This window comes from Homo sapiens, chromosome 2 (genome assembly GCF_000001405.40).
Source record: "Homo sapiens chromosome 2, GRCh38.p14 Primary Assembly".
NCBI classification, from domain to species: domain Eukaryota; kingdom Metazoa; phylum Chordata; class Mammalia; order Primates; family Hominidae; genus Homo; species Homo sapiens.
In genome coordinates, this window is record NC_000002.12 from 66,275,090 (window position 1) to 66,851,805 (window position 576,716).

At 38.9% G+C, this 576,716-nt stretch overlaps 1 protein-coding gene, 7 long non-coding RNA genes, 1 other non-coding gene and 1 pseudogene across 10 annotated transcripts, besides 52 other annotated features; 5 read left to right on the forward strand and 5 right to left on the reverse strand.

Annotated features, from left to right (window-relative positions):
* The first annotated feature begins 8,247 nt into the window (after positions 1–8,247).
* Positions 8,248–12,018, forward strand: LOC107985812 (uncharacterized). Its single transcript, XR_001739193.2, has 3 exons — positions 8,248–8,346; positions 9,162–9,303; positions 10,329–12,018. It is a non-coding gene; the product is annotated as an uncharacterized LOC107985812 (long non-coding RNA).
* A 71,141-nt stretch (positions 12,019–83,159) lies between these two features.
* MIR4778 (microRNA 4778) lies at positions 83,160–83,239 on the reverse strand. The gene has a single exon (NR_039938.1). It is a non-coding gene; the product is annotated as a microRNA 4778 (primary transcript).
* A 24,977-nt stretch (positions 83,240–108,216) lies between these two features.
* On the forward strand, positions 108,217–117,361 carry LINC01873 (long intergenic non-protein coding RNA 1873). Its single transcript, NR_130931.1, has 3 exons — positions 108,217–108,260; positions 114,310–114,406; positions 115,824–117,361. It is a non-coding gene; the product is annotated as a long intergenic non-protein coding RNA 1873 (long non-coding RNA).
* Positions 109,213–110,407: an enhancer, noted in NCBI's record as "E4 enhancer". NCBI's record gives its function as "enhancer in posterior lateral mesoderm" and the evidence as "EXISTENCE:transgenic organism evidence [ECO:0001131][PMID:24022755]".
* Positions 114,748–115,042: an enhancer, noted in NCBI's record as "tiled region #4056; K562 Activating DNase matched - State 3:PromF". NCBI's record gives its function as "activates a minimal TATA promoter and a strong SV40 promoter by Sharpr-MPRA in K562 cells {active_cell/tissue: K562}" and the evidence as "EXISTENCE:reporter gene assay evidence [ECO:0000049][PMID:27701403]".
* Positions 115,735–116,347: an enhancer, noted in NCBI's record as "H3K27ac-H3K4me1 hESC enhancer chr2:66617956-66618568 (GRCh37/hg19 assembly coordinates)". NCBI's record gives its function as "activates a minimal SCP1, AML or CMV promoter by ChIP-STARR-seq in primed H9 embryonic stem cells {active_cell/tissue: H9 hESC(primed)}" and the evidence as "EXISTENCE:reporter gene assay evidence [ECO:0000049][PMID:30033119]".
* Positions 116,348–116,958: an enhancer, noted in NCBI's record as "H3K27ac-H3K4me1 hESC enhancer chr2:66618569-66619179 (GRCh37/hg19 assembly coordinates)". NCBI's record gives its function as "activates a minimal SCP1, AML or CMV promoter by ChIP-STARR-seq in primed H9 embryonic stem cells {active_cell/tissue: H9 hESC(primed)}" and the evidence as "EXISTENCE:reporter gene assay evidence [ECO:0000049][PMID:30033119]".
* Positions 117,362–148,252: 30,891 nt separating the features above from the next.
* On the reverse strand, positions 148,253–158,381 carry MEIS1-AS3 (MEIS1 antisense RNA 3). The gene is made up of 4 exons (NR_046438.2): positions 158,202–158,381; positions 156,842–156,921; positions 156,731–156,749; positions 148,253–152,073 (listed from the first exon to the last, which is right to left on the reverse strand). It is a non-coding gene; the product is annotated as an MEIS1 antisense RNA 3 (long non-coding RNA).
* Positions 158,210–158,562: an enhancer, noted in NCBI's record as "-2kb E1 enhancer". NCBI's record gives its function as "enhancer in U937 cells" and the evidence as "EXISTENCE:reporter gene assay evidence [ECO:0000049][PMID:24097337]".
* Positions 158,210–160,765: a biological region, named in NCBI's record as "MEIS1 5' regulatory region". NCBI's record gives its function as "regulatory_interactions: HHC2:067347 | LOC111258520 | MEIS1".
* Positions 158,258–158,658: a DNaseI hypersensitive site, noted in NCBI's record as "-2kb DH site; the nucleotide coordinates are approximate for this feature". NCBI's record gives the evidence for it as "EXISTENCE:in vivo cleavage assay evidence [ECO:0001075][PMID:20600580, PMID:24097337]".
* Positions 159,088–159,187: a silencer, noted in NCBI's record as "silent region_11585". NCBI's record gives its function as "represses an Ori minimal core promoter by ATAC-STARR-seq in GM12878 lymphoblastoid cells {active_cell/tissue: GM12878}" and the evidence as "EXISTENCE:reporter gene assay evidence [ECO:0000049][PMID:35858748]".
* Positions 159,432–160,308: an enhancer, noted in NCBI's record as "HHc2:066543". NCBI's record gives its function as "enhancer in forebrain, hindbrain, otic vesicle" and the evidence as "EXISTENCE:transgenic organism evidence [ECO:0001131][PMID:22448256]".
* Positions 159,794–160,334: a promoter, noted in NCBI's record as "-500 promoter fragment". NCBI's record gives the evidence for it as "EXISTENCE:reporter gene assay evidence [ECO:0000049][PMID:20600580]".
* Positions 159,896–159,995: an enhancer, noted in NCBI's record as "active region_15940". NCBI's record gives its function as "activates an Ori minimal core promoter by ATAC-STARR-seq in GM12878 lymphoblastoid cells {active_cell/tissue: GM12878}" and the evidence as "EXISTENCE:reporter gene assay evidence [ECO:0000049][PMID:35858748]".
* Positions 159,965–160,765: a DNaseI hypersensitive site, noted in NCBI's record as "promoter DH site; the nucleotide coordinates are approximate for this feature". NCBI's record gives the evidence for it as "EXISTENCE:in vivo cleavage assay evidence [ECO:0001075][PMID:20600580, PMID:24097337]".
* Positions 160,005–160,034: a protein binding site, noted in NCBI's record as "ETS site". NCBI's record gives its function as "positive regulation of promoter activity" and the evidence as "EXISTENCE:protein binding evidence [ECO:0000024][PMID:20600580]".
* Positions 160,005–160,034: a protein binding site, noted in NCBI's record as "ETS site". NCBI's record gives the evidence for it as "EXISTENCE:protein binding evidence [ECO:0000024][PMID:20600580]".
* Positions 160,015–160,035: a protein binding site, noted in NCBI's record as "PU.1 site". NCBI's record gives the evidence for it as "EXISTENCE:protein binding evidence [ECO:0000024][PMID:26622774]".
* Positions 160,036–298,780, forward strand: MEIS1 (Meis homeobox 1). The gene is made up of 13 exons (NM_002398.3): positions 160,036–160,779; positions 162,648–162,874; positions 164,754–164,895; positions 165,473–165,523; positions 166,325–166,375; positions 167,813–167,959; positions 189,020–189,131; positions 237,060–237,205; positions 272,854–272,930; positions 292,364–292,422; positions 293,578–293,667; positions 293,961–294,056; positions 296,157–298,780. The coding sequence occupies exons 1-12, from the start codon at positions 160,768–160,770 to the stop codon at positions 294,017–294,019; spliced, it is 1,173 nt and encodes a 390-aa protein (NP_002389.1). The 5' UTR covers positions 160,036–160,767; the 3' UTR covers positions 294,020–294,056; positions 296,157–298,780.
* Positions 163,998–165,241, reverse strand: MEIS1-AS2 (MEIS1 antisense RNA 2). The gene is made up of 2 exons (NR_046625.1): positions 165,136–165,241; positions 163,998–164,600 (listed from the first exon to the last, which is right to left on the reverse strand). It is a non-coding gene; the product is annotated as an MEIS1 antisense RNA 2 (long non-coding RNA).
* Positions 164,352–165,551: an enhancer, noted in NCBI's record as "CDK7 strongly-dependent group 2 enhancer chr2:66666573-66667772 (GRCh37/hg19 assembly coordinates)". NCBI's record gives its function as "activates an origin of replication core promoter dependent on BRD2, BRD4, P300/CBP, MED14 and CDK7 cofactors, with strong dependence on CDK7, by STARR-seq in HCT116 cells {active_cell/tissue: HCT116}" and the evidence as "EXISTENCE:reporter gene assay evidence [ECO:0000049][PMID:35650434]".
* Positions 167,351–168,993: an enhancer, noted in NCBI's record as "HHc2:066588 fragment used in reporter transgene". NCBI's record gives its function as "activates a minimal GATA promoter in forebrain, hindbrain, branchial arches and notochord of transgenic zebrafish {active_cell/tissue: branchial arch | forebrain | hindbrain | notochord}" and the evidence as "EXISTENCE:transgenic organism evidence [ECO:0001131][PMID:22448256]".
* Positions 167,351–169,121: a biological region, named in NCBI's record as "HHc2:066588 enhancer in MEIS1".
* Positions 168,568–168,862: a silencer, noted in NCBI's record as "tiled region #9717; K562 Repressive non-DNase unmatched - State 15:Elon". NCBI's record gives its function as "represses a minimal TATA promoter and a strong SV40 promoter by Sharpr-MPRA in K562 cells {active_cell/tissue: K562}" and the evidence as "EXISTENCE:reporter gene assay evidence [ECO:0000049][PMID:27701403]".
* Positions 168,722–169,121: a DNaseI hypersensitive site, noted in NCBI's record as "MEIS1 HS +8.8 kb; the nucleotide coordinates are approximate for this feature". NCBI's record gives its function as "accessible chromatin region in KG-1 and U937 cells {active_cell/tissue: KG-1 | U937}" and the evidence as "EXISTENCE:in vivo cleavage assay evidence [ECO:0001075][PMID:24097337]".
* Positions 170,629–170,965: an enhancer, noted in NCBI's record as "E2 enhancer". NCBI's record gives its function as "enhancer in U937 cells" and the evidence as "EXISTENCE:reporter gene assay evidence [ECO:0000049][PMID:24097337]".
* Positions 170,629–171,829: a DNaseI hypersensitive site, noted in NCBI's record as "HS 10.6 kb; the nucleotide coordinates are approximate for this feature". NCBI's record gives the evidence for it as "EXISTENCE:in vivo cleavage assay evidence [ECO:0001075][PMID:24097337]".
* Positions 185,918–188,871: an enhancer, noted in NCBI's record as "E5 enhancer". NCBI's record gives its function as "enhancer in posterior lateral mesoderm" and the evidence as "EXISTENCE:transgenic organism evidence [ECO:0001131][PMID:24022755]".
* Positions 232,103–235,366: an enhancer, noted in NCBI's record as "E6 enhancer". NCBI's record gives its function as "enhancer in anterior lateral mesoderm, heart" and the evidence as "EXISTENCE:transgenic organism evidence [ECO:0001131][PMID:24022755]".
* Positions 232,164–233,107: an enhancer, noted in NCBI's record as "OCT4-NANOG-H3K27ac-H3K4me1 hESC enhancer chr2:66734385-66735328 (GRCh37/hg19 assembly coordinates)". NCBI's record gives its function as "activates a minimal SCP1, AML or CMV promoter by ChIP-STARR-seq in naive and primed H9 embryonic stem cells {active_cell/tissue: H9 hESC(naive and primed)}" and the evidence as "EXISTENCE:reporter gene assay evidence [ECO:0000049][PMID:30033119]".
* Positions 232,502–234,029: an enhancer, noted in NCBI's record as "HHc2:066628". NCBI's record gives its function as "enhancer in forebrain, hindbrain, eye, neural tube" and the evidence as "EXISTENCE:transgenic organism evidence [ECO:0001131][PMID:22448256]".
* Positions 246,034–248,820: an enhancer, noted in NCBI's record as "E7 enhancer". NCBI's record gives its function as "enhancer in posterior lateral mesoderm" and the evidence as "EXISTENCE:transgenic organism evidence [ECO:0001131][PMID:24022755]".
* Positions 250,949–252,377: an enhancer, noted in NCBI's record as "HCNR606". NCBI's record gives its function as "enhancer in midbrain" and the evidence as "EXISTENCE:transgenic organism evidence [ECO:0001131][PMID:24642863]".
* Positions 260,294–262,867: an enhancer, named in NCBI's record as "HCNR617 enhancer in MEIS1". NCBI's record gives its function as "enhancer in: forebrain[4/5]" and the evidence as "EXISTENCE:transgenic organism evidence [ECO:0001131][PMID:17130149]".
* Positions 261,686–262,629: an enhancer, noted in NCBI's record as "HCNR617". NCBI's record gives its function as "enhancer in forebrain, hindbrain, retina, spinal cord, midbrain" and the evidence as "EXISTENCE:transgenic organism evidence [ECO:0001131][PMID:24642863]".
* Positions 261,794–262,510: an enhancer, noted in NCBI's record as "E8 enhancer". NCBI's record gives its function as "enhancer in anterior and posterior lateral mesoderm" and the evidence as "EXISTENCE:transgenic organism evidence [ECO:0001131][PMID:24022755]".
* Positions 261,797–262,389: an enhancer, noted in NCBI's record as "OCT4-NANOG hESC enhancer chr2:66764018-66764610 (GRCh37/hg19 assembly coordinates)". NCBI's record gives its function as "activates a minimal SCP1, AML or CMV promoter by ChIP-STARR-seq in primed H9 embryonic stem cells {active_cell/tissue: H9 hESC(primed)}" and the evidence as "EXISTENCE:reporter gene assay evidence [ECO:0000049][PMID:30033119]".
* Positions 262,068–262,107: a protein binding site, noted in NCBI's record as "CREB site; may be affected by polymorphism at rs12469063". NCBI's record gives the evidence for it as "EXISTENCE:protein binding evidence [ECO:0000024][PMID:24642863]".
* Positions 272,529–273,220: an enhancer, noted in NCBI's record as "HHc2:066650". NCBI's record gives its function as "enhancer in forebrain, midbrain, hindbrain, eye" and the evidence as "EXISTENCE:transgenic organism evidence [ECO:0001131][PMID:22448256]".
* Positions 272,529–274,897: a biological region, named in NCBI's record as "HHc2:066650 enhancer in MEIS1".
* Positions 272,936–286,035, forward strand: LOC124900511 (uncharacterized). The gene is made up of 2 exons (XR_007086610.1): positions 272,936–280,282; positions 280,582–286,035. It is a non-coding gene; the product is annotated as an uncharacterized LOC124900511 (long non-coding RNA).
* Positions 273,132–274,897: an enhancer, noted in NCBI's record as "HCNR629". NCBI's record gives its function as "enhancer in neural tissue" and the evidence as "EXISTENCE:transgenic organism evidence [ECO:0001131][PMID:24642863]".
* Positions 279,519–281,337: an enhancer, noted in NCBI's record as "HHc2:066659". NCBI's record gives its function as "enhancer in forebrain, hindbrain, otic vesicle" and the evidence as "EXISTENCE:transgenic organism evidence [ECO:0001131][PMID:22448256]".
* Positions 293,805–295,885: an enhancer, noted in NCBI's record as "E9 enhancer". NCBI's record gives its function as "enhancer in posterior lateral mesoderm, heart" and the evidence as "EXISTENCE:transgenic organism evidence [ECO:0001131][PMID:24022755]".
* Positions 293,805–297,780: a biological region, named in NCBI's record as "HHc2:067135 enhancer in MEIS1".
* Positions 294,121–294,521: a DNaseI hypersensitive site, noted in NCBI's record as "HS 134 kb; the nucleotide coordinates are approximate for this feature". NCBI's record gives the evidence for it as "EXISTENCE:in vivo cleavage assay evidence [ECO:0001075][PMID:24097337]".
* Positions 294,391–294,435: a conserved region, noted in NCBI's record as "conserved_region; HoxA9/MEIS1 module". NCBI's record gives the evidence for it as "COORDINATES:sequence alignment evidence [ECO:0000200][PMID:24022755]".
* Positions 295,864–297,780: an enhancer, noted in NCBI's record as "HHc2:067135". NCBI's record gives its function as "enhancer in hindbrain" and the evidence as "EXISTENCE:transgenic organism evidence [ECO:0001131][PMID:22448256]".
* Positions 298,941–420,499, forward strand: LINC01798 (long intergenic non-protein coding RNA 1798). Its single transcript, NR_110156.1, has 6 exons — positions 298,941–299,076; positions 390,632–390,728; positions 400,112–400,141; positions 400,669–400,732; positions 416,583–416,634; positions 420,114–420,499. It is a non-coding gene; the product is annotated as a long intergenic non-protein coding RNA 1798 (long non-coding RNA).
* Positions 299,686–300,686: a DNaseI hypersensitive site, noted in NCBI's record as "HS 140 kb; the nucleotide coordinates are approximate for this feature". NCBI's record gives the evidence for it as "EXISTENCE:in vivo cleavage assay evidence [ECO:0001075][PMID:24097337]".
* Positions 299,686–304,754: a biological region, named in NCBI's record as "HHc2:067347 enhancer downstream of MEIS1". NCBI's record gives its function as "regulatory_interactions: LOC111258501 | MEIS1".
* Positions 300,175–300,630: an enhancer, noted in NCBI's record as "E3 enhancer". NCBI's record gives its function as "weak enhancer in K562, U937 cells" and the evidence as "EXISTENCE:reporter gene assay evidence [ECO:0000049][PMID:24097337]".
* Positions 301,743–302,543: a DNaseI hypersensitive site, noted in NCBI's record as "HS 142 kb; the nucleotide coordinates are approximate for this feature". NCBI's record gives the evidence for it as "EXISTENCE:in vivo cleavage assay evidence [ECO:0001075][PMID:24097337]".
* Positions 303,035–303,835: a DNaseI hypersensitive site, noted in NCBI's record as "HS 143 kb; the nucleotide coordinates are approximate for this feature". NCBI's record gives the evidence for it as "EXISTENCE:in vivo cleavage assay evidence [ECO:0001075][PMID:24097337]".
* Positions 303,145–304,754: an enhancer, noted in NCBI's record as "HHc2:067347". NCBI's record gives its function as "enhancer in hindbrain" and the evidence as "EXISTENCE:transgenic organism evidence [ECO:0001131][PMID:22448256]".
* Positions 372,601–373,165: an enhancer, noted in NCBI's record as "H3K4me1 hESC enhancer chr2:66874822-66875386 (GRCh37/hg19 assembly coordinates)". NCBI's record gives its function as "activates a minimal SCP1, AML or CMV promoter by ChIP-STARR-seq in naive H9 embryonic stem cells {active_cell/tissue: H9 hESC(naive)}" and the evidence as "EXISTENCE:reporter gene assay evidence [ECO:0000049][PMID:30033119]".
* Positions 373,166–373,729: an enhancer, noted in NCBI's record as "H3K4me1 hESC enhancer chr2:66875387-66875950 (GRCh37/hg19 assembly coordinates)". NCBI's record gives its function as "activates a minimal SCP1, AML or CMV promoter by ChIP-STARR-seq in naive H9 embryonic stem cells {active_cell/tissue: H9 hESC(naive)}" and the evidence as "EXISTENCE:reporter gene assay evidence [ECO:0000049][PMID:30033119]".
* A 1,441-nt stretch (positions 420,500–421,940) lies between the features above and the next one.
* On the reverse strand, positions 421,941–428,138 carry LINC01797 (long intergenic non-protein coding RNA 1797). 2 transcript variants are annotated; one of them, NR_110265.1, is made up of 3 exons: positions 428,029–428,138; positions 424,822–425,019; positions 421,941–422,206 (listed from the first exon to the last, which is right to left on the reverse strand). It is a non-coding gene; the product is annotated as a long intergenic non-protein coding RNA 1797 (long non-coding RNA). The 2 variants fall into 2 exon arrangements; NR_110264.1 differs by having other exon boundaries at positions 424,822–425,305.
* DNMT3AP1 (DNA methyltransferase 3A pseudogene 1) lies at positions 544,836–546,428 on the reverse strand (annotated as a pseudogene).
* Positions 549,880–550,680: an enhancer, noted in NCBI's record as "VISTA enhancer hs1244". NCBI's record gives its function as "enhancer in: ear[5/8]" and the evidence as "EXISTENCE:transgenic organism evidence [ECO:0001131][PMID:17130149]".
* Positions 576,648–576,716: part of an enhancer, noted in NCBI's record as "tiled region #11234; HepG2 Activating DNase matched - State 9:DNaseU", that runs on past the window's edge. NCBI's record gives its function as "activates a minimal TATA promoter and a strong SV40 promoter by Sharpr-MPRA in HepG2 cells {active_cell/tissue: HepG2}" and the evidence as "EXISTENCE:reporter gene assay evidence [ECO:0000049][PMID:27701403]".

The window sequence follows — 576,716 nt, forward strand, 5'->3', positions numbered from 1 at the left end:
TCTCCCCTTTTTTCCTGCTGGAGAATTTCAAGGCAAATCCTAGACATTGTATCATTTGATCCCTGTAAATGTTATGATAGTGTCTTAATGTAATTAATATCCAATTCGTATTTATAGTTTTCTTAATTGTATAAAAATGTTTTCACTTTGGTTTGGAGTAAGTCTGAATTTAAAACACTTTCCAGGTTTTCTGAAGACTAGCCAGGTATGAGTTCCAAAGCACTATAAGATAAAGTTGAAACTCCCCAGCAAAGCACCAAGGGCCCCATGTGATCTAGAACCCCCATCTCCCTCCAGCCTTTTTTCTTAGGGCCCATCCATCCAGCTTGCTTCTTACACTTCAGCCATTTTCATCACCTTTTAATTCCCCAAAAGTTTAAATGCTATTTCTCTCCTCTGAGCATTTGCTTTACTGTCCCCGCTGCCTGCAATGCTCTTCCTCCTCTACTCAAAACATTTTCTTTGAGAAGGCTTTTCTGTCCCCTGACCCAGAGTTGAATATACCTTTCTGCATGCTTCACCCAACTTTGTTCTTCAGATAGTATGGCCCTCTTCACCTTGATTGGCCAGCTGCCCCAGGCAAATGTCACTTTGGAACAGATTGTCCCCTAAAGTAGTTGAAGATCATATGCTCTGAATATAAAGTAGGAAATCGTGATTTGATGATGATACAACAGTAAGAATTTAGGCACAAAAGCTAGACTTGGAATGTAGCAACTTTCAGTTAGGGTGATCGTATAATGTATCATCTAATTTGCTAGTTAAAATGAAAGGGTACTATTAATAACTAGTCAGTACATAAATTCCCAGGATCGTCCCAGTCAAACAGGGTCCTATGGTCAGCCTATTCTTTACGCTGTATGTTTTCAAAGCATGAGTGGGTTTTTTGTAAGTGGGGGACCTCCCCTCTCAAAGCTTGACCATCCTTAGTGAGGATCAGACCACAACCAATTGGCTCCATAGAGAATGGCTCCAATTTCCAGCTTTCCAGGACAGCCTGGGGCAACAACATATGGTTGAAACCTTGGACAAAACCTACTACTACCAGAAAATATATTCCCTTTCCAGGATAAACAGGAAGAATTCAGTGTCCTGGGGCCCTGCAGGATGTTGGAAGTATTACATCACCCTCCTCTGGAATTTTCAGAAATTGTAAATCTTTTTTGGTTAGGGATCTTACTCTTTCTTCCTATTGCATGTTTAGGAACGTGAGATGGCAATAAATCTTTCCTACCTTCCATAATAAGTTCTTGTCTTAAAATCAAGGCCTAAGCAGGAAAACAATGTGATTCCAGATCCACTGCTGTGGTTTTGATGCTCCTATAACTAGCTTCCTTGTTGCTAGAGCTTCCATCTCACACCAGCACTCCTGGCACCTACTCTGCCTCATCACGGGAAGAGAGCAGGGTTATGTCTGTGATGGCTGGACTGCAGGTAGCCATGTGAAGAAAAAGAGATGCAGGACAATAGGCTAAGTCCTATGGCTTTTCCTCCCTCCCTGTTGCCTTATCTTCCCCCTACTGTGGTTCCTCACACTTCACCCTCCAGGAGCCCCAGTCCCCTCCTTTTTGCCATTGTTGAAGTGCTCTGGATGGCCAAGTCCAGGCTTCCTTCTGACATATATTTGAATCTCACTTAGGTCCTTTAAGTTACTCAAAAATCTTTTAGGTTCATCTCTATCCTTCCATACTCAATCTAAGTAAAAAGACAAGACGATGGGCGGAGTAGTTCAGTTCTCTGATGGAGCATAGATAAGGTACGTTACACAATGTCACTTCACAATAGAGTCAAAGGGTCTTGAATCCAACTTGAAGCCTGCTATGTGACTCCTAACTGAAAGCAAATAACAGTTTTAAATTATATGCAAGTTAAAAACAATGTATTGAAATATTGCTGATATTTGGGGTTGTCGTGTTTGTATGTCTTCCTTAAAGGTTTGGATGAGGAAACATGAAATAACCTTGTGGTGGTGACATTGAAATGACCTGGGTAAACTGATGTTGTCTGTTGGATATTTTAATAATTTTTATTTGCTTGTTTGAGACTTTAGTTTTAATGGCTACATCTCAAATAAGTCTTTGTTACCAGGTCCCAAAGGATAATCTCCAGGGCTTTGTAAAATCCCACCTTTTTAAAAAGAAAAATAAATACTTTTATGGTAGAAAATGTCCAACAGATACAACATAAGCTGTATAATTCAATGAACCCCCTTGTATCCACCCTGGCTTCAATAATTATCATCATTCTGTCATTCTTCTATCATCTATATATCTACTTATTCCCCACTCCCATGTAATTATTATTATTATTTTAAATAAAATAATACATAAAATGTATGTACATTAGAAGGCACACATCTTAACAGTATAATCTTTACAAATTGACACACCCATACACTGCTTTTTCAAAAACTATAAAAATTATGTAGTGAAATTTCCTTTATCCTGGACTCCAGGAATAACTTAGCCACTATTTATAGTTTTACGTGATCTTTTCAGTCCTTCCCTTTGATAGAGTTATACCAACATATCCATGTATAGGAACACATTTATACATGCACATACATTCTTAATGAGCTTCTGTCAATGTATATTTCTTTTTTAGGTCAGTGCACATTGTTTTTTCTCATTTTAATGACTGTATAATATTACAGTATATGGAATTACCATGTTGATTAACCATTTCCTTATTTTTGTCCAGTTAGGTTGTTTCCTACTTTTTGCTATCATAAACAATGGTATTATGAATATCATGTATGTATATATTTTTGTACATTATTACTATTTATGTAAGGTTGAGTCCCAGAAAAAGCTCTAGGTCATTTTAGCACTAAGCTATGAAATCATTCTTTTCCACAAGAGAGACTCTTCCATGAAAATCTTCCAGTAATAGAAGCTTTGTGGCATGATATAAAAATTATAGGACTCCAATCTTTGTGCTTAGTGTATCACTGCATAAATAAGCATTACATGTTTTGGAAGTTGTTGTTATGATTACAGGGAATGACAAAATTTTTTTTTAAATGTAGTGCAGAGATTAAAGAAGTGTCATCTGAGCCAAGCTTGACCAATTGCTAGAGGCTGCTTGCAATGGTTGTTTGGGAAGAATTTAATGGGCACAACCAGGTTCAGATAGAAAGTTACACTTGTTGGAGGAGCAGTAACTGCCCTGAGTTTATATGGGGAGAGTTGTAGTGAAGTATTGGCCATCTTTGGGGTAGAAAATGCGCCTTACATCTGGAGAACATTTTTGTTACATAAAACTTTTTTTTAATTATGAGAAAGTATCAATAATCCCATTTCATGGGCTATTTGTAAGTTTACCCAGTGAAGTATTTGGGAGGAGAACCATCCTATTCCTAAAGACGGTATATATGGGAAAATGGGCATGGCTTATAAGTAAGTCCTACCTCTACTCCCACTTCTGAATTTTCTTCTTTTAATTAAAAATAAATCCAGGCTATTTGCAGGTTCTGATCAAATGGGTGTTGGCAAGAATAGAGCCTGAAATTGATCAATTCTGAGTTACTTAGGTGTTAAACTTTGAATAAACCATGGCCTCAAGGGGAGCAGGTAACCTCATCCTCCATGATTGTGCATGTTTTGCAGCAAGCAACCACTAGCAAGACTATTCAATATTCGGAAAGCCTCACTCAAAGGCTGCCATGAGAAAGTGCAGAGAAAGGATTTAAGAAGTATTCTGAGGTTTCAAAAGGGCTCTTTCCTGTGAGGATAGATATTTAACTCTAGTATTACTGTATTTCGTTCTAAGAAAAGGGATGGGGAGACAAGTGGACTTGGAAATTTGAGGCAGTCAGCACCAACCAAAGAAGCCCCGAGCCAAAAATTGCTGGAAAGGTGCCACAAGGTTACATGCAAAAGCAAAAGTGCTACCAAAGAAATGTTGATCACCATGTGACATTTTCGTAGAGGTATCTTTTGCATTTACTATCATAATTTTGGCCTTCGGCTTGGGAATAAATATTTTGCTATTAAATATAAAGGGAAGGGCATCCAAAGACTTGGTCTGAACTTAAGAATTATTTTCTTTTCTTTTTGACAAATAAGGTCATGGCACACCTTCTTTGATGCGCTGGCCAGGCATCAGAGCACTGCCACTGTGACAGCTGACGAAAGCCAGCTCTCTGTGGGTGGAAGATGAGGAAACTGAAAATACAGAGCAGACAAAATACGTCTCCTTTGTGTCAAGGTCAGTTTAGGAATGTATGTACTAGCATAGGTAAGTTCTGCAAGAGGACTCGAACCCACTAGGGCTTGCCAGGGAATCCTGATTTAGGGCTCGTGCAGATTTATAATCTGCTTACCTAGGGTCAATGAAATATTGTGTACAAAATCTCATCCTCCATTTGTTTTTGCATGGCCCACAGACTAAGAGTAGTTTTTGCATTTTTTAATATTTGCAACAAAATTTTAAGAATATTATTTCATTATATTAAAATTATATGAAATTCAAATTTTAGTGTCCATCAGTAGAGTTTGATCACAACACAGCCACACTCATGTGTTTACTTATTGTCTGTGGTTGCTTTTGTCCTACAGTGGCCAACTTGAGAAGTTGCTACAGGGACCAAATGGTCCTCAAAGCCAAAAATATTTACAAACTGACCCTTTAGAGGGAAAGTTTGCTGACTTGTATTCTTATACAACTGGCCAATGAGTACTGCCCTGATTGCCCGCTAAGGCAAGGTTGGGTTTGGGGTGTCAGGCATGAAGCCCATCTTTAGACTGCGTTCCCTAAGGCTCATAAATGTTAAGCCCTTTAGTCCTTTCTCTCCCACTGCATAGCTCTGGAAATGTACTGATCTGCATTCTTATTCTAACATAACATTAAAATGTCTTTATATTAGGAACTGTATATTTTATGGAATTTGAATAGTATTAGTGTCATATACATACTGGATTTCAATATAACAATATGAAAAGTGCACATGTAATTTTACCTCTGTATCACACTAATACTAAGCTACATGATGGTAATATTAAACTAGTGTGACAAAATGATGCCAGTGTAAGATGTAAAACTGCTAATATCACACAGCAAATTATTAGTGTCTATGATGGACTCTGAAGAATGGTGTGATTAAACTTTCTCAAGCTTTTCCAGCCTCACTTGGAACCCCAGTGACAAAAGAGGATAAATTACCCTGGCAAATGTTCGTGCCAGCCTATAACAAGTTTGGCCTTCAGTTATGGCACTAGGTCTCTTCAGAGAGGCCAGAGGCATTCCAGGAAAAGAAATTCTATGAATGAGTCAGGGTACCTGCCTTTGGTCTTGGTTTTGGCAAGACTTTATTTCTAAAATCTTAAACTCTTATATCCCACATGCTGACAACAAACTCCTGTCTTTCTATTTGTCACCACTTTTCTCCTCTCGTAACTACCACCTTTTCACCTCCTCCCACCAAATCTTCCAGGCCAAACCCTCCCCTTTGCCTCCTGAACTCAGATCTCCCTCTTGACTCATTTCTACCTCTTTAAAATCTAAGTTCGTCCATCTTCCTTTTACCATCACTTTAGCTTTTCCATCCAACCCGTCCTGCATCCTCCAGTCTTTTCATTTCTCTGCTCCTACACCTGGGATGTGGATTACTGCTAGGGAAGTCTAACTACCACATGGACTGGTGCTTTCATATAGCAATGGTTTTCAAACTCACTGGGCTCTTCAATGGCCCTGCAATTCCATGAGTTCCTGCTCCATCCCTCTCTTTGCCCTTGTGGTGCACTTTTCCCTAACATTTTATTTTCTCTTCAAACTCCTTACACTGTAGCTTTTCCTCTCATTGTCAGCAAATGCTCTTGCATCCTACCTCACTGAGAAAAACAGCTCCGTCAAACACCAACTCCCTCAACTTGCAGAATCCTCACCTAGAAACATCTTTACTGGTCTCCATCCTTTCCTGCTGTTTCCATGGAAGCATTGTCCCTCATCCTGTTCAAGGCTAATGCCTCCACCTGTACCTGGGATCTTGTATTCTCCTGCCTCCCCAGCGGACACCTCGCTCCAACAGGCCTCCCTTTTCTGTGTCACTAACTTTCCTTTTTTGAGTTCATCAACGTGTCTCTTCTCAGTTCATAGTGTCAAAGCTATTCTGCATGAAACAAACAAACAAACAATCTTTATTTGACCCCACATTCTCTTCACCTTCTTTTCTTTTACAGCTGGAACACACATACTTTCCCTTTACTTTCCTTCCTCTTCATACTTTAAGCTATTGTCATCTTAATTTTGTTCGCATTCTTTAAGCTTAGGTCTCAAATGACCTTCATGCTGCTACATTCAATGATTGGTTTTGTGCCCTTAACTTATATAAACTTTCTTCCACACTTGACATTGCTGATCATTCTTTCTACCCTAACATTTCCTCCCCTCTTGGTTCCTAAGTCCTCTTCACTCTTATACCCTCTCCTGGATCTCCTCCATCTCTCTGTCCATTCATTTTTGGACTCTTGCAGAGACTCCTCTGTTGGCCCCATACATGGCTGGTGTTCCCCAAACCATAAACCTAGCCCTCTCTTCTCACCCTGACAATCATGCTGACAGCAGCCAAACACTTAGCTTCAACTACCACTTTCATCCTGTAAGCTCCTCAAACTGGTCATTCCAGATACTTTGCTGAGCTCCATAACTACATATCCAAGTGCAACAGGACATCTACACTTGAATTTTCAACAGGTACCTCAAACTCAGCATAGGCAAAGGCAAGCCTTTCAGTGTCTATCCCCAAACTATGTTTCCCAGTTCATCTGTCCAAACATTCGAGTCAAATATCTTGCCTAGACTCCAGCTGCTTCCTCGTGCCCCATGGCAAGAGCCAGGTTCTTAACATTTTTCTTATCTGTCTATTTCTTTCCATTTCTACCATGATTTCCCTAGTTCAGGTTCTGATCAGTTTTAGCCTAGATTATGCCCAAAGCCCCTTTACTGTCCTTCCTCCTCTAGGCATTTTTGCCCTTCATATTTACTCTCTGCATGGTTGCCTGGGGAATCTTACAGAACTGGTGGCATCTGATCAGACATGCCTCACTGGTTTAAATCCTTCAGTTACCTCCAGTGGCTTTCAGGAGAAATATTCAACACAGTTTGACATTCCAGGCATTTCACAATTGGCCTCTGCCTATATCCCAGTGTCATCCTCTATCCTTCTCCCTGGGACTCATGACATTTACCTGGCAGAACTGTCTGTTAGTATTTGGCAGTTTCTTCTGACTGTAAGAGCCTGAGATTCACTCCAGTTACCTCTAAGAAAAGAAGGTTTAGTGAGAGTTGTTTACCCATGGAATTGGATTAAACATAGAAAGTTTTCAGGAACTGAGTGTGTGTGTGTGTGTGTGTGTGTACATGTATACACATGCACACATGAGTATGCACCCACACATGCCCCATTCTCCTACCTCAACCAATTGGCTTCCTCAAAACTTGGTAACTTCATTTTCCACTTAGGACCCTATTATCTGTTCTAGCCCTGAGTCTTTTTAATCATTTGCTTTTCTCAGCCTCTTGGTTAATTGGCCCAAGGCTTTGGTTGCCCATTTCATAATTCCTGATGGTCCCACTCTGATGGCCCAATTTATCCTTTCAAATTGAGGCCACACAAGTTGTAGAACATTGGCCACCTGACAGCTGGTATACCTGGGTCAACTGCCCACCCCTTGTCTCATCAGCTATGGACAGGAGACCTAATTCATATGTAAGAGTTTATTGCCCATTAATATTAATAAAACAACAAATGTTCATGTAACTTTTATGTGCTGGACATTGTTTGTAAACACTTTAGATGCATTATTACCCATGTGATCTTCAAAACAACCCTAAGAAGTAGGTTCTATTACCACCACCACCATTTTACTGTTAGGCAAAATAAATCAGAGAGAGGCAAGTGAACTGTCTAAGACCTTACAGCTATTACAAGGCAGAGCCAGGATTCAATCTCAAGTAATCTGTGCTCTCACCTGCCACCTTAGTCTGCCTTGGTGTAGATTTGCTTAGAAGTGTCTTGGGAGATAGGGGGTGGGGCATGGGGACAGGGAATATGACCAGACAATAATCAGCACCTCTTGTTCCCCAAGGCATCATGCCAGTTTCTACCTTTTCACCTTTACATATGGTGTTCTTTCCACTTGGAATTATTTTCTGTCTCTCTCTCTAAATATATAAACATTTGGAAATGAATGAGCAAACACATTAGCTGTATAGCCTTGAGCTCATCATTTCACCTCTCTGGGTCTCAGGTTCTTCATCTATAAAATGAAGGGGTGGAACCGGATTCTTCAAATTCTACAATTGTGTAACTTTAAGGAAAGAACAAAGGCAACTCAGAAATCAAAGGTGAGAATGGTAACATTTTGATATTCCTGTCATCTTGCGGCAGCCAGAGTCTCTGTTGTTATGCTTAAAGGGAATGTGGACATTTTAGTGAATCCATAAATCTTTAATGATATGTGGAGCTCCTTAAGTACAATACCCTACCAAGTGGCAACCACTTGTTCAAATCATGGTGCACTGATTGGGTGCTGATCCTCTTTCCACAGTGGATTCGGGTTTGTCTCTTAGCTTGAAGCATCTCCTTTTAACTCTGTAACTTCAGAATTCTGATGGGGCCTAATAGCAACTCGATTCAATCAAGACGTGTATTTTCCTTGTTGAATCAGATCACTCGAGATTGCTAACAATCATCTATTGTGGTGTATGGAAAGCCAACTTTTATACATGAAATTAAATGAAAGCTTACAGGGGCTAAGGCCTTAACTGGAGACTCTTTTGTGGCTTTCTTTTAGTGTATTATTTGTCAGATTTTTATAAGAACATTATTGCTTTAAGAAAAAAAATTAAACCCTGAGAAATTACTCTCAGTCTAACGAGTTCTTTTCACTGACTTCAGACATCATTAGGGGAAGGCTATAGCCTAGGGCTGTGCATGAACTTTTTCTTCTAACTGTACACTTTATGTATAATTTAGCTTTCTTGCCTAAATTATTCAAGCAAATAGTGAGTGAAAATAATGGAGTTCACTGAAACCTTCCAGAGTATTAAAATAAAACAGTTTTTTATGTTGGTTTGAATTTTTAAGCTTTTTAATCATGGATTTCAAATGGAATACACATGTCTGGCTTTTCTTCACTTGTCCTCTGCATCTTTTTCAGAAGGAGAGAAGAAAGGAAAAGAACTTTAGTAAATAATCCAGTAATTAATCACTAGTGCTGATAGCCACTCCAGGTTGAAGTAACACTCTTTGGAAACACCATATCAAGGGGCCAGGGATATGGTTGGCACATATTTCAAAAGGTAGATAGATACTTCTTTTCCCCATTTCTTGGGACCAGGGCAGGGCTGAAATTCAGTGGCATATTTGAAAGGGAGAACTCATCTGTTTAGTTTAAATAGGAAATCACAGTAGCAGGATTTGTACTGAAATCACCCCAGATTTTTTTTTAAACCAAACACATGCTCTAAATAATAATGTTTCATTTTTGATGTGTGTGGTCTGGAAACCTTATTTTTATTATAGATAACCCTGAAGAAAATTTAAAAATCATTGAAAGAATGGGATTTCCTGGCATACCAAATACATTTCCCAACCAAATTGTTATCATAGCACACTGTCTTTGGAAATAACAAAGGCGATAATAGCAACCAGGGTTGTGGAAGGGAAATCATCAATGTGCAGCAAAGAGCTTCAGATATCATATTCTGAACTGGCAAATGCAAGCTTGAGAGTAATATCTGGGAAGGCCCAATGGCTAATGCTCTTTTTAGAGAAAAAAGAATGACCTAGAATAACAGACCTGTAAGTTTAATTTATCGACCTGATTAGACACAGGAAAGAATTATCACAAAATCAATTTTTCAACACATAGCCTAGAACAGGGTATTAGGTAGTAAGCAGTATGATATCATCACAACTATTAAAGTCTCTTTTAAGACTCTAGTCTACTCCTATGATAGTACAAAATATGGTAAATGGAAGGAAACTGAGAAATGCAATCCATATTGGTTTCAATAATATGTTTTATACTCTCCAACATGACATTTTAAACAATTATCTGAAAAAATGTGTTTAGAAATTTAATTATTTTATTTTAAGCATTGGTCAAGGAGTCATGAGACCTAGATTTAAGTCTTAGCTCTATCATTGAGAAATTGTAGGCAAGTTACTTCTTTACCTCTCTGTGTGCTGGATACCAGACATAATTATCTCTAGGACCTGAGATTATTTAATTATTCACCTAGAAATGTCACTTACTGCATGTGTGTGCATTAAAAACAAAAATCATGTCATAATTGGTCATCTTATTCCATTCTCACTGCAGATGGCATCTAAGAGGTCTCATCCAACTAGGCAAGCTCTGGGTTAGGAGGCAGATCAAGGTAAGTGAGAATTGACTTCAGTTCTCTTTCTTTGACTCTCTTCCTGCATACAGGCCTACTTAGCCTGTTTTCCCAGCTCCTTCTCCCTCCCATCCTCTCACTGCTCTTCCCTGCAGCCCTTCACCCCCATCTTTTCTGACCAATCTGGATCAAAGTCCTCCCCTAGGGCCCCATGGCAGGCCTCCATCTCCAATATTTCCTTCTAAGGCTTTTCCCTACAGCCTCACCTAACATACCTCTAACCGTATCATTCCTTGGCAAAACTTTCCAGTGGGAAAATCTCTTTCTACCTCTTCTTCAGGCCCAGAAACTAAGGACAGGGTTTGGATGCATTTAGCTCACTACCGCCACTTCTAGCTCTTTGGGCCTTCCCTGTCCCCCAACAAATTTTCTTCTAAAAGGTCCATGTGACTGATTTATAATTTATCCCCAGTTGTACCTTTTATTTTCTACACTTGTAGTTCATTCATTCATTCAGTAAGTATTTATTAAATACCTACCACATGCCAGGCTCAGCCTTTCTTCCTAGTTCTTCTCTTGTTTTCATCCCCATGACTTCAGCCTCCAAGGGCAAGACTCTAAAAGTAGTTTCACCTGGGCTGCTCCACCAGCCATTTCTCCATTTCTCCATTTTGGCTACAGGTGGGCTATAATAATGGTCTCACTGTCCTTCAGAAATCTTTCAAATGACCACAGCAACACCATCTTTCTTTTCTTCCTTTCTCTCACAACAGCTGCACCTGTACCCTCAATCTTATCCTTAACCCTGAGCCCATCTCTGTTCTCTTGTCTTCTTACCCAGCTTGATCAATGCTTCTCTCTGTCTTATCTACTTACTTATTCATCTCTGCTTCTGCTATGGCACCTAGAACAAGGTCTTCCATCCATCTAATAGGTACTTAGTAAATATTTGTTTAATTGAACTGAATTGAATAAAATTGGAAAAAGAAGTTCAATAATAGGCACAGTGAGTGGAATACCAAGTCTGAAACATGGCATCTAACAGTCCTTCTCTGTTGTGTGACACAGACTATGCCTAGAATACTTTATTTTGCCCATTTCTAAGTTTCACATTTTGCAAGATGAATTTTTCAATTCTGGAGTGACTAATTTCATTTTTCTTTTCTCTCTCTCCTCTGTCTATTAATGGCTATCTCTCTTTTACAAATAAGGATCTACATTCAGAAACTTCTGTATGTTGCTTTTTTTTCACTGAACATTATATCACAAGCATTTTACACAGTCATTAAATATTCTTTTACAATATGAGTTCAGTGATCACATGAAGTTCTAGCATGGAGCTATATGCAAAAATGCTTAACTAATTTCCATTGCAAAAACCATATTTCCAGTTTTTCAATGAACACATGTACACTAAATGTGGGGTGGGGGAGGTGTAATCATTTAACTGTATAGAATATTACATATAAATGTTAGGTGAAAGGATACAAATATTTGTATTGTTACTGATATATATGGGAGAATATCCTCCTCAAGAACTCCAAGGAACAGCATGTACAAATAATTGTCAATACTATTATCTTTCTTTTGATTCACTAAAAGTGATGTATTTTGTATAACATTTTTAAAATTACAGCTTTATTGAAATAAAACTTGCATACCAAAAATTCACTCCTTTAAAGCATGCAATTATGTAGTTTTTAATGTATTCAGAGTTGTGCAACCATCACCACTGTCTAATTTCAGAACATTTTCATCAATACCCAAAATAAAACCTGTACCCATTAAGGGTCATTCCTCATCCCCCTTTCTCCCTATCCCCCAGCAACCACTAAATTATTTTCTCTATATTCAGATATTCTGATTTGAAATGTTCCATACAAGGGAAATTGCACATGATTTGTCCTTTTGTATCTGGCTTCTTTCACCTAGTATAATGTTTTCAAGGTTCATCCATGTTGTAGCCTGTGTCCTTTTGCATTGTTGTAAAGGAATACCTAAGGACGGGCAATTTATAAAGAAAAGAGGTTTATTTGGCTCATAGTTCTGCAGGCTGTATAAGAAGCATGACCCTGGCATCTACTTCTGGTGAGGGTCTCAGGAAGCTTTCACTGATGGTGGAAGGCAAGGGAAACTGGCATGTCATACGGCAGGAAAGGGAGCAAGAGAGAGAAAAGGAGGGGTACCAGACTCTTTTTAACAACCAGATCTCACTTGAATGCACTACTGTGGGGAGGGCACCAAGCCATCCATGAAGAATCTGCCCCCATGACCCAAACACCTCCCATTAGGCCCCCTTCTAACACTGGGGATCATATTTCAACATGAGATTTGGAAGGGAAAAATATCCAAACCATATCAGAGCATAGGTCAGTACTTCATTCATATTTATAGTTCAATGATATTCCATTGTATGGATATGATCACATTTTGTTTCTGTACTCATCATTGGATGGACATTTGGGTTGTTTCCATTTTGGCTATTATTAATAATACCACTGTGAAGATTCTTGCACAAGGTTTTGTGTGAGCATGTTTTCAATTCTCTTGCCTATATACACAGGAGTGGAATTTCTAGGGCACATGGTATTCTATGTTTAATTTTTTGAGGAACTGCCAAATTGTATTCCAAAGTGATTGCACTGTTTTACATTTTCACCAGCAATGTTCCAATTTATCCACATTTTCACCAATACTTGTTGTTCATCTTTATACAGTATTATACTTTTTATATTGTACCCATCCTAGTGGGTATGAAGTGGTATCTCATTGTGTTTTTCATTTTGTTTCCCTTTTTTTGGTTTTTGAAACAGGATCTCACTCTGTCACCCAGGCTGGAGTGCAGTGGTGCAATAATGGCTCACTACAACCTTGACCTCCTGGGCTCAAGTGATCCTCCCACCTCAGCCTCCTGAGTAGCTGCGACCACAGGCACTCACCATCACACCCAGCTAATTTTTTGTGTGTTTTTTTGTAGAGATGTGGCTTTGCCATGTTGCCCAGGATAGTCTTGAACACCTGAACTCAAGTGATCTACCCGCCTCAGCCTCCCAAAGTGTTGAGATAACAGGTGTAAGCCACCACACCTGGCATTTATTTCCTTAATGACTAATCTTACTGAGCATCTTCCACGTGTTTATTGGCCATTTGTACACATTCTTCTGAGAAAGGTTTATTCAAACTCTTTACCCATTTTTAAATTGGATTACTTGCCTTTTTGTTGTTGAATTGAATGAGTTCTTTACATATTCTATTTTAAAAATTTATAATTTTTGTAGGGACATAGTAGGTGTATATATTTATGGGGTACATGAGGTGTTTTGATACAGGCATACAATGCGCAATAATCACATCATGGAGAATGGGGTATCCCTCCCCTCAAGCATTTATACTTTGTATTACAAACAATCCAGTTACACTCTTGGTTGTTTTAATGTGTACAGTTAAGTTATCATGGACTATGGTCACCATGTTGTGCTATCGAATAGTAGGTCTTATTAATTCTTTCTATTTTTCTTTATCCATTAGCCATCTCCCCTCAATCCCCCCAATATCCTTCCCAGCCTCTGGTAACCATCCTCCTACTCTCTATCCATTAGTTCAATTGTTTTGATTTTTAGATCCCACAAGTAAGTGAGAACATGTGATGTTTGTCTTTCTGCACTGGTTTATTTCACTTAACATAATTTACATATCATTAATACAAGTCTGATCCAACACGTAATTTGCAAATACTTTCTCCATGCTATGGATTGCATTCCTACTCTTTCATGATGTCTTTTAAAACACGAAAATTTTAAATTTTGATGAAGTGCATTTTATTTACCTTTTTCTCTTGTTGCTTATGCTTTTGGTGTCATATCTAAGAAACCATTGCCTAATCCAAGGTCATGAAGATTTATGCCTGTTTTCTTCTAAACATTTTATAATTTTTATCTCTTACATTTATATCTGTGATCCAAATTAAATGATTGTTCTTTAAAGATAATCAAATTATTATTCCTTTTGGAACTTTTTTCAAATAGTTAATCTACTATCTGAGAACCGTTTTGTGCAAAAAACATTTTTCTTTTTCTACTCACTTGAAATGCTACCTTTTCTCAAATATTATTTTTAAACACTTAATTTCCTTCCAGAAATCTGTTTGTCAATTCATATATTAGTAGAAAAACTTTTCTTATTTTAGAATTAAAGTATTTTAATATTGTATGACACAAATATTCTCCTGTTACATTTTTTACAAAATTTCCTGGGAATTTTTATTCATTTATTCTTTCAGATAAATTTTAGATTTATTTTATCAAATCTTGCATCCAAAATAAAATAAGAATTATAATTTGTGTTCTTTTTGTAATTTCATTAAGCTTATGTGTTAATTTGAGGAAATTTAAATTTTATAATATTGAATCAACAAATAGATATAGGGTACCATTTTATTTATTAATATTCCTTTTAGGAAACTCAGTGAAGTTTTATAGTTTTTTTCCCAAATAGATCCAAATTATCTCATAAATTTATTCCTAGGTAATTTTTATTTAGTTGTTATTATTGTAAATATAACCTTTCTGCTGAATATTTTCTAAGCATCTATATTACAAATGCAATATTTGCAATTTTTACTATAATGCAATTTTTTTAATGTATTTGGAAATTGCTTATTTGTTTTTGGTAGACATTTCTATAACTCACAATAGTGATACCTCTTATATGCCTTTCTAATACATTTATTCATTCCTCATCATCAGTTTCATTTGCCAGAATTTCCAGAACAATATTAAATATCAGTGGTGTTAATCGGTCTCCTCTCTTGTTCCTGATATTAGTAATAATGCCTTTCCCATTTTATTCTCCCAAATGGCATTGTCTTTTGGTTTGTGTTAGATTTTCCATACAAAATTGAGGAAATTTTTCTCTATTCATAGATGCTTAGGAATCTATGATTTCTAAGAATTATTAATGAATATTCAATTTCAGCAAATGTTTTTCAGGATCTATACACCTTGTCATATTTCTTCTTCTTTGAACTGTTAGTAAATTTCTATAGTAAAACAGTTTTAATTTGTTTAATAAGCTGTGTTTGTTCATAGTGAATCAATCTTTAATATACAACTAGGTTCAATTTACTAAAGTTTTATTTAGAATTATTACTTCTCACTATTCACAAGTTCATGAGTGAGATTGATTTGTGGCTTTCTTTTTATGTTGTTTATGTTAGGTTTTGGTATCAGAAATGCACTAGCCTTGAAAGATCAATTGCAATGGCTTTTTTCCCCTTGCTTTAGAACAGTTCATATACAATGGGAATTTTCATTAAAACTTTGAAAAAAAATCACTTGGAATAATAATCTGAGCTAAAGTCTCTTTCAAAAGCAATTCTTTGACAGCATTTTTGAATTGATTGCTTATTTATGATTCCATTTTCCTTTACTGCTATTCTTGAGTCAATTTTAGTTATTTGTATTTACTAAGAATTAGAGAGATCATAGGATAATTTCATTCCAGGAAAAAAGACAATTTAGTAACAAAATTTCCCTTTCTGATAGACTCCAAATCAGTATGATTCAATGGAACTCCTTATTCAATACAGTTTTGGTGGGGTTTTTTGTTTGTTTGCTTGTTTTGTTTTTGTTTTGAGATGGAGTCTCACTCTGTCACCCAGGCTGGAGTGCAGTGGCATGATCTCGGCTCACTGCAAACTCAAACTCCTGGGCTCAAGCAATCCTCCCACCTCAGCCACCTGAGTAGCTGGAATTACAGGTGTGTGCCACCATGCCTAGCTAATTTTTGTATTTTTGTAGAGACAACATTTCACCATATTGTCCAGGCTGGTCTTGAACTTCTGAGTTCACGCTATCTGCCTGCCTGGGCCTCCCAAATTGTTGGGATTACAGGCGTGAGCCACCGCACCCAGCCATAAATATATATTTAATCAGATTGACTTCTAACTTGACTAGGATGACAAATTGCTGTGCGACTGTGCAATTTCCACTGTCTATGAGCCTCTGTTTCAATGTTCTCCATGGTGGCTTAGTAAATAAAAATGATTCTAGAGCATGAAACTGAACAACTTCCTCACGCTAAATAATGCATAGGTAACAAAGGATACAATATATTTTTTATCCAGAAGAAATTACTGACCTGACAAACCAGCAAATATATGTTTAAGTATGATGCAAAGAAAGTAAAACTCAGATAGTGAACACGGGCTGGTTAAATTCACATTATCTTTATCACACGCTTTTTCGCATCCCAACCTTCAAAGATTCACCCAAATGAAATATTGAAGGTTCTATTGAATTTCTGACAAGTACAAACTCTCTATACCCAAGCATGGCTCTAGGCAACAGAGAAAGAAATAACAACAATAAACTATGTTTTCGCACACAGCCTAGAATGTTCGTTAGGGAGAAAGGGAAAAAAAGACTCTCTGCTGCTCTAGTGGACCGGAAATTCACTTCAAGGTTCAGACACTCACACATGAGAGCAGTTTGCTTTGCTCAAACCTTTGTCCTTTCTCTCCACTTTATAGCTTCAACTTTTAGATGGTCCAGGCCCTCTACTCACTCTGTTGCAGTCAAGAAATCAAACGTGATTGTTCCTCTGTGCTCCTTTCTTTGTCAATGCAGAGGACAGAATGTGGGCTTGTAGACAACTGAGTGAGCCAGGATCTGAGATACTGAGGTTCCAGTCTTGGATCCACAGTAACCAGATAGGATAGTGTGCACATGTGGTTTAAACTCTATGAGCCTCAACTTCCACGTTTGTAAAACCGAGGGGGTTGTACTTCACAAGGTAAATTTCGAAGTCTTTGCCAGACTGACAATCCTTGATTCAAGAAAAGAAAGTGCTGTTTTACAGTTTCAGTCTAGAGTTTGAGCCAGGCACCAGGGCCTACCACATAGAAGGCCAGTCTAAGGATGGAAGCCACCTTCAAAGTGTAATTATTCAATAGTCTTGACTTCCCCAGAACCTTCTGCGGGGGGGTGGTGGGGGGTAGTTAAATTGACTACAAAAGTAACCTACCGGAGTTTACTAACAAGTGCAAACTTGTCAGCATTTAAGTATTATAACAAACTACCTGGATGCCTGTCTTCCTCCTTAGGAGTCTTGTTTGCTATGTAAAGTTCAAGGGTTAACAAAAGGTAAGTGAATGTTTGATACAGATGGGCTCCTAGGCAGGCTCCTGAGAGGACAGGTGGACAATATAGAGGGAAGGAGAAAAAACAATGTGTGCTTCTTACTTCCTGCTCCCAGTGACCTGGGATGGAGTTCATTTTGCAGGGAGAGGAGGCTTTTTCAAATCTCCCTATCTTGCAATCAATCAGAAAAAAAAGAAAAGCAGGTGTGCTCTCTCCAGCCTCCAGGGCAGCAAAAAGAGAAGGGTTCACCGAAGCCAACCCTCCCCCAGAACTCCTTCCAGAATGATGCTATGCCACTAACCATGTTTCTAGATTTTTTTTTCTACAGTTGCAATCAATCATCTCTTTTAAAGGGGACTCAATCATTTAAAACTTGCAATTGAACAGGAAGGGAAACTGTTTGAATCAGACTTTCCAAAGGCAGGTAAGATTCCTGTATTCATGCTTTCGATTCAGTATTTATAAGGAGGCCTATTGTATAGCAGGCACTGTTCTAGGTGCTGGGAACTTAGAGGAAACCCAGCGGGAACACAGAGGACAGACAAGATCTCTGCCATGATAGTGCCCAACAATAAATAAGTGAGTAAAATGATTCCAGATCCTCTTATGTGATACATAGGAAATAAAACCAGGTAATATGGCTGAGAGTACAGCAGAGACAAATTAAATGGACTGTTTGCTCTGAGAAGGCCTCTTTTAGTAACAATAGCTACCATATTGTGAATACTCATTATATGCCAATTACGTTACATTTGTTATTTGGTTGTAGCTTTGCAACAGCCTTGTGAAGGAAGAGTCGTAGTCCCCTTTTAGAGATTAAGAAATTGAAGCTGGGCACAGCGGCTCACACCTGTAATCCAAACACTTTGGGAGGCTGAGAAGGGAAAATTGTTTGAGCCGTAGAGTTTGAGACCAGCCCAGGCAACATGGTGAAACCTCATCTCTACCAAAATAAGAAAGAAGAAAGAAAGAAAAAGAAAGAAAGAAAGAAAGAAAGAAAGAAAGAAAGAAAGAAAGAAAGAAAGAAAGAAAGAAAGAAAGAAAGAAAGGAAGGAAGGAAAGAAAAGAAAGAAAGAAGGAAAGAAAGAAAGAGAGAGAGAAAGAAAGAAAGAAAGGAAGGAAGGAAAGAAAGAAAGGAAAGAAAGAAAGGAAAGAAAGAAAGAGGAAAAGAAAGAAAGAAGGAAAGTTTAGCTGGGTGTAGTGGTGCACGCCTGTAGTCCCAGCTACTCAGGAGGCTGAGGTGGGAGGATCACTTAAGCCAAGGGGGCAGAGGCTGCAGTTAGCCGAGATCACACTGCTGCACTTTAGCTTAAGCTACAGGGCAAGACCCTGTCTCAAAAAAAAAAAAAAAAAATAGAAAAGAAAAGAAAAGAGAAAAGAAAGAAAGAAATTGAGGCCCAAGGTCCACAGCTAGCAGGCAGCAGAGCCAAGATCCAAAGCCAGACATATCTAATTCCAAAGTCCTGTGCTCCTGCCACTATGTTAACCTGGCCCATGAGAAGAAGCCCCCTGTTGCACTGGAACAGTGGTCCTCAGCCCTGTGTGCACATGGGGGTTAGAAGATGCTGACACCTGCACTCCAGCCCCAGCAATTGTTATTTGCTTAGTCTCCAGTGCAGTCTCAATGTTTCAGTATTTAGAGGCAGCCCAAGAGAGCTAAGTTGAGAACCTAGAACAAGCTCCTTAAGATGCAGAATCATCACATATATGGTCCACTCTGGGGCCCCAGCCAGCCCATCATCTTACTCCAAAAAAGTGCCCCATCATTCATTTCTGCTCTTCCTTCAGAAGTGCCAAGTCTGACACAAAGGTTACAGGTACAGGTGGCCACACCATACTTCAAGCTGATGCCGAACACTCCTAGACACTTAGGCTCATCCTCATTACACAGACAAGAAAACCCAGATACACACAGGCTTAGTAACCTTCTCAAGGTGGCATTGCTCCACTGTAAGTAGCAGAACTGGGATTGTAAATCCATCTTCTCAAACTCTTTACCACTAGCCTCACCTCCCTGACTTTGGTTCAGTTCCCTGGTTTAAACTCAGAGTTGATGGAAATCCAAAGAAAAGCCAATTGAAATAACCCAAGTTCTCTGCATGAAGATGCCTACACAACAGACCCCTTGACACTTCTGTGGCCCCAGTATTCACCTTTCTCCAGAGGAGAATCTCAGCGTTCAACTTCCCACCAAAAGCTGCCCTTTCCGTCACTGGATTTCTCTTTCTTTCACATGTGGTTTAAACTCTATGAGCCTCACTTGCCACATTTGTAAAATTGAAGGGGTTGTACTTCACAAGGTAAATTGTAAAGTCTTTCTCAGATTGACAATCTTTGATTCAAGAAAGAAAGTACTGTTTCAGAGTATTGGTCTAGAGTTTCAGCCAAGCACCAGAGTTTTATTTAGATTTATAAGACAGTTCTCTTTAAACTTTTATGTCAAAAACCACTTCTCCTTCCAAACCCACATTTGCGTGTAAAGAATAACTACTTTGAACCTGCAATTCTTTGACTCCCCCATTCAGACAACAAGCATCAATGTCACTAATGATGAAGCTCTGAGCTCCCATTACATATGGCATGGCACTCTACATTTTATGAAGTGTTTTCGATCCTTTGCACCCCAAACATTGGGGGTGAATAGAGCTGATATTATGATCCCTGTTTTACACAGAAAGAAACTGAGATTTATAAAGACCAAATAATTAATAGAGTCAAGATTCAAACCTGAGTTCTCCAACCGGAGACCAACTCCCATTTCCCTATGTAAAAAGCATGAGCAATATTTTGGCTTTTAAGGGACTTTACATTCTGTTAATTAGAACAAAAACCGATAATTTGAGTAGCAATTTACAGTTGTCAAATTGCTCCATCATTATTTCCCTTTATCCTCATGGAAATACTGGGATGCAGCCTAAAGGATTGTCTGCATTTATAATGGGGAGGCTGAGGCTCAGGGTGCTTAACCCACTTGTCTACACATTTTACCTCCTCAGTAAGGTGCAGACTTAGGATATGGTCTTCTGTCTCCAATTCTTATGCTCCTCTCCCTAAAGATTCACAATGCAAATTATTTAAGGTAATAAATTTTCCCTATACTCAGATACAATTTAACTAAAATAACTAAATAAGGTTTAATGCCTTGACCTACATATAAAATATATGTTTTATTCTGGTAGTTTAGTTTATTGTCCAGCAAATGTTCACTCCCTCCCTCTTCCCCCACCCCTATTCCTCACCCTGTGACTTGCTTTGGTCTCGTAATGGGTGGTGTTACATCCACTTAGCTTTGGCCTTGACATTGTTACTTCCTTGGCCAATGGGATGTTAACAGATGTGACTCCAAGCATAGACACAAAATAGGCTTGCCTAGTTATACTTGTTCTTGTGTGCCTTGGGTAACAACTGGACTAAGATAGATCAGAGCCAAGTAGAATAGACCTTGACCCAGTCAGCAGCTTGAAGCCAAGCTCAGTTAAAGTGAGCATAAATCAGCTAAATGCAAGCTCATCCACAGATGCATAAATGAGAAGAAAAGAGACATCATTAGACATCTCTGAGTGATTCAGTTACCTTGACTGAATAGTCCTTTTTACTGACAACTATTTAATCACAGTGCTAGAAACATGGTAAATATTTAAAATAGTCTTCACAATGATAGAACCCATAAACAATCCTCCGGACTTCTGGGTGTCCTCAGTCTTCTGGAACACAGAAAATTCTCTTCCAATAGGTAGCAGTGTTACACAAGCTTTAGACCCTACTAATGACAAAAGCAAGGCCTGATTGCTCCTTCAGAGAAGCAGGAATCAGGAAGAAAAATATTCCAACTTCAAATTCACCCCCATCTAAGGGACAAAATAACCCACAGCTTTAAAAAAAAAAACAAAAAAACAGATGGGATTTGGGGATGGGGATTGTTCAACATGCAGTGTGGTGTAATGTGTTCTAAGAGTCTGGGCCCACCTCTCTTCCATGTCATCACTTTCAGTGATTACTGAGTAATCCTTCCATTACTATGAAATCATAAACTTTGCTTACTCTTTTTAAAGCAGAGTTTCTGATACAGAAAGAAATATGCCGCATCTACTGTCAAAACGTCAAGAATGATTGTTTTCTGTGTTTCCAATAACCAGCAGCTTTTGTATGTGTTTTGTCTTCTTCACTCCACCACATCTATTAGAAAATCACCTTCCCTTGAGATAGAAACCCCGCAAATTTCTAATCTATGTAAATAAAACCTTAGTAGTTGAGGTCCATGAGAGGCACATGCATGTCTTTACTCCTGGTTGTGTGTCCTGTTTATATCTCTGGGACTGGCCCTGTTTATTAAGCTTTTGTGCAGAAGAGAAAACTGGGTATCTATGAGTACAACACAAGACTCTACTATGCTATATTGAGTTGAAAATAATTTTCCAGGATCTCAAATCTTACAGAGAATGGCCCAAGCAACATGGCCTTTGTCTACATGGAGAGGAGAAGATTATTGTGGCTTATGGAGGCGTTACCACCAAGCCCAGACATTCAAACTTCACCCAGACGACCTCTAGACCTTGGCTCTGGTTTTTTTTTTTTCCCATAGGTAGGAACACCCAGTGAAGGAATTGAGTCAGAAACACAAGCTACTTTGCAGCCTCAAATGTGAATTATCTAAGAAGGGAGGTGACCCAGCAACACCTTAAGGGCTCTCCCCTCCTGTTTTCTAAAACACTAAAGAAAGGCAAAAAGCCAACTTCTTTCCTAGGAGCCTAAGGCAATGGCTTGAATGAGGAGGTGCACACTCAATGCATTAAAAAAAAGGACAATTGAAATTGAGTTGGATTATTAAATTAATTATGTAAGTATAATTATATTAAATCCTATAATTAATTACATTACATTGCATAGCCCATTGAAAACTTACCAAAATGGCAGAGGTTTAAGGTGGTGAAATGGAAACTCCAGTGTACTGAGCAACAACCTAAAAAGAAATCTCACTGGAAGAGGAGTATCTTTTCTTGATTATGCTCCAAAATATTGATACTTGGTTAGGACTTGACAACACTCTTGTCATCCTTCAACCTCGGCCTCCCAGGTTAAAATGATTCTCCTGCCTCAGCCTCTTGAGTAGCTGGGATTACAGGTGCTCACCATCATGCCCGGCTAATTTTTTTGTTTTTTAAGTAGAGACGGGGTTTCACCATGTTGGCCAGGCTAGTCTCAAACTCCCGGCCTTAGGTCATCTGCCTGCCTCAGCCTCCCAAAGTTCTGGGATTACAGGCATGAGCCAACTTGCCTGGCCCCTTTTCCTAATATTAACAGCTATAGACACTAAGCCCTTCTGTGTCAAGCACCATACTAAATACCCTATGTGTATTACATCATAAAGTCCCCACTATAAAACTGCGAGATGGGTATTATTATTATCCAATTTTGCAGAAGAGAAAACTGAGGTCTCCATTGATGAAGTAATTTCTCTGAGGTCAGACAGTTACTAAAACATTCTAACTCCAAATTGTGCCATCCATTTATGGCTTTACTGCCACACACACAGCTCTGAAGGAAGGAGAGAGTGACGGCAGAAGTGGTGAGAGGCTGAACAAAGCAAAAGAAAGCAGACAGGTCAGGCCTGGGAGTTGAGGACTGGCCTTTGGGGACCCCTGGACTGAGTAAAATGCACCCTTGCTCCTAGACAGGAAAGGCAAAATGACGTTTGTGAGGTGTCCTCTCCAGGCCAAGTGCTTTCTTATAGGTTATGCTGTTTCATTCACACTCTGACCCTGTGAAGTAGGTATAATTAATCATTTTTCAGATGGTGCTAAGGCACAAAGATGCAAAATACCTGGCTCAGGGTCACATGGCGGGGAAGAGCAGGGCTGGTATTTGCACTCTGTTCTCTCTGAGCCCTTGTCTGTGTCCCACACCGGTGTGACTCCCATAGGAAACAGCATAGACACCATAGTTACTGTGCACTGAGTATGCTATTAAAGCAGGGGAGTTCCTACCAAAGGAAAAAGATGTTCATTATTTCTAAGTGATTTGTGTTGAAAACTCTACCCTAATCCCTTATCTTGAAGCAACACTACATATGTCTCTGAGAAAACTGTTGTCCATTTGTCTATCATGAACTGTATAAGTACTGAGTGCCAGACAGGCACTGGGAGGAGCGAGATGAGCAGAGGGCTGCAGGCTCTGCCCATTAGGAGCCCCTCCTTGTGTGTGGAGGGGAGAGGAGCAGGCACCCAGTAAGTGCCAGGCCTGGGGCAAGGGTGATGCACAGTGCTGTGGCGACATGGGGAAGGGAGTGTCCCTGGCCAAGACGGGCTTCCCCCAGTAGGTAAGAGAGCTGGCTTTGGAGCCAGACTTGGAATAATTACTCCAGCTCCAATGTCTGTACTGCAAGAATGATCCATGGGGCCCAGAAAAGAGTAGGGCACCTTCCTTGCTATGGAAAAGGCACTGGGATGGAGAAAGGCAGGAAACACTTAAAAAAAAAAGTAAATGACCAATCACAATAAGGAGTGTAGACTGGAACCTCTGCTGCAGTAGGGTGTCTGGTTGGAAGGAGGAAGTCAGGGAAGCAGGGGCAAGGCCAGGTGGTGGGTATGAGGGCCAGCCTCCCTGGGGGATAGAGAAGAGGAGTCAGGGTCTGCAGCATTGCTCTCTACCCAACTGCGTCTCCAAATCCCCTCAGAGATTCAGCAAAAGCCAGAGAAAGGCCTGGCCCTGCCCTAGACAAACTCAGTCACAATCCCCAGAGCTGGTGCCCAGCAAGTGTATGTTTTAGAAATGCCAAGGTAATACGTAATGAGGAAGAGTCAACAAGACTCAGTGAAGGAGTCTGCAAGGAGGACGGGGGCAAAAGCGGAGAAGATGACCGCCATGACACTAAGATTGCTAGCTGAGCCTCCTGCAGAATGGCGGGAACATTAGCTCAGCCAGAACTTACCCCAGGAGAAGAAAGGACATGTCCAGCGTGGATATGAAATCCATCCCTTCCCAGGCACCCAGATGTGAGCAGGTTCAGCATCTGGAAGTGAAGGTCAGAGCTGGAACCAAAAATGCTGTGGCAACCATGGGCAGGGGATGTTGGAAAAGATGACACAGCATAGTGCTGTGCAGGCAGAAGGCAGCCCCCAAGATTTACCAGGGAACAAAAGAGCAGAGTGATGAGAGAAATGGGAGGGGAGCCAGCATGGGGAGGGTGACAGAAACTAAAGGGGGAGAAGGTTTGTGAAGGGTGTAGTCTACAGGGTCTAGGGATGATGAAGCAAAAGCTTCAGAGTTGTCAATGGAGGACAACTCCATTGGGAGGCATCAATGGAGAAACCGTATGTCAAAATGTTCCATAGCAGACTCAGATGACTATAGTTAGCAAAATGTGTCGTGTATTTCAAAGTAGCTAAAAGAGAGAATCTGAAATGTTCCCATCACATAGAAATGACAAAATGACACAAGGCAGTGGATACCCCAGATGCTCTGACTTAACATTACACATTCTATGCGTGTAACAAAATATCACATGTACCCCATAAATATGTAAAATATTATGTATCCATTTTTTAAAAGCCAGTTCTAGTGGATTATGGAGGACTTAGGGGATGAGCGAGAGACGAAAGGCTTTTACTGTCCTGTCTTAAGTCCCAGAGTTGATATCACCTGTTTCAGGGCCGGTGAAAAAACAGGAAGGATGTTTGTGAATTTAGAAATGTGTACTCTTGCACTGGGGTTTGGGAGGGGGTGTGTGAGCCAATGGGAATGCCTTAACTTAATGCAATGTCTTCTGAGAGGATTCAGCCAGATGACTAAGAAGCAAAGATAAAATGCATCAAGATTGCAGGAGAGGAAAGAGAAGAAAGGAAAAATAGGAGATATTCTGAACAGAAGTCCCCAACTATTTTTATTTTTTTTTAAATATCTGGAATGCTAATCATGGAATCAGCTGGAATGTTATCTCTAACTCACCTCTATCAGGAAACATTAAGGTTTACAAAATTGACATAACAGTTCTCATAGGAATCCCCTCTAGATGTCAACCTAGTGTGTGTGCCGTCATCTTTAAATGCTTTCCCATGTTTTCTGGCAAATGTTAAAAGCAGCTTGTGCCTCTCAGAAAGACCAACTGCCCCTGTGGGGACTAATTGCATAGACCTTGTGCATGACGAAGAGGGTGCTACTCGGGAATAAGAAGAGGGGCTTAATGAATCACAAAAGTACATAATTTATCAAATAAAAAGAGTATGACATTTCAGAGTAAATTCCATGGAAAATGAATGCACTGTGTTTCGATGAATCAGGCACTGAGAATATTTCCTTAGAAACCAAGTCCATATTTTCATTAAGAGAGAGAGAGTGCACACTCGAGTGAGAGAGAGAGAAAGTGGGAGAGAGAGAAGCTATGGGATTCAAGTGCACCAGTGAATTAACATCTTGTGGTAAAAATGCTGCCTGAGAAATTAAAATGATATTTGAAACATAAATCCCGAGTGCTAACAACTCTCGTTATAAGCACCCGCCAGAGTCAACAAGCAGAGTTTGTTTGCTAGGAGGTTGTTTCTGGAGGCCAATTCTTGAGTTCTCAAAAAACATCTGTGCAAACGCAGAGGGAATGCCACAGCAATAGAAGCCATCAGTGGTTAGGTGTGTTATAAATACATTATTACTTCATTGTAATGGCACACGGGCCCTGGCTAGACTGCAGAATGACCTCACCAGCTGTCAGCCCTTGAGTTACTCTCCTTGAATGAGCATTCAAGATACAGCAGCGACTCCGAGTCGGTACCGTGTAAACACAGAGGTAATCGTAAGAGAGGAACCAGGCACAAATTCATCAACATCTCACGAAAAAGCAGGGGGCCTTGGCCAAAACCCGAAAGACTGAGGGATTCTTCTGTCACACAAAAACACCGTTCAAGCCAGCCCTAAAGAACCTTTTTCATGGAACCTCCGAGCCAGCCATCCCCTGGGCTTTCTCACTCTGTCTTCCCTCGCAGAAAAAAAAAAAAAGGCCTCACGGCCCAAAAGAAGCAAGCCTCCTTCCAAGGAATCTATTCCCGTAGTGAAAACTCGGAAATGCAAGCTGAGGCTGGGTGGCAAGGGTCCGAAAGCAGCTGGGCTCCTGGCAGAGGTTCCCTGCACACACAGAAAACCAACGACTTGATTCAGAAGTAGGCTTCCCTCTGCAAGTGAAGAAAAACATTTTGAAGATAAGAAGACTGCCCGCAACTAAATGGAAAATGACGGTGGGGCCAAGAAGTGTCAGAAACCATGGAAAAAAAACAAAAAGGGGAAAAGAAGTGGATCACCTGGAGGGGGGCTGTCCTCACTTAGCTCAGGTTTCCACAGAGCTCTGGCCAGTCCTGAGCTGGAGACGGGTCATGGGCATGGTGTGTGTGTGCGCCGGCCTGGGAGTCAGGATGTCTGATAGGGGTTTAGGGTCCTTCCACGGCAGTTTCAGTGTGACCCTCCACCTCGCAATGTCCTTGGCTGTCCCTCACTGGCAAGGGTACGGGTGGAATTTGTTTTTAATGAATGGGGGCATGCATCAAGTGTGGCCATGAGAGAAGTTACGTGGATGTGTGCTATTAGCATGCTTTGGTGGGCAGTGGGGGAGGGAGAGGTAAAGTGGGATTTTATTTTCTCCAAATGCAAAAAGCAAAAGTAGCTTCAGCCTTGGCCCTTTGACTGACACAAGTATGTGTGTGGCTGTGGGTACAGAAACCCAGAAATTTCATTCCACTTTGTACCCAAGATTCTGAAGGAAACAACCAGACTGTAAGCCCCATGGGGACAGTGAATATGTAGGGAGTATTGATCATCTGTGTCTCCCCAGTCCTTAGTGGAGGCCTCAGCACATACAGAGTACTCAGGTAGTGTTTGCAGAATAAACGGATGAGTGATCTCAGTAGCCATGAATGTCCCATGTTTTAGGTTACATACCACACCTTGCTTAAGCACTACCACCGCTCCAGCACAGCTACCACCAGCAGCTCCTGTTGGTCAGCCTTTGTCTGTAAAGGCTTGTTGCAAACTGAGGCATGAGTTTTCAAAGATGAATGTGTTTGTGTTATAATCACTTGGGGGAAAATATCAGAATTTTATTCAAGGAAAACTTTGTGCTAATAATTTAGGAAAATATATAGTAAAAATTTCAGTTTAACACGTATTTTATTCCTTTATTCATCTGTTTACTCATTCTAGAAATACTGTGCTACACAGAATATTTAAAAACCAGAAAAAGTCGCTGCTTTCATGGAGCTTACATTTCAGTGGGAGAAGTGAATAATGAAAGAAGAAACATATATATATATGTTAAGGCTATATGTGTATATCATTATGGAGTAAAAATGACTTCTATGAAGAAAAATTAAGCAGGGTAAGTGGATAGAGAGTGACAAAGCATGCCACTTTGCATAGGATAATCAGGGAAGTCCTCTATGGAGAGAGAACATTTGACCTAAGATTTGAAGGAAATGAGAAATTAAGCCCTGCAGAATTTTGGAGTTTCCTTAGGGAAGAAAATTCCCAAAGGAAGGGTATAAAGGCCCTGAGGTGAGTACCCAGTCACCAAGACGCAGAGGGATACTGCTTATACTTCATCTCTCCAAGCCCCCCAACCCAGTCCAGGTTTCCAGGCAAGGTGACAAAAGCCATACTTCTCCCTGCATTTACTTCATTTCTCTCCCTTCCTTGTGTGCCCCCACCCCACCCACCCACACATACATACACACAGCACCCTTTTCCTTAAGCCCAGACCAAAATCACTCATGAATATCATCTCATATAATACAGCTGCGACGGAGTGGTAAGAAGCCAGAGAATCTCAACTCTGGCCAAGGAGAGTCACCCAGTTCCAGAGGTAAAGCCTCCAGCATGGAGGAGAAGCCTCCACAATGTTAGCCCACTTCCTCCTTATTTTCCTTTCATTAGAACTCCAGAACTGCTGCTAGTAAGTGCAATCCCTTATATCTGTAAAAACACTTCTTTCTTGTCAAGTACTTCACGCCATGGTCTCATCTCCTCTTTACAAGCACCTCAAGAGGAGTATGTAGGGCACCCATTTTTACTGTTCCACAGAAGGTGAAACCGAGACAGCAAGAGATTGTAGTCATACAGCACCTCAGTGGCCAAGTTGAAACTGACAGGTGAATTCCTGACTCCTGGCCCCGGGCTCCTTCCTGTGTACTACGTAGCTGTGAGGTTCCTCCTAGAACTGTGCATGATGATAAATTGCAGTGCTTAATCCCAAAAGTCTTCTAGGGCAACTCAAGGCATTGTGTGGAAGCATAACCATTATTACTGTGATTTTGGATTGAAATAAGAAATTAGTGCCTATACATACAAACAGGTTTGTCACTGTTACCAGCAGTCTCAGCCTTGGCAAACATTGAATGCGAAGTATTGTAACTATGAAAGCTCTGGGCTGATGGACATATGATACCTCATGGGCTGAGGATGTTGATACTCCTATTGGCTGGTATTCTTCAGCATAGAGAATCCAAAAGCAAGTCGTTCCCTTGTCCTCTCACAACCATACACAGCAAAGGAGGTGCAAGGCATGGCATGTCTAAGATGGCCATGGATGAAGAAAATGGTGGCAGGGCTCCAAGGTGGCTAAGACTTAACTGTCATGTGAATGAAGCACAGTAGTAAAGGCACATCTCCCCAGGCCTAGCATCTGCCAGACAGTGTGCTGCCAGCGTTCCTTGCCTTGGGTTTCAAAAAAAGGCTGGAATCCAGACCTCTATGGTGTAGCCACTGAAGTAAGGCCACTTACACAAAAGAACAGTGGTTTTATCTTGGTGGCTGCTGATATTTTTTAAACCTGCCAAAGACCTTTATAGGTAATGAGCAAGACTCTTGCCTTTAAACCCACACTGGATTTTAAAACTTATCCTGTGAAAGAAATAACAGGACAAAGAGAATTAAGGAAAAGAAGGTTTTTTCCTCACTTCTTAGAACTTTCAGCTGCTGTCAACAAGTTTGCAGGGGTTTGCTTGATCGACTGCTGATAGAACACAGTAAATTTCCTAAAGTAGGCATCTATTATCTAATCTAAACTCTTATAGAAAACTTAATGGACGTGATAAAGCAAATTTTATCTCCATTTTATATATGGATTAATGGAAAAAGTTGACAAGACCTACAAGAGACTGGATACTTGATGCCTCATTCAGCTAGACATCTGTCCATGGCACTGGACAAAATGCACTCGGGCATACTCCAAATTCCCATGACAGAAGTCTAGCCCTGTGCTGTCCAACATGGTCGCTATGAGCCACGCATGGCTCCTGGGTACTTGAGATGTGGCTAGTCCCAACTGAGGTGCATCATAAGTGTAAAATGCACACCAGCATTCAAGATTTATTATGAAAAAAAGATGTAAAATATCTCATTATTAATTTTATGTTGATGGTGTATTGAAATGATATCTTAGATATGTAGGGTTAAGTAAAACATAAAATTAATTCCACCTGTTTCTTTTTACTTTATTGAATGCAGCTCCTAGGAGACATAAAGTCACAGATGTGGCTTGCATGATGTTTCTATGGGATGGTGCTCATGTGGACAGAGTTTTTGGACACTTCTTTGGAGGGATTCTTTAGGATATAACCTTTCGCTTTCCATTGCACTGAAAATTCCCTAGCAATTGGACAACATTCCTCTCCAGCATTCCTTCTATTCTGTCACACCTGAAAGCAAGAACCTGATGACACACATTTTCACATGTTTCTATGACTCTCTCTATTGAAAGAAGTAGCAGGCAAGGAATGGTGCATTTTATTTGAATAAATTAGGTTAAATTTATGGAAGTAACAGCTCCATTTTATTTCTCTCTCCTTTGATGTCTATATTTAAACAATCTAGAGATTCTCATTTCAGTCCATTACCAGACTGTCTCCTAGTACATTCTCCCAGTTAATTTTTTTTTTCTAAACAAGAACATAAATCCCTGTTGCCTGCCTCTTGGCAACTCTTGACTCTCCCAAGGCAAAATTTTGGAGGGCACTCATTGCAGAAGCACACAGAATTGAAGACAAGGAGGAGCACTGGATATTCAGATGTTAAAGTCTGACTCCAAGCTCTGGCTTGTAATGGGCAGTGGTCTAATGTGGTATTTACAGCTGAAGGGGGTAAAAAAAAAGCAGATTGCTTCCAGAAGCTATGCATCTGCTACCCGGTAAGCCTGCTGGTTTGACGCGCTCAGCAAAGTGCATGAAGAACTCTTGAACGTCACAGTGATTTGGTTAATTGGGTAAAGATAAGGGTTTCTGAATAGCAGAGTCAGTTTGCCATATTGGCCTGGCACCCACGCACGTGTGATGAAAAAAAAGCTCGGCTGTCTGGATGCGTCTGAACGCTCAGTTATTTCATAAAGCCTGCACTGTGTATTTGGAATGCACATTTGCTCTTATGAATAACAGTAATTGTTTGGCTTGGCCTGCCTTTGTGTGACCGCCAGCTGGCAATGACTGGAACCGTGACACATGACACTCCAGCTGTGTCCACATGTTTCTGCCTCGCAGTATCCACTTATATAATTTGCTTTTTTGATCAACAGTTGAGCCATTTAAGGGAACTCATCATATTACACATGCCAGCTACTTCTCTGCAAATACTTCTATTGCAATTTCAAAGAAAGATTTTCATTACTCCTTGCTTATTATGGGGATGTTGCGACTTCATTAAACATAGTGCAGTAAAAGATACATTCCTAATTGAACTTGAGTATTTTTCCCTTGAATACACATAATTACAAGACAATAGCTTAGCATTTAATCAAATGAACCATTAAAATAGTAACTAATGATGGTCTTACTATGACTGACAGACCTGACCCAACTCTCTTTAACTTACCCCTGCCCCCACCCCGACACACATACAATTTTATTAGGCTTGCTATATTAGTCATTGTAATTAGGTTTGCAGTAGAGAACTGATAACTACCTGGGTTGTGGTAAAGAATCTTATCTGCTTAGGTGTTAAAGTTTCTGTTGTGCTGCAATCTATTTTCTTCACAGAGATTTGGAAGAAGCAAGCAGAAATTGAACTTGACCCAAAATATACTTGTATTTTTATTACCTTTTCCTGTGAAACTGAAAACATTCACTTAATCCCTCCTTCCTGATACTGAAGAGTAGGGAACACACGCAGTCCTTTCAGCTCTTGGGAAAATTCTAAATTATGCAACTTTGGTAACTTATAGCCCAGCCAGTGAAACTAGGCCATTGTAGCCTAAAACCCCTCTTTGACTTTGTCCCTTAGTGTCACTTGGGTTTTATCAAATCACTGAATTGATTAAATATAGTGAAACATCAGAATGGCTGACCAGAGAACTATCTGCTGACAGTCTTTACGGCCCAGAAAGACAGGTACCATGCAAAAATGATTCTGGCTACTAGAGACATTTTACTTGGAGGAGAGAAGAATTCATTTCATCCATTTCTTTAATACTCAGACTGTCCTGGCTCATGTAAGCAGGGAGAACTTTAGGAATATTGAGAGAATTACATATAGTAGCTGTTAAAAAAAAAAAGTTCAGTGTGAGGGAGGGAACATGGAAAAGTCAAAGGTCTATTAAATGAGTCATCAAGAGACTTGAGTTCTAGTTCAGGACTTGCCACTAAATAGTTATACTGCCTTGGGGAAATAAACCTCTTACTTGTTAACGCATCAAATGCCTGATTCTTTAAAAGGAGAAGAGGAGGAGGAGGAAAAAGAAGAGAAAGGGGGTATGGAGCAATAGAAAGTCTTGTTCTTCCTAATACACAGGATCATTATGAAAACCCAATAGGATTTGGGCAAATATAAAATATTCTGCAAATTCAAGGAATTATTAGTGTTTAAAGTATCATAAACTTGGACATTAAAATTCGGGGATGTGTAAGTCCTAGGAATATACTTTATCCAAAGCTGGAGAAAGGTGAGATGTGTTAACTGAGTAGATGCTGTTTTCTTAGGGGCATTTGAGAGACAAAATCAAATTGAGAGTTGATTAAAAATTTTATCCTTAGACAATTAAATGTCAACAAATTGGTGAGCTGGGAGGGAACCAGAAACCTTATAGCAAACCCCCTTCATTTTACTGACAAGGAGACTGAGTCATAGCAAAGGGAAGTGACTTGCCCAAGTCCACACAGCCAGATGATGGTAGAGTGTGGAAACGGAGCCCTTCTGACATACACTGACTCCCATCCTCTCTATTGGATCTTGAGAGAAAGCATTCTGTCAAAAGACACACAAGCAGAATTAAGAGAGTTTCTATGGAAAATTCTCTTTCTGTGGGAAAATAAGAAAAGGTAAGTGGATAAAGTGCCAGACATTGGTGCATGAGATCACAAGACAATAAAAACCAGGATTAACAACCAGGAACAAAAGCTTGTCACATCTTTGGAGGGCTTTGATGAGAAGCGCCCTGGGACTTAGTGACCGGCTGTTGGGAACGGGAAGGAGTGGAAACAAGCAGCACTGGAGTCGGGAGCTTTATCTGATCTGAAAAGTGGTCCCTGGGGGAGTGACCACTAGCACAAAAAAGTCTACAGTGCTGCCTCGTGGGAGATGATAGCAAACAGTCTCCCACCAGGCCCTTGCTAATGTTGAAGAGAATTTGGAGCTGGAGGACATAGCACAGCAGCAGCAGCAGCATTATCCAGACAGCAATGAGGCCTGAGGTCAGGAAGCTGACAATATCATGGTTCTGGGTGGTCCATCTGCTTTGGAATAAGACCCCAGCCAGCAGCTGGGGTTACCAGAAAAAGGGTCTAGCTCTTAAGCGAAGAAGCTTGCAAGAAATCGAACTGTCTCTGGCATATCTTGGGTGCAATAATGAAGAACAAGGTAAGATATCCTCCGTCAAATGGGGTAGGATTCAGGGTAGATTCTGACCTCAACAGGATGGCTGAAGTGCAAACCATGGGAACCGGGCCAGCCCGTTTCAGAAGGAAAAAGTCATAGGAGGACTGGAATTTCCCCCAAGCCCATTTGGAACTCCAGTTTTAGGATTGGAGATGAGTTCCACTGCAGTGGTGTGAGTCTCCTGAAACACTAGTGCCCTTGGTCAGACTCGTAGGCTGAAAGACTACCGTTTGAAAGTCTATAGAGATTACTACTGAAATGTGAGGAACTCAGGGCCTAACACTTTTCTCAGTTATGCAAGGACCTAATCTTGGATTATTGTGTAGGCTTTAATTGCTATGAGGGCAGGTGTCATGTCTATTGGTTTGCCATTTTATGCCAGGTACACAGTAGTTATTCAATAAATATTTGTAAAAACAATGAATAAATCTCCAGACTACTTCCTTCCTCTATTGGTCATTCAAATATTATTTCTCTGATCTTAAGATCTTGTGCTACTGATGGACACCCTGCCTGCTTCATAAAGTTGTCCAGGTCTGGCTTATAGCCAAGCAGACTCAAAACTGTGGTTGCAGTAGAGAATCTTAACCAAAGTAAACATGTGGCTGGAAGGAGAGGCTGTAGGTCTTTCCTTCACCATGTCACCACCTCTTTATATCTTTCATACTCAGAGCATTCACAGAATTTTAAAGGAACCCTATGAAAAGAAATAAATTTTTATAAGAAGAGCGAGCAGACCACCAAACACTTGAACAACTGGTTATTTTCTCTTTGGCGTTATCAAGAGGGAGGTATCAGGAAGAAAGCAATAGACCAGATTCAAAAAGCATCCAAAATGTCACTACCTTATTTGATGTGGCCAAGGTGTTTAGATAGCAAAACTCATTAGTTTACTTAAATGTTCACTTATTAATTATTCTCTTTATCTCAATTTCTCTATTGCAAAATTATGATAAAAATCATACCTATCTCTTAGAGTGGTTGGAATGATTAAAAGAGTTTATACATACCAAAGGTTAAGAAAAGTCCCAGGTACATAATAAGTATTCATAAAGGTTAGCTATAATCATTGCTATCATTATCATTTCCATCATCACTACCATCACTGTCATAGTTGAATCACTTGTTCACAGAAGAGTATAACTGAAGACCGTGAGTTCCCTAAAGATAAGTGTGGCACAGTTACCACTGTTATGTCTGCCAATTAGGATAGAACTCAGTGCAAACTAGGGGCTCAACAAATATCTATTGATTAAAACAATGAATGCATGCATAAATCCCAGCAGAGACTTGGTGGCTAAATAAAACAGCAGAAAAGCCATAGTGGTATGGAAAGGCATTCTGAATCAACGGAAATCAGAGTTTGAATAGACGCAGGTGGGCAGATTTTAAGGTGATCATCCTGCCTGTGACTGAAAACTCCTGCAGAAGACTGAGCCATGATGGAATCCTGAAGTATGGTTCATGCCAAGAGAAGGAGAGCTTTGAAAGCCAGGCTAAGATGGTTGGACTTTGTTGTGAATCAGAGTGCACACAGTTCTTTCCCACACCAGAAAAACAGTAAACACTTAACACATTTCAATCAATCTAAATCTGAGAAGTTGTACAAGAGTCGCAATTCACGTGAACCACGGTCACCAATTTTAGCATGCATGGGACAGGCCATTTACTTAACAAACTGCTGTTTGGGTTTAAAATTTGTTATTACTACTTATTTGAAAAATAGTATGTGAATATCTTAAAAGTTTATCAACAGGAACTTCCAGCTACTGCTTGGGATATGAGAAACTGGAAAGGTCATTGCTTCTGCAATAATAACAAGGAAAAGATGTATAATCTACAAAATCATAACTTTTCTTGAACCTATGAGAGAGTTGAGATTGCATGACAAACACTTTAAAAAGACAGGCAATTCTAAAGAGATGTTAGGATGCAAACCCTGACTTCCCTGCAGCAGAGCATATGGGAAAGACGAGGTAATCATACCTCATGGGTAAGAAAGTTTTAGTTCATATTTTTTACAAATTGATAAATGCCAAGTTTGGGCTACTGTGAGAATATAAGAACCACCATGAGCCACAGACACAAGGGAAGTTCACACCCAACCACAGAATCATCTCCGTTAGTTTCACTGAGAAACTTTGCTGGGTGCTCATGGGAAAGAATGAGGACAGGGCAAGAGACCAAAGAGAGCCTCCCTTCTGAGGAGCAGAATTCACTGTAAGTAGGCAACAACCTGCCCAAATCTCTCCCCTCCAGAACAAAGCCTTAGACGTCCCTCAGAGGTAAGAAAGAAAGTTTGATTGACAAAGGAAGTACAGTGTGATGGAAATGGTAAATATACAGATAATTGTATTATCTGTATCAGTTTTAGAGCATTTAAAGATTAGAGAAAATGTTAGAAAATTAATAAAATGTCTAAATCAAAAATAGTAGCAATGTATAAATGTATAAAATAGTAGCAATTTAATCAAGACAGTGTTATATTGGTGAAGTATAGACACTTTGATCAATGCAACAGAATAAAGAATCCAGAAATAGATTCATACGTACATATGATCAATTTCTGAACAAGGTACAAAGGCAATTAAATATTAATATAGGCCCACCACAAATTCTCACCCAGGATTATTGTAATAGCACCATACCTAGGTTTAGCTTAGTAAAATTGCTAAGAACTAAAGTCAAAGATCTTAAAAGTAGCAGGAGGAAAAAAAATTACCCTCAAAGGACAACTTAAAAACAGAAAATACAGAAAACAGAAGATAATGAAATAACATCTTCAAAGCTCTTATAGAAAATAACTGAAAATCTAGAATTCTATATCTATATGAAATAATTTTAAAAAATAAATACAAGACACTGCTTATTTTGGTTAGGATCTGGAAAGATGTAAAAGGTCATTGTTCTCATGGTAAAAATAAGAATAATCTAGATGAAATAAAATCATATTTTTATTTTTCTAGCCAGCTGGCAAAGAATAGTATAACTAAGGAATCTTTGACAAACTGAGTTTCAGAGTTTCAAATGATTCCTTCATAAATGAACAGAGAGCCATAGCAGCTTTTGTACCTAAAGGATGGTCACTTCTAGTGCTAGTGGGTGGGAAAACCAGCCTCCCATAAAGACTCACCATGGGTAAGGAGGAATCAGACAAGCCCTAGAATACCATGTAAGTTGGAAGGACAGATCAGAATCTGGAAAAGCCCTAACTGCAAAAATAAAATTGGTATACCTAAAAAATATGTAGCCTTATCATATTCCTGAATTTTTGCCAAGAAAGCAGTAGTGGAGAGGGTCTGGAAGCCTAATATTGCTGAGTTTTCATACTTTCACAGTAATTGTGTTATTGGGCCCTGTTTAATTGAATCCAAAGGTAAACCAACTATATTTTGAATGGTGGCGCAAACTCCTCTCAATTACAATTAAAAGATCAAAAATATAGTTATAAGAAAAGTTAGGGGTTGAGCTATTCACAGGTGAACTCAATATAATTAAAGCTACAATTCTATTTGATTTGAGGAGGAACCTAAATAGTCAGTGCTTCACCCTAACTGCCAAACAAAGGAAAGGGGTTTCAATCTCTAGTAAATCAGCAAAACAAACAATATTATACTTTATTCTTTTACTCATAACCTCTAGAAAAAAAATTTAAAGTAGAAAGCTTGTAAAAAAAAAACCTAGGAAAATGTAATAATAATTAAAACAAAACATAGTCAATAAAAGCAGAACTGCAGATGACACAACTCCAGAAATTAGCAAAAAAGAACTTTAAGAACACATAAATATGTTAAGAAACTCACAGAAAAAGATGAATATAATGGAGGAAGAAATGAAGTATTTCAGGAAAGCAGTAGAAAATATTTAAAAGTTCACATTTTACAACTGAACAATGTAATTTCTGGAATGAAAAATCCACCAAATGGGTTAGTAGTAAGCTGGACACTGCAGAAAATTAAGTGAGCTTGAAGGCAAGTCAATAGAAATTACCCAAGCTAAAGAAGAGTGAGACGAGATTAGAAAAAAGAAAGAAGCGGAGCATCTGTAATCTTTAAGATAATATCAATCAATCTAACATACATAAATAAAGAGTCCCAAAGGAAGAGGAGGAAAAAAGGGAAGAAAATATATTTAAAGAAATAATTGCCTAAATTTTCCAAAGTTTAATGAGAAAACAACCCCCAGATTCAAGAATTTCAATGAACCCTAAGTAGAATAAATAAAACAAATAAAAATACCATACCTGGGCACATCATTATGAAATTGCTGAAAATCATAGAGAGAAAAATCACAAAGCCAGTCAGAGGAAAAGAATATGCATTATATACTAGAAAACAATAAATTCATTTTGTGGAGAGCAAAGAAAATAATAATGTATGTGGATAGGTCATGATACTGACTTTTTAAGGCTATGCATATTCTCTTAAGTATTTCTCTCCTGCATGTGGTGTAAAAAAGAACAGAGGCCCTGTAAGGTCTTCTAGAGGGGACAATGATAGCGAGACCAAGTCGAAACGTGCAGTCATCATACAAAGTGGCCATCCTTGCCATCCTTGCTGGTCAGAGATTCCATGGGGGATTGTTTGCTACAGGCAACTTTAACTTGCAGTATCAGGGAATAGTATAAAGCAAAGCAATTTCTACTGTATTTAAATGAAATTTCTACACAACTTTTAATAGGTCTTGAGCAAGAGTCTTATTACCCAGGTGTTAACTTTACCTCATTAAAGGAAAAAGCCCTGTGGCTGGAATCAAAAGGCTTGAGTCCTACAGATAACTATCAATTACAGATGACCTTGCTCTGGTCATTTAACACTGGTGAGCCCATGGAAGCACAGTGTGTGGAACAGAGGGACTGGGGGTGCTCATGGGGAGTGCTTTCTTGTCCAGTGGGCTGCAGGGTATCCTAGAGCAGCATGTTCAGTCCTGGATGGACACCACATAAAATGAGGAATATTAACAAGACAAGACAGCTCCAGAGTAACATGACTAGAAAGTAATGAGTGAAAAAACTCATGTTATTAAAAACTGATTGGAGGAATACTCCTGGGTTCTTAACCTGGAATTCATAGACCTAAAATCAGATGTATATTTTATTGCTATGTGCATATGTACTTTTTTTTGACTCTTCACCCCCAAAAGTATTCTGAACTCTACCCAAGTTGAAATAAAGATACTGGCAGGATTTCCTAATTGTTTTCTGTTTTTAGTTTTATTTTAAATTGACAAATAATAATTATATATATAAATATTTATAGGGTAGAATGTGATGTTTTGATATATGCAAACATTATGGAATACCAAATCAAGCCTATTAATATATTTATCATCTCAAATACTTATTGTTTATTTGTGGTAATAATTTTTATCAAATTTTAATTTTTATTTTAAGTCTCTGGGCACATGTGCAGGATGTGCAGGTTTGTTACATAGGTAAATGTATGCCATGGGGTTTGCTGCACCTATCAACCCATCACCTAGGTATTAAGCCCAGCATGCATTAGCTATTTTTCCTAATGCTCTCCCTCCCCCCACCTCACCCCCTTGACAGGCCCCAGTGCATGTTTTTCCCCTCCTCGTGTCCCTGTGTTCTCATTGTTCAGCTCCTACTTATAAGTGAGAACATGTGGTGTTTGGTTTTCTGTTCCTGCATTAGTTTGCTGAGCATAATGGCTTCCAGCTCCATCCATGTCCCTGGGAAGGACATGATCTTGTTCTTTTTTATGGCTGCATAGTATTCTATGGTGTATATGTACCACATTTTCTTTATCCAGTCTATCATTGATAGGCATTTGGGTTGATTCCATGTCTTTACTATTGGGAATAGTGCTGCGATTAACATATGCATGCATGTATCTTTGTAACAGAATGATTTATATTACTTTGGGTATATACCCAGTAATGGGATTGTTAGGTCAAATGGTATTTCTGGTTCTAGATCTTTGAGGAATCACCACACCGTCTTCCACAATGGTTGAACTAGTTTACATTCTCACCAACAGTGTAAAAGTGTTCCTATTTTTCCACAACCTCACCAGCATCTGTCATTTCTTGACTTTTTAATAATCACCATTCTGACTGACATAAAATGGTATCTCATTGTGGCTTTGATTTGCATTTCTCTAATGATCAGTGATGTTGAGCATAAACTGTACAAGCCAGAAGAGATTGGGGGTCAAGATCCATTGATGGCAAGAACTTTTGTAATCCACTTTTTTAGCTATTTTTGAAAGATACAACACATTTTTATTAACTATCATCACCATTATGTGTAATAGGTCACGAGAGCATATTCATCCTATTTAACTGAAACTCTGTACCCTTTAACTAACATCTTTCCTTTCCCCATCTGCACATGCCCCCAACCTCTGGTAACTATACTGGGGAGCAACACTGTATAAAAGGATTAGACTTCATTTGGACAATGTGTTCTGGCAAAGAAAGACAGACCTTTGTTGAAATCCTAGCTGTGCCACTGAGTAATCACATGTCCTTTTGCACTTAATTTAATCTCTCTGGTCATCTGTTTCCTTACTTTTAAAAACTTGAGGCCAGGTGTGGTGGCTCGCACCTGTAATCCCAGCACTTTGGGAGGCTGAGGCGGGTAGATAACTTGAGGTCAGGAGTTCAAGACCAGCCTGGCCAACATGGTGAAACCCCCGTCTCTACTAAAAATAGCAAAAAATTAGCTTGATGTGGTGGCAGGCACCTGTAGTCCCAGCTCCTCGGGAGGCTGAGGCATGAGAATCCTTTGAACCCAGGAGCCGGAGGTTGCAGTGAGCCAAGATTGCACCACTGCACTCCAGCCTGGGCAACAGAGTGAGACTCTGTTTCAAAAAAACAAAAACAAAAACAAAAACAAACAAACAAACAAACAACAACAACAAAAACCTTGAGAGGGGTCATAAGGATTGCAGGTAATATATGCAAAACTGAGTACATAGCAGAGGCTTCATGTGTGGTAGCTAGTATTATTATTGACTTGTATAAGAATACCTGAGTCAGGACTAATGAGTAAAAGCCACAAAGGGATAGATTTGAGCTCAGAGATTTTTGTTTTTTTTTAAATCAACAAGAACTATTTTTTAAAAACAGAATGATCTGCCTTCTGGAATTCTGAGCAGCCATCTCCAACACACTTATGTACAGGCAGATCTCAGATACTTATGTATCTGCAGCTCTCAGAGATACAGTAAAGTAATTAGGGAGGGGCTTAACTAAACAATTTCTGAGGTCTTTTCCAAAAGTAAAAATCTTTTTAATTCTATGCTTCAGCCTCTGACATGCGCCTCTTGTATCTGATAAATATGTCTTGCACTTCTTATGCCACTTATATTTCTAGAAATATTGTCAGACCCTTCTGAAGAATGAAAAGACCACATATGTAAAACCATAGTTTTCTAAGCTATAAAGCATCATCTGCGTATGAGATTGCTTTCTGAATTGAAACTCAGCAGTCCACATCATCTCTGACAGTAGGTTTTCCTTTCTTCTTGAAGATCTGTGTCCCTTCTTTTCAGTTACAGAGAGAACTGGGAGCCTTCCAAACACAGATTATCTCAACAGGGCTTGTTTCGTATATTTAAAGAGCTCAACTCCATAAACTGAGGAGTTGGTATTGTGGTTCTCTGCTATTTCTGATTCATCCAGAGGCACTTTTTTTCTTTCTGCATCATTTAAATGAAAAATTTTTATAGTCCAATTTTATCAGGTGAGTGTCGAGTCATCTTTCAATGCCTTGAATCCTGGTCCTACTCATAAGATGCATCTGAATGTATAATTTAAATTCTACCATAAAGAAGAACAAATAACCCAGATGAGAATAAGCAGAAGAGAATTAAATTAAGAAAGTATGAGAGATCCAAGCCTGAGTGAACAGCCACTGATTCTTGTTGGATAATTTAGCAGACCACTCACCTAGGAAAATACTTCGATTCTAACAATTTGTGTAACTGATATGTAAGCCAATAGCCTGGACCACGGCTGGGTGGTGTCAATAATCTCAGTGGCCTAGATCTGGAGTTGCTCAGCTCTGACATGGCTAAGCCACTGCGCAACCTTGGCTTTTCTTCTCCAAGTTCTGTGCTCTTCAAAATCTTCAGCTGAAAAATGAAGATTGGAAGCGATGAACTAAAGGTGCCTCTAATCTCTAACAAGTTTTGTCTCGGGATAATACACCTGCTTTTATTAATTCAAATTTGTGGATTTGACCTGAGCTATCCAGATTTGCTAATCTAACTCTGTTATGATACATAATCATAGAATATGAACAATTGCCTCTGATCTCAAATATTGGGGGTCCCTTATAAGGCAGTGGGTCCAGAAGAGACAACCCTTAGCAAAAAAGGACTGTCTAACTGCTGACAATTGAGGCTCTTGTACCATCACCTGGATCCTCTGTTTCTACCCTTTTTCTGGTCCCCAAGGCCAAGTGGATGGACCAGTTGTACTCTACTAAGCATATGTACCTTATCATGCATGTAATCTTTCTATGCTGCATGTTTGCTCTCAAATCTGTCTTTGGTTTATACAAATGTCTTCTGAGTGGTAAGTGTGGACATCGTTGATACCTAATATGATTTGCTCTGGACCTTTCATGCCCCAAAGATAGCTCCAAGTATTCACTCCTTAATATCAGTCAATCTTAACAAAATTCTCATTTTCTTCATATCACTTATTACTTCCGACATTAGAGTACGTATCTATTTGTTTATCTATTGTCTGTCTTTCACACTAGACTGTAAATTTCCTACATTATGGATGTTATCTCTTTTACTCACAAATATGCATCCAGAGCATAGAAATTATGCATAAAATTGTTGCAGATTATAGGGTTATACAATCCAGAGCCCTCTGGTCTCCTTGCTTTCTTTCCTCTGTCTTCTAAGGACTCCATGAAACTCTGAAAACTGCTCACAGAGGAGAAAACAGAAAGCCAGAAATGCTGTGTTTGTCTAAGGCCACAAAACCAGGCAGTGGCAGGACGCTGCGCTCTGTGCTGATGTGCTTTCCATGCTGTCAAATCACCTAGAAGCTGTCACTGGCAGATCAATACATTCCTCAGACACTCTTCTCATTTGCTTGTCCATCAACAGAAAATGAGATTCTTTTTAACATTTTTGTCACTGGTGCCCAACCCAGAGTTTCAAATGTTTATTATTTTCCAGCGTCATGCTGGAAGCATGCTCCTCTGTTGCCCTCCAAGCTGGGGCTGCTTCAGAAAGTCCCAGCCCTCCCCACATTGCCACTCGCTCCCTTTGGGCCACCAGGGGACAGGGGGATGACAGTGCAGAGCCTGTGGCATCCCTGCTGATGAAGAAATCTCCCAGATCACAAGCCCAGCTGTTAACATGAATGACAGTCAACAAAGAGGAATCACAGAAACAGATGCCTCAAGCTCCCAGTTAGGGTGATGCTGAAGGGGCATTTGGCAGGACCCACAGTTCACCCTTACTTTGCTGAGGAGTCCTACAGCCTGGAGATTTAATAGAGATGGACATGAGTGAAGACCCTCACATTAGGGAAGTGCCAAAGACCCCCAAAGACTCTTTAAAAAGAGATGTCCCTCAACTGAGAGGAAGAGAGGAGGGATAAAAGAAAGAAGGCTGCTGTTTCTTACCAGCCAAGATGGTTCCTATTTAAAATATAAAAGATGAGAAACATGGGCATGACAACAATGACTTGTGATGACTGTTTCAATTAGAGAAAAATCAACAATATGTGTTATGGATGAAAAATGGTTTGGCCGTGTTTACTTCCACTGTCTGTTGTTCATAAACATGCATGCACAGCCCTGTCAGTTTATCTTGTGCAGGCTACGTGTTGTGTATCAACAGGCCAACCAGGGGTGGGGAGGGTGGGGACTAAATATTGCAAGAGTGGAAGGAATCTCTAGGGTGCAGAGTTAGGCAGAAGAAGAGAAATGCCTTTCCTGCCACCCACTGGGAACTCTACTTTCATTTCCTTCAGCTCCCACTTTAAAGAGGTAATATAAAGAGAAGAGCAACTAGGGGTGAGGGGTAGGAAATGCCAAAGGAAAAAGAAAATTTGTGACCAGAGAAAAAAGAAGAGCAGAAAAGGAACAAAAGCAACACAAACTCACAGGCATTACAGTGGGACGACCACACATAACAGTTTGTTACTGGCTTAGACATTTTGGAGCTCAAAGCAATTACACCTTGGTTAAAAGAGATAATTTGGGTGACTTATAGAAGTAATTTGGGTTATTTATGTTGTGATTGATTTTTATTTCCATCTTTTACTTTTTGTACTTTTATTTCCATCTTTATATCGTTATACTCCATTTTTACATCTCCATTTTCCACTTTTTCTACAGTAAGCAAATATTAGTTATAACAGGAAAAAAAAAAAAAGAAATGGCTCTGTCACTTTTTAGCTGTGCTTCCTTGGGTAACTATCTTAATTTCTTTGGGCCTTAGTTGCCTTATCTGTAAATAAGGATTAAAATACCATCATAGGTTTTGAGTAATTATAAAGAACCAAGCACAGTGTTAAGCACAAATATTTAATAAATCACCATTTAAGCATATAGTAAATATTTAATACATGACAATTTGGCATATTAACATAAAAATGACATTTTATTTTTTAAGAAGAGAGGGAGAAGAAATAAATTCACCAAAAGACAAAGCATATGATCAGAATGGCTCTTCCTGTTGATTCGTCGTTTCTTGAAACCCTTGTCACATTATTAAACTTTATTTCCTATGTGGTTTTTCTGAAAAGAATCAAAAGAAGCACCAGCCACTCACACCTCACGCAGGACCACTGAGCTTGGAAACTGGGTGCAAACCCTCTGATGTCACTGGTCCTGGGCTCACAGAGGGGCAGCCTCCCTTTCAGGACTTATGGCTTTTCCCAGGCAAACATTTGCTAAGACTGACATCAGGCACCTCCCTGTGCTGAGCTGCCTGCAGGGATGTAAGGTCTTGCGTGCCCCTCTGAATTTGTATCTTTTTTTTATGTTCTCACTGGTTGAAAAGATGGTATGTTAGCCAGATAACAGCAGTGCTGGAAAGCATGAAATACTCTAGTTCCCTGGTCTCCATTTCCTCCAGTGAAACCACAGATTGGATGATGTGATGTTCCTTCCTCCTGGAATGTTTGTTCCAAAGATGGTAGAGTTTATTCTGTTTTCCCCAAAAAAGCCAGTACATTCTTCCCCCAGGGAGTGTTTTAAGTCTGATTTTTTTTTTTAACTATAAAAGAGGCTTAACTCTTTTTTTTTTTTTTTTTTTTTTTTTTTTTGAGACGGAGTCTCGCTCTGTCGCCCAGGCTGGAGTGCAGTGGCGGGATCTCGGCTCACTGCAAGCTCCGCCTCCCGGGTTCACGCCATTCTCCTGCCTCAGCCTCCCAAGTAGCTGGGACTACAGGCGCCCGCCACTACGCCCGGCTAATTTTTTGTATTTTTAGTAGAGACAGGGTTTCACCGTTTTAGCCGGGATGGTCTCGATCTCCTGACCTCGTGATCCGCCCGCCTCGGCCTCCCAAAGTGCTGGGATTACAGGCGTGAGCCACGAGGCTTAACTCTTAGTGAGTGATTTCAGTCATCATCAATTTATGGAAGATAAAGTGTTGGCCCTTATGCCTTTCTAGGAGGTTGAGTATGTGTACTCTGGTGACACAAATGATCTGATGGAAAAAATAAACAAATGAAACAAGGTTTCCTTCGGGTTTGTCCACGAAGAGTCAAGTGGAGACCAGGAGCATGGAGGCGCATGTATGTTACATTTGTTATAGGACTTGGTGCGAAGTATGGCCAAGAAACTTTTACTAAACTCAGCATAGAAACTGAGATGTACCCAATTTGTCTGACAATACAGAGAGCAGAAGGTAGTTCTGTAGTACAGCTTGAGATGAGCATCCTTAATCCAAAAACTGGAAATTGGAAATGTTCCTAAATCTGAAACATTTAGAGTGCTGATGTGATGCCACTGTAGAAATTTTCACACCTGACTTCATGTGACAGGTTGCAGTCAAAAGTTTGTTTCATGCATAAAATTATTTAAAATATTGTATAAAATTACCTTCAGGCAATGTGTATAATGTGTACAAGAAACATAAATAAATTTTGTATTTAGATTTGGATTTCATCCCCAAGATATCTCATTATGTATATGCAAATATTACAAGTTCCAAAAAAATTTAAAATCTGAAACACTTCTCATCCCAGGCATTTCAGAAAAGGGCTATTCAGACTGTAGAAATATTACAACCTAGTTCTTTCTCCAAACAGACATCGGTATTTTGCAGGCTCCTAGTGACCAACACCAGTAATGTTTCTTTGAAGCTATTCAGGGAATTAACCTTAATGTGGTGTTAGAAAAACATTCAGACATGTATTTTTTGAATAAGAGAAAGTCAACTGCTCTTGAAGCCACTCTTTGCCAAATATCACTTGAGAATTACAAGAACACAAAAAGCATCTCTAATGAGGAAGTATTAGTTAATTGTAAAACTTGAAAGGGGCAAGGGAATCTATTAAATAATATGCTATAGATAATATGTTTGGAGATATATTCAGGTTTTAGATCCAAAGACTTTGTCAGGAAAAAGAGGACTGAAAGATCTTCACCTGAGTTATTGCTCATTGTGGTAGGCACATTGAGAGAGCTTGTAGAAATTTGGAGGGCTCATACTTCCTGTTTTCAAAACTTACTACAAAGCTAGAGTGATTTTTTTTTTTGTGTAGTACTCTGGCATAAGGAGAGACAATAAGGCCAGAATTGAGAGTCTATACATCTATGGCCAATTGATTTTCAATAAGGGTGCCAAAACCATTCATGGGGAAATATTAGAATTTTCAACAGAATGCTGGGTCAGCTAAGTATCTACATGCAATAGAATAAAGCACGACCCCTACCTTGCACCAAAAAAAAATTTTCACTCAAAATGGATCAAAGACCTACGTACAAGAGCTAAAATGATCAAACTCTTAGAAGAAAGCAGAGGTAAATCTTCATGATCTTGAATTTGGCAATCGCTTCTTAGCTACAATACTTCCAAAGTAGGAACAGAATAAATAAATTGGATTTAATCAGAATTAAAAATTTTTTTGCATCAAAGGACATGATTCAGAAAGTGAAGACACAAGCTGTAGCATGAAAGAAAATATTTAAAATCACATATCTGATGATCCTAGTATCCAGAATATATAAAGAACTCTTACAACTCAATGGCAAAAAGACAAATAGCCAAACACAGAAATGGGCAAAGGATTTGAATATTCATGTCTGCAAAGATGATATACAAGTGACCAACAAGCATATAAAAAGATGCTCAACATCATTAGACATTAGGGAACTGCAAATCAAAAACTGTGAGATGAGATACCGCTTCATCATCCACTAGGATGGCTATAATAATAATTTTTTAGAAACAGAAAATAACAAGTGTTGGTGAGGATATGAAGAAATTGGTAACATTGTGCATTACTGGTGGGAATGTACAATGGCTCAGTCACTCCAAAAAAGTTTTGCAGTTCCTTGAAAAGTGAAACACAGAATTGCCATGTGACCTAGAAATTCTATTCCTAAGTATCTCCCCCAAAAAACTGAAGACAGGTACTCAAACAAATACTTGTCCAAGGATGTTCATAGCAACATTATTCACAGTAGCCAACCAAAATATCTGTCAAGGGATAATTGGATAAACAAACTAGGGTATAAGTATACAATGGAATAGTATTCAGCCATAAAATTGCATGAAGTACTGATATATGCTACAATGTAGATGAACCTCAAAAACGTGTTAGGTGAAAGACATAAAAGGTTACAAACTGTATGATTCCATTAAAATGAAATATCAAAATAGGAAAACATGCATGAACAGAAAGAGGAATGGCAGTTTGCCATGGGCTGGGCAGGAGGAGAAAAATAGAGATTAACTGCTTAATGGTTACAAGATTTTCTTCTCTTTGGCGGGGACGGAAATGTTTTGGAACTAGACAGAGGTGGTGGTTGCACAACATTGTGAATGTCATTGAATTGTTCACTTCAAAATGGTTAATTCTCTTCTATGCAATTTTTACCTCCATAAAAATTAATTAATAAAAGTCTATTTGAAAAGCAATTTGTATGACAGAGTGAGAGAGAAGAGCTGGTAGAATATGGCAGAGGTAGGTCCCCGTGTATCAGTTCACATAAGTGATGCTGTTTCTCTCCTATCTTTCACTTGAGACACCCTCTATGCCGTAGCAGTTTGCACACAGCCTCTCTCCAAGTCAGTCTTTCAGGCAGCAGCACTAAAAGCCTCCTCCACCTCCAACCCTGCCTTTTGGCTGTAAAAGCACATATGCAGTCTTGAGGGTGGGGGTGAGAGGGATCGTTTTCTCATAATGGACCAAACCACCCGGGCCAGTGTGACTGAGGGAAAAAATACTAAGGTTATAGGTTAAGGAACTGAGAGCTAGATATTTTTGTAATTGTAATGATTATGGGCCTGGCGTTTTAAAACAATTATTACTTTTTTTTTTTTTTTTAAAGAAGCAAGCCCACACACCTAACACTCGTTTTCAGTTTTGTGCAGAACCTTCCCTCTCCCAGCCTGGTTGCTTCTGATTAAGTTCTATGGAAATAGCTCTGCTGGATAACATATGCATAAGTAATGTACAGGCATCCTTTACCCAGGATCTTTGAAATTCACAAAAGTTTCCATGGCCCCGTCTTATCACTCAGCGTGTTAATAATGCCGGCTAGTTGGCTTTCCTACTGTTCAGAAAATTTCACTCCTGTGGCTTCTTGGCTGGTTTTGAGGAATCACTATATGAGATGAGTGAACTCAGCAGTGTGTTGGTATTTAAACTGTGGTCAGACAGTTTTAAAAAAAATGAAGAGAGGGGTTAGTTCATAAAAGACATTCATGAATGATACTGTTTTCCTTGTCATCCCTAGGAGGGTGTAAAACAAATCTGTTAACATCCAAAATAAAAATGGAGGGCTGAGGATTATTATTTTTAGTGTCTCACCTTAGGAAAAAATTAAAAGATGCATTAAATGAAAAGATGCTTAAGACAATGTGGTGATTTTGTTCCAGAGAAACATTTGGGCCCTTTCCCTGGGAAAGGGGGTTAAAAGGTTGTCAGTGCTTTCTCCGGGGGCTCCATCTGACAGTGAACATGTGTTTCTTCCCTTTAATCGACTCGCCAGTAGCCAGAAAGCTGCTTGTTTTCTGCGGAGGTTGTCAAAAATGATTTCAGTCTGGAGACGATGAATGATAAAAGAGGTTTTCAAACACGGTTTTGCACTGTAGCATTCGCAGCCCCAGAGAGGAAAGATTGTATTACAATCGTGGTGTAAAGGGCCATGCTCCTTTGGCAAGAAAACAGAGCCTCCTTAAACCTGTTTGATACATCCTGGCATCTTAGGGAGCTGAAGATACAGGGAGGGACTTGACTAAGTGGATGCCCCAAAAAAAGTGGGGTGGTAGAGTTGCAGCATGTGGAAGAAAAAACCCAAAAGCCTCTCCAGGTGCTCTTCTGTCCTGCTGTCCACATGCATCTGGTTCTGTTTGAGAGCAGCTTTTAGGGCCACAGGTGGGGACAGATTTCAGAGATTCAAGTGGCAGAAGGAGTGGCTGCCACAGGCACTGCAGCTTCTCAGCAATGACCCTTCTCTGCTGAGGATGCTGCCTTTTCCGCAAGCAGTGCTGGGTGCTTGGGTGCCATCCATATTTCCTCCCTTGGATTTATGGGTATCATAAGCCGTCACCGATGGGGTTTGTGTTTGGAAAACTCAAGAGGTTAGTTATGGCTTTCTAAAACATGTGACGCAACCTAAGCATGCAGAGAAAAATGAGGCTCACTATTCTCTGACATTTTCATCTTCTCAAGAGGAAGAAAAAATAAAAGCTGCAATTATTTCAGATCAGCTGTTCTCTTTTTAAGTATTCTCCCATTCCTGTTTCATTATTCCAGGAGACCCCATTTTTGGAAAAGCCAATAAGGTATACTTGGAACATACCGAATGATAAACTCAGCGGTTATTTGCATTTCAAACATAAAATTATATCTTTCACTTTACGTAAATGTAAGGATTTGTTGCAGAGTTACTTTGGTCAAAAGAAACTCCCTGAAGCATATGTGAGATTCAGTTTACAAAAACAACATTTGATTTATCTGTAACTTTTCAGGAACACACCAGTGATATAAATCAAGGTGTTAGTTACAACTACGCTTAAGAACTTCCCATTAAACTCTCAAACTGAAAAAGAAAACTCTAGACAAAAGTTTCCTAGAACCTAAGGCTGAAAACATGTTTCACGCAGAAGGTTTTTATTATTATCTTCTTAATGATATACACGGATACAATTTAAGCTTTTCTTTTGCTTGCATAGCCAGATTCCATAACATCTCCGGAGCAGTAACTTGTATTCCTTTCTTTATTATTTCTGACAATATCTAAAATATTTTTAGCTCACCAGTGGCAAATATTTCCACCACTGTAGAAAGATCAGGGTGATAGGCAACAACTGTACCCACTAACCCAGAAGACCAAATAGAGGGGACTTGGGCAAGCTGAGCACTGAGCTGCCTTTCCCATCTGATTCTAATTTCTCTTCTGGCTATACAATTTTATCACCACACAACTCATTTTCTGAATGTAATCAGGAAAGAAGTGTGGATAGGGAGGGTCAGAGGCACCATACAACAGGTGCATGTGGAGAGTTGGGTGACACAGTTCAAACAAGCATCCCAGACTCCAGCAGTAAATATATTGCTGGTTCCAGCTTTCACTGTGTAAGCCAATGACATATGCCCTGAGCTGATGAATGTGACAGTCACGAGGAAGGACAAACTTTCAACTAGTATCAACCGCTGCAAAGTCTGAGCTGATGATCTTCTCAGTGCCAACATATTTGGCCAATGTCAGAGTGATTTGGCTAAGTGGGCTCAATCAACTGTTTTCAGTCTATTATAGTTCGTAATCCCTATTCAGGATAGAGTGTGCTGCAGCCTAATGAATGTGGTAATGGAATCCTTGTGTATGTTTTTCCACAGCAGGGCACAGATTAGCATAAGTGTCATATTCTGTAGGCTTGCCCACTCTTATTTCTCAGGCATTACATATGCTATGGATTTTTCAACCGGATAATAATAGGATGAATATGGTCCACATCTGCAGAAAGAACACACCATTTTTAGAAAGCAATCTGTAATAAATCTCACCTGGAGGTGCACTATGATAGATTAACTTTGCACTTCTGCTTAAAAATGTAATATTTTACACCAAGGATCATGTAATCTGAGAAAGGAAGAATTAGATTGAATTTCATGCAGAGTTTTAAAGAATGTTGTCATTTTAGACCATGGGGTTGAGGAATACCTTACATTCCTCCCAGTTTGCCATATCTGTGGCAAGTTCAAAGCTCTATTTGCATGTCACAATTACTCAGAGTTGATGTTTTGTTCTCAGAGATGCCAAACGGGAGGGAAAGATATTCTTGATAGGAACGTTTCATGGAGAGAAACATAAAAGGGAGGTGGTGGAGAGACTGAAAAAGTAAGCTCACTCTCCTATTCTGCTTTAAGAATTCTCGCTCAACAGCTAAATAGAAAGGCAAGCTACGAGAAAATTTTTCAAAAAGCATTTTCTTCCTGTAGTCCTCAGAAAGGCGTATCTTTGCTAAATACCAATCAGATCATTCAGAAGTTTTCCTAAGAGAAATTACACCTCATAGCACTCATGCTATCTTGCCTTTCTGGAAAACTGTTGTCAAACTTCTTTCTGATTCTAAACAATTTCACAATAACTAAGATATAGAATCAATTGAAGTGTCCATCAACAATAAGTGTAGCCAGGCGTGGTGGCACACACCTGTAGTTCCAGCTACTCAGGAGGCTGAGGTGAGAGGATCACTTGAGCCCAGGAGGTTGAGGCTGCAAGGAACTATGATCATGCCACTGCACTCCAGCCTGGGTGACAGACCAAGGCCCTATCCTTAAAACAACCAAACAAACAATAAAAGGGTAAAGAAAATGTGGCATATACACATAACAGAATACTAATTAGTCATTAAAAAAAAGAAGAAAACCCTGTCACTTGCAACAGTATGGATAAACCTGGAGGACATTAAGCGAAATAAACCAGGCACCAAAAGACAAATACCGCATGATCTCACATATATGTGGAATCTAAAAACATTGAACTCATAGACACAGAGAGTTGAAGAGTGGTTACCAGGGGCTGGTGGGGTGAGGGAGGTTGGGAAGATGTTAGTCAAAGGGCACAAAATTGTAGTTCAATAGGAGGAATAAGTTCAACAGATCTATTGTACAACATAGGAACTACAGTTGACAATGTATTTTTGAAAATTGCTAAGGGAGTAGATTTTAAGTGTTCTCAGCACAAAAGTGACAATTATGTGAGATAATGCATATGTTAATAAGCTCAACTTAGCCATTCCACAATGTCTATAAATTTCAAAACATTATGCATGATAAATATATACAATTTTGTCAATTTAAGAAAATTTTTAGTAATGATCTCAGTGACTGTGACTTCAGCAAAGCTTAAGGTAAACGTAGGAGCCCCCACTCCTCCCCTCCTTTTCTGCTATCAATGCAAAGGTGGTTTATTCAGTCTGAATCATTGGCCTCATCAATCCACATAAATGAAACTCCATAGATTTTTTTTTTCCAGTGGCTCCTGTTTTGGCCCCTCCAGCATATGTGTTAAGGAGAGAATGGTGGGCTAAGAGTGAGAGAACTCTCAATGAACCTGACTCCACATCTCCTTAGGGAAGGAGGTACTCTCTGAGAGTCCCCAAATTTATGACTTGATTAAGGAGAGTGTAGGTCTGTGACATGCTCACCACTTAAGTGGTGGTTTAGTATGACTAATCAAAGAGGTTTTCCTGGCACCCAGTAAGTATCAATATATATAGGCTGGGCTAGAAAAGCATGTCTTGTTGCTTTTAAGTATGGAGGCAGGGGATCAGCCTAGGCCTATTAATCAGTCTAAGGTAAGTGCTGCCTCTATCTCATATTTTAATCTCCTCCTTTCTGCTGTGTTAAAGAAATCATATCTGTGGCTGAAATAACAGTTAGAAATGAAATTGTTTGCCAAGTGAATGAGACAATCAAACCGGTGGTTTGGAGTTGGGGATTAAATATGAATCTCATTTACCTTTATTATCCGTACATTTCTCGCTAATCATCATAACTCAGACTATTTAAACTTTATTGAAAATGTAGCCAGAGTAATGGAGTGTTATTAATATTTGTTTGTAATAGTTCCAGCCTGGACTGAGCGAGTCTCGAGAAAGCCAGCTCCTCTCCTTTTGTGCTGAAGGGCAGGGGAGGGGAACCAAGATTGAGGATCAAGGCTGCGCTGCTTCAGTGCCTTCGTGGACAACCAAATTCCAGTTGCCAGCTTTCTTCGTAGGCATCTGTTCCTCACAAAATGGCTTCAGCGGAACATAACTTTCCAAAAGAAGAGCACTCCAGCCCCTGCCTCTACGTTCACCTATCTTTCTGAGTCAGCTTTTCAGCAACAAATGCCACCAAGCTAGTTAGCTGACAGTACCAACTACAGAAGGAAATCATGTTGGAAATGTCACTGAGGCCGGGCTGCCTCCCCGCCTGCACCCACAGCCTCTTTCATCTCACCACCCATTCCTTCCAGAGCGGCAGAAGGAGACTGGGTGGCAAGTGTATTTAGGATTCTGAGGAAAATGTCTGTTAAGTCGACCTTGGTAACTTAACTGAAACAGTATATGTGTAAATCCATTGAAAATCCCTGGCCTTTTACAACTTCTGTCCCAATGGAAATCAGATCACAGGACTGTTTACAAGAGACCACGATTCATTTGGATAAAGACCCATGACAGCACGGCCCAGGATTATTTGAAATTTTAGTAACCTAAGCTTTAAAAATATTCTAAAAGCAAAATAATGAGGGGCAGGTAATTACCACAAGCTAATTACTTATGATATTTCATATATATAATCGAAGAACAATCTCTGTAAATGTCAACTCATGGCACTCTGGCAATCACTTGTAATTTTTATTGTTTAAAGAAATGTCAGCATTTCCGTTTTCCCTAACTTTAGTTAACCTGGGCCCTTCACGTAGCTAAGTGGCCACCAGAAAAGCACTTTATGCTGTTGTTTCATAGCACAGCAGGTCCTCAGTTTTGCTGTAATTTTATTGCTGTAAAAAGAAAGCATAAAGTGTGTACAAAAGAATTTAAATGTTAAAATGAAATATGATAGATGTACTCACAACTTTCTGCAAAGTTGATTTTTCATTCATGTTGCAGTTAGTTTTTTTTATAAGCTTGGCTAAAAAATTCAGGAGATTCAGAAATATGTGTGTTTAGTTGGTTTGTTTCTTTTTCTCTTCTTCCCCAGCCACTTAGAAATAACGACTGTGAACAAATGACCTCCACTAGAAGACTCCTTAACAAGTCGGAAAGAAGCAAGGAAAGGGGAAGATCATAGTGAGGGTGGACAAGACCCGAGGCAGAGGAACCTGAAGCCCGCCATTACCAGCGGAGCAGCTTCCGGTTGTTCACTTGACTTCTCTCTGTCTCTGCCTCCAGCACCGGTGATCCAGAGGCCTCCTAATGAGTCTCTAAATTTCATCGACACTTAAGTGGGAATCAGGTAGCTTCTCTGACTATTCCGAGTGTGGTTTCGCTAGCGGGAGTGGCATCTAAGTATGGAGTGTTTTCCCAGCACCAGGAAAAGGCTAAGGAAGGATGACATGGAGAGGCCGGGGCTATACTTCCCAACTCTGAACTGGTGGCTAAGCAGGGCTGTGGTCAGTGCAGGATCTGAGAACCAAGGGATGTGGGAGAGGAATCTGACAGTTCAGGGATCAAATGGAAACCAGTGAGGAGAGGGAAGCAAGGACATCTGGGAGCAGCACTGGCCACACTAGCAGACTCCCTTTGCAGGGAGAAGTCAGGCAACCGCTACCTAAGCAGAAGAGAAAAAGGAGCTTTGGGGAAATGGGCGGTGGGACTGTTCCCTGGGCAGGGCTGTCTCTAGGCAAAGCCAGGACAGAGGGGAAAAAGCAACATCCTCAGAGCCTATCCACTCTGCCCAGTTTACCCTCTTTTCTTTAAACTTCCCAACTGGGGAAGCCTCGTCATTGGTACCTTCTTCTCCATTCGTGGGTATTAAAAGTCCTAAAATAAAGACAAATCTCATCCTTGGAATCAACAACATTTTTGTGTGGAGCTTCAAAGCAGATACAGCGGGAGGCAGATGGGGACAATTTGGAAAGAGGAAAGAGAAGAGAATGCAAAAAGGCTGTCAGCGGATGGGAGTGAAAAAAAGGAATTAACATTTGTGCTGGCAAATTCTTACCTGCTGGCTATACAATGGGAAAAAAAAATCTGAGAAAGGAAAAGGGAAGACATCAATACTTGCTTGACTAAATCTGACCAAAAATGGAAATATATTGAAGGTTAAAGGGGAGTTAAGTTGAAATGTGAAGGCTCTAATACTAGTTTATACCGTATTTAGACTACTGTTTTTTACATTCTTAATTTAAAGTAACATTCTGTAAAATGTTTACATTTCTATTATCAAGCTTTGCTTCCAAAGGGAATTATGTATTTCTTTGGAAAGTTAAAAATAAATTTGTTAGCATGATTTCTGTCTTACCAAATGGGATTTTTTTTTCCTGTTCCATGCTATGTATTGCATGTAATGAGGCACAGATTTCGACAATTTTATTCAGGTAAGAAAGACTATAGGCACAGTGAAAAAGCAAACCCCCTCTTGTCCTGGTTTGGAACAAATGCTTTAAGATAAAAATTCCCCAGAAGGACATCATGAAATCTCCACTTATTCTTCTCCAACAGCTCTGATGATAGAATGAGTCAGAGAAAGAGGAACATTTAAAATGAGTGGTAGAATCAAAGTTACTGGTAAAGAAAGTCTCAGTAATTAAGGGGCAAATGAATTCATGAAAACATTAAGCTGTGAACGGGTTTTTTCTTAAGTTCCTGTTTATTTTTGGAAAGTACAACACTTGGATCCTGGATTTGGCTAGTGCAAAGTTTTAAGAGCAAACATATTTTCCATTTTAGACAGACACATCTCAAGCTTTTTTCCCTTAGTAATACACAGAATGTCTATATTCTAATCTGGTAAAATTTTTGTCTTCTTATATCACTGTTTTTGGTCTTAAACCACTCTAATCCTTTTTGGACAACAAATGAAACCTAACTACTAATATTTACAAAATTCATGAGAAAATATATTGGTGAAATTCAAGAACTGGGAAGGATATATGTTAGAGCATTAAAAATGTTTTCAGATTCATTTGTAATTTTCTGAAAAATTTCTCCAGATCTTCAGCTGATCAAGCATGGAACATGAATGGCAGATAAGTAAATTTACATGTTGCTTTTTAAAAAAATGTTTTCCATCAAGCCATGATACATTTAGTGTTTTTTTCAATTCCTTCTAAAAACAGTGAAGATATATTTATCTCTTTTCATCTCTTATCCTAGAATGTTACTCTGATTTTGTTATTTTGTTACTGTTAGTATAAGAAACCCCAGGCTGGGCGAGGTGGCTCACGCCTGTAATCCTAGCACTTTGGGAGGCAGAGGCAGGTCGGGGAGTTCAAGACCAGCCTGGGCCACAGTGAAACCCTGTCTCAACTAAAATACAAAAAAATAGCCGAGCATGGTGGCACACGCCTGTAGTCCCAGCTACTTGGGAGGCTGAGGCAGGAGAGTCACTTGAACTTGGAAGGCAGAGGTTGCAGTCAGCTGAGATCACACCACTGCACTCCAGTCAGCCTGGGGGACAGAGCGAGGCTCCGTCTCCAGAAAAAAAGAAAAAGAAAAAGAAAAAAAGAAACCCCGGATTGTGTCCTCAGATTGTTTTACGTATAGTTTCAGTCAGGATAAGGCACATGAAGCTGTGGCAAATGACTGCCAATCTCAGTGGTTTTACAGGGCATGTCTACTTTTTGCTAATGCTGCACTTCCTGTGTAGAAAAGCTTATCTCTTTGCAATCACTCAGGGACCCAGGCGATAGAGACTATCCTGACACCTGCTTTGGGGCAAATTATGCACTGGGGCTTAAAATGTTCCCCAGGAAACTTAAGTGTGTATCACCATCATGCACTTTTCATGGGCAAAAAAAGCAAGTCATGTGAATACTTAACTTCAAAAGGGCAGAAAAATAAAATCCTTCCATATACCGAAAAGGAAAACTGGATAATTTAACAGTCTGTTTATCCCTTTTTCTGGTTTTTTTTTTTTTTTTTTTTTTTTTTTTTTTGAGACAGAGTTTTGCTCTTGTTGCCCAGGCTGGAGTGCAATGGCACGATCTCAGCTTACTGCAATGTCTGCCTCCCAGGTTCAAGCAATTCTCCTGCCTCAGCCTCCCAAGTAGCTGAAATTACAGGCATGCGCAACCACGCCTGGCTAATTTTGTATTTTTGGTAGAGATGGAGTTTCTCCATGCTGGTCAGGCTGGTCTCAAACTCCTGAACTCAGGTGATCCGCCTGCCTTGGCCTCCCAAAGTGCTGGGATTACAGGCATGAGCCACTGTGCCTGGCTATCCTCTTTTTATCTTCTCATTAGATGTACCTGAAGTCCAGAAAGCAAGTCATATTTCACTATTGTGGAGCACAGTGCTTCGCACCACACTTATTATTCATTGAACTATTAATTGAAATTTGAATAATTGAAATTTGCTCATTTTGAAGACCCAGGGGCTGCAGTATTCATGTCAATCATTCTATATTTATTAAGTGCCCACTGTGTATAATAACAGCAACAACCTACCAAACCCTCAATATGAAGCAGACATTAAGCTAGTTGCTTTACATAGATTTTCTCTAACCTACAGTACTACAAAAGGGAATTATTCTTCCTCTAATTTAAGACACTGAATTATTGTGAGATTAACTAACTTGCCCAAAGACATCCTCAAATGGATCATGGAGGCAGAGTAAGAACTTCTATGGCCCTGCTTTATCCACTCCAGTGCTCCCCAGAGTGGAGCACTAGCCCTCTGGCTGTGCTTCTATGTGTTTTCTGGAACAGATGAGCTACCTGAAAATCTCCCACCCACTGCCATCATGGTTTAGTTCCTGGCCACCTTCAAGTCTTTGCTTAAATACTAGACCTTGTCTGATCACTCTATTTGAATTTTCAAACCCGCCCTTCCTCCCAGACCCAGCTCTCACTATTCCCTCTCTTGTTTAGTCTGCTCCCAAGCCTTGTCATTTTCTTTCTCCCCAACTAGAATGTACTAAGAATGGGGAATTGGTCTGCTTTATTCATTGCTACTTCCACCATGTTTAGAACAATGCCTTACGCATACTAGATACTCAATAAATATTTATCAAATGGATGAATAAATGAATGATGGAATGATATCTAGCACTACACAGGATGCTTTTAGATGAAACATGATCATTTATCATTTATAAGTCTTTATTGTGTTCTATATTAGAAAAAGTTTAGCTAGCACATCAAAGCATGCTTTTGAAGTTATTGCTGGTACTGATATCATGCTTTCTTTTAAAAACAAATATTTAAATGCTTTCTACCTTGGTCCGAGCAGCAGTTGTAGAGTCCATACATAAACAAAATTCACTGAGCACTGCACTTAAGATTAGTTCATTTTACTCTGTGAAATTCCCCAATTTAAAAACAAAAAATGGCCAGGATCTTGCCTGTAATCCCAGCACTTTGGGAGGCCAAGGTGGGCAGATCACTTGAGCCCAGGAGTTTGAGACAAGCCTGGACAATATAGTGAGAACTTGTCTCCACAAAAAATAGCCAGGAATGGTGGTGCATGTCTGTAGTCTCAGCTATTCAGGAGGCTGGGATGGGAGGATCACTTGAGCTGAGGAGATAGAGGTTGCGGTGAGCAGAGATTGCACCACTGCATTCCAGCCTGAGCAACAGAGGGAGACCCTGTCTCGAAAAGAAAAATAAATAAATAAAATTAAAATAAAAAATATTTTTGGCTGGGCATGGTGGCTCACTCCTGTAATCCCAGCACTTTAGGAGGCCGAGGTGAGTGGATCACTTGAGGCCAAGAGTTCAAGACCAGCCTGGCCAACAAGGCAAAACCCCGTCTCTACTAAAAATACAAAAATTAGCTAGGTTTGGTGGCGTATGCCTGTAGTCCCAACTACTAAGGAGGCTGAGGCACAAGAATCACTTGAACCAGGGAAGGGGAGGCTGCAGTGAGCCAAGATGGTGTCACTGCACTCCAGCCTAGGTGACAGAGCCAGACTCCATCTCAAAAAATAAATAAATAAAAATAAAATAATTAACATTTAAATAAAACTATGGTAACGAAAGCTAATATAAATAAAAATATTAAGCATTTGATACTTTGGACAGTGTCAGGAATGACAGAAATTTTGTAATCATGTTGCTACTACTTCAATGTCAAAGGGTTGTCAATAGAGAGACAAATGATAATATATTGCCACAGGAGATATTTGTCGTCGGTATAATTTGGACAATAAGTGGCCTGTGACTTTACAGGAGAGGAAAACCCTGGCAGAGCACAGTGGTCAGGTGTAGGGGTGGGGCAGTTTGTCCGGGAGGGATGCGCCAGGCACAGGAGAGCAGGTGTCCTGGGGCAGCACCGCATGGCCATCTCAAGTCAGGCACTGAGGTGGGTACATGAAGTCACTGTTTCAGAACCCAACTTTTACATTCAATACACTCAGTGTTGCATCCAGCACGTTCCCAGGGGAAAGAAGAACACCCGCTTCTTTCTGATCCTCACTGAATATCTAAAATCTGGATGCCATGTATCCCACCTTCTCTGTTCTGACATCAGGCCATGGGCAGCACTTCTTTTCTGGGACAAAAGCCCTTTGGAGATTGAGTGTTGTGGTGCCTTCATCTGCCTGTGGACTAAACACTGCTTGTTTTAGCAAAGGGACCCAGGGTAGAACACCCTGGTTGCCAGCACCATTTCTGATCTTCAGCTACCACAGAGAAAGCCATGAGATGGTTGAGCCACGAAGGCAAAATAGTCATTGCACAAGAGCAAGGAAGACAAAGTAAAATTCCTCTCTTTCGGCACTTTCTCTTCTAATGAGCAGCATCTCCTGGTTCACTAACTGTGGGGCGGAGAGCACGGCCGCAGTAAATTGGAACAATGATTGTGAAAGATACATTCTTTGCCATGCAAAGCCATTCACCAGGAGCTGGCGACAGCATAACACTCCTTTTACACAGACTCATCAAAGGCTCCAGAGTCAGTGCCCTTTTATTTAATTTGCATGACACTGGAGAGTTATTGACAAAAAATAATAATCAAGTGTTTCCCTTGAGACTGTCTTAGATTGTGTTCAATTAAAACTAGATATTCAGAGTTGGCACCTGGCTCAATCCGCCAAATGGCTTTTGTGCTTCTTGGCTGCACTCACACCAGGGGAGGAAACCGCTGGCAGGGGAAGTGAAGAGTACCATGAGTCACCCTCCGACAGCCGCCCTTTGAAGCCAGCTCCCTGGGCCACCTCCCCAGATGCACCTTCTGCCACACTGGTCTCCTTTCATCTTGATTCAAGTCTGAGAGAAGAGAAAGTGTAACTTTCAAATATATTTGTGAAGAAAATGCAAGCTCATTATGAAAAGAAAAAGGAGGGTGAGGGGAGGACTGGTTATACTTACAGCCACCTGATTGCTCCCAGTTTTTCAGGCTTAATTGTTTGGAGGAAGAAAAAAAGAGCAATTTAGAGGAAAAAAAAGAGAAAGACAAAGCGTGCATTTTGCCATCTGTTTTAGCAAGAAATTCCTTTAGTCTGATGCAATCAATTACACTTGGGTTGTATTTTTTTTTAAAATTATGGGTACGTTAAGCTCTCTGGCAATGATTTTCCACCTTGTCTGACATTCTATTTACACATATCCAAGGAAACCCTATCGTAACTGACCTGAAAGCCCCAACTTTGCTAGAAAATGTGTCTTCCAAGGGGGTTTTGTTACTCTAGGTACCAGAAAGTGTTGGTTATCACACCTCCTCCATGAAGCCTGCTCTGGAGTCAGAAAAGTACAATGAAGAATATTTCATTCTCCCACAATTATTTCATATTTATGTTTTTTCCTTTCAACATAAAGCTCCTTGAGGACAAGGGCAGCACGGCTTTGGCCATGATGGGCTTCCCATCAACTGGTAGGAAGCCTCATGCCAGGGCTGTTTCATGGCTCTGCTGGAGCTTTTATTAAGTCCACCCACTCAACGCTATTGTTGAACCAATTCTTGCAAAAGATTCCATGTTAACAGAAACAAATAAATGCGAAGTCCATCAGTTGATTCAGATTTTAAAACATATCTCACCAAACGGAACACAGACCTGGGGACAGTTAGATGCATCTGCAACTTGGTAGTGTAATTCCCTCTACTCACTATCTGCCATCACACACCAAATTTATTTTACACTCTTGGTTAAGTGGTCCCACGTTAATATGAGAACAGAATGGTCATATACGTATACATGCATGCACACATATATATGTATTATTTTGTAATCACATAAAATAATAAACGTACTTTATTTTTAAAGGCACAGCTTCTATTTTTAAGATGTTTTAAAGTATTTCCATGCATAATTCAAAATTCATGGAGTTTTCATGAAGGACAAATAGTCAAAGGTACAGCTAAAAGGCCAGTGGGGCACTGGGGGAATGTGTATATTTGGATTTTAAGATGTAGCGAGAACGAAATGATCAAGAGACCAAATTGAAAAACTATGTTTGACACCTTTTTTCCTTCCCCTGCTCTGAAAGCAGGGGATATCTAATTGCTTCTGTTTCCTCCAATAATAATCCCATAAATAACAAAAAGGCCTAGTGTGGCTCTATTCCCTCAGTATCAGATAACTATCTCGACTGTTTATGCAGTCGATGCATTAATTTTAGTGCGGGTTGGCTTTTTACTTCTTTGAAAAGAGCCTCGGACAAATCCTCTTTGTGCTTTGCATTGAGCTCGGCTTTGCAGCCAAAAGAAATTAGTAAAGTCTAGAACTTTGTTTTCAGAGTTTGTCAAGTTCTTTCCAGTGAAATCTTTTCTCCAGTTCCAGATGTTGCGGTTTATTGACTTCAGCTTCTATTTTCCTTCCATGTGAAAATGCCAACATCCCATTTGGAGATGACATGGAGAGCCAGAGGAGGGTAGACATAGCCAATCTGCTCAAAGGTGACCCTGAGGAGTTAACCACTGGTACTGGTATGGCAATTTAGGTTGAATCATTATATAGATATATTAACTTTTCAAAATTATTTCTTCTGATAACAGCATTTAACATAAACTTGGTTTATTTTATGTTCTGCCTGGACGAACTGAGATGAAGAAGTGGGGTAAATTGGAAATTACTGTATTACAATCAAAATATCCAGATTATTGGGCAAATGTTAATTTGAGGCTCCAACTTTTCAGGGAATGGTCATTTTCCACTTCTCTGTGTGTAACACAAACAGAAGTATGTGCAACAACCAGTGAGACCAGAACCAACTCAGCTGACCCAGAGTGACATGTTTTAGCTGTGAGGTTGATTTGCAGTATATAATAAGAGACACAAGCTCACTGCAGCAAAATATGGCTACTCTGTTCTCATATTAACATATGACCGCTTAACCAAGAGTATAAAATAAATTTGAATTTCTCTATGCTCCTTTAAATGTCCAGGGGCAATATTGTCTTCCACTGGGACATACACAAAATATAACTTGAAAAGAAGTAAATTATTGAAAAAGCATTGGTGAATTTATTCAAAGAGTAAAGTTCTTTGAAGTCTGACTTTTTCTAGTTTAATATTCTACAACTCTTAAGCGTGGTTTATTGTACATGTATTTTATAAATGTATATAAATATATGTGTCTATCTTTACATACATATATATGTCTGTCTTACTTTCATAGTTTTTTTATGAACTGTTCCTACTTTGATATCTTGATTGTACTAGCCTTATTTTCATCATCAAGCTAGAATATTAGCATTCTTGTCCTCTTTGAGGGTATTTTCTGAAGATCACCACCTGCAAGCTTTTTAGGAGGTGCCATCGGTACTCTTTCTGACATTTTAATAAATAGGAAAATAAATGCTGCCCACCAAATTCCCTAATGTCAACACTTACCTCATCTAAAATGAATGAGTCAGTTTTCATAGATCTCACGGCATGTGCTGAGAACCTACATTTTTCCCCACATCAATGTGCCCAACTTCTTTTCTCTTCAGGCTTTAGTCTTAGGAACTATAACTCACTTTGCTTCTCTGTGCCTCAGTTTCCTTATCTGTAATATGAGGAGGGTGGGCTTAATGACTGCTAAATTGTCATTCAGTTACAAGTTTCTATGATTCAAGAATTTCTGTAAGTTTTCCAGTTCTGGGAATTGCCCTCGTCTTTATCAGAAAGCTCATGAGTAATCCACCCCTTGTTTAGCATATAATCAAGAAGTAACAATAAGTATAATCAGCTGAGCGGCATAAGTTGCTGCTCTGCCTATGGAGTAGCCATTCTTTATTCCTTCACTTTCTTAATAAACTTGCTTTTGCTTTGAAAAGAAAAAAAAAGAATTTCTAGTTTTAGTTTCTTCATCTGTAAAAGAAGAAGGTGGAACTATGTGTGGGTTTTTTGTTTCCTTTTAATTATTATGAAAGTAATATTTGCTTGTTGAAAAAAATCAAACAGCACATGATTCTATAAAATAATATGGTAGAGTTTCCCCCTCTTTTCTCTTATTTTATTCACCTCCTCAAACTATGTCCCAGCGATAACTACTGTTCAGATTTTTGTTATAATTCCAAACATATATAGGCTTATTCAAACAGTTTTGATTATATTATATTTTTAAATTATACGTTTAAATTCAAATTAAATTATGTAGCACACTTCCCTGATTTCTTTTTTAAAACAAAATATGATAAACACCTTCCCATGACGATGCATATTAGGCATACCTCTTTTTTTTTTTTTTTTTTTTTTTTTTTTTTTTTTTTTTTTTGAGACGGAGTCTCGCTCTGTCACCCAGGCCAGAGTGCAGTGGCGTGATCTCGGCTCTGCAAGCTCCGCCTCCCGGGTTCACACCATTCTCCTGCCTCAGCCTCCCAAGTAGCTGGGACTACAGATGCCCGCCACCACGCCTGGCTAATTTTTTGGGCATACCTCCTTTTTAACAGCTATATAGTGTTCCATTGAATGGCTACGCTTAATTTATTTGTTACCTTCTATTGAAAACATTTAAATTGTTTATTTTTACTTGAAATAGGTAATTTCTTTTTTTTTGCTGGTTTTCTTTTTTATTGTTATTATACTTTAAGTTCTAGGGTGCATGTGCACAACATGCATGTTTGTTACATGTATATACATGTGCCATGTTGGTGTGCTGCACCCATTAACTCGTCATTTACATTAGGTATATCTCCTAATGCTATCCCTCCCGCCTCCCCCCACCCCACGACAGGCCCTGGTGTGTGATGTTCCCCACCCTGTGTCCAAGTGTTCTCATTGTTCAATTCCCACCTATGAGTGAGAACATGTGGTGTTTGGTTTTCTGTCCTTGCGATAGTTTGCTGAGAATGATGGTTTCCAGCTTCATCTATGTCCCTACAAAAGACATGAACTCATCCTTTTTATGGCTGCATATTATTCCATGGTGTATATGTGCCACATTTTCTTAATCCAGTCTATCATTGATGGACATTTGGGTTGGTTCCAAGTCTTTGCTATTGCGAATAGTGCTGCAATAAACGTACGTGTGCATGTGTCTTTATAGTAGCATGATTTATAATCCTTTGGGTATATACCCAGTAATGGGATGGCTGGGTCAAATGGTATGAAATAAGTAATATCTAAGGTTTATTTAGTGTTAAGATTCTATAGTCACAAGTCTATTGATTATTTCCTTGCAAGATTTGCTTTCATTCAACAAATATTTAAGGGTATATATTGTGTGTCAGAAACTACTTTTTTACAACTCCAAATGAATGAATTATGAAGAATCAATTTGAATAAGCTGTGTTTAATGCATTTCCCATATGCAAGCAAACCCAATTCCAGTGCATACTATAGGCAGGAAAGAAATAGACAATGGGCAACAAGGAGATATGCAGAAGTTACAGCTATCCGTGGTCTATCCTGGAAGGATAGGCATTTAGTTTTCTTTAAGAAATGTGTAGAGATCCTTCTGTAATTCTTCTTCTAGTGTCTAAAATTACTCCACCAAAATAGCCCCAAATCTTAAATTTTGCCATCGTATCTCCTTGAAGGAAAGTAAATTCTAAAGGGTAATGCTATGTGTATTCTTAGGGCATGTCTTTTTGATTAGTTTATTTTTATAGCACCTTAGTATAAGGTGATATTGCCTTGGAAAGACCATGATCATTGTTATTAATATCATATCATTATTAAGAATGAGACTAATATTCATTACAGAGTGGTTAGTCACCATGTGGCAGTACTAAGTGCTTTGCATTCATTTTTGGGAATCCTTATAACTTGCCTGCAAGATAGATATCAATGCTTCTATTGTACAGAGTGGGAGAAAGTAGGGAAGCCAAGATACCTCCAACACTCGTTTTTCTCCTCACTGAGTCGCTCCAATGCCACTTTGAGTATATGAAACGCAAGCTGTCTATAAAAACATAACTGGAAATTAAAAAGGAAAACCAGAAGGACTTTAGGTAATGGAGAGAACTTAGAAAAGATCCATGATTGGATTAACATATAATGTACTTTGAAAACTATTAAACTATCAACCACCTCTTCCCCTTTGTAACACCCTAAGTTGAGATATTCTAGTTGCTTCAGCATGCAGTTTGCACAATCTTGGTTTTCAAGCAACTAGATTTTAGTTTTGTTTTGTTTTGCAGTCATTGAATAACTCTTTTATGTAATAAGTGAAGATTATCCATCTTCCAACCTAATTATAAAACAGCATCCTGCACTATCCTTTGTTGTAAATACATTTCTTTATATGTCACTCAACATTCAATTATCCACATAAGGATTATTCATGTCAGAATTGTCACCTGCTAATGTTTAATTTCCAAATGAATTTCCCCTGCTGACCAGGGTGGCCTTTCCTGCCATCCATGAGTATCGGTTCAGAAAGTCAAGATAATATTGACAATAATGTGCATAGGATCTAATTAAAAGACATACCTCTGCTGCTGCAAAAGCAAACAAACACACAAACATATGATACCTCCTGAGGCCAAACAACAATGATTTTGGGATTATCTGTTGCTTTGGATTTTCTGCATTACCACGCCCTCCCACTGGCACGCAGAATTGAAAACCGGCTGCCCGACATGTTTGCAATGACTGTTTTAGGAGTGAAGCTGTTGATTAGCAAAGGACTGTTGTCATAGCACATGTCAATCTTTGTAATTATCATATTTTCTTACAACAAGTTCTACAGCTGCTAGTCTATGGCTCATTTGTCTCTAAAAACTTGAGAAATAATTGCTTTCACTCAGGAGTTTACAAGAGCAGAACTATTAGAGTCCATACGATTAGATACTATGCATTTTCCAGATGATAATCAAATCATGACCTGAAGGGAATTTTAGATCTTCTGAAGCCATAAGCAACTACTCTCTTATGAAGGCATATGTAACTAATGGAACCAGAACCTTCAAAGCCAAATTACCCCAGCCCCTCCACAAGAGAATATTCTGGTAAATAAATTAAAATTTTCAGCATAGCACAAGCCAAATTATCCAGATTTGGCCTTACTTTTTCTTTCTTTTTTTCTGAATCTCACTTTGTTGCCCAGGCTGGATTGAATCTCATTCTGTTGCCCAGGCTGGAGTGTAGTAGTGAGATCTCGGCTCACTGCAACCTCCGCCTCCTGGGTTCAAGTGATTCTCTGGCTTCAGCATCCCAGGTAGCTGGGATCACAGGTGCGTGCCACCACATCCAGCTAATTTTTCTGTATTTTTAGTAAAGATGGGTTTCATCATTTTGGCCAGGCTGGTCTCGAACTCCTGACCTCAAGTGATCCACCTGCCTCAGCCTCCCAAAGTGCTGAGATTACAGGTGTGACCTACCACGCCTGGCCTGGCCTTACATTTTCTATGAGCAAAAAAAAAAAAAAAAGTGAACTGTTCTCACTCAAGAAGAAATACTCAGTTACCTGAGTGGTAACTATCTCAGTAGACCCATCAAGCAAAGACATGTCTGGCAACAATGCCAGACCTTTCTACCTAAAAGAGAGAGGTTTTGGTCCTTGTGAATGGACCACATAGCCCAGAGCAAGCAGAAAGTGCCAAGGTTCATTTCCATCTTTTGTGCAATCTTTAGAATGCATACAAAGCTTGTATTCTACTCCATAGTGTTTAAGTTAACTTAAAATTGCTTTTTCCTCTTAAAATTTTGAATTAAAATGATGCCCTGAGGTGACTCAGGGCATTTATCCTGTAGTTGCCCATACCACCTGGTGCACAACCTCATTTACCACCTACAGGTCTGAGGACCCAAAGTCATCACACAGAGGTCTTTATAAACCCCTTTCTAATAATACAGTTTCAGATATCAATTTGGGCAGCAAAGAGAGACATCACCAGGACCCAAGATGCACACAAACACAGGTGCCAGTATTGTGATTTCCTGGTTCTCAGCTGTAGGGAAGGCAAGATTTCTGATTGTTCCTTTTACTGAAGACTGTCTGGGGATCACAGTATTGAGGATGCATTTGCACCTGGTCTGAAGGTTGTCCAGGATCCTGGGACTCTTCTTATTTGTCTGCTTTTTGTGGTAGAGTCTGGCCAGAGCCTACTCTCTCCTTCCTCCTTTGGTCTATCCACCAACCAGGTCAATGATCATGAGACAGGGGTTCAAAGCCTTCAGGCAAAGGAGGAGCAGCCAGTTCCTTAGAGTAACCCCAGAATTTTCCTCCATTTCTCTGAGCCCTTACTACAGATGTTGTTTTCAGAATAAATACAATTTTTAGTCACTTTCTAAATTTTGAGTTTCTTCACATTTTAGTTGTTATATAATACCTTTGTTGTACAACCCTTTCTTCCTGCCATTTCTCTCTAGAAAACTTAACTCGACCCATGAGCACAAGTGTCACCTGCAGGCCGATGTCTCCCAGAGAGCACATCCAGCCCAAATCTCCCATTGCTCTCCTAGAATCACATTTCCAGTTACTACCTGAGTGCCTCTCTTGCACCTCAAGAACAGCACCTCTCTATCTAGCTTTTCTGCTCAAGTCAGCTCCTCCTCCTCCTGATTTTCTCTTTCTCTAAGTAATCATTCCCTCAGCTACCCAGGGCAAGAAAACCAGGGTCTTGACATACCCAACTCTTCATCACACCAGCAGCCAGCCCCATGCCTAGCACATAGTAGGTACTCAGTAAATATTTGTTAACTGAATGAACACATATATGTACGTACACACATATGTATGGACACATATGTGTACATTGATTTTATTTTAAAAATTAATTCAATATCATTTGCAAAAATGCAAAATAAAGCAATGTTTCTATTGCCTATAATCAGATGAAATAAAATACACCAAATTGCTAATGTTCTGAATAAACTTGCAACATTTACAACAGCCAATGAGAAAAATTTAGAAGACATAGAAGGAGTTAAAGATAATTAGAAGTTTTAACTAACAGCCAATCCATTGGTTTAATTGAATACCTACTATTCTCTACTGAGTATCTCCTGTGCATCCAGCAGATGCTCAGATCAACAGGAAATAGAGGAGCTGGGTAAGATGTGATTTCTGCCCTTTAAGAATCTAATTGGGAATAGAAAACTATCCACTTGAAACAACCCTGATCAATACAAGCCATGACGTGCCAAAGGGTTAAATCTGTGGCACAGACTCTGAGCACATAGAAGTTATAGGTTTCAGAAACCCCACATGGGAACAGAAAGCATTAGTCAGCATCAGAAGATGGCTTTCTGGGAGCTGTGAGAATATGAAGAATGGTCAGAGGGCAAGACTGAGAAAAAAGAAGGAATAAGACATTCCAAAAGAAGAGCTAAGGAGAAAAGCTGGGTTCAAAATGCAGACACAGGCCTGGGCATGGGATGGCATGTGGGGAGAAGTTCACAGGACAGAGAAACCGGCTAAACAAGTCCATTTCAGCTCTAAGTCAGCCTGTTGGTGATATTATAGGGTAAACCTACTTGGACCAGATGACCAGCCTGTTTGGAGGACATGTGGAAATCTCATGATCTCTGTAACAAGTAGATATATAATGGCTGCTTTATTTCCAAAAAAATTACACATCATATCATATTCTCTCCCTATAAAACTCTAAAATCCTCTGTAAAGAGAAAACATTGACTATAGACATCATGATTCCCTCAGTTAATACCAGGCATTATTTAGGCACTTGGGAGTGTATATCATGTCTCAGGCCAGCATTAAAATATTGCCATAATGTGTCAAGAGACTTCATGGCAATCTGAATGTTGACGAGCCAACAAAGAGTGATTTTATTCAAAAAATTAGTTGAATATCATTTGCAAAAATGTAAAATAAAACAAGGGGAGTTGATGTTGTTTCTATTGCCTATTGTCAAATGAAATAAAATACGCCAAATTGCTAATGTTCTTAATAAACCTGCCACAAGGTTGGTTTTCTGTTAGAATTGTAAAAAAAAAATGGAGTATAACTTAGAAGGATCAGCAGAAAGGGGTTATGATCCTATTGGTTCAATTGTACACTTCTCTTGTATGTATTTTCCAGCATTACATTTGACTGAAAGACAACTTTGACATCAAAAAACAATTACTCTTCCAATCTCTCAATTTGTTCTTTGGAAATGTTTTCTATCTCCCCCAGCCACTCCCTCTTTGTCTTAGTCATCATGACTTCCAGTTAATTGGTTCAATCTCTGAACAAAGCCCAGCCCTGCTGGGCAGAATTAGGATGCATGTTTGGGTGCTGAATTACACCAGTGGTTTAGACAAGAGAGAAGTCCTTCTCACTTTCATGTTCAAACACAAACAACCCAGGGTTGACTTGTAATCATTACACTGTTGAACACTCAGGCACCCTCTCTCTTGAAGCTCTGCCATCCCTAGGTGTCAATCTTGTTGACATTGTCAGCAATGCCATCATCTTCTCTTTCCTAAGGATATCGAGTGACTGGTATCATTAGCTCTAAGTGTTTCCAGAGGAGTGGAGCTCTAGTCTGGGCTAATGTGATGGGGTGGGGCAGCTGGTGAGATGGCAGTGCAGGTTTAAGCCCCATTTTTCAGTACAGGCCTTGTGACATTTCACTTAGCAACACAAGATATGGCTTACAGGTAGAAAGAGGTTGGGGGAAAGAAGAGAAGACATGCCCCACTGAGAAATGATACATATCATTTCTGCTCATATCCAGTTGGAAAGGATGTAACACCTAGCTGCAAGGGAGGCTGAGATATGTAGGATTCAGCTAAGTGGCCATGGTTCCCCTAAAAATCCTACCATCATAAAAGTAGATGATCAGGAAAAATAGCTTTCATAGAAGACACAGAGAGATTGTTTTCCTAAATATCTAATCACACACTTCTCTGTTCAAAATAGATTACAAATGCACATACATTATTGCAAGATAAAATAAATTGAAACGTTTTAAAAAATGAGTCAAAAGTAAAATGGGATTTTAAAATACAATCAACATATTCAAAAGAATTACCAAGCCATGACGTTTTCTCTGGGAGTAAACTTGAGGCTGACATTCAGGGAGTCCCTGAATGAGAAGAATGAGGGCTTGAAAGAGAAGGTTGTTTTCTGGGCCATACAGCTCAGGGCAAGAACAATAACTAATAGGAGGGGCTTTCTGTGAAGGAAATGTCTGTTGGATTTAGGGGTCTGATACCCAGACTATTCAGTCTGATATCCAGGTTATTCAGCAGTCTAATATCCAGGTTGTTTTCTTGTTTTGTAATTCCTTTCAGTCATCTTAAGCTTGCTATCTTCAGTATTTGAGGAGTGAAGGGTGTGGAAGGGTCAAAGTTTTGAAGCATAAAAGGAGAAATGATTCTTAGTAAGGCAGACATGGATGCAGGACAAGACTGAGCCACTGGCCCAGATGGCAGGATGGCATGCCACAGCCAGGGAAATGGAACACTCTTTAGAAAAGCCCAGAGACATTTGAGAGAGGAATTTTTCAAGTTATGCAGCATGAAGGGTTAGGATTTTGACTCGTGAGTAAAAAGTAACAGAAGATGGAGTTGGGGGGAAGTCATGCTGCCCAAAACACAGTGGAAAAAAATGTGTACATGTAACTAGAAATGGACCACGAATTTGGCATCACCTCTTGGGCAAAGCTGCCAGTGATTTTTTTCTCTCTGTCTCATCACCCTATGCCCTGATCATTTTATGCTCTTGTATGAGCTAAAGCCACTTAAGCCCCTCTTCCATGGATTGCATAAAGAGCGGATGCTGCAATGTCTCACCTAAATCTCCTTCAGAAGGAGCTGAATCCATCCCCAGTATCCCCCTTCTGGGCACAATTGCCCTGGGATGAATGGGGACTGCCCCCCCTGGAAAGTTGTCTTCCTCCCCAGCCAGTAACCAATGCATGGCTGGCACAGAGGTACACAATCCTAGACCCTTTGCCTCAAGACAATTCGTGGGAAAATTCATCCTCTAGATCTGCCCATGGGGCCAGAATAAAGCTATCCTCCAGTTCAGACCCTCTCCTTGTTTCACTTTCTTCTTTGCTTGTCTCACACCCTTTCTCCTGAAAGCACTGTCCCACTAAAATCACCTGCCCAAGAACCCCTGTTTCAAGTTCTGCCTCTAGGCAACCCACCTTAAGATACCATAAAACACAGGACACAGCAGGAAGTGAATAGATTCCCTGGAGGGTCTGTAGGGCACAGGCAAGGAGGAAGAGGAACCATGAGGCTTATCAGTGGCAGATGATAAGGGAAACTCAGGGGCCAGACAGGGTCAGGGAGCGTTGTTGAGTAAGGCTGCAAGGCAAAGACAACAGTGAGTAAAGAAGGAGGGGACATGAAGTCAGCAGCATCAGAAGCATCCCGTCAGCAGAGCTATTTCCTCCATGACCCTGGGCCTCCTTGGGGACACACCCTGCCCAGTGTCTGGCAGGTGTTGTGCTCTTAGCTCCCAGCAGAACCAGACATTTCAAGGACCATTCTTGCTTCAACTTGTCCATTCTTTCACAGTAAGAGGAGGTCTCCAGCTGATCCGTTTGTTAATCCCCTGGATTAAGCGCACATAAAGAGTGAAAACACCACTAGGGGAGAATTCCTACAGCTTCCTGCTTGAAAACAAGATTTGCCTGCAGCTAAGGGGCATGCCCAGCTCTGACAGCTACTATAAGCCCTGAGTAGGGCTTGGGGAAAGAAAAAGGAAAAAGAAAAAGAAAAGAAGAGAAAAAGCCTGTGAGAGGCAGCAAAGAGGGGAAAGTCAGGTGAGAGGTAGCAGGAGGTGAGGGGTCTCCATCTCTCTCCTACAGCAGTCCCTGGATTGCTTTTTCTACACTGAAGATGGAAGGAGAGCATGTTTTGGTCTTGATCATTTTTTTTCTTATTATTATACTTTAAGTTCTAGGGTACATGTGCACAATGTGCAGGTTTGTTACACACGTATGCATGTGCCATGTTGGTGTGCTGCACCCATTAACTCGTCATTTACATTAGGTATATCTCCTAATGCTATCCCTTCCCCCTCCCCTCACCCCATGACAGGCCCTGGTGTGTGATGTTCCCCACCCTGTGTCCAAGTGTTCTCATTGTTCAATTCCCACCTATGAGTGAGAACATGCGGTGTTTGGTTTTTTGTCCTTGTGATAGTTTGCTGAGAATGATGGTTTCCAGCTTCATCCATGTCCCTACAAAGGACATGAACTCATCATTTTTTATGGCTGCATAGTATTCCATGGTGTATATATGCCTCATTTTCTTAATCCAGTCTATCATTGATGGACATTTGGGTTGGTTCCAAGTCTTTGCTATTGTGAATAGTGCCGCAATAAACATATGTGTGCATGTGTCTTTATAGCAGCATGATTTATAGTCCTTTGGGTATATACCCAGTAATGGGATGGGTGGGTCAAATGGTATTTCTAGTTCTAGATCCTTGAGGAATCACCACACTGTCTTCCACAATGGTTGAACTAGTTTACAGTCCCATCAACAGTGTAAAAGTGTTCCTATTTCTCCACATCCTGTCCAGCACCTGTTTTTTCCTGACTTTTTAATGATTGCCATTCTAACTGGTGTGAGATGGTATCTCATTGTGGTTTTGATTTGCATTTCTCTGATGGCCAGTGATGATGAGCATTTTTTCATGTGTTTTCTGGCTGCATAAATGTCTTCTTTTGAGAAGTGTCTGTTCATGTCCTTTGCCCACTTTTTGATGGGGTTGTTTGTTTTTTTCTTGTAAATTTGTTGGAGTTCTTTGTAGATTCTGGATATTAGCGCTTTGTCAGATGAGTAGATTGCAAAAATTTTCTCCCATTCTGTAGGTTGCCTTTTCACTCTGATGATAGTTTCTTTTGCTGTGCAGAAGCTCTTTAGTTTAATTAGATCCCATTTGTCAATTTTGGCTTTTGTTGCCATTGGTTTTGGTGTTTTAGACATGAAGTCTTTGCCTATGCCTATGTCCTGAATGGTATTGCCTAGGTTTTCTTCTAGGGTTTTTATGGTTTCAGGTCTAACATGTAAGTCTTTAATCCATCTTGAATTTATTTTTTTATAAGGTGTAACGAAGGGATCCAGTTTTAGTTTTCTACATATGGCTAGCCAGTTTTCCCAGCACCATTTATTAAATAGGGAATCCTTTCCCCATTGCTTGTTTTTGTCAGGTTTGTCAAAGATTAGATTGTTGTAGATGTGAGGAATTATTTCTGAGGGCTCCGTTCTGTTCCATTGGTCTATATCTCTGTTTTGGTACCAGTACCATGCTGTTTTGGTTACTGTAGCCTTGTAGTATAGTTTGAAGTCAGGTACCGTGATGCCTCCAGCTTTGTTCTTTTGGCTTAGGATTGACTTGGTGATGCGGGCTCTTTTTTGGTTCCATATGAACTTTAAAGTAGTTTTTTTCAATTCTGTGAAGAAAGTCACTGGTAGTTTGATGGGGATGGCATTGAATCTATAAATTACCGTGGGCAGTATGGCCATTTTCACGATATTGATTCTTCCTATCCATGAGCATGGAATGTTCTTCCATTTGTTTGTGTCCTCTTTTATTTCCTTGAGCAGTGTTTTGTAGTTCTCCTTGAAGAGGTCCTTCACATCCCTTGTAAGTTGGATTCCTAGGTATTTTATTCTCTTAGAAGCAGTTGCAAATGGGAGTTCACTCATGATTGGGCTGTTTGTCTGTTATTGGTGTATAAGAATGCTTGTGATTTTTGCACATTGAGTTTGTATCCTGAGACTATGCTGAAGTTGCTTATCAGCTTAAGGAGATTTTGGGCTGAGATGATGGGATTTTCTAAATATACAATCACGTCATCTGCAAAGAGGGACAATTTGACTTCCTTTTTTCCTAATTGAATACCCTTTGTTTCTTTCTCCTGCCTGATTGCCCTGGCCAGAACTTCCAACACTATATTTAATAGGAGTGGTGAGAGAGGGCATCCCTGTCTTGTGCCAGTTTTCAAAGGGAATGCTTCCAGTTTTTGCCCATTGAGTATGATATTGGCTGTGGGTTTGTCATAAATAGATATTATTATTTTGAGATACGTCCCATGAATACCTCATTTATTGAGAGTTTTTAGCAGGAAGGGCTGTTGAATTTTGTGAAAGGCCTTTTCTGCATCTATTGAGATAAACATGTGGTTTTTGTCTTCCTTTTTGTTTATATGCTAGATTACGTTTATTGATTTGCGTATGTTGAACCAGCCTTGCATCCCAGGGATGAAGCCCACTTGTTCACGGTGGATAAGCTTTTTGATGTGCTGCTGGGTTCAGTTTGCCAGTATTTTATTGAGGATTTTTGCGTCAATGTTCATCAGGGATATTGGTCTAAAACTCTCTTTTTTTGTTGTGTCTCTGCCAGGCTTTGGTATCAGGATGATGCTGGCCTCATAAAATGAGTTAGGGAGGATTCCCTCTTTTTTCTGTTGATTAGAATAGTTTCAGAAGGAATGGTACCAGCTCCCCTTTGTACCTCTGGTAGAATTTGGCTGTGAATCTCTCTGGTCCTGGACTTTTTTTGTTGGTAGGCTATTAATTATTGCCTCAATTTCAGAGCCTGTTATTGGTCTATTCAGGGATTCAACTTCTTCCTGGTTTAGTCTTGGGAGAGTGTATGTGTCCAGGAATTTATCCATTCCTTGTAGATTTTCTAGTTTATTTGCGTAAAGGTGTTTATAATATTCTCTGATGGTAGTTTGTATTTCTGTGGGCTTGGTGGTGATATCCCCTTTATCATTTTTTATTGCATCTATTTGATTCTTCTCTCTTTTCTTCTCTATTAGTCCTGCTAGCAGTCTATCAATTTTGTTGATCTTTTCAAAAAACCAGCTCCTGGATTCATTGATTTTTTGAAGGGTTTTTTGTGTCTCTATCTCCTCCATTTCTGCTCTCATCTTAGTTATTTCTTGTTTTCTACTAGCTTTTGAATTTGTTTGCTCTTGCTTCTCTAGTTCTTTTAATTGTGATGTTAGGGTGTCAATTTTAGATCTTTCCTGCTTTCTCTTGTGGGCATTTAGTGCTATAAATTTCCCTCTACACACTGCTTTAAATGTGTCCCAGAGATTCTGGTATGTTGTGTGTTTGTTCTCATTGGTTTCAAAGAACATCTTTATTTCTGCCTTCATTTCGTTACATACCCAGTAGTCATTCAGGAGCAGGTTGTTCAGTTTCCATGTAGTTGAGCGGTTTTGAGTGAGTTTCTTAATCCTGAGTTCTAGTTTGATTGCACTGTGGTCTGAGAGACAGTTTGTTATAATTTCTGTTCTTTTACATTTGCTGAGGAGAGCTTTACTTCCAACTATGTGGTCAATTTTGGAATAAGTGCAATGTGGTGCTGAGAAGAATGTATATTCTGTTGATTTGGAGTGGAGAGTTCTGTAGATGTCTATTAGGTCCGCTTGGTGCAGAGCTGAGTTCAATTCCTGGATATCCTTGTTAACTTTCTGTCTCGTCAATCTGTCTAATGTTGATGTGGGGTGTTAAAGTCTCCCATTATTATTGTGTGGGAGCCTAAGTCTCTTTGTAGGTCTCTAAGGACTTGCTTTATGAATCTGGGTGCTCCTGTATTGGGTGCATATATATTTAGGATTGTTAGCTCTTCTTGTTGAATTGATCCCTTTACCATTATGTAATGGCCTTCTTTGTCTCTTTTGATCTTTGTTGGTTTAAAGTCTGTTTTATCAGAGACTAGGATTGCAACCCCTGCCTTTTTTTGTTTTCCATTTGCTTGGTAGATCTTCCTCCATCCTTTTACTTTGAGCCTATGTGTGTCTCTGCATGTGAGATGGGTTTCCTGAATACAGCACACTGATGGGTCTTGACTCTATCCAATTTGCCAGTCTGTGTCTTTTAATTGGAGCATTTAGCCCATTTTCATTTAATGTTAATATTGTTATGTGTGAATTTGATCCTGTCATTATGATGTTAGCTGGTTATTTTGCTTGTTAGTTGATGCTGTTTCTTCCTAACATTGATGGTCTTTACAATTTGCCATGTTTTTGCAGTGGCTGGTACCGGTTGTTCCTTTCCATGTTTAGTGCTTCCTTCAGGAGCTCTTTTAGGGCAGGCCTGGTGGTGACAAAATCTCTCAGCATTTGCTTGTCTGTAAAGGATTTTATTTCTCCTTCACTTATGAAGCTTAGTTTGGCTGGATATGAAATTCTGGGTTGAAAATTCTTTTCTTTAAGAATGTTGAATATTGGCCCCACTCTCTTCTGGCTTGTAGAGTTTCTGCTGAAAGATCAGCTGTTAGTCTGATGGGTTTCCCTTTGTGGGTAACCTGACCTTTCTCTCTAGCTGCCCTTAACATTTTTTCTTTCATTTCAACTTTGGTGAATCGGAGAATGATGTGTCTTGGAGTTACTCTTCTCAAGGAGTATCTTTGTGGCATTCTGCGTATTTCCTGAATTTGAATGTTGGCCTGCCTTGCTGGATTGGGGAAGTTCTCCTGGATAATATCCTGCAAAGTGTTTTCCAACTTGATTCCATTCTCCTCGTCACTTTCAGGTATACCAATCAGACGTAGATTTGGTCTTTTCACATAGTCCCATATTTCTTGGAGGCTTTGTTCATTTCTTTTTACTCTTTTTTCTCTAAACTTCTCTTCTCACTTCATTTCATTCATTTGATGTTCAATCACTGATACTCTTTCTTCCAATTTATCGAATTAGCTACTGAAGCTTGTGCATGCGTCACGTAGTTCTCATGCCATGGTTTTCAGCTCCATCAGGTCATTTAAGGACTTCTCTACACTGGTTATACTAGATAGCTATTCTTCTAATCTTTTTTCAAGGTTTTTAGCTTCTTTGCAATGGGTTTGAGCTTCCTGCCTTAGCTCAGGGAAGTTTGATCATCTGAAGCCTTCTTCTCTCAACTCATCAAAGTCATTCTCCTTCCAGCTTTGTTCCATTGCTGGTGAGGAGCTGGTTCTTTGGAGGGGGAGAGGCGCTCTGATTTTTAGAATTTTCCGCTTTTCTGCTCTGTTTTTTCCCCGTCTTTGTGGTTTTAACTACCTTAGGTCTTTGATGATGGTGACCTACAGATGGAGTTTTGGTGTGGATGTCCTTTCTGCTTGTTAGTTTTCCTTCTAACAGTCAGGACCCTCAGCTGCAAGTCTGTTGGAGTTTGCTGGAGGCCCACTCCAGACCCTGTTTGCCTGGGTATCAGCAGCGGAGGCTGCCGAACAGCAAATATTGCTGAACAGCAAATGTTGCTGCCTAATTGTTCCTCTGGAAGCTTCATCTCAGAGGGCTACCCGGCCATGTAAGGTTTCAGTCTGCCCCTACTGGGGGGTACCTCCCAGTTAGGCTACTCAGGGGTCAGGGACCCACTTGAGCAGCAGTTTGTCCATTCTCAGATCTCAAACTCCATGCTGAGAGAACCACTACTCTCTTCAAAGCTGTCAGACAGGTACATTTGAGTCTGCAGAGTTTTCTGCTGCCTTTTGTTCAGCTATGCCCTGCCCTCAGAGGTGGAGTCTACAGAGGCAGGCAGGCCTCCTTGAGCTGCGGTGGGCTCCACCTAGTTCGAGCTTCCTGGCTGCTTTGTTTACCTACTCAAGCCTCAGCAATGGCAGGCGCTCCTCCCTCAGCTTCGCTGCCGCCTTGCAGTTCCATCTCAGACTGCTGTGCTAGCAATAAGCGAGGCTCCATGGGCGTGGGACCTTCCGAGCCATGCACGGGATATAATCTCCTGGTGTGCTGTTTGCTAAGACCATTGGAAAAGCGCAGTATTAGGGTGGGAGTGACCTGATTTTCCAGGTGCCGTCTGTCACAGCTTCCCTTGGCTAGGAAAGGGAATTTCCTAATTGCTAGCACTTCCCAGGTGAGGCGATGCCTTGCCCTGCTTCAGCTCACGCTTGGTGGGCTGCACCCACTGTCTTGCACCCACTGTCCGACGAGTCCCAGTGAGATGAACCCAGTACCTCAGTTGGAAATGCAGAAATCACCCATCTTCTGCATCACTCACGCTGGGAACTGTAGACTGGAGCTGTTCCTATTTGGCCATCTTGGAACCACCTCCTCTCTAGTCTTGATCTTTTAGTACCACCGACAATCAGGTAATTTTAACAGAAGTGACGTGGAGAAGAGGTAGCAGTCTTGCTGCCATTTCTTCACTGTTTGAGATATAGTAAAGATATAAGATATTCTCTATGCCCTTGAGATATAAAGAAAAAATTGAGAAAAATATCACTTTTTTATAATTTGAGTTAAAATTCTAAACAAGAGTCTTCCTTGATTTTGCTCTACATTAATATCTCTTTATGAACTTTTGAAAAGGGTCTCAAACTCAAGATGGAAAGACTAACAGCGGTCCTACATTAACTTCCTCACTCTTTTGGGGAGGGGAGAGAATGGAGGGGTGTGTTAGTAAATATTGGAGGCTGCTGGGGGCAGTAGGATGCTTTTTTGCAAGCTCAGACCAAATACGTGGTTACTATTCGTTCACTCACTTAAGAATTATTTACTTAGCATCTTCTATGAACCAGGCTTCATACTGGGTGCTGCCAATGTGGAGATGTGTGGGCCTGGTTCCCATCCTCCAAGAATTCACACTGGAGAAAAGACACATAAGGAAGATATTACACGAAAGTCTGCTTGGAGTCCTGTGGCTATACTCAAATCTGTCCACACAATTTTCATGAGCTTTCAGGTACATGGCTGTAATAATCTAGGAGCACAGGAGAGGATAAACTCTCCAGGTGTTTGTGGCTGGTACATCTAGCAATATGGTCTGAGGGAAATCCAGCTCTGCTCTGCGATGACCTGATTCATCCCACTCTGAAGTTGCTGCTCCCCAGGAAAGTATTGGTACAGTAGGGATCCAACAACAAAAGGACACAGTGGGACCAGAAAGCACAGTTCAACCATCTTTTCCTTTAAGCCCTCAAATAATAGCTTCTTTACAATCCTTTTCTGTTTATTCCAACACAAGTCACTTTGTGGTCACTTCCTATTGCTTTTTCCTCTTGATTGCGCATCATATTTTCCTTCTTGAAATGTTTAAGAATGTTAAATTATATGCTAGATATTGTGAACAATACATTGTAGAATATCTGTCTGGCAGGACAAACTCAATACCCTTTAAGGAAAGAGGATATAATTCATATGAATTAATCAAATTACTGGTAGATTCTTTTCATCCTCTTATATTTGATTTTATTCTTAGAAGAATGATCTATTTTGTTTTTTGTTTTTGTTTTTTTACCTAGTTTCAGGGCAGGATGCTTACATTAAGGCATAGTTATTATTCCTTTACAAAGCATGACCTTCCTAGGGTTCACATGAATGCCCCAGATTTTTCTTTCTTCTGTGGGCGAGAACTCCAGCATCACCCTAACCTGCAAGGCCTCTGTTATCAGTGTTCAGCTTTCATCTCCATGACGTCTATCTATGCCATGTCTCATGGAGTCTCAACCTTTACCTGCACAGCCAATCCTTTAGCCAAGGAATTCTCATAAGTCAATATGCAGACTTTCAGAGACCCCCCACTGCACAGCCCCTACTTATCCACTACCCTACCTAGGAAATTTCAGCTATTTCAGGAGCCTGGAACTCTGATCCCTGCTTCTTCAGCTCAGCAAGACCATTGTTCCATTGGGTTCCACCTCCTTGTGCTGCAGCTCTGTCCCCAAACACAAAAGTGTGGCTCATCTTGTGTGTTTCCCATCTCTCAAAGATCATAGTCCCATGCCTCCTATTCAATGCTTGAAAATAACTGTCTCATATATTTGTTCGGGTTTATAGTTGTTTTCAACAGAGGGCAAGTTTGATACCAGTTACTTGCTCATAGTCAAAAGCAGGAGTCAACATGCTTTCTTAAAAAAAATTATTGATGTTATTTTCTGCATATCTTGACTAGAACTCTACCACCCCATATTTGAGGAGTTAAGAACAAGCCAACATCCCCAGAGAAGATGGCAGAGCAGAAAGAAGAAAGGAACCTGGATCTTTAACAAATTTACCAACCCTGGTATCTCTCATCTTCACATTTCTTGTAACATGATATTGTAAATGTTATTGTTGCTTAAGACTCTTTCAATTGGGTTTCCAGTTATTTGCAGCAACTGGCACCTGTAGTAGCTGATACAAGTCATCATGCCTAAGTCTTCTTTTCTTAAGGTGGAACAACTTCAGCTACTCTAGGTATTTCATACAGGGTATCATGTGAACTCAAATTCTCTCAAATTTTTTTTGTCTCAATTATGATAGTGTGCTATGAACTGAGGAGTATGATTAATTCAAACCTCTGCCCTAAGACTGTGTGTGAGTGAGAGAGAGAGAAAGAAAGACAAAGAGAAGGTGGGGGTAGGGAAGTAGATACATATTGTGGTCTCTAATTATAGCAAATTCACCCAGACAATGAAATCACACAAAGTTTTACTTGGAAAACTCCAAAACAAGAGGTCATCTAATTCAAGGTTCTCATCCTAGGGTTCATTGACATCCCAGGATGGGCTTGGGTGAAGTTGGACATAACACATTTGAATGTGAATTTTGCTAAACAGAAGTTCAGTACCTTTCAAATGTTTTTGTATGGCTATATGCCCCCATCCTTAAGAGTTAGAAAGCACCAATGCTGACCAAACTTTTTACTTTCTAGACAAAGAAAGATTATCCCAATAAACTATGACTTATGCAAAGCATAGGGCCAGTGTATTAGTCTGTTTTCACATTGCTGATAAAGACATAACCAATTCACAAAAGAAAGAGGTTTATTGGACTTACAGCCCCCACGGCTGGGGAGGCCTCACAATCGTGGCAGAAGGCAAGGAGGTGCAAGTCACATCTTACGTGGATGGCAGCAGGCAAAGAGAGAGCTTATGCAGAGAAATTCTGGTTTTTAAAATCATCAGATCTCGTGAGACCTATTCACTATCACGAGAACAACATGGGAAAGACCTGCCCCCATGATTCAATCATCTTCCACTGGGTCCCTCCCACAACACGTGGAAATTATGGAACTACAATATGAGATTTGGGTGGGGACACAGAGACAAGCCACATCAAGCTAGTTAGAGCCAGAACTGAGACATTAATCAAGGATGCCTAATTTTTCTAAGTTACTTTCAGACCAATCTCATTTATTGGTAGTACTTTCTTCCCTGCTTGCATGAGGGTGGGAGACAAATCTTGGCTCTCCAAACAGCCAGACCCCAGACTCTGTGTTTGACCTTGTGCAATAGATTTGTTTCTTTAAGCCTGGATTGGCTGGGCACGGTGGCTCATGCCTGTAATCCCAGCACTTTGGGAGGCCAAGGTGAGTGGATCACCTGAGGTCAGGAGTTCAAGACCAGCCTGCCCAACATGGCAAAACCCCATCTCTACTAAAAATACAAAAAATTAGCCTGGTATGGTGGTGCATGCCTGTAACCCCAGCTACTCAGGAGGCTGAGGCAGGAGAATTGCTTGAACCCAGGAGGCGGAGGTTGCAGTGAGCCGAGATCACACCACTGCACTCCAGCCTGGGTGACAAGAGCCAAACTCTGTCCAAAAATAACAATAATAAAAAAAAGCCTGAGTTTACAAATCTATAGAAGGAAATTTAAAATATGATCTCTGTTCCCATCAAATTTCTTTGTTTCAAGTGATATAAACTAACTATGGCTGATTAGACAGTAGGGAATTTATTGCAAGGGTATGAGAAAGCACGTAGAAAAGGCTTCTTTGTGGCTCAACTCCACAACACTGTATTTTATGTTTATGAAAACATTGGGAAGGCTGAACTACCAGACTCAGAAATGGCATAAAGAAGGGGTGCAGGTAACAGCCTGAGCCACAGCCAAAATGATGCCACAATGTGAGTGAGGTGGAGACTCTATCACTCCACCTGACTGTTGCTGACACTGAATACTGAGGCTTATCTGTTATTGCTACTGAACTTAAACATTTAATGTCACCACCACAGCCTCTGTAAACCCTGGAAGCTGATGTTGAAGCCACCTCTGCAACCATTAAAGGAGAAATAAATTCTCTGCTTTCCTGATTTTTGCATCTCTCAATGCAAATTTAAAGTCTGAGGCAGGTACCTCTGTTTGGCTGAGTATAGGTGATGTGTTCATACCTTAGCTGCAGGGTAGCCTGGGACAAGAATTTTTTTGACTTCCATACTGGGAAATTCAAGCAAAATTCATATTATTAGAAATTTCTCAAATGTAAGAAATGGGTTCAAAGGCTGAACTCAGCCATTCAAAGGCTGAAACCTCTCAAATAAAACTAACATGGATCTACTACTCCATCCCATTAGGTTGGCGTGAGGATTAAATAGATAATAATAGATAGAGTGTCTAGGAAATAATAAGGACTCAATGTTCATTTTCATCATCATTGTATTACTCTTGTAAGAGTCAGCTTATCTTCATGGTATGCCAGTTGTCTGTAATACCTATAGCTGAGAAAAGTGAAATAAGGATTTGAAGTGTTTTTATTTCACATAATGGGAAAATGTAGGGAAAATTAAGGAAATGAGGAGTAATGCCAGAAGAGATGAAAGTGAAAAGACTGACAGACAGAGTCAGATAAGGAAAGTAAATGGGCATTAGATTAGTTGCAGAATTACTGACTCCTGTGAAGGAATGGATTGTCCAGGGAAAAGAAGCTAGCCAAGAAATGGAGACCTGGGAATGAGATCCATGCTACTCCGAGCTCTAATCCTAGGGCTGAATCTCCCAATCTAGGGTGCCCATACAAAAAGAACACAATAATTAAAGACAAATAAGGAATAGAAATATTCTGGGTCTTTTTGGAATTAAAACCTTATAGCTTGCATCTGTTTGGTAGTGGTGATTGTAGTGGTGGTCCTAGTGGTGTGTGTATGTGTGCAAGTTCATTTTGTTTTGTTTTAAACTTACAGAACAGAATTGAGATTTGGATTTTAAGGGAATTTTGATATTTCATTTTGACAGCTCTCCTTCTGACACTTCATTCTTCTTCTTCTCGCACCCAAACACACACAGGCATACAAACCTCTTTGGGATTGGCTGCAGAAACAGTGCCTCCCAGAGTATTCCCATTCATCTCATTTGTGCTTAGCTGACCTCTAATACCTAGAGGAGAACTGTAGTGCAAACATCAAGAAAATAATAATGTAATTCTAGAATAATATCCCTAAGACTTATAAATATGAAGCAAATATAAGAACCCTTTTTTCAGTGGACAAGAATTGCTTGTCTATTCATCACATCCTTTTTTTGTTTGGAAAGTGTCTCCTCTCTCTCTCCATGTTGACTCTAGAAGGACTATAAGCCACATATTCAACTCTGCAAAGGAAGAAGAGGGCTTCACTTCTTCTTACCTCTTCTTCCTTTACAGAATTGGACATGTGATTTACACTGACCAGTCAGTTTACCTTATATGTCTTAATGCCTGTGATTAGTCCAGAGAGAAATACATGAAGTAGGGATAACCAATCCAAACACTGCTTTGGAGTTTGATTGTTGGGATAAAGTCTCTCTTGAGTTCACAAAGCTTCAGGATCATGTATTCATGTGGCAAGCACCAGGATGCTCTCACCACCTTATGGAAAAAGCTTGCCTGAAGCTGAACAAAGGCAAATGGAGCTCAACATACCTCTGAACAATCTGAGCCAACAACTTCTCCTTTTGACTTCAGCTACTTTAAGTTGAGGTTTTATTACTTGGTGTATTAGTCTGTTCTCACACTGCTATAAAGAACTACCTGAGTATGGGTAGTTTATAAAGAGGGATTTAATTGACTCACAGCTCCACAGGTTGTATAGAAGACATGGCAGGGGAGGCCTCAGGAAACTTACAATCATGGAGGCAGGGCAAATGGGAAGCAAGCACATCTTTACATGGCAGCAGGAGAGAGAGAGCAAAGAGGGAAGTGCTACACACTCTTAAACAACCAGATCTCATGATAACTCACTATCACAAGAACAGCATGGGAAAAATCTACCCCCATAATCCAATCACCTCTTACCGGGTCCCTCCCCCAACACTGGGGGTTACAATTCAACATGAGATTTGGGTGGGGACACAGAGCCAAATCATATCACTTGGAAGTTGAGAATTTTATATCTCATACTTCCCCGCCCCAAGAAAAAAATAATTTCATACCCCCTTAGTGATATGAGTTGAACTTTTAGTATGACTTAAGAAAACATACTGACAAAAATGGCCAATAATCTCAGTAAAGCTTTTAAAATATTATTTACTCAGACTCTAGAGAATGCTTGCACAACAAGTAGATTAATAGACACCTAACAATAACTTATTGGTCCCCCCATCCAAGGTTAAAAATCATTGTTTATAAGTGCTTATGCTTTCAAAACAATACTGAGAAAAATGCACTTCTGAGTGTTATCATATTTTGAAGACTATAAACCCTTCATCCACTTTTGAAAAGAGGATGATATTGAAAAAGCCATTTGATAAGCTTTTATATCCAAAGAAACAAAGAAGCAGTTTGCTTCGAAGACTCCAGGGACACAAGGCCACCACCTGTGAGGACACAGGAGCCACCTATGAGCCATGAAAGTTTGGAAACTTGCCTGGGAAGTTCATCAGGGTCACCACCAGAGGAAATCATTGATATTCATGGAGAATTGGATGCTCAGCAGTGCAGTGGCATATAGGTCACACACAAGACAAAAACTGTTTCTGAGGTTTGAATGCAATGCCATTAGTGAGCCGTTACTGATATGTTTGACACTGTATCAGAAAATTTTACCAAAGCTCCCTTTTCTACTAAAAGCAACTGAGGGGAAAAGAAAATGGTAGAAAACCAAAAATAAAAGCAACTATTTCCCGGGAAGACCAATGAAGCCCTTCAAAAAGCTGACTGGATTGTATTAAACTGCTAAGGTTTGAATGCATCTCCCCAGAGTTCATGTGTTGGAAACTTAATCCCCAATGCAACAGCATCGAGAGGTGGCACTTTTGAGAGGTGATTAGGTCATGAGAGCTTTGCCCCCTGGAATGGATTAATGTCATTATGGCAGGGGTAAGTTCATGATGTCAGGAATGGGTTTGTTATAAAAGCAAGTTTGGCCCTCTCTTGCTTGCTGGCTCTCATCCATTCTCTCTTCATGTGATGTCTTCTGCCAGGTTATGACTCAGCAAGAAGACCCCCACTAGATGCAACCCCTTGATCTTGGACTTCCTGGCCTCCAGAAACATAAGACAAATAAACTTCTTTTTATTGTTATTATCATTAATTTTTTATTTTTTATTTCAATAAGTTTTGGGGAACAGATGGTATTTTGTTACATGAATATGCTCATTAGTGGGGATTTCTGAGATTTTGTTGCACCCATCACTCAAGCATTGTATACTGTACCCAATGTGTAGTCTTTTATCCCTCCCTCTCCCCCACTCTTTCCTTTGAGTCTCCAAACTCCAATATATCATTCTTATGCCTTTGCATTCTCATAGCTTAGTTCCCACATATGAGTGAGAACATGTATGTTTGGTTATCTATTCCTGAGTTACTTCACTTAGAATAATAGCCTCCAATTCCATCCAGGTTGCTGCAAATCCCATTATTTCATTCCTTTCTTTGGCTGAGCAGTATTCCATGGTATATGTGTGTGTGTGTGTGTGTGTGTGTGTATGTGTGTGTGTGTGTATATGTATATGTATATATACACACACATATATGTATGTATATAACATTTTTTATCCACTCATTGATTGATGGGCATTTGGGCAATTGTACTGCTATATACATGCATGTAACAAGTGTCTTTTTTGTATAATGACTTCTTTACTTCTGAGCAGATACATAGCAGTGGGGTTGCTAGGTCAAATGGTAGGTCTACTTTTAGTTCTTTAAGGAGTCTCCATACTGTTTTCTATAGTGGTTGTGCTAGTTTACATTCCCACCAACCCAGTAAAAGTGTTCCCTTTTCACCATATCCATGCCAACATCTATTTATTTATTATTATTTTTTGATTATGACCATTATTGCAGAAGTTACGTGGTATCGCACTGTGGTTTTGATTTGTATTTCCCTGATAATTAGTGATGTTGAACATTTTTCCATATGCTTGTTGGCCATTGAGACAAATAAACTTCTATTGTTTATAAATTACCTAGTTTATGGTATTCTGTTATAGCAGCACAAAACGGACTAAGACAGAAACTCACTAGCTGTTCAATTTCCTTTTTGACCTGTTTTTAAAGTTATGACAAATTTCAAAGCTATTTATATAGCTGAATATCTCTATAAAAATTTCTACACATTTTCAGTTTAACAAAGCACAGGCTGCTAGACCATTTCGGGGTCAAGAGGGACTGGGAGCGAGGTGAGGGAAGCACATATGCCCTACTTCAATTTAGCTGTGGGAAAAGAGTTTTGCTGCACCAAAAAAACATCGATATTTCAAGCAAAAATGTTAGTGGGAAAAGTAAGGGGCAATAAAAGTAGGTCCAAGCCCTGTAGCAACTTGATCAAATGTTACCTGGGCCTTTGCCACCTGAATGGCCCCGTAGAACTAAGATGATTTGAAATGGTTCCTTGCAGCCAACTGTAGCTTCAATGAAGCTGTGCCTCTTTTCCACCTCCCGGCGACTCACCATGCCAATCTCTGACTTGAGGCACTGTTCCTGTTGTGGGATCAAATGTTAGGATTTTAAAAACTAAAGTTTGATGTGGATGAACAACTGCCTATAAAGCACATTAAGCTCTTTCCCTGTAATGTATTTCATTTCACACTGACTGCCGGTATTGCCCCTGAATGGATTACAGCAGGGGACTGCCATTGTCCCACTAAACCACACGGGTTAAATAATACCTTGGTGTCTAGAACTGCTTCAGAACCATTTCATACTGGCTAATACATGAAATGAATACCCAGCTTTTCTGCAAGGAATTTAGTTTGGTTAAAAATAAGGACACATTGAATTGGTTTACAGTGCAAGATCATTTACAGCCCTATTTGGATTGTACTGTTGCCTACAGTAACATTTGCACCTGCATTTTGCCATTCGCAGCAGCAGGGCATAATCACACACTTACTGCTCTCAGGCATTTGGTGCTCAGGGTCTATTTACTTAACAGCCCCAGGAATAATACTCCACTCCAGGGTCAGCCACTTACATTTGGCTTTGTGTTTAGATAATGATGCCGTATTCTTGTCCAAGCCGGGGGAAATGCTACAGATAAGCTCCAACATTGCCTCTGAGTTGACTTGATGCCTTTTCAAGAGCACTTTTGAACTTTAAGCACATTTCCAAAGTTATCCCCTCATGTAGTCAAGATAATCACCTCATTTCATGAAGCACTTCTCAGGCCATAGACACTGGAATCATTTGAGTATGAGCCATGTGGGGCCACAAGGAGGTTTTACAATTACACAGTTTCTCTGTTCCTTCAGTTGCACCTGTAACATAAACAGCCATGGAGAGAAAAAAATCTTGTACAGCCACTTAGCTGGGCCTCTGCTACCATAGGTTTTGCTTTAGTGTCCACATCAGTTTGTGACTTGCCCTAGCATTAGGAAGCAGAGAAGCATTCTGGCACATGTTTGAGGCCCTGGGCAAGCTCACCTTGGGGCTAATTATACAATTGTAGATGCTTATTTTTAAAAGAGGTTTCAAGTCCAAAGGAGTGAATAGGGTTCTTTTATTTCCTCTGTATTGTTGTTGCAATAAAAAAAGTTAGAAAAGTATTAAAGCTTTGCACATCTTTTTTTTTTTTTTATTCCCTTCCCTTGGCTTTTGAGTCTGAAAAGAATGCTGGAAGTCATCAGAGGCCTGGTTGGAATACAGAGTGTTAATTCTTCCATATCTAAGCCTCTTTGTCGAAATTCCCTTTGTCTCCTGCCCCAAGTCATTAAACACTAATCCCATCACTCTTCCTAATCCGATGCACTGGAGCTGGAGTTTAGCTTCCGAAACTGTCTTTGTGGCACTCCTAATAGACAGCTTCTCTGGATTGTAGTTGGTTCAGGCGCATTTAGAGCTTCCCATTTCAGCCTCTTAATGAAGTGCCCTTAATGAATCTTTTCCTCCTTCATGCAGTGAGCACGGGCTTCAGTTGGTTTAGCGTTGAGTAGGGGAAGATGCAGAGTCATCTCAGGGGCCTTTGCAAAATATGACTGTCAAAGGCAAAACCTAGGAAACAGGCCATTGAGGGCTACAGCCACTGAAGTGCTCATTTAATTACTAAGGATTTGCAAAAGAAAATCTTCCCTTTGTAGCTAACAAAGGAAAGGAAGTAAGAAGAGATAGTAAAAGGTTTTTCCAATAAATGATAAAAGAGGAAACATGGTTGAGTAAAGCCGTAAGGGCATGGAGAGGAACACTTTCACACTTGCTACACAGGCCTACCTTTCTAAATGTTAGGTATGCTCAGAGATACTGAAAGAGGCTTTCGAGGCCTTTCTGTCCTGCCAAGTGATGGAGGCTATTGAGTCTGATAAATTCTTCACTGGCAAAAATCCACCAAAATGACAATCCATTCCATTAAGTTTAAAACAAAGTATTTTTCATGACATGATGGCAATTCAGGGAGACTGGAAAAATAAACACGGGGAAGAAATAAATGACGGAAAAAAATGTTTGCAAGGTAGTTCTGTCCACCCCCCTTTTTTGTTCTATTTGAGTAAAGTTGTTTACAGTCTCAACAGTTAATGTGAGCTTGGATCTAATATCCCCTCCAACAATGCAAATTTAAATGAAAACTCTGAATGACACTTGTTCACTTTATGTTTTAAAATATGTTGAGCCACTCCATGGATAGCTCAGTGCTGCTTCTCCTTCAGTGAGAATATTTATTATATGCTGAAATCTATATTGTATATCTATATGATATAATCTATTTATTATATGATGAAATTATTTGTATGATAAAATTAGCCAAATTAATAGATGATCTTGGTCTTGCAAATATATACATTATCATGCATTATTGCTTTAAGTTAAAGAATAAGAAGAAAAACAAGTTAATAGAAAAAAATGTCATCCTAGTGATCACAACTTATTTGGTATAAAGGCATAGAAAAACTACTGACAACAATTAATATAACTGTGTCTGAATTATTTGGTCACAGTGCCTATATGCCAGCAGTCACAGAATCAACTGACCCAAAAAACTCCTAAAGTTCAAGGCACTCCTAAATATTTTATATCAGGTTTGCAAATTAATCTGATTTATTGGGCCAACTGATCTAGTCCTACAGAGAAACCTCGAGTTTGGTAATAAATGTTTAAATGTCACCTAGGCCTTATCATGAAATCATGTAACACATTAAACAAAATTAAGATCACACAGCACAAAAGGCTTAGTATTTCTGATGGGACAACCCAGAATGGCCTTGTAAAGATGCTGTCAGATACTGACACAAAGTCCTAGGCTGCTGAAATTCCAAGTTTACCTTTTAGTGCCAAGACCCCAGTCCCTCTTCATTGTACTGGCAGGTGACATCTTGGCTTTATCATTATTGAGCATGCCAATAACATTTTGTTTCCTCTTATTCTTACCAGACCTGATAGTTTCTTCACTGGGAAAAAAAACAAAATGAAACAAAAACAAATAAAAAGCAAAAACAAACTTTGAACTCACTAACAAAAACAAATCAGATACATTTACTAACTGCATAAATCACAACGAAGTGACTCACCTCAGAAGAAAACCGCAATGTTCTCCACATAGATAAAAACAACCGCATTTAGCATTTGGGCTGGGATTCAAATTCCAGTGCATGTCTACCGTTGGCAATAAAACTTACACTTGGACATTGTTAAAATGTGCTCATGTGTTCAGTCTTTCTCCTTTCCTCACAACTGACTTGCCAAGTCTTTTTCTTTGGGGAATCAAACAGCTCTCACATGCATTGAGGAAAAATTTCCTGTGCCGCAATTTTTTTTAAAAAGTCTAAATAGCATCAGTTGAGTTTATGGGAGACAGTGAGGCTATGTGAGGCCGGCAATATGACCAGCTGAGTGCCAGCTGTCCTCAAGAGCTCCAGTCCTTGAAAGTCAGGATTCCCTGGAGCAGGGCTGCCTGTGGTGTATTAGATTATGATGGCTACATCCTAGCAGAACTCCTTATTTAATCCTTCTCTTCCTTTCCAGACCCTAACTTTTTTTTTTTTTCATTCTCATTTCACATGAGCAAGCTGCATGAATCTAGTTTCAAATGAAAACAACATTAAAAAAATAGAACCACGGTGGTGTATTGGGAAGATTTCCAGAAGGCTCTAAACTGAGGATTATTTATATCCCTCTGAACTTCATTCCCTCAACTACAGAATGAGTGGAGGGAGGATTAGATTACAGCTCTCTCTCTCTTCTTTCTTTCTAAGGAGGGCATATACTGGCAAAGTATTTTGGTACTTAAGTTGTTCTTCCTTTTTTTTTAAGAAAGGATGCCTCAGTGAGTTTTTGAGTTAATAAACATTGGAAGCAGTAAATGTGTCCTTTTGTTAGTTGTTACCAGCAATTCATACTTCAAAGTTACCAGGGACACTGCAAATTCAACTGAGAAAAGGAAATGTGGCAGAGGAAGTTCATCATTTATCGAAGTATGAATAGCTCACGCCTTGACGTTTACTCCTCCAGAAAGTAAGACAACAAAACACTGGCCCATCTCTTCCATCAATTCAGGAAAACCATGAGGGCAGGTATCATGTGACTTATACCCCCCTCTACATCCTGAACATATTATATATTGCCTGAACATATTTCTAAAAGGAATGAACAAATCTATCAGCTTATCGACAGCCTGTAACATTATTTAAAGAGAAGTGTAAGTTGGACAACAGAAAGAGGTGAGATACATTTTTTTCACAGTTCCTACAGGATTTCCCATATAGCTTATGGGAAAATTGAATGATCTGCTTTTTTTGTCTTTGAAACAAAGGCAATTCACAGAAGGGAAAGTTGAATGGCTAAGATCTTACTTAAGAGATGCTCACACACTGGTTGTTAATAACATATATATGAATTAAAGCAAACATGAAATTTTATTCTGTACCCATCAGGACGAGAAAAAGTTGGAAGGGAGGATACTACTGATTGGTGAATGAGACCCCTCATACACTGAGTGTAAGTTGATGAACCATTCAGAAAAGCAACCTGCCAGTATTTATGTCCTATGACCCTGAAAACCCATGTGTCTCCCAGAGAAATTCTCACACATGCCCGTTAAAGGGCACATACCATTCACCACTGTATTGCTCATTGAGGTGGTGAGCGGAAGGCAATCTAGAAGTTCAACTCTAAAAGAAAATGAGGTGAGAATTTGCCCAACAGATAGGATTAACAAATGGGACAAATATACAACATAGATAGATATTGAGAACAGTTTGTGAGTGAAAACAGGAAGAAACTGAATAAGATCTACAGCAAAATTTCATATAAGTAAATTAAAAATGCATAAACACGCAAACCAATGCAATATGAATATATAGGAATCCAAGTAAATATACTGAACAACTTAGAATGTGTATCTACCAGAGAGAAAGAAGTGGGAGTATTAAGAATAGAGGAAAAATATAATTATAACAAGTGGAGATTTTTCAGAGACCAATAATGGAAGTGTGCCAGGAACTGATGAAAATTTCTGCCCCTGAAGTCCAAAAGAAGGAAATATATTTTTAAAAATAAATAAATAAAGCAGAGATAAACTAGACTGTCATTTTACTCCTACCCCAACAAAATGGCATCTCTGAGCAATTATTAAATTTATACAACATTGATTTAAATGAGCCTAAGTGCAAGGGCATCAGATTTCCCTTGACCTAAGGGAAAGAATCCGGCAGATGTGTCAATGGTAATTGACACATATAAAGCAAAAATCCTTCTATCAGGCAGGATAATGTTAGGTACTGTAACAAAATTTCAATGACTCAGCACAACATAATTTTGGTTTTTGCTCATGGAATAGTCCAATGCTGGTGTAACTAACTGATAGGTGGGCTCTATGCCACAGCTAAAAGGTGCTGTGCTATCTCTCAAACAAGGTTCCTCAAGAGCTTGTCTCTATTCCATCATTTGGAAGGGAGAAGGTGATGGAGGAAAACGTATAGGTTCCTACTGGCCAGATCCACTCCTATCCTGTTGGCTAGAACTCAGTCAGAGGGCTACACCAAACTACAGGAAAGCCTGGGGAATGGAGTCCAGCTGTGTGCTCAGAAAAAGGAGAAAACACAGATTTTAATCAGCAGCTAGCAGCCTCTACTGCAATCCTGTTACAATGACATTATCAGTTAGACATGGGAGACACCGGGGCCACTTGCACGTGTGTTCGAACCAATGAACACTACTTAGTTGTTTTTTTAAAATTCAAGAAAGATAAAGAAGAAAATGGAGGTAAAGAGGAGAAAGCTGCATCTATGAACTTAGTTTCAGCTATGAAACAGAGCATTTATAAAGGAAAAAGTCATAAAAAAAATAAGGTCAACTGTTAAACAGTAGAACACTCAAAATCAAATCAAACTATCAAACTGGCATCTATTTTATTTTTTATTTTATTTTATTTTATTTTGAGACACAGTCTCATTCTTTCACCCAGGCTGGAGTGAAGTGGCCGGATCTCGGCTCACTGCAACCTCCGCCTCCTGGGTTCAAGCGATTCTCCTGCCTCAGCCTCCCAAGTAGCTAGGATTACAGGCGTGCACCACCACATCCAGCTAATCTATTTTTGTTTTCATCAGCAGCTTGGCAAGAAAGGGGCTACAGCTTTTCTGTAAGGCAATATGGTAATATGTATGTAAAAATCTCTGAAAGCTTCATAGCAAGTGCACATCCAGGACACATAAGCAGAGGGTCTTGGTGTCTCAGCATGTGGACTTAGGAGACTGCTAGACCAAGTTTAAGTGTATGTGCTTACCTGTCAGCCTTAAGTTTTTTCTATAAATTGAGGGTAGTAAAAATATGTACCTCCCAGGTTAGGAGGTTAAATAAGATAATGCACAAAAAGCCTTTATTGACTATAATACTTGGCACATAAGAAAGATTCTCTAATACTACTGCAGAAATAATCATGTATGTGTGCAGTTTGCACTCCAAGAATACAGAGCAAAGATCTGTTATTAATTGTTACATATTGGGGGACATCTCCCAGTGTCCTAAAATAGGACATTGGCTAAATAAATAATAACATATCAATATGTATCCCTGAGAAGATATAGAAAATAATTTACTAACATGGAAAAATGTTTATTGTGTGTTAAGTTTTAAAAATGATTATGAAATGGCCCATTGAGTGTGATCCACGTTTATAAGTATGTGTGAATTTGTAAATAAAACAGTGACTAGAAGAACGTACCCTAAAAATGTTTGATAACAGATTTTCTTAAATGGGGGTGTGGACAAGTTACAGTTACTCTTTTTTTTTTTTCCTTTTGTAGACCAGTACTTCCAAGATTTTCACCAATAAACATATATTACTTTTAAAAAATCCAATTTTTAAATTTCAAGACATACTTACATGTTAGTGTGATTTTTCTTCCTTTCTTATAAAAAGCCTTCAAATATACAGAAAATTAGAGAAAACAGTACTAGGACTACCCTTTTTTCATCATCTAGATTTAACAATTTTTTACATTTTGCCATTTGCTTCATCTTTTTTCTTGTAGTATTTTAAAATAAATTCTAATCATGAAATTTCATACCTATAAGCTTTCAGAGAATTTCTAAAAATAAGAGTACTTCCTTACTTAAGTGTAGCTAACAATATTTTATATTATTAAGTAATAACTATTTGTAAGTATGAACTCTTCTATTCTTAGGTAAAGATAATTTTTTAAATGATACCATATTTAGAGATATCATGAGGCAGGAGTCAGGAAACCTAGCTTTTAGACTAGGCTATGTGTAGACTTGCTACACATCTATGAAGCCTATGAGGTCCCCTCTTCTCATTTGTAAAATGAAAGGATTGAGCTAAATGACACTTTCCAGTTTTAAAAATCATATTTTCTTTGGGGGCAAAGAAAGAAACAAGTACATTTTCAAAATTAAAGAAATTTTAGGGAGTTGAGGGTGGGAGGAGAGAGAGGAGCAGAAAAAATAACTATTGGGTACTAGGCTTAGTACTTGCGTGACAAAATAGTCTGTACAACAAACTCCCATGACACAAGTTTACCTATGTAACAAACCTGCATATGTATCCCTGGACCTAAAATAAAAGTAAAAAAAATACAAATTTTTTTTAAAAAGAAATTTTAGGGTGAGAACACCACCAAGGAACTAATAGGAGCTATAACATTAAGGAAAACTTGAAATTCGAGAATTTGAGAGAGGAGATATTGAAAGATTTTTCTAATTTGACCAATAAATAAACACACGTGTGACCTTTTGTTTAACCAAAGTAACTCTTGAACAACTGTCTATCTCCCAGGGATGCGTTTCTGTATTTTAACTTTTCCCAGTCTTTGCGTAGCCCCCTGGCTGTTTGATTCTTGTAATTATTTTGTCCTGTCACAAGGCAGTCTCCTTTTGGCAAGAACCTATCCAGGGAGCTCTCTGACACCCAGTTTAATACACAGAAGTGTTTGGCCAGGGCCCCATCCCTGCATTTACATCACAAAGTTGAGTGGTCTTCTGCACCACTTTTCTCAATAGGAGACGACCTTAGAAAATGTCAGATTCAATTCCAGCTTGAGGCACCACTGTCTGGGAGCCTGGCTGTTATGCACCCACTGGTAGGGCACTGATTCCAATTCTTCAGTTATCCTACACCCAAAATAGAACTAAGTCTTTCCCTGCAGGCAGCATGACAAAAATGTATTGTTTTAGACTTGATCCATATGTTTGTTTCATTCTTTACCAAAATAAAGCTGCAACACTAGCTTGAGTACTAGCAAGAATAAGCTTGCACTAGACACATGCTGTCTCTGTCCACATGCACACTCTCCACCAGCTCAGATGAAATCTGCTTCCAGCCTCTCTAATTATGGAATAACCTTGATAAGAAGTCTGACAACATGGATTCTCATTCCTTCTCTGCTATAAACTGCTATGTGGGCAAGTCCCTGAACTTCCCAGGGTCTCAGTTTCACAGCTTATAAAATGGAACACCTGGACCTAATTATTTCTTCTTTTTCTTTCTCTCTTTTTTTGTTTTTTTGAGATGAAGTCTTGCTCTGTCACCCAGGCTGGAGTGAAACGGGGTGATCTCGGTTCACTGCAACTTCTGCCTCCCGGGTCCAAGCTATTCTCTTGCCTCAGCCTCCCGAGTAGCTGGGATTACAGGCACCTGCCACCATGCCTGGTTAATTTTTGTATTATTTAGTAGAGACGTTTCACCATGTTGGTCAGGCTGGTCTCGAACTCCTGACCTCATATGATCCACCTGCCTTGGCCTCCCAAAGTGCTGGGATTACAGGCATGAGCCACTGCACCTGGCTAATTATTTCTTTTTTTAAAAAAAATTATGTTTTATTTTAGATTCAGGGGGTACATGTGCACATTTGTTAAATAGGCGTATTGTGTGATGTTGAGATTTGGGTTGCTAATGATTCCACTGCCCAAGTAGCAAACATAGTACCCAATAGGTACTATATTTTTTCAACCTTTGTCCTCATCTCTCCCTCCCCCTTTCAGGAATCTGCGTCTATTGCTCCGATCTTTGTGTCTGTGTATTCCCAATGTTTAGCTCCCACTTATTCATAAATGAGAACATGCAGTATTTGGTTTTTTGTTTCTGCAAAAATTCATTCAGGATAATGGCCTCAACCTGCATCCATGTTGCTGCAAAGGATATGATTTTTTTCTTTTTTATGTCTGTGTAGTATTCCATGGTGTTTGTGTACCACTTTATCTTTATCTAATTCACCTTGTTGATTTCTTTGCTACTGTGAATAGTGCTACATTAAACATATGAGTGCAGGTGTCTTTTTGGCAGAATGATTCTTTTCCTTTGGGTTTATACCCAGTAATGGGATTAGTGGATTGAATGGTAATTCTATTTTTAGTTATTTGAGAAACCTCCAGACTGCTTTCTATAGTGGCTGAACTAATTTGCATTCCCCCAGCAGTGTATAAGCGTTCCTTCTTCTCCACAACCTTGCCAACATCTGTTTTTTTTCTTTTTCACTTTTTATTAAGTAGCCATTCTGACTGATATGAGATGGTATCTCATTGTGGTTTTGATTTGCATCTCCCTGATGATGAGTAATGTCAAACATTTTCTCATGTTTGCTGGCCATTTGTATGTCTTCTTTTGAGAAGTGTTTGTTCATGTCATTTGCCCGCTTTTTAATGGGATAGTTTGTTTTGGATCTGATTATTTTTAAAATGCCTTTAAGATACACAGTACAGTGTTTCTAAGTGCACTTTCTTCCTTTCCTGGGAAAAATGGTATTCCTTATTCATTCATAAATATTTCACTTAAATATCCATTTAATAAGAATATATGAAGAATATTCATTCATCTAATTTCCCACCCTAGAGGCAACTACTTGATTAGTTCCTTGTATTTCCAAATATAGTCCATCAAATTATAATTACATATATCCTGAAATTTAATCTCAAAATCTTTAATTTGATTTCTAAGAATTTATCCTACTGATAGACTTAAACTTGCTTGTGAAGATACATAGTAAGGGCACTTGTTGCAGTGTGGTTAATAAAAGCAATGAATGGAGTAATCTGAACCTTCGTTAAGTATATTGTGATTTGTTCATACTAAGGCCATTAAAAAGAAAGAGGTAGCTTTATAGCTACCCAGTTTAAACCTGACCCAGTTAGGAGTCTTTCTGTTGTAAATAACAGAAAATCCACTACAAACTGATTTAAATATTGAAGGAGATGTATTGGGTCACATAAATGGGAAATTCTCAAGGACTTTGTTTCTTGTCATCTCTCTGCTCTGCTGTCAAGGATGATAGCTTCATCCCCAAACTGGTTCTCTCATGGTTATAAGAGACTAATCAACCATAATTAGGGCTACGTGTTTCTTGCTTCATTCCAATGGAGGAGAAAGTGATTCTGCCTCAGAATTCCAAGCAAAGACCCTGAAGATTACCTTGATTGTATAAGCCTAGATCCTGCGCCAGGAAAATGGAAAGCATTGATTGGTTTTGGCCAGTCAGTCCAGGATGATGCGCTTCCTGGAAACCTTGCAGGGGAGCAAAGACACGGAAATGAAAACCTGAGTACGGCAGGTGTTTGAAAAACGCTGTTTCCTTATAACTTGGATGAGAAAAAAATCCATTCCTAGGCCACTATCTGTGTGGAGTTCGTATGTTCTCCCCACATCTGCGTTGGATTTCTCCCCTGGTACTCCAGATTCCTCCCACATCCCAAAGATGTGCAGCTTGAATCTGCGTGTCTGCATGGTCCCAGTGTGTGAGTGAGGGTGTGTATGTGAGTGTGCCCTGTGAAGGAATGGCGTCCTGGCCAGGGCTGGTTTCCGCCTTGCACCCAGGCTCTGGCTGCCCGTGACCTTGAACTGAATAAGTGGTTTAGAAAATGAATGAATGTAAATGATTATAAAATAAACATTTGTAAAGTATACAATAATCATACAAATGCACACAATAAATGATGTGGTTCCAAAGCACTCAGCAAACCTGCCAGGTTTGTGATTGTTTTTGAACTGTGTGGTAATAGAAGGTGCTCCTTAAAATTTTTGCTTTGCAAGCATTTATTCCTTAATTTAACCCACCACCACTACAATCACCATCACTCACCGATTCACCAAAATTGAGTAATTATTACTTGTTTCTATTAATCTTTCTTAAATAAATGTATAGCTCGCATTTATTTCAATGTTTAAGATTGATTAGAAGTGTTTGGGGTCTTTATTTAGAAGTTTGGTGATGTTTCTGTGACCAGAAATATGCTGTAGGAGCTTAACTCTTGTTTATATCAATTACCCTGTGGTAAAACTCGTTTTGTTATATGTCATTTTGCTTAAAGTTGCAGTTTCTAATAACCTATGAACCATGTTAAGTGAGCACGTACTGTATTTCAGGGAAGGAGAAGGAGAGAATGGACATCAGTCAGGCATCCATCAACTGTCCATCATAGCATGAGACTATGAAATTACTTCTAAGATACTTTGTTAAATGCAAAAGGCAAGATATAGGAGTGTGAGCAAAATATGTGACCATGCATGTACAAAATCATGCCTATTGATATAATTTGGATGATTGTTCCCTCCAAATTTCATGTGCAAATATGATCTAGAATGTTGGAGGTGAGGCTTGGTGGGAGGTTTGGGTCATGGGAGTGAATTCCTCATGAATGGCTTGGTGCTTTCCCCGTGGTAATGAGTGAGTTCTGGCTCTATTAGTTCACGTGACATCTGGTTGTTTAAAAAAAAAAGTCTGGTGCCTTCCTCCTCTCCATTGTTCCCTCTCTCTTCCCCTTCTACTATGAGTTGAAGCTTCCTGAGGCCTCACCAGAAGCATATGCTGGCACCATGCTTCTTGTACGACCTGCAGAACCATGAGACAAATAAACCTCCTTTCTTTATAAATTACCAAGCTTCAAGAATTATTTTATAGCAGCACAAATGGACTAACACACTTATATATGTATAAAGTGTTTCTAACAATAATTTTAACCTCACACACATTCATTCATATGCATATAAATGAAAGTACCCATGGGGGGAAAAATAATATAATTTTAAAAACCCAAGTTCTGGCTGGGCACAGTGGCTCCTGCCTGCAATCCCAGCATTTTGGAAGACCAAGGCAGGAGGATCACTTGAGTCCAGGAGTTTGAGATAAGCTAGGGAAACATAGTGAGACACATCTTTTAATAAATTTTAAAATTAGCTGAGTATGGTGGTCGTGTGCCTGTAGTTCCAGCTACTAGAAAGGCTGGGGTGGCAAGATGGCTTGAGCCTAGGAGTCTGTGAGCCCTGATCACACCATTACACTCCAGCCTGGGTGACAGAGGGAGCTCCTGTCTCAAATAAAAAGACAAAAAAATAAAATTCTAAGATTCTATCATACGGTTGAATATTTTCAGATAGTCACTTGGAATGAAGGGTACTAAAATAGCATTGGAAATGCATCAGCAGCCCCTCCACTGATTTTGTCTTTCCACTCTGAATGATACTGTTCTTCAGAATTCTCAGGAAATGAAGAGTACTCAGTAGAAGAAAACAAACTAACTCATCATGCAAATGATATGGTAACAAATAATATATACATATTTCCTCAAATCAATATACAAACACCACTCCTCCTGAAAGAGTTTTTAAACAATACCCACGAACTAATCACTGCGAACTCCACAGATGACATAAATCCGGAGATACTTCTTTTCAAACTGAGTCTCAGAAATACTCAGAACTTCTCAATCAGTTGCTCACTCAAAACTGCCAGGAATCCTGACAAGTTCTGATAGTTTCCCAAATGCTTGCTACTTAGCGGGTGTTATATATCCATGAATTGGTATAAAACTGAGTTTTAGTAAACTGAAGAAGAATTGGAAAAACATCTGCTTTATAGAGTTACCCCCTTCCTGGGGAAGAATTAGAGGACTTTACATAGTCAGCCTACAGAGCTAAAGAGTAAGAAGCCAGTAATGACTTCAAACACCCATTGCAAAATGCCAGCACTATTTTTGCAAAAAGAAAATTGAAATATAGATATATGTTTGTCTGTGTGTGTATACAGTGCTAGATGCAAAAACTAATTTTTACAATAGATTATAGGATATCAAGTGTTTTCATAGGTGGAAATAGATCAACAAAGAGAACTGGAGTTGAAAAATGTGAAGTGGTCAAAACATATGATTTTCTTTGACATATAAGAGGGAAGGCTTTGTTTGGAAATATTGTCACTAAGTATTCATTCATTCATTCAACAAGCTTCTAATTTAATGTCTGTTATGTGAAAGGTACAGTGCTGAGAATTCTGATGAGGCAGATACATTAACCACATGGATACCAAAAGAAAAAAAAAACATATTTGGAAAGTGGGTTATTATTCAATGTGAGCCAGACAAGAAGGAAAAGTTATAAACATTCATGAATGCCAATCAATCACTTATAGGAGGAGAAATATTGCAGTGGGGTAACTGTTGCTCATTTAGTATTTTTCACTGGGAAAAATATGTGGATGGGGTAAAACGGTATAGTGATAAAACATATGAGCTCTGGGTCAAGGGGCTAGCAATGTCTAGAGCGCTATTGACCAGCTGCATTAACTGGTCATTCCTTAACCTCTTTGCTCCTTGGTCTATCTAAAATAATGAAAGTAAAGTTCTTAGCATGGCTCCTAGCATTTAATTAGTGCTTTCCACAAGTTAGCTATTTTTATTATGATTATTAGAGTTTAGTTGAGCCTCTGTTTACTGTGTTTAGCATTATCTGTTTCTCTTCTTTATTTTATTATATATAGAACAGGATAGACTATTAACAGGCTTACCAATAATGATGTTTTAGGGAAATAGGAGGAAGAAGAAAGATTACAGAGAAATTACCTATTTACGTTAAAGTTGTATTTGCATGTATTTATTCACTAGCAGCCCAGCAATTTTACCTTTTGAATATTGCTCTGGCCTCTTAATGTTGACTCTGTGGCATTTTAATGAGCTGTTTATTTGGCAAAATGTTTACTTATAACTTAACTACTCATTTGGTTTGTTCCTACTTTAATTTTGATTCTAACATGTTAGATAATTTTAATCTAATGTTTCTCTGATCTTCATGCACAACCCAAACACGTGTATAAGAGCATTCATTTCAAAGCACAGCAACGCTCTTTTGGTGGTCTTGTTTTGTAGGGGCAATGGGGTGGGGAGAAACAATCTATTCGGAAGCAACTAATTGTAAATGAGCAGTAAGTCAAAGTATCTCTTTTCTGGAAGACTGATTTAAAAATCTTTCTTTGCATTACCTTGTCTTTATGAAACTTGTAATAAAAATGTCCTAGAATATCCCACAACAACTCTTTGTAATGAGATACAATTCAGCTTGAAAGCTAAAGGATGCAAGATCATTTTGATGAGATGTCACGTATAAGGCACTGATCTCTGAGAGGGATGATATGGAATCTCCAGAGTAAGTCATCAGTCCTAACAACTGAAGAACTGAGAAGAGAACCAGGAAAAAACTGTTACAGGTAGGAAATGCAGTTATTTATGACTCATTCCTGCTGCCCTGTGAGTGACTGATGTTAAATTTCCTCAAAAAGTACCTCGAATTAGGAAGACAACTTTTCTCTGTCAGCCTGAGACTATATATCTTTAAAATGGGAGGTGACTCATGACCATTTTTAACACTGATTAACCCCCCAGTGTGATGTTCACATATAGAAGAGTATGACTTCGAGCTTCCTGAAATGTATCGTCTGAGAAAATAGTGGGAAATGCTATACAGAAAAGAAGGGCCGGGATTGAGAGGGGATGAGAAACCACCCCTGCCCTCCAACACACAAGCAAAATATTCACAATGTATTCATTCCTCCATACTGCTATTTTTTCTGCTATCTTTGCCTCTTAGCTTGCGGGGCATATCTCCCAACACACACACACACACACACACACACACACACACACCCCATGAGAGAGAGAGAAAGAAACAGCTAGATCATCTGGATCCATTTAGGGGCTGAATTTCCTAAGTGCCAGTGAGATAAACAGACCCTATAATATAGTTGTCACCTGAACAAACCAATGTTTGATCAATGTTCCATTTGCCTGGTGGAGTGTGAACCTTGCCTGAGTGCTGAAATGACAAATATTAGTAAATTATTATCATCAGCCATCATCAGACAGTTGGTTCATTGTCCTGCATGGAGTGAATTATGAATTAGGAATCTATATGTAGCTATAAACGGTACCACAGCATGACCAGATCATTGAACAATTGATTCAGCTGCTCCATGCTTTCTGAACAGATCAAATCCCTCATCCGGAACCACTGAATCCGCAGTGGCATCTCTCCCCTAGAAGCTCTTAGCACTAATGCCGGTACCAGTAGTCTTCAATCATTTTCAATGATTAGAATCAGTTTAAAAGTAAGCATGCACCATCAACAGTTATATAGTTGTTAATTTATAAATTAAAAATTGCACATTATGAAAGACATTGAATAGGAATTAGAAAAGAGTGAGCTAAGAGGAAATAAATATTTAAGATATTTTTATTTTATTTATTAACAATGCAAAAAATCTTTTTGCTCTCACCTAAAATGTTAATGTGTATAGTTTCTTCCTGGATATTTCTTATCAACATTCAAAATCTTGGTTTTATTTGAAAATGCTTGGTTTTATTGTCTGTTAAAAACTTAAAAAGTTACTTTACAAAGATGCGTCAGTCTGAATGAAAGAGGCATATCATATCGTTGGTTACATGTACCAAAGAATTATGTTGGCCGAGTTGGCCAGGCGCGGAGGCTCACGCCTGTAAACCCAGCACTTTGAGAGCCCGAGGCGGGTGGATCACGAGGTCAGGAGATCGAGACCATCCTGGCTAACACGGTGAAACCCCGTCTCTACTAAAAATACAAAACAAATTTAGCCGGGCGTGGTGGCAGGTGCCTGTAGTCCCAGCTACTGGGGAGGCTGAGGCAGGAGAATCGCGTGAACCCGGGAGGCGGAGACTGCAGTGAGCCGAGATCATGTCACTGCACTCCAGCTTGGGTGCCTGGGTGACAGAGCGAGACTCAGTCTAAAATTAAAAACAAAGTTTATGTTTAATTTTCAGTCTCATTCTACTATTATCAAATAGCTTTTGTTGAAATTTGGCAGGTGAATTTTCATGTTCCCTGTTAGAAATGAATCAGAAGGTGTGATGTGTTAATATTTTTGATGCACTGATTCAAAACTCACTAAAATTCTTTATTTTGAGGAATTTTAAAAAGATGAGAAGATTTTACTTTCCAAGTTCTTAAACTATAGAGCTACAAGGAGCTTTATAGGGAACATATATGATTTTCAGAAATAAAAATTACATAAAGTTGTAAATATTTTAAGAAGCAATTTTCAAAATGTTCTCCTTAGAGAACGAAGTTTGTTTCCAAAGGCAGTTTCTTCTTCCTTAATGTTAAAAGCGTCATTAGCTTAAGGAAAGGCTCAGAATGAATGTAAATACATATTTCAAGTAACCTTTCTGATCCCTCTGATTCCCGCCCCCGCAACCCCCGGCCTTTTTTTTTTTTTTTTCTAACATCTGATCTGATCTGGCTATGTCATCATTGCTTTTTCCACTGTAAAAAGACTTTTCTCAAAATGAAGAGTTTTTCCAAGGCGCAGAAGGCCAGGTCAGCCATGTGGTTTTTGCTCATTTGTGTGTGCATTATTCATACAACATTGTCTTCAGATTCTGTTTTCTTGATGAACTCTTTTGGAGCCACTTGTCCATTTTGTGAGAATTCATTTAAATTATTACTGTCAGCATAATTGCATAGCTGTAAACTGCAACATGTCTATATGCTAAGTGAACAACTAGGGATGCTGTGGATGATCCAGAGGGTTTTGGAATTTCCATTCTTTCTTGGGAAGCTTACTTACCACATGAAATTACGGTAATAAATGAATGAGACTACCGGTTTCAGTCCATACATTTAATACTTCAGAGCTTAACTGATTTCTTATTTTATTAGAAATACTTAAACAGTGTTTTAGACTTTCTTCCTACACCTGCCATATTGGATCCCCTTACACAGCCCACTTGGGGGACTCCTGGTCTATCTAACTTCTTTGACTTCAGGGCTTTGCATAAGCTATTCTCTACCTGGACCATTCTGCTCTCCCTCTCTCCTTAGCTACCAACTGCTACTTACCTTTCCGGTTTCATCTGTAATACCATTTCCTCATGTAGACATTCCCAGATGTTCCCTGTGCTCTCAGTTTAGGCGAGGTCTCTCTGTCATAAGCTCTTACTGAACCCTACTGCTTCCTCACAGAGCCCTTCCTAGCACATAGTAACAGATTTACCTGTGTGGTTGAGAATGGGCTCTCTACTCTCCAGAAAATGTAAGTTCTCAGTCCGTAAGAATAGAGACCATACCCATATTCCATTGCATGCTCAGCACTTAGCGCTGCGCTTCACAAAGGGCATCCAATGGATATTTGCAGAATAAATGAATGAATGATTGATAGACTATGAATCTGGGACTTACTCATTTACGCGACATCATAGATCACACAGTTATGCCCCCTTATGTAATTGATAGGAAAACTATAACATAAGAGGTCTATGTGGCACACTCCAGTCACACTGTTAGTTGATAACAGTAGTAGGAAGAAAACCTGAGGCTCTTGGTCTCCAGGCCCAGCACTTTTTGTACGCATTTCAGAAGGTGCTAAAGAAAAGCTAACTTTGAAAACCGCCTCCTTATTTAGATAATCAGATATCCTGAGACCAAAAGCCGTCTTGAAAGAGCATATAAAATAAATTTATGAAAATGAATACTTAAAATCAGTAAAACATATGTAGTCATGATTGTGTTTAAAAAAAAACAGTAAAACAAAGGATCTAGTAGAAAAGCTTTGTAAAAACCATGAATTGCCAATTCATGGAAGAAGAAAAAGAAATGACCAATTAATATATAAACAATATATAATGTAAGGAAAGTATAATATAAACTGAAAAGATGTTCTTTTTCCCCAGCATAGCCTAAACATTTAGAAAATTTAGAAAAATTCATCATATTCAATGTTGGCAAGAATGTGAGAAAATGAATACTCTTATAAATTCTTTGTGAGAGCCTGAATTGGTACAATCCTTTGAAGTCAATTTAGCAATACTTATTAATATTTTAAATGTGATTATCTGATGACTTAGCATTCTTAGGAACTAAATATACAGATGAACAAACAGGTGAATAATAATATATTATCAGATGTTCCAGTAGTATTGTTCATTATAGTGAAAATTGGAATACAACCTAAATATTCACCAGCAGGAAAATCATGAAATAAGTCACTGTTCAACCAAAGTATGGACAAGTATGTAGCCATTGAAAGAGTTCACTAGATCTGCATGTGTTGATTTGGAAAGCTCAGGTATATCACCAATTTTTTAAATGTATAATAAGATCTCATTTGTGCTTTATTTAGTTTTAAATAAATGTTAAGATTTTCATAATGGCTACGTCTGGGAGGGAAGTAATATGGGGGCATATAACAGTGGGGACCTTCGCTTTTTACTATATATGCTTCAGGATTGTTTCCTTTTCTTTCTTTCTTTTTTTTTTTTTTGAGACGGACTCGCTCTGTCACCAGGCTGGCGTATAGTGGTGCGATCTCGGCTCACTGCAACCTCTGCCTCCCAGGTTCAAGCGATTCTCCTGCCTCAGCCTCCTCAGTAATTGGGACTACAAGCACGCACCACCATGCCCGGCTAATTTTTGTATTTTTAGTGGGGTTTCACCATGTTGGCCACGATGGTCTCTATCTCCTGACCTCATCATCTGCCCGCCTTGGCCTCCCAAAGTGCTGGGATTATAGGCGTGAGCCACCGCATCTGGCCTCCATTTTTTATAAACATGTATTTCTCTTGCAATTTAGTTTTCTGCCACCTTATTTGTTGATGTTGTTTAGAGTCTCCAGATGGGGAAAGAGCTTTCTCACTCCCTGCCACTGGTATTCATTAAAGTCCTTACGGACTAAGACATCCATACCTGTGCTGAGAGGTGCTGTGGGAAACTGGCTAACTTTCTGTACCTTCCCACAAACACATCAAGATAGCCAACTAGAGAGATGGCAGAGAATGTTTCCTATACACACCAGCTCCTAAGACTTACACACCTTCTTACAACTAGGTCTGGACAGAACTGTGCATACACACTGCAAACACCAGCAGTCTCCCTGCAGTGTCATACTCAGACCAGTGCCTTTTTCCCAACAAAAGTTGTAGGAACTACATAGCTCATCCAGCGCAACTTTCCAGCATCCCTTTCCATCCCGTGTGTGGGGCAAATCAAATCAAGAGGAATACATATCAGGGGTTTCTCGATAAGCAATCATTAAATGAATGTGCCAGAATCCTTAGTGGTGTTAAATTTGTACAAAAAGATAATGTTCCTTAAGACATTGGCCCTTCTTCTCCTCTTCTCCCAGCAAACTCATCCTATGCATCAATATCCATCTGTAAATCCACTAGCTTTAAAACTTCCCTGACCAGCTCAGCTTAAAGTAAGCTCCTCCTCTAACCCAGTCATTCATGCTTACTCTGTTAAACTGGCAAGAGACTGCCCGGTGACATCCCACCTCTTGCTTTCTTCAGCTATTTAAATCTTTGCTTATTGTTTAACTTTATGTTTGTCTAATTTTCCAGACAGAGTAGGAACCTTGTGTTAAACTGCTCTATATACAGCCTTGCCATAATGAAACATCTAATAAATACTTTCAAATTCAAAAAACCACAGACAAGAAAGCCAGAAGGGCATGAATTCTTTTTACTTTGTTGATTGATGTATTTGTGCTTCCTTCTCTCCTTCCAGAGTTTAATGTTCACTATTCGTGAGAATAAATTCAACACCTAAAATTAATAACGAATTTCAGACATATTTGATGTTAATGTATAAGCCCAAGAAGACTGAAAAACTCCACAGTAGCCAAGAAGTGCAAGTTAGCAAAGAAGAAAGAGAAAAACTGATTTCAACTATAGAATGATATTCATGTTTCACATCGAATAAAATATCATGAAAAAATGATATGAAAACTTAAAAAGATAACTAGTCTTGTCAAATAGAAATGGGTGGTGTGTGTGTGTGTGTGTGTGTGTGTTTTAAATTTAAAAATGAAATTCAAGGCTCCTTTGCTTAATGAAGCTAGTTCTTTCATCTTTTAAAATGACAGGTAAAGTAAAAGCTGAAGTTTGGGGGGAAAGGGAGATTTAAGGGCCTCCCTTCAGACATTAATAAACACTATTCCACATTCTAAAACTATTAGACATAATTTGGCATAATTGCCAATCTTTCCTGAGCAAATGCATACAACTCAGTTGTTTTACCTACTAACCTCTTTCCACAAAGAGAATGATCACCCCAATTGGGGATCCAAGGTTTATGCTTTCAGAGAGGCATTTTGAAGAAATATATTCTTGATCCTGTATATTAAAACAGAAATTTTATTTTCTCAAACTCACCATAAGGAGTGGAACAGAGACACATATTTGTTGACACCAAAAGATATTTTCTAAGATGCTTGTATAGAAGAAAATTTATGTAAGGAGAATGAAGCCATTTATTTTTATTTCCTTTCAGCCAAATTCCACTTTAAGTTTGTCGAATTCAGAAATTGTATAGACCTTAAAAATATTTTACTCTGTTAACATATGCTTTCTTATGGTGATTTCCTGTCCAGCTTGTCTCATCTGTCCAATTTAAATCTTAACCCCTCAAGGCAGATACTGTGTATTTTACAGTGTTTTCTTCAGAGCAGTATTATGCTGACAAGTTCAGTAAATCTTAAACAGCAATAGATCTTCCTTTGTCATTCTTCTGCTAACTTTTAGTTTGTCTGGCTCCCTAATTTCAATGCTTGTAGATCAGTGTCCTTTAACTGAACTATTGTAGTAGTAGGAATTTTCTAAATTTTGATTATTCACTTGGGATCTATTCCTTAGAATATAGCAAGAGGAAAGAAGAAAGAAAAAGATCCAGGAACCGGGGAGGGAGGGAAAGGGTCATATTGATTACAGTGAAACGAAAGATAGTCTTTCTTTCTTATTTGGGTAGGATATAGCTTTTCAAAGACCACCAATGCTTCTTAACAACGGATAGGATATTTTACTATTCCTACTATATTTTAAACCTGTTCATTTCCTACCTTCTCACCCTATTTGTCAAAAATACATATAATAATCAGTAAGTTAAGAATTCACCATTGATGTCAATTCACAGAAATGTTTGCTGGATTTTTTTTTTTCTTTTTTGAGATGAAGTCTCACTCTGTCACCCAGGCTGGAGTGAAGTGGCATGATCTCAGCTCACTGCAACCTCCGTCTCCCGGGTTCAAGTGATTCTCCTGCCTCAGCCTCCCTAGTAGCTGGGATTAAAGGCACGCATCACCACACCCAGCTAATTTTTTTTTTTTTTGTATTTTTTTTAGTAGAAACCAGGTTTCACCGTGTTAGCCAGAGTGGTCTCGATCTTCTGACCTCGTGATCCACCAGCCTTGCCCTCCCAAAGTGCTGGGAGGAGTATTTTTAAAGTTGTTTTACCTTTGTACATACTGAAAAGCATCACAATTAATGAGAAAAATAAATGCAGAAAATCCTTCTATATTAGAAGGCTCTCCTGGGTCATGCAAACTTGTTAACAGATATTTCTTCGGGATAACTTGAGAACCTTCACAGTAGACGATGCTAGTGCTGTGCTGACTATAGTGTTTACAATGAATCATTGAATAAATTGTTACCATCCACGGAGGCTGCCTCTCTGGATAATTAGCAATTTCAATTTAAGGAAGATACTATAAAGTACACTTCAGCTTCGACATCAGTAGACCAAACACTGGGGTAAGTAGTTACATTAGACTGCTTTAAATACTACCTAGAACTTTTATTTTTAATCATATACTCTTATAAATTTCTATCTAAAACATTATATATAATCCTTTAGAGCATGTAGTAAAAATTTGAGATCTTATAACACAGCAATGAAATTACACTATAATTTTAGTGATTTGTCAAAAGACTTCAAGATAGAATTTATTTTCTGTACATAAGTAACAGAATGTAGAAACTGTGCCTACTATTTTCATAGCTTTTCTTTTTTTCCAGTTTTGTATGCGCACTTATAACAATAAGAGATGTAGAACATTCCATACGGTCACTAATTTGATTATATCTCTGTCTACGAATTAAGTTGATGGGTGCATTTCACTCAGGAAATTCAGTGCTCTGAAGTTGAAATACAGGTTTTATGACCTATGTACCGATCTCTATTTTGTTACTAAAAAGACCTTTAGACATTCAACACTAGGAAAAGATTCTCTGAGGCTTGATGCTGCTTTGTGACTAAGATTTTTAAGCAAGAAGAATTTACTCAAACGTTTTTGCAAGTTCATAGTTCAAAAAAGTTCTTATTACAATCAATAAATAAATTTAACATAAATTATCTCAGTTGTTATTTCATAACTTAAAAAATAGAAAAAAGGTGCATATATATTATTTGTCCCAGATTTTGAACTAATAGAGGGAAAAAAATCCTTTTCTCAGGCAAGATCAAAAATAGACCTTAATAAAATTTGACCCAATGACTTCTCTTACTTCATTAGCCCTTCACACAATACCCAGGAAGATCACGAAATACAGATACAAAAGAAAAATATACGATCAGATCATTATAATGTATAGTCTCTGAGATGATTTTCATAAATACATAGCTGTTTAGAAAAGATATTATTATGAAAGACAAAGCAGAGATAACATATGTAATTAGAACCATAATACTTTAATAACATGGTATTCTCCAAAAAGCTCAAAACACATTTTTAAAAATTAGCACCTCATAATAATCATTATAGAAAGGTAGGTATCCTATATGTGACCACCAGACTTTAACAAAGAGGTAGGTTTTTATTTATTTTTTTTAACAGCTTTGTGTTACACTCTCAGAAATGTATTTTAAAATTAAGTGATCAGAAGACATTACTACTAGCAGCATTAGCAGAGAAGAGCCCTCTATAAAATCACCAGTGAGACACTGAATCATTTCTTCTGTTAGTGAAAGTCATAGGCAAAAGTTCTAAAATTCTACAATTACAAAAATAAATCAAGCCAGTGTGTCATTTCTGCTTTTCTACATTAATAAATTAACCATGTAACATTGTTCAAAATTATGTCAGTTACGCATATAATAATCTTTTAAATTAATGAAGTGATGAAGCAGTTTGATGACACCCATGATTTACAGGGCTGCTTTTAGCTAATGTTAAAAGCCTTTCGCTTAATAAATTGCCCCCTTGAGAAATTACCAAAAATGAATATTTTCAATGCTAAATGTTTCAAGGTTTACACTTTTTAAATATATTAACAAATGGCAAGGGAGACACATTTTTCAAAATATATCTTCTTTTACATATATTTAATTGAAATTAATTAGTATATTACTTTAAAAGGAAATGATTATACAGGATCATTTATGAGAATTTTTGTGATGCAATAAACCTGAATTTAAACAACTAAATTAATCCTATCTTTACAAAATTTGTAGAATGAATTGAGAATCATTTCAAGCTTTTTGATTAAAGAGAAACAATTCTACAAAATCTACATTCTTAAAATATAGCTAGTGCTCTTCATCGATATTATTGCTTTAATTCTTTGTTTGCATTATTTATCAAGATTGAAATGGTATTACTAATAAGCTTCATAATTTTTATAATAATTTGTGTTTTGTTCACCTTTATCTAAACATTTCTTTATGAATTGTTATATGTGATATTAACTCCTGTGTATTTCTCAGTTTTAATAATGAGCAACAACAATCAGACCTTACAGTCAAAGTACATCATTTCCATTGTCTTGTGGTTTTATGTGGCCTCTGAGACATGTCTGAATACAGGAGAAATAATATCTTATGGAGAGATGTTATGTAAGTTCATTAGGAAAGCAAAATAGATTTCAGACAATCCAGGATATGCTTGTGTGTCATAACAGCAAAAAAGAAATGGAGCTAAATATAACTAGCAAAGAAAGCCTGAAATTGATGTTCCCTGTGCTTATGGATTTGTTTTTCATAATGTGGAGCCTGATTTTTATTACACTTCTGAATTAGTAATGTGCCTAGTACATTGGGCCAATTTCTTTCAAAGCATTTGCAGCTCCAGCCCTGAAAACAGAATAATTAATTTGTGCTTCTTGAGCCCAACAGATGTAATTTTAGGCAGGCAGATGTCAAGAAAATAACTTTTAGAATTCTTATAATTGATGGCAATGTAATGGAGAATTGCCTGTTGGCATTTCAAATGATTTTAAGGAATTTTAAACTTTCATCAATGAATTTTTAATGCATACTAATAATGGACTCTCATGGGTTTGTAGCCTATGCATAGTGAAACAGAACTTTAAGCATAATATTATTTTCCTTTAAAAATGGCTTGGAGAAAGTAATAAAGTGTTGGAAATGAAAGACTTCCCTTTTTTATAATATATAACTGCATCAAACTACTCATGAATACAATTATTTGAGTCAGTCATATTTTTGAGAGTTAATAAAGAAAATTTGAAAGAATCAATGGTCTTTCAAATACACATATCCAGTATATGAACATTTGCAGAAGGATCCCTGTTTACTACTAGAGCTATATTTACATTCGCATCACTTCTCCCACCACCCCCCCGCAAAGGAGCCTGTATACTCCCTAGAGGTCTCCGTGCATTTTGAAGAAATATCACATGAGCTTTAGGATGGCAAATTGCAAAATATTACACATCTCAAAGTTTCAAATATCTGATATTGCTAGCACTGATATTGAAGTCTTTAGTGTCATTGGGACTATTTCCAAAAAGTCCTTCAAAGAGTACAAAATTATATAGGTGTAGAAATTGACAAAATTCTTGTCTGGCTGAACTAAAATCTACGAAAATCACAAGAGAGGTGGGAGGGATATCAAGAGCTCTCAGAGAACCTGTGATTATCAACAGAAAAGCAGCTGGCCCTATTTAGGGATGGATAATTTTAAAACATAGAAGTTTAATTTCTGATGGATCAAACCACATGTTCTAATCCACACTAACTATGGGAAATATGATTTTATGTCTCTGAATCTTAGTTTTATCTGTGCTTAAAGTGGACTAGAGCTACCTATTTTTAGCGAGAATTACAGCATCTTTTTCCACCCTCCTCTGTTGAACTGTAGAAACACAATGAGATAACATACGAAAGCATTTTTAACTCTTTGAAACAATTGTATCATATAGACCTGAGATTCAAGTAACTTGATTTTTCCAATTTGTGAAAGTAGATAAGGAAGTAAGTACAGACTAAATACATATTGATAGTGTATGCACATGTTTTTACATATCTGAAATTCTTATATGGTTTTTATGGCAAATTTCCTTTTTTAAGTATGTTCAATTGTGATAATAAATTTATATTCCCTGTGCATGCTTCAACAAACTACTGAGAAGAGGAGGACAAGAAACTTTCTCCAGCAGTGGAGGAAAGCTTGATTTTTTCCCTATCATGTTCTAAATGGAAACCTCATTGGAAACTTTACGTCTTAAGTTTATAGAAACAGACACACAGTGGCTGCGAGGCTTACAGAAGTATCCGCGCTCTGTCCATTTTTAAGGCTGCACTTTGGAAGTTGGGCAAATCTTTTACTTTTTACAACACAGAGAACAGCAAAGCTGCTGCTGTTTTTCAAAATAGAGTGCAGTCTGCCTCACAGAGATCCAATAAAATGCTCTATTTATTGGCTAAGCATTAACAGTGTCTCTTATTTTCCTCCTGTGACCCTCCTTGGCAGTTAGTCACACATTCCGAGTAAGCAGACGCCACAAAAATATCCCTTATGTATATGGAAAAAGAAAAATCCTAATTGGCCATCGACCTCTTCCTTCCAGCTTCCCTGGTGTCATAACCCAGTGGCTTCCAATTTGTCACCCCTAGGGCTGGGCAATCTGGACTAAGAAGATGACAAGGCAGGCAAGGCTAAGCACCAGATTCAGGGCCAGTTCCTTGCCCTACCCAGAATTGTCACTTCGATGAGCAAAGCCCCACTGATGGCCATCACTGTCAGCTGAATCAGCATTTGTGAAAATGTAGTGCACACCACAACACCGTGTTATTCAGAGCAGTGGTTATTACTTTGTTTTTATTTTATTTATTTTTGCTGTTACCTTCTATTCATAGCTGTAATATTGCAATTCTATTTACAATAATGACATAAAATTCCCTTTTAAAATAGATTTATTTATACTTTAAAGAAGATTTAGAGAAGTCTTCTATGCAACTAAAGTTATGCAACTAATAGCATAAGGAAGCAAAGACATGGCAATAATCATGAAAATGATTTGTGAATAGCTGAAGATGAGACCACACTGAATCAAAGAACGCTAAAGCGATTGTGGGGAGAAAGTGACCACTCTCCCTTTCAGCTAGATTTTTATAATTACAGAATTTTATAGTAAATTTTTAATTTGATCTCTTTATGGCAATATCAAAGTAGATATGATGTATTATTATCACCACTTTACAGATGGGGAAACTGAGGATCAGAAGGCTCAGGCAGTTCACTAAAAGTCACACAGTTACAAATTCTGAGAGAAATATTAAGCCCTCAAAATGAGGCTTTCTGCCCCAAATAGTACACAATCTTCCGTTTCCCAGGCTATTCAATGAAGAAGATCACATGAAAGCTGAAGAGTTAAGTATTACCTTTGTATTAAAAGCAACATTTCAGTACATTTTCCAGCCATAGATACAAAAGGAAAATTCCTTCTGAGTAATATGAGATATGAACCTAACTGAACTAATTAATTCATGATGATGTTAGAAGGTTAACTACCCGATGGTGATAAAACATTTTACGGATGGAAAAATGCCATATTAAATACTAAAAATTACCATTACTTGTATCACTTTTCAGTGCTTATATTCAATAAAATTATAGGTAAAGAAAAAATATTAATATCATGCAGTTTTGACTCTTCTGATCAGTCCTTGGAGAGATGTTATTTAATCCTGTTTGTCACTATTGTGGGGATATCAGCATTTGTCACTGAGGACTGATGGATCAGGTAGTTGATAAACATTTAGAGACGTGTATATCCAGGAGATGCCAACACTTTGTTGTTTTATAGGAAAGAATGAAAAGTATTAAACTTTGGTTTAGCCGCTATGTTTGTTTAAAAAGAAAAATAAAACAGAAGTCATAATTTGTGAAAGCAGAATTTGTAGTTTCAATAGCATATTTAGACATGAAGCTGTACTTTGGGACTACAATTCGTGACATCCTAAAATTAAAATGGTTCCTCAGAAATGTAAACACTTTGACGTGAAAAGGTATATGCTCAGCCCCAAGCCAAAGTTACATATAGTGCCGGCAAAGTCTTTGATACCTCTAGTCAGTCAAATACACTCAAGATCTCAGCATGGAAAGCCATGTTTTCTGATCCGAAACAAAAACAAAACAAAACAAAACAAAAAACCACATAAACAAAGATGTCTTTTATCCCTGCAATTTTCCAATTTAATAGCCAATTTGAAGACTCTAATAGGAAATTTGATTTGGCTTTTCATAAGAATACTGTTTCACAGTATAATTTATATTTTTTTCAAAAGAATAAAAACCCTGCTGGTTTTAACTGTGTACTTTTGCATTTTCCAAGAAAATATTTCCTTTAGCAATATGGACAATATCAACTTGATACAAAGTAGGCATGTAATCTGAAATAACACTCTGAAGTGTAAAGAAATGTAACCTAAACTCAAAGTGAAAGGCTAGAAACCACTTACACAGGCATAATTATTTGAACCCCCGACCTTTCATACTGAAATTAGTGAGCATTTTCATTTTCCATATGCAATCACTTACTGTCCTTTTTCTTCTATTAGTGTTTCAAGAAGCAAGGACATTTAAATGAAAAAAGAAGAGGAAGAAAGCCCTCTGTTAATTTGAAGCTGAGCATCTGATCCACTAAAATTGACAAAAGTATCCTCTTGAAAACTGCCACTTTCCAATAATACAGCCCCACAGGAAGGAGATGTGCTGGAGAAAGAGCCAGTTAGTATGACTATTCTTTTCTTCCTATCAGTGGAGAGTCATGTCTTTCACTGCAAAGAGTTATTTTTCAGATTTTTTGAAAAAGGGCTTTCTTATAGATGAAACTACACAGAAAACTCATTTGTAAATGTCCCTGTCTGAACACTTTTCCACTCACTTCAGTGTTATGAGTAGGAGTCCTTTAAAAACCTCAGATGATGAATTGTTCTGTGACATGCAAACAGCTCAAAACCTGTTAGCTTTGAGAAGCTCACCACTAGCAACTTGCCTGTTCCCAAGTGTCTTGATTTTGATTGGTCAAGGAGAGGGCAAAAAGATTAAAATCTGCCTAAGCCAAGTGAGTATGCTTCACATATTTAAGGTCTACTTGACTCAAGGAGGGGAAACTGACCCGGCCATCAGGCCATAGATTTTACCAGCCCCACCCTGAGTTCACATAATGAGTCATAGCCCAACTTCTTATAACTGCAGAGGGAGGCCGCTTCTTCCCTTTCTCAAAGTAGTTGGCAAACTCCTCAGAGTGATGACCTCTCACAAAGAGTTAGACAGTCATTAGCGGCTCAGCCACCAAGCCTATTGGTGTGGACTGAAGGGGAATCATTCTGCTGAAGTAAAACATGACTTTGACCTGGACGTCAGAGCAAAGCAAAGGTGGGACACCACAGCATGGGGGGTGCCCAGATGGCAGAGGCCAGGAAGTCTCCGAACAAAAGGGAAAGAAGAAATCAAACAATTTTCTGCTCCATTTTATCTCGATTCCTTGACATCCAGACCAAACCTGATTACACGGGCTTGTGTTAGGACTGGGCAGACCTGAACATGTCTGTAATTCAGGCTGAATGAGCTTTCCTGAAGTTCACATGCATACCTCAGGTTTTCCTACCACTTTCCCCCCTGCCCTGCCACTCTCAAGACCACCAGCCCCCCTCTTTCTACCCTGCTATGGATTCTCAGAATGCTTTAAAGAAGGTGATAGTTGAAATTTGGAAGAGCTTACTTAACAGTGGTGAGGGGAAAAAAAAAAAAACAGAACTCATTTTTGCACCAGCAGCTCCTTTTCCCAGTATAGCCAAATAATGACAGTTTAATTCAAAACATTCATCGAGAAATTCCTATACAAAGGCCACTAAATGAAAGAGCAGACAGCAAAAAAGCATCAAGGTGTGAGAAAAGGAGAATAAAGCTTTTGAATCAACTCTGCCAGGATACCCTTAAACAGAAGTGGGGTGGGGGAAACCAATCTTAGAATTAAGTGATTTGCGTAAGATTAATCTGGAAGGAAGGGAGGGGAACCAAACCTTACCAACATTCACCAAACTTTAAAAAAGTTTTTCTTAACCAGGAGTAAATAGCATAATCGTATACCTGGGGATTCATGCCGAAACTTCTGAATCAGACACCCTGGGGCTGGGAACTAGTCAGCCAGGGTGTCTTCTGGATCACACACCCTGGAGAATGTGGACTTTAACATTTCTTCTGAGTAATTTTGGCCTCCAGCCTGAGTAAGGATAGTTCTAGACCTATAGTTCTTAAACCTAGATGAGTAATTATAAGAATTACCTAGGGGAGGAGCCAAGATGGCCGAATAGGAACAGCTCCGGTCTACAGCTCCCAGCGTGAGCGACGCAGAAGACGGGTGATTTCTGCATTTCCATCTGAGGTACCGGGTTCATCTCACTAGGGAGTGCCAGACAGTGAGCGCAGGTCATTGGGTGCATGCACCGTGCACGAGCCGAAGCAGGGCGAGGCATTGCCTCACTTGGGAAGTGCAAGGGGTCAGGGAGTTCCCTTTCCGAGTCAAAGAAAGGGGTGACGGACACACCTGGAAAATCGGGTCACTCCCACTCGAATATTGCGCTTTTCGGACCGGCTTAAAAAACGGTGCACCACAAGATTATATCCCACACCTGGCTCGGAGGATCCTACGCCCGCGGAGTCTCGCTGATTGCTAGCACAGCAGTCTGAGATCAAACTGCAAGGCGGCAGCCAGGCTGGGGGAGGGGCGCCCGCCATTGCCCAGGCTTGCTTAGGTAAACAAAGCAGCCTGGAAGCTCGAACTGGGTGGAGCCCACCACAGCTCAAGGAGGCCTGCCTGCCTCTGTAGGCTCCACCTCTGGGGGCAGGGCACAGACAAACAAAAAGACAGCAGTAGTAACCTCTGCACACTTAAATGTCCCTGTCTGACAGCTTTGAAGAGAGCAGTGGTTCTCCCAGCACGCAGCTGGATATCTGAGAATGGGCAGACTGCCTCCTCAAGTGGGTCCCTGACCCCTGACCCCCGAGCAGCCTAACTGGGAGGCACCCCCCAGCAGGGGCACACTGACACCTCACACGGCAGGGTATTCCAACAGACCTGCAGCTGAGGGTTCTGTCTGTTAGAAGGAAAACTAACAAACAGAAAGGACATCCACACCAAAAACCCATCTGTACATCACCATCATCAAAGACCAAAAGTAGATAAAACCACAAAGATGGGGAAAAAACAGAACAGAAAAACTGGAAACTCTAAAACGCAGAGCGCCTCTCCTCCTCCAAAGGAACGCAGTTCCTCACCAGCAACGGAACAAAGCTGGATGGAGAATGACTTTGACGAGCTGAGAGAAGAAGGCTTCAGACGATCAAATTACTCTGAGCTACGGGAGGACATTCAAACCAAAGGCAAAGAAGTTGAAAACTTTGAAAAAACTTTAGAAGAATGTATAACTAGAATAACCAATACAGAGAAGTGCTTAAAGGAGCTGATGGAGCTGAAAACCAAGGCTCGAGAACTACGTGAAGAATGCAGAAGCCTCAAGAGCCGATGCAATCAACTGGAAGAAAGGGTATCAGCGATGGAAGATGAAATGAATGAAATGAAGCGAGAAGGGAAGTTTAGAGAAAAAAGAATAAAAAGAAATGAGCAAAACCTCCAAGAAATATGGGACTATGTGAAAAGACCAAATCTACGTCTGAAAGTGATGGAGAGAATGGAACCAAGTTGGAAAACACTCTGCAGGATATTATCCAGGAGAACTTCCCCAATCTAGCAAGGCAGGCCAACGTTCAGATTCAGGAAATACAGAGAACGCCACAAAGATACTCCTCGAGAAGAGCAACTCCAAGACACATAATTGTCAGATTCACCGAAGTTGAAATGAAGGAAAAAATGTTAAGGGCAGCCAGAGAGAAAGGTCAGGTTACCCTCAAAGGGAAGCCCATCAGACTAACAGCGGATCTCTCAGCAGAAACCCTGCAAGCCAGAAGGGAGTGGGGGCCAATATTCAACATTCTTAAAGAAAAGAATTTTCAACCCAGAATTTCATATCCAGCCAAACTAAGCTTCATAAGTGAAGGAGAAATAAAATACTTTACAGACAAGCAAATGCTGAGAGATTTTGTCACCACCAGGCCTGCCCTAAAAGAGCTCCTGAAGGAAGCGCTAAACATGGAAAGGAACAACTGGTACCAGCCGCTGCAAAATCATGCCAAAATGTAAAGACCATCGAGACTAGGAAGCAACTGCATCAACTAACAAGCAAAATCACCAGCTAACATCATAATGACAGGATCAAATTCACACATAACAATATTAACTTTAAATGTAAATGGACTAAATGCTCCAATTAAAAGACACAGACTGGCAAATTGGATAAAGAGTCAAGACCCATCAGTGTGCTGTATTCAGGAAACCCATCTCACGTGCAGAGACACACATAGGCTCAAAGTAGAAGGATGGAGGAAGATCTACCAAGCAAATGGAAAACAAAAAAAGGCAGGGGTTGCAATCCTAGTCTCTGATAAAACAGGCTTTAAACCAACAAAGATCAAAAGAGACAAAGAAGGCCATTACATAATGGTAAAGGGATCAATTCAACAAGAAGAGCTAACTATCCTAAATATACATGCACCCAATACAGGAGCACCCAGATTCATAAAGCAAGTCCTGAGTGACCTACAGAGAGACTTAGACTCCCCCACATTAATAATGGGAGACTTTAACACTCCACTGTCAACATTAGACAGATCAACGAGACAGAAAGTCAACAAGGATACCCAGGAATTGAACTCAGCTCTGCACCAAGCGGACCTAATAGACATCTACAGAACTCTCCACCCCAAATCAACAGAATATACATTTTTTTCAGCACCACACCACACCTATTCCAAAATTGACCACATACTTGGAAGTAAAGCTCTCCTCAGCAAATGTAAAAGAACAGAGATTATAACAAACTATCTCTCAGATCACAGTGCAATCAAACTAGAACTCAGGATTAAGAATCTCACTCAAAACCTCTCAACTACATGTAAACTGAACAACCTGCTCCTCAATGACTACTGGGTACATAACAAAATGAAGGCAGAAATAAACATGTTCTTTGAAACCAATGAGAACAAAGACACAACATACCAGAATCTCTGGGACACATTCAAAGCAGTGTGTAGAGGGAAATTTATAGCACTAAATGCCCACAAGAGAAAGCAGGAAAGATCCAAAATTGACACCCTAACATGACAGTTAAAAGAACTAGAAAAGCAAGAGCAAACACATCCAAAAGCTAGCAGAAGGCAAGAAATAACTAAAATCAGAGCAGAACTGAAGGAAATAGAGACACAAAAAACCCTTCAAAAAATTAATGAATCCAGGAGCTGGTTTTTTGAAAGGATCAACAAAATTGATAGACCAATAGCAAGACTAATAAAGAAAAAAAGAGAGAAGAATCAAATAGACACAATAAAAAATGATAAAGGGGATATCACCACCGATCCCACATAAATACAAACTACCATCAGACAATACTACAAACACCTCTACGCAAATAAACTAGAAAATCTAGAAGAAATGGATAAATTCCTCGACACACACATCCTCCCAAGATTAAACCAGGAAGAAGTTGCATCTCTGAATAGACCAATAACAGGATCTGAAATTGTGGCAATAATCAATAGCTTACCAACCAAAAAGAGTCCAGGACCAGATGGATTCACAGCCGAATTCTACCAGAGGTACAAGGAGGAACTGGTACCATTCCTTCTGAAACTATTCCAATCAATCGAAAAAGAGGGAATCCTCCCTAACTCATTTTATGAGGCCAGCATCATTCTGATACCAAAGCCGGGCAGAGACACAACAAAAAAAGAGAATTTTCGACCAATATCCTTGATGAACATTGATGCAAAAATCCTCAATAAAATACTGGCAAGACGAATCCAGCAGCGCATCAAAAAGTTTATCCACCATGATCAAGTGGGCTTCATCCCTGGGATGCAAGGCTGGTTCAATATACGCAAATCAATAAATGTAATCCAGCATATAAACACAGCCAAAGACAAAAACCACATGATTATCTCAATAGATGCAGAAAAAGCCTTTGACAAAATTCAACAACCCTTCATGCTAAAAACTCTCAATAAATTAGGCATTGATGGGACGTATTTCAAAATAATAAGAGCTATCTATGACAAACCCACAGCCAATATCATACTGAATGGGCAAAAACTGGAAGCATTCCCTTTGAAAACTGGCACAAGACAGGGATGCCCTCTCTCACCACTCCTATTCAACATAGTGTTGGAAGTTTTGGCCAGGGCAATTAGGCAGGAGAAGGAAATAAAGGGTATTCAATTAGGAAAAGAAGAAGTCAAATTATCCCTGTTTGCAGACGACATGCTTGTATATCTCGAAAACCCCATTGTCTCAGCCCAAAATCTCCTTAAGCTGATAAGCAACTTCAGCAAAGTCTCAGGACACAAAATCAATGTACAAAAATCACAAGCATTCTTATACACCAACAACAGACAAACAGAGAGCCAAATCTGAGTGAACTCCGATTCACAATTGCTTCAAAGAGAATAAAATACTTAGGAATCCAACTTACAAGGGATGTGAAGGACCTCTTCAAGGAGAACTACAAACCACTGCTCAAGGAAATAAAAGAGGATACAAACAAATGGAAGAACATTCCATGCTCATGGGTAGGAAGAATCAATATCATGAAAATGGCCATACTGCCTAAGGTAATTTACAGATTCAATGCCATCCCCATCAAGCTACCAGTGACTTTCTTCACAGAATTGGAAAAAACTACTTTAAAGTTCATATGGAACCAAAAAAGAGCCCGCATCACTAAGTCAATCCTAAGCCAAAAGAACAAAGCTGGAGGCATCACACTACCTGACTTCAAACTATAATACAAGGCTACAGTAAGCAAAACAGCATGGTACTGGTACCAAAACAGAGATATAGATCAATGGAACAGAACAGAGCCCTCAGAAATAACGCCACATATCTACAACTATCTGATCTTTGACAAACCTGAGAAAAACAAGCAATGGGGAAAGGATTCCCTATTTAATAAATGGTGCTGGGAAAACTGGCTAGCCATATGTAGAAAGCTGAAACTGGATCCCTTCCTTACACCTTATACAAAAATCAATTCAAGATGGATTAAAGACTTAAACGTTAGACCTGAAACCATAAAAACCCTAGAAGAAAACCTAGGCATTACCATTCAGGACATAGGCATGGGCAAGGACTTCATGTCTAAAACACCAAAAGCAATGGCAACAAAAGCCAAAATTGACAAATGGGATCTAATTAAACTAAAGAGCTTCTGCACAGCAAAAGAAACTACCATCAGAGTGAACAGGCAACCTACAAAATGGGAGAGAATTTTCGCAACCTACTCATTTGATAAAGGGCTAATATCCAGAATCTACAAAGAACTCCAACAAATTTACAAGAAAAAAACAAACAACCCCATCAAAAAGTGGGCAAAGGACATGAACAGACACTTCTCAAAAGAAGACATTTATGCAGCCAGAAAACACATGAAAAAATGCTCATCATCACTGGCCATCAGAGAAATGCAAATCAAAACCACAATGAGATACCATCTCACACCAGTTAGAATGGCAATCATTAAAAAGTCAGGAAACAACAGGTGCTGGAGAGGATGTGGAGAAATAGGAACACTTTTACACTGTTGGTGGGACTGTAAACTAGTTCAACCCTTGTGGAAGTCAGTGTGGCCATTCCTCAGGGATCTAGAACTAGAAATACCATTTGACCCAGCCATCCCATTACTGGGTATACACCCAAAGGACTATAAATCATGCTGCTATAAAGACAGATGCACACGTATGTTTATTGTGGCATTATTCACAATAGCAAAGACTTGGAACCAACCCAAATGTCCAACAATGATAGACTGGATTAAGAAAATGTGGCACATATACACCATGGAATACTATGCAGCCATAAAAAATGATGAGTTCATGTCCTTTGTAGGGACATGGATGAAATTGGAAATCATCATTGTCAGTAAACTATCGCAAGAACAAAAAACCAAACACTGCATATTCTCACTCATAGGTGGGAACTGAACAATGAGATCACATGGACACAGGAAAGGGAATATCACACTCTGCGGACTGTGGTGGGGTGGGGGGAGGGGGGAGGGATAGCATTGGGAGATATACCTAATGCTAGATGACGAATTAGTGGGTGCAGCGCACCAGCATGGCACATGTATACATATGTAACTAACCTGCACAATGTGCACATGTACCCTAAAACTTAAAGTATAATTAAAAAAAAAGAAAGAAAACCATGGAAAAAGAAAAAAAAAAGAAATTTGATGTTAGAAAAAAAAAAAAAAAGAATTACCTAGCAGCTTAAATAACATGGATTTTTGGTCTCTATCCTACACTGAGTTGGGACCTTTGGAAGTGGGACCCCAGATACAATTCTGATTATCAGCCAGATTTTGGAGCCACAACTTAATATCACACCCCAGATAAGTCCCAACATTGGCCATAGAGCCAGTTGAATAGGTCCAGATAGGGCCCTGAAATCTGTATTTTAATAAGCATCTGTTGTGAGTATCTTGAAGACTTTACTATGTGAACACTGAAGAGATGGATCCAGGGTTGCAAACTTGAACGTTTATTGGAAGCCTTTGTCCCTCTGGTCCAATCATTTATTTACATATTCCAAACACAAAAGTTTACCAAGCATCACCTATGTGCCAGGCACTTTTTCAGAGCTTAAGGAGTTCACAATCTAGTGATAGAGATAAATGCACAAATAATTATACACATGGAGAAAGTATAGATACAAAATTATGCAAAATAAAAAGTGAGGTGTAAACAGTAACTGACTCAGCCTGGAGGAGCTGGTGAAGGCTTTACAGAAGACAGGCTAACTTTAAAGTAAGATAGGATTCTAGGCAGAGGAAATACTGTGTAAAATAACTGCAGTGTTTCTCAAAGTGTGGCCCTCAGACTACCTCTATCGGAATACTCAGGGGCCCATGACTCAGCTCACCCCAGAATAACACACCCAGAGTTCCCTGGAGTCAGACATAGGAATATGCATTTCTATTGTGCTTCCCTGGTGATTCTGAAAAGTACTGGCTTTTAAAAACTATAGGCAGAGACTCTTGAAAAAGCCAGGTTTATCCGGGGAAAATATAAGCACGTGATGTTAAAGCAGGGTCTATTTTTTTAAGGCATTAAAAACCAAGTGAGACTCCAGCTTGTGGCTAAGACGGAGAAACAAGAACCAGATTTATCCTCCTACCTAAAACAACCAAAGCACAGCAAGAAAAAATGAAACAATAGTTTTCAAAGCACTGAATGTAGAGCAGTGAAGGAGGGTGGTCCCCAGATGAGAAGAAAAAATGAGATGGGCCATACGATTTTTTGCAAAGAGAAGGAATGCAGGCAGAGCTCAGAAGACTCCTTGAGTTGAAGAGATGGAGCTGAGACTCTAGGAATACCAAGGCAGCCAGAGCTCATGGGATCATAGAAGAGAGTACTGGAGAGGGGATAATAAGACAGGTGCCCACATTACAGAGGATAAGGGAAAATTCTGTACATCTTTATGCCAACAAATTCAACAACTTGATTCAACAGGCAAATTATTTGAAAGATTAAATAGGCAGTTCTTTGAAAGACAAAATTACCACAGCTTAATCAAAAAGAAATGTATCATCTGAATATCCCTATATCTGTAAAATAAACTGATATCTATCAAAAACCTTCCCACCAAAAAACAAACAAAAAATAAATAATAGCAACAGGCCGGAATGGTTTCATTTGTGAATTTAAGCAAACATTTAAGGAAGAAATAATACAAATTCTACTCAAACCATACAATACCATTGAAAGGAAAGAAATTCATCCCGATTTATTCTGAGGCCTAAATTAACATGATACCAAAACCAGCCAAGACTTTATAAGAAAGGGAAACGATAGACTAATATTTTTCCTGAATACAGATGGAAAGTTTGTGAACAAAATTTTAGCAAATCTTGCAATAGCCACTGCCTCAGTATCTCTGGGAGATTGGTTCCAGGACTTCCCACAGATACCAAAATCTGTGGATGTTGATAAAAAATGGCATAGTATATGCATATAACCTATGTATATCCTCTTATATACTTTTAATCACCCCTAGATTATCTATAATACCTAATACAATGCAAATGCTACACAAATATTTGTTATTATATTGTATTGTTTGGGGAATAATGACAAGAAAAAGGTCTGTTCATGTTTAGTACAGGCAGAATATTGTTTTTGAATATTTTTGATACAAAAAAATAATATTTTTGATATAAGTTTGGCTGAATCCAAACTTATATTGCAGAACTGGATACAAAGGGCAGACGATATGTTAAAAGGATAATACACAGTGACGTAGAGTACATGCACCTGACAGCAATAATTTGAGCATACCATTAGAATGACCCTGTATGGCGGATGCACCTGAATGTGTGTTCTGAGCTAGGGAATCTGGGAGTGGCCAACCTGGAGGTTCCTTCCTTATCTATGATAAACACTGAGCCCTCAGTTTGCCCTGCAGAACACAGCCCTACAGGAGATTGAGGCCCTGAATTTTGGGTTAAATGAAGGTTGCCAGGTGAATGTTGTTACAGGAAGGGTAAGTGAAAATGTTATATAAACTGCATGATGTTTGCAGGTGATTACAGTTTTCCTGACCAGCCTGCCACCCCTGGGCCATGCAGTTATCGTCCAGGCTGCCACCACTGTGACCATAGAAAGGCAGGTTTGTCTAGCCTGTTGCCACTGGGCCAGGTGGATATGTTGTCTAGCCTGCCACCACTGGGCTGCAGTAGGCAGATATATTGCCCAGCCCACCACCACTGGACCCTCTCCCCTGTATGTAAGCCCCTGATAAAAATCCACATCTTGTTTGTTGGCTCTGCACGTCTTCTTTGGCCTCTTAAACCTGGTGCCTTCCCTATTGAGATTAACAGGGGTTGGGCACAACACATGACCAAGTAGGTTTCATCCCAAGAATGCAAGGTTGGCTTAATAGTAAAAGATCAATTGATGTAAATCACCCAAATATAAACTAATAAATAAAAATATATATGTATATATAACCATTTCAATAAATTCAGTAAGAGTATGTGGCAAAATCCAATATCCATTCTTGATTTTTTTAAAAGTCATCAAACAAGGAATAGGAAATGCTATGAATTAAATTTTGTTCCCCCAAAATATATGTTGAGTCCTAACCTCTAGTACTTCAGAATACGACCTTATTTGAAAATAAGAACATTGCAAACATAATTAATGATGAAATCATACTGGAGTAGGATGGGCCCTTAATCAAAAATGACTGTGTCCTTATAAGAAGGGGACAAGGAAGGGGCAAGGAAGGATTCTACCCAAAATCTCAAAAGAAGCATGGTCCCATTGACACCTTGATTTCAGACTTCTAGCCTCCAGAACTGAGAAGTAATACATTTGTATGGTTTTAAGCTCAGTATTTAGTGCCTTGTTACAGGAGCCTTAGGAAACTAACACAGAAACTTCCTAGTCCTGATAAAGGACATCTGTGAAAAACCTACAACTCACATCATATTAACAATGAAAGACTGAATGCTTTTCTCCTAAGAACAGGAATAAGATAAGGATGTCTGCTTTTACCACTCTGTTCAACATTGTACTGGAGGATGTAGCCAGTGCAATCTGACAGGAAAAAGAAATAAAACCCATCCAGATTAGAAAAGAAGTATAATTATCTTTATTTACATAAAACATGATTGTCTGTGCATAAAATTGATGTAATTTATGTAAAAACTAGTAACACTAATAAGCGAGTTTGGCAAAGTTAAGAGATATAGCGTCAGAATACAAAATTCAGTTGCATTTCTATATGCTAGCAACAATTAGAAATTGAAATGTTTTAAAATACTATTACAACAACATCAAAAGATATTACTTACAAGACATCTGGTTTTAGATCCAACATATAAAGAGCTTGGACTGATTTTACAGATTAAGTTGGGAAGAATTCACATCCTTACAACAAGAAAAAAAGCTAAAAAAAAAAAAAAAAACAACTGAAAATCAACAACTCTTCCAGGATCCATCAGAGAATTGAGGTCACAGAACAAAATGCCACCCAGTATCTGGAGAGACAGGCAAATGAAGAGAACCACAGCTGATATCTGCTTACCTGGAACAGAAGCAACTAGAGCCATAAACTGGTAAGACCACCTCTGTGGTAATTTTGATGAATTACTGGAGGCTGAGTGTGGATGAGTATCACAGTGAGAAACCCCAGAGGCCACAGTCTTAGGATGTCCACCACACACATTTGTGGGTTTTACCTTCAGAAATCTCACCAAATTCTTACAGGGAAGAGCCAGAAAAGATTCCCTGTATCTTGGGCAGAAGGAAGAAGAAAGTAACCATTTTGAAATACACCCAGAGGATTTTACCAGAGCCTTCACCTGGGATAAAGACATTTACCCAACTCTAGCACCCTCTAGCTTTCCAGTTTCATCTAAGAAGGGGGAAAAAACCCTAAGAAACACTTCTGAAGGTTACAGCCCAGAGGCACAGGCCCACTAAAACACTGTTTGATCAATTACTGAAAGATAGCTATAGTCTCCAACTTTAATAGTGGATTTGTCTAGTTCTCTTTGCAGTTCTATCAGTTTTTGCCTTATGTATTTTAATTCTCAGTTGTCAGTTGAATACACAGAAAAAAATTGGAATAGTTTCTGGAAGAACTGACCTCTTTATCATGATGTAATGCTTTTCTTTATACCTGATAATTTTCCTTGTTCTGAAGTCTGCTTTGTCAATTCATACAAAAAAAAATTTTTTTTTTACAAAATCCAGCACCCTTTCGTGATAAATACTCTCAGAAAACTAGGAGTAGAGAAAAATTTACTCAACTTCACAAAGAACATCTACAAAATCCTATAACTAACATCGTACGTAGCAGTGAGAAAATACATACTTAACTCCTAAAACTGGAAACAAGGCAAGGATGTTCCCTTTCACGATTTCTAGTCACCATAGCACTGGAAATCCTAGCTACTGCAGTAAGACTAAAAACAAAAATTTGAAATAAATGATGTACAGATTGGGAGGGAGAAAATAACACGGTCTTTCTTCATAGATAATGTGATTGCCTATGTAGAAAATCCCAAAGAAATAGCAAACAAAACCTCCTAGATATAAGTCAGTATAGCAAGATCACAGGAGACAAAGTTAATATGCAAAAGTCATACCAGCAATAAACAACTGAAATAAAGAATATCATTTACAATAATACCTCAAAGATGAAATACTTAAGTATAAATCAAACAAAATACATGTAAGATCTATTTTCCAGGCACGGTAGCTCACCCCAAGGCAGGAAGATTGCTTGAGGCCAGGAGTTTGAGACCTGCCTGGGTAACATAGCAAAACCCAGTCTCAACAACAACAACAAAAAAATTAAGTCGCCAGGCATGGTGGTACATGCCTGTAATCCTAACTACTTGGAAGGCTGAGGTGAGAGGATCACTTGACCTCAGCTCAGTGTTACAATGAGCTATGATCACACCTCTGCACTCCAGCCTGAGTGACAGAATGAGACTCTGTCTTAAAAAAAGATCTATATGCCAAAGATTACAAAGCTAATTAATTTGAGAAGTTCAAAATAAATGAAGAAATATTCTATGTTCATGGGTTATAAAACTCAATATTGTAAAAATGTGAATTCTTCCCAACTTAATCTGTAAAATCAACGCAACCAAAATCAAAATCCCAGAAAGTTGTTTTGTAGATATTGAAATGATTCTAAAGTTTATTTGGAAAGGGAAAAAGCCTAGTATAGCCAACACAATACTGAAGAATAAAGTTAGAAGACTCACACTACCTAATTTCAAGATTTGTCATAAAGCTATAATAACCAAAACAGTGTGGTATTGTCCAAAGAATATACAAATAGATAAAAACACAACAGAATAGAAAACCCAGAAATAGACCCACCTAAACAGATCTTTGAAAAAGAAGCAAAGGGAATTCATTAGAAAAAAGAATAGTCTTTTCAAAAAATGATGATGGAACAACTGGATGTCCATATCCAAAAAATGAATCTAGACAGACCTTATACCTTTCACAAAAATTAAGTTGAAATTGATAAGACCTAAATATCAAATGTGAAACTAGAAAACTTCCAGAAGAAAACACAGGAGAAAATCTTGGTGGATGACTATGGGTTTAGAGATCAGTTTTTAGCTACAACATAAAAAAAAGCTATAAAGAAAATTTGTTAAATTGGACTTTATTAAAACTAAAAATTAAAATTTAATATTTTAAAAGTTAACATTTTAATTAAAATATTTTGAGTTGGAAATATCAACATGAACTCATGTTTACCTTGACATAGATACATTAAAATTAAAATTTTCTGCCTTGTGAAAGACACTGTTACAATGAAAAGACAAGCCACAGACGGGGGAAAAACCACATATCTGATAAAAGGCTTGTATCTAAAATATACAAAGAACTCCTGAAACTCAACAATAAGAAAATACACTCCAATTAAAAAGTGGGCAAAGATGTAACAGACACCTTACTAAAGAAGATACATAAGTGGCAAATAAGTATATGAAAAGATGATTTTTGCATTAGTGAATTGCAAATTAAAACAACAATGTGATACCACTACACACCTTTTAGAATGACTGAAATTGAAACAATGGACAATTCCAAATGCTGAAGATATAGAGCAACAGGAGATCTCATTCATTACTCGTGGGACTGCAAAATGGTATGACCACTTAGATAGTTTGGCAGCTTCTTCCAAAGCTAAATATACTCTTACTTTATGATTCAGAAATTGCACTCCTAGGTATTTACCCAAGCATTTTGAAAATATATGTCCATGGAAAAACCTGTACATAAATGTTTACAGCATCTTTATTTATAATTTCCCCAAATTGGAAACAACCAAGGTATCTTTCAACAGGTGAATGGATAAATAAACTGTGCTATATTTATGCAATGTAATTTTATTTAGTGATAAAAAGAAATGATCTATCAAGCCACAAAAAGATATGGAGGAAACTTGAATGAATATTGCTAAGTAAAAGATGCCATTCTGAAAAAGTTATGTACTCTATCATTCCAACTATATAATATTTAGGGGGCAAAATTATAGAGGTGGCAAAAAGATCCATGGTTTCCAGGGAGAGAGGGTTTAATAGGTGAAGCATGGGTTTTGTTCAGGGTGGTGAAACTATTTTATATGATACTATAATGGTGGAGACGGATATTATGTATTTTTCAAAAAACATAGAAATTTACAACACAAAGAGTAAAAACCTTAATGTATTTCAAATTAAAAAAATTATTTGGAAGGTCCTGCATCTCAGAAAGGGATGTAGACAATGATAAAATAACTGATGTCCAGTGCGGTGGCTCACACCTGTAATCCCAGCACTTTGGGAGGCTGAGGCGGGCCAATCACGAGGTCAGGAGTTCCAGACCAGCCTGGCCAACACGGTGAAATCCTGTCTCTACTAAAAATACAAAAAAAAAAAAAAAAAAAAAAAAAAAGCCGGGCGTGGTGGCAGGCGCCTATAATCCCAGCCACTCGGGAGGCTGAGGCAGGAGAATCGCTTGAACCCGAAAGGCGGAGGTTTCAGTGAGCTGAGACCACACCACTGGACTCCATCCTGGGCAACAGAGTGAGGCTCTGTCTCAAAAAAAAAAAAAAAAATTGTGCAACAAATGTATGAAACAATCTCACTAAAGGAGATGGGTGGCAGGGGATGGACTGACCTAAATAACTTTTCAGAAGAGTGCACTCTGTAAGACTAAAGGCAAAAAAAAACCAAAAAACAAAAAACAGAAAACTGCACAGAAACAGCACATTGTAGTTGATAAAGATGTTTCCAGTAGGGGTACAGGTTGGAAATTCTGATACTGCTATATATGTATACTGGAATTAACCAAGTACACGTATGGAAGATGGTAGGATCCAGGTTTCTTACTGTCGAAGTAAGAGTTTACAAATGAGCAAGGGAGGAGGCTGGAATCCAATCCATGTGACAGTGGATTGGAGTTGGAAATATCAGTAAGAACTCGTCTTTACCTTGACATAGACACAGATGGCTTTATATATACACAGGCACACATATCCTTGCTTTGTCAACTGAGAGGACCTGGAAGCAACAGCAAAACTTCCCAGTAACAATGAGCACACTGAGCACCCAACTCTTTGTTTCTAATACTTTTAGAAACAAGGGCTCCTTGGAGAAATGACATAAACAGGACATGAGCAGGACATATACAAGATGGGCCTTGAGCATTTGTAGTGCCAGAAAGCAAGGAGGTGTGGGACACACACACACACACACACACACACGCATTGATGGAAGTATAAAAAAGAGATACAGTGGCCAATGGCCAACTGAATGCACTCCCCAGTGGCGAAAGCCAGAACATTTTGAGCAATAAAATAAAGCACTGGATTTTAATCCAAAGTGTAAAATAAATATCCTTGAGTTCATACTTATATAAAGAAATGTTCAAGTAAATAAATAAATGGGAAAGAAAAAACAAATCTCCCTTGCAGAAGAATTCCAAATAATTTATGTCAATACTCAGCTCTCATGGAGGGGTCCCATAACTCTTCCCTCCTTAAGTGTGGATTGTGCATAGCATCTTCCTTCCAAAGAATATAGTAGAGAAAGAGAGCTTTTTTTTTTTTTTAAAGAGTAACTTTACAGTGGAGAAACCTGATAGACCCTACCTCACCCAGCAATCAGGGTCATAAATCATGTTGACAGAGTGTATCCTTGATATGACGTGATGAAAGGGCACTTTATCTCTGTGGTTTTCCTCCCCAAAAACACATAGCCCCAACCTAATCATGAGAAAAACATCCGACGAATTCCAGTAGAAGGGCATTCTACAAAATATCTGGCCAGTATGCCTCAAAACTGTCAAGATGATAGAAAACAAAAAAGTTCGAGAAACTATCACAGTCAAGAAGAGCCTAAGGGGACAAGACAATTAGTATAATGTGGTATCCTGGATGGAATTCTGGAACAGAAAAAGAACATTAGATTTTTTTAAATTAACGTAATATCAATAAAGCATGATCTTTAGTTAATAATAATGTATCAAAATTGATTCACTAATTCTAACAAAGGTAGTGTACTAGTGTAAGATGTTAAATATAGGAGAAACTGGTGTGAGGCATATGGTAAGTCTGTACTATCTTCTAAATTTTTCTGTTACCCAAAAACAGTTTTAAAATACAAAGTCTATTTTTTAAAAACAAAAAAATATAAAGTATTGGGGATAAATCTAACAAAAGATGTCAGAGCTGTCACTGAAAACTATAAAACATTGCTGAGGGAAACTAAAGACCTGAAAAAAATTAAAAGATATGCTTTGTTCATGGTTCAGAAAACTCAGTATTGTCAAGATGTCAGTTCTCCCCAAGTTAATCTATAGATTCAACACAAATTCTAATCAAAATCTCTAAAGTTTTTTTTTTTTTGGTATACACTGACAAACTGATTGTAAAATTCCTGTGAGAATACAAAAGACCTAGAATAGCGAAAACAATTGTGGGGGAAAGTTGCAAGACCAACACTATCTCATTTCAAGACTTCTTATAAAACTACAGAAATTAAGACAATATGACAGTCATGTGTAGATAGACAAATAGATCAATGAAATAAAGAATTCACAAATAGACCCACACATACATGGACAAGTGATTTTTGACAAGTTACAAAGGCAACTCAATGAAGAAAGAATAATCTTTTGAACAAATTGTGCTGGAGCAATTGAATACTCATACACAAAAAAATGAACTTTAACCTACACCTCCCTCCAGATGTAAAAATTAACTCAAAACAGATCATAAGCCTAAATGTAAGAGCTAAAACTATAAAACTCTTGGAATAAACATCTTTGCAACCTTGGATTAGGCAATAGCTTCTTAACTATGACACTAAAACACAAGCACCAAAAGAAAAAAAAAGATAAATTGGATTTCACCAAAAAAGTTTGTGCTTCGAAGGACATTATCAAGATAGTGGGAAAAAAAAAAAACCACAGAATGGGAACAAATATTTGTAAATCATGTATCTGATAAGGAATGTATATGTAGATATATAAAGAAGAAATGGTAAAAACAACTAAAAACAAGTCAATTTAAAAATGGGCAAAAGACTTGCATAGACATTTCTTCAATAAAGATATACAATTGGTCAATAAGCACATAAGATTATGATCAGTATCTTTAGTGATTATCCAAATTAAAACCTGCAATGAGCTATTACTGCACGTCAATTAGAATAACTGACAATACCAAGTGTTGGCTAGGATGTGGGGGAGTCTGAGCTTTCATGCTTTTCTAGTGGAAATGTAAAATGGTACAAACTCTTAGGAAAACAGTTTGGCTGTTTCCGAAAAAGTTAAACATACACTAATCTTATGATTCAATAGTTCCACTCCTTGATATTTACCCAAGAGAAATGAAGGCACATGTCCATACAAAGACATGTACATGACTGTTCATAGTTGCTTCATTCATAATAGCAAGAAACTGGAAACAACTGAAATGTCTATCAACAGGTGAATGGATAAGCAAAATGTTGTATACGGATATTATAATACTAGATAATAAAAAGCAATAAACTACTGATAGATACAACAGCATGAATGAGCCTCAAAACAATTATGCTGTGTGAAATAAGCCAGGCAAAAAAGGAGTACACAACATATGATTCCATTTATATAAAATCTTAGACATTGTAAACCAATAGATGCAACAGAAAGTGGATCGGCAGTTTCCTGGGGCCAAAGAAGTATTACAAAAGGGCATAAAGAAATGTCTGAGGATAATGGATATATTTAGTACATTGATCAGCAGAATAGTTTCATGAGTTTATACATACATCAATAATTATCAAATTGTACACCTTAAATATATGCTCTTTACTATATGTCAAGTATATCTCAATAAAGTTGCTTGGTCTGTTTTTTTTTTGTTTTGTTTTCTGTTTTTTGTTTTTTTTTTTTTTGACAGGCTCTTGCTCTGTCACTCAAGCTGGAATGTTGGAAGACAGTGGCATGATCACAGTTCATTGTAGCCTTGACCACCTCAGCCTGCTGGGTAGCTGGGACTACAGGTGCACACCACTATGTTCAGCTAATCATTCTATTTTTTGTAGAGACAGGGTCTCACTATGCTGCCCAGGCTAGTCTCAATGTCCTGGGCTCAAGCAATCCTCCTGCCTCAGCCTCCCAATGTGTTGGGATTACAGGCATGGACTACCACTCTCAGCCTAAAGTAGTTGTTTTAAAAAGGGTGATTTGGAAGGATAAATGCAGTTATATGGATTGGGCATTTGAGGATGGCCATGACATCCTTCTCTAACCTTTCTTCTACACCAAACAACTGGCTATTATCAGGTAGCTTCAGGAAAGGCTCTTCTGTCACAGACCATTTTCAAGGCCTTCAGGATCAAGGTCTTTTTGTTTCCATTGGTTACTCAGTTAACTATGCCATAGGACAATAATAACTTAGCTCCATTTCTTTTTTCTTTTTTTTTTTTTTTTTTGAGACAGAGTTTCACTCTTGTTGCCCAGGCTGGAGTGCAACGGTGCAATCTCGGCTCACCACAACCTCTGCCTCCCAGGTTGGTTCAAGCGGTTCTCCTGCCTCAGCCTCCCAAGTAGCTGGCATTACAGGCATGAGCCACCATATTTGGCTAATTTTGTATTTTTATTAGAGACAGGGTTTCTCCATGTTTGTCAGGCTGGTCTCAAACTCCTGACCTCAGGTGATCTGCCCGCCTCGGCCTCCCAAAGTGCTGGGATTACAGGCGTGAGCCACTGTGCCTGGCCAACTTAGCTCCATTTCTATAAATCACCATACACTTGCCAATGCATATGCACATATGTAATCCAATTTGCGCCTTTCTATGTGTAATGTAGACAAGGTGTACCCGGCCATTTGACAAGTGAAGGCAAATGGAGGAAAAAATGAGAAAGTTCAAGAAGTTTGCAGTTATGCAGCAACTTACTTAGGACTAAAAGTAATGTGTCTTGGTTAAGTACTTTCCAGGACACTGGCTGCTGTGTAAGTCAGGTTGTCTCCTTAATCAAATGGTCAGTTATGAATCAATAAATGAACTAGAATTCAAGGAAGGAAGGCTAAGCAGAGTCTTTGTTAAGCCTTCCCATTGCTTCCGCTACTGGGAGCCCACTAATCTTCTCAGATGTCATTTCACAAGCTCGGTGCAGTTGTTTAACATTATTACCATGGACAGCATGAATCATTCTTATTGTTTGTTCTGGGCTCCTAGAATTAAACAGAATGATAATTAATGATAGTTAACATTTATTGGGTTATTTACTGAATTGTTGTTTAATGCTCTATTACATACTTACCAAAAGCCTATAAGGTGGCTACAACTATGATCCTCTCCAATTGACAGATGAGGAAACTGAGGCACAGAATTTTAGTAGCTTCAGCAAAGTCACATCGTTCTTGAGTGGAAATGTTGAGATGAGAACTCAGACTGTGTAACTTCACAGCTTCATCCTATGCCCCTAATAATTCATTTAATGTAATATATGTAAATTAAGACATCCCCAGATTAATTGTACTTTAAATAGATCAGAAAGCCATAAATTGGATTGGAAAGAGTAGAAATCCATCTGATTATATGACTAAGGGCCTGCTCCCAGCACAAGCCTCCCCATTGTTGGAGAGAGGCAGAGGGAAGGTTGATAGTTGCAAGAGAATATGCCCAAAAAGAAGAGGGTAGAGGAAGGAGGAGGCCAGCACTTCCCAAGCATCATCACCCTTCTCCTGTTTCCGTTTTGCTAAGTTATATTTCTATTTGACTGGCACCATGGCCTTCAGAGAGTTACCATTTAAATAAAAAGAGATGGATCATTTCAATGGCTCCAGAATTCTATTTCTCCATCTTCTCTAATTATTTAGCAAAAAACTTTACTTCTTTCAAACTCATTCTTATTCTTTACAAAACCGGAGAGCCAACTTTAAAAAAAAAAAAAAAACAGTCCTTCTGGTTTTGCAATCCAAATAAGTGGGACCTTGAGCAAGTCAACTTTTCAGAGGCCCAGTTTTCTTATCCACATATAAGAGAGTTAATCTGTGCTAGATGGCCTCTGAGATGCTATTCTAGCTTTAAAATTCTATGATCTCATGTTTCTTTCCTATCTGGTTTGTGTATAGGAATTTTAAAATCCCATGTTCTTTTTGTTATTTCTGGTGGGAAGGATTCTTCTTTCTCTCATTATGTGTCTCCTTTTGCTACTCTTCCTCTAAATTTTGTAACATATCCTATGTTCTGGAAAAAGAATTCTAATAGCTCCTGGTTGCCCTGGGTCTGAGGGAATCAAGATTGAAGGGCTGCTCACAGATAAACGAAAGGAAGCAGAGAGGGAAACTGCCAATGGTGTGGAGAAGAGCAGAGAGGAATCACTCACTTCCAGGGCACAAAAGCAAGACGTTCAAGAGAGAAAAAAAGTCTATGCCTTTAGTTAGAAAACTTCACATAAAGAGGAGGAATTTTTCATATTGCTTTTCCACCACCACAGAATAGTTCCAGCCCACAGATGTCTAAACTCCTCAAAAACTGCCCTATTTGATATATAATTTTAAATCTAAATAAATGTATCTGAATAAGTGTCAAAAAAATTAAGATTTTTCCACATAGGTAATACTGTTGAGTTTTTTTCTTTTCTTTTTCTTTTTTTTTTTTTTTTTTTTTGAGTCAGGGTCTTGCTTTGTTGCCCAGCTGGAGTGCAATGACATAATCACAGATCACTGTAGCCTCAACCTCCTGAGCTCAAGTGATCCTCCCACCACAGCCTCAGGAGAAGCTGGGATTACAGGTGCACATCATCATGCCCAGTTAATTATTTTTTGTAGAGATGGAGTCTCCCTGTATTGCCCAGGCTGGTCTCAAACTCCTGGGCTCAAGCAATTCTCCCCCCTTGGCCTCCCAAAGTGCTAGTATTACAGGCATGAGACACCACACCTGGCTGGGATTTCTTTTAGAGCTTTAACAACAGAAATTATATTCTTAGATTTCCAGTTATATAAAAAGTTCATCAAAAGAAAAAAATAACTTTAGTGATAATAATAATTAGAGACTGAATTTGAATGTGCTTCGAGATGCCTTTAACTCCTGATTTTTCTTTCTTGCAAAACAAAGAATATCCAATAGAGCAGAGAAATATAATTTTATTAATTCAAATTTCCCTTAGAAGAGTACAAAAAACTTCATAGAAAGATATGTGATATTCACATTACCCAGGAGACCAAGATTTGAAAAAAGGGAGTGGGCTCAAATATAATCTTTTTTTCTTGTTTAAAGTAATTTTAATTCCTTTTCTGAAAACATAAGAGATTTACATTCTGTGTTACTGACATTTTTGTGTTGAAATTTCAACATTAAAATTACATCACATAGACTTTAAATGTTTATTAAATGAATTAAACTTTATTATTTATGTGGAAGTTACAAAATCTTGAAACCATACTGAAGATATTAATCTCTTTTATATATAAAAAGTCGGGAATTAATCACTTCCCAAATCAAACACAAATGATTAAAAGAGCTGAATATACTGCCTTTACAAAAGTAATTCTTAAAATAAGAAAACAATGTGAAGAAACAAGGAATATGCTATAAACCAGAAGATACTAAATGAGAACTAGGTTGGAATGAGCTAATAGCACAATTGTAAGTCATAGTTCAAAAGTTAAATTAATAGTAAAATTAGAATAAATGCTATATTTATGAAAAATTAAATTAAAAATATGAGTATTACTTATAGTTTTAGAGTTTTTTAATATATTGATACAGTCCACTTAAAATATCTTTTAATAAAGGTAATAAGTTTTTTACATTTTTAAAAAAGTAATCAAAAAGCACAGAGCTGCGTGAAAGAAGCTTTCTAGATGTTCTCTACGAACAGTCGTATATAGTTTTGCTTAAATGAAATCATAGAATACTCATGCCACTTGATTTTTCTCACTTGAGAATATACAATATTTCTCCTTGCTTTTTCTACATAGAGATTTGCTTAACGTGTCTTATGGTTGATAACATTCTGTTTTATGGATATACTATTACTTATTTAAATAATTTCTGCTACAAACAAGGCAATACCTTTACAGTTACCTTTGCTTACTTGTGCAAGGATGTCTGCAGGATAACCTCCTTGAAATAGAGTTCAAAGATGTGAACACTTAAAATTTTGACAGATGTTGCTGGATTGACCTCAAAATGTTTTTCCAAGTTCCTTTTTGGATTGCTATTTGATGGGGACAGATCTATACAGACTTTCTTTGGGTCTAGATATGGTGTATGTGGATTCTCAGTGGCTCTCTGTGCCCCTTCATCTGGGCCATATTTATAGACTCCATTTGGTTTAAAATCTATATGCTAGGCCGGGCATGGTGGCTCATGCCTGTAATCTCAGCACTTTGGGAGGCTCAGGCGGGTGGATCACGAGGTCAGGAGTTCAAGACCAGCCTGATCAACATGGTGAAACCCCGTCTCAACTAAAAATACAAAAATTAGCCGGGTATGGTGGCGCGTGCCTGTAATCCCAGCTACTCAGGAGACTGAGGCAAGATAATTGCTTGAACCCGGGAGGTGGAGTTTGCAGTGAGCCAAGATTGAGCCACTGCACTCCAGCCTGGGCAACAGGGTGAGACTCTGTCTCAAAAACAAGCAAGCAAACAAACAAACAAACAAAACAAACTATATGCTAAGTTATTCTCGACTAGACTCTGCATTCTATCATCTAAGGGAGACAGCAAGCTGGTTGGAGGCTGAATCAATCATGATTACTGGATTGGTTCTGTTTTCTTCTTCTGTAATGATGTTCTAAATCTCCCCACTTGGTTCACTCTCCCAGTTAGAAATTTACCCTCTACCTATGGGGCATAGTTATGAATTTCAGATTCTTTCTCCCAATTCAGGGATTAGCAGACACCTGCTTTCTTCAGAAAGAAGACACCACTAAATTTTTTTTCTCCAGCATCTTTGTCTTATTTCTTCTCTTTTCCTTCTGTAAAGTCTCAGCTTATGGTTGGAACCTACTACCTCTGGCTTTTTCCCATCTTCTTCCCAAACAGAGAAAAACAAAACTGAGTCCTGGTGGTTCTTCCCTTTTATGATGAGTCACTCACTCTCTATGAAAACAAGGGAGGACTTATGTTCTAGAAGGAGCTCTTTGGATTTGTCTCCCCTTGACTGCCCACACATCCTCTCAATACACTTCCCTGCAAATTAAGGAGGCCAAGGGGGGGTCTTTGGGAATGCATCCATTCATGTTTCCTATAATACCGATCCAAAAGACTGAGATAGGATCTGTAGATCAAGATTCCCAGTATCTCCTATCGTCACAAACTTTATCAAGCATTATTTAATGAGCACTGCAGAGACTTCTTTGCTGCTGTTTATTTTGAAGTTTTAGGACTAACAAAGAATTATCATCCTGCAAATACCCTGCCATTTCCTCTGGAAGTCCTAATGATGCCAGCTTAGGCCCACCCGAAGGAGGCTACCCCTCATGCCTTGGAGCCATGTAATCTTCACTTTTCAACCATGTTTTCACTACAGTTAGTTGTGATGAGGGGAAGCTTGTCCCTTCTCATTTCTGTAGAAGGGGGAGTACTTATTCCCATTGGGTAGAAGTATGAGAGAATGTCTTCCAAGGTCTTTCTCTCTGTCCCACCCTTTACATTTATCTGAAAGAGGAAGCTAAGTTTTCTTGATTGTTGAAATTGGGAGAAACAAGAAAAGAAAATGAAGCACGGAGGCTCAGCCTTCGCAGAGTTGCTATTTCTGGCAGCCTGTTATCAGCTCTGGATTGGGAGGCCTCTACTGGGTAGGTTGTTAATTAAACAGAAGATTCGAGTATTAGCCAGCCTAGATCTAAGCCTTGTTTGGCAATCAGTACTTTTTTTTTTTTTTGAGACAGAGTCTGGCTCTGTCACCCAGGTTGGAGTGCAGTGGCATGATCTCAGCTCACTGCAACCTTCACCTCCAGAGTTCAAGCCATTCTAGTTCCTCAACCTCCCGAGTAGCTGGGATTACTGGCGCCTGCCACCAACCCTGGCTAATTTTTTTTTTTTTTTTTTTTTTTAGTGGAGTCAGAATTTCATCATGTTGGCCAGACTGGTGTCGAACTCCTGACCTCCAGTGATACACCTGCCTTGGTCTCCCAAAGCGCTGGGGTTACAGACGTGAGCCCCTGAGCCTGCCCTTTTTTTTTTCTTCGAATGCCGATATTTCTCCATTTGTCACACTCCACGTGTGTCACTCAACTGGTACCTAACCCAGGGGCTTGGGGGTGAGCAAGAGTATTATTCCTCAGTCCCATAAGCCCCAACATGCCCTATATTTGTAGGGTTGTATAATCTGCATATCCAAAGAAGAAAAAGTGTTCTTTCCCTTGGCATAATCCAGGAATGTGATCCTGAAGATGAAGACACATTCTGATTTTAAAAATATATAGTGGAGAACTAGCTACTAAAATATAGAGAACCAAATACCTATATTACTGAGAAATAATAAATTTATTATTTTTGTGAAATTCTTCTGAAATTTCTTATCTTGTCTACCCTGGAGATTTAAAGGAATTTCTAAATTATATGCCCCTGCAACATTTCTGGAAATCAGTCTCTACAGAGATTTTTTAAAGTTCAATATCCTAGTAAGTTGTTTTTATTACTCTCTGTTATTCACCTGCGACCACAGCACAGCAGCATCAGGTAAGGTGTGGTACCTGATGAGAGTTGAGGGGCCGGGACAATCAGACTTTAGCTGCTATTCTAACTAACCAAGAGATCAATCCAAAAGCATTTCTACTTGCTTCCCCCTCCCACCCATACAAACACAATAGATCTCTTGATTTAAATGAGGAAATATAAAAATTATAAGATTCACTGTATGCAAAAAAAGGATGTTTTAAATTAAGAGCAAACTTTTACAAATGAACATTTAGGTATATATTTGTATTCCCTTCTTGCCCATGATAACTTATCACCGTGAAAACTCAGGCAGAAGATGACACAGAAAACCCACTATGCAAAACCTCAGCATGGCCTGGAAACTGACACCAGCAACACCTGAGAGGTATTTTGTCAATGGATCAGCCACAGGAAAAGCCTCTTTGAATATCCTTCCACCTACTTAGAGGAAAGGATCTGGTCTCCTCTCTTCCCAATTACCATTTTAGGAATTTTTGGTTTCACAAAGGAAAGAATCCTCCAGAGGGTGCTTTTCCACTTGCTCTTACCTTTCAAACTTGCATATTTTCACCAGTTTCAATAAAACCTGGGACTTGAAAATGTCCAGGTAAAAAAGAAGTTACATTATGAGAAAAGAAAAGCATTTCTCAAAATAAGTGCTTTTCTGATTTAAAAAAGTAAACATTAAAAAAAATTATTCATTATCTTATAATCACAATTAATAGATTTATGTTTTTCCATTGATTTTTACCCCCAGGTATACTCAAACGTACACATAATTATGACAAATATGTTTTAGGTTTTATCTTCTTATTTATACAATCATTTTAAGTTTCTTATTATTTCTTCAAAAACATGATGTATATTAGCATCATATATTCCTTTATATAACAAAGAGGATTCTACATTTTCAAAGCCATGATGTTCCTAACAAATTTACAAAAAAGATGAACAGTTAACTCAAAAAAGCGGCAAGAATTATTAAACAGTGATATGTTAAAATATGCATGTAATAAAAATGCAATTTTTAAGATTAGGGTTAATTTTTTACCTACAAATTTGAGGAAGGCAGTATTTAAATCATTGTATACAATGCTGACAGGTAACTCAGTGGAATATCTTTAAAGCCATAAACATTTTAACATCTACTAAAGATATTAAAAGGAATTCTAACTTCCAGATATTTATCTAATAATATAGGTAATATAAGGAGATCCATATAATCTACACACACACACACACACACACACACACACAATATGCCCTATAGCTTAATTTGCAATTGTAAAAAAATAAAACTTGAGACAAACTATTCAAAAATAGAGTGTACATGACTACATTATGCCATAACTAAGCTTGGTAATGTTAGGCAGACATTAAAAATGATATAAACTTTATGTAATAATTTAAAAAGAGATTTATGTAATAATTTAAAAAGAGACAGGATACACGGGAAAACAAAACATGTTATTGTGTAAAAACTTACATCTGAAGACAGATATCGCCACTAGCTGCATTTAGGTGTGAGATTCTAGATTTTTTTCCTTCTATATTTCTCTTTTCCTGTCCCGTTTTGAAAATTTATTATTTAACTTTCTGGTGTACTTATCCAACCTTTTCTTTTTTTTTTTTTATTTTTTTGTCTTTAGAGATGGGGTCTTGCTCTGTCACCCGGGCTGGACAGCAGTGGCGCAATCATAGCTCACTGCAGCTTTGAACTCCTGGCCTCAAGTGATCCTCCTGCCTCAGTCTCCCAACTAGCTGGGATTACAGGTGCAAGCTACTGTGCCTAGCTACTTATCCAATCTTTAATAGTGACTACAACTGTGACAAGAGCAGAAGGAGTGGAGGAAAGGAAAGGAGACAATTATTACTAAATAAGTAGTTGCATACACTAAAAATGATTAAATTCTCTCATTTTACTTACCATACAAACGTCAAAAATTTACGGCCAAAATTATGAGCCATTTTTTTATTTTCAATATTAATTATCACAAATGCATCTTTTATCCTTGAATGTAGTAAACATTCATGAAATGCCTGATGAATTGACCCCAGCTGTGGACTGAGATGAGGGTAGGGAGTTATTTTCATTCAATGTCATAATATAGCTCTCTAGAACAACTTCCAACATAAAACCACAGCTGGCTGAGCATGGTGGCTTATGCCTGTAATCCCAACATTTTGGGAGGCCAAGGTAAGAGGGTTGCTTGAGGTCAGGAGTTCAACACCAGCTTGGGCAGCATGGAGAGATTCCCATCTCCACTGAGACAAACAAAAAAAAAATTAGCCCGGCATGGTGGCTCACACCTATAGTCCCAGCTACTTGAGAGGCTGAGACAGGATGATCACTTGAGTCCAGGAGTTCAAGGCTGCAGTGAGCTATGATCAAGCCACTATACACTGTATCAAGCCCAGTCTGGGCAACAGAGTGAGACCTTGTCTCACAAAAAGAATCAACAGCTAAAATAATGTTTTATGAACATAAAATGATATTTCATGCACATGAACTGGCTATGAAGACAATCACCTTTGATCACACACTTCCACTGGATCACCGTCCTCCCATGTCTTTCTAGGTATTCCCTAAGTCATCAGATCTCTTTACATAGGTAATTAATAAATGTATACATGCATTAATTAATTAAAAACAATTAAAAACAATGTCTGGACTGGTTCATTTAAAAGATGACTGGCAATTTCTAGTGCTTGCTAGTATACACTGAATATCAATTTCATGTTTTGATATTTGTTTTGAAGGGTCGGCTACATTTAAAACAGCATACACCACTGATGGACTATGAGACTCCAGTCTCTAGAAACTGGGACAAATCTCATAGACCGACTTGATCCATACCTTCAAACTCAAAGTTTCCTACGATCTCATTCAAAGTAATGGCATGCTGTGTCCAGTTATTAATTATACAGCTGCTACTAGAATGGCTAATGGCATGGCATAAAGATGCATCCTCAGAGAGATTTAGGTCCTTCTGCCCTTCCCTTAACAAGAGTACATTCTTCCTCATTGCAATCTCCCATCAAAGTCAATGTTGCAAATATTCTATTCGTTGTGATGGGACTTCAGCTCATGGTTAGGAAACATGAGGAAAGCTAAGTACAAAGTAATTTACAAAGTAATAACAATGTTTCCTACCCAGGCGATAGCTCAGAGGGGATTTAATTGGATAAAATTACCCCTTTCCAAGAATAATACTTTATACTTTATGTCATAATTATCACTGGAGGATCTTGAAGAGATTTATGAACATTGATTAAACATCAGCACACCATTTTGAGGGAGGCAATAGTAATAGTATTTTACTGAGCCCAGAGAAGGATGGTTTCCTATTCCAAAGCACACAGCTAACAGTCAAAAAATAGCCCAATCTGCACTGACTTGATGTTAGGACTGTTGTTAAGTAAGATTATGGAGCTTTGGGAGCATCTCACTTCCATAACATATTATAACTAAAGAGGCAAAAAAAAAAAAAAAGTTTTATGTTTCCCAGTGTATCTTATAATAGCCGCAAATAAATGCATTTCTGATCATCAGAGTTGGAAAATACGTGAATCGCTTTTCTTGATCTCCTAAGATTTTAGTTGGAAAAGTTCTTTTTATAATTAGTTTGCCCATGTTCAGCTGTTAAACATTTGGTATCAGAATCAAATATGAAATTCACAAATCACTGGAACTAGGAGGAATATCAAAAACAGGGTCGGCCAGGCGCGGTGGCTCATGCCTGTAATCCCAGCATTTGGAAGGCCGAGAAGGGCGGATCACCTAAGGCCGGGAATTCGAGACCAGCCTGGCCAACATGGTGAAACCTCGTCTCTACTAAAAATACACAAAAAATTAGTCGGGCGTGGTTTGAGGGTTCCTGCAATCCCAGCTACACAGGAGGCTGAGGCAAGAGAATCGCACGAACCGGAGGGGGGCGGGGGAGCGGAGGCCGCAGTGAGCCGAGATCGCTCCATTGCACTACAGCCTGGGCAACAAGGGCGAAACTCCGTCTCAGAAAAAAAAAAAAAAAAATACGGTCAAGTCTTTTTGATTTCCAGATGAGGAATCTAGTGCCCAAGTGGGAGTGAAGGATAAAAAGGGGTCTCAGTGTAAATAATAAAGAGGCTCTACCATTGTTGAAATGCCTCTGGTTACAAAGAATGCCCCCACATGGCTTTTAAGGCCCTGACTGCTTACTTTGCTGGGCAATTGAATAGGTGTAAATAATTCTTGAGTTGAATAGGTGTAAATAATTCTGTGGCCTAGCATAAAAGTGAAACTAATGGCAGGAGGGCACGTTTTCAGTTCAGTGCAATCCAACATAAAAAAAGATATCAAATTCTAAAGTTCTAATTTCATTGTTATAGCAACCTCAATAGACTTGGATGCTACCAAAATGAAATAATGTGTATCAAAACTTCTATTCCAGTGCCTGGCATAGAAGAAGCTCTCAATCAGCATCTCCTCTTTTGCTTCATCTAGCCCTCCCCACCTCCTCTAGCCTTCCCAGAGCCTGAGATCTAAAATTGCTTGATCCACATATCTATATATGCCTTAAATACTGCAGAGCAGATTTTGTTTGTATTTGCAGAAGCTTCAACTACTCTATCAGATGTTTCTTTAAAAGCTTATAAATTATTCTCTAAGCTTTCTTTAAAAACAAATAAACATTAAAATGAATATGCTTGCATTAAAGTTCATAATCAATAAAGTATGATCAGGAGTGGAGTTACAGAAAGTTGTATATCTACAAATTAGTCAGACTAGTAGCTGTCACGTGAGTCTGTGTTTGGGACAAAAGCCTCAAAACCTCTCAAAGAAGTTGTAGACCCTCAATTCTACAAGTGCTCCTCCTGGCCAAACCTCCTGCTTTGGGAAGGTGAGCAAGACTCGCTATCTTTACACAGAAAGTGAATTCCGATTTCTCTTTGCTCAACAAGCCCAGAGGAAATCAAAACATAGAAATTGAACATTTGTTGTTGTTGTTGTTAAGCTTCCTTCTACACAATTCAGTTGACAAATTAGCCACACAAAGATAGGTTCTGATGACCCAGTGACCTTTCCTTTATTCCACTATGTTTAAAATACCTTTTCCATAATTTCAGGAATTCTTTAAAGTAATAAAAATATGATGACGATGATGATAACGACGAAGAACGGGCAATGTGGCTATATCTGCTAAATTGCCTTTTAAACATAGAAACTATGACAAGGCTAATCATTTTTGCTATTCTCTTTTAGAAGACACAAAATATCTAATATTTAAATCTTGATCCTTTCACCTTGCCTCCTCCCCCGCCCCCGCCCACCACATGACGGGTTATTCAACCCACAATCAAATGATTTCACTATATTGCAGGAGAAAATATTTTGGAAGTAAAACTATGTCTTTAATATTTCCAAGGAAAATAATTCATATCTGATAAAAGCAATACTTTTAGATATGTCACATGCAAAATGTACCATATAATTAGAAGTGAATTTAGACAGAAAGATAGAAAGATGAAATATAAAAGCGCATAATTAGTGCACTGTTATAATTAGCAAATAGTTCTCAATCCCATGGTAACTGCACTTTGAAAAGGACTCCTGCCGGTTAACTAATATTTCCTGAAAGCAGTTTTCTTCTCTCTTTTTAAATACAAAGTTTGAATCACTGTCTTCTTGAAAACCATGTTATAAAATGTCATAAATTGATTTGTGTCTATATTATAGTTTTTAAAATGCAAAAAGACATATCAACTATAAGGACAAAACAAACATGTTTGTAGAATAAAAGAACTATAATCAATCTATACAATGGCTTTGTGTCATATGTATAATTTTGAGTGTGCTCTTTGAAAAATGAACATTATTTGCACCACAAAAATGCCCTTGAAATACAGAGAAGCAAACATTTCACATTGAATATGGATAATCAGTTCAAAGTACCTGGACAATGACAACAGTGAAACTTTCTCGGGATATAAGTGGAAGTTTCTGGAGAAGTTTAAATATTTTTAATCTTATAGTAGATCTTAAGGAAAGAAAGAGAAAAGAACTAAAAAAATTAAGCAAAAATAAGTATTTTCTCATTTTTTTTCTCATAACCCTCCAAATGTTTACTTAATACAATGATACAGTTACAGAGAGATTTTTTCCAAATTGAAAACAGGACTCAGGAGGCTGAGTTCCGGTACACAGTCTTTGATTCTAAACAATTGTGTGGCCCTCATCTGTGAAATAGGGCTGATGGTATGTTCTTACAGGGTTTGGAGGAGTAAACTAAGATAGTAGACCTGAAGAGGGGAAGGGGGATGTTTTGCAAACTGTGATGTTTTGTTAAAGACAAAAATTGAATTCTCAATCATATCCCTGAGTATCAAAGACTTGTTTAGAACAGAAAATTAACTTTGCCTGAATAATAATATTCTGAGTGAAACAGTGTAAAACCAAAAAGTTGGCAAAGTTACCAATTATAGGAAACAGGACCCAAAAGTTAGTCAAACCCTTTCAGTCAAATTGAGATTGGCTAGGGCAGCAGTGACATGTGGTGACATTAGTGAGAAGGGCAACCTGACAGCAGAACAGAGAGAAAAGACTAATTTATGAAATTTGCAACAGACTGGCCTTTTTAATCACGATCCGAAAAATGTCAGTGACAATGAAAGAGGCATGTAAACTCTGAAACAGTCTTTAAAGCTCACGTCTTCTTGAAAGTTTCCAAGAAGACAGAAGTAGGATGGTGGGAATGGCTTTGGTGTCTAGGTTAACTGGAGAGTACAAAGTACGTAATGACCCCGAGCAGCTTCCTTCAGTCTATGACAATGGTTAAGAATTTTTTTGAGGAAGTGTTCTTCAAGAGGGAATCTGTCGCACAACTGAATGGTCCCCTAAGCACAAAGAGAAGAACAAACTTGGCTCATAGATTTGTGATTATTGTTCACATCAGCTCCTGGCTCATATATGGCTTTATAGATGTCTTTAAGACCACTTGCTGCTCCCTGGAATGATTCTAATATAGGAGGTACATTAGAGAGAGTGCCGTAAGAATAGCCTATATTAAAAAGAACTAGGTATGTAGCTTTTAAAGTGTGCCCATTTAGAATTATTGGAGTGGAAAGATTTTGATAAACTGAAACTTAAAAAGTGATAGGCCAAAAAAAATGCTGACTAATACCAGCAATAGGAGTATACATTTTTAGAAAGTGTTTTTAATCAACTCCCCAGTATGGGGTTAATCAACTGTGTCAGCAGAACTAAATTACAGACTCATAGGAAAGGAAAGAGAAAATAAAAAGAAGACAATTTTGGAGCAATTCAAACTAATTCCTTCCTGGAGTAAAAAGCTAAAAGCACTGAGGAAGGCTTATTGGTTGAACTCCTGAACAAATAAGCCCTAAGCACCTAACGGGTTAAGAATATCCAAAAATATATAGTACTTTTTGGTCTAAATTAGGCTAGAATTTTTAAAGGATGCTAGCCAACTGTCAAAGAAATGCAAAAGTGCAAAATTAAAGAGCGTTAAATACTCAAGGAGAAAAAAGGTAGCTACCAGATACAGAATCATAAGTCAGGAAAGCGGCTGTGGGCACTTGGTTCTTACCAGGTCAGGAGAGCAGTTGGTCTCATTGAGCCAACAATTGCCAGTAGTGTGATATTGCTGAAATTTTAAATATGACTGAGTTTGACCTTCAAAGCAGTAGCTGGTTCCAGAGCATTTGAAGTTCATCCACACTCTACATTGTGCTTGGATATTGACTGAGAATCAGGATAAAGTGACAGTTATTAAAAGAGCCATAACTCTCTATTTTCAACTTTGTGAATTTCAAGTTCTTAAGCATCCTGGTCATGCTAAGCAATGCCTTAGCATGCTTAGGCAGTAGGGAAAGTGCCTCCAAAAGTTAGACAACTTTTGTTGTCTGGCCAGTGGAGACGGGACTAAGTGTTTTAACTTCTAAAACACCAACAAATATCCAGACAAAATTTAATGGTACCAAAAAAAATCCTGTGCTTTTGACATCTTTCTGTTTACTTTAGTTCTTTCAGGTATATCTTTCAACGAAAATCTAAGTTGTCATTTTCAGACTTAAAGATCCATATGTGGAGTTTACAGTGCCTGAAGGTATTAAGGAATTCTTCTGACAATTTCCCTGTCGGGAGGATCTCAAAGAAGCGGGGAATTGAGAGTGAATGAATTTTTTTTTTAAGTCCAAAGTAAAGTTTTTATGTTTTTATTCCCTGGAATATAAAACACAGATTTCAATGTTTTGAAGGTTTTTATGAGAAATTATTGCCATTTTTTAATTGAATCTGGTATATTTTTCAAAAATTGCCTGTTATAATAAATTCAGGCCTTAGAAATATCTAAAACTGTAGCAATTACATTTCAAAATGCTGTCGTGTAAAATAGAGACTTCATAGAATTTACTGATAGCAACAAGTATGGCAGTTACAGAAGTTTTACGAGACACAATTCCACTTTAAATGACAATGCTGAATTGCAAAACTAATTTCTTCCTAAAATTAGGGTTCATTGTTTCCTATTCATTAGTGTTCATTTCTTGATATCCTGAATAGTTCTGCTCTCCGTGGTCTTTGCGTGATAGTTGTTGAAAGGACTTAGTCATGCTGATATATAAAGTTAAAACTGTTCAGAACACAGCATATGCTTCCCAAAGTGGGATAAAGACGACTTAAGAGCATATACACAAGCAAACCATTTGAAATATTTTAGTGTATTTATTGTAGTCTGCATTAGGAAAATATACAAAAGAAATCGTAACTACAATAAAATGTCTCATTTGAAAACACATTACTATGTTTTATTTTAGATGAGACTGTTTTTTAGAAAATAGTAATTCAGGGGGCATTAGAACAAGACAAAAACAAGTAAACAGAAAGATGTCAAAAGCACAAGATTATTTTTTGTTACCATTATATTTTGTCTGGACAACTTAATCCTTTTCCTACTGGCCACTGTGTGTAATTGGTTGTAGTTGAGTCAGGGAAACATTGCTTTTGGATAACTCTCCAACCAAATTCCAAAACATCAACCTCCTTCAAATTTACTCTAAAATAAGTATGATGTGTTAACAGTAAAATTTTTTGCTTGTTATGAAGCTATGCGTTTTCTGCCCAATTTTGTAATACAAAATCATTAAATATCAGAATCAAAAGTGTATTTAGAGATCAAAATACTGTAAGCAATTCATTTTGCAGGTGATTAAGTTCTTCTCACTCAATCAGCCCATCAGTGACTAAGCTAAAATTTGAACCCAAGTATCCTAATTCTCTCTGCCTCTCTTTCTCACTGCCACTATTGGGAAATCTTGACTGGGAACATTTGGATGTGCAAACAGTGTTTTCTAATAGAACCAATTTCCAAACTCATTCTTCAGTTTTAGCCTGTAATGACCAAATACATGCAAATTAAATAGCTTTCAAAAGTCTGGGTTCCTCAAAAGATTTTTTACTGAAAGACATGTGAATCAATAAGCACCTTTAAAATGCAACAGGCTTATCATAAAAGCTAGGCTAGGACATAGACTATAACCAAAGTTTAAGCCTCGAAGAATATTATTAGGTTATTTTTTGTTAATATTCCATGAGTTTTAAAACAACAGTAAACTTCACAGAGTTTTTTAAAAACAAAATAAACTGCAGATTACCAGTCTGCAAACAAGTATTCTATACCAAACTCTCAAATCAAGACAAAATTCAAGGTAACAAAAAAAATTAGAATAAAGCTAAAAATAATTAGGGCATGGTGAGAAGAGGATAAGTAACTAATTTGTTTTAGGAGCAAAATTATTTGAAGCTAAAAATAAAAATATTTCAGGAAGTGCCAACTCAATTCATTTTGCCCGGAAAAGATACCGGATATTCTTGCAAAGAGTATGGTAGCCTGGGTTGCAAAGGGGTTCGGGGAAGCAGGAGTAAAATGCTGTTTTTGTGAACCTGATACCTAAACATCCCAGTGGGGTATTGTGCCTGTTTAGACTCCAAGAAGCTGCTTTTCACATCCTTAAAAGACAGGCTGCCCAAGAGAGACAGGGTTAGAGGGGATGCTGTTTTTAATCCTGGAGTAAATAAGGCCTTCAATGTCCTACCCCTGCCCTAAGTGACCTGAGCCAGTTCTCTGCTTAGGGTCACTTAGTCACAGGAAGTTGATGCAAAAGGCCTGTGGTGGTTGTTGTTTGCCTTGTTTTGTTTTGTTTTGTTTTGCTTTATTTTGGAGAAGTAGCTGGTTGGAGATGAGCAAGGCCTAGAAGATTCCAGCACTTTCACCACCAAATACAGGTTCTCCCTGCTGTTTCATTTCTTCAAGCTCCCTACCTGGAGGGGTCTTCTGCATAGCGGTACAACCTCCTGCCTTGTGTTTCCCTGAAGGGGCTCGGTGATGGAGTCAGGGATGGAGCAGGGAAGGAGGAAGGATGGCGCCAACGCCCAGCCCCCCCACACTTGCACACTCACACACTGCCATCACACACCCATCTGCTTCTGACAGAAGACAAGCTCTGACTTTTGGTCTTCTTAGGAAATAAGAAGAGTAAAAAATGTTTCTTCCGTAGTTGTGATGTTTTTCGTAGTTCAGGGTGTGTGTGTGTGTGTATGTATGTGTGTGTGTGTGTGTGTGTATAAAACCATCTTGAGGCATACAGAAAAGAAAAGGAGAGAAGAAATTGGATACTTCACTTAACCTATCTGGGTCTCAGCTTGCTTATCTGTGCAATGGAAAAGTAGAACTAAATGCCTTGATTTAACACCCTTATCTACGGTGGGGAAGGAGCTGTGAAAAGTGGTCCCTAGGCAGAGTAATCACAGCCCCCTACCCAGTGGATGATGACTCCCACTGCCTAGAGCAGGACAGTCATTTACGGGATCACCTAAGGGACATTTTGAAAGAGGATGTGTTTGCCTCTGGCCTCAATTGTCACCGGAACGCGCGCGCGCGCGCGCGCACACACACACACACACACACACATTTTCCCCACAGGGATTGTTTGCCTATGTGAACAAGTGGAAGCAGAAATCGCTCTTCCGAATTATTTAGGAAAGCCAACACGCAATTATGCAAAAGTCTAGATAAGGTTCTCCGAAGCAGAAAGCAGCAGCGCGGGACGCGGGTTTCCCCTTCTCTGGCGAGTACCAGTGCTGGGAGGCTGTTTATCTGTGTCCTGGTGCTGGGACAGGACGCAATCCAATTCCAGCTCTCGGTCGGTTCTGCCGCTCTGTCCCCGGTTCTGCAGCGCACTCTCTTACTCCCTCTCTCAGTAGTGTCCCCGGCTGTCTCCTTTCCTCCGTCTCCCGGTCCTCTCCCAGCGTCACCCCTCACTACCTATACCCCCGCGCCCTACCCCCACCTGGGGCGCTGGGTTCCACGCCTCCTCAAGAGGTGTGAGCGCCCGCGCTGGGCGCCCGTAGCGCGGCCCTCCTGTGTCCCCACTTCCACCCGGCGGCCGCTGGAAGCCGGGAGAAGGAACGGCACCAATCCCCTCACGCTTCTCCCAGGACGTCTGATCCCATTAGCGCACCTGAAATCACAACCTTGGCCACAAATGCGCGCTTGTTGCGACCCCTCCGAGTGGGCCGCCGTGCCGCAGGAGCCACTCTGGGGCCGGGGTCCCCAACCTCTCCCCCCTGCAAGTCCTAAAAGGAATCGTAGAGCAATTGATCTCGGAGGAGATGAGCGCACCCCGGGGCTCATTGCTGCCCCTGAGGAAGAGCCGTCCAGGAACGGAGGCGAGAAGCTTCCAGAATTAGGCCAAGAGGCAGGTGGCGGGGTGATCCGGCGTCCCCGAGTCCAGCTGGGGAGAAAGGCGCCCTCGGATGCTCAGCCCCAAAGCAGCAGAAGACAGAAGCCGGTGCGCCATCGTCGCTGCGCCCCAGTCCGCGGGTCCTCGCGCTCCTGCTCCGGCTCCCGGGCTGCCACCCACCGCTGCCCAAGCCTGACCAACTCCCAACTCCCTCCGGCACAGGCTGAGGCGACCCCCAAAGAGAAAAATAGGATCGCAGTCAAAACTGGCGGGGATGGGGCACACTGGTGGGAGAGGGGACCTTTTCACCTTTTGCTCTTCCCAGGGGACACAGTCCCCCAAACCTACGTCCCTGCGCCAAACCAGGTGCGAGCAAACTCCGCGGACCCCGCAGCTGGAAGTGCATCCTGCCGGGACCCCCACCCGACCCAGGGAGTCAGCGCGCCCCAGGGTGCAGGCAGGCCCAGGGCTCTGGGTGGCTCAGGGCACGGGGACCGGATCGCGCTGCAGAACACCGCCGGGACCCGGCACCCGGACGCGCAAGGGCGACAGGGCAGCCCTGCTGTAAGGACTGTGCCATGAGAGGTTCTCATTCGGTAAACAGTGGCCCTCCCAGAAGTGGCCGCCGACCTGCCAGTCAATGAAGTTATCCTCCGGGAGCTGGGAAGAAGGGGCGCCTCGCGGGGCTGTGGGCTCGGTTGCGAACCGATGTGTTTGTGGCTTATAAGTTTATTTCTCCCACTAGTTACCAGTGTTCAAATTGGCCCTTTCTCGCATAAATCGCCTGGAAAAAAAAAAATGATGTTTAGCTAGCATAGCCATATTCTGACGTTAATTTTTTTAAAAGGACAAAGAAAGATGATATTTGTTTTTCATTTTTAAATAAGGGCACAGAAAAGCACGTTTTCAGATATTCACAAGTGAATAACTACTCAGCAGGCGTCCTTCAGCTTCCTCTTGTTCTTTGCTCCTTTATGTTTTTGACGCTGCTAGAATTCTTTCTGCGCCGCAGGAAGCCTTCGATGTTTTCCTTATTCATTAGATAGCTCAATGAAATGTTAAAATATTTATTTTTGAATAATCAGTAAGATTTTTGCCTGAAGGTTTTCACAAAATATGCCCCTTTATCCAGTCGAACATGGATGCTAAGCATGGCCAGTGTGACTCATCCTGTTGCTTCAAAGGTAAATGTTTGCTATTAGTGACTAGAGCACGTTCGCCAGACCTCTTCCAGCACTCAGTACTTCAACTATTAGTTTAGAATATATCAAACGTGTATGCACTTGTGATTAGTTCCTGGAAGAATTTTCTACATTTTCAAGCTATTGTTATGAGGATTTTTTTTTCTTTTTGGTTGGTTTTCTGATCTAGACCAAACAGCATCTCAAAAAATGACTCCAAACAGCATCTCATAAAATAATAACCTTTCACAGTTCAGTGGTTTATACTAAAGTTTAAAAGACACCCACCACCAACACCTCCATTTATATAGAACAACTGAGGCTCTAATACAGCAGTGCAAGCAATCTCGCTGCTTTAAGTAGCCAATGTCAGTTCAGATTCTCTTGATGTATCTATATTTAATCCAATATTTTAAAGTCATTCTGACATAGTGCCACATCGAAATGTATATTGAAGTAGATCATTGAAATATATTTATGCACAATAAAATGTCCTAAAGCTGTCTCCTTTTCACTATTAGGTTTTTATTAAAAGACGCCCTAATACCTAGTCAAGTGCTGGCAAGTTTTATTAAAATGCGATAAGGAGTTTTAACTTCAGAAAAGCACATGAACAATTTTAAAAGTGCTTGCACCAAAGTCTATGTCTCTTGGACAAAATCAGCTTGACTTCTCCATGTATGTGTATGTGTGTGTGTGTGTGTCTATACACACATAGATACATATACAGATATATATTTGGGGGGCATTGGGCTTATTTGTTTCTTAAATCACAAAATCACTTCTCTATGGTAACAGTGATTACTTCAGAAACTGTCACTGTCGAACAGAGGTCAAAGTTAGCTTCATGCTTTTTTTTTTTTTTTTTTACAAAGCTTCCACAATGCTAGAGATCTATAAATGTTTTCTTTTTTAAATCACAACCAAAATGTGCACAATGTTTCTTAATGTTTAAGAGAACATCAAATGGTCTCTGCCATATGAAGTTGTCTGACTGTGAATTTCACCCACACTTTCTAACACTTGTGCTCTCCAAGTGAAAACACTGAAGTTTTACATTTTCATCCCAAATTGCCAAAAGGGAACTGCACTAAAACTTTTATAATTACCAGTGTCATTTCCCCTCTCCTAAAGGGTTTTTTTTCTTGATTACCAATGTCACTTTCCAAATTCCAAGAACTGATTTGTACATGCTAGATTATCGAGGCAGTAGATAGATTTAACTTGACTGTCAAGCAAATTCATCCTCAGTGTCAAGCAACCACTACTGTTTTTTGTTTTTTGTTTTTGTTTTTGTTTTCAGAGTTGTTGAATCTGTCCTATCTTCCTTTCTTTTCCCAGGCTGTCTTCCCAAGTTTAGGCATATGGGTACACACACATGCACAGCTGTATTCAATGTAGGTTTTAGCCTTGTGCCTTAATCAAGTGTTTGAGCTATACACCTATGATTGATATCATATCCTATCTTTGGATTTGAAAAACATGGTTAGACCCCAAGACCTGTCCTATGAGTCTAAGTTGGGTACTGTGGTTTTCTCTTGTTAGTTACCAGCACCAAATCATACCCCCAACCACCACCTCCCACCCCCGTAAAACAAGATTAAAGTTTGTCATCAAGGCTGCAGTTTTTCTATTGTCCAGTAGACGGCACAAAAGATCAAGCCTTCAAATGCTAAACAATTCACCAAGGCTGCTGTGGTTTGAAGTGTATGTGTGTGATCTTCTTTAAAATAGCTAACCAGCCAGCATTGTATCTGTGAAGCAGTGAAGTACCTGAAAACTTAAGATAACTCACTAAAAGTTTTGAAACGTAATGATATAAAAAGGTTTTGCATATGTCAACAAAATGTTGCTTCAGAAAATACACTTTTAAATAACTTCAGAGAAAAATGTTATTTAGAAATTTATCATTTAAAAGTTATCTTTATAGAAATTAAAGTGAGAGAAATTACAGGGCATTTTATTTTTAATTAAAAATAAAGAAAGTATTTGCACCGTGAGACTTGAAGATTCTATAGCGGAACTTTGCATGATGCATCTATGTTTTTTACTACATTTAACATACAACTCAGTCCACAAAATTGAAGGTTGTATTTCAAATGCACTTACACATAAATGCATATATAATAGGTACTTGGGAAGGGGAATAAATTCTCTTGATGAAGTTTTGTGGGATAGCTTTTGGGGGATATTGGAGAATGAGGCCAGTAGAAACAACAGTTGGGACTTTGCCTCTTTCAGAGCAATGCATGACTTTGGCTAATATTTATATTTTACTAAAAGGCTTCTATTTCCTTTTCATTCTGCAGACACTCCTTATGTAGCAGTTTGGGGGGGAGGGTAAAGTGTGGGCTAATAACTCATTTCCCAGTTAATTTTATTAAGAATTTATAGCACTGTTTAGAAAGTTTTAAGACAACCATAAATTTTATTAGGAATACTTTATTAAGCCCTCCATTTAATTAATAAAAGACCTCTATAACTTCTGAAAATGTCAGAGCTAGTAATTATGTTAACCAGTGTAGTTTTTTCCCCCCTAGAGACCAAAGCATTTTAATGATTTGAAATAGAATAGTAAGGAAAGCACCTCCCTCTCACCCCCCATTTTTTTTCCCTAATTTTTGCATCATCCAGTCAGAATATAGTAACTTAGGTATTTTCCCTGCAACCCTTGGAGAGCCTAAGCTGACCTCTAATTGACTTCTGAACTGGACCCAGACATTCTTTGTTTTCTGAAGCAAAATGCAGTAAACAAATCTTTCAGTCCTTATAGCCTGTAATGCTTTAGAGCACTTGATTAACATCCTCCCTAATCCTCTCAGTTAACCCCCTTTGATATCACCTAACCAGGTTTCCCCCTTTAATAGATCTCTCAATAGTTTATTTCACTTTTCTCACAGCCATTCATTAGCTTTGACTTCTTGGTGCCTTTCTCATATCACCTCCAGGCTCTTATCTCCAGCATTCCTCTATTATCTGTACTAGATTTCGAATCTATTTTCTTTAAACTATCTTTCCCTCCCTCCTCTTATTTCTGTTTTTTTGAAATGTCAATGCTAGTGAGGGGGAGAGATGCAGAGGATGAATGTTTTTGAAATACAAACGCCAAGCCTCCACACCACAGGACAACCTAAAAACCAATCACAGCATTTTAAGGGACATCTTAAAGTTTGGTGGCAAATGATAAACCCTTATCATTTTGTGAACACAGCTGCCAAACTCGATTGATTAACAGGCTTTTGTTTATTCTGGGCTGGCAAATACACACACGTTTTACCTTAAGAGGTGCCTCTTTAGTTTCTAAGGGTTTTGGAGCTGACTCATCAGTGTGACCTTTTGGGACAAAAGCCTAATTTAGGATATAGATCTTTCCAGAAGCACAATTCCTTATAGAACATAAAGTCAGGGGAGTTCTCCGAGACGACTTTACCAGCAGCTCAGAGGAGCACTGAGGGCTTGAAATGCCTCCATACAGGAGGGTGTAAACAATAGAGACCAAGGGCCCAGTCTGCCTCCTTTTGTCACCGTTCTCTATCTCTGGAAAGATGCTCTGAGATAAGAAGGATGAGAAGAGAACGGAAGGCCTGAATCGCAAGAGCTAGGGCCAAGTGCCAGAAGTTTTCACCAGGCCAAGTTTTTGCAAAATAAAAGTGCTATTGCCTTAAAAAAGCAAGTATCTGAAATAAGTTAGGAATAGGGGCTGTCAAAAAATGGGCATAAATATTGACAGTAGTTTACTAAGATACCTAGACCTGTCCCTTCATTTGTTTCCTTTTAATAGATGATTAATTGCTGCCCTGCTAAAGGAGTTTTTTTTTTTTTTATGGCTACTATATTGCAACTCTAGACATCCTCTGTGCAATTTCTCTCAGCAAGCCCCAACTGTAATAACTGTTTGCTAATTGTAAAATCCTTATCCAGAATGAGGTTTGGGCAAACAATTTGTACTACTGTAATTACATTGTAAAAGTGTTTAGTCCCTTGATTGTTCAGAATTAATTGTATAAAGGCCTAGAAGTTATATTAGGTTCACAGTTTAAAATGGAAAGACTGTGGGGGGGGGGAGGGGCACTTTTCAAAACTACTGAGTTGATTTTAAGTCCGCAAACTCAAACTATCTCATTCTTTAAGGAAAATTTGTGTGTAGGTAATTTAAAGTACATTTTTAAGGTAATCTGGCACATCATGGTTAAAGCATGCAGTCGTCTAGTCTTCCTCCTGCTTTGAAGATTTTGGTTATGTTTGCAAAGGGTGACTTACCTGAACCTTCTTTTCTCATCTGTGCTAGAAAACAAAAGAAAAAGATTACCGGAAAGCAACAATACAAAATAAATCCTGTTGTCAAATATATATATATATATATATACTGACCTTTTCCAAATTTGAAAACGTGGCCGCAGAGTTGTGGTAAATCCAAGCCCCGTTACCTCTTTGCCGAAGAACCCCTGAGGCTGTTAAAGACCACAGTCCTCTAAGCGTATTTCGCAATAAATTTCTCTCAGTTAAATTATACTTACACAATTTCCCTCGCAGTTCATTTAAGGATCATAAACGTAGGTGTGCCCTGTCGGTGTTTGGTTTGACCCCCACCTCCCACCCACGCATCTCCCTCCTACCCCCGAGTCGCGCAGATGCCTGGCGGGCCTGATGCGGGGACGATGATCACACCCCCGCGAGCAGCCATCGGAAGGCGCTCAGGTATACCCCGAAGTCGGCTGGGGTTCCGGGAAGGGGTCGCAGACTGCCGGCCCAGCTTAGTCCTTTCCCTAATCGGAAAAGGAGCGTGCTGCCTGGCCCAGCCAGCGCAGCCTCCCAAGGATTAAACAGAAATCGCCTTCCTGAGACGGGGAGGTTCCATCTTGGCCTGAAATTCTGCTTCCAAGTTCATGTTGTGGGGCCGGGGAGCGACGGTGAGGCGTGGGGTGGGGGGGTGGGGGGATGGGGGGAGGCCGGGAAGTGTAGGCAGAGGCATAAAGGCGCTGGTAATGCACCTGGCTGCCCACCCACTCCGTCCCCAGCTTTTACTCGCGGGCCTGTCTTAACCTCCCAAGTGATGTTTCAGGGCGTTTGTACCAGAAAACCTACACATGTATGTGATGGAAAAAAACTAAAAGATCCTGAAACTTAAGCGTCAGAAAAAAGACAGGGAGAAACAGAGAGAAAAAGGAGAGAGGAAGCAAATGATAAGGGATCCTGGAGATGGTTTAAACACACACACACACACACACACACACACACACACACACACACACACACACACACGAGGGAGAGCTCTTTCAAGGCAAAGCGCTTCTGAAGGTTTTGGGAGAACGTGTGTCAGCCCTTCAGGCACACAGGGTGCCAGTACGGAGTTGGGGGCGGGGAAGGGTGCAGTGCAGGCGGCTGGGAAGGCTCATCTGCTCGGCTTTATGGAAACGCTCCACTGTTGGGGGCAACCAACCCCGCGTTGACTCCTGCGAAGTGCTAAAGGAAGCGATAGATGTCGCCTAAGGAGACTACGGACGCTCGGTGGAACCTCATTCCAGACCTATGTTCTCATGCTCGCCCTGTGTCTCCTGCTCCTCGGAAGCCCACTCTATAGAATCTTCAGTCCTACCTCGCAGACGGACGCAAATTATCTTTTACTTTGCGCTTAAGAGTTGGCTTCAATACATTTTAGAGCTCCTAACCTTTCCCAAACAATCTTCGGATGAAGGGATACCCCCAATCTTGCTCAAAACTCTTTCCCTACCTACACCCCCTTGAGGGTGAGGGTTCAGTCCGCAGCTGGCGAGTGGGACGTGGGTGGGGGCGATGGAGGCGCGGGCGGGCTGCTTGGAGGGAGTCAGCCTTTTGGCCACCTTCAGGGCGGGAATAGGGACTGGCAGTTCGCATTCCCCGCAGATCGAAGCTCCCTGCTGATCGATTATTTGATAATTGATTTTCCCCGCAGCCAATGCGCGGCGGCCTGGGCGGGGGCGCCTCCTGATTGGCCGAGCACTCCTCCACGGCTGCCTACCGAGATTTGGGTGAGCTCATTTTCCAGTCGACCGCAGGGGGAGTTTTCTGCGAGGTTTCAGCTGGAGGGAGGGGGAAAAATCCTCTCGGAGCCGAGCGAGCTGCGAGCCCTGCTTGTGGATGTGAGGTTTCCAGCCACTGGTAGAGCTGCTGCGGCTGAGCCATCTCGGCAGATCAGAGCCCAGCGGACAGAAATATAAATACGAAAATAACGCCACTAAATATAATCACAAGGGAGAAGCTTAGAGCGGGAGAATAAAGAGAAGGGGTGAGGGGGAATTAAAGCCCAGGCAATAGGTGTTAAAGTTAAAAACAAAACAAAACAAAAAACAGTGGTTGGTTGGAGCCTCCGAGTTGTAGGTACAGGCAGCTTTTGTCTGAAATCTCAGCTTCCGAAGCGGATTTCTTTTTCTCTGGCACTGGGAGGTTTCGCCGAGCCGGGTTGGGGACGGGAAAGAGGAGCGCGGGGAAGGATGTCTGGGGTGGTGAGGGCAGGGCTTCGCTGGAGAAAGAGCTAGTGGGGCGCGAGGTTCTTACAGGCCCGGGAGAGGTCGAGGCTGGAGCCCCTCGGCGCCTCTAAGACAAAGGCAGCGGTGGCTGCAGCCGGAGCCTAGCACTCCGGCAGCGTCGCGCCGCGCCGCGCCGCGCCCTGGGCGCACGGCCGCCTCACCCCGAGCGGGTCGGAGAAAGAGCCTCCCTCCCAGCGGCTCCCCGGCCCCGGCTCCGCCCGCGAGGTCTGGGCTGCTGCGAGCCCGCGCCGGGTTTCGCTTTCCGACGATCATAAATAGCTTGGTGTTTGTAAACAGGCGCTGGGGGCACATTCCCCGCGCTCAGCTCATTGTTCCCTCCCTTCCTCTCTACTTCGCGCAGGACGCCTGGGCTGGGGCTGGGAGCCGCCGGGGCTAGGAGGTGGGGGAGTCCAGACCCGAAGTGACAAAATGCTAGCATTTTCTTTCCCCCGGCCGGGCGTCCACCTCTAACAGCAAAGAAACCTCTAAGCTGGGTCTGCAGAAAGCCCGAGCCACCTCAACCCCATGTTCTCAGGACTCCTTAGCAGAGGCTTTCCCAACCTGGCTTCTCCCTCCTTTTCCTCCACGATCCCGCTTTGACTTTTCTCCTTGCAGTGTTTAGTTCTGAGAATTCAGTACTTTGCGCATCACCCCCTGCCCCGAAAAACACTGGCAGACCCCAATAATTTCGAGGAAAGTCATGAAGTCTATGCGCGGAGCCCTGTGCAAAATAACTCCCGCTGCTGCCTGCCCGGCGTTGATTCCCAATTTATTTCAAGAGAGTCGGCTTTGGGGAGAGAGTCTGCAGGGGGAGGGAGAGAAAAGAATACTGAAAATAAAGCTGGCGGCCGCGGGCTACTGCCTGCGTTTGTGTGCGTGTGCCCTGGGTGTGTGGTGTTTGTGCCTGGGCGTGCGATTTAATGGAGCGCCTCTCTGCCTCTCCAGTGCGGCCAGAGCTCGCTTCGCGCACCCACCCCTGCCGAGGAGCCTACTTGCTGCAGCCCAATGCATTGTGTAAGACGCGACCTGTTATGGCCACCACTACTTCCGGGTTCTAGCATTCTGGTCGGAATCCACCTCTCCGCCTGTGCAACACACACTTTACACACGCACGGGGACTGCAAGCGGGCAGCATCGATCGTGGCTCCTTTAAGACAAACTCAGACAGACATTTTTTTTAACCCTCCTTCTCTAATCTCCTTCCAGTGCAGCACTTGCAAAGAGGGAGAGAGAGGGAGAGAAAGAAAGAGAGAGAGAGAAGAGAGAAACTGATTAGGAATTAGGACTGATTCAAGGGAAGCGAGCGCTAGGGCTTTGTGCATTTGAATATTAACATTTGAGGTGTTCTGACCAGAAGAAGACAGAGCGGATGATCATTCATTCACCACGTTGACAACCTCGCCTGTGATTGACAGCTGGAGTGGCAGAAAGCCATGAGATTTGGTAGTTGGGTCTGAGGGGCGCTCTTTTTTTTCCTTTTCTTTCTTTCTTTCTTTTTTTTTTTTTAAACTGATTTTTGGGGGAGAGAAGATCTGCTTTTTTTTGCCCCCGCTGCTGTCTTGGAAACGGAGCGCTTTTATGCTCAGTGACTCGGGCGCTTTGCTTCAGGTCCCGTAGACCGAAGATCTGGGACCAGTAGCTCACGTTGCTGGAGACGTTAAGGGATTTTTCGTCGTGCTTTTTTTTTTTTTTTTTTTTTTTTCCGGGGGAGTTTGAATATTTGTTTCTTTTCACACTGGCCTTAAAGAGGATATATTAGAAGTTGAAGTAGGAAGGGAGCCAGAGAGGCCGATGGCGCAAAGGGTACGTATTAAAAAACAATTGTGGAACTCAAATGTGAGATTAAATTGAAACGTGGCCGAAAGACACTGCTAAAAAGTTTCCTTTTTTTCTCTCTCTCTTTTAAAAAATGAGGCTCCTAAAGCCGTGGCCTAAGCGAGAGGATTTATTCAATGCATTTGTAGACTTATGTATGTTACTTGGAGTTGTTAATTAAAGGAATCTATTTATCTATAGATTCCTAACCAGCAGCTATATAAATAAAAATGCAAGCTCAAACAATCATCTGGGTTTTTTTTTAAAAAAGCTAGATACCTAAAGCTGTAATTTGAACATTCAGAGATCAGAAGTTTAAAGTTATGTTTAAACTAAAATATGCAGCTGGAAACTTCTGATATGTTATTGATTATGCTCATCTTTAATATCACTAGAAGTATTCAGCTTTTTAAAGGAAATAACTTTGTCATAGTATAGCCAATTTTTTGGTCAGAAAACATTCATCTTTTTATAGTAATTTCAATTTGTATAGACTTGTATACAAGGCAATATTTTGCAAGTTTCTCTTAGATAAGCCCTCTACTAATTGAATACTAAGCACACAGTTACTCACTTTAAAAATGCAATACTAATTTCCCCATATTCCTTTTTCAATGGAAATGCAGTGAGAGTAAAGTGAGACAATGACAACCCAACTGAGGTAGTTTCTTAAAAGAAAGGGGGTCTACAAAAAGCCTTCCTTGCATAATTTGTGTCCTGGCCCTCAAAGCCCTGTTTGCAAAAGAAAGTTACTAGGCTGACACAGTTTTCTTTACTCCTTTGGTTCAGGCAAATGTCAGCGTTCTTCCAAACTCTTTTCACACCTCTGGCTTTAAGGAGATGAAAGTGGCAATTCCTCCTTTCTTTGAAAATCATTTCACTCTCAGCGCCTCCAAATCTTGGGAAAATAACTGCCTGGAATGAACCAATTAGAAAAACCTAAATAGCTAAATTTCACACACACAAAATAATGACAATCAATATGAAAGTAGTTTTTTTTTTTTTTTTCTGGAAGAGGAAGATGGAAAGTTGTGCATTTGCTTTTGAATTTGCTTTAAACCTGGTGAGTAACATTTGCCTCCTTGACTTCTAGTCTGGAAACAAAGTTCATAAGAGTAAATAAGAAAATAGAATATTAGCTGCTTCAACTATAGATTTTCTTTAACTTTGGGGGTGGGGAATTGCCCAATTCTAAATTCAGCTCTGATGTTCAGGAAAAGCTACCCTCCTTTGAGTTTCACTTATAAGGGGTCAGTTAGTTTTGTATAATTTAGCAGAGTTTGTCTTGGAAAGCAAAAGAAATGCAGTGTCTTGTAGGACTGCCTAACCTCACGCTGGCAGGGAAATAAAATGAGAAGCCTGTCTAAATTCACGTGCTTTGCGTAGCTGTTCCCATCGTAACTTTTTTTTTTTTTTTTAATTCCCCCTGATGTGAAGGGGCTGTGAAACTAGGCGGGTTTGCTGCAGTGTCCTGGCACGTTTTATTATTGTGATTTTGAATTTCTTCCTCCAGAGACATGCCCGTTTCACCTTCTACCCTCGGGAGAATGCTTCTCTTTCTCTCTTTCTTTCTTCTTTCCTTCTTGCCAAAGGAGCCTGAATTTCTAAACTAGTTGATAGGGACACAAGTTAGGGCAAGATCATTCATCCCAGACGAGTCTCGCTGAGAATTCTGTATTTTTTACTTAAAGCTTTAATTTTAAAATAAGAAAAACTCAGCTTTATAGATGCAAGGCCACCGAATTCCGGGTGGAAGGACCCAGCTGTATTGACCTTATATAAGCTCGGTGCCTTGCCGTTCTCCCATTTGCCCGCCTGGCCTCCTGAACCTTCTTTCTCTCCTGTTTGTCATGCAGTACGACGATCTACCCCATTACGGGGGCATGGATGGAGTAGGCATCCCCTCCACGATGTATGGGGACCCGCATGCAGCCAGGTCCATGCAGCCGGTCCACCACCTGAACCACGGGCCTCCTCTGCACTCGCATCAGTACCCGCACACAGCTCATACCAACGCCATGGCCCCCAGCATGGGCTCCTCTGTCAATGACGCTTTAAAGAGAGATAAAGATGCCATTTATGGGTAGGTACAATGGGCAGCAGGTTAAGTAGTTGAGACTCAACGCTTCCCTCTTTCTCTGTGCCCTTGGTAAGAGGAAAGTCAGAGTTCTCTGGATTGGAGGTACATCTTTGGTGACTTTTCATTCACATTTCATGGATAATTTGGGGAGGTGGCCTGCCATCCCTGAAGCCCTACATCCCCATACACACTCTGTGCACATCCAGTGCCCTGCTCCACCATGGCAGTGCCCGCAAGGGGGTCCCAGATGAGAAGAAGCTGGCTAAAGGGCCCTTGTCCCCTCTCAGACTCCTTCAGCGGGCTGGAGTCCTCCCTCGCTCGATTTCGCCCGAGAGCGTTAGGGGTTTCTAAATGCAGGCGCCTTTGTGTTGTAACGAAACTTTTAGTTTAAGGGAAAATCTCTTTTAAGCCACTGATTGTTCTGACTTGCTGAGTTTACTCAGCAGCCTTATGCTGGCTCTGCCACTGCACAATAAAACCAAAGCAGGACAGTTGCAGGTCAAGCAAGGGGGAACATGTTTTGCATTTAGGGAGTTTGACCACTGAAGTCAAGGAGAGGAGCTTGCTCTGAATTGTTACACACATTAAGAAACTTCTAGATGTTTTAGCACTTTGTGCTCAAAGGCGAAACCTGCAGGATTTAGAAATAAGTAAATTCGGGGTGCTCTTCCTCGGAGGTTGTTTTCTGGCTGCGGTTTATACTGCTTTCTCCTCCGCCATTCGATTAGACCCTGGGCTAGTAGAATCCTTTGAAACTCACTTGTGCCTACTGTGTGCCGATGAATTTGGGAACCTCTTTTTACTTTGCAGAAACTTTTATTTCTATTTATTTATTTTTAAAAAATCAGGACACACTGACCCTCCCTCGCTGGAAAAAAAAATATATATAATCTTTTTATTTTATTTTCTGATCCCTTGTGCGATGGGCTTGTTTAATTCCCACCGTTCTGTCCGCAGAGTTAACTACAAGTGGTTTAGGCTCTGGGACAGAACATTTGGGGAAGCTTTGTAAAGGACCCCAAACTGTTAAATTCCCAGCTGAGCTGTGAGAGCTAATAAAAGACTTGAGATACCTCCTTGGGCATTAGAAGAAGCTTTTCTTTCTTTCTTCTTCTTCTTCTTTTTTTTTTTTTTTTCTTTTTTATGGGCTGAGACAAGCGACATCTAGGCCCCTCGCAATACTAGCTGCTTTGCCACTTCGCAGAGACAAAATGAAAGGCTCTACTGCAGGAACATTTGAAGGAACTTTCTTTGGGGGGCGGTGGGGGCTATCAGCGAAGGGAGGGGAATGTGCGTGGAGCTGAGGAGGAGCCTCCCGGCTCTCCGAGGGCCTTGGGGTTGGGATCCCTAGGTGCAGCCCGTTGACAGTCGGCCCCACGGCCATGGACGTCCTTTCCCCAAGTTAGCTGAGCGCCTGCCACCGAGATCCCCCGAGCCTGGGCTTCGCGCGGCCGCCTAGGAGGAACCCGCAGGAACCAGCCCTCCCCAACTCTCCGCCCGGCGCCTTTCTCCTCCACCGGATCCTGGATGTGCAGTGGAGGGGACGAGGGCTTGTCGGGTGGGAAACTTAATTCAAAATGGCTGCTGGAAACGCTTGGGTTTTATTCGTAGCAAATGTTGCCAATTTCTCCGGCCAGATACGCTAAACCGATCCTCAGATACCGTCCATGGCTCAGGGCCTCCGACTTCAGGGCTCCAGGAGGAAGGGGAGGTGAGCGGTCACCTGGGTCTGGGGGAGGGGGAGGAAAAGGAAAAAAGTAGATGACACAATCGGAGAGGGGGTCTGTTCCTCTTGCTCCTCCAGCTGTTTTTCTTGGGCACCTTTTTCCATTGACTGGGGACTAACCATTATGTTGTTTGTGACTGTTGTATTTTCTTGCAGACACCCCCTCTTCCCTCTCTTAGCACTGATTTTTGAGAAATGTGAATTAGCTACTTGTACCCCCCGCGAGCCGGGGGTGGCGGGCGGGGACGTCTGCTCGTCAGAGTCATTCAATGAAGATATAGCCGTGTTCGCCAAACAGGTCAGCAAAATAGATGTTAAAAAGTAAAAGAAACAAAAAGAGAGCCCCCCCTTCGCCAACACACACGCGCGCGCGCGCGCGCGAACACACACACACACACACACACACGGCACACTTTCAAAAGTAGCCAGCACGTAGTCGGCCTTAAGCCATGCATGTTACCTCCAACCTCAGATTTTCTCTCTGTCTGAGTGTCTGTTTGCAGATAACTTAAAATCACCCATCTGCATCCCCACTCACCCTCCAGAAAGCAAACGTGGAGAGCTCACTCTGCAGAATAAAATCAAGAACACCACGGTTGTAGCTGCTGTGGACTCGGCGGTCTGAGCAGCCTCCCCGAGAGCCGTAGTTGCTAGTAGAAGTAAGATTGAGCTCTGGGCTTGTTTTCAGCTTATTTAATTCACACTGAAATGTTTCTGCGCGGGACGAACTCGGTGTCACCGGGTCCCTCCCGGAGGGTTACTTCCTGCCCCCGACAGTGTAATGAGGCAAGAAACTAGGAAGGCGACCAGATTTCAAATTTTTCTTTCTTTTTTCTCTCCCCTCCCTCTCCCCTCTCCTTCTCACTTGTATTTAGATTCGCGCAGAAAAACCTCTATTTTCTTCTAATCCAGAACTGGATAACTTGGTAAGAGCGGACCCCTATTTCCCTCCCCCGCCCCCGACCCCCTACCTCCCACCTCCAACGCCCTCAGCTTTGCTTTGAGAGCCCTGAGATTTCTAGACCGGTCTTCCCGTGCCTGCAGGTTGGCTGCAAATGTTTCTGTACACGGACAACTGGTCCGGGACAAGATCCCGGGGAAATAAATTCATCTCGAGAGGGGCCGGGCGAGCCAGCGCGGGGAAACGCGAGCTTTTGTTTTTTATGACAGCCGGGCTGCGCAGCTCTAATCAGCGCGGGGATTTATCTCCCGGCCTGTCAGCATGTGTGCTTAAACTTTGCGGACTTCCTAGCCCTCTAAGTCCCATCACGAGGGCAGCCACCGGACAAGAGCCCCCAAACAACCAGTTTGCCTGAAAGGTGTAAGGAAGGCAGCAGAAACTTTGCAATGGGAAAAGCCACAGTTTGAGGGCCATTTGGAATATTTTTCTGTCCACTCCTTCCAAGGACACATGTAGTCCAGTGTTGTGGCCCTTTTGGGGTGGGGTGGGGCCAGTGGGACTGAGAAAGGGGAGAGCCATGGGGGAGGAGAGTGTTTATGATCCTCACTTAGATGCTGTGTTGTTGTTTTAGCTAGTTTTTTTTTTCTTAAGAAATATAAACCTCTAGATGGTACCCAGTTGCTGCTATTAAGTTTTAGTGTTATTGCCATAAATCAAAATAACTCTATTTACTGGTGGGAGGGGGTGGGCTGGAGATGGTAGAGCTGTGGCAGCCAGTTTTCTGCAAGCCAGGAATGGGGTGCTTATTGTTTTTGTATCTTTGCAGATGATTCAAGCCATACAAGTATTAAGGTTTCATCTATTGGAATTAGAGAAGGTAATTTCTCTAGCCTCTTTTCCTTTTACTTACCCCTTACCCCCAAACACACAGGGGGGAGGGTTCCGAATGGCTGAAGTTCAGCCTTCTGATACATTTGCATAAATGTCTTTCTTTCTGGTAATTAGTGTCAAGGCCAATCTTAGCGTCCATTTCTCTTCGCAGTTTAATTACAATTTCAGCCACTAAAACTGGGATCACAAACGCCCTAGCCTTGTGTTCATTCTTAATAACTTGCTGGCTTTGTGTAAATAGTTGCAATTCTGTGCATCCCAGCTGATGTTTCGAATGCTGCTCTGAGGTTGTTTCACAAGTTCATACCTCTGTTGTCTCTTCTCATCCTCTTCCTTCTCTTCTTTGCTACCTCTGAGGGAGAAAAAAGTTTTATTCAGTTGTAGTGAGTTTCTGGAAGACAGTCTTGAGAGCAAGGGCAGATCAGACACAGGGGAGAGGCAGAAGGGGAGAAGGAGGAGGAGCGGGAAGGAGTCTGGAGGAGGTGGTGGGGAGGCACATTAAACGTTTTGCAGAGACAAAGCAGAGTTGATAGTTGTGTCAATTTCTTGAATCTGTGAATCCTGCACACACTCCACCTTCACACTCAAGAAAGGGTGTGGGATAACATGATTTTGCTAGCTGTTCTATAAATCTCAGCAATAAAAACTTAATGCATTGTAATTCAAACTAACATTAAATTGCAAGCACACTGGGGTTTCTTGTGAATTTTTGCATGTCAGTGATGCCTGGGACCTCTAGGAAACCTCTGCACTTACACTTAAATATTTTGAGGCATTCCTTCTCCTTTTTGTAAAAAAAAAAAAAAAAAAAAAAAATCAATTTGATATGTTTTTGTGTGGCTGTATGTTTTCCCATATCAGGAGTACTGGCAACTTGATTTCCTTCCATTTTTTTTTCAAAGAAAGTTTTCTAAAATATACCCCTTAGAGATAAAAACCTTCATTACAAATATAATAAGGACTTGGGTTGTCAGGCATTTATCCTATGCCACCACAGTACAGGTTCTTTGGAGAATATATATGTGCATATATACACACGTATACATTTTTTTCTTAGACACATTAGAAAGGGATTTATGATAAAGTCACTGGATGAAATTAAATAGTTTACCTTAAATGTCACCTACGCAGGTCACCTCTCTAATGACCACAGCCCCAGGAGCAGATGAATTTAACACGGGTGTTGAATATGTTGTAGCCTGTGAATCATCTTGTCACTGTCAATTTTCTGGGATATCTCTATTTTGCAAGAAAAGAAAGTTATTCCTAATTCTGGATGCGTCTGGGGGTCTCTGGAGGACAATTGCCCTGTGTTTCCCCTATTTGGAAGTTTGGATCTCACAAGGGGGGTGGATTGCACTTGTCAATGTCATTTATGCACTCCTGATTATATTCCCATTTTTTTATTTCTGTCATAATGTAGGTACACGAATTATGTGACAATTTCTGCCACCGGTATATTAGCTGTTTGAAAGGGAAAATGCCTATCGATTTGGTGATAGACGATAGAGAAGGAGGATCAAAATCAGACAGTGAAGATATAACAAGATCAGCAAATCTAACTGACCAGGTATGCGCTTTTCAATTTCAACATCCCTGGGAAAAAAAAAAATCTGTATGCATATTGCTTGCTGGGTCACTACCACCTCCTTTTATTATTTGCATATGATTAAGTCCCTTTTAGATACATTTCCATCGAAATGAAAATTTTTGAATAATGTGGCTATTATTGCTTCATTAAGGCTGGCTCTGGGATTCGACCTGAAGAGATGAGCTTGTAAAAGCTTTGCTAGCAAACTTGACCTGTTTCTTGTCGCTTTTAATTTTTGTCTTTATTTTATTTACCCTCTATAATAATGGGAGTGTTAACTGCCAGTGACCGCCTCTGATTGTAGGGGCTTTGTTCCGGAGCATTTTTCCCCCTTCTATCTTCAAGAAAAGACAAGTGTAGGGTCTGCTTATTTCTTATTTTATTAGGAATAAATCCAAGATAGGTGGTCTAAGAAAGACAGCGAGAGTTTGAAATCTAGCAAATGCTGGCTATTTTCTCCCTGTCTGTACGGTTCATTAGCCTGTCTTGTCAGTTTTCCTCGGCCGAACGCTTCTAGACCTCACTGAACATTGCTTTGTGTGGTGTTCACTGCAAGCTCACCCATTTTATTGTACTTAATAGAAAAAATAAGACCAGGCCGAGGTTATAAAAACAGATAAATATGGACTTTTCTCCTCCTTCTTTCCACTCATCCTCCAGCTGGTATGTGCTCTGGGCCCTCTGGGTTGGCAGCTTGTGGACATATCAGCATCAGGGGCACCCCGGCGGCTCCCTGGGTAAGGAGTGTGGGGGACCTCGCACCGCCTTTGCTCTCAACTGAGGGCCTTGGCTTGCTGCACCCTCTCCTCTCCTGTCTTCCCTCCAGGCCCTTCTTCCGATGCGTTACTAAGTGGGGACGACTTTTATTTGGAATTGCTGTGGGGATTTCTCTCTCTCTGTCACCCCAACACCACCGTTTGCTCCCAGGGTGCCTCTCTCTCTCCTGTGGCTGTATCTCTGGATTGGTCCAAAGGAGTTGCAAAAATGCAATGAAAGTGAAAACGTGTAGAGTGAGTGAGATGAAACAGGGCTCAGAACAGTTCCGTTGCGAATTGTTGCAAGGCGTCTAGAGATTTGGGTAGCTGGCCTGCTCTGCACCCTCCCACCCTTCCCCCCTATATAAGTGAAGTCCCAGTGTTGTTTCTCTTTCTGACTCGGCACGTGAGTCCAGATTTGGGGGAAGAGATCAGCCTGCCTTTGTTAAGCCAAAGGCCAGCTACTCTGCAAGCTCTGCCATGATCTCTGTTGGCCAGTGGCTGTCTTGTACAGTCCTTGTCGAGCGCCTGACGCCTGGTTCTTAGTGTCATCTTATGGTTTTCTTCTCTCAACATCATCCTCTTAAAATACATTCTCAGCTTGATTTTCTCTGGGCAATCCCCGCGACATGGGCTGAATTCCTCTTTTGCCCATGGGGAGCGAGAAACAGGCAGAGCAGAGATTTAAAAGTGCCAATGCGCCGGGTCCGCACTGTGATCTGGAGAGTTGGAAACTTTCGGCAGTGTAGTCCATTGCACAGAACACGCAGCGTGCGCAATCCCAGTGCGGCCCCACAGAAGTGGGAAAACTGCAGGCGGCTCCCAGCCTTGGCCCCCGCGGGCGGCCCGGGCCTCACGTCTGGTTCAGCCCGCCAGCCCTGGCCCGGGAGCTGTTGAGTGCCGATTCTGCTGAGGAACCCTCGAGTAGCTGCTGTGGAATAAAAATTGCAATCCAACAAGCCTAACTGGAAAATGGGATTCTAAAAGCTCCGGAGTGCTGGGTACATAAAGCTATTTGAGCAAATTACAAGAATCGCTTAGGGGCATGAATGAAATCAACACTTTAATTGCCTCCAAAATGAAGATTTATACCCCATTTTCTCAAGGAATCATTATTTTATTAAAGTCAAAGATAAAAGACCAAAGTTATGGGAATTTTTTGGAGGGGGGAGAGAGAATACAAAAATTAATATAATATCATGGAGCTCCCCCCTTCTCCTTCCCTAAACTTTTGTTACCCAATTCCCTTCAGATATGCAAATATTGGTATGCAATTGTATCGGATAAAACTTCTCATTTTATTGTCTTCTACCTCTAAAATGAGAATCTGACTTCTGGTCCCCGCTGGTTAAGAGTGGGCTTCGAAGCTTTGGCTGAGCTCGTGGCGCTGTTGGCCTATGCGCCTGGGCTCGCTTGTGTGACCCCCTGGGGCTCACCCAAGTTTCAGCTGGTCGGAGGACAGCAAACCCAAGGTCCGGTTTGGAGAGGGGAGCGCAAAGCGCTGGACGCATGCGGTACAGTGCCACGGCCGCCGGTGGGCTCCACTGCCCTGGGGAGCTGAGGCGCGACGAATGAAGCACCAGGGCGCCTGGTGGGCGCCAGTTCTCCGGTCTGGAGCCTGCTGGCCTGTCCCTCCGGGGCGCTGAACCCCTAGTGCGGCGTCCTGGGGGCCGGGCAGGAAGGATGGCCTCTCCACCTGTCTGCGAATGCAGCCCAGCCAGTTTGAGCCTCCGCAGAGGGTGCGCTCCGGGACTGGGCGCTTCTCGTGCTGTGAGAACGCTGGGCCTTGTTAGCTCATTAACCCCTCTGTCTCTAGGGCCCGTTGGCGGCACGGTTTATTTTATTTTACCTGTTTTCCTCGGAGGGCGCGAAGACTGCCACCCGCGCGGGGACCTGGGATCGACGACTTTGATACTAGGCGGTATCCCGGAGGGCTAAGTCGGCGGAAATCCACTTGACCTTGTAGCGTTAGTCCTTTCTTTTCCTTTCCTTTCCTTTTTCTTTCTTCTCTCTTTCCTATTTATTTATTTATTTTAAAAATAGGATTAAGACACCAGTAGAAGCTGTAATCCCGTTCCTTCCCCCACTCCCAGTCTTCCGGGCCGCCTGGAGGTCCCTGCCGGAGAGAGCCACTTTGGCGGGCGCAAGCCTCCTGGGCGCCCTCTCCTGACCGCCGCGCTCTCGGCTCGGCTTGGCTGTTCCGGGCTCCCAGAGGCTAGGGGAAGCGAGGGGCGCCAGGGGCTTCCCGGCCTCAGCGTGGGGCGAGGTCCCGGCTGCGACCCCGGAGCAGAGGGAGAGGGGGGCCATGATGCTAGGCGTCGAGGCGAGGGTTGAGCCTGTTTGGCTTCAGAGAACGATGCGGGTTCGACCGGAAGCGGGGCGCGTGTTCTAGGGGCCCTTGGGTGGATTAGGGGGCGCCAAGAGGGGTTAGGCGAGGAGAGGCCTGGCCACCCAGTTGCTAGACTTTAGGCCGCACTCCAGGAAGGAGCAGTCGGCTTCCTTCCTAGGCCGCTTCTATTGCGCGCCACTCCTTGAATCTAAGCATTTTCCACTCCAAGAACGCGTTGGGAGAGAGGGGAGAGCGGAGCAGAGTCTCTAGGCCCCCAGGGCCGCCTCCCGGGGTGGCCACGCCTGCCGGTAGCGAGCCGAGATTAGCTAGGTCTGTGCTCGGGCCTCAGCGGTGGCCCTGGCTCTTCCCATAAGCAGCGGGAGGCAGAGAAATGGTCCCTTTGGATTACAGTTTTTATTCAACAGCAGCTCTCCGGGGGGTCCTCGTCTGAATCTGCATTTAGCAGCTCCTGGGCGAAGGCTGTCGGGCTGCACAGGACGCCCTGTTGCATGTTAATCCAGATTTGTCTCTGACGTCTGGGGAGAAGTAATATGGCTTGCAGTTATGGAACCAGAGAGCCACGCTCGCCAGGCAGGTTAAATGCCAAGTGCTGCCGAGCTCCCGGGGGACGGCCGCCGGGGCTGTGCAGCCCAGACTGGAGAGCGCAGGGCCGCCAGGCCTCTGGGATCTGGGGCAGGCCGGGCCCGGTGCGCTTTGGTTCCCAAGTGGTCCTGGGAACTCTGATGGCGATTGTTTTATTTCAAAAGTTCACAATGTTGTTTCTGAAGCAGAGTTTGGCTTAAAATCCTTTAAACTGAGGTAGAACTTTGACAGAAAACGCCCTCCTCCGAAGAAGCGGGGGAAATTCTTGCAAGGGAGATTTAAGCTTTCTCTTTAAGGGAGGTGTCACAGTCAGGGATGAGGCAGGGAGGGCAAGAAACAACCTAATGTCCTGCATGGATGGGATCTGCTGCTTTAGAAGCAAATAGATAGGGCCAGCGAATATTTACGAATACTAGAAATGTCCGCAATTCCTTGTCATCCAATAAGAAAAGTGGACACAAACAGCGGGAGGCAGAAAAATGGTCCCTTTGTCAGGTAGTTTGTTTTTAAATGCTTCCATTTGTATACATCTTATTTAAATTATAAATGCTTCGTAGGTTCCCACTTAATGCCTTAATCCTGAAACCTCTCAGTCCACAGGACTTGCAAGTGATAAAGTCTTAGCATCACCTAACTTTACATTTGATTGTGTTGTGGGTCATGTGATATAGTCTTAATTCCTTTTAAAATATATGTCAAATGGAAATTATGGCAAGATTCTCTTTAATGATTAAATAATAAGGTGTTGACTGCTTGTCACTACACTGGCTAATTGGGATGTTCATTCTAGGCCCTTTATTACATAGCACCCTTTGAATTAAAAGTTAGTTGTTTACTGGGTATATTTTTATTGTTACTTTCTGATTGGCTTTTAGTGTGTATTTATGTGTGAGTTTCAGAGTAGGGATGTATTGATTCTTAATAGGGACACTTTTAAAACATTCTAGAAAAAACAAGGGGAAAAAAGTACACCATAGATGCAGATAGGTTGAGATCACTTACATTGGTAAATGTCTCTAAGTCTAAACGCTAATACTACAAAAAATCCTTTGCGTAGCTTCCCTCTCTCTCTGTCTCCCTCTTTCTCTTTCAATCTCTCTCTCAGTGGAAGTCCCCAGTGCAAGTTGCATGAATAATGGAAAGCAATGATACTAATGCTACTTTGTACAAAGTAAAGCCTCATAACAGTAACTATTGTTCAGTGATTTAACTAGCTCCATGGCAGTAGGTCATTCAAATAGCAATTCTTCCCCCACCAGAATGACTCCATTGCTCACCATTCTGAAATATATAGAGTAGTTGTTTTATATAGCTATTGGTCCTAACTTAGAGACTTGTATTAGAAAACATGGAGAATCTTAAATAATAGAGGAAGAAGAGAAGAGAAGGGAGAAAAATGTATTAAAATGTGGGCCGGGCTTTCAAAAAAGTAACTGAAATATCATGCTAGAATTGTCCAACTTTGAAAATATATAAATTTTAAATCATTATGTTTTCAAACACTCATATGTTTAAGTTTTTAAATGTTTGTCATAGTCCCAAAAGATTTAAAACACAGCTGTGGCTGGGTGACAAGAAAAGAAAATATCCAGTAAAATTCTATACTCTTAAAAAACAAAGACTATTTGTGCTCCCATAGTAGAAACTTATGTTTATTAAGGCCAAGTAGATAGACTAAAGTATTACCATGAGGCCTACTGTCCTAAAACTAGCTTACCTTCCCTAGCGTACCTCACAGGTGGAGTTGGAGAAACTGTGAATAATGCATAACAAATTATATTAAGACACTTGCCATAAATGAAAATACTGTCAACATGAATTTAAATGAAGTATTCTCATATTGGTAATGTTATGCTTTCCATTGCAACAACAATATTTTCTTATGAAACATAAATATGTCAAACAAATGTGAAATGCTAAAGTTTTAATAAATGATCATTTAATCATCAAACAAAACCCAAGTATGTATACAAAAACTTTTAAAGGAAAGTCGGCATACAGCCAAATTGCTATAGGGACTAGCAGGGAAATGATCAAAAAATGAACATGAAATAAGACTTCCTGTAAGAAGGTCTATAATTCAAAATTATTTGACTCCACTGTCAGGGAAATAGTTGAAGGATAGTAAACTGATACAGCTCTCAGTCATTTTTGTTACACAGTCTTAAATGTTTGCAACTGTAGCATTTTACATGGCCTTTTGTGGATTATGATATCTGTCATATTTGAATCAAAGTACTACTTTAATTTATGACATAATCGAAACAAAATTTTTTGCCATTTCTCCTGAGTGCAAAAAAATTTAAGAATTAAATAAAAATTATGGGAAAGTATTCTTTTACAAATGAAGAAAAATAGAATGCATGTGACACAGTTTATCTGACAGTTGTGCGGATGTTATTATAGATTTAAAGATTTTCCAGATCCCAAGTAAAACAACACTGCTCTAAATCCCGTTGGGCTTGCTCTTCTTACTAAGCAGGAAATATCAGAATGTAATACCTGTATAAAAAGTTCTGGGCTAAAACATATAAAATACAGTCTCCCAATTTAAGTTTTAATAATAATTACAAAATTTGATTTTTGGCATCCTGTAGAATTTTGAATATTTTGCCATCCTTAATGTATACGAATAAACCATGGGTGTCTAAAATCAATTTTGAAAAGTTCAAGCAAATGAGTGTGTCCATGTAGTGTAAAAGATAAAAGAACATCTTCACTGTATCTTTAATTTAACATGCCATGATTTCAAGATTATAGGAATTTAGAGAAGCTTTTTGGAGTCTTAAACAGACTCTCCAGGAAGTATACCTACATTGGCCAATTGCTGGAATCCCTACACTTGTAAATTGGACATTTGAATAAATGGTATAAAGGATACTATGTGAAATAAGTGAGAATATATTCACTAAAATATTTGTCACTAGAATCCAATTATGATCAATGTAATGCATTCAAGTGCACAGAATTAAAGCAATTGGCAACAATTTACTAGACTTTCTTCAAACACTCTTGCTAAATAGCATTTCTTAATCTAGAAAATATGTTCTTGTTAAAGGAAAATACAAGAGTGCAAATATTTTCCAATTATTTTATATTCTTGACTTCTTGGTTCAGAGTTTCTAAAACTGACTAAAACATACTATCAAGGGTTGATTCTCTGATGGAAAAAGGGCTTATTTATACACATATTGAATTATACACCTGTTGTTTATTGGTGTCATGAGTATATACAATCAAATACAAATTACAGCTGGAGTTGTATAGCTGTATATCAATACAATTGAAGTTTATAATGAAATTGACACAAATTATAGCTATATATGTTTTAAGATATAAAGTAACCATATTATGGTTTTTCCATGACATATGGACCAATTTATGTGGCATACGCTAATGGAGGACAAATAAGTTGAGCAAAGAAGTTTTACCTTATTTGTAATTCTCAAAAATACATTTCTACAGTGGATTCTTCCCTTGTACTTCATAATTCTATTTACAATTAATAGAATTTATACTCACGAAGTAAACAACCTTGAGTGTGTAATGTTATGCTTCTTTAAAAAACTCAAATAAAATCCTGGCATGCACTTATAGTCTCAGCTAATCCAGAGGCTGAGGCAGGAGGATCACTTGTGCTGAGGAGCTGCCAGCTTGGGCAATATAACAAGACCCTGTCTCAAAAACAAGACCAAAAAATCCTTAAATGAAATCATATTATTCAAAAAAAATAAAATGCCTGTTATTATTAATAAGTTTACGAAGTGAAATTTTAAAAATGGCCACAACCTTATGAGTTTAACAAATATTAGCAACTGTTATAGTTGTGCTGCTGCTTTTACGTTTTAACCAAATACAAAGTCTTACATTTTACAATGGACTTAAATATACATTATTTTAACTCATTTAGAAGATATCAGTAAATAAGATTTTTGAGTGATATTAGAATTACTCTAATATCAATATATGACAACATTCTAGTATCAATACCTGGCCACATAAGCTAGCTTAGAATGAATTGTTGCTTGTGAATTTCCATTTCTATAGAATTTTCCTTACACTTTACAATATGGTAGCATGTTTATTATCCATTAACTTTAAATTTCTGGGTTGTTGGTTATTATTTAGAAAGATAGAACTATATCTCTTTCTTTTTCTGATCACTTTTTTTTCTGCCCTTTGGAAACCTTCTATGCCTGAGATTTGAACTTGAGCTAGTTTGCTAGGTCTCATTTTCCTATTGTAGTGCCTTGTGGGTTATTACCCATATGTGGGTTTGTTTTCGTGAGAAAATGAAGAATGTTACTCACTTCAAAACAGGAATGAATAGAGGCCAAAGTCATCAAATATTCCCAACCTGTGCTTTACAATTAGGTGAAAAACTGAAAACTGTGATTCTTATTTGTCTTCCCTAGAGCTGTGAACACTTGGTATAAAGATTAATATTAGCCCCTTTGTGTTCTTCCTCTAAAAGCCTAAATGTTTATTTTCAGCAACTGTATTCTTAACTGATTGTCCATACTTGGTCCCAGACCTCCATAATTTACATTTTATTCTGAATTTGCATTCATATCACATCCCATAGAAACTCTTTAAAGTGAAGTGTGTTTATGACTATTATGAAACTCTGGAAAATGAAGTTTATAATGAAATTGACACAGCCGTCAAAAGGACAGTGAAGAGAGCAATTTGACTGTACATCCAGAGTTTCCTTATCCCATCTCAACTTGTAAAAGGCTTATTTCTCTTCTTTTAAAAATATTAGAAGCTGAATGAATAAGAATTTCTTTGACAATAAACCTCCTCTTAATGTCTCCAAAACTATTTGGATGTGTTTTCGAATATTAACTTAATTTGATAGACAAGATATAATTAACTGTGACCTATAGTGTTTTCTGGTATTCAGAGATTATTCCTTAGCAATTTGAAAACTTAATTTCAAACTACATGATGTATAATTTCTGAAATTCTAAAGGCATACTTACACTATTTACGTGAAGTGGAGTGTTTGTCTACAGAGCTTCAAAATGGAGATACTTTAGAGGTGGAGGAACAATTTTTACATACAAAGTCTTGGCAAACTAGCTAGTGCAGGTGGGCTATTTTTGGAAACTTTTCAATATATAGCCTTCCTATATATTTACTGCAATATTAAAATTTTTCTTCCTGAAGGAAAAAAAAAGCTCTGTGTTTCATACAGAAACTCGTATATGACATTTTAAACCTTCACATTTCATTGATCATAAAATCCAGCCAATATATATATAGAAAATTTGAAATAGCAGCAAATAGGTAAGATGCTATTTGCTATTATGCTACAATCAGAACAGAAACTTTAGCAGTACAATTAATTAGGCATTTTGGGTTTAGTTGCAACATTTACTTGAAAGTTCCCACCAGATCTGGAGTTGTTTTATAATCCACGCTTGAGAATATTTTAGTGTAAAAAATTTGTGATAAATCACCATTGAACATTACTTTTATTTCAAATTGCTCCTTCCTAAGAGATGTAGTGTCAGGAGTAACCACCCTGCCCTTCACTCTTGAACATATAAATGTATTATTTATTTACATTCTATCATATACATTATTTATGGGAATTATACTATAACTCTACAGAGCATATGGAATTCATCTTCATGAGATAAGGGTGGCATCTCTGCCAATGTGGTATAGCCCTAAGTAGATAATTAAGGATTACCCTCAGACTACAGATAAATATTATCTCTTATAGAGTCATTACATGTTTATATTTCATAGCTCCAGATGCAAATGTAGTTTGCCATTTTCATTTTAATTGTCATAGTTTTCTTGGCTCTAGCTTCTAACAAAGAGAAACAGGAATTTTACATTTGGAATTGATCTTGATGATAAATTAATATGTTCAAGAAAAAGAAAGATATTCAGTTGCAGAATTATTTAACCCCCTTCCTTTCTTTCAGCCTGCTTTCCCTGTCCTTAATGTGTTCCAAAATTTTCTGAAGAATGTTGTTCATAAAGTTTGTAGCACTGTTTGTGTATTTGGTGGCTTGGCCTATTGTTTCATTATATTTTGGGTTTTTAAAAGCTGTGTTTAATAACAAAATAAGCAAGAAAAACATCTGAGTTATTATGTCCCGTACTTCTTTGCACAAAATAACAGAGAGATACAGAATATGCTTGTTCTGTGCATATGAAGTGTATTGCTAGTGTTCAATTTTTTTATTCTAATAATTATTCAAAGGCAGTAACAATCTGCATTTAAGTGAGTATAAACATTTTTATTCTGGAATTTGGAATTTGCAGCAACTCAATTTTATTTTCCAAATTACCCTGCCATTTCAATTAGGTGCATTGTTCTTCACTCTACTGTTGCGACATTCTAAAGGTTTGCTTGCCATCCTAATAGTGAATTGTTTGAGTGTTTAATATTTATTGAGGGCATGTAAAGAACATGCCAATAGAAAAATAGGAGAACAAAACATTGACAAATCAATTATGTGGCTTTTCTTTGCTCGTGGTATACTTTCAATAATCCAAATACTCTGTAACTGTTAAATAGTATGAATAATCTCTAGAATAATAGCCTTGGGTATGGCTGAAGAATGACATTCTGATTAACTGGAATTCCTTAAAAAGTGCACAGTGCAACTCAGCATCTTACTTCTGGAATTCACAGTTGCTTTGGCTGATCTCTTAGTTAAGTATCTTGAAATATAGAAAACTTGACCGTTGTAGGAACCAGAAACTCAAATTAAATCTCAAGATGCTTTGAGAAAGGCCTCCCTGATTATTTTACCCAAGATAAATAATGAAGGAAGGGAATAATCTTTTCCCAACTCCAAATTTAACGTTGTCAGTGGGCTTAAAGATGCAGACATTCTTGAGGAATGAGAGACACTTAAAACACAAAATGTTGTAAAAAATATAAAAAATCAGAAGTGCTTCTAAAGAAACCATAGGGAAATTAGAAGATACCCTATTAATAATTATTAGTGGAAATCAGCGGTAAATATAAATTTCTGTGATTCTGTTATTCAAAGTATAATGCTATGAGGTAGTAGAACAAAACAAGACTATATCTTGGCTGAATTTTTTTTTCTTCTTATGTCTCAATTGTGTGTTCTCTGGCTCGAGAGTTTAGAAGTAGAAAAGAGAAAACTTCAGAAACACTTGAGACTAAACAGTTAAGTGTATTGCTTGTCATTTTTAGTTACACATCCTTTCAGGAAGGTGGTGTTCTAATGAACAATATACAATTTAGAGCCAGAGCACTTATATTTGAATCTAGACTTTGCTCTGAGAGGGCAAGTCACTGCACCTTGACGGGCCTTAGTTTAATAATCTGTAAAATGGGGATAGTAACAGTACCCACTTTATTGAGTTACTGTAAGAACTAAATAAAAGTGCATCTAAAACATTTAGAGTAGTAAATCCCCAATGAGCACTTCATTACATTATATTTTATCTTCTTGCTTGTATTCTGCCTAACCTTCAAAAACAGGAATTGGGTTTATGGAGGAAGGATTGGGTGCTGGTTGATGGGGCTGTTGTTTTATAGAGTATTTTATCATCGTAGAGTTTAAGAAAAATATCTTAATTCTTATTATGAGGGGTCAATTTTATTCTGATTTCAGCATAGTGTAAAAGGAGACTGAACTCAGATATTTTACTGAGATAGTATAGTGAATCACTGCAGACTCACTCCTAGGGTAAAATTCAAATAACAGTTATGTAAGGACCCTGTGCTAAGTACTTTTTCCCCACATTTCTGAATACAAATACTTCATGCTGAGGTCTTGTTGCTTTCGGGATGTTATTATCTACTTTTACTCATTATACAATGTTTTCTGCATTATTGGATTTTTCATTTTTTAAATTTTTTTTGCTAGGAGCCTTGCCTAGAAAGTTTGTGGTTGAAGTTGTTTTATATAAAACACTTTTAAGTTTATTTTATCTTAATTTGTTTGCAGAACAAGGAGCACTGATACTAAGTTACGGATGTAAAATAAAACACTGGGAAGCAAACAGTCTTATAAAGAGGATTTTATAACATCAGGTATACTGGCATGTAATTTACTGATTCTTCTCCCACTGCTAAGTAGAAATAATAGAAAATGATCAGAGTTCAGCAGAAAACTCTCAAAAGATAAATGAATAAAACAGATTGAAGTATTTAGGTATACTTATTTGGAAATATAGTGGTATCAGTGGATTAGGGTTTTTTTCAGCCAAACATTTAACTCTATGAACTACAATTTATAGGTATGATTTCAAGAAGCACCTGGAGTCATTAAAGTCAGTAAATATAAGAATTTATTTTTATTAATAGCATGCCAGTTATAATACAATGGCATAGAAAAAGAAAAGGTTATCAAAACATAGATACTTTTACTAAGAATTTTAGCATATTGAGGCTTTATCTTCTCTCTTCTTAAGATTTTTCTCTACAAGAAACTGGTAAGTAGAATTTGAACATTCAGGGCACTTGAATAATTTCTATTACTTACCAGTTTTGAGAAATTGGCATTTATGGTCAATTGCCCTTTGGTTGTAATTATTCCTTTTCTTTGTAATTTGGCTGAATGTACCACATGTAGAAATCTATATTATCTTCTTAGACCACAGTAGGGTCACCATGGGATGATGTTAGCATTGATTGTCAAAGTTAAAGAATTGGGCAAAAAGTATCAGTGCTGTCTTGATTTCATCAGGAAAGCCTTTGGAATATTCTGAGTGTTGTTTTACATCTGTAGACCTCTGCTTAGCATAGTTGATTCACTTGTAATTTATTGGGTAAATTAATTCAACTGTGCAGGTTAATAAATTCCTGAAAATGTTAGAGTGGAGACCTAAAAGACACCAGGCTGTTGAAAACTAGGGTTTTAAGCAGCATTGGGAAAGTGTTCTGTGGTATTCAGTCCTGGCTTCCTAAGGTCCCCACCCTCACTGCCTGCCATAGCAGCCCAGCGCCTGAGTATTGAGAGGAGAATGAAGCATGCTGATTGCAGGACAGTGGGCAAAATCTTTAAGGGATAGCAGATTTTAAAAATATATCTTACAGCCAGGCTGCTTTAAATTCCATTACAATGTAATTAAAAAACCATTAGATTCATTTTTTAACATTCTTTTGCCTTATGCCTTACGTATGTGATAGGTGTGTGTTGCGGTGTGTGCATGTGAACCCATGTGCACACTCATGTCTGAACCCAGGCTTTAGTGATTTCTGAAGCTTGAAGAATCACCTGGTAGAAAACTTTTCACTTAAAGATGAAATTACTCCTTGGAGAATTTTCACCAAAGGCAAGAAAGCACAAAAATTCTTTTCCTCCTCTCTACATGCCTCATTACACAGAGATAGAGGATTCAATGTTTGAAAAATTATCATTTTTGTAGGTTTTATTTGTGGTACGTGAGAACTGGGAAATATGGAACTCTATTTAACAGATGCTATGTCTACCTATACAAACTACCCACAGTGACTATCATATGATTTTTATACACACACACACACACACACACACACGTTTATTTGCAAGCAATTCACCAGAGTCGCTTAGCTGTTAAGGTCTTAGAAATCTGCCTCATTTGATGCTGAAGTGTACACACTTATGCTGTGTATAAAAATACTGGCTGGCACCAATGTAGTGAGTGCAAGACGTAAGAGATGATTACATAACCAAGATGCATTTCTAGATTAAAAGTTCACAATGGCAAATATGACAGGGCTGGAACTGTGAGAAGAGGCAGTGTGGTGTGTTGGTGAAAGCCACAGATTCTGAAGAGGGATGCTGGATTTCCATTGTCTTACCGCTAATTTACCATCTGCCCTGAGTCACCAGAATTACCCTTCAGGCCTCTATTAAGTGGAGTCATAAGCACATTTTATCACAGCATTAAAAAAGGGTTCAACAAGAACCCTGGCAGGGCTTACAGACTTGGCAAAGGTAAGCGAGTGAGGGAGGGGCAGAGAAGGAAATGAGCAAAAGGAGAGTTGGTGGAGAAAGTGGATAAAGTGTGTGAGGGAGGTAGCCTTTTAAAAAGTTGGCCTCTCTGCCAAAGATGAGTGTGGGCCTCCATCAGGGAGTGCCTCAGGCACCTACCACTATTTTCCCAGAACCAGCAATTGCCTCTCTGCATTTTATCCACTTTTCAGCAGTGCACAGTGTGGACTTAGAAAAGGTTTCTCTAAAGTATGCTATTTCACGTCCATATCATTCCTCACAACACTTTAATGTGGCCCCTGAATCCACAGCACGTGTGCACAGTGAAATATTCATTTGTGAATGTTTATGGCATTTCAAAACATCTAAATGCTCAAAAGGTAAGAGCAGTTTTCCTGTGTTAAGAAAAAAAAAAGGCAAAACAAAACATACTGCCTAAACTTGTTGTGGTTAAATGAATTTTGCTTAGTGATTTCTAGGGATTTTTTTTTTTTTTTTTTAGAAATCCACATAACTTTTTTTCCAGAATTACCTGAATTTGAAATTGAGTAGATGTAGCCCCAAAGGAGTATGTTTTGAGAGGAGCAGGCTGTATCTAGCAAATTATAGGTGCTCAATACATGGTAGTTGAGTGGGTTGAATGATTATATGCTATGTTTTGGTTATCAAGCAGATACAAATGTGAGCCACCAAGCATTTCAGTACGAGTTTCAGTATGACAAGACTTTAAATACTCAGACATAAAAAGCCTTCTCAGCATCCCCATTCCCCAGCTTCAGGTACACACAGGTAAATGTGTATTGTTTCTCACAGCAGCTCCTGTGCCCCTTCTCTTCTCCTCATTTCTCTGCATATGGATCTCTCTCTGATCCCTTTCCTCAGATGGTATCATTGATTGAGGAGTGTATAAGAAATGATATTTGCTGAAGTCATGCACCTTTAAGGATCCCGAAAAACACTGTTTAGACAGAGGGGAAAAGTCAAGGGGAGCCGGGCTAATTAGATGCACCCCCCCAGACAGTGTGGGATGCTGACATACAGCGATCCCATTCACTGTGCTTCATGGAAGAGCACAGGTGTGCACATGGGCACATACATACGGACATGGGCAAGCCTGCCAGTGTGAGTGTGCGTGTGTATGCCTGAGTACCATGCACACTGGTGCCTTCTCCATGCGGACCTGGAGACTGTCCTCACCTGGAGATAATAAATTGTTCACTTTTGGAGACAAGCCAGCTCTTTCAGGCCACTAGAGATTACTTACTAAAGAGACCCTGGTGATTTGAGAGAGTAAATGTACCTCCCCAAAGAGAAAGCCGCCTATTGACAGGTGCAGACTGACTTCGAATTTTGTACACTGATTATTTCATCAGTTTCTACGTAGCTGCTAACTGACACCTTCACAGTAAAGATCATCAGACTCTCAATTATCCACCTTTTTGAATGGGACCAGTAGTGTAGAAGTTTTGAAGAAAAAAAAACTCTATTTTTGGTTCGAAAAAAATGATTCTGGCATCATACTGATGTGGTGAATGACTGACTGGGAAGATGTGTCAAGATGCTTTGTATACTGTAAAGTGATTTATAAATATTAGGCATCGAATTAAACTTGATGAGGTGGGGAGGAACAAACCACCTGTAAAAATCATGTTATTCCAAGGTGAAAATAAGATCAGTTTGCATTCCCTGAGCACACAGCAGCTGGGAGATAGCACAAAGCATACCAAGCTGTGCACGAAGCCAGCTCAGGTTAACCATTCTTTCCAGAAGGTCTATACACTGAATATACCTGTATGTAGATACCCCAAGGTTGGCTTAGGTCAACTTATGTTGTTACATTAAGAACTATAGAAGCTGCCATTTATTGAGTGCTTGCTGCATGCTTGACAATTTACATATGTTATGTCTGCAAGGGAGTACTTTTTATCCTCATTTACAGATGAGGACATTAAGGTTTCAAGAGGTTATGACTTACTTAAGACCATGTAAGTGGCCCAATCAAGTTTCCAACAGGACTAGCTTTAAATTTTCTTTCTTTTGACTGTTATGCTACAACTGAGTATTAATCTATTTTTATAGTGGTGTGTGTTTGTGTAAGTGCAAGTATGTGAGGTATATTTAAATTGTACTACTCTTTTTTAGATATTTTGTGATGTCTCTCATATGGGAGAACACAATGCCAGGTGACAATTTAACAAAGATTCCATATGTATTACTTAAGTTATTCATTCAAAAATATATTTGTATCTAATATAATATCAACATTTTCCTAGGATGGAGGATATAAGCATAAATAAGATGTAGGCCAGGATTTCAAAACATTCATAGTGTAGAATTGTAGACAGGCACAGCAGGTCATCACAAAGCAAAGAGTGAAAGGCTAGAAGTGTGCATGAGATGGTCTGAGCTCTCAGAGCAGCAGAGCCTCACTCATCCAGGGGTTGATGTGTATCAGGGAAGGTTTTCTAGGTAAGGTGGTATCTGGGCTGTGCCTTAAATAGCAAGAAGGAGATAATCAGGGGCTGGGGTCAGGCAGGGCAGAGCAAGGCACTGCAGGCAGAGGAGAAGGATGAGCATGGGCCTGGAGCAATAAGCAGCAGAGTATTTGTGAGAAATCATGTGCAATGGGATGTTGCAGGAGCAAAAGAAACAAGGAGAGGAATGGTCCCTTGGGGAGATTATGAAGGGCTTTGTATACCAGGGTAAGGACCTCAGATTGTATTCTGTAGGCAGTGAGGAGCAGTCCATTCATTCAACAAATGTTTCCTGTGTGCCAGCCAACTGTTGGGCACTGTGATTGATAGTCAGGATGCAATGGTGAGCAAAACTGACACCATGTCTGACCTCACAGAGCGTATGATCTGGTGGAATGGAACTCTTTTAAAGGTTGGGAGTGATGAGGGCCTTAACAAGAACAGCAGTCATGAATATGGAATGGGGGAGATTTATTTCAGAACTATTTGGGGGTCAAAAATAGACAAGATTTGGTGACTGATTGAATGGGGAGGTGGAGAGAGAGAGATAGAGAGAGAGCGTATGAATGGCTCTCAGGTTTATACCACAGGTGGAGGATGTGATACCTACTAGGACACGGAATAAAAAGGAATGAGTAGGAAGTTTGGTGGAGACAAAGAGTTTAGCTTTGGACTTGCTGAGTTGAAACAAGTCCACTTTCGGACTTCTTGAGGTGGATGTCTTTGCATGGAGATGGTTTCGCAGGTAGTTGGACATACAAGTCTAAAGACCAAAGAAGAAATTCAGACACACACGTCTGGTAGCATATAGGAAATCAAACCACTGTGGAGGAGGGAATTATCCAAGGAATACCTGGAAAGTGATAAGAGGTCCTGACCTCTGTCCAAATTTAAGGCATAGATTGAAAAAGAGTGAATGGTAGAAGAAAAAAAAGTCACCAGTGGTAACTTTATTCAGGAAGCCAAGATAGTTTTTGAAGTTGCAGTTTGTTTGTTGGGATGTTGGTGGCATAGTGACTAATGAACAATTCAGATTCATTCCCTAAGCACTTGGTGCCTGCTGAACATGAGCCATGCATTGTGCTGAGCTAGGAAAGGAGAAGACAGAGAAGATTAAGATACCATTCTCACTCATGGAGGAGTCAGGGGAGCTCATTCTTTCTATTTTACTACCAGATGCCAGTAAGATTGCCTTAGAGATTGAAAATACCATACATGGAATCAGAAAAAACCCCAAACAACTTATTTTGAAGTGTTCTTAAGAAACGATAGAAGAAAATGGGAGTGTTCTAGCTGTCAAAGAGAGAAGATATGAGGAGAATCATAGCTTGCTTCAAATATTTTAAATGGCTGTCTCTTGGGGCCCTAGAACTAGAAAAAACATGAGCAAAAATTAAGTTAGTTTATATATTATATATCGATCAAGAAGAACTTACTGATGGAGTGCAGTTTCTAGCTGCCTGCCTCCATTTATGACAATAGAAATAGTGTCTGGAGGACACTGGCTGTCAATAACAAGTTAGAGTGTACATTCAGTGATCTTTCAGGTCTTTCCAGCAAAAGATTTTTTTTTCCCAACAACTTCTTTGTTGTTGTTGTTGTTGTTGTTGTTGTTCTTGTTGTTTTGTCTAGCCCTGTGAACATCTCCTAGAGCAGTGGTTCTCAAATTTTGAGAGCACTGTATACCTGTTTGAGAATCTGATAAAAAGTTTTGAACCCTATCCTTTGGGAAAAATATGCAAGTATCCACATAAACCCAAATATTATTCCAACAAGACCACCCTAAAATCTTCCATAGGTGATTCTGGACCTCAGGTTAAGACCTCTTGTCTTACTGGATTTCCAATAAATGAGAACGCAGCCATTGCTTACTCTGAAATTATATACATTGAAGAAAAAAGCCTCTTTGGGACTTAATTTAAAACCATGACTAAGGTTTTTTATTTATCTAATGCCATGCATTCTTGATTTTATTCTGTCAGCCTTACATTACAAGTGGCCCCAAGCAACTCACAACTTCACAGATATGTATGCATAATCAGATGCACATATTTTATTTTAAAAATAATAATGATGTTGTTTGGTGTAACCGCATATAGTCACAGAGATAGGTTATTGTAACTGAACTTCTCTGTCCATGGATTTGGGGGGAGTTCGTTCTGATTAGGGCTGTCTTACATATTTATACTAGAAGAGTTCATGAGCTATTTCTGATACTTAGACTTTAATCATGCTTAATGAACTGAACTAAGCATAATTCTTGTTCTGTTTTTGTAACTTTGTGGATTTCTTCTAATGCTCAGTTTCATGTGACTACTCATTCTTAAATGCTAATACACAAAAATGCTAATTCAAGAAAGGAGCACAAAAGTTAGATTTCACTTCAGAGAAGTGCATTCAGTATTCATAGGCCTTCTGGAGGAGCAAGGCTGTGAGAAGAATGATATTAGGTGAAAAATATTGGCTCCTACCTTTGGTGAACACACAAATTTAAACATATAGGTTGCACAAAATTTGGATAAACTGAGGTGGAATCCAACATTTCTTGCATGAATTCCTGTATAATGTGGCGATAGCTGTGAGAAAAGAGGAGCCCAGCATCTAAGGCCCAACACAATGAAAATGCAATGAATCGGAATGCCTCACAGATCATAGCGGAATCAGAATTTCCAGCAAGGAAAATCTTTTCATGGTGAATTAAGTGGTGGATGAAGAAAAATGGTGATGAAAAAAGGTAGGCACAGATCACAAACACTGGGCTCAGGGCTCACTGCTGAAGATTTAAGAACCTTAGCTAAAGCTATGCAGAATAGAATGTGGAAAATTGAATTTACTAAACAATTAAGCATTGAATTAATCTACATCCTGCACAGTAGAAAAGTGGGGGAGGGAGCAGAGCAGAGCTGAATAAATCAGTGGAGCTCATTAAAAGATAGTGAATATATCAGGTCTGTTGTAGCATAAAGGAGGACAGCTTCCTGTATAACAAGGAATAATTCTTTGGTTCTAAGTCACCTTTTTGGAGTCCTAGTCTTAATCAGATTAACAAACATGCTTCTGATGAGGTTGGTCTGTGGCTCTGTATTTTAGCTTGTTATCGCTAGCTTTTCTATTAATTACCAGTCAGATCACCAGTCAACAATAGTAGTGAGGGACAACATAAATAAAATGAGAGTGCCCAGGAGATGTCACTCGCAGGATCTCATGCATCCTGAAACTCCCACGGGTTCCTGCAGCCTCCCACATGTCTTGCTGGTCTTTTGTTCAATTACAGTTAATGCAATAGTTTGCCATTTTCTCTTTCTAATTATATTTTCAAGTGGGATTTGTAGCACATAGAAAAACATCCTTTTACATGTCGAGGCACCGGGGTTTTGTGCCTGGCATTGTCTGTCCCCTGGGTGCTGTACCATTCTTTCTGCAGAGCTCTGAATAAACAAGTCCCCCTTTTAGAGCTGCAGTTGTACAAACTGAAAATTTATGCATTAACTGTTTGCATTCTGAGCGTGTGTTCCAGATTACGTCTTACAGCATTCTTCTGGTATGCTGCAGAATGCGTGTGTGCAAAAAGCACTTCTTTCACAGTTCACATATCTTTCAATCTCAGAATCAGCAGATCAATTAGCACTGTTTTTGAGAATATGCATAATGGGTCATATTATACATGAGTCAAACATACAAATGGCATATCTTTCTATGACTTTATTTTCATTTTTCAGGCTGCATTAATCTTCTGGCCAAGATTATAGAATAAGTGACAGTGATGCATCTTGTTCAGAAACAGTGACTCTTTCCCTTTGATTCCTATACAGCATGCCTCTTAGATGGGATCTTTACTTTTCTCTCCCTGGGTGTCTGAGACATTTTGATCTCCTCAGCCCTTCTTATCTTCTCCAGGGTAGGAACATAGTTTTCTAGAAATAAGCAAAGAGCTCTTTGATTTCGCTAGGCATACTTAATGATATTGGAAGGGTCAGCAAACTCTACTACTATATAGTCATGAAGCCTGACCTTATATGATTGAAATGATGTATACATATTTTACATACGAGATGATCCTGTTTTCCCACTAATAATCTTGAAGATAAATATCACTTCCTAGTGAAGGACCAGCTTTGTATTTTGCATCATTCCTACTGTGCAGGATGACCAGTGACTCATGAGGCTGTTTTTGAAAGCTAGCACTAAAAGCTAATTAAAATCTTTTCTGGTGATAAAGAGAGATTTGGGAGAGGTGTCGCCATGATTGTTTTCCTCAAGAATTTATTTTACAGCCAATTTTTCCTATCTGAATGTTACTTTCAAATGCACCCAGTGATAAGAAGCAACATCTGTTTTCCGTTCAATAGTACAAGAAGGCTCTGCATGGGGCTGAGTGTACACAGTCCATGTGAATCTATTGTTATTCTCATTCCTTTTTTGTGCCTATGCCTGGTCCATTTGCCATGTACCATCCGGCAAACAGCTGACACATACTAGCTATTATGGACCCAGGCCTAATTGTGAGGTCTTAAAAGCTCTGCCATGTTTGTCTTCTAGGATGAATCAGAGGCCCCTATAAACCACAGTGTTATAGACCACCACTCTCATTTTGCATTTCCAGAGTAGCAGACTGTTGTGCCAGAGGGTTTGTTGATGTTGAAAATATAGTCAGAATCAGTGGCGGCATTTTGTTTTCCTCTTTGCCTGGAATGTTTTTGTTTTCCTTAGTAATAAAGCATGCAATTACTTACAGAATAACTATTTGTAGATATTATTTTAGCTTGGAAGCAGAAACTGGCAAATTATAAATGTGCCAATGCAGCTCTGAGCTGGAACCATGGTTGAAGGGGGATGGGAAAGGTGGCATGGTTATGTGCTCCAGCCCTCCATGGCTTTGTCATTATGCCATGGGATCCTACCAATAAGGGTTCACAGATGCCTCTTATTTGGGTTTCTGATTTGTGCCCCCACAGCCCTCTTGGAACAGAGATCATGATGACACGGCATCTACTCGTTCAGGAGGAACCCCAGGCCCTTCCAGCGGTGGCCACACGTCACACAGTGGGGACAACAGCAGTGAGCAAGGTAGGAGAGATGTTATTCTCTTTTGCTACTTGTTTCATTTTTAAGGATTGAAAAATCAGAAATGTCTAGTGAGTTACTAAGTATACAGTTTTTCCTAGAAGATAAACCCCCTTTAACTTGAGAATCAGCTCATCTTATTTTATTCTCTGACCCTGCTCTTCTGTGCTATTCCAGCTGCTTAACTGTCTGTCACCTGGCCAGCTTCATAAAACAGGGTAGTGAATTGACTCAGGGCAAGATTAGAGAAGTAGCTTAGAAGTTTGAATGTGAATAAATAGTATGCCATTCATACCCTGCTATACAAATAAAAAGTATTATTACTACTTGCCCTCAGAGGCTTTTCAAGAGCTCATGAAGAAACATCCACTAGGATTCCAAGTTAATGATGTCTTAGGATGCTTATAAGGCTGTGAGCCCTTTAGTAGCACATGCTCGGCTTCCCTCTCCACTGGGTTGAAGTCATTTTTTTCTGGTTTTACTTATCTGAATCTCCTAAGTGCTTGACTTCATTGCAAAGCCAGACTAAATAAAATTTAGGAAGACATGGAAAGATAACAGGTTAATTTGTGTTGTCCTGTGAATGCACATACCTATGTGTATGTGAGTGTCCATGGATTATGCATGTTTGACTATAACTAGTAGGAAATAAAGTTTAAACATCAAGCTAGTCTTCAGCAAAAGGGCGAATTGAGTATTCAAATGTCTGTACTGCTTTTCATGAGAGCCCGCTGTGTGGATTTTGTGTTCCATTAATGCAATTAAAGTTTAAAAGAGAATTCTTTATCTGAATATAAAAAGGCTGTTTTATTGAAGTTGACTCTGAGCCCACAGTAGGTACATACTTTAAAATCTGGTTTTATGATCATGTTTCACTGGAGTGCTGTTAGACAACAAAGGAATTTTGTTGTCTAACTTAGTTGGGCTCTACCAATTAAAATTGCAAAGTCTACAATGAATTTAGTGTGATTAATTTGAAAACAAAAACAGGAAAGTTAATTTTTTTGAGGCACATATATGCTGTTTGTACTGGGAATAACTTCAACAAATATAATTTTAAACATTTGAGACATTTTATTGTTCAAAGAAAAGTTGCTGACTTCATCACAACTATAAGCCTAGTAAAAACGGAGCCCAGAATAGTAAACTGGTTCAGAGCTGAGAGGTAACCTCTGACCTCTGACTTTTACTGGAAAATGATATGCAGCATAAATCCAAGGGGCCTTTTTTCTTTCAAGTGTGTGTATGTATGTGTTATGGCGTTGCTGTTCAGAGTGCTATAGTTAAGGTGGTGTCAGCACTTTCAATATAAAGCCCTACTTTCATAACTCTACTTACACTATGAGTTTTCAAAAAGGTGTAAATGGAATATAAATTCTTTTTCCTGTAGCCCAAAATTGCTACATGGGGTCGCAGCCTAGTGTTTGGCTTGTTTCTTTTTCTTTTTCATTTCTTGCTTTTCAAAACTTATATCATCTGAGAATAGGTAGATAGTTCAGCTGCTGCATTGAAGGCTTGCAAACTGCTGAAATGCACTTGAATTTAAAATTGTAATGCATCTGTTTTCTCAAACATAGTATGATAAGAGGATTTTCAGATAGCAAATGCCCAATACCAGTTCTTCCCCTCTGACATGCTGTAACAAGGAATTAGGAGTGTTGTATGCTGCTTCTTCCTTCAACAAGTGTTCTCCAAAGGCCTATTTAATAATTTGATTGTAACTAGGAACTACATATTATTCACATTACTTTCTACTTATAATGTTTCTTCCTATATTTTTTCTTTTTATGTTTTATATTTGAGTCCAATACCTAGTTGTTTTTAGGGCAGTTTCACATAAATTATCTTATTTGAATGATCTCAGCTGAATCATTTAAAAACAATCCTGGGTAGCAGAGTAAGTGGGTCTATCCCCACTTGACAGAGGAGAAGAATAAGGTACAAAGAAGCTGAGTGATTTGTTGAGGTCCCAGTGGAGTGTCAGACCTAAACTTCCAGTTTCCCAATTACTTAAATAAGGTTCTTCTCATCAGACCCTCTTTCCTCATCTCTCTACTAAAAAACTACAGTGAATAACTTCCACTGTCATCAAATAGAAACTTTCTGTGCTGGTTTCCCCTACCCCACCTTTCTGTGCTTGATAACAGAAGCTGTTGGGAGCCCCACCTTCAGTCTTATTTGTCCTTCCTTGTGGGTTTTCTTTGGCAGTTGAATTTATTCCTGCTAAATGCAGAATGATGCCTGAAAGTGTTGCTGCAACAACTTATGCACACTTCCATGCCAACCGTCACCCTTCTAAACCTTTTTTTCATCCCTGAGAACTGCAGAGCTTGGTCTTTGTGCAGCCTTCGGATTAACTGTGCACAGTGGCTTTTCCATGTTTTCCCTGTTTGCCTTTTCTGGCAGGCATGGATGTGTAAGCTGTGCCAGCATTTGGCCTGTAGTACATGTCCTAAATAGTTATTTACACAGTTTGAGTCCATTTTAGTCAACTGGGTAAATAACAGCCCTCTTCAAAAGATTTATAAATCCATAAATATGTCTTTATACATACCCAATAGACAGAAATAACTCAATCTGTCAAGAACATATCCAAAGAGGTGTTTCCCCCACAGACAGGAGTAATACATATTTTAAAACTTTCTCTGACATATTATTTTTACTGCATTTCTTTTTTCCTCATTCCTTTTCCATTTTTACCACTTCATTATGGCACCTGTGGTTAAAAAAAAAAAAAAGAAAAGAAAGAAAGAAAGGAAAGAAAAGAAAACAAAAAAGAAATCCCCTAGGCTTTAGCCCTCTGTTAAATAACCTTATCTGCTACACAGTGGAGGCATGTAACAGGCTATATATATATACATCTCAACTGAGTCCTATTCTTTTGAACTTCCAAAGTAGATAAAATGAAATAAGTTATGCAGGAGATTTTAAATGTTCTAAGATTTCAAAATACAGTAAGAGTTTCTGGTTAGAGCTTCAGCAATTTGGGGAATTTTGAATGACTGATAATTTGCTGAATTAGTAGCTGTTGTGATCAGTGAAAGAGTTTTAGTACACATTTTTACCTAAACATTAAAAAAAGAAATACAAAATCCATGGCTGGGAGCAGTGGCTCACGCCTGTAATCCCAGCAGTTTAGGAGGCCGAGGTAGGGGGGGGTCACAAGGTCAGGAGTTCAAGACCAGCCTGGCCCACATGGTGAAATCCCATCTCTACTAAAAATACAAAAGTTAGCCAGACGTGGTGGTGGGCGCCTATAATCCCAGCTACTCGGGAGGCTGAGCCAGGAGAATCGCTTGAACCCAGGAGGCGGAGGTTGCAGTGAGCCGAGATCATGCCACAGCACTCCAGCCTGGGTGACAGAGCAAGACTCCCATCTAGGAAAAGAAAAAAAAAAATCCAATCGTGGGCATTCTAAAGAGAATGTACATAAGATGTGTAATTACAAAAATATCAAGGTACTATTATTCAGGGATTTAATGTTTATTCGCGATTTACACAATATATCTTTCCCTCAATTCAAATTATTTATCATGATGACCCTTTTTATGATATCTACTTCCATTCAATATTAATACTTGTGGCCCCTTGCAGGAGATTGATTCTTTAATAGTAAAGTCCTTTTCAATTGGCATTTAAGAGGGAGGGCCTCACATCTGTGTTTGGTTGGGGATTCTGTTGCTGTTGCTACAACATTGATTTTTGTTTACTCCATAACTTCCTCAAAGTACTTCCAAAGATACCAGATTGAATCCTTATTTTATCCCTGGCAATTACTTGCTTTATTTTCCCATTTCACAGGAGATAGAAGTAATAGCTCAGAAATATTGAAGAGTAACTCTCAAAGTCAGCTTCAGGATCTTGGTCTCTTGGCTTTGTAGCTGCTTTAGGATGGGGTGTCTGTTTCCAGGGCTGCCAAGTAGTGTCTCATAGGTACGGGAGGTACATGATGGCAGAGACGTGTGGCTTTCGTGTGTCTTTTGCATCCTACTGTGCATGGCTGCCCGCCTAACCATAATCAGAGCCTACTCTAGGAACTGTGTGTTTTGGAGTGGGAGAACTTCAAGCAAATTGGGTGCCTCTTCCCCTAGATTTTTACTGTTTCCCCAAAGGCCTGCCACAGCCACTCTATGCCTCTTAAGCAGCTTCAGCTACGATTGACCACATTTTTGAGTCTGGACAGGTCTCTGTTTTTGCTTTAAAGTTAAGAGAGCTAAATAAATGATGGTAAAAAGATAATAAAATAGAACATGAAGGGCTGTCAGTCAGTGTAGGTATTTCCATCCCCTCACTTTTCAAGTGAGGTCACGGAGGCTCAGAGCGATAAGGAGACTTGTCCAAGGCCACACACCGGCTGGTGCTCAAGCCGGGACTTGAACCCACGCAGTCTGACTCTAGAGCCCAAGCTCCTAACTATGACATCCTATTTGATACACTGTTTTACTGGAGAAACAGATCATTTGACAGACATTCTTTCTGTTAGCAATTTGACAACTCTTTCCCCAGTTGTCTGTACTGAACCTGGCGCTGTGCTCCGTAATGGTGACCTAGCTGTGAATAAGATAGAATCACCTTAAACTCAGAGGGGTAATGTTCTGTTGGGGAGGGAGAACCTAGTTTTGCATGCTAAGTAGAATGATGAATGAAGTATTTACAAAGGGAGCATGATGACTGATATGATTCATTGGTATTATGTATTAAGAGCCTATATCATTTCACTCATTCAAAGACTTAGTGAATTAAGAATAGAAGCATGGGAACAAGTAAAGATATTGCTCTTGCAGAACATTTTCCACTGAAAGCTCATCATATTTTCCTCTTTTGTGAGGATAAAGAAAAAGTATTATTTCTACATGGAAATTTGATGTAATACATTTCAACCCTAAAGGCTTTTAATGATTGCTGGAATCTCTAAAACCCACTTATGAACTTCTCCTTTAGGAGGCAGGACTCAGAATAACAATAGTACCACTTAAAAAAAAAAAAGCAAAACCAGCATGCCAGGATGTTTCTTTAAAGAAGATTAATGCTAAGCACTGCATTTCTCTATCATAATGTATCAATAGTTGCAGTGCCTCCCACTGCCCCATCCCCCTCCACACCAGCTTTTGTGTGAGTCCAGGCAACCTATAGGCAGAAGGCAATTCCATTTATTATTGAGGGGACTCTCCAGGCAGTTGTTCCAGACCTGTGAAGCCAGCAGGCAGAGCGGCCTGAGAGGGGGTGGGGAGCACCGGGCGAGGGAGGTGGGGAAGGGCCACATTATGTTCCAGATGACTGAGTAACGATTTATATATCACTCGCCTTTTTTACATGAAGAAGAAAAGTAATAACAGCCCAAACCCAGGCATTTGAAACAGTCAGCTGTCCGATGAATAATGGGATAGGTGGGAAGGAGCGCTCTGATTGGATGTCTTAATGAGCACATTTCGCACAGAGTTTGGGCTGCAGTTCCCCTTGACCTTTGCCCTTTATTGACCAAACTGACACTTCATTTTTCACATACTTCCAATTATGGCTCGGCTTAAGTGTTGCCCTCCCTCCTTTATTTCTTTCCTATGGACAACTTGAGAGTGGTTGAGGCCACAGAAGATATTTTAATTTGAAAAACTACCGTAGCGACTCAGGTTCAGGATGTAATCTGAAACTGCTGTCACTGCAGCTTTTCAGCTGAAAACACAAAGTTAATACTGCTTGTTTCTAGACAATTTTCTTTAAAAAAAAAACACGAAAAAATCTAACATATTTTACAAACGAAATGATAACCTAAGAACCTTGAAAATGAAGGAAAATGGTTACAAACGGTAATTTTTATTTTTTGTTGTTTCATTTGTCTGTTGGTCACAGTGACTTGAATGATCTCTATTTGTTCACACTTGCTTCTTAAGCCTGTACCTCTCCAGGGACTTCTGGTATTTCAATGGCACTGTAATGATTTTGACTAATACACTTTTGGGAGGAGAGAAAAGTAAAATATAATTGTGACCACAGGCCTTAGAGCATCGCAGCCCTGTGTGTTCCTTTGGTTATATTTAATGTTGACCTGCAAATTAAAGTGTGGCCTTTGCATGCAGTGGCAGGCAGAATAGGAAAATGATTTCCTGGTGGGAAAAGTCAGGTGTAAAAAAGAAAGAGGAAGTTATTATGCTCCACAAATGGCCGTTATCAAAAAGTCTATATTATTAACTTATCAAACATGTTGAATGAGATGTAGAGACAGAGAACTGTTTTCCCAAGAACACCCTGTAATATACTCACCTTTCCTTTTATTGACTCATCAAATGTGAGTAACAGTGTTCTGGTTTCCACCTGCTTGACTTCTAGCATCATGAAATCAGGTCATCTTAAAGAAAAATAACTTCATCATCTAAAAGTAGTAACTATATTTAGGGGCACGAACTTGGCCATAAGCATTTTCATAGAAAGTGCCTCTTCTCATTATTAGGCAACATCACCAGTAAACTTGAGGTCATTGTTTTTCATCTTAAACAACCGAAAAGTGCATTTGAAATTATTTACAGCCGAGTAGAGATATTCTTCGAACACAGAAGTATTTATCTGAAAAGTGGATGAAGTGTTATCTACTTTATTATGTAGCCCTCTAGCATATCTGTGGCATATTTTTACTGTAATATGGTAATAAAAGAATATGTAAAAGACAGACAAATGTTCTGTCTTTTTCTGTAAGGTGACCTCTGTTACCAAGTAACTGCTTTACTTATGAGCTTATTAAAAACTCAAAAAATGAGCTTTTCATAGTTCACAGGCATTGATGTGAAAATGAGCTGTCCTGTGAGTAGTTTTCTTGATCACTTTTAGAACAATTGATTAGCCAAAGAGCTCCTGTCATTAGTTGACATTGACTGATAGCAATTTGTCACAAGCTCTGAAGGTCAGCTAGACAGTTGGAGTTTCAGCTTGTCTTTGATTGACCTTTACTGATTCCATCCTCATGTGATTGGGTTTGAATAGTTCTGACCCTCAATTGGAAAAGACAGGGCATTAGTCAACAGAGTCATTTCTTATATTTTCTGTTGATTGCTCATTTTTATTTATGTGTGAATTCATGGTCTGGATTTCTTATCAAATTTTGAACTCTCATTTTTGAAATTTAAAAGGTGCGATATTTATTGTGTGACCTGTAAGTCACAATTCTGCTTTCCCTTTGGTTTGCACACTTGATTTGTGATGTCAATGACGTCTGTCTACTGGCCACTGTTACCTGTGCAGGTACTGGAGTTTTGTTGCAAGTGATGGATTAAAATTTTGTTGTTGCTGTCATTTTTTAAGAAATACCAACTCCGGTGTGACTTGTAGCACATCTAAAATTATACACCAATTCTTTTATTTTCCTAGAATTGACTACTTTTGTCTCCCAAGACTCATGCAATATTTTAAAATAAGAAATAAGTAGTAAGGAAGTATATGAATAATGATGTTGTGTCAGTTCATCATTTAGCTCTGCAGCCAGAGGCATGAAAACTTTTTAAAAAGTATCTTCTTTTCAGTTTCACTCAGTTGGCTGTAAATTAGAGAAAGCTCCCCTAGCTAGAAGGGCATTCGCTTTTCAGTGATAGTGGAATATATTTTCTGTTTTCATGGACCTGGAAGTTAATTGTTCATAATATTCAGTTCTTTCTTTTCAAAACTGTAAATATTTTCCAAAAATACATCACATATAGAGAAATATGTTCCACATCATATTAATACCATGCATTGTATTGTTTTATGTAAACGATGAAAATGGAGATATTAGCTTTAAAAACCCAGGTCTTAATCTGTAATTATTTAATTCAGTTTTTATGTAAGGCCTTTTCATTCTCTTATCCTTTCTCACCTTCCCTTCTTCTCTTGAGTCTGCATTGGGTTTTAAACTATAAGCAATAACTTGTTTTTCAGGCCAGATCTCCCAGGCATTCCAGGGCCACCACACACAGCCTGGCACAGCTCAAACATGTGTTTCAGTTTCTACCCAAGGAAATAAATAAGGAGAGAATTCATTGTTTCAGGTGGTAGATTCTTCACATGGTGTCATTCTTGGCAAGGCAGAAGTGAGGAAGTTAATTTTAGGGAAGCATCCATTTAATGTAGCCCAAGGAGATAAAAAGAGTTTAGAATTATAATCTCTCCTGCAGATGAGCCAAAATATTATCATGAGTTGTGTTTAAGCGGGGGATGGGAATGTAAATTTATACATTCTAGTCAAGTCATCAAAAATAGATTAAGCACTTACTGTGTGCCAGGTACTCTGTGTGAGCTATAAAAATGAGTAGGTCATAGTATTTGCCCTTAGGAAGTTCCTGTGTGCTACCAAGAACATCAAGCATATCAAAGTAAAATATTTGCTAAATATTGGATATTCTTAGGGAGCCGTGAGTGTATTTATTTCACAACATGCCAATGACCCAGACATGGTGAACTCCGTGGTCAGGCCTGCTGGATGAAACACAGCGTGGTGGGTATTAGGTTCAAATTGCAGAGGGACAGCACTACCTTGGTAGGTGTAGACGTTCAGCATCTATGGGGCCCTGTTAGGTGGACTTGGCTCCAGAGCCCACTCTTGGAAACTTGGTCCAGTCCTTCCACACTGCCATGAGCCAGCCAGTGCCTCTGCTGTCTGAACCATTGGGGTCATCATTGTGTTCACCGCCATTAGTCACCTGGCTGCTGACTCAGATTGATCTTCTTCAAGGGAATCTTGACATTTTGAGGAGGAGAGGACCCCTTTGGCAGTCTGGTGAAGCCAATGGATACCTTATCAGAGTAATATATTTATTAATGTATCAAATAAAACCCACAGGACTACAAGGGCAGTGAATTGTATTAAAATTCAATCTTCTAAATATTTTTTAAAGCCAAGTTGTAATATAGTAATATAAGGCCGGGCGCGGTGGCTCATGCCTGTAATCCCAGCACTTTGGGACGCCAAGGTGGGCGGATCACCTGAGGTCAGGAGTTCAAAACCAGCCTGACCAACATTGAGAAACCCCATCTCTACTAAAAATACAAAATTAGCCGGGTATAGTGGTGCGTGCCTGTAATCCCAGCTAGTTGGGAGGCTGAGGCAGGAGAATCGCTTGAATCTGGAAGGCAGAGGTTGCGGTGAGCCGAGATTGTGCCATTGCACTCCAGCCTGGGTAACAAGAGTGAGACTCCATGTCAAAAAAAAAAAAAAAAAAAATATATATATATATATATATAGTAATATAAGTGCTCTGTTAAATAGGCTTAAATAACAAGATCTACTAGTAATTCTGTTGTCTGCTGAATTTTTGAAGTAGTGATAAATGTAAGTCATGTTTTAAGATATTTATAACAACTATATTGTGATATGCAAATATGATTTCCGTTGGGAACAAAGTTACAGGTCCTGCTAATAGTTCTGTGGTTTGTTACTTACTTACATACAAGCATGAAGGAAATGCTAATTCTAATTGAAGTTATTGATAATAAAAATGTAATTTTTTCCCCTTCTCAAGTACATATATCCCCTGAATTCTAACCATGGATCTCCCTTGAGGAGGTGTCTATATAGCCCAGGTTAACAACTTCTAAACTTAAGTGTCAGAAGTTAAATAAATGGGTTTGGGGATGTATAGCCATCCCTTGGTATCCCCCAGGGATTGGTTCCAGGACCCTCTCCCCTCAACCCCGCAGACAACAAAATCTTCAGATGCTCAATTCCCTGCTATTAAATGGCATAGTATTTGCATATAACCTATGCACATCCTCCCATATACTTTAAATAATCTCTAGATTACTTATAATACCTGGTACAATGTACATGCTTTGCAAATAGTTGTTATACTGTATTGTTTAGAAAATAATGACAAGAAAAAAGTCTGTACATGTTCAGTACATATGCAATCATCCATTTTTTTTTTCAAATACCTTCTATCCTCAGTTGGTTGAATACGTGGATGTAGAACACATGCATATGGAGGTCTTGACCTTAAATCATGCCATCCACCTAATCACTTGTTCTCCGTACTCCTACCCTGGGACATCACCCTCTGCCCCGCAGTGAGCATCTAACAGAAGATGGGTGGATGCCAGGAGCAGCATCTGAGGATCTTTTGAGGGATTATAGGGCTGAGGTGAGACTGAATTCTGAGACAGGACCCTGTAGCAAGGGTAACTATGCTACCCTGGGAGGATGTTTTTATGTCCTATGCCCTTCCCAGTAGCAGCCATGATTCTACCTGCCCTGGGCTGTGATATTTAGCTCTCCCCCTGATGTTATTTCTCTTTATCATGGGTGATAGCACTAATTAAGAATAGTAGTAGAGGCTTTGGCTGTTGGCCTAGCAAAAACTAACCCAAACAGTAAATTTATGCCAAGCATTTTCCTCAGGAAAAAAAAAATGTAGGCATGGTCTACCTGTTGTATTGATTAGTCCCAGAAATGTAGTTGGTAAAGTTGGGTTTTGCTCAAGTGTCTGGCTTTGTGGATTAGCTCAGTCTTGCATATAGTTTTCCATAATTGCTTAACCTAAAAGCATTCTATTTGATTAGTACAATTAGTTTGGCTTTCTCCCTCTTACCAATATCAATTCATATGCATTCCCTCCTAACGTTGCTCACTTTATTTTGTAACAAAGAATGAAGACAGCAGAACTTCCTGTTACTTATTTCCATATTAGAAGAAAAGGAGAATATGACCTTACGTAGCAAAGCTTACATTTTTAAAAAATGTATATTTTTAAGAAAAAGAGAACTACAGAGTGAATGCAGAAAATATTGAATTTGCCAATGGGCTTGTTGCTAGGTTATTAGCATTTACTGTTGTAGTTTGACTCTTTCCTTGAGTGCCCCTACTACTTATGACAGCCAGGACAGCTAGCACCTTGACACCCTTTTATACTTTAATACCTTGGGAGAAAAGGATATATTGATTTTAAAATGCATATATATATACACATATATATATATAAATATATGAATATAAATATCATTTATAAATATAAAATATAAATATGCACACCTATATAAATAAATATGTATATTTATAAAAATATTTATAAATATGTTATTTATAAAATAAATATATAATATATTATATATAAAAATATAAAATAAATTTATATATTTATTTAATAAATAACATATTTATATATTGTATATATTTATATATGCATAAATATAAATATGTATATATATTCTCCCTCTCATTCTAAGAAAGGATTTAAGGAAATTAATAAAAGTTTATAGTATACAATAGGATAAAAAATGTGTAGATGAACGAATTAGAATGAAAGCAAAATAAACAAAAAGCCAAGAAATAAGGGTAGTACCAAGCAATATAAATTATAAGATCATGTACAATGACTAGAAATAGGTATTAATTTGGCCCTGAGCTTCCTAGCAGCTAAAACAAAGACTGAAATATAATTAATTACAAGATTTACAACATCCATGGAAGTTGCTCAGAAGAATCGATTTGACCAGCATTAAGATCTGAAAGAAATTCTCCTCGTATCCTCACACAGGGAGTCCAGGGAGATGGCAGAGGCTGGCATCCTTGACAGCATCTGTAGGACTCCTCTTACATTCCCCAGCTCCTAGAACAATGCTGCAGTTATAATAATTGTTGATACATATTTGATTGATTGGACTAGGTATCTGTAATCATATTCATCCTTTTGTTTCTTTAACTCATTGGAATCTGAGTCTTGATTTTCATGGTTGAAATGAATGACAGCCTATTTTGATGTGAGCCAAGGTGCTGAGTATTTGGTGATGCCATGAGGCCTTTCTTCTCTTGTCTGTCTCCTTCTTCTGACCATTCTCTGGTGGGTTCGCCTCATTCTCCAGTCTTTTCTCCCTCCATCTGAAGTCAGGAATGGGGTTGAGGATGCTGTTGTTACTCTGGTTATTATCCCCAGGAACAGGGTTAATGGAACCAGAGAGATTCAGGTAAACAATGGTTAGAATGGAGATGCTGAGAGGCTAAGATGGGATGCCAGAATGGAAGGTTCTGATGCTGCAGTCCTTAAAAATGAAAGTTCTGAGGGAATATGACTTCAGCCTATAAAGCTGGAGGGGGCTGAGTGTTATGAATATTTGGCTTACCTCATCCTGGCACCAAAAACATCCCCTCAGGTAAAAGGAATACATTTACTACAAATAAAAGTATTGCTTGATGTACATTTTAAGCATATGAGAGGATTACTCCCAAAGATAGAAGTGAAAAGAGAAATATTCCCATTTATTAACTGAATTAATTAAATGTCCACTGCATACCGGTCCTCTGCTAAATGTGGGAATTCAGAGTGAAAGAGGTCATTTCTGGAATCAAGAAACTGACAGTCTGGTGGAGGAACAGACAGTTTAGTATATCATAGGTTAAGTCTCCCTAGTGAGCAGGTTCTGAGTAATTTGGAAGTAGAGGAATGGTACCTAACAAACTGGCACAGGGGCAGCACCTGCCTGGCATCGGATGGGCCTCTCTCTAGCCTTTCCATGGTGGCCATTTTTAATGGATCACAGCACCCTTGTCACGGGGCCTGAAAGGAGTGCAGATGCAGGTCCTTCTCCACACAGTGCTCCAGCAACCACTACCTCGTCCCCCGGAGTTAGCCCTAGAAGAAATTGGTTTTCTATTTCTGATCTCCCACTCAGTCTCCTAAGAGAGCAAGTCTATGATGGAAACTTGGGAGAGATGGAGAAGAGGGGCATGTAAGGAAAAAAAAAATTAGCTTGTGTAAAGGTAGGAAGGAGAGAGAGCATGCCACTTTGGGGACTTTGTGTGTGCTTCAGCATGAGTAGAGAGTGGGTGTGAGAGAGGAAGAGTCTGAGGTAAGGCCCAAGAGGTAACAGGGGCAAGACCACAGAGGGTCATATTTGTCATCTTAAGCCCATATTTGTCATTCTGGCATTGGTTTAGCAGGCAGTAGGGAGTCATTGGAAATGTGAGGGTTGTGGCGTGGTTGGATGGAAGTGAAGGAGGAATTGGAGCAGGGGGAGGCTGGAGTCAGCATGATAGTTATTCAGAAATGTTGCAGAACTTTACTTAGGCAGAGGGAGGAGGCTAGAGAGAGTAGCTTTGAGGAGGAAGACTGGACTGGACAGAGAAACAGTGGACGCAGAGGGTAGTGGAGTGCAAAGGCTCTGGGATGATGCCAAGGTTTCAGAAGACTGACTACACAGACTACAGGTCCCACTGGCATGCTCTTTCTTTGTCTTCTTTTGAATGTAGCTTTGCCACTCTAGATGGGAGAAAATGCAGCTGGTCATTGATGGCTGTGGCTTTTCTCCTACACCCTTGCTGGGCAGAGGTGATGCTTTTCCCACCTGTTCCTGAGGATGGCTTGCAGAAATCCTGCTAATTCTCTCTGCTGCACTGCTTTCCCTCAAAGAAGGCTCCGGCTCCGTGGAGACCAGGGGCTGGGTGGAAAGGAAGAGGCCAGCCAAGCTGTCATGGGAATTTGGTGACTCATTTCATCAGTTTACTGCTCTGAAAATGAGGTGACTTCCCCCTTTGCTTGACAACTGATTGATGAACATTTCCTGAGTATTTGCAGAATAGATGTTTTGCCTCATGGGCCTTCATGTTTATGTGCTCCCAGTGGATTCTAATCCTGGTGTGCTTCAGCCTTTCCCACTTCTCAGCTGCTAATTTTTCTTTCTATGTAGAGTCTTCAGATTACCTGCCCAAGACTTAATAGAATGCAGGATTAGAAACAGTATACCGTTATGCCTGCTGATACAACTCTGGTTACGTTGACTTTTTGCCAGAATGTTAAAGAATGAAGGATACCTTTTTACACTGAAACAGTATTTATTTGGCTAAAAACACTGTCACCTGGTACTTAGTGTGTCTACATTGAAAGCTGTCTTTCAAAGTAGCGTACTTCATTTTGTGTGTCTAGAATTTCTTGTTTTGTTTTTAGTTTTTACTTTCTTCCCCAAGATGTGGGTTTATGTGTTTTTAGAAGAATTAGCTTTACTTTGTTTCCATTTTTCCTGATGCTCTTGATAGTGAAGGAATCAGCTTTGGAAAACATTAATTGCTCCACTAAATAATGGAATCTTAATACAAGTTACATAGCGAGAAGTGGAAGCATTGCTTTTAGGCCCCAAGAATAGACCTTAGGCTCATTTTCCATAACTGAAATGGAAGCAATAGGTTTGCATTATGTGGATCAGAGTCATCATCTTAGACACTAGCCATAGTCCGTAGATTTAATTTTCATATTTCAAATGGAGGCTGTAAGTTTAACATGTCTTACTTTGCAGCTGGAACAGATTCTATTTTTAATCCGTAAGTTGCATATGGCATGGAGCCATGTGCTGCCCAGATCCAAATGCATAACTCCTGTTGATATCAGTGAGCTTCATGATGAATTGGAAAGAACTATGTGGTCTTTGTTCCAAACATCTATCTGACTTTTTAGGATTAAACGTGCTAAACAAATTCTAGCACTTTTCAAGTTCAAATGGAGTGTTTTTGAATGTAGCAACCATGCTGGCTTAAAGGAATAATGCAACAATTCCAAATAGACACACGCACACATAACCGTAGAATTGGTTTTCAGGCAGAGAAAGGCAACTGGGCTCAGGAACCTGGCTGGCATAGTAAAGGACATGGTTGTATTGAGCTACACAAAATTGCCTTTAAATAGAAAAGATAAGAGGAGAAAGCCTTTTCTTTGGATGGTACTCTGCTCATCAGGGTACACATTATTGTTGGTGAGTAACTCTAGCAAGAGCCCTCTTGTACTTCCTCATTCTTATGACCGCAATGGTGGGAATTGTCTGGCAATATTCATTCAGAACTGACAGATGTTTGCATCTATAAATAAATGTACTCAAATCATAATTGTTATAACAAGATTGTTTGATTACCTGGCAATGGCCTTGTGCTGAGATAGCTTTTGGATCACCTGTTCTTTGGGAACATTTGACAGACCTCATGTTTATTACCCAATTGGATGTCAGTAGCAATTGCAGCTAAAGAAAAAACAAAAATGCAAGTACTTGTTGACCTTGACTTTTTTCCACAAGAGATTGGACTTGATGGCTCTATTGCAGTTGAGCTGATAAGGGCTATAAACAGTAGTTTAAAGAAAATGTTTTATTCCCAGAGGAAAACACCCTATTTGCTGTGGGAAATGGCAATAGACATATACGCCTTTTGCCAGATTTTCTTAATTTACCTTTATTTGGGCTGTGGGAAAAGGATATGCTGGAAAAGCTTTTTATGGCTTTAATGTACATTTGCATAGATTGTTATAATTTGTGAATGGTGTAGTTAGTATATTGAATACAATTTAAAAGAAGCCAATGATGTTTCTATGATTTATGATAATATGATTTTTTTGAAACTGTCATGTTAGTATAAGATTGTGTTTCAGAGATGAAGATCTTATAAAAATGCAATAGACTTATGGTGCCAAAATGCTCTTTTTGATTTTAATTAAAAACATAAAAGTGTCATTGGTTAATATGATCTCACTAGGAGCAAAGAAAGAAAATTGATCCAGTGAATATTTACATGGGACATTCCAGAAATGCACTGGGGGATAAGGCAATCAGCACTTTTCTTTAGGCACAAAGTCTTAAGCTCCAGATTTGAATCAAGAAGCCCCGGGCCATGAAGGATTCCCCATTTCTTGGTGAGACAGTAAGGCTCGGTAACCTGCCCTATTTGCTCTTTAAAAATCTCACTGCATTTTCCTTCAGAGGAGAGGTGCTTTGGCTCAATGCCACTGACTTCAACTTTTGCTCTTAAAATGTTGTTTTGATGCATAGTGTAGTGATGGCTGAATTGATTTCTGTGCATAAACGGTGGCCTAGATTCTTGCCCTGTGGAAATCCATGGAATTAAGAACTCTAGGTTCCTGGAGTGATAAGAGGTAAGCAAATGATTAGATATGCATGCAGGGAAAAAATTCAAATGCTCATAGAATAGAAATAAGGGTCTATATAATTTGCAAGTTTAATGTAAATGCAAGCCACTAATACAACCAATAATTTAATGCTAATATGTGAGGATAAGTAAATGTTATTCTAATTATTTCCTATTTGGTGTGTTCTCAAAGAGTTCTGAGCAAAAAATATACTGCATTGAAATATTTCCCTGGCTACTCAGGATGAAAATGTGGTCTACTAACAGCTGTGGCCATAATGAAACCTCTGGGATACTAGTGACTAAAATTTCTCTTTAGATAGAAGTTTGGGACAATTTGAGATGGCAGAATCTAAGCCAGAGTTTCTTTCAAGGAGATTTAGCACACTGGGATATTATGTGATTTATCCAATGAAGGTACAGGCTGAGATCTAGCTCAATATGCCCTTTTAAGTAGTCACTAGAATTATTTAATAATGCAGAATATATTTTTGGTAAAAAGATTTGATCTTTTTGTCTGTTTTTCAAAGTGCAAATTTCCTCCTGAAGATAGACAAGTCTTGGGTACGTTTTTGTGAGAACAGACCCTTTGAATGAAATTTTAAAACCATCAGAAAGTCATAACATGTATAATCAATAGGGAATTTCTTGCTGTCTAAGAAAACGATAGGAAAGAAGAGTTCCACTCTCTCCAGTCTTCTTTGCTAAGTCTCATTTCTCTACTTGTGCATTTCTTTGGAGAATAACTGCTTGCTGACTTCTACTTTCCTATGAAACTTTTGTGAAGAATGGTGGAAATCTTTGCAATGACAGATGCCATTGCAGATTATTATGATGTCCATTACTTGGAGAATGAAATTAGGAAGAGTTTATTTCTGACATGGCACATACCCTTCCCTGCAACAGAAAGACTGTAGCCTAGAATCTCTGTTAAAAAAAAAAACAAAAAAACAAAAAAACACATCCTCAGGATTTCTGGTGATTCTCTGGTTGATGTGGTAGAAATGAGCAGAGAGGCAAGTCTGCTGCCTCAGGCATCCTGATCCCCTGCAGCAGGAGGGCACCCAGGACATGTAAGCTCAGGTTCCTTTTGGCTGCATGAGCAGGGAAAGTGGAAGGCAGGGTATCCTACATTCTTCCTACTACTCACTGAAGGATGTGGCAAGGGCATGAATTGTTTGTGGTTGGCTCTCTATTCTGGTGCTAGGAAAGACTTCTGTGTTTATCTGCATCTTTCTAAGCCCCCATTGCTATGTAGCCAGCTCCCAGGCCACTTTGTGGGAAAGCTTTCTTTGTGATGGATGACGTGGCATTTCTTGTCACTTCCTCAAATTCCTTCCTGCTGCCTATCAGCATTGCTCTGGACTTATCTGGGTTGAGCTTCAGCCAGCTAAAGCTAATCCAGGTTCCTATTTCAGAGGAGCAAAATGACAGCAATGACGCTGCCATTCTTTTGGTTTGTGACCTAGGATGCTGGGGAGAAAGAGCAAAAAGAGGAGGGTTGCAAGAGTTGGGGCCTGTTGGCTTGATTTTTCAATCCTGGTACCTTGAGCATCTCTTTATTCTCATGAGTCTTGCCTCTCCATAAGGCTGACAGTATTATTTATTTTCATGTGCAGTTGGATGTAACTTTTCCAACTCTGACCTGAAGTGGCATTTACCTGAGATTGGTTTTATTCCATCTACTGAAGTTGGCGCTGACAATTTTGAGCCTCTTAAATGAAGTCTTATGAAATGGAGTTTAGAGGATCAGAGACTTGTGGCTCTTTAGGTCTGATATTTCTTTTTTTTTTTTTTTTTTTTTTTGAGACGGAGTCTTGCTCTGTTGCCAGGCCGGAGTGCGGTGGCGTGATCTCGGCTTACTGCAACCTCCGCCTTCCAGTTTCAAGTGATTCTCCTGCCTCAGCCTCCCGAGTAGCTGGGATTACAGGTGCACACCACCACACACCACACCCAGCTAATTTTTGTGTTTTTAGTAGAGACGGGGTTTCACCATGTTGGCCAGGATGGTCTCAATCTCTTGACCTTGTGATCTGCCTACGTCGGCCTCCCAAAGTGGTGGGATTGCAGGTGTGAGCCACCATGCCCAGTGATATTCCATTATTTAATAAATATATTTACTGAAAATCTACTATGTGCCAGGTACAATGCTAGGTGGGAAATTTTTCAAACAAATAACTCATTTTTCATGCATTCAGATTCTGAAATGTGCCCACCCTCGTTCATTTGTGAGCCTCACACCACCACCCTTATGGTGGAGCAGAGATTGGTGTCTCTATTTCATAGGTGAGAATAACCTAAGGCCTGACAGGGTGTGAGTGAGAAAACAACAGGACCTAAGTCAGTCAGGTTTCTCAATTGCAACAATTTTCTTTTTTACCAGGTTAAGAAGTAACCTAGTAACTGATATCTTTTTGGTTCATTTATTTTTGAAATGTGTCTACCAGTTCTCTCTCTCTGTCTCTCGTTAGAAAGAGAGAATACAGAATGACATATGAGGAAGGATCTTTAGAAGAAAGTGATCAGGCACTGCTTAGCATTATATTTCTTGCATTCATTTATTCATTCACGGAGACCCTTCTGTATAGAGGGCATTGTGCTAAGCTCTGGGATGACAGAAATGAGTAAGACCAATCCCTGTCCTCAAGGAATTGGTAGTCCAGTGTTTGTTTCTCCCTTTACCCCTGAATTGAGAACTGTCTGGAACACACATATTTCCCAATGTTGCTCTCTTTAGGAGTTACCTGCTGTCTCATTCAATATTCCTGATGCCATCTAGTGATATTCAGGCATGAGGGGGCTTCAGTGTAGGATCAGAATGGAAGCAACCCAATATTGGTCTCTACTCATGGAGAACAGGCTTTTAATAAATCAGATTTCTACGTGAGATGGTTTGACTTTTTTGGACACAGGAACAGCCTAAACTCACCCATAAAATGGAAGTAGTATTAGTACCTACTTATAGGACTGCTGAGAACATTAAACAAGTTAATATATAGAATTTTGAACCATACCTGGCAATGGTAAGCATTATGTATGTGTTAGCTGCTGTCATTACCACATCATCATTATCAGCTGATTAATTTTTCTCTGTGGAAAAAGAGATTCTGCTTAGGACTGGTGTCCATTTCTAAGGGGAGTTATGCTTATTTTTTTTTTTTTGTCTTTTTTTTTTTTGTCTTTTTGTGGAGAACGGGGTCTCGCTATATTGCCCAGGCAGGTCTCGAACTCCTGAGCTCAAGCTATCCTCCTGCCTCTTGCCTCCCTGAGAGCTGGGATTACAGGCGTGAGCCACCGCGCCCGGCTGGACTGGTGTCCATTTCTAAATGTGAGTGATGCCTTCCAAGAAATTGAGAATCTAGTATTATTCCCAAATATATATTTATTTTACAACGAAGACTGTTTGGCTGCCCTTTTGTGTCAGGACAGAGGGCATTGTAAACTTGGTGGGCCATCAAGATTTTCACTCTTATAGGACTCCCTTCCACTGTCCATCACTCTGAAATGTTCCACAGGTCTGCTACTTTTACCTGAGGAGGCAGTGATGAGGAAGTGAATGGTTGAGAAGGGACGCAGACTGATAAAATTCTTACCACAAGGCCTTGGGTCTACTGGATTCCTTTTAAACAACTGCTTATGTTCCTTCTATACCACACATTAAAGTGTCTGTGAGAAAATGAAGTTTGTGGTGTCAGTTAAGATTACAGGTTGAATGGCATACCTCTTCTTGATGGTCAGATTGGGTTAAGGTTGAGTGTCCTTGGGGGTCCTAGGTGGAATTTCCTCACAGGAGCCAAGTTAGGATGGGGAATATATTTGGCCACTAACAAAGTTTCTTCTTGTGTCTCTGGTCTCATCTGGTCACAATAACCTTTGGTTTTTGATGAAGCTATTGGGTAGTCTGGCCTTTGAATTTCAGTACATCAATGTTACTGGTAAATCTTAAGATATGGAAAGATAATCCTTAGCATTATGGATAAACTTTACCAAGTATTCCAGATATCTTGAGAACTAGGTTTGTGACAATTGCAGTTGGTAAAATAAGGTTTAAAATACCTCTTGCCTATTAATTGCGACTAGAAAAGTTTGATTCTGGTAAGTTATGGGGAAGCAAAACTAGATTTATAGGGAGGGTTTTATTTGTTTATAAGAAATCAACTTTACCACTTTTTTCATCTACCAAATGACTCGAAGGTGCTGACTACCCGCTCACCCTCTCTGCCTCATCTGGTTATGTCTTTTTCTCTTTTTTATGTGTACAGTGTTGTAGCATAGTTATGATGAGAGCACAGAGAGCCCATTTCCTATTTTGACTATCTTCCTTTATTTTTCTATTCATTCTCTCATGACATAGCAAAGTGCTTAAATTTTTTATATTAGCTGCAAGCCCATTTATCCCTTCTCAAGGGATTATAGGTGGTTTTCTAACAATCAAACATGATCCCATTCCTTTTTTACAAAAGGAATTTTCTTTCTTTCTTTCTTTCTTTTATTTATTTATTTTTTTTGAGATGGAGTTTCACTTTTGTGGCCCAGGCTGGAGTGCAATGGCACAATTTTGGCTCACTGCAACCTCTCCCTCCTGGGTTCAAGCAATTCTCCTGCCTCAGCCTCCCAAATAGCTGGGATTATAGGAATGCACCACCACACCTGGCTAATTTTTTTTATTTTTGGTAGAGACAAGATTTTGCCATGTTGGTTAGGCTGGTCTCGAACTCCTGACCTCTGGTGATCCACCAGCCTTGGCCTGCCAAAGTGCTGGGATTACAGGCATGAGCCACTGCGCCTGGCCAAAAAGGGAATTTCTAATACTTGTGGTGATGACTCTGTTCTGTTGGGGCACCATACAGTGAAAATGTCCAAAGATCCTCATACTACAGCCTAGGATGGTACATAGAAAATTTAAAATATAGGACGAGATTTTTTTTGGGGGGAAGTTTTATGTAACTTACTCTATACAGGTGTGAGATGATTTTTTTGTTGTTGTTTAACCATTTTTTCTTTATTGTTGGCTTATATATATATACACATATGATTTTTTATTAATATACTTTAAGTTCTGGGATACATGTGCAGAACCTGCGGGTTTGTTACATAGGTATACATGTCCCATGGTGGTTTGCTGCACCCATCAACCCATCAACCCATCATCTACATTAGGTATTTCTCCTAACACTATCCCTCCCCTTGCACCCCACCCCGACAGGCCCCACTGTGTGATATTTCCCTCCCTGTGCCCATATGTTCTCATTGTTCACCTCCCACTTATGAGTGAGAACATGTGGTGTTTAGTTTTCTGTTCCTGTGTTAGTTTGCTGACAATGATGGTTTCCAGCTTCATCCATGTCCCTGCGAAGGACATGAACTCATCCTTTTTTATGGATGCATAGTATTCCATGGTGTGTATGTGCCACATTTTCTTTATCCTACATTGATGGGCATTTGGGTTGGTTCCAAGTCTTTGCTATTGTGAATAGTGCTGCAGTAAACATGTGTGTGCATGTGTCTTTATAGTAGAATGATTTATAATCCTTTGGGAATATACCCAGTAATGGGATTGCTGGATCAAATGGTATTTCTAGTTCTAGATCCTTGAGGAATCACCACACTGTCTTCCACAATGGTTGAATTAGTTTACAGTCCTACCAACAGTGTAAAATCATTCCTATTTCTCTACATCCTCTCCAGCACCTGTTGTTTCCTGACTTTTTAATGATTGGCATTCTAACTGGTGTGAGGTGGTATCTCACTGTGGTTTTGATTTGCATTCCTCTAATGACCAGTGATGATGAGCTTTTTTCATATGTTTGTTGGCCACATAAATGTCCTCTTTTGAAAAGTGTCTGTTCATATCCTTCACCCACTTTTTCATGGGATTGTGTTTTTTTCTTGTAAATTTGTTTAAGTTCCTTCTAGATTCTGGATATTAGCCCTTTGTCAGATGGATAGATTGCAAAAATCTTCTCCCATTCTGTAGGTTGTCTTTTCACTCTGAGGATAGTTTCTTTTGCTGTACAGAAGCTCTTCAGTTTAATTAGATCCCATTTGTCTATTTTGGCTTTTGTTGCCATTGCTTTTGGTGTTTTAGTCAGAAACTCTTTGCCCATGCCAGTGTCCTGAATGTTATCGCCTAGGTTTTCTTCTAGGGTTTTTATGGTTTTAGGTCCTATGTTTAAATCTTTAATCCATCTGGAGTAAATTTTTGTATAAGGTGTAAGGAAGGGATCCAGTTTCAGTTTTCTGCATATGGGTAGCCAGTTTTCCCAACACCATTTATTAAATAGGGACTTCTTTCCCCACTGCTTGTTTTTGTCAGGTTTGTCAAAGATCAGATGGTTGTAGAGGTGTGGTGTTATTTCTGAGGCCTCTGTTCTGTTCCATTGGTCTATATATCTGCTTTGGTACCAGTACCATGCTGTTTTGGTTACTGTAGCCTTGTAGCATAGTTTGAAGTCAGGTAGTGTGATGCCTCCAGCTTTGTTCTTTTTGCCTAGGATTGTCTTGGCTATACAGGCTCTTTTTTGGTTCCATATGAAATTTAAAATAGTTTTCTTCTAATTCTGTGAAGAAAGTCAATGGTAGCTTGATGGGAATAGCATTGAATCTATAAATTACTTTGGGCAGTATGGCCATATTCACGATATTGATTCTTCCTATCCGTGAGCATGGAATGTTTTTCCATTTGTTTGTGTCCTTTCTTATTTTCTTGAGCAGTGGTTTGTAGTTCTCCTTGAAGAGGTCCTTCACATCCCTTGTAAGTTGTATTTCTAGGTATTTTATTCTTTTTGTAGCAGTTGTGAATGGGAGTTTGCTCATGATTTGGGTCTCTGTCTATTATTGGTGTATATGAATGCTTATGATTTTGCACATTGACTTTGTATCCTGAGACTTTGCTGAAGTTGCTTATCAGCTTAAGGAGTTTTTAGGCTGAGACGATGGGGTTTTCTAAATATACAATCATGTCATCTGCAAACAGAGATAATTTGACTTCCTCTGTTCCTATTTGAATACCCTTTATTTCTTTCTCTTGCCTGATTGTCCTGGCCAGAACTTCCAATACTGTGTTGAATAGGAGTGGTGAGAGAGGGCATCCTTGAAAAATAGGACAAGATTTGTGAAGCATTGCATTGACATTCTTTTCTACATATCATTTTTTAGCATTTCCGCAATTTTTTATTATGAATGTTTTCATACACGCAGAAAAATAGAACAAGTTGTACAATAAACACCTGTAACTCACCATTCCGTTTCAACAATTGTTAACATTTTGCCATGTTTCTTTGTCTATATACATGGATACACACACATATATGTATATATTACCATGTGTTCTTCATCAGTGAAAAAAGAATATTTAGGAATCCATGGATTTCTGAGGAGATAGATATTTCAGCTATACCTATATTCCCCATCAAACTGTTTAACCACTTATTTTGGTGTCTTGGAAACAAATACTGAAACATTTGCATTCAGAATACAGTTGTGTTTGACTCTATGCAAAGATCAGCTCGTGGTGATCAGTGTCTATTTTAAGTAATTGGTTATGTGTATTTCATTCTGGGAACTCCTGAGTGTCCTTCTAAGAGGACCTGTGGCCAACTTTGAAGACTTGCTGTCCTTGAAATACAGGTTGTATCCCTACTTCGTAACTTACAAGCCATGTGCTCTAGCTTGTAAATAAAGTAAATTGAGCTAGGTGATTGAATGTTTCCCGTCACTTCTAAACGACTGAAATTCTAAGAACCAAGTTGAAAGTTTGCTTACAAACCTAGCTAGAATGAAGAACCTTTCAGAAACATTTTACATATAGATTGAAGTATGCTGAAGGTCAGTTAAGTTCCACATAATTTCATGGTCAATGAGAAGAAATTCTGAATCTAGGACTTAGCGTCAGTAATAGCCATCAAAAAGTACAAAACCTTAATACCCGAGTTTCCTGAATATCTGGGTGCAAAGTGGTATTACAGATTTGATTCTTTTGCATACAAATATGGCTGAAAAGTTCCAAATGCATATCAGCTTTTTTGTTAGACTTTGGATATGTAAGTGCTTTATTTGGTTATTACTAAAATTTCCCAGTGATTTGTGTATTTAACTATTTGTCTTCTGCTTTTTTTCTCCAGTATACTTTATCTATGCTGATGGAAGAGTGTGGGTCAGGAATTACTGGTATAAACAGATTAATATGTCCCATCAAAAGAAAGACCATTTTAGTTATATCATGTATGAGGTCACCTTACATGGTTTGTGAAGGGTTTTCATGTTTTTCTCCTTGGATGAAATATATACTTCTGAGAATAATATGACTACATCAAATAAACAATGAGCTGGCTAGGTGCAGTGGCTCAAGCCTGTAATCCCAGCACTTTGGGAGGCTGAGGCAGGCGGATCACAAGGTCAGGAGATCAAGACCATCCTGGCCAACACAGTGAAACCCTGTCTCTACTAAAAATACAAAAAATTAGCCGGGCATGGTGGTGGGCGCCTGTAGTCCCAGCTACTCGGGAGGCTGAGGCAGGAGAATGGCATGAACCCGGGAGGCAGAGCTTGCAGTGAGCCGAGATCGCGCCACTGCACTCCAGCCTAGGCGACAAAGCGAGACTCCATCTCAAAAAAAGAAAAAAATCTATTGGTAAAAAGCAGCTGACAATATCAGCATTTGTTTATTATCTTGGATTTAATCTGTTGATAACAAGGTGAATATATCTGTCCCAGCACACAAGGATAAGAGAAAACTTCAGTCTGATATTGGCTAGTGAAAATTTCAGCAAAATCCTTTTAGTATAACATCTGCCTTAATAAATGGCATTAAAAGCGGGGAGGTAAAGAGGATGGAGGCATTCTCTCTTCCAAATGTAAATATACTGCTGCTTACCTGTCAATCTTATGTTTTCTAAGTTAATTCTTCCTAAAGTTTTTTGTTTTTAACTATTTGATGAGAAGATTACACTGCTACAGGCCAACTAAATGGGATGTATTATTTGAACCTCTTCCATTGTTTTTAAAATCATTGTTTGTGTTGTAATCCTTTCAAAGAGCCAGCCAGTAGCTGCTTTCCTGTTTAAAGAGTAAGCTCTTTCCATTGGCAGATCACCTTCATTTAATCCTCTGAAAGTGCACACTTAATTCTTAGCAACAATGCATTTTTAGCACCAAGGACATATTACCAAGAAAAACTGAATATGGCAAACAAGTAGAAAAATACGCCTTAGTTGTCTAAGAAGGTAATTGTGTCTTGCTTTTGGAGTCTTATAAATATCCCTCTTGGTACAATTAGCCTCTGTAAATATTTGAACTCCTTTGTAGTTGAAACACTCTATATTTCAACAGGCAGATGAAGGACAGTTTTTCAGGTTGATTCTTAATATAGTAGACTTACATTTTATTGTTGGCCACACTTTAGGATTTTATTGCATTAAAATGTATCTGTGATTGTTAATATAAAACTTCAATCAACTTGCTTAAATATTGGAAGCTCTCAGGATGTGGAATAAGCATGGCATTGTGGAGAATATCACCCTGGCCCGAGTCAAGTGCACAGTGCTGCAAAAGCATTGTGCTAATTTTAGCTTACAAAGAGGATGAAGATAAACTGCCTACTGCTAGTTTGCCATATGCTATCCTGGTGATAATATTCAAGTGCAAAATATTCCATAGAGAGCCTTATTGTTTCAGCAAGGGAAGCCTGGATAAGAGTTAAGCAAATTTCTCCTCAGTAAGTTTATAAGAAATAATGAAGTAAAACAATTCTCAAATGCAGGTAGATGAAATCTGCTAAATTTATTTTGGCTTTATTGACTTTCATGGGAGTTGACAGAATTAGTTTTGGTTTATATTTGATTCAATTTTATCTATTTTTCACATGTAAATCTTAAAAATCAATCTGAATAAATATTGATCTCTTTCAGAGAGGCAAAAATATAGTTTGGATTGCATAAAACTGCTTAAAAGACAGCATCCCTTGAAGTTCAATAAAGGAATAAAGCAATCTGTTCAACTGGTTTTAAAATAACACTTTAAAAAGCCTTTTTAAAAATGAAAAAGTCAAAATCCATTACATTTCCATATTTGGCAAATTCAGCGTCTACAGTTTCACCGAAGAGTGTTTGACCTATTTATTTGTCACTGAGACCACTTCACAGTGAAGGGATTGTTAGTTCCTGCAAAACTGAGAAAAATCCAATGTGCATAGCGCATTTGCAGATGGAAACAGACTGTGTAGCCGGATTTGGAGGGTGGGTTGGCTGGAAGCTTTGTGTTAACAACTGGTGAAAAGCTTGACCTTTGCGTGACCTAGGTCAAACAAACCCCCAACTCAAGAGCTCTCCTTTGACATGGATACCTGTTTGGGGAAGGGGCCAAAAAAGGGAATGGAGATAAAATTATGTTATGGACTTGCAAGCTTACTTTTTAAAAAGTTCTAGTTAACTTGACTGTTTGGGGACATGGTGGCCATTTTAGGGTGTTATAAAGGACCACAAATCTGTTTGTAAGTGTCAAAGGGAAAGGGTGATAGGGAGACCTTTCTTTTTTTCTTTCTTTCAATGATTCAAGCCATGCATAGGTTTTTTCCCCCATTGCAATATGATCTGGGTTGTGATTCACAGAGTTGAATGAATGGGCTGAACTCCACTGATGAAAACATTTGATAATGTGTAAAATAAAAGCCCTGGCAAGGAGGAGATGGCAAAGCTTCCATTGTTTGTCCCCACACTTTGTTTTTATAGGGGATTCTCACAGGAACAAATAAATTGGAGTAAATAAAAGCAAAATAGCACTGTTAGTCCATATCGGGACTTTGCACATGCTCACAAGTCAACTTTGGCAGGAAACTAGCAAAGGTCTGTTCCCTACCATTTGCGTTGCATCTTTATCTCTCCGGTTCATTGTTTGCCACTGAGTGCTTAAACCTCAACTTCCCAAGTAAAAGCTTCCTGTTGCTTGCTTTTAAATATAGTTTTGTTACAACAACAAGAAAAAAAAAATGGAGAAATGTATTAAGGAAGCCAACCAATGGAAAAAAAAAAGAGAATAAAACAGGCCTAGTCCAATGCAACTACAAACCTTCAGGGCTCAAAGCACACACTGCTGGGTACTCTTGATGCAATAATAGTCCCCTTTTAGGTATAAACCTATAGGAACCATCTCTATGCCCCCACAATAGGTCAAAAGTGAAGCAGAACCATGAAAATGTCCAGTGTTTCTCACATTGGCCCTTTGGCTGTATTTGGTTTCACTTAGTTTTCACTTTGCAGTGTTGTCTGTGGATGGAATTTTCTGCCCTTTCAATTGCAGGTTAAAGGAAATCCCATTCTTTATTAATTGTGCTCTTGCTTTGAGATCCTTTAATGTCAGTATATCTGAAAAATGGTATCCATTCCTATAGAAAATATGGTTCTTATTCCACCTTAATGGGTGGGGGCTACTCTGATACTTCCTGCAATTTCAGAGGAAAGTGCAGCAGTTTTCTCAGGCCTTGGATATAAACAACATTGTTTACGCTGTTTCCACTCTCTTCATCCTCTGTTTGTACAGGCCCTAAAACAAGTGGGTCTGTTTTGCATTTAAAAAAATTAGTGTATGTTTTCAGAATCAATCTATCAAGTGAGGCCAAGAAATGCCATAAGAACACATGGGTGGGGGTTAGCAAATTCTGGCTTTCAAAACTGACTTGACAGCCATTTAAAATGCTGGCTCTACATTCACAGAGTGTGTGGGGCTTCGTACACTCCCTTAATTCCACAATGGAGACAGTTGATTTGGGTCCCTCTTCCCTGCTTATTGCATGATATAAGGACAGCTGCACCCAGAAAATTATTAGCACCGTCCAAATGATTCTTTTCAAAGGGAACTTCTGTTGTGCTAAAATACACACAGCATTGTGAAAGTACAGTTTATTGTAGATATTTAATAAGGAATCTGTTATCAATCACTGGTAGTACAGGGAATTAAAATTTATGGAACAGTAGCTAATTAAAACAGGAAAAGTGTGAGCGTTCACTTGTGTGTGTGTGTGTGTGTGTCTGCTTGCATGTGTGGGTGTGAGCGAGGAATTCCTAGTGGAGGGGGGCTAGAGGGGGTTCCTCTATTACATGCATACTGGAGAGTCTTCATGAACACCCTTGCAGTCCTACAAGAACAGATGAGACAGACAGCTGACCAGGCAGCCATGAACCTTTCCGTCTGTGTGAACTGTCACCGTGCTTATAGACACAACTCCACATGTTCCGTAGAAGTTGGAAAATAGAATGTGCCTGCAGATTGTTTGGGCCTGTGAGTACAGGATTCAAACCTCCTTAGCAGATTGCTAGATTGAGACTCTGGGTGGATGCTGAGGTCTCAAGTCTCAGTTCAGCTTGGTTTGCTGCACTGAACTCAGCACACACATGGTCGATAACTCTTTCACTTGGCTGCCCTCTCTACCCTGCACTGGAGAAACTGCCTCCTGGGCAACTAAGCTAAGAAAGCTGTTGCTCTCATCTGGCTGGTTTCAGAAGGAGAAGGATGTCAGGAGTATGCAAAAGCTTGTTTCTTTGTGCAAGTCTTCAGCTGATTCTGAGTTGAGTATTCAGCTTGTTCTTTCTTGGAGACTCCTACAGCAGAGGCCCCTGAGAAGTCCTTGGTTGTTTGTGCAGATCTGGCTGTTCCATTCTGATGCACAGGTATTCCACATGGGTGCTAGGAAAAAGTGTGGTTACAAAGTGGCTCTGGGTCATTTGGAATAAATCAGTTGGACAACTCTTTTTTTGTTGTTTTATTCAGGACACTGGAAGTTTGTCTCATTGCTTTAATGAGAGTTGCATCTTCTTAGTTATGCTGTTGAACACATCTGGGGCCTGTTACTGCACCCTTACTCTTAGATAAATTGTAGCACCCATGCCCACACAGGTAGACCTCCTACCTTCATAAAGGGAAGTCAGAGGAAGCTGATACCCCACTCAGGTGGCCTTTAAATTTGAGGGGCGGACTTTGGGACCATGTTGCTTGGCAACAAATAACATATAGCAAAAACAAACACATAAAGATATGACCCATGATATTCAAACTTTAAATTCTATAACACTAGTTTGCTTAAGATATCAGCTGCTATACGGTAAAGTTTTTAAGGCAGCTGTAATTTGCGGAAATGCTGGCATTTACTTTTTCCATAGTCTTATCTTGAAGGCATAAATTGGAACTAAATCTGGGTTCAAGCCCCTTCTCATTTCTCTGGTACTCTTCCAGTAATATAGTTAACATTTGGATAAGGACGCATATTATGATTCTATCTATAGTTATTTACCCTCTCCCAGTTTAACATGAAGCCTTGCTAGCTTCCTAACTATAATATTTCCACCTTATTTTTTAGTTATGTGTTGGACCCTGAGTTGTCTTAAGGACTGAGGAATTTAAGACTCATTAATATTTTTATTAGTGTTATTTCCTTATAAATGAATTATCCCTTTCAGCTAACTATATCTTTAGAAAATGATCTTGGTTTTCTTCCATCATCATATCAATAATAATAAAATTAGCTAAGAAGTTGTAATTACTCTTCCTATATTCTCTGTGATGTGCTTAAATAGAATATCCACTTATTATGATGTTAATTTCCATTTATTACAAATGAGCAGGAACAAAATGTTCCTAACTGTCTGACTCCACCTTTTCCTGCACATTATGACTCCCCTATAAGTAAACCACACAGCCCACTATCGTATGTTCTCTAATGTACTTTCTAATAAATAAAGCCAGCTTAAAAAAAGATGTTATTCATTACATGTAAAATGATCATTTGAATTGCTTTTACTCTGAGTGACCCATGCATCACTTAATCAGACCCATTTAAACAGAGAGAGAAAGAGAATATGAGAACTGAGTGATCTGTCTGTATTTCATTTGGTGGCAATATGGGCAGAATTTAGTCTAAGAATGATTCTTTAGCCATCTAATTGTTTCCTGAAAAAAAAGTCTTATCTTCAGCATATATAGGTGGTGGTATGATGGGCTGTATAGAAATATAAGTTTAATCTGACTAGTGAAGATCATACTTCATCAGTTCACTTGTGACAAAAAAAGAGTGGCATGATCTCAAAGTTGTTCTCAGCCTTCTCACTCCTTTCAATCAGTTGAATCAACAAATCGATCACTTGTTCCATATGTAATAGCTCTCCCCGTGTAGAAATGAAGAGTTAGCAAACCTCTAGAATGCAAGACCAAATTCTTTGTTAAAGTTTTCTTATAATGAATTCTGTCTATTCCGCATATATGGAAAAACTCAGGGTAAGACACTTAACTTTTTTTCTGTAGAGAAACGAAAGCTGTAAAGGCAAAGGTATTTTTCTACTGCCTCCCCTTCCCACAAACCACTGTATTACTCTAAAGAAATTTATTATCTCAATCTGCTATTCATCTAACAAACTCCAACTGCCTGCTAGTACCAGGCCCTGAGGAAATACAATACTGAACAAGACTCATTTACTATGCTCAAAGAGCTTATAGTCTGGTAGGAATGCTGCATATAAACAGGCCGTGTAAAGGTGGTGTAATATCAGCTATAATTCGCACATGGAAAATGCACCTACCTCTGTATTGGAGGATCCCGGAGGAAGTTCTCCCATAGTCAGGGAATGTTTTACAGTACTTCATGTTTTCCCAAGAACTTTCACATATATGATCTCGCTTGTTCCTCATAACACCCCTTTGAATTAGCCAGTTCCTTATCACCATCACGTCTTTGTGGGTAGAAGAAGGAAGGCTCAGCAAATTGAGTCACTTCATGAAGAGTACCCAGACCGACCTGAGACTGAGGACCCAGGTTCTGACCTTAAGGTTAGTCATGAATGCATATGTTTGGGGAAGTAGGGGAACTTGGAAAGACGAGAAATAGTGGCCCGGTGTTGCGAAATTACTGTTTGACCATCTGGAAATTTGCCCCTGGTTCACAGCCAGGTTTCAGAAGACATGGAACAATCATTCCACATTCACATAGCCTAAGCACAGATTCAGAATGCCCACTTTCCCTCTTCTGACCTTTTTTTTTTTTTTTTTTTTTTTTTTTTAAACTAAGGAAAAGAAGCAAGTCTAGAAGACAGGCAATTAGCATGATCACTCAGGCCAGTTTTTATAATTTTGGTTTTCATCCAAACTAGTCACATTTCATACTTTTAAAGTTTTTAGGCTTTTCTGCTGGAGATCATCTTCCTCACACTGTGATTCTTAAAGGTTATGTATTTTTTTTACCCTGATCATACTTACGTCTTTTGACAAGAGAGAAGACGGACATCCAGCTTTGGGTCTGCAGTGATCCATCATTCAACTTCCGGTCTTTTTCATCATATTAGATTGTGCTAGTACTTGCTCTTTCCTTAAGCTATCTCCATTACAGGAGGGGGAACTTATTGCCCCAAATATAACAGAGATGCCTGACTTATGGAGAGTTACTTCAGAGATGTTTCTGGAAGAAAGAGTTCTTTGGGTATAAATGAGAAACAAGGGGACAGTTGTGTTTCCCACACCATATTTTGGTATCTAGCATGTAAATTATACTCTCATAGACCACCTGGATCTGAATGGCTGCGATCTGGGGCCCTTTCCCAGTTTTGCATGGCAGATGAGGAAAATGCAGGAAACGCTGAGGCTTTGAAGATGTGCTAGAACCTCAGCAACACAGAGCCACTGAGCAGCAAGAGGAGGCTGAGACAGGGCAGAAACACCCCCACTGTTAAGAGTGATGAGGGTTTGGAGCACCTAATCTGGATCTAGAAATTGGCCGCTGTGCAGGCAGCTGGGTGGTTCAAGATCTAGCACCCAAAGAGTGTAGCAAGTTCAGGCCTGGGCATTTCGGCATAACCAGTCTGGTAGGTGGGGCCAGCAAGAAGGAATTCTAGGCCACAGGCCAATTCAGAAGTCAGGCAGGCCTACGATTGGTATTCGGAGATCTGTTTGGGAAGAGATGATCATCCCTCCAGCTGGCAGCACAGGAGAGCAGTATTCAGTTCTGGGGAAAGAAAGGGCTGGGCCAGGGGAGGGGAAGAGAGATTCCCAGCCAGCTGATGTTGGAGAGAAGACTAGATCCAGAAGAGGACCAAGAGCAGAGAAGGAAGTAATTCCTTGGTTTCTGTGACTTCTTTCTCACCCAAGATAGATTTCAGGTTAGCACACTGTGACGTCATCACTGAAAACCTCTCCCCTCCCCTCGGGCGTGGGGGGCAGTGTGTGACTGTTCTTTACTCCAGGCTGGTGATTCAGGAGGCAGCCTTGTTTGTGTTTCCGTATGCCTCCTGCAGGGGAGACTTGCTTTTCTTTGATACATAAATGGTGAGTGAAAAGTAACTCTCCTGTGAGCTTGGTCTCTTTTTTGCTCTTCTCTGGTCGAGCAGCCTGACCAGGCCTGGTCAGTGTGAATTGCCCAATTTCATAGTGTGCACGGGGGTCTCAGGAGAGGGCAATTGCCTCATAACTTTTCTATTAGCAGAATTTCAGATTCCTGACGTGGAGCGATACTTGAAAACCATTTGCGTGATGCTGGGAAATGTTTGCTTTGTCCTTCTTTATGTCCTAGGCATGGGCATTTTTGTCATTTCACTGGGGACTACTTGTAGGCTCTGAAAGCAGGAAGGGGCTTCTCTCAGGCCATGCCCTAGCTAAGCGAGGATTCCCCTCTGTATTTGGATAGCTGGTTGCTCAAGTTCCAACCCTTACATGAGGTTTTTCTGTATGATTTTCTCCTTTATGTTTTGGAGGCACACTCGGGAACGTTCTCGTTTTTTTTTGTTTGTTTTGCAATGTGGCTATTTTTGACTTTACAAAGCATTGGAACTGGCATCCTCCCATTCTTGTGAACTTTCTCTGGATCTGTAAATACTTGGTATTTGTTTTCTTCCTTGTACATTTCAGGGGTGGTTTTTATATTTAACTTTGACTAAGATACACTCACATGCTACTCTGAGAGTACATGCTTCGGTGTCTCTTTTTTCTTTGCCTTCAGTAAAAAGGATAAGATTCAGGGAAGGTTTATGAACTCACTTTATGGGTCAGACATGTGCTGGCTGTGGAGAGCATACAGCAATAAGAAAGGACTGTCTCTACCCTCAGATACCTTTCTAGAGGTTAAAGAAATGCACCTTGATCATTATCATTGTCTCTAATGGAGTAAATGGAAAGGGTAGTGGTAGAATGGTTAGGAGTTTAGCCTCAAGTCAGATCTGGGTTGAATCCACAAGGATTTGTATTCCTTATCTGTATAGCAGCCTATTTCCTTATCTGTGCATTAGGGACATTCAAAGGATTAAATGAGATACTTCAGAAAAGCAAGGATTGTGAGAATTAATTGATCAAAGATCAATGCCAATCTCAGTTTCTGGTATCTAGTAAGTGCTCAATAAATGTTAGTTTTTAGTACTGTTTCTATTATTCTTATTGTCTAGAGAAGAGATGGAAAGTTAGTCCTGTTTTTCGGTAGTGTGTCTCACTTTTCCTGGATCTGAAAGATACTTTCTTAAATGATATAACTTTTTTCCTTATCAGTAAAACAAAAATCTTTGCTGTTAAAAACTGCTGCAGAGGCTTGGCATGGTGGCTCATGCCTGTAATTCCAGCACTTTAGGAGGCTGAGACAGGAGATTTGCTTAAGCTTAGGACTTCGAGAGCAGCCCAGGCAACATGTGAGACTCCATCTCTAAAATAAGATGAATAACATAAAAAATTAAAACTGCTGCAGAAATATTATTTAGAAGGCAGAGGGTGAGTTATCATAAATTAACCTATTTTGTGTGGGAAATGAAAACTTGTACTAGTAAAAATTGCTTTCCAATGTATCCTCATCCACCAATTGGCTGCCAGCTTAATGTGATGGGACTATTTAGGCAGCACTGCCACCCATTGTTACTCTGAAGCACACTTGCAAAGTTCCAAGTCACTTTACAAGGCTTTTTTTGGGGGGCTGTGGGGGAAGAAAAAGAAAACAATAGAAAAAAAATGGTATGCCATGTTAGGAGAGTGGGTATAGATATTTTGGAAAAGACTTCTAGGAATGGGAATGGGATGGGGAGAGGTGACAAGAGTAGCAATGGTCATTTTGGAGCTTTGAGTGGGGGATTCAGATTAATGTTCCCCTGTTCAAATGGTGTACTCACTAGCAAAACAAACATAAGAACTCACATTCGCTGAGCTAAGCCACTGCTGCCAAACGATGCGCGAAACATTTTTATATAGCTGATTTTATTTCATCTGCCCCACAACTCTAAGGTGTAAGTACTATTACTAGGTTCATTGTTTCCAGAGGGGTGAAACGGGGCTTTGGAGAGGTTAAATAACTTGCCCAGGGTCACACAGCTATTAAGTGGTAAAGCTGGGATTTACATGAGCCCAGACAAAGAACCCAAGAAGCTAAGCTATTCTCTTGTAATACCTCCAACATAGGAGGCAAGAAGTGAGGTATTATACAGGTTGAGGAGATAAAGGGGAGAGAGGCCTGCAGTGCTAACAGGAGGAGCTGGGATTCATCCTGGCTTGTTCTGATAGGTCAGTTAGTCTTAGAGATACCCATGAGGTCACCTACTCAAAATGGGGCTCAGAGTAGCCTTGTCCCATTCTTGTCCAGTGGGCGCAGCTACAGTCTTCCTGGCCTGGAGTGACTGGAGGCTGTCCCCACGTCCCACTTCAGTGAGGCATTCATGTGCACCCAGCACACTTTCTAGCTTTATTTGCCTGGAGGGGAAGATTCTCCAGAACCTTGTTAAGATGCACAGTGTGGTCCTTGGACTGGCAGTGTGGCCTCGGCAGTCCCTGGGAGCTTGTTAGGAATGCAGAATCTCAAGCTCCTCCCTACTGAATCTAAAGCTGCATTTTAACAAGATCCCAGCTGTTTCGTATGCACATGAAAGTTTGAGCAGCACTGCTCTAGAAAGTTACTTTTATCTTTACTGTGCCCACCAAAGTAATCAAACTTTGTGAAGTACGATTATTTTCAAACAAGCCTACGTCCCTGACTAACCGAGTGGAAGGTGTGAGTGGCACTACAAATTCACAAAAGAACTGTAGCCTCAGATAATCAAAGGAGAGAAGGTCAGATGCAATCACTGATGCATGCTAGTAATTCTCAAACCTTCGTTTTCAGAAACGATTGGATTTTCAGATAGATTTGCAGTAAGAGAATAACAAGTCTTTATTTTTTTCATCCCAACTTCTTTCTTGCACATTTTTCTTCTAGCTATATTTAATATCTGTTCTCCCCACACACTTGCTAATCTACATTTCACAATCTTCTTCCACTTCACTTTGTCTGCAAAGAAATCTACCTGGACAGAATAGCATCTCTTTTTTTCCCCCTGACCCTTGGCATTTCCTCTCCCTCCAACTTCTGCCTGATCCTAGGATGGACTCTCTCATCCCTCATTCTCTATCATTAGCTCTCAGGCTGCCCTTCCTGCACTTTACCTTCCCCCACACCTTCTTACAGGAAAGCAGAATAGAAAGGCATCAGTGAGGGATGAACAGGAGAGTGCCTTGAGAGAAGATTCCCAGGAAGACAGGGAGAGCCAGACAGTGGACTGGTTGCAACCCATGTAGCCGAATCATAGTGCTCATTGCTGTGGAGGCTCTGGTCTGTCTAGCCACACAGACCAGTGAAGTGAGGGTACATAGGTTAAAAAAAAAAAAAAAAAGCTTCTACAGAATACAGACATGTTATCCTGGTGTGTCAATCAGGAAAGATGTGGTCCGGATGAACAGAATTGTACCTTTTTAAATATTATAACTTTTAGGGACATTCTTGATGAAAATGTTTCCACTCTATACATAACTCTCTCATATCTGATTATAACACTTAAAAAATAATTTAAAGTCAGTGGACATATGAGTTTATGCACTGTGCTATATATTTCCTTATTTACACAGCCTGTTAAGCATTTATATGGCTTTTTTTCCTATGCTAAAAGGGCCTTGTGTGCAATGCCTTTTAGGTTCTTGTCTTTTGCCTCTTTATCATCTTATACTTTTACAAAGCTCTCAGCCTACAAACTATGAGGCCAGAAGCTAGATGAGCAAACTTGAGAACTGCATCTAAATTAAATGTAACTGTTCTTCAATTGAGGGTCTTATGATCATTTCTCTGTAGAAAGTATACGAGCTTTACCACATATAATCTATGATTGTAATCTATTGGTTCTTAAGCTTGGCTGTATGTTATAATCAACTTGGAGCTTTAACAGTCACTAATGCTGAAATCTTACCCCACCTCCCAAACTGATTTAATTGGTCTTGAGTGCAGTGTAGGCATCAGGATTTGTAAAAGCTACCACATGATTTAAATGTAGCCCATGTTGAAAAGCACTCCTTCTAATCTGGATGTCAGAAAGCTTTTTAAATTTTTATTTATTTATTTATTTTTTATTGAGATGGAGTCTCGCTCTGTTACCCAGGCTGGAGTGCAGTGGCTCGATCTCCACTTGCTGCAAGCTCCGCCTCTCAGGTTCAAGGGATTCTCCTGCCTCAGCCTCCCGAGTAGCTGGGATTACAGGCATGCATCACCACGTCCAGCTAAGTTTTGTATTTTTAGTAGAGGCAGAGTTTCACCATCTTGGCCAGGCTGGTCTAGAACTCCTGACCTCAAGTGATCTGCTCGCCTCAGCCTCCAAAAGTGCTGGGATTACAGGCATGAGCCACCGTGCCCGGCCAGCTTTTTTATTTTTCAAATCCTGCTTTTCAAGTGTATTTTATTTAATTGAGTTTGTTGAAAAAGTGACCTCAGATAAATAAATGCTATCTTGTTGTGTAAAAGTGTTTGTATATACACACATATATACATGCATAGCAAATACATATGCAGAGTAATATAGAAGTTTAAAACTAAATTACATAGCAAGCTTTTGCAGATATCACAAAAATAAATGTTGTCTTTGTGTGTTTGTGTGTGTATTTGTGTTTGTGTGAGCATATGTGTGTGTATGTGTGTCTGCCTGTCTGTGAGATCCTATATGGGGTACTTTTTTTCCTAAAATGATCTATTTTTGTGGTTATGTAGGAGTTTATGACCATTCATTAATAGAGCATTTATATGTATTTTGGGGAGCATATTATGAGTAATGAACTAGCATTATTAAAATAATTTTAAAAAATAGGCAAGGTACTAGTTCTGAAAATTCTTTCTAAGCTGTTGATTCAAAATAAAAGTTTATGACTTTTGTACTGTTTTACCTTTGCACTTGAAAGTGCAAATATAAAAATAAAGAAAATACTCTTTATTTCCTGAGAAAAAGATTGGGGGATTTCCATTTTATTTTACCAATAATGTAAATGTATAGATTTCAGTATATTTTGCAGTGTACTCACATCCTGAAGTTTCTAAGACTCCATTAAAAAGTTATGCTGTTTTTGCAGGGATTTTTTCAGGGCATTTAGTTGTAAAAAAAAAATGCTGAATAGATGAAAAATGAGTAAAATCTGTGTTTTTTTTTTCTTTCCTATTCATCATTGCTGTTTGTCCTCTGTGTGTAGGCAACCAATTTGCTGTTGTTCCCCTGAGGGGAATTCAAGTCAAAAAGTAATATTGAATTACTAGGAAAAGGTATTCCTATCTCAAAAGAACAAAGTAAAATGATTCAGAAAAAAAAAAAAACTTGGAAAATTTATCCAATTTCCTGGTGTATGTTGTATGTGTCCATGGTACTTTACTTCTATGAACACTTACATAAAATAAATCTTAAGTAAACTATAAATCTGAACACTGACAAACTCCAACGGACAATTCTTAATTTTTATGAATGTAGAAAGTCTGCTATCTTCCTTTAATCCCATCCAATGCACATTCACATTTTGTCAATTTTTTTTTTTCATTCTATGAAAACCTAGTAAATATTTTCATTCTGGGTCTCAGTTATTTGATTTCTTTCCATGTTTTTCACCCAGTTATGTTTTATACATTATTTATGTTGAAAGTGAAGTGATAGAAGCTTAATTGAATGAATTATTTATAGTAAAGAAGTTATTCCACATTTATTTCAACAGGGTGGAAATCCCTGACTTATAAATACTCAAATTGTGAATGACCTAGATATACATACAGATGTTTATATACATACAGCCTAGATCTCTTACTTGTATCTCATTGTGTTACATCCACAGAACTCATTTACTGTCACTGCAATTCCTGTGGAAAAACTTGACGTGTTCAGAAACACATGGCTTCCCAAATATAGGCAGGGGTAAATGGCAGGGATTGTGAGGAAACAGAGGGGAATAGAGGGGAGGCAGAATATAATGATCAGTTTGGAAACTGACCATGAACTCTTTTATAAGAATGGCATCTGTTGATTAAAAAAACAAATCCCAATAGGAGCTGCATGTTTTAAAAACCTTTACTTATTACTTTACCTAAAATTCTGCCATTTAAAGATTCACTCATTTGCAATAACAGATCTTTCAAAGATGCCAACATTTCTGGGAAGGTGAGGAGGCCATCAGTCATTTCACCCCCATCCAAATTAGTTCTTTGAGATTGCTTTTACCTGAAGTCTGGCTTATATCAACAAGCCTGAAACGATGGACATTTTGATTGTTGGGAGACGAAGAGGGTCAGTTCAGAGCAGGAGAAGAATGGGTCCAGGTGAAGTAACCACAGTGGGAGGGCAAGAGCCTCTTCAAAGCACTGGAGCATGTGGAAACTCTAGGGGAGGGATACTATGCAGTGGAAAAAAGATACAGAAAGGGAGGTGCTCAGGGCAATTGCACATAGTTTAACATTTTTCTAGACTGGCTCTGTGCACAGGAATATGAGAAGAAACTCTTCTTCCCCCTTATTCTTATACTTTCTTCCTGCACCCAGGGCTCAGACATCAGTTGGAGCTTTATTCACTTAATAATTAGTTTTACTTTGCTGAGCTGGCTTTGGGACCTGACAGCATCCACAACTGGCTTCTATGCAAAAATACATTTGAAATGTCCAAGAGGACAACTTATCAATTCATGTCAGAATGTAATCTGTGCCTAAATTGGGGTCTACCTGAATGGACTCATTGCTTTTCCATTGTCCCCCATTCTTTAATCTTCATGATTTAATCAGGTGATTTGTTAGGTTGAACTAGAAAGAGACTGGGAAATGAGGCATTGTTTGACAAAATTTACATCATATTAGGGCACGCAATGGAGAGGACACTCATGACCCCATAGATACTTATGACTCACTAATAGGTCATGACTCTCAGAACCCTAGGGATGAACACCCACAACCTGCTCCTCTTACCTCTCCAGCCTCATCTTGTTTTGCTTTCCCAGGTTCCAGTTCCTCCAGCCACACAAGGCCTTGGTATATGCTGTTCCTTTGGCCTGGAATGCTCGCCTCTGCCCTTTTAGGCTGCCCACTACACGTAGTTGACTTTTCTCCGCCCTTTAGATTTTGGCTCAAGATCACTCCAGCCTAAGTGAAGTCTTCTTGTTTCACACACTCATAGATGTGTACTTTTTTCCAATTAAGAGCTTCAGTTTGCAGTTGTACATTTATTACTGTAATTATTTTGTTTAACTTTAGTGCCTTCTAACTGGAAGGCTTGATAGAAACAGAAACTGCTGATTTTGTTCACCATTTATGTCTCCAAGTGTTGGCCTAGTGTTTGGGACATCAATAGGTTGTTAAATGAATGAACGAATAACAAGAATGACTTTATGCAAAAGATGGTTACATATATGGGGCATTTTTTTTTTTTTTTTTTTTTTTTTTGAGACGGGGTCTAGCTCTGTCGCCCAGGCTGGAGTGCAATGGCGCGATCTTGGCTCACTGCAAGCTCTGCCTCCCGGGTTCGCGCCATTCTCCTGCCTCATCCTCCCAAGTAGCTGGGACTACACTCACCTGCCACCATGCCTGGCTAATTTTTTTGTATTTTTGGTAGAGACGGTGTTTCACCTTGTTAGCCAGGATGGTCTCGATCTCCTGACCTCATGATCCACCTGCCTCGGCCTCCCAAAGAGCTGGGATTACAAGTGTGAGCCACCGCGCCCAGCCCTATGAGGCATATTTTTAAATGCTACATTTTACCCTTTAGCGGAGGAGGGGGAGCAGTAAATTCATAGGAAGAAGTATTTTCTCCAGGCTCTGACTCTCCATGTCTTCCTTTAGGTTTCTGTGATGTCAGGAGTCCACTAAAGGGCAGAAAAAGGCTGTGAGCTCATTCCACACTGGTTAACAATTAACAATTTCTTTCTTTTTTTTGAGATGGAGTCTTGCTCTGTCACCCAGGCTAGAGTGCAGTGACGCGACCTCAGCTCACTGCAGCCTCCGCCTCCTGGGTTCAAGCGATTCTCCTGCCTCAGCCTCCCGAGTAGCTGGGATTACAGGTGTGCATCACTGCGCCTGGCCAATTTTTGTATTTTTTTAGTGGAGATGGGCTTTCACTATGTTGGGCAGGCTGCTCTTGAACTCCTGACATCAGGTGATCCACCCGCCTCGGTCTCCCAAAGTGCTGGGATTATAGTTAATAGCCACTGTGCCCGGCCTATTAACAATTTCTTGTCACCATTTAAGAAACCTAAATTCTGCTAGAAAGGAAAAGCTTGATGGCAGATCTCTGTGGAGCCAACTTTAGGAAGCTTATTGAGCCATTTCTTGTTATAAGTGCCAATAATACGTTTATTTAAAGTTTGTGTATTCTTAATCTACAGCCCCACCATTCTTAGCTCCATCTTTTCCGTCATTGCCACTGCTATGTCTGTACCACAGGGCACTTGTTAAGCCTCTTCTAGAACTTAGCTCTGCCACAGTAGGTTCCCACGTCTAACTCTTTATTTTGGTTTCCAAAGGAACCGCTTCAAATTTTCCAGGAAAGCTGTGGGTGGTAAAATATATGAGAATATGCCTTCTTTTGTTGTTTTCCTTTGATTAACTGGGAATCACTTTGCGCTAAGAACAAGGAAGCCTTAAATATCTATGGATAAGAGAAGATACAAAAGTGAGGCCAAGGAGTTAACAGAATCCTAATTAAAGATAAACTTGGATCATTACCTATTTGTATATTGGCTGCAGAGTTGTATACTTCATATACATATGAAGTATAGTGTGTTTCTCTTGAAAATGTGTAATAAGACCTAAGGGGTTGGCCAGACACAGGGCCTAAGACAGATAATCCAAGCACTTGGAAGGCTGAGGCAGGAGGTTGCTTGAGGCCAGGAGTTTGAGACCAGCCTGGGAAACATAGTGAGACCCCTGTCTCTACCAAAAATTAGCTGGTGTGGTGCCATGCACCTGTAGTCCTAGCTACTCTAGAGGCTGAGGCCTGAAGATCCCTTGAGCCCAGGAGTTTGAGGTTACAGTGAACTATGATCATGCCACTACAGTACAGTATGGGTAACAGAGTGAAACACTGTCTCTTAAAAAAGGAAAAAAGAAAAGACTTAAGGGGCTGTATTATGTCTTCAGGGAAAAGCTGATACGATTACTTGAAAAAAAATCAAGGAAAGCCAGAGTTCTAGAGTTTTATATATTTAGCATCAGATATTTGATGTTTAAAATGCCGGCCTGAAGTTTGAGCTGAGGATCAAATTGTCTGCTTAGAAACAACTGAGTTTCTCAGCTATGGTAAACCTGGGAAATGTGCAAAGGGGGGAATATAATTAATTAATTCACTGGGAAAAAATGCAGAAAGAAACAACCTTTGCTCAGAAAAGATGCACAAACAGCAAGAAATTTTAGTTAAGTAAATGATTTTAAATTATAATTGCAGAAAGTAGTGATATATTTCTGAAAGGCTATGGTAGACATCATAAAGAATTCTGATACCTTAACTCTTAGTCCATCTTTTGTGCAAGATGATCTTAAAGGTTTAGAAGAAATATCCCAGCTCTGAGAAATGTATTTCTTCCATGTTTTCTTATAGTTTTTTATTGATTTTCATTGGTGAATATTTTTCAAGAGTTTAATTTAGATATGTCTCAAAAAGAAATGTAAGGGATGAAAATGCAAACTATGGTTTTCTTCCTACAGCGAAAAAGATACATTCATTTATTCATTTTATAAGCGATGAACAAGTTTGTACACTGTACACTGGAGTAACGCCAGGATTTGAGAGCAGAGAGGTGCATGACTTGGTTCCTGCCTTCTCAGACCCTGTAGTCAAATCAGGGAAAGAGATATGGAAATAAACAGTTTTAGCAGAGTGTTAGGATGGAGGAATGCCAGTAAAAGAAAAATCACCTGGTTGGTGGGTGGGATTGGTGTGTCACTAAATCAGCTACAGTCCAGCAAATACCTCTTAGAGGAGATGGCCATTGAGCTGAGCTGTAAAGGTCACCAGGAAGTTTGTCATGTTGTTGGGGGAAGCAAGCGAAGACTGCTGCAAGGAATGGGACTAGGATAAGGAAATGCAAAGAGGTAGAGAGAGCAGTGCATGGTGCCATGAGAACTTCAAGTCTGCTCAGGACCGGAGGTGGAGCTGTGAGTGCCAGTGCGTATGGGGACTTGGCAAATACTAGGCTGGAAAAACACCCAGGAGAGAGATCGTGAAAGGCCTTCCACGCCAGGCTAAGAAGTATAACCTTTATTCTGAAGGCAAAGGGTAGCCACCAAAGGATTTTAAGTACCAGGGTGATATGATCAGATATATGCTTTAGAAAAATCATTCTGGCAGCTATTATATATTCTAAATGAAGATAAAACATCTCCTTAAGACCTCTGAAGTATTCCAGCTGGTTCCTGAAGAAGGGATGTCTATAATTCTTGCCATATATCCTCTTAACATACCATAGAAACATTATCCCACCTGAATTCTGGCTAACTAGACTTAACCATGACCTGGAGAAATAGGTTTGGGGTAGTTGTTACATTTTTCCTAATAACCCTGGACATCAGGCACACCCAGAGAGGCCACTGTAAAGGAAACCCAGCCTTTCCATATTGATGGGGTGTTTGTGTCAGCAGCCACTAGCAAGGCAGGATGTTCTACACACTTTTCAAGGGGTGAGATGCCATTTTCCCTCATGTAGATACTCTATGGGAGAAACATGCAAGAGAAAAAAGAAACCTTCATGTTGGGCTTTCTTTTTGCTGACAATAAGATCATGCAACAATATCCTATTTGCATGAAAATGTAGCCATCTTACAACAGGAACTATACATTCATAAGCATACTTTTGAATGGACCATTTGGAAAACTTTTTAGGCACAATCGAATTTATGCAGTATCAAGAGATACAACTATAAATGGCCTGATTTTTGAGTCTAGGTACGTTTTGGGATTAAACACTGTTCCTAAACACTGGAAGAGGAGAAAAGTAAAGTTTAAAGAGAGGATATGGCCCAAAACTGTGGAGTCTCAATACAAAATTGTAAATGAAAATGATCTTGAAGTCACTGTGGCTTCCAGCTTGGCTTCTAGAAAAACAAGGGGGTCCACAACCTTACACGTTCATTTGCCCTGGCAGTTGAAAGTTCATCTCCTTAATTAGGAGTTTTGCTTCTATGACATAAAGAGCCCTCTAATAGAAAACCTATTTTATTTTTACCTGATGGCCCACTGACACAGGAAGTTCTGATCAGTTGTGATGTAAATCTTAGGAGCTGTTTTGGGTTTTGTTGTTGCTTCACTCTGAGTAGGTTTAGGGGAACAGCAGTCCTGAGAGGACAGGAGTTAGTAGGGAGAGAAAAAAAATGGAAGCAAGGCTTTGACCTGCCGGAGAGGAGCCCCTGCTGACACGGTCAGTCTGACCCATTGAATGGCCTGAATACGATAAATGCCGCTTTATCCTGCCTTGAAAGGCACGAGATAGCACAGTCTAAATGCCTGGGCATGCTTAAATAGGCGACTCGGGATGTTTGAGTTGAGAGTGTTTGAAATCTGAGCTCTCTGACAGCCTGGGAGCTGCCACAGGTCACCTGCCTTGCTCCGTAGGGACAGGCCCAGGTCTCACAAGAAATTGTCCGTAGACGAATTGTAGTACAAATTCCTTTCTTTGTTGGTTGGCCTCTTTCACTAGACCATGGCCTATAAAATTTTGTAAAAACAATTCTTAAATATTATTTGAAAGGGCAAATGGCCCACGCTGAAAGGTTTGACAGTTTGACATATAGTGCATGGTTTTGATAGCTCGGAAACTGAAAAGTGTGGCCAAGATTCTCCCCCTGCTCGTTAGAAACCTGGTGTTTTTTTAAATAGTGTCTTGTTGCTGTGCAGAGTTCCTCTGCTCCTTGAAATCTGACAGGCAATGAGTCTGCTCCAGTGATCTTAAATCCTTTTAGACTAATTTGTGAGAGAGTAGCAAAGTACTGTAGCTAGCACCTTTGAGTCCAGCATCCAAGAGGCACAGAACCAGGTATTGCCAATTAAGGAGCCATTCCGATAATCGTATCAAAGCAGATTGCTTTAGAGTCTTATAATGCCCGAGCCTGTGCCTAGAGAGAGAGGAACCCAGAGTTTCACTTCAATGAGGGGGAAAAAAGAGACTGGAGTGGCCCGGTCTCATCAGAGCCCAGGAAGTTGCAGGGAGAGGATTTCTGCATTAGAATGTTGCATATGTGCGGCCTGTGTGTGCGCAGCCCCGGCCGCTGCCTCTGCATAGCCAAAGGCCATTTTCAGGAGCCTCTGGCCCCTCAGTCACTGGCCTGCTAGTTAATTGCCACACGGACTTCATGACACATGGGCAGATAATATGACATTTTCAGTTTCTGTCACTAGCAAACGCCACAACGTTGCTTGCACTAGTTGCTAAGAAGCTGTCAGAAACCATTAGCGGTTGGCTAAAGTCGCCCTATGGCATTTCCTCATAGCATCAGCAAAACGAGCATAAATCACCCACTGGAGCCTACTGCTATCCTAATGAGGCTGTAAGCTTGTTTATGGACTAGCATCATTTTTATGATTATTTCCACCTTTTCAGTTTGCCTTCATTTGGCGGCAGGAGAAGTCAGCTCCAGGAATGAAGTCACTGCTGACATTTTACAAATGTGGTTCAGAGCTGCTGCCTGCTGCCGTGTGGTCGGCCGGCGGTTCTCCAAGTTTGTTTAGTGATCTCAAAAGTAAAAAAGGAAAGAAATTCTCGAGAGACCACATTGAGGTGACTATATCAAATTGCGGAGTGAATGGAAATGCTAAAGGTACAATTGACCATTTAGACTTTCCTCTGAGGTTGAGACATTTCCAGATCAATTTTCAATTTTAGAAAGTGGAAGAGGTTAAACAATTTATTAAAATCTATGAAAGTGTTTGCTTTTAGAATAGTCTGTTTTATTATGCTCTTCTCCTTCCCCATCTTCTCCATTTCCCTAACTTGTGTCGGAAAGGAGCAGGGTTTATTGTTTTAGGCTTTTCTGAACATGCACCAGTATTTACACTGGATTGAAAGCATTTGCTTCCAATGAAAATCTTGTCTTAGATTACAACCCAGCAGTGTAATTTCCCTCCCAGATGGGAGTAAAGTAGCTGTATTTGCCTAAAAACAGTAGGAAGAACAAACTGTGCATTAAGCCAAGGCTGTTTTTGGCTTGAGCTAATGATGTAATAGAAACCTTTTATTCAGGAGAGGTCACTGCCAGGGACTGAAGGGGGTGATCTGGCTCCTGCTTGAAAGGTTTCTCCATTGTATCTACATAAGTCTTCACTTAAAAAATTCTGTTCCTAATGCTTCTGCTTTCATACAGCAGAAATAAACAGGAAAGGTTCTGGTGAGTGTTACACATGGAATGCAGAAAGCCTTCCTCTCCTAATGGAGTATATAATTCAGGTGCCCTCAAGGCACGCTTTCAGGAATTCTTTTGCCTGAGGTAATGGGAAGCTAAGGTTGCTTTAAGGCCTTGATTATCTATTGATGCACAAAGCTGGAAAAAAGTCATCTCTGCTGGATTATAGTAGATATTTCCATAAATTATCAATGAATTCTCTTCTAGGCAGGCACTATGCATTGCTTGCTAAATTAATCTGAAGGGGTTTGAGGTGGATAAAAAGGCTATTTTTTTTAAAGGTGGAAAATAATCATGGGGAGGTGGTGAAAACAGTATTGTAAGGTTATAAGCTTTTCATTTTTAATCAATGATCAGGTCGTATGTGTCTTTTCCTTGGTTACCTTTTGCATATTGAAAGTGGATTAGCCCATTGAAAATTTAAATGCTGTTGAGTTGTTTTCTTTTCTCATGTTTCTTTAATGAATTGTTATTTTATATGGTAAACTGCTTCTCTGAATAAAAAGGCTGTTTAAATACTGGACTTTCAAAGAATTTATTAGGCAAATCCAAGGGGACTTCTCATAAAATACTTGGTTATGCAAATAAAGAGTTTGGTTGGGTGGAAGGAGTGCTGATTTACAGATGTAGGGGTCTGGAACAGCACAGACCCCAGTAGTTCCATGCCAGGGTACATGACCTTGGCCCAGTCAGAGAACATAGCATTTTCTTCACTGATACAACAATGGCTTTGGAGTGGTGGGTTTTCATGATCTTTTCCAAGTGAACACAAGATATGTTTCTGTTAAACTTTTAATGAAACAGATAGATTTTAAATATAATAAAATTACAGATTTTTAATGAATAAAAGTTTAGAATCAGAAAAGTTTTGCAAAAGTTTTGCATTTATAGCATATTCTGTAATAATAGTAGAAATGTTGGAATTAGTTTGTTCCTCACCCAACAAACTTTCTAAACTTCATCTCAGTACAAGTTAAGGCAATTGAAAAAAAAAAATTGAGGAATGCTTTTCTTTTCTTTTTTTCACAGGAGAGAGATGGGTCTGCTGAGGGAGCTGTTAAAAACAGTTGATTAGTTGCAACATACCTACTATAGATTAGACAGAAATAACTGAAATTGAACTAGAGAATTATTTTTTTATGTAGGACCTAATAACAGAAATGAGAAATACAGAAATTCATGAAGCCATGGAAATGAACCTGAGGCTATGTGCAGGAAACTTGTCTTACCAAAGTTTCAGGTTCTTTGGGTCGTGTAGTTGGCTCTCCAGTGGCTTATTTAACCCAGTGAATGTGCTCTTGGGTGTATTTTTTTTTTACCTCATTTCTAAGCCTGGCTGCTATAGCTCTTCCGTTTGGGCCCAGATCAACCTGTCGGTTTCTAAGAGAACGGTTGACCGAGCTAAGCTACTTTTTAGTGTAATGGGTCTTGTCCTTTGTTGTTTTCCTTTTTGACTTTGATGCCAAGGCAAAAAATACCTACTTTCCATTTGTACCTTGTAACTTATTTTGAACAGTTATATGGGTTAAATTTTTATTTTTTCTTATTAAACATGGCATTTTAAAAAAGAAATACTAACTTTTTAAATTTCATTATGTCACAGAGCCAAAATATTTTCTAGAATAAAGAGTGTAAATGTTATAATAAAAATCAATAGAAAAATAGGATCCAATATAGAGGAATATGTTAGCAGGTGATTTTTCAGTGTGAAAAATGCTAGGTTTACCTAGCATGAATTTTAGAAACTGCCTGAATTATTAGTGTAATACAATTCTAATTTACTATTAATTTAGCATTACCTTATTTGATTTACACAGTAATTGTTTTTTAATTAAGAAACTATGTCAGGGGTTTTTCCTTTACTAAACTTGATGCTTTCTCTCTATTACAAGAAAAATTATATTTTATTTGAAGCATTCCTATGTCAAACTGCTTATATGATGGATTACCTACATTTCCCCATCCTAGTTTAACTAGTCTTAAGATAGATCACTTGTGGAAATAGTTGATATCTTAAATGAATCTTCTCACAAGTCAATGTCAATGACTGTGGGATTTGAATGCCCAGGCAGCCATAGCGCCACAGCTAATGACTGCCACCATGTTTAACTCCCCGGTAGGAGTTACACTTAACCTGTCTCAGCTATACATATTGGAATAATTACCATAGCAACAAAGCCACAAGGGGATTGGATATTTCCCTCCATTCCCTTTGACTTTTGGCAATGTTCTTTGGAAGAAGTTCTTTAGACCTGACTGCTCTTGAGCCTAGGCCTTGTTCTTTCTCTGTCTTGGAAAACAAAACACAACAAAAAAACAGTACCAAAGAAACTATTAATCATTTAAATTTGCTCTTTTGGTTTTGTTTATATCCAAAGGCATTCTATTTGAATAAAGCATGTCAAGGTAGCATCAGTCAAAATTTGATTCGCTATGTTTGCAGGTGATGGCTTGGACAACAGTGTAGCTTCCCCCAGCACAGGTGACGATGATGACCCTGATAAGGACAAAAAGCGTCACAAAAAGCGTGGCATCTTTCCCAAAGTAGCCACAAATATCATGAGGGCGTGGCTGTTCCAGCATCTAACAGTAAGTGGATTCTAAATGACATATATAAACTAAATATGGACAATGAACCAGTTTTTATACAAAAAAATGAGAAAAAAGTGATCCCTCTGGACTTGAAATATTTAATAAATAACTGTGTTCCCACAGTTTTTGCAAAAGTATTAGCACTTATTTCTTAGATAGATACCCCAAATGAGAAATTTTATTTAAAATTCACGATTGCGATTTTGTTAACTTTCATAAGTTAAAAGATTTAGGTGTTCATGTGCACTTGTGATTTTAAGTATGTGTTTTAATGATGTTGCTTTTCTAAGTGTGACCCTTAAGTGCTCAGAACCATCTCCTACTAAGAAGAAAGTTAGACAAACCCTAGAGAGAGACTTAATATCTTCTGATGCTTTAGTGGATCTTTACAACAAATGGTCCACAAAAATTTAAATCATGTTGCAATGGCAAGATGATCACATAATTTGCTTTTAAGTGGTTTGAATGCACTGGCTTCCATTACAAAACATTCATGTAAGTCAGAGCTCCACAGTGAAAGTTGTCCCTGTATTTAGAACTGTAAAGGAAAACAGCAATATAGAGTCAGCTCTTCCTGTGTAGTCCCTTGTGACTTTTCAAGCAGAGTAACAGTTTATATTGTCTGTGCCAGTATTGCTGTTTTCACTGCAGGAATTCTCCTGGAGATGTGAGAAACTGGAGATTTGGGGCTTTATGCCACTGGGGGATTTGTTTTGTTTGGTTATTGTTCTGAATGAATTTCATGTTCAAAATATTTATAATAATAATATTTTGGTGGATATTTTTGTAAGTGCATACCAATTTAAAGAAGAAGATACAATGAAGATTTGTGGATAAAATAATATTTTAAAAATCAACAAAATTGTTGACCAGAGGAATTTCAATATTAGAGACAAAGGATGAATTTAGACAGGTTGTAGCAAAGTTACATAGATGGATAAATGTTAAAAACTCTTGAGGGTTGTTTTTTAATATCAGGAGAAAATATTTTGTGTTACTATTTTTGTCTTAGCTTGCTTTTCCTAAAGTCAATTTTTCCTTAAATATTAAAGTTAATCTTGCATTGTCATAAACACTTGCAGAGCCTGTTTACCTTCATACCTGGGCCCACATTCAAAGCCATGTTCCTCAGTGAGTTTTACGGGTACAGAGATACAAACTCAGGGGATGTCTGCAGGTCATGTTAGTTCTGCTCCTCTGGATAGAGGCTGTGCCTCTAATAATACTCAAGGGTATAAATTAATCCAGATTTTCCAGCATCAGTGAATAAGATAAAAGCTGAGAGCAGCAGGAATAGCTAAAAAAAAAAAAAAGTTTCCTCCCTTCTCTTCTTCCCATAATAATTCCAAACAGTATCTAGACTACACTACAGTTTTTGAGTAAACTTCAGGGCTTGGCTATGCTGGAAATTAGTTGGAGATTTAGATTATTTGAGCTGTTTTGATTTTAACATCATATTAGGTTTACCTAGAATCTGATTCAGGCACCACTACTTATCTGACACCTGTTGCATGTGTGTAGATATTTCAATATCTGACTCCTGCAAATTCCCCACTGAGGATTATCAATCACTAATGAACTAGGGGAAAGAGGACTCAGGTCTTGAGGGCATATCATGAAAAACGAATGATATGACATTTAGATAAGAAGTGGCAATTGGTCAAAGGTGTGGTACAATGATGCTGATGCAATGATGCTAATATTTTATCTCCAGAAATAACCAGCTAACTCGCTGTGTGGAATGAGTTGGTGTGGTGGATAAAATCAGGTTGGCCCTGAAGTCACAATCAAATAATTTCTATTTCCTATAGACTAACAGAAACAATGAATAGATTTCTTCAGCCCCCATCTCAATCTGCAAAGGAGTTTTGGCTTTACTTGAAGCTGAGGTGCCCCTGAATAAAATATAATCAAATATTGGTTCAGACAGAATCAGGAGAGAGAGAAGCAAGCTATTTTATGCAGCCACTAGTTTTCCTGTTTTTCTAGGTTGTACCCTTGTGAAGACCCTTGCATAGAGCTACATTATCTTCTTGAAACAAACAAACAAACAAAAAACCCAAATAAACTTTCTAACAGCCCGCATGATTTTACATGCATTGCATTGCTTATATGGACTATGTGTTTGTTACTGGGGCAATTGTAATCGAAATTATTCATGAACTGCCTGATTTCTTGAGACCTAAATAATAGTCTTCAGTTTTGAGGTCTTTGCTGGCCTGTGCCACTGCCCTGGAAGGGGAAGCCCATTCATCCATGTTTCCCCAGCTTTCTGTGAATGTTTATAGGTGTTACCTTGTGGTTTCCATTGGATATTTCTACCTCCATTACCCACTCCAATGCCATCTGCTCATACAGAAATATTGATTAATGATAATGGTCTGTAGATAGCTAATTGTTCTTATAACATCATCTGAAGAGCAAAGTTAAGAGATATGTTTAAATTTTTCATCTTTTCCTTCCCCCAATGAAAAAGATTCCTTCCCACTTCTCTAATTGCAAGAGCAAATAGACCTCCAGCTATAAGGAACACCCGTTACCCTTGTTTTGTAATCCTTCTTGAAGGAATGCATGGACTGCTTAGGTAATATTTATAGTAAGGAGCTAATTTTAATAAATTCTATTTTAAAAACCTATAGAATCTAAAGAGAGTTTTGTTGTTGTTTGTCTAAATGTAAGTAACCACTGACATCTCAGTACTAATTCTTTAGTGACTTTATTTCAAGTTCTGGGAGGTCTTCAGGGATGCACAATTCATTAGGAAGACTGTACAAATTTTAAATGGTCACGTCATTGCTATGTGATTAATGCAACTTATCTAGGAAATCCTTTCTGAATTCTTGCTAGATGTAAAAAAGCCATTGAAATTCTGGCTAATTAAAACAATAGCAATACCAATTTATTAGTAAACTGTAAACTAGTCTTTTTTTAAATGTCAAAAGACATATTCGAAAACCTCTCACACCTTTTAAAAGCAAATTGCTATTTCTTTTTAAAATAAATGGATCAATCCTTTCACTGGGTTTATTCAGTGAAAAAATCTGCCCTTGAAAAGGCTTTAAAGCATTTCTGTGTTAGAAGAGTAGAATAGGCCCTGAATTAAAAACCAAAACAAAACAAAAACCAACTTTCTGAATTTGTACCCCAGCTACATGAGAAGAAAAATGTGGCAGTCTGTAGTTATCCACAGGTAGACTTAATCAGTAGCACATTTTACTACTCCAAAGAGAGAACTAAAGCCTCACTCTTGGGCTCACAGTCTCTAGCAAGCTAAACTGGACATACTTGTATATAATGAAAATAATAAAAGAAAAAGGAAACGAGTTTTAAACTTTGGTGATTATGGGGTAAGAAGAAATTTCAGTGAGGTAAATTCCCAGCTTATACTTAGTTGAGCATTTGGCAGAGTCGATAAGTAGAGAGGGTCTCTTAAAAGAAACTATTCCCTGGAATTGAAAGGAATGACTGACATGATTTAAATAATAAGAGAGAATTAGAAAGAAAATAAAGGCATTTATTAATAGGAATTCTTACATTTGCCTGAAGATGAATTATTGCAAACAATTAAAACGTGCTTAATATTTGCATATGAGTCACTGTGTATTCACAATCAGTTCAGGGGCATATGTCATATCAAGGTTTCTTTTTCCTTCTTGAAGGCATTATTCCAACTGTAAACATAGCCTGTGACATCATAGTGCTTAAGCTGGATGTGTTTTGCATGTTATCAGTTCTTTTGCTGCATAGTATTACAAAGATATGTGTCCAAAGGCTTAGTGAAAATGAAGAAAAAGAATGCATGCCACGTTTAAGGTAAAAATCAAGGGTCTCTTTTCTTTTTTGTTTTCCTATCCTATCATATTGCAGTCTAAAGTATAATCTAAATAGAAAAGCGCTTAATGTGGTTCTTATTTAAAATATGCAGTGACTATATTTTCCTGCATGGAGCTCCCGTGCTTCCAGGAATACTGAAAGTTAGGGATAAGGGAGGGAGGTAGAAAGCATACCTACAGATTCAGGTGAAGCAAGCATTCACGGGTCAATATCCAGCATTGACCAGTCGGAATGGTGATTCTGATGGTGAACTGATTTTCATTCACACTCTCTCCTACTCCCCATCCATTCACCATCCTGAGGATCCCATTTGGTTAAGCCTTACTACAGGGACAAACTTTGCTTCTAAGTTAGACACACTTATGTGCCAAGTGTTTTTGTTTCATTTTCTTTCTTCTTTCTTTCTTTCTTTTTTGTGTATGTGTGCACTTCTAGCCTGGAAAATTTGTGTGTGTGTGTGTGTGTGTGTGTGTGCGGCCAAATTTATGTCTTGATTTCTGATTTATAAGACTTCCCTCTCATTGTGGATAAAGCCAATGCGAGAGGTTGTAGAATCTTCCAGGTTGAGAATAGCGTTTCCATAGTAACACTATTAGATGAAAAGTGCCCTGCGGGTCCGCCACTCTAAGGACGGAGTAAATGGAATTGAATTGGGAATTGAATGCTCTAGAAGAGACAGATGTTGTTTCATTGGTTTCGTTTTTAGTAACAAGATCTGTTGGAGTCATCTTAGTGTCGTATCCCTCCTTGCCATTTTGGAAGAATTATTCTGTAAACATTATGAATTATTACAATGAAAAAGTACATCTAATTGGTATCTGGATAATCCATTCTGTTGATCAAAGTTAGGAAAAGATAGAAGGACTTACAGGTAGGCACATGGGCAGGTAGTAGATGAAATTTTCTCCTCTCCTCCCATTTCTATTTCTTTTTATTGCCCACCTCTGTACTCTGCCAGTTTGAACAGTGAATATTCCTTTTAAGCCTTACCAGCCAGCATCCTTCAACAACCTATCCTGAAAGATCTAGGGGGAGTCCTGAGAAGGTGGTGGGGAAGGACAACTATATTCTCACATTCTTGCCCAAACTGTTCATCAGGGTATTTGAGAAAGGCAGTTTCTTCTTCAAACTAGTCCTAATCTACCTTAATTGTCATGTGCCTGAGACAAGGGAAGTGGCTTGTGGAGATAGCAGGTAACTTTGATTCCTTCTTCACTACCTGTTATCTGCAGACAGATCATTAAATTAAGAGCCTTGAAAACTAGTATGAAGGTGCGAGAAGATTTTTTTTTCCTTGCAGATGTCCATGTACCCTATCAAAAATTAGCTCTTTTACATACATAAGAAGAATATTTTCATAGTTTTTACTTTTTCCCTTACATGTAACTGCCATTCACCTTCACCTCTGACCAAAGCTAGGCTTTGCTGAAACTAACCCAGGCTTGGATGACAAAATCCTTTATCTGAGTTTTAAAAGATCTCTGCTACTTTGTAGATAGCGTATTTCAACTTTGACTAGATAAGGACCCTGACTATTTTTCACTCAAGTGGGAATCATCAGTCTGGGGAGGGAAATGGAGTCGATTATTTAATTACTTGAGGGGAATATTGGAATGCTCTAATTTTTCTGTGATATACATCATATAAACTCTGTTTTAATAATGAAGCGGGTGGTTTCCAGATTCTGGGGCAACTGCCTTTTTCTTTTTCTTAGCTGGTTATTGAAATCCTAATGGGATGGGTGATGAATTTTCTTAGGTCAGGTAAACTGAAAAGGCTACAGCTGGAATTCTTCACCCAGAAGAATCGGAGTTAATACTAATGATCATTGTGAATTAGAAGATCAAAGGAGAAGCATCAGCCTGTTCTCCACATTGTTGCCCCAGAGGCCATTAGTGACCTGGCAAAGCTTTCTCCCAGCCTTCTCTGTACCTCCTTCCCCTTGCCTGGGCCTTTCTTCCCCACTTGTAGTTATGCACCTCTGACCTGGGGTAATTACAGTCAGTTGATGCGGAGGCATGGGGGAAAACAATCGAAAGCAAAATCAAAAGTCCAACTTTAAAATTGCTTATTTATCCAGGTATATAGCCCTTCTGAGCACACGACCTCTGTCTGAGACTCTATGTTACTGTCAGAGTATGAGTGCAATTTTTGTGTGCAGTGAAATAAGTGGTTTATTCATTTCACCAATGGTTGTTTCACTATAAGAGACTTTTGTAGAGTCTGGCTGGCAATTTGTCAGATCATTCTAAAAATTTTCTTTTTTTCCCAAGGTTAAGATACAGATACACGATAGTTTGGTTTTCTGATATATTCTTAATTGGGCTGATTAAATAAAGGATTATGTGTAAAACAAAAGTGCCCATGGACTTTTTACAATTTGTTAGGTTGTTACTGATACACCTAACTGAACACTAGCCAGCCATTTGTACTTCAAAGTGTGTATCAATATCATGTCTTCTTTTTATTTTAATTAGTGATGATATATTTTTAAAGATAAAATATCAAACTTGGTCACTGAGCATGCACCTCAATTTATCTTTCCGATTAAAATTGGAGTACCACAAGTATACATGTGAGTGTGTGTATATTTTTTTAACGAACTCAATCCAACCCCTAGGAATTTTATGCTAGTTTGGTTCTTTCTTTCTTCATGTTTAAGATTCCTAATGAAGATACCTTGTCTTAAAATATGAAGGTTTGACCACAGGAAAATCAGATAGATTTATTTTATAAAAGATTCCAGTGTTTTGGATTGTTTTGTTTTTGTTGGTTGGTGGTTTTGCCAGTAGTAGTAAATCTACATGTCGTGGAATTTAGGATCCTAGGACTGAACTGGTAACATCCACATCATATCTGTCTCTCATGCTAAAGTGTGAGTATAACTATCTGCTCATGTATGTCCCTACCCCTGCCATCTATGAATTTTAGTAGGGAAAACTGATCCATTTTACATCTTTTAATCCCCTAAGTAGCCTTGTCCAAGGTTCTAATTTTTCTTCTTGTACTGATGTAGGTCCATGACAGAGGGCAACCAAGTAGTGGAGTACTTGCACATTGCAACCAAGACCACGTTGCAATGGTCTGTTGCTCAGCTCACAAAACACTCTGGGCCATGACCCAAGCTTACCTTTGATAGATTGAAAGCCATGTGGTAGCAAAAAAAATATTTGATTGACGCTCCAAGGCAGTAATGATAGGGATTGTGTAGATCCACATCAAAATGATTGCTCCTGATGTGTGAGCACTTTCACTTCAGTATTGCTCACCCTTCCTTGTGCAGAGTCCGGAGTGTGGGCAACTTGGCTAGCCTCTGTGGACTTGATAGTCACTTCAGTGTGTCAAGAGCCAGAGAGTGCGCTCAAGAACTCAGATAAGGCATCTCTTTCTTGGTGGGCCAGTGGAGAGCCTCCAGGAGTAAGCAGTAGATGAAAGGGTTATGCTACGCAACCTTCTAACATTTTAAAGGCTTTTTAGTCCTTGTTTTTCATTGCCATTGCAAAACGCCTTCACTCAGCAAATTATAGGCCAGTGAGCACGGGTCCCAAGATGAAATGTATTCCTCTATCTAAAGAAAAGGTAGACCTTAAATAACTTGATGTTATGAAGGCCAACATCCTAAATTAGTTGGTATTTAAATGAGACAGAAATGACTTGGTTTTATGTTTTTAGAAATATTCTGAAATAGGTCTTGGTAACTGCTTGAATTTGAATGTCCTGTTGGCATGATCTCTTAAAAAATGGGGTGGTATATATTAATTTAACCTTGTAGTTGTCTTTGCATTTCATTTCTTAATAATCTATGGTCAGTTTTTATCTGTTTCCACAATTACCTTTGTTGCTAGCATCCCTGCAGTACCCAAGTGCTGTCATTTGCCACGTGGCATAGATTACCCTGAGAATTTGGTATCCTGGGAAGTTTTTGGGATGTCCAGAGACCAGCAGGTATAGTTTTTTTTTCCAACATGAACACTCATCCTATGAAAGATCAAGGTCATTTCTGTTGCAGTTTATAGAAGTTTAGAAAAAATTCTTATCTATTATTTAAAGAAAAGCCAGTTGGCCGGGCGCGGTGGCTCATGTCTGTAATCCCAGCACTTTGGGAGGCCGAGGTGGGCGGATCCTGAGGTCAGGAGATCGAGACCATCCTGGCTAACCCAGTGAAACCCCGTCTCTACTAAAAATAAAAAAAAAAAAAAATTAGCCGGGCTTGGTGGTAGGCACCTATAGTCCCAGCTACTCAGGAGGCTGAGGCAGGAGAATGGCTTGAACCCGGGAGGTGGAGCTTGCAGTGAGCCAAGATTGGGCTACTGCACTCCAGCCTGGGTGACAGAGAAAGACTCCGTCTCAAAAAAAAAAAGAAAAGCCAGTTTCCCAACTTCAAGGGGGAAGAACTTCACAAAATGAATTCGTTGAAAAAATAAAATAAAATATTCTCCTGCCTGCATAATGTGACTTTTATTATATTTTTAAAAATTCAGCTATTAATTGCTTGGCTATTTTGACATTGGATTATTCTATCCTTTCAACAGCTGAAGGAAAAAAATTTATTGTAATGCTAAATAAAAATGTAATATGTATGTATGTAGTGCTTTATTGTTTAATATTTTCCTATACACTGGATGCATAAGACAATCCTGTAAGGTGGGCAGCATGACAAAAATGAAATTTAGAGAAGTTAATGATTTTTCTCAAGATCAAAAGCGAGGAACTGGCTGAGCTTGAACCAGGATCTCCTGACTTGAATTTCCATCTGCTTTCCACCACGCTGCCTCTCAAACACACAGCAAATCAAATCGCGTTGTGGGAGTTCAAAGATATAATTATAATCTCATTCCACAAGCTAGCTAATTAGTATTTTTAAAAAATAAAAATATAAGCCAGAGGGCTTGGCATAAAACTTCATAATGCAATCTGATGGTTATTAGTAACTAAGGGTCAAGAATGGTCCTTCCCTATCTGGAATCTTTTTCTGCAGATATCTGCCCATAAAAAAGGCAAAGAAAGCTACATCTGTTGATATTTTGTGACAATCTTGATAATTTTTGCGTTTTTGGAATTTCAGATTTTCAACATTATTTAACTGCTCCTCCTTCCTTACAGAAATATGTAATTCTCTACCCATGTCTGTTACCAACAATGTCTGTGATAGTGCTTTGGGGGGTGAAGAATCTTTCCTCATGCAGATCCTAACTAAACCTTCTAACACAGAATTTAGCTCCTTGAAGATTTTTTTTTTTTGCCTGTCACGTGGCCTGGACGCCAAAGAGCTAAGTCTTTAATTTTCTTTATGGAGATAGAGGAAACTGCTTATGCAGCCCCGATTACTCTTGAAACTACAATCCAACTGTCGTTTCTCAGCAAAGAAGGCTGCTAAACCCAGGAGAATTAAGCTGCCACTCTGGGGTATGACACCGAGGTCTGATCATTTTAAAGCTAGTAATAACCAGAATCCTAAAATTCTTATGAATAAAATGTAATTTTAGTAATGTTTCCATAAACAGTGGTAATGGTGGCATTTTAGTAGGCAGTGACATTAGTCACATAGAAATTGTACCACATTGGCTTTTAAATTACTCCACCTGTCTGTATGAATAGAATTTTCAGTGTAAAAGCAGAGAGACAGCTGCTGCTAATGTCTCCTTCTCCCTGTGCGTATAATGCTGGCAAATCTACATGCAGAAAGGACTGGCTTGTGATGTAAAATGGTACCTGACCCCGCTGGCTCCTGAGCTACAAAGCAATACCTTTAATTACCAGTGGCTGTGTTTAGTTGTTGATATAAAAATGTCAGCTTCCAGGAGTGTCACCTCAGGTTCACTCCCTCTAGTAATGTCACCCATCGTACAATATTTTTCTTCCACCCACATCCGTAATGCGATGGGTGGGCATTTATCTTTGTGTGTTTCAGAAACATGCAAGGCATTAATAGTTTAAAGGAAAACGCCTAATACTGTACGAACTTGATTAATGATCTTTCCGTTGGAGAAATTTTAAAGATTAGTGGAATTTGGTTCCTTCTTTCTAGCCAGAACAGAAATATGGCATGCCATTTGTACCATCAAAGGGCTTAGCATCATTTATCTAATACAAATACAGGTTCTTATGTGAGGATCATGGCAGGCATGTCATAGAGCAGAAAGGGTAAAGAATGGAGGGGCTTGAGAATATCAAATCTGTTACTACGTGCCCATGTTTCCTATTGATAGATGAGGAAGTTTACTTTTTAGATAAGCCCCTTTGCTCTTAGCCATTTGGTTATGGTTCTATTGTGGCAGCTCCATTGAGACAACAGTGGGCCAGGCGAGGGGATCCTCCTGTTGGAGATGCCTGTTGCCAACAATGTATTTGATGAAATGGTAAATAGGAGATATACGTGTCTGGCTCATTGGCAGGCATTCTTTTTGACTTCTTTCACACAACTGGTGTTTTCGTGTTTAATTGAACAAGGAATGAGTAGTAAATGAAAGCTGCTGCCTGAAATCCCACTGTGAGCATGTTTTGCACTTGGCTCCCCAGTGAAAAGGCAATTTGTGAAATTATGTGATGGAGTAATTAGATGAAGCCAGGGCTTCTGACTGTTGCCATGCATATGTGGCGAGGGTTTGTTGGGAAGAGGGAGGGGGAGAAAAAAATAGATTATTACTCTGGCAAGTCGGCTCAAAGCTTCTTCATTTATTTGTAAACAGAATATTTAGTGACCGCATAGGAAGTAGCTGTAATCACCAGCTCATAAAGAAACCACAGCAGAGCTTTTGGATTTTTGCAGAGTGCTCATGTAAAATTTAAGCTGGGAGGCAGAATCCCTGTTAATGTAATTAGGATCTAATTTACCACCCTTTGCACACAGATGTAATAATGTCTAGATATTTATTCTATCTTTAAGCATGTTACATATACCTCAGTGCAGCAGTTACTGAACAGAAACAGGTGTGAGCAGTTTCCTAATTCGTTTTTACACTGTAAACACATAGCAATTTAAGGGAAATATTTACCAAAAACGAGGGGAAAGAATGTCTGCAAATGAGGCAGTAATGGACAGTTGCCGTTTATGTACTGATGGATTTCTCAATGGTTAAGTAAATTAAAGCAAATGCTAGAAAAATCAATAGGCCAGCATAGTCTTGGTTTTGCCTCATAGACTTCAGGACAGAATGACAGATGTGGTGTCTATGACCCATTTAAGTATTAATGCTTGAAAAACTGCTTCTGCATGCAAGGTTGTAGGCTTAGAAACATTCTCCTATATTAAATTACAGACAATAATATTTTTAAGTATATGTGGAATTTATATGTTTCAGTTAGGTTGTTCTTATGTGTTACATTTATACTGGAAGATTAGTTGCTTAGTTGTTGCAATAGCACCATAAATCAGTTTTGAATGTTCCCACAAGGAAACATCTTCATAACGCTGTAGTTGGAAGGTGAAGATGATGTATTTTGAGCTGACGTGTATGTTGAAGTGAATATGCTCAACAGCACTCTATGTGGAAACCAAATTAAATTTAATTAAGGAGTAGATGCTCAGAGCCTTTGGAAAAAATCTGTAAAGTAGCATTCAAATGTGGCATTATAATTCAGTTAATCTCCAGGGCTACAAATGCTGTATTTTACATTTGAACTAACATGGGTAACATGTCACGTAGGTTGACTGTCATAGCGTGTGGAATTGTGGAGCTATTCTGATGTCCTAAGTGGTAGGTGTTAGCCTCTGAAAATGAGAAGGCAGACCTTATTTGGTAGCCCCTCAGAATGTTAAGTTTTCCACTCGTTGTTCCTATTTCTAAAAATTCATTACCAATTTCATGATAAATAATTTAAATACAGTCAAAATGTTGATTTGTTGACTACCAGAGATAGGAAGGCAAGGAGAGAAGCAAGGCCAAATGTACTTGCATGTCAGAGACCAAAATTTGCTCTTATGATCGAAATAAAATGAGGTTAAAGTTATTATCCTGGTCATTGGAGGAGAAGGTGCCTTTTGTTGGAGAGAAAAAGAGTTTTGCTGGCTTGAAGTGTCCTGTTTACCTTCTTGTGCTGTCTGAACTTAGACAATAATTGCTCAACTACCTTCCTTGCTCATGACAAAGCAGGCATGGTCCAGCCTGACTCTGGGTTTTGAAAATCAGTATGTAAAGGTAATATTGTGGCTAGGAGCAGTGGCTGTTGCCTGTAGTCCCAGCACTTTGGGAGGCTGAGGAAGGAAGACTGCTTAAGCCCCGGAGTTCAAGACCAGCCTGGACAATATGATGAAACCCCATCTCTACAAAAAGTTAAAAAATTAGCCAGGTGTGGTGGCTAATGCCTGTAGTCCCAGCTACTTGGGAGGAGGTGGGAGGATCACTTGAGCCCAGGTGTGTTAGGCTGCAGTGAGCCAAGATTGCACCACTGCACTCCAGCCTGGGCGACAGAGTGGGACCCTGTCTCAAAATGAATAAATAAATAAAATTTAAAAAATTAAAAAAAAAGGTGATATTGTGATAAGTCATATCATTGGAAACATTGCTAAGTTGGTATGATGAAAAGAAGTACAGTGATTATTTAGGTTCTAAATAGAAGCCTTTAAATTTTTTTTCACACAAGTATTTTACACAAATATTTCATGAAAATATTTACAACATTTCTCCGAACTTGTCAAATTTATCATGTGATTTAACAATGAACACATCTGGAGTTTTAACTGAGGTATAACAAGTAACTTTAAAAAAGTGAAAGTCTATCACCTGAAAAACTAGAAAATGAAAATTACTACAGAATTGAAAATTCTTTTGCTTCTTTAAAAACAGTGCTCCTTGGCTGAGCACAGTGGTTCATGCCTGTAATCCTAGCACTTTGGGAGACCAGGACAGGCAGATTGCTTGAGCCCAGGAATTCAAGACCAGGAATTCAATGGGCAACATGGTGAAACCCTGTCTCTACAAAAATACAAAACTTAGCCTGGTGTGGCGGGGCACGCTTGTAGTCCCAGCTACTCAAGAGGCTAAGGCAGGAAAATCGCTTGAGCCCAGGTGGTGGAGGTTGCAGTGAGCCAAGATCACTCCACTGCACTCCATCCTGGGCGGCAGAGTGAGACCTTGTCTCAAAAACAAACAAACAAAAAACAACAAACAAACAAACAAAAACAGTGCTCTTTAAGCTATGGCATGCATTTAAATTATCTGGATCTTTTTAAAAATGTAGATTCTGATTGAGAGGGTTGGGGCCTGAGATTCTGCATTTTCAGCAAGCTCCTATTGCTGCTGGTGCTGCTGGTCCACAGACTGCAGCTTGCATAGAAAGGATCTAAGGTACACAAGCAAGATGACAGATTTTAAATGGAAAGATGATTGTTTTTCTCTTTGATTTTTATACTTTGATTTTGCCCCCCTGATTTTGAAGCTTACCCCATTGTTTTTATCATATTAGTTTGACAAAATGTTTTATTTTTTCTCTGCCAACTTTCAATGTTTTTTAAGCATATAAGAAGTTCCTTTTGAATATCAAAGCACTTTCATTGGATCCCTCAAGTACTCTGAAAGCTTCTGATAGACGCAGGGCTCTGCAGAAAGACAGACTGTTTCTTCTGGGCTTGTTGACAGTACACTTGTGTGTTCGGGTGGGTGGAGGGGTAGCCCTGAAGGTCCCATGATACAGAATGTTGTGGTTCACCTCCACCACAAGGAAACATCTTCATAGCTTCAGTGCTCTGGTGACAATATGCAGCGACGGAAGTTATCATGGAGTGAGGGCAGTGTGTGTGGCATGCTAGCTCCTAGACTCCTGCAGAGGCTCTGCAGATCAGGTAGCCTTTGTCAGTAAGAAAGTAACAGAATCACTCACTGCAGAAACAACACATATGTTTGAGGGAGAACTGCGTTTGTGCCTCACACTTCTTGCCTACTTTATGTCTGCTCCAGGAGATCCTTTTGTATTCCCACTGCCTTGTGTACTTTATCTGCCATGGGCACTGTCACTCTCAAATTTCGCAGCATCCTGGAAGGAAGGTGAATTTGCTTTCAAAAGTGAGTATCTGAAAAGTATATTTCCTCCAGTGTGGCTAAGATCTAAGGAATTATTATAAGTAGTGCATACCTATTAATCATTGCTTAGCAGGTAAATTCTCTCACTCATTAGAGTTCACATGCTAGATGTAGTTTCTTGAAATTAGGTCATTTACTTTGGTCTAAGTCATTGAGGATCAAAGGTCATAAGGAATCCAAAAGCCATTAGTCAGGGTTCTTTTCTGGACCCCTTAGATGTCATTGTGCAAGTCACCCATGGCAGGCCGGGCCTGGCCTGCTGTCAGGGAGCTGGCAGGGTGCCTACTTTATTTCCAGTTTGCATAGATAAAAAGCAGAGCAGCGACTCTTGGAATCACTATAAAAATAAGCTTACATAAAATCTCCATTTGAAATACAGTATGTGTGGTGTGCCCCTGCATGCTTTCTATTCTGGAAGCCATGGGAGCTAGAAATCAAAATTAAGAAGCGAAGAGACAGACCTCTGATGGCATTGTAGACTACTCTTTGTTTGGGTGTAGGCATTTATAATTTATGGTAAGTTTAGTGAAGACCAAATTTTCACAAAGAATTAAAATGACAAACCAAGCATTTTAATTTGCTAAATAAAATAAAGGCATTGCTTAACCATTGTCAAACATATATATACATACATATAGCTACCCCCTCTTAATAAGACTGAAGTACATTTGTCGGTATCAGAAGTGGTGGGCAAGAGATATAGTCAAATCAATTCATTTACTTCTCTCATTGAGCCCTGTGAGTCTCAGGCCCACACCTTGAAGTGAAAACATCATCAATTACCAAAATGACAGGTGCTCAGGACTTACTTCCTGAAAGATGTTCATATTGGACCAGACACCACGAGCACTCAGCAACATTCATCACTTCGTTCAAAAGAGACCGAAAAAACTGTGGGGTGAATTTGCAAGGGAAAAAAGGCCAAATATACATGCATGAAATAGCATACGTTTGAATTTCTAAAAGTCAGACAGCAAGCAAGTATCCTATTTTATTTTAAAAGATTATTAATTGTTATTTAATAGTCAACTTGCATGTGATCTTACAATTAATAATTGTATCCCCATTTCACAGATGAAGGAACTGGGACAGAAAAGGTTAAAGATCTAACAGCCATCTTAGTGTACAATGAAGTTGGGACTGGAAACAAAACTCAGGGCCATAAATTTCAACTTCCTGGAGCTTACCACTTCCATACCCTGACACTTAAAATTATGACTTGTTATTGTTCTTGAAATTGTCCTGCATACACAGTTGACTAGAACTAATGAGAATGGAGGCAGAAGTCCACATAGCCTCATCAGAGTCATGCCTTTGACACAGTTATTCCAGAGCAATCACAACTGCTGTATGGTCAACCAGAGCTGGGGGCCCCTGTGTAGCCCCTTTGCTGTCCCTAGAGATCTCTGTGGCTCTGATACCTGTATTGCAGTAAAAGCAAGTGTGTGTGTGTGTGTGTGTGTGTGTGTGTGTGTGTGTGTGTGTGTGTGTTGGGGGGGAGACAGGGATCATGCTGGCATTAGGGCCTTTATCTATGAATACCTTATGCTTTTTGGTTTGAGGAGAGATGGCTAGAATAGTTTCCATGATATGATGACTTAATCCCACCACACTGCAGGAAAAAGCAACTTTCAAACCTGCTTGTTATGTTACCCACCATAAATCATGGCAAAACTTTAGGCCACATCTAACTTATCTTTGAATTGCAATATAAATGGGGTCATTAAAAGTTTTTTCCAAGAAAGTCAAATGTTTTTTGAGGGCCTACTATGTACAAGGAACCATATACATCCGGAACGTTCTATGATGTTTGAAAAGGGCATGGATCTAATCTCTGGTGCAGTTTATAGAAAGCTGGAGTGAACAGAACAGTCAGAAGACAGCTATAACAGTTTGGGTAAGAAGGCTGTGCTGTGGGAGTACAAAGAAATGAATGAGTACAAGATATGTTGGAGGTAAATCTGTACCTCATAAATAGAAACATTCTTTCAGTTACCACCACAGACACTAGAGATGTATATAGAGTCATAGATCCAGAGAGTGCCAAGAGAGAAAAGGAGGAGGCCAAAGATAGAATTTGGGGGATTATTATTTCTGAAGGCTGTCTGGAGGAAAAACCTAGAGAAGGAGAGACGAACAGACAGACAGGTCTCTGTCAAATACAGAGGTGGCATGAATTAATTTCTGGGTCCCTTCCAGCTCCAATGCTTTATTATTCTAATAAAAGCAAGGAAGGTACAGTGGTAAGAAAGTCGAAGAATCCATTCCCTACACTAAATCCATCATGGCTCCCAAACTGGCTCTCCTTGCTGTCAGCGTCGTCTCAGTTCATGACATCACCATAGACCCAGAAACTCCAACTCAGCTGAGACCCAGGAGTCATCCTGGAAGGTTCCTCTCCTTCCCCCTTCACAGGCAGTTGCTCATCCCTGAGTCCCATCAATTCTCTCTCCTAAACACTTCTCCATTCTTCTTCCCACCTAGCTCCATTGCCACTGCCACAGGTCAGTCCTCTATGTCTCCAGCTTTCTCCGTTCGTTCCCCAGCCTTCCTGCCTCTAACATTGGTCCCTTATAAACCATCCCTTATTTTGACACAGTTTTTCTAAAACAAAACTTGGCTAAGTCTCCTCCTACTTAAAATCCTTTGATATCTCCCTACTACCCGTAGGATATGAGACAAACATCCGTGGTGTGCCACTCAAGGACCCCTTGAGGTCTGACACTGGTGCCCTGGCGCCTCTCTCACCATTTTCATACAGGCTCCCCATGCATGCCATGCTGCAGCCAAGCTGAGGGCTTACAGCTCCCCATCAGTGCTGCACAGTCTTGTCCTCTGTGCACCTTACATGCTGTTCCCTCACCTGAGATACATCACTTCCATGACCCCTTCTCTACTTGACACTTTCCTCCACATCCTTCACATCTTAGTACAATTGTCACTGCTTGGGGAAGCCATTTGTTGTTTTCCCCAGGAGAGGGAAAGTGGCCCCTGCCCCCAGGTCCACAGCACCTTGATGAGACTCTGATAGGGAGTGCTTATCATAGTGACTGTTTATTTATGCTGTGCCTTTCTATCTAGAGGTCAGGATTTAATCTTTGCTCTGTACATCTTCAGAGCTGTACTATAGATGCTTGATATTATTTATTGACCAAAGCAATGAGTACAGTTGCAAAACAGAAATGACCAAACTCTGGGAGCTTTATAAAGTAGAAAGGCTGGAAAAGATCCTGATACAGGGGTTAGGATATCATCAGTGACTTTTGTCATTTATTTGTTTATCTACTTCTTCTTATTTCTTTTAGAAATAGGGTCTCAATCTGTTGCCCAACCTGGAGTGCAGCAGTGCAATCTTGGCTCACTGCAGCCTCCACCTCCCAGGTTAAAGCAATCCTCCTGCCTCGGCCTCCTGAGTAGCTGGGACTGTAGGCACATGCCACCACACTGGCTAACTTTTTAAGCTGTTTGAGGCATTTGGAAGAGAAGAAGTTGTATTATGAGGCATATGATGATACTGCAGTGGAGGCAGCAAAGGTAGATCCTTTTGCAATCACTTGAGGAAATATACTAAAGGATATACTTTAGACAGAAGCTTCAGGAAGTGGTAACAAGAAGGCATGGTTTTTCTTTTCTTTTTTAATATTTAGGAGAAAGGATATTTGAATATGTTTACATATACAATTGAATTCAGCTATCTTTCCTGGAATTGCTACTATGTTCCATGCAATTTGTTAATGCATAGCCTACTTACTTACTTAGGCAATAGAGACCTTTGAAGATCAAAGTAGAAAGGGACTGATTAATGAAGCAAGAATCAAGGGCAGGCAGACAGTGGAGGGGAGGGTGATGGGACTCAGAGTAAGAACATAGCAATAAGGAAGAAGTCAGAGAAATTTAGAAATGAAGAAGGCTGCTATTCTCCTCCTGGATCTTTTAGCAGGCTGGAGGCAAAGTTAACTGATGAATGTCCAAGAAGTGGGATTAGGAGCTGGAGGAGAATGGAAGTCATTTGGAAAAATTGCTGTTGGGAACACAGTAGGCAAAGCAAAAAAAAAAAAAGGAAAGAAGAAAAGATAAAAAGACTTTCAGAGTGTAGTTGAGAATACATATAGAAGTAGCACTAGATACCACACTGTGACCAAGGACTGGCTAGACTTTTAACAGGCACATTTCATAATCAATCTGTTTTTCACATGTTAAAATGAAGGTAATAGATGAATTCTTAGTGGTTTTCCACAGGAAAATAATTCCATTTTCTATTCCTTAAAAATTAGTACCATGGGGCCGGGTACGGTGGCTCACGCCTGTAATCCCAGCACTTTGGGAGGCCGAGGCGGGCGGATCATAAGGTCAGGAGATCGAGACCATCCTGGCTAACACGGTGAAACCCCGTCTCTCCTAAAAATACAAAAAAAATTAGCCGGGCGTGGTGGCAGGCACCTGTAGTCCCAGCTACTCGGGAGGCTGAGGCAGGAGAATGGCGTGAACCTGGGAGGCGGAGCTTGCAGTGAGCCGCGATTGCGCCACTGCACTCCAGCCTGGGTGACAGAGCAAGACTCCAACTCAAAAAAAAAAAATTAGTACCATGGGGAACATTCATTGAGCCCCAGTCTGAGTCACTGAAGTTTGTGCCATCATATGTAGGTTAGTGAACTCAAGATTGCATTAAAGGTTTTATCTCAGCTTTGGAGGAAGTTAACATGCAGTTATTGTACATTATCTTTCAGTACTGGTTGTATAAGAAGTTTGCAAAGTTGTTATTGATAACCTTTGCATGTGAGTTCAACAAAAACCATGCAAATGCAGCTGTCTGCTAAGATAAATTTTTTTTCTTGCCATGTGATTTGAGAGAAAAGGGGAGTTTTAAATTTAATTAAGACAAATCCACACAACATTGTAAAATATCTGAGCAACTGTACACGTTAACAGGTGAACAATCTCAGATATGTTCTGGTAAACCTTCCTCTGCTGGAAGCCTTATTTTTAGCAATGGGAAGGAGAGATGACTGGCTTGAACAGACTACTTTAGCTTCACAAGTTGAAGTTGAATTGATCTTGACACTGCTCCAGAAGAGTCTACTGTTGTCATTTTGGTTTGATGGTAAATGATATACAATTGGCTTCATGAAATAAAATGGTACCCTACACATAATGAACACTCATCACCATATACAAAGAACAGTTAGCTCAGTGTGATCATCAGGTCACAGATGACTCATGTGAAGTCTCTGTTTAAATAGGAAGGACTACTGACAAGCAAACATGCTCACAGAAAAATAGCTAAGTAGCGAAATAAATAAAGGGCTCAGTAGTCCTTCAAACATGTATTAGAAAACAAATTAAAAATTGGTTTCCTATTCAGTACTGTAAGGCAATGTCATGACAGTGTTGGAAAACCAACTCCCTGGTAGCTGGTGTATTGCGGACATTTCTGCCCTTGTCTTTGGGAGTGCCACGTACACGGTTACACAACGCATAAAGGCGAGGGTCATTTCTAGGACAGATAATTGAACATTAATACTCGCTGACATTGCCGAAGGAATGATATGTCAACTTGACAGGGCCTATGTGCTTACATCTGCTGATTGGCTGCGGACGAAGGCCCTGTGTGTCAGGATGAGACCCCAGGCCTGACTGCAGCAGGGCCAAGGATGCGGCGGCCATTAATCATGAGCTGCCATCTTGAGCCAAGACAGTGTCTGTAAAATCACTCGACATCCTGTGTGTGGCTGGCAAGTTCCATCTGTTGTATACTAGAGTTTGGTAGGTATGGCTCTCAGTTAAAAAAAAAAAAATCATCGCAGACCTTTTGGTTTGCATCATCTAACCAGAATTTTGGGTGGACCAGATGTCCTTTGCATGTATTTCTTTCTTTTTTTTCTGAAACTAGTTATAACCAGTTTTAGTGGGTAAAAGGGAGGTTCTGAGGTGGAGTGTCTTCTGTTCCTATGGGAATTAGTTTTGATGAGTTTCTGGTTTCCTGATTCACCATAGATAGTCAGTATAATGAAGAAATCCAACAAGAATTAAACTGAAGTTACTTGCTGTGATTTATTTTTTCGATTCTCTACAAAATATTAAACCCCGTAGGCAGATTTTTGAACAGGGAAAAAGAGGTCTATGCAATTATTTTCTTATCCCTGAAATCACATGAACAGCACTTTCCTCCCTCATTTATAATAAATCTTTAGTGAGTTAATTCTGTTGCTGCAGTATTTCCACAGCCAGCACTTTACTGAACATGTATCCTTTCAGAGAAAAAAAAAACACAAAAGCATGGAACAATCACAAGGCCCTCTGACACTCACCCCAATTGTGCCTTCTTAAAATAGGGGTAAACACTCTGGCAGTAGTTAGTGTGGGTTTCCACTGCATAAAATGTTATAAAATAGGGCCCCTGAGAGCATCCATTATCACATATTGGTTAACATCACAGAGTTTTTAAATCCCAGTTGCCTTGATGCCATGAAAAAAAAAACAGCTTTCATCTGTAAAATCTAGTTTCCCTTTGTTATTAAAATAAATGAAGCCATTAAACAAAATATATGCATGTAATAGTCGAGTTCCTCATTTGGCATCATCAAAATGATGGAATTTTGCATTTTTAAAAATTGGTGTTGCCATCTTAGCAGGTTTGATGTGAGCTACAGAATCCAAATGTGCTGGAGGCTTCTGAAACTGTATGACATGACATATATTTCTCTCTTTAGTCTGCATATATATATATTTATCTGGCTCTCCTTTAACAAAAAGTAGAATTCTGTTTAAGAGAACTAAAAAAGAAGACAGTTTTTTTTATCCAAAATCCTGCCATCAAATCAATTAATTATAACCATTGATGAGCTCGTATTGTGACTGTGCTAGAATTGAAATAATTTCCGAATACTTTATTTCCAAAGGTTTGTTTTTAATTACAGCAGCATTTGGTTGGCATGCAAGGGCGAGTTCTCACTCTTGATCTATCCTAGCTGGAGCTCAGGCCAAAAGATCCTCTGCTCCCTTTTCTCGAGAGCACACTTTTCTGCCAAATGTGGTGCTCGTCCCCTGCCAAGAAAGGTGGGCGAATTGCCACTTCTGACTTCCAACCACCAAAAGACAAAGGCTCTCAACATTCCTAAGTCCACTGAGCCAGAATGGGCCTCACACCTTGAAGGATCCCGATTATTATTGATTATTTTTCCCCCATAGACTTTATAATATAGAATATTTTCTCAGTGCCTTAGTCAGTCCCCGAGGGTGACTTAGGCACTTACAGCAATGTGTGACCCCTTGAAGGCCACTGGAGGGTCATTGAAGTGTCCTTACTCATCTGTCTGAGGCCTGAGCACATCTACACTGTCAGTGTCACCTCTATATCTTGCTTTTATAGTGTCTTTTTTTAACACTCTTTAAGTTAGAATCTAGTAATTATTTATTTACTTCTGTGAAGCTCAAATAAACTCAAGAGAAGTTGTAGCTAAGCATAAAACATCTAATAGGGAAAACATAGCCTCTTTTCCTTTTAATGGGACCCATTGCGTAATTTGTGGAGAATGTGTAAATTCTCCTCATAAATTGTGCAGGGCTTCTTAAAAAAAAATTCAAGATCGTGACAGCAGCACATTAAGTCAAGCATGGGGCCCGTCTATGTGGGGGTCCCTGTGTCACTTACAGGCAGCACACCCATGAAGCTGCCCTGCCTTCAGAGATCTTGGAAGCAAGTTTGTCCAAATAAAGAGAATTACAAGAAAACATTAAAATCTAATTTAACAGTAAAAATAAATTTAGAAGAATTATCTAGTCATATCTTCTTCCCTGCAAATTGAGAACTGTATGCATTTTATGTATTTTTACATAGATTAGCCCAATCTTAAGAGTCATCTCAGATTCAGCTACTGTTTACTAGTCTCTAAATATATGCCAGACCCTATGCTAAGCAATTTGATGCGTGTTGTCTCATTTGACCACCACCAGCGTGATTATCCTCATTTTACCAATGAGGAAGCAAGGCTTGGAGATCTGAAATGTTGATCAAAGTCATAGTTACTGTGGGTTCTAAGGACTTAACTTTAGTTATCTAACTAAATTGATACACTGAACTACACCTCTTAAAACCAATTTTTGGGCCGGGCGCAGTGGCTCACACCTGTAATCCCAGCACTTTGGGAGGCCAAGGCGGGCGGATCACGAGGTCAGGGGTTTGAGACCAGCCTGTCCAACATGGTGAAACCCCGTCTCTACTCAAAATATAAAAATTAGCTCGTCATGGTGGAGCATGCTTGTATTCCCAGCTACTTGAGAGGCTGAGGCAGGAGGATTGCTTGAACCTGGGAGGCAGAGGTTGCAGTGAGCCAAGATTGTGCCACTGCGCTTCAGCCTGGGCAACAGAGTGAGACTCTGTCTTAAAAAAAAAAAAATTCTTTTAAAATGTTTTCCTTTAGATTTGCCATTTGTAAATGTGTAACCACATCACTGAAGCATGAATGGACTTCATGACCACGTTCCTGGGCTAAACGGGCTTATGACTCTCCACATAGGCCTAAGTTTTCTTAAGAACTCATTTAGGAAGGGAAAACTAGGCCCTTCTTTGTGTAATTAGCAACCTTAAGTCACAAGTGGAATGGCAAAGAAAAACACATTACATAAAGCAAAACTATATCTAGTTGTTTCAAAGAGGAACAAACGAATCAATCCTCACTGGATAAGGACATTTCTTTCCCAAAGCATGTTTTAGAAGGGGCAAATGTCACTATTTAAGACTTTTTGGCATTACCAGTAAGATTATGTATATAAGTTCATTAGGAATGATGGCAGCTAATTTAAAAGGTGATGGTTTTGTTTGATTTTAGTTTAAGTTTTAGTTTAGTTCTTTGTTTCATCCTGGGCAGTACACATTTACACGTTAAAACAGAGGCTGGGTCAACTAACTCACAGTAGGTTTCTGACAGATGAAGCTACAGCTTTTTATTTTATCATTAACAAGATAAACTTTGAGCTTCAGTAGAGTGTAAAGACAACTAGATAGAGAAGTAGGAGGCCTTAGGGCCAGCAACTTCCCAGCCACGTAACCCTGTATATCTTGCCATGTGTCCACTCTAAATTTTGTTTTCTCTTGTATAGAATGAGGGCAACATTACCTATTCTAACTTCACCAGTAATTGTGAGGTTCAAACTTGGCAAAATATAATAAAACCTCTTTGAAAATGTAAAGCTATATACAAATATAAGGGATCACCCTTCTCAAAGTCTTAAAAAAAAGCCCAAACTATTCTTCAAGTTAACTTTGATGAAATATATTTTTGCCAACTTTATCTCACAGTCTTGTTGGTGACAGGTCGAGCCTTCTCCCACTCATCTAAGATATTCCATGAACATTTGTGATAACCCTGCAGAAATAAGTCCACATCTGTGCCGGCATCCGCACCTCCCTGCCCCCAGCCCAGTTAGATTTAATGAGGAAAGTGTACTTTGGGAAACAAATACGGTGGATCTGCCCAAATTTTGACTAAGACTCTTCCCTCATCTATAATCCATTCTGGAGACAGACAGTGAATTCACATCAATAAATGCTTTCGGGAGTTGGAAAGGGTTTGCTTAAGAAGGTTCATAAAGATAAAGGTAATCTGATCACTAAAACCATTTAAAGTTTTTAGATTTTTTTTTTCTTCTTAAGGGGGAATTCCCTTTAGTTTGATTGCAAGATAAGAGTTTTGTTGTTAACTAAGATAAAATATAGTGCTGAATAATCTCTGAAATTAAAAACTGAAGTGCATGGTGCACAGAATAGAGAAAATTAAATAGCTTAGACAACAATGGATAAAGAGAAAAGAGTTTTCATGAAAATTAGCTTAGTAAAGGTAAATTGCATTTGAATCTTAACTTCAGATCTGGGTGCTCTGCTATTTGGCATATGTTGAATTGATAATGCCTGTGTGTTAAAGAATTCTGATTGTTTCTTTTGCCTCTCTCACAGCTTATAAAAATGCAAGCAGACCCATCTAATGAATATTAATAGGAGTGATGTCTAGATAACACATAAACCCCGGGATCTGTGGACTTTGGATGGAGTAGTCAGAGAGGATTTCTGTGGCTTTATTTAATACCAAATTTACATACTTTTAAAGAATAAACATCATCTTAATATTTTAATATCAATATTCCAGAGTGGAGATTTTAGTCAAATAAAAAGCTTAATTTTGTCTTCCCAAACATTATGTTCACCAGGGTCTGCATTTTAAGAGACAGGAAACTGTTAGCTAAAAAAGAAATTAACTTAATCCCCCTTCATTAAGTTCCAGTCTTTTTCTGTTACTTAGAGACAAGTAATAATTATACCCGTAGCAATGCAAAGCATGTTTTACACTTTTGTTATACAAAAGAACTGCGGTTGTTAAGGTGACAGCAAAAGAAAATGAGAACATTGATAAATACTGATTTTTTTTTCTTAAATCTTCTCTGACTCTTGAAAATAAATTTCACTCAGGTGTCTGAGAGGCCTTTTAATTCATTAACTGCAAAAATCTACACATATGATTTTAGAAAATGTCAATCAACTAGCTAAACAATATTTTCCCAGCTAAGGTTATAAACAGCAGCTAAGTGGGTGGAAAATGTCTAAAACGACTATACATACCAGTTCTTTTATAATGCATAAAAAGTGGGCATTTTGTTTTCAAGCTGGTATCTTTGGGATGGAACTTTTAGCAAGCACACAGTACATCTCAGCAGTGTATATTATTTAAAGTGCATTCTCTCTCTCTCTCTCTGGCATTGTGAAGACTTTTTAAATTTTAGCTTTACAAAGGGGGGAAATCATTAAAATGTGGTTTGTACCATTACATTCCATTATTTGTCATCTTTATGGCTATTCTATAGTTTTCATTGACCTTTAATGGTAAGCTTGGTCAGGAGAGGTGAGCAGGAATGTTCACATACTTGGCTGAGGGTGCTGCTTGAGAGTGTCTGTTAGCTGGGCTTCAATCCACGTCCCTGTAGATTTTAATGTCCCTACAGACTGCTGGCAGCCTGCTTCCAGCTGTGGCAGGCATGATGCAGTGAATTGCTTTTGAATGTTCTTTACTCAAATAGGCAGTAATTACAAGCTTAAAGAGGTTTAGTGGTCCAGTAAACTACATAATCACCCCTGAATTAGCCTGGGCTCATCAGTTGCAGTCCAGCAAGCTCCAGTCTGCTGTTTGTATGCCGTCTTGATCACATAGCAACCTGATCAGCAGGTGTGGAGCAGCCAGAGTCCCCCATAAACACAACTGTCTACTGGGGACAATGATCTCTAATGAGATGAGGCTACATCATCACTGTAATTTAAGTGGGAAAATTAGCACTAGAGAATGGGTACCAGTTCCAGGGGTCTTTAGTCATATTGGGAGCAGCACGAATTCTCCATCTCATTCTCCCTGTCTCTATCTTTTTCTCTCTCAAAAATATCTCCTCACCAAATGTACCATTTTGCTTCTAACTTACGGATACTTTATTCTTTAGACAAGGATTTTTCCTGAATAATTAATGCTAGACAGGGCATCTGTAAAGGCAATAATGATTGCTGTCAACAGACTCATTCCAAAATGGCGTTGTAGTATTTCATCTTCCTTGTCTTTCTACTTAATGGTTTCAAAATCCTTTCTCTTTGATTTTTAAAGTGGAAAAGTGTTCTTCAGGCTGGTGTTAGGTCTCCTTTTAGCTGACGTGCTCTCTGAAATTGTAGAGATGGGCTATACATAGTTTGAAAAAGATCCTTACTTTATTGGAGTTTATTGTATAAATCAGTCATGAACTTTCTTTTCAGAAAGGTGGTCCAGTATAGTGTGCCATGTTTTTGTTGTGCATGTTCAAGTGAAATTCTTGGGGAAAAGCCTCCATGTTGAAACAGTCTTCTTTATCCTTTCTTCTGTCCTGTGCTAGGCATAAAGATACAGAACTTGAATTTTGTTGCATTGAAGTTAGAGAGTAGGAAGGGAATTTTGTCACAAATAAACCCAAGAACAACATAGAGTGAATTTGGGAGAAACTTTGGGGGAAATTATAAATTGACGCTAAGAAAGAAAAGCAGAATAACACAGTAATTAAAAGCATAGGCTGTGCAATTGACTACTTAGAGTCAAATCCCAGCTCTATTTTACTTGCCAGTAAATTAGATTCTGAGCCTCAGTGTCCTCTGTAAAATAATGGTAAGAGTACTTATCTTAGAGACTTGTTTTAAGGATTAAATAAGTAAATACTTAAAGCTCTGAGAACGCTGCCCAACATACAGTAAACATTATATAAATGTCAGGTAAATAAAGTGAGCAAAATCTGGACTAGGCACTCTACTATTCTGGGATTTGTTGAACTAAGTGAGAAGGATGAATAATTGTTGGAATGGAGCTGCTAGTTTTGTGTTTATCTGAAGTCATCTACTCCTACTCACAAATGCAGGTTGAGGGATTTTAGTCATCTCTAACTTTAATAACATTCATTCACAGAAATATTTATTGGGCACAGAACTGGTAGCTGCATCATCACTGGGAATAGCATTCATATGTTTTTATTAGTAGTCTACTAAAATGTAATGATTTTGAATGTCATTTAACTCATATTTGATTAAGAATCATGTAATAAACAAAAGTAATTGGCGAAACACACACCCCAATTTGTTTCAAATCCCAATTTGTTTCAAAGCTGACAATTGAAGGCATATTGTAGTGTGGTTAGAGGAAATAGTAGGCATTTGATTCTATGATCCTTAAAAGAGTTTTTTTTTTTTTTTTGTTTGTTTGTTTTTTAAGGAGTCTCACTCTGTCAACCAGGCTGGAGTGCAGTGGCGCGATCTCGGCTCACTGCAACCTCCGCCTCCCGGGTTCAAGCGATTATTCTGCCTCAGCCTCCTAAGTAGCTGGGACCACAGGCGTGTGCCACCACGGCTGGCTAATTTTTTGTATTTTTAGTAGAGACAGGGTTTCACTGTGTTAGCCGGGATGATCTCGATCTCCTGACCTTATGATCCACCTGCCTTGGCCTCCTAAAGTGCTGGTATTACAGGTGTGGGCCACCGTGCCTGGCCAAAAGTGCTCTTGTATATAAGCTACTATCATTCCTGTATAAGCAATGCTACAAGCATTAATAAAGTGATGGGCATGTGAGTTTCCACTGAGTTTTCTGACTTACAGCAAGATTGACTCTTCCTTCCATTAGCAGAACTGAGTTGTAGAAATAAAAGGTACACACACATACGTTAAGATAATAGTTTTTTTCATATAACAAGTAATAATCATCATATATATTCATGATTAACTCACCAGGAGTCAGTGGGATTTCTTCACCTATTATATAAAAGACAAAATCGTTTGGAAGTGAATTTTCCCGACTTGTATGTTACCACCAAGTTTCAAATTCCAGCTCTACTACTTACCAGCTGTGTGAACTTGAGAACTTCCTTTGTCCTTTCTGTGCTCAAGTTTCGTCATCTATCAAATGGGTCTAGCGGCTGTTAACTACCTCAGAAGGCTTTTGTGAGGAGTCATATAAGTGAAGCATTTGGAACAGCGCCTGGCACATTCTCACTTCCTGATATATGTTACAATGACTACTTCTTCCACTCTTATTAATACTGCTAAGCTACTATTAATAAAGTTCCTTTGGCTGGATGCTGGAAGGAGAACATGGGTCAAGGTTCTGATGAACTAACTTTCCCTGACAGCCCCCTCCCCTCCCCTTCTGCCTGCCTCCCAGGCAGAAGCAGTGGATATTCAGGTAGGAGTGGAGGAGCAGGGAAATGGCAACTCTTTCCTCTCTGTTCACCATGATTAATAACATGGTTCATACTCCCTTATAATATATTTTTTGTTAAAAAAGGGAATGGAGAAATGAGAAACAAATGGCAGTGGGAGTGTAGCCAAGTGGAGAAACTCAGGGCCGGACAGACCTGGCACCAGCACTAAGTAGCTGTGTGCTGTTGGTGTGTTTTTGACCTGGCCAACCCTCAGCTTCTTCATCTGTGAAAAGGAGCTAAGCACAGCCCTTACTCAGGGGGTTCACCAAGAGTACATGAAATAATGCCTGTAATGCATTTGTTGTACTGACAAATAATGAGTTTGAATGAGCTATTGTTTAAAATGATTCAAAAATGACACTTCAAAGTAAAGCATGAGTTTTCTCCCTTATCTACTCCCAAGGGCCTCCTGTCCTGTTTTTGTTTTGTTTTTTGTTTTTTGAGATGTCTGTTGCACAGGCTGGAGTGCAGTGGTGTGATCTTGGGTCATTGCAACCTCCACCTCCTGGGTTCAAGTGGATTCTCCTGCCTCAGCCTGCCGAGTAGATGGGATTACAGGCGCCTGACATCACGCCCAGCTAATTTTTGTACTTTTAGTAGAGATGGGATTTCCTCATGTCGGGCAAGTCCTGACCTCAAGTGATCCACCCACTTTGGCCTTCCAAAGTGCTGGGATTATAGGTGTGAGCCACTGCTCCCAGCCCTGGTTTTCTTAATGGCCATTTTTGTATTTCCTCTTATAAGCATGGTCTTCTACTGAGAGAATCAATATTCAGAGGATTCATTAATAGCTGTTCAACATAATTTTAGCATCCTTCACGAATGTTAATCCATTTAGGAAGAGGATATAAGTAATCACTAATTTGGAATCTAAACTGTATGTCTTAAACGTATATACTTTAAAATATTTCTGTAACATATGTGTAGCTAATGAAGAATATATCTAAAACATTGTTATTTTATAAATTTGTAAGCAACTTTAAAAAAAATTCCAAATACAAAGGACTATGCAGTTTCTTAATATAAGTATCTGACTTCTTTATTTAGTGTTTTCATTTTCTATTTAATTGATATTTAGGAGAAATTAAAAGATCAGATAAGTGAGGCAGGGAGGGCATTTTATTTTATTTTATTTTATTATTTTTTATTTTTTATTTTTTTTTGAGACAGTCTCACTCAGTCACCCAGGCTGGAGTGCAGTGGCGCAATCTCGGCTCATTGCAAGCTCTGCCTCCCGGGTTCACTCCATTCTTCTGCCTCAGCCACCCGAGTAGCTGGGACTACAGGTGCCCACCACCATGCCCAGCTAATTTTTTGTATTTTTAGTAGAGACGAGGTTTCACCATGTTAGCCAGGATGGTCTCGATCTCCTGACCTTGTGATCCTCCCGTCTCGGCCTCCCAAAGTACTGGGATTACAGGTGTGAGCCACCGCACAGGCAGGGCATTTTAGTATTGGTCTCTTATAATTGGCTATAAAACAATGTCTTTACTACTGTGTATTATAAATATAGTCTTAGTACAAAAAACAAAGATTGTTATGAAACATTATCCAGCATTCTACTTTTCCTTCCACACCTATGTCATTTTCATGTGCTAAGGTTACATTTATAGATTCCTACCTGACACCTCCACTGGCAACTTCTTTTAACTGCTGTTGGATATACAGAAATCAGAGAGATTGTCTGCAGAATGACTCTACTGGGCCCCAGAAAAAACAAACGCTAAACAAAAAATGGAGCCCATTTAGTCTGAGCAACTAGGCAATATAGGAGTGTTGGTGGAGAATTAAGAAAGCGGATGGAAATCCTATGACTCTACTGATGATGCTCCAAACATTTCTGGCTTCTTAGCCAGTCCCAACACCACCCTTCCTTCTTTTGATTCCAGCATGTGCGAGGATGCAGGACTCAACTACTATGCATTCAGGCTATGTTCTGCGACTGCACGGTGCACTGCTTTTGTAATGCAAATAGGAGGCACAAAGTGTCTCTTTGATAATGTGCAGTCAGAAGACAAAAAAGCATTCACTGAAACAGTAAAACTAATTCATAAAGCTGAAAGACAATAGGGAAGCATTATGGATTTTTTTAAAGGAAAAAAGTATCCTAGATCAATGTAATTGTCACAGTGTAAGCTATTCACAGTCAATGCAGGAGGGGAAAATGGCTGCAAGTTTATTTAAAGTGGGAGAAGTTTTATAGGCAAAAAACCATTATGTTAAACAAATATAAATATATTTGGTTAACAAGTTTCTGCTTAGTCTCTTAGAGGTCAAATATATAGCTGGTTATTTTCATTTAGATCCACAGTATTCCCTTAGTGACAAAAACTCAGTAGAAGTTTTAAAAGAGCACAGAGATCTAATAGTTAAAAACCATATGGTAGATTTTTTTTTTTTCTTTAAAGGGAGTATCTCCCCATCACATACCAGAGTTTAGCTCAAGGTCAACTTATATTAATGCATTAAACTTAGCTGTGGAGGAGGCAAAGGGCTGGAGGAAAAAGGATAAAAGAAGTTCTGAAATTGTTCTTCCAACATATTCAGCCAAGCAACAGAACATTGCCTGGATAAGGCTTATATTGGACAGTTGCCATAATTCCTCCTGTTAGATCAGCTCCTCTGGTACCTATTCCCATACCTTTTAAAGTATAGCATGTAACATTTTGCTTGAAAATTGCTTCTACCTCTATTGCTTTGTTATAGCCGTTTTGCAGTTTCGGTATAGAGGCAGTTCTGTGTCACAAGAAATTACTAATCTGAGGCTTGAGAAGGGGCAGTGTAGCCTTCCATTATCTCACCAGCAAGCTCTGTACAGGATTATTTTCAAATTTTCTGCTGCCATTACAATGTGCTATTAGAGTGGCCAAGGTGGTGAGGGAGGGGATGTTATTGAAACTTGGTTACCAGGGTAGATAAGATAAACTTCATCACTTTCTTGGCATCCACATTTGTAGCCAAGGGTGGAAATTTTGATGAAAGAAGTACATTTGGTCAAAGATATTAAGGTGTAAAGCTGGATATTTTCTAACTGCATTCTACAGAGTCTGTCTCTTCCCCATTGATGCTCATCTGAAATAGTCTGCTTGATTGTTTCAATAAACACACTTTCTTTCAATGTATTGTAAACTTGTAAATACCAGATAACCAACTTAAAATCCCCCTCCCATCCCAGTCTCAAGAAATAACACTGGTTATGTGCAGACATAACTTTCTTGAGTAAGTCACCATTTTCTGTCACTTTCTATTTGCGGCTGGTAAAATGACAGCTCAGGCTTAACTTTTACATAAGCTATTTTTAGATTTTTCTCAGACATCCTTTAACTATTTCTTTTATACAGGATCCTACCCTAAGGATCATTTTATTCTTTGACGGGGTCATTAAGCAATCACTCTATACTGGTTCATTATTGGAAGTCACTGCAATATCCAGAAATACATGAAGAGTGGCAAGTGGTTTATATTTCAGCAAGAGATTTATGCTAGAAAGGAGAAGTCAAGGTGTTGACGATTGAAATAAGGATGATCATTTCATGAGTTATTCCCTTTCGCTGGGGTTCCACTGCCCACAAGCCACTTAGTTTCCCTTTGAGGCCAGCATCTCTTCTCTCTGCAGCCAAACCAGCCTAATACACATGTGCAGGTTTAATGCTGGAAGGGAGGGGCCAGCTTTACCCATACATAATCACTGTTTTATGGCTTTCACTCATTCCTGAGGTGTTAATGCAGATCAAATGGGAAACACTCGAGAAAGAACCCTTGCAGCTACTGCATTGCCTGGCTCTCCCCTCTCAATCGTTAATTCTTATTGTAAGATCTAAAGGTAATTTTGTTTGCTCTCTTAATGTGTTGCAGTTCTCCCAGTGGCCCTTGCATATCCTTTCTCAAATTCCCATCTTGATCAATTGTTTGCAAATAATTAAGCTTTTAAAAGATAATAGCATGAGGCTAATGTACACAACAAAGGCGAGGTCTCCCTCACTGTCTATGGGACTGTGGTCAAATTTGCTTTGATATCCCGAAGTGATTAGGTTGATTGGTATATCTGGGAAGTGCCATCCATCTTGCCTTCACAAGAGCCTACTGATCTTTCTTAAACTGTGTCCTTGAGATGCAATAACAGCAAAGGTGTTTGGGAGGATGGCAAGGAGTGACATAGGCCTTTAGTTGCAAAGGTTTGGAATGAATTTCCCATTTTCTCCCTAAAAACAGCACTTCTCGGAGATTACTCTTTATCTCTTTTGCAAAGTGACGTCTGCCTTTGCCCATTGCATGGCCTCACTAGACCTGTGGGCAGAAGGCAACAGGGCTTTCAATGTTTTTTTTTCAGCAGCCATGCCTGTGGCATGCTGGGTTTTTGTCAAGTCATTTTTTTTTAAGTCTATAAAAGAATAACTCATACTGTCCACAAAAAGCTTTATTTAGTAAAGATGCATAGGATTTAAGATATTGAAACATATTAGGTTTCAGTTTAAAAGCCTACTTCTTTGTGAATTTTTGGCTGGTTAAGGATTAACTACATGAAGTCACGGCTTTCATGTGATTCTAGCAATTACAGACTTTTTTCAGGGAATTGAAAGTTTGTGGGACACTAAGGCCAAGAACTATGAGAAAAAGAAATACATTCAGTTGACCTACCATAGACAAGGGTTTAGGAATGTTGTTGATACCTTTTTCTCCTCTTAACAATGGCCAGATTATTGTGACATTTAATTTGTCCAGGCTCATTCATTTGTATTAAAAAAATATATATATATCCCGAACAACTGAAAATTTCTTAATGGAGACAGAGTGCTGAGCCTCCATAGCTTGAGGCTGCCTAGCAATTATGCTGCATGAAATTAGATACAGTTTGTTCCAATTACTTAAAATCAGATCACATGAAAAGTGACAGAGGAAAAAAAGGGTAGAACTTTCTAATTTTGTGATATTTAAATTATGAAATCAGAAACTATATGATGTGAAGAAACAACTGAAATTTGCACTGAAATTTTGAGAGCCATATTACTACCCTTTGAAGCTCCAGGTAGTGGTAATGATTCAAAGAGAATTTTTGTGACACCACTTGCATAAATAAAATGTGAATTCCATTTGCTTTGTAAGAATGTTTGTAAAACTTGCTCATAAACAGGCATGCAAAAGTACTCTTGAAAATACAGGAAAATAAATTACTGTGACAATTTTCAGTTTTCAAAGTAACTAAAGATAAATGGTATAAATAATAATTTTTATCCAGTTCTGGTCATAATATTAAGACATAACTAATAAGACAGGGCAAAAGGTTTTGCCATCTGACTATACTAAAGAAGGACTGTTGACATATTTATTAATTCTATTAAAAATCACTGCAAGTGATTTCTGTAAGACCTGGACAACTGTCAGCAAATAATTTTACAGGAAATGTTATAGATTGGAAGTTGCTTGTGTACTTCAGTGTACAACTTTATATGACACATAGTGCCAGTGGTGGGATGCTAATATTTGCATATTTCAAAATTGAGCTTGTCTTCTGGCACTGCAATATTGTAAGAACTGCTAGCCTGGGTAATCTTTAACCTCAATGGATCTTAGAACTCTGGATGACAAAATTGAGGATAAGAAAAGTTGTCTGTTGTTCAAAGTCCCATAGTTAATGAGTGGCAGCATCATTTATACAATCTAATAGAGTCACCTATATTAGGTACAATTCTTCAACTAGTAGAGACATAGACCTACTGTATATCAAGCTGTAATTCAGCATTCTATCCATGGGATAAGAAATTCATTTGGTTTGTATTGTGTGCCAAATCTTTATACAGTGGGAGTTATGTTTTAAACCTTAGGGTAATGGATTCCTTTGAGCTCAGTAGCCAGTCATGAGACTTTGGCTGCAATGGCTGGCATTCTGTTGAGTAGTCACTTATGATCTTAGCCTATTAGGAGGTTTATATACCTTCATTTGAAGAAAGTGGGTCAACATCACTTTTGTGAATGAAGCAAAGAAAGTAGTGTCATGGATCTTAAATTGGATTGTTTCTGCTTTGTTATACAATTTGATGTTGCATCTGAGTGGAGAGTGTCTGTCATGGCATGGTACAGCCATTCCTTTGTTCCACAAATATTTAGTGATTTTCTGTTATGTCCCAGTCTGGGCTTTGAGGATAAACAGAAAGCAAGGCAAGGGGTTTATTAGCATTGGTAGATGAGTGAGAAAAGACACACCAACAAGGAAATAAACAATTAAAGCAGGTGCTTCAGAGAGTGATGCTTGCTATTAGGGAAATAAGAAAAAGATGAATGTGAGCGTGATAAGGCGGGGTGCTGGGAGGTGGGGAGGGTAAAGCTGAACATTTGAGCTGAGAGCTAAAAGTGACATTGGGGTAAGAATCTGAGTGACGGGAAAAGCTGGTGGTGTTAGGAAAACAGAAAGAAGGATGGTGTGGCTTGGTATAGGGGTAGGAAGCGGGTGAGAAGAAGGTATCAAAATCTGAGAAGTGGGCAAGGCTGGATGGTGACAGGCCTTGCAGGCCATGGTAACCAGTCTGAAGGTTATTTCACAGGGGACATGAATGGGGATTATGAAAGGCGTCTGCTACATCCTTTGGTCATGGTGAGGCTTAGGCACTGAAAGGGAAGCAGGAAATATCACTGACTTATGTCTGCCTCTGTCCATCTCTTCCCCTGGCCAGTTTCCTCACCTGTAAAACAGAAGGGATGATAGATTCCATTTATGTCACTCAAAGGGATATAATGGGGATTAATTACCATCCTGTCTGTAATATACTTGGAGCTCTTTAGAGAAAGGCACTATATTCCATGAAAGCAAAGCCTTATTCTAATTGTGTATTTATTGATTAAGTGACAATCATAGACAATGCTTATGGGAAAAATTGTGATCTCTCTGCTGTTCACAAACAAATCCCCTGTGTATAGATATAGAGCATATTTAAACTTACATATAAGAGTACTGAAGTGGTCATTAACAAGCCTTTTTAGCATCTAATCAGACATTATTAATTAAATTAAAAGCTATGTCAATTAGCATTCAATAGACGACAATTTAGTTTCCATGGCACAGATAGTTAAATTAAGGGTTGGGGGTGCACTTTTCCATTCATAATAGAATAGAGGGTTGACTCTCAGAAGAATTTTATCTTGGGATAATTTATTGAGATGTGGTGTTTCAAGCAAGCTAATGTCTCTATAGATGGAAACCATATCCTCAGCTCCTCCCCTAAGCTTTAGAAATATGTATTTCAAATTAGATATATTTGATCAGTGAACAGAAAGCATTTGTGCCAAAACTAATTTCAGTAGAATTCCAAACGTTCTTACAGGAAGGTATGAATTTCACTTTATTATCTAATCCTGTAATACTTTTATCTACTATGACTCTTGAGGAACATAGCTGGGCTTGTTCTTAGCATGCAAAATATGCTGGTCTTTGACCTTATATTGGCCTGTGTTCAGAATCTCAGCATGTGTTGACATTCAGATTTGGAAACCAACATTGGTGAATTTTGTTTTTTTTGCTGAGGACTGAAAATGAATAGTGTATGTGTGTGTGTGTGTGTTTAATAGCACCCACTTTAGATTTGATATTTGCATCTGGCAATATGGTGTTTTAGAGGGAGAACGTCACTATGTGGACCTCAGCTGAGATTGTTGGTCCAAATGGGTCAGCTTTAGAAATTTATGGTTCAATGAATATATTAAGTTAGGGCAGTATACTTTTAGGTGGTAACAAATGGCTTGTCCTTATTTTAATCCTATAAAATACAGTGAAGATCATACTAAACTTTCTGTGTTTGCAACAAATAAAGCTGTTAAAGGATAAACTCAGTGTCAAGGTTCTGCAAGTATCCTAAGTAGCTATTTATACACTTCATTAATCTTTGTAATTGGCTTGTCTTTTACTGCCATTAATTAGATGATGTAGTATTCCATTAATAAGAGTGACACACCTCAGCATTTTTACCTTTAATTATAGACTTCATGAGACACTTAGGCTATTGACAAAATGGCTAAATATTGCCTGATGCACACGTATCTTTTTTATTCTCTTTCAGCACCCTTACCCTTCTGAAGAACAGAAAAAGCAGTTGGCACAAGACACGGGACTCACCATCCTTCAAGTGAACAATTGGTAAGTAATTTGGCTTTGTGTTTACACACAATCTGTTTCCCCCTCTGGCAACCTGCAGCTCATGTTTTGCATTAAGAAGACACACCCAGTTGCCACTGCTTTCCCTGGTGGCTTGTTGATTCAAAAGTGAAAACAAACTGTTGACTGATATGTGAGAACATTTGCTAGTATGGGAAATAAAACATTGTATTGTCTTCTACCTCCTTTATAAGTTGACAATTTTATGCATAGTATAAGTATGTGTGTAATTCACATTCACTATGGCTCTGTCAATGTATCTCTCTCTATGGCTTTTTTTTTCCCCCTTCAGGGTAATCGATAGAGTAGTATCATCCTATTTTCTACAAAACAAGAAAATCCACCATCACATATCAGTCAGGTTTAAATTCATTGAATAACTAAATTCAGTTAGATTTTGTTAGGGCTATGCATTCAAGGATAGCCTCTCCTTTGCTCTTATCTCCTGAATACTGAAAGGAAGAAATTATTTGTTTCTCTTTGAGGCTATTCCAAACCTGAGGCATCTCGTGGCTGTGCAATACTGTTTCTAAATAAAGTGTAAATTCCTGATTTGGGGCGAAGCTGAGATTATGTACCAAGTACCAGCCAACAATATTCTGACTCAATGTACAGCAGTGTGGCAATGAGGCTTTGAGAAAGTATGATTTATTACCCTTTGTGAATGTGCTGAAAGCCAGGTTTCATATAATCACCCAGGACTAGTGTCATATTTGAAGGGTATCGAAATCCAATATCCTCTAAAAGTAAGTGTATCTAATTAATTGTCCTAATATTTTTAGATTAGTGTTTATGATGGGGAAACCTTATCCTCTTTGAAGTAAAATCCAGAAAAGGCCCAAAGCCTGGGCTGGGGAAGGGGAGAACTAGGAATGCCAGTTTGCAGACAGAAGTATTTCTTTCTGTTCAATAAGTGTCAAAGATTAATATTACAGAATCTCTGATTACATGGCCTAATCCATTTTGGTGAATAAATTTGTTCTTGATGTCTATTGCACCTACATTAACAGACCCTTCTCTGTTAGAGAGCCTGGGAGCCTTTGGGAGAGATTTCAGATATATTAAACCCCATTACAGAAAATGTAATTTCTGTCAATATAATCCCATGTATTCTTCAATTTAGTATTTTAGAGATAACAAGCTACTTACAATATATTTGCCTTTGGAGGATTAATTTACAAAGTGCACTATCTGCAAGACACAGACAGACTCACATAAGAATTGCTTGTAAGGGTTATCAATTTCTATGACCTTACTGCTGCCTTGAGAGATCAATTTTTGCAGCCCTTTTCATCAGTGGATGGTAAACCAAGCAAAGGCATACTACATCTAAATGTGTTACTACGAGTTGTGTGGCTGCTGAGGTTTTTTGTTTGCCTATTTCTACCTGCTACTGTGTCTTAATTTTCAAGGCTGTTAATACTACATATTGGAAATTTCAAATATGTAATAATTTCATATTTGAAATATGAAATTTCAAATATGTAATATTTGAAATATAATATCCTGGATGATATTATAGGGGAGACCATCAATTTTGCGTGCACATCTAGATTCATATATCTGTATTTTAAAACTTAAAGCTGATGTTGAGACAGTTTTAATACAATGGAGGCTGCACAAATGTCCGCATTTCCCTGGGAAGTGTTCCTGTTTGCGGGCAAAGGAGTGGCAGGACAAGCTCTCTAGTTAAGAAACGAAAAGCGCTGTCATTCAGGGGATCTATCCTGTGAGCCATCTCTCTTCCTCTGCAGGGTTGCTAGCAAACTCCACTCATAAACACAGTTACCAGAGAACAAATCCCAATACAAGTTGCTTACTATGGGTGGACGGCCTTATTATGGGATATTTCCTGTGAATGCAGGAAGAGGAAGGCATTCTTGTGACTTCAAGCAATATATATATACACACAGTTTTCTAAATTCTATGCACAGTCTCTGCCGGAGAGCAATCTTCCTAATCAGTCCATGATCACAATTCGACTTTCTCAGTTTTGTAACCAGAAGGGAGAGAAAGGATGTTTAAAAAGTTTTAATTCACACTCTAAAATAATTTTAAAGTATATGCAGACTTTACCCTAAACTTCACACTGCTATTCAATTCTGCACGGGTAAATAACTTAAAAATAGCTTTTAATTAGTTATTTGGGACAGAAACACAATTCTGTGCTTAACTGCCACTTTGTGCAGTGTGTGGTTTCTCTCTACTTGTATATATATGGAGTTAGAAGTGGCTTTTGCTTGCACCACAGTGCTTTGCATTTGGCAATTGTTTCAACATTTAACAATGTTGTTTGCTGTAGAAAATGTCCCTCAAGTAACTAAAAGTTGTAAGAGAGATTGTTTTTCTTTAGTTTGACAAATAATGACAATACCATGTTTGATTTGAATTTTTAATGGTTTATTAATTTTTATAGAAACCTCTTCCTGTTTTGTTTTGTTTTGTTTTGTTTTGTTTTGTTTTGTTTTGTTTTGTTTTGATACCGAGTCCTGCTCTGTTGTCCGGGCTGGAGTGCAGTGGTGTGAACATGGCTCACTGCAACCTCCAACTCCTAGCTCAAGTAATCCTCCTGACTCAGCCTCCCCAGTAGTTGGGAATACAGGCATATGCCACCATGCCCAGTTAATTTTTTTTTCTTTTGTTGAGGCAGGGGTTTTGCTATGTTGCCCAGGCTGGTCTCTAACTCCAGGGCTCAAGAGATCCACCCACTTCAGCCTCCCAAAGTGCTGGGATTACAGGCGTGAGCTACTGCACCCACTTATAAACATTTTTTATAAAAAATGTTTTTCATCTTAGCTATACTGAGCATCGGTACAAGTTATTTTCTACTAAAAATAATAATTTTGAAAATGTCATCATTAGTATTTCTGTGTTTCCCTTTCATTTATTTATCCACAACTTTTAAACATCTGTGTCTTCCTTCTTGGATTTCTTAAAACTTGTTAATACACATGTACATTTTTGTATGAACTATGAGTCACTGTTGAAATGCAATTCAATAAAATGCTGAAGGACAGGTTGAGTGTAGATCAGTCATAATTATTAGCAGTAACATAATGTATCAAAATATATAATATGTAAGTGAAAAATATAAACTCATGTCTAGTTGTTAGAGTGTCATAGAAATCCTGGCTGATGCAGTTTTAAGTTAGGCTTTGACTGAAAAATAGACAAGAAGTTTGCTACATTTTAATGGTTCTTTCACTTCATCACTGAACTAATTTTACATTTCTCGAATTGACAGTGATATATACTACCTGCCTCAGGTGGCTAAGGCTAAAGTACATGGGATTTGAGGGGAGAAAGGCAAAAGAGGAGAGAACTTAAAAGTAAAACAATAAGACTGATTTGATTAATTAAGAGAAAATCTGGAAAAAAGAAAATCTCGTTATAACTCTTATTTTGGTCCAATTGTCAGAATAAAAATGGAGAGAAAGAATCTTAAAATGGTTGGCATCAGTACTTACAGCATGTGGGCCCTAGGATGGAATGTGAAATTTATTAGATGTGACATTGTGGGCCAAGTCTATGCCAATAAATTTTTTGAGAATTGAGGCAATTATGTAAATAATTTGAGTAAAATATTTTTAAATAAATTATCTAAGTATTTGATGTGACTGCATATTTTTAAAAAATCAACCTCCATAACTAGTTGTCTAAATATTTCAATCTAGTATGTTGTGGTTGACTTAGATTTAAAAGTGTAATCATTTTCGAAACATAATATGCACCAGAGATTTATGTATTCTTCCTTCTTTGGTCCCTTGCTCCCAATTATAATTTTATCCAAAAATGATAAATAATAGCATCAGGGGCTTTTGTCTCTTTGCTTTTTTACTGTTGTTGTGGTTTTAACAAATACTTATGTTATATCAGCAGTGCAAACATTACCAATATGCAAATGTTTTAGTAATTTAAGTAGAAACATCTTAAATTTTGAGATTAGATGGTTGTTTAGACCTTTAAGTATTTAAGTAGAACTTTATGGAAGACACACACACACACACACACACACACACAATCAATACTTGGTTGTTTTTTCTCCTGAATAGACCAACTTAATTTTTTTATATTGAAAATGTGAGTGTAGAATGGTCAGATAAAAATTCCCTTATACATGATCACACCAGTGTTGCGGACCTGGGAATTCCCTGTGATGAAAACTTATCTCTTGTACTTGTGTCGTACTTACTGGATGCCTCAGTTGCCTCCTGCCTCAGCAGAGTTTTGGCCTAGGGTGTACTGAATACATTTTACAGTTTCTTTGTTTACTACTCCTCATCCAAACACTTTCCTATTAAGTTCTGATATTAAATGATTATCCCTTTATGCTCTGAGAAGGCAATATGGGTTTTAGGTGCAAAATATATAGTGTATGTGAAATACAGTATTTATATATAGAGAAAAATTATTCTCCATCAAGAGAGCATATAAAATTCCAGGTTCCATCCTAGCAGCCAAGATGACACTGTTCAGAACTATGGTACTCTACATTTCTTAGATTTAGTGCTCATACCAGATTTTCCTAGTTATTTCATTTATTGCTTTCAAAGCTGCAAAGCATTCAGGCATCACTTCCCATTTATTATGAGTGGGAAAAAAGTATGTTATCCTTGGAGATTTATGCCACTGGCAAGTAAAAATGTAAACTTATTTTTTAAAAATAAGATCTCCTTTATTATAATAAACAGATTCAGCTGTTAAAGGTCAAGTTTCTTTCTGAGTTATGGTAATAATATAGCAAATACTTTTACAAATAATCAAAGATTCTATAAATATAGGTACCTGTTTAGATGTAAATGTTAAAACATTCACAAATTATCCTTTCAACTTCTGTGATCTAAAAATCAATAGGGGTCATAGGGTTTCATAGAATTGTTCTGCTTTTTCTTCCAACATAATTTAATAATACATTTTACAGATGTTGTTTGAATATTAGACACAGATTGTTTTGTCAATAAAGTTAAACAGAGGTATGACACAAAAGCAAGGAAAACAGATGTAAAAAAAAGAAAAAAACAGTACACGATGCAAGAAGCTCTGGGTCACTTGTTTGCTATTCAACTACAAAATTAAAGTGTGGGCTGTATGGTGATTTTCCTTGCCTAGGAATCACCTAGGGATGGAACAGCTTCACACATAGAAAGTAATTGTATTAAGCAGGTGGTTTAACTTTTTCCCTTGAGAATTGAAGTGTAACCTACATTTAAAGTAGACTTCCTAATTGATCAATGGAGTAACAGGTGCGGTATATTAAAAAGAAAAAGGAGAAATATAAATGGAAGAACTCCCCAGAATATTTCAGAATGGGTTGTTGTTCTTCAAGCCTCGGTTAATTGCTATGCTTTTCACCTTGAGTGTCAATTCTAATAATATTACCTTTACAGACGCTTACTCTGGGCTTAGATTATAGCAATCAGTAATACTCACTAGATAAAATACTGTCTAGTTGCTCATAAGAAAATATTGAAATCAGTCAAAAAATGTTTAGCTTGCATATTGCCTGAGACAGAGCTGGCGGGGCGCCAGACAGGCAGGGTATTATTAGGAAAGCTGAGCAAATAGCTCGCAGGGAAAAGAGCTGTGAATTTAGAAACCTTCAGGTATTGTCATGTCAGAGAGTCTTAAGAGTTCAACAGAGACACTGCTTTTTTTTTCCTTCAGATTTAAAAAATTTCCAACAAACAATCTTCTTTGAAAATGACTCTGCAGTCTGTTAAATATACTTTGTTGTAAGTTTTACACCATAAGTTTACTCAGAGCTTTTCCCCACTGCATAAAATCACATCGTTAATACTGTTAAAGACGAAAGCTCCTTATGAAAGAGTACACTTTGAAACACTGTGCTGGCTGGAAAAACCCTGCCCCTTCCACCATGGGGCCCTAAGTCTAGGTGAGAAAAGAAATGAAGGTCTAGGATGTAGGAAGGGTGGATTTGAAAGTCCAAATATGGTTTTGTGTAACCACTGTTTCTCCTCCAGCCAGCATTCAAAGGCAGTTGCTGAGCTTCTCAGGAGGACAAGACACTAGCTGGAAGCTGCAATCCAGCTGGTACAACCTGAGGAATTATGTCGGGACCCTGTAGGGTTGGGGTTCAAGTGAGGCTCAGAGTTGAGTGAGTTGGGAGACTGATTTACCCAGCAGGGACCCAATGTTTCTGAATATCCATGATTCATTTCAAGGCAATGAAACCAGTGACAACGGAGGTTGACTTTGAACATGGTATGCAGGTCAGCACAACTTGTTGCAAATCCTAATTAAGCCAGTCTTCTTGTTTTCAGTGTGTCTGTAAGTATCTGGTCAGAGAAATGCAAACAACAGGCTGTGGGTCATGCAACCCGATGGGGCAGGACTTGACTCCCATTTCCCTGGAGAGGGCATAGGGATGAGGGGCTGAGAGGTGTCACGGTCAAGGGGGAAGAGCTTGGCTACGCCTCATCCATAGGTGGCTAAGGTGTAAGCCTCATGACAATTTAAAATTTACACAGGGCAAGTATGGGAAGGGGAAATGCAGGGACAGGTCGCTGCAATCAAAACATTTCATCCCTCATCCCTACTCCTTGGATTTGGGCGACAGTGTCCTCTGGTTTAAAATGGACAAGTAGGACGAATTAGTCAGGACTCAAAGGACTCTTTTAGCTGTAATATTCTAGACTGTGTAATAATGTGAATCAAAGAGAAGTAAAGTGTGCGCTCTGAAACTCTCATTCCAGCTTTATCCTAGGAGTGGGGAAGGAAAAAAAATACTTTGATAAGGAGACAAACAGAGAAATTAATTAAAAAGTTGTAGTTGTAACTTTCCTCATCTTACATAAGCAAATCAAACACTGTAAAATAAAAACTAGATGAAATTAAACATTATCACAAGACATGAAAAAGATGTGTGCTGTCATTTTAGGATTCATAATAAAGATAAATCAGTTGTTTTTAGCAGTGTGCTATGAGTCTATGAAGGGCATGACAGATAATAGGCTCGAAATTTCTGAAGTTATTGTACAGCAAAATTTGTTTTTTCCTCAGGCATTCAATCTTTTTCTCCAGTAATTTTGAACATGACAAACTTTTTAGTGGATGCATTAATAATCTATAAGTAATGGGTTGTCAGGTGTCAGTTAGATAAGATTAAAAGACTGTTTAAGCATTATCCATTTGCTTCTTTGCATGAGTTTTATAGGTCAGCAGAAATAACTTTTTGAATTGTGGTTGTGTGTACGTGTTCTCTCTCTCTCTCTCTCTCTCTCTCGTCTCTCTCCACCCCCCAAACCCCCCTCCCTCTTTCATTTGGCTCCACTCCAAGCATACGTGGAAGAACCGTATTACATTCCATAAATCCTGTATGTAAGAGCAGATTTGAAACTCACTATGTGAATCAAGGGGACAAATGTCTCAGCTGTCTTCTGTAAATGTATTTTAGTTTTTAAAATGTTACTCTTCATCTTCTCAAAGGAAGCTCTGTAAGGGGAAACAAACTCGGCTAAGAGGGGCATTGAAGCTTTAGACATTAGTAGTTTCCTAGCAAGTCAGGTTTAGGTCTATTCTTGTCAAATATGTCTTAAGTGTGTTTACATATAGTTTGCCTTTCTGGTATTTTCTGCTTGCACAGACCTGATCTCCACCTATTTTGTGTCAACAGTTGCTGAGGCTGGTGTTGGGTGATTAACCGTTAAGCACGGAAGCGCAGTACCCAGAGAGACCCTCTCTCTCCTCTCACTTACATCATCATCTGGCTTCAGGCTGTGCCTACAGAAAACAAACAGCATTTTTGAGTGGTTAAAAAGTCAGCCTGAAATATTAAAAAATGGGGCAAATGTTGCCTCCTGGTTGAATAGAACAGTTTTCTTGAAAAATGGAGTGGAGCCAGGGGCTCGGGGGAAGGAAGTGTTTCCGAGGGCAAACGTTGGTCTTAGATCCGGTCTGCATTGCTCCAGTGTGTGCACGCCGAGGAGCTTTCTGTAGACGCTGAGGGTTATGTTCTGCTTCGTTTTTGATTTTCAAGGGGAAAGAGGACATACAAAACAAAAACAAAAAAAAACCTACAACAACATGGATGCCTGTAACTTTGGCAAATATAAGGCTGTCCTGTTCAATGCCCTCATAAATCATTAATATTTTCCTGTCTATTTTATTTTCATTCTTACAACGCTCTTAGCCTGACCCCTTAATATGGAAAATAATTAACTCTTTCATGCTCCTGATGCCTGAACAATAACAAATAAACAAAAGAATATTAATCTGTTCCGACATATTTGAGAGGTTTCTTTTCCTTTTTACCCTCTTAACTAACCAGTGCCTCACAAGATTAGATCCTATGGTTGAAGAAGGGGAAAAGTATTTCCTTTTTCAAACACATTAACTCCTCCAGGTCTGGGGGAGATGATTGGAGCTACATGTAACTTAGCTCAAAAATAAATGTCCTGCCTTTGGTGAGATCTGGCTTAATATTGATAAAGTCACTTTTTTTTTTTTTTCAAAAACAATATGTTGCCTACGGATGGAAGTTAATGCACCATATAATTATACACACATACACACGTGCATGTAAGTTTTCAGTATTTTTACTCTAGGATGCTAACTAAATCAAATGCAAACCAGTAGTCTTGAGGTTTGTTGTCTGGTTGAAGGGTTTTGTTGGCCTATATCACTAGGACATCTGCAGTGGTTGACTTTGTTTGTTTGCTAGTTTGGGTCATAGTTCAGATGTACTTGGAAAGGGCCGGGGAGTGGGTAGGGGGATGTTTTAAAAGCTTATGGAAAGAATTGAACATGTACAAAAAGATATAGGATCTCAGCCCCCTGGCTGGTTACCTGACAATACTGTTTACAGAAAGGAAAGTATAGTAGGTTATGGCAGAGATTCCTATCCTCAGGACTTGGGGCGGGGTGGGAGGGGGCGCAGAGAGGGGGTAGCGGGGCACATAAGAAGCATGTCACAATCATTTTGAGTGAATATAGTATTTAAAAAGCATATCGAGAATTAAATTTTGTTTTTAGTCATGCTATTTCTTTTGAAATTGCAAATAACAAAGGAATATAAGATTTTTGATGTGTCAAAAGGGAGCATGGATTAAAATTTTAGAAACCCTATGCTACAGAACCATAAAGTAAAAATCCTGGGAGGGAGGGAATTTATGCATCATACGACAGATGAGGCTCAGGGCTAATTAGAGGCAGGGCTAGGACTGGTTCCTAGTCCAGTGCTTCTTCCAGTCCACTAGAATGTACTTATTTTTAACAGCTTTATTGAGATATAATTCATAAACCATCATTTCACCCATTTAATTCAATGGTTTTTAGTGTGTTCACAGAGTTGTGTAACCATCCCCATAGTCAATTAAAAGACATTTTCACCACCTTAAAAAGAAGCCTTGTACCCTTTAGCTATTGCCCCTCTTTATACTTCCGTCTCTCTCTCCAACAGCTCCTGGCAACCACTAATCTACTTTCTGTCTCTATATTTGCCTATTCTAGACATTTCACCAATGTGATCATGGAATACGTGGTATTTTGAGACTGGCTTTTTTCACTAAGCATAATGTTTGCAAGGTTCATCCATGTCATAGCATGTATTATCAGCACTTCATTCCCTTTCAAGGCTGAGCAATGTTCCATTGTATGGATATAAGGTATCTTTTTTTTACCTATTTATCAGTGGATGGGCATTTGATATTCATCTCTTACCATTATAAGCGTTCATATACAAGTTTTGGTACCATTAAGTATTTTTGGGAATGACAGTATAGCAACAAAGACCTGTCTTAGGTTTGTATAATTTGGAAAGCACTTTTCATTCGATCATCCCAATTTCAGCACCTAAACACTGCTAGAAAACTTGCCGGTGAGTGGCAGTTTTCCCACTCAGTTCTCATATTCTTCTCACTACACACTGCTCTCACTTTCCCCGCCACTGGGTAGTGTTTTGACTGTGATAATTACGAGTGATGTTCAAAGAAAAGGAAAGTTGGCTGGGCACAGTGGCTCACGCCTGTAATCCCAGCATTTTGGGAGGCCGAGGGAGGCGGATCACCTGAGGTTGGGAGTTCAAGACCAGCCTGATGAACATAGAAAAACCCCGTCTCTACTAAAAATATAAAATTAGCTGGGAGTGGGGGTGCATGCCTGTAATCCCAGCTACTTGGGAGACTGAGGCAGGAGAATCGCTTGAACGCATAAGGCAGAGGTTGCTGTGAGCCGAGATTGCGCCACTGCACTCCAGCATGGGCAACAAGAGTGAAACTCCATCTCAAAAAAAAAAAAAAAAAAAAAAAAAGAAAAAAAGAAAAGAAAAAGAAAAAGGATAGTCACACTGAAATCCAGCAACTCAGCAGTAAAATGCACAAAGTTCCCTCGAAATGACTTAGATGACCATAAGCATTTTCAAAGATTTGACAGATTCCAAGATGTCATTTTGCTAATGTTATTGTCTTTATTCGAGAGATTGTTTTCCTTTAAGTGTGTTTCCATTTGTATTTTAAAGGTCTACAGGTTACATATTGACATATATTATTACATAGAGCTTAGGTTTCAAGCTTTACTCATTAAAACAGAGGTCACAGTGAACATTCCAAGGATGCATGCAAGCCTCCATTCAAGTCAAATCATCTTCATTGTGCCATTCTATAGCCTAATTTCATAACCAGACGGAACTAGAAATCAAGCTAAATTTTGAGATATCCTCTCTTGACATGAGCAGAGACTCCAGGTCTAGAGGTTTATGGTTGCTGAAGACTTGGAGAACTGAGGCAACTACAGGCAAGATCCTAGAGAAAGGAAGGAGCTCAAAGGTACTCCAATATGGAGCTAAGATTCTTTAATACCTGATTAGGGCCAGGCACAGTGGCTTATGCCTGTAATCTCAGCACTTTGGGAGGCTGAGGAGGGCAGATCACCTGAGGTCAGGAGTTTGAGACCAGCCTGGACAACATGGCGAAACCCTGTCTCTACTAAAAATATAAAAATTAGCTGGGCATGTTGGTGGGTGCCTATAATCTCAGCTACTAGGGAGGCTAAGGCAGGAGAATCACTTGAACCCAGGAGGCAGAAATTGCAGTGAGCTGAGATCGAACCACTGCACTCCAGCCTGGGTGACAGAGAGAGAGAGAGAGAGAGAGAGAGAGACTCTGTCTCAAAGACAAACAAACAAGTAAACAAAAAAACCTGATGTATATGGGGGCTGGTTGCCATTCTAACACAACGGGGTTTTAAATTATTTGGGGGAAACTTTCTTTGGAAAATAAAACATATTTGATCATTAAGGTGACCATGCATCCCACTTTCCTGGGAGGCTCATGGTTTATGCCTGTTGCCCAGTGTAATTGTTAACAGTGCCTCTTCACTCTCAAACGTGTCCCAGTTTAGATGACAAATTATCTGCTCATCATATTTATAATAGAGATTGGCAGAAAACTAGAATTTGCTTTAAATAGATACATTTATTCAGTAATGTGTAAGGGATGTTTTGTTAGATTCAATTTTATTGACTTCTTGTGAATATGGAAAAATTGGAATTTAAATGAAAAATGGTTCATCTATTAAACTAAAGAGAGACACTTCTGTTCTTTGAAGACATTATTATACCTATTTTAGCTTTTTCATTAGTAGAGGAAGTTTTGCTATATTATCCTAGATCATGCTATTGCTTCTACATTGTGCTAATAATCATTTTAAATCTATATTCTAAACCACTATTTTTTTTAGCTCCATAAGGTTATACAAACTCAAATTTGGCAAATTGTCTGTTACATGTAAGTAAATATTTTATGTTTACTTAAATATAAATATAAACCCTGTCTCATTCTGTTGCCTAGGCCGGAATGCCATGGTGTGATCATGATTCACTGCAGCCTCCACCTCCTGGATTTAAGCAATCCTCCCACTTCAGCTTCCCTAGTAGCTGGGACTACAGGTGTGCACAACCAGACCCAGCTAATTTTTACATTTTTTGTAGAGACAGGGTTTTACCATGTTGCCCATGGTGATCTTATACTCCAGGCTCAAATGATCCTCCTGCCTTGGCCTCCAAAAGTGCTGGTATTATAGGCATAAGCCACAACTCCCTGCCATCACTTTTTTTTTTTTTTTTTTTTTTTAGGATGAAGTCATTTCAAAATTTGCTTTCAAGGAAAATTTTCTGTAATATATACCAAGTGATGAATTATTTGAAATTTATTTTAATGCCTAAGGCCAAAATAATACATGAGTTTTGATATTACTTTGCATCATCATTGTCAACTAGTGATTGGTTCATTTCACAAGCTGCTTTAAAGAGAATTTTAGTGGCTGGGTGCAGTGTCTCACACCCAGCACTTTGGGAGGCCGAGGAGGTTGGATGGCTTGAGCTCAGGAGTTTGAGATCAGCCTGGGCAACATAGTGAAACCTTGTCTCTACAAAAAAAACAAAACGACAAAAACTAGCTAGGCATGGTGATGCATAACTGTAGTCCTCGGAGGCTGAAGTGGGAGGATCACTCGAGCCAGGGAGGTGGAGGTTGCTAAGCTGTGATAGTGCCACTACACTCCAGCCTGGGCAACAGAGTGAGACTCTGTCTCAAAAAAAAAAAAAAGAAAGAAAAGAAAAGAAAATTGTATATGTAATTACCTTCCTCAACTGTGGTAGACAATTTCAGTTCTTTCTAAAGTAATTTGGCAAATACCCCCAACACTGTTAGAGAAGGAAAACTTTTCATGTGGCTGATTGATGGACTTCTTATGATTTGACCAAATTTCAATATTATGTTTATCAAGTGGGTAGAGAAGAGAGGTGCTCCCTTTTCCCCTCCTGTCTATTCTCCTCCTGCCGCTGTTCTCTACCTCCCCTACCCGCAGACACACTGATGATGTATTGCAATCTTGGAACTGTTGGATCCTGGAGGAGGTTAAGAAACTAGAAAAAGGTGCCAAAAACATGATTTCATAAGGTTTGACTTGAGAATGAATCAACTTTCTTGAATATCTTAAAATCATGTTTCATGAAATTTTATTTCACAAAGAAAGGGAGTGTAGAAGACTTGAACTCTGAAGACCAACAGTTATGGATCATTAAATCCAATATGTAAATGTAAATCTAAAATAAAGAGTTCCAACAGAAAAATTTCAGAGTGATTTTTTTATTGTTGTTTAAAAGAACAGAGAGTTACATGGGAGATAACTAGACCTCTTTCCCTGAGGGTTTGTTTATAAAACATGCCTTAAAAGTTATTAAGGGATGCTGACTTTAAAAAAAAGTAGTAGATATGATTTTATTTAAATGACTATGATATAGATGAAGGAAATGCTATGGTGAGGAAATTCCTGGAATAAAAAAATAACAAAATGTTGGGATTTGACAACTACCTTCCAATGATAAATTTTATATTTGAAGATTTTTCATGAGGTTTAAATTCTAAAATTTGAAAATATTTATAGAAATCACAAAAATGAATTATATATCAATTATCATCTGTGCATGTTTATTTTCTATTGAATAAAGAATAGTATATGCAGAAATCTTATATTTAAGAATGCACAGTGTTAATTTTTATTACTAAGTTTTTATAGAGATATTCCTAACGCTAGCTAAATATTAATAAAAGATTATTATAATCAGCACTTCCCTTAAGGGATAGTGTAGGTATAGAAGGCATTGCCACTAATCAATCTAACTAATTAACAAAATCTTTTCTTAATAGTTGATTAGCTTCTTAGGTACTTGCAGATGTTGTAAAATGATATTTCTCTGTCTAGTTAGGAACCTTCTGAAGTAATTCTATGTCCACCACTATCCTGCTGACAGTTCACTTACGCCTAGTTGGCAAGAAACACGACGGGGGGTGAAGCAGAGCCATGTCATTGTTTGGAGGCAACACCATTGTGATTTTCTGTGGTTTACCAAGTTGGCTGTGGCATGCTAACATAACCAAATGTGGGCTTCCTTTAATTATCAGGGAGTAAGTAGAGTGGTAAACACTGAGGAATAGAACTAATTGAGTAAAGGTGAAAATGCTATTTCTGAAAGTGAGCAAGTAATTTTTTTTTTTTTTTTTTTTTTTTTTTTTTTTACTTTTATCAGTATTACAGAGAGCCATACAAGGGAGGAAAAGGGCAAAGGTATGTGGAAAATGTTGCCTGTGAAACTGGGAAACTACCTTGTGTTTTGGCTCCTAACAGATGCCCACTGTGATCTCCTCACCTCTCCTGGTTCTCACAGAGGGAAACTAAACTTAGCAATTCAGTTTTGGGGGAAGAGACCAGGGAAAGGAGTGGAGGATAAACTAAAGGACAAAGGTCAGTTTCAAAAAGCTGTTCTGCCAGATCTTGCTCAGAAAACTATTCAGGTATCCAAAGACTGAGAATAAAAGGAGATAGATGAAATTAGTCCAGTGGAAAAAAAAAAAGCCTAATGATAAATAAACATCTGGGGACAAAAAAGAAAGAACAAAGCAAAACTTCCTGTATTTCTTTTTTAAACATGAGTCACAGTCACTTCCCATTCTCCTTGTCAGATTCCTATAAAAAATTCAAAATAAAATTCAATTTTTAGATGATCCAGGTCTCAGATTTTTGGAGATTTTGCTCCCCTGCCAACTTTCCTCTTTCGCTTTTTAGGACTTGAGTCTTAAACAAACAACTAAGTAAAAAAGAAATATATTTCTATTTGGACATGAAAAAAAGCTATAGAGCAAACCCATTATCTTCCTTTCCTTTGTAAAGCTTTTTGTTTTGAGACTGGAGATAGTTTGGTCAGAAGAAGAAATTCTAACTCATGATTCTATGAAAAAAAGGAAATATAAAGATTCTTCTCCTAATTCAGTCTTCCACCACCTGCAGGGAGTCCAATTCTTAAAAAGTACTTCACAAAAGAAGACTGTGTTTTCAAAGCAAACTAGATTTTAAGAAACCCTATGTTCGAATGTAAATGAAAAAGCAAACGAGACATTTTCTAACCTTAAAGCATACTAAAAGATTTACTTTTTCAAGAATCCCAATGTATGGCAAATTTGAATTATATTTCATTAAACCAAGGTGTGTAACTATCTATTTTAATGAGTGAGCAAAACTGTCATGTGGCTGTGTACTCCTGACATTCCATATCTGAGTTTTAAGGGCTATGTAATATTAGGACCTTAATTGTAAAAGTACAAAAGTTTCCTCTTACATCTTTAAACTAACATACTTTGTAAAAGAGACCTTATCAGTATGGAAAATTCTAAGATTGTGTGTATTTCATAGATATGTATTTGTATTTTATCTCAAACCATTTTGTGGCTGTTGGAGAATGTATTTTTTATAGTATATTCAAATTGGAATTTTGTCATTCTTTTTTATATTTCTCTTCCAAAACACTATTTCTTCTATGTTGAATCTCTAATATATATTTGTGTTCATACATAAATGTAGATATATATTTGAACACACAGACACACACACATACATATAGGATTAAGATAACTATTTTACTTATGCCTCTTAAAATGACAGGATTTTAAAGTGACAATATGTTCATTTAAGTTCACATCATATGTACAGTTCTTTTTTTGGTTCGGTGTTTAGAGAATTCTTGATAATTTAGACTCTTCCACAATGAAAAGTAAAGCATTCTGTCACAAAAGCAGGGAGGATGAGACACAAGGTCAAAGGGCATTTTAGAAACAAACAGCTGGACCAATTTATTTAAACAGATAGAGGGATGGGGAACTGACCTCAGTTTGACTTATAGTGGGAGGAGCAAGAATGTCATTTTATTACTTTGCCCAGAAGGAAAATGTTTTTGTATCTGAATTCACCCTGAAGCCATCTAAACATGGCTCTGCTGTGTGTAGCATAATTCCAAAGAGAGAGGATGTATAAAATAGTCTGGGATAATGATAAAATACACTAAAGAGAATCAAATGTGGAGATTGTTTAAGGTCGAAAAGGTGATGTTGTTTTAAAAATAAAATATTTTGCTATTTACTTTGTTGTTTTCACATAGATGTCCATCATGACCCCAAATAATTAGTTGTTCATATAAGTGTAGTAATTGTAATTCAGTAACGTTCTGAGAGATTACTACATCCTATATGTACTAATGATATTTCATTATATTGAATTTTTTAAATTAAATGTTTCACAAGTAAGAAGTTGCAGGTAGACCTACTAATGTGGTCAAACAGCTCAGAAAAGGTGATTAGTTTTTCTCAGGTTTTCAGTGTTTTTGTTTATGTTTTATTTTTTAATTAAAGGTTTCCCCCTTTGATATCTACACATTCTAGGGGTAGCTGACATCTGTGTTCTTAATAACAACAAACAGTTCTTGCCACCAAAAAGAAGCAAATAACATCTAGTACCTGTGGGCAGTTGGCTAAGAGGCTGTGGTATTTTTTGTGTGTATTTGCTTTCTACCTGGGGATCAGAGCAGGCCTGGAATAAATGTCGTTGGTGTTGTCCACTGCAAGGCTTCAGGAGGACATAGACAAAGATCAGCCTACTGAGCAGAGAGTGGTCCAGGTATTGAATGGACTCAATATCCTAGAAGGACTCACATTCTAGCAGGCACTTTTTAAGAATCACTAATGTTTAACCTAAGGATTAGAGGGGAGAAGGCTATAAAGCATAATGGCTATGTTTAACTATTTGAAGGGCTATCCTGTGGAAGTAAAATTAGAATTGCTTACAGTACCCCAAGGAGTTGTGCTGATAAAACTATTAGGTTGGGTGCAAAAGTAATTGTTTTTTTTTTTTTTAATTATACTTTAAGTTCTAGGGTACATGTGCACAACGTGCAGGTTTGTTACATATGTATACATGTGCCATGTTGGTGTGCTGCCCCCATTAACTCGTCATTTACATTAGGTATATCTCCTAATGCTATCCCTTCCCCCTCCCCCTGTAATTGTTGTTTTTGCCACTGAAAGTAATGGCAAGACCGCAATTACTTTTGCACCAACATAAATATTTTTGATCTAGTAAGGCAGAACCTTCTAACAGCCTTGTTTATAGATGGGGTGGCCTCTTAAGTAAGGTGGTGAGTGCTGTATTAGTTCAGCAGAGGTTACCTATGTACTTTTGGGGGACAGATATCATATAGGGGATTCATGTCAGTGACCAAACGAAGTGACCATTACAGCCCTTTTGAAACCTGAGGTGTAATTTTTAAAAATGAACTCACGACTTTAATAGTCATAGACTCAAACCTGAGTTGATTATTATGAATTAGTTTATGGGAGTCTCAATATGTGAATATGATGGAGACAAGTTTTGGAATACAGATAAATCAAGTCACTGTATTCACTCTCTCTCTCTCTCTTTGAATAGCCTTATCTTTGCCTATACACACAAACAGTGCAGCCATCAAAATTTTCAATTTACAAAATGTTCACAGTCATGCTTCTTCCTTGACTAAACACTGGGGTTGCTGCCAGTGGTAATTGGCTTGAAACCAGCTAATTTTTATATATCTATTTAGTCTGGATATTCTAGATGAGTGGCACTATAGTTGCGGTGCTCTAGTCACTGTGCCAGAGCACCAGGGAGGAGGGTGCTTGCTACCACTGACAGCTGTGTGTCATTTAGCAAATTATTAACATCTCTTTGGTAACATGTGACCTCAAAGAAGTCACCTAATTTCTCTGAGCCCAGGCTTCTCATCTGTTAAAAATGTCTCTTCCTATTTTTAGGTAAGTAGTATAAGTCACATCCATAAAAGATTATGTTTTTAAAAAGTCTGGAAAAAGAAAGTTAATAGACAGAATTCCTTCCCTCTAAGAGTCTGCAGATAATGAACAGTACCATAGATAAAGAGATGTTTTTGCTCTCTTACCTACATTAGTTACTATGAAAATTACTTTTGGTATATGCAGAATATTAATATTAAATAATTTTCTAATTGGTCATGCAGTGAAGGCAGCTAATGAAAAAACAGATTTTTTTTCATTTTAATTGGTTATTTCACATGGTGTTTGTGCTACACCTGTGCTTATAATGAGAATGGAGAATTAATCTAACCTTCTGCTCACATGATTCCAGTTTTCATGGTTTATACAAGATAATGATAACCTGATTTGCAACACAATTTGTTGTAGACCTGTGTTTTAAATATTTTTATTAGCAGTTCAGGGACTTCATATACAAGAACTGATATAATATGTATTGCCAACAAGAATTAGCACAAACAGTATACCTTTTAGTTAGATTCTAGTTTCATTATTTGTTTCAATTACTTCTCAGATAATGAAAGAACACAAGGATACAGGATATTGAGAATCTTAAAATGTTATGAAGTATGCATTTTTGTTTTGAAAACCTGTCCCTGTCTGTTTAATGGTTTGGTTTTTAGGAACTATTTTCCTTCCTGAAGTGGGCAGATTTACAAACTAGAATTCATACTGGACTATGGATCCTTTAATCATTAATAGAGCCTTATTAAACTTTTCATTGTATTTTTTATGTCCTGCTCAGATTTGATCTGAGTTGGGAACTAAAAGGAATTTACTATTTCAGAATCTAATATGTCCTCTTCATTTTCTGGATTTGATACGTAATTTTTAATATTATGCAGAACAAACGGATCTTAAGAGAATCTCATGCGTATGACTCTGGAGAGCGTATATTAATACTTTTTTACATGTCAGTGACTTGTCACTTTTGGAGAGGCTACAAAAATAATTGTACAAAACTATCTTATTAAGGCACTTAAAGTAACTTAAGTGCCTTAATAAGATGTTTATAAATTTTCAGTACTAGCTGGAGAAAGCAAAACTATAAGTTCAATTACTGTATATCTGTGACCTTGCCTTGACCTCAGACTTTACATAAAGAGCAAAAAAAAAAAAAACAACAACAACAAAAAAAGCCACCCCAAGAAATCTCTACAAGGAATGCATTTCTCTGAAGTCCTAAGCAGTGTGAGTTAGTGGTGATAAACTCCAGACATTCTCTCATTTGATGGTGTGCTGCCATCCCAGTTCATTATCTTAATAGTGGGCATTAAAATAGAATTAGGTTTGCAAGAGGTAGGGGTGGTTTTGATAAAAATTGTACAAAAGAAGTCAGAGAACATAAGATTGAAATGTCACTAATTAGGAGAGGTAACAGATGCCCTTATGAGCATCTAACTCTTTACACCAATTTTCTCTCTTTGCAAATGAAAGGAGTGGTGGCTAGTATTGTTTCCTGAAAACTCTGCTAATTCCCCCATGAAAAGATGAAATGGAAGTGTCCAACTGTGGTAAAACAGGCAAACATAAATCAACTCAGAAACCCCAAGCCTGTGTACTCAAAGGTCACTGGGGGTTACAGGTTTTCCAGCACGTGAGGCTGCACATAGAGCAATGGAGAGAACTGAAGGAGTCCCATTTTGCCAAGATCTAGTTTTACTCCAACTGCGATTCATCTTTTCCTCTTCCTCAACCCCCCCTTTTATTTTTAAGGAATAACGATTTGTTTCACTTTCTTGGTTACAGGTTTATTAATGCCCGGAGAAGAATAGTGCAGCCCATGATAGACCAGTCCAACCGAGCAGGCAAGTCCCCCATAGTGACTGTATTCAAGTCACGCAAGCGAAAACCATCCTCAAGCCATTCACCGGGAGGTCCGCTACCTGGTAAATAAACTGGGAGTGAGTATAGGAACGCCTGGCAATTAAAATTAAACCAGTTTCGTTTCATAACAACACTAATCAATTTAACATCATTATAAAACGTTTGGAGAAGGTGGAAAAAAAAAGCCAACAGAGAAAAGTAACTCTTAAATAATATGCTCAGTTACAATATTCTTTGTACACATTCAATATATTAATGTTATTTTTTTTCTGAGTTTGCCTTCCCAGCTCTTTCTGCTACTATGACCACTCCCTGGTGCATGGCTTGGTGTGGAATTGCTGTAAACTTTATTACCTGTCAAAAGGGCAAAGGGGTCAGGATTGCTTGTGGGACTCAGTAAAGTTCAAAGACATTCAATGAGGTAGAGCTTTTGTGTGCTTTAATAACCCAAGGCAGCTTACTTCTGAAGCAGCTTTTCATGTACAGTTAAAACACGGGATTCAGGTAGTGGTATAAATACATGGTTCTTATTTCTCAGACCTTCTCTTGTTAATATCCATCTTCTGGTGTTCGACTTTTTTTTTTTTTAATAACAGTCTTTTTGTTTTGTTTTTAAATTATGAGCTTAAAATGGCGATACTTCTATGGGATCCTGGCTTGTGGATCTAAAAATCCAAGAAACATCTCTCTAGGATTTGTTTTTGCATTATAATATGCCAGTAAGATAACAAGAGTATTTGCTAGGGGTGATGTGAGTCTTTACTTTCTTTATGAAATACTCTCTCATCTCTTAGGGAGCACTATGGAAAACTATGTTAGCATCGCATTGAGGCAACACACATTTACTCCTGTAACTTTTTTTCTTCCAACACCCATTATGTGGTCACCAGACAAAACCCAAGCAGAAAGTTTCCACACCTTAACTGTTCCCTCTTTGAGCTAGATGTTTTAAAAACTCAGTCACAGAGGTGTGTAGATCTAGTCTGAGAGAAATTTCACTTTGAATGTTTAAAAAATTATACTAGCCTGCTATGTTCTGTCTCTTTCTCTGGTATGTTCTCCTCTTAGTCTCTCTTGGGCTATTTCTTTTGCTCTCAGAGACTGTTATTAAAAAACCACATTCTGTACTTTTGTAGTAAGTCAAGGAACACCTTATAATCCTGATGGACAGCCCATGGGAGGTTTCGTAATGGACGGTCAGCAACATATGGGAATTAGAGCACCAGGTAAGACTTTGTTTTTGTGGTAGTTCCTCATTTTTGACTCCAAGAGTGTCATCCCCTCATCAACACAGGTAAATCCGCCTCATCCTTTTCTGTTATCTCAAGCTGGCTGCCTTGCCTTGTCTGCTATCTGTGCATCTAAGATATTGCAGAGGGGAAGCCAGGATCTTTATGCACTGAAGATCTCACTATTTCTCAACCCTCTAGATCCTGTTTTTTTTTTAAGGGTCTTTTGGCACTATCTGTTGACTTTGCTCATTTTCTGGCCTCTTCTTGGATTTTTATCTCCCTTCTAGGACCTATGAGTGGAATGGGCATGAATATGGGCATGGAGGGGCAGTGGCACTACATGTAACCTTCATCTAGTTAACCAATCGCAAAGCAAGGGGGAAGTAAGTACAAATGGGGTCTTTGTTTTCACTTTGTCCTAGGAATATTTTTCCTCTTGCATTTTCTTATGTTCTCCTTGCCCATAGCTTCATGCTTGTTCATTCCTTTCCATTAAACTCCTGGTTTCTTGCTTCCATCATTTTCTTTTTGGTTGTGATCAAGCTTTTAAGCTTATAAATACTGTGTATGATGTACATTTATCCTGTGTGTTGCTATTGTACAGTACTGACCACATGACAAAACAAGAAGCAGTCAGGAGGTGGGGGAGTGGGTTGTCATAGCAACAGACTGATTTGCAAAATGTAAGCAGTCTGCAGCAGTGCAAGGAGAGGGAAGAGCATGTCCCCAAAGTGTCATAAATCTGTCTAACCGCAGTTGATGCATGAGTTACATTTCTACACTAACCTGCAAGACACCGAAAAGCTAAACAGAGACTTCTTTTAGGTAAAATAAACACAAGCTTTACTTAGGGTAAGTAAAGGCATATTTTGAGCTCCAGTCAACTAAACTTTGATTTTTTTTCTTAGTTTATTCCTTTGTCTGTCCATCATAATGGGATTACGTGTGGCAATGGGAAAAGGGAGAATACAAAATAGAGGTGTGCACAGCAGGCTGCGGGGCTTAGCCCAGGCTAATTGACTATATCCAAATTAAGTATGCCATCACTTGCAGTGTGACAAATGGATTTGACTTATTCAGTATACAAAAATAGAGATCATTAATGCAATCATCAGTGGCAGGCCTAGTGAAGTGGGCCTAGGAAAACTGTCCCAGATTCTCACTCTTGCATTTTCTCTCCTATAAAGACACTCCAGCAATTCGAGTTCAAACAAGTAAAACTGTTTTGAACACCAAGGCTCTTGTTCACTTCCTAAATTACCCCTAATAGCACTGTTCTTGCTTTGTTTTTGAAATTAAAAGCAGTTATTTCAGAGTCTTGCTTGTGTCTCTGATTATATTTATGCACTATTTAAAATCACTGCTGAGGCCAGGGGTAATTCGTACTGGTCATCTTCTCTGGGTGTGAGTCAAATATAAGTTTAACAATTAGCTCTGAAAACATTCCATTGAGCTGGGGAATGCAACAGTCTTATTACCTCATCATGGAATTCTCTAGCTTAGTTAATTTAAATATTGTTTCTTAGTTTCTGGGTCAATTAAATTTAAATGATGTATTTTATGCTTCGTGACCAATTAAATTACTAGGTTATTACAAAAAAAATTATCATCTTTTTTGATTAAAGAGCTGTGGGTACAGTATATTTTATAAGCAATTTTCATTAGTTCAAAAATGTTCCTTTAGGCTAGATTAAGCAGCCATTCATTGTTAGAGCCTGGAGACCTTATTCGAAGGTGTTCATCGTATTCACAGTGCACTATTACTTAGAACTAAAGCCAATTGAACCTACTTAGCAATAGCGTTATGCCTTTCACCCTTGATGATTATGGAGCTTATAGCTCTCAGAAACAATACACCTGTCAGTTTCCATCAACTATAGCAATCCATGCAGAAGACAAGAGGCCCCCTCAAAGCAGGAGGGGTATTGTTTTAGGTCCAATTTTTCTTATTGTTCTCAAAATCATTATAAGGTGGACAGTGTTTTGTGAAGATTTTCTTTTCCCCAGCTCTAAGAAACCATGTGGAAAGAATTCATTGATAACTGTTTTGATTTTTTTCTTTTTTTAAGTACAGGTTTTGCTAAGTAATCACCCTTAGTGAGCCTGTGTAGTTCAGCTGCCTGTGAGATGTTTGGTGACCAGCTCAGTGTATTCTTGTATTCTTGATAGAGAATATTTCAGGAGACAAAAGTGCTTCTTCAGACCAGACCTCAAATAACAATTTTATTCTTTTTAATAAATAAGACCTCAGTAGGCGGACCTGATAACAGTGACAATGAAAGGAAAATAGTGGCAAAATGTGAGTTTCCAGCATGATGTTTCTCATTTTATTTTCTTCTGTATGAATCAAAAGAATGCTTTACAAAACCATGTTCCCTTAATCACAGGGTTCTCTGGCTTTTATAGGATTGTCATAGCCAGGACCACACTATTGCTTTTTCATAACATTTTCTTTTTGTTTCTTTCTTTTGAATTTCTTACAGGGCTGCAAAGTATGCCAGGGGAGTATGTAGCCCGGGGTGGTCCAATGGGTGTGAGTATGGGACAGCCAAGTTATACCCAACCCCAGATGCCCCCCCATCCTGCTCAGCTGCGTCATGGGCCCCCCATGCATACGTACATTCCTGGACACCCTCACCACCCAACAGTGATGATGCATGGAGGACCGCCCCACCCTGGAATGCCAATGTCAGCATCAAGCCCCACAGTTCTTAATACAGGAGACCCAACAATGAGTGGACAAGTCATGGACATTCATGCTCAGTAGCTTAAGGGAATATGCATTGTCTGCAATGGTGACTGATTTCAAATCATGTTTTTTCTGCAATGACTGTGGAGTTCCATTCTTGGCATCTACTCTGGACCAAGGAGCATCCCTAATTCTTCATAGGGACCTTTAAAAAGCAGGAAATACCAACTGAAGTCAATTTGGGGGACATGCTAAATAACTATATAAGACATTAAGAGAACAAAGAGTGAAATATTGTAAATGCTATTATACTGTTATCCATATTACGTTGTTTCTTATAGATTTTTTAAAAAAAATGTGAAATTTTTCCACACTATGTGTGTTGTTTCCATAGCTCTTCACTTCCTCCAGAAGCCTCCTTACATTAAAAAGCCTTACAGTTATCCTGCAAGGGACAGGAAGGTCTGATTTGCAGGATTTTTAGAGCATTAAAATAACTATCAGGCAGAAGAATCTTTCTTCTCGCCTAGGATTTCAGCCATGCGCGCGCTCTCTCTCTTTCTCTCTCTTTTCCTCTCTCTCCCTCTTTCTAGCCTGGGGCTTGAATTTGCATGTCTAATTCATTTACTCACCATATTTGAATTGGCCTGAACAGATGTAAATCGGGAAGGATGGGAAAAACTGCAGTCATCAACAATGATTAATCAGCTGTTGCAGGCAGTGTCTTAAGGAGACTGGTAGGAGGAGGCATGGAAACCAAAAGGCCGTGTGTTTAGAAGCCTAATTGTCACATCAAGCATCATTGTCCCCATGCAACAACCACCACCTTATACATCACTTCCTGTTTTAAGCAGCTCTAAAACATAGACTGAAGATTTATTTTTAATATGTTGACTTTATTTCTGAGCAAAGCATCGGTCATGTGTGTATTTTTTCATAGTCCCACCTTGGAGCATTTATGTAGACATTGTAAATAAATTTTGTGCAAAAAGGACTGGAAAAATGAACTGTATTATTGCAATTTTTTTTTGTAAAAGTAGCAGTTTGGTATGAGTTGGCATGCATACAAGATTTACTAAGTGGGATAAGCTAATTATACTTTTTGTTGTGGATAAACAAATGCTTGTTGATAGCCTTTTTCTATCAAGAAACCAAGGAGCTAATTATTAATAACAATCATTGCACACTGAGTCTTAGCGTTTCTGATGGAAACAGTTTGGATTGTATAATAACGCCAAGCCCAGTTGTAGTCGTTTGAGTGCAGTAATGAAATCTGAATCTAAAATAAAAACAAGATTATTTTTGTCATGCTGACTCCACTGCTTGAAAAATTTGTTTACTGCCCCCCAGATTTTTAAAGATTAATACAGTAAATATAAAAATTAATTTTGGCTCCCTAAGCCATATATGTATTTGACAATTTTAACCGCAAAGTAAGTTGTTTAATAATAACCACTGATTTCTTTAAGCTGACTTAATGAACTCCTAATATCAGCAAATTTGAGGCCTAAAGGCACTAAACTAACTCTAGACTCAGAATTACATCCAACAGAATTACTCATCTAATATCAGTGAAATTATTCTTGCACATAAAGGCAAACCTAAGTACAAAGTTAAGTCTTTTACTAAAGGATGTTACCTAGGATGAGCAGTATATGTTTATTAGGAAATTAACTACATGAATTGAAGAGACCAGACTTCAAAATCTAATTTTTATAAATATGCTCTATGTTCTCATTGGATAAAACTGGTTATTAACCAATTTTCCAGAACAGCTGTACAAGATTTCTGCATGGCAGCCGGCTAAATGGTAGAAAATAATATGTTTAAGCTGGAATAGCTTATAATTTTATTTAAATAAAATTGCTGCTATAAAAAGTGCTTCCCAAAGCTAAGGAAAATATACAAATATTTTAATTAAGGCAAATTCGTTTTAAAAAATAAGCCTTTCAGTAGTGATTGCTTTGTAAACAAAGGATGGGTCGGAGGAGAGAGAGCCTTAAACTCAAGTCTGACATTCAGGCCCAAGTCACCCTATAAACCGGCCCTTAGCAATTCTATTTTCTATTCGAAAAGAGAAACCAGCTGTGGGTTGGCTTTACTAGGTGATGTGTGATTGACTGACTCACCTGCTGGAGTAGCAATGCATTCTCACCTTTTGCTGATGGGGCCTTGTTTCTAAACACGTGGATGCGCAGAGAGCAAGGCTCAGCCTACTGCAGCCATCTCTGGCAGCGCTTCTACCCCTCCCCAGCCCATAGATGGGATTGTTTAAATCTCCCTTGTTGACCTAGTGGCAATTCTTCCTCTACCTAAATAGTCGATGTGAGTGAAATCATTCTCTTTTGATAGGTGGTTGCTAGCAGTTAACAACCATTTATTTACTTTAACAATTAATAATAAACTTTATAAACTGTCTATTTGCTCCTCCTCTCCAGTACATGCCCGGGTGAGTTGGTTATTTTCAGCCTTTATTCCTGAGGAGGCTCAGGATGGGTGGGGGAGGGAAAGAAAGGGGAGGAGGTGTGGTGGGGAGAGGGAGAGAGGCGAGAGGGAGAGACAGAGAGAAAGAGAGAGGCGCTAGGGGAGGGAGGTTTACAAGTGAAGAGTAGTTAGGGAATATGGTGACTCTGAAGAATCGAGATCAGCAGTGTCCAGGAATTAGAAAAAATAAACTGCTATTTCCGTGAGTTCCCCCTCTGTGAGCCATTTAGGTGAGAGCCTCGCTCTTCGCAGTTCCTTTCTTCCCCTGCCTCGATGCCCTCCCCTCTTAATGCTATTTTAGCTTTTCCTCTTGTAAATTTCAGAGCCAGCTCGAAGGTTATTGAGGACACTTATCCGAAAGAGGCAAATAATAGAGGTGCTGAGAGTGTTTTTGATGTTTCCTAAAAGGCAAAAACAAAACGCCCTCCTCTAAACAAGGGCACAAAATTGTACCTGGTTTTTATTTTTATTTGGTGGTGGGGGGGTGGGGGGGTGGGGGGGGGGTGGAAAGGGGGCTGGCTCTGGCTGAATGAGACTACTTTTTAATATGATTTAAATTTTTTTTTCAAAAAATTAAAAATATTTTACCCTATCATATTTAATCAGCTGTAATTATAACACATTCAAAATGAATAATATGCCTTGACAGTATTTTTATTGTTATTGTTCATTGCATGATGTTCGACTGCTTTAGAAGCACAGGAAAGAGAAGTAAACGCGCTACAAATGGGGAATTACCCTCGTTTAGCATTAAAATTCATTTAGATAAAATTGCCACAAACATTTAAATGGGAAGATTAGTTCCCCCTCACGCCTTATTGCACTCGCTCAATGGTTCCGTTAAGAACATTTTACACGTTGGAAATTCCGTCTTCTCAGACGGCTTGCTGTTTCCTAGTTACCCACATTCAAAGCAAAGGCAGCAGCAAAGGCAGCCGCAGCAGCAGCAGCAGGGAAAAAAAAAAAGTTTTGGCAACTGGTCTGCAATTCATCCGCTGCTCGCCCCAGTCTCCCCTCCGCCCGCTGCAGTCTGCCCCCACCCCTTCCCCTTCCCCACCCCTACCTCTTTCCCCTCATTATGTAATTCGCAGAGTCCAGTCCTCGAGGAAACACGTTGCCTAGTTGTGTAGTATTTATATACAATGTTAAAATACAAAGAAAGACCCTAAAGTCAGTCGAGTCGGTTCCTCTCTGGGTCTCCCTCTCCCTCTCCTGTTCTAAAATGAAGATTTAGCTTGAATGTGCTGAGTTTCTCACATCCCGTACCCTGAGGCCACAAGGCACGTTTTTTGGCTTTCATTTCTGCCAGGACTTTTCCAGGAAATTCACCACTGCTTTTCGCTTGTATTAGAAACGTGTGAAAGAATTCGTCTGAAAAGTCCATGCACCGTCTAGCTTTTCTCTCCCCCCTTTTTTTCTTCTCCTTCTCCTCCTCCTCCTTCTCTCTCTCTGTCTCTCTCTCTCTCTCCGCCCCCCACTCTCGCACTCCCCCATCCTCCTCTCTCCCCCTCCCTTCGCAGAGCCACAGGAAAAGAGGAAAGTCGGCTTCGACTGCCATCTTTTGGGGATTTCGAAAAACGACTCGGTAGGAAACGGAGGGAGGCGGAGGCGCGGGAGTGGGGGAAACCCCCTTATTATCCAGTGTCGGAACTGGCTCCCTTAATCTGATGCTTAAATATTTGATGTGGAAAAATTACCCATAAAATTAGTTACTAACAATTTCAAATTGAAATCACTTATCGAATTATAAACGCATTAAAGCTGTATGGATGGTATTAGGAGTTCCTCGGGAGGCAGCGGGTGTCTCCTTGAAGTGAGCCAGGCGGGCGAGTTTCGCCCCGGGGAAAAGAGCCCCCAGCCGAGCCCGGGGGCAAGGCCGGGAGGGCGGCGCTGCAACCTGGGCGCAGGGTCCGGGTCAGGGGGATCGAGCGGGCGGCCGGGTCCTGGTGGAGGCTGCGGCTGCTTCGGCTCGCGGGGGCGGGGAGAAGGGGAGGGGAAGGAGCCTTGGTGGGAGGCTCCGACCCCGGAGCAGAGGCGCCTACCAGCAAACTTCGTAGTGAAGTCGAAGGATTCTGAAAAGGAAAAACGCAAGCCCTGCCCTCCCCCTCCCTCTCGCGTCTCCCACGCGGCGTGCAGACTTCGCGCTCGACTTTGCGATCGGGGTTAGTTGCTGTGTGCAGTGTCCCCCAAGTCTGCGGGAGGAGCGGAAGGGTATAGGCTCCAGTCCTGGGGTTGGGCCCGGCTCCGTGCCCCGAGAGGAAATCCAGCGGGCAACTGCGCAGAGCTCCAGCCAGGACGTGCTACCCCTGAGTCCCTCGATGCGCTGGGTCCCGGCCTAGGCCCCAGTGCGTGGGCGGGCAGGTCTTTGCCCAGAGACCACAGCTCTGGTCGCGGGGGGTGGCGGGGGTGGGGGGGCTGCACGGGCGCCTGCCTTACCCTCCTGCCCTCACCCCCATCTGAGTCTAGTCTAAGGGACTGTTGACTTTGTCTCTGGAGATGGGGCGACCAGGGGTCTGCGAAGGAGGTTGTGGAGAGGCACCTCCTGGGTGCAGGTCCGGGCGCTCTTTCCTCGGAACCTCACGGAGTGCTTTGTAGTAGCCTGGAGACTTCCTAATAGACTTTGCCACATCGGGGGCCCCAGACTCCAGAGTCCCATAGTGGCCCTGGGAGCGCGACCCAGAGAGCCTGGGGGCTGGAGGGCACATGGAACGCGTGCACGGCCCACTAGGAGGGCGTTGGGAGGAGAGTGCCCGAGTCTGGAGCCGCAGCCGGGAAGCCGTAGACAGCACCCCGACGCCTTAGGCAGAAGCTCCTCAGGATCACTTTAAAAGCTCTGCAAACTTTCCCCAGCCTTTCGGATACCCTCAGGCCCTTGGCCCACCGGAAGGCAGTAAAAACGTAACTTCATGCTGCAAAGCTCCCGGGTAGGCGCTTGGACGCCGATGGAGAGAGGCGTGGAACTGGGTAGTGGGGCGCCCTGCCTGGCTGGGCACTTTTCCTTGTCTCATTCTCGTCTCCCATGCCATGCCTTACCCACTGGCTGCTAGCGGCGCGTTTCACTTAAGGTGGCCACGGTGCGGAGACTACAGGAGCCTGGGAATCCCAGGGTTTGGGGAAAAAGTAGTGAGCGAGAAAGGTGGGGTCGGGGACCTGAGGAAGACAGCTGATGGCTGGGAGAGGGAGGGCTCCCTTTTCGGCCCGCTCTACCCGCCAAGGAGTCTGAAACATTCTCTCCCTAGGCGGAGCTGAAAGGAAAAACAAACAACGTATTGAGCAATCAGTTCGCCAACATTTGAGCTTTAAAGCGCCTTTGCTCTGAAAATAGTACCCTGGGGGTCTCAGTGGGGAGATGGGGGAAGCATTTTTAGGGCCTTGATTCTGGCTTGCCGCGCCCCACGGGTCACCCCTCCGCGCGCTGCCTCCTGACATCCCGGCGCTCTCAGCCCACTGAGGGGAAACCCGGGCGGTGCAGCCCTGGAGAAAAGGGATTTAGTTTTAAGCCAGTCTCCCATCGATCGGGTCGGTAATTTCTACCCCTGCCCACTCGCAGACACACTCACCTCTACCCTAAAGCATTAAGGTCATTACGCGAGCAATGATCTTAATTTCCAGGCGGAAAACGAGTCCCGGGACCTCGCCGATTGGGGAAGCAGTGAATAAAGTCACCTGCTTCAGGCACCCGCTTGGCCCGCTCCTCCCGGTGGGGGCCGTGTGTGGCAGGGAGCGCCGAGCGGGGGTCCCTAGCTCCACGCCGAGGCGGACCGGGCAGGGGTCAGAAACCCTGTGTCTGTTTTCTGCGGGGTGACGACCTCCTGTAAGGGTGGGATTGCTTTTGCTTGCTTTCCTTCTCCCCTCCCTCTGCCTTTCTTCCTAGGCCTCCCTCACATCTCAGTACTCTTTCTTCCTCCTCCCCTCCCCCAAAGTGGCAAGTTCCCCTTCTCCACCTAGTGTCCAGAGGTTCTGCCCCTCTCCTAGTCCCCCGCTGCCTCAGGGCCGTCGCAGAAGTCTGGTAGCCCGACGCCTTTTTGCGCCCATCTACCTCGCCCACCTTTCTGGGCATGGGTGGGGTGGGGAATGTTCAGTGAGGCCCTTTTGAAGCCGCTTGCTGAGGGCACCCTGAGGCTTTAAAGAACCAGATTTCTCGATTTAGGGACGATCTCTGCGCCCATTGATAACTCCATCCCAAAGAAACCCAGCACAGCAGCAAACACCCCCAGCAGTCGCCTGCTCCTCAGCCCCCGCCTTGGCACAGAGCAGCGTCTGGCACTGCGGGGAGATGGAGGCGAGCCACGCGCACCCGTTCCCTTACTGGCCGACCCGCGAGGCGCCAGCTTGTTCTGGAGACTCAGTTTCCACTGGACAAAAGCAGGGGAAACACAACGCAAGGGCTGTGCAAATCCACGTTCCCGACGCCCCTCCACCCCATCCCAATCTGATTTTTGAGACGTGCATTTTCAGGTAGTCCTAAACTGTGAACAGCGAGCTTTGTGTGTTATCTAGTGGGGGTGGGGATGAAAGGGGAGGAGACTCCCACTGCCCGTTCCAGTCTTTAATGTTTGAAATAACGAAATGCCTTGTGTAGCAGCTGCTGCTTGAGCCAAAACTAACTCTTTGGAAGACGGAAAAGAGTGAAAGGCAAAGAAAGACTGTTCATTTTTTTTCTTTTGGTGCCGTTTGGGATGTCATCTGTTTCCTTGGCGACTGTGTTCAGCCCCCGGAGCCCCTGGGCTCCTGGATTGTTAGGGGGGAAAAGCATGCTATTTCTGCACCGTCATTTATCACTGTCACCGCATAATGATTCCCCTTGCAGCCCCTTATTGATGTTTGTAATTGCATTATCTCATAAAGGAGGATGATCAATGAAACCGAGCCGTGCATTCTGGGGTCAGAGGAAGCCAAAGTACTGTTTGTCCCCTTTAATACAACAAGTACTCATTATCTTTAGGTCTGCATTCAAAAAATGATCTGATCTAGGGCTGACCCTGTCGGACATCCCAACACTTTCTAAAACGCGGTTTGTGTAACCTTTTGCTTAAATGCTAAATCAAGTACCTGTCTTGCATTTCAACGAAACAAGATGCTAAAACTGAATGAAAAAAAAGCATTTCTTTTTTTTTTTTCCCCCTGGGAGGGGTGCGATCGTCTGAAGGTGCATGAGATTTTACACTGTAACTGCTTGGTAATATAATACAGAAAAGGCAATCCCAATCCACATGAGTCCTAATAAATAGAAAAAAAATTGGGGATGAGGGGAAAAAGGCAGGTAGCTGGGAGCTTTTAACAAGGTCGGTACTAAAAGATCAGAATAAAACCACATCCAGTTTAATTAATAATAGCTATAAACTGAAATAATTCCCCATGATTCTGCCCTTGCTTCTCCTTTTTACAGAGTCATATCTCTTCAGTTTAGAGAAATGACTTTTGTGGCTGTTCGATTCTCACAACAACAATAACTAAATCAGTTGCACACTGTTATCTAAAACCATCTACAAACTCCAGCAAATAAAAAGAAGTTCATTTGTCTATTAAGGCAAGCATTTAGTTGAGCAGAAATATCCCAGTAACACTGAATAGAGTTCGTGTAATCCTATGGAAATCAAGTCATCTTGTTGCACTGAAGTAAATGAAAAAATACAAAGGAGAAAAGGTCCAAGTGTAATTGTAATTTTAAACTAAATGCATTATTGGACTGTCACAGTGAAAACGTGATTGTTCGGCTGCGGGGGGGGGGGCGGGGGGCGGCGAGTGGACATAAACTTAGCTCACATTTAACTTAAAGGTTTCAGAAAGGAAATATGTATTCCATATTTGGTGATCATTTGTGGAAAGAGGAGAAATTGAAACAATTCTAACCCATCATTTTAGTATACTAGGGGGAATCATTCCTTCAAAAGCAGAATTAAGCAAAAAGCTTATTTTAAACATTGCAAGTCTGTATTAGCAGAAAAAAAAAGTTTCAAATTTTCTGAAAATGTATGTCCTCTCTATGTTAATAAGATGTTGACAGAGAGAAAGAGAGAGAGAGAGAGAAACTAAGTTCAGGTGTTTTATTTTTTAAGTTCTAGATACTTCTAAATTAACGATATAAATTAATGTTTTACATAAAAAGATCTAAATGAAAAGTTTTCATTATAGTTGAGAAAATGAGTACTTAGAGTGTGCTCTGATAATTTGACACATTGACATAAAACCTTAAATTGAATAATAAAACAAACGGCTAAAATATTCCCCCTTGGAAAAATAACTTTAATAATAAAGCTAGAAAAGTTTTAACTGTGTTGAACCATCACTTTTTTCTCTGGAAGGCAGATTATCCTAAAGAGTATTATTTTCCAGAAATTCTGTCAAGGCACTTTGAAATAATATATGTTTGTATTATTTAATATTCTGACACTTCCGTTCTTTGAAAATGCTCAGACTGGAATGGATACGTAGCCATGCATATATTTAATATAAATGGTATCTTGTCGTTAACATAAAATATTAAAGAGAAAATAAAACTTTGGGCTTTGTCAGTTAAGATAGAATTTTTTAGCATAATACTCTGATTTTCAAAACATAAAATTGAAACCCCTTGATTTTAACCAATCAACACAAGTCTTTCTCTTATTTGGTTGGGGATCTGCATCATATACTCTTTCTATTTTTAATATTTAGTGTTGTAGCCCACTGTTAAAATAATGAAAAATTAGTCTCGTTTCAAAATTATTTATTTATGGAACGAACATGATTAAAACATAAACACACAAACTGCAGCTGCAACAGAAAAAAAACTTGATTTATGGTTATTAAATCTTTGATCGCCATGTTAATGTTTCTTTTTCTACCTTTCATTTGCATTTTAATCTATCGAATCTTTACAGTTTTGCTGCCTCCTATTTCAATGATTGATTACAGATCTGAAATAAGAAAAACCAAGCCTAGCTTTTCTTTTCCTTTCTTCGCTTTCTTTTTTCTCTTTTTCTTTTCCCCCCCTCCCTTTCCCCCCGGGTAGATTTCTGAAACTTTCTCTCAATGCTAATGTAGACAGGACAAATTAATTCTGCTCTTTTAAATGTCAAAGATATAAATAAAAAATGTTTTCTGTCCCAAACGTGAATATTTTCCCAGCTGCTTGTTTTCGAGTCGTAAAAGATCATCCCAGCAAAATGCAATTAACAGCGAAACACACACACATACACTCACACACTCGGCGGTGCGGAATTTTTTTAAAGGACGTGTTGTTCTGAGTTGAAGAAAGGTGAGAAGTTCACCGTCCCTTCACCATCAGTAGCCTCGCTGCGGCTCTCCTCTCTCTCTCTCTCTCTCTCTCTCTCACACACACACACACACACACACACTTGGAGGTTTGGTCCCTAGTTCTATCTGTGATCTAAGTCACACAAACAAAAACAAGCTTGGTGGCAGCTTGTTGTTGTTGAGTGTTGTTGAGTTGATTTCTTGAGATAAGCAGTGTAAAGACAAAAGGGGGAGCGATGCAGGTCTGTTTGTTTTCTTTCCCCGCCGCCCCACTGTCCCTTTTCTCGTCTCCCCGCGCACCTCCCCAGACGCCCTGCCGGGGTGGCTCCGCGGATGAGGCGGTCATTTGCTGTCCGCTTTGCGGGGACGGGTCACTTTCCGCGCTGGCGTGAAAGCAAATGTGGAGCTGCTTTTGGAAGGCGCCGGCCGGACGTCGGCTAGGCTCCTTCTCCCCGCGGGCTGGGGGCCCTGGGGCTCTGCAAGGCTCTGGCTCCGAACAGATTGCGCCTCCCGCCTGGCTGCCAGTAGGAACTGGGGTGGGAGCCGCGTAACTAACAGTTGCGCGCAGGAGGCGAGCCCCAGGTGTGAGCGCAGAGGCTCTCTCCCCAGCCCGCGGGTCTGGGAACCTTTCAGGACGCCTCCCTCCCCAACTCCTACCCATGCGTCTGCTCCCTAGGCCGAGCCCCCCTCGTGAGGTTTTAATGACCGCGGACGCAGGGGAGCCCGCACTTGAGCGAGGACCGACTTCTCTGGCGGGTCCACGCTGCTCGCGCTTGCGTCCGCGGGTAGCGCGCTGTGCCCGGGTCAGGGGGCGAGCTGCGAGAAGTAGGAGGGGTCAAGACCCCCAGAAATCCCTCCATGGGCACACACACAATCAAGAATAGGGTTGAGGGTCTTGAGAGGTAGAACTACCCTAGGCAGGGCTTCTCCAACTCGGCCTTTGGACCCCGCGCGCGCCCAAGGGCGTGCCCACCGCGGAAGCACAGATCATCTTCCCGGGACTGGGTCTCCTGGACCCTGCGTTGCTCCCTTTTTCCTAGCGGCCCCGTAGCTGGCTGCCGCATGTAGGGCGATCTTCATTAACTTGGACGCCCAACGTGATTGAAATAGAGAGGAGGAAAAAACACATTTGATCTGGGCCGACCCTTTGTCTTGAAGCAGATTAGGCAGCCTAGAAATAGGAGGAAAAACAGAAAGTCTAGGCAGGAAAACTTATTGTGTTCACAACATATAAAAATGATCCGAGCGGTCTGGTACCTCAAGGGGTGAAGATAGATCCTTGTAGACGAGTGTGAAGACATGACTGGGAAGATTTAAAGTGAAAGAAACGGCAGATTATTAAGAAAGTAATAGTAAGGTGTCCCATACACTACAGTTTTATTGTTGGGTAGTAACTACCCGATTTATTTATTGCCGGGGCTATATAATAGAGATAATGACCACAAACTCAAGATAAATTCTTATGCGCCCAGCCGGTCAATTCTTTTTTATTTAAGAGAGTGAGCCTGAAGGGTGAGCCTCATCCCCTCCCCTCCTCGAAGATCCGTCTTGCTTTCTACCATATTATAAGCATGACATGCAAATAAATAAGTGCTGCTGGGTCTGTGTGGGTAGGCCGGCAGGATTTATTTCAGGTGACGGAGGAACATACACGGAATATGAATTTCCGCAGGAGTGGCGCCGTGATTCCTTCCCTCTCCCTCTCGGCCGCCCTCTCCTCAGGGTCTCCCTCCTTTTCTGTGGGAGCAGAGAGCATCCCCTGTTAAAAACATTAACGTGTCATGTCTCAGCTCCCTATTCCTTGACATATAGGTCTGGGGAGGGATGGGGGCACTGCAAAATGCAAAACGCATGCCCAAAGTAGGTTGACTTGCTGGGACTGCTCAAAGCGATTCTGGTGGACAAAGAGAAGGGTGAGTTGTAATTATGACTTCCAGTAGGGGAGCAGTATAGGAAGTATGTTAATATCATTTTGAAATATGCACAATGGTCCAAAAGTTTACTGTCCCGGATCTGGCATGGGTCCTCCCCAGCCGGATGGACCCCAAGGGGAGCCCTCCTGGCACCTTGGGACATGCCCGCCTCTCTTGGCCCTCGGTTTCTCTCTCTGGGAGCCAGGTAAACACCCCCCTGGCCAGGTGATGGAGTTAAAGATGACCTTGCTCGTTGACCGCCAAGGTCGGAAGAGAGCTGGCGGCCTCAGGTGTAGGTTCCACCTGACGCCCTGGCTGCAATCATAGTCACCGGCTGGCCTTTAAGGGGGCGGCCTCCCAGAACTGCTCTCCCCACCTGCACTCTGCGACCACTCAGGCAGATCCGGAACCTGCCAAGACGAAGTCAGTCAGCATCCTCTTCCGATCTTCTTATTTTCTTCCTCATTTTTTGGATAATATTCAGACATACAGTGTTTCAGTCTCACAATAACCACTTACATGCAGAACTTCCTTTGATCTGTTTGGCCAGAGTCGGGGGGAAACACCTGACAGTGAAGAACTGCGATGAAAAAGAGGGGTTCAGGGGAGATGGGAGAGCCAGACGCGTGGGGCGAGGGAGAAGGAGGTGCGTGTGGGGAGATGGAGACCTAGAGACAGCAAGAAGTAGCAGATGGGGGAGGAAGGTAAGGCGAGAAAGTGAAGAGCAGCTGCGAGCGGGAAGAGAAGGGGCTGCTCCTGTAATTTGGTGGTTTGTGTGAAGGATGGTATTATGAGGCTGAAAGAGAGGACAATCCTCGTCAATCTTTTACAATATTGGTGTCATTCAAGCACAACTTTATCTTTGAACCAGATTATCTGTTCCAATGATTTCCATAAGAACATAAATTATAACCTTCAGAGCCTTCAATATTTCTTTCGGTACTTTATTAAGTGTTGTTGCAGAGGCTATTTATGAAGTGAGTGATTCAACTTTTAATCTTTTGAACATTAAAGTGTATTCCTCCGAGTTTCCTTTTCAAAATAATCTAAAATAACAAAAAGAAACTAAGCTCATTACATGAAAAAGTGACAAGCGTTTTTGCTCGCAGCCTGGCAAGTTGCCTTATTCACTTCAAAGGATGATGAACTAATTGTTTCCAGAGTTTATAAGTAATTAAGCTATTATTTGGGGAATTTATGTAACAGTTTTATTCACATTAGAACTTTCTATTTAAAATAGCCTGAGACAAATCTTCAAAAATGCCAAGATTTTAATAATTGAAAAGCCTTCTCATTATTGTTAATAGTGAAAACTATTTTTATTTTAAAAAGCACTGGAAAATGTAAACAAATATAGTTTTCTCCAGAGTATATGATAAGTGGAGATCATTATGGATAATTAACGCTGAAAGGAAAATGAACATGTAATGGCTTCCAAAAATTAAAACATTTGTAACTATCAAGTTAAGTTCTAAAAAGTTAATTTTTAAATCAGCTGGATTTATCTAAATATGCCTGGCAAGGAAAAAGATATATATATATATATATATATATATATATATATATATATATATATATATATCTATTTACTGTCCTTTTAGAACTCTATAAAGAAAGTTTAAAACCTTAAATAATTTTAGCATTTTTAAACCAACTTTTGGTGCCTAGGCAATAAGAGTTAATGCCCAGAAATGCTAAGTGCTGTAGTTTCTCCAATTTTGCAACAAAGAAATATATTTATTCACCCCTAGATTAAAATAAAGAAAATATTCTAAAAATCTTTTGAAATATATAATTCAAACACCACTTCCATAATATTTCAATGCATGTTTGTTAGTTTTAAATAATTAGGTTTGCCATAAATGAAACAAAATTCATTAAAGGAAAAAGTAGGACTTTAAAAGGAGTGATGAATTATTTTGTAAAATTCAGCAAAATATACAACACTTTAGTTTAATAGGCATTTGTATACATAACAATATACCATTTTAATATAATTTTCCCATCAAGGTGGTATTAGCTCTGTGTGTTAGAAAATGCCTGTTTCATTGTCACATGAAGAATTTCAAAAATAATAAAATTTTCATATTAGGAGGAAATATCTTTGAAGAATAACAAACACAAATGTGAAAATCCAAGTAAATGCCTATAAAATCTTATATGAGGTAAAATATATTTTCTGGAAGTTATCTGGAAAAAATTAAAGCATGTGGTAGTTCAATATTAATTCCCCTCACCACAAAAAAATTGGGAGTTGTCTGTAGCAATTATTACAAGAGGTAGAATATATGTATTAAATAGAAAAAAAAATTTAGGACATATCCACTTGTTTCAAGTAAAATTCCTCTAAAACAAAAGTCTGGAATTTGATGGAAATTGTATATAAAATGCTTTGTATAATTCATGGTCAGTGTTGTTTTGTGGACTCTGTATAAACTGTGGCAATTTAGATCTGTCATGGTATCACAATGTCTGATTCAATATTTGCTGTAATATGTTCTCTTTATTAGTACAGACTAGCATTGCATTATTAAAAACAAAAACTAAAGCACCCTGGTTAGTAGTAATGCAATCCCAATGGTCTAACACCCTGCGATAATTGACCTTCTGGACACCAGACACTGGGATTCACTTTCAGACACTTAGCTGTTTAAACTGACTTCATTACAGGAGGACAATGGTGACTCTGTTGCAACTGACACCTGCACTATTTCACACAACGCATGGGCCATACCTTGCCAAGTCAGCCACCACCATGATTCGCACCAGAGCAGGAAGTCAGCTCGAGACAAATTTTATAATATGAATATACTGTTACGATTAAGGAGAAATGAATTCGTTTTGCATAGCCCTCTACAATCTTAAGGAGACAATTAGAAGCCTGTTTTCTGGTTTCCTTGTGTTACAATATTGCCATATGCAAAGATGTTTCCATTACTTTACGCTGAAGTTTAAAAGTTAAGGATTTTATGGTACACAGCATTCAAGGTGTCCATAGTAATACAGCATATAGATAGAAAAATACTGTTGTGGGAGGCTGAGGCAGGAGAATGGCATGAACCCGGGAGACGGAGCTTGCAGTGAGCCGAGATGGCGCCACTGCACTCCAGCCTGGGCGACAGAGCAAGACTCCGTCTCAAAAAAAGAAAAAGAAAAATACAGTTGTATCACACCTATGTCCTAGTTGAAAAGAGTCCATTAGTGGAAAGGTTTGGGGGGCGGAGGTGGTTAGCTCACTGACCAGACTTGCAGGCACTCTGATTAGTTATCCTAAATGAATTGCTAGAACATATGCAATTCATTCTCCATGGATCTTTCTCCTAATCTCTAAATAATAATAATATATTTCTTTTTTATAAATCATTTTGTGTTGCAGAATATGGTAAAGCATTGTTTTAAATTATATTGACTAAAATAAAATCTCAGAGGGTTCTAGATTTTTTCTGAACTCATAGAGAGTTCTAGATGTGAGTTCTAGATTTTTTTCTGACTCATAAGGGAATATTACTCTGTCCTCAAAGTTCTAAGCATCTCAGAATTCTGAGATACTTTCCTTTGCTCTTCTCTGGCCACCAGAAGGAAAGTGACAGTGCCTTATTGTTCCAAAGTATTTGCTGAAGGTAATTAATACCTTTATTGATTAAGTTGCTTCACTGAAATAAAAGGTGACTTTTCCACCAATGACTAGATTGTGATCTAACAGACTGAAAAATAACATGCCATATTCCAAAGAGAGAAGCCCAGCTTCTAAGGCAGAACTCCATCCCTCCCCAGCTTGTAAAAATCCACAGATTTACTAGTTTTTATTTAAATTTTGTGTTATGCTAGGCTGGATCTTGTCTTAAATCCTTGAACATTTCTAGCATATTCCATCAAATGCTTTGTAAGACTGAAAAAATTCTCTGTATGTGGGCTTTAGAATCTTAAGCAGTCAGCAGGACACTGTAGATACTGAAATTAACAGGACGTTGTCTGTGTCCTCAAGAGCTCATCTTAGGGTAGAGCTGATAAACACCCCACAATCCAAATCCATAGCAGTATACACAGGTGCTGTGCGAATACAAAAGTTAAACCAAGAAAATGGAAGAAGGGAGCCCCCAAAAGTCTTTGTCGTGGGCTAAGGTGAGGGGGAGTAGAGATCAGGGTATGTTTTTAAATCAGAGTTTAAACAAGTAAACAGAAACCACTCTGAGTGTATACAAGGGAAGGAATCGAATGCAGGAAATTGGTTACACAGGGTATAGGAGAGGCTGCAAAGCCCACCAGCTGGCAGCAAGGCAACCTTGAGGCAGGAAATAGCAGGAAACTCTAACCACTCCTAGACTGGAGGGACAGAGGGCGCAGGTGAGTCACCAGACTCCAGGGGTTGGGACTACTTGGTAGAAGATGTAACCGGGGAAGGCATGTCCAGTGGGAGCTGGAGCTATGGAAGGAATAAGGGAGGGATACATATTCTGGAGTCCTGCAATCTAGAGCAGAGCAAGGAAGGGCGAAGAATAGCTTTGAAAGGAGACAGTTCCAGGAGTGGCATTTCTTATTATATTTTTTCAAATGAAAATCTTTCATATTCATTTCTGAAGATACTCATTTGAGAATGCTGGAGAAGGAAGAGAAGAATGTTCCAGGCAAGGGTACTGAATTGGAAAAGAAAGTGACTTATTTAGAAAGTCACAAGTTTGCCAGTGCAGCCCGAGTAAAGAGGAAGATGTGGGACATTGTAGGACATGAGTTGAAGATTCTAACAGCCAAAGACATGAAATGACCAGTGGCTTCTGTAACAGCTTTACTTGCTCTCAATCATTAAGCCCCAGAGGCCCGGATAATAGAGACTACAGGGGTTAACATTGCAAAACGCTGCAAAAATAGAGACATGGGTCTCCATACAGGTGCAATGCTGCCCACCAACAAATGGCATTTCTATGAAGAAATACAGTCATCATCCTGGGCTGCCTTCAGTTAACTTACATTGTTATCTGATTCAGCCACAAAGCCAGTGGGACATCGATTCTGTCATTTTAATGAACAAATTAGATATTGCTCACTAACCCAAAGGAACCATCCTTGTGGCCAGTTTGGTGTTCAGAGGGCTAGATAAAAGGTTTTGTCTACTCCCAGGTAATAGGAATAGCTCAGTCCATGACCTCACAGGTGTCAGTCTCATGAATAATAGTTTGAAGTAGAGCCAGGGAGCTAAGAAACCAGTGAAAACACTATTGTGATGATGGTGGGGATGGGAGGTAAGCGTGATGATTACCAGAAGATATTAGGTGATAGAAGCACAGAGGAGGGGGATGAGATATTGAGAACCATGGCATGGTTTCTGGTTTGGAAAATTCTGCAGATTGTGGTTCCATTTGCTGGAAAGATAACCTTAGAAGAAGGAACATATTAGAAAGGAGGATGTTAAACTTGTTTTAGGTATTTTGAGATTAAGATACTTTTGATTTATCAAGATAGAGATGCTCATTAGGACAATGAAAATATGGGTCTGCGTTTTAGTGGAGGGAGTCTGGGCTGGAGATAAAAATTTGGGAGGAGTCATTGGAGTAGATGAGATCATTCACAATCTCTTTCAAGTGGTTTATGGTGAAAGAAAAGAAAGGAACAGGCCGTCAGTAATAAAGGGGAACAAGGATATATAATTTTGAAGATGGGAAAGACTTGAACATATTTGTATAATGAAGGGAAGGAAGAGGATATGCTGATATTACAAGAAAGAGTGTTAAATAATGGAGAAATCCATCATCCAGGTGGGGAATGGAGGAACGGAGCTATTCCTCAGCAGGGGAAGAGCCTGGCCTTCAAGGTCGAAGGCAGGTAATGGGTAGAGTTGTATGTCCAGGTCAGGGGTAGTGGAGGAAGAATTTGGTAGCAGTTCATACTTAAAAACTTACGCCTTTTTTTTTTTTTGAGATATGGGTAGAGATGTCATTTGATGAGTGAGGAAGTAGGAGGGTGACCAGGTTGTAGCACTTAAAGGCCTGTCCCCCAGGAACCCCTTCAGTCCTGGACAAGCTGAGAAATTTGGTCACCCCAAAGAGTAAAGGAAAGGGAAAGGCTTGAGATAAATGTGAAACATTAACAGTCATCACAGGAAGTGGGAGAGGGAGCTGACCAGAAATGCGAAGCTTACTGGCTGGTATCGAGAACTTACATGGAATTGGAGATTAAGGGGCAAGGTTTTGTGCACGGCTGTGGGGTTTTCTTCAGCAACACCTAAGCATACTGAGTTATCATTCCAGGAGAGAGTGTGTTCATGCATCCAGGTGTGTGTTTGAAGTACTTTTTAGAACCCAAAAGTATGTAGTATCAGAGTTCTCGTTCTGGGAACAGGAAAACAGAGTGAAATTAGCAGCAAGGTTGCCAGAACCCTGTTAGGTAGAAGATCATTCTGTCAACGATGTACATCACTCTTGCTTCATGTTTGCAGTCGACAAATGGCAGTTTTCACAATCCACAATATCTTGAGGTACCCCTGCCATGCGGGCATGTATTCATAATACCTCTTCTCTCTGGAAGGGTAATTTAGACACTGCAGTCATTAAGCAGTGTCTTGAGGTAAAAAGCACCCACATGCCTGTGGGTGAACATTATCTGTTACCCCAGCTCATCCACAAGGCGTGTCATGAGAATATTTTGCCTGTGTCATTGACTAAGTTATGTACCTTTATACTGGTAGGAATTTCACCTGTTGTTGGTTATATGAACAAAGAAAAATGTAAATATGTGATTGTCTGGCTGGTCATAGGGCAAATGGGGCAATGAGCTCCCATAAGTAGATTCAAGTAAATATCTGGAGTTTTGACTTTTCTTTTTGCAGCACATGCAGTTGGATAGCTCCCAAATAGATGAAGGGTTGTTTTCTCTGGTTTGTGCCCTATATCTAGGACAAACCAGTACCTCTAAGTTTCCAATACAGGACAGACAATAAGCCACAAAGGGGACCAAACTACATGATGAAAATCTGAAACTAAGCTTGGGTTGAGGAAGGTACTCAAATCTTGTCTGAAATTTGATGCAGCTTGGCTCAAAACTTTCCAGGAATTGGCTGAGGCTTTAGACAATAGACTGAATGGTGTTCCTCAAAATTCATGTGTTGAAGTCCTATCCCAGTACCTCAGAATATGACTGTGTTTGGAGACAGGGTCTTTAAAGAAGTAACTGAGGTTAAATGAGGTAATACGTGTGGGCCCTAACCCAATCTAACCGGTGTCTTTATAGGAGAGGAAGTTTAGACATAAAAAGAGGCACTAGGGATGCTGGAGCACAGAGGAAGCACCCTGTAAGGACACAGTGAGAAAACAGCCAACTGCAAGCCAGGAAGCAAGGCCCCAGAAGAAAGCTAACCCACCCATACCTTGCATATTAGTCCATTTTCACGCTGCTGATAAAGACATACCCAAGACTGGGTAATTTATAAAGAAAATGAGGTTTAATGGACTCAGAGTTCCACGTGGCTGGGGAGGCCTTACAATCATGGCTGAAGGTGAAAGGCACATCTTGCATGGTGGAAGACAAGAGATAAATGAGAGCCAAACAAAAGGGGAAACCCCTTATAAAATCATCAGATCTCATGAGACTTATTCACTACCACGAGGACAGTATGGGGGAAACCGTCCCCATGATTCAATTATCTCCCACCAGGTCCCTTCTACAACACATGGGAATTATGGGACCTACGATTCAAGATGAGATTTGGGTGGGGACACAGCAAAACCATATCACCTTGATTTCAGACTTCAAGCCTCCAGAATGCAAGAACATAAATTTTTGTTAAGTCACCAGGTCTGTGGTATTTTGCTATGGCAACCCTCGTGAAGCAATACAGGGAGGTTTAGAGTTTGAATTCTCAACAACTTCAGAAATTGTGGATGCATCAATTATTTTTTAACGTGAAAATGAATCTAGGAGATATCTACTGAGAAACTCTGTTTTTACCTCAACTTTATTTATCAAATATTTACCAAACATTTTTGTAGCACTTAGCAGGAGAGGTGCCTTCATTATTCTTTTCAGCTCTTAAACCTTTCTTACTCTCCTTCACCTCGTCCTGCATGTCTATAAGCGCGAACTCTATTGAAGTCATTTTAAAAATACACTATTTTTCAAATGACAATACTGCATTTTTTTTCTTTTTCTTTCTTTCTTTCTTTTTTTTTTTTTGAGACGGAATCTTGCTCTGTTGCCAGGCTGGAGTACAGTGGCGCCATCTCGGCTCACTGCAAGCTCCGCTTCCCAGGTTCAAGTGATTCTCCTGCCTCAGCCTCTCGAGCAACTGGGACTACAGGCGCACAACACCACACCAAGCTAATTTTTGTATTTTTAGTAGATACGGGGTTTCACTATGTTGGCCAGGATGGTCTCAATCTCTTGACCTCGTGATCCACCTGCCTTGGCCTCCCAAAGTGCTAGGATTACAGGTATGAGCCACTACACCCAGCCGACAATACTCCATTTTTAACGAAGTTTAGTTATGGAGTCTGTAGGCAGGGTTTTCATTATGTTTAGTAGGAATTAAGCCTGTATGTGAGCATAAAGCTATAGTCAATAATTTTACCCCCTTTATGACTGTAAAATTTGGGCCAGTCACCCTACCTGGTTAATTCTCTGCAGTATTTAAGGTATCTATCTCAAGTTGATTCTAAGGTTAGGCACTTTTAATTAAAAATGCATTTCTAAAATACTTTAGAACATTTAGAAATGTCAGCATGACGATGTTGACAGGGGAATCTCCATGGCATTAAGTTGTGTGTTTCTGTGTTGAGAGCAGATGCTACTAAAAGTATCGCAGAAGCGCAAAAACATCTGACATTGCCCGGTGAGCCTATTTGTAGCTGTTGGCTTAGAATAATCTATACTGACCTGTAAGGTCCGCTTTAGTAACAATAACAGGTAATGTACTGAACCTGCTATAAGCAAAAGGATGTTCATTAAATGTTTGCCTTTGGTGAATTTTCCTGGTCATTGTTCTTGGAAATAATACGGAGGACTGGAAATTGGGAAATTTTATAAACTAATCCTAGTGTTCCCAGGCTGGGCGCAGCAGCTCAAGCCTGTAAACCCAGCACTTTGGGAGGCCGAGGCAGGCGGATCACGAGGTCAGGAGATCGAGACCATCCTGGCTAACACGGCGAAACCCCGTCTCTACTAAAAATACAAAAAAATTAGCCAGGCGTGGTGGTGGGCACCTGTAGTCCCAGCTGCTGGGGAGGCTGAGGCAGGAGAATGGTGTGAACCTGGGAGGCGGAGCTTGCAGTGAGCCGAGATCGTGCCACTGCACTCCAGCCTGGGTGACAGAGCAAGACTCCGTCTCGAAAAAAAAATAAAAAAATAAAAAAATAAATCCTAGTGTTCCTATTTACTTATTGTGTGGTTTTGGTAAAGTCAATCATAGTGAACATCAGTTTGTTCACCTGTAAAATGGGGAAGATTCTATCTTTGAATGCTACTTTAAAGGTGTTATGAGAAGAATATTAAAAGACCAACGTGTATGTGGTGCTTTTAAAACATGCTATCCAAATTTAAATATTATATTGTTATTGTAATTGCCATTAAATGGTTTAATTTAGCAACACTTTGAAATGGCTTTCTCCAATTCTAATTGAAGTAGCAACTTGGGATCCCTTCAGTGATGAAAATCATAGCAAACACAATCTCTTATTGATCAGGTTTCCCAGAAAGACCCCTGGTTCCACCATATTTCAGGGAGTATCTACTGGAGCTTGGTCAACATCAACTTTTGTTTTTAGTCTTACATTAGACAATGCTGTTTTTCTACAAATGTCCCCAATATTACCTTTTTAAAACTCAGTTGAAGATGTAAATGTTATCTCAGATGAAAAACTTTCAGAACCTAATGTCAAGTTGCATGCGGGAATGTGTCATCTCAAAGTGTTGTGAGAAAGGCTCTTTCCCCTAGGGTCTCTGATTCTATCCATGCTGTACAACACCAGTCTCCAACCCCTGGGCCACGGACCCTTACTTGTCTGTGGCTGTTAGGAACCAGGGCACCCAGCAGGAGGTGAGCCACGGGCAAGTGAGTGAACCAGTAAATCTTCATCTGTATTTACAGTCCCTCCCCATCACTTGCATTACTGCCTAAGCTCTGCCTCCTGTCAGATCAACTGTGGCATTAGATTCTCACAGAAGCATGAACCCTATTGTGAACTGTGCATGTGAGGGATCTAGGCTGTGCACTCCTTATGAGAATCTAATGCCTGGTGATCTGTTACTGTCTCCCATCATCCCCAGATAGGACCATCTAGTTGCAGGAAAACAAGCGCAGGGCTCCCACTAATTCTACATTATGGTAGGTTGTATAATTATTTCATTATATATTACAATGTAATAATACTAATAGAAATGAAGTGCACAATAAATGTAATGCACTTGAATTATCCGAAAATTATCCCTCCACATCATGCGAGTCCATGGGAAAATTGTCTTATATGAAACTGGTTCCTGGTGCCAAAAAGGTTGGAGACTGCTGCCGTACTACATTTATTTGAATAGATTAATGAATATAAGCCTTATCACTATGTTTTGTTTTTTTTTTTTTTGAGACAGAGTCTCTTGCCCATGTCACCCAGGCTGGAGTGCAATAGCACAATTACGACTCACTGCAACCTCTGACTCCTGGGTTCAAGCAATTCTCCTGTCTCAGCTTCCCAAGTAGCTGGGATTATAGGAGCGAGCCACCACACCAGCTAATTTTTTTTTGGTATTTTTAGTAGAGATGGGGTTTTACCATGTTGGCCAGGCTGGTCTTGAACTCCTGACCTCAGGCGATCTGCCCACCTCGGCCTCCCAAAGTGCTGGGATTACAGGCATGAGCCACCACGTCCAGGCTATGTATTAACAAAGTGCATTAAGCATGTTGCTGTCACTTCCTGTGTTGAGACATAGGTAAATGTTCATTAAATATGAAATAATTCCCATAAAATGCTGCTTTTGAACCCAAATTATAATTTGGGCAATGATCCAAACCATCTGGAGTCTTTGTCATGGATCTCAGGAGTGTGGGCAAACTAGAGTACATGTGTATGTGTGTGGAAGTGTGGGTTAGGGGGAGTTGTCATTGCTGGGATTGGAGGCTTGGCATAGATTTAGAGGAGTTTAACATTTGAAAACCCCTCTATTATGGAAAGTTTTCAAATGTACACAAAAGTCAAGAGACTGGTATAACAGACTTCCATGTATTCATCACTCTACTTCAAGAATTACAATGATCAACATTTTGCATTTGCATTTTGGTCCTTTTTTTTTTTTATTTTTGAGATGGAGTCTCACTCTGTCACTCAGGCTGGAGGGCAGTGGCGCGATCCTGGCTCACTGAAAACTCTGCCTCCCAGGATCAAGCAATTCTCCTCCTGCCTCAGTCTCTTGAGTTGCTGGGATCACAGGTGCGCACCACCACCCTGGGCTAAGTTTTGTGTTTTTAGTAGAGATGGGATTTCACCATGTTGGCCAGGCTGGTCTTGAACTCCTGACCTCAAGTGATCCACCTGCCTCGGGCTCCCAAAGTGCTAGGATTGCAGGTGTGAGCCACTGTGCCAGGCCTGACATTTTGGTACTTTTGTTTCATGTATTCCCTCCCTTCCCTAAGTCTGTCACACACACTCTCTCTCTCGCTCGCTCTCTCTCTTCCTCCACTTGCTCTAATATTTTAAATCAATCAAACACTAGATATCAGTTTATCTCACTTTTAAATATTTCAGAATGCATATTTAACTAGTAGTGATTTTGTTTTGTTTTAATTTAAAAAATAACTTTTTCATTTTGATGTAATTTTAAACTTATAGAGAAATTGCAAGAATAGTACAAGAAACTCCTGTAATCCTTTAATTCTTTACTCAGATATCACTAATTGTATACATCTTAATTTTCCTTTATCACTCTGTTTTTCATATAATTGATATACTTTGTTTTCTGAATCATTTGAAGGTAAGTTGGTGACAATATATATATTCTTTTTTTTTTTTTTTTTTTGAGATGGAGTCTCACTCTATCACCCGAGCTGGAGTGCTGTGGTGTGATCTTGGCTCGCTGCAACCTCTGCCTCCCAGGTTCAAGCGATTCTCCTGCCTCAGCCTCCTAAGTAGCTGGGATTACAGCTGTGTACCAACACGCCCAGCTATTATTTTATTTTATTTTATTTTATTTTATTTTATTTTATTTTTGTATTTTTAGTAGAGATGGGGTTTCACCGTGTTGGCGGGGCTGATCTCGAACTCCTGACCTCGTGATCTGCCCACCTTGGCCTCCCAAAGTGTTGGGATTACAGGCTTGAGCCACCGCACCTAGCCTAACATTATACTCTTTTACTATTAAATCAGTATGTATGTTCTATGAACAAAGAAATGTTGTTATATAACCACAGGATAACTATGAAAATCAGGAAACTTAATATCAATACAATACTATTATCTAATCCCCAGCCCATATTTAAATGTTATCAATTGCCACAATAATATCCTTTATATCATTTTTACCCCTAATCCAGAGTCTACTCCAGGATTGTACATTACTTCTTGTCACGTCTCTTTAGTTTCCTTTAATCTGGAACAAGCTGTTCCTCAGCCTTTTTTGGTTTTTGTTGACCTTGACATTTTTGAAGAGTACAGACCAGTTGTTCTGTGGAATGTCCCTTAGTTGGGGTTTGTTTGATATTTCCTTTTGATTGGATTTAGGTTATGCTTTGTTGGCAGGAGCACTGCAGAAGGGATGTTGTGCCTTCAGTACACAGTATCAGCTGGCACATAATGTCCGTTTGTCTCAGCAATGGTGACATTTACTTTAATTATTTTGATCACAAGTTACTGTCTGCCAAATAAGAGTTATTTTGAGATTATTATAGAAATATTCTGTTCTGCATCAAACGTTGGTCCATTAGTGTTAACACCCATTGATGATTCTCTAACTCCATTATTTTAATATATTTATCAGTTGGCATTCTATTGTAAGGAAGCATTTTGCCTTTTTCCAACTTTATTTATTCATGCACTTTTTTTCTATTAAAATGGGCTAATGGATTCTTTTATTTAATGGGTTATGATTTATTACTATATTATTTATTTTTTGATGCTTTTTTTTTCTTTTTAGATTTGGTCAATGGAAACCACTCCAAGTTACCTCCTGTGTCTTTTCGATGTCCTAAAAGAGGCTTAACTTTGTACCTTCCATGTTGAAATGGAGACTGAGCTCAGCTCTCCTATTCACATGCTAAGTTTCCAGTTACAATAGACTTTCTATCCAAATCCTTCCTTTTTTTTTTTTTTTTTAAAAGTACATCCTTGGAGTGAGTCAGTGTGGTTAGTTGAGTAGCAGGAAAAGATTTAACTGTTCTCATGTAGGGGAAAGCCCAGTTGATAGTCTCTTTTGGCCCCTCATGGCCGCTATCACGAGAAACATTCCCCACTAAAAAGTCAAGCAACAGGCTTCCTAATTTCTGGCTTCTGTCTGAAACAGGCTTTTTGAGCCAGTTAATTGAACATAAATTACAACTGACCTTGGAGGGATTAACTTGCATTTTGGGGTCATCTCAGCTGCATAGCTATTTGGGTGCTTTCTGACTGCTTGTGCTTTTATATACTTTTCAGCTAAGTTAGAGATGAAAATGTACCACTCAGTGACATTACAGGAATTGTTGACCTTCTCTGGTCAGTTTGAGGTCAAGGAATTAATGCAGAGAATTACCAGAAGATCTATAAATACACGTTTCTTACATGAGAGGTATCATTAAAAAATGATGTTCATTTTACTTAACTGTTTCAGATCCATGTGTAGTATGTGAATAGCAGTCATATAAAGGGAACTCTAGTTTTGGGGAACAATAAAATAAGATTTAAATTAAACGTTTAAAAAACTACACTAGCAGTAGGTTTCCTAAAATTCCCTTGTGACTGAGCCATTTTAATGTTAAAAATAGGATGATAAACCCATATTCAAAAGAAGAATTATTGTTCATGTCAAAGGCTAAAAACATTCTTTTGAGGTCAAGTCAGTCCTGAAAGTAATCAGTGTGGCCCATGTCTTATGTTTTGCTCTGCCTCTTTGGTATATCAAGAGGTTGAATTAGAAATTGGTATGCCAGCTTCTCCTTGATGAATGAGTGGGAAGAGCATGACCTTCAGAAACACAGACCTGGGACCAAATAACACTACTGACATTGATTAGTTCTCCATCTTTGGCAAGTTCTTTTATCATTCTAAGTGTCTGTTTTCTATCTATGAAGAAAATGTCTCAGTCTGTGCCACTATAACAAAAATACCCAAGACTAGGCAATTAATAAGAATAGGAATTTATTCCATACCATTCTGGAGGCTGGGAAGTCCAAGATCAAGGCACCAGTAGAGTCTGTGTTTGTGACAACTGCTGTCTGCTTCCAAGACGGTACCTTGTTGCTGCATCCTCATATGGCAGAAGAGGCAGTCTGTGTGTCCTCACATGGCAGAAAAGCAGAAGGACAAAAAAGGGCCTACCTAGTTCCCCCAGTCCTTCTAAAAGGTCATTAATTTCATTCATAAGGGCTCTCTTCTCATGACTTAATCACTTCCAACACCTCACATTTTAATGCTGTTGCTTTGGGGGATTAAATTTTAAGATGAGGCTGGGCGCGGTGGCTCATGCCTGCCTGTAATCCCAGCACTTTGGGAGGCCAAGGCGGGTGGATCGCCTGAGGTCAGGAGTTTGAGACCAGCCTGGCCAACATGGTGAAACCCTGTCTCTATTAAAAACACAAAAATTAGCCAGATGTGCTGGCAGGTGCCTGTAATCCCAGCTACTCGGGAGGCTGAGGTAGGAGAATTGCTTGATTCGGGAGGCAGAGGTTGCAGTGAGCCGAGAATGTGCCATTGCACTCCAGCCTGCGTGACAAGAGTGAGACTTCATCTCAAAAAACCCCAGAAAAACAAAAAAACAAAATTTAAGATGGATTTTAGAGGAGACACAAATGCCAAGCCATAGCAAACTCAACAATGTGCAGGGTTAGTGCAAGGAATGAAAGCTATATAAAACTTTTATACCAAGTATAATGCCAACACAGAGGCATAGAGGAGGCTCTCCATGATTGTGATTTCTCTTTTTTTCCCACCCTTTCTTCTAATAGCATAACAATCACCACCATTTATTAATTGCTTAAAACATGCCAGAATCTGATTTGAGTGCTTTACATGCATGATTTGTGAGAGAGGAACTATTATCTTCAATTTGCAGATGAGAAAACCAAGATTTAGACATGTTAAGGACCCTTGACCAAATGTTGGTGCTGGGGTTTTACATTTGATGCCAGAGTCCAAGCCCTTAATCATCATGCTCTCCTGCCTCTCATAACTATGTCTCTTTTAAACCATACACTTTCTCTAAATTTGAAGTAGTAACTCACGGGTTTACACAATACTATTGAGTGGGTGCAGTTGAGAGTCCTAAGGTGTGGCAAGGGAGACTTAAAAACCTGAACTAGAAGCAGAAATAATTAAGAGTGCAGGAGAAAAGACAGGGAAAGGTCAGAGATAAACTTATCAGGTAAACAGGGGCTGAATACCACTCTCTGTGTCTCTGGAGCCTTTGATTGCTTACTTGAAGTTAGAGATTAAAAATATACATGATTATCCTACATGTTTATCTATGTAACAAACATGCACATCCTGCATATGTATCCCAGAACTAAAAATAAAAATTAAAAGAAAGAAAATGATAAAAATACACATGATTAGTCCTAATATTAGGTAGGTGCAAAAGTAATTGTGGTTTTTGCCATTAAAAGTAATGCTACTATTTAGCTACTGTTTCTTGAACATGTATACATCAGGCATTATGTGCTTTATGGGATTGTCACTTTAAAGTTACAGGAGCCCTATGAGGCATATTTCCCCCTTGTTCTTAGAGTACGCCTTGAAAAATATTTCACACCCCAGTCATTTAAGCATTTCTGTAGCAGAGGCTGCTTGTTGTCTACCCCAACATTGACTTTCCCTTCCTTCTTAAGAAGGGAACCTGAGTTTTAGTCAGGCCCCTTGCCAGGCAGAATTCGAGATAATTCCCAGCCTCTCCTGCAGCTAAGTGTGGACATGTCTGAACTCTGGCCAAGCAGATAGAAACAGAAGTGCTCTGTGGGGTTCTGGGAAAGCTGTTTAAAAGGAGTGGACTCTGCTTGGGGGAAACCCCTTTGCTCTTCTTTTTTTGAACTTTTATTTTAGGTTTGGGGATACATGTGAAGGTTTATTATGCAGTTAAACTCATGTCAGGGGGGGTTTGCTGTACAGATTATTTCTTCACTTGGGTATTAAGCCCAGTACCCAATAGTTATATTTTCTCCTCCTCTCCCTCCTCCCAAACTCCATTCTCAAGTAGACCCCAGTGTCTGTTGTTTCTCTTGCCCTTCTTTTTATTTCTACTTGTTAGGTAGCAATTGGAATGTTACAGCTAAGTTTTAGCAACTATCCTAAACCATCGAGTGGCATTGACGATAGAAACCACCTGGTAAGATGGCAGAGCAGAAAGAGAGAAGACTAGGTTACTGATGACATCTTAAAGTTGCTTTACCAGTCCTGGGCTGCCTCCCTCTAGTTTTACACAAGAAGGAAACTTAATTTCTTCTTTCCTTCTTTCCTACCTCCCTTCGTTCCTCTCTCCTCTCCCTTCCTTCCCTCCATTCCTTCCTTCCTTCCTCTCTTCTTCCTTCCCTTCCACCCTCTCCTTGCTCTTTTCCTTCCTCTCTCCCCTTCCTTCCTCCCTCTCTCTTTATTTCTGTTTGCCACTGTTAGCTTGCTTTTTTCTCTTATATATAACCAAGTAATTCTAATTACAGCTTCCAAATATATGCCTAGCTTCCTGTGGGCATATCTTGATATATTGGGAAAGCCTGTAAAGCTCTGAGGTTACTGGTTCAACCTTTAGTTGAATACACTTAACTTACAAAATATTAAGCTATCATGGAAATACACACAGTTGAATATTTTGGGCCTTTATGTCCTTTAACATCTTTTTGGGCTACAGCACTTTTAGCAGTTAGAATATATTGACAGCAAACTCACAGTGTTTCCTCCATTTAATTCAAAGAAAGATGCATTTGGAAGAAAATTAAAGTCTTGCTGCTCTAAACTATTCCTATAAAGTCCATCAGAGACTGCACATCGTTCAAGGTCATGCTGCAAACAGATTCGGAATGGGCAAGATGCTTTTGTGATGAAAGTTATTGCATCAAACAAAACTCAAAATTTATTCCAGGTGGGATCCACCACCCCTCCCCATGCTATCTTAACATCAAACACAAAACTGACACAAAACAATTCTGTCCTCCTGATATACTGAACTTTGGGCACAAGTAGAGGGTGCATTACAAAGACATGGTTTCATACTTGAGTACATGTGTTGGGGAAAAAGTTTTCCACTTAAATGTGATCCATTTAAGGATAGCTAAATATATGCTCTCCTGCTTATTATATTTACAATCATTTTTATCTCAGCAAAAGATGCTGTTATGGTGAAAATATATTACACATGTCCTTTGCTGACTGAGAGAGTTAAAATGAATAGAACAATAAAGAAAAAAAGAAGAAGAAAAAAGGAAGAAATCCTAAACTTTATTGCCAAAGCCTTACAAAGACAAATATGGGCAGAACATATATTTAGAGACCTTGGCAAAAGAAAATGGAAATATGAGCAATTAGCTGAATATATTTAGCCAAAAATGGTTGAGAATATTTATTCTCTTTTAAAATCTTAATTGTCCATCCCGTCGTAGGCTAGATTGACTGAATTTTCTGGACAAAGTCATAAAGTTTCCTTAACTTTGTGGGAACATGGGTTGTAACTACTCAGTAACCACTACCAGTGACTATTTGTTAAAAATACACCATTTGCAAGACATTGCATTAGCTTTGTGGTCATAAATGTATTGTCCTATGAGTTAAATGAAGATTGTTAATGGACTCATAGGATCATACAATCTCAGTATTTTCAGGAAATTTAGATATATCTATTTCAATCCTTTAAATCCCTCCCCCAGCACCATTTTAAAGATGAGGAAACTGAGGCCCTAGAGACTTTTCAAAATCTCACAACTTGTACATAAACTCCACTTGTAAAATAATGGTGTTTTGTACTTTTTACTAGTTTTCTAAAGTGGCCCAGTGGAGAAAAGGAAGCTTTTGTTCATTACTTTGAATTTGTTTCTAGTTATGTTTGGTATCATGCTTTTCTTCTGGAAAGATTTATCAATAAGAAGATTATAAGATCAAAACCTTCCAAGGGTGAGTTACCTTAACCTTGTTGAAAATTATTGATATTAGATATTATTACCTATAAGAGACATGGACTATGAGAAAAGACTTCTTTTATTTTCAGTGATAGTACACTAAGCCTTGTAGCAAAACAGAAATAGTAAACTGCATATTGATTCCAAAGCAAATCAAGTTAAGTATCTTCTATGGACATATAGTCAGATAATAAAACTCAAGAAAATAATGTATGTTCTTCTCTGTTTTCCACTAAACTAGGGAATCTCCTTTAAACTTTGTATGCAGTATGGAAATAAGGTTTCTGAAGTAACCATTACAACATGTTTTCATGAGTGTTTATTAAGAAGCCCCAAACATTTTTCAGTAATAAATCGGCTGACATATCCATAGATTTAAATCTTTTATTGGTTACTGATTAACATAACTGCTCTGCCTGACAAATCTTTATAATAAATAAGCCAACCAGTGAGCATTTCACAATGAAACCAACTTTGTTTAAAGGACTATCACTAAAACAGGATTTATGCGCTAATGAATTTTGCAATCAGCATGTGGTGGTGTACAAGTTTCAACATGAATCTAAAATGCAGAAATCTGAAGACACTGAAGTTATTAAAAATCACACCACAACACAACTACTTTTAATTAAAAAGAAATATATTACATTCGTATTTAGCAGCAGCATTATAGCGTATGAAAAGGAGAACTCAGGGTTACTCTTTGAACATATTCTAACAAAATACAGCTGTTGCTGCTATACAGGTTAATGATTCCTTCTCAAAATAAAATTCCTTGCTATAGTGATTCTGATTTTTAAAAAAATCAAAATAAGGAACAATGTTTTTTGTATACACATAAGCCAAGTAAATAGACAAGATGATCCATGATGGTGATTCAGTAAAATAAAAGTTGCTGATGGATATATATATATATATACATATATATATATATATACTTTCAGTTTGATTGAATTCTTCTTGGAAAGCCTATAGAAGTCACTGGACTTCTTGTCTCTGTTTGAATTAATTAAATTGTTGACAGTGAAATTGTCAAAAGTAGCTTTGGTATAAAAAATGATTCCCAGATCTTTTTCTCTAAAACTTAAAAAAAAATCCTGACAAACTTGAAAAAGTTTTAAACATCTGTCTGGACAGATGTCAAAATGCTGAGTGTTATACCATTATACTGTGTCAGTATCTGACACTATGTTATTACTCTTCAGTTAAATATTCACAGTGAGATTTTATGATCTTTTTAAAAGAAAACTTGCATGAGAGAGTAACTTTATCTTGCACAACACATAAGCACTTTAAACAAATGAATTTCAGAGTAAACAATGAAAAATAACTTTTTGTGCTAGTTTTTATACCATATTTTAATCACTTGGGATTTTCACATCAGGATTTTACAAATCATTCAACAGTATGTAATGGATAATGAACCATGTTATTAATTTTGAATATTTCCCTGGAAAGAGAACTTTAGTGAGAATCATACATAAATAGCATAGAGAATTACATATGGGGAAAAGATGGCATTGCTAAATCCTAATTGTTGTGGAGTATATATTATAGTAAAATAAACAATGTTTTTCAAGAAATGAGAGATGAAAACTGTCACGATATTATAAAATGCAACAGTAATTTAGCAAGGAAGACTTCACTGAAAGCAATATTTAGATCCAGACACTGGGTTGCTGAGATGTTATTTCATTCTGTGTTCATCTCTACCCCAAATCTTCTAGATTAGATATATTATAGTTAGTTTATTTGATGAACATTTTCATATTGGGATTATAAGTGCCTGAAAATAGAATTTTTAATGCTTTTAATGTGATTAAGGAAGCAAAACCTCTCTTTTCTCCCTAGAAATTACTAGCCCCTTTTGCACTAAATACCTACATCAGACAAACCGCCACAATTTCCTTGTATTGCCAGAGAGAATTCTTCAATAAAACACTGCAATTCTCTGTCAAAGAGACTAACAATAGCAAGAGCATCTCACTATTTTCTTAATGAGATGTGAATGGAAGTGTGAAGGTGAAAAGACAGATTCTAGGTTGGCAGATTCTAGGTTGACTGGCAAGGTGAGACCACTTCTTTAGCAAAAGGAACCCCCCTCCTTGAAATGTCATGTTTGATATAAACAGAATCTTCCCTCCCTTCCTGCCTTCCTTCTTCTCTTCCTTTTCATCCTTTACTTGGGGAGTCCTCCTCATTTGTCTTAAAAATTCTGAGATGAATTCATTTGCCCTCGAAGCCATCAGATTTGATGTTGATAAATTTAAGTGGTTTAACTTTGGAAAACATCAACTTATGTGTTAATTTCCTTCGTAGCGATAGCCTGGCCTCCAGGTCACACTGCGTAGCCTACCTGCTATCAATATCATCATTATTGTTTTAATCGTTAAATTAAACTGAATGAAGTTGGTGATGAGCTGTCAAGAAGTCTCAGAGACAAGGGCAGGCCAGTGCCCCATTTCTTCTTCTAAACACTTTGTACCTATTCATAAAAATTGAATGAGATTGTGTCTGGGAAACTATTGTACACTGCAAAGCACAAACATAAGGGCAGATGATGCCAGTGGTGATTATGATGATGCCCAGCAATGTTGTTCATTTTTAGGCTAGAGATCTGGTAGCAGCCTTATGTTTTCTGCTTAGGATACAGTCTTGAATAGCATAATTTGTACTGATATAAACTAGATTTAGCCATTCCCTGGGATTCTAAACTATTCTCTTATGATGCCTCTTCCACTATTGTACAGAACTATTTAGCTAGGACAAGAAAAATTGATTATTTTTCCCTTCTTAGTTTTCTAAATGACATTGCCCAGATTAATTAGAAAATTGCCCAAATCTCTCTTTTCTCTACTCTGCTATGTAGCACTTGCAAGAAAAAAAAAAAGCCAATTTCATGCAGAAGTTGCTTAAAATTAGTCAAAAGCAACCCCTGTTCTAGTCCTGTACACATTAAGTAATTCTCATTGATCAAAATAGGAAGTGAGCCTGAGAACAAGGGAGAAGAGAGGAAGTTTGCAGATGGACTTTCTCCCCCAGTGTCATTTTCAACCAGGTAAAATGGAGTTCGAAAGGCCCAAATTCTCAGCAGATTTGCACAGCACAGTAATAGCCTTTATGCTTGGAAATTTATGGGCCATGGACAGTTTATAAGAAACGATGTAGTTCATCAGAGAGCTAGACTGATGGGGCATATGGGAGCATTCTGCACAGGAAGTTGGGTTTTGGAATAATACTTACTTTGATAGAGTTGTTTTGTTAGCTAAGTAAAACAGTAGGGAAGCCAATGGCCACTTAGGCTTCAGACATAAATATATATTTATAAGTCACCCAGCTGCCTAATTGAGAGCCATAGTGTTTTCACTGAGTATATCTTCACCAGAAAGCAGTAGAAACAACAATATCACCAAGAAAACCCCAGTCTTGGCATAGATTTATTTAATCAGTCTTTGATACTTTTGAGATAATTGAATGCTCTCTAAATGTCGCTCTTTTAAAGCCAGAGGGTGAGGGGATGGTTAAAAAGAAGTTTTTTTGTTTTTTGTTTTTTAAAGTTGGGGTTCTTTTGTATTTAAGGTGCAAAGATACGAAGTTAAGGTTTATGTTACACTTGGGGTAGCAGAGGGCTATTACCAGAGATTTGAAATTGTGGTTCTATGGACTCCTGATGGGAAGAGTGGGGAAGCTCAGAGGAGCAAGGGTTGGGCGTACAATTGTCTGGTGCTTTCAGGTTTCACAGAAGAAGGTTAAGCAGGAGGTGGCTTGTTAAATTTGAGCAGAGAACTGGAAAATAAGATTTCACACTCCTGAGACGCGGAAGGCTGGTGAGTTTGGAGTTTGTCTGGGAGATTTGAAAAAGGTCGAGTGTGCTATAAAGTTTCTGAAATTCTATTTTAGTGCTTACGAACACGAAAAAAGTAGGTGTTATGAAAAAAAGCAAAGGGCATTTTAAAACTCAAATAAGTATTTGGCATGTCGAAATAAAATACACATCCACTTCTGCTTGGCTGGACCTCCTAGAATTCAGGCCTTACTAACGATGTCTTGTTACTGTGTCCTCCATTCAAGCCCTTTCTTTCTTTTCTTAAGCTTTTTTTTTTTTTTTCCTCTTTATGGCCACTGCTTTAATTATTTCTCTCTTTGCGTTAAGACCCTGAGCTGAACTTGTGTTGCAAGTGGCAGCATGGGAGTCAGAGATTTGGGTTCTAGTCTGAGGTCTGTTTCTTTGTGTGATCTTAAGGCAGGACACCAACTCTCATTTGGCCCTTGCCTTCCAACTTGGAGGAACTGGGGGTCAGGTCCCTGAGGTCTTTCTTAGTTCTGACATTATTTTATCTTAGAGTCAGTTTTGTTACTTCAATTCTTTCCTCCTCTTCTGGGACAAGCGTGACCCTTTTATTCAATTGCTTGCTTTCTTCTTTTCTTTTCTTTTCCTTTTTTTTAATTAAAAAAAGATGGATCTCACTATGTTGCTCAGGCTGGTCTCGAACCCCCAGGCTCAAGAGATCCTCCCACTTCAGCTTCCCAAATTGTTAGGATTACAGGTGCGAGCCACCATGCCCAGCCAATCAATTGCTTTTTTTTTTTTTTTTTTTTTTTTTTTTTTGAGACGGAGTCTCGATCTGTCGCCCAGGCCGGACTGCGGACTGCAGTGGCGCAATCTCGGCTCACTGCAAGCTCCGCTTCCCGGGTTCACGCCATTCTCCTGCCTCAGCCTCCCGAGTAGCTGGGACTACAGGCGCCCGCCACCGCGCCCGGCTAATTTTTTGTATTTTTAGTAGAGACGGGGTTTCACCTTGTTAGCCAGGATGGTCTCGATCTCCTGACCTCATGATCCAACCGCCTCGGCCTCCCAAAGTGCTGGGATTACAGGCGTGAGCCACCGCGCCCGGCCCTCAATTGCTTTTTATAAAAGTATTCATTAATGCTATTTGATCTCTGTTTACATTTAATTCTCTTTGTCAATTGTTTTTCTATTTTTTTGCTTCTGATTTTACTTGTATTCTCTTTGCTCCTTGGTTCCCTCTTTTGAGGCTGATTTTATCTTTAAATTGTTATCTAATGTAGAATATAATATTCCGTCTCTTCAAGCATTTATTTTTTCCTTGTCTTCAATGTTTGATCTTTAAGAGCTAAAGTACAACTAAACACATTTTAGGCATTTTATAAATATTTCTTGATTGATTGATTGGTTTAATAAGATTCCCCAGGTTTCAGACCGCCCATCTTTTCAATTTGGCTTTGGACTCAGGGCTATCTCCTGTGTTTTTGGAATTAGAGTTAAAGCCATCCCTCACCTAGTATAATATGATCACTGGGTCAGGCAACTCACACCTGTGCAATCTCTAGTCTTAAATCCTCTATTCTTAAGGGGCTGACTTAAAAGATGACTCAGTCTCATTTCTTTTGCTCCCATCCAAAATGAACAGGAAACATAAAAGGCATTAAGTACATTGGATAGCAGTCAAATTTCTAATAGTTCAGTTGTGCTAGGAAAATTAAACCTTATAGTGTCAGAAACTCCCAAATGCTTTTTTTTTTTTTTTCAACTTGCAGGACTATAAAATAAGAGGTGTCTCTACTAAGAGTTACAAAATGTTCTGAAATAACAACTCACTGGAGAAATACAGATAAGAGTCCTTAAAAGTATAACCTCGAATTAGATCCACATTTCCCTGTACTATGGAACATTAAAATAATTTAATAGCTTGAAGGAAATGTTACTCGTTGCCCATTATCTTGCTACTAATCTACGTATTTCTATGAAAATGTCATACATTTTGTGCTATATTAAGCACATTTTAGCATACACTTAAATAGATATTATTTATTTTTTAAATCCTGAATGGCCAATGATTGGTCTTTGTTAATTAACATTTTATTAAATGGAACTCATGATAGAGTAAAATAGAAAAAAACCTGTTTCTCCATACTGCTACAGTAGGTAGCTAGTCAGGCATGAGCAGGGCAGGAGAGGGCTCCCCAACACCACATCAGGAATGCCAGGTGACCATCAGGTGATGGTCACGTGGTTGTTAACTCTCGCTGTAAAATAATAATTGGTCACAGCTGGCACCAGGGAACGGCCATCTTCCAATAGGTAGAAACACCTGAAACTGGTGATCAGCAGCTTCCCAGTAAAATCTCAGGAGTTGGGAGAGTGGACTCAAGCATGCGCATTAAGAGGCAAAATGGTGGAGTTTAACTGGTATATGACCTTCCTCTAGGAATGTTAGGCTGGTAAGGGAAAAACGTCTCAAGTGAGCATGTGTACAACTCCAGTAAACACACTGCATGTGCTCCCCTCCCAAGGGCTAGCAGGCCACTGTGCATGTGGACAGCCCACCCCAAGGGAAGAATAAGGAGAGAAGTAACACAAGACCTCAGAAGTATGCCAACGTATAAAACTCCAAGTCAAAATGTCAAACCACGCACTTGACTCTCTCAAGTCGCCTGCTTGGCCCGCTTCCAAGTGTATGTTACTTCTTCGTATTCCTGATTCAAAACTTTTTAGTAAAGGTTCACTCCTGCTCTAAAACTTACCTCAGTCTCTCCCTCTGCCTTATGCACCTCACTCTAATTCTTTCTTCTGAGGAGGCAAGAATTGAGATTGCTGCAGACCCTTATGGATATGGATTTGCTGCCGGCAACTAGTATTATTTAACTCATTTTGCTAAGATTTTCCAAGAGGTTTCATGTTTTTCGCAGTCCGACTATAATCTGGTTCTCAGTCTTGCCATTTCAAATTTCCTTTAAGGAGGCATTGGGTTTTGCTTTGAAAGGCCTACAAGTTGGTTGTCACTAGAGGCTAGGGCCAAGCTCTTGCATTAAGAGACATACTAAAGAGCAATCAGAACTTTTTGATAAAATAGGGGTTTGTAAATTAATTTACTAACGGTTCATTATGGTATTCCCGTAATATATTTTCCTATAACTTTACCGATAATTTTTTTTGGCTTGCATAACATTTTAGAATACTTACGCTTGTTGGAAATGCCATGATTATATTAAAAAATTTTTGTTGTTATCTATCCAATACTCATGATGCTAGGCTAAATTCTGCTGAAAAGAAATACAAACATATTGCAAAAAGTTACAGACATAGTAAAACCTTGGAAGACAGGGACTGGTTAATGAAATTACTGAAAAACCCAACTATATAGTATTACTCTTTTACATATATAAAATTAAATAAAAAGAATTGATCAGAATCTTCTTAATTAAAGTTTGCTGGTATATGTCAGTAGATGTCAATATTATAAAGTGCAAAATAAGATTTTCCCATCGATTCAGTGAATTGTTGTCTAATTATATTTTATTTATTTATTTTTGAGATGGAGTTTTGCTCTGTTGCCCAGGCTGGAGTGCAGTGGCACAATCTCAATCTTGGGGCACTGCAACCTTTGCCTCCCAAGTTCAAGAAATTCTCCTGCCTTAGCCTCCTGAGTAGCTGGGATTACAGGTGCACAGCACCACACCCAGGTAATTTTTGTGTTTTTAGTAGAGACAGGGTTTCACCATTTTCACCAAGCTGGTCTCAAACTCCTGACCTCAAGTGATCTGCCCACCTTGGCCTCCCAAGATGCTGGGATTACAGATGTGAGCCACCACGCCCAGCCTGTTGTCTAATTCTAAACAGTTTGATGCCTATGATGTATACATTTGTTCATCAAAACAAATTTAGAACAGTGAACCTCAAGGGATGTGAAATTATTTTTTAAAGACGAGACAGAATGATGGTTATTTTTGCTCTAAGAAAAAGGAGATTAGATTGTTCTGCAACCCATTTTTTGGGAAGGTCTGTGTCCTGGCTCTTTTCCTTCTAATTATGTTGGGAAGTGCAATGACATGATAAGGTTTTTTAAATATATATAAATGAAAGTATTGTCTTAATGTAGTAGTGCATTCAGCCTTGATGTCTACAAACCTTCAGTATGTTGCAGTGATTTAAAAGTATCCTTACAATTCATATGTAAGGATGTTATATGTATTCCAAAAGAAAATGTATTAATGCTAATCCTGAGTAAAGCTGTGAGTCTTAAAGGATGCCTTGTCCACCAAAAAGGGATTAGAATAGGCCCATTGGTTCAGGGATGTGGGAAGGATCTTGGCATACACTTGGGTTTCAGGTGAAAAAATATGAGAGTAACCTGATGGAAATGGAAACACCACGACCAGGAAAGGGATCTGAAAGTTTCCTGCTGTCATGATGTGGATAATTCAAATCAACAAATTATCCTAAAAGAAGTCACAAAATAGGTGAAACATTTAGGATTCTAGCAGGAGTCAATGAAAACTGTTTTTTTTTAAAATTATACTTTAAGTTCTAGGGTACCTGTGCACAATATGGAGGTTTGTTACATATGTAAACATGTGCCATGTTGGTATGCTGCACCCATCAACTTATCATTTACATTAGGTATTTCTCCTAATGCTATCCCTCCCCCTGCCCCCCACCCCAGGACAGGCCCCAGGGTGTAATATTCCCCGCCCTGTGTCCATGAGTTCTCATTGTTCAATTCCTACCTATGAGTGAGAACATGCGGTGTTTGGTTTTCTCTCCTTGTGATACTTTGCTCAGAATGATGATTTCCAGCTGCATCCATGTCCCGGCAAAGGACATGAACTCATCATTTTTTATGGCTGCATAGTATTCCGTGGTGTATATGTGCCACATTTTCTTAATCCAGTCTATCATTGATGGACATTTGGGTTGGTTCCAAGTCTTTGCTATTGTGAATAGTGCCACAATAAACATACCTGTGCATGTGTCTTTATAGCAGCATGATTTATAATCCTTTGGGTATATACCCAGTAATGGGATGGCTGGGTCAAATGGTATTTCTAGTTCTGGATCCTTGAGGAATCACCACACTGTCTTCCACCATGGTTGAACTAGTTTATACTCCCACCAACAGTGTAAAAGCATTCCAATTTCTCCACATCCTCTCCAGCATCTGTTGTTTCCTGACTTTTTAATGATTGGCATTCTAACTGGTGTGAGATGGTATCTCATTGTGGTTTTGATTTGCATTTCTCCGATGACCAGTGATGATGAGCATTTTTTCATGTCTGTTGGCTGCATAAATGTCTTCCTTTGAGAAGTCTCTGTTTATATCCTTCACCCACTTTTTGATGGGCTTGTTTGTTTTTTCACGTAAATTTGTTTAAGTTCTTTGTAGATTCTGGATATTAGCCCTTTGTCAGACAGGTAGATTGCAAAAATTTTCTTCCATTCTGTAGGTTGCCTGTTCACTCTGATGATAGTTTCTTTTGCTGTGCAGAAGCTCTTTAGTTTAGTTAGATCCCATTTGTCTATTTTGGCTTTTGTGGCCATTGCTTTTGGTGTTTTAGTCTTTGCCCATGCCTATGTCTTGAATGGTATTGCCTAGGTTTTCTTCTAGGGTTTCTATGGTTTAGGTCTAACATTTAAGTCTTTAATCCATCTTGAATTAATTTTTGAATAAGGTCTAAGGAAGGGATCCAGTTTCAGCTTTCTACATATGGTTAGCCAGTTTTCCCAGCACCATTTATTAAATAGGGAATCCTTTCCCCATTTCTTGTTTTTGTCAGGTTTGTCAAAGATCAGATGGTTGTAGATGTGTGGTGTTATTTCTGAGGCCTCTGTTTTGTTCCATTGCTCTACATGTCTGTTTTGGTACCAGTGCCATGCTATTTTGGTTACTGTAGCCTTGTAGTGTAGTTTGAAGTCAGGTAGTGTGATGCCTCCAGCTTTATTCTTTTTGCTTAGGATTGTCTTGGTAATGTGGGCTCTTTTTTGGTTCCATATGAACTTTAAAGCAGTTTTTTCCAACTCTGTGAAGAAAGTAATTGGTAGCTTGATGGGGATGGCACTGAATCTACAAAATACCTTGGGCAGAATGGCCATTTTCATTATATTGACTCTTCCTATCCATGAGCATGGAATGTTCTTCCATTTGTTTGTGTCCTCTTTTATTTTGTTGGGCAGTGGTTTGTGGTTCTCCTTGAAGAGGTCCTTCACATCCCTTATAAATTAGATTCCTAGGTATTTTATTCTTTTTGTAGCAATTATGAATGGGAGTTCACTCATGATTTGGCTCTGTTTGTCTGTTGCTGGTGTATAGGAATGCTGGTGATTTTTGCACATTGATTTTGTATCCTGAGACTTTGCTGAAGTTGCTTATCAGCTTAAGGAGACTTGGGGCTGAGGCGATGGTGTTTTCTAAATATACAATCATTTATTCTGCAAAGAGGGACAATTTGACTTCCTCTTTTCCTAATTGAATACCCTTTATTTCTTTCTCTTGCCTGATTGCCCTGGCCAGAACTTCCAACGCTATGTTGAATAGGAGTGGTGAAAGAGGGCATCCCTGTCTTGCCAGTTTTCAAAGGGAATGCTTCCAGTTCTTGCCCATTCGGTGTGATATTGGCTGTGGGTTTGTCATAAATAGCTCTTATTATTTTGAGATATGTTCCATCAATACCTTGTTTGTTGAGAGTTTTTAGCATGAAGCACTGTTGATTTTTTTTCAAAGGCCTTTTCTGCATCTATTGAGATAATCATGTGGTTTTTGTCATTGGTTCTGTTTATGTGATGGATTATGATTATTGATTTGCGTATGTTGAACCAGCCTTGCATCCCATGGATGAAGTTGACTTGATCATGGTGAATAAGCTTTTTGATGTACTGCTGGATTCAGTTTGCCAGTATTTTATTGAGGATTTTTGCATCGATGTTCCTCAGGGATGTTGGTCTAAAATTCTCTTTTTTTGTTGTGTCTCTGCCAGGCTTTGGTATCAGGATGATGCTGGCCTCATAAAATGAGTTAGGGAGGATTCCCTCTTTTTCTATTGATTGGAATAGTTTCAGAAGGAATGGTACCAACTCCTCTTTGTACTTCTGGTAGAATTCGGCTGTGAATCCGTTTGGTTCTGGACTTTTTATGGTTGGTAGGCTATTAATTATTGCCTTAATTTCAGAGCCTGTTATTGATCTATTCAGAGATTCAACTTCTTCCTGGTTTAGTCTTGGGAGGCTGTATGCATCCAGGAATTTATCCATTTCCTCTAGATTTTCTAGTTTATTTGCGTAGAGGTGTTTATAGTATTCTCTGATGGTAGTTTGTATTTCTGTGGGATTGGTGATGATATCCCTTTTATCACATTTTATTGCGTCTATTTGGCTCTTCTCTCTTTTCTTCTTTATTAGTCTCATTAGCTGTCTATCAGTTTTGTTGAGCTTTTCAAAAAACCAGCTTCTGGATTGATTGATTTTTTGAAGAGTTTTTTGTATCTCTATGTCCTTCAGTTCTGCTCTGATCTTAGTTATTTCTTACCTTCTGCTAGCTTTTAAATTTGTTTGCTCTTGCTTCTGTAGTTCTTTTAATTGTGATGTTAGGGTGTTGATTTTAGATCTCTCCTGCTTTCTCTTGTGGGCATTTAGTGCTATAAATTCCCCTCTACACACTACTTCAAATGTACGTTGTATCTTTGTTCTCATTAGTTTCAAAGAACATCTTTATTTCTGCCTTCACTTCATTATTTACCCAGTAGTCATTCAGGAGCAGGTTGTTCAGTTTCCATGTAGTTGTGCGGTTTTGAATGAGTTTCTTAATCCTGGGTTCTAATTTGATTGCACTGTTGTCTGAGAGACAGTTTGTTGTGATTTCTGTTCTTTTACATTTGCTGAGGAGTGCCTTACTTCCAACTATGTGGTCAATTTTGGAATAAGTATGATGTGGTGCTGAGAAGAATGTATATTCTGTTGATTTGGGATGGAGAGTTCTGTAGATGTCTATTAGGTCTGCTTGGTGCAGAGCTGAGTTCAAGTCCTGGATATCCTTGTTAACCATCTGTCTCGTTGATCTGTCTAATATTGACAGTGGGTTGTTAAAATCTCCAATTATTATTGTGTTGGAGTCTAAGTCTCTTTGTAGGTCTCTAAGGACTTGCTTTATGAATCTGGGTGCTCCTGTATTGGGTGCATATATATTTAGGATAGTTAGCACTTCTTGTTGAATTGATCCCTTTACTATTATGTAATGGCCTTCTTTGTCTCTTGATCTTTGTTGGTTTAAAGTCTGTTTTATCAGAGACTAGGATTGCAACCCCTGCTTTTTTTTTTGCTTTCCGTGTGCTTGGTAGATCTTCCTCCATTTTTTATTTTGAGCCTATGTGTGTCTCTGCACGTGAGATGGGTCTCCTTTATAGAGCACACTGATGGGTCTTGACTCTTTATCCAATTTGCCAGTCTGTGTCTTTTAATTGGGGCAGTTAGCCCATTTACATTTAAGGTTGATATTGTTATGTGTGAATTTGTTCTTGTCATTATGATGTTATCTGGTTATTTTGCCCATTATTTGATGCAGTTTCTTCCTAGCATCGATGGTCTTTATAATTTGGCATGTTTTTACAGTGGCTGGTATTGGTTGTTCCTTTCCATGTTTAGTGCTTCCTTCAGAAGCTCTTTTAGGGCAGGCCTGGTGGTGACAAAATCTCTCAGCATTTGCTTGTCTGTAAAGGATTTTATTTCTCTTCACTTATGAAGCTTAGTTTGGCTGGATATGAAATTCTGGGTTGAAAATTCTTTTCTTTAAGAATGTTGAATATTGGCCCTCACTCTCTTCTGGGTTGTAGAGTTTCTGCTGAGAGATCAGCTGTTAGTCTGATGGGCTTCCCTTTGAGGGTAACCCAACCTTTCTCTCTGGCTGCCCTTAACATTTTTCCTTCATTTCAACCTTGGTGAACCTGACAATTATGTGTCTTGGAATTGCTCTTCTTGAGGAGTATCTTTGTGCTGTTCTCTGTATTTCCTGAATTTGAATGTTGGCCTGCCTTGCTAGGTTGGGGAAGTTCTCCTAACAGTGTTTTCCAACTTGGTTCCATTCTCCCCATCACTTTCAGGTACACCGATCAAAGGTAGATTTGGCCTTTTCACATGGTCCCATATTTCTTGGAGGCTTTGTTCGTTTCTTTTTACTCTTTTTTCTCTAAACTTATCTTCTCACTTTATTTCATTAATTTGATCTTCAATCACTGATACCCTTTCTTCCACTTGATTGAATTGGCTATTGAAGCTGTGCATGTGTCGTGTAGTTCTCATGCCATGGTTTTCAACTCCATCAGGTCATTTAAAGTCTTCTCTACACTGTTTATTCTAGTTAGCCATTCATATAATCTTTTGTCAAGGTTTTTCCCTTCCTTGCAATGAGTTCAAACATCCTCCTTTAGCTCGGAGAAGTTTATTATTACCGACCTTCTGAAGCCTACTTCTGTCAGCTCGTCAAAGTCATTCTCAGTCCAGCTTTGTTCTGTTGCTGGCGAGGGGCTGCAATCCTTTGGAAGAGAAGAGGTGCTCTGGTTTTTAGAATTTTCAGCTTTTCTGCTCTGGTTTCTCCCCATCTTTGTGGTTTTATCTACCTTTGGTCTTTGATGTTGGTGACCTACAGCTGGGGTTTTGGTGTGGATGTCCTTTTTGTTCATGTTGATGCTATTCCTTTCTGCTTGTTAGTTTTCCTTCTAACAGTCAGGCCCCTCACCTGCAGATCTGTTGGAGTCTGCTAGAGGTCCACCCCGGACCCTGTTTGCTGGGGTATCACTAGCAGAGGCTGCAGAACAGCAAATATTGCAGAACAGCAAATATTGCTGCCTAATCCTTCCTCTGGAAGCTTCATCCCAGAGGAGCACCGCCTGTATGATTTGTCAGTCAGCCCCTACTGGGAGGTGTCTCCCAGTTAGGTTACACGGGGGTCAGGGACACACTTGAGGAGGCAGTCTGTTTGTTCTCCGAGCTCAAACACCATGCTGGGGGAACCACTGCTCTCTTCAGAGCTGTCAGACAGCCATGTTTAAGTCTGCAGAGGTTTCTGCTGCCTTTTGTTCAGCTATGCCCTGCCCCCAGAGATGGAGTCTACTGAGGCAGGAGGCCTTGCTGAGCTGAGATGGGCTCCGCCCAGTTTGAGCTTTCCTGGCTGCTTTGTTTACCTACTCAAGCCTCAGCAATGGTGGATGCCCCTCCCCCTGCCAGGCTGCTGCCTCGCAGGTTGATCTCAGACTGCTGTGCTAGCAGTGAGCCAGGCTCTGTTGGTGTGGGACCCGCCAATCCAGGCATGGGATATAATCTCCTGGTGTGCTGTTTGCTGAGACCATTGAAAAAGTGTAATATTTGGGCAGGAGTGTCCCATTTTTCCAGGTACTGTCTGTCATGGCTTCCCTTGGCTAGGAAAGGGAAATTCCCCGACCCCTTGTGCTTCCTGGGTGAGGCAATGCCCTGCCCTGCTTCGGCTAGCCCTCCATGGGCTGCACCCACTGTCCAACCAGTCCCAGTGAGATGAACCAGGTACCTCAGTTGGAAATTCAGAAATCACCCGTCTTCTGCATCAATCACACTGGGACCTGCAGACCAGAGCTGTTCCTATTCAGCCATCTTGGAACAGAACGTGAAAACTGCTTTGTTAATATGCTTTCTTTACCTCCAGATTTCTCCCAAATGAACTCCCATAGACCTCATAATGTGAAGATACAAACCTCTATGAGGAAAAATCAGCAGACACAACAAACAGGAGATTTTTTATGTAATGTAATGGCCCCCAAACTGGATATTATAGAATAATGTAAATGAGATTATGTATTCAATATGTTAATTAATTAAGGAAAACAGAAGGAACAGAAATCACAAAGAAACATTAGAAAGTCATGGAAAAAGTAGGGCCCTATTTATAAAATAGCAAAATAGAAGATATAGAAATAAAAAAATCATTGAAATTAAAAAATGTAAATACATTATTAATTTATGCTAATTTAAATGTTAGACAAATAGAATAATAAGACAGAAATGTATCCAAGCATGTATAAAGATTTATTGTTTAACAGGTCAATGAAGAAAATGATTGAATATTTAGCAATTACCACTGTGTCAAATGATAGTCATCTGGAAAGAAGAAAACTGGATTTCTGCTTTATAGCAAATAAAAAAATCAAAGTTGAGATAGATTAAAGATCTAAAAAACACCCATATTTTCAACACCTTTGGGAAAATTATAGGAAAATATTATGTCAGGGTGTACAAGAACTTTATAAGTAGTCGCAAATAAAATAGTATCCTGCAAAAGAAAGAATTTAGACCCCTACCTCACATCATATATGAAATTAACTAAAAAATGGATCAAAGACCTAAATATAAGAACCTCAAACTATAAAATCCTTAGAAGAAAAAAAGTGTAGATCTTTATCAGCTTGGATTAGGCAATGGTTTCTTAGCTATGACAGAAAAAGGATAAACAACAAAATAAATGGATAAATTGTACTTTATCAAACTTAAAAACGTTTATGTTTCAAAGGATACCATCAAGAAGGTGAAAAGAAAACCTACAAAATGTGAAAAATATTTGCAAACATATATCTAACAAAGTACCTGTATCCAGAATATATAATGAACACTTAGCAATAAACAATAAAAAGACAAATAACCCAATTAAAAATGGGCAAAAGATTTCACTAGACATTTATCCAAAGAAGATTTATAAGTGACCAATAAGCTCATGAAAGGATGTTCAGCATTGATAGAGAAACGCAAATCAAAGTCACAATAAGATGCCATAAAATTTTACACTCACTAGGATGGCTATAATAAAAAAGATGGGCTGTTGGAGTTTTGAAGAGTATGTGAAAAATTTTGAACACTCATACATGAATGGTGGAAATGTAAAATGCTCCAGCTGCTTTGGAAAACAGTCTGGTACTTCCTGAAAATTTTAAATACAGAGTTTTCTTTTATATACATATATATATTTATTTAAGTTGTAGGGTACATGTGCAAAATGTGTAGGTTTATTACATATGTATACATGTGCCATGTTGGTGTGCTGCACCCATTAACTCATCATTTACATTAGGTATATCTCCTAATGCTATCCCTCCCCCTGCCCCCCACCCCACGACAGGCCCCAGTGTGTGATATTCCCCTTCCTGTGTCCATGTGTTCTCATTGTTCAATTCCCACCTATGAGTGAGAACATGTGGTGTTTGGTTTTTTGTCCTTGTGATAGTTTGCTGAGAATGATGGTTTCCATCTTCATCCATGTCCCTACAAAGGACATGAACTCATCATTTTTTATGGCTGCGTAATATTCCATGGTGTATATGTGCCACATTTTCTTAATCCAGTCTATCATTGTTGGACATTTGGGTTGGTTCCAAGTGTTTGCTATTGTGAATAGTGCCACAATAAACATATGTGTGCATGTGTCTTTATAGCAGCATGACTTATAATCCTTTGGGTATATACCCAGAAATGGGATGGCTGGGTCAAATGGTATTTCTAGTTCTAGATCCCTGAGGAACCACCACACTGTCTTCCACAAGGGTTGAACTAGTTTACAGTCCCACCAACAGTGTAAAAGTGTTCCTATTTCTCCACATCCTCTCCAGCACCTTTTGTTTCCTGACTTTTTAATGATTGCCATTCTAACTGGTGTGAGATGATATCTCATTGTGGTTTTGATTTGCATTTCTCTGATGGCCAGTGATGATGAGCATTTTTTCATGTGTCTGTTGGCTGCATAAATGTCTTCTTTTGAGAAGTGTCTGTTCATATCCTTCACCCACTTGTTGATGGGGTTGTTTGTTTTTTTCTTGTAAATTTGTTTGAGTTCTTCGTAGATTCTGGATATTAGCCCTTTGTCAGATGAGTAGATTGCAAAAATTTTCTCCCATTTTGTAGGTTGCCTGTTCACTCTGATGGTAGTTTCTTTTGCTGTGCAGAAGCTCTTTAGTTTAATTAGATGCCATTTGTCAATTTTGGCTTTTGTTGCCATTGGTTTTGGTGTTTTAGACATGAAGTCCTTGCCCATGCCTATGTCCTGAATGGTATTGCCTAGGTTTTCTTCTAGGGTTTTTATGGTTTTAGGTCTAACATTAAAGTCGTTTATCCAGCTTGAATTAATTTTTGAATAAGGTGTAAGGAAGGGATCCAGTTTCAGCTTTCTACATATGGCTAGCCAGTTTTCCCAGCACCATTTGTTAAATAGGGAATCCTTTCCCCATTTCTTGTTTTTGTCAGGTTTGTCAAAGATCAGATAGTTGTACATGTGTGGTATTTAAATACAGAGTTTTCATATGACCCAGAAATTCTACTCCTAGGCAGAGTCTCAAGGTAATTGAAAATGTATGTCCACCAAAAACTTGTAGTGAATGTTCCTACTGGTGTTAATTATCATAGCCCTGAAGTGGAAACAACCCAAATTTCCATCAGTTGATGAGTGGATAAACAAAATGTGGTAAATCCTTGCAATGGAATATTATTTGGCCATAAAATGGAAGTACAGCTACATGTTACAGCATGCATGAATGTTAAAGCCATTATACTTAGTGAAGGAAGCCATCACAAAGAGTCACATATTGTCAGATTTCCTGTATATACATCATCCAAAATGGGTAAATCCATAGAGACAGTAGGAGATTCATGGTTGCCAAGGGCTGGGGGTGGGCAAAATGGGAAGTGATTGCTAATGGGTATGAGATTTTTTTGGGGGAGGGGTGATAAAAATGTTCTGAAATTAAATAATGGTGATAATTGCACAACTTTAAATATACTAAAAAACGTGGAATTGCATACTTTGAAAGGATAAGTTTTTTGTTATGTGAATTCCATCTGAATTTTAAAAAGAAGAGAAAAACTAAAAAAGATTGATTAACTTGATGTTGAATTTTAAACAGCTTTATGAAAGAGCATATATAACAAGCTGTGTATCATTATCCAGGATATATAAATGACTCCTACAAATAAATGAAATAAAGGCAAAATTTCCACCAAATAATATGCAAACATTTGCATATGCAAATAATAAGCAAACGTGGCTAGCCAGTTTTCCCAGCACCATTTATTAAATAGGGAATCCTTTCCCCATTGCTTGTTTTTGTCAGATTTGTCAAAGATCAGATAGTTGTAGATATGTGGCATTATTTCTGAGGGCTCTGTTCTGTTCCATTGGTCTATATCTCTGTTTTGGTACCAGTACCATGCTGTTTTGGTTACTGCAGCCTTGTAGTATAGTTTGAAGTCAGGTAACATGATGCCTCTAGCTTTGTTCTTTTGGTTTAGGATTGACTTGGCAATGCGGGCTCTTTTTTGGTTCCATATGAAATTTAAAGTAGTTTTTCCCAATTCTGTGAAGAAAGTCATTGGTAGCTTGATGGGGATGGCATTGAATCTATAAATGACCTTGGGCAGTATGGCCATTTTCACGATATTGATTCTTCCTACCCATGAGCATGGAATGTTCTTCCATTTGTTTGTATCCTCTTTTATTTCCTTGAGAAGTGGTTTGTAGTTCTCCTTGAAGAGGTCCTTCACATCCCTTGTAAGCTGGATTCCTAGGTATTTTATTCTCTTTGAAGCAATTGTGAATGGGAGTTCACTCATGATTTGGCTCTCTGTTTGTCTGTTATTGGTGTATAAGAATGCTTGTGATTTTTGCACATTGATTTTGTATCCTGAGACTTTGCTGAAGTTGCTTATCAGCTTACATAGATTTTGGGCTGAGACGATGGGGTTTTCTAGATATACAATCATGTCATCTGCAAACAGGGAAATTTGACTTCCTCTTTTCCTAATTGAATGCCCTTTATTTCCTTCTCCTGCCTAATTGCCCTGGCCAGAACTTCCAACACTATGTTGAATAGGAGTGGTGAGAGAGGGCATCCCTGTCTTGTGCCAGTTTTCAAAGGGAATGCTTCCAGTTTTTGTCCATTCAGTATGATATTGGCTGTGGGTTTGTCATAGATAGCTCTTATTATTTTGAGATACGTCCCATCAATACCTAATTTACTGAGAGTTTTTAGCAGGAAGACTTGTTGAATTTTGTCAAAGGCCTTTTCTGCATCTATTGAGATAATCATGTGGTTTTTGTCTTTGATTCTGTTTATATGCTGGATTACGTTTATTGATTTGCATGTATTGAACGAGCCTTGCATCCCAGGGATGAAGTCCACTTGATCATGGTCGATAAGCTTTTTGATGTGTTGCTGGATTTGTTTTGCCAGTATTTTATTGAGGATTTTTGCATCAATGTTCATCAAGGATGTTGGTCTAAAGTTCTCTTTTTTTGTTGTGTCTCTGCCAGGCTTTGGTATTAGGATGATGCTGGCCTCATAAAATGAGTTAGGGAGGATTCCCTCTTTTTCTATTGATTGGAATAGTTTCAGAAGGAACAGTACCAGCTCCTCCTTGCACCTCTGGTAGAATTCGGCTGTGAATCCATCTGGTCCTGGACTTTTTTTGGTTGGTAAGCTATTAATTATTGCCTCAATTTCAGGGCCTGTTATTGGTCTATGCAGAGATTCAACTTCTTCCTGGTTTAGTCTTGGGAGAGTGTATGTGTCTCGGAATTTATCCATTTCTTCTAGATTTTCTAGTTTATTTGCATAAAGGTGTTTATAGTATTCTCTGATGGTAGTTTGTATTTCTGTGGGATCAGCGGTGATATCCTCTTTGTCATTTTTTATTGTGTCTATTTGATTCTTCTCTCTTTTCTTCTTTATTAGTCTTGCTAGCGGTCTATCAATTCTGTTGATCTTTTCAAAAAACCAGCTCCTGGATTCATTGATTTTTTGAAGGGTTTTTGTGTCTCTATTTCCTTCAGTTCTGCTCTGATCTTAGTTATTTCTTGCCTTCTGCTAGCTTTTGAATGTGTTTGCTCTTGCTTCTCTAGTTCTTTTAATTGTGATGTTAGGGTGTCAGTTTTAGATCTTTCCTGCTTTCTCTTGTGGGCATTTAGTGCTATAAATTTCGCTCTACACACTGCTTTGAATGCGTCCCAGAGATTCTGATGTGTTGTGTCTTTGTTCTCATTGGTTTCAAAGAACATCTTTATTTCTGCCTTCATTTCTTTATGTACCCAGTAGTCATTCAGGAGCAGGTTGTTCAGTTTCCATGTAGTTGAGTGGTTTTGAGTGAGTTTCTTAACCTGAGTTCTAGTTTGATTGCACTGTGGTCTGAGAGACAGTTTGTTATAATTTCTGGTCTTTCACATTTGCTGAGGAGTGCTTTATTTACAACTATGTGGCCAATTTTGGTCCATATATCTACCAGTACATTGCTGTTTTGGTTACTGTAGGCTTGCAGTATAGTTTGAATAAGGTAGCATGATGCCTCCAGCTTTGTTCTCTTTGCTTAGGATTGTCTTGGCTATATGGGGTCTTTTTTGGTTCCATATGAAATTAAAGTATTTTTTCTAATTCTGTGAAGAAAGTCAGCGGTAGCTTGATGGGAATGGTATCGAATCTATAAATTACTTTGGGCAGTATGGCCATTTTCATGATATTGATTCTTCTTATCCATGAGCATGGAATGTTCTTCCATTTGTTTGTGTTCTTTCTTATTTCCTTGAGTAGTGGTTTGTAGTTCTCCTTGAAGTCCTCCACATCCCTTTAAGTTGTATTCCTAGGTATTTTATTATTTTTGTAGCAATTGTGAATCAGAGTTCATTCATGATTTGGCTCTGTTTGTCTATTATTGATGTATAGGAATGCTTGTGATTTTTGCACATTGATTTTGTATCCTGAGACTTTGCTGAAGTTTAAGGAGTTTTTGGGCTGAGACAATGGGGTTTTCTAAATATACAATAATGTCATCTGCAAACAGAGATAATTTGACTTATCTTCCTGTTTGAACACCCTTTATTTCTTTCTCTTGCCTGATTGCCCTGGCCAGAACTTCCAATACTATGTTGAATAGGAGTGGTGAGAGAGACCATCTTTTCTTGTGCAGGTTTTCAAAGGGAATGTTTTCAGCTTTTGCCCATTCAGTATGATATTGACTGTGGGTTTATCATAAATAGCTCTTATTATTTTGAGATACATTCCATCAATACCAAGTTTATTGAGTGTTTGGAACATGAAGGGGTGTTGAATTTTTATGAAAGGACTTTTCTGCATCTATTGAGATAATCATGTGGTTTGTGTCACTGGTTCTGTTTATGTGATGGATTACATTTATTGATTTGCATATGTTGAAACAGCTTTGCATCCCATGGATGATGCCAACTTGATCATAGTGGATAAGCTTTTTAATGTGCCACTGGATTTGGTTTGCCAGTATTTTATTGAGGATTTTCACATCAATATTCATCAGGGATATTCGCCTGAAATTTTCTTTTTTTGTTGTGTCTCTGCTAGGTTTTGGTATCAGGATGATGTTGGTCTCCTAAAATGAGTTAGGGAGGAGCCCTCTCTTTCTATTGTTTGGAATAGTTTTAGAAGGAATTGTACCAGCTCCTTTTTATACCTATGGTAGAATTTGGCTGTGAATCCATCTGGTCCTGGGCTTTTTTTGGTTGGTTGGTATTAATTACTGCCTCAATTTCCGAACTTGTTATTGGTCAATTCAGGGATTCACCTTCTTTCTTGTTTAGTCTTGGGAGGGTGTATGTGTCCAGGAATTTATCCATTTCTTCCAGAGTTTCTAGTTTATTTGTGTAGAGCTGTTTATAGTATTCTCTGATGGTAGTTTGCATTTCTGTGGGATCAGTGGTGATATCCCCTTTATCATTTTTTATTGTGTCAATTTAATTCTTCTTTCTTTTCTTCTTTATTAGTCTGGCTAGCAGTCTATCTATTTTGTTAATCTTTTCAAAAAATCAGCTCCTGAATTCATTGGTTTTTTTTGAAGGGTTTTTTTTTTGTGTCTATCTCCTTCAGTTCTGCTCTGATGTTAGTTATTTCTTGTCTTCTGCTAGCTTTTGGGTTTGTTTGCTCTTGCTTCTCTAGTTCTTTTAATTGTGATGTTAGGGTGCTGATTTTAGATCTTTTCTGCTTTCTCTTGTGGGCATTTAGTGCTATAAATTTCCTGCTACACACTGCTGTAGCTGTGTCCCAGAGATTCTTGTATATTGCATCTTTGTTCTCATTGGTTTCAAAGAATGTATTTATTTCTGCCTTGCAGGTTGTTGAGTTTGCATGTAGGTGTGTGGTTTTGAGTGAGTTTCTGAATCCTGAGTTCTAATTTGATTGCACTGTGGTCTGAGAGACTGTTTGTTATGATTTCTGTTCTTTTGCATTTGCAGAGGAATGTTTTACTTCCAATCATGTGGTCAATTTTAGAATAAGTGCTATGTGGTGCTGAGAAGAATGTATATTCTGTTCCCTTGTGGTGGAGAGTTCTGTAGATGTCTATTAGGTCTGCATTGTGGAGAGCTGAGTTCAAGTCCTGAATATCCTTGTTAATTTTCTGTCTCATTGATCTGTCTAATACTGACAGTGGGGTGTTAAATTTTCCCACTATTATTGTGTGGGGGTCTAAGTCTCTTTGTAGGTCTCTAGGAACTTGCTTTATGAATCTGGGTGCTCTTGTATTGGGTGCACATGTATTTAGGATAGTTAGCTCTTCTTGTTGCACTGATCCTTTACCATTATGTAATGCTCTTCCTTGTCTTTTTAAACCTTTTTTGGTTTGAAGTCTGTTTTAGCAGAGACTAGGATTGCAACCCCTGCTTTTTTTTTTTGCTTTCCGTTTGCTTGGTAAACTTCCTCCATCCCTTTGTTTTGAGCCTATATGCATCTTTGCATGTAAGATGGGTCTCCTGAATACAGCACACCAATGGGTCTTGACTCTTTATCAAATTCGCCAGTCTGTGTCTTTTAATTGGAGCATTTAGCCTGTTTACGTTTAAGATTAATATTGTTATGTGTGAATTTGATCTTGTCATTATGATGCTAGCTGGTTATTTTGCCCATTAGTAGATGCAGGTTCTTCACAGTGTCAATGGTCTTTACAATTTGGTATGTTTTTGCAGTGGCTGGTACCGGTGTTTCCTTTCCATATTTAATGCTTCCTTCAGGAACTCTTGTAAGTCAGGCCTGGTGGTGACAAAATCACCAGCATTTGCTTGTCTGTAAAGGATTTTATTTCTTCTTCACTTTTGAAGCTTAGTTTGGCTGGATTTGAAATTCTGGGTTGAAAATTCTTTCCTTTAAGAATGTTGAATATTGGCCCCCACTCTCTTCTGGCTTGTAAGGTTTCTGCATAGAGATCTGCTGTTAGTCTGAATGGCTTCCCTTTGTGGGTAACCCGACCTTTCTCTCTGGCTGCCCTTAACATTTTTCCTCCATTTCAACCTTGGTGAATCTGACAATTATGTGTCTTGGGGTTGCTCTTCTTGAGGAGTATCTTTGTGGTGTTCTCTGTATTTCCTGAATTTGAATTGTTGGCCTGTCTTGCTAGGTTGGGGAAGTTCTTCTGGATAATACCTGAAGTGTGTTCCAACTTGGTTCCATTCTCCTCGTCACTTTCAAGTACACCAATAAAATGTAGGTTTGGTCTCTTCACAAGTCCTATATTTCTTGGAGGCTTTGTTTGTTCCTTTTCATTCTTTTTTCTCTAGTCTTGTCTTCTTTGTTTATTTCATTAAGTTGGTCTTCAATCTCTGAAATCCTTTTTTTCACTTGATCAATTTGGCTATTGATACTTGTGTATGCTTCACGAAGTTCTCGTGCTGTGTTTTTCAGCTCCATCAGGTCATTTATGTTCTTCTCTAAACTGGTTATTCTAGTCACTAGTTCCTGTAACCTTTTATCACAGTTCTTAGCTTCCTTGCACTGGGTTAGAACATGCTCCTTTACCTCTGAGGAGTTTATTATTACCCACCTTCTGAAGCCTACTTCTTCAATTCGTCAAACTCATTCTTCATCCTGCTTTGTTCCCTTGCTGGTGAGAAGTTGTGATTTTTTGGAGGAGAAGGGGTACTCTGGTTTTTGGAATTTTCAGCCTTTTCGAGCTGGTTTTTCCTCATTTTCGTGGATTTATCTCCCTTTCATCTTTGATGTTGGTGACCTTCAGATGGGGTTTTTGAGTGAGGGTTCTTTTTGTTGATATTGATGCTATTGCTTTCTGTTTGTTAGTTTTCCTTCTAACAGTGAGGCCCCTCTTCTGCAGGTCTGCTGGAGGTCCACTCCAGACCCTGTTTGTGTGGGTATCACCAGTGGAGGCTGCAGAACAGCAAAGATTGCTGCCTGCTCCTTCTTCTGGAAGGTTTCTTGCAGAGAGGCACCTGCCAGATGCCAGCCAGAGCTCTCCTGTATGAGGTGTCTGTTGACTTTTGCTGAGAGTTGTCTCTCTGTCAGAAGGCATGGGGGCCAGGGATCCACTCGAGGAGGCAGTCTGTCCCTTAGCAGAGCTCAAGTGCTGTGCTGGGAGATCTTCTGTTCTCTTTAGAGCCAGCAGGCAAGTACATTTAAGTCTGCTGATGCTGCATTCACAGCCACCCCTTCCCCCAGGTGCTCTGTCCCAGGGAGGTGGGAGTTTTATCTATAAGCCCCTGACTGGGGCTGCTGCCTTTCTTTCAGAGATTCCCTGCCCAAAGAGGAGGCATCTAGAGAGGCAGTCTGGCTACAGCGGCTTTGCGGAGCTGCAGTGTGCTTCACCCAGTTCTAACTTCCCAGTGGCTTTGTTTACACTGTGAGGGGAAAAACACCTACTGAAGCCTGAGTAATGGCAGATGCCCCTCTCCCCACCAAGCTCGAGCAGGTCAACTTCAGACTGCTGTGCTGGCAGCGAGAATTTCAAGCCAGTGGATCTTAGCTTGTTGGGCACCATGGGGGTGGAATCTGCTGGGCAAGACCACTCAGCTCCCTGGCTTCAGCCCCGTTTCCAGGGGAGTGAATGGTTCTGTCTCACTGGTGCTTCAGGCACCAATGGGGTATGAAAAAAAACTCCTGCAGCTAGCTTGGTGTCTTCCCAAACGGCTGGTGAGTTTTATGCTTGAAACCCAAGGCCCTGGTGGCATAGGCACCTGAGGAAATCTCCTGGTATGAGGGTTGCAAAGACTGTGGGAAAAACGTAGTATCTTGGCCTGAATGCACTGTTCCTCATGGCACAGTCTCTCAAGGCTTCCCTTGGCAAGGGGAGGGAGTTCCCCAACCCCTTGTGCTTCTGAGGTGAGGCAATGCCCCACCCTGCTTTGGCGTGCCCTCTGTGGCCTGCACCCACTGTGAAACCAGTCCCAATGAGATGAACTGGGTACCTTAGTTGGAAATGTAGAAATCACCTGCCTTCTGTGTTGGTGTTGCTGGGAACTGCAGACCAGAGCTGTTCCTATTCGGCCATCTTGCCTGGAAGCCAACTCTTCTTTTTTTAATTTAACTTATTTTAAGTTCAGGGGTACATACGCAGGTTTGTTATAGAGGTGAACTTGTGTCATAATTATTTCATTACTCAGGTAGTAAGCTTAGTACCTATTAGTTATTTTCCCTGATCCTCTCCCTCCTCCTAACCCTCCACCCTCCAACAGGCCCCAGTGTGTGTTGTTCCCCTCTATGTGAATAAAAGGACACTTCTATTGCATTTTATTTCTTTTGAAAGGTCAAAAGAGGACGGGCACTGTGGCACACACCTGTAATTCCAGCCCTTTGGGAGGCTGAGGTGGGCAGATCTCTTGATCCCAGAAGTTCAAGACCAGCCTAGGCAACATGGTGAAACCCTTTCTGTACAAAAAAATACCAAAACTAGCTGTGCGTGATGGTGCATGCCTGTAGTCCAAGCTACTTGGGAGGCCGAGGTGGGAGAATCACCTGAGCCTGGGTAGGTTGAGGCTATAGTGAGCCATGATTGTACCATTGCATTCCAGCCTGGGTGACAGAGTGAGACCCTCTTTAACAGCAATACCCAATTTCAAAAAAAGTAAAGAAAAAAAAACATCCAGAAGAAGGTATAGCATAATAAAAATAATTGTTACATTTGGTAATTATCAAATATGGTGTTTATTTTATTTTATTATTATTATACTTTAAGTTTTAGGGTACATGTGCACAATGTGCAGGTTAGTTACATATGTATACATGTGCCATGCTGGTGCGCTGCACCCACTAACTCGTCATCTAGCATTAGGTATATCTCCCAATGCTATCCCTCCCCCCTCCTCCCATCCCACAACAGTCCCCAGAGTGTGATGTTCCCTTTCCTGTGTCCATGTGTTCTCATTGTTCAATTCCCACCTATGAGTGAGAATATGCGGTGTTTGGCTTTTTGTTCTTGCGATAGTTTACTGAGAATGATGATTTCCAATTTCATCCATGTCCCTACAAAGGACATGAACTCATCATTTTTTATGGCTGCATAGTATTCCATGGTGTATATGTGCCACATTTTCTTAATCCAGTCTATCATTGTTGGACATTTGGGTTGGTTCCAATTCTTTGCTATTGTGAATAGTGCCACAATAAACATACGTTTGCATCTGTCTTTATAGCAGCATGATTTATAGTCCTTTGGGTATATACCCAGTAATGGGATGGCTGGGTCAAATGGTATTTCTAGTTCTAGATCCCTGAGGAATGGCCACACTGACTTCCACAAGGGTTGAACTAGTTTACAGTCCCACCAACAGTGTAAAAGTGTTCCTATTTCTCCACATCCTCTCCAGCACCTGTTGTTTCCTGACTTTTTAATGATTGCCATTCTAACTGGTGTGAGATGGTATCTCATTGTGGTTTTGATTTGCATTTCTCTGATGGCCAGTGATGGTGAGCATTTTTTCATGTGTTTTTTGGCTGCATAAATGTCTTCTTTTGAGAAGTGTCTGTTCATGTCCTTTGCCCACTTTTTGATGGGGTTGTTTGTTTTTTTCTTGTAAATTTGTTGGAGTTCATTGTAGATTCTGGATATCAGCCCTTTGTCAGATGAGTAGGTTGCGAAAATTTTCTCCCATTTTGTAGGTTGCCTGTTCACTCTGATGGTAGTTTCTTTTGCTGTGCAGAAGCTCTTTAGTTTAATTAGATGCGATTTGTCAATTTTGGCTTTTGTTGCCATTGCTTTTGGTGTTTTAGACATGAAGTCCTTGCCTATGCCTATGTCCTGAATGGTAATGCCTAGGTTTTCATCTAGGGTTTTTATGGTTTTAGGTCTAACATTTAAGTCTTTAATCCATCTTGAATTAATTTTTGTATAAGGTGTAAGGAAGGGATCCAGTTTCAGCTTTCTACATATGGCTAGCCAGTTTTCCCAGCACCATTTATTAAATAGGGAATCCTTTCCCCATTGCTTGTTTTTCTCAGGTTTGTCAAAGATCAGATAGTTGTAGATACGCAGCATTATTTCTGAGGGCTCTGTTCTGTTCCATTGATCTATATCTCTGTTTTGGTACCAGTACCATGCTGTTTTGGTTACTGTAGCCTTGTAGTATAGTTTGAAGTCAGGTAGCGTGATGCCTCCAGCTTTGTTCTTATGGCTTAGGATTGACTTGGTGATGCAGGCTCTTTTTTGGTTCCATATGAACTTTAAAGTAGTTTTTTCCAATTCTGTGAAGAAAGTCATTGGTAGCTTGATGGGGATGGCACTGAATCTATAAATTACCTTGGGCAGTATGGCCATTTTCACGATATTGATTCTTCCTACCCATGAGCATGGGATAGTCTTCCATTTCTTTGTATCCTCTTTTATTTCCTTGAGCAGTGGTTTGTAGTTCTCCTTGAAGAGGCCCTTCATGTCCCTTGTAAGTTGGATTCCTAGGTATTTTATTCTCTTTGAAGCAATTGTGAATGGGAGTTCATTCATGATTTGGCTCTCTGTTTGTTATTGGTGTATATGAATGCTTGTGATTTTTGTACATGGATTTTATATCCTGAGACTTTGCTGAAGTTGCTTATCAGCTTAAGTAGATTTTGGGCTGAGACGATGGTGTTTTCTAGGTATACAATCATGTCATCTGCAAACAGGGACAATTTGACTTCCTCTTTTCCTAATTGAATACCCTTTATTTCCTTCTCCTGCCTAATTGCCCTGGCCAGAACTTCCAACACTATGTTGAATAGGAGTGGTGAGAGAGGGCATCCCTGTCTTGTGCCAGTTTTCAAAGGGAATGCTTCCAGTTTTTGCCCATTCAGTATGATATTGGCTGTGGGTTTGTCATAGATAGCTCTTATTATTTTGAGATACGTCCCATCAATACCTAATTTATTGAGAGGTTGTAGCTTGAAGGGTTGTTGAATTTTGTGAAAAGACTTTTCTGCATCTATTGAGATAATCATGTGGTTTTCGTCTTTGGTTCTGTTTATATGCTGGATTACATTTATTGATTTGCGTATATTGAAACAGCCTTGCATCCCACGGATGAAGCCCACTTGATCATGGTGAATAAGCTTTTTGATGTGCTGCTGGATTTGGTTTGCCAGTATTTTATTGAGGATTTTTGCATCAATGTTCATCAAGGATATTGGTCCAAAATTCTCTTTTTTGGTTGTGTCTCTGCCAGGCTTTGGTATTAGGATGATGCTGGCCTCATAAAATGAGTTAGGGAGGATTCCCTCTTTTTCTATTGATTGGAATAGTTTCAGAAGGAATGGTACCAGTTCCTCTTTGTACCTCTGGTAGAATTTGGCTGTGAATCTGTCTGGTCCTGGACTCTTTTTGGTTGGTAAGCTATTGATTATTGCCACAATTTCATAGCCTGTTCTTGGTCTATGCAGAGATTCAACTTTTCCCTGGTTTAGTCTTGGGAGTGTGTATGTGTCGAGGAATTTATCCATTTCTTCTAGATTTTCCAGTTTATTTGCATAGAGGTGTTTGTAGTATTCTCTGATAGTAGTTTGTATTTCTGTGGGATTGGTGGTGATATCCCCTTTATCATTTTTTATGGCGTCTATTTGATTCTTCTCTCTTTTCTTCTTTATTAATCTTGCTAGTGGTCTATCAATTTTGTTGATCTTTTCAAAAAACCAGCTCCTGGATTCATTAATTTTTCTAAGGTTTTTTTGTGTCTGTATTTCTTTCGCTTCTGCTATGATGTTAGTTATTTCTTGCCTTCCGCTAGCTTTTGAATATGTTTGCTCTTGCTTTTCTAGTTCTTTTAATTGTGGTGTTAGGGTGTCAATTTTGGATCTTTCCTGCTTTCTCTTGTGGGCATTTAGTGCTATAAATTTCCCTCTACACACTGCTTTTAATGTGCCCCAGAGATTCTGGTATGTTGTGTCTTTGTTCTTGTTGGTTTCAAAGAACATCTTTATTTCTGCCTTCATTTCGTTATGTTCCCAGTAGTCATTGAGGAGCAGGTTGTTAAGTTTCCATGTAGTTGAGCGGTTTGCATGAGTTTCTTAATCCTGAGTTCTAGTTTGATTGCACTGTGGTCTGAGAGACAGTTTGTCATAATTTCTGGTCTTTCACATTTGCTGAGGAGAGCTTTATTTCCAACTATGTGGTCAATTTTGGAATAAGTGTGATGTGGTGCTGAAAAAAATGTATATTCTGTTGATTTGGGGTGGAGAGTTCTGTAGATGTCTATTAGGTCTGCTTGGTGCAGAGCTGAGTTCAATTCCTGGGTATCCTTGTTAACTTTCTGTCTCATTGATCTGTCTAATGTTGACAGTGGGGTGTTAAAGTCTCCCATTTTTATTGTGTGGGAGTCTAAGTCTCTTTATAGATCACTCAGGACTTGCTTTATGAATCTGGGTGCTCCTGTATTGGGTGCATATATATTTAGGATAGTTAGCTCTTCTTGTTGAATTGATCCCTTTACCATTATGTAATGGCCTTTTTTGTCTCTTTTGATCTTTGTTTGTTTAAAGTCTGTTTTATCAGAGACTAGGATTGCAACCCCTGCCTTTTTTTGTTTTCCATTTGCTTGGTAGATCTTCCTCCATCCTTTTATTTTGAGCCTATGTGTGTCTCTGCATGTGAGATGGGTTTCCTGAATACAGCACACTGATGGGTCTTGACTCTTTATCCAATTTGCCAGTCTGTGTCTTTTAATTGGAGCATTTAGTCCATTTACATTTAAAGTTAATATTGTTATGTGTGAATTTGATCCTGTCATTATGATGTTAGCTGGTGATTTTGCTTGTTAGTTTATGCAGTTTCTTCCTAGCCTCGATGGTTTTTACAATTTGGCGTGATTTTGCAGTGGCTGGTACCGGTTGTTCCTTTCCATGTTTAGTGCTTCCTTCAGGAGCTCTTTTAGGGCAGGCCTGGTGGTGACAAAATCTCTCAGCATTTGCTTGTCCGTAAAGTATTTTATTTCTCCTTCACTTATGAAGCTTAGTTTGGCTGGATATGAAATTCTGGGTCGAAAATTCTTTTCTTTAAGAATGTTGAATATTGGCCCCCACTCTCTTCTGGCTTATAGAGTTTCTGCCAAGAGATGAGCTGTTAGTCTGATGGGCTTCCCTTTGTGGGTAATCCGACCTTTCTGTCTGGCTGCCCTTAACATTTTTTCCTTCATTTCAACTTTGGTGAATCTGACAATTATGTGTCTTGGAGTTGCTCTTCTCAAGGAGTATCTTTGTGGTGTTCTCTGTATTTCCTGTATCTGAATGTTGGCCTGCCTTGGTAGATTGGGGAAATTCTCCTGGATAATATCCTGCAGAGTGTTTTCCAACTTGGTTCCATTCACCCCGTCACTTTCAGGTACACCAATCAGACGTAAATTTGGTCTTTTCCCATAGTCCCGTATTTCTTGGAGGCTTTGTTCATTTCTTTTTATTCTTTTTTCCCTAAACTTCTCTTCTCGCTTCATTTCATTCATTTCATCTTCCATCACTGATACCCTTTCTTCAGTTGATCGCTTCGGCTCCTGAGGCTTCTGCATTCTTCACGTGGTTCTCGAGCCTTGGCTTTCAGCCCCATCAGCTCCTTTAAGCACTTCTCTGTATTGGTTACTCTAGTTATACATTCGTCTAAATTTTTTTCAACGTTTTTAACTTCTTTGCCTTTGGTTTGAATTTCCTCCTGTAGCTCGGAGTAGTTTGATCGTCTGAAGCCTTCTTGTCTGAACTCGTCAAAGTCATACTCCGTCCAGCTTTGTTCTGTTGCTGGTGAGGAAGTGTGTTCCTTTGGAGGAGAGGCACTGCGCTTTTTAGAGTTTCCAGTTTTTCTGCTCTGTTTTTTCCCCATCTTTGTGGTTTTATCTACTTTTGGTCTTTGATGATGGTGATGTACAGATGGGTTTTTGGTGTGGATGTCCTTTCTGTTTGTTAGTTTTCCTTCTAACAGACAGGATCTTCAGCTGCAAGTCTGTTGGAATTTGCTAGAGGTCCACTCCAGACTCTGTTTTCCTGGGTAACAGCAGCAGTGGCTGAAGAAGAGTGGATTTTTGTGAACTGCGAATGCTGCTGTCTGATCGTTCCTCTGGAAGTTTTGTCTCAGAGGAGTACCCGGCCGTGTGAGGTGTCAGTCTGCCCCTACTAGGGGGTGCCTCCCAGTTAGGCTGCTCGGGGGTCAGGGGTCAGGGACCCACTTGAGGAGGCAGTCTGCCCGTTCTCAGATCTCCAGCTGCATGCTGGGAGAACCACTGCTCTCTTCAAAGCTGTCAGACAGGGCCATTTAAGTCTGCAGAGGTTACTGCTGTCTTTTTGTTTGTCTGTGCCCTGCCCCCAGAGGTGGAGCCTATAGAGGCAGGCAGGCCTCCTTGAGCTGTGGTGGGCTCCATCCAGTTTGAGCTTCCCAGCTGCTTTGTTTACCTAAGCAGGCCTGGGCAATGGCAGGTGCCCCTCCCCCAGCCTCGCTGCCACCTTGCAGTTTGATCTCAGACTGCTGTGCTAGCAATCAGCGAGACTCTGTGAGCGTAGGACCCTCCGAGCCAGGTGCGGTATATAATCTCCTGGTGCGCCGTTTTTTAAGCCCGTTGGAAAAGTGCAGCATTAGGATGGGAGTGACCCGATTTTCCAGGTGCCCCATCTGTCACCCCTTTCTTTGACTAGGAAAGGGAACTCCCTGACCCCTTGCACTTCCCGAGTGAGGCAATGCCTCGCCCTGCTTCGGCTCGCGCACCATGCGCTGCACCCACTGTCCTGCGCCCACTGTCTGGCACTCACTAGTGAGACGAACCCGGTACCTCAGATGGAAATGCAGAAATCACCCGTCTTCTGCATCGGTCACGCTGGGAGCTGTAGACCGGAGCCATTCCTGTTCAGCCATTTTGGCTGCTACTGCCTCAAATATGGTGTTTTAAATATTATTCTCTATTGTCAACATGACAGCTAAACATGGTGTCATGTTTATATTTATGTAATAATAATAATGTAATAACTTTTTTCATAGATGCACCCAATGTTTGCCTTTTTTTGTTATTGTTAAATTGCCTGTTTGAATCCTTTGCCTACATTTCTATTAGTATGACTGATGTATCACTTGGGAATTGTGTTTGGCTGTGAATAACACAAACCTGGAAACAGTGGATTAAATAAAGACTTTTATTTTTTTCTCTCAGAATGAAAAGTCCAAAAGTCAAAAACCTAGGACGGGTACAGTGTCTCCATGATGCCAGTAGGGAAATGGACTTGTATCTTTCCACTAAGCCACCCCTGGCATATGCTTTTCACCCTTGGGATTATGAGATGGCTGCTTTGTTTCCAGAATCAAGTCCATGTTTCAGGCAGGAAGAAATGAAAGAGCCAAGGACGAAATGTCCATTCCAGCGAAGTCTGCCCTCTCCCTCCCTTCCCATACATCCACATATTTTAAAGAGCCTTCCTGGAAGTCCCATCAAAAACTCCCTGCTCCCTTTTTTTTCAGTTGCCAGAACTAGGTCAGATGATGACTTGTATCCAGGAATTCAGCAGTGTTTGTTTAATCTTTTCCCCAAACTGGAGTTAAGTGGACAGGAATAAGAATGGATACTGGGAAGAGACCACTAGGCTTTCGTAGCTGCCAAACAATGATGATAACAATAGTGATGATGATCATAATAAAAATCATCATAGTTACCATTTATTATGTGCTGTGTGCCAGGTGTGTAAGCTTTGTACATTTTTCTTGTTTAGTCCCCCAAATCCTTAAAGTACTTGTGTTGGCACCCATTTAGAACTGAGGCTATTGAGACTCATTAATGTGTAGTAACATGTTGAAAGTCATGCGAGGGGCAATACAAACTTGAATCCAGTCCTATTTGACTATGAAGATCGTCTGGGACTGTACTGGCTTTAGCAGTGAAAGTCTCACATTCTAGGACACCTGTCAGTCATGGAACAGTGTGGCAGGGGTCACCCACTGAAGCTCAAACAGTATTAGGGTATGAGTTCAATTAAGGTTTTTTGAATGGTTAATTTAATAAGTATTATTTATCATTTCTCATAAGTTTATAGACTTGCAATACATTAAGAATACAACCTTTGGCCGGGCGCGGTGGCTCACGCCTGTAATCCCAGCACTTTGGGAGGCCGAGGCGGGCGGATCACAAGGTCAGGAGATCGAGACCATCCCGGCTAAAACGGTGAAACCCCGTCTCTACTAAAAATACAAAAAATTAGCCGGGCGTAGTGGCGGGCGCCTGTAGTCCCAGCTACTTGGGAGGCTGAGGCAGGAGAATGGCATGAACCCGGGAGGCGGAGCTTGCAGTGAGCCGAGATCCCACCACTGCACTCCAGCCTGGGCGACAGAGCGAGACTCCATCTCAAAAAAAAAAAAAAAAAAAAAAAAAAAAAAAAAAAAAAAAAAAAAAAAGAATACAACCTTTAAGTTGTATGTATTTTCTTTTGCTTTGTAGCTTTTATGACTCTTCTTGATATACAGATATTTAAAAATTTTATGTATCAAATATGTTTTCCTTTATAATTTTTTCCTTTTCTTTTATGTTTAGATATTCTTTCCCATGCTATTGACCAAAAGTTATCTGCATTTTCTTCTGGTCCTTTTATAATCTACTTTGCAATTCACAGTGTAAAATGGGGATATGCAGGAATGGGCAAGACTTTCATGCACATGTTCCATCTCCCAGGTTTGGGTGAGTGTTTCAAAACTGTATGCTTGTATGTTTGAAATGTTCATCTCAGGAACTGATTTAAAATCCATAACTTAAAGGGATGAAAACTCTTTCCAATGCATTTCCAATGTGCAGTGCACATGTATCTGATCTGCAATTGGAAAATGTCAAAATGTGTCAGCTCATTTCATACTCTTTTAAGCTATCCTTTGATTAAGGGAGTGCTGTATCAACTTATGTGAGCCTGCAGTCAAATCTACCTTCAAATTATTAGCACCTGGTGAGAAATGTCCTTCCCATTCTAAACACTAGTTCATCATGTCTTATTTGTAATTCATTTGATGATTTTGATATAACATTATAAATATTATACGTGACTAAGCCTTTACACTGAAGCTTTGTTCTTGTAAAAATGGCAGAAACTGTGAATTGCATACTCTGTCTCTGATACAGATGTGTGGATCTAGACTAAGCAGGTGTGGTGCTAGGCTGAGTAAATCACCAGTTCCAAATGTCTTTATGTTGGGAAACATGATGTCATTAATGTTTATCTTGTACTACTGAGTCTAACTTAGTTTTCTAGCCTATGGAGTGGGAAAATCTTTGTGAATTCACTGTTATTGACAAATAATTATTAGAAAATAAAATTAATACTCTAGTCCAAGTGTTGGCAAACTTTTTGTAAAGGGCCAGATGATAGCTATTTTAGGTTTTGCTGGCCATAAGATTTCGATTGCAACCACTCAAGTCTTCCTTTGTAGCAGCAGTAGACAATACATAAACAAATGGGCTTGGCTGTGCTCCAGTAAAACTTTATTTACAAAAACAGGTGGTCTACACGGTTCGGTCTGCAGACTGTATTTTGCCAACTACTGTGTAGTCAAATAATTGCTTCTTTCAGAGTTCTTTCTTTTTTTTCAGAATTCTTTGAAAACTATGTATTAGATTCCTCATTGTTATATAAAAACTGTTTATTATTTCAAAAGTGGGAATTTGTTGCTATCCTGGAAAATATTAAACAAGTTCTCCTATAATTGATACTTTAAGACTTTGACTTGAATGTCTTAAAGTTAAATTGGAAAGTCCTTTGAAAATTATTTGAAGGGAAGTATCATGGTGTAAACATTTCAGAATTGTTTGTTAGGAATAGGTTGTGCCAATTGCAAATGAAAAGTTAGTTTCTCAAATCTTCTTTCATATTAGTGGCCCATAGCTTTCTTCCTAAACAAATCTTTCTATCTTCTTCCAAAAAGCTGGATATAGCTCTTAGTTTCAGTGGGGTCCACGCTTAAAGACAGGAAAGCATATGGGTGCCATACATTTGTTAGTATTTGTCTCTACAAAATCACAAAAATTGAACACTCCAGAGCTCTAAATTACAAATTTGGATGGTGTGCCTTATTGCAGATCATAAAGGCCACGTGTGCAAGATTCATCGTCAATAGCATTGCTTCATGTTTTAGTAAATCAGAATGACTGACTGGAACTTTTACATCTTTTTTTGATGGATTCTCTCATGGTATAGACTGTAACCTGTGTGTCAATCTCTAACTGGATATCATTAATCACATTTCAAAGCTAAATACAATTGGGGGATGTAAGTTTTATATTTATACATCAAAATATGTACATTTTTAGGGGTAGGCAATATACAAACATATATATATATGTATATGAACAAACAATATTTATATATATAATGTTTAATAATCAGCCTCCCATGGGCCCTGAATATCCATGAATTTTTATTTATGCAAAATTTCAATGCTATTAGTGCTGAAAAGAGGTTGGAATTCATGCTTTGAAAGACTTTACAGTCTATGATAAGGCTTTTGTTGTTGTTCTTGTATTTTTTGTTTGTTTTTATAGTCTTGGCAGACACTTGTTTAGTGTTTGGTGGTTGGCTTATTTTTGGAAGCACCCTCAAAACAATTGGAGATAATATATTACAAATAAAGTGGATGTTCAAGCTGGGGATTTTTATCTTTGTTCAAAAATAAAGTGTAATGTTATAGTAATAGGACTTTTTCCTGTTTTATAATGTAACTTAAAAAATTTATAGCAATAAATGCCCACAGGAGAAAGCAGGAAAGATCTAAAATCAACACCCTAACATCACAATTAAAAGAACTAGAGAAGCAAGAGCAAACAAACCCAAGAGTTAGCAGAAGGCAAGAAATAACTAAGGTCAGAGCAGAACTGAAGGAGATAGACACAAAAAAACCCTTCAAAAAATCAATGAATTCAGGAGCTGGTTTTTTGAAAAGATTAACAAAATAGGTAGACCGCTAGCCAGACTAATAAAGAAGAAAAGAGAGAAGAATCAAATAGACACAATAAAAAATGATAAAGGGGATATCACCACTGATCCCACAGAAATACGAACTACCATCAGGTGTGTATATACTATACACACCTCTATGCAAATAAACTAGAAAACCTAGAAGAAATGGATACATTCCTGGACACATACACCCTCCCAGGACTAAACCAGAAAGAAGGCAAATCCCTGAATAGACCAATAACAAGTTCTGAAATTGAGGCAGTAATTAATACCTACCAACCAAAAAAAGCCCAGGACCAGATGGATTCACAGCCAAAGTCTACCACAGGTATAAAGAGGAGCTGGTACCATTCCTTCTGAAACTATTCCAAATAATAGAAAAAGAGGGCTCCTCCCTAACTCATTTTAGGAGGCCAGCATCATCCTGATACCAAAACCTAGCAGAGACAAGAAAAAAAAAACAACAAAATTTCAGGGCCGATATCCTTGATGAACATCAGTGAGAAAATCCTCAATAAAGTACTGGCCAACTGAATCCAGCAGCACATCAAAAAGCTTATCCACCAGGACTTTTCAAGTGCTTTAAGCAGTGGAAGGGTCACTGAAATATGTATTGCCTCCTAACATTAATTTTTGAAGAACAACTTTCATTTGAGCATGGAAGCTAAGGTCTGTTTTGAAAGTCTCATTACTCTATATTCATATCTTGTAAAAATACACTTATACACTTCCTTAGAAATGTAATTTGGACAAAAATTACATTTCCAAAAAGAATATTTTCAAATAATCAAGCTTATTTTTAGTAATAAACTAAGTTTATCAGTAAAACTAAGGGGCTGAAATTTTGCCAAACGTAACAAAGTGAATATATGAAAACAACAAAGTAGACAATATTATCAACAGGATTTATAATTTTTGTTTTTCAAGATATCCATGGATGCTTTGCTGCTAATTTCTCAGACCAGTGCAACACTATGTGATTTGATAATGGGAGTTTCCCTCCCAAGTACCTGTAACTTCTACAGTATTATCTTTGTGGGTGGTATGCTGGGATATTCTGAAAAGTCGTCCTTTATTCCTCACATAATGGAACCAAGAGCTGGAAGAGAGCAAGAAGAGCATAGTCAGGAAAGAGAGAAGAAACATTCAGAGAAACACCTCATGGGGTTTAAAAATTTTATAATAGATTTAACCTGAGGAAGATAAAGTCTTGTATTAACAAATAAATAGAAGCAACTGCAAATATGTTTGAATGGAGACTATGGGGCATATTTTTCTTTGCTCCATTTCTTTTTCTCTCTTAAAATACATGTGTGCTCCTTCATACAAAAATTTATTGTTAATTTTCCAATTGCAAAAGTACTTAATAAAGAGCACTTTGAAAACAAAGTAAAACAGTAAGAATTACCTATCATTGATGACCTAGAGATATAAATGGTAAAACTTGAATTCATGCCTTCTTTTTTCCTTAACTTATATATTTTTTGTTTTTACAAAAAGAGGATCCATCACATCACATGTGTTTCATAAGTTGCCCTTTTGTATAGCAATGTACTTAAATATCTCTGACTACATCTTGTCAATGTGCTTTTTTCTCAAAATAATTTTAAAAATAGTTTTATCTAGCTCATTTTTTAAATCTTAAAAGCAATGCATATTTACTGCAAAATAATTCAGAAAACATACATTAAAAAGATATCGTCTTTCGTACTACTGCCAAAAGTTGCTGAAGCTTGTTTTACAGGGCACTTGAAAGAAGGTATTTATAAGCCAGGCGCGGTGGTGCGTGCCTGTAATCTGAGCATTTTGGAAAGCAGAGGTGGGCAGATCACCTAAGGTCAGGAGTTCAAGACCAGCCTGGCCAACATGGTGAAACCCTGTCTCTACTAAAAATAAAAAAATTAGCTGTGTGTGGTGGCGGGAGCCTGTAATCCCAGCAACTTGGGAGGCTGGGGCAGGAGAATCACTTGTGCCCGGGAGGTGGAGGTTGCAGTGAGAAGAGATCGAGCCACTGCACTCCAGCCTAGGTGACAGAGCGAGGCTCCATCTGAAAAAAAAAAAAAAAAAAAAAAAAAAAAAAAGAAGGTATTTATGCTAAAATAGGTTTAGGAAATTGGGGGTTAAATGCACATAAACAGGTTTTCTTTTATTACAGGACTTCTCAGAGCCTTTAATATGCTGATGTGTACTATGATATTCACAGAAGGGAGGTAAAATGTAGAGTTTCCCAAACTTATTTGATGAGAGAAGCTTTATTTCAATAGATTAGTTTTCCTTAGAACACACTTTGGTATACAGTGTTCTTTATACACACACACACACACACACACACACACACAGAGGCATACTCAAACAATCTTTATTTACTTATTACTAGGTGATTAATAATTGGATAATGAGTTTAATATATCATGGTCATCTATTCACATTAATAAATGATCCACATAATCATTTTAATGACTGCCAAGTATACCACTGTTTTCATGCATCCTAATTTTTCAAAACAACTCCTTCTTGATGTACATTTAAGCTGTTTCCATCTTTTTTGCATTTGCAAATCATGCTGAATCAATACCTTTGTACATTTCTGTATATTTGTTCAATAATTTCTTTAGGATATATGCCTAACAAAGAGACAGTATGGGCCTTTTCATCTTATCTGTATTCCCAGATTCGTTTCTTTGCCTAGGAATGACAGTTTTTAATACAATTAGGATAGTTTTTCCTAATTAGGATAAGGAATTGTCCACTCATGAAGTATGAATAGGATCAGAGTAAGCTATCAGAAATATAGTTTCTTAAATACTTGCAATTATTCACAAGAATGATATGTATTTATGAAGGAGTAATTATTAACATTGTTTAGGAGGGAAGCTTAATACAAATTATGTAAAAAATTAGAAACCAAATTCCAAAAATATTATTCGCCCCCTTCCTTCTAGAGAATAAAATAGGTTAAAAGGAACAATACCTTCTGAATTTTAAGTGAAAAAGAAACACATTTTAAGTCCAAGTTAAGATGTAGAAATATACCCCTATTGATTTGTCTCTTCTCATTAATTAAAACCTGAAATACCCTATCCAGTGTTTTATTATGACTACATTCTATCAAAAATCCCATAAGTTATTCCATTGGAGTTTACATAGGCTGATATCTCATCCTGCTTTCAATAAAAAGTCAGAAAGCAAATCTGTTTGATCAGATTTGCTCTGAGTATTGGAGTCTACACTTAAGCTTTTGAACAATTATATACAGGACTGAGCAAAGGCTATTGTTTGCTTATGTGGTAGATTGGAATCGCGAATGTTAATCTCATCCCCAAGAACACTTTTTAATTTATATCAAAATTGTATAAACAGGGTCACCAGTGCTAAATGGGATGTCAATGACCTATGAAGATCAGAAAGTAAACAAAGATCTTAAAATAAGCATGTAACCTGAACACCTCAAGAATTGTTGTATATTGAAAGGCATTTGTTTACATAAAGAAAGGGAAAATTACTTAGTGCTAATTCAGTTTGTGGCAGGTTCCTTCTTTCTCAATCCATCAGCAAAATGGTGATGGACAAAAGTTTCACCCTGTCTATTTTAAAGGGCCGTGGAGAAAACCAACATGAACCAATGGTTCATTCACGTCCTTTGAAATCGCGGGCATTCAGAAGCCTACCTACTTCCTTTATGGGCTATTTAACTTCAGGCCAATTTCTTTTTTCAGGATGAGCATCGAGGAAAGAGGATAGCCAGGAAACTTGATTAAGATTAAAGGAGTAAGATACAGCCGGCAGGAAGAGGTAGGTAGATTCACTGAGGACATGTTCAGGGATTTCTTTGAAGCCCAAACTCCCAACTGTAAAAGGAATTCCAGCCAGATGGAGAACAAATGGGAACATGTTTTGGGGTGAGTGAGCCACATGTTTTGGTTTCAGGGGTGAAGGATTGATGAGTCCAAAAAACGTTTGTGTAAAAAGAGGAGAATGAATTAAGAAAAAGAAACGCTATTTTTTATTATGACTTATTAGATACATATAATTATGGATCTGAAACTGAGGCAAATTAAAAATTCACCAACATATTGACATCCTCCCTTATCCGTGGGGATAAATTCCAAGAACCTCAGTGGATTTCTGAAACCGCAGGTGGTGCCAAACCTGGTTGCTGCTAATGGAAACACGTTTCTGTTCATTTCTTCCACAAAGTTAATGCCTTTTCTATCTTATTTATCACTCACTGTAGCCTTAACATTTGTAGCTAAGGTGTAACAGCAAAACTGGCACAAATTTGTTTTTCCTTCTTCACAATTTAATGGATAGAAGACTTATTCTTACTGTAGATCTTAGCATCCTCAGCATAGGATTTTTTTTCTTTCTTTCTTAAGTCCAGAACTTTCATCTTTTCACCTAAAGGAAGTAGTTTATACCTTCTTTTTGGTGTATTCGAATGGCTAGCATCGTTACTCTTGCCATTTGGAGCCATTATTAAGTAAAAGAAGGGTTACTTGAACACAGCACTGGGTTGCTGCAAGAGTCCATTTGATAACCGCGCCAGTTACTATTAATAAGTGACTGACTGGAGGGTAGTGTACACAGCTTTCCAAGTCACCAAGGACATGATTCCAGAGGCAGTGTAGCCTAGCGACTATGGCTCTGTGGTCCTACTGCCTAGATTTGGATCCAGGCTCTTCGAGTTACACTGAGTGACTCTCAGGAGGTAATTTGACCTCTCTTTGCCTGACTTTCCTTATCACTAAAATGAAAATAATAGTTTCCACCTGCTAGGTTAGTTGTGGAGAGTAAATGAGCTATTAGATGCAATGAGCTTAGAACAGTGCTTGACACATGTGGTAAGTAAGTCCTCAGTGAATGTTAGTCATTGGTTTGAACATTTAAAGACCCACTAAGCTGGATACACTTCTTCTTGTTCTCCCTCGCTCCCTCCCTTCTTTCCTTCCTGCCTGCCTGCCTTCTTTCCTTCCTTCCTTCCTTCCTTCCTTCCTTCCTTCCTTCCTTCCTTCCTTCCTTCCTTCCTTCCACTTTCTTTCTTTCTGTCTTTCGACAGGGCCTTGCTTAATTGCCTAGGCTGGAGTGCAGTGGCTCCATTTCGGCTCACTGAGGCCTCATACTCCTTGGTTTAAGCAATCCTCCCCCCTCAGCCTCTCAAGTAGCTGGGATCACAGTCATGTGCCACCATGCCTGGCTAATTTTTTGATTTTTTTTTTTTTGGTAGAGATGGAGTCTCACTATGTTGCTCCTGGGCTCGAGCGATCCTCCGGCCTCAGCCTCCCAAAATGCTGGGATTACAGGTGTGAGCCACAGGGCCTAGCCACCTTTCCTTTTGATATCTTAATTTATTTGGTTCTTTTTTCTTTAATTATACTTTAAGTTTTAGGGTACATGTGTACAACATGCAGGTTAGTTACATATGTATACATGTGCCATGTTGGTACGCTGCAACCATTAACTCGTCATTTAGCATTAGGTATATCTCCTAATGCTATCCCTCCCCCATCACCGCCCCCCCCACAACAGTCCCCGGTGTGTGATGTTCACCCTCCTGTATCCACGTGTTCTCATTGTTCAATTCCCACCTATGAGTGAGAACATGTGGTGTTTGGTTTTTTGTCCTTGCGATAGTTTGCTGAGAATGATGGTTTCCAGCTTCATCCATGTCCCTACAAAGGACATGAACTCATCATTTTTTATGGCTGCATAGTATTCCATGGTGTATATGTGCCACATTTTCTTAATCCAGTCTATCATTGTTGGACATTTGGGTTGGTTCCAAGTCTTTGCTATTGTGAATAGTGCCACAATAAACATACATGTGCATGTGTCTTTATAGCAGCATGATTTATAATCCTTTGGGTATATACCCAGAAATGGGATGGCTGGGTCAAATGGTATTTCTAGTTCTAGATCCTTGAGGAATCGCCACACTGACTTCCACAAGGGTTGAACTAGTTTACATTCCCACCAACAGTGTAAAAGTGTTCCTATTTCTCCACATCCTCTCCAGCACCTGTTGTTTCCTGACTTTTTAATGATCACCATTCTAACTGGTGTGAGATGGTATCTCATTGTGGTTTTGATTTGCATTTCTCTGATGGCCAGTGATGATGAGCATTTTTTCATGTATCTTTTGGCTGCATAAATATCTTCTTTTGAGAAGTGCCTGTTCATATCCTTTGCCCACTTTTTGATGGGGTTGTTTTTTTCTTGTAAATTTGTTTGAGTTAGCCCTTTGTCAGATGAGTAGATTGCAAAAATTTTCTCCCATTTTGTAGGTTGCCTGTTCACTCTGATGGTAGTTTCTTTTGCTGTGCAGAAGCTCTTTAGTTTAATTAGATCCCAATTGTCAATTTTGGCTTTTGTTGCCATTGCTTTTGGTGTTTTAGACATGAAGTCCTTGCCCATGCCTATGTCCTGAATGGTATTGCCTGGGTTTTCTTCTAGGGTTTTTATGGTTTTAGGTCTAACATTTAAGTCTTTAATCCATCTTAATTAATTTTTGTATAAGGTGTAAGGAAGGGATCCAGTTTCAGCTTTCTACATATGGCTAGCCAGTTTTCCCAGCACCATTTATTAAATAGGGAATCCTTTCCCCATTGCTTGTTTTTGTCACATTTGACAAAGATCGGATAGTTGTAGATATGTGGCATTATTTCTGAGGGCTCTGTTCCATTGGTCTATATCTCTGTTTTGGTACCAGTACCATGCTGTTTTGGTTACTGTAGCCTTGTAGTATAGTTTGAAGTCAGGTAGCGTGATGCCTCCAGCTTTGTTCTTTCGGCTTAGGATTGACTTGGCAATACGGGCTCTTTTTTGGTTCCATATGAACTTTGAAGTAGTTTTTTCCAATTCTGTGAAGAAAGTCATTGGTAACTTGATGGGGATGGTGAATCTATAAATTACCTTGGGCAGTATGGCCATTTTCATGATATTGATTCTTCCTACCCATGAGCATGGAATGTTCTTCCATTTGTTTGTATCCTCTTTTATTTCCTTGAGAAGTGGTTTGTAGTTCTCCTTGAAGAGGTCCTTCATGTTCCTTGTAAGTTGGATTCCTAGGTATTTTATTCTCTTTGAAGCAATTGTGAATGGGAGTTCACTCATGTTTGGCTCTCTGTTTGTCTGTTATTGGTGTATAAGAATGCTTGTGATTTTTGCACGTTGATTTTGTATCCTGAGACTTTGCTGAAGTTGCTTATCAGCTTAAGGAGATTTTGGGCTGAGATGATGGGGTTTTCTAGATATATAATCATGTCATCTGCAAACAGGGACAATTTGACTTCCTCTTTTCCTAATTGAATGCCCTTTATTTCCTTCTCCTGCCTGATTGTCCTGGTAAGAACTTCCAACACTATGTGGAATAGGAGTGGTGAGAGAGGGCATCCCTGTCTTGTGCCAGTTTTCACAGGGAAAGCTTCCAGTTTTTGCCCATTCAGTATGATATTGGCTGTGGGTTTGTCATAGATTGCTCTTATTATTTTGAGATATGTCCCATCAATACCTAATTTATTGGGAGTTTTTAGCATGAAGGTTGTTGAATTTTGTCAAAGGCCTTTTCTGCATCTATTGAAATAATCATGTGGTTTTTGTCCTTGGTTCTGTTTATATGTTGGATTACGTTTATTGATTTGCGTATGTTGAGCCAGCCTTGCATCCAAGGGATGAAGCCCACTTGACCATGGTGAAAAAGGTTTTTGATGTGCTGCTGGATTTGGTTTGCCAGTATTTTATTGAGGATTTTTGTATTGATGTTCATCAAGGATATTGGTCTAAAATTCTCTTTTTTGTTGTGTCTCTGCCAGGCTTTTGTATCAGGATGATGCTGGCCTCATAAAATGAGTTAGGGAGGATTCCCTCTTTTTCTATTGATTGGAATAGTTTCAGAAGGAATGGTACCAGCTCCTCCTTGTACCTCTGGTAGAATTCGGCTGTGAATCCATCTGGTCCTGGACTTTTTTTGGTTGGTAAGCTATTAATTATTGCCTCAATTTCAGAGCCTGTTATTGGTCTATGCAGAGATTCAACTTCTTCCTGGTTTAGTCTTGGGAGGGTGTATGTGTCAAGGAATTTATCCATTTCTTCTAGATTTTCCAGTTTATTTGCATAGAGGTGCTTGTAGTATTCTCTGATGGTAGTTCGTATTTCTGTGGGATCAGTGGTGATATCCTCTTTATCATTTTTTATTGCGTCTATTTGATTCTTCTCTCTTTCCTTATTAGTCTTCCTAGTGGCCTATCAATTTTGTTGATCTTTTCAAAAAAGCAGCTCCTGGATTCACTGATTTTTTGAAGGGTTTTTCGTGTCTCTATATCCTTCACTTCTGCTCTGATCTTAGTTATTTCTTGCCTTCTGCTAGCTTTTGAATGTGTTTGCTCTTGCTTCTCCAGTTCTTTTAATTGTGATGTTAGGGTGTCAATTTTAGATCTTTCCTGCTTTCTCTTGTGGACATTTAGTGCTATAAATTTCCCTCTACACACTGCTTTGAATGTGTCCCAGAGATTCTGGTATGTTGTGTCTTTGTTCTCATTGGTTTCAAAGAACATCTTTATTTCTGCCTTCATTTCATTATGTACCCAGTAGTCATTGAGGAGCAGGTTGTTCAGTTTCCATGTAGTTGAGTGGTTTGTGTGAGTTTCTTAATCCTGAGTTCTAGTTTGATTGCACTGTGGTCTGAGAGACAGTTTGTTATAATTTCTGGTCTTTCACATTTGCTGAGGAGTGCTTTACTTCCAACTATGTGGTCAATTTTGGAATAGGTGTGGTGTGGTGCTGAAAAGAATGTATATTCTGTTGATTTGGGGTGGAGAGTTCTGTAGATGTCTATTAGGTCTGCTTGGTGCAGAGCTGAGTTCAATTCCTGGGTGTCCTTGTTAGCTTTCTGTCTTGTTGATCTGTCTAATGTTGACAGTGGGGTGTTAAAGTCTCCCATTTTTATTGTGTGGGAGTCTAAGTCTCTTTGTAGGTCACTCAGGACTTGCTTTATGAATCTGGGTGCTCCTGTATTGAGTGCATATATATTTAGGATAGTTAGCTCTTCTTGTTGAATTGATCCCTTACCATTATGTAATGGCCTTTTTTGTCTCTTTTGATCTTTGTTGGTTTAAAGTCTGTTTTATCAGAGACTAGGATTGCAACCCTTGCCTTTTTTTGTTTTCCATTTTCTTGGTAGATCTTCCTCCATCCCTTTATTTTGAGCCTATGTGTGTCTCTGCAGGTGGGATGGGTTTCCTGAATACAGCACACTGATGGGTCTTGACTCTTTATCCAATTTGCCAGTCTGTGTCTTTTAATTGGAGCATTTAGCCCATTTACATTTAAGGTTGATATTGTTATGTGTGAATTTGATCCTGTCGTTATGATGTTAGCTGGTCATTTTGCTTGTTAGTTGATGCAGTGTCTTCCTAGCCTCGATGGTCTTTACAATTTGGCATGTTTTTACAGTGGCTGGTATTGGTTGTTCCTTTCCATGTTTAGTGCTTCCTTCAGAAGCTCTTTTAGGGCAGGTCTGGTGGTGACAAAATCTCTCAGCATTTGCTTGTCTGTAAAGTATTTTATTTCTCCTTCACTTATGAAGCTTAGTTTGGCTGGATATGAAATTCTGGGTTGAAAATTCTTTTCTTTAAGAATGTTGAATATTGGCCCTCACTCTCTTCTGACTTGTAGAGTTTCTGCTGCGAAATCCGCTGTTAGTCTGATGGGCTTCCCTTTGTGGGTAACCCGACCTTTCTCTCTGGCTGCCCTTAACATTTTTTCCTTCATTTCAAGACAATTATGTGTCTTGGAGTTGCTCTTCTCGAGGAGTATCTTTGTGGCGTTCTCTGTATTTCCTGAATCTGAATGTTGGCGTGCCTTGCTAGATTGGGGAATTTCTCCTGGATAATATCCTGCAGAGTGTTTTCCAACTTGGTTCCATTCTCCCTGTCACTTTCAGGTACACCAATCAGACGTAGATTTGGTCTTTTCACATAGTCCCATATTTCTTGGAGGCTTTGTTCATTTCTTTTTATTCTTTTTTCTCTAAACTTCTCTTTTCACTTCATTTCATTCATTTGATCTTCCATCACTGATACTCTTTCTTCCAGTTGATCGATTCGGCTACTGAGGCTTGTGCATTAGTCACGTAGTTCTCGTGCCTTGGTTTTCAGCTCCATCAGGTCCTTTAAGGAATTCTCTGCATTGGTTATTCTAGTTAGCCATTCATCTAATTTTTTTTCAAGGTTTTTAACTTCTTTGCCATGGGTTAGGACTTCCTCCTTTAGCTCGGAGTAGTTCGATTGTCTGAAGCCTTCTCTCAACTCGTCATAGTCATTCTCTGTCTAGCTTTGTTCCGTTGCTGGTGAGGAGCTGTGTTCCTTTGGAGGAGGAGAGGTGCTCTGATTTTTAGAGTTTCCAGTTTTTCTGCTCTTTTTTTTCCCCATCTTTGTGGTTTTATCTACCTTTGGTCTTTGATGATGGTGACGTACAGATGGGGTTTTGGTGTGGATGTCCTTTCTGTTTGTTAGTTTTCCTTCCAACAGTCAGGAGCCTCAGCTGCAGGTCTGTTGGAGTTTGCTGGAGGTCCACTCCTGACCCTGTTTGCCTGGGTATCAGCAGCGGAGGCTGCAGAACAGAGGATTTTGGTGAACAGCAAATGTTGCTGCCTGATTGTTCCTCTGGAAGTTTTGTCTCAGAGGAGTACCCAGCCGTGTGAGGTGTCAGTCTGCCCCTACTGGGGGGTGCCTCCGAGTTAGGCTACTCGGAGGCCAGGGACCCACTTGAGGAGGCAGTCTGTCCCTTCTCAGATCTCCAGCTGCGTGCTGAAAGAACCACTGCTCTCCTCAAAGCTGTCAGACGGGGACATTTAAGTCTGCAGAGGATTCTGCTGCCTTTTGTTTGGCTGTGCCCTGCCCCCAGAAGTGGAGTCTACAGAGGCAGGCAGGCCTCCTTGAGCTGCGGTGGGCTCCACCCAGTTTCAGCTTCCCAGCAGCTCTGTTTACCTACTCAAGCCTCGGCAATGGCGGGCACCCCTCCCCCAGCCTTGCTGCCGCCTTGCAGTTTGATCTCAGACTGCTGTGCTAGCAATGAGCGATGCTCCATGGGCATAGGACCCTCTGAGCCAGGCACGGTTGTAATCGCCTGGTGTGCCGTTTGCTAAGAGCATTGGAAAAGCGCAGTATTAGGGTGGGAGTGACCGGATTTTCCAGGTGCCATCTGTCACCCCTTTCTTTGACTAGGAAAGGGAATTCCCTGACCCCTTGCACTTCCCAGGGGAGGTGATGCCTCGCCCTGCCCTAGCTCACGCTGGGTGCGCTGCACCCACTGTCCTGCACCCACTTTCCGACACTCCCCAGTGAGATGAACCTGGTACCTCAGTTGGAAATGCAGAAATCACCCATCTTCTGTGTCGCTCATGCTGGGAGCTGTAGACTGGAGCTGTTCCTATTAGGCCATCTTGGCTCCACCCCCCAATTTATTTGGTTCTTAATGACCTTTTTTTTTTTTTAAGAGTCACTTCTCAAAATATGAATAGTCTGTTAATTATTTATATTTCAGTGGACCCACCGCAAAGCTGCTATCAATTAATAAATACTACAGCAGGATTTAATTTGTTCTCATACTTACTCAATGGGATACCACTTTGGGGGAAGAGCAAGAAGTGATGAGCCAGTGGGAAGCATCCTAGGACAAACCTAACCCACCCTTTTCTACTTTATACTAAACAGTCCACCAATTATAGTTTTGCTAATTGCAAGGAAAATGTTAAGCCTATAATGTGTCAATGCAAAGCACTAAAGAAAGTACGTGCTAATACAATTCTGTGAGATAAAGTAGAAGGCTGTGATACATTTTCTGGCTCCTTGCCTTAACCATGGGAAGAAAAAAGTGTCTTATTTGAAGGCAGTCATGAAAGGGGAGGAACTCATGAAAGAGTCTCGTAGGTTGATTGTGAAAAAGACGATGTAGAGGAATTCCAGAGTCTCTGTTTTAGTTGCATGCTGTGGAAAGCCAAGTTAGCGTAGAGCTGAGGATGAAGCCCAAACAACCACATGCTTGAGGCATCAAAGGACAGAAACAGGAAAGGAAGGACAGGCAGACACACACACACAGAGACACAGACACACACACACAGACACACACACACACACTCAAAGGAATTATTTTAAAGCAGTAAACATATCTTTTACTGAAATACCAAATTTCATTTTATGGGCATTTTTTGTTTTTGAGTTACATATGTCAGAGAAGGGTACTCTCATCCTCTCAATGTTTGAGTTTGTTTCTGTGTTGATCCAATCCTAACTGCAGGATTTGTTCAGTGAACCAAGACATGTATCTTTAAAGCCAAAGGTGGTTTCACTAAAACAGTGATTCTCAAACTTTTTGATCTCATATCCTTATACAACTTTTTTAAATTATTGAGAATTTTCATTTTGTTATTATACCCATTGATATTTACCATATTAGAAACTGGAACTGAGAAAAAACTACTTATTCACTTATCTAAATCCCATTTTACATTTTGATAATTTTTTTTGTGAAAACATTTTTCAAAACAAAAAAATAATGAGAACAGTGGCAAAATGTTCAGCTGAATAGATGACAGATTCTCATATCTGTTTCTGGATTTGTTTTTTTGTATCATGTAGTCTCTGGAAAACTCTTATGTACTATAATGAGAGAACAGAAACGAAAATGGAAAGAACACTTTAGTATTTTGGGGAAAATAGTTTTGAATTCATAGACTTCCTGAGAATGTCTCAGGAATACCCCAGGAATCTCCATACCACACTTGGAGAACTACTATCCCAAGACAAAGTCGTATGCTTGGTCGAGACTGAGTGGCCTGATTTAATTGTTGCTGTTGTTATTGCATCACTATAGGTTATTGGTTTTAAAAAGCCCATCTCTTCACACTCTGAATTTGGAATATGTCTTATATTGATAGTGACTTACAACAGCTGTTGGCCCCGTGGCAGTTGTGATGTAGTTATTACCTGCACAAGCATGAATTTGGTCATAGCTATTCACGGCATCAGTATTTTTATTGAATTATTTGCATTGTTGTTATGTGTTGAGAGTTTAGTTGTCATTTAAAGTCTCTTTCTTTCAGAATTTATAGTATAACATAGTTCTGAGATGAGAAGTTACTGTAGATGCAGAAAGGCAAGCAGAGAGCAGTGGGGCATATATCTGACATTAGGAAAGCGATTTTGGGAGAAGGAATAGGATTCTATATTTTCTTGCATAAGAACAACAACGTACTTCATGGTATCAAAAAAGGTACTAAATCCACACGCATCTATGGCTGAATTGTGTGTTGTTAGTGAGAAATGTGCAAAATGATTGCCTTTCATGTGCCAAACCACACACCTGAAGACACAAAAACTTGCCAAATCTCTTGGTATCGAGGAAAGATGCTGCACAGCAATGAGAGGATGATGTGACCAATTTACGTGTCATGCAGGATTATCATTAAGGTAGGGTGTCATTACTTAATTGGCAGCCTTTTTCCTTTCTTAGAGGTCCATTAAATAATTCATGTCTTTCCATTGATGACATCTTAGATTGAGTACAATAGTCATAACAATATTTTTGACTGGTGTACTTGTTTCCTAGACTTGTGATCACAGGTTACCACAAACCAGGTGGCTTAACACAACAGAAATTTATTCTCTCACAGTTTTGGGGACTAGAAGCCTGAACTCAAGGTGTCAGCAGAGTCATGCACCTTCTAAGACTGGTGGAATCCCTCCTTTCCTCCTTCTAGTTTCTGATGGTGGCGTAATTCCTTGGTGTTTCTTGGCATGCAGGTGTATCATCCCAGTCTTTGCTTCTGTCATCACAGGATGGTCTCCTTGTGTACCTCTGTCTTCACATGGTGTTTTTCCCTTTTTGTAGGGACACCAGTGATATTGGATTAAGGACTCACCCAACTCCAATATGACCTCATCTTAACTAATTACAACTATAAAAACTCTATTTCCAAAAACGTCACATTCTGGGGTACTGGGGGTTAGGACTTCAACATGTCTTTTGGGAGGCTATAATTCAACCCATAACAACAGATAAGGAACATAATATTTCTATGTCTGTGGCAGAGAAAATTCTATGGGTTTCCAAATTCTGTTTTGTATTCCTCCCTCCTGGGCACAATAAAAATTTTATTTTCCAGTTCCCTTGCAGTAAAGCAAGAGTGTGTGATTAATTATGGGCAATGAAATTTGAGAATAAGTGGCATGTGTCACTTCTGGGCTGAGGCAGTAAAAAGCTGCTGTGTGACTTTTCAGTTTCTTGATTTTCCTCAGGTAGTGAGTGTAAGAGCAATGTGTTGAGATAGCAAACCCACAAGATCACAGCAGCCTGGATCTCTGAGTTACTATATGGATGATGAAGCACTACACTGTTGAGTCTGACCTAAAGCAATCTTTATATTGTGAGAAATTTGTGTGTGTTAAACCACTGAGATTTTGGAGTCATATGTCACAGAAGCATAATCTAGTCTATCCTGATTAACACATGAAGATGCACCAAGAGGTAGAGGATGGCATGAAGTGATGAATTTCCAATTAACTTTCTGTAGCCATATCTATGAATTCTTTCTAAGGGTGAAATACTTCTTTTAACATTCAAAAATCAATCAATGTTACACACCACATCAATAGAATAAAGGACAAAAACCACATGATTATCTCAATAGATGCAGAAAAAAAAATTGACAACATCCAACACTTTATTATGATGAAAACACTGAACAAACGAAGGCAAGTCAACTTCCTCAACCTAATAAAGGGCATCTACAAAAAAATCCATCACTATGATCATATATAATGGTGATTTCCTCCTAAGATTAAGAACAATATGAGAATGTCCACTCTCTCATCAGTTTCGTTCAACATTTGTACTGGAGGTTCGCTAGCCAGAGCAATTAAGCAAGAAAACAAGATAAAGGCATCCAGACAGGAAGGGAAAAAGTAAAATTATTTTTATTCACATATGATATGGTCTTATGTATAAAAAAATTTTAAGGAACTCACACAAAATGATTAAATCTAATATAAATGAATTCAGCAAAGTTGCAAGGTACAAGCTCAATATATGAAATCAATTTTATTTATATGTACTAGCAATGAACAAGCCCAAGTGAAGTTAAGAAAACAATTCAATTTATAATAGAATTAAAAGAATAAAATGCTTGGGAATACATTTAAAAAGTATAAGATGTATACACTGAAAACAATAAAACATTATTGAAAGATATTAAAGAAGATCTAAATAAATGGAAAGATATTCCATGTTCATAGATTGGAAGTCGGTATTGGGTTTTTTTGTTTGTTTGTTTGTTTTTTGCTTTCTTAACTTGTATTTTAGGTTCAGGGGTACATGTGAAAGTTTGTTACATAGGTAAATTCATGTCACGGGGTTTGTTATACAGATTATTTCATTACCCATGAATTACGCCCAGTGCCCAATAGTTATCTTTTCTGCTCCTGATAATATTGCTGAGGTGATAATACTCTCCCAAATTGATCTACAGATTCACACAATTCCTATTAAATTCCAGCTACCTTTTTTTTTTGGTAAAAGTTGATAACTCATGTTAAAATACCTATGGAAATTCAAGGAACCCAGAACACCTAGAACAACCCTGAAAAACAGCAAAGTTGGAGGGCTCACTCATCAGAATAAAATTAACAGGCTCACACATACTGTTTTTTAGAAAAGCAACATCTTTATTTTAAACATAAAATTAATATATTCTTACTTGTACTAGTAAGGATAGGCAAGGTCATTCTTCATGAACAAACTCTCCAAATCTTAAAAGTTTAGAATAATAAGAGTTAATTTTTTGCTCTAATTAAGTGTCCACTGGGGATTGGCTGAGAGCTCCGATCCACATCTCATTTCCGAATCTAGGCTGATGGAGCAGCCGCTATCTCAAACTTGAGCCACCATCTCAAGGGTTTGTGTCAAAAGAAAAGAGCTCAGGAGGATCCTGCACCAGCAATTAAACATTCCAGCCTGGAAGTGACACATGCCATTTTTGCTCATAACTCTTTAGACAGAACCAATCACATGGTGCCACCCAACCACAAGGGGTCCTGGTATAATTCTTTCATGGGCTCACATAACAAGTAAATGCAACTCTGTAGTAAAGAGATAGATTATCTGTTGTAAGAAAATCAAATGATACAAAACCATTTCACTCAGTAATACCCCAGAGATGATCACCGTTAACAAGGTAGCATATATTTTCTAGACTCTTATAGGAATATACATATCCACACATACACAATTTAATTTAAAAATCACACTAGAAATGTCATTCTAAAATCTGTTCCTTCCTGGGCCCCCAGTCATATAACAATCACATTTCTCCATGAAAAGACATATAATTTTACCTCATATCTTTTAGCTGCTACAGGCTAGGATGGACTGTGATTTACTTCATTCACTCTGTATAGAGTAATATTTAGTTTCTTTCTAGATTTTGATATTATTAAACACTTTGTAATCAATACTTTTGCACCTGTATCTTAGCTAACAGTAAATGTTTATGACTGACTGAATAAAGATGTCAACAAATGAATGAATGAAAACCAATCACCAGTGATTTAAGACTCCAAACACATGGCGAGAGAAGTAAAAAATGCATTATTCCAACCTTCTTCATGTTGTTTAGCATGCTTCAGAATGGCAATAAAGGCAGAGGAATTCTTACCTACGTTAATGTAGCAGGTCATTCACATTAGCATTTCTAGAGTTTGTTAAACCCCTGGATTCCTGTTCAAGTAAAACATTTGTTTTGATTATAAAACTTAATATCCACTCTGAGAGCCTGTGGAAATAGAAGGTAGATGGCAATGTTACTGCCGTAAGTCTGAAGCTCCTGAGACATGAACAAGATGGTAATGTGACTCCTCATTTATTTTTTATCTTCAGTTTCAATTTTTTTAATCATCATGTATCTAGAATGACTAGTGATTTTAAATGAGAAATTGGAATCTAAAGATAATCAGAGTTTTAGCAGTTTAAACCAATCACCAGTGCACCAGCTTGAAAAGCTTTGTGACTTTGACTGTGAAGGCATTTACAGTCCCAGGAGGAAAGTGGCTTTGGCAGCTCTCAGTTTTGATGGGTTAAGTAGTTTGTAGTTGGTTTTGGAGGGGGTGTTACTGTGGAAGATAAATGAATTCCTCAGTTTATGAACTTACTCCCCAGGCTGCTCAACTCAGCTAAGCTCTCATGGCAACTGCTCGATGGGGTTCTCACTGTGAGACAGTCAGCACCACGCTTGAAGCCCTGCAGGAAAAACAAACCCCACTGAATCAACCAAAATATTGGAGAGAACTTCAGTAGTTTCAGTAAATCCTAAATCAGAGAAGAAGATGGTGTGTGTGTGTATGTGCTTATCGTACATCCTTATTCACATGAGCTTTATAAGGACTCATCATAAAAGATGACTGAAAGCAACCAGAAAAACATTCTTCTTAGGCTGATCTATTTCATTTTCAATTCAAGCTGTATATAGTATGCAAAGCATATTTTAAAGATATGTTTAATTTTGCCAATTGTATTTGAGTAGTTATTTTCTTAGTCTGTGTGTGTGTGTGTGTGTATGTGTGATGAGAGAGAGAGAGAGATTTGGCCAAGGAGATAATAAGGGAGAAGGTAAATAATATGAGGAATTATAGCAAATTATTACGTCTGATTTGGGAATATAGAACAGGAATGTATCAATTAACTAGCAATGCACTACAAAATGCCATAGACTGGGCTTATTTCTTACAGTCCTAGAGATAGAGAATTTTAAGATCAAGGTTCCAGCAAAGTGGGCTTCATTCTGAGGCTTCTTCTCGTGGCTTGTAGGCAGCCACCAACTGAATGTGTGCTCACATGACTTCTTTGTATGAGCACACGGAGAGAAAGGTGGAGAGAGGCGTGGGGAGGAGCAGGCAGCACATTAGCTCTCCAGTGTCCTTTCTTATAAGGGCACTAATCCCATCATGAGTGCTCCTCTCATTATTTCATCTAATCCCAATGATCTCCCCAAATCCCATCTTCAAACACTGTCACACTGGGGTTTAGGGTTTCAACCAATGAATTTAGGGATGCACAAACATTCATTCCATAATAAGAGGTGTTAAATTCTTTGCTCACTAATCAGTCCCCAAAAAGTTCCTAGGAAATTGAAGTTTAAAACATTTCTATTTTGGATAATCTCCAGGTTTAAAAATCTCCACTCTGAAAATGATGTCTACACAAACATTCATTGTTGCCCCTCCATCTTACACAGGGTTGAACGTCTTCACCTTCATTCCCACCCTCATCTCTTACATCAAATCCTTGTGAATTTTTTAAAATGGTAGAGTCAGATAAAGATTAAAGACAGAAACAGGGTAAAGCAAATTTGAGAAACTGTTTCCAGGAGCCAACCCCTGGATATTCCCCTGTTTGCCAATTTCCTACTGCTACTACCCAAACCTTTAATTTGACTTCACTTTCTTATCTGAAATTTGACAATTAAAGATGCATTTAAGCTAACAAGCATTAACATTTAAAAAATGCAAATGTGTATGTGTGTGTTTGTGTGTGTTTTGAGGAGAATGCCATGTTAATAGACTATTAATTTTTTTGACAATAGTGGGATATTGGTGAATCCAAGTCCTTTTCTTTCTAGCGGATGGTTGAAGCTAACTGCACTGAGATCACAGAAGTTGTATGAAGGGGAAGAGACGGAGTATGGAGAAGTGGATGTGGGGAGAGGTCAGAATGGTGCACCAATGCATTCACCCCAGTACATACAGCAACTCAAAAGGCTCATGTCCCATATAATGGACACTGTATAAATATTTGTTGGATGAGTAAAATGAAGAAAGACTATTGAAGTGTCTGCGGAAAATACTAAAATTTGGGTGTTGGGTCTTATAAAAGGATGCTGACATGGTATAACAACTTCTTTTCACCTTTGCCAAGATTTCCTGAGTGTAACTCCTTGTTTATCTTTCTTTTGATTTTGTATCAGTACATCCTGAGCTTGATCTTGGGGGTTATCCAACATGTTATTATTACTTAGATAAACTGTTCACTCTCTGTAACTTGCACCTGAAAATGAACAAGGCCATTGAGAAAACCCAATGCTGAAAAGCTCCTTAAGCTGATAAACAACTTCAGCAATCTCAGGATACAAAAGCAATGTATAAAATCACTAGTATTCCTATACACCGACAACAACCAAGCTGCAAGCCAAATCAGGAATGCAATCCCATTCACAATTGCCACAAAAAGAATAAAATACCTAGGAATACAGCTAACCAGGAAAGTGAAAGATCTCTACAGGGAGAATTAAAAAACACTGTTCAAAGAAGTCAGAGATGACACAAACAAATGGAAAAACTTAACATGCTCATGGATTAGCCTCTTGCAGAAAAGGGAAGACCTTTGTCATATGCATTATTTGCAAATGTTTTCCCTATTCTGTAGGTTGTTTATTTATTCTGTTGATGGTTTCTTTCATTGTGTATGCAGAAGCTCTGTTGTTTAGCTAGATCCCATTCGTCAGTTTTTGCTTGCAATTGTTTTTGGCATCTTCATCATGAAATCTTTGCTTGTTCCTGTGTCCAGTATGTTATTGCCTAGGTTGTCTTCCAGGATTTTTATAGTTTTGGGTTTTACATTTAATTCTTTAATCCATATTGAGTTTATTTTTGTATGTGGTATAAGGAAGGGGTCCAGTTTTGGTATTCTGCATGTGGCTAGCCAGTTATCCCAGAACCATTTATTGAATAGGGAATCCTTTCCCCATTGCTTGTTTTTGTCAGCTTTGTTGAAGATCATATAATTGTAGGTGTGTGGCCTTTCTCATAAGCGCTCTCTATTCTGTTCCGTTGGTCTAGGTGTCGGTTCTTGTACCAGTACCATGCTGTTTGGGTTACTGTAGCCCTATAGTAGAGTTTGAAGTCAGGTAACGTGATGCCTCCAGGTTTTTTTTTTTTTTTTTTGCTTAGGATAACGTTAGCTATTCAGGCTCTTTTTTGGTTCCATATTAATTTTAAAGTAGTTTTTTTCTAGTTCTGTGAAGAATGTCATTGGTAGTTTAATAGGAATAGCATTGAATCTATAAATTGCTCTGGGCAGTATGGTCTTTTTATTAATATAGATTCTTCCTATCCATGAGCATGGTATGTTTTTCCATTTGTTTGTGTCATCTCTGATTTCTTTGAACAGTGTTTTTTAATTCTCTCTGTAGAGATCTTTCACTTTCCTGGTTAACTGTATTCCTAGGTATTTTATTCTTTTTGTGGCAATTGTGAATGGGATTGCATTCCTGATTTGGCTTGCAGCTTGGTTGTTGTTGGTGTATAGGAATACTAGTGATTTTACACATTGCTTTTGTATCCTGAGATTGCTGAAGTTGTTTATCAGCTTAAGGAGCTTTTGGTCAGAGACTATGGGGTTTTCTCAATATAGAATCATGTCATCTGCAAAGAGTGACTTCCTCTTTTCCTATTTGGATACCTTTATTTCTTTCTGTTGCCTGATTGCCCCTGCCAGGACTTTCAATACAAATGTTGAATAGCAGTGGTGAGAGAGAGCATCCTTGTCTTGTGCCAGTTTTCAAGGGGAATGTTTCCAGCTTTTGCCTGTAAAGTATGATGCTGACTGTGGGTTTGTCATAGATTGCTCTTATTACTTTGAGGTATGTTCCTTCAACACCTAGTTTGTTGATAATTTTTAATGAAAGCGGTGTTGAATTTTATCCGAAGACTTTTCTGCATTTGTGGTTTTGTCTTTAGTTCTATTTATGTGATAAAGCATATATATTGATTTGCGTATGTTGAACCAACCTTGCATTCTCTCAAGTAGGGATAAGGCCAACTTGATTGTAGTGGATAAACTTTTTGATGTGCTGCTGGATTCAATCTGTCAGTATGTTGTTGAGGGATTTTTGCATTGATGTTCATCAAGGATATTGGCTTGATGTTTTCTTTTTCTGTTGTGTCTTCCAGGTTTCAGCATCAGGATGATGCTGGCCTCATATAATGAGTTAGGGAGGAGTCCCTCCTTCTCAAATTTTGGAATAGTTTCAGTAGGAAAGGTACCAGCTCTTCTTTGTACATCTGATAGTATTCAGCTGTAAATCCATCTGGTCCTGGGCTTTTTTAGTTGGTAGGCTATTTATTACTGATTCCATTTCAGAGCTTGTTATTGGTCTGTTAATGGATTCACTTTTTCCTGGCTCAGTCTTGGGAGGGTGTATGTGCTCAGGAATTTGTCAATTTCTTCTAGATTTTCTAGTTTGTGTGCATAGTGGTGTTCATAATATTCTCTGATGGTTATTTGTATTTCTGTGGGGTCAGTGGTATTATCTCCTTTGTCATTTCTAACTGTGTTTATTTTGATCTTCTCTCTTTTCTCCTTTGTTGTCTAGCTAGTGGTTTATCATTTTATTTCATTTTTTCAAAAAGCCAACTTCTGGATTCACTGATATTTTTAATGTTTCTTCCTGTCTCAACCTCTTTCAGTTCAGCTCTGATTTTGGTTATTTCTTGTCTTCTGCTAGCTTTGGGGTTGGTTTTCTCTTGGTTCTCTAGTTCTTTTAGTTGTGATGTTATGTTGTTAAATTGAGATCTTTCTAACTCTTTGATGTAGGCATTTGGTGCTATAAGTTTTCCTCTTAACACTGCCTTAGCTGTGTCCCAGAGATTCTAGTATGCTGTATCTTTGTTCTTACTACTTTCAAAATAACTTCTTGATTTCTGCCTTAATTTCATTATGTATCCAAAAGTTATTCAGGAGCAGGATACTCAATTTTCATATAGTTGTATGATTTTGAGCAAATTTCTTAGTCTTGATTTCTAATTTGATTGTGCTGTGGTCTGAGAGAGTGCTTGTTATGATTTCAGTTCTTTTGCATTTGCTGAGCAGTGTTTTGTGTTTATGTGATTGATTTTACAGTATGTGCCATGTGGCAATGGGAAGAATGTATCTTCTGTTGTTTTTAGGTGGAGAGTTCTATAGATGTCTAGCAGGTCCATTTGATCCAGTGCTGAGTTCAGGTCCTGAATATCTTTGTTAATTTTTTATCTTGATGATTTATCTAGTACTGTCAGTGGAGTGTTGAAGTATCCCACTATTATTGTGTGGGACTCTAAGTCTTTTTGAAGGTCTCAAAAAACTTGCTTTATGAATCTGGGTGCTCCTGTGTTGGTTGTATACATACTTAGGATAGTTAGGTCTTCTTGTACAATCTGACCCTTTACCATTATGTAATGCCCTTCTTTGTCTTTTTTGATATTTGTTTGTTTAAAGTCTGTTTTGTGTGAAGTTATGATTGCAACACTTGCTTTTTTTCTGTTTTCTATTTGCTTAGATTTTTCTTCTTTCCTTAATTTTGAACTTATATGTGTCATTGCACGTGAGGTGTGTCTCTTAAAGACAGCATACCAATGGGTCTTAGTTCTTTATCTACCTTGCCATTTTGCACTTTTTAATTAAGGCATTTAGCCCACTTATATTCAAGGTGAGTATTGATATGTGTAGATTTGGTCCTGGCATCATGTTAGCTGGTTATTTTGCAGACTTATTTATGTGTTTGCTTTACAGTGTCATTGGTCTGTGTACTTAAGTGTGTTTTTGTAGTAACTGGTAATGACCTTTCCTTTCCACATTTAGTGCTTCTTTCAGGAGACCTTGTAAGGCAGGTCTAATGGTAATGAATTCTCTCAGCATTTGCTTGTCTGAAAAGGATCTTATTTCTCCTTTGAATATAAAGCTTAGTTTGGCTAGATATGAAATTCTGTGTTGGAATTTGTTTTCTTTAAGAATGTTGACTATAGGCTCCCAATTTCTTCTGGCTTATAAGGTTTCAGCTGGGAGGTCTGCTGTTGGTCTGATGATTCCCTTTGTAGGTGACCTTACCTTTCTCTCTAGCTGCCTTTAACATTTTTTCTTGCATTTTGACCTCGAAGAATCTGATGATAATGTGTCTTGAGGATGATCTTGTGAAGTATCTTACATGGGTTCTCTGCATTTCCTGAATTTGAATATTGACCTCTCTAGCTAGGCTGGGGAAGTGCTCATGGATGATATCCTGAAATATGTTTTCCAAGTTGCTTATACTCTCCCCATTTCTTTCAGGGATACCAATGAGTCATAGATTTGGTCTCTTTACATAATCCCATATTTCTCAGAGATTTTGTTCATTCCTTTGTATTCTCTTTTCTCTATTCTTGTCTGACTGCTCATTTCAGAAAGCCAGTCTTCAAGCTCTGAGACTTTTTCTTCCACTTAGTCTATTCTGCTATTAATACTTGTGACTCCATTATGAAATCACTTAGTGTGTTTTTCAGCTCTGTCAGGTTGGTTATGTTCTTTTCTATACTGGCTATTTTGTCTGTCAGCTCCTGCATTAGTTTATTGTGATCCTTAGCTTCCTTGGATTGGGTTTCAATGTACTCCTGCATCTCAATGATCTTTGTTCCTATTCATATTCTGAATCATATTTCTGTCATTTCACCCATCTTAGCCTGGTTCAGAACCCTTGCTGGTGATGTGGTGTGGTCATTTGGAGGAAAGGAGGCACTCTGGATTTTTGAGTTGTCAGGGTTTTTGCATTGCATTGGTTCCCTCTCATCTTTGTGGGCTGACATTCCCTCAGTTTTTGAAGTTGCTGACCTTTGAATGGGGTTTTTTCTTCTTTTATCTTATTTGATGACCTTGTGAGTTTGATTATGGTGTAAGGTAAATTCAGCTGACTGGCTTAATTTCTGGAAGATTTTAGGGGGCCAGTGCTCAGCTCCCAACCTCTAAACTGTGTGCTCTAAATCTGGGGGACTTGTATCAGGCTCCTGAGTGTTCTTACTGGAAACACTCAGGCTCCAGGCTCCTGAGTGTTCTTACTGGAAACACTCAGGCTCCAACTTTGTTCTTTGGCTCCTCGAGGTTAGGAATCCACTGTGGTGGGGGTGCTGAGGTGGTCCCAGACCACTGGTCATTACACTCTAATAAGTAGTGTCATCCAGAGTTTCATAGTGTGGTGACAGTGGGATCTGTCCTAGGTCACATATGCCAGCAGCAGCTGCAGTGGCAGTGAGGTGGGGTGCACCCTCCTCAGCTGCAGCAGGGTGCTAGTGGGTGCCAGGGTGCCTGCCTCTGTGCGGGTGTTCACCACAGTAGTGGAGGCAACATAACTCAAGGGGACCAGGGGCTCCTGCTGGCAACTGTGTACACAGTTGTGCTGATGGTGGTGTTGGCACGGGGTGGAGCACTGGCAGGCATAGGTCTGTGTGTGTTCTCTGCACCACAGGCAGGGGTGGTCGCTCAGGGCAGGGAAGGGTTTGCTGTTTTCTGTACCTAGTTTCACTCTCGCAGCAGTGTTGGTGCAAGAGCAGGGCACTGGTGGGGTTGGGGCTTGCTGGCTCTGTGCCTGTCAGGGCTCTAACTGCAACGGCAGTCAGTGTGGGGAAGTGGGATGGGCTGCACTCTCACTGTAGCAGGGGCAGGGCAGGGCAGGGTGTATGCACACGCGGCACTGGTGGGGTAAGGAAGACAACACGTGCCTGTGCAGACACGTCCAGCAAAATAATGTGGGTGGTTGCTGTGGGCACAGGGGAAGCTGCTGTGTGGGGAGTGGTTGAGCTGATGCATGGCCATGGGGGCCACCCTGCTGGAGCACTCCACTGGTCAGGCATGGTTGCCAGTACAGGAGCTATGATGTGGGTTCTCAGGGCACCTGAGGCTGCCTTGCAAGCAGGCTGGGCCAGGCTGGGGCCTCAGGAGAGGCCAGGAGAACAAGGAGTGCCCAAATCAGACCAGGCTGGTCTGATGGGTAAGACCAATCTGCAAAGTTCAGGTCCGACAGTTCTCCTAGGGCTAAAGTCTCCTATGGGAGCTACTTGAACCTAGGGGGATGGCCGTCTCTGGCTGTGCTTTGCTACAGATGCACTGGCACCAAACCATCTGAGTTCCACCTCATTGCTGCCCCTACCACTTCTGTAAGCAGCTCTCCCTGCCAACTCAGGTGGCGGTCGAGGGGTCTCCTCCTGCAGTGATTCCAGAGCCCTGTGGTGAGAGCCATTTGCTCCTTGCCAGGAGTTATTGGGAGCCACGAATAAGTCCTGGTGTGCAGTAGCCCTGTGCAGGGTTCCCAGCTTCCTCTCCCTTCAGCCCAGCTTCTGTGTCTTCCCTCTGTCCATCCTCAGGGCCTTCCCTCTGAAGATCTGTTAGGAGTTGTCTTGGTCCCTCTGTGGCAGCTGTTCCAGTTGGCTGCATCTAGTCAGCCAACTTGCGCTCTCTCTGAATCCATGCTTTCTATGGAAAGATTTTCCTAGCCAAACCCATCTTTGGCGTAATTTCACTTATATATTTATTTTTATGTAACCTTTAAAAAAAGTGCATTAGAAGTTATCTATAAATCACCTATAATAAAATGCACAGATCTTAAAGGTCCATTTGATGAATATTGACAGTCACAGTTTCACGTGTAACCACCACACAAAACAATATACAAGACATTTCTATCATTCAGAAACTTCCATCCTTCCACTTTCCTGTCAACTGCCACCCCCCACTCACATATAACTGCTTTCTAACAACTATAACTAAAGATTAGTAGTGCCTGTTCTCAGACTTCATGTAAATGGAAACATAGAGTGTATATATATATATATATATATATATATATATATATATATATATATATATATGTGTGTGTGTGTGTGTGTGTGTGTGTGTGTGTGTGTGTGTTTCTCTCTTCTTTGTATCAGTATGATAATTTTGAGGTTCATTCATGATGTTTTGTGTAACAGTATATTGTGCCTTTTTATTGTTGTGTAGTATTCCATTGCACAGATTTGCTTGCATTTTAAAGGGGCTTTGCAGGAAGAAGAGCCTTTTCTCAAAATATGAATTAGAATATAATGACTGAAAGAGAAGTGTAGAACTAAAGGGCATAATGATCTGTGTTGAGTACTCACTGTGGATTTCCTGTCATATCTCTCTCCTTATTTAGGGACTCATCATTAATAGTGTCAGTGGATTTCTTCTTTCTTCTGTGTGTCAACAGCAGACCTACACTTGATAGCATTTTGGCCACTAACCTTGCTTGACCTTGCACTAACCCTCTTGCTATCAATTTCAGACTCCCACATCTGGGGCCAGACCCACACAACTGTTCCTATCACTGCTACTCCAGCTCCTCAGACATTCCATCAGCCAAGGAGCTCCTTTGCCCAATTCCCTCTAAGAACTGCAAGATGCAGCAGCAGTCCCACATCCTCGGCTGCATGTATCTGGCATGCAGGTGTTAGTTTTTATAGTGCACCAGGTAGGAGAGATGCCACTGGAGTAGGCGAGGTTCCCAGGCCCCTTTTTTTGGGGATTGTTCTTTTCGTGTCCTCACACATACTGATTTGAATGTCAAGACAGACAGAGCTGGGTAGCTGAGGACAGAGGGGAAGGAAAACTGCTCATCTTGGGGCTTGTCTTTGAGAGGCAACTGAACAATTTTTGATCAATTACTGAATAGCACAAGCCTGGATTCTCCAGAGAGGTGATTATGACATGAAATAAGCACACTCTACAGGTGTTTCTGGGATGCATAACTCCAAATATACAGTTTTAAAGAAATGATAAAATAAATGATTTTCCCAGAGAAACTGAAATTGCATTCTGAAGGGTGACTTGGCATGATGTTCAGTTAGCTGATATATGGCCTCTTGCAGGTATTCCTTTGCATCCCTAGTGCAGTGAAGAAAGCCATTACTACCAGGGAGAAGCATGGGAGTAGTCAGTGGCACATGGCTGTCACCACTTGTCTTACACTGTTGTTAATTTGTTTAACAATTCTGCTTAGCCACTTATTCACACAGTATTCTTTAGCAGCAAGGAGAAAAGTATCAGGGCAACCAAGCCATGGCTTGGAGCCGTGACGTGTGTAAATGGAAGGGTTAGTTTTATCTGACTGTTCTTTTCTTCCCTGTCATTCTTTCTCCTCTCTTGAAACTCAGGCTCTCAATGGGTGAATATCATATGGCATATTTACATAATGGAATAATATGTGATGGTGAAAAATGTGTAAACTAGAGTAACATGTATCAAAATGGATATATCTTTAAAAGTACAGAGTAAAACAAAAACTAAATTACATATGTATGATATGATGCCATTCATGCAAAATTTTAAAATATGCAAAATGATTCTGTACATTGTCTAGGGATAGTTACATATATGTAAAGCTATAAAAATATGCTTCAGATTAATATCCTCCAAATTCAGAATCAGGGTTTCCTTTGGTTGGCGGGTTGGAGAGAGATGCACTTGGAAGGAGTACACAACTATGCTTGTAATGTTTAATTTTCTACACTAGGCCATGACCCAAATGTATTTGGTATATTGTTATTCAGATATTTTTATATATTCAAAAATATTTTACAATACATGAATAAAAATTAATAAAATAAGATCATTGTTGGTTTATATTGTCTAAATCATTAAACTTCCAAAGGTTTAATATTCATTCATTTTCACCAGCTGCCAAACTCAAGATTTTGGCAAAAAATGAGATTGGTGTGGAAGTGGGTGTTCTCCGTGTTCTCTGATTTTACAACTTTTAAATGTCAATGAATTGTTATTAGAAGGTAGTTTGACACTCTGAGACAGATACATGGTATTATGTCCACTTAATTAATGATATAGGACACAGGATTTTAGATAAATGCTGGTGTAACCCCTTTTCTCATAGAATTCTGTAATTCCTGTATTCATTTATGAAATATTTATTGAGGCTGCTATGTCTATTGCTGTGGAGTAGGTATCAGGACAGGTGCAGGTAGAAAAAATGTCACTTTACAAAATGTAGAATACAAAATGAGAAGTAGAGAAAAAACCATGATGAATTCTAGCCAGCTTGCAAAAAGGAAATGCAGCAAAGTACAATGGACATAAATCCGTTAGGAGCATCTGTACCAGATTGGATAAATGGGGTTTGCTGAGTCATTTCACTTTGTCTGAGTCTGGTATGGGATGCTGCAAGCTGGACATGGGTCAGGGCCTTCTGGAGCTGAGATCAAACCTCTCAGACCTCAGTCCAGGGCTTGCATTCCTTTCTGGATTCTCAAGATCCTGTAGCTCAGATCCTGTGAGAAGAGCCCTTGTCTAATGAAACCTATGAAATCCATTCTGGGGACCATGCTGGCCTGGTCTAGAGATGTGGGCAATGCTGACATCCAGCACGCTTGAGGATGCAAGGAGCACCCTACGAGAATAGAGATGCAAAGGCAGAGGAAGAGAAATGATGCAATTTCCTTTTCAGCTAGGGAGAAGGATAGCAGAAATGAACAAGATCTGTGAGGAAATTTATATTAGGGGATAAACAAATGAGTTCTGTGCCTGCCTCTTTAAGTCTCTTCAATGCCATGTTCATTTCTCTTTTTTGATTACCAGGTAGTGCTGTCCTCAGTCTCTTGGGGCATACTTCTTTCCCGATCTGGCACAAATGACCCCTCAGGGCTTAAAGACTTGAGAATGACAGATGATCAAGGTATGCATCTCTTAATCAAGCTGCTGTATTTGCCCATATAAAGAACTGTTTAAGAAACACATCTAGCAGATCTCTGCCTCCAATGCTCACATATTATTTAACTCCAACTTTTACTTTTGAAAAATCTAAAGAAAATCTTATTCAGGCTGCGACCAAAGGAGAGGGAAAGCTAAAAATGTCCTATGCAGGGGAAGGACTTTTTTTTTTTAATTTTAAATTCAGTTGGTGATTTTATTAGCTGCTGGTCTGACCTTCCAGCTAACTTCAGGATTGTTTAGGTTAAGATTGAAAATGTAAATTTGCATGGCAAGAGTGCTTTTCCAAAGGATGCTGTTTAGATAGCTCTTCAAATTGTTGGATGATAATGACTATTGTCCCTTACCTTTCAAAGCTGAAGGAAGGTCTGCAGCCTGTTTACCTGCCCAGCTTATCTAGTGAGAACCTACCATGTGTCCAGCCATGGGCTAGGTCCTTTCCATCCAATTAAACCCCTTTGCCAGAATAGCAAAGATCACATTTCAAAAATATTATTCTCACGTATTTACAGATATTAGGGAACAATCCAACAAAAAACAAAACCATATTGGTAATGCTATTCTAGAAAATTCAACTTGTTTTACTCTTCCTGGCATTTTCCTTCAGGAAAAGTAGTTTGATAGTGAAGATAGTGAGATGATGGGACTTTACAAGGAGATTAGGTCCACAGATTTAAAAAAAAAAGGGCCAGATGTGCAGGTCCATGTCTGTAGTCCCAGCTACTCAGGAAATCACTTCCTGATAGTGGGAGGATTGCTTGAGCCCAGGAGTTTATATCAGCCTGGGCAATGTAAAAAGCCTTACCTAGTAAATCTCCAAGCAAGTGCCTCTAGAAGTATTCTGGGTGCAACAGTTGCCCTCTATGGGACTTCTGTCTTAGGCATTACACTGTCAGATTGATCCCCATCTCTGAAAGCCACTGTTGGGTCCCTGCTGCAGTCTGAACTCCTGGGAAATGTAGCATAGCTATTCCTCTTCAACCAAAGATTGGGAGCACTCACTTAAAGGTAGGTTTATGGAATGAGAGGAAGTAGGTATTTGACCATTACTTGCCATTCTTCCCGCTTGGAACATTTGGGCCTTTCTTGAGCTGTTCGAAGTGATGAGATGACATAATAAGCCAGATTTCTACCTTACTGTGTGTTGTGCATAATATGCTTTACTGCGTACTTCAAATTCACTAATATATGCACTGAACTAGTCATCCAATGTACATTAATTATCTACTGAGACCAAGACCAGAGTGATCTGCTCAATCAAAAACCATTCATATTTTTGAAAAATAAAATTTACTGCTTTTATACAATTTATAATTGTTCTCCTTTTTTTGGGCACTTGGTATGTGTCAAGCCCTGACATGGTGTTTTTTTCATACGTTACTGTTAACCATGGCAACAATACAGAGAGGTTGGTATTAGCATACCTATTTCATAGATGAAGAAACTGGGGCTGAGAAATATTACGCGACTTGCTCAGACTTGTATAGACAGCCAGTGGCAGCATTAGGGTAAAAACCCATTTCTTATCATATCTTGGAGTCTGTTCTCTTTCCATTGAACCAAACTTCCTTCCTGTTCAAACCATCAACGTGGTCAGTCCAGACCTGGTTAGATCCCTGCAGCTGCTGAATCCACATGCCTCGTTTAGAGCAACCAGAACAGAGATGTGTTTCATTGGCTTGAGTGAGGAAAAATGCATTACAATAGATGTGCTTTATGTAAAGTGGCCTCCTTTAAAAGGGATTTGCCTTTTCTATACAGTGTAAGACATTAGAAGGGTTTTGCCAAAGTAATATGCTTTCCAGTATGAATCCTTTTCAGGGAACTTTTGGTTGTTTCTCTCATCATTACACGGGGTATCAAGCTGAAAGCTTTGCTATCCTGGCTACTGAATCCTCAGTCACAGTAAAGTTTTAATTTTAGATTTTACTAGCATTGAAAATGTGGCAATAAGACACATAAACAGGACATCTAATCCATGAAGTCTTTTCAGGGGCAGGAAAATTGCTTCTCTGTGGTACAAGGGAGATTTTCTATCTGCCACTTGGAAAACTTGTATGAAATAAACCCCAATTTGGGATGTTTTTGGAGGGCAAAGGGTGATGTCCCCTATCTGATTGGACTTAGTGGTACATTTTAACCTGTGATTTATGCAACTTGACATTGAGGTTCATTTAGCTCAAATTACAAGTAAAGTAATTCAATCCCTAATGAAGTGTACCCTGCATGACATATTGACCATGGGAGCTGACAATCATTGCTTTAAAACAGACATAGGTTCCATTTTCTTTTGTCATTCAAAGTAGGTTATCAGTTAATAAACTTAAAACAGGGCCTGCTGACCTGCCATTCTTCCAGAAGTATTTTATTAGAGCATCAGAAAAGCACATACCAAAATTTACATTGTAATGGAAAAAAGAGTAAAAAACTGCATGAACTCACTGTTGTTCAGAGGAATAGCTTTTCCATGCATTTATACAAGTTCCTTCCAACTTTTTATTTTGGAAATCTTCAAACCTATAGAAAAGCAGAAAACATAGTAACATGAACAGCTGTGTACTCTTCGCTTGGATTAATCAGTTGTTAATATTTTGTCACATGTGTGTACTCTCTCTTTCACGTGTACACACACACAGACACACAATTTTAAAGTAAATTACAGACATCATGACACTTCACTCCTAAATACTTTAGCATGAATCATCTAAGAATCAGGACATTCTTCTATATTACCAAAATATCATTATCATACACCTAAGAAAATTAACAATTCAACAACATAATCTAATATAAAGTCTGTATTCCAGTGTCCTCAATAGTCTCCAAAATGTATTTTAAACTTATCTTTTAAAAATGAGAATGCAATAAAAAATTTCACCTTGCATTTGGTTGTTATGCATTTATACATAATTTTGTGGGGAATAAAAATGAAAACAAAGGAGCTTTGAGCCACAGTGATTGAAAGCACAGTGATACAGTGTTGGTTATGTCTTATGCCAAAGTATTCTTCAAGGATCTCTCTTATAAAGTATGTAACCCATGATAGTGGTCATTTTTTTTTCCAAAATGTTTCAATCAGTACCCCATTTTACTGTATTTAAATTGGTAGGCACATGGAATATGCTATTACCTATTCATATTTTTAGAAACCTCAGTCTCATTGAAGAGTTGAGTGTTTTATTCTGTTTCCATATAAACTGTAGGATTAGAGTTCCAAATCTAGAGGATTTGTTCCAACTCCACTCAAAAAGAAAAAAAAACATGATCTTTCCTGCATAAAATGTTTTTCAGCATTATGTTTAGAATGAATTATGTTTCAAATAATTGAATTTTCTTCTAATTTAGACTTTTCCTTATTCTCCTGAAAGCAAAATGTGTTGTAATTAAAAATGGAAAGAAAAATGAATATTCACTAGGGAAAATGTAATTGTTTTATTACTGCCATGGACATTTGGAGATCAAGTTTAAGAAAATGTGGTTGAATTCAGTGTTGCAAGTGCACTTCTCATCTATAATTACACATGTCTAAGGTCTTGTAAAGTGACTATAATTGCTTTAGAGTTGAATTTAAAGGAAATATTGAGAAACTGCATTTCATGAATTACAGTTTGCATGGATCTTATGTACTTTATTTTATGTCTTTGTACTTTCATTAGCAGTGCAAAAGCTATTGCAGAAAATAGAAGAGGGGAACTATGACCTTTTATGTTCACTTTGCAGAAGATAGTAACTTGGTTTTTAAAGAAGCAAAACAATATTATCCTCTTCCATAATAAATCATAAAAAGGCTTATGAACAATGCAATATATTTTGAAACAAAAACAAAAATATCTTGTCCATTGGTGATTGCTATTGAATTTTAAAATTAGCTAGAAGTTTTTTCCTCCAGCTATATATATATATAATTACTATTTCTTTTTTTGAGATAGAATCTCGCTCTGTCACCCAGGCTGGAGTGCAGTGGTACGACCTCGGCTCACTGCAAGCTCCGCCTCCCGGGTTCACGCCATTCTCCTGCCTCAGCCTCCCGAGTAGCTGGGACTACAGGTGCCCACCACCACGCTGGCTAATTTCTTTTTGTATTTTTAGTAGAGATGGGGTTTCACCGTGTTAGCCAGGATGATCTCGGTCTCCTGTTCTCGTGATCTGCCTGCCTCGGCCTCCTTATATTTATAGTTTTTAGAGACTGCCTCACTCTGTCAACCAGTCTGGAGTGACATGATAATAGTTCACTGCAGCCTTGATCTCTTGGGCTTAAGCAATCCTCCTACCTCAGCTTCTAGAGTAGCTGGGACTACAGGTGTACCACACTGCACTGGCCAGGATCACTTCTTATTATAGAAAGTAGAATGTAGACTGGTGGTGTTGTAAGGACTGCTTACCTGTTCCGGTCCACAGGGCCTTCCACATACACACACATGTCCTGGTAGCTACACATACTTTCTATAAAGTTTAGGGTTATTCTAGCCTCTCATAAGAAAATTCTGGGCTTAAAACATAGCTTCAAAGTGCTGCACTGCTCCCATCACTAACAGATGGTCAAACTAAATACATGTCCATGTCAGCCTGGCTAAATTGGGTTGCAACTCCAACTCTAGAGTATCAATTTAGCATGTGCAGAGATCTTTAATTGTTTCACAAAAAACAAAAACAAAAACCCTAGAGCTGTCTACACAATTGTCTGTAATAAATCCAAGGTCTTCTTGGAGAAACATTTTGCCTCATACTCCCAGACGGTGCTTCACTTGGTGGGAGAATTAGGACCTTCCTTTATTATTTTTAGTTTTGAGTACCTTCTTGGAGGCAAGCTATAGAAAGAAAAGTGCACAAATGATAAGCTTAGTGAGTTTTCACCAATTGAATGTCCCTGCATAACCAGCCTCCAGATTAAAAAAAGAAAAAAAAAATCTGAACATTTCCAGCACCTAGGTGACCTCCCTCATGTCCCTTCAATTCGGGAACCCCAACAGGAACTTTAGTACCTTACTGATTGTAATCTCAGCAAATGAGCTTGCTCTACTTTTTGCCCAGTCCCATTAATTAACTCTTCTTCATTTTTAGTAACAACAGAAATGCAGATGACACGACTTCTTCATTTCTCGAAGCTATCTTCAAGGGGTTGGTAGACATGATGGGAAAACTCTTGAGTGATGCAAATGTGGCTTTTCACCTTCATGCTTGCGGAGTGACTGCTACTTCATACTCCGGAGGCATGTCCCAAAAGGATTATAATAGGGGCAGAAGGGATTGTCCTGGGGCAAGTATACAGTTGTATTGATATAGGTACCTTAGTTACAGCAGATAAAAAACTAAAATTTTCTTAGTCAAATAAGCAGAGTATTTAAATGCATTAAATGCTGGGGAAATCTATAGCTAGGAGGAAATCCTGGGTAATTAACTCTTTAAATGTCAAAAGGTAATGCGGACTTCTTTCTGTATCTACGAGTCTTACTCTCCACATCGAGTGTTACTTCTCCAACCAGAAGAATCGCTTTGTGAAATAATTTGGGCTCTCTTTCTTGCTATTAATGGGACAACAAGGAATGGGATGGGGGAGGCAGAGGGGAAGGGGCGGTCAGTTAGGCCCAGCCCTTCATGCTGATGGGTGGGCATAAAAGGAAATGGACTGGAACCATCCATACCTTTTCAAGGAGTTGTCAACTCAAACTTAAGAAAATAATTCTAGGGATGTTAATATTTTACCCTAAGCCTTTTGATTGTGCATGAAATGGAAGTGGGTGAGGTTTAGCATGTCACTGAAATTTCCCGTTGATGCATATCTACCATTCTGAGAACTGTATCCTGCCTCTTTGATTTAGTGTGACAACTGGATTTTATTTATACAATTAATTAATGTTTGCTTGACCACTTTTTTCCAATTTCTTTCCGTAGCACATAAAAGAGAACCTGATATAAATTTCTCTTTCAAAACAATTGACTTAGCAACTGCTGACCTTCTGTTCTGTCATTCTAAGGATTGATTGGATATTGTTGAATTGTTTCATTCTACAGTAATTAAACATAAAATTAATTATGCTAGTAACCCATTATTTTTCTGAACCAAGGACTAAGTCATTTGTTTTCACTTGGTTACTCAGAGAATCTGCCATTAGTTGAACAGGGAAAAGGAAATTGTACTGTTGCAAACAGAAACTAAATATTTTAAGGCATATTTTAATGGCTAAAATATAATCTGAAAGCTTCTCATTTCCATATGCACAGCATATTGAATTTGTTTAATGTAATTTAGGCCATAAATCTTTTACCTTATGATATGGTCATTTAAATATTTTCTCAGGTGGCTAATCATTTAGAAAACATGTCGAAGAAGAATATATGTTAAGAAAGAGGGGCAGGTGAATAAAACTGGAAGCATCCATAAAGCCATCATGAATCTCTAATTCTTGATTTGGTTTGCTGCTCACCTGAAATGAAATTTACTTCACAAGTCATTTCTTTGTTAGTTTTTTATAGAAAATGCTTAAAATTACCCTGATATTATGAGGATTGAATTTGGTATTGACAGGCAAACAAGTATGGCAGGACTAAATTATCAAAATGTATGTGCTGATAGAGACCAAAATAGGTTTTTACAGTTTTCATTAGTGCAGGCCATATTAATTTAATTAACTTGATTGAAGACAGTATCACTAGATGAGGCAGCAGATACCTAGCCTTGGCCTATTACTCACCCATAGGCTATAAAATGATGCACCTGACACATGGGTATGCAATCTCACATATTTCACATTTGGACTCTGCCTTTTACTGCAAGGTTCCTATGGCTTTGGAATATGTGGTGAACTTCATCAGATGAAATTCCTGATGCTTTTTACAATTCAAGATCCCAATCAGTATTTTAAACATTGAGCAAATCCTTGGCTTATACTTTTACTTTATGCAATTTGGACTGTCATATTTATTATCTAGCCTGCTGAGCACCCTGTTTCTTTATCTGACTATTGTCCTTCCTCCTTAGTTTAGACCCCTCTCCTCCTAACCTGCTTGTGGTTCTGGTTGGGTCTGTGAATCATAATAGCCCACTGTCCTGGCCACAAGAGTGTGTGCGGGGACTAAGAGAGCCAATTAATGGCTCTTTTCAGGATTTGTCTGGTTGGAAATAATAGAGAAGACCAGTTACCTACCCAACATCCATTCTTTCCTTTTCCCCTGTGAAGAAAATCCCATTAAAAAAATTGTGGCAGTGTTTCCATTTGAAAATATTCATCTCCTCACATTCTACTGGAGCCAAATGTATTCACGTTCCCATTTCTGGCCAATGTGATTCAAATGGAAGTCTGCAGTGTAGGGCTTCTGGAATGATATTGGTGTCCTGACAAAAGACTCAGCTGACAAGTGACTTTTGCACTTAATCTTCTTCCATTTTCTGCCTGAAACTTGCACACCATGGACTAGGCTTAAGCCTGCTAAGAACAATGGAGTAGGAATCGACAGGACCCTGGATAATTGATAACTGGCTCAAGTAGCTGTACCAGCCTTGGTCTACTCTGTTTCAGAATTCTTGTTATGAGAAAAATAAAACTTCTGTTTAGTTATGCTCATGTGAGTGGGTCGCTGTCATGCTCAGTAGGACATTGCCCTAATTGTTGTAATTCTTTTCCTATACTAAGGTGGCTTTGTAGAGGAGGCCAGCCTGAGAAAATGAGTCAACCTACAAAGAGCCAAGAGACCAATAGCAAGACCTGGTCTTGTGCCCTGAATTTTTACACAGCCTGGGGTTATATTATGTGAGCCTGTGCAGCCCTGCTCTGCTGAACTTTGCTAAAGTTGGTTTCTGTCACAAATACAAGAATTCTTGGAAATATGAGAATAAAAACACACTCTACGCAACAGATATTCAAAACCTTGAATTAGTTTTTCTTAGCACTAATTCCCTATTTTCTGGGATGGGAAGGAGGAGGCCTGAGTTCTTAAGCTGACAGTATAGGTTTAGGGGCTTTGGAACATCACCCAGCATTTTTGAACCTCAGTCTTCTCATCTGCGAAACAATGTGAACAGATTAGAAGTTCTCTAGGGTAGCTTCAGTTCTAAATGACTATGACTCCATGCACATTTTCCACAAATATGGGCTGGAAGGGGAGGATGTAAAATACAGAATTCAATTATGAAAGAAATGTACTCAGAGATTTACCATAAACACCTACTCCTACAGAGTAATAAAAAAAAGAAAGTTACAGCACAAGTAGAGATTTTCTGTGGATGAGGTTGCACAGGCTCTGGTTATCAGTCTATAAAGGTAGTGTGCACAGAGTTAGGGAAAGAAACAGACTTTTCCTCAGGATTAAATTACTTCTAAGCATTGATTTTTAGATCTGAAGAAGACTTTCATCCTCAAATATGAAAACTATCATACTAATAACAATAATTACAGATAACTACATACTATCAACTCTGCTATTTTGCATGCATCATCACATTTCATCCTCAGTGATGCTTTGAGATAGAGAATCATATTATTTCCATTTTATAACTATTCGCTTTTTTTAGTTACAATCAGAATAATTCCAAATTTGTAAATAGTTAAGGCTTATTATTTGCTGTTTTCAACAAAGCAGAGAAATCTGAATATCAGTGTTGATTCCAAAGATATTTCTCCATTTTCTCACTACATATATTAAAGGAAATAATGGGCTCCAAAGGAAATGTTGATTGGGAATTAATTGTGTAACTGCCTGCAAAACAATTTTGCCTATTAATATACCAGTGCAAGAGAGGATTTTCCTATTGTATAGATCAGTGGAAATCCAGAGGCACTCAGTGATGCAAAGTTGCATTGACCTTGGAGAAGATCTGAGATAGACAAAATCTACATATTTAAATACAAAATTGTCTTTGTAACAAATGTTGATTAGACTTAAGAGGCTTCAGGGACTGGGTTTTAAGAAGAGTAAAAATCCTAACATTTGTTGAGCCCCTTCTGTGGAGCAGGCATTGGGCTACATCCTCTTCACACTGCATCTCATTTAGTCACCAAGGAAGCCCAGCGTAGTAGATATAATTGATCCATTTTACAGAGGAAGAACAGAGGGACTAACTTGCTGAAGGTACACAGGTGGGAAACAGTGAAAGGGGCTGTGAGCTCAGCTCTTTCAGCTGCCAGAGTCTGAGCTCTTGCAGCAGATGGGAGTGTGAGTGTCAGTTTTTCAAATTCCATGATGGGAACCCTGGAAAAATTCAGATGTCTAGTGAATGAAGGGGAAGAATGAGTTGTAGATTGTGACTGGTCTTGTATTCTGAGCAGGCAAAGAGCTGAGATTAAAGAGTTTAACCTGCGGAAAATTTGTTGTGTTGGCTACTAACCAAATCTGTTTTCATTCTCCTGGAAGCTCTGGACCCATGTTGAAAGCAGACTTCTGGTAAGTTTTCCTGAGTTGATGTCTGGGCTTTTTCCTCAAAGGAGATAGATGTGAAGCTCTTAATCTGGTTCCTTCTAGCATGGGGAGCAGAAAGTCAGAAGCCAAGATGCCCTGGCTGATCTGTTCTTCTGTCTTGAGGAAAGAGTATACGTTAAACTATTTCCATCTGATGTAAATCTGAAACACTCTCTGCGGTAAGGGAAGACAGGGGAAAAATTTCTTATCACTCCAAATGAGGAACAAAAGAAGGTAAAATAATTACCTCAGTCCACCAAAAGGTAGAGAAATGGGTCTGGGCCCACCTGAAAGTACGGTGTGCCTTGTGTTCTCTCTCTTCTTCCCCTCTATTCAAGTAAGACCTGGAAACTCTTAAAAACCTCCGGGGAGGTAGGTAACAAACACTTTCTCTTAGTAACTCTCTAAGGCCATCATAGTTCTTAATAACCCTTATGTAAGGATGTTTCCCCTCTAGAGCAAACATAAATCATTTGGCTGCAGGTTAATTCTATTTTCTCTCTTCTCTCTAGTGAGGAGAAAGAACAGCTGTTTACCATCTTCCCAGAGTCAAATTGAACACACTGGAACAGAGAGGTATCAAATCACCCCCAGACTTTCATCATTCAGGCAAAATGGCATTGACATGTCAGTAGTTCTCAAAGTGGTTCTCTGAACAGCAGGAACAGTATCCCCTGGGAACTTGTTAGACATGCAAATTCTCAGGCCCCACACCAGGCCTGCTGAATCAGAAATTCAGGAGGTGGCCCCAGAAGTTGGTGTTTTAACAAGCCTTCCAGGTAATTTTCATGCTATCTGAAGTTTGGGAACTCAATAGTTATGAATGATATCATATGTAGATATTTTGATCAGATATGGGTGACTATTACTAATAATCATTTGAATAATTCGTAATGTTTTTTCTACATTTGTGTGTATGTCTGTATATAAGAATGTATATAATTATGTATTGATTTAAGTGAGATTTCTAGTTTGGAATCAGTTATTCTTGTAAGATACGGTGAAACCAGTGAGCATGAGAATTGAACCTTTGGCTCTGGCCTCATGAGTATACGACTAGAGAAAGTCTAAGAATTTCAGTTGTGTTATGACTTGTGTTAAAGAGTTATGGTCTGCAGAAAGTTTTGAGTTTCTTCCAAACATTTTAAATACTGTTGCTGTGCAATGGTAGTCCTTGCACAGTTCGTAACATCCCCGTTTCAAATCTTACTCTTTACAGAAACTCTCATGATACCATGACCAACGAGATGCTAAGCTGACATGACCCATGGGCCCGCTATAGCTTTCTTTCTAACTCTTGATAAAGTTGACCTATATTAAAGGACCTTCTCCTTGTTTTTCACTCAAGCTTAGCTTTGGGAATCTTGCCTATACTAAAGTGAGATTAATGTTTTGAAACATTACCCAGACCCCTTAATTTGTCTTGATTATTCTCAGATTGTGTTGCACAGTCAATATAACTCCTGTTCTTCCCCCACAAGCTTTAATGAGGTATAATTGACCAATAAAATTGTATAAATTTAAGATCTTCCATGTGATGATTTGATATACTTATATATCCCTATTTTTTGAAGAAGCTGAGAAAACACATCCAGGCTGCAAGACTAGGACAAAAGATTTTCCACCATTTTTATATGGGTGTACATAAGCCAGCAGGAAATCTTTGTCAACCATACCCTTTTAGGCATAGATCATGTCTGTTTCGTTCACTGCAGCATAACTGTAACTAACCTTGGGCTTAGCACAGGTATGTTGTCAATGAAAACTTGCTGAAAGAATGAATGAAGGAAAACATTTTTATGACTATTTCAATGGGGCAACTAGGAATTCTGCTTTAAATGACACCTGGAAGGATATATGAGAAATCTTGTAAAAAACTTTATAGAACCTTTTAGAACACATTCACCCAGAAGCCGATATTTTTAATCTTTAAAATGAGCATGTTCATTAGTTATAAAAAATATGTATATATATGTGCTGCTAAAATATTTGTTTTGGGATCTCAACTCAGGTCATTAAGATGTTCCAAAATATGGTATTTATCTGTTCAAATCCAACTTTTAGTAATAAATATTTGCCAAGGTAGATGTACCCTAAATATCCAACAGTTTATTTAGCAAAATAACTTGTCTAGAATAATCAAGAGTTCTCAAAGAATTACTGGTTATGACTAAGATTGGCTATTAAGACATGAAACACATCATATTCTTTTCCAAATGTTTTGAACCCTTAATGATATACTTTTCATGTTTTTCACTTACTTGCAATTTTTTTGTCATGCATATTCTTCAAACAAAATCTTCTCTTATCATGTTACATGTTATCTCTTTTCTTCCCCTGCTGTCAGCTTAAGATATAAAGTACTTTTTCTTTCAACAAAGTTGGGGGGGAAAGATCTTATTTTTAAACTAACTTGGAATGGTGTAAATTTTTTTAAAAATCAAACATTGGTATATTGATAGCATGTACTCAACATCAGACAGTATTGTATTTCACAAATATTAACTCATTTATTTTTCACAAGAATTAGGTACAAACACTATCCTCATTTTGCAGGAAAATTTAGGCACAGAAAGGTTAGGTGATTTTCCCAAGGTCACACAGTCAGGAAAAAGAAGAACTGGGACTCAAACATAGATAGTTTGGCTATAGTCCATGTACTTCCTATTGAACCATGAAGCCTTTCTGGGATTATGGCTCTATTTAGGTCATCCTAGGGTATTGCCTTCAATCGTGGGTTTGGGGTGGAGAGGTTCATGTTGAGGATTTATGGATTAGGAGCTGTAGCAGCTGCCCAGATTTTCAATTTTTCTGATATTAAAGTGGTGAGTTTAAAAAGCTGACATTTGTAAAAGATAATCATTTCTGAATTGGGAGGGGGGATTTTTCCACTATTTAAATGGGATTTTTACAAGCATAAATAAATCTACTGAGAAAAATGTGATGTTTTACCTGAATTGCAATTACTTTATTTTTAAAATAGAAGTTAAAAGTCTCAGAGAGAGTTGTCAATAAGGGCTTCGGCTGGAACTAGTATGTTTGCACACACCTCCCTCTCCTTCGGCTCTTTTCCTTCACCCAACCCTGTGGAAAGTAAAAATGCCAAGAAGAAAAATGGGGAAAGTGATGCTATTAAATATAGCACAGGTGCTGTTTTCATAGGTGGTGGGAAGTTTTAGCTTTTCTATCTTTTACATTCTCTGTGGAGCTTTATTACCATTTCTCAGAGATACACATACTGAAAGAGAGTCCAGGATTACTGGGGAATTGGGTTTTATTCACTTCACTTGTTTCAGGTAGGGGGGGAAATTGTGAAAGAGTGAGAAAACAGCAAGAGCCTACTAGATCAGTATCTGTTTTTAAAGTGGCATTCAATTGAATAAAATTTTTAGAGTGCAGGAGTAGAGTTTTCTGATTTTACTTATTTATTATGGCAAATCTTATTCAACTTTGTTATAGAAAAATCGAAAAAAGATAACTGTCATGAGTTTCAGCTTTCTTAAATCAGAACTTAATTTGGGAACTGCCCCCAAAAAATCCCCTCAAGAAAAATCTACCAATACGATTTTCAACTAAAATTGGTAAGGAAAGATATTATAAAGTATTAAAATCATAAGGAATGCCTTTTTATTTTGAGAGAAAGTAAGGTTTTATATAATTCACCTTGCAGAGTTCAACATTTTGCAAATTAAGGCAGCAACATGTTGGAGCCTTTCCACTCAAGTCAATGGATAAAGTCTTGACCCTTAATATGTAATGAACATATGCAAATAATGGAAAATATTTTCCAACCACTGATTCCTTTGCTGATGTTACCAAAGGTCATTTCATAGTTTCAATCATTAAAGTTAGTTTTGCTTCCTTCTCTTACCTTAGTAAAAATATTCTAAATTTGTATTCAAAATCTCCATATCCTCTTGGCTTCCAACCGAGAGCTGACGAATATTACAAAGAAGCAGTTAAAACCTGTCCATTAAAACTTATGACACTTAGACTATTTGTATACACATGACCTTCAAGGTTATATGAAGGTAGTCCATTAATCCCTCTGTCTGGTCTTTATGTTTTCCCTTTACTCTTAAAATGAATGAAGTTGATAAGGAATAAATATCACTAGAACCATCATGATTTTGGACCAAGTTACCTGAATTTCCTGTTTGATAATATTCTGTTGAAGAACCATTTACTGGAGGAGCCAAATGCACATGTTCATGGTGGTGGTGAGGAGGAGGTGGTCAGGGATGGGGAAGGAAGGTGGGGGTGGGTGGGGTGGAGAGCAGTACAAAAAGAGACCACAGTGTTCTACCCCGCGCTGCTGGTGTTTTCAGATTAAGATGGGGGATTAAGGAATTTTACTCAGCAATTTGAGATGCTTTGTTAGGGACTGAGGAGATTTGAGCTGCTTTGTTCTCAAACCACATGTTAGTGAAAAAGCAAACAGGCACTTAATCCTGACAGACAGCAGAACTTGACATCAATTTGCCCCTTGGGAGGTGACCAGGAGTTCTCTATGAAGGGCTAAAATGGCCAGCCCTTGTTTTCCTGGAGCCTAATGCCAACATTCCATCCTAAACTGTATTCCTCAGCAGTGGGGCTATAACTTATTTGGTTTGACTAACCAAGAGTTTCTAGAGACTATGGACTTTTACATTATTTTTAAAAACAAAACAAAAGACCTTTTAAAGGCAAATAACCTACAAGGTGCCAAATATTCAAAGAGTTTTCAAACATGTCTAATATTTTGGTCACTCAGTCTTGAAGTGAAATATAGAAAGGCTGAGATTCTTTTTTTTTCCTTTTGAAAATAATGGTTTCCTCTAACAATAAAATCACAGGGCAACATATCAATTTTGGAGCCCATGGTTATGAAATAAACATCAATTCTTATGTAGATGTTTGAAGGAGATTCTACTGAATAACCAGTTATATTCTAAGGTCATGTCCTTCCAAGTCACTGAAGTAGGACAAAAGCAAACAAAATGAATAGGAAAGAAATTAATGGCTTCTTCAATTGAATTTTATACATTATAAAACTTAAGTATACATAGTTAGATAGTCTGGCACACAATCTGAAATTGTGGGATAAAGGCTCACTTTTCCATCTTGAGTTTGTGCCACCCTAATCCGTTGACCAAAAGTGAACTTTTAGTGGCCTATTGATTTACTAAACGTTGGCATGCATAGGGAAGCCATTTTTAAAAATCAGAATTGAAGCAGCAAATTTATAAAACACATTTCAGAGCAAATCCTTACATTCTAAAGAGTTTCTAGTTGAATATTCAGCTTGAATCAATAGTTACTGTACTCTGGTAGGATGTAAAAATCTGCTATATCTTAATAATTAAAAAGCAAGTTTTGTCACAATTGCAAAATTGCTACATATTGCACTATTTAAACACAGAACTTTGAGTCAAGTCAAGCCTCTGCTCCTGCTCACCCTTATCTCTCCCCTGTAAACTCAAAGGAAAACTTATCTCTTTATATCGACTCTATAGGTGATTTTCTCCATTCTGCTATAAACTCAACATTTTATTCTTAAATAACCATAGAGTTGTTCAAATAATCTTTTCTTTCAGGATTGGTGCAGCCCTCTTTATGTTTACATGGCACTAAACTAATTTTTAAATGACCATGAACACATGATGATAGAATATCTTTATAAGAAAGTTAATGTCAGCTGAGCCTGGCAGCTCACAGCTATAATCCCAGCAGTTGGGAGGATGAGGAAGGAAAATCACTTGAGCCCAGGAGTTTGAGACCAGCCTAGACAACATGGCAAAACCTCATCTGTACAAAGAATACAAAAATTAGCTGGGTGTGGTGGCATGCAACTGTAGTCCCAGCTACTCAGGAGGCTGAGTTAGGAGGATCACCTGAGCCCGGGAGGTTGAGGGTGCAGTGAGGTGAGCAGAGATGACCCAACTGCATCCCAGCATGAGCAACAAAGTGAGAAATTGTCTTAAAAAAATTTATGTCACTTTATATTTCCAAAGAAAAATGGTTGTTTTCTATGTTGAAGCTTTAATTTGAGGAAAAAATACCTTTGCACAGGGCAATGGAATGAGCATAAAAAAGTGTTTGTATTATTAGTTGCCAATTTGGGAGATGAGACAATTTCCAATATTTTGTATATCCTTAATTATTTATTATAAAAACCAGTGGGACAGAAATCTGAAATTTAAAATATTATAAAGAGATACTTTCATTAATTTTATTTAAAACATTATATGCTTGGCTTTAGATGACTTCTGAGTTGTGTTGTTTCTCTCTCCTTTATGAAGGTTTACCAGGCATATTAAAAGGATCAAATACAAGGTGAAGTAAAAGCAGAAACACAATATTCATTTATTTAACTCTGGTACAGTAGAGCAAATTCAGGGTGACTCAAGGGACACAGTGTCTTGTAAAACATATGTACTTAATATAAGGGTCATAAAACTTATTAAATTAAAAGCTAGGTTAAAAATAGGAAGAAAATTTATGCTGCTGTCTAAAATAGCAATAATTTCCCTTTGGCCTTTCCCTTTCCAAGTAATATGGGTTCTGGTCAGGAGGAAAAAAAAAAGGCAACTTATAAAATCTTCATTTTGGAGGACCAAATGCAAATCTTTGTTAACTACACCATGCATTTTAACAGGCAAGTGATACGGCTGAAAATAGAGTAGTAAGAAGATAAAATGTTTAGCCTTAAAAAGTGTACTTGTGATGAGGATTCAAGGATATAGGTGGCATTATTCCTGAGTGCAAACAATAAACTCCATTCTTGTTAGCTGGTATCCAGGAAGAATAGCTTTAGGGTATGGGGACAGTAGAAAAAATATTAAAAAATAGTTGATTTGGCTTTGTGGCAGCAGGACAGTGAGTAGGGAGCACAAAGTGTGCATTGCTGTTCAGTCAGGGCACAGCAGTGCTTCCCTGGACAAAACCTTCCACCCTTGTCCCAGCAAAATTTGGGCTGTAACAAAATCTATGTAAGCCAGAAAATTTGAAGTGAAGATTGACCTCCTATTTGTGTCTCACTCTGCTGCCTGTGGGCCACTGGTGTAGGAAAGGACACATTACCCTTATAAACAACTTCAGGGTTTGAGAGTAAGTGTGGCCTCAACTTTGTAAGCACTTGTATTTTTTTTTAATCCATGCAGCTAAAATATATTGGGCTTGCTTAAATGTTTATTCTCAACATGATAGCCATTTTCCTACCTGGGGTTCCTAGGTATAACACCTTAGTAATTTGAAACCAAAATAAATATCAATTTCCTTCTACTGTAGTCACATGGGGGGTTGTTTGGAATTTTATCTTCACACGAAAGTCTTACGGCTGTTGAGAAGGGCTGTGCCGGTCATTTATCTGTTTACTCTCAGACTCACTCTCATCCTTTCCTTGCTCTTTTGTCTTCCAGGCGGCTTAACCCTGCAAAGTACATTACCATCTGGCTTCCACAAAGGCTCTGCAAAGGGAGATGCTTTTTTAGGGAGTAGGAGAGAGGCTAGGATAGCCATTCTCCCACTCTCCCACCTGCATTGAAAGTGCTTCTGCAATGCCTACCTCTCCCCTGAGGTCTCAGACCTGCCTTCTTCTCTTTGTCCTTCTAGTCAAGGGGTGGCAGTGGCTTTACGTCTTTGCCAAACTCTTGTTGATCTCATCATCCCCATTTGGACTTTCAGTTCTTCCAACACTTTTGTAACTACCTCCCTAGATTAAATCTCTAGGTTGAACTACTTGGTAGTGATTCTGTTTTTCCTGACTAATGCCAGGACCAACTGCTTTAAAAAAATTATTTCTAGGTTATTAGTTTGAAAGATAAGAGATTCTGCTTGACGTCTTGAGGGGTCTTTGCCTGTTGGCCAGTGGGTAGGCTGTTGAGTCATAATAGTCACTTTGGCAAGGTTCTCTTTTTGGTTGAAGTGAAGCAAACCTGTTTGAAGGTGAAATGAGAAAGTAAGAACTAGTCAAGGTCTTTACAGGGTGGACATTTTAGGAATACAAGAGAAGTTGAACTGAAAGGGCCGTGTGGATATGTTGTTGATCTTGGCGAACTCTCCTGAGCTGTATAGCACTGACAATGGAGTGCTATTATAGCCTTTGGAAAAACTCAGCTAAAACCTCATAATCCATTTTTCTTTCATCCTTGCAATCTCTTTTTTTTTTAATTCTGTAATGAACTAGCCTGATAGTGTAAATAGCCTCATTTGAGCTAAGATGGGCAATATAAACACACACACTCAGAGATCAGTAGAGGAACTCTGAAAATCATACACCAGTTTCTCTTTCTTTCTCTTTTTCCTCTTTCTCTTCTCACTCACAATTGCTAACAAAGTTAAAAGTTGGTTCTCATGATGAAACTTCATAGGCTGCTGTCTGGAATGAATTTTCCTGAAAGAGCTCTAACTGCTGGGGGAGGGAGGGAATGTAGGGTGGGGTGGGGGAGAATCCAGACCTCAAACCCAATAGCCTTGCCATTCAAAATACCAGCTTGAAGGTTGACATTTGCAGGGACCTTGGGAGTATAGCACGTGGGGACTTTTATCCTGCTACTTCAGTGACAGCTGGGCCTGGTCCAAACAACACTGCCAGTAACATTGTCATCGAGTAGGTTAAGCGGAGCTGGAGGGGAACTTCCTTTTAGCTTTAGACTTTAGACTACAAAGTCTCAGAGCCTTTGGGTATTCATTCACCATTCAGTGAACTTAGACTGGCCTGAAGTTTATTTTCATCAGGATGTTAGTAGGGCTTGGGAAACCTTGAAAATGGAATGCTCAGTTTTTGTGAAGACTTTCTTTTAAACCTACAGATTTAATGAAGTTTAAACACATTGTTCATTGTGTAATTATAGATGAAATATTAGAGAAGTGGACTAATTATACACAATGCACTCAAACCCAATTAAATTAACATCTGTGGTGAATGTAAGGATATTCTCTTTTACTAATAAGAAATATTTTCTAAACAACAGAGAATAAAATCATTAAATTGGATATGCTGTAGAGATTATAAATATCCTATTAGCATATAAAATGAGGATTAACCTTATTTAATCACTGCATGTCAGATCATCAAAAGTCATGTTGCACCCCCATAATGTTGCTGTATTAATTCTACAGAAATAACAATAAAAAACCCTACTATTAATCAACATAGCTCTCAATGAATGCTGTTCTTGTCTACTAAATTAAACTGTTGGAGAAATTCAAGTATTCCCATAATTGCTTAACAAAATAGCAAAAATACTTTTACCTATTCATTGTGGTATTATGGCTGATTCAGATTTACGTCATCTACTGGCTGAAGAGGTGTGTCTTCCTGGCTAGGCAAATTAGCCTACCTCAAAATAAATAAAATATACTATCCATTCCAGCTAGCACCACAAGTGACCTTTTGAAAATGTAAATTAAGTGATTGCAAATACCAAGAGTGTATTCAAAATGAAAACGTATGGACTTGAGACATAGTGCCACCATTGCTCCAGGGATTAATTGGCAGACTATGAATCCAGGGATTTCTACCTTTCAATCTGGGGCATTCAATATTCCATTGGAAGATACTCATGACCATTGTTACTGTGATTAAATAATCAAATCTGGGTGGAGCGACAACAAAGTGGACTTGGGGTTATCCAGATTCATGTTATAGCTTATTATGAATATTGATTGGATGCAGTAACAAAAAACAAATGACAGCAAAGTTGAAGGTAGCCATTTCATATATCATGTTCATAGATTGCCGTTTTTCACAGCTGAGGGACAGAAATCAGTCAACAGGGATGGTTGATTCGAGGGAGTCTTTGTCAGAAGAGAGTGAAAGAGCTAAAATCAATCTTTCTTGCTTTTTCTTTCTTCCCTGTTTCTCTTTCATCTCTCCTTCCCTCCCTCCCTTCCTTTGTTTTTTCCTTCCTTCCAAAGAGTTCTTCTTTATATTTCTTCCAAAATTTGAAGGGCGTTTTTTTCTTTCATTCTTGTGAAAACCATAATTACAGGGCCTGGAATATAAATGTACTTATAAATATTGAGAATAATTATGGCTATTACAACTTTGTATTTCTAATTTGGTGAATTAAAAAAAAATCAACACATACAATTCTTTTTCAGTTGAACCCTTCCACTTAGTTTGCCTACTCATCCTTATCTGAGGAAGTAAGTTCAGTTTAAAATGTAAAAATTCAGATGTAATTGGAAAGAAATTTAGAATAAACTGGAGGTAACCTGTCTGCGGGGGCATGGTAGGGCACACTGTGATGGGCCCACGGGCAGGGACTGAATCCAGGAATACATGTGGAGGGCAGAAAAGTCTACCTGGGAAACTGAAATTTAATAAACACATCAAACACATGAAAGAAAATGTGATTTTATCACACTAGAAGTATATCTCTCAGAAAGCCACTTCAAAGAAAGCAAGCAGAATGCATGCGCAAGTCAAAGTCCTTTTTCGTCCTCAGGACCAAAGCTGCTTAGCCAAGAAGTTTTTCTTTCTGTCCAGGTGCCATACACCATTTAAGTTTTTTTCCAGTTTCCTTAAGATTTTAAAGCCACTTGCACTACATATATGTAGTGCAAAAAGAATATATATATATATATTTTTTTTTTTTTTTTTTTTTTGAGATGGAGTCTCGCTCTGTTGCCCTGGCTGGAGTGCAGTGGCACGATCTCAGCTCACTGCAACTTTTGCATCCCGTGTTCAAGTGATTCTCCTGCCTCAGCCTCCTGAGTAGCTGGGATTACAGACGTGTGGCACCATGCCCGGATAATTTTTGTATTTTTAGTAGAGACGGGGCTTCACCATGTTGGCCAGCCTAGTCTCGAACTACTGACCTCAAGTGATCCACCCTCCTCGGCCTCCCAAAGTGTTAGGATTACAGGAGTGAGCCCAGTGGGCCCGGTCAATATATGTATATTTAGAAAATCTTCTGTGGCTTCTTTATTCTATAGAGAGAGCAATATGTTGTGAATACAGTGTTAATAATAACTACTATTTTTGCCCTTTTTGAACAAACCAACAATTGTGAGTTTTAGCTTTTATTTTTGTTCTCTTTAAGCTCAATTAAAAAGTACTTTTGCCTTCCAGGAGCCATTTTTACAATTTATTTGAAGTGCTGGGTGAATTAAAGAAAATCCTATGCCTTCAAATTTTAGTTGAACTTATAGATTTTCCATAACAATATTACTTTAAAAGACTCTTTTTCTTCCCCCTTCTTCCAGGTCTCACTGGCCCAGCAATTTAGCCTTGCCTCAGAATTGTTACATTACGGTCAAATGGTTTGGTTGTGACACAGGATGGTTTTCAGAAAAGCAGCAGACAGTGTCTAGAAGTGGGAAAAAAGGTCTTTATTGAGAAGGTCAAAAGGGACATAAAGGCAAAAACTGACTTTCACCGAAACAGAACTGGAGACCAGGCCTCCAGTGTCCTTTTTGTAATTCATTGCTTGTTTTCAGGTCCCGTGATAGAATTCTTCCATAACAGAAGAGGACTTTGTTAAATTGTAAATGAGTATTACTTCAAGCACTCTGTGGAAATATATTCTCCCCCTATAGCCCATACATTATTTCTGCTTAGTTATAGTGGCTCACCTTTCCTGTAACTATCAAAGAGAACTTAATTCAACTCACACCACATCACTTTACAATTGTGCAGCTCTCTTAATCAACCTTTGTGTCAGCCACGAATGTGCAGTATGACCTAATTTGAAAATGTCTCAAAGTGCTGACTCAAACTGTTAGTGAATAAAGGCTGGTCATTACCATTATGACACTAATGTGATGCAAAATAAAATTGAGTTGCATCAGCTGAACATTAGTTTGCAAAAATATCAGTGATTGAATCCATTTTCTGTTCATATTTTATTTATACTTAGATATGTATACATATATACATAGGCACATATTTTTTGTTTGTTTGAAACAGGCTTGCGGCAAAATTTTTGAGGGTAGAGGAAGGAAGCCACATTTTAACACTGGAAAAAGACACAGGGTTAAAGGCTGATCATATGTGTATCATGATCTCCTCTCTATAACATGAAGACATGTTGTTGAAATCTTATTAGGATATTTATATGCACATAAGCAATAACATATGAAAATTATCATCTTGTCGTGTACTTTGGTGCTAGATTCCAAGGTTTCTAACAGCCCTGGCACTTCTTACTACTTCGTATTACTCCAAAATTCTGACTTTGTATTCGCAAGTAACAAAAATTTGAGATTTTTTTCTTTCATGGGACTTCTTTCCTTCTTCTTTACTTGACAAAAAGTTACTTTGAGATGGAAATACCTTTAATACACACTGTCGTTAATTACTTGTGAACAAAAGAAAGTGAGATATAAAACTAGACATTATTTAGCCTCATCCCTACTGATAATACTTTGTGGAAAGCAACATCAATGATCTTTTTCTTACACAATTCAGATGGTTTTGAGGAAAAACTCATGGGCTTAATTAATACCTGTGCATCCTAAAACTAGCATTGGTTTCAAATTCTAAGCTGATAAGTAGTCATTGAAAATAAATCAGCAGGAAACTTTCTTAATTTAGAGAAATTTTCCTAATGGTAAATGAGAAACTCCACCCTGTATCTCATTTTGGGTCTCCAGAATTCTGAAAATCCTGAACATAAAAGTGAGGTATTAGTGATAAAATACTTCTGATTTTATTTCTTTAATGGTTCTAACAAACCTAGCACACAAATGCAAAGGAGATATGTTGTCCTTTAAAATGGTCAAGGACAAGAAGTTTTGGCTATCAGGAAATTATTTAACCTGCTTCCAATTGAGAGAGTATATGTCTTCATAATATATCACCATAAGCGATCAGTAGAGAATACAGCTAAATTAAAATGCTGGCAAGCTCAGTTCATTCACTTTTTAGAAAAGCAAGTAAAACCTTCCAGCAAGATGTGTAGAAATTTTCTATTACGTGATGACTTTCATATTTGAATCCATTTTACATTGTGTAATATGTGACTTGGGCTGTTTTTATGACCTGTGCTTTATTACCACATTAAGACAATCGACATTTCAAAAAAGAAAAAGTTTGAATAATTTCAAAGTGAACTTGCCAAAATCAGCATTCAGAAGCATGGGTGCTCGCGCGCTCAAACACAGGCACACTTTCAATTTACCTAAAAACGGGGATCACCCTTTGTAGCTAAAATGCAATCTTTCTTATTTTTAGGTTACCCTGAGAAAAGGTATGTGGGTGTGATTCCTGCAAATGGATTGCCAGTTTCTTAACAGTTCATCATTCTTAAATGATAGAAGTATAGCAGCACCCTTCTGAGAAACATCTTTTCTGTAGATTTTACTTTGTCCATGCCAGGACAAATTGCGTGCTAAGTTGAATAATTCTGAGATGTGAGACACCTCCATAACTGTCCTTGGACTACCAAGGAGCTGGCATTTCTCTTTGGAAGATGAGGGGAGAATGCTCCCTGCTCTCTTAATTGATGATTTACTGTGCTTTCCCTTGGGACCACAACCGATGATCTGTAAGCTTGTTGAATTTTGAGGTAGATACTAAATATAATCAATATATAAAAATATTTAAAAAAGGAGAGAAAAAATGCAATGAAAATTTATGACCTTAACATTCCTTCAGGGTCAAGCAATTTATCAAATTCTCTCACTTTCTGGTTTCAATTACACAGCCATTGTGGAAGGAACTTATTTTAGCAGGTTCATTTGCCTCAGTGGGGAATACAGGACTTTGGCCTAATGCTTCACCTTTAGTGCAGGCCATTTGAGCCTTAGAACAAATACCAATCATCACTCTTTGGGAAAAAAGAATCTGCATCGGCGTGGCCTATTGGAATGGGGTTTCTGTCAAGGTAAACGGTTGTCGGCAATGACTGTGGTAGAGTGGCGATAAATCCCATTTTATTGCTGAAAAATTCCAGCTTCTCTCCATGCCTGACAGCTCCCCACATTCTCATACCCATTTGGGCAATTTCTGCACTATGTCCATCTGGTTCTCATTACCTCTCAACCTCCCTGCGTCTGATCCAGAAAAAGAGCAGGTCAGAAATGGGGCTGGGGGTGACGAAACCAAGGTGATGAACAAAACAGAAAGCAGGGGGATGGCCCATGGGGTTCGGGGAAGAGTTGAGGTTGGGTGGAGTAGGGATTCCAGCTAAGAATCTGAGTGGTTTTGAGAAGGGGCCATGTCAATTATTAAAAATGATCATGACAGAGCTGGAGCCAGAAGCCAGAGAAACCTGTATCTTTAGACTCAGGCATTAAAAAGACACCTGTTTTAAGGTGAAAGAGAGAGTAGAGAGAGAGAATGTGGTAGGTAGAGGAGGGTGGGAAGGCATCTCTATTAAGGGCACTGCCAGCTGGATTATCAGAGTAGCGGACCTGTTCTAGAAAAGCACGGAGCCCTGTGTACACAGTTGGCAGGCTTCTAAATATGCTGATCAAACTCTGCTGGAGATTAGATTTTGGTTCAAAAACATATGTTTTTGAGGACAAAGAAAACTTTTGGCCCTCCAACCTTATTGTCTCCATCTTTCGAAGAAGAATAATATTTAAAAACTAACTTGTCTTAATTAGGGCATTTAGAATGACAGGACTAGCACTGACTCACTTGGGAATTCATAACCCTACATATAATCACTTTTGGAATGGAGTGCATTTATGCCTTCAAAAAGTTGGCCTCATTTTCTGAAGCTGAAATCCTTTTGATCATAATTACTTCTGACCTAAAATTACCCACAGTCACCATACAATGCCACGCTGGGACAAAAAAGAAATACATATTGTAAGTATCTGATAACAGATATAAACTATCGGCCAACTTAAATAGTATCATTAATTAGACTAGGATGAAACTATACAACTATATATTTCTGAATATAACATTTAATCATTATTATTATTCTTTTGGTGCAGTGGTTGGGGCCGTTGTCATAAATGCTAAAATAAGAGTTGTTAAAGTATATTGAAGTATAAATGATAAAGACCTGAGAACTTTGCATAAAAATGAGAATCAGATGAATGACTGCATTGATGTAGTTATTTCACCACCTGTTTTGAAGTCAAATTTTATATGCAAATGTCTTAAAACCAGATATGATTGTGTATTCTTAAATACGTTGGAGAGCTGTGGCATTATTATGATTTGTAGACAGAATCTCTCATGTTAGATATGTTTGGATGGACATATTGAATGGTCTCTTAGTGCCTTCTGGATCCCAGGGATCCAGAGTGTATTTCAGGTCCTAAAAATGGACATTTTTGACAGTCAGAACCCCCAGTACTGCACTGAATATCTGTTTTTTTATGGGTTGAATTCCCAATATCGAAATTACGTTAAATTTTAGTTGCTGAGCCAGATCCTTTAGACAAGAAATACTGGCTTCCAGTAATCAGGATTTAATTTCTAAATTTTCAAGTCATGAATGCTCAAAGGAGGTTTTATGAAATGTACCTGAAATTGTAAATGAATCCCACGTAGACACTTAAATTGAGAAATTGTTGCTAAAAATTTTAAATTAAAACGACAAGATAATTTGGACTGACGTACATTAGAAATCATAAAAATGGAAGTTTGTTAACTTTAAAATGAATATTTTAGTCAACAAATAAAATTCTAAAACAGACGTTTTCACATGCACATATTAAAAGGCATAAACCTTTAGCTAGGGTCACGTATCTATTAAAACGGTCTTGATTTTAATGGTGTCTCTAATTTGGAAAGTAATTTCAGATTCTTAGCCAAGAAGAATCTTGCTTGAACTTTACTTTTCTAGGCTGTACATATACCAGAGAAACATGATCATTTAAATTCTAAAGGATGTTTGTTTCTTTTAATAGCATAGCAGAGAATTAATGGCATGGGGGAGGGGGACGTGACAACTTAACCTGATGTTTGATAGCTGTTTACTTATGAATGTGTGCCACAGATTTCAGTGTCTGTAAAAGAAGGGGAAATAAACAAACCGATGGCTTTTAGGGAACTTAAGACACATGGAAGAAAGTGCTTAGAAGGCTATTGAAATATTTACAAAACAAATCATTTACATTAACTTTCTTATGTGTAGAAACTGGAGTGCCCATGAAAAGACAGAGCCAATTTTGGCTATGAGAAGTATTTCAGCATCAAAATGGTTAACAGTATTATAGCTTCAAAAGAGCCTATTGGCTCACCCTCAAGGATGCCCTGCAGTTGTTGTTAAAGTCATCAGATGAAGCTAGCCTTCTCAGCTAGCCTTCAGATTTGTCTGCTAACAGTAAAAATACTATAATAAATCGGTAACATATGTTGCCAGGCAAGGAAAAGTGATATAAATAAAGAGACTGGGAGACCCAAACCAAGTACAATGTGAAAAGAATTTAAATTTCAATCTATTTGCTGGCTAATTACCATTTGAAAAGTAATTTGAAAGTTTTACTGTTATTTGCTGATATTCTTCCTCATTTTTCTTTTTTTCCTCTTCAGATTGCATTCTTACCCAAATACTCTTCGTGATTGCCTGCTTTGCGGCTTTGGGGTAAGTCCCAGTTTTCCACAACCTTAAGAAAAAAATGCATAACATAAAAGATGCCAGAAAGACTTATGTGTCCTGATAGTCGGGGTCTGTGAAATATACATGGGTTTGTTACGGGGGTGGGAGGCATAATGAAATAAAGAAAAGCGATTTGTTTCTGCAAGGATCAAAAGTGTGCGAAAGTGTGCATATGCAAACGAGGCTCCCATCAGGAAAGCCACCTCTGGAATGTAAATGACAAAGCTTGGAACACACACAATCAATTATTTTCACCAGCATTTAAAATATAGAAAACAAAATCTGCTTTGGGAATTGACTGAATATTTTATTTAGCTTTTTTTATTGAGACATCCTTTGAAAAATGGCATAATATAAATAGTTTTACAAAGCAACAATATAATCAATCTCTAAACTAGAATATAAATCAAGGATTTCATTAACTGCTGGTAGCCAGTTTAAATTGTAGTCTTGTCCATAATGTCTATCTATCTATGTATGTCCAAGTTATATTAAAAACCTTTAAATGGCTTTGTAATATCAGCTACATCTAGCTATTATAATAATTAATGGTACTGTTTTATAAATCAATACATGTATTCTTGATAAATTCATATCCAGTTAATGGTGTAATTTAAATAAAAAATTAATGTAATAAAGGACATACAGAAGCGGGCAGGAAATCTTTAAAGGTTAAGAGCCAAATTTGTCTAAATTCATTTTTAACCTGTTTTGGAAAAGTTTATATTTAAAATCAGCTGAGACTTACCTTGTTTCTGTAAAACTAATCTTGCCATTTCTGGTGGTATCTAGTATTAAATTTGTAAGGTGTTTTCTGACGTTGTTTTAATTACGTAGTTACAATACTGTGGAATATTTTACTGTCGTTGCACTATTTTGTGACTATTGCATATTCTTTAGTAAAATAGAACAAAACAAACTAAAAACATCACACCAGCAATTTATTTTTAATACACAAATGCATGTAAATGATTTATTTTTTGAAAATCTCCAAAACTATACACACATTTTATTTAAGGGGAAAAATGACTGACTAGTTCAATAAATTTGCATGTGGAAGAGCCGAGCATTTTCACTGCTTCCGCTGAGTGAACATTCCAAGAATTTTAGAAAGAAAAGAAAAATGCATGAAAGAGTCTGAAATGTATTTTAACGCTGCACCCGGGTACAGGAACATTCTACCAAAAGATGAGTGTATTACAGTTCTAATGTAAAGAATACATACCAAAGACATATTTAAAAAATAACAAGATTTAGAAAAACAACTGAAGGTTGTATGTTATCAAATACAATATCAAATCTTTCCAAATAAAATTTCATTTGGTTCATAAGAGTACGCGTTTTACAAAAAATATCTTTCAAAATTATGCAGACCAGTCTGCCCTGCCATCCTCCTTGACATGATGCAGAAATGTTCCTTTAATCCACTGAGCTTTTTCTGACATTTTTCTTAACATTGCTGAGCCTTATTTAGAGCACCAAAGGAGGCGTGTGCAGTTTTCTTTGACACTGATGGGTATTTCAAAATGTTACAGAGAGAGGGGGGAAAAAAAAGAAAGAAAAGATTTGCTGCCAGTCACTTCATCAATAGAGCTACAGAAGCAATTACTATTTGTTAAAAGTTTACATTTCAAATGAAGCTAAATTTTAAAGAAGTCTCATCCTTTTAGAAGGACTGGTGCTTGGAAGAGAGAGGAAGAGAATGCACATTAGTGATTACATGTTAAAGTGCACTCAAGTACTGGAACCATTTAAAATGTATTGTGTTTTTAGTTGAAACCTGCAGCAAAACCACTCCTAAGAGGCTTAATTTAGGTTTTATAGGAGGAACATAAAAAAGACCAGGTTACAGCAACATGCTGAAATATGGGGTACATTTTAAATATCTTCATTTAAAAACGTATGTTTATTTCCCCTCCTGGGATCACTAACGTGTGTCTCCACAGAGAAAGCAAGGACATGCATTCTTAAAAATTATCTGTTAAAGGGATCACATTCCAAGACAGGTTTGAGCATTTTTATTACTACAGATAACCTCTTAATTGTGTCACTGCCTTCCACTTGTTAATCAGGGACATTCAACATAGTTAACCATGCAGTGGTTGTCTTTAGAAGAATACATTATCATTAAGGATTAGAAACACATTTTATTCCTATAATCATATTGCATGTATGGTTTTAGCACTGCTAAAACCCTATTTACCTGCTTTAAATACATAACACCTAAGAAAGGATTGAGATGCCTATAACAATGTTGTTCACTACTTCAAACTATGCAGTCCATGAAAAGCTTTAAGAGACAGATAATTTTACTTTTCTTGTCCCCCTCCTCCACCTCCCCCATGTCCCACGCAATTCCTATTTGAATTGATTTTAGGTTTCTTGTGTAGCCACCAGCATCTGAGATACTCAGGTACTCTTTCAGAGACCAAGGTGTAAGTGTGAAGTAAATAAAATCATGTTTCACTGTTGCTTTATCAACCCTCCTAGGTAGTTTTTCTGCCAGCCAACCTGCGCTGTTAAGACCCATAAAATTATGCAATAGTGACTTCTTTGGAGGTTCTCTAATCAGATAATGGCTGGTGTTGGGAGGCAAGGGCCCAAGGCAATGTTGCTGGTACTTAACACTGTGGTTGGTCATTACTTGTCTAGTAGAGACCAATAAACAGCTGATTACTGTCCTATATGGAGCCAATATTTTACATTTATCCTAGTTATTTTTTCCTTTTCTTTTTAAGTTCTTATAACAGGAAGTATTTGTCAAGAAGATATATGAGTAATAGCCTCCCAGGCACCTTAAAAATAAGAATTTTCCTACCATGAAATGATGCCTTTTGTGGAAAGGTGGGAATGATTCTGGTTTTTACAAGAGCAAAGGTTTGATTCGTTTCAAGCCCACTTCTTTCAGACAGGGACACTCCACGACACCATCCCTGCTGCTCCTTGTCCCTTTCCCCCTCTATGACAGGTTCACAGGCTGCAACCAAGGGATTTTAAAATGCAAAGGTTTACATTCATATTTGCACTCTGGCAATAACAGGCCCATTTTGCTTCCTCTGTAAGCCTGTGATAATTGATGCTTCATACCTGGAACTATGTTTCATTTATCTCTTTACTCATGAAGATAGTATATAAATAAAAGGTAATGTATGGAAAGGAACCAACCATCTGAAATAATAGTCCTAAATCCAACTAGATAATCTTTTAAAGCTGTAAGAGTCAGAGATGGAGATTTCTAAACTTTCAAAGAAAACTTGATTGCAAATGAGAAACCTGTGCATTTTTGAATGCTTATTGAATTTGAATGTCTGTGTGGGCCAAAAAGAATCAGAGGGACAAATGGAAGGCAGGAAAGAAAAGGTGTAAATTTTAGATGTGTTTTAAATTAATGTATTTAATGACATATTAGACTCATTACAATTTTATTGACTTTCCCTTTACATTTGAATGTAATTTTTTACTAGCCGATGCAAGCTGCAAAATGGCGAGTCTTCTAAGGTGCCTTTCCTTCCCTGGGATCCTCATCTTAGAATGAGCAGAGGCACATCGATAAGAACTGGACCTTGATTTCACAACCTCATACAAAGCCAGGCAATTCTTGAGCCAAACAAAGGGGGTGTAAGCTATTTCATTTATTTTGATAATCCTCCTCTTGCACGGGAGCATTTTGCTGTCTTTGTCAAAGTGAATGACAACAATTTGGCCAACTCTCTCTGAGCTGCACTCAACAGTGACAGGCAAATTATCAGAGGCCCTGCACTTCTTATTATCAGAGGAGAAGCCATCAGGGGGACGCATGGAGGATACCTCTCCCTTGTCACTATTTGTCAGTGGGACAAGGGCCACTGCTATGGGTAGCTGACAGGTAATTTCAACAATAACAATTACTCCTATTACTGGTGTCATAAACAATTCGCCCAAGGCATGACAATAGCAAAGCTTTATAATTCAATGCCATATAAATAAATGCCAGCAGGTAACAAGTAATTTAGCTCCAATCAAGCTTTCACCCCGGCATTAATATTGTTATTGCAAGAAAATGGAAAATTGAAAAAATTCAATATGTTAATGAATTAAGAGAGGTTCAAGGGCTAGACAAGACGAGTTGGAAAAAGGAAACAAAAATTATTGTGGTATCATATTTGGTGCCATCCTGGAGGCCAAACATCAGTATAATTACTTTAAGACAAGAAGGGGAACTGGAGTGCCTTAGATCTCAGAGCAGGGAAAAATGTGACATGAGCTTTCAAAAAATCCACCTAACTCCAATTTCTGAAGAATATAAGGAGAAATATGAGAGTGTATATATATAATGTAGCATTTCACTGGCTTTCTTTTTCTACCTGAAATATTTCATATGAAGCAGAAGCATGAGTATCAAAGAAACGTTTCCATCTGTTTAAGAAAATTGTATCAGCACCTGCTTCCTTTACATTAAGTCTCATAATGAAACTATTTTAATAATCCTTTTTTTTTTAATCTGGGGTGAAGGTAAAGCTGAAAGTCATCTTTGCTCTCCAGCTGTCCACCTTTTGGAAGTGGACTAGAGGATACAGTGTTATCTTCATACGTAAAACTTCCTGATCAAGCCAATTTGCAATTTTAGTATTTGTCCAGCAAGACAATGTGCCATCATGGTGACAGCAGTAAAAGAATTTGAAAATCTCTAATTAGGAGAGCTGCACACCAATTAACGCATGTCAAATTTCACTTCATCAAGTGCCACTCTAATTTTCCCTCTAAAAATTAATGGATTTTTTTTCTTTTGGTATGTGTGTGTGTCCCCTTAAGGCAATGTTGATTCAAATCTGCTCGAGATGCAGTGTTGCACAGCTAAGCATCTTCTTGATTACAATCCGCCACACTTCTAACTGCGCTCATTCGCACTGCCACGGATACTTTGTCAACAGTCAAATTACACCACGCTGATAACAATGCATAATGGTGTTCCTCCTCCAGTCCCCTGTCAGGAGAGGGGCTTCATAAAAATGTGATGTTTTCTTCTCAACTGTATCTAAAGGAAGTTTGTATGACCAGGTCCCCAGTCAGGTGTTGATTTTTAAAATTAGTTTGTTAATTTCAAAAAAAAAAAAAAAAAGAAGAAGAAGAAGAAGAAGCAAACTGATGGCATATAAAAAGTCCTCATTGAAAAAAAAATCAGCAAAGAATGAGGAATGGAGAATATCTATGGCCAAAGTTTTGCTTAAACACTTTGTTCTGAGACATTTTCAAGAGCACTATTCTTGGTTAAATACCAGATTTTTTTTTTCTTTACTTATGGTCTATAAACATTGGAAGCCTCTCTTGAACAGACTGTATTTAGATTGTGCTAGAAGTTTGTTTAACTGCCATATTTGCCAGAATCCTCAAAACATCACAGGACATAGAAGACAAATGACTTTGTGTGTTGCGGGGAGGGGGGTGGGGGGGAGTGCGTAAGGGGGTCAGGACTGTATATTCCAGATAAATGTTGATTCACTTTTAACTATTTTTTATCCTAGTTGCTTGTTGCAGATTGGTGTGTCTGAGGCATCAGCACGCGTGGTAATATTTCTCACTGAAAAATGAAAGAAAGAAATGTAGTGATTAGAAGATGATTTTACATTTAGTCTTTTTAGAGATTATTTAGATTTCTTATTTTTCAAAAACAATCAGAACCAGAACAAAAACAAGGAAATTAAACAAAATTTTAAATATATTCTCTCATAGATTCTTCAGGGAGTAGAGAACATTCACACGGGTTGACATCCCAGTTTTCTCAGCATGTAAGCATATTGTAATCCTATTTATTCACTAAAAATTTAAATTCATGAGATCTACACTTTATTTTCTTTAATCTGCAGGCCGAATACAGCTTCTTATTCACTGATGACTAACTCAAAATTTTAAAACGATATTTTTAGGTTTGTATTTCCGAATATTAAAAGTGTCTTCCTTATCTTATGGCCCCACCCCAGCATGTTCTTAAGTGGTCTATTTCAAACAAAAGAAAATGACATCCCCCTTTCAACTAGCCAAACATTAGATTCTCTCAGAACTGATTGGGGGTTCACTAGAAGTTTTGCAATTAGATTCATACAAATTGAATTATTTTCTTTTTTTCCAAACATCGTTCTTAGAACTTTATAAATATAGCAATACTGGCTTCACAGTTTCATGTGGCTCGTTTACAAATAAAGGTATTTTAATAAAACCAAGTTCTGTGTACCTTTGAAAAACAAAAAGCTGGAACAATCTCACATTAAAACATTACAAAAGGATTGTAAAGGGAAATTTAAAGGGAGAAAACTTGATCATATAATGCAATCCAGCAGTAATCAATTTTACCTTCAATATCTTGCTTTTGTTTTCAAAATGCTAAATAAACAATACATAATGCATCCCTCATCAGCCAAACCATGGAGGCTCTGTGCTCAAATAACAGGAAACATATTCAATTTTCCTAACAGAAGACAGTTCATTAAGCTGTGCCACATCAAATAAAACTTTAATTTCTCCAGCATCAGAGTCGCAATGAAAGCAATTGAAGAAGATGAGCCATATGGTACTTCTATCAGCAAACACATATTGCTCATTCCCCCAAAGTTTTCTAATTCTGCTCCCCAGACCTGTGTAATATAGATAATGTGCTCCGAGAGCAGCAACCATGAGCTATCTAGTGTACACTTCCAATACTGTATTTAATGGGAAATAATGAATCATAAAAGCCTAGAGAAGACGGCTTTTGCTAACCTAAATCTCAGCTGTAATTTCATTGTTCTGTGCCTAAGATGCTGTTTGCCCTTTCCAAACAACAGCAGTTGAACATAATTATGCTGCTTCGAAGCTGGGTTTGAAAAAGCATCCCTAATATAACCAACTTTCTATTAACTCCTGAAATTCTGAATTTAATGATGCACTGATACAGGCATTGAGATAACCAAGCATGTGTCATTTAAAAATCCAAACAGCATTTTTCTCCTTCTTCTCTTTGGTCAGACTGCTCAATGCTTTTACGCTTCCTCCTCCGCCCCCTGCTTGCGTCCATCCCCCACCCCACACCCCACCCCATGCAACAGGAGTGGCATGATTAAAAATGATGAGATTTTCTTGTTATTAGCAAATTTGACATTTGCCTGATGAAATGCACATAAAATGTGAAAGCTACACAGTACTCAGAAGAATGTCTCCACTCCAATCCTAGCTACCAAGATGAAATAATTTAGGTAAAGGAAATGTAAAGGTCCTTGTACATCTCTTGCTGCAGAATGCTAGGGTTGCGTTATAAATGAAAGAACCAAATATTGCTGAGCTTTTAGAGTGATAGTATTTTGACACATGTGAAGCACATAGTGTTTCTTCTCTCACCTTAGCTGCTTTGACAATTTACTTAAACATAATACACATGCTCAAAAGCAGCAATTTACATGTCGTGAGCCCAGCCTTTCTCTGGTTTGAGATCTTGGGGCTGGGGCTTTGTTCATTTTTAGGAAAAAATGTTGCTTTTTCCTCTAACTAGGTCAATAATTCCAGCTTTTCCATTTTTAAAGCTTATCAAATCATTATTTTACCAACATGATGCTAATTTAGAACATCATCAGATAACACCGTGGATACATATTGAAAACATATTTTAATGGTTTTGTTTGTTTTGGCATCATATGAACCAAGAACAATTAAATTAAAAAGAGACTTTTAAAAGTTAGAGATTGCCTTTTTAAAGCTTATTAAAATCAGCATGTTAACATGCCTGTCTCTGAATTAGCTCTCACACTTGATTGCCATCATTAAAACGAGTTGTTCGGGTGCTGCTCAAAGCCGATTCTTACTAGTTATTAACTTGAAATCTCTTTCCATTGAAATGTAAAAAAAAAAAAAAAAATCATTCTCACTAGTGGAAGAAACAGTCACCAAAACATGAACTAGCACAGCAAGCCAGCAACATTAAACCACGAAAAGACCAACAGGTAAAATAACTACAGTAACATCTAAAACACACTCAGGGAAAAAAAAAAATCACAACAACAACAAAGAAGCAGTTCATTGATTATATTTCATGAATGCCTTAAAACAAATGTTTAAACAGTTTTCTGAAACAGTGCAGAAAACCTCTGCATGCTCCACTGGGTTGCAATGACAATGGTCTATTGCAATGTAAAACACGCTGGAGGATAAAAAGGTGCTTTTTGTTACCATTTTATCAAAGCTGTTCATCTTCGAGCTGCAGGCAGCATTTTGCTGGAATTGCAGATATTTCTCTGTCCAGGCTTCTTTGTTTGTGCATCTCATTTGCATATATTTATCTCCAGCTGAGGGTGCGTTCTGCTCATTAAGGCCTCCCTTCACATTATTTCATAAGCCAGCTGCTGAGAGGGATTTCACCTGTGGTGACTGAGAAAAGAGGGGTGAAAAACTAAATTCTTCATAAAAAGGAAATCTTCAGAGTCTCTTCCCCTATAAATGGGCACCATTTGTGTTAAACAGCCTCTTGTCATGATAGATGCCTCCAGAGGTCAGGGGTTAAAGTTGATTTGAAGGTCAGCAGTAAAACAACAGACAAACCAGACGCCAAACTGGTTCCTTAGCTGTCGGTGGGAGCTGTGGTACAACCAGGTCTTGAACCTTTTTCAACCTCTAATAAAACAGGGGATGAATCTGAAGTGGATCAACCAGGCCCCTGAGGAAGCAGCACAGAAAAACACAAATAATATCAATATCAGGCAGCCACAGGGAAACAATGGGGCATTTCTCCGTGCTACATGCATGCTGCTATTGTTTCAAGGGCTGGGGAATTAATTCCACTTATTTATTTAAGGCGTGTCAACTCACTGCCTAAACCTGTTTCAGTGTCAAGATGGATAAAACTTTTATGGCTCATAAAATAGAGCCATTCATCTCAATGTTCTTTGTGGTGGGTTTTCTTTTCTTTTCTTTTCTTTTCTTTTTTCTTTTTTTTTTTTCTGGCATACTGAGCTAGACCTCTGCTCTGAAACGGTTACATCTGAACCCATTGCTGCTATGATCCACACCATTTAAAAAAAAAAAAATTATTTCACTGGCAAATGGATCTCAACAGAAATGACACAGGGAAGCATTTTAGCTACGATGTAATAGCTCCAAAAATTCTTCTAAACAGTCTGCATGCAGTTGCATCTGTTTTGAGCATGCATTATTTACAAAGCAGAAGTTTTACTATTTTAGAGGAAAAGTTCAAAAGAGATAGCAGTAAAGATATTAGTTTTCTAGAATACTATGTCACATATTTCATTTTACTTTAGAAATGCAACCTTGTTAGGATAGCTCTTTCCCATTCATCATTTTTTGCCCAAGTTTCCACTGTTCCGTAGTCAGCTTATACTGATGTAATAATCAAATGCCTTCTTTAACTTGACTGCTCAGAATTTTATGTTTAATTTTCTGCATAAAATAGCACACATAAATGGAAAAGAAAATGCATTTATATGCTTTTTGTATTATACATTTTTTAAAAGTTCAGTTATAGAATTAATTTTACTTTTGATTTTCTGACAAATGACTTTAATAATAATATAAATAAACAGGTTAACATTTCTAAAGTGCCACACACAATGTGAAGCACATGTATTTTCTCATGCAATTATTAATTCAATCTAAGTCACACAGGTCCACTTAGAATGGACTGTAATAACACTCTTTATTATCCACAACATATTTTAGTTGAAACAAAATGTTCCAGTCACACAATATCATCACCGTAGTAGATCATTATAGCTTTAACAGATGACATCATGGGAACACAGTTGCTTTATATTGAAATGAGTAAAAAGAAGCAATTTGATGATATTTCACAAATTTTCTAATCACAGCCTCAGCCATGTATATTACACGTTTTTGCTCCATTGTAATGTAAATTGATTTGTGGAGGATTCACTTACTGTCTTATCCTAGTTGCTTTGTTTTTGAGTTCTCTATTGAATATTGTAGACTTTACATATGATGCTAGATTATTTCTGATGTAGTCAGTTGGTAGGTAAGGGTTTTCCCACATGAACTCAAGTTTTTCCAGTAAGTAGATCATTTGAGAATGGCTCCAAATAAAAGTGGTGCTTTCACATTTTGCTGGTACACAAACATATGGCCCTGAGGAAGACGGATTCATTTTGGGGTGCTAAGCACTGCTCAAGATGTAAGTGCTTTTTATTTCCCATTTGAACTGGTGCATGCACCTTACAGATGGACCAGTTGCTTTACATACTGGTGGCCCATTTACAAAGCAGCCCTGTTTGAAAACAGATGCTTTCAAGTGGGTCACCAGGCTCTAAGAAAAATATTTAAACCCTTAATTATTGGCTTTTGGTCGTCTATGGCAATGTGTTCTCATTTAAACATAGAGCAGGGGATTTTTCTTCTATAACCAATTACAGTTTAAAAAATGCAACGAATCTTGCTTCACACAAGGAGCTTAACTTGTGGTTGGAGAAATTTTCCAACTTATTAAATGTTGTTTATATCCTCATTTTTGTCTTCCCAAAGCATTTTATAACTCCCTCTGTAACTGACTTATCAATTTTCTTTCTGACCTTTCATATTAAATTTAACCACACCCCCACCCCCAAACCCAGAGCCTCCAAGCAACTAGCCTAGAGCAAAAATATACAATTTACTCTCTCCATATCTCCACCGACGTCTTTCGTTTTTCTTGTACTCTAATCTAATCGGTAATTCGTAAGCTTTGGCCAAATAGTTAAAAATGTTAAGTGCTAGCAAAGCCTTTTACCTCCCCCTCAGATCTGTCTCTGTTTATGGAATGGGTCCCAGTTTCCTCCTCTTCTCCTTCAGCCTGGGGTCTTCAGGTCAGAACACAGTAAATACACACAGCCCTTGCTGGACCCATAAATCTGAGCAAAGGGCAGGCCTATATATTCAGATAAGCAGGGGCAGAGATAGGGGCTTGAAAGGAGGGAGAACTAGCGGAGTCTGAGGCTCTGCAGCCCTGTTCAGAGAACTGAACTCAAAAGACCAAGAATCCTTAGTGCAGAAGGAGGAATTTTGCCTTGAAACATCTCCCCTTATTTCTAATGGATGAGATTGGCACTGCTTCCTCTTCGTTTATTTTATTTTTTCCACGTTGCTTATATTCACATCCTTACCAAATGTATTATCTTAAAGGCAATCAAGTTAAACAATAAATTTAATTTATTTCCAATGTCTTTTTTTCTTAAGTGTGTTTGTGTTTTGACCTGTGTGTGTGTGTGTATATCAGTGATATGAACTGAAGTCATTTTACTAGAAAGTCTTCTCTACTGTAATTTTTCAGTCCCAAAGTTTTTGACTGTATAACTGTATTCTTACTGACCACATTGAATCCCCAAGAAAAATACCTCTAAAGGAGGAATGACAAAGTGACAAATAAATGCTTACATATCCTTCAGTCTTCCAGGCTTCTATTTTATTCCTGGGTTCAAATATTTTCTGTTGGATTTTCACTTCTTGAAATTTTCAGTGACTCCTGGAAGACCACCCTTCTTGGGGGATGTACCCATTGTGACCACAGATAATGTCACCATGGAAAATCCTGGGCAAGATGACCATGGCTGAGAAGGTCCTTTCTATCACACTTGACAGAATCACTGCCTGATTCTTCTTTAGATGCAATGAGTCACACCACAGATTCGTCTGGGTCATTTCAGACTCCAGGAAAATGTGTCACTCGATTTGTTTCCGAGCAATGTTTTGTATTTTATTGTATACATGTATATCTAATTGTAATCTGATTTCTCTAGGTTATTCTTTTTGGCTAATAGAGAATAGATTTTTAAAAAATGCTAATTCATGTTCCTCAAAAGGGGCTTCTTTTTTTCTTTTCCTCGGTTGAAAAGTTAGTGATAATTCCAGGTAATTAAGAACATTTTATGGAAAAAAATTGCCAAGAAAGTAATTGGGCTGGGAGCCCAGTGTGTTACACCTACACTAGAGCCTCATTTTTGACAAATCTCTGAAATGATAACAATAATGATAATAATCATTATGTATCGTTTATCAAGCACTTACTTTTGGTAAGCAATGTACTAGGAACTTAAGATATATATTAATTTTTGTCTTTACAAGTGGTAAGTGATGTACTACTCTATAGTCTCAATCTTATAAATGAAAAAAACCCTCCGATTTGAAAAGTAAAGAAACTTAATCCAGAACACACATGGAAGCCCAGAATTTGAAAGTGGTTTTGGCTGCAGAGGGCTGTCTTCTGAGCTGCCTCTCCATAGCCTCAGGTTCTGCATCTTCAGGATGAGTGTCTTGGGTGGGAGGGTGTCTATGTAGTGGTGATCTTCCATGGCCAGTTGATTTTCTCCCGCCCCTACTCTCCTGAGCCTAGCCTTGGCATTTTCAATAGCTCTCTGGCATCTGGGCCTGTCTCTCAAAGACCTTCTGGACCACATGTCTGAAACGGAACTCACTGATTCTCTAGCTGCCATGTCTCTACTCTGTGATCCATGTGATGTTTAATGGGAGGGAGTACCCTCGATTCTGTAGTCCGAACTTAAGGCTCTCTAACTACCTACCTTTTTTCACCTGTCATGATTATTATCCAACCTGGCAGAGAAGTGACCTGTGCAGGAGGCATTACAGTCTGACCACCTGGGTTTGAACCCTGACTTCCCTGTTTACCAGCTGTGCAGTGCTGGACAAGTTACTTTACTCCTCTGCGCCTTGATTTTTTTTCATCTGTAAAATGGAGTCTAAAATATTATTTATTTTATAAGGTTGTCTAGTTCAGATTGTTGGTAATGTTTGACAGAACTATTAAAATAGCCTTCAGGCTGCTGTTTCTGCAGTGAGGCTCCTCCTTCCATAATCCAGCCCCTCTGGATTACAGAATAAAATAAATAATAAACATGATAATTTCCTGCTTAAAAATCTTTAAGACTCCCTATTGCCCTCAGGTCGAACTATTGAATCAGGAAAAGGCTTTCATTATTTTCCTCCAACTGCCCTTTCCAGAGTCATTTTCCACCATGACCCTCTAAGCAATTTCCACTCTAGCAGCAAAAAATTATACATATGATGTTCTTTTATTTCTCCAGACTTTTGACTGTGCTGTGCTCTCTCTATCAGGAATGCCCTTCCTTTCAATTTCCATGTAGCAAAAGTACATTTATCTTGCATGGCTCAGTTCAAAAGACACTTTTTTTTTAAAGGCAGCATAAATTGAGACAGTCACTTCTAGAATGCATTCCTCTGTTTTAGAACCTAGTATGTTGATAACAATCATATGCATGGTAATTATTTGTCTACCACTAGGCTGTGGACTGCTGTGGGGAGGGACTATGTTTTTTTAAACTTAATATCTTTTGTTCTAGGGCCTCACATGTAGTGGGAGCCTCCCAAATTTAGATTAATATATAAAATATCTTTCCTCACTCCTAAAAATGACTTAGAGCAAATGTGAATCAAATGACTGTAATGTTGTTAACTAGTTGAATTAACTCCTGTTAGCTTAAGATAATAAAGGCAGTGAACTTGTAACAAAATTAAATTAAAAACTGAAGTGCAATTATAGTGTTCTTACTGTCTCCAAGATAAAACCATGATACATTTTTTTCCTAGCACACGTTACATTTTTTCTGACATCATAAGAAAATCTGAGAACAGAAATCCTTTCAAGCATTTCGTTTGATAGAGAACATCTATATTCCATACAGCATTCCATTAGGAAAGGAGCCTGCTTTTCTCTTATCTGTCCTTACTCTAAACGTAATATCTTATGGGAGACAGTATATTAGCGGTTAAGATCATAAGCTCTGGATCTGGAATGTCTGGGTTTAAATGCTGGTGCTGCCATTTATAAGATGTGTAATGGCTGGAAACAGTTTTCTTGGGACCTGCTATCTCATCTGTAAAATGGGTACCATAGTAACATTCAGTGTAGTGAGTGGTTATGAGGATCAAATGAGTTAATGCATCTAGCACTTAGATGAGAGTTCATGTATCTTGCACTTAGATGAGAGCCTGGCTTATACTAGGTGCTCTAAAAATGTGTCTTCTTATTTGGTTGGTGTTTATAAGAGAGGCACCTGAAATCCTGATAGAAAGGTGAGGAGGATTTCATCATCAGGGAACAGTGGAAAGAGATGGAGAAGTCTTGAGAGCTTGTGAGAATGTCCATTCACCTGTGCAAGGACCAGTTTATCTATTTCAGATATAATTCCAACACTTCCATGATTCAGTGCTTCATTTCATCATTTTACACATGGAATTACGTGTAGGAACGAACCCAAGTGTAAACTTAGCCATCAGGAAAGTTAGCTCCAGAACTATCTTGCCTGAGTTTGAATCCCAGCTCCATGACATGCTGGCTGTCTCACCCTGGGCAAGTGTTTTCATTTATTAAAGATTAAATTTTTTCATCTGGCAAATGAGGAAAAAAAGAGTAATTTTTGCCTTTTACCTGTGGTGAGAATTAAATGAAAAACCATCACTCAACATGCTTATCACAGTGCCTGTCGTATAGTAAGTGCTTAATGTGTTGACTACTATTTTCATGTTGCAAATATTATTGAATATTTTTACCACATGGTGTGGTTTTTTCAAGTAGTTATTGAAGAGAGTAAAAACATTTATTTATGTAGACTTAAAAATGTAAGGTGAGCACCTCTATACTCACCATCCCAGGTTATAAAATGAAAGGTTGCCACTTTCTTAGAAGTCTCTGCAGGCCTTTCTGGGCACATTCCCATCTCTCTCTCCAGCGCGTTACTGTTCTCCTGGCCTTTGAATCATCGTATACTTGCTTTACTTTATAATTTTAGTTCTTATAAATGTACCACTAAACAGTATGTTATTTGGTTTTGTCTTTTATGAATATTATAGTAATGTAATTGATATATATTTTATATTCTGTGTTTTGCACTCAGCAGATGCAGCTGGATTGATGCATGCACTGTAGTTCATTCAGTGTCATGCTGAATAGTATTTTATGATATCAACATCCTACAATTTACTTTGCTATTATTTTTTCTATTGATGGACATCTGGACTGTTATTTATTTATTGCTATCACAAAGCCTGCTATATAGAACATTCTTGTACATGTGCCCCTATAGGAGACTTTCTATATATACACCCCGGTGTCTATATAAAGACTTTCTTTAGGAAGTTAGACCTAGGAGTGGAGTTACTCACTTGTAAGATGTGGGAATATTCAAATTTACTTGGTAATGGTAAACTCTTTTCTAAGTGGCAGCACATGAAGGAGTTTTCAGCAGAAGATTATTAGGTACATATTTCAGATCCTCATAAAAATTATATATGTGGTAGTTAGTCTCCAAGATTCCACAGTTTCAACATAAAATCCAAATCATCCACTTCTCTTGGTGTTCATACCCTTGTGTGGTCCCCTCCCACATTATGCCAAGGCTGGTCTGTGTGACCAGTATAATTCAGGAAGAGTGATGGTATTGTTGCTTCTGTTTTGGACATCTTTCTTCTTGTCTCTTTTGCATCTCTCACTCTGGGGGACACAGCTTCCCTGTTGGAAGCAATTCTATGGAGAGGCCCATGAGGTGAGGAGCAGAGGCCTCCAGCAAACAGCCAGTGAGGAGCTGTGGCATGCCACCAGCCATGTGACTGAGCATAGGAGCCAATTTCTAGCTCCTTGGATCTTGAGATGACTGCAATTTGAGAGCTTGACTATAATCTCATGAAAGATCCTGAACCAGAATTGCCCTGCTAAGCTGCACCTGGTCATGAGTCCCCCCCGCCCCCCCCCCCCACACACAAATGTGAGATTATAAGTATTTGTTGTCTTGAGCTAAGCTTTGAGGTAATTTTTTATGCAGCAAAGATAACTAATACATATTCTATTAAAAAGGTGAAAAATTCCAAGTTCCCTTAAGGAATATGTGAAATAAAGCAGGATATTAAAACAAATAGATTTGAAAATGGATAACATTAAAAGTTGATGCACCTGTAATTCTAGGTGCTATTAAGTTAGTTAGCCATGTAAAAAAAAACCCATAGAGATGGGAGACCAAGGATAATTTGTGATTCATAACCTGTAACAACGCATGTCAAGCGTGTTCACGTTTTTTTAGTTGATCTTGATTTATCATTATTAGAGTCCTTTAGATGTCTTTATAAGTTATTCTTGATGCAAAAACATTCATTATAACATAATAGCAAAAAAGAAGCCATTTAGTTATACAGAAATAAGAGAAAAGTTAAATATGTCATATATCTACTAAAGAGAATATTATAAAGTCATGACAAATATATACATATTTTTTAAGTGACATATTCCAAGCATAATGTTAAGTGACAACAGCGGGATATGCTATACAAACAGTATAAAACCAACTATTCAGTGACTTAAGGGTGAAAATGGCATCTCTTAGTTGTGAGATTATGTGGGAATTTGTTTTCTTCATTAAACTTCTGGACTTTCAAAGTCTAATAAACATACGTTAAGACTACTATTGTTAGAAAAAAGTGTATTTAGCATTGAAGAAATTACTTTTAATTCATTTTTAGTAATACAAAGAAATGCGGACAGCAAACTTTGCCTTCAGATTGGGCAGAAAATCCCTATCAAATATATATCAACAATGAGCATCTGGAAAGGTTCCGGTTGCTATTTCGAGTTGGCTTCCTTTCAAATTATCTTGATCTTTGGATCTAATCATAGTCCTCTATCTTGTTATAATTGCTGGTCCTTTTGATTTCTCTTACAGAAGTGAAGATATATTCTAAGAAGTGTATCCTTAGATGATTTCGTGGTTGTGTAAACATTATAGCATGTATTTACACCAACCTAAATATTATAGTATAGCCTACTACACACCTAGGCTGTGGTGGTCTAGCCTTTTGCTTCTAGGCTACAAACCCATACAGTATGTTACTATTCTGAATACTGTAGGCAATTGGAACACAATGGTAAGAATTTGTATATTTAAACATAAATGTATAAGAATTGGTACATCCAAACATGCAAAAGGAAATATTTTATGATAATATCTTATTATGGCTTCAATGTCACTAGGCCATAGAGAGGAATTTTTCAGCTCTATTATACTCTTATGGGACCACCATCATATACGTAATCCACTGTTGGTGGAAATGTCATTGGAAGGCATGACTTTTTTATTCATCGTTTTGTGGACTTCAGAGCTATTGGAGAATCAGAGGGTAAATTCACAGAATACTCTAAATTTAAATGTGACTAAAGTTTATATTCTTCAGTTTCTGCTCATGAAGTTGAGAAGAATAAGATAAATGCGATTTCACGGAGGCATTGTGGAGGCAAGGGTTGCCTAATACCTTTTTATATCAGAAAGGATTTTTATCTAAGGCAGCCAATGCTGGCATAATTGAAGAAGGAATTTAAGTTGAATAGGAGCTGGAGTCATTGCCTGCACAGTGACACTTCATGGCATAATAAGTATAGAAATTTTTGATATTAGTTTAAAAAGAAAAATTCTCAAAACTTAGTGTTTGAATAGACTGAAAGTGTTCTTTTTTTGTTTTAAAAATGCTCTTTATAACCATATTTTTGCCCATTAAATTAAGCTTGGAAAAGACCTTAAAATAGAGTATTTAATTTGGAAGAATTAAGCAAAGTTCCATCACGCAGGAACTGCTTCAACATGTTGGTGTATTTCTTCTGATATTTATATTTCCTTTCTGCATTTCCATTACACCCTGTACTTTTAGCTTGCATGCTTTGTTATTACTGAATATTTCCTTCTAGACTGTCAGTTCCCTGAGGACAGAGGCTATGCCTTTCTGGCTTATCATCTTTTCCTCACCTTAGAGTTTAGTAGGTGCTTAATAAAAACATGTTGAATGAGTAACTTGGTTGGACAATTACACGGAAAAGAGGAAATCCATGAGTAGAAAAATAAGTGAAAGTAAAGCTCTATGCCAGTTGAGACTATTGGCAATTTGAAGTGTCAGTGTCCTTCTGTTCTTGGTCCCAGGTGCCATCAAAGGTAGGTGGAACCAAGGCCAGGTACCAGGTGCCACCTGAGTGCTCCAGGGCCAGTGCCAAGTGGAAGTTCTGGGAAGGTTTCTGTGAGGGTGCTCAGTCAGTGCCAAGGAAAGAGATCACACCTGGGTTTCTGAACTCCAAAAGGGCAAAGCAGAAGAAGGAGCTTTGGGTTTAGCAGGAAAATATCATGGCTTTTGGCTTTATTTGAAACCTCGAACACTGAATCATATTTGCTTCTCAAAGCAGTGAGCTATTTTGTTTTATCATGTACAAAATACTGATCTCAGGTATTTCAAGCAATAGGAAAACATTACCAGTTATGGCAAGCACTGGAATTTATAATTTGGTGACTCTGCAAAGATCTAATCATTCCAACATCATTATTCCAAGCGTTATTTGATTAATCATTGCATTTATAGAGAATCTCTTACCAGTATTTATTGTTTAGATTTTTCCAATGCCCTCATCACTGAGGTCTCTGGTTGCATGTGTAGAAGATTAAGAGATACAATAAGCTAGGAAGAATAGATCAAGCAACACACACTAGACCTAGGCCAAACTAAATAAATATGTCTATTTCTAAGGCCTGGAATTCAGCAAGAACAGACACAAATTCTTGCATATATAAAAAAGTAAAATTTTTACAAGAAAGAGATTTCAGCCTTAATTTGATCTGATTTTGCTTAAGTTAAGCAGTTTTTTATCTATAAGCCAGTGTTCATAATTATTTTTTCGTATTATTTTTCCAATCATGGTTTGAAGATAATAGGAGCCATGAGGAAGCAGAACCAAGAAATTAAAAATAAAATTCTCCAAGTTGTGAATTGAGGACAAAGCATGTGTTTCCAACTCAAAACAAATAGTTTAAAATCCTTTTTGAATCTGGTGTTAATAAAATCAACCAGAACAAATTACAGCTAAACGCAGTTCTTCCTAGTGTCAGTTACAAGCCAAATCCCCTAGTTTAGATTCTGAATTTTAATTTCTGATCATGGGTGAATTACTCACCTCCTTGTGCCTCGGTTTCCTCTCCTATAAACTAGGGACAATAACAGTATCCATCTCATAGGATTGCTGTGAGGATCCCACAAGGTAATATGTGTTAAGTTCTGAGAATAATGATGGACAAATAATAAGTGCTATATAAATAGCTATAATTACGATTAAACAATGAAGCAAAACACTTGCCTATCGTTCTAGATCATTTCATCTTTTTTTCTTTACAAGAGAATGCATTTGTTACTCTTTATAGCTTTATAGTTCATTTTATACTCATTCTTATCCTTCTATACAAGACTGCTTCTCTTGTTCTTCTGTTGGTAAGTCTGATTTCTTTTAACTAGCCTCTTATAAGGTAGAATGCTACAATATGCTGGGGCCAGAAAGGTGTCTTTGTGTTTTTTGACATTCTAGAATCAGCCACAGCATGTGATCCACATTAGAAATCTGTAGGAAAATAAGAGCAATTTCTTAAAATCCTTTTGTGTTCTTATTTTTATTTTTTAAGACAGGTTCTCACTCTGTCACTCAAGTTGGAGTGCAGTGGCAAAATCACACCTCACTGTAGCAGTTATCAACCTCGCTGGCTCAAGCAATCCTCTCATGTCAGCCTCCCAAGTAGCTGAGACCACAGGTCCCATCATGCCTGGCTAATTTTTTAAATTTTTCTTAGAGATGGGTGTCTCCTTATGTTGCCCTGGCTAAACTCCTAGGCTCAAGCAATCCTCCCACCTCAGCCTTCCAAAGTGCTAAGATTACAGGCCTGAGCCACTGTGACCAGCCTTTCTCTGCTCCTAAAATACATTTCTTTATATATTTGTGTCCTGGAATGCAGGTGATTGAATACCTCATTTTGCTACTATTTAAAAATGGAGAATAAGAGAGAAATTTTTTTATGTGAGTATCATTATTGACATGACTGTGCATAAGAAAGCTGTATATACTGGTTCTTTCCTGGGAGATCCGAAGTGAGAAACCAGTTGTCCATTTCACTGGCTCTTCACTTGGCCATCTCCTCCATGGTGAAGCTGTGCAGTGGACAGAGGTCTCTGGACAGCAGAAGCTGCACCCTGATGCTCTACCTATTATTGCAGGCTCTATTACATGGATGGTTATTTCAGTTCCCAAGCCTCAGTTACCCTGGCTATCCTATGTGAGCTGTACATCCCTGCCTACATCAAAGCAAGAACTTGGCCCAGGAGGCAGTGGACCAAGTGGTCCAGGACCCAACTCTTAGGTCTATGACTCAGTTTACTGGAAAAGCCTTGTAATTCTTCCTACCTATAGAAACATCTTTAAAATCCAGCAGTCAAGCAAGGATATCTCTTGCCACGGACTTTTTCTAAATCTATTTGCCTTCAGCTATGGAACTGGGAAGGCTCTTTCAAAGGGACATTTTTCTCCTCCCACCCAAGGTGATGGTAACATTGCTAAATGCCATTTGGATCATGTCGCTTCCCCTCGAGAAATCCTCCAGTTGCTTTTCCTTGAGTATGGGGTAACATATCAGTATCTACATGTCATTCACAGCCCTTTGTACTGGACCTCTGGGGTCTACTTTCCCACAAGTATCTTGGCTTTGACCCTAATAAGTGTGACACTTTCCTTCATTTGCTGTCTTTTCTCTTCCTCATGCCTTGCCTTTGGCTGGATTATTTTTTCTGTTGTTGAGATATTTCTTTGATTTTTTGCTAGGCTAAATCCTCCCCTTCCTATACATTAAACTCAGGTGTCTTGTCCTCTGAGAAGTCTGTCCTGAACTCTAGGCTGAGCTGGATGACGCCCTCTGTACCCATCCAGTGCTCACAGCATTAGCTACACTGTGTTGTACCTGCCTTTTGGTGTTCATGTTGTTCATTGGTCTGGAAGCTTCTGAGGACAGGGACTGAAACTTTTGTTTTGGCAACTCTTGCATGCAGCCCAGAGCCTGGCAGATGGTAAGAAGGTCAATAAATGTTTATTGAATAAATAAAAGAATGAAGCCTAAATTTGATAAGTTCTCCCATATGATAATTAGAGACACCATAAACCTAGAGGACATTATGATTTTAGGCAGATTTATAGCTAGAGGAAAACTGTTCCCAAAGAATTTAGAGAAGGGAGAACTAGATCAGACGATAAATGCATGATGGTTTATAAGAATTAGAAAGAATATAAGGTAAGATGTAGGGGCTCCTGAACCTGGGGAGGAGTTTTCAGTAGGTAACATATTCAAATGAGTTAGCTTTGAAACAGATGAAGTGAACAGTTCTGATTTTAGGGATTAAAAAGTTCATTAAATTAATACAAATTGTTGGAGAAGAACTTGTTTGAAAGTGCTCAAAATGAGCTAAGAGTGTAATAGAAGCTCTCTAAACTTTTATTATTATTAACGGCATATTGAGCACCCAGTACCTACTGAGCATTTTCAATAAGTGCTTTAAAGGCATAAACTCATAGGATTTAGCCCTCATCACATCTCTATGAAGTAGGTCATTGGTAATATTAGCCCTGTTTGTGGATGAGGAGGCTGAGGCTGAAGTATTGTAACCCACATGCCGAAGCTTACAGGGTTGGAAAATGTGGGTCTGACTGAGTGAGTCCAAAAGCCATGGATTGCAGGAGGGACGGTCTCACTTCATTCTGCATTGTCAGATCATGGGGAAAGATTGGTTCTATTTTGAGTGCCCATTTTAAGATGGTTACAGACAAACTAGAGTGCATTCTGTAGGGGGAAGCTGTTGTGAATTTAGGAATGACCATTAATCACATCTTGTTCTTTTACTCAGATTTCTGAACCAACTTACGGATACATGAAGAAGTCAGACAAGGCCGGGTGCGGTGGCTCACGCCTGTAATTCCAGCACTTTGGGAGGCCGAGGTGGGCAGATCAGGAGGTCAGGAGATTGAGACCATCCTGGCTAACACGGTGAAACCCCGTCTCTACTAAAAATACAAAAAAATTAGCCAGGTGTGGTGGTGGATGCCTGTAGTCCCAGCTACTCAGGAGGCTGAGGCAGGAGAATGGCATGAACCTGGGAGGCCGAGCTTGCAGTGAGCCAAGATCACGCCACTGCACTCCAGCCCGGGCTACAGAGCAAGACTCCATCTCAAAAAAAAAAAAAAAAAAAGTCAGACAAATAGAAATCTAGAAATCCAAATGTCAGCTTTTTCAGAGGAAACTTGTGTTATGGTTAAATAGATGGGCTACTCCTGTACCCCTAGCCCCACATTAAGTGTAGCCATCAGAAGTGCAGATTCACCCTGTAAGGGCCTAAGCCTGCCTGCTAAACTCACCACAGGCAGGGAGAAAATTGAACTCTGCAGGCAGGTCCAAAGCAGCAGGCGCCGTAGACCTATAAGGACTTAGCCAGCCATGCCCAGGGATGTCCCTCAGATTCAACAATCAGGCAAGCTATTCCTTTTCTTATGGGCAGGAAGGAATCAGAGAGAGGTCAAAAGTGTGACTCTAAATCTTCGTAGAGACACATAAATCCCAGGAATAAAGTCCTCATCCTTAGCCATGGCCAGGATGCTAATTGTCACATCAGTGGGACCAAGGGGTGGAAAGACTGTTGTAAGGGTTAAATTTATGTGTCCAATTGACTGGGCTGTGGTACCCAGATTTGGGGTAAAACATCAATTGAATTGCTGTGAAGGTGTTTTGTAGATGTGTTTAACACTCGAATTAGTAGACTTTGAGTAAAGTAGATGAACTTCCATGATATGTGTGGGCCATATCCAATCAGTTGAAGGTCTCAGGGGCTAGGAGAAATACTCCTCAAGACTACAATATCAACTCTTTCTTGAATTTCCAGCCTGCCTGCCTGCCCTACAGATTTCAGAGCTGCCAGTCCCCAAAATTCTGTGAGCCATTCTTTAAAGCCAGTCTCTCTCTCTCTCACTCTCTGTCTCTCTCTAGACATAGGTATACATATATATATATATATGGATGGATGGATATATACACATATACACACATATATATATGGATGGATGTATACACATACATATATATGAGTATCTCCTATTGGTTCTGTTTCTCTGAAGAGTTCTGATTAATACAATGTGGAATGTGGGAATGTGGAATCTGTAGCTGAGGAGTCAAGATGGTGATCATGGAAGCTGTTTTCACATTTCTGAGGGGTTCCCACAGGACAAGCTATGTAGCATCTGAGATGGTTTAAATGGAGTGTGATAACTTTGTTGGTCGTACTATAGAAGAAGTGCTCATGTTATGAGAAGGCTGACTCATGGCTGGCTGTTAGGGTCACTTTGAACTCTTTTAAGAGTAGTGAAGCTATTTTATGCTTCTGTTAAATAATCTAATGCCACAGGTTTTTTTTTTCACATTTCATTGTTTGTGAATTTCTTTCACATCTCTTAGTTTATTGGTTTTCCCGTAGTGCATAGCACACAAGTAGGCAATTATGGAATTGAATTAAGAGTTTAATAATGGCTCATTAGGAACCAAATTTCAACTTTAAATGAGCACATATTTCTCTATTTTTTGTGTTGCTTTGTTCCTATATGTATTTCTTTTAAAGTATTCATTTGTAAAAAATAACCAGCATATTGGTAATGTCCAGTATTACTTGGTTATTTAATTATAAATTAAACTACATAGCTCACAGGATTTTTGACCAGAACAAAGCAAGAAATTAAAATACTAACAAGAAAATAACCTAATTTGTAAAATAACGTTCTCTGAAATCAATTATCTTATTTTCACAGGAAATAAAATTAGGAGAAATCTGCTAAATTCATCCAAAATAATACAAGAGTTTGGGAATATAAAAAAAGTACTACTTCTTTAAATGCTAATGAACACCAGCTTTATCATTTCTAAAGAAGAGGATTTTGGTGTTATTTTTCTTCTCCCAGTGAAAAATTTACTGCTCCTACCTGGCAAAGGGACATGGGCTTGAGCCTGATATTTGAGACTGTATAAATAGCTGATCTGGAAATTTCAAGCCAATTTTATCCTCTTTCCTTCAACTGCAGTTTCATGCTCTCCCCTCTACTCCTTGAATTATCCCATCAACATTCTTGGTCATTCAGGGTTGATGAAGCCATCATGCCATGATCAGCTGCTTAACTTGGCACTCTGTGAGGGAGGGGGGATCTTTTTGAAGCCCTGACACCATTCCCCTGTCCAGCTCGTCTTGCAGGGCAGTGAACAAGAGGCTGAGCAGAAGGTATCAGAATCTTTGGAAATGGGACCCATCAGATGTTTCACAAGTCAAAGTATTCTGATGCATACTCAAGTTTGAGAGCTACTGGTTTATAGCAGTTCAGCTCCTCACAAACACAAATATATGCACATTTGTGGTATTCCTTCAGTGAAGATGGCTCTGGTCACATTGAAACAGTGAATATGTGCCTTTGTGTGTGTGTGCGTGTGTGTGTGTGTGTGTGTCTGTGTGTGTGTCTGGTGTTTGGGGGTAGAAGTGATAACCAGGAAATGTCCCATGAAATGTCTCATGAAGCAAAGGCAGGGGTATTTTCTATGAACTATCTCCATTAATCTGTGGGCCTGCATTCCTGGAAAATCTTCACTCAGGATCCCTAAGGCTTCCTAGAGCAAAGGTGGCCCAGCCTGGGTCTTGGCATAGTATGACCTCAGGGTGTCCAGGCTGAGGACAAGGTGAATGTCCTGCCTCTGCTGCGCTGGGTCTGGGTGCCCTGGTGTGCTCCTGCCCTCTCCTTGTCAGGGAACCTTGGACTGGGTCTGGGGCCTGAGCTCAATTCCCAGACCCACCTCTATTGAGCTATGTGACCTTGGGTCCTATGCTCCCTGGGCCATCTGTGGTGAGTGGGCCATATGACAGGCCATCTCAGGGAGGTGGGCAGGGATGGTGCTCACCATACAGGCCTCCCTCACTTCTCTTCACCTCCAATTGTATGCAGAAGACTTCAGTATTACACATCCTTCCATGAAGGACCTCTCCTACCAGAAAAAAAAAAAAATAAAAGCAAAAGGAAATGATTTCTCGTTCACTTTCAGCTCGGAAACTCGACAGGCAGGCCTTGGCTTGGTGTCTTAACTCGGCAGCCCTGTGGTGCTAGGTTTTATACATTATTTCAAAGGGCTAGAGTTCCCCTCTGAAGATTTGTTTTCTGGTGGTGGGCTTAGCAACTCTATTTTTTTCTCCTTAATCTATTTTCTTACACAAAGAACAAATGCCTCCAAGTACAATTGCACCCAGATTACTAGACTCTCCTTAAACATTACCAAAAGCTATAATTTTGAAATTCTTTTATCTATCCCAAGCTAATAGCAGTTTTGCATGTCTTTATATTGTTTTCATCTGTTTCTTAGCTGCCCCCTCCTCTTGGGTTATTGTCTCTGGAATATGTGCGGGCTTGTTTAATTTTAGTGCTGAATTTGGGATATGGAAAAGATTATTCCTAATTATATTACTTATTTGTTGAAACATAATATATTTATATGGACCTTCTGTGCTCCAGAAGCAGTGTGTTCTTTTGTGAAGACATTGCTGGAGTTGCCAAGGCGGGGATCTGAATTGAACAGGATCTGAATCTAAAGCAATCTAGGAGTAGATCTATCCTTCAGCATCTTCAAACCAACTTATCAAATATTTCTTTCAACATGAAACATTCACCCCAGCCCTGTAGCCAACTAGTTCAGTGCTATTTTTTCTACAATTCAATGAACCCGTGAGGCCCCATCTAAAACAATCACCACAGCAGAACCTTGGGGTCTAACAAAGATTTCCCTCCCAGGGAGAATAAGGCATGTTGAATTGGTTTGAATCAATGGGGCATTTTTTCTCTTGTTGGCCTGGTGATTACAACCCTGTCTCTTAAACTGCACTCAACTCAAATGACTTTTTTTAAATGATATAATGCTACTAAAGAATAGAAAATACATTCTTGGTCAAGCTATTACCAAGCAGAAAAGAAAAAAAACTCCATCACTTTGAATTTCTCACTTTGTCAATAAAATTATCAACCTCGACTTCCTTTATGTTTCTTGGTGCCTGCTGTTAAGCCATGAGTCAGAAACCCCCAGCTTTGGATGTTGTCATAGAGCCCAGACACCATATGCTCCTCTGTCATGAGAGCAGGACCAGCTATATGATTTGTGGGGGAGCCCAATGCAAAATGAAAGTGTGAGGCCCCCTGCTCAAAAATTATGTAGGATTTCAAGACGGCGACAGCAGAGCATTAAAGGAAGTGCTGGGCCCTTCGGAACCACACAGGACACATGTGCATGAAGCTAGCCCTTGTTCAAAGACAGACCTAGTTGAGGAGGAGGAAGAGTCCATTTCCTTCTCTCCTGCTTGTCAGCCCAAGTTATTTAGGTTTATCTCAGAGGTCTGCATTCAATTCTCCCAACTCAATGAACTGCCTCTCTCCTTTCCAAATTTGCTCTGCATTTGGGACTCTCTCTAAACAAGGTGTGCAGCTTCGTGCAAAGTTAAGTCACACTGCCAAGTCCTCTAAGGCCTGATGAAAGCCTTGGGGCACCAGGAGGGGCAGAGAGGCAGCCCTCGTGCCTCACCACGCTGCTCTGCTCTGCCAGAGGTAATCGCTTTGCAGATTCTCAACTACATCTCCAACTGTGGTGTTTTCTCTCCTTTGTCCTTCTGACAAAGACTTTTATAATTCTCTTTAAATGTTCCAGGGATTTTTTTGCTCTTTCAAATAATTGTTATCAATCCCTACCAAATGCCTTAGATCTTCTCCTCCTCCTTGTCTTTACTGTAAATATTTTCCCTTCTCTTCAGCAGCAACGTTATGCCTATACATAGTAACAAAATCTCTACAGCTATCTTAGTTTCTTTATTCTTGTGTCTTCAAAGACTCCCAAATCTTGCTCTGTTGGTGTTTGTTGAACTTTTCTAATAAGATGACTTTTAAAAGAAAGCTAAATACATATATTTTTTTTATGATACTTTAAGTTTTAGGGTACATGTGCACATTGTGCAGGTTAGTTACATATGTATACATGTGCCATGCTGGTGCGCTGCACCCACTAACTCATCATCTAGCATTAGGTATATCTCCCAATGCTATCCCTCCCCCCTCCCCCCACCCCACCACAGTCCCCAGAGTGTGATATTCCCCTTCCTGTGTCCATGTGATCTCATTGTTCAATTCCCACCTATGAGTGAGAATATGCGGTGTTTGGTTTTTTGTTCTTGCGATAGTTTACTGAGAATGATGATTTCCAATTTCATCCATGTCCCTACAAAGGACATGAACTCATCATTTTTTATGGCTGCATAGTATTCCATGGTGTATATGTGCCACATTTTCTTAATCCAGTCTATCATTGTTGGACATTTGGGTTGGTTCCAAGTCTTTGCTATTGTGAATAATGCCACAATAAACATACGTGTGCATCTGTCTTTATAGCAGCATGATTTATAGTCATTTGGGTATATACCCAGTAATGGGGTGGCTGGGTCAAATGGTATTTCTAGTTCTAGATCCCTGAGGAATGGCCACACTGACTTCCACAATGGTTGAACTAGTTTACAATCCCACCAACAGTGTAAAAGTGTTCCTATTTCTCCACATCCTCTCCAGCACCTGTTGTTTCCTGACTTTTTAATGATTGCCATTCTAACTGGTGTGAGATGGTATCTCATTGTGGTTTTGATTTGCATTTCTCTGATGGCCAGTGATGGTGAGCATTTTTTCATGTGTTTTTTGTCTGCATAAATGTCTTCTTTTGAGAAGTGTCTGTTCATGTCCTTCGCCCACTTTTTGATGGGGTTGTTTGTTTTTTTCTTGTAAATTTGTTTGAGTTCTTTGTAGATTCTGGATATTAGCCCTTTGTCAGATGAGTAGGTTGCAAAAATTTTCTCCCATTTTGTAGGTTGCCTGTTCACTCTGATGGTAGTTTCTTTTGCTATGCAGAAGCTCTTTAGTTTAATTAGATGCCATTTGTCAATTTTGGCTTTTGTTGCCATTGCTTTTGGTGTTTTGGACATGAAGTCCTTGCCCATGCCTATGTCCTGAATGGTAATGCCTAGGTTTTCTTCTAGGGTTTTTATGGTTTTAGGTCTAACATTTAAATCTTTAATCCATCTTGAATTGATTTTTGTATAAGGGGTTGCAATCCTAGTCTCTGATAAAACAGACTTTAAACCAACAAAGATCAAAAGAGACAAAGAAGGCCATTACATAATGGTAAAGGGATCAATTCAACAAGAAGAGCTAACTATCCTAAATATATATGCACCCAATACAGGAGCACCCAGATTCATAAAGCAAGTCCTGAATGACCTACAAAGAGACTTAGACTCCCACACATTAATAATGGGAGACTTTAACACCCCACTGTCAACATTAGACAGATCAATGAGACAGAAAGTCAACAAGGATACCCAGGAATTGAACTCAGCTCTGCACCAAGTGGACCTAATAGACATCTACAGAAAGCTAAATATGTATTTATAACTCTTCCATGAAAGTCTGCCTGCTCTCCCCACTCCTAAATATATTAGTGATTTCTGAGCATAAAAAATAGATTGATTTTGTGACATTATGAACTGGTAGTCATAGTTTGCCTACTGATAACTTTGCCAAACACAGGAGCATGTGGACATTGTTGCCTCTAAACCCAGCTGCATTCCCTGCAAACTGGATGCCCTCAGAGGAGAAGGGTGAGAGGGTCCTTTATAGAATATTTTTGCTGATAGTGGTTGCCACTAGGCAATGACATTCACAGATGTTCGCAAATGGGTAGTTCAATTAAAAGTTTTCATAAATCAAGTTCAGGACCTCTGAATCACCCTACCACAGAAAATTGACAGATGCATTGAAAATGAAAATTAAATGCCAGGGCTGCATGAACCATTTCTTCCTGTTCTGTTCAATGTTACTACTTGTTTGCGGAGGGGAACACTTGGAATTTCCACTTCTGCAAGTGGGACCCATTTCTCTCTGGGCCTTAATTCCTCCTGATGACAGGCTGAATATGGTAGTGACTATAGTCTCAGGAAGATACATCAGAAGCCATGCAGTCAGCTTCTCCAATACTTTCTTTGCCTATTAATTTCTACATGACTTTGGTCAGATCACCAGATGCCTTGATTTCCACATTTTAAAAATGATAATTGTACCTGTGATCATGGATAATTTTTTTCTTTGCAGGGAGGTGAGTAATGTGGATAAAAGAAATACCTGTGAGAGAATTTAGAAATATTTGAAAGGAAGAACTCTTCCTTCAAATGTGTTTTGTTTTTAGAGATGGGGTCTTGCTATGTTGTCTAGGCAGGACTTGAACTCCTGGGCTTGGACCATCCTATCACCTGAGCTTCCAGAGTAACTGAGACTACAGGTGCATGCCACCATGCCCAACTCACATGTGACTTTTTTTTTCTCTCTAGATCTTATTATGGGATTTCCCACTCATTTCTTAGTTATTTTGAAAGACAAGACAGTGAGGTTCACACCTCTGAATGTTTTCTCATTATGTAAGCAAATTTGGACTTAGCTTTTGCATCCATGGCTTCTTGAAAAGAAAGTCTCCTTGAGCCTCTGAGGCTGAATTCTTAGTACATTAACCCTCCTCTTCTGTGTTGCAACTGTGATATAGGAAAGTCTAGTTAGCATCCTGATTTATTTGGTTTTGTTGAGTGTGTGTGTCTCTGTGTTTGTGTGTGTGTGTTTTCCTTGAAGTATTCTTGGCGTGGGCATGTGTGTCTAATTAAAAAAGTAAATTGACAGAGTTGAGGCCACTGGGCTCTTACATAGATTGTTTTCCCATTCCCAGTCCAGGCATACCTCATTTTATCGTGCTTTGCTTTATTGTACTTCACAGATATTGAGCTTTTGAGAAATTGTATATTTGTGTAACCCTGCTTTGAACAAGTCTATCAGTACCATTTTTTCAACAACATGTGCTCACTTCATGTCACTACGTCACATTTTGGTAATTCTCACAGTATTTCCAACTTTTTCATTACAATTATATCTGTTATGGTTGTCTGTCATCAGCAATTTTTAATGTTACTGTTATACTTGTTTTAGGACATCACAAACTGTACCCATATAAGATGACAGACTTAACTGATAAATGCTGCTTTTGTTCTGACTGCTCCACTGACTAGCAAGTCCCTCATCTCTCTTCTTCTCCTTGGGCCTCCCTATTCCCTGAGACACAACAATACTGAATTTAGGCCAATTAATAACCCTTCAATGATCTCTAAGTGTTCAAGTGAAAGAGTCACATGTCTCTCACTTTAAATCAAAAGCTACAAATGATTAAGTGAGGAGGGAAGTTGAAAGTCAAGATAGGCTGAAGGCTAGGCCTCTTGTGCCAAATAGTCAAGTTGTGAATGTAAAGGAAATGTTCTTGCAGGAAATTAAAAGTTCTACTCCAATGAACACATGAATCATAAGAAAGCAAAACAGCCTTATTGTTGATATGGAGAAAGTTTGAATGATTTGGATAGAAGATCAAACCAACCACGACACTCCCTTAAGCCAAAGCCTATTCCAGAGCAAGGCTCTAACTCTCTTCAATTCTGTGAAGGCTGAGAGAGGTGAGGACACTGCGGAAGAAAATTTCAAAGCTGGCAGAGGTTGGTTGATGAGGCTTAAGGAAAGACACCATCTTCATAACATAAAAGTGCAAGGTGAAGCAGCAAGTGCTGATATAGAAGTGGCAACAGGTTATCCAGGAGATCTAGCTAAGATCATTGATGACGGTGGTTACACTAAACAACAGCTTTTCAATGTAGACAGAAGAGCCTTCTATTGGAAGATGCCATCTAGGACTTTCTTAGCTAGAGAGAAGCCAATGCCTAGCTTCAAAGGACAGGCTGACTCTCTTGTTAGGGGATAATGCAGATGGAGACTTTCAGTTGAAGCCAATTCTCATTTACCATTTTGAAAATCCTATCGCCCTTCAGAATTATGCTAAATCTACTCTGCCTGTTCTCTATAAATGGAACCACAAAGTCTATATTACAGCACATCTGCTGGTCATCCAAGAGCTCTGATGGGGATGTACAAGGAGATTAATGTTGTTTTCATGCCTGTTACCACAACATCTATTCTGTAGCCCATGGATCAAGGAGTAATTTTAACTTTCAAGTCTTTTTATTTAAGAAATACATTTCATAAAGCTATCGCTGCCTTAGATAGTGATTCCTCTGATGGATCTGGGCAAAGTAAACTAAAAATCTACTGGAAATGACTTACCATTCTAAATGCCGTAAAGAACATTTGTGATTCATAGGTAGAGGTCAAAATATCAATATTAACAGGAATTTGGAAGAAGTTGATTTCAAGCTTCATGAATGACTTTGAGGAATTCAAGACTTCAGTGGAGGAAGTAACTGCAGATGTGGTGGAAATAGCAAGTGTGCTAGAATTAGAATTGGAGCCTGAAGATGTGATTGAATTCCTGCAATCTCCTGATGAAACTTGAGTGGATGAGAAATTGCTTCCTTGAGATAGAATCTATTCCTGGTGAAAATTCTGCGAATATTGTTGAAATGGTAACAAAGGATTTACAATATCACATAAACTTAGTTGATAAAGCAGTTGCAGGGTTTCAAAGGATTGACTCCAATTTTGAAAGAAGTTCTGCTGTGGGTAAAATGCTACTAAACAGCTTTGCATGCTAGAGACATCTTTCCTGAAAGGAAGAATCATTCAATGTGGCAAACTTCCTTTATTGTCATATTTGCTTTATTGCAGTGGTCTGGAACTCAACCTAAAATATCTCAGAGGTATGCCTATACATCAGCTCCTTGAAGAGTGACACTTTATTAAATGTCCTTTTGTTATAACGTTGATGAAAAAAACACTTCCTGGCTGGAGCCACAGTTCTTGTCAAGTTTGCATGTTTTCTCTATGTCTACATGGGTTTTCTCTGGGTGTACTCAGCTTCCTCCCACATCTCAGAGATGTGCATGTCAGGTGAATGGGCGTGTCTACATGGTCCCAGTGTAAGGGAGTGTGGAGATGTGTGTGTGTGTGAGTGCACTTTGAGATGGGATGGCGGCTTTTCCAGGACCGATTTCTGCCCTGCCTCCTGAGCTGCTGGGATAGGCTCCAGCCACTGGCGATGCTGAACTGAAATGAGAGGGTTGGAAAATAAGTGAATGAAGAATGATTGAATGAATACACATTATTGTAAAATAACAGTTCAAAACTTCTACAACAATAATGCAAATGCACCACAGTAAACAATGCATTCTGAACGCGCTCAGTAAGCCTGCCAGATTTGTTCTTGTTTGTTTGTAAACTGCATGGTGGTGGTAGGTACTCCTTACAATTTTTCCTTTGCAAACATTTACTGCTTGGTTCAATCCACCATCACTAGGACTGCTGTCACTCACTGATTCACCAAAAAAATTGGGTAATTATCTTGTTTCTATTAATCTTTTTTAAGTATCTATATCTCACGTGTATTTCACTGTTTAACATTAGAAGTGTTTTGGTTTGGACTTTTTTAGAAGTTTGGTGATATTTTGGGGACCAGACATAGGCCGTAGGAACTTAATTCTTGTTTATATCAATTAGCTCATAGTAAAATTGGTTTTGCTTAATGTGGCAGTTTCCAAAAACATATGAATATTGTTAAGTGAGGACTTACTGTAATTGTTATGCAACTTCTGTTCTGATAACAACCCAGTTGTTGTTCTTTTTAATGAAATGATACTGGAAGGAAATAGCACTTTGCATTGCTGTAAACTAACAAGGCGTCCTCCTATCCGTGGCTTACTTATGATTCCTCAGCACTTTGCTGCTCTTCGGCACTGTGGGCAGCAGATCTCATTCTGCTGGTGTTTTTCCTTCACTTTGTCATGCCGTCAAGTACTTCTTGCTAATATGGCTCAGTTTCAGTTTGTTTCACCAGAAAATAAATTTTATTTCACAGCTTCACAGCTTTTCATCCTTCCCATGTTACTCCAAACACATGCTCACTGGGTTTCCATAACTCATCGAGTAATCTCTTACAGACTCTTTCTACGTTATAAGAACATTCCCTGTTTGCCTTCCTTGACATCTCTTTCTTAAACTCTTTTCCAACATCAAAATCCTCACTTCCTGGGAGAAAAGAGTTGTGTTGTGAAAAGAGCATACATGGGATTCAGAGTTTTCAGATTCCAGTATTACCTCCTTCTGCAACTCCCTAGCTGTGAAAATTTAAGCGATTGCTCGGTCTCAGTTTCCTTAGTTGCAAATGGGAATGACAAACAGGACTTTCCCCACAGAGGCACTGTGAGGATTACTTGAGATAGTACATGTCAAAAGCTGTTCCTAGAGATTTCAAAATGTGTTCATTGTTATTTCAGCAGGTCGATTTTCTTCTAATTTTTACTTTGATAGACTCTCAATTCATGCAAATAATACATGGCCTATTTGCAGTTTAAATTTAATTACTGATTCACAAAATATGTATTTACTTTCTCCTAACATTAATCATTGGTACCAAGCCAGGTTTTGACCTTTTTTACCTGAGGAATTTAGAGTTGGAAATAAAAGGCAAAATTATAAGGAGGAGAACGAAGTATAGTTCAAGTCCTAAAGTATGCTGATTAACACATTTGTTTGCCTTTGGAACATCTGGGAAAGCAACTATATACTAATTCTCTTAAAAATGATTTATTTAAACATTTGTGGAAGATTCAGGTGTGTGATTTTAATTGCACAATTAATTAATTATTGGTGAGGTCCTTTTATTTCTTCCTAGTAATCAACATAATAAAACGCTGTAGTATAAATTATGGCAGAAAAGAAAATTAATAAATGTAGTTGCAGCTTTTAATTTTTATTCTGAAAGTATGTTTAAACAATTGATTATTAATTTTTAGCTAGATTTTTCTTCTTCCTTGCTCTTTCCTTTCCCCCTTCTCCCTCTTTTTGCTGATTAATTCATTCCTTTCTTCTTTCCTTCAGTTTACACAAACAAAACACAATAATGAGAACAATGCTATATGAAAGGCCTTCCCTAAAAATATTTAAGCTGTGAAAAAATGAAAACAAAGGAATGGACAGCAATAGCTAATCTGATATTTGTCTATGAATTAACAGGTAAGAAGGAAAAAAGGTTGCTGAGTGTGTGTATGTGTGTGTGTGTGTGTGTGTGTGTGTGTGTATTTATGTTTGTTTGTTTATAAACAATCCGGCGCATTCATGCCCAGTGAAGGGTTAATTACTTTTGACGTTTTGTTAATGGCAATGTCGTTCTCTTACTTATTATTGCTTATCTTTTTAGATCAGCTATTTTTAAACTTCTATCAGACTTTGAATGAACTTATCAATTTTCAGTTAATAAAACGTTGAATTTGATATCCTTACAAACTTACCAGTGGTAAATATTATCTCCTAAGTAGTACTGTTTGAAAATCACATCTACTCGTCTTCCAGTGTATCTGGTACCTGGACTATCTAACTGGTACCTGGACCGTTCTCCACTTATGTTTCCTTTGGGTGAAGATTTCAAAGATTTCTGGTAAAACCAAATGTGCTCTTGGGGAAAGTATATCATGAAAACGTATTTACCAGTCATGACTGAAGGATGTAGATGGTTTTAAGCAAGTTTTTTGGAACCATGCAATTCTACCTCCCCTGCTGATTAGCTGCACAGCCTGAATAGTTGCTAAAATTTCTGAAGCTGTTTTCTCATCTGCCAGATGTGTATGGTGGTATCTTTTTTTCTGGGTTATGATAATGATTAAAAGTAGTCATGTTTATAAAGTACATAGCACAGTACCCAGCCTGTACTCAATAAACATCAATAAACTGTATATTCACATAAATACTATATCGATAGCTAATTCTGTGCCTCTTAATATGTCTTGAATTGCCTGTAACAGGAAAATCTGATTCAAACTTTACTATAAAGGCTGAAACCATACAGAGACTCATTGGCTCACATAAGTGGTAAGCAGAGTTAGTCAGGCCTCCAGGTTGGTTTGCTTCAGTGGTGTGGTAAGGTAATATCATCAAGGCCCACTCACCATCTTTCTCTCCCCACTTTACTTCTGCTGTTAGCTTTATCCTAAGGCTGGCTTCTCTTTGCGGTTGGGAGGTGGCCGTGAACACTTCCTGGGTCTACATGTTTCCCCCTCCAGGAGCCTCTCGAAAACGTTAAGAACTCTCCTTTCCTAGAAGCTCCCTGTGTCTCTTTGATCCAACTTGGCCTATATATTTAGCCTATATATTCATCCCAGGCCCCAAAGCTATAACTAGAAGTAGGAATAAAATTGATAAGTTTAAGCCTTAGTCACCAGCTCTAACTTGATGTCAGCTTCTCTCAAAACACAGGGGTTACAAAGGAGAATGTGGATATCCTGGGAAGCAGGGCATGAATAATGAGGAGGAGACCACAGCATCAATTACAGTGTTAATTACACCTAAAGCACCACCAGCAAATCTGTGTATCTCTATGGGACGTGAGTTCTGACAAGGCAGGGCACTAGAGCCAAACGTTACCCTTCCCAGTGTAGCTTAGGACTTGTGATTTCCCCTGTAGAATGTTTTGGAAGAGGTAGGGGTCTTAGAGGTCACCTAGACTTTAAGAGGCTGTCTTAAATCTGGTATCACAGAGCTTGTTATTGGTACACTTAGGAGCAGAACATAGTTGTCCTGATGGTATATTGGATCTCTTTTCCCCATTCAGCGCAGCTCTGCCTCTTAAGCTCTTCCTCTATTTTCTGATATTACATCTGGAAAAGTCACACAGCTAGTGTGTGGCAGTCTTGGAACTGGACCTGCCACTTCAGCCCCATGCTTCATTTAAGGCACCAGTGGAACATGGCGTATTTTGGAAAATATGTCCAGAATGTGTATATACTAACCTGGGCAGGCAAGAACTTTGTTCTTATATTACAATGGAGACCGGGAATGGTGGCTCACACCTGTAATCCCAGCACTTTGGGAGGCTGAGGCAGAAGAATCATCTGAGATCAGGAGTTGGAGACTAGCCTGGCTACATGGTGAAAACCTGTCTCTACCAAAAAATACAAAAATTAGCTAGGCATGGTGGTAGCACCTGTAGTCCCAGCTACTGGGGAGGCTGAGCTGGGAGAATCGCTTGAGCCCAGGAGGTGGAGGTTGCAGTGAGCAGAGATCACATGACTGTACTCCAGCCTGGGCAACAGACTGAGACCCTGTCTCAAACAAAACAAAACAAAACAAAACAAAACAAAACAAAACAAAACAAAACACACCAATGGAGAACTAGAAGCTGGCATTCACAGGGTATTCTTGTGACTGTAGCCATTGGATTTAGTGGCTCTTACAAGAGCCCTAATCAGTTATTAGGACTCTTGTAAGAAAATAGTGTCATGTACATGGATATTCATTTCAGCATTCTTTATAATGACAGATCCCTAGAAACAACTTAAACACCTACCAATGAGGAAATGGTAAAATCCATTATATTGCAACATTAGGACAATGGCATAGCTCCATTTGCGATGGAAATGTTTACATAAATGTTCATCAAGCTACAGGTTATGTGAAGAAAGCTTTGCTTAGAAGAACATGGTATTATGCCCCTAATCATTGTGTGTGTGTGTGTGTGTGTGTGTGTGTGTGTGTGTGTGTATGTATGTTTATATGTAGCTAAGCTTATATTTCTTTAAGAGTATTAGAGAATCTGTAGACAGTAATTACCTGGGGAAGGAAATTAGAGGTCTGATTGAGACAAAGACATTTTCACTAATTGATTTTTAAAAAAACAAGCATATATACTACATTTTCACTTAAAATACTACTTATAAAAGAACTTATTCTTGGTTTCAGAACTTGAGTATCAATCTAGGGTCTATCATTTCTTGGCATCATGATCTTAAGCAAGACATTTTATTTCTCAGTTTTCTCACCTGTAAAATGAAGACGATGATGTTTGTCACACGAGTGTTATGCAAATTAACTCTCTGTGAAAGTGCTTTCTAAGCTCTCAAGGGGTGATTCCTATGGGGGACTTTTCTTGATAATCACCTTCTTCCTCCTATTCCACACAGTTCCCCCACAGCCCACTGCCTCAGGGAAGATGTCTGTCATTAAAGGGCAAATAATCTCATTGGAATTTCTGGTTGGCCGGGAGCACTGACTGAGAAGGAAGGCTGAGGAATTCAGGGAAGGTTTAAGTTGGATTCCACCAACCTTTTCCCACAATTTGATGAGCATTTTAATTCTGTGCAACTGGACTCAGTGTTCCCAGGTCCTAACTCAACTCTGAAATGGGATTCAGAAATCCTCACTGCATTCTCACCTGTCCAGACAAGATGGAAAAGTCTAATTCCATTTCAATTCATTATTTGTTCAACCAGTAGTTATTGAACACCAACTGTATGCTAGGTGCTCAGGGGAATTCATCAGTCCCCTGGAGTTTACAGTAGAGCAGACACAGCAAATACTTGTTAGCTAACTATTGTGCACAGTCATGAGAACTTATTTTAAATAAAGGATGTCGGTGAATGAAACACTTATATCCACTAAATCCAACAGCTGCCATCACAAGAATATCCTACAAATACTAGCTTCTTGTTCTCTATTGTTAATATTGTTCTCATATTGTTAATATGAAAAAAAAGTGACTGCCTGCCCAGGTTAGTATAGACACTTCCTGGACATATTTTCCAAAATGTATCAATGGTCAGGGGGCCAGTAGGAGCTAGACATGAGTGTTTTCTAAGAGTTTCACCACGCCTTCTATCCTGGGTCTATGAGTTTGATCCTTGCATCTCCAGGCATCTGCAGAAGACTGTGAAAGTTAATGGGAGAAGCAGAACAAATGGAGATTTCTGGAGACAAGACAAAGATATCTTTTTTAGGACTTAGCATTATTGATGAGAACTTGAGAGGAGTGACAGATCATGAACCAACTTTGGATCTTCTTTCATAGAAAGACCATGATTCATATGCAGCAACTTCCTTCCCTTCCCAGCCCTCCCCAACTTGCCCTCTCCCACAAACCTACTTACTCACAGAAGAACTTCACTATTAGAGAGACTGAACTGAAATAATTCATGTCTGAAAAAGAAACTTCTTGTTAGAACACGGACATCATTGACAATTAGCCAGGATTCCAATGAGAAAAAAGGGAGGCCCAGGCAAGGTAAATGCATTTGTGTTTATATAACATGTGATGTGTTTTGAAGTTCTCCCCAAGGAGAAAAGCCTTCTCTTCTACTTCAAAAGCCATTTTCATGTTTTTGAAATTACTGGAAAATTATGGGCTAAACCCCCTTCACACATAATTTATTTCACCCAGTATCTCATATTTTGTGATAACATGCAAATACCATATGTTGCACTTTTTCTTTATAGATGGAGGAGGGAGGGGAAGAGAACTGGCAGAATTATCACTAGGCACTGCAAAACCTTCCATTGAAATCCACGTTTACCATGGTGACGTTTGCTAGTTACGGCAGAGCTGATCAACTGCAGATTTTCCTGCTGCTGAGGCTAAATTGCAAGCTGCTCATAATGCCATCAGATGCTGCTGGGTTTCCAGCCAATGAGAACTTTGGGAATACTTTCCTCCCTCCCTGTTTTCCACCACAGTAGAGCCCCCATGCCACCATGCGTGCAAAGTCAGCACACACTGCTGTGTTTGAACTTGATTGACCTCACGCAGCACTTTCTTAAAATAAATACAACTCCCATCAACTTATGGGTTCCAAATACTCAAGCCAGAAATCCCAGGGCCTTCATTTTTGTTTTCCCTAACAGGTATTTATTTTTCTAAATGAAATGGTCAATATCTAGGAGTATATATTATTCATAAGACTGAAGAAGGCAAAGAAAAAACCCCCACATTTTGCATTCTGCTATTCTATTTCATCTGAGGCAAAATGTTTTATGCCAGGCCAAGTGAGTCAAAAACACAAAGCTATTATTCAGCCCATAGCTGCTTCAATCATTTCTTTACCAACAATGGTGAAAAGATGTGACTTTACAAGCAAACAGGAAGAAAAAGCTTGAACACACCCTGGGAACGTGTTTAAGACGTTGATTTATGTTTCGTGCTGAGTCTTACACCTGCAGTTCAAGCAAAACCAACTTGGCTGCCCCACAGAGTCTGGTTTATTAGGTATCAAGGAGTCGCAAGAAGCCATGTAATTAAAACCGTAATTAACTGGAAAAGGAAAGTGCCACCTGAGTTTTGAGAGGCTGTCAATTTTATTTCCATTACAGCTCTCCTTCTGTTTCTCTTCTCGGACATTTTCTTTTACTTTGCTTGATCAGAAAGCAATATATACATACACACTATGTACATATTCGCTTTGTAATGTATTTAAACCTGCATAGTGGCTACTGCTTATGGAAAAAGTCACAAGAATTGTTACCTGCTTCAGGTTTTCTAGATCAGTTTGATCAGAGGAGAGGAGAAACTGTATGAAATGTGACATCCAATATGGTAGCCACCAGCCCCATGTGGCTATGGAGCATTCGAACTGTGGTCAGTCACAAGGAAGATGCGCTGTAAGTTTAAAATAATGTCAGATATTGAAGATGCAGTACAAAACAGAATGTAAGAAACAGCTCAGTGATACTTTTTATATTGATTGCTTGACAAGTGATATTATTTTGAATATATTGGGTTGTGTAAATATATATATATTTATTTATATATTTATATATATAAATATACATTATTTAATTTCACCTGTTTACTTTTTTTTGTTTTAGAATGGCTACTATAACATTTAGAATTGGACATGTGGCTCATGCTGTATTTCTATTGGGCAGTGCTGGTCTAGAGGTGAGGTGCTGCATAGCCTGCTGAATTATGAAAAGATGCACTAGAAATACTTTTCTTGTCCTTTTTGCCATCCTGAGAACTGAAAGGGCTCACCAGCAGGGAGGAATTAGGAGCACTTGGTGGCAGTGTGCAAGGGTACTGGAACGTGTTATTAAGGCATATGTTTATAATTGCCGGATTGTTCAACTCAATTTCTCAATAAATGGCTCAAAGGGAGATGTTGGAGCAGCACAATTGGAGCTTCAAGGGTCCTTTCTTCTGTAACTGCCCCTTGGCCAACAGAGGTTCAAACACACCATGAAATATGTGAGCACCAGAATGAGGAGTGCTAGAAACTTCAAATGGAAGTACTGAAAAAGAGTTCAAAACCAACAAGTGTGCCTTAATTTGTGAATTAAAGGGCTGATAAAACAATCTTTTGAAGAGGTCAATCCATTTACATTTGATTCTGTAAACATCCGTCTCACATTATTACACCATCTTTCTGAACCACATCCTTTGTGGGTTATGAAAAGGATTTGTAATAAAGACATAATTATATAATAGTTTTGAAGGTGGCTAGGGGTGAGGGCTTTTTGGTACTTTACATCTGAAATAGGCAAAAAATTTAAAAATAGCCTAGTCTTCCTCTTTTCCTTTTTTAATTTTTTTTTTGTGTGTGTGTGGGGAGGTAGCAGAGATAGATAGTTTTGACACATCCAAAACTGAATGCAATCAACAGAGTGAAAAGATAATCTAGAAGATGGGAGAAAATATTTGCAAACTTTTCAACTGACAGGATTAATATTCAGAATATACAAGAAACTCAAACATCTCAACAGCAAAGACATAAGCAATCTGATTAAAAAATGGGAAAATGACCTGAGTAGATATTTCTCTATAGAAGACATACAAATGGCCAAGAAATATTTTTAAATGCTCAACATCATTAATCATCAGGGAAATGCAAATCAAAAACCCACAATGAGTTAATATCTCACCTCAGGATGGCTATTATTATAAAAGACATAAAAGAACAAATGCTGGTGAGGATGCAGAGAAAAGGGACCTCTTATACACTGTTGGTGGGAATTTAGACTAGTACAGCCACTCTGGAGAACATTATGGAGTTTCCTCAAAAAATTACAAATAAAACTACCACATGATCCAGCAACTCCACTACTGGGCATTTATCCAAAAGTAAGGAAATCAGCATATCAAGACATCTGCACCCCCATATTTATTGCAGCACTAGTCACAATAGCCAAGATAGGGATTCAACCTAGGTGTTCCACAACAGATGACTGAATAACGAAAATGTGATATATATATATACAATGGAACATTATTCAGCCATAAAAAGAAATAAAGTCCTGTTATTTTCAGCAACATGGATGGTACTGGAGGACATTATGTTAAGTGAAATAATCCAGGAAAAGAAATGTAAACACTGCATTTTCTCACTTATATGTGGAAAGTAAAAATAGATGATCTCATAGAAGTAAAAAGTAGACAGAGGATACTAGAGGCTGGGAAAGTTAGGAGGAAAGGGAGGATAGGGAGAGATTTGTTAAAGGATACAAAATTCAGCTGGATAGGATGACTAAAGTCTAGTGTTATCTATCACTGTAGGAGGACTATAGTAATATATATTATACAGTTTCGAATAGCAAGAAGGAGGATATTGAACATTCCCAATGCAAAGAAATGATAAATGATTAAGATGATGGATGTGCCAGTTACCCTGACCTGATCTCTATGCATGTCCTGAAACATCATGAGGTACCCCCAAAATACATACAATTACTATGTGTCAATTAAAAAATAAAATAAAAATATTATTAAAAAAGAGGAATGTAGCATCTTGTTTCTCTATTACCAATATAATAGTGACAAATCGATCAACTGAAACTACCCAAAGGAAGTTAAGGAAGTTAAGACACTGAGAATCCCTTTCTTTGGCAAGAGTGGGGGAAAATATTATGTGTCTTTCTAGCCTAAATCTTTCCCCACATCTCTGCAGTCACACATTCTTTAAGCTGCATTTATTACAAGGTAAAGGTCTCTGGAATCTTCCAGTTGAGAATAGGAATACGGCACTGCGTAATTTTGGGAAGTGAGCCTGAGGTATTCAGAGCAGATGACACACGGGTCTTAGGTCCTGATTCAGCTACAAGTCAGCAGGGCACCCCAGGACCATCTGTGTTCTATAAATTACAGTAATGCTGGCACATGCGGCTTGTAAATCACCCATGAACAGGCTTCACCTCGTGACACATGACATGAACCCTGTTGTATATTCCAATAAACTCCCATAAACCATCTGATATAAACTCTGGATTATGTTTCTTTAGGGGTTGGAATACTTAAGACTTTTCTTTGCTGGTCTGATTCCCTTTCACATGTGAAGTGAATACACACGGTATGTTCCATTCCCTTTCCCATACACTAGTATTTTGCTATTTTTCAAGGGCAGAATTTTATTTAGTGGCTGACATGAGCAATTTGGTGAACTTCAAAGGACCAATCTTTTTTCCCCATTGCCTTCTTTAATAAACTTGTTTCTTTCAACACGACTGTGAATGTCAAAGTCTTGTGGTTACTACACATGGAAAAGACGATTTATAAACAGCAAATTAATGACCAAATTGTCAGTAACCTACTTTGCTGAATATAAATAAACGCTTATCATAAAGGGTCATATCATTTATATGGCTTTGCTGGGTTTCTGGCAATTTACACGGCTGCCTTCTACAGTAGTTTTGTGTGTGTGTGCAGGAGCATGAGGAGAAAGAATAGCTGGAGTGGAGACAGCATTCAATTCCATTTACGGCTCCTCTGTAAATGGTTCTAAGCAACTGTTTTTGGTTGGAACTCAGTGTTACCTTATTCATGGAGTCTGGTCCTTCCTCCATATTCAGGGAATTCTTTTCCAAGGAATTCCATCTTAAGGCTCATCACGCTGACTTGTTGGTCCACATGCCAGAAAAAGTGTCAGAAAAATACCTAAATATAAACTCTTCCCAAGACATCAAGCTTTGCTTCTATTAAGAAACATGGTAATTTTTTTTCCTTCTCTCTACTTTTCATTTTTTAAAACAGTAAGGACAAAACTACATTTTCTTTTATTTTTGTCACATAATTAAAGTGCTTTATTTGGACAATTCTTTCAGTTCAGGGTATTTTGGTGTAGTAAATTATTGCCTTTATGCCACTTTTTACAGATATACAGATGTAAATGAAAAGGAGAGATCATTATTTTGTTGTGGAATTTAAATGAAGCATAAAATATTTGTGAGACAAAATTCAGTAGCTTCTTAAGGGTCTGAAGGATGAGATAACTCAGAATTAATTATATTGGTCTGATGTATCCTAGTCATATTTAGCTGAAATTTATGTTAAGTTTCCACATTCGTTGTCTGAAAAATGTATTGATAATTATTTTCTATATAGGCTGTCAAGCCTACGTAAGGAAAACACAATGCTATCTTCAATGAGTGATTCAAGATTTATAAAAGGTTCACATACTCAATAGAAATTAGATAACTTTTTTCAAAGTTATAGTAGTTCCTTGAGATATAAACATTCTAAAATCACATAAAGTCTAAATGTTCAGGCTTTGCTGAGAAAATGGCCCTACAACTGAATGTAACACTCTTAGTGGAAAAGAGGTAAACATTAAATTTTGCTCAGACACAGAGCAGCCCTACTATGAATTCAAAAACACAGCTTCCAGAAACTTCTAAATACATAGTACCATTCCTTACTTGTCACAATTTATTCTGTAATTTTAGGGATTTATTGATTGTAGTGGAAACATTTGCAAATAACTTAAAAATTTCATGAAACGTTGTACATCTCAAAGGATTTCATTCAGTTCTTCTTTTTCAACTGCAATCAATAATTTTTTTCAAAACTCTTAATATGCTGAACTAGGGTATAGTTAAGAGATTGTTGGAAATTCCCAAAAGGAGGATTTAAGAAAACAAATATGAACAAAGATGACCTTTGTAGAATTGTTATTTTCTTTCATTCACGTAATTTTTGAAGAAGTTCTGTTTCTGCTTTCTATTACATGTAAATAGTTCTCATTTTTATTCAGCATCAAGAGATATTAATGTGGGTGTGTCAAACCAAGGTTTGGGTTCTTTGAACCTATCAAACTATTTTTTTCAAATATGTGGGGTTTGATAAAACCCATAATACATACTAGCAGCACTTTTTCCATTAATTATTAAACCCATGTGCATTTTGAGAAAAATTTGATCCATATGGGTTCTGGTTCATTTATGCTTTACTCATCAAAATGCTTTTTCTTGAAGCCCATGTCCAGGAAATCTTTTGAACCCTGTTAAGTTTTTTTAACTTTGCCAAGAATAAACAAAGTTGAACACCAGAAGATTCAAGTTGGTTTGTAATCCTATACCTATGGAGTATTAGTGGGTTCTAAACTTGTGTTAAATACATATTCTCATCCCTAATAGGTAGTTGGATATCTCCAGGGGAAGCTTGAGGCTTGATAGAGAAAGCAAAAGTCAGATATATGTCAACAAAAACACCAGAAAAATCTCAGAATGCATCACAATTCGTTAAAAATTAATTTGATTATATTTTATTTTGAGTACATATGCAGAGATGTTCCCTCGAATCAGAACTGGAAGGCTAAAAGGCATCTCAAGTAGGTAACCAAAAAAAAAATATTTGAACAACAATTCAACAACAATTCCTAAATATTGGGATTTGGCTAAAAATAATCATGAGAAACATTCAATTGCTTTTAGGGGGAAAAAATGGGAATGTGGTCTATGGTACTTTTTTTCTATTTCTTCCCTTTCAAATGTCTATTTTCTTCCATTTCAAGTGTCTATTGTCATTGTTTTTTGCTTTTGTTGTTTTCATTGTTGTTTATTTTTTTGCCCCCTTTCTTCTCTGGAACTAACAGGCCAAGTCAAACTAAGATCAGAAGTCAAACTAAGGGACTAGCTTTTGATTAGTTTGGATTGTTAGTCTCAGAAATTCTAGAAGAGGAAAATTTAAAAATTATTACAAATAATATAATATATTACATCTAGAGGCCATAGAAAATAAAATCTCCTAACGCTGCCGTGATTGAGGTTATACTTAAAAAGAGTCCTTGTCTTTTAGACAGTCCTATTGAAAAAAAATATGTAATTGTATATATATATATTATATATATATTATATATATATAATTGAAATGGCAAGATCATTGGGATTTACTGCAAAACAGAGTATGCATTAAGGATATAGGTGGAGGTATAGATGAAGCAATGCAATTCTCATTGCTAGATGCTGGGCACACTGGTGTTCATTATATCACTTGGTTTCCTTTAGTTTATACATTGGATGACTTCTATGCCTACTATGCAGGCTTTGGGTCCACTCAGCCAATGCTATAGTCACACCCGGATCAATATCTAGCCTCAGCTACTCCAAGTATCTCTCCTGCCTCATGGGACATCTGCAGAAACCTACCATCATTATGATGCAGAAATATATTTTGAAAGTATGAGGAAATTAACACCCCTTGGGACAGTTCTTGACTCGTGGGGAGGAGGAGCTGCTGGACAATTCTGAAGGATATCTCACACAGCCCCTTAGACAGTCCCTAGAAGAATTGCACCCCCAGTTCCCACAGTGTGATCAGCTTGATAATATATTCTTAGATGAGCGTTTACCCCTTTCCTGTCACAGTCTTCCTGGTGTCCTTCTCCTGTTCCTTAGAATTTCTTCCTAAAATAAACTGCCTGCATCGAGCCCTTACGATAATTTCTAAACGCATAGAGTCTTAGCCCAAACCTTTCTCTCAGGCTAAGAGCATTTTTATGCTTAAAATTTTTCATAATAAAAAGTTTTAATAAATGTTTTTGCTTTACCTTTTTATATCCCTAATACAATCTAAATTTTATTTAAAAATATAGGAACAAGCATAACTTTAACAATAAGAATTTTATATTACTACTATTCTCTTAGAAGTTATATTTATATTTCATTTCTCACAGAATTTTAATATTGTTATGATTTAAAGTCTTTTATTGATTATTCAATCATGATTCTCTGTCACAAAAATATGCATATACACTTATTTTGTTAATTTTTAAATTTCCTGTAACCAAAAGCCTTGAAGCATTAAAATATTTATTCTGGATTGAGTTAATGTTACATATACCTATTACACTCAATTGATCAAAAATAATAAAAATATATTTCAAAGTTTAAGAAACTATTATTAAACATGAAGAGAAAAATTTATTGGAAACACATCTCTTAGTGAAAGGGACACAGCTTTCAGTTCATATGTTGTGGAAAAATATTACCAGAATGAGAAAGGTTTCAGGATCAATTTTGTTTTTACTTTTCATTGTTAAAGATGAAAATTTTGAGAAAATTTGCTCATATAAGTAGGTAAGAAGAAGAAATGTTTAAATAGCAGTGTCACTCAGTTTCTTGAAATCATTTTGAGTCGTGTTAAAAATCATATCGTGGTATATAATCAAAAATTATTTTTATTGGAATGTTGACAACATGATTAGTTTTTCCTGCAATTTTATTGATAACAAAAAGTTGGAAACCTGCTTTCTTATCAAAGGATGTATTAGGGTCATTAACTTTATCAAGACACCAATATTTTGAAGCATTCCTTGTTTGGCAGTGCATCCTGGGAAGTGCACTGTAAAAAATAGGATGGGTGAGAGACGCCATTCTTTTATAAAGTAGGAGAGGAACAGCTGTGAAGGGGAGGTTTTTTAAAATATGAGTTTTTATTTAAATTTAGATGTAATTTATATATCATAAAATTTACACTTCAAAATTGTACAATTCAGTGGTTTCTAGTAGTTTCACAAAGTTGTGCAAACATTATCCCTATTTAATTTCAGACTATTTTTGTTACCCCAAAAAGAAACTCTATAATCATTAGCAGCCACACATAGTTTTCTCTCTACAAGTTTCTGGAAACCACTAAGGTACTTTCTGTCTCTATGAGTTGCTTATTCTGGATATTTCATATGCAGTAAGTGGAACAATACACCATGTGACCTTTTATGCCTGGCTTCTTTCACTTAACACAGTGTTTTCAAGGTTTATCCATGTTGTGGCATGTATCAGTATTTCATTCTTTTTTATGGCTGAATCATATTCCACTGTATGTATATATCATATTTTCTTCATTCATTGATTGATGGGTATTTTGGTTGTTTTGACTTTTTGGCTGTTAGGAAAAAATGCTACTATGAACGTTCATGCTTTTTGTGGAGGTGTTTTCTATTCTCTTGGGTATCTGCCTGGGAGTGGAATTGCTGAGTTATGTGGTAATTGTTATATTTAACTTTCTGAGGCACTAACAAACTGTTTTCCAAAGTGTAGGTAGCATATTACACTCCCACCAGCCATGTACGGGGATTTCAGTTCTTTGCATCCTAACACTCATTATTTTCTGGATTTTTGATTATAGCCATCTTAGTGGGCATGAAGTGGTATCTCATTGTGATTTTGATTTGCATTTCCCCAATGGTTGGTGATATTATAACATCTATTTATTTCCATTTCCATATCTTCTCTGGAGGATTGTCTATTCAAATCTTTTGCCTATTGTTAATTGAGTTATTTGTACTTTTACTGTTTAGTTGTACATATTCGTTATATTTTCTAGATCTAAGTTCCTTATCAGTTATATGATTCACAAATATTTTCTCCCATTCTGTGGATTATTTATTTTTTCACTTTATTGATAACGTCCTTTGATGCACAAAAGTTTTAAATTTCGATGAAGTCTAATTTGCCTATTATTTCCTGTTATTGCTTGTGTGTTTGGTGACATGTCTAAGAAACCATTGTCTAATCCTAGGTTATAAAGAGTTACACCTATGTTTTCTTCTAAGAGTTATAGTTTTAGCTCTTATATTTAGGTCTTTGGTCCATCCATTTTGAGGTATATGGTATGAGGTAGGGGCCCAACTTCGTTCTTTTGCATGTGGATATCCAGTTGTCACAAAGCCACTTGTTGAAAGGCTTTTTTTTTCCCCATTGAATTGTCTTGGCACCCTTGTCAACAATCAATTGACCATACATTTATGGGCTTATTTCTAGACTCTCAATTCTATTCCTTTCATCTGTATGTCTAATGGTACCATACAATCTTGATTTCCATAGCTTTATATCAAGTTTTGCAATAGTGTGAGTCCTCTCACTTTGTTATTTTTCAAGATTGTTTTGGCTATTCTGGGTCTCTTGCATTTTCTGTACGAATTTTTGCCATAGCTTCTCAATTTCTTTCTTTCTTTCTCTTTCTTTCTTTCTTTCTTTCTTTCTTTCTTTCTTTCTTTCTTTCTTTCTTTCTTTCTTTCTTTCTTTCTTTTTCTTTCTTTCTTTCTTTTCTTTCTTTCCCTCCTTTCTTCTTTCTTTCTTTTTTTTTTTTTTTTCAGATGGAGTCTTGCTCTGTCACCCAGGCTGGAGTGCAGTAGCGCGATCTCGGCTCACTGCAACCTCCGCCTCCCGGGTTCAAGCGATTCTCCTGCCTCAGCCTCCTGAGTAGCTGGGACTACAGGGGCCCGCCACCATGCCCAGCTAATTTTTTTGTATTTTCACTAGAGACGGGGTTCATCGTGTTAGCCAGGATGATCTCCATCTCCTGACTTTGTGATTCCCCTGCCTCAGCCTCCCAAAGTGCTGGGATTACAGGCATGAGCCACCATGCCCTGCCTATATTGCCATCTTAATGATACAGTTGACCCCGAACAAGATGAGGGTTAGGAGCACCAACCCCCAACACAGTAGAAAATCCATGTATAACTTTTGACCTTCTCCCAACTTAACTACTAATAGTCTACTGTTGACTGGAGGCCTAATGGATAACATAAACAGTCTATTAACACATATGTCGTTATGTTATATGTATTATATACTGTATTTTAAAAATGAAGTAAGCTGGAGAAAAGAAAATGTTATTAAGAAAATTGTTTAAGGAAAAGAAAATCTATTTACTATTCATTGAGTGGAAGTGGATCATCATAAAGTTCATTTTCATGTTGAGTAGTTGAGGAATAGAAGGAAGAGGGTTTGATCTTGTTGTCTCAGGAGTGGCAGAGGTGGAAGAGGTGGAGAGAGTGGAAGTGGGGAGGCAGGTGAGGCAGACACACTCAGTGTAATACATACATTTTATTGAAAAATATCTGTGTGTAAGTGGACGTATGCAGTTCAAACCCATGTTGTTTGGTGGTCAACTGTATTAAGTCTTCTAATCCATGAACACAGAATATCTTTTTCAAAAAGTGTCGTTTCTTCCAACATGGTTGTAGTTTTTAGTATGTAGTCTTGCACTTTTATTTGTTAAATATTTGTTAAATTATTTATTTTGTGATGTTACTGTAAGTGAAATTACTTTCTTAATTCCATTTTCAGATTGTTTGTTACTAGTGTATAGATATACAGCTGATTTTTGTGTATTGATCTTATACTCTGCAACCTCACTGAACTTGGTTATTAGTTCTGATAGCTGTTTTGTAGATTCTTCAGGCTTTTCAATAAGCAAGATCATGTCATTTGCAAATAGAGATAGTCTTATATCTTCTTTTCCAAACTGGATGCCTTTTATTTCTTTGTCTTGCCTAATTGCTCTGGATTGAATCTCCAGTACAACAATGAATAGAAGTAGTGACAGCAGATAGCCTTGTATTGTTCCTTTTCTTAGAAGAAATTATAAAATTAGCGTTATGCTTTTGTAGGTGCCGTTTATCAAGGTGAGGAAGTTCCTTCTATTCTTAGGTCTTTAATCCCTCCATTTTGAAGCATATGATATAAGGAAGGGGCCCAAGTTGTTTTGCATGTGGATATCCAGTTGTCCCAAAGCCACTTGTTGAAAGGCTTTAGTGTGATATATGTATGTGTGTGTGTTTTATCACAAAAGGATATTGTTATATCTTGGCAAATGCTTTTCTGCATTCTTAAGATAAAGTTTTTGCCCATGACTTTATTAATATAGAATATTACATTGATTGATTTTCACACATTGAACTGACCTGTCTTCTTGGAATAAATCCCACTTGCTTATGCTGTATAATCCTTTTTACACATTGTTGGATTTGGTCTGCTCACACTGTGTGGAGAGTTTTTGTGTCTGTATTTATAAGGCCTATTGGTCTATAGTTTTCTTTCTTTTTTAGTAATTGATTTGCCTGGTTTTGGTATCAGGGTAATATGGACCTGATAGAATGAGTTAAGAATTGTTCTCACTCCTTCCATTTTTTTGTAAGAGTTTCCAAAGGATTGGTTTAATTCTTTCTTAGGCAGATCAGTTTTACAGCAGTGGAGAAAAGTCTAAACAATGTGGTTATAAGGCACTAATTACTTATGCCAGGCTTTTAGATATTTGAATATGCATCTTATTTTCAACAATATGTAAAGTCATTTATTTATTAAACAAATTTATTTTGTTTAGTCATTTATTTATTAAACAAAAAATTACAAAAATGTTTTGTAAAGTCATTTATGTTTTGTAAAATCATTTATTTATTAAACAAATATTTATTGAACATCTACTATGTGCTAGGCACTGTGGTAGGAGCTACAGGTGAAACAGTGAACAACATGATCTATGCGCCGTAGAAGGTAACAGTCTAGTGACAATGAGAGACAAGAAACAAGTGAAACAAATAAACAAAAGCCAAACAAATACTTACTGTTGGCAAGGAAATTACCTATACGTCTCTCTAACACCACCTCCTTAATGTCAGAAACAGTGGCTTAAATGCATTCTGTACCCAATAAAGGTGGAATCATTTATTTTGGTATGATTGTTGCCCTATAGCTTGGCTGAGAAGGTTAGGTTACACACATGGAGTAATACGAGAATTATTTAAGACAAAATAGAATTTCATAGTTCTCCTGCTGTAGTAAGGGAAAGGAATATATTAAGGTTTGAAAACCTAACTCTCAAAGTCTGATGTATAAGACAGATAACAACTTAACACTACATCTTATCCACAAAGCTAACCATTGTTCAGATGATGGTTCTTAACATTAGTGTTTCTTAAACAGTCATATGCAGAAAAAAAAAAAAAACACCTAGAGATCTTCTTAAAATGCAGATTTTGATCCCACAAGTCTGTAGGACCACAAAATCCTGTATTTCTAATAAACTTCTAGATACTGGCTGTGCTACTGGTCCACAGACCTTACTTTGAGTGACGAGGCTTTATCTCCCTTCCTTCTTGCCTGAAAGCAAAGAACCAAGAGATATCTGGTGAATTAGATAGGAAAAATTTCCTTCAGATTTTCCAAGGTAACTGAGTGGCTGCAAAACTACCCACTGATGAGACAGCTAGAAAAATCACCTGAGTTTTCATATAACTCAGAGTAACATATGAGAAAACCAGCAGAGAGGGAACAGGGAATGTTTATCCTCTTGAATGATGTCATTTATGTCGAAACTTAATTATAAGTGAACATCCATCTTTCCTGTCAAACAATGCCATGCACATAGGCCAAATCATTTTTAATGTAAATATAAATGATTCTTGTGTGTAGCCATTGAGGAGATGGTTAATGGGGGGAGGGAGGAGGAGGATGATAGTTAATTCTACTTTGTAATGGGAAAACAGCCTCAGTGCCTTTAGATTCTCTACCTATTAGAAAAAAAAAAAAGAACCAAAAGCATAAAACATTGGTGATTGGGAATTTGCTTACTAGTGTCCACAATGCAGGGATTTGCCTTGAAGAATTTTATTTTATTTCTGCCTTCCAGTCAGATATTCAACCTAGAAATACGTGTTTCTTTTATCAGCATGATGACTTTTTCCCCCTCATTTATAGGGTTGTGTTTTCTGGCACATTTCTGTTCCCACAAACAGTTCTCTGGAGTTTTATGTATGAAGAAGCTTTTAAGTAAAAGATCAATTTGGTAAAAACCAAAATTATTCATTGAAACCAATATGCTATGCTTTGAAACCAGAAAATATAGAAACCATGAGCTCTTCTTATTGGTACATAAACTCATGCATTTGAGACCCTTGCAAAACTGAAATCACTCAATTTCAAATGCTCTTAAAGTACTAGGTAACTCTGTGAATCTTGATAGGAGAAAATAGGGAACAAGAGTAACAAGGTGTATTGGGCATGGATCCAGCAGGGAGCTGATTCAAGAGAGGAAAGAGTATGCATATTGACCAACCCAATAATCGGGATTAAAATTATTCACTTTGGTCTATAATCTAATATATATACAGGTATACGATGCAATTTTTACAACTGATAAGCAGAAATATGTCCAATAATTTTTAAAAAGCATTCCAAAATCAACTTCCATTAACATGTATTTTTATTCCTGCTAATATGTTTGGGAGTGTATTAGAGAATGTAAAGGATTCAAAAAGGGATAGGGCATTGCTCCTAAATTCAAGGAAATTATGAGCAAACTGCTAAAGTGATGCTCATCTTGAAGGGGAGTGTGAAAAGAGAAATAGAGAGAGAGAGAGAGAGGGAGAGAATTCACCTCTGTCTATGATGCCTAGGAGACTTTCTAGAAAACATGTGTTTAGGAGGTAGGGGATCAGAGAGTTGAGTCATCTCCCTGAAATGAGAGAAGGACAGGCTCTGGCCTGGTCCCAGGCATTAGAGGGCCCCCTCCAACTCTCCTTGTGTCCTTCCTATGGGGCAAGAGTCTGCTGGGCCAAATGCATGTGCCCACATACAGCCCAGTCCTCTTCTTGACATGCTTCAGGTCCAGGCACTTAGAACTGTGGGATTGCCTATTTCAGTGACCGTGGGTTGGCTTCCAGGTCTGTGCAGGTGTGTATGCCTCACTGCTACAGGGCATACTGAGGCTACCTCACACGGGTGTCCATCTGCAGGCCAACTCTTGGGAATGTTTTCAGGTCTTCTCAGCACTCTGAAGATGATTTCTGTGAGGCCATGTAGAGGGAGAAGGGTGCTCATGATAAAAAGAAAGTTGTTGCCCAGGGCATACTTACACTTTTTTATATCAACCAATTTCGGTCCTGATGGAAAATTGGAATTGAAAATCAAACTTGAGACTCTTAGCTCAGTATACTTTCCCTGTTTCACATTTTCTTCACTGTATGTTTGCATTTTCTCCCCAAATTCAACTTAAAGGTTTTTCTTGGAACAGGCACTAAAGTAGGAAAAAGAACTGGAATAAATCATCTTTCCACCAACTCTGGCCATTTATCTCAATTCCTTCATACCATTTCCTATCCCCTTGTTTTAGTTTGGAGGAAATCAGAAAGGAGAGAGGACAGGCCAAAAGGGAAAAGGAGAAAGAGGAGCAAAAAGAAAAGATTTCCCTGGTGCTGTTTGCATCTCTGCTCTGGGGCTACTTGCCAAGGTATAGAATTATAACTGCTGATGAGCAGAGATGAAGACAGAGACTGCTCTTCATTCTTTCTTTCTCCAATCTCCAGAACTGGCATGGAATTAAGAGACTCTCCTTCTTTATCCACAGCCAAGAGCAGACACTGGTGGCAGTAGTCCATACTTCATGCTAGGTAGGAGTTTCTGACTTAGTTTCATGGTTTGGGGAAAAAAATGCTCTGCAATGTTTTCCTAGTTGTGACTTTTCAAAAGAAAAGCTTCGGTTGTTTCCACAGTGGCCCTGTGGCTGGCACTATTGACTGCCTCACCGTCAGCTGCTAGGGAGCCTGTTTTGGCAGGAGAGGTGGTAGAGATGTTTCCTTTATGCTCTGTCTGTATGCTTTTATAATTATTGGCAGATATGGTTTGGTTTTGTGTCCCCACCCAAATCTCATCTTGAATTGTAGTTCCCATAATCCCCATGAGTCGTTTGAGGGACCAGGTGGAGATGATTGAATCATGGGGGTGGTTCCCCCAATCCTGTTCTCATGACAGTGAGTGAATTCTCAGGAGATATGATGGTTTTATAAGGGGCTTCCTTCTTTGCTTGGCACTCATTCTCTCTCCTGCCACTCTGTGAAGAGGTGCCTTCTGCCATGACTGTAAGTTTCCTGAGGCCTCCCCAGCCATGTGGAACTGTGAGTCAATTAAAACTCTTTTCTTTATAAGTTACCCAGTCTCAGGCATTTCCTAATAGCAATGTGAGAATGGACTAATACACGGGCTGTGTGTCAGAAGCTACTGCTTTGATTTTATTGCCCTATTTCTATATCCGTTAGATCCCTATTTGAAAATGCCTTTCTCCTTCTTCCTGATGAATTCACAAAATTTGAACTTACATCCTCTTAATTTTCTCCAGCATCATCAAGCTGGCCTTGTGATAGGTGACATATTTTGGACCAAATGACCGAGGCACCATTCAAAAATTCATTAGCCATGTCTCTTAGATCCTAGAGTGTCATAACATTAGCAGAAACTTCTAAAAGAAGGAAGATAGTAACTCCAGCCAACACTTTCAATGCACCCTTTTAAAGGAAATCTCAATAGCAAATGAATTGTATCAGTCAGTCAGTAAAAAATGACCACCTTTAAAAGGCTGCTTAGGCCTGGAGTGAGTTAAAAATAAAGTGTAGAATGCGGTCACTGCCCACAATAGGATAGGAGACAGTAAGAGTTGCCCTAGACAAATAGCCAGAAATGTTTCTTGCTGTATGTCCTTGGCTTTTAGGTTGTAGTGGGTGTTTTTTTTTTTGAGATGGAGTCTCTCTCTGTAGCCCAGGCTGGAGTGCAGTGGCACAATCTCAGTTCACTGCAACCTCTGCTTCCCAGGTCCCAGTTCAAGCAATCCCCCTGCCTCAGCCTCCTGAGTAGCTGGGATTACAGGAACGTGCCACCATTCCCAGCTAATTTTTATATTTTTAGTAGAGATGGGGTTTCACCATGTCGACCAGGCTGGTCTTGAACTCCTGACCTCAAGTGATCCTCCCCATCTTGGCTTCTCAAAGTGCTGGGATTACAGGCGTGAGCCACCACGCCTGGCCTGTAGAGGGTATTTCTATGTTTGAGGTCAAATTCAGATAGTAAACATTATGTGCTGGGGCAATTATTCCCTAGATATGAGGGATAAAATTTGTCCAAAGAGGTTTTAAGACCAAATAAATTACAGGGAGACCTCTTTCCTCTTAACTGGTATAGAATTAGCCTGGCTTATTATGGATTTCTCTTTCCAAACAAACAAATATGCAAACAAGTCAATACAAACATGTAGGTTACACACACCAACTAAAGAACATCAACACAACCAACAAGGCAAATGGGAATGTGTTTTTTCAGGTGGAGAAATGAAAAGTCAACATGTTAGAGGAGTTCAGGGAGATTTTGAAAGTAAATGTGTGACCTGTACATTTATTCAAATATAACATTTCCTGAACTGTTGTTATTCAGATATAGTTTTGAGAGCCATTAGTATGTGTCCTATGGAAAAAAAAAAAAAGTAGCCAAATAAATGGAAGGGCAAGTATGATATTTTATTTCATAGGATCTAAGAAACTTTGATTATAAGGTGCACCATTCTTTTATGGACTGCTGAGGAAGGAAAAGCACTGCTAATTAAACTATGTCATGCTATTGATTCGAAGATGCAGCCCAATTACACAGATGTTAAAATATAGAAAACAAACATGAGTCTTAGAATTGATGAAATTTGGTATATCGTCTCTTTTAAAGATTTACAACACACTTTAATAGCTTTGAGAAATCCCACAGGAAAGAAATCTGTTTAATTCAGCTTTCTCTTATTTTTCTAACACGAATACTTTTACTGGGCAAACGTCTGTATGAATTCATGCATTTAACATGTTTGATGGATTTACTTCATTCTCCATGCAAATCCCCTCACTCTCCAGGCTCTCTAGGAACATTCCAGCCTTTGGGCTTTCCTGCTGCTTTGAGTTCTAAGCATCCCGGGTTACCTTTCTAACTCTGAACACCTATTTGTCATTATCCTTCTTTCACCAATGATTATACACATATTCTTGTTTCTGTCAAAAAATGCAAAGTTACTTCTCCTCATGACACTTCCAATGCGAGTGTGACCTGCCTGAAGCAAAAAGATGATTGCTACTTCCGTTTTTACTGACCTCAGGACCTAGCATAGAGCTTTCCACACATAATTAACTAATAAGTGATGCTGATTAATAGGATTTTCAGGTAAATATGCATCCATTTCTAGACACTAAAGGAAAAACAAACTCTTCCTGGAATTTCACTTATGGAACTCAACGTCAATCATGGTTGTAAAAGGAGAGAAATATTTGAAGAGAGACACAAGGTAGAGAGTTGATTAAAGAAAAAAAAAACAAAAACGAGGTAGTAAGTAGTGTGTACACAAAAGAACATGAGAAGCGAGTCAGACTGCTGGCCACATTTAGGATTTGAGCACTAGGCTGTACTTCTTCTCTAGAGCAGAGATCAGCAAACTATAGTCCATGGAACAAATATGATCAGTTTCCAGGTTTTATTAAACAATGTCTTATTGAAACACAACCATGCCTATTTGTTTACACATAGTTTATGGTGTCTTTCGTGCTACAGTGGCAGAATCAGGTAGTTAACCTAAAGACCTTATGGCCTGCAAAAGCAGAAAATAAACTACCTGGCTCTTTATAGAATACGTTTTCTGATCCCTGCCCTAAAGCAAGGACACTTGCCCAGTAATAATGCGGGAGAGAGTTTTCACTGTCTGGAGCCTATTTCTCTCTTCCTTCTGCCTACTTTCAGTGCCAAGGGAAGGCTATGATAATGTTTCATGGTACCTAGTACTTTTACTTTCTTCCTAGAAATCCCAGTGTTGTGTAAAAGAAAGAAGGAAGAAGAAGACATGCATGGCAGGGCTACCCACACCTTGAGAGCTCAGATAGACTATTGGCCCTAGTTCCCTGGCAAGTGGAATGTGAGACGATGCTAGGATAATATATTAAATATATCTTCCTTTTCTGGGAAAGCAGCTTTTTAGTTATATCACTACTCATACCTATTGTACATATATCTCGTTAAAGATTTTATTGCTTCAAAATGAGCTCCTCGTTGAGATAATAGTATTGAATCAAGATTTAGTTTATATTGAAACAGTTTGATTGGAATATCATAGTTTGAGGAAGCAAGGAAAAGGCCAAAAGTGCTTACATTGGATGTAATTTAGCAAAAATGGAAAGTTCAGGCGTTTCTGGCATATAGAGTACATTTATAGCATTTTGGCTTTTCACATTCATCTTTTAAAGTTCCCAGTTACAACATTTTCTTTCCTTGGCCCCTTAAAAATAATGAATAATTTTGCTCTGCACCCATAGCTTGAGATATTTTGTTATGTGTTAATTCAGAAGATAAAATTTCTCTTGAAAATGCTCACTTTGGTCTGAATATTAGAAATGAAAAGTCTTATAGCTAGAATTCTAAAATTACCTATATCATTGGGTTCACATCATTAAATTGCTTTGAGAATCTTACTTAGGAGTCTGGCAGTAGTAACCATCCATTCAGGATAGCAACTCCAGAGTTGAGTTCTCATTGAGTGAGTATCCCCATATGCTTCATACTTTTAAAAATTAGCACTGAGTAGGTGCTTTTTAGTAAGCATTAAAAGTCCAACTTTGAAAAGTCATGCCCACCCTCCATCCTGGGAGGATTACATGTCTGGGAACTCCTAAAAAGATCTCTGTCAATGTCTGTTGTCCATCAAATATTTGTCTTTTTCTACTTCTAGGCAGTTGGTAGTATATTTTCTTGCTTTCTTTATGTTAGAAATTGCCATTGCTTTGACTACTGAAATGTGAGAGGAACGTTTGTGTCACTTCTCTTAAGAAGTGTTAAGAGCCCACGTGCAAATTCCCTCTACCACTTCCTCTTTTTGCAGCCATAACAGTCAGCAGCATTTCAAATAGTATGGGCTCTGCAAATCTGGGTTCCAAAGTGGAGTGGTGTGCAGGAGAGCTCTCAGCCCACTTGTGCAGGATATGTAGTTAGAGCAAAAAATAAACCATTGTTTTTTTTAAGCCACTGGGCTACGTAGTTTCATTTGTCACTGCAGTGTAACCTGGCCCTTCCTGACTGATTCAGTATGTCTAAGATGGCTTATTTATTTATTTATTTAAACTCTTCATGGTGAGAGTAGGCTCTATCAAGAAACAATCAGTGAGTTTTCAGAGACTCATGTGAACACATGGGCCTGGCATTTTAGTCAATGGTTGTATATTTGTATGCCTCTGGGATACAATATATACTCTGTACTGTCTTCTTACTTTGTGTTGTTGTAGTTCTCTATTTATTTTATTCCCAAGGAAGAACGCATTTGAAGGAATACTTTAGAAATTGAATGTGTTAAAGGCAGTCCAGCATTCCTTGGAGAAAGCAACCCTAAGAAGGAATTGAATGCTATTAGGCCTGGGGGAAATGCAGCTAGAGAGTAACAAGCTATTAGTAAATTGGGTTGCTTTCAGCATAACTTAATACAACATAACAGGATAATATAAACATGGATTAGCACTCACTCCAAGTTTTTATTGCAAGAAGTACAGTTGATATAAGTGGAGGAGTAGCTGAGATGAAGATTTAGCCAGAAAAAAACACATTTTTGTGTGTGTCAGACTGCTTCATCCATTTCTAGGCTCAGATTTAAGCCCAGGCATTATGATTGTTAACAATTTGTCACCTTTTTAAACTTAGAGAGACTAAGGCTCTTCCCACACTCTTGAAAAGCATGCACTTGTTTTAGTTGCAGAGCTGTCTTTCTTTTCTCTTCTGTTTAGTGGGCAGCAATCTCTTCCAAAAGCTTTCTGTCAGGACTAGGAACTTCCAGACCTCTGAGAAGGCAGCTGCTGAAGGAAAGAAGCCACTTAACTGGTCAGTGTAGGTTTGTGCCTGTGTAGAACAAAGCGATGTTCTTTGCCTATTGTTCCGTCTATAGCCACATGCACATATTAGCAGCAATAATAAAATATTGCTGCATTATCCCCAAAGTATAGGTCTCTGATAAGATAAAAGCTTTTTTCCCAAAGGGGTTGGTTAGTGTATGGGAGTGGGAGATTGGAAAGGAAGGAAATATATTAACCCCGTGGTTCTGATAGAAATGGTCTCTTCCATTACAAAGAAAATGCACACGTTAAACATGTGTGACTAGCAAAATCATAAGAGATCGGTTACCATCTCACTGTACTTATCTTAGTTTATAGGACTAGTAAGTGGTTAGAATGCTGCAGACTGCTCCAATAAGAAGAGGTCTATGAAAGACATACAATGAGTTAGATAATAAAAACAAAACAAATGAACAAAAAAAGAATTGAGCAAGAGACGTTATTGAGTAAGTGGAAACTCAGAAAATACCCCGAATATCTACAGTGTTCCTTGTAAGATTCACGCAAGAATTCCTTCTTTTCATGCCTTTGGGTGAATCTATTATTTCTGGATAATTTTCCTTTATTGTAGTCTTTGGTGTGAGAATATATGTAACATACATGTAAGTAATGAAGCAGAATAATACAATAAACAGCTGTGAAGTCACCACCCCATTTTAGAACCACAAACATTATTGCAATTGCTTAGATAATCCTCTCATATCCCACATCCCTCCTCCTCGCCTGAGGATGAATTTGTGTTTAAGATTTCTTGCTTTATTAAAACCCATTTACATATGCACATACATTCATACCTCCACATAGTGTATTGCTTTGTTTTAATTTTTTTTGAGCTTTTTAAATATGGTGTACCTTTTGTTGTCTACTGAGACTTGCTATTCTTACTCAATATTCTGTTTCTAAGATTCACCCATGTTGTCTGTGGGCTTGTAGTCCAGTTATTTTTCCTGCTGTATAATTTTCCACTGTGGGACCATACTACGGTTTGTTCATCCATTCTCCTGTTAGTGGGCATTTGAGGAGTTGTTTCCTGGTTTTCTGCTGCTGTGAACAGAACTTCTATGATTATTCTTGTTCATGTCTCCTGGGGTACATGGGCAGAAGTTTTTCTGGAGTATTACTCTGGGTTGTAATGTGTATGATTTACACATTTTTTCACCATAATTTTACACCATAATGCCACATTTTCTTCCAAAGTAGTTGTACCAGCTTGCTTTCTTACCATCAATGCATATGAATAAAAATTCCTATAAATCCACACCTTCCAATCTTTGATATCATGTGTTAACTTATGCCAATCTAGTATATAAATGGTATCACATTGTGGTCCTAATCTGCATCTCCATGATTGCTAATGAGTTTGAGCATCTTCGCAAATATATATTAGCGATTTGTGTCACCTCTGACTTTTTTTTTTAAATTAGCAAGGTAACTATCTATTCAGCTCTCATTAGAAGAGAAAGAGAATTCAATTGATTAAAGTCTTGTAATTAGGTTCAAAACTGGTAGGTGATAGACGACCGAAAGCTAAAATGAGTACAATGGCTTCTCCATGTGATAGCAGAATAGGGCTCTAGAGTGTCCTTAGAATTTCTTAAAAATTCTGTAATTTTGTGTTAATCTGTACATAATAAAGAACATTGAACTATATCAATAAGGATATGTGATAAGTGGGGGTTTTCTGTATTCCCACATTGATCAGTTAGTACTTCATAGTTGTAAGCAACAGAAAACCACTTTGGCTACCTAAAAAGATTATTTATAGCTATTCTGTCCACAATAACAAAATTAAAAAAAAACCAGAAACACTGAAATGTCCATTAATAGAATGGATGAGTCCATTGTTGGAGAGCAGGGCATCCTGAACGATGGTCCCAGTGAGACTGCACATGGTCCCAGAAAGAATCTAGCCGGTGTTAACAAAAGAAAGGAGGGCATGGATGTTAGGTTGGAAACAACAGATTTCGAACACCTTGACTCACTAAGATCTTTCTTAGGTGGAAAGGCTAAAAGTCGTTTTTGGTTCCCTTAGAAGACAAATAGAAGTTTGATTTTTTAAAATGTGTTTTTAACATAATCCATCATGAGCAAATAATGGAGTTGGATTATATTTTTTTAAACTATAGTGACATTCCTTTTGGCCGAGGTTTTCTAGGCTCAGCTAATAGTCAATCAAATAAGTTAATTTGTGCTAAGATGTGAAGATGGCAATGACCTGGTCCAGGGTAGGCGTATGCCCCAACCCCAGTGCTGGCTTGGACCCATGGGTACTGGTGACTTGAATGTTAATGAGCACATTCATGTCCCCTTCCTAGTTAATTGTAAACCACTGGGAGAGGAACTAGATCTCCAGTCACAAAAAATTTGAGAACTGCTCTCCTAACCCAGGGGAATGGCTGGCTGCTAAGATTTCTCTGGGTCCTATCATTGGCAGGAGCCTTGTTTAAATTTTATATCTTCATCAGAGTTTGAAGTTGGTATGAAGTTTATATGAACAGTAAATCCTAAATCTAAGCAAGTCAGATACTAAGTGCCTTGATTCTGGCAAGGCCCCCCTAAAGCCTGGGAGGTAGAAGGTGTTAAGGTTATAAGATCCAGTTACCTTTACACATAGCATCAGAGGTAAGGGCAGCCCCACTTGAAATTGAAAGGAGGTATGACCCACAGCAAGGCGATATATAATTAGAGTCATTTTGCTCTCACTTTTATGTTTAGGAGGAGACTTATCTTATCAAAGCATATGACAAAAATAAGTAAGATATAGAAGCAATAACAGAATTTTAAATAGCAGTGTCAATAATAACAAAGATAATAGCTACCATTTATTGATTTTCTCCTCTGTGTCTTGCAAAGTACCTTGTGTGTCATATCTCTGACCCTTACAGTAATTTTTTCAGTAGGGTTCCTAGTCCTATTTTAGTTAAGAAAGCTGAAGTGCATGTTAGTTAAATAACTTGCAAAAGGTAACAAGCAATATTGCTGGATGATGCCACATTTGAAATATTAGAATTAAAATTATGCACAAAATGAATTTTAGTACACATTTGACTTTCTCTTGAAAAGATACAGTATTTGATTATATATAGAATTTGATAACTATGACTGGGATTCCTTTGCAGGATCACATCAATATACTTTGATAGTAATTGTGTATGAAACAATTATGATTGAAACAGTTTATTTCTAATTGGTGAAGGAAAATTATGTAACACTGGTTGCTTTCTCTCCTTGATAAACACTTTTGACATTTAGCATCCCACTTGTGAAATGGCTTTGGCAAACCCCTTTTTTCTTCCTCCTTAAGTGGTGTGGAGTAGAGGGCAGCTCAGATGAGGCCTGCCTTTTGACTGGATAGAAAAAAAGAGGGACTGGAAAATGTCAACTTGTTTGGTGAAAGAGAGTCCTATGTTTGGATCTGCTACGATTTGATCTCTAAAATCTTGGGGCATTCAAAAAATGTGACCTGTCTGGATAGTAGTATCATAACAACACTGTATTAAAATTTGTTATTTCATTTAAGCAAATTATCTAGATTTAATAAACTTTAAATCCTCTTACATACAAGAAAGTTTAATAAAGCTCAAGGAAACCATGGTCCTTTCTCCCGCTTTAATTTATTGCTTATTGGCCAGCAACACTCTCATGGAAGCCACCAGGCCTGGGTGTGCTATTCCTCTGGTTCATGCACCACAGACTGGAGCTCTGCGTTTTGTGCAGCCGTTATCTTTCAACTCTCACTCTGATCAGCAGTCTTGCACAGCTTGATCTCCCCTTTAATTTAGAATGTTTCTTGTTTTTTGGCTGCTGGCTGCCTTCAGAAAGGAATGAGCATTCTCAGTGAGTAAATGTAACTAACTACCCAACCCTCACCCTCTTCCCACCCCAGCAATCATTAGTCAGAACATCTGTTCACTCTGCATTTAGAACATGATAGAGCTCACACTGGGATTTTTGGTTAGGATCTTTTAAACATCAATTATTTACTCGACTGAAAGATCCTGAAAAGAAGGAACTGCATCCTATACTCAACTGCTATTCTGAACCTGAGCATAAGGCCTAGTACCTATTAGGGGCAAGACAATAGTTGTTCAATTGCATTGAATATTTACATCTGAGACAGTAACTCAAGATGGTCACTAGACGGGAAGAACCAGAAGAGCCATATTTTGTCAGAGAGATTTATGTTATAACTTATTCTTCATTGGGGAAGAACCTTGTTAATGACCTTATTCTTTTTGCATCATTCTTCTTACACATTTAACTCTGAGGGGCAGTAGTGAGAGTTCAGCTCTTGAGCCAGACACATGTGGAACAGATCCCAGCTTTATTGCTTTCTAGCTGGGTACCTCTGGGCAAATTACTTCAACATTCTAAGCCTCAGTGTTCTCATCTCTAAAATGGACATATATAGTCACAACTATCTTAGTGTAGAGTTTTGAGATGGTATCAGTAAAGTATATGTAGTGAGTGCTCAGTGAATGATTGCTATAATGATTACTATTTTACAACCTGTATCAAAATTGATATTTACACCACAGTGAACCTGTAGCCAGCTTTTCCATTCAGCTTCATAGATACAAATTTGGCACCATCTGAAACAGTTATTCACAGAAATAATTATTTGCTTTACTTTCATGTACCAACAATAGACATTCAATGATAGCTGCAATAGTATTTGTAGCATAAAATGAATCTTTTGCCTTAGCAACCACCTTCAAAAATATATTTTTAATTGGCCATAAGATGGCCAAAGTAAAACAAGTTTTACTTTATTATTTATTATTTATTTGTTTTGTTTATTATTTTCTTTTATTGAATACCAAGTCTTGCAGTGAGTACCAGTCAGCTATTGCTGAAAAAACAAACCATTCTGAACACACAGTGGCTTGAAATAAATGTCATTTATTTTCACCTACACAACTGTGGTTGTATAAAAGTTGGCTGATCTAGTCTGGGCTTGGCTAGTTGGCTCAGCTTTAAATTGCAGGTCTGGCTAAGTCCAGGTTCTTATTGCATGTTGGGTTCATGTCTGCTCCATATGTGTTCATTCATTCTGGGCCTAAGCTCTTCTCATGTTGATGCTAGAGGCACAGAGGCAGGCATATTTTAAGCCTTTGTTTATATCATACCTGCTAACACCCCACAGGCAAAGCAAGTTACATAGCTGAATCTAAGGTCAGAGAAATATATTTATCCTGTAGAGACAGAGGGTCAGAAATAAATATATTTGAGAAATAATTAATTTACCAGGAAGTATAACAACATGGGAAAATCTAAATTAAGATCAGTGGATTTGTGAATTATTTTTTTCTCCAGGGACTTTGATAGCAATAGTGACTGAAAAAGAGACTCATTTTAGGGGTACATCTTCAACCAAGCTTGTATCCTAAGTGCTCAGAATTTAGACTGTTCAATTCCATATGTCTAAGAGGGAAGTATGCAACAGAGCTTTAAAAACCCAGCACTTAAGAAAATAGACTGAAGTGAGTCCTAGGGGATATTTCTAAAGAGATTGCTATTACTTCTAGCAAATACAATTTATGCTTCCTGCAAGAGTACTATTTTGGGCTTTTTTTGTTTTGTTTTGTTTTGTTTAGAGAGAAAAAGTAAGTTGTGCTGTGTTTGGTTTCATGATTCGACTTCTGAAATACCATGTTGGGCTTTGCATATTTGGGTTAGTAGAAACTTTTATTTTGGGAGATTTTTCAGTATCCAGGTTATAGGAAAAATAAAACATTAACACATACTGCATTCTAGATTTCCAGGTGTGTGTATTTTTTTGGGGGCAGGGGTGAGTTGGCATTGGGCAATGTTTCTACTCACACTTCTGCTTGCTTTCAATGAGGTCTTATAAAGAAGAACTGTCTTGAGGTCCACTGTTGGCCATGGATAGCTTTATTCAATAAAATATGGTGACTAAAAACAGGTCATTTAGACATTTACCACCTGCCGGGAAAGGAATGTGCTTGGACAAGGAATTTGTATTTTTTGAGAGTGCAATTGTATTAAAATAAACACTTCTGGAGCCAGGTTTTTCCTTTCTCCTCCTCAAGGTTAGCAAGCTGAGGGCCTCTCAGCTTCTCTCCTTTGGGTCCCATGTGAGAGAGAGAAGCTGACTTAACTGTGTGGGATGTAGCTTGGGCATTGGACTATTTAAATCTTTCCTGGTGAATTAATTCTGCAGCTAGTGTTGTGAACCTCTAACCTAAAGTCTTGCTAATGCCATCTTTGTCATCAGAAAAGCTCACTGCCTGTAGATCAGCATTCAGTGCTATCCCCAGTGGTAGGGTGGGAATAACTGACTGAATGTTGTCATTGTGGCTGGGGCTTTGCTTCTCATCTCACTGGATTTAATCTTCACAAAAACCCCACAAGGTCGATATTGTTGTCCTCATTCTACTGATGAGCAAACAGAAACTCAGAGAAGGACATAGCTTGCCCTCAAACACAGAGCTTTTAATTACAAGGTTAGGATTTCAGTCTCAACTATTATATTCAAGGCCCTGGACCCTTCCTTACTCTGAAATAAAACTGAGTGGTCACTGTATTTGCCACCCTCTAAGCTGCCTTCTAAGAGGGAGAGCAGTTTCTCATAGATGAGTATGTGGAGGGACATATAAACAGCAGAGTGAATATTAAGCTAAGATAGGAGCAGGCAGCAGTAGCTTGATTCAGATGCAAATTGAAGCTAGGTATGATACATAAAGAACTGGGAGAGTAAAGGATTAGATTGGAGGTGGGTAGCTGTAGCCTGTACAGTCATGCACCAAGCAACAATGTTTCAGTCAGGGATGGACTGTATATACGATGGTGGTCCTATAAGATTATAATGTGGCCAAAAGATTTCTATTGCCTAGTGATGTTGTAGCTGTGGTAATGTCACAGTGCAGTACATTGCTCATGTGTTTTTGGTGATGCTGTCGTAAAAAATCCCACTGTGCTGCTACTCACATAAAAGTATAGATGGCAAAAAGTCATATGAAAAAATGCTCAACATCAAAGTACAAACCACTGCTCAAGGACATAAGAGAGGATACAAACAAATGGAAAAACATTCCATCCTCACGGATAGGAAGAATCAGTATCGTGAAAATGGCCATACTACCCAAAGTAATTTATAGATTCAATGCTATTACCATCAAACGAACATTGACATTCTTCACAGAATTAGAAAAAACTACTTTAAAATTCATATGAAACCAAAAAAGAGCCTGTATAGCCCAGACAATCCTAAGCAAAAAGAACAAAGCTGGAGGTATCATGCTGCCTGACTTCAAACTATACTACTATGCTACAATAACCAAAACAGTATGGTACTAGTACAAAAACAGACATACAGACCAATGGAACAGAATAGATACCTCATAAATAAGACCACCCATTTACAACCATTTGAGCTTCAACAAACCCGACATAAACAAGCAATGGGGAAAGTGTTCCCTATTTAATAAATGGTGCTGCAAAAACTGTCTAGCCATATGCAGAAAACTGAAACTGGACCCCTTCCTTACACCTTATACAAAATTTAACTCAAGATTGATTGAAGACTTAAATGTAAAATCCAAAACCATAAAAACCCTAGAAGAAAACCTAGGCAATACCATTCAGGACATAGGCATGGGCAAAGACTTTATGATGAAATTGCCAAAAGCAATTGCAACGAAAGCTAAAATTGACAAATGGGATCTAATTAAAGAACTTCTGCACAGCAGAAGAAACTATCATCAGAGTGAACAGGCAACCTACAGAATGGGAGAAAATTTTTGCAATCTACCTATCTGACAAAGGTCTAATATCCAGAATTTATAAGGACCTTAAACAAATTTATAAGAAAAAACATACAACCCCATCAAAAAGTGAGAAAAGGGTATGAACAGACACTTCTCAAATGAAGACATTTATGTTGCCAACAAACGTATAAAAAAAAAGCTCAACATCACTGATCATTACAGAAATGCAAATCAAAACCACAATGAGATACCATCTCACTCTAGTCAGAATGGCAGTTATTAAAAAGTCAAGGGAAAAAAAGATTCTGGCAAGGCTACGGAGAAATAGGAATGCTTTTACACTGTTGGTGGGAGTGTAAATTAGTTCAGCCATTGTGGAAGACAATGTGGCAATTCCTCAAGAAACTAGAACCAGAAATACCATTTGAGCCAGCAATCCCATTACTGAGTATAAACCCAAAGGAATATAAATCATTCTATTATAAAGATACATGCACACATATGTTTACTGCCACACTAGTCACAATAGCAAAAACATAGAAACAACCCAAATTTCCATCAATGATAGACTGGATAAAGAAAACATGGTATATATACACCATGAAATATTATGCAGCCATAAAAAGGAATGAGATCATGTCCTTTGCAGGGATGTGGATGAAGCTGGAGGCCATCATCCTCAGCAAACTAACACAGAAACAGAAAACCAAATACCACATGTTCTCACTCACAAGTGGGAGTTGAACGATGAGAACACATTGACACATGGAGGGGAACAACACACACTGGAGTCTGTTGGGGAGTCGGGGGTGAGGGGAGGGAGAGCATCAGAACAAAAGCCCGTGCATACGGGGCTTAAAACCTAGGTGATGGGTGGATAGATGCGGCAAACCACCATGCACACACATACCTGTGTAACAAACCTGCACGTTCTGCACATGTATCTGGAACTTAAAGTAAAAAAATAAAATTAAAAAAAGAAAAAATGTTCAGCATCATTAATGATAAGAGAAATACAAATCAAAACTGTAATGAGATATCATCTCATGCCAGTTAACATGGCTTTTATCAAAAAGACAAGCAATAACAGATGCTGGAGAGGATATGGAGAAAGGGAGAACCTTGTATGCTGTTGGTGGGGATGTCAATTACTACAGCCACTATGGAGAACAGTAGGGAGGTTCTTCAGAAAACTGAAAATAGAGTTACCATATGATCCAACAATTCCACTATTGAGTATATGTCCAAAAGAAAGGAAATCAATATATCAGAAAGATTATCTGCACTCCTGTGTTTATTGCCACACTTTTCACAATAGCCATCCTAAGTGCCTATCAATGGATGAATGGATAAAGAAAATGTGATACATACACATATAGAATGAAATATTATTCAGCCACAAAAAAGAATGAAATCTTGTCATTTGCAACAACATGGATGGAACTGGAGGTCATTATATTAAGTGAAATAAGCCAGGCACAGAAAGACAAATATCACATGTTCTCACTCATGTGTGAGACCTAATAAAGTGGATCTCATGAAGATAAAAAGTAGATTGATGGTTACCAGAAGCCAAGAAGGGTGGCAGGGAGGGGACTTGAAGAGAAATTGATTAATGAGTATAAATATGTAGTTTGATTGAAGAAATAAGAGTTAATATTAGATAGACCAGTAGGGCAACTGTAGTTTACAATAATCTGTTGTAGATTTCAAAATAGCTAGATGAGAATAATTAAAATGTTTCTAGAATAAATAAAAAATAAAATTTGAAAGTAACATATATGTCAAATACACTGATTTGATATTTACAAATTATATGAATATATTAAATCATCACATGTACTCTAAAATAATGTACATCTATTATACAGCAATAAAAACAAAAGAAAGCAAGAAAATAAAAAATAAATAAAATAGATTAGTAACTCTAGATTATGAACATATGGGAATTCCTTGTATTATTCTTGTGACTTTTCTGTAAGCTTGGCATTCTATGAAAACAAAATGTAAAAGAATAAATTAATGTTAAGAAAAAGCTGTGAAACAATTTTCTTCATTTTAAATGAGCATTCATAAAGCATTTATTAAACTGTTTAGGGAGGTAAACAAAAAAACATAGCACATACAATTATATATAGTACATAATAATCATCATCAACAGTTATATCACTGTTTTATGGTATTTATACTTTTTATTGTTATTTTGGAGTCAACTCCTTCTACTGATTAAAAAAAACCATCTAAATTAACTGTAAGACAGACTCAGGAATTTCCATCAGGAGGTATTCTAGAGGAAGGCACTGTTATAGGAGATAATGCTCCATGCACGTTATTGCCCCCTGAAGACCTTCCAATGGGACAAGATGTGGAGGTGGAAGACAGTGATATTGACGATCCTGACCCTGCGTAGGCCTAGGCTAATTTGTATGTTTATGTTCTAGTTTTTAACTAAGAAAATTTAAAAGTAAAAAAAAAAAAAAAATAAAAGATTTTAAAAGTAGAAAAAATGTATAGAAAAGGATATGAAAAAAAATTTTTGTACAGCTGTGCAAGGTGTTTGTGTTTTAAACTAAGTGCTATTACAAAAGAGTCAAAATACTAAACATTTAAGAAGTTTATAAGGTAAAAAATTTATAATAAGATTAATTTAATTTTGAAGAAAGAAAAGCAATTTTTATGAATTTAGTGAACTTTAAGTGTATAGTATTTATAAGGTCTACAGTAGTATATGGTAATGTCTTGGGCTTTTACATTCACTCACCACTCCGTCACAGACTCACCCAGAGCAACTTCCAGTCCTGCAAGCTCTGTTCATGGTAAGTGCCACATTGAGGTGTTTAATCTTTGATACTGTATTTTTACTGTACCTTTACTATGTTTAGATACACAAATACTAATCATTGTATTACTATTTCCATACAATATTTAGTACAGTATCATGATCTACAGGTTTGTAGCCTAGGAGCAATAGGCTATGCCACATAGCCTGGGTGTGTATCAGGCTATACCATCTAGGTGTGGGTGGGTCACTCTGATGTTCACACAAAGATGAAATTGCCAAGCAGTGCGTTTCTCAGAACTCATCCCATTGTTTAGTGATGCATGACTGTACCTGTATTGGCTAAAGAAGGCTTTCCAAATATTTCTTTTATAACAGAAGGGTGGATGGGAAAAATGGAAATTTCCAAAAATGTTGAAACACTGGGAGAGAGGCTTTTGAAATGGGATTCTGGGGATTGGGAGAATAGAGGATAGGCAAGATGATTCCAGAGGAAGTGCTTTGGAGAAAGTTTGGGGATGGGTGTGAGGTGAAGAGAAGGGGAATCAAAGAGGTGCTTGAGATCAAGGGAAAGGTATGTGTTGAGCTGGGGAAGCTGGGTGAGCAGGGCTCTCAGAAGGAACAAGAATCCCATCTGTCCTCTAGACTGAGGCCTGGCCTCGTCTAGATATTTAACACAGGAAGCCCCTGTTTTCACAGTGATGGCTGGGGAGGGGCCAGGTCTGTTTCAACCCCTCTTCATCCTGAATTCATAAAACAAAACATAAACCTCAGAAGAAAAAAGATCAAATGAGATGAGTGAGAGGTACAGAGAACGAGGAGCAAGACCATGAACTCATAGACAATGAGCACTAATGACAAGATAGGCTTTCCTCTAGTTTTCTCTAAAATTTTGTTAGGTAGTGACAACATGAACATTTAGGACTGTAGGTTTTACTTGGATGTTTCAGTTTAGATGTGGGTTTATCCCTCAGAGCTGAAAGTATTAATACTTCCAGACACCGAGCTGTACTGCTCTTGTAGTTTGTTTCTTGTTAATGTTTCTGAATTAGATCTGGAGTGACACACTAATAAAGTTCCTCTCTGGTCTCTCAAGGCTGAAGATTGATTTTTGCTTTCTTTTAGTATATTAATAAATTAGAAAGCTGCATTTACATTCTCAATTCACTAATAATAAAATCTTATTGTGTTGTAGCAAAGTGTGCTTTTATTGATTATTATTTATTTGTACATGCTCCTATTTTATTCTTCCAAAAGCCTCTTGAAATAGAATGGGCTTCATCATCCCCAATTTACAGATAGAGAAACTGAGGAGGTTTGATGTGGTTGTGTGATCTGCCCTAGGATCCTGATTAGTAAGTTCCTGAGTCAGCAAATGAACTGGCTTGTGTGAAGGGAGCTACAGTGTGGTCTTTGTGCGGCACATTTTGCTGTTCAAAGTGTTTTCTGGTCTAGAGCCATGTTTGGTCCATGGGAACCCTGGGTGAGATAAGGCAAGTATTCCTAGCCATTTCCTGGATGCAGAAGCTGGGACCTTGAGAGAAGATGTCGTTTTCTCAAGTTCTCTGGGCTAGGCACAACTAAGTTCTCCCAGGACTTTTGCTTTTACATTGGGATTCCTATCCTTTATGATGATTAAACAATACTGGTGAATAATCTATTTTCCTGGAGGAAAAGAAGGGAAACAGAGGAAGAGCAAAGACTGCTGCCACTGGGAATGAGATTTTCTTACTTACTCTTTCTGAATTCTAATAGAATGGGTAGAATGCACTGATGCTGATTCTTTAAGAACAACATTCCCACTTCCAATTAAATGGTGGGTTATTTTAATGATGATGATCTTAAACTTTGTATGCACATTTAACCCCAAACTCTTCAATTTTGTCAAAACCAGATCTTTCAATTTCAGTCATTTTCCTTTCCTCTTTTTAATGATTTTTTCTGCCTCACAGCATTGCGTGCACCACCTTCACAATTATTCAAGAAGCGCAGCGTTCACTGAAGAAAGGGAAGATAAGATGATCCACTAGGGAGGAAGGAACTGAGTATTTTCACTTCAATCTCATTTTTCTTATTTTTAATTTCCAGTTTTGTGTTTGCTTTATAATGGATATGACATATTAGTAAGTTAGTGTATTACATATATATAACATATATATAAAACACATAAGATATATATATATGCGCGTATATATGTGTATATATATACGTGCGTATATGTGTATATATATACGCGCATATATATGTGTGTATATATATACGCATATGTGTATATATATATACGCGCGTATATATGTGTATATATATACGCGCGTATATGTGTGTATATATATACGCGCGTATATGTGTGTATATATATACGCGCGTATATGTGTGTATATATACGCGCGTATATATGTGTGTATATATACGCGCGTATATATATGTCACATAACCACACAGACATAATGAGGTATGTGCACAATATATTTTAATTTTGGGTGTGTATGTTCATAAAAGTTTGGATACCTCTACTGTTATGAGTTGAATTGTTTTCCCTCCAAAATAATGTGTTGAAGGCTTTAACCCTCAGTATCTCAGAATGTGACCTTGTTTGGAAGTCACATTCTGATTTAATTATTTCACATGCAGATTTGATTAGTTAAGATGAGGTCACATTGGAGTAAGGTAGGCCCTATTCCCAATATAACTGGCATACATATAAAAAAAAAATCGGTCATATGAAGACCCAGAGAAACAGGGAAAATGTCCCGTGAAGATAGAGGAAGAGGTTGGATATCTACAAGTCAAGGAGTACCATGGTGATATGGTTTGGCTCTGTGTCCCCACCCAGATATCATGTTGAATTGTAATCCCCAACGTTGGGGGAGGGACCTGGGGGGAGGTGATTGGGTCATGGGGGCAGATTACCCCCTTGCTGTTCTCATGATAGTAAGTTCTCACATGATCTGGTTGTTTAAAAGTGTGTTGCACTTCCCTCTTCACTCTCTGTCTGTCTCTCTGGCTGCCATGTGAAGATGTGCTTGCTTCCCCTTTGCCCTTCCACCATGATTGTAAGTTTCCTGAGGTCTCCTAGCCATGCTTCCTGTACAGCCTGTGGAACTGTGAGTCAATTAAACCTCTTTTCTTTATAAATTACCCAGTCTCAAGTAGTTCTTTTTAACAGTGTGAGAATGGGCTAATACACAAGGATTGCCAGCCATCTACAGAAGTGAGGACAGATGCATTGAACAGGTTGTCACTCAGAGACTTCAGAAGGAACCAACCTTGCTGCCACCTTGGTTTCAGACTTCTAGCCTCCAGAACTTTGAGACAATCATTTTCTGTTGTTGTAAGCCACCCAACTTGTGGTACTTTGTTATCGCAGTGCTCAGAAAATAATATACCTAGTTGATGTTGACAAAAAGTCACCAGAAATAGTTTAAGAAAACTTGACAAATTTAAACTATTTTCGAGTAGTGCAGTCTATCAAGGTGACCCTTTAGTTAGGAAACCTAAGAAGACAGAGTTGAAATCTGAGGAGGACACTAGGACTCAGGATGAGAAAATATATCAAGTGCTTTTGAAAGACATCCCATTATTAGCAGAAAACCATGAGCATCTCCACAAAAGTATTGGGATCAAGAAAGTGCCTGGGAGACTGGGAAATGCCATCAGGCTTTCAGAACAAGTTGAGTGATTGAAGAAAGACATTGGGAACTTGAAAGAGAAACCAGAGAGGCCTGGGGATAATTTTTGCTGGTTTATTATTTTCCCATTTGTTTATTTTCCACAAGTCAGATTTTGGAGCAATTAGCAAAATATCATGCAAATATTCCCAGTGTGACTACACATGAATAACTTTAATTCTGCTGAACATTTGTCTTGTTGCTACAAAATACATCTGCTATTTGCATTAACTTAATCTGTTAAGATATTGTGAACTAAACCACAGACTTCCAGAGACATTTAGGAAGCAACTTCCCATTTTTATTGGACACTTTTGACTAGCAAAATCTGCTTTTGTGATCATGTGACCCACCCCAGGAGCACCTCTTTTCTCAGTGCTGTTTCAGACAATATAAAAAGAAACATAATGGAGCATCACATAGGGGAAGTGTTGGTAGAGCAGGAGGATGCTTATCAGCAACAGAAACAAGCAGTGGAATGAATAATTATAGAAAATGGGGTAACACATGGATATGCATTCTGTGTATTTGAAAGAGGGACAGAAATAGACTGAACTTTTGACATGTGCAAAGTACCATGTTACATACTTCACATACTTCATATTATGTCAATCCCATGACCATCCCATAGGGTAGACCTTAAGGAGTCAAATCATTTATCTGACATTAAACACAAAATAAAGAGCAGAGTCAGGGTTTCTTTCATTCAACAAATGCACCTACTATATGCCAGATACTGTTCTATTAATTGGGTGTAAAGAAGTAAAGAAAAAAAAAAGAAGATAACAAAGAAGAAAGGCCACTGATCTTAAGGAATTTAATTCCAGTTGTGAGATTCAGACATATAAAAGTAAGCAGACAAATACAGAAAACACTTTCAGGTAGACATGAATGTTTTTAATAAAACTGTGTGTTGTGATAATAAGTACCTGGCAGAGAGACTTCTTTATAGACACTGTGATCATGGAAGACATCTTGAAGGAGGTAACAGTAGCTGAGACTGGACCCAGTTATGTAAAGAAGAACATTCTAGGGAGTAAGAAGACCAAGTGCTATAGTTCAGGATGGAGAAAAGTAAGAGATGCAACTGGAATGTTTTCAGCAAGTGGTGATGTGACTCATTACAATTTCTTCAAGATTACCTTGGCTGCTATGTCAAGAACAGATTGTGCAGGGCAAGAAATTGAGATACTGGTCCAGAGGCAGTTGTTTTTGTCCAGGTGAGCATGGATGGTGCCTTAGACCAGGATGGAGGCAATGAAGATGCAAGGAATGGACAGATTGTAGATGTACTTTGAAAGCAGGTGCTATGGTTTGAATATGTCCCCTAAATTAGAATACATCCTAGATAAATGGCATCTGCTGGTAAATGGTAGAGGCTGGACTTTATCCCTGGAACCCTCCATCTGAGCTAGTGATCGTAGGCCAGTCATTTAAGCTCTCTGTAGAATAAGAATAACAACAGGGTCTCTTTTATAAAGTTTTTGTTATAAAGAGACAGGGTTGAAAACACAGCTCTTTTATAAAGTTATTGTTAAAAGAGACAGGATCTCTGTTATAAAGTTGCTATAAAGTTCAATATATGTAACAAATAAGATAAGAGTGTCTGGCTCATAGAAAGCTATCTGTCTATCTATCTATCTATCTATCTATCTATCTATCTATCTATCTATCTTATTTAAGTGGATATGTCCAGTATTTGAACATAGGGCTGAGTTATGCCCAAGCCCATGCTCATTATTTGTAAGTTGTAAGAAAAGGGTAAAGTTGATTAAAGTTTAGTGGTAGGGATACCTACTCTCTCTCTCTTTTATCAATGAGCTCTCTACTGGTTTTCTGCTTCCCAACCATGCTGTGGCCAAGGTCTGTCCAAACCCTGTTTAAACCCACTAAACCCCCAAAAGCATGGCATTTCCTGGACCTAAAGCCTACATAGTCTCCCCATTGCCCATAACATATAAAACCCATGGCCTTAATTTGGACTTAATGAATGACCTCAATAGTCTGACCCTAAATGCCATTTTTGGTCCTTTCTCCTCATGTTACTTTCCTGTGCCCAAATTAGTTTTCTCATTATAAGATGAATGCGATATCCACTTTCCAATTCCGTATAGTCATTCATTAATTTATTTATTTTACAGATGTCTTTTATGCACTAGCATTGTGCTAAGAGCAGGGGCAATTGAGATTCATCTATATATTGGTTCTGCCCTTGAAATGTTCTTGATCGAGTGACAAAGGCATATGTAAAGCACACTTAGTAATACTACACAGTGTAACAAGTATACAGTACATACAAGGTGACAGACACCCACAGGAAGGAGTCGCAGGGAGATGAAGACAACAGAGCACCCACTTGCAAGGTGAAGGCAGGAGTTAGGAGGAAGAAAAGAGGAAGAGTGTTCTAGCAGAGGAATCTGCCTGCACAATGGCAGGGAGGCATGATGCTTACGTCATATTTTATGGTTTCACTCTCCTTTTCTCATACTAATTTTTTATCTAGTTCTGTGACCCCTTCACTTTCAAGGCCACCACTCCAGTTACACTGCAACCTGAGGTCTCATAAATTCAGAATGCTGTTGCAATTGAAAGCATGGACCTTGGAGTTGAGGTAAAATACACTGTTTTTGGGCCCACCGATGAATATCTGCTTGAGCTTAAGTGAGTTCTTTATCCTTGCTGAGTCTTGGTTTCCTCATGTGTGAAATGAGGATAATGAAAAAACCCTACCTTGCAGTGGTAGGTGGAGATTAAATGAGGTAATGCATGTAAGTCTCCTATGACAATGTCCTCTTTGTGTACTGCTCCTTTATATATTTCCATTCCCACCCTTCAAATTTAACACATGACCTAGGGACAACATGTACCACGACACAGTTGCTCAATGAACTAACACATGGACACATGTGTCTGGCATTATTAGTTTCCTGACTTCCTATCCTCAATCCGTGGCTAAGGTTTTAATTCTGTTTCAGTAAGTGACAAATTATTTAGATATAGTTTCCTCCTGGATCAAGACTTTTAAAACATTTATTTAATTATTATTTTTTAACCTCTAAATCCCTATTCCTGGGAAATGTCCACTTTGGAGTTCATTTCTTTTCCCAGAAGGAGCAATTCATCAGCTTTTAGAAGATTGTGATTCAGTAGGGACTGTTCAAGTCCATGTTATGACATAGGCTCCTTTGAGGCTTCAATACAAGGAAGACACATTTAAGGCCTTGTTAACAAAAGTATGAATGTTCATAATAGAACCTTCCATGTCTTTTGTATCCCAGACTCATTCCTCTTCTATAACACTCTAATCTGAATTACTTTATCAGCTGTACCTCCAGGGGCTTTGCTGATAATTCACAAAAGAAATACATCTGCTATTGGCCCTTGTTCCCCAATTATTAGTTTAGTACAAAAGTGAAAGTAATTGAGGTTTTTGGTATTACTTTCAATGTCAGAACTGCAATTACTTTTGCACCGACCTAACAGTTTTCCAATGTATCCAGGATCACTTTCCACTTTTTCTTCAGCTTAGATTTCTCATTGCAGTGGGATGTGATTGAAGTGCAAGGCTTGGTTCATCCACAGTGAGTGCTGCTGTTTCAGTCATGCGGAGAACTTCTCCAACTTCAGGAGGGTCTCAGGAAAGGGCATCCCAGGAGAGGACACCTCTGCCTGCTTCCACACCAGGAAATGTCTTTGTAGAGTGTCATTAAATGAAAGAATCACTTGAGCTTATTTCTTACGGTATGACACAGAAATCTAGTGAGCTGAAGTGGTTGGGATTTACTGGTAACAAACCCCAAACAAATGTACACAATAGAGAGAAGTAGATCAGAGAAGTTGGCTGTATTTTTAATTGGAAATTCATGTTTTTAAAGTCTTAATCCAGGAAATCGACATTTTAGAAAGAATGTCTAATTTTACTAGTTGATATTTTCTGTTTTTCAGAGGTGGAATGGAATGGGGGAGGGGGTCATAAAAGTGAATTTATAGCTATGTGAATACACACACACACACACACACACACACTTAGCTCTGTGTGTGTTTCCTTTGTGGTATTTTTGAAACACATATTGACTTTTGCCCCTAAATTATTTGTTTGAGAGTGCTGAAGTAGCTTATTGTTTATTTCTTCAATCAAATCAGTGGAGGTGTGGGGCTTGCTTTCTTTACAGCTGACACACCCACTATAACACACCTGGTGGGTATTTAAGACACCCACTTTCTTTCCTTTGTTCCCTTCCTAAACATCTGAAAAAGTTGCAATTTCTCCATCAGATTACTCTCTCACAATATGAGTCACAGTTAGCACAATTGCAGAAAATCTCTTGTCCCCACTTTGAATTCCCCTTTAATGTCCCCCCCCAGAAATTCTTGTTTAGACCCTCTTTCCAAGTTGAATAACCAGAGAGGCATCGTGCAGCCTTTAATTTGAGATCAAGAGGTTGTCTGCTTAAGAAACAACATGATTCCATAGATGTAGTACAAGGAATTGTGCTGCCTCCTTTCAAAAAGACCTGAGGAGGTAGGAAAAGTAGGGGTGTGTGTGTGTGTGTGTGTGTGTGTGTGTGTGTGTGTGTGTACTGTAGCTGAAATATGCTCTGGTCTTTTTCTCAGAAAAGACAAGAAAGACCACATCTTGGTTCTCAATGCAGCTGACAAGACAGATATTAATCCATGACTTTGAATTCTAAAATCGAAAGTACTTCTTGGAGACTTACTTGGTGTCTAGTGGTAGCCCCCTCCTCAAAGAGCTCACAGCTACATGAAGAGACAGGAAATAAGAACCTATGGCAAGAATGAACAGGACTCATGGAGTAGAACCCTTCAAGCAACTTTATTTTTGTCCCCATCTCTTCCTTTAAACCTGTTCAATGATAACTGAACTGGATGAAAACTCAGAGCCCTACTGCTTTCTTATTTACTTTCAGGTGATGAAAGTCCAATGGCCACTTTGAGGGGAAAAAAGTCATTAGGATCAGTGCAAAGCAGTGTTTCTATATTCTTGCAGAGGTAAGTCTTTACCTCTCCAACTTCTCCAACTGATCCCCTCTCCCTTCCTTGTTCACCTCCTCCCTGCTCTAGGACTCATCTCAGGCCTTTCTGAGGTTAGAGAGAAAAGTAAGAGAAACAGGACTGTTCTTTCATGACTGGTACTGTTGTAAGGTGGCTTTGCTTTCTCCGGGCTGGAAACTGTAACAGATGATTAAAGATGGCTTTCTTCTGGTGAAACAGTTCAGAGCTGTGCAGAGATTGCCTGCTGGACACCTCCTGCCCTTCTCTTGACACCAGGGCTGTGTATTTCTTGACTTGCCCTTTCTTGTACCTACCTTTAGCTCCACTTCCTCTGCCAGCCTGTTACTGCTGGGGCCCTCATCTCCTCTGTAAGACATAATTCTTTTTAAAAGTGACCTCAGGCTGATTCTCTTGGGGACAAGTGACATCTGGTCCACAGGATTTCTCACATTTAACCAGTCATTGGAGGGAAGTGCAGTTCACTCACAGGCTGCTGAACTTCCTCAGATGTGGGTTTGGTGTGGATCTCTGTACTCTCTGCTGTAGACCCATCATGAGAGTTCCAGGCTATTCCTTCAAGTCCTTTCATTAGGCTTGGGTGAATAGGTAGCATCCTCCCCCCATTGCCAAGAGGGGAGATTTTAGGCTGCTGAATAGCTATTACCAAAATATTTTTTTCACAATTCCAACTCTCCTAATTATTTTCCATTCTCCCTGTGGGGGAAAACAAATTTGTTGACTTTGGAAGCCTCTCATTAGTTATTTCCTTTGCAGATTTACATCTTGCACTTCACGTTGGTGTTTCATAGGTACTGAATTTTGGTACTTCACTTTTAATCTTTATCACCTTGATACATGTGTTTCATAGATGGTTGAGGCCATAAGAGTTGACCTCCTGTTGTGTATGGGTTATATAGTGATTAGGACTATGAGAGAAGAGAAAAGTAGAGAGATCTCAGTGTTCTCTGCATGTAGGTGACAGTCTTAGGGCAGACTTTGGGGAGGAAGAGCATGTTTCTGGGATAAAGAATGGAAAAAAAACTTGGACTGTCATAGGAGACTGAAAAGGCTTTGCGGTTAAGGGGGTATTGTGTCAGTTCAGCCTCAAGAGGAGCTGGAGCAAGCATATGGACGTGAGAAGGCAGAATGGCCTTCTACGGTGGCAGGATTCCAAGATGACCCCCAGTGACAGCCTTGAGTGGGGTGACCAGGACCTGTGATATGATGGGATGTCACTCATGAGATTACGTTATATTATGTGCAAAGGTGAACTGAGTTTTGCAGATGTAATTAGGGTTCCTAATTAGCTGACATAGAGTTAATCATAAGGAAGGTTGTTCTGGGTGCATTTGACCTAAGGAGGTGAGCCTTTAGATAAGAGAGACTATCCTGCTGACCTGGAAGAAATTATACAGTCATTTTGTGAACTGCCCAGGGGGAAAGGTAGCCTCTAGGAGCTGAGGACTCCAATCCTCAGATAAAAATCCCAGCCTTGGATGCCACCTTGGTTGCAGCCATTGGAGTTCCTGAGCACAGGACCCAGCTAGGGCACATTTGGATTCCGGACCCATGGAAATTGAAATAATGTATGGCATTGTTTTAAACTGCTCAATTTGTTACTCAGCCACTACACCTCTCTTCATGAAACTGTTTTATGTTGGAACATGTTAAGAGTCAAGGATACAAGAGCTAGGGAAGGGCCTAGTTAGGTAGCATTTAGGATGCCAGACTTGATGAGAGTGATAGTAATTCAGTATAGACCCAGACATGTGTTACAAAAATCTGGTTTGCTCATGTTTCATATTCTTTACGGGTTGGCTGGGGGTGTTTCTTAACATTATCCCACCCTAGAACCCATGCCAATGGGCATTTCCTCTGCCATGGCTATTGTAAAAACACATTTATGACTTCTGCCTGAAAATGTCATATTTTCCTTTTGCTCATGTTTTGCTGGCCAGAGGAAGTTGCACAGATACACTTAACTTCCAAGGCTCTGTGTATGAATGAACCAGACATATTTATTGAACTTTATTAGTATAAAATAGTTATTTTAGGTTCTTGAACAAGAAGGTGACTTGATGACAGCCAGCCTCTTAATTTATATCCCAGCACCTTCCTTCTCATCCCACATTCTGAGAAGGTGTACAAGGTTCCACTGCAAACATGCGAATTTAGTATTGGCTGTTGGATCCTAGACAGAACAGTGAGCAACACTAAGCAAACATATACATATCTTTTCTTGTTAACACAAGAAACATCCTGTGTTAGAAAAAGAAAAAAAGATGTTTCTTGCCCCAGTAGTCCTGCTGGATCTAAAATGGATTTTGAGCCCATATTTACTCTAGGGATTTCCATTTTCCTGCCTGTTTTATGCCTTCATGCACTCTTTCTCACCTCTCCTGAGAGTAGTCAGTTTTCTAGTTAATTCAGGATCAGATGGGGATGACTCAGCAGATCTTCAAAGATAGATGATAGGGAAAATTATGAGAGGTATTCCAGTCAAAATGGTTGCACTATGCCTTAGAAAGGAGTGCAAGAAAATAGAGGTATAAAAGCTTACCCAGCATTACCAGTTGGATTTATTCCAGTTAGTAATAATATTACCACAGCCTTTAAAATTTTTAGGGCACTTTCATCTCTCTGAAGGCTGATATAGAGAGGACAATTGTTATGACTTCACTTGTGATAAATAAAGAATTGTGAGACAGAGAATGTTTGACTTCCTTTTCTTCTTCCCCTTCTTCCATCAAAATGATGTCTTAGAAAAAAAAGATTTCTGGTATTTTACTTCTCCAAGAATTATCTGAATTTTAAGCTTTCAGGTGAAATGGAGTTTATCTTCTCTGTGAAAGTTATTTCAGGCATAGACAAAGATATGGTGGAGACTGGTACGTGATGGTAAAATTACAGACAGGGATTGCCATCCTATTGATCCTTTGGAGGCCTGGCATGGGTGAGGGAGCCAGAAAATGACTTAGGAAATGAGAAGATGAGTGAACACGCAGAATGTGACAAGCCCAGCAAGTAGCCAGGTAAATGGAGGGAGAAATCGGACAGAAGGCCTTACAGAATTCAGAGAAGGAGAGAGTTCCACAAGGAGGAAAGGGTACATTGTCAAATCCCATAGGGAAAACTGATGAAAGGAGGAAGGTAAAGAGTTCTGTGGATGTAGCAAGTCAAGGTCACTACTGACCCGGTCAAGAACCCAGTTTGCAGAGGGGGAATGGAAGCCAGACTGTGGGACACAGACTGATTTCCAAGAAGGTGTAAAGGGAATTGGTGAACAGGGTGATAGATATGGTAAGAAGTACAACCTCAAGATAATGGTTGAAGTTCTTACTATGGAGAAGATCTGTCTGTTTATAGGTAGAAAAAAATAGCATCAGTAGAGAAGGCAAAGTCCATTGCATAGGTGAGAGATGGTGCTGTTGCTGGAGTCACGTCCCTGCAGAGGCTGAACCTCAAGTGCAAACATCAGTCTCTAACAGGAAGAGGGAGCTCTTCTCTAGAGGTGAAGTCCAGTGGAAGGAAGAATGGGTCTCAGAAAGGAGGTGGGGTAGGACTGGAAAGTGAGTCCATCCACTTCTGGAGGGCTCAGTTTACTTTATAACCAGGCAGAAAGCTCATCTGCAGGGAAGGGAAGATGAAGCCCCAGGGCCTGTGTAATTTTGCAAAAAATGCTGTAGTGCTCATTTTGGAGAATTTAGATAACATGGAAATGCTTTCCTGCCTTTGAATAAGGCAGAAGGGGAACCAAGTCCAGGAAGTTCTTTGAACCAGTTCTCCCTTCACATCTTGTCCTATCCCTGGCTGGTTTTGAAATATCATGTCAAAGGTAGGGAATAAGGTAAGACTAGCATCTTTGATCAGGTCTGAAGGGAGCATGGCTTGGACAGAGACCTGGCTCTGCGACTTCTGTGAGTGTTACTGGGGTATGAATATGAAACTTGTGAGTTCACCTTTTTAATTTTGGCACATCTAAATCATGAAGAATATGACGTTGATGTCTCTTTTCACATTTGCATCTGGGAGAAAGATAGTTTGCCTCAATCAGTCAAGAGAACTCTCCTCTTTGTTAAACTTTGTGAGGGCTTTGTGGTTTGAGTTTAGTGCTTTTCTTTTGGAGAAATGTGTTTTATGTTTAGAGGGATTTATCATTTGTTCTGTCGAAGAGCATCTCATAAAAGACACTTTTTCTTTCTTTCTTTCTTTCTTTCTTTCTTTCTTTCTTTCTTTCTTTCTTTCTTTCTTTCTTTCTTTCCTTCCTTCCTTCCTTCCTTCCTTCCTTCCTTCCTTCCTTCCTTCCTTCTTTCTTTCTTTCTTTCTTTCTTTCTTTCTTTCTTTCTTTCTTTCTTTCTTTCTTTCTTTCTTTTTTTTGCAGCTGTTGTCAGTAGAACTGGAGGAGGGGTTTTCATCTGCATAGATTAGGTTGATGTACCAATCTCTTTCTTCTCTGGGGTTTTTAAGAAATCTTCCGTGATTGGTTGAGCATGAGGAATCTCCCTGTGACAGCTCTATAAAGAAAGAAAGACAATAAAGACAATCTAATAGGCAGTGAGTCGATGAAGATTTTTGTCTGGAATAAATTTAGCGCATCTCATAAAGTTTTTATGGATGCTACTTTTCAGATGCTTAGAATATTATTATCTATCCTAACATTTCTCTCTTCCCAATTTTTCTTATTCTTGCCTAAAAAAACAAAAACTTTAAGGATGTTCTTCTGTGTCAGTTTAAGCTCTTAGCAGAGTTGTTTGAATGGCTGATTTTTCTTTTTCCACTGCTTGGTGTTCTTTTCCTATGGGATTTCATTAGAGTCTTCCACAAAAATCTGACAATTAGTGGGTGTCGCAATGAAATTTGTGATTTGTATTTTTGCTTGACTTCAACACATAACCCTCAAAAGGCCCTGCATAAACATGAGGTTTTGGTAGTTTTGTGTCAAAATAAAAGAAAAATGAAATTAGGATAGAGATAAAATATCTGATTACTTTCAATTAATAGAACAGAAAGTTACCCCAAACCTAGCTTGTAGCAACTAAAAGCAAGCCACCTAAAAATTCACCTTACAAGTGAGAACAGAACAAAATAAACGAAAAAGAGTTAGGAACTACATTATTCAGAATAATACATACTTTTTAATGCTGAGGGTTTTTTTGTGGGTATTAGATCCTCCTTCTCTTTCCCCCCACAAGGAAGCAAGGATTCTAGGGCAGCTGCAGAGGAAATATGTATGTGCCAGGTAAAAATATATTCACATCTTTCCACATGGATGGTGCTTGATGAGCCTGGCTTAATGTCCCCCAGGTCTGAGGAGTTGTGAGACTCTATAGCATATTTTATTATTTAAAGGGATACAGAGTGTTTCCTCACAGTGAGGCACCCATCATGGCCACAGTCCTTCCTAATACCCTTTGTATAAAAAACTGAATTCGTTTCTTCATTTTCTGAAAAAAAGTGGGGGAGTGTAAAAGGAATCTGAATCAAGAGAGAGTGATCTCCTGGAAATCTTCCTCTTCCCTAAATCTTTATAAGTTAAATGTTTTGATTTCTGCTAGTGAAGCTTCCCTTTTCATGGCAAGAAAAGAGCAGTGAAAATGTGTTTTAATTTTTTTTCTTTCAGAGAGAGAAGCATATTGGGGTCATAAAATCATACCTTTTCTATGATGTTGCCATTGCTTATTTATGGCCACAAGGAGAAACCAGGTATTCAAGGATTTGAGATTCATTTTTCATAAAACTGCCACAAATATATATACATGTATAAATGTATATATACATATATATTTATACATGTATATATGTATATATACATATATATTTATACATGTATATATGTATATATACATATATATTTATACATGTATATATATACATATATATTTATACATGTATATATATACATATATATTTATACATGTATATATATACATATATATTTATACATGTATGTATATATACATATATATTTATACATGTATGTATATATACATATATATTTATACATGTATGTATATATACATATATATTTATACATGTATGTATATATACATATATATTTATACATGTATGTATATATACATATATATTTATACATGTATGTATATATACATATATATTTATACATGTATGTATATATACATATATATTTATACATGTATGTATATATACATATATATTTATACATGTATGTATATATACATATATATTTATACATGTATGTATATATACATGTATATTTATACATGTATGTATATATACATGTATATTTATACATGTATGTATATATACATGTATATTTATACATGTATGTATATATACATGTATATTTATACATGTATACATTTATAAATATAGTTATATATAAATGTGTTTATATAATAAATGTATGCATTTATTTATATATAAATAAATGCATACATTTATACATACATATACATTTATATATATATGTTTCAGAAAATGCTGAAGCCAGGAATATCAATCCTAAACCCATGGCTGTGACTCCCTTTGCTTCCTGCCTTAAGAGATAAGGAAGCTCCACCCTGGAGGAAGGCTAGGTTGGCAGGGAGCTGGGAACAGGCATCCCAGAGGAATTGGCTCTGAGATGACCTTGGGCATCCACATAGGAGCTACGTCTGGGGGACTGATTGCAGGTGCTTATGGTACTCCCTGGTCTCCAGATAGGTGGAAATCACCATATGGAACTTTAGATTTGGAACTTTATTCTGGTTGCTAAGACAGATAACAGAAAAAGAAACAATATTGCTCTGGGAGTTCAAAATTGTGAGCTTTCCTAACAGCAACACCACTTGCTCATGGTGTGACCTTGAGCAAGTGAAGTTACTTAATCTGGCTGCATCTCTATTCTTCTGTAAAATGTGGATAGTAACTCCTGTCCTGCTTATCTCGTGAGTGTGGCATGTGTCAGGTAGTGCAGGGCATGTGGCTGCCTTAGTGTAGAAGTAAAAGTGCTTTACAAACTGAATAAGCTTATGACTGAGTGCTTTCTCTGTGCCTGGCCCTTCGCTGAGCTCTCTAGTAAATGCCCAAGACCTACAGACCACAGTCCTCACGTCTCAGTGGGCTGAGAGGTTAATTCAAAGAAGGAAAAATCAGTGACAGTGTTAGGTACCTCAGCAGGGCTGTCCTAGTAAGCAGTAGGCAGGTGTATTTAATGTAGTAGCCCTCAAACTTCCTCAGAGGTATATGGACTGTGGAGCTGGGGGCAATAAAGGACAAGGAGTTGTCATTTTTTTATTGTCTCTGAGACATACTCTGCCTTCCTTCTCTCCCCACATTTTTAAATCTCTTACAGTTAGGGGTTGGTTATAGTTTAAATAGTGGCTCTTTTTTGTTAGTGGTGGAGAAAATAATGGTATGCTTTACAATCTATGGAGTCTTACATTCAATAAAATACTGTACAAGAAGAAAACTACCATATCTGTGATATCCAACACCACTAAGTTCAATGTTGAGAAGAATTTTAAAGAGCCTCTCAGCATCAAAACAATTGAATCTATCATCAAAATAATTTTATAAAATGGGAAAGAGATATTTCACATGGTTGTCTTTATCCAGAGCTTTTGATTTTGACTTTCAGAGGGTACAACTGCTTTATTCTCTTTAGAAATTAATTATTTTCTATAATTATTTTTAATTTTAGAAATAGAATCTTATCTAGGGGGGAAGAAAAAAACTAAGACAAGAAATTAGGCCAGACACGAAGGAAAATCACTGGGTTTGTAGCCATGAACTTTTATCTTGAACACTGCTTTCAAATCCAGGCAGTCAGTTCTAAGTCAACACTGTGCTGCTTCCATCTTTTTTTTGACTGACATGCTCCCCTGTTTTCTTTATACTCCATACACTAGGACTGAAGAGTCATATTGGAGACACTATACCTTGGGAATCAAAAGCAGGCTGGGATTGGCAGTGGAGGAGAATGAGAGAAGTTTGTGTAGGGGAGAAAAGACTTTTTCTCTATCCCATTACGATCTGTGTTTGGACCTGAAAATTAAACGGACAAAAGCCAGATTAACAGGGAAGGGCTTACAGGTTGTATTTGATGTTAATATTTCTACATGTACACAGAGGGTTCACATATAAGAAATGAAGACCCCCCCAAACATGAATAGTTCTGAGAGCTGATATACCATTTTAGCAAAGAATGATAAAGTTTTTGTGGAGATGTGACAAGACAGAAGAAAAAGGAGTTTGGGCTAGAGATGGTAAGTTATGAAAAAGTTACTGGGAAACATAGAAGAGGACTAATGGGAGATTATCTCTGAAGATTTGTACAAATTCATCTCAGCTTTGATTCCCTCTCTCCAGTGATAAGAATGCTCTCTTATTCCTTGTACAGAGAGAGCAACTTTCTGATGGAAAATTTATGCCCTGCTTTTAGAGAAAAAGGGAAGTCAAAGAGTCCTTCCTACAGCTTTTTCTAAATGGCCTTCAGCTCAAAATAATCAAAATGCAAGAACAGAATTTTTGGGATGGTTTATTTTTATTTCTTTCATTTGTTCACATCCTTACACAGACATGCATTGGCTAATGATGAGGATACATTCTGAGAAATGTTTTATCAGGTATTTTGTCATTGTGTAAACAGCATACATTATACTTACACAAACCTAGATGGTATAGTCCACTACACACCTAGGTTATAGGGTATAGCCTATTGCTTCTAGGCTACAAACCTATACAGCATGTTACTGTACTGAATACTGTAGGCAACTGTAACACAGTGGTAAGTATTTGTGTGTATTTAAACATAGAAAAGGTACAGTAAAAATATGGTGTAAAAGATTTTAAAAATTGTACCGCTGTACAGGGCAACTCTATTGTAACCTTATGGGAACACCATTGTACATGCAGTCCACTGCTGAGGGAAACGTCATTATGTGGTGCAAGACTGTACTTTCCTTGAAAGAAGAAATTGGACTACTTACCGTTTTAAAATGCTTCTTAAATTTTCACTTGGCCTTTTGCCCTAGGGTTCCAATATATGGTAGACTCCTCCAGGCATCCCAGTGCCTGGTCTGAATCAATTCCTGGCTTTAGGATCGCAGTCCTCTTCCTGGCGTTTTTTTTTTCTTCTGTGCCTTGACCTTTTTGGTTGTTGTCGTTAACCAAGCTGACTTCCATCTTGACCTGCTCCCCATTCCTGCTTGTTCCAGCAGGTAGGTTGAGACCCTCAGTTCTATCAGCTCCCTAGCCCTACCACTCCTTGCCATCTTTCTTGGGAAAATCAATTCTTTTTTCTATCTCCTAGCAGTTTAGAATCAGACAGGCTCTGGGTTCAAATTCAGTCTTTGCTAGTCTGCTTCTCTATTGCTTCCTCAGTTGTCAGCACTCAGCCCATGAAAGTGATTCTTTGTTTAAACCTTCTTTTTACTTCTAGTAGTTGTTGTAGTGGTGGTCAGGCTAGTAATACTTGGGGACAAGGAGGGCCTTGCAGTACTGCTCACATTAATTTGTGATGGCATTTCTGTGCTCTTTGAAATACCTAGCAGCCCTTCTCAAAATTTTCTAGAGGGTTAAGTCCTCATGCCCTAAGACATCCACTGTATGTAATACATTAATCTATCTCCTCCGCATCTAGAACAGTACTGGCTAAGTACTTTCCTTGGGAGAATTGAGAAAATAGTGACTGAAATCATTTTCTATGGGACTTAATTCTCTCAAGGAACCTTGGTTGGGAAGAATGGTTAAAGAATAGATTTCCATAATTTATGATGTTGAGCTTACATTTGAAAGCTGTTTGATTTAGAAGAATGAATGTGACCAAAAGGGAAGGAAGCTAATACATGAATTCCAAATTAGCATGTTTGTAAGGCATTCTGAAGACTCTATCTGCAAGAGGAATTTTTCTGTTGTTTATAGCTATCCTCTGTAGACCTGATCCTGAAACCTATTTCCCAAGTAGTAACCTTTATTTTTACATTATTGAGCCTGAATGCTGATCATAGACTTTCCTTGCAGGTGGTGCTAAATGAGAATGTTGACACATTTATTTTGGAAGCCACTGGGGAATGCCGTCCAGAATTTTAGCTGATCTTACTTTCACTGCACTCTTTTTATTGAAAATATATTTTTGGTTGACATTCAAAAAGGAGACAAGAACAGGCAGATGTCTGGAATAAGACTGCCACATCAAGTCTTCCTTTTCATTTGCCTATCCATGACAAGCAAAGTAGTGTTTGGAGATGTGGGAAAACTTTCCAAATTCATTTGAATTGTGAAGACACAAACCCCAAAAGTACATAGATGGTGCTGGTTGTTCTGAACTGTGGTGGGAAATTTTGGCTCAGAATTACTACTCAGACTGGAGAGAGAAGGTGGTTGGGTACTTTCTCTTTGAAAACATCCAGACCTTATGGAGTAGATGGGAATAGAATGGTGAAATCAGAAAGAAGGGTGGATGAATTTTCCGCAAATAAATCATATGGTTAAAGAAGGAGAAAGAGAATTTGCTAGAACTCTGAAGGGGCTGCTTGGCTAGAATGCGTTTACCTTTGGAAATAAAAAGGTGTTTCCAGTGGTCTTTTGGAAGCTGTATGTACTAGTCTGTTCTCCTGTTGCTATAATGGAATACCCGAGACTGGGTAATCTATAAAGAGAAAAGGTTTAATTGACTCACGAATCTGCAGGCCTAGCAACATCTGCTTCCAGGGAGGCCTTAGTAAGCTTATAATCATGGGAGAGGGTGAAGCAAAAGCAGGCACATCACATGGCAAAAGCAGGAGCGAGAGAGCACAGCGGGAGGTGCTACACACTTTTAAATGGCCAGATCTCAGGAGAACTCACTCTCTATTGAGAGGACAGTACCAAGGGGAATGGTGCTAAACCATTCATGAGAAATCCACTCTGGATAATCCAGTCATCTCCCACCAGGCTCCAGCTCCAACACTGGGGATTACATTTCCATATGAGAAACTGGGTAGAGACACACATCCAAACTATATCACTGTCCATCATTAATGGTTTTTCAGGCTCTTTGAAATGTTCTCTGACTGTATAATTACAGACTCGTTTTGATTCAGGGCAGACATAAAAAGAGTGAACATGAGTGGGATCTGTTAGCAAGAAAAGCAGCACTATTACATTCTCAATAAGCCCCACATTCAGAGCACATACACCCAGCTCATTCCAACACAAGTTACACTAATTTAACATCATGGTGACTCTGGTATAGTGAAACTTTAATTATGGCTAGAAATTGGCACAGCCATTTCACCTTTTGCAGTCTAGTACTTAGTCTCTTTCAAGGGGCATTAATGTTTAAGCTATTTAGCTAAATGAAAATTATTTTTATGAAAAGGTTAAGCGATCTATACACTTGTATTTAAGGGGATATTTTGCTTTTCCTGTACAGATTTATCTTCACTTTAAAGTTGAAACATGAAATAAGCCATGGAAATAAAAAAGAAAAAGAAAAAGTGGAATAGTAAATCAGGAGAATTTCTCTTTCAACATCTCCTTCAAATGAGCCTACAATTAGATAGGGATTGTCAACATCGCATGCATTTGCCAAAGCCCAGTCATATTTTTTGGATTTAGTGGAGGTAGGGATATTATGGGAAGAGAAAGTTAGACAGAAATTCTGTGCTTGGAAACCTGTTTCTGTGTGTTTATGAACAAACTAAACAAAATTGATAGTCCTCTGAACATCCAGCTGAGCTCACCTGTGGGAAATCCCTGGCTGTCCTCTGGCAATAAACTTATAAATAGCTCAACTGATTGAAAAACAGGGTTGAGGAGGTGATTTTTAAAAATTCCTGGTAAATTTGTAAAACAGGCTATAAAAGGAAGCATTTTTCTAATTCTTTGGTTGTTTACTGCTAGTTATCATAGACCCAACTGCTTCCCCACCTGTCCCCATTCACATCTAGATAGCAGCAACTTCATAGATTGGGAAAAACTTTATAACAAATAACATACCAGTATTATGGGTCATTTTGTGATCCATTCGGTTGAAAACAGTTTTGGGGAGTCATTTTAAAATGGGGAAAATCGGTGCCTACAGTAAATGAAGTTGTTCCTGTGTTACCTAAGGAGCAAGTTAAGGAGGGAGGGATGAGCACCATCACAGGATGCAAAAACTCAGGGAGAGATAAGATTGATGACATCAATCAAAACCAGAAGCACTGGACTTATTACTACAACATTACTTTACCTTGACTTGCACAGGTTACAAGGAGACGTTTTGTGTATCCCATTCTGAGTCCAGGATCAGAGGGATGCCCTGCTGGCTGGTTAGGTTTAAAAATACCCTGGTAGGTATCTTCTAGTATCTAATTCCTGGGCAGGATAGACCTTGTACCACCAGCTTCATTCTGAAGGTATCACTAGAAATTCAGCCTCACAGTGATCTTTGAAATCTGAGCTGGTAGCTTTTAGGGGGCTGCTAATGAGAATCATATAATAACACTAAAGAAAGATCTGAATGAACATGCCAGATGACTGCATTTATATTCACTGAATTGGCTGTAAGATGAATCGTGTTTGGGGCTGCCTAAGCACGCAGCCTCTCCTAAAATTTGGCTGTAGCACCTGTTGAAATAGAATGGAAGATAAAAGTGGTTTCAAGAGTGTGATGAAATGATTGTGTTATTGAAATGCTAATTTAGATGTGGCAATTGCCTAAGAGATGACTCTGCCTGTGAGACAGCCTGCACATCTGAGCCCACATCCAATGAAAATGCCTTTCCTCCAGTGTTGTGTGTTTGCATGTGTGTGCGTGCATACACAGATGTCTTACTCTTTGACAAGCCCTTTAACGAGTGTCAATCTTGGTATGTTTCCACCCAGGGGATTTTTCTGTCACTACTTTAGCATACATTTTTTATTATTGTTGGTTGAACACAACCTCTCCTTTTCAAATACCATTGCATGCTTGACAAGATTTGGAACCTTCTAGAAAAGGGGTTCCAGGCTCAGTGGCTCTGATCATGAACTAGCGACTAATTTGCCTGACTAGAGCATCCACCTGAGGCAAAGGGAAGAAAGTGGAGTGTGGCCAACTCAGGACCAGTCTAGTGGAGAGGCCGTTCGCACAGACCTTTGACCGGGACCCCTCAGGTGAAATGGCCTCCTCCAATCACCTTGATTAGCCTCCCCTGAATGATAGGCTTTGGGGAACCCAGCAGTCCTGAGGCACTGTTGTCACTGTGGAGAAACAAACTGCAATATCTGAACCACAGGCTCTCCCTGCAGCAATGCAAATCAAAAAGTATACGCATATTTTGAAACAAGACAAAGCCGTAGATTTTTAAAGCTCAGCATGGTGATAAATAAAAATGTGCAGCAAATCTGTCATTTGTGTGTGACATCTGAGGGGCAATTCATCAGGACTTGAGTTTACTTGAAAAGAAGATAATCATGAAAAATTGTCAATGTAACACTAATTGTGGGGGATATTAATCCTGTTCAAGTTGCTTTCTCCATTAGCACAATCGCTAAAATGCACCGTTTGGCCTCTGGAGTATTTATACTTTCCTTTCCCTAATTATGACTGTGGAGGCTGCTGAAGCATAATACCTGGGAAGTAAAAAGGATCTAGAGTGAAATGGAAAAAAAAAAACCCACGACAGAGATGAAAAATGCTATGTTGGAGCTTGCAACCCCTGGCTCAGCAAGGCCTTCCAGGTCATTCATCTTGCCTTTGATTTGTCTGCCTTTTCACTTCAAATAGGTTTACAGGTTTTTAGCTGAAACCAATTAAAGAGAGCCAATTGGCAGGGTTAGCACTTGTGGTGTTTATGGTGCGCATTGTATTGATTTATGCTGCTCAGCAGCTACAGTGAAAAGCAAACTATATGAAGAGGAGGGGAAACCTCAGACTGGGGAGGGATTACAGTGCATAGGATTAGTTCGAGGACAGTAATGAACAACGCCATAAAGAAAACTGCTGACTCTATAAGTTCAAGCAATAGGAGATTTTTTTTGTTAAGAAAGACAGACTAATGGCTATAATGTAGTGACAAGTAATTATGCAAGATGCTTAGTATCAATTGACGGTGCAGGGCCCTTTTATTTGAAGTAGCAGAAAAGGATGCAGGGAAAGAGAACACATTAGCTGGTTGTGTTGTGGCTTCTTTGGGCTTCACCTTCCGGGCAAAGACATAGTTGGGTGGGGCCTGAGGGAATGAGCTCCAGGAGAATAGAGTATGAAGTTACTGAGTGGTGAGACAAGGATGAATTTTTTTTTTTTTTGAGAGGAAGTCTGGCTCTGTCGCCCAGGCTGTAGTGTAGTGGCGCAATCTCGGCTGACTGCAAGCTCCGCCTCCCGGGTTCACGCCATTCTCCTGCCTCAGCCTTCCTAGTAGCTGGTACTACAGGCGCTCGCCACCACGCCAGGCTAATTTTTTGTATTTCTTAGTAGAGACGGGGTTTCACCGTGTCAGCCAAGATGGTCCCGATCTCCTGACCTCGTGATCCACCCGCCTCGGCCTCCCTAAGTGCTGGGATTACAGGCGTGAGCCACCGTGCCCAGCCAAGACAAGGATGACTTTTAAAAAGTCTTGCAATATTGGAAATAGCTGGTTGGTCACTTAAGCCTGGCTGGGTCAAAATATTGAGTGAGATATTGTGGAAAATGGGAAGCTTTGCAGGAAATACCCATGCAATGAAAGTGATAAAGAAAAACATTGGGTAACTTCTGAGGTCCTTTCCCGCCTTCTAGCTTTACAAGGCATAGAATATTCACTGTCATGTCCATAGTCTTGAAGAGTTGATGACTTATATGCTTAATGATGTAACATCATCTGAATTGGTAGGCGGTAGAGAGTGGGCAAAGTATTGGTATTTTTGAACATAAGACTAAAAGATTCTACTTTTGGGGTGGGAGGGTGAGGAAAACCATAACTTTTTTGTTTGTAATCCTCTATAGCGCAGGCTCATGAAATTGAGGAATCGCAATCGAAAACTCTTTTGACATGTCTTATAGATTCTTGGAGACAAAAGCTTTGATTATTGAAGAAAAAAACGTTTAAGCAAGTTAAATGACCAGTTTGGTTTGAAAAATAGCTCAGGCTGGATTGTCCTGTAAGACTTTTATGACTTAATGTTAAACTTCATAAAGACAGGTGAGCCAGGTGCAGCCTTGAATATTTGTAATAATAACAATAATAATTATGAGGTGTTAATATTCAGGCCTTGCCTTTGTTTAATAGCTTATCCTGGTTTTTAAAGTGCCATACATGCATCGACTCTTTGATTATCAAAAACATCCTGTGAGGTTATATAAGGTTAGCCATCATTATCACTATCTGAAAGATGAAGGAATAGCCTCAGGTAGCTTAAGTGATTTATTGTGGCAACTGATAAGGGGAAGGAGCAGAAAGGAATGAACAATTATTGAAGATTTATGACTCACCAGATCTTGGACTAGAATATGCATATATGTGTAAGGCCTCAAAACTACAATCGAGTCCCTTTTTTTAACAGGAGATGAAATTGGACTCGAACAGGGGGAGCAAACTGACCCCTCGTCAGTAACAAGCAAGAGAGGACAGTGGGTTTTGAACCCAGGTACCAAGCTCTGGCTACTCATCTATACTTTCTCTCTCTTGATCATAATGGCTATTCTGGTAAAAAGAAATTTCCCTGGTCCAGAACGTAAGGAGCTTAGAAGTTTTCACTCCATCCTAATAACAAGTAAAAAGCTGTACAAACAAAAAATCAACAACTCTTCTCAGATCCTTGCCCCCATAATTGGAGAGACAGGCAAATACACCTTACAGGAGGAGAAACCCAGATAGAAACAAGTGCTGGGGTGGGAAAACCTGAACTATAATTGACAAATTGCTGGAGGCTCAGTGTGGACAAGTTTAAGAGGTAAACATTTCAGGTGGATCCAGTTACTGGGGGAGCCCTCACAATTTTGTGAGTTCTATCTCTAAAAGCTCTATCAGGCAGGTTCTCACAGTGAGGATCAGAGAAAAATAATCCCCTTGGGCTTCCTGTACAGAGAGGGAAAAAGTGACCCTCTTGAAATATACCAGAGCATTCTGTTCTTAACGAGGCCTGCCCTCAGCAGAAGCTATTTCACCAGAGCCTCATCTATGCAGGTGTTATCAGAGCCTAACCGATCTGGGGAAAGGGAAATAGCTTCAGCCCATTCCAGCCTTCCACATGGACGAATAGGCAGAGACAGAGGACTTTTGGGGCAGTAAAAATACTCTGTATAGTACTATACAGTAATGTCATTATACATTTGTCCAAACCCACATAAAGTACACCAAGAGTGAACCCTAGTGTGAACTGTAGTCTTCGGATGATTATGATGTGTCAGTGTAGGGTCCTCAATTGTAGCAAATGTACCACTCTGGTGGTGGCTGTTGATGGTGGGTGAGGCTGTGCATATGTTGGGGGAGGGGGTACGTGGGAACTCGCTGTACTTACTGCTAAATTTTACTATGAACCTAAATAGATGAGGGTACTAGTAATAATTACTCCAGGAAAACAGGGATACCTTGAGTTGTCCAGGGCAAAACAGAGAGAATGGTCACTTTACTTATGGCTTCAAGATTTCCAAGGGGAGCTGAGTTGGGGTGTGTGTGCCTGTGGATGTGGATAGTGGATTAAATCCAGTTTGATAGTGACCTTAATTACTTTACCGTAAGCAGTGGGCTCCTCAAGGGTACCCGCCTTGCTTTTCCTGGCATAGAATGTCTCCACTCCATTCATGGAGTGAATGAATGGGCTAAAGGCTTAGGTACTTTTCTTCTATGTTTCTTCCATATCAGCTTCCTCTATTAGGGTTTCTGATTCCATCAGTGTGTTTTCTGTTTGTTCAGCATCCTTCACTCTGTCTTCGTGATATCATTCCTCTTAGACATGACATTCTCAATAACTATTATCTCTCACATTGGTTTTTCTTTCAGATATTTTTGCTTTTCTGTCTAAAGTCACACTATACCAGAATTTGTAGCAAATTTGTGTCCTGGGATTTGGAAGCTGGGTGGCTAGTACCAACCTGATGAAGTGTGGTAGAGAAAAGCTTCCAGATTAGTGTATTATGGAACACATACTTAATATGCATATTACAGGAGAAAACAAGTGGAGTTGATTTAGAGGACTACAGTGGAGTTGATAAAGAAAAAAATACATAAGATCTTGATAACACAAAATAATCTTTTAAACCAACAAAATGAACCAACAAAATACAGCAGATTCTCATTACAAGGGCTGGATATACATAATTTTAAGCCTGGATCAGGCTAAGCATAGGCAAATGTGTGGTATGACTAACTGAGAACCTGGATTGCAAGTTAGAAAATCTAAGTTCTAACCTTGGCTAAGAGGAGTGGCTGTGTGGCTTAACCTTCGAGGCTCAATTTTCTTCATCTGTGATGGGAAGGAATTCAGACCACATACTCTTTAGGGCCTCTTCTAGATTTAATAGTCCTTTTCATGATTTTTTGAAGGTACTTAAGCTTGAACACCCCAGAAGCAGAAGAGGCAGCTTACACTGTGGCTTGAATCCTAAGAGACATTGCTTGTAGGCCTGTACGACTCTATTCTCATAGTGTGGAAGTCTCAGACCTTCTGTGTCCTGCTCATGTATTTATTGGAAAGACCAGTTACCTTCAGAAACAGGGCTCAGAATGTCCCAGCTTGGAGAGATTTAGACCAACCACATAATTTCACAAGAAAGAAGCTAATGCTCAGAGAGAGAAACGTATCTAAATTCACATAGCCATGTCAGAGTGAAACATTTGCTAAACTCTCTGTCTCCTGACATTGCCAAGTCTTCTGACACTCTACCTCATTCATTCACTCACTTATTTGTTCAATACTTTCTGAGAGTCTACTATGCAGTCAACACCTTTTACACCTGTCAGGATTCAAAAATAAAGAAGACATAATCCCTATTTACAAACAAGATCTTTTAAGATGTATGTGTTGATAAAACTCATTGTTGTTATTTCTTTTGCAGTTGTTTTCATTCATCAGCTGCCTGCCTTAATATTACCACTGAAGAATTTTGTACGTTTGTTTTTCTGGTGTGGATGGCATGGCAGAATGGTAGATACTGCATGGATTAAGACATGCTAGGCTGCAGAAACAATAGCCCTCCATCCTCTACCCCCTGCCAAATAGAACAGCTTACAAAACAAGTGTATTATTTTCTAATTTTATGGGCAAACAGAAGCTTTGCTCCCTGCAGCTTTTCAAGGACCCAGACTGATGGAGGTTGTGCTATTTTTAATACAGACTTACAGGGTTACTTGTAGTACCAATATTTGGCCAAATGAAAGGAAGGAGAACAGATGATTTCTTGTCGTCATTTTATGGACCACAGCTTGCTATGGCACGGAACACTTTTGCTCACATTCTATTAGCTAGAACCTAGTCACATGACCACACATAAATGAAAGGTAGGCTGGAAAATAGAGTCTAGCTCAATGCCCAGAAAATTAAAAAAAAAAATTGGTTTTAGTGAACTGTCAGCAGTCTTTGCCACATTGCTGTATGCCTAAACCTCACCTTCTATTAAACCATTCTGTGAATTCCTGTTCAGATTTAGTTCCCTTGTGGAGGGTGATTTGTATCAATTTTTAAATGGGTGTATTCATCCCTATTGAAAGTTAACATACTTGCTTTTTTTTTTGCTAGATGTCTTTAGAATTCTGCAAATAAATGGTTCAATATTGCTGTTTAATAATCGAACACAGAACAAGAGCTGTAAAGTTTTATCTCTATGTCTTGCTTGATTTATTCCTCACCATGGACAACATACATCTTTTTAAAAATTTATTTTAGTTTGAGTTCTGGGATACATGTGGAGAATGTGCAGGTTTGTTACATAGGTATACAGGTGCCATGGTGGTTTGCTGCACCTATCAACCCATCATCTAGGTTTTAAGCCCTGCATGCGTTACGTATTTGTCCTAATGCTCTCCCTCCCCTTACCCTACCACCCCCGACAGGCCGCAGTGTGTGATGTTCCCCTCCCTGTTTCCATGTGTTCTCATTTTTCAACTCCCACTCATGAATGAGAACATGCGGTGGCTTCTAGCTTCATCTATGTCCCTGCAAAGGACATGAACTCATTCTTTTTTATGGTTGCATAGTATTGCTTGGTGTATATGTGCCACAGTTTTTTTTATCCAGTCTATCATTGATGGGCATTTGGATTGGTTCCAAGTCTTTGCTATTGTAAATAGTGTTGCAATAAACATATGGGTGCAAACATACATCATTATACAACATCTCACTTACATAATACTTTTATTAAAATAAGCAAAAAAACAAAAACATCAACAGCCACCACAAAAACCCCTGCCTTACCTTAGAGGTAGTTCTGAGGAGTTAAAGGAAGACAGTTTTTTAAAAATTTATTTTATATATTTTTAAACTTTTAAGTTCAGGGATACAAGTGCGGGTTTGTTACATAGGTAAGCTTATGTAATGGGGATTTGTTGTACAGATTATTTCATCACTCAGGCATTAAGCCTAGGACCCATGAGTTATTTTTCCTGATCCTCTCCCTCCCCGCAAACTCCACCCTCCAAAAGGTCCCAGTGTGTGTTGTTCCCTTCTATGTGTCCATGTGTTCTCATCACTTAGCTCCCATTTCTAAGTGACAGTATGCGGTATTTGATTTTCTGTTCCTGTGTTAGTTTGCTAAGGATAAGAGAGTTAATTACATATATTTTTAAAAACTGAATGAAAGATTACTGGAGAAATAACTTATGTTTCATGAGAGGAATACATTTATATAATTATGGAAATATGATTTTGCCTACCATTAACAAATCAACATTAGAAAATGTTTTAACCCCCCAGCATGCGACCTCATCACTAAATTTAAAATATGAAATTTGATCATGACATAGGTATGAGTACTAGACCAGATTATGATACCTTTTTAAAGAGGTACAAAGGGAATCCTGGACTGAGGGAGTCATTTGAGTATAATTTTAATTTAAAATGCCCCAGGAAACAGTAAGTATTCTTTGTCTAGATTTCTATATGGCTCATTTCTGCACTTTATTTTCTGCTCATATCTTTTTTTTTGGCAAGGCTTCTACAACTACCCTATCAAATATAGCCTCCCCCATTACTCTCTACTCACCTTACTAGCTTTATTTTTATTTTTATAGCACTTTTGCTAGCTTGCATTATATTATATATTCACTTGCTCGTTTGTTATTGTCTTTATTCATCACTAGAATATAAGCTCAAGGAGGGCAGAAACTTGATCTGTGTCCCCAGCAACCTTGAACAAACAGTACCTGAATTAGACTAGATGCCCAATAGACTTTGGTTAAATAAATGACTTGCTTGTTTCACATAGATGCAAGATTACTTAATGGCCACAATGGAGGCAATGGACATTGGTTATGACCCATAAGTGCTATTCTGGGTGGTTGCATGCCCAGAGCCATTGTAAACCTGTGCCAGTTAAGCTTTTGCCGCTGAAATGACTGCCCGAAACTTAGTGGCTCAAAGCAACAATATTTACTCAGCTTATGACTCTGTAGGTCTGCAGTTTTGGCTGGGATTTAAGCTGGGTGGTTCTTTTCACCTTGGCTAGGCTCACTCATGCGTCTGTCGTCAGGTTTGAGTCAGCTAGGTGGCTCTGCTTCCAGAGTTGGCTGACTGTCACCTGTGGTGATGGGGCTGACTAAGCCATGTGTCTCTCATCATGTAGCAAGCCAGACCAAGCTCCACATTGCACATGCTCAGTATTTCAGAGTTAGAGCAGAAAGTGGAAAGCTTTTTGAGGCATATGTTCGAAACAGGTACAATGAACTTCTGATGCAATCTATTGGCTGGAGCATGCCATAATGGCAGCCTAGATTCAAGTGATAGAGAAATAGATTTCACCTTTAAAAGGATGGAGCAGCAAAGTCTGATTTTAAGAAAATGAATCTGGGCAATGGGAGAGTTTGTGGCCACTTTTGAAATCTATCACCAAGCCTTTATTGTTTTGCCCTGAAGGACCTCCTGATCCTGTACAGATTCCTTTTCTACTAAAACATGATAAAATCAAGGCAACTAAATGTAGAAAGCTCAAATGCATATCTAGGAGCAACATCCTCATCTGCATAAAAAGGCCTTTTCTGTGAGGGAGGACTGATTGTTCGCCATCTAATAGCCATTTCGTTTTCCTTCTCCCCCACAATATTAATTATATTCTACTCTGCATGCATCTCTGCTCAGCTATCTACCTTACCTCTCAATAAAAAGAGATAGCGTTTCAAAATAAATAGCCTGATACACTGTAAAGATGCTGCAGGTACTTAGAAACAATATTTTCTAAATATTTATAAGCTATATTTCAAAATCTGTTACATTCAGTGAATTATGTAAATAAATATCAGACCTGCAAGTCACCATCCCACAGCTCCAGTGCAGCAAGTCCAATTACTCATCTATAAACAGACAAGTCATCATTTAAACTCTGTCCTCTGACTTAGAGCTCTGTCTTTGGATTCTATCCAGCTAAACAAATCTAAAGTGTGAAACTTGTTTTTTCTTACTAAAAGAAATAAGAAGAATGTATTTATTATGAGGGAGAATGACAGTGTTTATTTTATTTGCTTTTGAATTGCTTTAAGACATAAGAAAAATCCTCTGTGTAAACTGGTTCCAATCTCAATTGGAATAGGGTAAAGGGACATGCGGGTGGGAACAGGAGGTGAGAAAAGGAAAGAGGAAACAGAGAGCACATTTGCAGAGAGCTTGAGCTTAATTTTCTTGAAATGCTCCAGGCTTGCAGAGCTGCAGGCTGGAAAGACAGGTCAGCCAGATGTCAACACTTAGGTCACAGTTCTGGAACAATGTTCTGATTCCCTTACATGGTTGCAGGATATGAGGATGAGAGGGAAGCAGGAAAACCCCCAAGTAATTCACATTATGTGTCCTTGTAGACCATCCACACTCTCTGCCCTCTCTCTGTCCTGGCAATGCTCATCTCCCAAGAGACCAGATCCAGATCTAGGAAGAGAGGTAAGAAGTCTGCACTAAAAGCCTGGACATAGTAAAGTTCATAGATGGAGTTTAGGCACTAGGCTATGAAGGTTTTGGGAAGAAAATGTTCAGTGTGCTATGGGATTTTGTAGGACTTCCATGGAATCTTTAAAGGTAGGGAGCAGATGAATCTAGAAAAAGTACCTCCAGCAAGATGAGCAAAATCGAAAAGCTAGAAATGCATGTCAGGTACTTATGGTTCTTGAGAAGGTGACACTGAATGCAGAGGGAAGTTGGTCTGCAGGCAGAGAGGTTTGTGTTGGGGAGTGGTGAGGGCTTTGAAGACAGAGGCTAGGTGGGGAGCTTGGGATTTATTCTAGTGGTAATGGGAATCCACTGAGGACTTTTATACCAATATCTAAAAATGAGCACGTGAGATGTGGACAGGAGAGTTATGTGACACCTTCTAGCAAGATTGAAAGTCCAAGATCCAAGCTCCCTATTCCCAGTAATGTATCTTAGCAAAGGTACATGGAACAAAGCGTGGCCTATTGACCATCTATAACCCACCAGAATGATGAAGAATTTCTGTGTCAATGGTAGATACTGACTAACAAATGCAAGAAACTGAGTCAATCTCTATAATTCTCCATCTCTCTCTCTCTCTGAGGTTATTATATTCAAGGGACAGTCATAGGATTACACGCTCTAGGAGTGATGGTTAATTTTAAGGCTTTTTGTCAGTGAGTGCAGAGAATGATCCTTCTGGAAACTCACAGTGCTTGAAAACTTGAAACCATCTCTTTTTAGTTTCTCCACTCCTCCCAATGTTTGCTGCTGGTATTGTACTATAAATCTTTACAGGCAAATTCTTTAAACAAACAAATAAATGAACAAATAAACAAGTCTCGTGAGCTAATAAAATATCCCCTCCATCATTCCTCACAACAGCCTCTTTTCTGTCAATATGGTTTTCATTTATTCAGATCAATCCTTTCTGATTACTTATATTGGTTCTCTCTTTTCCAACTATTCTCAGGCAGATTGCTGTCTGGCAAGGGCCACTACTGAGTTTTTATGTTTACTTTATTGATCTTAGGAGATCAACCCATCTGTTTCCACTGTCCTCCAAGCAGATACAGTTTCTCAGTGAAAGATAGTATTTTTTATTTCACAGAGGTGTAAAAACCCCCTTTAGCTCATTTCTCAAATTTTACTAGTTATAAAAATCTTCGAAAAGTTAATAACTTTCCATATTATGCAATCATAATCATTTGTTGCAGAAAAAATCAAATCACAGGTTTTGATTTTTATTCTCCTCAATAGAGGAGAATAAAATCAAAGAGAATTCGAATTTACAGAGGTAATGATCGGTAATATGTGGATGTATGGCATCTACTATTTTGTTCTATGCACACACACACACACACACACACACACACAAACATTCCTATACTCAGATTTTGATCTAGGAATCAAAGAGATATAAAAATTGTTTTATTTTCCTAAGCATTTTTAGACAAAATTTGATTTGCAGTCACTATTACTCAAGATGTAGGAAAATATATGACATTGCTGTGTTATTTATATAGAGTCCTTTATGAGCAACTTAAAATATCAGTATTTTCCTGGTTTATTCAAGCTTGGCAACACTTAGAGCTTCTTCACCAAATTTAATACTTTTTTAAAAAAAATCAAGGTCATAATAAGTATTACTGGAGAAGGAAAAGAAAACAGACCAGCTGATAATTATTGTGGAGCCAGCTACTAAAAAGGGTTAGGGATCTTTTAATAAGTCTGTTAGCATTTGCACCACTGTCTCCTCGCACACCAATTTGAGATTTTACAGCCTCCACATAAATATTTTTAAAGATCCAAATTGGTTCTTTGAGATGTGAATGACAGAACTTGTTCCCTTTGCTTAAAAAAGGTAGTCCCATTGTTTAGAAGCAGTCAAATGCTTTAGCCTTAAAGATACAGTTTATCCAAAGAAAAGGGATTGTAATCAATGCAACATACAATCTTGTTGAATACATTCTCCTCAGCAAGAACTTAGGAGTTATTAAAGCACCTCTCCAGAAAGAGAAATGACTTAAAATGCCTTTAATCCATTGTGTTATTTTCCCCAAAGGTTTATTATGAGTAGAAGATACCTTCAGAGTCAAAAAAGAAAACACTTTGGAAATTAATACAACCTAGGAAAAAATCTAGTAGCTGTAATTAGTCTATACTATCAACAAACATACAACAAAATATCCATATGAGGGTGGAACACATTTTTGTCTGAACTTAGTTCTGATTCAATATAGTTTTTTTTCTTAAGTCACAATAATGTAACTTAAAAAGTTTCTAGTAATATTTATTGTATGTAGCCTAGAAGATGAAAAGAATGTAACTATTATTCTTGGTTTGTTTTTAGGTTATTTACTTAGGGCTAAGCACCTCATTTTTCTTGTATACAAAAAGTAATTATGCAGTCAAAAGAAATATAGCTCATATACTTCAAAACATATGAAAAATGTAAAACTTTATTACACACATTAATTTCTAACAAAGGACATCTCTAGCATCAGTATAACTGGGACAAGCCAGATAACTGATGTATCTATTCAGATGTTTCTCCCAAATGAGTTTTATAAAGGCAAACAAACAAATAAACAATTTCTTCTTTTATGTCTGTCTCTCTTTTATAAATTTTCACTTCCCAACACAGGCAATAGTTTTGGGAATTTGTGTGTATGTGTGTGTGTCTGTGTGTGCGTGTGTGTGTATCTGTGTGTGTGTGTGTGCGTGCACACATGTACATTAATATATTCTGTTTGTTAGTCTTGCTAGTCCCTCATTTCTCATTTCTTATGTTGTAAAGCAAAGATTTGAAAACCTGCAAATTATGAACTAAATACGTTGATGGTTTTTCCAACTTGGATCTTGCCCATCCTGACCTAATGGAAATGTCAGCATATTCTTGGAAAGCCACGGTTAGTGTGAGTGAGCCAGGCCTGTTCTGGTTGCCCTCATTCTTTCACTCCCCGAGCAGTGGCTCCTGGATAACAAGGTCTGGATTCTTGCCACTGTAGGCAGGAAGATTTGTGGCTTGACTTCGGTTGTCTCGGGGGTCATGGCCGATGCACTGGGGGCATCATGCTGCACAATATGGTATGCAGCTCATGTAAAAGTAAGGGGTGGGTGGCTCTCGCCCCGTACACACTAAATAATAACTGGAGAAACCTTTTGATCAATAAAAGATAAAGAAATAAAAGCAACACAGCAAACCTTACCTTACATAAGGGAATAGAACATAAGATTTTAAACTGTCAAGCCAGAAGCAGTTCATGGAATCCCCTCATCCTGGCTAAATATGCAAGAATTATCTGATATTTGAAGCTATTTATTTTTGAATATAAGTAAGAAAGAAGTTTGTGAGAGAAAGTTTAAGTGTGTGTGTGTGTGTGTGTGTGTGTATGTGCTTGAGGGTTGGTGAAGCCTCAGGGAGTGGCTTAGAGTCATGAGAAATATCACAAGGAAAAGGAATAAATAGTTCCTTTCAGGATAAGGGAATATAAAGTTTTTCAGCAATAAGAAGCTTTGCACTCATCGAGTTCCAGCAATATGATATTTTGAACATCTAAATAAGATAAAATCTGTAGGCTACCTTGATGAGTAACTGATTTAATGATACAATGATTTAATTTCACAAACGAGATTATTTTGAAGAAAACAACTGATACAGAAGTCAAACATTACTGAAATATAATATGATTTCCCCCCTTTTATACCTTCTTTGTTTCCTTCTGCAGTAGTGGTAGTAAGGGAAAAATCTTCAGAGAGCGTTAGCTATGAATGGTTTTTAAGAATTTTCTGAATGCAATTTTTAGGAGGACCAATTAGACTCTGGATGGAATGTCAATACTCCAACCTTAGCTTGCCAGAGAAGAAATAACAAGCTTGAATTTGACGTCCTCCCTTTTGTTTTTTTCAGCTTCCCTTATATGATGTCCAGTGTGTTTCTGGGTGGTTGGACAGGAACTGATACAAAGAGATTCCTGAAGAAGTTGTCATTCAAATGCAAAAAAAAGTCACCTTGACATCTAAAAATTAAACTTGTAAGCTGTTAAATAAGAACAATTACTCTGTAGTTAATACAATTGCACTTAGACACATTCTTAGGTGATTTTTGATATCATAAAGGCATATATCTCTTTAAAGCAGTCAAGAATATCTTTAAGCCAGGTGTCTGTAGGCTCATGTCTGTAATCCCAGTGACTCAGGAGACTGAGGTGGAGGATTGCTTGAGCCCAGGTCTTGAGTTCAAGACCAGCCTGGGCAATATAGCAAAAAAAGAATTATATCTTTAAAAAGAGAGACCCTCAAGTTTGCCTAATTTTTTATTGTCAGATTATACACTATTTATGGAGATGAATCTAAGAAGTGTTAAGTTTCCCATGAAGCTTTCCAAGGTCTTTCACCCTCCATTGAGGGTCAATTTATGTATTAGATGTAGTGTCAAGAGCCTGCAATACTGTTAGGGGCTCATAAAATCAGAACAAAAGTGAATTTTTGTGTCAAAGAAAATGTTTTTGCATGTAGTAGTATATTCAACACTGTCATAGAATACAATTTAACATTTCTTCAGGGAAAAAGGGCCCATAAAGGTGAAAGTGCCTCTAGGGCTTGTGGAAGTCACGGTATGACCCTGTCTCCATTCACTTTCTTGCTCTCTAAGACCTGCTTCCCTGTTTGCACTTTTAAAATTCATAAGGCTCAATTTCTTTTTATTATTATTATTATTATTATTATTATTATTATACTTTAAGTTTTAGGTTACATGTGCACAATGTGCAGGTTAGTTACATATGTATACATGTGCCATGCTGGTGTGCCGCACCCATTAACTCGTCATTTAGCATTAGGTATATCTCCTAATGCTATCCCTCCCCACTCCCCCCACCCCACAACAGTCCCCAGAGTGTGATGTTCCCCTTCCTGTGTCCATGTGTTCTCATTGTTCAATTCCCATCTATGAGTGAGAACATGTGGTGTTTGGTTTATTTGTCCTTGCGATAGTTTACTGAGAATGGTGATTTCCAATTTCATCCATGTCCCTACAAAGGACATGAACTCATCATTTTTTATGGCTGCATAGTATTCCATGGTGTATATGTGCCACATTTTCTTAATCCAGTCTATCATTGTTGGACATTTGGCTTGGTTCCAAGTCTTTGCTATTGTGAATAGTGCCGCAATAAACATACGTGTGCATGTGTCTTTATAGCGGCATGATTTATAGTCCTTTGGGTATATACCCAGTAATGGGATGGCTGGGTCAAATGGTGTTTCTAGTTCTAGATCCCTGAGGAATCACCACACTGACTTCCACCATGGTTGAACTAGTTTACAGTCCCACCAACAGTGTAAAAGTGTTCCTATTTCTCCACATCCTCTCCAGCACCTGTTGTTTCCTGACTTTTTAATGATTGCCATTCTAACTGGTGTGAGATGGTATCTCACTGTGGTTTGATTTGCATTTCTCTGATGGCCAGTGATGATGAGCATTTTTTCATGTATCTTTTGGCTGCATAAATGTCTTCTTTTGAGAAGTGTCTGTTCATATTCTTTGCCCACTTTTTGATGGGGTTGTTTGTTTTTTTCTAGTAAATTTGTTTGAGTTCATTGTAGATTCTGGATATTAGCCCTTTGTCAGATGAGTAGGTTGCAATTAGGCAGGAGAAGGAAATAAAGGGTATTCAATTAGGAAAAGAGGAAGTCAAATTGTCTCTGTTTGCAGACGACATGATTGTATATCTAGAAAACCCCATTGTCTCAGCCCAAAATCTCCTTAAGCTGATAAGCAACTTCAGCAAAGTCTCAGGATAAAAAATCAATGTACAAAAATCACAAGCATTCCTATACACCAATAACAGACAAGCAGAGAGCCAAATCATGAGTGAACTCCCATTCACAATTGCTTCAAAGAGAATAAAATACTTAGGAATCCAACTTACAAGGGATGTGAAGGACCTCTTCAAGGAGAACTACAAACTACTGCTCAATGAAATAAAAGAGGATACAAAGAAATGGAAGAACATTCCATGCTCATGGGTAGGAAGAATCAATATCGTGAAAATGGCCATACTGCCCAAGGTCATTTATAGATTCAATGCCATCCCCATCAAGCTACCAATGACTTTCTTCACAGAATTGGAAAAAACTACTTCAAAGTTCATATGGAACCAAAAAAGAGCCCGCATCGCCAAGTCAATCCTAAGCCAAAAGAACGAAGCTGGAGGCATCACGCTGCCTGACTTCAAACTATACTAAAAGGCTACAGTAACCAAAACAGCATGGTACTGGTACCAAAACAGAGATATAGATCAATGGAACACAACAGAGCCCTCAGAAATAATGCCACATATCTACAACTATCTGATCTTTGACAAACCTGAGAAAAACAAACAATGGGGAAAGGATTCCCTATTTAATAAATGGTGCTGGGGAAACTGGCTAGCCATATGTAGAAAGCTGAAACTGGATCCCTTCCTTACACCTTATACAAAAATTAATTCAAGATGGATTAAAGACTTACATGTTAGACCTAAAACCATAAAAACCCTAGAAGAAAACCTAGGCATTACCATTCAGGACATAGGCATGGGCAAGGACTTCATGTCTAAAACACCAAAAGCAATGGCAACAAAAGCCAAAATTGACAAATGGGATCTAATTAAACTAAAGAGCTTCTGCACAGCAAAAGAAACTACCATCAGAGTGAACAGGCAACCTACAAAATGGGAGAAAATTTTCACAATCTACTTATCTGACAAAGGGCTAATATTAAGGTTCAATTTCTTAATCTGCCAAATAAGAGTGTTATGTCATAAGGCTATTCTGAAGATTAAATAAAAGCAAACCCAAGAGCATTTTGTAAACTGTAAAAAAACTTTCACAAGTGATATCCTGTTTGTGATCATTATTGTCTGTCTAGTCATGGGAGCCAGAAATCTGGGATTAAATTTAAATCCTGTCTCTCCATCTCTTCTTCCAAATGGCTGCCAGCTCCTCTGATTTCCACCTCTGAAACCCACTTTTTCTCTTCCTTTCCCATTGTTATGACACTTTCTCCCTCTTTTTAAACCTTTTTTATTGTGGAGAATTTAGACATAGAAGAAGATAAAAGTCTACCAAATCTTATGTACCCATTACTGAACCCCCAAAATCCATGTTGCTCTATTCACATCCCTAACCAGTTTTGAGACAAATCTCAGGCATCATGTAATTGCATCCATACATACTTCAGTATGTTTCAGTACAAGATAAAAACTTTAAAAAAAAATCACTGCAATACTATTATAACCCCTGAAAAATAGCAATAACTCTTTAATTCACTAAATATGTAGTCAGGGTTCATTTACAATTGTCTTACAAATGTCATAAATTTTTTAAAATACTTTTTATCTGTCAGACTCCAAATAAGATTCTAACATTGCGATTTGTTGGTCCGTTGGTCCGTAGCTCCCTCTCAATCTCTTTTTTATTTCTCTGCCATTTATTTATTTATTAATCTTTTACCTGTGCTGTTGCTCTAGCTGTCTTGTACTTCCAACCTCTTTTCTCTCTGATTTACCTTCCATGTTGCTATTGAAACGATATACAGTGGATTAATTCATGTGATTCTTATGCTTAAAATACTTTCCTGCCTTCAACATGTCTACAGGATGAAGACCGTGTGTATTTATTAATGCAAGGTGCTGTAGCCTTCAATAATATGGGCTAAACACACTTTTACAGATTTTTTTTTAAATTTAACTTTTAAGTTCAGGGGTACATGTGCAGGTTTGTTACATGGGTAAACTTGTGTCATGGGGATTTATTGTACAAATTATTTCACTATCCAGGTATAAAGTCTAGTACCCAGTAGTTATTTTTTCTGGTCCTCTCCCTCCTCCCAGCCTCCACCCTCTGAAAGGCCCCAGTGTGTGTTGTTCCCCTCTATGTGTCCATGTTTTCTCATCACTTAGCTCCCACTTATAAGTGAGAACATGTGGTATTTGGTTTTCTGTTCTTGCGTTAGTTTGCTAAGGATAATGGCCTCCAGTTCCATCCATGTCCCTGCAAAGAACATGATCTCTCTCTTTTCTCGGCTGCACAGTATTCCACAGTGTATGTGTACCACATTTTCTTTATCCAGTCTGTCATTGATGGGCATTTAGGTTGACTCCATGTCTTTGCTATTGTGAATAGTGCTTCAGTGAACATACACATGCATGTGTCTTTATGGTAGAACTATTTGTAGAACTTTACAAAAGTTCTACTTTGTAGAACTTTATGGTAGAACTATTTGTATTCCTTTCAGTATTTACTCAGTAATGGGATTGCTAGGTTGAATGATAGTTCAGTTTTTAGGTCTTTGAGGAATAGCCACAGTGTTTTCCGTAATGGCTGAACTCCCACTAACAGTGTATAAGCGTTCCTTTTTCTCCATAACCTCATCAACATCTGTTATTTTTTGACTTTTTAATAATAGCCATTTTGACTGGTGTGAGATGATATCTCATTGTGGATTTGATTTGTGTTTCTCTAATGATCAGTGATATTGAGCTTTTTTTATATGTTTGTTGGGTGCATATATGTCTTCTTTTGAAAAGTGTCTATTCATATCCTTTGCTCCCTTTTTAATGGGGTTGTTTATATTTATCTTGTAAACTGGTTTACACACTTCCCCAAATTAATTTTCAACTATCTCTCCTATACCTATGCCCATAAACCACCACATCCAACCTTTGAACTCCAGACCCAAATGCATTATTATCTTTCAGGACCATTACTCATACTTTCCAGAAAAGCCTTTTTTTTTTTTTTTTTCCAGAAAATCTCTCCTCTCTCTTCTCTGCCTATCAAAATCTTACTCATTCTTTTCAGACCATTTTGAATTTCACTTCATTTCTGATAACTTTGCCAATACTTTAGATTTAAATTTCCCCGGCCCTACCCCCTCTGTGCTTCCTTATACATTTTGATGATATATTTTTAATGCTGGTGATAATGACAGCATCTAAAAGCTTAAATGCTTTAACTCATTTAATATTCTCAACTACCCTATAGAGAAGATACTATTGGCCGGGCTTGGTGGCTCACATCTGTAATCCCAGCACTTTGTGAGGCAGAGGTGGGAGGATCACTTCAGCTCAGGAGTTTGAGAACAACCTGGACAACAATGCGAGACCTCGTCTCTACTAAAAATAAAAAAGAATAGTCAACCATGGTGGTGTGTACGTGTAATCCAAGCTACTCGGGAGGCTGAGATGGGAAGATTGCTTGGGAGGTCAAGGCTGCAGTGAGCTGTGATCACACCAATGCACTGCAGTGTGGGTGACAGAGTGAGATACTGTCTCAATAAAAGGTACTATTATTATTCCTATTTTCAGACAAGAAAATAACAATATTAGCTAATGTTTATGCAGTGCCCACTGAGTCCTAGACACTGTTCTCTCCAAATATAGTTCTCATGGAGCCTCCTTGATGTGGGTTCTACTATTATCTTTATGATATACTCCAGGCAAATGAAGCACAGAGATGTTAGATAACTTTGCCCAATGTCCTACAGTTAGTAAGTGGCAGAGCAGCACCTGGAATGCAGGTCGTTTGCCTCTGGAGCCCATACCCTGAACCACTGTGCTAAGCTGCAATTATGATGAAAAATAGTTTTTGTTAAAAAGACATGAGTACGTGTGTGTGTCTGTGTGTGTTATTCTATAATTCTACCTCTGATGCATCTATTTCTCAAGGCCAGCACTTGTCTAATTTCTCTAGCACAATACTGTGCACATATTAGACAATTAAATAGTCAATGAATTAAATATCTTGAATTAGCTCTGCAGTATTTAGCAACTAAAAAATTATTTAAAATGAAGAGCTATAATTTCTGAAATTCCATACAATTAAATATAAAATCAAGACCAAGTTTACCAAAAGTGAGATAATTTACATATATATTTTAGCAGCATATATATTATGTAAAGCAAGACACATTACCATTGAGCCAGAATGTGCTAGTAACTAAATTACATGCATTCCTCTGCAGTTCTTAAGGAAATGCATGACAGAAAATATGGAATATTAAGCTATAAAATGATGCATATTTCTAGGTTTCCCTTGATATGAGGTATTTCACAAACAGGCCCATTGTCATTATGTAGGTGTCCTAACTGTAATGTATGGAATATTTCTTGAGAGGTAAACAAATTATTTCATTTACTCATGCAGCAATCAGGGCTGAAACTTGAATAGATTTGGGGAGAAGACGGGATGAATTGTTGAAATTGTTTTTGAGATTGCTTTGACTGCTCCAATTTAGAAAAGAAGCAAAGTAACTGATGCCTCCTCCCAAGGTCTGCGGTTATCATTCATTTGAAATTAAGATGGATAATGAAACTACAGAATCACTGGTTTTAGGATGATTGAGCAGCAAAACAGATGCCATTCACTCCAATCTTGAAGACATCTTATACATTCTTCAGTGAGATTCTTCCAGCTTATTGCCAAATACCATAGGAAGATTGTTGCCTTTCTAAAAAATAGTAGTTCAGTTTGGTTTTTAATTTTAATAAACAGTTGGAGAAATTCACGGGTAAGAAATAGGAGCAAAAACGATGAAATTGGTTTTTAGCTCTGAACTATGAATTCCTTGATGACACTGAACTGAGAAGTTTTGTAATTCCATCCTCTGGAGCTCTCTCAGGGACAAGGTCTATGGCACAGAGAGGTCCTCAAACCCCAGGTACCATGAATGAGGTCTACACTCCCAATTTCTAATGGCTTAACTTCATTTTGTAGGAACAATTCCTGCTTTTCCAAAGTAGCAGAGAGACAGAGAGGATGCTGGTGTCTGCAGACACCCTAGCCTCCTGCAAAAAAAAACAAAAACAAACAAAAACAACAACAACAAAAACCCCTAAAGTAATAACACCTCAGTCCAGGAATAAGACCTAAAATCAGAACAATTTTGGAATCCCAAAGACTTATCTAACTGATCTCAGAGCAGATCAGATCTCTGCTTTGCTCCCTGTATTCTTCATTTCCTAGCGGGCAACACATCCTTAAAAATTACCTTCGGCAACCAGACACGGTGGCCCACACCTGTAATCCCAGCACTTTGGGAGGCCGAGGCAGGCGGATCACAAGGTCAGGAGATTGAGACCATCCTGGCTAACACGGTGAAACCCCATCTCTACTAAAAATACAAAAAATTAGCCGGGCGTGGTGGCAGACACCTGTAGTCTCAGCTACTCGGGAGGCTGAAGCAGGAGAATGGCGTGAACCCGGGAGGTGGAGGTTGCAGTGAACCGAGATCGTGCCACTGCACTCCAGCCTGGGAGACAGAGCGAGACTCCATCTCAAAAAAAAAATTACCTTCAGCTTATTTGCCATCTTTTGCCATAGACCTTTCTACATTACTTTATCCAAGACAGGGACAATTCCTAAACTTCCAAGGTGTTAGAATTCCAAAAAAACATAATATATGTAGCCCATCCAAGTTTGGTTTGAGCCTAACAAATAAGAGTAAATTTTTTAAAAAGACTTAACTCACCATTTGCTAGGGATTGAGACATGACCCATCTGTGGCTGTGTATTTGCATCTGTATGGTCAGGGGAGAAAGAGGAAAATTTTTGGTTGGCATTGTCCTAAGACATAGATAAAAACCAGTGATTGTTTAGTGGATAAGAAAGGTCTTTTGTGAACATCTCACATGATTTTTCATTGGCGGTTACTGTTCAGTTGGACAGGTTAAGCACTGTTAGTATTACTGGGCTCAATGCAAACAAACATGGACTTTGTGTCCTAAAGTTTGTTACGTAGTTCAGATTTTAACTGTTCCATGCATTTTTTTCATATTAGAAAATTCATGCATCAGAACAATGTCCTTCCTCTGACCATGTATCAGGCTGGTCTTTTGATTTTATAAGATGTGTCATTGTATTTAATAAGCCTTCCTTCAAGAAGCTTATAATCTAGTTTTTCATAGTTCATAGTTCTGTATGGAATTTGACAACTCCCTGGTAAGCGATGTGCAAAAAGCTGTGGAAATCATGAGCAGCCCAGGAGGTGGTGGTATTGTTGCAAAGTAAGATAGTGGAGGCCGGGCGTGGTGGCTCACGCCTGTAATCCCAGCACTTTGGGAGGCTGAGGCGGGAGGATCACCAGGTCAAGAGATCGAGACCAGCTTGGCCAACATGGTGAAACCCCATCTCTACTAAAAATACAAAAATTAGCCAGGCGTGGTGGCAGCCGCCTGTAGTCCCAGCTACTCAAGAGGCTGAGGCAGGAGAATTGCTTGAACCTGGGAGGTGGAGTTGCAGTGAGCTGAGATCGTGCTGCTGCACTCCAGCCTGGTGACAGAGCAAGACTCCGTCTTAAAAAAAAAAAAAAAAAAAAAAAGATAGTGGAGTTGATTTATCAAAACACAAAGAATGGCAATACACCAGAATAAGCCATTTATGTTTGTAACAGTAAACCCCAAAGATGAAAGGAATCCAAGATTAATATGACTAAAGGCAGATGCAAAAAGGAAGGTAAAGTTCACAATCATTTTGGAATTCAGGAAAGCCCTGAGAAGTGCAAGCCCTCATGAAACTTCTTCCCCAGAAACAATTCTTTTTAGTGAGGGGGGAAGATAAATGTTCAGAGTTGCTGGCCTAGAGCCTAGAGCTTCATTCCTTGAATTTATACTCCCTTTTCTCCCTTTTGGCGAATCTTCAAACACTGCAAAGAATGGAGGGGTTAAGATCTTTCCTAAATGCGGCCCCTCAAAAGTTGCTTTTTATATGTGTTTTTCTTATAAGACTTTGGATGTTAATGTAACACTCCGAAGATGTATTTCCAAATTCCAAATCATCTGTACTGTCTCCCAATTCTGATTTAGAATACCCTCAATGTTTTTTGAGTCTATTAATTTGTCTTGAAAACTTGGAAAAGTATTACTTAGCTTTTTGAAAGCTATGAAAGGAGGATTTTGTTTTCCTTTGGTTTAAGAAAGTTTTCAGGTTTAGGAAAATGAAGTGGATAAAAGAAAGTAGGGGACAGGTAAACCTAGTTGCTATTAAAGAGGGTGAAAACTTTTCAGAAATATGTATTTTTTTCTTGATGAGCTCTACAATTAGATCTTTCCCCCAGCAAATTATTCCCACTAAATTCATTTACCATGAGCAAAGGACAAAAAAGCCATCTCAAAGGAGTTTCAGTCTTAACTTTTAATTTGCTGGTTTTTGTCAGTTTATGTCACATTAATTTTCTTTTCCACATAGGAGAAAAGATCGTAAGTTATTAATATTACTCTTCTTCCATCTGTCCAGGGGGAAGGGGGAAAATACCTCTATCACTGACACCCAGTTGTTAAAGCATAGAATAAAAGAAAAGTGAGTTTGAGATGTAGAACGAACTTTACCTATGTGTTATTATGCACAGAGGAGACGGCATTTTGCACTGCAAGTGTGTTCTGGAAGTTGATTTTTCATCAGACACCCCTACTTGCTAATTAGATATGTCCCAGCCAATATATTGTTGTGAACCTGAGTATGCAACTCTCTTAGAGGCACTGTTAAAGTTTTGGTGATATTTTCACAAGTGGGAGTTTCTTGCTTTCTATTCCTTATTTGCCCATTCTTTATAAACTAAATGTTGTACACTCAAAAATTAAATTTGATGGCACTTCACCCAGCTCTCAAAAGTGTCTTCTGCCTCTCATCCTTGAATTTGAAGAGACTGAGCAGGGCCACATGTTGATTTAGTCCAGGATCCTTAAAAGTTTGTAAAATGCCTTTAAATGAAAGAGGAGTATACTGGTTAGCATGCTAAACCCTGTCTGTAATCTGCAACCTTACAAGGAGACAAAGCAGCTCTGGCATCCCCTAATATAGTTGCAATAAAGATAAGATGATGGCGCTCGAAGTAAACATAAAATAATTGTACATAAAGCTGTATGCAAAAAGGCTTTGTTCCTAAGTACTGAAAAGGCCGTCACCCTGAAACAATGGGGCAAATTAGCATGCAGCCAGCCCAAGGCTCTTAGTTGCACACACACGCACACTCACAAGCTCACAGTGACGAATGCTTGGTGCTTGCTGGGAGGTCAACACTAAGAATCTTTCTTGGGAAGGCAGCATGTCAGATTTCAGACACTTTCCCTACAAATGGGCTTTTGGTGCTCAAAGGGGGGGCTTTCTGATCCAGATAATAAAGTCCATTTACATGAAAAGATGCCGCTTTCAATGACATGATTAATTTCGGAAATACCTGGCAACTGAATGAAGCTGAGACTTCAAGAAATGACTGATGATGAGAAAAGATAATTAGGCAAATGTCAGGAGTCCAGTGTTGTGCTTGGTGACAGGGGCTGGCCTGTCTAGGTTATTCCAAATGGAAATGAAAGGCCTTTGTGGAAAGTTGGGGATGATCAACCTACAGTTACATATAAACTCTTTTTAGCTCATGTTTCTCTGGTTTTTACCCCATCATGACCAATGGGGAGCTGATGCTTACCTTCAATGACTTCTCAGCGAATCCCAGACAAAGCTGGACTTGTTTTTCATGAGGTCTGCAAAATGCAAATTTATCTTGCCTCACATGTCATTTGTTCAAAGGTAACCTCTCTGTTCTGAGCCCTTTCAAAAATCTCATTGACTTCTCCTCCCCTCCAAAAAAAAAAAAAAAAAAAAAGCCAAACACCATTTAATACTCCGCAGAAAGGACTTTGAAGACAAAGGCTGAAGTGGGAGGCAATGCAAATCTACTCCCTGCACATTGTTTTTGAGCCCTTTCTTCCTTTTTAAAAAAACAAAAAACAAAAAACAACAGCAGATTTTTCATTGGTGAATTGGAGGATGACAATGACTCTAGAGACCAGTGATCTCCACAGGATAGAATTAATGCGAAGCAGGACACTCTCAGTGGACTGAGGGAATAGGTTTCCATGGAACCTTTTCAAATAAAGAGTTTGTAACTGTGGCAAGAGAGAGGGGGTTCTTTCCTTACTTTTTCTGCCTTACCGTACATCTTAATTTCTCCAAAAAGATGTTCATTAAAGACCATATGTTTGTACATATACCAGGATGGTCCATGAATGAGTGTTAGCAATCCTAACCTCTTCACTTTACTCCTTTTTCTTTTGCCTGACTGGTTCCTATAGGAGAAAGGTGGCTCTCCATGAAGCCATCTCCAGGCAGTGGAACCCCTGGAAAGGGGAAGATGCCAAGGAAGATCCTTGCTAGCCATTTAGGCCCAGGCATGCTAAGTTAGGTTTATATCTGATATTAGTTAATGGCTGCTATGGGTTGAAGTAGGTCCCCCTGCCCCAAAAGATATGCCAAAGTCCTAACCCACAGTAGTTCAAAAGTATTACCTTATTTGGAAATAAGGTCATTGCAGATATATTTAGTAAATATGAGATCATACTGAAGAAAGGGGGCCCTTAGCTCAATCTGCCCATTGTTGCTATCAGAACACAATATGAAGGCACACAGGGGAGAACACCAAGTGGCTACAGAGGCAGAGATTACAGTGACACAGCTGCAAGCCAAGGAATGCCAGGGATTGATGTCTACCACCAGAAGCTAGGAAGAGGCAAGGTGGGAATATCCCCTACAGATTTCAGAGGGAGTAAGTTCCTGCTAACACCTTAATTTGGCACTTCTGGCTTCCAGCACTGTGACACAATACATGTCTGGTTTAAACCATCTAGTGTGTGTTACTTTGTTAACAGCAGTTCTAGGTATTGTTGGAGGAAATGAATAAAATAGTCATATCGTTCAACATAGCAGGCCTGTGAAGAACTAGAAATATTGTCTTTTTCCCTTACCTGATTCCTTACCATCTTAACCCAATTCCATCAAAGAAGATAGATAGATATACATTTATGAAAATACAGTGTCGCCTGTCACAAATAGTAACATGAAACCCCGTACTGGAAAGAAGAAAAGGGGGCTGGGCGTGGTGACTCACACCTGTAATCCCAGCACTTTGGGAGGCCGAGGCAGATGGATCACTTAAGGCCAGGAGTTCAAGACCAGCCTGGCCAACAGGGTGAAACTCTGTCTTTACTAAAAATACAAAAATTAGCCGGGCATGGTGGCTCATGCCTGTAGTCCTAGCTACTCAGGAGGCTGAGGCATGAGAATTGCTTGAGCCTGGGAGATGGAGGTTGCAGTGAGCCAAGATCACGCCATTGCAATATTGTACTCCAGCCTGGGAGACAGAGCGAAACTCCTTCAAGAAGAAGAAGAAAGAAGAAAGAAGAGGAGGAGGAGGAGGGGGAAGGAGGAGAGGGAGGAGGTGGGGGAGATGGAGGAGGGGGAGATGGATGAGGGGGAGGAGGGGGAGGAGAGGGAGGGGGAGAAGGGGAGGAAGGCAAAGAAGGGGAGGAAGGGGAGGAAGAGGAGAACCTGCCTCTAAAAGATGGCATGACTGTAAACATACTGCAAGCATACACAAAAATGCTCATCAAGTGTCAGGGCAGCCCCCCAGAATGAAATACTCAGTGTTTTTAGTGAAATACTATACATTAAGTACATTAAGTGCACTATATGAAACTCATTAGTCCGTAACATAAAATGCCATTTAAAGCAAGACATGAAAGTAGAAACGAACTCAAGTGTCAGCCTGCTTTATTCCTTTGGAGAAAATATATTAAAATATATTCATAACAAGTATGTGAGGTCCTTGTCTAAATCTGTTTCTAATAGTGGAATAAAGCTGGAAAGCATTGAAATTACTAATTGTGTGGAAATTTCTACTTGCAGTGGGATACTTCCATCCTTTCAGGATAATTTAAAAAAGCTATGCTCCCCAAATAGTAAAGCTTGATTAGTACTATATTAGTAAATATCTATAATTTGGCATGAGTTTATTTCCTTCAAGTTTTCAAAACTTGCTTTAGAGATTACATTGCTTAGTGGCGGGTTGTGCAAATAACAATGTATTAAGGATAAAAAACCAAAGAGACTACTACTGTTTATAATTCATTTATATGACATAGCATAAACATGTTTACTCAAGTATGCCATTTCTTTGGTTTCGAGTCTCTGCTACCGTTCAAACCATTTAGCTTGGCAAGTAAACAACTTTAAAATAGAAAGATGCTTTTTGATTTGGGGACTAAAACATTGCATGGATGGGAGAGGGTTCCACAATCCAAATACAATATGATTGCATTTTCTTATTTGCTTTTAATCATTTGTAAATCCTGAGATGCTTAACATTTTATGTTTAAATATTATCTCAGTAGAAAGCTTTTCCCCTGCTTATGCATAATTTCATCGGAAATTAATATCTCCCACTTATAATGCATCAAAAACTAGAAATATTTTTGCTCCTTAATGGTGTAGAAATTAGTCTAATTTTAAAGCACTCAAGAATATAATTATTTACATGTACTAGAAATATTAACTAGAACTATTTGATCAAGGTATATGGAAAGTTGGAGGAAAGAAAAACATTTCTCGAAGTTATGAATAGCTAGCTATATTAAATGTTACCTAAAAAGAAATAATTAGGTTATGTGAACATTCCAGATTATAGAAAAATGTGTTCCTAGAATACCTTGAAAATTAAATGTGTTTCCATATTTTCAAAATAGCGTAAAATACTTCAAGATCATTTATTTTGTTAAAATTAATTTGTATGTAAACATGGCTTTGGTATTGTTGGAGGTGATAGAAAGAAATAAATGAACTGTTAATTCAATAAATGTGTTGCCAGTTGTGCTAAAATTGAATGCAATGCATATATGTCAATTGGATGTATATATAAGTGTAATAGTTTTATCATTGTTATGAAATGTGCTTAGTTTATAAACGCATTTGCTCGTTGTGATGATTCCTATACTCAGCTGAAATGAGATTTATCATTTTTCTCCTTTTGTTTATAAAGGTACAGTTTATATTTCCTCTGTGATCGATTATATTCCTGAAAGGTCTTGTGATTAACAATATAGTATATTTTTTATTGAGTTATTTCACACACCAATGGCAGGGCCCAAAGGGTATTCTGGGTTTACAGGAATTTTCTAATACATGTGTTCTCTTCTGCATTAAAGCTGCTAATTAGTGCTTTTAAACAGCTCAACATTGAATTGTTGGAAGGCACCATATCAGGGCTAATATAAAACTGTTTATGTGGAAGAATATATACAATAAGAAGGTGTTAAACCCAACACAAATTGAGTGGCAGGGGGTTTCCACTAGTGCTAATTTTATGTTTGTTTTGTCTCATTTAAAGTTAAGATTCCTATGTTATAATTGTGATGTGGAACATGCTGTACTTACAGATGGACTGAAAGGTGTCAATTTACAAGCTGCATTTTTCTAGCAAAGAAGTCAATGGGTAGTTTTATCAGGCAATAGCTATTCCTAAACACTAGTTTTTATTTTTAACAGGACATATGGGTACTTAAAGATATATATAATAACTATGTTATATAAGACATGTTAAAATTCCAATTCTGATAAGTATGTTTAGTGAGCTTTTTATTGTATTTTGATATGCTAGTTGAACAGGGCAATAATGCATTAATAGAATTTTGAATGTCTCAAGACAGTTGCACTACAAAAATCAAATGTACATGTGTTTAAACAAATCCAAGAGTTTTGTTATCTTAAGCCAGGTTCTGCTGACTTGTGAATGAATCAAGCTGGAGGAAACCTTAAGAGGTCATTTATTAAATCCTGTGTCCTCAATTTTCACACAGATAGAACAATTAGGAAATTTCCTATTCTTAGGCCCTTCTAGAAAAATTTCTCTTTCCCTCATCACCTCTGTCAAAGTTTATTGATTGGTTTCACAACATGACTACATCATCATTTTTGTAGCTGCCTGGCCAGACCATCTCAACTTGAGAACAGAAGGACCTCCTGGCAACCTATGGGGAAGCATGTTGCCTTAATGTGAGTCTTTCTTTCATCAAGGCACACTATTTTCAAAAATGCATTCTGTCAAGCTTTATTTCTTACCATAATCCCTTCTAATACTCTCTGTGTTTAGAGAGTATTAGATAATGCTCCGAGTTAGAAAAGTTTTTGTTGATTTGATTTTTGTTTTATTTTTAGTGCCTTTTAAAAAAACTTTGTTGTGCTTTTGAATATGAATGCTTGGGAATTCCATGATGCTGGACATGGAGAAGGATATATTTCTTATAGACATTCAGCTGGATTTGGGGAAAGTCATATGGCCAATCACAAGTCAAATCTTTGGGGAAAAAACCCCCGCATAATCAATAAACTCTTATCAAGTTTAATTAAGAAAAAAAGAAAAGTCATAAATTGCCAATGTCAGGAGTTGAAAAGGAGATATCACTACAGATCCTTCAGGTATCAAAAACAACAAAGGTCAGAGAACAACTTTGAGAATGAGACTGAAGACTCATGTGGAATTAATTACTAAAAATGGACAATATATCCCACCTGACACAAGATGAAATCAAAAATAGAAATAGTCCTAGATATATAACTACTATTGAATCTGCAATTTAAACCTTGCCACAAAGAAGTCTCTACACCTAGTTGGCTTCACTGGCAAATTCTCACATACATTGAAAGAAGAAATAATATCAATCTCATACAAATGCTGTTAAAGAATAGGAAAACAGGAAACAATTCCCAACCTACTTTATGAAGCTAGCAGTGTATTGATACCAAATCTTGACAAATCATATAAGAGGTAAATTATAGGCTGATTCCTCTCATGAATCTGGATATAAAAATAGTAAATAACATCTTTAGAAATCTTAATCTAGTGATTTGTAAAAAGGATAATATATCACAACCAAGTGCTGTTTATTCAAACAATGCAACGTTGGTTTAACATTTGAAAACAAATCACACAATATAATTCACCACATTAATAAAACAAAGATAGAATTATATGACTATATTAATTGGTATAGCAGAAAGCACGTTTATGATAAAAAAGAAATCTCAGCTAACTAGAAATAGAAAGGAATTTCCTTAATGTAATAAAGTATGTACAGGAAATTTCTAGTAAAAATTGTTCTTAATGGTAAAATGTTGAAAACTTTCTGCTTTATATGGGAACGAAATGGTGCTGTCACCACTTCTATTAAATGTAGTACTGAAGGTCCTATCCATAGCAATAAAGCAAGGAAAAAAGAGATAGATGAATTAGAGAGGAAATTATAAAACTGTGATTATTCACAGATGACATGATTGTCTATACAGAAAATTCAAAAGAGTATACAGATAATCTATGAAACAATAAGTAAATTTATTAGGGTTTCTGGATACAAGTTCAACAAATACAGTTCCTTTAATATTGCAATTAATAAGCCAATATTTATACATTGTTATCAACTAAAGTCCACATTTCATTCAGATTTCCTTAGTTTTTTATCTAATGCCCTTTTTCTATTACAGGATCTCATCCAAGATACCATGTTACAGTTAGTTGTTATGGCTCTTTAGGCTCCTCTTGACTATGACAATTTCTTAGACTTTCCTTGTTTTTAATGACCTTGACACTTTGAGAAGTAGTGGTTAGGTTTTTGTAGAATCCCTCTCTATTGGAATTTGTTTGATTTTGATTTTTTTTAATGACTAGACTGTGGTTATGGCTTTTTGGGAGAAAGACCATAGAGGTAGAGTGCCATTCAAATCATGTCATCTAAAGGGCATACACTATCGGCATGATTTATCACTGTTGATGTTGACCTTGATCACCTGGTTGAGCTGATGTTTGCCAGGATTTTCCATTTACTCTGCCCTACCTCCCCTTCTATACTAAACTCTTTACATGGAGTCACTGTGGGCAGCCCCTCCTGAAAAAGTGGGAATTTATGCTCCCTTTTGTTAAGGGATGGGTATCCATTTAATTATTTTTAACTCTTTTACTTGAGAGATGTGTCTTTTTCCCTGTATTTATTTATTCAATAATTTATTGATACCAGTATTGACTCATGGATATTTATTTTATATTTTAGCTTATGATCCAGTAAATACAATTTTGTTTTATTTTGTTGTGCAAATTGTTCCAGCTTTGACTGTTGAGAGCTCTTTCAGTTGACACCTTTGTCCCTTTGACATACTCTCATCAATGTGTGATTTTTTGTACTGTTTTTGAGCACTTTCTTACTTTCTGGCTCTCTAAAATGCTCCAGTCCTAGAATTAGGCATTTCTCCAAGGATCTCTGGTTCATTTCATTGTATTTTTATATACAACCATCAATTAAAAAATAATGTTTTAATAGAATAAAGCAATTCCAAGTACTTAAGAAAAAAAGATCAAAAAGACATTTAAGATTACCGTACTGAGAACTTCAGAATATTATTAAAATAAATTAAAAAGATCTGAATAAATAGAGGAACAGGATTGGAGATCCAATATTGTAAAGGTGTTTATTTCCCATATAAATTGATCCATAGATTCAATTCAATTTCAATAAAAATCTCAGAGGAAATATGGTGAAAATTGACAAGTTCATTCTAAAATTTATAGTAAAAGTAAAGGGTCAAAAATAGTCAAGATAATCTTGAAGGAGAAGAACTTAATATAAAGCTATAATAAGTAAGAAAGTGTGGCACTGGCTAAAGGATAAACAAGTAATGAAATAAAGAAATGTTCCAACAAAATAGAGTCTTGAAAGAGAACTACATTTGTATGGCCATTTCTACTCTCTAACATTTTAATATAAACAATTCAAACATAAAGAAAAGTTGAAAGAAGTTTATAGTGAATATATTCACCACCTAGATTCTACCATTATTGTTTTATAATGCTTGCTTATTGTATATGTATCTATCCATTAATCTATCATATTTTGTGTATTCCAAAATAAATTACAGACATGACTACATTTCAACCTAAATATTTCAGCATGAATAACATTAACTAGAGTTCAATATTTCTTTACAATTCTTTACTTCTGATGTAAACTTCATATATGATAAAATATACAATTATGGCTACAATTGCTGAAATTTAAGAAATTCATACACCTGTCTAACATAATCCCCTATCAAGTTATAGAATATATCTATTATATCAGGAAGTTTCATTATGTCTATTCCCAGTCATTCCCTGTTGCATTCCTCAGAGACAATAACAATTCTGATCTTTTTCACTATAGCATTGTTTGCATGTTCTGGAATTTCATATAAATGGAATCATATAGTGTGTTCTACTCTTGTATCTAGCTTCTTTAGTTAAGCTTAATATTTTTGATTTATCCATGTTTTTGCATGTATTGAGAGTTTATACATTTTTATTGAGTAGTGTTTCATTGTATTAAAATATTAGTTTTTTTATCCCTTCTATTGATGGACAATGGGCAGTTTCCAGTTTTTTTCTGTTATGAATAAAATGGCCATGAATGTTATTTTTATGTACTTTGTGAACGTAGGATTTAATTTCCATTGCATAAATATCTAGGGGTGAAATTGATGTGTCATAGGGTAAGTCTATATATAGTTTTACAGGAACCTGCCAGAACTTTTTCCAAAATAGTTGTAATATATTACAGCCTTCTCAAGTACCTAGTTTAGGGTACAGAGAAAGCAAATGAAAATGCAGAGAACACACTGCCACATCTGTTCTTGAGTCCAGAGTTTCCCAGTTAGTTTTCTTTTCTCTACTTCTTACAATCTTCTTATGCTTGCTTTATATATAAAATCCAAGGGTTTTAGCTGTACTTAGTGGGAGGAATAGGGAAAAATGTACCTTCTTTTTCTTGTTTGAAGTTGGAAATGTATTGCTGTTTTTATTTTATTTCATCTTAAGTATGCTGATAATAGGTGGAAACAGGGTCTGTCAGGCAGGGTCTCTGATTGTATGACTTTTTCCTGGCAGAGGAAGGATAGAGCGTGCTGTGAGTTTGAAGACAGAAAACACAGCAGTCAGAGTTTATGAGTAAGAGAAAAGACACAGCAGCAAGTTTATGACTAAGAGGAATTTTCTGACTCTGTTTTATGGGAAGATGCTTTGAAAGAAAAAGGCTCAGATCACTATTGAGTGATGCCAGTTGATGGGAAGGGGCATATGGGCAGAGCACAGCATGAGTAGCTCGGAACAACAGCAAAGAAACAAGTGAGATGTGCATCTGTGAGTAGTGCCTAAGGTGTTCAAGACATGGTTAAATGGTGTTTTCCAAAACCAAAAAATGAGTAGAAGCAAGACAAGGGCAGTGACAAAGTAATTGCCTCTAGTTGTAGAATGTGATGTAAGAAAACAAGATAATTCCCCATGTCCCCAAATTCATTGGCCTGCCTTTGTCTTCAACAGTCACGACTTTAGCTGGAAAGAGGAGTCTGTCAGATATAATCCAGGCAGGTGAAATGTTGAAAAGAAATCTGACATTGAGCTCAGGTCAGTTTTGAGTAAAATGCTTGAGTTGGGAAGAAACATGCAAGACAAAGGAACAACAAGAAATATATTTTTATAATTAATAAGGGGGCACCAGAGAAGGTGATTTTTTTTCTTTGTAAGAGAGAACAGTAAGATGGGAACCAATTGAAAATAAAGACAAATAGTAGAGTTAAAGCTTTTAGTAATCACAATGCAGAAAAAAACATTATTATTGGTATAGAAAAATACCTTCTTTTCCTTGTTTTCAGTTACTTCCCATTTATTTACTCACAGATTGTGATACGGTTTGGCTCTGTGTCCCCACCCAAATCTCATGTTGATTTGTAATTCCCAGTGTTAAGGGAGGAACCTGGTGGGAGGTAATTAGATCATGGGGGCAAATTTCCTCCTTGCTGTTCTCATGATAGTAAGTGAGTTCTCAAGAGATCTGATGATAAAAAAGTGTGTGGCACTTCCCCCTTCTCTCTCTCTTTCTCCTGCTCTAACACATGAATATGTGCTCACTTCCCCTTTGCCTCCTCCTGTGATTGTAAGTTTCCTGAGGCCTCCCAACCATGTTTCCTGTACAGCCTGTGGAACTGTGAGTCAACTAAACCTTTTTTTTTTTAAATAAATTACCCCGTCTCAGGTAGTTCTTTATAGCAGTGTGAAAATGAACTAATACAGAAAATTGTCACCAGGAGTGGGGTATTGTTATAAAGATACCTGAAAATGTAGAAGCAGCTATGGAACTGGGTAACAGGCAGAGTTTGGAACAGTTTGGAGGGCTCAGAAGAAGACAGGAAGATGAGGGAATGTTTGGAACTTCCTAGAGACTTGTTGAATGGTTGTGACCAAAACGCTGATAGTCATATGGACAGTGAAGTCCAGACTGAGGTGGTTTCGGAAGCAGATGAGGAACTTATTGGGAACTGGAGTAAAAGTCACTCTTGCTATGCTTTAGCATATATAATATATAATTATATATAAGCATTATAAAAATTATTACTTTATATACATATATAATTATTATATAATTATATCTAATATAAATTTATTTATTTATATTACATAATTCATGTTTTTTGATATTTTAATTATATTTATAATCCTTAAAAAATTTTTAGTGAGTTGCATAACACTGGGGTTAACCATCCTTTTCTATGTTTAATAGTCATGTGCTTTTTCTTTCTAACATTTGCATGTTCATATAATTTACACTTTTTTTATACATAACTTTTTGTGCCCATTTTTCTTACTGATTTAAAAAAGCTTTTTGTGTGTTGAGGAGAAATCTCATTCACAAACACAATTTTTCAAGAAATATAACTATATTCAAATAGTGAACTTAATTTATACTATAAATCTTTATTTCTGTGGATGCCAAAAACTAAACTTTAAACAATGTATGGTTTCCCCTAGTTTTCTTCCCAGACATGAAATACGAGCTTTACTGGGCGCTAATGATTGCAAGCTTGTTGCTAAGGAACAAGATTTGACTAATTGACATGCTGTTACTTGACAGGTGAGGGTTTAAAGAAAATTGGAGCCAACATTTAAAAATTAAAATATTTCACTTTCGAAAAAGTGAAAACTTGCAGTTCTTGTTGAGAAGTCAGAATATCTGTCCTTATAGGGTCTACATTCTTGCATGAAAGCGATTGCCTTGAGCTGAGAGGCAGCTACCCATTTCAAAGGGTGCATGTGTGTCCAGTTTAATAGGGTTGTATCAGATTTATTTAAAAATTATGGAACATATATGTATGTGCATGTGTGTGTATGCACTTATTTTCCACATGTTTACATATACACCTATCAATAAATATGTAAGCATATATGCTATGTGCTTATAAAAGAATTTCCATTAGGATATAAATCACAACAAACTATTGTTATTATATACTCCTCCCTGTTATTATACACCTGCATATTTCACTCATTAATGTTACCTGTCTAGTTCCTGTAACTGTTTGAGTTTCCAATCTTTCCTAAACATTATGGAAAACATGCTCATAATAAGTAAACTCTTTAAAAATTGATACTTTAAAATGTTATCATCTGGGAATCGTTAGTACAAGATATTCTTATATTAAGCATATATTATCCGGACTATGTTGACAGGAATCTTTTTGATCACTTGAGACAGTCTGTAACTGGCTGCCTTATTTCATCCATTCATATCATTAAAAAAGTATTTATTTATTTTTTGTGCATATATAGTAGGTATATATATTTATGGGGTACATAAGATGTTTTGATATAGGCATGGAATGTAAAATAAGCACATCATGAAGAATGGGGAATCCATCCCCTCAAGCATTTATCCATTGAGTTGCAAACAATGCATTCATATCTTGTGGAATGTTTGCCTGGATGTTCTATTCACAGTATTGGCCCTTTTGCACCTCCCAGGAGCAGAATTTGACACTATGAGCTTTGTCCTACCCTATCTGACAAACTTTTGTGAAGTTATGTATGTATATGTAAGATATATTTTTAATCCATATTTATGTTTTGTAATCTGTATCAACATGTTTGATAAATGAAAACAGTCTGAAGCTCAATTCTTTTCTTGAGTATGTGACATTTATCCCCTAGAAATCTTTTGTGCTACACAAGTGAAGAAGTCACAGAGTAAAGGTGGTATGGAAAGGAAGGTACGCATTGTTTAATAGACAGACTGAGGTTGGAAGAAAAGAGAAATATAAATAAGTTATATGCATATATTATGTGCCAAGGAATGTTAGTGGTCTGTAAAGAACAATGAACTATGTTTCTACATCTCTGAGTTCTGAACTACTGAGAAATAGACCTAAAGAGCTAGATATGAAAATGGATGGCAATTATGGAAAACCTAATTGAAATTGCATAGGGAGACTATTAATTCTTATTGCCAGACACCAAATTGCTAAAGTGAAGTGGTTATGAGGTTTTAACCAATTTCATTCACAGTTATTTAAGTAACAGTGTTATAACTATTATGAAAAATTCTGTTTTTGTGGATCCAAGGCTAGGAAAAAGAAAACAAATATTTTCCATACATGCAGTGTTTCTGTTTTTCCCTGCTCAGGGTGGACAAATTGTAGTTACTATTTTAGCTATTATGTACTTAACATTCTTGGACTGTTTTTTAATTTTATTTTTAATTTTTATGAGTACAGATTAGGTGTATATATTTTGTTTTTTGATTTTGCGCCATCTCTTACTTGGTATGGACTTAGTGTATGGCATGCAGGAGCTGTTTTCTGCAGAGGGAAAAGCTGACATACCTCTGGCTTATAAAAAGTTTATAACAATATGTGTTTATAAATTGCTTACTTTGAGATGGACAGGTGAAAGGCACTATATAAAATTGCCAAATATTATTATCTGTCTAAATGTAGCTGAGTGAACAAATCTTTTTAACACCCATTTTAATGACACAGTTGTTCCATATGGTGGACTTCAGATGGATAAAAAAATCCAGAGTTAGTACATTCCCTGGAGAAAACCAGATTGTCCAGGTGTGCCATATTTTAAACTCAGGGTAGAATTAAGAGGCACAGCTTTTCAAAATTCAGGCCCAAACAGCAACTCACATCAATTTAATTTCTCTGTTGTTTCAGACAACACAGGGCTCTTTAGTTAATGAAACAAAACCATGTATTATATACTGAAAAGGTGGTCCTAATCATTTTATGTGTTTGAGTCAGCATCGATTTTAGTAAGAGGAAGTCCCTGGAGCTGAGGTTGAGTTATTTGCATAATTTTTCTTAAGTTTCTTAAAGACTCAGACTGGCTTCTTTCTGGAGATTCCATGAAGATGGTGTCCCCCAGAGAGGTCTTTGGTAGCAATTTTTAGATCTTGAAGTGTTTTTTCCATTGTGGTTCAGAGCTTTTCATGGCCTTTAGTTTGACAGATAGAACAATGAGGCACAGGCAACAAGGTCTGCCAACCTCAGAAATTATGGTACATTCAGAAAATAGATTTTATTTTAAGACGAGCCTAATTATTACTGAGACAGAGTCCTTTTTCCTCTTTCCTGTTGTATTTCTTGTTGAAGTTGATTCTGCTTTTTTCAATTGATTTAAACTTTCTCTTGCAAAATAACTCAAATGTTGAATGCAGTGTCTTGTGGAAGCCTGACACCATTAAGGACTGGAAGAGGAAAGTCTAAGTAAGAGAGTGCCACCAAGATGCTTGCTCTTGGATGTGCTGGTGGAAGGGTCTACTTAGCTTGGTGGGTTTACCTCTTAACTGTTCCAATAGTTAAGGCATAGACAAAATGAGGACAATGTGGACCATGTTGACCCCAAATCATGTGTACAGGTGACATTCTCGAGCCTAGGTAGCAAATGAGTGCTTTGAGCACAGAGAAGATGGGAAGAAAGTACAGACCTTGGAATATGATCCAACCCACCTAATTTCTTGTCCTGATTCTCAACTAGAAAAAAAATAGTCTTTGTTCTCCTTTTAATAACTACTGTGTACTAACTTTGTGTACAGTTTACAAAGTCAGGTATCTTAAAAACAATCTGAGGCTCAAGAGGAAGGTTGTTATTATTAGAAGCTACAGACTAGGAGAAAAGTCTTTACAAAGCTGGGTCTTGGGCCTCTGGGAAGAGCCCCGTCTAGTACCTTGAAGGGGTGCAACATGAGACTGATTTTAGGAGTGGAAAATAACTGGAAATTGGAAATAACTGCCATTTCCAAAGCGAAGGGCTGTAGCTGGGGTGATGCCGACTAGAACAGTGAGCAAACAGGAAGAAGCATGCCCCTTCTGCCTCTTGATGTTTTCTGTCACTCCCATTAGTAGAACACAGTAGGAAGCCAGCTAGCCAAGGAGAAATGATGTTTGTAGAGTCCCATGCCCAGCATCCCAAAGCTTAACATAGAAAGGTGGGTTCGGAGCCAAAAGACATAGTACATCCCACCATCCTTTTTTTAACTTTTGTTTTAGGTTCAGGGGTACATATGCAGGTTTGTTATATAAGTAAATTGTGTGTCACAGGGGTTTGGTGTGCAGATTATTTTACCAGGTAATAAGCATAGTACCTGATTAGGTTGTTTTTCAATCCTCAACTTCCTCCCTCTCTCCACCCTGAAGTAGGCCCTGTGTCTGTGGTTCCCCTCTTTTTGTCCATATATACGCAATGCTTAGCTTCCACTTATAAGTGAGAACATGTGGTATTTGATTTTCTGTTTCTGCATTAATTTGCTTAAGATAATGGCCTCCAACTGCATCAATGTCCTTTGCAGCAACATAGATGGAAAATAGTAGAAAACAAAAGTTCTTACCAAAAAAAAAAAAAAAAAAAAGAAAAAGAAAAAAAGGCAGAGGGCGGAGGAGGAGGAAGAGGAGGGAGCTTGTTTTGTTTTTAAATAGAACTGAAGAAAAACATTGAAAAATCAGAAGATGTCCAACCCTTTTTGCAAGGCGAAGCCCTCCGTTATTTCTGCCTCTGTAGTTTTTGTTTTGAATTCTTTTTTTCTCTTCTGGGTGCTGATACTTCTCTCTTTCCTTACATTGTTAGTGTTTTATTATGTTTTGTTTTGTTTTTTTTTTTTTTAGTTTGTTTAAACTTGTGTCACTACCTCAGTTTGCCCCCATGTCCCTTACACACAAGCAAAATACCCCTTCAGTGGAGGGAAGAATTGGCAAGTGACTGCTATGCTCCATGACTCACGCAACAGTCTCTGCCTTGCCCAATGGCTTATGTTGGAGATGTCAGTATAATGGACAGGGAGTCCAAATACCCTTTCAATTTCAATGCACCTAAGGTGTCCTTCTCATTCATGAAGACAGGGAGACGCTGGTCTTTGCCCTGCATTATGGAGTTTGACCTGGTAGTAATGGTCCTCGCTTTGCTGACCTTGGCTTTTCTGCCATGCTCCACACACTCCTGCAGCTCCAGCTTACATTCATAGTGAATGCCAATGGCCTGCTCTTACTGGGAAGGTTACCACAGATGTAGTAGTTCTGGTGTGCAGCTGACACTTCCTTGGCATTAATCATCATGGAATTCGAATAAAAAAATTGTGAGATGTCTCTCTTTTGACTAGTGCCCATGGCCACCACACTCTCAAGGAGCCACAAGAAGGGTGATCATCTCCCTCCTTGGGCTGTGCATGATGCACAGGTGAGAAAACTCAAAGAATTGCTGGCCAGTGCCCTTGTAGGGTCCTTCGTGGGCAGGGTTGACAATGGAGAGGTCATTGCAGAGAATGGGCCCCACTCCTGGTTGTGCTTCTGTATGATGGTTCGGGTATCCCTGATGTGCATGATCCTCCCCTGGTGCCACAGCATGCCCACAATGATGGCGTCCTCACACACCTCTGAGACATGTAGTGATCTACCTAAATGCCCAAGCCATTCAGCACCAGGAGCCTCATATCAATCCCGTCAAAAAGAGACAGCACCTGGATGGGCGGCTTCCTTTTCTCAGCTGGGACAGGCGAGTAGACTTCCAGAGGGTCAAATTCCTGGTTAGGGTTATTGGGGAAGAACATCTGGAGCTGAGAGGGCCAGTCATCCCGCCACTGCAGCAGCTCACAGATGCCCTTGTGTTCACACATGTAGCAGTTCCAGGGATCTTCCTTAATGGTCACCTGGGCAACCTCTGGCCCAACCAAGAGGTCTATACACTCCACGCAAAAGCACCTGCAGCAGTTGTTCCAGCACATGAGCACCTCGTGCCCACAGCAGCAGATGGTGCAGCAGAACTGATAGCCTTCTTCATCATACTGGTATGCATATTCCAGGAAGCAGTTCTTGCAATGTCGTCATATTCCTAGCATGAAGAGGGGCTGTTCCAGAGTGACATTGAGGCTCTCACAAGAGACACAAAGGTCCTTGATGTTCTGGCACTTCTTCCTCACTTTGTACACTAACTACTCTTCTGTGTTCATCAACAATCTCCTTGATGTCGAGCTTTTTTTTTTATTTTTTTTTGAAACAGAGTCTTGCTCTGTCACCAGGCTGGAGTGCAATGGTGCTATCTCGGCTCACTGTAACCTCCGACTCCCTGGTTCAAGTGATTCTCCTGCCTCAGCCTCCCCAGTAGCTGGGATTACAGGCACATGCCACCATGTCCAGCTATTTTGGTACTTTTTAGTAGAGACGGGGTTTCACCATGTTGGCCTGACCATGTCAGGTCTCTATCTCCTGACGTCGTGATCCGCCCGCCTCAGCCTCCCAAGGTGCTGGGATTACAGGTGTGAGCTACTGTGCCTGGTCCCATGTTGAGCTTCTTAGCTGTGCTCTTTCGGGGCTCTTTGGCTGGTGGGGGTGGTGCCTAAGCAGTTGCCTCAGGGTCACCCCTCACGTGTGCATAAACTTCTTTGCTGGGATTCTTCTCCTCTTCTTGTGGCTCCAGTCTCTTGGGGGCAGAAGGCTGGAACCCCCCAAAGGTCCATCTGAATATCTGCTTGCTCTGCACCTCTGTATCCTTGGCAGTGTCACTCTCATCACTGTCATGGCTCCCTGAGAACAGCTCCCCTGTACACTGCTGGCCACCGGCAGGACTTCGTAGATGGCTTTGTGGTACATGGGCTGCTTGTTGTATTATAGGTGGTCTGGTGGAACACACTGCAAAAGGAGCTCAGTGGTATCAGCTTCTCTACACACAGCACTGAGAACTCACCTCTCCAAGCCACATGACACAGTGGGTGCCTTCAGCTGCTCGGCTTTGGCCTGTCATCCACCAAGACACAATGCGGCCACCAGGAGAAGCCCTGCAGTTTTCCTCACACCAGCTCCCCATTGCCAAAGCCCCAGCTGTCCTTGTACTCTGGTTCATCGTCACCTGCTTTGATGTACTTGTTCCCAGCCTCAGTCCCCACAGGCTCAGGTGTGGTAACGACAGTGGGGGATGTGGGGTTGCTGGGCTGCCGCACAGCAGCAGGGCTGGCCTCCTCCACCTTTGCAGACTCCTCTGAGCCCTAGTTTTCTTCCATAGCATTCATTACTGCAGTGACCTCGGCCTTTCTTCTCAGCCCATGAGGCCAGGTGTAGCCCTCTGAGGTCCAGCTCAGCATCTTCAGCATTTTTTACTTGGAATTCCACATCCAATTAGTTGCCAAGTCCTTTCAATTTCACCCCTATGAGATGCGATGCCTTTTTTTTTTCTTTCTAGCTGATACTACTCTCATTTAAACCTTTATTACTTCTTGTCTAACTCATTTCAGAAGCCTCCTAATGGGTCTCCTCTCTTGCTCCTACCTTTTCCCTTATTAATCCAGATGAATCCTCTCAGATGATTGCTCTGATTATGACTCTCTCCTGACCCAGATACTGGGATGAAGTCAAAATTCCTTGGCATAGCTCTCAAGGCTTTTCACAACCTCATCATCCAACTTTTCAGACATGGCTAAAAGATATGAGATTATGGATATGTAAATTTGCTTGGATGTGGTTAACCACTATATATAAGTGTATACAACCACTATGTGTAGGTTTCCAAACATCATTTGTACAGCTTAAATATATATACAATAAAACAAAGCAAAACAGGCTTACCTTAAAGAATCTTCATCCTATAACCTCTACATACCTAGCTCTACTCAGGACTTCTGACTTGCCAAAGGCCTCTAAATTATTCTTTCCTCTGGGCCCATGGTCATTTAGCTTCTGCCCTGAATGCATTTCTCACCTACACTTGATGCTTCAAGACCTTACTTGAATGTTATTTACTTCCACGAAGAAAGTCTTGGAACTTATCATAGACTCAGTACAGTTCATTGTAAAGCTTTAGAAAACTTACTAAGCACTTAGTTAATCTGCAAGGCCCTATTAAAGTTATCATTTTCAACAGATACATTATTTTAAAATGCAGTAAGTTTTTAGAAGTCAATGAATTTTTGGAAGGTAAAAGAATTTGTGATTTTCTTTTCCTTTTAGTATATGCTTTATATACTTCCACCTTTATCTTTTCTTTTTCTTAAAGATATCAGTGGAAGTATATAAAACATACTATATATGTATACAAAGTATATAAAGAATAGCTCCTGCAGAAATGATGAGGATGGTGATGACGATGATTGCTCAAATTTATTGAGCACTTACTATATGGTAAGCACTAACTTAGTTAACTTGCCCTTAACTTGTGTGAGCTTGTTTGATTCGTACAACCCCCCCAGTGAAGTTCATACTACATGATTCCCATTCCACAGCTAAGGATCTTGAAGACAGGAAGCCTAAATCATATGCCCCGCTGATACATGTTGGGTCCAGAATTTAAATCAGGGAGTCTGTCTTCAGAGCCCATGCCATTGACCCTTAAATAGCACCTTATAATGAAATTGCATATATATTTCCAAATTTATCTTTTCTTCTTCTTAAATATAAAAGTGGAAGTATATTAAACATATACTAAAAGGGCCATCAATAATTCAATTCTTTCCTGTCAGGAAATCAGTGAAAACTATCTATGTATCTATGTATCTATGTATCTATGTATCTATGTATCTATGTATCTATCTATCTATCTATCTATCTATCTATCTATCTGTCTATCTGTCTATCATCCATCTATCTATATTCTTAAACCCAAAGAAGACTCTTTACTTAGAAGTAGGGGCAATTTACAGAAATCTGAGGCACAGATTCCATACCTGAAACTGAGAATGTACTTAAAGGAAATATTGACAGGAGGAAGAGCAAATGCAGAGGAACTGACACATTAACCAGAAGTTAAATGATAGAGACACGGGCATGATTATATATATATATATATCAGCTAATGGAAAGTGCGAAAAAGATAATATAATCATTGGGCATGAAATAGATGCAACTTAAGGCTTTTCAATAAAGCTTTGTTAGGGGATAACCCAAGAATACTCCAGAAGAGGGGGAAAGAGACATTGAACAAATTTTAGAGGCAATATTGAACAAGTGAAAATAACTTAAAAAATCACAGATAGCTGAGTTTTACCTAAGATTTACTCAGGAATGTGGAATTCAGAAAATAAAGTAGAGAAGAGAGATTTCTTAAAATTAAATGATTTATTAAAATGAAATCAATTTCTTGTGAAGTTGGAACTAGGGAGTCTCAGATGCAATGGATAACTCCTGCAAAAATGATGAGGATGGTGATGATAATGCTTGCTAAAATTTATTGGGCACTTACTGTGTGTCAGGCACTAACTTAACTAACTTGCTCTTGACTTGCGTGAGCTTGTTTGATTTGTACACCTCAGTGAAGCTCATTCTACATGATCCCCATTTCACAGGAAAAAATCCTGAAACAGGAAGTCTAAGTCATATGCCCAGCTGATACTTACTGGGTCCAGAATTCAAATCAGGGAGAGTCTGGCTCCAGAGCCCATGCTATTGACCCCGAAATAGCACCTCACAATGCAAAGAAAGGACAGATTCTTAGAAGTAGTGGGTTTATTGACAGAGGAAGTAAGCCTCTTCTACAGGTTTCTAACATAACTTTGAAATGAAATAAGGGTCATGGGGCAAGGGAAATTGACAAAGGTGATGACGCAAGTCCTATTAACTAGTTTGTTACTGAGAGGGGCGGGGAGGACTTGTGAGTCCTGAGAGCTCCCCCTGAACAATGCTGCCTTCAGTCCAAATTATTGCTGAATGAAGGGGAGGGGCAGAGTGGCTAGGTGATCAAAGGCCCTTCAGAGAAGGAGGTGGAATGGCAGCCACGGGCCCTTCTCTGTCTCCAGGAGTTCACTGTACTGCATTTAATAATTGCTTCCCATTATTGCCTCACTGTCTGTTCCAAATAAATCTACCTGATTGGGATGGATTTGGTGTGGGAATATCTGTTCCAGCCTATTAGCCAGCACCTTTACTGAGATTTCCCTGTCCACATTTATTAAGGAGATTGGGCGATAATTCAGGCTGGGTTCAGGTTCTCCTCCTGGTTTAAGAATTACAAAAATTAGTGTTGATCGTAGGCCCAAAAGTCATCATTTTGTTTTCAGTTCATTCTTGTCCCTTCTTAGCAATGGAGGCAGAAGTACCTTGCTTTGGGGTATGAAACCAGATTATCAAACATCAGGGCTCTTGGTGCATTTCAGAGAGTGACTACTTTTAGGGGGCAAATTTTCATCTTTTCACTTCGATCTTGCCCTCTGAAAGTAGCTGTGTTTCTGGCTATACTTGTAGCTTCAGTCATTCTCAAGCAGACCCTTTAAAAATAACCCGATAGAGCCTAAGGAGGGAGCATCAGTGACTTTCCTTGGCACTACTTGTTGGTTTAGGAGATTTTTTCTCTTTTAATGAGTTAATGTCAAAAAATGAACATGGAGTTGGAGTCTTCCCATGTCCCATTTTCTACCTCACTGTGGGAAGCAGGATAATATAGAAAAAGTTCTCTGTTCTTCTCAGAAATGGAATCTTCACACTGCCAGCTACTCTGCTAGTTGCAGACATGTTTCTGGGTCTCCCCAAGTCCTAAACTCACCACAAGTGCATAATCCAGCCACCAAAGAGCAGTGCTTTTGTTCTAGGAGTCACTGTCTCATTTGTTGTTGATGGTATTGCTATTAAGCTCTTAATATGGGCCAGACACTTGTAAGCACTTTATCTGCAGTAACCATTTAGTATTCACAAAAACCCTTTTAGTAAGTACAATTATTGGTCATCCCACTTAGTAGAGATGAAAGCTAAGACTTAAAGAGACTAAATACTTACCCAGTGCCATGCAGTCAGTAAGCTGAGACTCAAGCACAGATCCATCAGACCCCAGTACTGGTGCTCAATTCACTCTCCTCTTCCACCTTTTAGTCCTTAACCATCACGGCACAACGTAGGGGTCAGCAGAATGCCATCAGCACAGAAGACAAGGAGAGCGGAAAAGAGCAATAGGGTGGATTCAAGGCCATGGTCTTGGGAAGACTTTTGAAGTGTAGAAGATAATTTGGCCACACTGGCTGTGTGCTAATGCTTGAAGACAACTAGTCAATCAACATTTTCAGAGGCAGCTGCAGAGGCATCCAGCTCTGAGAGGTAGCAACTGAAGGCTGGACTGTTTCTACCCATCTCACTTAACCCTTACAAAGCCACCTCCAACACCATTGCCATTTTACTAATGGAGAAACCAGGCTGAAGTAGTTATCTTATCTACCAGAGGTCACAAAGTTAGAAATTGTCAGGGCAGGTATGTCAGCTCAGCTGGAGACACAAGGTCAGAAGGAAGAAAGTGGAATGTGACCAGCATATTCATCCTGAAATCATTTGGGGAAAGATTTCTATATAAAGAGAGATAATGCACAGAAACAGCATGGAATCTGCCTCTCCCTTTCTCTGTGTCTGTTACTTTCTCTCTTTCTCTTCCTCTCTGCCTCTGACCTCCTGCCCCTGTCTCTTCCCTACACACACACACAGCCCTAGTGCAGTTGAAAAGGAAAAACAAACAAACAAAAAAACTGAAACAATGAGATTTTTAAGGAGGAAAACCAAGCAGTATTACTGTATTACTTTTCAACTTGTTTAATTCTTGAGATCCTATCTAGTAAAGTGAGAGAGGTTAGTATGCTTTATCTAGAAAGACCATTAGTGGCTGGGTGCGGTGGCTCACGCCTGAAATCCCAGCATTTTGGGAGGCCGAGGCGGGAGGTCAGAAGTTCAAGACCATCCTGCCCAACATGGTGAAACCCTGTCTCTACTAAAAATACAAAAATTAGCCAGGCGTGGCAGCGGGCACCTGTAATCCCAGCTACTCAGAAGACTGAGGCAGAGAATTGCTTGAACCTAGGAGGCAGAGGTTGCGATGAACCAAGATCACACCACTTGCACTCCAGTCTGGGCAACAGAGCGAGACTCCATCTCAAAAAAAAAAAAAAAAAAAAAGAAAGACCATTAGTGATTTAATTGTAATTTTGATAGTGGGTCTACTTTTTGATTCCTTAAATATGTTAGAATTATCAGTGGTATGTATGTGATCCTACATAATGTAAAAGTCATATTTAATTAAATTAATGTAAGTGAAATAGTTCAGTTGGCTTATCTTGTTCATTTTCTCTAACTAAATATCAGCTTACACCAAAAATTTTATTAATCACAGTAATGAGAATTTTTATATTAAATATATATATTACATTTAGTTTAAACGTTAATAGTCTACATTATTTTAATAAATTGTACTAAGGGAGTATATATGGAATAAGTCTCTCATGCAGATTTTATTGGTTGCTGCATAGTTAATAGACACTAATGTGATCAGAGCCTGGATGTGATCATAAGATCAGTAGTTAAAATGATTGAAATATAAATTAGGAGCTGGAATAATTGTTTGTTAGAAGCTCAGATAACTGTTTGGTAATGCTCAGAGGGTTGGAGAAATAAAACATTGAAATGTGCAGCAGTAGCAGGGGAAAGAAACATTTTGAGGCAGACAAAGCCACGGCATGCTTTTCTGCTAATTGCTCCTGTCTTTCTCTCTTGCTCCATGGAGGCCTGACGTACACCTCTGCCCTCCTTTATCTCGCCCCTCTGGATTCCTGAGTGGCCTGCTACTCCACTTCTGTCTTTCTCTGTTCCTGGCTTCTTTACTCACAGTCTGTAAGTCCTCACTGATGATGACAAACACCATGCTATCATCTTACCATTAACATGTCTGATTCTTTGAGAACTGGTAGAAAAAGCACCCTTGTTTCTCGTGGGCTAGAATCCTCTTTCTTCTAGGTCAGGGTTGGCACATCTTTCCTGTCAGGGGCTCTCGTTGATGCTAAAATATTTTAAGCTTTATGGCTAATACAATTCTCATTGGAACGGTTCAACTCTACTCTTATGGGTTTAGAAAGCAGCCACTAGACAACAGTATGGAAATGGGTATGGCTGTGTGACAATAAAACTTTACAAGAGCAGACATCAAGCTGAATTTGGCCTACTTGCCATAGTTTGCCACCTCCTGTTCTAAGTTGTCTAATGTCCTGTTGACCCAAAGACACATTTAGCTTTTTCTCTTAAGGGGAAATTCTCTGTTGAAATGTCATTCTCAACAATGGGGTTATAATAAATTTCTTATACTTGTGTGTGTGCTGTGCATTCCTGACAAGGTGAAATGGGCAATTCTTAATAAAATAGAAGCAATCTACACTCCATGCCCTGATAAGCCTGGAGGTTAATTTTAAAAGAGAAAGATTGTATTTAAAAGACTAAATCAACTTTTCTGTCTTATGTAGCAATGAAGACTTTCTCCAGATTTGATGGTGAACAGGCCTAATCCTGAAGACAGACTTTTTGGGTAATTTTGATAGTGAATTTTCCTATCTGGACTTTTGCCTTTTTCTCCTAAATTCTTGATAGAATTACCGGAAAACCATTTTTCTCTTTGTGGAGACCTTGCCTCCTCCCTATCCTCTACACTCCAATTAATTCTCCTGCCTCCTTCATCTTTTAGGAAATGTTTCTTGCTGGTTTGACTGGAAAAGTTCAGGCTTGTTTTCCATGGGGGTTTCGGTGCACATGAGCAATGTGTCCTCTCAATCTCTTGACGACTGAGCAGACACATTAAGGCAGTTAGGGATTTCTGACAGCAATCTACATTACACTTCAAAGTCTCTGACAGCGACTTTTGCATAAAGGGCCCCTGATTTCCTTTTCTTCCACTCAACTGGAAACTGTATAATTTTAACATAGTTTTCTCTTAATCTCTTCCCCAGATCAACTATTTCAACTTTTGACTTCAATTACTCATTTTCAATGCTTGCATGTGTTAAATTCATTAATTTCTATTAAATTCCCTTAATTTACTCACTATGGGCAAAGCACTATGAAAGACAATGTTGATGGAGACAAAGATTTAAGATACCTTCTGCCCTTGAGGCACTAATCATTAACCTGAAATATAAAGTTGCCTGCGGTAAGCCCTAAATGAGTGGCATAAAGGAAGTTGGTAAAGTTTAAGGGACGTAAAGGTTGTTGTTCTAGGGGCTAGAGTGTACTAGAGGAAATTTTGCTCTGTAGTATCCGTGCTGCTTACATGTCGAGAGTACCCAACTTGCTTTGGGGTTACCATACCTCTTTACTCTTAGCCCATTTACTCACGATGGCACTGACTTTATTCCCAGGGGTATCTCATGTTCCAAGCCAAGATAATGCTCCCAGTCCACCCACCTGACCAAGTTGGGTTTACTAATAATCATAAAACCCTAACCTGGATCTCAAATTTTTTCTTTGTGCCACCCAAGAGGCAGTTTCCCTCTTCTGTTATACTGGGTTTTTGTGACAAAGGAGTCTTGAAGCTATTGTGGGCCACCATGCAGATCCTCAAATATAGCCAACACAAAGCAGACCGGTGAGGACCTGAGTCCTGCTGACATAATTTCAGGTCTACATTAGTCTGGAACTGAAGCTAAACCAGACTCTTCATCTTCCTGAGCCATATATCTTTTAGCTTAAGCCAGTTTAAGTTGAGGTTTCTGCTACTTGCAACAGAAATGTTGATAAAGCATATGGCAGTGGGACTTGGACTTGAATGAGGAGAGTATCTTCACAGGTAAGGATGGGATCATGGCTTCCAAACATTTTTATTTACCTACAAACTTCTGTATCTTACAGTGTTGAATACAGTTTTCAAGTTGGGTTAAAATACTGATTCAAAAGATGCTGGAGTTGGAAGCACTCTCTGTGTTCGTCACATTGCCCGCAGACACTTACATCATTGTAGGAATAAAAAATAATCAAAACTGGAAAGGGCATGTCTGAGCATTTTAACATATTTCCTGCTGGAACCCACTCACATTCCCTGGTGGCATCTCCACTGGCAATATACATTGCACTTCAAAGTCTCTATAGTTGGCTTACTTTTTCACCTGGCATTTCTGGGCGTCCAACCTCATGGGGTTTCTTAGCAGAAAATTGCTATTTTTATCCCTCTGTGGATGTATGAGAGGAGAGAAGAAAATTAACATTTTTGAAAATCCACTATGTATCTCAAGTTATAAAGTATCTCATTTAATGTTTGCCATAACTCTAAACAGAAATTACTATTATTCTCTTTAATGATGAAGAAAGACTTGAAGGGCTTATTTAACTTAGCAAGATTGCATAGCAAGTCCACTGAAAGATCAGGATTTGAATCTAGGTACTGTTGACTCCAAAGCCCTTACTGATTGCTTTACATCATGCTGATAGCATTTTCTACATTATCCCTGGCTAATAAGCCATACTCTAGCTTCAACTTCTACCCATTGCCTATGGTAGAGGAGGTGGGGAAAGATCAAGGAAGAATTTCTCTGGTTTGGCTCCTCTGTTGCCCTTAGTGGGGCTAGGTCATTACTGTGGCCCAGTGTCCAAGCTCTTTTCTGCAGCTTCCAGGGGCATCATTGTCTTTGGGGGCAGTTGATTTACATCCCTCATGATTGGTGGTGATGCCTTAAGACTGAGAGTGTAGTGTAGTGGTTGTGACTTTTGGCTGCTGTGAGTCTCTGCAGCTTCTGCTATTAGCAGCAGCAGCTGCTGGGGAGGGGTAAAGGAGGTCTCCAGCACTTGTCACCTCTTCAGGCACTTCCGGGCCCCTCACAGCTGGACAGCCCAGATTCTATCAACACTCTTTAGAGTGCTGTTCACAGCTGGATTCTTGGTCAGCTCTGACGCTGCACAGCTTTTTCAAATAACACTACTTCCAAAGACTATGTTCAAAGTCAGCACTTTTACTCTCCCCGTTGACACCAGCCTTATATTGAGACACTGTCCCTTAACTAGCAAACCTGAAGGACCCAGTGCACCCACTCAGCAGAGCCCAAGTGTAGGTATCCACGCAAGTCAGCAATTGTCTCTAATTCCTCCAACTTCATTAATCACACAGACCAAACTCCAAGATCAGTCCTGAAAGTCCAGCCATTTGCAAGGATAGACAAATAAACTAAAGTTCAGTGGCTAATTTCCTAGACTTGGAATAGGAGGGCTCTGGATTTGAATCCAAGTTCTGCCACCTAATAACCGTGTTATTACTAGACTTCTCTGGAGATTATTACTCTCATGCACAAAATGGGAATAAGTCTCACTCATATGGTTAGGCTTTGTGTCCTCACCAAATCTCCTCTTGAATTGTTATCCCCAGGTGTTGAGGGAGAGACTTGGTGGGAGGTGATTGGATCATGAGGGGGGGTTTCCCCCATGCTGTTCTCATGATAGTGACTGAGTTGTCATGAGATCTGATGGTTTTATAAGGGGCTCTTCCTCGCTTCTCTCTCTTGCTCACTCTCTCTCCTGCCACCTTGTGAAGAAGGTGCCTGCTTTCCCTTCTGCCATGATTGTAAGTTTCTGGAGTCCTCTCCAGCCATGTGGACCTGTGAGTCAGTTACAGCTTCTTTGTTTATAAATTGCCCAGTCTTGGGTAGTATCTTTATAGCAGTGTGAGAACAGACTAATACATCTATTTCATGGGGTTTTTGTGAATATTAAATAAAAAAAGTAAAGGTGCTTAGTATTAATACACAGTATGTACTTGGAACATAGTAACTATTACTGCCGGATATTCTTGGTTCTACTATTATCTCTTCATCTTCACTTGGAACCTATTTCTTTAGATAATAAAAATACAAAGGATCTTATGACTATGATGAATTTTAGTATTTTGCACCTCAACTTTCCAGATGTGGGGGGAAAAGAATCTCTAATACTCTAGGATGTATCCTGAAGATATCCCTGTATTTAGTTGTTGAAACCAAACAACTTCGCCTCAAGTGACTCAACTATCTACTGTTATAGTGCAACTTACTCTGGGAGGGTTGGAGCTCACACTCTGGAAGGTAGGACTTGCAAAGATGGATGAGTTTCAGGGCCAGTGATTAATGCTTTTTGCTCTGCTTTGCAAAGTCCACGGGTCCTCAAAGGGATGTCAAGACCTTTTACCCAAGCCCCATTTGCTCTACAGGCAGATAATTACTTTTAGAATAACGTTTTGTTTTTGTTTTTGTTTTTAAATTGGGTCCTATAGTCTTGAGTTTTCTGAAAGATTTTCTGCTGTGCAGGATTTCTTAAATCAGAAGTAAGAAAGTCATGTCATCCATATTGCTGAGTAAGAAGGAATCTTAATTCTATGCTCACAGCTTTCTTTGATAGGAGTGGGGCAGGTATAAGCATATCTGGAAGGGAAGAAGTTGGCAAGATTCCTCAAGATCTTGGAGATTCTATCATCCTATATCTCTCTTAGGTTTGATTTTAAACTTGCTTTGGGTTGACATGGAACTATCATCTGAAGAGCTCTGTTAAAATAAAGCCTCTTTCCAGAAGGCAGGCAGCATCTCTGCTCACATTCTTTACCTTGGAATTATGTTGTCTTTGGCAGTCAAATACCAGGCTTACTAGCATGTTCTGGTACTGAAGACCCTTCTGTGGTTTTCAGTTGAATACAGTAGAACTGTGGGATGGCTAATACTTTTAGGATAGTAGAATTGAAGCAGAGAAAGAGCACATTGATTGATCCTCTGCTGAAAATGGGATGCATAGGTTGAATGAAAGGGAGAGTTACCTAATGGGTCCAACTGTGTTATAGATAATTCTAAGTCTGGAAAGAAACACAAAGCTCAGTTTTTTACTTAAGGAACTTATGTTTGTGTTGGCAAGGGAAGGCTAAGGCACATGAAGCAACAGGCTAGATGAGGGAGTGTTTGATTAAGTGACAACCAAATGGTACAGACAGAAAGTGCTCCAGGGGCCGGCCTTTGGAGAGATGGCAGAGACAGCCAAGTGTTGACAGGTTTGCAGTGATCTGATGCGTTTGTGAGATGCTTGCCCAGGGTTACAGATGCAGTTGTGACTGCGAACATGGCAGATTCCAAAAATCACATTTCAGTGACGATTTCATTTTTCTCAAGTCCCAAGTCCCTGTTGATTGAGGAAATCACTTTGGAAACATTTCAAGGTCACAGGACAGTATTTTGTGCTTTCTAAGAAGCTATTTAGCTGATAATTTCAACAGTTCTCAAGCTCTAGTAGACATCTAAATTTCTAAATGCATGAGACCAGAATCTGCCTTACTGCCAGTTACTAACCACATGACCTCAAGCTTGTAAACCTTTTAAGTTTTCCTTACTCTGCTGGATGGGGGTGACAGTACCATCCTCACAGGGTTGTTATGAGGCTCATAGGAAGATAATGCATACAAAGTGCTTGGCACATGGAAGGGGTTTTGGGGCAAGACAGGTTTATCATGGTCACTAGTGGACTGGAAAGAAACACCTTTGACGTGAATATAAAATCAGAGAATGTGGAATCAGCAAGGTATCATAGTGGTCACTTGGGCCAAATCTTCATTTCATAGCTGAGGAAACAAAGGCTAAGATAAACTAAATTATTTGCTCAATATTTCAGAGCCAACCAGCAATACAGCTGGACAAACAACCATGTCTCTTAACTGGCATTCCATATATTTCTCTATCACATGACTGCCTACACTGGATGGGTATGACAAGTCACTGAGTCCAGCAACTCTTTTCCTTCCTTCTGCCTCTTTCTTTCACTGTCTTCATCCAGTACCATCAATACCTACTCTGTGTGAGATTGAAAAGTAAACAAGATGCAGTTCTTGCTGTCAAGGAATTGATACCATAGACAATCTAGCTGCTCTTACAGTTCTCAGATTCACTTGGGGAAGGGGGTGAATGAGGAGACGGTCTGACATGGACATTGAAGCTCAAAGGGAGAGACAAACCAGTGGAGTTGTTCAAGTTGGGGTCTAAGGGGAGGAAGATTGAGCTCACATCCTTCCCTTAACCTTGAGCACATTACTGAACCGCTATTTATGCATAAAACAGGGTTGATAATAATATCTACTTTCTAGTGTTGTGCAGATAAATGAGGATGTACTACAATGCTTGGCATGTAACAAGCATTCTGTCAATGTTAGCTGCATTTACACAGAAAAGGCACCAGTGGCATTGTGTAGGAGACAGCAGAATACTAAAAACAGAATCATGGAATCATGAGAAGGGATGTCTAATGCCAAGTAGTAACCCTATTTCAACCCTTGGAGGAAAGTCCTTGTCAACAGTGATTTCTTTGCTTTTGGAGAGTGGCCCCAAGATATTGCACCACTCAGAAGACTCAAAGTTACTAAAGCCTTTTTCTAAAGAATGAACTTGTTCACCCTCTCAACTTGGCACCCCACAGGCAGATGTAGCTCAACAATATGGGACCACCTGAATCTTCTTGGCAAGTCAAGTTGATCTGGACTCCTTAAAAAATATATTTTTGTCCCATGATCTTTTCTTAAATCAGTTTCTGTTCAGCAGCTTCATCTGGGTACCTTAGCTCCCCTTGTTCCTTCCAGACGTATTTCAGATACATTTTTTAATCAGCCCTATTATTGCACAGTCTTTTCAGACTTTCTCTCAATGTAATAAGAATACCCACCATTTCCTTTTACAGTGATTTATGACTTTATTAAGGCTCCTAGATTTCTGTTCAGATTTCTAATCTGTTGACTTGGGTTATTTTGTATGATTTAATTATCGTCAGAGGTTTTGCTAAAGGTAGAGACACCTGAATTTAATTAATGCACTGTTTGCATATTTCACATCATAAATAATGATGCTCAGTAAATTACATCTTAATACTAATCCCGAAGTACTCTTTATAAAATCTCCCCGTATTTAAAGCCCTGCCATTGATCAAATCCTTGTCGATGGCACTTAACATCTAAATTTTTCCCAGGACCTTTTTGACCACTAGGATGTCTCTTTTCTTTTACTTAATTATATAATAGTTATATCCAGAACTTTTAAAAGTTGATTGGTAAAGATGGAGAGCACGGAAAGCAACACAATTTGATTTCTTCTCTGAGGTTTTCTTCTCCAGACATACAAATACTAAGAATCTAGTGGGGGTGTCAGGAGCTAGTTCACATATTTCTAATTTCTTAATTGCGAATAAAGACAAAGATTGCTGTGGGTTATGGTGAAGTTCATAGGCCACTGTCCAGAATACAGTTCCTTCAAACTGTGCAATTCAAAGTCACCACTTTAATAAATTATTTCAATTTTACTTTCATCAAAGAGGTAAAAAGCCAAAGCCTTTTAGCATCTCATTTCACTTATACATATAGCCCATTATAACCTGCATAAACAAGGATGACAAGTTGAGATTAATGAGAGTCCCCAAGTGACAGAACAATTTAATTGTCAGAAATCATAGGAGCTGAACTTTACCAGTGTATTTATATAAAACAGCCATAGTCTAAAAACTTCCCTAATTGATTATGACCAATAAGTAATCGCTTGGAAAGCAGTTTTCTGGTATACAAATAACAAATGACTCATAATAGTTAATTGAGGTATTAAGATGCATAAGGGAAGAATATTAGATTGACTAGATAAATGATTCATAATGCTAGGCAAATAATTGGTGAGTTCATACTCTTAAGTAGAATATAGCTCATAAGCAACACTGAAAGTACATCAAATAAAGGGAACTGTGTTTGCTAAATGAACTCCCAGCTAATTGGGTATTATAGCTATTGTACTCCAGACTCCAGTGGATCCTTGCTTTCAGGCAAAGCAGCCCTCTTATAGATCTGTCTAAGCTAGAATTCTTAGCTTGGATCCTGCAGGCCTTGCAACGTGAGGGTGAGGTTGGAGGGTGGAAGTGGTGGGTGGAGCAGCCAGACACATGTAGAAAGTGGATTGCATTGTGGCTGAGCTGATAATATGGCACCCAACCCTAAATTTCAAGGCTAGGTCTCTGAGTGGCCAGGGGCCCAGTGTTCAGGGGTCCAGAGCAACTGTTGTGCTGTCCCTTTTATCGCTCCTCCTGTTCTGGGTTGACCTTACTAGAAGGTGGCAGTAGCTGCTTTCTGTGATAGAACTTTGAGAATCCTCTGCACCTAAATATATCTCTACCTCAGTTTGTGCTAGATTGTTCTCCATCTCAAATCCCAGATGTTTAATGCCTTGGCTTTTGAGAGTATCTCAGATGGATATAATTAACAGTTTGCAGAGATGAAAGCAAGTCCCTGCCAATAGGAAATGTAGGAGATGCTGGGAGGGGACGCATGAGAGCATCGGAAACTGAGGAAGAGAGTGAGATAGTCAAAGGGAAAATTTTCTTAATTCATGACTTTGCAAGTGGTCGTCTCAGACCATACGTCCCAGTCCCAGACTTACCATACCCCAGCCCCTATTTCAACTTTCACCAAAAGAAAAAAGAAGAGAAGAGGGAAGGAAATAAGAGGGAAAAGATGGAGAAATGGGGGAAGAAGAGGGACAGGAAGGGAAGGAGAAGAAAGAGAAAAAGGAGAGGAATGAGAGAAGGTAAAGAAGTAATTAAGTAATTTATTAACTAAATAATTAAGAGTATAGGTTCTAGAACTACTGCATTGTGATTGTGGGCAAATCACTTAACTGTTTTGTGTCTCAGTATTTTATCTGTAAAATGGGGTGATAGTAGGTCCTCCCTTGTAGTGACTTTGGTTATTAAATGAGTTCATACAATATAAAGTTCTTAGAGCAGTTCCTGGCACAAAGCAGTCAATGAGCAATAGCAATTGTCATTTCTAAGCATTTTTTCATACATGCCAGGCACTGGTATCTAACCTTCAGTGGGTTACGTAATTTTATCAATGTAACAGCAAAAATGAAGTGGCTGAAACCAAGCTTTCAAATGCCAGGTTATTTTGTTGTTGTTGTTGTGTTTTTTAAATTTTTAATTTGGGGGTACATAGTAGATGTATATATTTATGAGGTAAATGAGATGTTCACAATGAGTAATAGTCACATCAGGGTAAATGAGGTATCCATCACCTCAAGCATTTATTCTTTCTTTGTGCTATGAATGTTCCAGTTTCATTCTTTTATTTTGAAATTCACAACAAATTATTGTTAACTACAGTTGCCTTATTGTGCTACTGAACACTAGGTCTTATTCACTCTTTCTAACTATATTTTTGTACCCATTAACCATCCCCACTTCCCTGCATTCCCTGACCCCCAACTAACCTTCCGTGTCTCTGGTAACCATCATTCTACTCTGTCTTCATGAGTTCAATTGTTTTAAATTTTAGTTCCCACAAATAAGTGAGAACATGTAAGTTTGTCTCTCCATACCTGGCTTATTTCACTTATCATAATGACCTCCATTTCCATCCATGTTGTTGCGAATGACAGAATCTCAGTTTTTTTTAATGACTGAATAGTACTCCATTATGTATACGTACTCTTTATATCCGCAAAATGGGATTTTAAAATCCTATTTTAAAAAAATTATCTTCTGCTGATTGTACACTGATGGGAAACTTCTCCAGGAGCAAACTTGATATTCCCCCTTGGCTTCATCTTAGTTAATTTAAAAATAATAACATCTTTATTTAATTCAGGGGAGAGATAAGCAGTATTTGTTATGTGAATACAAAATATGTGACCAACACTATTGTAGGTAGATGATGCCTTTCCTGATTTAATCCCCACCAAAACTTTGAGCAATAGAAGATATTCTCTTTTTATTTTGAAAATGAGAAGGTGAATTTGGTCAAGATTAAGTGACCAAACTCTGTGCTTTGTACTCCTCCCCACTGGGGCCTCCTCATTCCCAATTTTGCCTAACATATATTCTGGCACAGAAGTGAGCACTGAATAAATGCCAGTAGAATTAAATTCTACAAATGCTTGAGTTACGCTTCATGGTTAATGGGTGAATACATTTATATAGAATAACACTTTTCCATTCTCCCAACTAGAACACCAACACTCAGTGCCTGATGGTGGTTTGGGAGCATTAGTTAGAATAGGAGACTGTACTTACATACATACTTATTTTAACTGTAAAGTTAAATTGATATATTTAATGCACAGCTATAATATGAATATATTGTAGCTATAATATTGGGTACATATGTGTACATAGCTATAATATTGAGTACATATATGTACTCCCAATTATCTGGGAGTTCACTAAGCAGTACAATAAATACATTAATAAACATAAAGAAAATCTTTATGGATTTTAGTACAACTTGTGAATTTAGAAACAGGTTGTGACTCTCCTCTGGGAAAATTCCTATGATGACCTCTCATGTTCCTTGGGGCAATGAGCCTCAGTTCTTAGAGGTATCTGCCTTTCTTTGAACACATACTGCTCCTCTCCAGATATCTGCATAGCTCACATCTTCACTCCTAGAAATCTTAGCTGAAATGTCAGTCATCTTCTCAATGAGGTCTACTGTCACCACTTTTTATTTTATTTTTTGATATAGGGTCTTTCTCTGTTGCTCAGGCTGGAGTGCAGTGGTATGATCTCAACTCACTACAACCTCAACCTCTTGGGTTCAAGTGATCCTCCCACCTCAGCCTCCTGAGTAACCGGGACCACAGGAGCACATTACCACGCCTGACTAATTTTTGTATTTTTTGTAGAGAAGGGGTTTCACTATGTTGCCCAGGCTGGTATTGAACTCCTGAGCTCGAGGAAGCTGCCAGCTTCAGCCTCCCAAAATGATGAGATTATAGGCATGAGCCATCCTGCCTGGCCCCTCATCGCTTTATTTAAGAAGACAAGCTACCTTAGTCCCCAACTCCAGCTTCCTAACTCTTGACTCCCTTAGCCTACTAAATTTTCTCTTTCTTCCCTAGCACATAACATGTTTTAGCTTGTAGAAGAACTTTCTCATTTATTATCTTTATTGTTTATTGAGCCTCCCCCCAGCCCCAGGAGAATGTAATCCAGGAGGGCCTGGATCCATCTCTTTTATTCATGGATATATTGCAAGTACCAAGAAGTGCATCTGTTCAGTAAAGCCTGAATGAATGAACTAACAGACAACAAAAAATATTTGTTGAATGACTAGAGGGTAACTTAACTTTTTCTCAGATAATTCAGTATTTATAAGAAAGTTTAAGAAATGCTTTTGATTAAACTATTCTCATTATCTTAAAGTTAATAACGATCAACTCTAGATCTTTTTAAAAACTGTGCTCATTTTATTATCTGTCCTGCCTTCCTAATTTTCACCTAAAGATGTAAAACTAAATATACTATTTGTTCACTTTGCAAGTACAAAAAAAAACTCAAATATGAAAAATTTGACTTCTAATTTTTGGTGACTGTCAGATGCAAAGAGAATGTGCTGCCATCTTCCTCTGTCCCACTTGTTTTCACACACAAGGCAATCCAAGCACTAAGTTGCCATTTGTGTGCTCAGGACTGCTCTGCTGATAAGTGGTTGGGATTTGGAAGAGACACCTAAATACCGATGGTTGACCTCCCAGCACATTCTTGTTGGACTCTATCACACTACCCTATCAACCTGGTTAGTGTGTTATGCATGTCACTCTACTAGTGACAATAGGGGAATTTATTCCTTAAATCTCATGAATGTCTTTTCTCCTTCTTCTCTTCTTATATCATCTCCCAGACAAAGCTGGAGTTCAGGTGAACTGCAAAGTGGTGTGAGAGCTCCTGCTATGGTGGTCCAGCTCTCATCTGGCACTTCTGCTTGATAAGCTCAGAGCAGTTCTTTTAGACTGCCTCTTGTAGGCACGCTTGAAAAACAACCCAGTTAGCATTCCCCTAGCCTTCATCTATGATTTCACTGGGAAACTATGCATTAGATACTTTGGAAATAAATATACACAAGAAATTACAACTCAGTTTGAATGACCCTCTACCTTGGAATGTCTAGAACTGTGAGTTATAAGGCCAAGAAATATGTCCAGGCCTGCTGGCTCAAAAAGTTGCTATTCCTTATATGGAATCTGGACAGACAGGGAAGCTGAAGTTGTATAAACTAAACGGAGATTTTTTTTTTTCCCAGCCACTTACGTGCCTCATCCTTGACCTATTTCATTTATAGGTTCCTTTAAGATATGATGCCTTGAGAGTTCGTTGCCTTCTTGCCAGTCTTCCAACAACAATTTTAAGAACAGCCAGTGCTTTACATGGACTTTAATTATATTGGAAAATCCAAGGAAAGGACCAGAAAGGCCATGAGTGTGGTGATGCAATTATATCAGTAGAAGGTTAGACCTGCTAACAGTGAGGGGATCCGGCTAGAGCAACCCAAGTACAGTCGATTCATTACTGTTGGAAATTTTTAAATGCAGACATTCAGAAATGTTTAGTCTGGTTTTCAGTAAGGAAGAAGGGCAAGTAGATTCAAACAAGGACCCGCATGCTGCACAATAAGTACTTTTTTTACTCTATTTCCTTGATAATGGAGAAAATGAAACAACAAGCTATGAACTTAAAGCTAGAAGGAGAAATTCTATTCTTTAATAGGAGTAGTTATTTTTTCTTACACAATCTAGAATAGGGACATTTCGCAATCTTGGCTTACACAGAATATTTTAAAGTAAGTAATTCAGAACACTCAAAGTACGTTTGCTTTCGCTAATCCTTGTCAGCAGTTCTGAAGTCTTTCTAGGTTCAAATCCCAGCTATACCATTAACCAGGATAAGTTTCTTACGCTCTCTAAACTTCAGTTTTCTCACTTAGAAAATGAGGATTAAAAATAGTACCTACTGTACAGAATAGTTGGAAGAGTTTAAGAAGTTAAGACAACATAAATAAGAGACTGATGAGTACTTAGTGTCGCATAAATAGAAACAATTATTACTCTCACTAGCCATGTTTATTGATTGAATGGAGCTTTAGAAAAGTAGAAAGTAGATCATAAAAAAGTCCCGTACGTAATGAAAAGTGGCCCCCTGAGTCTGAACACACTGCCTTGTTACTCAAAATTTCTTCTTTTCTAGACTTAGGTGTATATTTTCAGTAGAAGTGGGGAAGAATGACAATTAACTAAACAATCCAAAGGAAGTGCTGGATCTTTGCATTTGTTATTGCAATTTTTCAGATGAAAGCTTGGGTTTCCTAGATGCTTAAATTACAGTACGATCTCACACTTGTACTTCATGAGGTTGCATTGGGATGTAGATATTTACGGATTGACCTACAGACTAAAAAACAAAGCAAAGAATCAAACAAAACAAAAACCGACAAAATATTCTTCTTCTTAAAGCCTGGATGATGATATTAACTTATACTGCTTTCATTTCAAGGCTTTTTTTTTCAAAGTGCGGAGTCGCCGAAGAGCGGACTTCACTTAGGGTACCCGGAAAGCACATGGAAGCGAGCCCACTCACTCATGTGAAAGAGAAACGCTCACCTTTGAGAAACATATTAGAATTCCAAAATGAGTAAATCTGAGAGAAGATGTTTTAGTTGTAGCACACATATTAGTTTTGTGATTTAAGACTGGTGTTTTTATTTTAAATGCACAGCAGGAGGGAAAGGTGGGGCCTTAAGCGTTTCTGTGCTTAGCGCCTCTGCAGGCCTGATCTAGCCCTGGTCTTGTAGATGATTGTAATACTTTTATAGCTATTCAGGTATTTTGTCACCAAAATAAATATATAGTTTATATTTAGGCAAGGCTAAAGGAGGGAATCTCAAATTTGTTTACAAGCTCAGTAATGGAAATAGAATGAGTACCAAATATTTCTATATCACTTGAAAACACCATTCATTGTTAGAGGCTCTGATATAATTTAGGCTCTGGGTAATTTTGATTTTGATAAACCTGATTTTCTAGTTTTTAAAATCTCTAATCGCCAAGCATCTAGTTTTTTCTCATTAGAGAAGCTAATGCTCTCATAATACTTAATATTCTCCATTTTCAGCAAAGCTAGCTTTAAATATTTCCTAATGCTAATGCCTGATTTGTCTAAGCATTTTAGCTAAATCTAATCTTTTATTACTGTTGATGCTCATCTCTATTTTCAGATGGTTAATTTGCTGACTTTCTGCAAAGTTCAGTTTTTGTTACATGTCTGATCAAGCTTAACAATAATTTCCTATATTAGCCAAAGGAATGTTTGTTTATGAGCTTAGAGTCATATTTATTAACATCCATGATTAACTGAAAATTGCCCCATGTGGTATTTCAATCCACAAATGTGTTTTGATTAGAAAAGGGACAATTATTCCATTTGCATTTGATTCTAACACAAATGGTATAATTTTCAGCTCTCTTAGTCAAACAGTTAGTAGTGAAGAAAAGAAAAGGTAAGGCCTTAGAAAGACTCCCATTATGGCTGCGGCTTTCTTATCACTTAGACCCTAGTATAATTTTGTTTTTGGTAGCACATTTCTATGAAATAGTTAGTATTGATAATTACCTTAATTGTTCATATACTCTATAAAGTATCACTGGGGCATTATCTATTATGTCGCCTGACATTGATTATTGTGTACTTTCGAACATATTTCATCCTCTTTAGGATTGGATGTCTGACTATTTAGATTTAATACTTGACAAATATTATGCATGTAGAAATCCAGTAAATAAGAAAAAATATATTTTGAGGAGGTGATTTATGTTCTCTTTAATTCCAAGTACTTTCTCTGACGCTTTCATGACCTGATCTAAATCTCCAAGTTCACTTTTTTTATCCAGTAGAATAGAATTTAGCTTCTCACGGACTGCTTGGGCACATGGCAAGGGATTCTTTCTGAGAGTCTGATGCCACTGGAATCTGGAATCTGACTTTTTGAAGTTCTGCCCGAATGGTTAGTAGCTCAGGGTGGTCTTTAGAAGCTGTAGTCCCAGCATAGAGTCTCATGGATCCCCGAGGCATGACTGGTCTGGTTAGCCTCTCCAGAACTGCTGATACAGGAGTCACCTCCTTGGAACTGTTTGTGGACCCAGTCACTTTCCCTGGAGATAAGAACAAACTTTTAGAACCAAAATTCTTGCACCTTCCTGTTAGACTGGGGGTTACTCTTTTATTTGCAATTCAGAATGAGAACTTTGATAAGATTATCTGACTTTTGTTGTTGTCTTCCTTGGGTTGAGAGCTAACTAGGCACGTAAATTTTGGTCTTATTATCTTTTTAGGCTGGGTCTAACAGAATGACAGAAAGGCACCAGTAGCTAGCACAATTCCCAACAGTCTCTATAATATTGACTCACTGAATGAATGAATGAATGAACAAGTGAGTTTTTCAGATATCTGTGTGACCACAGACTTGATGCTCCCATTTCAAGCTTCTATGATATCAGATTTTTTTTTTTTTACCCTGTTTGGTCAATTAGCTTTACCCAAAAGTTTTGCTCTAATTCCTAAAAAACTTCATATGAATTGGAAACGCTTCTTTCTTTTGATCAGCTTTAATCTGCATAGAACCTCCTTTTCATGCCAGAATGCCAGCTTTAATAAATCAGGCAGCTCAAATTGAGTAAATCTATTTAAATACTTATAAAATATTAAGGATGCATTTGGGAAAAGCCTCTAAGGTTATTGTGGCCCCTGAGCATCTCACAGTAACTAATTTATTAAGCAGTTTGCAAACCTGGGAAGAAAGGAAAAAGAAAAATGTTTTCATAAACCAAGAGCAGAAGCCAATTTTTCAGCTCAGATGATGAAAGGAAGCATGCATTTCTAATCAAAAAGACAGATAAGCCTTCTCTCTCCCACCATTCCCTCACCGGCAAAGTGCCTTTTCATCATCAACAACACTCCATTCCTAATGGCTGCCTGGGCCTTTCTGCACCTTCTCCATACGCTGGTAATGTACACACAGCATCCCTTTGAAACAAGAGCCCATTAGCTGTGGCAGACTACCTTTTCACATGACGCTCTTCTGTTGCAAGTCATCAGCACAGTGTTAAATCATTCTTACTGGGCATGCTCAGAACCCTGTCAGAGGGATAAACTGATATTTAGAGCTATAGCATGAAAATTGGTTTTCAGCCCCCTTGAAGGACAGTTTAAAAAAAAAAAAAAGGAAAAAAAAAAGGGAAAAGGTCATAAACTAGACAGGTAACACCAAGCTCATTTTTTCTACCTTGGAGCTTTTCTTCTTTGGATTTCTTTGGGTGATCGTTTGTGACTCTCATTGTGATGTACGTCATGGCTGTCCTTTTGTGCATAGAGTAGAGTCAGGGTCTACATATTGCTATTGTTAGATATTCCAGGTCATTCTGCCCCCCACCCAACACTTAGTGTCACTCCCCTCCCCCAACAAGTCAATAAACATCTGTATTAATGACAGCTGTCATTTTAAATGAGTTTGGCCTGCCTTGTAGGGTTCAGAAGTATTATCTTTCCATTATTCTTCATGCTATCATACACAGGTGACGCAAAGGGTAGCAGTCATGGGGGCCTATAGAGAATCCTATCTCACAGGCCCTTAGTCTTAATGCCTTAATGGTCTCATCATTTTCCACATGCCATCCTGAAAGAGGGCCACCTTGTTCCTCCTGCCTCTTTCCACATGGGTTTATCAGGCATGAATTTTATATAATAGTAACTGTTTTTTGTTTAATACAACATATGTAAAGCATATGGAAATGGTTGGAAACAAGAAATGTAGAGTTTGTAAGGGTCACTTTGTTAGTAAGGGTCACTTTGTTATTTATTTTTAAGAGCCAGTGTCAACAAATTGCATGGTAAACCTAGCTATGGCTTATCTGAGAATCATCCACCATGTTTATGCAGGAAGTAATAAACATAGTAATAATAGCGGTCATTTATTAATAATAAATTACTCATTTATTAATAATAGAAATGGTGTATTACTTTTATTACATAAAAGTAGCAAACGTAGCGCCAGAGTGCAGTGATGGTTTTCAAAGACCCACTGACTGGAAAAAAACGGGTTACTAAGGTTAGCCTATATTTTCTTTTACTCAGGGTAAGCAGAAGGAGGGGACTTGATTTCTGACATGTTGCACATTTATTTGGAGTCAACTCATTTGTTATTTTAGGCCTAGATTCCTAAGTGCATTTTCTTAAGGTGCTTACATGCATCCTGTATCCATGTCTTTCTTCCACCAGGAAGCTGGTTGGGACATGCTCAAAAATGGGGCTTGAGTGAATTATTTTTCTGCCAATGAGTGTGGTGGAAGGAACTATAGACTGTCATCTTTACCAGCAGGCATGGTGACATTTCCTCATAGCTCTGAGTAATGCAGGGGGAGATTAAGACCAAGTTGAGTATTGCTATTTCCGAGCATAATTCATTTCCTTGACATCACTAATGCCTTCTGACATTTCTCACCATATCCGGGGCCTCTGGGGACAGAGCCCTGTGTGACTACAGTTGCTCTGATCTGGCCCAGTTCAGTTAGCTTCAGACATTAGCAAGTGGGAGTTTCTGGGGCCCTGTGATTTTGCTTTTGATGGAGCTGGTCCTTTAATGGGTCACCACCTGAATCATCAATGTTTTGATGAAGCATTCAGCCAAGTAAGGGGCAAAGCATAACCATCAGAGAACTAATACTGACTTTCCCCACCCTGCACTGCAACCACTCGCCAGCCAAGTGGCAGGAGAAAGCCTGGCAGTTGCACTGGCTTTTCTGATGATAAGATTCACCTGGTCATACAAAGACTGACCTCTTCCAGAGAAAATCGGATTCAGAATGTCTCCTCTGAAGCCTGAGAATCTGGCTGTACTAGGAGCCCCCAGTGATTTTCCTCAACAGGAAAGGGACTTTGTAAGGATTTTGGGGAAAGTTCTTACGTGCCAAAAATTCCTGCCTGGACAGCAAGTTGATGAGCATTTTGACTCTTTAAATGAACAAAGTCTACTGGATAAAATGATCCCAAAGAACAAGCTCAAGTATCAGAGAAGGGTAAAGGGAGGAAAGAAGAACGTGACCAGATGAAAAAAAGTATATTAAAGCTCCGGAAAACTCTATAAAACTCAAGGCAGTGGTGGGGGTGAGGGGATTGGATGGGGGAACTAAAGGAGACTCAAACCCCAAGATGGTTATCTCTGCCTTCTTGCAAGGGCTGGTTTTAATCACTTTCTTGTAACTTTGCTGGTGTCATTTGTCAAACCTTTGAATAAAAGTTGCAAAGTGAGGTTATTCAGCGGGTACTTTCATCCATCTCCAATTACTGACCAGAGTAGGGGGTGTTTTGCCATTCCCTGGGTCTCCAGCTTGTCACCTGCTTTTGTTCTATCCTGTAAGGCTCAGCACCAAGCTGGAATGGAGTGCAGCATCAGCCCACCCCACCGTCCCCGCTTCCCTGCTCCCAGCCCCTTTCAAACAAAGCCCTTTGCAGCCTGTTGCATGCACCTTCTGGGTGTGCTCTCCTGGAGTCTGCTTTAGAGACTTCCTCTTGTGGGGATTTACCGATTTGAAACAAATCCCTTAGCTTTGGTCCTGAATCCCATAATTTTCAACTGTGTGATGATCAGAGTTGTTCATCAGCCTTAATAACAATGTGGTAGAAGCAGGTTTCCTCCTGCTGCTGTTCTGTCACTGCTGTGCCACCTGCTCCATCCCTGGGGGGTGCCACCAAGCTCAAGTGTCTGCAGTTGACCTCACCAATTGTTGAGAGGAAGGATAGGCACAGGTACATGGGTCAGATGGAAACAAGAATATCCTCACGCACAAGATGTGGCCCCTTATGTTAAATCCAAAGACAACTGAAAATGTCAGTGGCTAAAGTTTATGAAGCACTTAGCATGCTCCAGGCAGTATTCCAAGGGTTGTGCATGGGTTAATTATTAATCCTCACAACAACCCTACCAGGTCAGTAATATTATCAAGCACATTTCTCAGATCCAGTCCATGATCACATGGATAGGAGGTGAGAAAATGGACTCAGGCCCCCAGGCTACCAACATGAGACCTACTGAGCATGTGGCTGGCCTTGAAGGGAGGTGGGAATTTGACGGAGGATAGTATCTCTAGATAAGGGGAGGAGGCACAAGGGGCACTGTGGGTTGAACAGGCAGCCAGAAAGCACTCGGAGAAGCATTCTGGATGACAACTTGTGTGAAATTAAAAAAAAAAAAATCCAAGTAAAGGTTTCGGGAAAGGCCAGTATCTGGAACTGTAAGATGATTAGAAATCATCCTTTGCCTTGGACCAACTGAATGCACAGAAACAAGGCATAGGTGGCGAGTAAGGCCAGTGGAGTGATTAGGAAGAGGGACAGAAGGGCATGTCTAAGCTGTCACAGCTGCAGGTCCACTCAGGGCTGAGCCTGGAACCAAGCAATCATGACTTGATGCCAGTGGAGAGAATAATTGTGTTGATTGACATATGAATTTGAATATAAACACTTTGAAATGTTTAATTTTGAATTCACTTGGCCCTTTATGAACGTTACACATAACTTAATTTCCAAAAGTATTTATCTGATTTTAATTGTATATAAGATGATAATACTGGTTTCATTGCTAAGGGTATCTCTTTCCTGGCCCACATACATTATTTTTCTTTTTAGCCTTTCTTTAAAATGATGCAAGGGGAGATAGTATTATATTATCTAGCACATTTAATGCAAACCAGATATGTATTTTGAAAATTCATATTTTTTATTTTTTTAGAAACAAGGTCTTATTTTGTTGTCCAGGCTTGAGTGCAGTGGTCACTGTAGCCTCTAACTTCTGGGCTCAAGGGATCCTCCAATTTCAGCCTCCAGAGTAGCTGGGACTACAATCATGCACTACCATGCTTGACTAATTACTTTTTTATTTTTTGTAGAGTTGGGTCTTGCTGTTTTGCCCAGGTTGATCTCAATCTCCTTGCCTCAAGCAATCTCTCTGCCTCAGCCTCCCCAAGTGCTGGGATTACAGGTATGAGCCACCACACCAGATCTTAAACATGTTTACTAGACACATTAAAAGCATAAAAAGAATTACAGAAAATTATTTTCAATAATATATTTTATTTAATCCAATGTACCAAAATATAATTTCAACATTTATTCAACATAAGACATTAATAAAATATCTTTACATTATCTTTCTTGAACCAGGTCTTTGAAATCAGGAGTGTATTTTTACATTCATGGCACATCTTAGTTCCAACTAGTCACATTCCAAGTGCTCAATGGCCACACGTGGTTCGTGGCTATCATGTTGTGGGGGCACAATTCTAGCGGCTAACAGTCACCCCACTGGTCATATTCTGGCTCTCTCGCCTTTTAGCTGTACAGACTCAGAAAAGTTAGTTAACCTCTGTCAGCCTCATTTTTCTCGCCATAAAGTAGAGATAATAATAAGGACCAAATGAGTTCATGCATGAAACTGCACTGAACCTGGGCACAGTTTTGAGCTCCTGGGATGCCCTCAATAAATTTCAACCATGCCAGGACTATCACAGCAAAGCTACTGCCTACCCTGGCTTCCATCATTCAGAACTTGCCCAGACTAAATATAATGTTCAGTTTCTGAAAACATTAGACTCTCCATTTCTCTCTATAATTTTTTATTATACACGTGTAGAGACACACATCTATATTATATCTTTATTTTAACCTAGCAATTCTCAATTGTTTATGCCCCACACCCCCCACCCAGGGAACATTTGGTAATGTCGGGAGATGTTTCTGTTGTCACAACTCGGGGTGGGGTTGCTGCTGGCAACCTAGTGGATGCTGCTAAGCATCTTACAACTCATGGGGCAGCCCCTCCATGACCCCAAATTTCAATAGTGCCGAGGGTTAGAAACCATTTTAACCAGACTAAAATGTGGACACACATGTGTATATGTGCCTTTATTATTCTTTGGTGTCGTTTGGGACAATTTAGAAGGTAAATTATAAGTAAACTATCATGGGAAGACACCCATCCATGATCCTTGTGATGTCTGTTACTTGTTGTGTAGAGGGTCTCTGCACAAGAAATTCCCTATATAGGCTTCTTCAGGCTTTCAGGAGGGGAGGCAGTATGGTTTAGGGAGTCAGATGTGGGAGGCAGATGAGCTCCCACACTCCTGTGACCTGCCACCAGTCAGTGGAGGCTCCACCATTGTGGGGCTGATTGGAACATGACAAGGATTTGGCTGCCACTGGACTTGCTTGCTTGCCAGGAGCGAGTGCCATGTGAAAGCTGACAGCTGCCTTCCTGCCCCCTGAAGTCTGCAGGGTCACAGGAGCCAAGAGAAGGAGCAGCAGCCCCGCAGTGCCAGCTCTGGGGCAGGTGGCCCCATGAGGAGGGCCCTTCCCACTACTCCCCCCCAGTTATAAGCTGTGACAGATTTACTCAATTCACTCCAAGACTGCTGAGAAATGGTTCCACCGCCCCGCTTGTAGCTCGTTTTAGAGTGCCCTGTTTATTCGCAGGGTTTCCTCGGGGATTTGTAAGCTCCAAGCTACAAGGGGAGTGCAACAGCTTGCTTTTTCTCCTTTGTGTTCTCTTGGGAAGTCCTTGCCGGGGTTTCTTCTAGTCTTGGTTTCTACAGTTGTGTGCTTTTTCCTCTTAGTATTGTGCTATTTTCCCTTGTTTTTTTTCCCGTTAAAGTCTTTTGAGTTTCTTGGGTTCATTTTAGAAGTATCATTGTACACTGCATTGGCATTGAGGCTCATTTCATAAAAAGCCCCAGTGGATGGAGGGTTTCAGTTTCCTTTGCTCTAGATTGTATGGAAAACTCACTTGTGGATCTTCTTGCTGCAAAAAGCTGCTTTGATGCTTTTTTGGTTTCTGCCTTCTTAGGGGTAGCTGTTTTATTTGTGATTTCCTGGCTAACTGTTGATTATGTCTGTCATTCCCGGTGACTAGAAAGGATCCCTCACACTGCCCTCTGTTCATGAAGGTGGATGTGTGGTTCTGGAGAAATACAACACTGTGAAGCAACTTCAGCTTCTCATGCTGTACCTGGTAGCAGGGCTGGTATAGCAGAGATGCCTTGACTGCAAACTGCAGTGGCCACTGGTTCTGGTGACCTAGTTCTAACCCACCCCAGACTAAAAGACCACACTCAACAAAAGAGTATGAGCTGGGAGCAGAATCCCCTTATTGTCCACTAAAATTCAAAGTAAGCACGGGCCCCAAAAGGAAATATTCTGGCTTTAAGACCATGTCTGGTGAACAGATGAATTAAAGCCAAGCGGCTGGCTAGTTGCCTTGCCAATGCTGGGGAGCAATTCCTCTCCCGCGTGGCTCCTACTCTCACCGAATAATCAGGTTCCTTCTGGCTACCTGGAAAATGCAGAATCAAACACCTGTTTAAGTAGATGTGGTGAGCTCTGGGCCTGCCACCACCAATCCATCTGCAGTGCACGACATAACATTCACCAGCTGCTTTACTTAGCATGAGGTGGGAGCACGACGCTTTGATGAAAGCATCAACAACACACTTAAACCACCACTGAGTCCAATGATTTCCACATCAGTGGGGAGGCACAGGCTTGCAACCTGGAGTCTGCCAAGGTTTGCCCAGGCTGGGGGATGGGAGGGAGGCTGCAGGAGCGCAGCCTAAGCCCAAGTGAGCCTGGGCCCGCTGCTGACCTCCTGAGACCTCGGGCTGCAGCAATCCTTCTTCGGGAGCAGACTGTGGCTTGGCTAAGCCAGCATTTGGATTCTAGAAAAATGAGGGCATTCTGTGGAAGCAGCCATGGAGATCATCATTTTACACAGAGCAGTTCTCGCCTTTGTCTGGGTAGAGCTCAGCTTATGGAGAAAGCCTGAGGAAAGGGGAAAGGTTTTATTTTTTGCCTCTGCATTTGGGCGTGTGTTTGCGTTTTGTGTTTGTGTGTGGCGTTTTCATTTTTCCTTTTGGTTAAGGAGATGTTGAATCTGCGCTCCTTTAATTTTATTGTCACCATTCTGGTCCTAATAAAAATGGTCTTTAAACACAATTAATCATGTGGTGCAAGGCAAACAGCATACTCATTCCCAATACACAGATTCCCTATATTCTCAGCAGCTGATGCCATTCTAGAGAATCTCAGGTTATTTTGAGGGGTGGTGCCAGAAGAAATATCAGAGCCTGCTTCTTAAAACAATTTATGAATAATTGAGTAACAACAAGGGAATCGCTCATCTTTTTTTCTGGCTTAATGTTTGCATCAAAGCAGAATCAGAAATGGAACTGAATCTTTTACTGAGTGCTTAGTACGTGCTAGGCACTATTCTAAGTATATTCTATTAATTAAGTAATTTAATCTTCACCAGGCTACAAGGGAGATATGTCAGTTTTACAGTTGAAAAATCAGATGCACAGAGAGGTTAAGTAACTTCTCAAAGGTCACATTGCCAGCAAGTGCTGGAGACAGGCTGTGAATCAGGGCCATCTGGGTTGAGAGCTGGCAAACCAGGCTGCATCCCAGACTGCTGGAATCCCATGCTTGTATCGGTTTAGAAATGAATTCATTTGTAAACATTTCATGATGAGGCAATTCTAAAGTACATGCTTCCAACATGTAGGCAACTCTTTCTCAGGAAGCCTAAGTGCTTTCTCCTAAAAGTCTTACTCAGGATCCTGGAGAGGGGAGGTTTTGAGTCATCACCTCTTGTTAACTGGGTTCTCACATACTTCAGGGGCTATCCTAGTCCCCTGGGTGATTTCCAGTCCTATGTAC

Bases quoted from the DNA above. Each gene is read 5' to 3' on its own strand.
- MEIS1 (NM_002398.3), top strand. The intron at 165,524-166,324 runs GTAAGAGCGGAC...GTATCTTTGCAG, and splicing joins ATCCAGAACTGGATAACTTG to ATGATTCAAGCCATACAAGT. The intron at 237,206-272,853 runs GTAAGTGGATTC...ATTCTCTTTCAG, and splicing joins GGCTGTTCCAGCATCTAACA to CACCCTTACCCTTCTGAAGA.